At 45.8% G+C, this 576,716-nt stretch overlaps 4 protein-coding genes and 1 long non-coding RNA gene across 6 annotated transcripts; 3 read left to right on the forward strand and 2 right to left on the reverse strand.

Moving 5' to 3' along the window:
• Positions 1-17,551: 17,551 nt before the first annotated feature.
• IL17C (interleukin 17C) lies at positions 17,552-21,299 on the reverse strand. Its single transcript, XM_068259754.1, has 3 exons — positions 21,216-21,299; positions 20,039-20,364; positions 17,552-19,135 (listed from the first exon to the last, which is right to left on the reverse strand). The coding sequence occupies exons 1-3, from the start codon at positions 21,225-21,227 to the stop codon at positions 18,886-18,888; spliced, it is 588 nt and encodes a 195-aa protein (XP_068115855.1). The 5' UTR covers positions 21,228-21,299; the 3' UTR covers positions 17,552-18,885.
• A 39,013-nt stretch (positions 21,300-60,312) lies between these two features.
• ZC3H18 (zinc finger CCCH-type containing 18) lies at positions 60,313-283,850 on the reverse strand. The gene is made up of 20 exons (XM_068260368.1): positions 283,626-283,850; positions 276,875-277,814; positions 257,442-257,526; positions 224,917-225,059; positions 219,589-219,681; positions 214,602-214,750; positions 211,655-211,687; positions 202,482-202,593; positions 200,051-200,280; positions 112,223-112,474; positions 107,572-107,685; positions 106,701-106,793; positions 95,261-95,422; positions 93,445-93,564; positions 91,624-91,632; positions 88,627-88,793; positions 86,590-86,807; positions 81,877-81,973; positions 69,928-70,021; positions 60,313-61,293 (listed from the first exon to the last, which is right to left on the reverse strand). Exons 2-20 carry the CDS (start codon positions 277,799-277,801, stop codon positions 61,092-61,094), a joined length of 3,300 nt encoding a protein of 1,099 aa, XP_068116469.1. The 5' UTR covers positions 277,802-277,814; positions 283,626-283,850; the 3' UTR covers positions 60,313-61,091.
• Positions 283,750-355,150, forward strand: LOC137538287 (uncharacterized). Of its 2 annotated transcripts, none has more exons than XR_011024735.1 (4): positions 283,750-283,812; positions 288,316-288,500; positions 323,071-323,213; positions 354,880-355,150. It is a non-coding gene; the product is annotated as an uncharacterized lncRNA (long non-coding RNA). The 2 variants fall into 2 exon arrangements; XR_011024734.1 differs by having other exon boundaries at positions 283,811-283,999.
• Positions 355,151-437,159: 82,009 nt separating this feature from the next.
• LOC137539151 (thyrotropin-releasing hormone receptor-like) lies at positions 437,160-529,266 on the forward strand. Its single transcript, XM_068261649.1, has 4 exons — positions 437,160-437,411; positions 495,395-495,940; positions 497,598-498,021; positions 527,071-529,266. The coding sequence occupies exons 2-4, from the start codon at positions 495,564-495,566 to the stop codon at positions 527,473-527,475; spliced, it is 1,206 nt and encodes a 401-aa protein (XP_068117750.1). The 5' UTR covers positions 437,160-437,411; positions 495,395-495,563; the 3' UTR covers positions 527,476-529,266.
• LOC137537803 (piggyBac transposable element-derived protein 4-like) lies at positions 479,616-495,420 on the forward strand. Its single transcript, XM_068259764.1, has 3 exons — positions 479,616-481,295; positions 495,283-495,298; positions 495,395-495,420. The coding sequence occupies exons 1-3, from the start codon at positions 479,616-479,618 to the stop codon at positions 495,418-495,420; spliced, it is 1,722 nt and encodes a 573-aa protein (XP_068115865.1).
• Positions 529,267-576,716: the final 47,450 nt, after the last annotated feature.

The following is a 576,716-nucleotide window of genomic DNA, read 5'->3' on the forward strand; positions in this document are numbered from 1 at the left end:
AAAAGTGATCGAAAATGAGATCAGACCTGTTGAAAATGATGGATTTGACCCTTCATCGTGTGTACCAGGCATTATAGGTAGAGAAATCATGATAAGAGGAAGATTATGATGGTCACACTCGTTAAACATCCCCTGATATGGAAATATATGGAAAGAGAGAGTGGTGTGAACATATGAGGAGGGTAGGCCTCAAGGTCGTGCTGTAGGGCCTCATGATTTGCCATTAAACCCCCCTTCCAACCGTGGAGTAAAGTCCAGCCTTATGTTTCCCATTGCACCGAGTAAAACTAGACTTTGGTGACCCCCCCCCAGGATTTCGACCACCCTTACCAACAAAGATACAGTAGCATCGCTCTTCATGTGACCTGCCAATATGAGTCAGTGGGTCACTTTAGGAATGACACCTATAGCCATGGAGATAGGACACTGGACAAGCAATGGGTAGAGAGAGTTTCAGTTGCTGGAATGCCGAGAGGTGTGTGTGTGTGTGGGGGGGGGGGGGGGGGGGGGTCCTGACGGTTATCTGGCGCACTGAGGGACTGCACAGATTGCTTCGGTCAAAAGTCGGTCCTCTGTGGGGTCACCCCTGGATGGGGATTGAGGGAGGGTTAGTGAATGTAGGGGGGAAGATGAAGGTGGGCCTCAAGGTTTTGCTGTAGGACCTCAAGATTCGTCATAACGCTCCAGTTTGTTATGTGTAGTTGTCCTGGACGATTCATAGAAATACCTGGACTAATAACACTAACTGGGCTAATCGTCCACCTGCTGAGCCAATGGAAGCAACAAAAATGAAAGCAGTGACACAAGCATATGGGCTTATTGATCATAGCCTCATCTTTAAAGAGGAACTCCAGTGAAAATAATTTAATATAAAAAGGTGCTTAATTTTTACAATAATTATGTATACATGATTTAGTCAGAGTTTGCTCATTGTAAAATCTTTCCTCTCCCAGATTCACATTCTGACATGTATTACATGGTGACATTGTTACTGTGGGCAGATTATGTAGCTGTTCTGGCTTTAACAGACAGCTATAAACAGCCATTTCCTGTGTGTGTCATTGTTACATTGTGGCAGTTTGCCCAGAGTACCGTACGGTACCAGAGCCTCTTGTGGGAGGGGTTTCAGCACAAAATCAGTCATACAGCGCCACCTGATGGTCTGTTTGTGAAAATCATTATATTTTTCATGTAAAAGTGGGTATCAGCTACTGATTGGGATAAAGTTCAATTCTTGGTCGGAGTTTCTCTTTAAGTTATTTTAAGCATGCTTATGTGTAGATACCATACAGCAACCCGATACTCTACCCCTGAGTATCGAGAAACCATCCCGATAGGCGAGATTCCATGGCTGTCTGGAACTATAGCGCATACTGAAGAAATTTAGGTATTTTTTCAGGCTGGAGTGCGGAGGTGAAGAAAGAAAGCATAAATTATGCTAAACATGAGAAGCACCTTCAGTTTTTTTCCGATTAGCGTTTCTTAGCTCACCTTCCTGCTCTGCGTGGCGGGGAGAAGCAGATGTAGTAAGTGACACGGCAGCATGACGTGAGGAGGACCGAAACTCTTTCAAAATAGATGATAGAGGAATCATGTCACTATTCAGAAAAAGGGTGGGGCTGGGGGAATGTCTTGCTGTGTATTTACAAAAACATTCAGGGCTCCTTCACACTAAGGACATTTTTTCCATTTTTCCAAGAGCAGGCGATTTTCAAAATCGCCCTCAAAACGCTTGTGCAATGATTCCCTATGAGAGAGTTCACATCTGAGCGGTTCGCTTCCGATCCGCTCAGCAAAGCGGTGCCTGTACCATTTTTGAGGCGATTTTGCCTCAATGGAAGGTATAAGAAAAACGCATATACATTTATTCCTTTTTGGGTCAAAGAGTTCGCTTCCTGACTCGTGTCAGGGAGTTAAAAAACGCAATTGCTCTGCAAAAGCGCTTATTGAAAGCGCTTTACAAAAACCGCAGCACCCACCCGAGCATCGGGAGGAGGAAAAAAAATCGCCCACAAATCAAAAATCGCTGGCGTCAGCGATTTTGATTTTAGATGTGAACGAAGCCTCATAGCAGATTTCAGTATTAGTCCCCCCCCCCCCCCCCCGTTTGCACTGTCTTAAAAAAGTTCTGTTTAGCAGAAAAAAATGGAACGGATCTGAATGATCATAAAATCCAGGATTTTCAAGGGGGGGGATTCCTGATAGGTCTCTTTTGGCAAGCCGCACACTACCGCGCATGTGTTTGCCCACAAAATCCACATGATGCACAGCATTTCTCCACAAAATACACACAATGCGCAGTGTTTCCCTACAAAATACACATGATGCAGTAGTGTTTCGCCAAAATATATATAATATGGCAGTGATTAAGTAGCCAGATAACCCCCCTTTATTATGGATAACGAAATTACCCCACCCCTCTTTAGTATAGGTGACCAGATGACCCCCATTTATCACACAGGTAGCAGACCTGAAAATCGAAATGTGGGCAACATTCACCAGAAAATCGCAATGTGAGCAGCAGTGACCAGAAAATCGTAATGTGGGCAGCAGACACCTGAAAATCGCAATGTGGGCAGCAGTGACCAGAAAATCGTAATGTGGGCAGCAGACACCTGAAAATCGCAATGTGGGCAGCAGTCACCAGAAAATCGTAATGTGGGCAGCAGAAACAGACACCTGAAAATCGCAATGTGGGCAGCAGTCACCAGAAAATCGTAATGTGGGCAGCAGACACCTGAAAATCACAATGTGGGCAGCAGTGACCAGAAAATCCTAATGTGGGCAGCAGACACCTGAAAATCACAATGTGGGCAGCAGACACCTGAAAATCGCAATGTGGGCAGCAGACACCTGAAAATCGCAATGTGGGCAGCAGTCACCAGAAAATCGTAATGTGGGCAGCAGACACCTGAAAATCGCAATGTAGGCAGCAGTCACCAGAAAATCGTAATGTGGGCAGCAGACACCTGAAAATCACAATGTGGGCAGCAGTGACCAGAAAATCCTAATGTGGGCAGCAGACACCTGAAAATCACAATGTGGGCAGCAGACACCTGAAAATCGCAATGTGGGCAGCAGTGACCAGAAAATTGTAATGTGGGCAGCAGTGAGCAGAAAATCGTAATGTGGGCAACAGACACCTGAAAATCACAATGTGGGCAGCAGTGACCAGAAAATCGTAATGTGGGCAGCAGACACCTGAAAATCGAAATGTGGGCAACATTCACCAGAAAATCGCAATGTGGGCAGCAGTGACCAGAAAATCGTAATGTGGGCAGCAGACACCTGAAAATCGCAATGTGGGCAGCAGTGACCAGAAAATCGTAATGTGGGCAGCAGACACCTGAAAATCGCAATGTGGGCAGCAGTCACCAGAAAATCGTAATGTGGGCAGCAGTCACCAGAAAATCGTAATGTGGGCAGCAGACACCTGAAAATCACAATGTGGGCAGCAGTGACCAGAAAATCGTAATGTGGGCAGCAGACACCTGAAAATCACAATGTGGGCAGCAGTGACCAGAAAATCCTAATGTGGGCAGCAGACACCTGAAAATCACAATGTGGGCAGCAGTGACCAGAAAATCCTAATGTGGGCAGCAGACACCTGAAAATCACAATGTGGGCAGCAGACACCTGAAAATCGCAATGTGGGCAGCAGTGACCAGAAAATTGTAATGTGGGCAGCAGTGAGCAGAAAATCGTAATGTGGGCAGCAGACACCTGAAAATCACAATGTGGGCAGCAGTGACCAGAAAATCGTAATGTGGGCAGCAGACACCTGAAAATCACAATGTGGGCAGCAGTGACCAGAAAATTGTAATGTGGGCAGCAGACACCAGAAAAAAAATGCACCTGTGAAAAAAAAAACAATTCACTTACCTGACAGAAGTCTTCTCCTCTCCCAGCATCTGGCACACAGCTCCCCGAGTCCTCCTGCAGCACATCTCCCGCGCTGACAGGCAGAGTGCAGGGCTACGGCAAGATGGCTCCCGAAGCCCTGTACCGGAGACACAAATAGTCTCCAGAGCAGGGCTTCGGCAGCCATCTTGCCGTAGCCCTGCTCTGCCTCCCGGGAGAGTGCAGGCTGCGGGGAAGAAGCTCTACACCTGGCTGGGGGGTCCCGCAATTGAGAGGGCGTCAGCGCTCCCCCCCCACACACGGCTGGCGGGCCCCCCTGCGGCTGATGGGGATCCCAGCGCACACACATGAGCAGGTGGCAGCTGCACTATAACAGTGGCTGCCGCTGCTTAGATTCAGGAGGCACTTCCGGTCTAGGTGCGAGGGGGTGGTTCCAGACACCCCAACACCCCCTTCCGTGCGCCAATCCGACTGCATCAGTCCGTTAAGCAGAACGCAACTATGGCTCATGCAGGAGTTTTCCAGATTAGCTGGACAAAGCAGATGCTGATGGAATCAATACTAGCTTATGCGAATGGATGGTGTACGATCTCACTACGCTGCTCGCCGCGTACTTTTGAAAAAAATACTCACCTGCCTCTGTCCATTCGGGTTCTCCGCCACTGCTGCCACCATCCATTGGGGTCCATGCTTGGAAGAAACGCCAGTATACCGATCCCAGCTCCAGCAGAAGCATCAGGCTCCCACTGGTTTGCAACAGACCAACGGGAATACTCCCCAGGGAGGATTCTCATTGGTTCACTGATTGTTGGACCCATGAACATCCTCTCTGGAGCTCAGGGAGGATTCCTATTGGTCTTTAAAGCCAATTGTAGCTTGATGCTTCTGATGGTGCTATGGGCAGTGTGAAAAACTGATGTCAAACTTCACAAACTGATGCATTTAAATGGAAACATCCAGTACAGTGTGAAATGCCCTATTTCAACTGCAATGTTTTTCTGCTCAATTTAATTTTTGTCCTCAGATATTCTTTAAAGTACTCTGACCACCCAGCCCCCCCCCCTTATACTTTTATACTTTTAATACAGTTTTATTAGTGGTGCAGTAATATTAGTGGTAACGGTGCACCATTACCCAGACACCTCCCATACCCCCCCCCCGTGTCCCCTGCGCCGCTCAGCCGTTGATTATGGGTGGGGAGGAAGTAGCAGTTCTTCCTCCTTTCGCCGATCCACTGGCCGATTTAGTTCCCGCACCAATTGGAGCCACGCTGTAGATGTTTCTATCTAGTACCGACCTCAATCTGTGGTGATTGAGGTCGGTACTAGATAGAAACATCTGATCAGCATATGCTTGTTCAGGTCTATGGCTAAAAGCATTAGAGACAGAGGATCGTCAGGACAGCCAGCCAATCTGCATTGTTTAAAAGGAAATAAATATGGCAGCCTCTATATACCTCTCCAGTGGCGTAGCTAAGGAGCTGTGGGCCCCGATGCAAGTTTTACAATGGGGCCCCCCAAGCACTCTATACGTAACAATTGATACGGCGCACCAAAACCTGCCAATGGCAACTACAGTGTCAGAGGTGCAAGAAGGGGATGGGGAACAGTTTGTTAATGATTACCACTATTCAAAGTATCTATAGAAGTGATAATTATGAGCACAGGACCCCTCTGGCCCAAGGGCCCCAATGCGGTTGCAACCTCTGCAACCCCTATTGCTACGCCCCTGTCCCTCTCACTTCAGGTGTATTTTAATGTAGGACCACAGACATACAATTTCGAAGTCATTATATCATTATCCAGCCTGCCTTTCAGGTAATGCCATCTGTATAAAAATCGAAATACCTTCCTCTGGTCACAAGCAGCTATAGTAGGCCCCAAGCACTGTATTAATATGAAACCCATAAACCTACCAAGGACAGCTGCAGCATCAGAGAGGTGTAATCAGAGTAAGGAAACAGTTTGTTAACTACTCTACGACCGCTCCACGCCAATGGACGTGGCCACGGCGGCAGCCCCAGGACCGCCTAACGCCAATTGACATCAGGTCCTGGAGCCGGCTAATGAAGGAGATCGCGCGCAGGCTGCGCGCGCATCTCCTTCTCGGGGGCGTAATCACCGCCTATTTACATGTACAGAGCTGCGATCGGCGCTTCATAGGTTAGGCAGTGATCGGCTGTCATAGACTGAAGCCTATGACAGCTGATCACCCTGATTGGCTGGCGGGGGAGGGATGGAGGGAGCAGGGGGAAAAAAATGAAATAAATTTCATTTTTAATTCAAAAATTCATGAAATAAATATTTATATAAAAAAAAAAAAATCAGAGAGCTCTGTTGGTGGGGGGAAAAGGGGGGGGGAGGGGGGAATCACTCGTGTGCTGTGTTGTGCAGCCCTGCAGCTTGGCCTTTTAGGGAAAAAATAGCCTGGTCTTTAGGGGGGTTTAACACTGCGGTCCTCAAGTGGTTAAGGACCACTGTCGCAAAAATCTTAAAATTTAAAATACATGTAATCACATACACATAAAAAGCATGTTTCCTCCAGAGTAAAATGAGCCATACATTACTTTTCTCCTATGTTGCTGTCACTTACAGTAAGTAGTAGAAATCTGACATTACCGACAGGTTTTGGGCTAGTCCCTCTCTCCATAGGGGATTCTCAGCATGGCCTTTATTCTTTATAAAGACACTCCCTGAAAAATATTTATACAAAGATGCTGGACAGCCTCCCTGCTTGCTGCACACTTTTGTGGCAGTTGGGCAGAGCAGCTGCCTTTCACTAAGTGCTTTAGAAAATAAACAAAACCCTGAGAATCCCCCATGAGGAGATAGGCTAGTCCAAAACCTGTCGGTTCTGTCAGATTTCTACTACTAACTACAAGTGACAGCAATTTATGGCTCATTTTACTCTGGAAGAAACATACTTCTTATTTGTATATGTTTACATATATTTTAAATTTTAAGATTTTCGCAACAGTGGTCCTTTAAGGATTACTACTATCAATGCACACATAAAGGTGATCATTACCAGCATAGCACCAATTGAAAAGCTAAAAAGCTGGGTGAAGCAGAGCCCCTAGTGGGCCCCTCTGGACCCAGGGGCCCAGGTGTGGTCTCAACCTCTGCATCCCCTATTACTACACCACTGGACACATGCCAATCTAAATGTGCCCCTATTGTCATATGAACGCTGCATCTACCCCCTAAATGCGGCGTCATTCTTTATCATCGATACATATTGTTTTCTATTTATTTTATTTTCCTACTTGCTCCACACACTGAACTGTACCACAACTAGAGACTTAATACAGGACACTAAAGGGGAGAAGAATTTTTTCCTGCAATTAGCCTTCCTATGGCTGTTGCAGTGTTCAGTCCTAGAGCTCAACCGTTGTTCTGTTTTGCACCTACAGTATTACTATTTTTAATCATATGCGCAAGATTTCCCACCATTTATATCTTCAGCCCTGCCAATACAGGATTCTTGCCTGTTTCACATACCCTTGGTTCCTTCATTATGGATAGAATCCACCAGAGGGCGCTAAGTGACTGCGATGTGTATTTTCATGGGATGCAATAAGTGACTGCGATGTGTATTTTCATGGGATGCAATAACTCCCTGAAGTTTCTTAGGAAATTGCGGCTCCCTAACTATTAATCGGGAACTTTAACGGAGAACATCTCTGGGTGGTTGGAAAACATATTGAAACCTCTGGTCAGTAAAAGGCAAGCGTGAATTAAGGGCGCCTGGAAATTTGGGCGCGTAGTTAGGGTCAGTAGTAAAATATTGGTATTTAATACCAATATTTTACTACTAAAACGTAAATATCAATATTAAATATCGATATTTTACTATGGACAGTTCCAGTTATCTACAGAGCCAAGAAAGAAAGGACTCCGCTATGTGTTGTCTCAGTGGAGGTTGAGAAGGTATTCAACAGGGTACATTGGCAATTTCTGGAGGCCTCTCTGACTCAGATTGGTCTGTGTCCCAAATTTATTGCAAGGAGTTTTGAATCAGGATGATACCATTTAATGGCTAACTTAGAGATGGATAAACAGTGAGCTTTTGGGTTATAAAAAGCCTTCGTCGGACTGGTTCCTGACAAACACTGAAAAACACAGCTTACATACACTGACATATAGAGGAGAAACATTCTTTAGCAAACATAAATGTAATTAGATGCCTCAACTGTTACTGAGGAGGCTTTCCCAGGCATCCTGGCTAAATTAATAAGATCAACAGTTCCCTCAACATAACATAAAGTAGACTCCGAGTTCAAATTGTTACTGGGCTGGTTACATGCACCATTAACATACCTCCCAATTTTTTGAGATGAGAAAAAGGGACACTTAAGCCACGCCCCTGCCACACCCCTGGTCATGCCCCCACCACGCCCCTAGTCACGCATACCATAAAGATTTCATAAGAAAATATGTTGTTTTATAATTCAAAACACATTGGTCCTTTCTATCCTGGTTAATTTTCCTCCATAGTAACATTTTAAAAATAGTAATATATCAATTTAAAGGATTGGAATAAAGTTTAGAGTCAATCAAACACATTTTTAGTATAGAAATATATATATTTATATAGAAAGAGGGACAAAGTTCTGAAAGAGAGACAAAGTTCTGAAAGAGGGACAAATGAGGGGGAAAGAGGGACAGGGCTCGCAAAAAAGGGACTGTCCCTCCGAAAGAGGGACAGTTGGGAGCTATGCATTAATTTTAAGCTTAAGAGAATTGTGGCATTTAAAACCAGCACATGAAAGCAAATACAATGAATAGTGACAGTACACACCATCTTACACAGCATATGTGTAACGATTGGTGTCAGCACACAGAGAGAATCTGATTGTTGATGATCTGCAGAATCATCAACAATACAGATGTATACTTGATTATAGGTGATCTGCAGAATCACCTATAATACAAGCAGGGTCGGACTGGGACACTAAGGGCCCACCAAGGAAGTTTCAGCCTGGCCCCCCCCCCCCCCCCCGATCCCCTCCTCCTCGCCACCCCCCCCCCCCCCCCCCCCCATTTTGGGCTCACATACACATGTACTCTAGAAATTTTGCATGAGTTTATGGTAGGGAAAAGATTGTGAGCACTTCTGAGGACAGTCTCCAATAGGGATATGTCCACATGCGGCGCGCGCAGCGCGCCGCAGCGAAAGTAAATGGGTGTCACCACGCACTGGAACATCGGCGTGGTCACGATGAGTCATGGGCAGACTTAAAAAAAAAAAAAAACACAACATAAGTAGCGGTGTTATTCACAGAGATTAGGTCCGACCAGATACATTTTAGATAAAATATTCAAGTAGTTACATGCCTCATGATAATTCATCAAGTAGTCAAATCGCAGCAGATTTTCCGACAAAATGCAATCAGGTTGGCGGCTGATACCCCCACAAAATGCAATCAGATTGGCGGCAGATACCCCCCAAAATGCAATCAGGTTGGTGCCAGATACCCCCCCCAAAAGTGGGCAGCAGTGACCAGAAAATCGTAATGTGGGCAGCAGACACCTGAAAATCGCAATGTGGGCAGCAGTGACCAGAAAATCGTACTGTGGGCAGCAGACACCAGAAAATCGTAATGTGGGCAGCAGACACCTGAAAATCGCAATGTGGGCAGCAGTCACCAGAAAAGCGTAATGTGGGCAGCAGACACCTGAAAATCGTAATGTGGGCAGCAGACACCAGAAAATCGTAATGTGAGCAGCAGACACCAGAAAATCGTAATGTGGGCAGCAGACACCTGAAAATCGTAATGTGGGCAGCAGACACCAGAAAATCGCAATGTGGGCAGCAGTGACCAGAAAATCGCAATGTGGGCAGCAGTGACCAGAAAATCGCAATGTGGGCAGCAGACACCTGAAAATCGTAATGTGGGCAGCAGACACCAGAAAATCGTAATGTGGGCAGCAGACACCAGAAAATCGTAATGTGGGCAGCAGACACCTGAAAATCGCAATGTGGGCAGCAGACACCTGAAAATCGTAATGTGGGCAGCAGACACCTGAAAATCGCAATGTGGGCAGCAGACACCTGAAAATCGTAATGTGGGCAGCAGACACCTGAAAATCGTAATGTGGGCAGCAGACACCAGAAAATCGTAATGTGGGCAGCAGACACCTGAAAATCGTAATGTGGGCAGCAGTGACCAGAAAATCGTAATGTGGGCAGCAGTGACCAGAAACCCCCCTCCCTCACCTAGGGGCCCCCCCTCCAGAATTGCAGCCAGCGGCAAATAATCACTTACCAGCATGACGGAGATGAGATCCGTAGCTCTGCGTGCCGCTGGCTGGTCTGCTCTCTGCTTCCTGAACTGACTGTCCAATCACGCTCTCGCAGTACTTCCTGCGAGAGCGTGATTGGACAGTCAGTTCAGGAACCAGAGCAGACCAGCCAGCGGCACGCAGAGCTACGGATCTCATCTCCGTAACTCATGCCGTTAAGTGATTCTTCCCCGCTGGCTGCAATTCTGGAGAGGGGGGGGGGGGGGAGCGCGGAAGGGGGGCCCCTAGGTGAGGGAGGGGGGGGGAGGCTTCCGCCCCTCCCCGCCGATCTGTGCACAATGTCCCCCCTTCCTGCGCTTAGCCCCCCTCCTTTTTAGCACTGGGGCCCCCAGGAGGCGGGACGGCCGGGGCCCACCGATGGGACCATCGGTGGTTCGGTGGGCCTGTCCGAGGCTGAATACAAGTATGACTAACCTCTGGACACCTAATGAGTAAAGTGCTAGATGAACTGAAGGCTATCTCCCGAGGTGCGGGAGATGTAAACGGCTCGGCCAAGAGCCACCGGAGGGGCAGGTGGCCCTGGGCAGTGCAGAAACTATCTCCTTGATAGTGAGGACCTGGTAACCAGGGATAATGATATCAGATGGTAAACTGTACTGCAGCCAGGGTAAGAGACCACTGGCTGCTAACAGGCCGGACTCTCTGAGGAGCGGGAGTCCTGGTTGCAGCTGACACCTGGTGGAATGGTGTTACTGCTAGTACAGTTAGACCAGGGGTCTCAAACTCGCGGCCCGCGGGCCATTTGCGGCCCTCGATACAATATTTTGTGGCGCTCGCCGGCAAAAGCTTACTTATAGTTCGCTTCAGTGCTCCCAAGTAATCCGCCGCATCCCCGCTGCTAAACGGGGGCTGCAGAGCCCTCAAATCGCCCGGGGGGTAATACGCCGGCATTTCCTGGAAGGGGCAGAACTTTCAGCTTCAGCTCTGCCCCTCCTGACGTCAATCGCGGCACATCGCCGCCTCTGCCCGCCCCTCTCTGTGAAGGAAGAGTGAGAGGGGTGGGCAGAGGCGGCGATGCGCCGCGATTGACGTCAGGAGGGGCAGAGCTGAAGCTCAGGAAGCTCAAAGCTCTGCCCCTTCCAGGAAATGCCGGCGGATTTCCCCCCGGGCGATTTGGGGGCTCTGCAGCCCTCGTTTTGCGGCGGGGATGCGGCGGATTACTTGTAATTGGAGCACTGAAGCGAACTATAAGGTAAAATAGGCAAATAGTTCGCTTCAGTGTGAGTTTGATTTTGAAATAAAAATCAATGCAAGGGATGGGGGGGGGGCGGGAGCTGCTGATTGATTGATTCCCTTATGCGGCCCAGCCTCATCCTGACTTTGCCTCCTGCGGCCCCCAGGTAAATTGAGTTTGAGACCCCTGAGTTAGACTGAGCACTCAGGGAGAGTGACAGCTTGAGTGGTCGGGCAGGCCAGGTCGGCAACACACGAGCAGATCAGGTACAGAGAGAGAGAGACTGATTTGGTAACCGGGTACAGGCAGGGTCTGGCAACAGGTAGACAGATATGCAGAGGTACCGAATCAGAAAGCAAGAGAAAGGTCGACAGAGCAAATGGTCATAACATATAAGTAACACAAAGTCCTAGACTGGGGTGTGAGTTCCTTGATCTCGACACCCTGGAACTAGTCTAGAGTATAACACAGTAATAGCACAGTGTTCCTAAGCTTGAGTGTGTGGTCCTTGGTCACAACACCCTGGAACTGGTCTAAAGTATAACACAGCAATGACACAGTATCCCTAAGCTTGAGTGTGTGGTCCTTGGTCACAACATCCTGGAACTGGTCTAAAGTATAACACATCAATGACACAGTATCCCTAAGCTTGGGTGTGGGGTCCTTGGTCACAACACCCTGGAACTGGTCTAACATATAACACAAACGTAATCTGGCTAAGTGTGAATTCCCAGGTCCTCCTGGTTCTAACACACTGTGAGATCTGACTGGTCTGAGTGCTCACACGTTAGTATTCGCAACGGCAGACAACCAGCAACTGACAAGCAAGATCTATATATACTTGCAGTGCTGTGCAGCTCCGCTCGAGACACTCAGCCAATCCAGAGTCCAGCTGGGATCAGCTGATCGGCCTGATCAGCTGATTCCCCTTCTGCTGGTATAAATGTCCTGTCGCCTGGTACGCGCAGCTCTCTGTAGCAGCATAGAGGGCTGCTATAGCAGCATAGAGGGAGCTATTGTGGGGGGGCTTAAGGATCGCTTTAAAGATAACGGGACCCTGTCTGATCCCTTCCCCGTCTGTAACAGGATAAGGCAGGGGTGTCTCCTAACCCCCCTCCTATATGTCATATGCATCTGACATTGCGTAACAATCCATCTATCCAAGGCATTCAGGCAGGCGACTCTCATGTTAAGGTAACACTTAAAGGTACACTATGGCGAACAATTTTAAAATTTAAAATATGTACAAACATAGTCAAAAAAGAAGTACGTTTTCTCCAGAGTAAAATGAGCCATAAATTACTTTTCTCCTATGTTGCTGTCACTTACAGTAGGTAGTAGAAATCTGACAGATTCATAGGGGATTCTCAGCAAGGCTTTTATTCTTTATAAAGATATTCCCTAAAACGGATTTAAACAATGATACTGTCCAGCTTCCCTGCTCACTACACAGCTTTTTGGCAGGTGGACAGAGCAACTGCCATTCACTATGAGCTTTTAAAAATAAATAAATCCCACACAATCCCTTCATGAAGAGATGAACTAGTCCAAAACCTGTCGGTTCTGTCAGATTTCTACTACCTACAGTGACAGCAACATCGGAGAAACGTAATTTATGGCACATTTTACTCTGGAAAAAACGTACTTCTTTTTTGTTTATGTTTGAACATATTTTAAATTTTAAAATTTTTCACCATAGTGCCCCTTTAAGTCATCCCAAAAAAATTAGTTTTACTCACCTGGGGCTTCTACCAGCCCCCTGCAGCCATCCTGTGCCCTCGTAGTCTCGATCAAATGCTCCTGTCCCCCGCCGGCAGCCACTTCCGTTTTCGGCGTCAGGCCCGACAGGCCTGGGAAGGCAAGTGATTCTTCGCGTTCCTGGCCACAATAGCAGTATAGAGGCCACAGATGAGTACAACTCATTTTTTTTGGATGACTTAAAGGAGTTATCAGGCAATTCTAATGAAAATAAGTGCTACTTACCCGGGGCTTCGTCCAGCCCCAAGCTCCCGGTCCCCGGCGATGACGTCAGGCCGACCTGGAGGTACTGCGCCTGTGCGAGCGGCACTTTCAATTACCGCCACGTGGTTCGGAGCGTACTGCGCAGGCAACCAAGGAATTAACTTCATCCCAGTCAGTAGCTGATTTCCCTTGAGAAATCTTTACCTTTTCTCAAATAGATCATCACGAGGCTCTGTGTGGCTAATATTGTTGTGCAACCCCTCCCACAGTGCAATGTCATGTCATGACCATGGTCCTCACAGTTTCCTGTCGGTGAATCTAGTTGCATTATGGGAAATAACATTTTTTCCAAATACCAAACAAGCAGTACCTCCCTCTGTGCATAGAACGCTCAGTATCCAACATTCTGTACAGATCACGTGGCAGAACTACAGATGTTGCCACTAGAGATGGCCCGAACTATTCGCCGGGTGAATACTTCACGGCGAACAACGCGTGTTCATGTTTGCGTCTGTTCGCGAACATATGGTATGTTCGACACGCCCCCTATACATTATAATTGAGCCAAATATTGACCTCTACACCAGAAGTAAGGTGAAAATTAGAAAAAGTCTTTATTCTTGATCCAACATCAGTATAAAAAAGCTCACGCGTATCGGAGCATGGAATGGCTCCTTAACCTCCTTGCCGGTCTAAAAAATCCGGCAAGGAGGCAGCGCCGCACATTTTTTTAATTTTTTTTTTTTAAATCATGTAGCGAGCCAAGGGCTCGCTACATGATAGCCGCTAAGCAGCGGCATCCCCCCACCCACTCCGATCGCCTTCGGCGATCAGAGTATGCAGGGAATCCCGTTGAGAACGGGATTTCCTGCAGGGCTTCCCCGGTCGCCATGGCGACGGGGCGGGATGACGTCACCGACGTCATGGACGTCGGGACGTCATAGGGAATCCCGATCCGCCCCTCAACGCTGCCTGGCACTGATTGGCCAGGCAGCGCAGGGCTCTGGGGCGGGGGGGAGCGACTCGGCGCGGCGGATTGCGGCGGATCGACGGCGAGCGGCGGCGATCGAAAGTTACAAGCAGCTAGCAAAGTGCTAGCTGCTTGTAACAAAAAAAAAATTATGCAAATCGGCCCAGCGGGGCCTGAGATATCCTCCTGCGCAGGTTACCCCGAGCTGAGCTCGGGATAACCGGCAAGGAGGTTAATCATAGCTTGCAGAAACATGTGTTACACAGATTAAATAGTGTAAGGCCACTCCCAGAGGGGGTGTACACATTGGCCTTAAAGTTGTGTACATGGTATTTAAAAATGGTATAGACCATTAGCGATACAAATACATTACTACAACACATGGACTAGCATCTTGATTCCCATGCTCCCAGTTAAGTATACACGTGTGTGCAGCAGTCTTTTCTCCTTTCTTCAAATATTGACCTCTCACCCCAGAGTCAGCAGACACATGGTAGCCAATCAGCTATCCCTCCAACCTGGACCACCCCCCACCTATCAGAAAGCAAGCACAGCAGCCATTTTACACTCTGACTGTGTGCTGTGTGAAGCAGTTTAGAGAGAGAGCTGTGCCATAGATAGGGAAAGAGTTAGTTAGGCCTGTGTTCTGTGTCCCCAGTGAAGTTTCTTGCTGCTACAGTATCAATTCACCATCTACATAAGCCCCAGAGCCCTTCTAAAGGCTGTGTTTTGATCTTGTATCTTGTATTGCCGTTCATTGTGTCCACACAGTGCACTTTAGCTGTTGCAGACAGGTGCAGACAGTGCTTAGTGCTACAGTAGTTCACACTTCTAAGGTGCTGCTACTGATCCCAGACAATAGACATCACTATCTTTAGAGGAGCCTGGCTCCCACTTCCTTTGCAGGAACTTTTGTACAGCAGCAGACAGATCTTTGCCTCCGAGCAAACATAGCCTTGATAAAGGGGTCCTATGTGGTGGCTGGATGGTGTAATGGTTAACGGCTCTGCCTCTGACATGGGAGACCAGGGTTCGAATCTCGGCTCTGCCTGTTCAGTAAGCCAGCACCTATTCAGTAGGAGACCTTTGGCAAGTCTCCCTAACACTGCTACTGCCTATAGAGCGCGCCCTAGTGGCTGCTGCTCTGGCGCTTTGAGTCCGCCAGGAGAAAAGCGCGATATAAATGTTATTTGTCTTGTCTTGGCTATGTGTCTCTGAAACATTGGCCATATCTTTTACATGGAACCAATAAAGATTACCTTTGGATGTGCCAGCTCTTTTCCTTGTTGAATGCTGTGCAGAGGGCGTCATCCCTCTTTTCAGCTGTTGCACTCCCCTTAGATCCTTTAGTGCAGGGATGTCAAACCGGTCCTACGAGGGCCGAGGTCCTCACACATTTTTTACACAGCTCAAATTAATTGATGGGTCTGAATCAGGAGAGGTGTGGTCCATCAGGTAGAACACATTACTCTCTTTCTCAGTCCATCCTAAACACTGGCATGGATCTTGCCCTCCAGGCCTGGAGTTCGACACCTGTGCTTTAGTGCGAGACAATACTACCAATGTGGTTTATTAGAGAGACAGGACACGGGCGACCCAGATTATAAACCCTAAATCAACTGGTTCCTATGGCAGCAGATTCGGAGATTGTACATGTCCTTGACCCCTCGGTCGCATGTACATAGGAATCTCACATCATTTGAATCTTTGTGATTACTGTCAGTGTTCACGGACTACAGGATCTCAGTTCTGTATCCTGAGTTAATATGTTTGCTACAAGTGAGATGCTGGTTTTGGATATGAACTTCAAGGGGAACAGTTGGAAAAAATATTTACCTTAAACCACAAGTCCACTATATCAGCTTCCTTTCATATAATATCATGGTGAGGTGGTATAGGTGTCCTACTTGGACTGCTAAATGTAAACCAGGGGAAACTGATACATGCTGGAGATGTCAGTTGCATGTAGGTTCATATTTCAACATTTGGTGGCAATGCCTGAACATACAACCTTTCTGGAGAGCGATCTTCGATCTCAATGAATCCCTGTATTCAGAAAAACTCCCTTTCAAACCTGAAACCACATTGCTATACTTACTCCAAGGGAAAGTTTCCCAGGCCAAAAAATCCCTCACAGGTTATTTCATGATAATTGCTAAATTGTTTAAAGCACACAATTGGAAGAGCCCATCTATCACTACTATAATGCCCTCTATGTAATCACTTACATATATGTATAGAACACTTTTATGACCTATAACAGTAAGCCAGAGGCCAGAGCCACCAGGACTGCCAGGCACATGAACTCTTTTTTTTCCTCGGCTGCCAGCCTCTTGAACTCCCTACACATATTCCCTACCCCACTTTAAGCCAAGTTTCTGAGCTGTTCTTTTTCTCAGACAAGCGGATAACCTGCCCACAAGAGTTAAACCAATTGGTCCTCCTGTGTCGCAGTTTTTTTTAAATACTTGACCTGTATAGTTATTTTTTCATCTACCTATCTTGTACTTGAGCTATGTTCTGTGCCAAACTCAATTCTGGGCATGACTAAGTCATGATTGGCGAAATAAAGTATTCTGTATTTATTTACAGAGATGGATTAAGGTAAGATGGGGCCATAGACAAGCAACAACTTTGGGGCCACCCTTAATGGCCACCTGACTTTTTGGGTAAGATTTGTTGGGGGCTTGCATAAACTGGGCCCCTAGACTCTCTCCAGGCCTGAGTCACCTGCCTAAGTTGTCTTGTGAATCATCCGGCTCTGTTTATATATATTATTTGAAAACCACAAGTTAAAACAAAACATATATTAATGTTAAAATTAGTTTATTAATATTTTTGGTATACATAAACTATAAAAAAACAATTGTAGCCTATTTACAACATCCATTATCACCAACGACATGAAATAATAGCCTGCCACAGGGGCGTACTTGATGTGTACACAAAATAAGTGAAATATTTGATAAGAATTCTTAATAGTCTCACTTTTTCCTCTAAACTGAAGGTTATGTACAGCACAACAATATGCAAAGTCATCAAAAATAACACAAAATATTAAATAAATATTAGAAACCATATTATACCAATCATTACATTCATTACATTTAAATACTTAAATATTAAATAAATATTTATTTAAAAAAAAGCTGTACGTCTATAGAAATTCATATGCACATATGGATCCTATGAAAATAAGTATATATGTATATATATGTATATATGTATATATATATATATATATATATATATATATATATATATATATATAACTGCACATACATAAACATAGTAGAAAAAGATTTTGATTTTAAATATTTACAAAGAATAAATATTATTATACGTACAGTGCTATATTATAGCACTCAAGGCTATTCACCTTGTGTTTGAAATTAGGTTATTGCGCATTGTGACAGTTGAATTTGACATGTTACAGTGTCAGAAGGTTGCAGTAAGGGAGGATTGCAGTAATGGTAGGGCTATTGTTTCCTAACAGCTATGTTAATGCAAGGCATTATGGGTAAACTACACTTGAGCAAGCCTCTAAGATTCCTCTTTGGCCTGTCCAAAGTTCTTATCATCAGCTGGACTTCTGCAAACCTCAGAGAGTTAGATAGATCTGTTTGAGGTTCTTAAGGTGTACTTGGCCTGCAAACGGTCCTAAGAATCAGCTAGGCAAATGCAAAGTTCGTAAGGTCACCTCAAGAAAGGTTATAAGGATAAGCCTTGCCAATACAAGGTTGGTATAGTAAGCTGTGGCTATTCAAACTTTTAGCGCCACCTTGACTAGCTTGCTTCTAAGGATAAGCTTGGTCTAAGCAGGGTTCCAAAGGGTGAGCTAAACTAATGCAAAGTTCTTATAGTCAGCTTGATGTATGCAGGGTTGAAAAAGGTTCACCTGGTGGTGAGTCCAAGATCTGTATGGCGATCTGGGTCTTTGCCAAGTTAGCCTAAGGGTTAGCTTGACTTGGGCAACTTATAAGTGCAGGCTTGAACTGCCACATCTCTCTACATATCACGTTTTACACCATAAAACCAAGGCAATGCTTAAACCCAAAAAATACAACCTTAATGTACCTAAAATGCTCAATCAAAAATGATGGATTAAATAAGTATCTCCATCCTTCTCAATCCCTCAAAGGTCTGCAGATAGATGTTCCACATGCAAACCATCTTCCCAAAGCTGCCAGCAAAACATGTATCATATAGCTTGTCTAATCTGTGCACTGTTGGTGCCTTAAGTGAGACCAATGAAGCTACATTTTAGGTATTTTCTTATAAGGTAAAATATAGAGGAATAAGAACCGCAGCCAGGTTTTTATTGTCCATTAAGACCCCATTGTTGAGAGTTTGTCATACTTCCTGTTGAATTTGTGGGACAGGAAGTGGCAAACATTCTCCAGTAGAGATACAAAGGGTACTAAAAACCTGACAGAGGTACTCACTCTATTACAATACATCTAAAAGTTAAGAAGATAAAGTTTTGACCGGAGATCCACTTTTAAGACAAATGATAAAGTGTTTTAAAACAAACAAACTTTGTGTGACACGGTCACAACAAGGGGTCTGATAAAATAATATTAAAGAAAAGCTCCATAGGAGACAAACAGTCTTTAAACTGTGCGGTATGTGGCACAGGTGCATGCTACTGGGACACTCAGGTACTCCAAGCTGAATGCGTACTTCTTTTCTTGGATGTGTTTGTGTGGACATTCTTTCTTACGTAGAACTAGCATGGTCTGATTGACCTGTACGGAGTTTAAGGAGGCACTTTCCCGACCAAGCTTAGGATGAATGCAATGATCGCACAGGCATTCGGCAAAGGCAAGCCTCTGAGGATATCGGTTCTCATCAACGTCAATCCTGTAGGGATAGAGAACAGAACATCAGAAAAGCTGCAGTGAAGCAAGAATTTTAATACTCTCACATTAGTTAACCATGGTGTTGACTGGTAGAGACCTACAATATTACATCACCACCTAAGTTGATGGAGGCTACTCTGTGCTGTTGTCAACTCAATGGAAAAAAATCACAAAGTGAAAGCTCAGGTCCAAAAAAGTTAGTTTTGGGTAGTGTGGAAAGACAGTGGAGTCTTGGCTTTCTGTCTGTGTTCCTATTAGTCTGAGTTCCACTCAATCATGGCTTTTATATGAACCTTGGTGGTCCGAGGGACAGGGTAAGAGTCTTAGCAAATAGCAATAGAGATATTAAATCTCATAGAGAAAATTTTGCAGCAGGAGAATTAATGGAGAATGCAGTGATCAATTTGATTAGATGACCGGCTTGTAAGCCTGTTATTAGTTGGTTACAATCATGTGATTGAGTCTCATTTCTTATTCCTGTGTAGGCTAAACAGAGCTAAGCAATCAGGGAAATACAAATCGATCACCTGTTCAAACAGATCAGGGCCTTTATTTAATTAACTTTTTAGAGTATTCTTCTAGGAGATACCGTAATTTTTCAACTTCTCTTTATAATAACTTTTCAGCCCTCTGCAATTGAAAAAGTATCAACAAGTAGTTGAAAAAGTTCTGACAAAATTATTCTGAGTATTTTCCATCATATCCTGAAACTGCCCCACATGAGGACACTGGCAGTAAAAAAGAAAAAAAAGTCCCTAACAGTTCTAATCCCTTATCCAAATGTAAATGTCCCATGTAATTGTCTTCTAGGAGTACCCCCGACCCCACCACCACCACCTTTCCCAAACCAAAGAGTAATAGATTTCTTAGCTGATAAGATAAAATGCCTGGAGAATAGACCTACCTGTAGGACCAAGGTGAAATGGATCGCAGATTGACATCTGAATTACGTGACAGCTCTGAGAATTCTGGGCATTTCTTACTGGGGTTTCTCTTGTGCCTCCTCATTCTTCTCTCAGCGTCATCCACAATGGGGACCAACTTCACGGGGTTGTACTTATCCCAGTGCATCTTGCGACCAATGTATTGCTGCACTAAAAATTCAGGATTGCTCTCAAGGTCCTTATCGCTGAAGCAGTGCACATGATGATCGTGATGATGGATTTTGTCGATATGAGGTTTCAAGGGATTTCTTGAGCTGACTGAGACCGCCAACAAGAGCAAAACCCACTGAAAGATTAAAAAAAAATAAGGTGGATGTTAGCTTTCAATGGCCTGGTTTTGTAGACTTTAACTCATAATTACTACGTATCTTCCAATGGAGTCTACTTAAAACAATAATAAAGCCTGAACTTAATAATAATGTTAAGTGTAAAAAAATAAATGAGGCTTGATAAATGTATCCAACATTCTTTTAATTGATGCACTTCCATTTAGGCCAATATTTTACAGGGTCATTCAAAGTTTACTATGTAACATCAAAGACCTGGCTAGACTATTTCAAGGTGCATGACCATCTTGAAACCCTATTGAAAAAAAAAAAACAACAACAAAAAAAACTGAATCTTATACTTCAGCCGCTGGCAACTAGCCCACTGAGTTAATAAAAACTCATAAAACTACAGTCTACTTTCTAAAGCCATCCACCGAGACAAAACATTAAAAGGAAACTGGATAAATAAAATGGACAATGTAACATTCTTTATTTTTTTTCATTCAGATTTTTTTTTTAATTGGATTCTAATGCATCCATTGCATTTCACCTAATCTGTATAATTAATTATGAATGTTTTTCTCCACCAAAATCACAAGCAATTTGCTAAAATAGTTTAAGGTGCAGTACCTACTCCAGACATTAGATGATACTGTGTAAAAAATCACAAAGTCTTTTTGGATCAGCATTTCATGATTTTCTTTAACTAAGGCTCTAACATTAAAAACTAGCAGCTCATAAAGTCACCTACAGATATAGAAGAATTACTTTTCATGGACTAATACTAATAATAATTAATAATAATAATACAATATCAAATTATGAAGGAAGGCAAAACCAAACATTTTCCAGTAACACTGTGTCTTACCATTGTATGCATGGCTTGAAGTTGTATTTGGTCCCTTCTTTGGAATGGGAATTGAAAGTATTTCTTGTTATAATCCCAGAAAGGTTTTGACCAGTTGAGTTTATCATTTTGTACTCAGAGAGCTTCATTATATACTCCAGGCACCTGCACACAGTTCCCTCCCATGGAAACTCCAGCACAACCTGCATTTTGTTACGTAGAGGGAAGTAGTTTTTTACAATCCGGCCACTTCCTTGTGTGCAGGTAATTCATTCATGAATCTTTATTTCTCAAATGTTGCCTGCAGGGTGCACTCTTCTCCACGCCGTCTTCTCACCTGTCTCGTGTACAACCTGCAGAATTTCTCCTGTTCCGCGCTGTGAATTTCCAGACACGAGATCTTCACTGCTATTATAAAGGTAATCTTATCAGTGGCCGGCTAGGAAATGAAAATTCTCAGACAGGATGTTCCGGGGCTGGGAAGGGTGCAGAGAAGCATTGCTAAACTAAAGCTGCGTACACAAATGCGATAACCGTTGTCTGAAATGCCCGATAACGACCATTTCATCCGACAATCGTTATGTGTGTACAGCGACCTCCGATCGATATTGCTCAGGCATCATTAATGATCCATCCTGTTGGATTTTTAATGACCCTGATGCCTGAGCCTGACCGCTTGCAATGCTTTTTTACAAGCCGCACCGTCCGATTGAAACCACTCCGACATCCGCCCATCGGCATCCCTCTGCCCCCCTCGATAATACACATCGCTAGCCTCAAGGCTAAGGATGTGTCTGTACTGCATTGTTCCACGAATTGTCGTTTCTCGATCCCCGATGGGGAACAATTCATGTATGTGCTTAGCTTTAGATATAAGCAAAGAAGCAAAGGCTAGCCGACCTTCATGCCCCTTGACCAATCACTGACCAATTTTACCACCTCCATTTAGTAAGAGGGTCAGTAGTTTTTGAATACTATGATGAGATTGTGTAGGTAAACCCTTACACTACATGGATGTGGTAAAATTGGTCAGTGTTTGGCCAATTATAATTGTAAGTGTGTACTTAGGATGCATACACACATTCAATTTTGATTGGCCATTTTTACCACTTTCATGCTATATGAGGGCCAACAGATTCTAAATTCAATGAACAGATTGTGTAGGAATATCCTCAGAATTGGATGTGTGTACACAAATCAGGCAGGGTTCCTACTCGAGTACTTTGCATGTGTTTTCCCGCAGTGCAAATATTTGCATAAGAATGGATGGCTAATGTAAATAACTGAGCTCATTCACATCTACTGCAATTTGTTTGCATACAACATTTTCTCTGCACCATGCATGTTACCTCTGCTTATAACATTAGCTCCTGTGGAAAAACATTTTTCCCTGCATAGAAACAGGCAAGGTGCAGGAATAGGTGCGCGCAGGGGCGTTTCTAGGATCCTAAGAGATCCGGGGCACTGTAGCCAGAAAATGGGTGTGGCCATGCACCAAAATGTGGGTGTGGTCATGGGTGGAGCCAAATTTACATGAACTTAACAGCATTCCAAGTAGGCCTGCCTAGCAAAATGTTGGATGAAGCCCCCTCTCCATTAATACACCCCCCCCCCCCTAAAATGTAGCATATCACATAAGTACGGTGGCGTAGTGGTTAGCTCTCTCGCCTTGCAGCGCTGGGTCCCTAGTTTGAGTCCCGGCCAGGGTGCTATCTGCAAAGAGTTTGTATGTTCTCTCCGTGTCTGCGTGGGTTTCCTCCGGGCACTCCGGTTTCCTCCCACATTCCAAAAACATACGGATAAGTTAATTGGCTCCCACTAAAATTGGCCCTAGACTACAGTACTTACATTACATAATATAGATATATGGCAATGGTAGGGATTAGATTGTGACCTCCTTTGAGGGACAGTTAGTGGCAAGACAATATATATATACACTGTACAGCGCTATGTAATATGTCGGCGCTATATAAATACTAAATAATAATAATAATAATAATAATAATAATAATAAGTAGGCAGTTTCATTTAAAAATAACTGGCTTCTGTGTTGGCTAGTCTGGCTTTCTGCTGGGTGGGCTGGCCTGCTGCCAGGTTATCTGGCTGTCCGCCCATAGCATTCCCTGATCTTCTAGTGAACTCCCTCCCATGCTCCCACAGGCCTCCCATTGAGGCACCAAAACTCCCAGCATGCCCCCATAGAAGAACCACAGCTCCCTGCATGCCTCCATAAAGGCATCACAGTACCCTGCATGGTACCACAGCACCCAGTATGCCTACATAGAGGCACTACAACACCCAGCATAGCCAAGATTGATGCACCACAGCTCTCAGCATGCCCACCATTGAGGCACCACAGCTGACTAGATCAGGGGCATGTGTCACTGATCTTTGGGGCTAGCAATGCCTCTGGGTGCGCGTTTTCTGCATATACAAGTGTGAACCGCCCCTTAGCAGGAAGATGGTTCTTATGTGTGAACTGAATCTAGGAATGGCCCACACAGGAAATGAAATGAGGCCCTTATTCAATTCACTCTTTCTCCTGAGTTGTCCCCTAGGTGATATTTTCACATCTTGTCAATAAGACGGATCAGTGAATAATGGCGCACAGAGCCTATGCATAAAAATGGCACCGCATTAAAAAGATACGCTTATTGCTATTTAGTACTGCATAATAATGGCGCACAGGGAAAAAAAGAAGAAAAATGGCACGCAGTAACGTTATTTATTAGTAGCGCCGTTCATATGCCAAACAGCAGACGTTATTGCGCACAGTAACGTTATTTATCAATAGCGCCCTACATAAGCCAAACTGCAGATGTTATTTAACTGCAAAACAGTGAACGGATTTAATGTAAAATCCAAAAACGCCTCCAGTGTGAACGAGCCCATACAATTTTTGGCATGATTCACCAAGCTTTTTCACCTGTATTCGCCTTATCTATGTTACCTTTTTAAGCTGTCAAAAGCGATAATATAATATAATTAAGGTAAGAAAAGTAATATTGAAAATAAATGAATCAGTAACAACTTACTTTGAGTGATTATTTTGCTTGTAAATGTGCTGGGAGGTCATTTGTATTATTTAGGTGATAAATAAGTCATGTATGAGAAGTTTTGTGAATAGAGCCCAGTCGGGCTTTTTATACACATTTCCATGGTCCTTGTTATTACAGCGGATGTATTGTCTGATAGGTAACCATTCTGCATGGATTTCACAGTTTTCTGATCGATTTCCGTTCACTTCTATGGAAATCGATCAGAAAACAATTGGAAAATTGATCGAAATTCAGATCAGACATGTTGGAAATAATCAATTTGGCAGGTAAATCTGCAATAAAATTGTATAGTGTGTACCTAGCATTAGGCTACCCATATATTACGTCGATTGCCCGTCGATATACAGCAGATTCGATCACCGTGATCAAATCTACTGTGAAATCGATAACGAAAATGTTGACAATAGATCGATTTTCATCCAAAATCAACCGATTCAGTCGATCTGTCCCAGTGTAAAATCTTGCTCGATCGCGGGAGGGTCAGGAGCGTGTCGTTAGCGGTGATCGATTTGACAATGACCGACACAGCATAGCGGCAGCAATACATTACCTGTCCGCCGGCCCGATTCTTTGGGCCGTACAGACACTTTCTCCGGCTGGCCTGTCTCCTCATTACTTCCTGTCTCCTCCTGTGACAAGCCGAAGTTCAAACAGTAGAGCGCCCTCTACAGTTTGTACTTCCGCTTGTCACAGGATGGGACAGGAAGTGAAGGGGAGACAGGCCACCTGGAGAAAGTGTCAGCACAGACCAGGGATTCGTGCCGGCAGACAGGTGATGTATTGCTGCATGCCGGGAGAGCACACAAGGGGCGACGAGCAGGCTGAAATCGATTCAAAATCTGTGTGCAGTGTTTGGCAGCCAATAGATCCCTCTGTGATCAGATTCGATCAGAGAGGGATCTATCTGTTGGTCATTCTGGTGGCAATCGACCAGTGTATGGTTGCCTTTACAGTTCCATGACCTTTTGGTCATAGTGTCCTTATCTTATCTGAAACAGGAAGCTTCCTTTTTATTGCATACTGAAATAAGTTTGTCACTGTAGCACAAAACAAACTTCCCACAAGTTAGGCAAAGGCAACAAGACTGGGCAAAAATAACAAAAATGGGGGACATATAGGGACCTATTTTAGGAAGGGGGGATTACCTATATATCTTGGGGCACTAATTATTTTTTTAATTATTTTTTTTTTATTTTTGGATGTCACAACCCCCTTTAAACACAACTGAGATTCCCATTGCGCCTCAATAATAAATTGGTTGGAAGGGATTTTGTTTGTACATTCCGGAGGGTAATCATGTTGTGTCACTGGCTGTGGAAAAATTGACTGATCATGAATTACCCAGCTTGTGACAGAATGGTGAGGCATTTCCAGGCTGCAGCAGAAAGTCATCCTATAGACATGGCTATACTATGTGATGATGCTGCTGCCATTTTATTGTCCTATTTATAGATGCCAGGCAACTTTCCAGGACATTTCACAAGGGAAAACTGCCTATAGGAACTCGCGAGCCGGTATCAGGGAGGAGGAAGACAGGAAGAAGCACACTGTGTGTAAAAGTACAGAACAGGAACACATTACCTCGCTAATGAAGGGGACCTGTCCATGACATATCTGTGAGAGAAACTTCAGGATGAAGCTGACTTCTGAGCATCATGCTGTTTATTGGCTTGAAAGAAACACTTGTATGATCTTATGCTTATGAGATTTTTTGGGGGCAGATTTACTGCCAGATTATTTGCAACATTTCCGATCTGAATTCCGATCGATTTTCCATAGGTGTTAATGGAATATCGATTGGAAAATCGATTGGTATTAAGATCAGACGTGTTGGAAATAATCTATCTGGCAGTAAATCTGCCAAAACATCTCGTGTGTACCAGGCATTAATTCTCAACAGACTTAAAGAGACACTAAAGCGAGAATAAATCTCGCTTCAGTGCTCATATTCAGCAGGGGCATGTGTGCCCCTGCAAAAACGCCGCTATCCTGCAGATAAACGGGGGTCCCTTACCCCCCAAACCCCCCCCCCCTGCAAAATCTATGACCAACTTGGTTGTAGATTTTGCTGCTGTTGAGGCAGGGCTAATGGCTGCAGCCCTGCCTCTCAGCGCCGTCTATCAGCGGCGCATCGCCGCCTCTCCCCCGCCCCTCTCAGCGAAGGAAGACTGAGAGGGGCGGGGGAGAGGCGGAGATACGCGCTGACAGACGCGTGTGAGGCAGGGCTGCGGCGGTTAGCCCTACCTCTATGCGGAAGAGATCCCCGGCGAGGACAGAGGGGATTTAGGGGGGTAAGGGACCCCCGTTGTGCGGCGGGATAACGGCGGTTTAGCAGGGGCACACATGCCCCTGCTGAATATGAGCTCTGAAGCGAGATTTATTCTCGCTTCAGACTCTCTTTAATGGACAGTCATCTGCAGATTAGATCCAGATGCTTCTGAAAAGTTGAGAGATAAATATTTTTCCTCTGGATCTTTTGTGAACTTTTTTTTACAAAGATTATCTGCAGATTTGATCTTTGATCTTTCACTCTTCAAACATTTATCCCATGTGTGTCACCAGCCTAATGCTGGGCATACATGGGTCGATCCGGCGGCCAATTAGCCACCGGATCGACCCCCGCCGCGTCCCCCGTGGGCGCTCCTAATCAGCCGCTCGATTCCCCACTATTGTCCGCCGGCGGGGATCGAGCGGAGAATCTATCCGGCAGGTCATCGGACCTGTCGGATATTATCAATCAAGCCATCAGGCCCGATTGATAAGCCTGCACAGTGAGCCATGTATGCCCAGCATTAGGCCTCTTTCACAGTGGGACTTTGCGTTTGATGCGACGTTAAAGTCGCACAACGTGCCCCTAATGCAACGCCTGTAGGTTATAAAATTGGACGTTATTTTGCACTGCGTTATGTGTCTCTTGGTGCGTCGTTTTAGTCGCATACTGATGGAACGAAAACGGCGCATGCGTTACATTTAAAAAAAAACAAAAAACATTACTAAGCATGTGCAACACACATAACGCAGCAAATGTATCGCTAAACACACAGCATGCAGCTCTTTCTAAATATTGCTGCACGTTACACACAACGCAACGTGTGCACTGTGAATGTCGCACAGACTTTGTATTGCTGTGCGTTAGTCTGCGACTGCGTTACTTTAATGTCCCACTGTGATAGAGGCCTAAAAGTATTCAAAATCTATTGGCCCTCATACTACATGGAAGGTGGTAAAATTGGTATTTGAGCTTTCATTTCCCAGACATTTATCTCATGTGTGTACTTAGCTTTTACCAGAACTCAAGCCTAGTGCACACTTTCGATTTTTTGATTGGCCAATCCCAATTTTACCACCACCATGTAGTATGTGAGTTTTCCTCTTCAAAATGTGTCCTTCAGATTGCTGTATGGAAGCCCAGTCTCCCCTGCCTGACCCTGTTCCTGTTTGTATAGCCTCTGAAGATAACAGATAATAGGGCAGCAGCTCAGGGGTGATCCTTCATGCAGCTCATCAGGTGTTTAGGTTTGCCACCATCCGCTGCTACTGAGCCCCACAAGGGGAGCGAATCTCAGCAATGGCCAAAGCAGAGGATCCCTGCACATTACTGTGACCCCAAATACCTGATGAGCTGCATGAAGGATCACCCCTGAGCTGCTGCCCTATTACCTGTTATCTTCAGAGGCTATATAAACAAGAAAAGAAAATAGCCTGGTCACTAGTGGGGTTGTGAGTCTACAATCCTCTCAAGTGGTTAAAGTGTGCAATCAGTGTGTGAGAGATGGAGGGGCGCACTTTGGTGTCTCAGCCTTGGGTGCTGGAGGACCTTGTCCCGCCTCTATTCCAGGGAGTGCTTTTGTAAAGAATAGATAAAATGATAAAAATTATGCTGTCTGATCTGGTTTAGTCCAGGTGCTTAAAAAATAGCAACAAGGGCTCCTACCCTGTGCAGCTAATTACTCCAGTGGGAAAGTGGGAGTATCTTGACAGATGGAACTCCAAACAGGGTACTGTTACCTACATTGCAAAGCAGAGCAATTTGACCTTAATCTCAGTTTTGGTTATCCCTAACTGGCTATGTATTAAAATGGAGAGATCATTAAATTGCACATGGACTTGTTTACCAACTATGTATACAGTAATTGTTGCCTTTTGTGTCCTGTTTGCCTCGGATCCTCCTCCTCTCGCTCCTTCGCCGCGCTGGTCGCTGGGCTTTATTGCCATATTGGGGAATGGACAGAATGATTCACATCTAGTGGCAGATGTCACTGTCTCTCCAGGTGTGTGAAAGGTTCAGGCCGCCATGCAGGGTCTGATCTCACTGGATAAACAGGCCTGACATTATTACATCACACGCAGCACTGTGATATTTTATTACACCACGTCTCAGGTGTAACATACACATACTGTATTTACTCAAGCTGTGCGATCACGACTCTGCCACCCAAAATGGTATGTGGAGAAATCATGTCAGGGAGGCAGAATTGCAAGGATCATTGTACGGACATGCTGCATGGATACTGGCAGAGCAGCACGTTCTGCTTTATGTAGAGGGGAAGAGAGGACATGAGAGTGACGTCAAACTACAGGAACTTGCATTGAAGTTCCTACAGGGAACAATACCCATGGGATGGGGAGGAGGGGGGGGGGGGGAGCATTGATGTGAGTGGAAAGATCCAACAATGGAGTCCAGTGGTGGCTGTTCACAGTAATTGTGAAGCATACTTGTCATTGACTGTCAAAGCTTTACATTTTTTCCTTAACACATTTGTGGCAACAAAACAGTGAGCACCAGGAGTATATAAGAGGGGGGGGGGGGGGGGGAGGGGGGCAGATGCATGCAAGGCAGGCGATATAGTCGGTGGATGTGAGAACATCTCTCATCTTGCATTCCTAGACTACATCTCCCGGCATGCATTGCGGCACTGCTGGAAAGCTGAACATTCAGCAGCTGCGGTGTCTCTCCCTATGGAGAGGGAAGGCTCTGGATCATAGATCCTTCCCAGTCCTCTGTGTCCTCATTCCCCACTGCCCAGAGTTCCAATTTGCTGCCTTTGGGAGTCCTTGGAAGATTCCAGAAGCACTCGTGTCTGTGACAGGCGGCTCCGTACTGTGCATGTGTGCCAAGTGCACTCTCCTGCATACGTGGTATGGAGCCGCCCGTCTTCAGAAGCACTTGGGGATGTTTCCTAAGCCTCCCAAATATCCCCAAACACATATCAACCACTTGGTCAAATAGCTTCAGCGAGGGACAGCGGTGGACCAAAGACATAGAGAGAATGACCGAGAGACCCCATGCACCGCATCGCACCGTCAAAAACGTACTATTGCACTGTGTTCCCTCTCTGGCCATGCACGCTTGTTATCATTTCCTGCTTTGGGTATGTGGAAGTGCATTGTTAAAATACGCTTCCGCGCATGCATGCCACAATGTCACGTCGGTAACTGTTTGAAAATCCACGCGTCACCATAGAATAACATGACTTCTGGGACGACGCAGATTGCCACAAGTTGATGCATCACCGCAGCGTTAAGGTAGTTTTGGACCTGCATCAGGGATTCAGCGAAAACGTCACTTCAGTAGCACCGTAGAGCAGAAGTATAAAAGTCTCCATAGACTTTCATTGCCCAGCAATGGGGTGCGGCAAAGCCCCAGTGTGAAAGGGCCCTGTGTAAAAACATTTATTTTCACAGCAGAGAGCAGGACATACTTGCATATCTCTGGCTAATCAGCAAATGTAATCATTGCTGGCTGAAGCTCTCTGCATGTGTCTTCACTCTGCCCCTTTTCTGCGCATGTGCAAGACGGTTTTCTGGAGGCCACATTGCTGGAATGAGCGGTGGAGGAAGATGGGGAAAACCTCTGGATTATTCAGAGTATTCCCTCTATTAGGCTTTGTTCACATCTAAAATCGAAATAGCCGGCGCCAGCGGTTTTCGATTTCGATTTTTTGCGCAATTATTTTTAGCGCCTCCTAGAGCTTACTTGCACATTGTGATTTTGTGTAAAGTGCTTTTCAAATCGTTTTGCGATTTCCTATACCTTCCATTGAGGCTCAAAAATGGTACAGGAAGCGCTTTGCTGAGCAGATCGGAATGGAACCGCTCAGATGTGAACGCTCTCATAGGGAATCATAGCACAAGTGCTTTTAGGGTGATTTTCAAAATCGATGACGCTTAAAAAAATGCGAAAACGCCCTAGGTGTGAACGAGCCCTTAGGGCTCAGCCACAATACTTTTCTGAGCGTTTGTAATTGATAAGCGGTTTCTGAGGGCTTTTTAAAAATCGCTCCTATTCACTTTCATTAAAATCGCATAAAAATCTACGCACACGCGTATGCATAAAATCGCTGTGATTTTAACGCGATTTTTTATGAAAGGGAACGATTTTTAAAAAGTGCTCAGAAAGCGCTAATCAATCACAAAGTGCTCAGAAAAGAGCTTATAGTGTGTGGTTGAGCCCTAAAAGTGTACCTGAGATGGGGCAGGAAGAAAAAATTATACATACCTGGGCCTTCCTTTAGGCTGATCGCTCCATCACTGTCCTCTGTCGCCTCCTGGATCTTCCGCAATCGGCCCCAGAAGGTCGTCCGGTTGTGGCCAGTCGGCGCAGGCTGCCTGCGCGCACTTCCCTACAAGTTCACTTTAAACCATATCTTCTGAAAACTTGTGCACAAGTTTATGGCTTGATAATGGGCGAAGAGCCCAAAACAGCGGATGTCTGTCGCCGTTGTCTTGAAGTGGTGCCACGCGGGACTTTGCTATGCTGAATTTCATGGACTCCCTGTGGCTGCTGAGGATTGGAATGCTTATCAATCCATGATCACAGACTGCTCTAAGGCTACTTACACACTAAGATGTTGCGTAAGGTGCTACGTCAAGGTTGCATAACGTGCACCTAACGCAACGCATAGTGTGGTTGTAGCTGGACGTTACATTGAGCCACGTTGAGCGGCTCTTCACACGTCCTGTGATGCCGTGATGTGTCCTCTTGGACCCATGCGGCATCATGTGATCCAGCCGGCCAATCACCGCACAGAGCGGCGCTACAGGAAGTAAACACTGCACGTCACACCGTGCAGTGAATATTAATTAGTCATGTGCCTGGCCGAGGAGGAGGAGGGAAGACCTCCTCCAACACTACTAAGGCATGTGCGCACAGTCTAACGCGGCTCAGCTGCGCATAACGCACAGCATGCAGCACTCTCAACGGACGTGCTGCGTTACAATGTAACGCAACGTGGGCACTGTGAACAGCCCATTGAATTTTCATTACTGTGCGGTGGGCTGCGTTACAGGCTGCACTAACGTGCGTCTGTAACGTCTTAATGTGAAAGCAGCCTAAAAGAAGCTGAATGGTACCGCTCGGTACTGCGTGCCACGTTTGACATGCGGTGGTGTTACCTGGACCTGGTTGCGCCTGTGCACGGTAACTGCCTGCGCTGAGAACTAACAAGCGAACGCACTAGGCAAAAATGCTAACGTTTTTGCTGCTAATGAAAGCCCATGGGCCGCATGCAAAAATGCATATACAGTATGTGCATTTTACATTATGCATTTTTGCTGCATAGCGCAAATGCACAAAAATGCATTGCTTTTGCACAGGGCTGTGGAGTCGAAGTAGAGGAGTTGGAACAATTTTGGGTACCTGGAGTCGGAGTCAGCAGTTTCAATAAACTGAGAGGTCAGATTTAAATAATTTTTGAACCAAATCCATAGCCTTTGTGAAAATTATACTAAGGAGTTGGAACAATTTTGGGTACCTGGAGTCGGAGTCCGTGGTTTCATAAACTGAGGAGTTGGATGATTTTTGTACCGACTAAACAGCCCTGCTTTTGCAGGCCCTCCCAATAAAAAAGGGTAACGCAACGCAGGTTTACTTTGCAAGTGTAAAAGGGGCCTGAAAGTGTGCCGATCTTTTTGTAAACTTATAGTGCCAATCTTTTTGTAAACTTTTAGTGGCTAATGTATTAGAGCACAGAGGAAGTTCGGAGTTTACATCCACTATGGTAAGCTTGTAGCTATCAGGCTAGGCTCACAGATGAGGAAAGAGGCACCACATGTTGTGTTGGGTACAGTGAAGCATGCAAGCAATGAAAAGCATGCTTCACTGTATTGCTAACGCAGGCGTTATGCAGTAAACGCACTGCAGGCAGTGCTTTGTGATACCGCACTCCGAGCGCACCGCAATGGCCGCACTTTGAACATGGCTTTGGTTTTGTATTGCTATGTTCTGTATTACAATGTGGCCGTTATCATGTACTGCAATCAATATCCCACTGTCAACCTAGCCTAATGAGCTGGAGAATAGCAGAGGCCATGGAGGATCATAATGTCATGTGAAGGACACACACTATATGGAAATGGTTGTGTACAAACAATTCCCAATGAATGAGGAACGTATAATCATGGGTAACAATACTGCACGTATTGCAACAGCACAGCCGGTTACCACTCTGTAGACTGCACTGCTGCAAACTGTTCATTCAGGCAGGCTCCACACATATCCTAATTCATTTCCAAATTGTAGTCCTGATTGCTTTGCATCTAATGCCTGATACACATGATGAGATTTTCTGGCAGATTTGCTGCTAAATTGATTATTTCCAACATGTCTGAACTGATTTCTGATAGATTTTCCATAAACGGAAAATCTTTTGGAAAACCAATCGGAAATTAGATTGGACATGTTGGAGATAATCGATGTGGCAGTAAATCTGCCAGAAAATCTCATCGTGTGTACCAGGTATAAGGCCCAGTTCACACTGGCTCTACAAAAACAGTCCGTTTGTGGATCGTAACGGAACGGATTGTAAAGAATGCGAACAGTTCCAATTTTAACCTATGGATCCGTTCGCATTGGGCCGTTCAAACGGATCCGTTCCGCATGCACTGCTGAAGGAACCGCAAGTTTGGTGCTGCAGCAATCTTTCTGGACCCAGCGGAAGCACTGCATTGGGGACAATAAGAAAACAGATCCTTAGGTTTCTTTTCCACAAACTGTTGATAGGCCATGAAATGCCTCTCAAACTCTCACAACTGCTCACTGCTGCCTAGTAACTGCTTGTTGCTGCCTGGTAACTGCTCACTGCTGCCTGGTAGCTGCTTGCCAAACACACAGCTCAACAGTTCGTGGAAAAGAGGCCTTAATTCCATGGACAGCTGATCAGCAGGGAAATGCCTCTCACAATTGCTTGCTGCTGCTTGGTAACTGCTCACTGCTGCCTGGCAACTGCTTGCTGCTGCCTGGCAACTGCTTGCTGCTGCTTGGTAAATGCTCACTGTAGCCTGGCAACTGCTTGCTGCTGCTTGGTAAATGCTCACTGCTGCCTGGTAACTGCTTGCTGCTGTTTGGTAAATGCTTACTGCTGCCTGGTAACTGCTTGCTACCTGCTCACTGCTGCCTGGTAACTGCTTGCTACCTGCTCACTGCTGCCTGGTAACTGCTTGCTGCCTGCTCACTGCTGCCTGGTAACTGCTTGCTGCCTGCTGCCTGGTAACTGCTTGCTGCCTGGTAACTGCTTGCTACCTGCTCACTGCTGCCTGGTAACTGCTCACTGCTGCCTGGTAACTGCTTGCTACCTGCTCACTGCTGCCTGGTAACTGCTTGCTACCTGCTCACTGCTGCCTGGTAACTGCTTGCTACCTGCTCACTGTTGCCTGGTAACTGCTTGCTACCTGCTCACTGTTGCCTGGATAACTGCTTGCTACCTGCTCACTGCTGCCTGGTAACTGCTTGCTGCCTGCTCACTTCTGCCTGGTAACTGCTTGCTGAGCACACTGTTAAACTGCCAGTGGAATAGAGGCCTAAATCACACTGGCTAGAAAACACTGTTCTGGCCAGCAAAATCTACTTCGGTGATGGAGGTCTGGGGAAACGGAGCTGAACCAACGGACCGGAAACAGATCCGTTTAAAGGGAAGGTTCAGGCACAGGCAAAAAAAAATAAAAATCCAAATCCACTTACCTGGGGCTTCCTCCAGCCCGTGGCAGGCAGGAGGTGCCCTCGGCGCCGCTCCGCAGGCTCCCGGTGGCGCGCCCGACCTGGCCAGGCTGGCTGCCAGGTCGGGTTTCTTCTGCACTCCAATCTGCGTCTCACTGGTGTGCGCTGACGCCATCGGACGTCCTCTGGGCTGTACTGCGCAGGCTCAGAACTACTGAGTCTGCGCAGTACAGCCTGGAGGACATCCGATGACGTCATCACGCCTGCGTGAAAAGCAGATTGGAGCGCAGAAGAAGCCCGACCTGGCAGCCAGCCTGGCCAGGTCGGGCGCGCCACCGGGAGCCTGCGGAGCGGCGCCGAGGGCACTTCCTGCCTGCCACGGGCTGGAGGAAGCCCCAGGTAAGTGGATTTGGATTTTTATTTTTTTATGCCTGTGCCTGAACCTTCCCTTTAAGCAGAAATCGATTTCCCTGAAAATGCCAGTGTGAACCTCACTAATATATTTCAATGGCGTAGCATTTTCTGTTTTATTTGTTATATTTCTGACTTTTAAATTTGGTCTGCTTTTTTGACGTCTGCGATTGGTGTTCCTATGCAAGTCAAAGGGAATACGGAAAACGCAGAAAAGGATGCTGAAAAAACAGGTTTTGCATGAAAACTCGCACAGGATTTTGAAACATCATTTATGTTCACAGAAAAAAACTGGAAAATGAAAAACTGCACAAAAACTGCAAGAACAGAGATGGGCAATGGGATGCTAATTGTGCAGATGGATGCACTCTCTAGGCATCCTGGAAACAGACAGCAGGATGTTACCTAAACAACAATGTAACAATTCTGCACTCTGCAGGGAGGGGGAGGGGGTGTTTTGCACTTGATATTGGCAGAAATGGCTCATTCTCCCATCAGAAAAAGAGCTAAAGACCTCACTATGGCCCTAAGGCCTCTTTTCCAGGGACAGTTGAACTGTGTGCTCAGCAAGCAGTTACCAGGCAGCAGTGAGCAGCTATCAGGCAGCAGCAAGTAGTTGAGAGAGTTTGAGAGGCATTTCACTGCCTGTTAACTGTCCATGGAAAAGAGGCCTTACTCAATTCATGTTTTCTCCTGGTTTATATTTTTACCCCCTATCAATAAAAAACCTTTTAAGAAACCAACAAGCAAGAAAATGCTCAGAATAATTAACCTTTTTCAGACTATTTTCTGGTTTGCTACTTTTAGAAAAGTGTGCGAGAGTGTGTATGAGTGTGTGAGAGTGTGTGTAGAGTGTGAGCGTAGTGTGTGTGTGTGTGTGAGAGTGTGTGTATGTGCATGAGTGTGTGTGCGTATGTGTGTGAGAGTGTGTGTAGTGTGTGAGTGCAGTGTGTGTGTGAGTGTGTAGAGTGTGAACGTAGTGTGCGTGTGTGAGAGTGTGTGTATGTGTAGTGTGTGTGTGTGTAGTGTGTGTGTGTGAGTGTAGTGTGTGTGTGTAGAGTGTGAGCGTAGTATGTGTGTGAGAGTGTGTGTGAGTGTAGTGTGTGTGTACAGTGTGAGCGTAGTGTGTGTGTGTGTAGTGTGTGTGAGTGTAGTGTGTGTGTAGAGTGTGAGCGTAGTGTGTGTGTGTGTGTATATGTGAGTGTAGTGTGTGTGTGTGTAGAGTGTGTGTGTGAGAGTGTGTGTAGTGTGTGTGTGTGTACAGTGTGAGCGTAGTATGTGTGTGTATGTGTGTAAGAGTGTGTGTAGTGTGTGTGTGTAAGTGTAGTGTGTGTGTATAGTGTAAGTGTAGTGTGTGTGTGAGAGTGTGTGTGTGTATGTGAGTGTAGTGTGTGTGTAGAGTGTGTGTGTGAGAGTGTGTGTGTGAGAGTGTGTGTAGGAGTTAACTTACCGCAAGAGGAGGAAGTCTCTGGATACTAAAGAGGTTTCCCGTCCTCTGCCACCAGCGTGGTCCACACCACCGAACCATCTCCGTCTCTACTAGGAATAGACACAGACGGCTTGCGCCTACGCATTACAGCGGTCCGAGGCTCGTCTATTTCCCGTGAGCGATAATCTGCAAGCACGCCTGCACGAGGTGCGTCACAGCATTGTTTTGGTTAGAGATGGTTTGGTGGTCTCTGCATTGGACCGTGCTGGTGGCGGAGGACGGGGGAAACCTCTTTAGGCCAGGGTCACACTTAGCAGAATTGCATGAGTTGTCCCCATAGAACATATTGGAAAACTCATGCAATTCTGTTAAGTGTGACCCTGGCCTTAGGATCCTGAGGCTTCGCACACCAACAGTACATATTTTGCAGGAAACCACACACAATCATAGGTGGGGTAATTAGTGTCTCAGCAGAGCTGATTAACTACCTCTGTGGATTTCTGCAAAACATGCACCGTTGTTGGGCCCTGAGGACAGGGTTGGGGATCTCTGCCCCAGAGGCACTTAGTATGAAAAAGTAGGTTAAAAAGTGCTGCTGGAATTATTCAGAGAATTTTCTTGCTTGCTTGTGGCTTGTTTTGCTGTGGAGATGATGACTAGTGCGCCTGAGCAAGACGCTGACAAGCCCTTGTCCGCGTACTTTTGTGGGTCTCGATGCTGGAACGGGTAGATGGGGGGACGAGGAAGCCTGTTTGCCAGGCAGCAGTGAGTAGTTGTGAGAGAGGCATTTCACTGCCCATCAACTGCCCCTGGAAAAGAGGCCTTAGAATCCAGAGCAGGGGTGCCCAATAGGTCGATCGCGATCTACCGGTAGATCGCGACCGCCTGATCGGTAGATCGCGGCCTCTTGGTCGCGTCCCATTGAATTTAGCAGCCAGCAGCTGTAGAACGCAGTTTCTGCTGCTGGCCGTTGATCGCGAAGGAGGAGAGAGCCTGGCCAATCAAGGGAGGAGAGGCGCGCAGCCAATCAGGGGAGCAGAGGCACGCAGCCAATCAGGGGAGCAGAGGCACGCAGCCAATCAGGAGAGCAGAGGCGCGCAGCCAATCAGGGGAGCAGAGGCGCGCAGCCAATCAGGGGAGGAGAGGCGCGCAGCCATTCAGGGGAGCAGAGCAACTCCATTCACGCTGCCCACCGGAGCCTCGGCTGAGGGAGTGAATACCTGGACGCCGCCGCAGGAAGAAACCGGCCTTATACCCAGGTAACCTATACTGAAGGGACCTATACCTGGCTAACCTATACTGAAGGGACCTATACCCAGCTAACCTATACTGAAGGGACCTATACAGGGCTAACCTATACTGAAGGGACCTATACCCGGCTAACCTATACTGAAGGGACCTATACCCAGCTAACCTATACTGAAGGGACCTATACCCAGCTAACCTATACCGAAGGGACCTATACCCAGCTAACCTATACTGAAGGGACCTATACCCAGCTAACCTATACTGAAGGGACCTATACCCAGCTAACCTATACTGAAGGGACCTATACCCAGCTAACCTATACTGAAGGGACCTATACCCGGCTAACCTATACTGAAGGGACCTATGCCTAACTACATTTCCGAGGGGGGGGGGGGATGGGTGCATTTGAAACATCGGTAGATCTCCTGGCCTCGGCGAATTTTAAAGTAGCTCGCGAGGGCTAAAAGTGTGGGCACCCCTGATCCAGAGGCTTTTCCCTCCTGAGGTAAGTACACCCAGGGTCACCTTTTTTCTTTCAGGTTTACCTAGGAGATAATGTGAATAGTATATGGGCTGCATAACGCCTGCCATACAGCACGGGCATAACATAAATCACCCTCTGCGCACAAAAAAAAGTGCATTATTTCATGGCATGGTCAATTGCTATAACATGATCCATTGGCAAGCAGATATGCAACTATTATGCCCATGCATGATTTATACAGTATAATGGACAGCACAATGGCCTGGTTCACACTGGCACGGTTCAGTTTTTAAAGACATCAGTTTTCCATTTCCAACGCTCCGTTCGCATGGTCAATGCGCCGCGTCTTTTGACCCAGAAAAATTACTGCAGATTCAAACTTGCGGTCCGTCCAGCTAAGCGTGCGGAACAGATCTGTTCAAACGGGCCAATGTGAACAGAATACCGTAGGTTAACAGTGGATCCGTTAGCTCTCGTTCCGTTAATGGTTCATTTTTTAGTGCCAGTGTGGCCCAAGCATTACAAGTCGGTAGAAGGTTTAGACATCAGGGCCCATATGCAATTATCTTTGTTTTTGCATGCTGGTTCCAGGTGTCACCCCCTTCCTAGGTGCATGCTGGTTCCAGGTGTGACCCGCCCCCATCTGCATGCTGGTTCCAGGTGTGTGACTCAGACACAGCTGAAGACTAGGCATCAGCACGATAACTTATCAAGACAAACAAGAAAATTAGGTACTGTAAATCAAAAACTGAATCCAACACGATATACAGAATAACAACAATGGAGTTTATTAGTGTAAGTTGAAGCGCTGCAATCTATATGTGGCATCTGTACAGCACCTCGGTCACATAAACATTTCCATCAGTATCAAACTGGCATATTTACAGGCACTTTACTCTGGAGAGTCAGCTGATCCTGCAGATAATAAATGTCTTATAGCCATCCTCACCTCCTGCACAACTGCAATTTCCAAGTAACTGTATACATACAAAATGCTGAAATTCTAGCCAGCAACGTATGTAGTGAGACTGGAGGCCAGCGGAGGCTCGAAGAGGCCGGGAGGCCTGGCTGCGATGATAGATTCCAAGATCATTCCAGAATGCATTCTAACTTATGCAAAACGTACCTACCCTCACTAAACCCCGCCCACAACATCAGTTCACCATGCATTCTAACTTATGCAAAACTTACCTACCCTCACTAAACCCCGCCCACAACATCAGTCCACCATGCATTCTAACGTACACAAAACTTACCTACCCTAACTAAACCCCGCTCACAACATCAGTCCACCATGCATTCTAACTTATGCAAAACGCACCTACCCTCACTAAACCCCGCGCACATCAGTCCACCATGCATTCTAACTTATGCAAAACGTACCTACCCTCACTAAACCCCGCCCACAACATCAGTTCACCATGCATTCTAACTTATGCAAAACTTACCTACCCTCACTAAACCCCGCCCACAACATCAGTCCACCATGCATTCTAACGTACACAAAACTTACCTACCCTAACTAAACCCCGCTCACAACATCAGTCCACCATGCATTCTAACTTATGCAAAACGCACCTACCCTCACTAAACCCCGCGCACATCAGTCCAGCATGCATTCTAAGGTACACAAAACTTACCTACCCTTTACTAAACCCCGCCCACAACATCAGTCCACCATGCATTCTAACTTACGCAAAACTTACCTACCCTCACTAAACCCCGCCCACAACATCAGTCCAGCATGCATTCTAACTTACGCAAAACGTACCTTTCCTCACAAAACCCCGCCCACAACATCAGTCCAGCATGCATTCTAACTTACGCAAAACTTACCTACCCTCACTAAACCCCGCTCACAACATCAGTCCACCATGCATTCTAACATACACAAAACTTACCTACCCTCACTAAACCTCAACCACAACATCACACAGTACTTTAAAGAGGAACTGCAGTCAAAATATATACTTATTTTAGGTTTAAATAAAATGGGGAAGGCTTAGATCTTCTGTTGGGTATTTACTGTTGTTGACAATAGAGGCTACACCATAAGAAGTTAGGGAACTCTGTCAAAAAGGGATACAGACAGCAATAAGAACCTATCCTTGTCAAAAATAAACCAAACTGAAAAAAAGCTTAGGCTACATTTTTACTTTAAGTGCAATAATTCCAAGGCTGGAATCGCCTTCCTCGTTGCACTCGCCGATACCAAACCCCACGTGACTCCTTTCCTGTGTATTATAGGCTTACACCTAGTACGCTATATTTAAATGTACTTAAAACGAGGCTCCAATCAGTGAGGTAACTGCATGGCTTAATTTAGCCCCACTTTAAAGAGTACCACCAGTATAAATGACAGAGCCCGTGGTGTAAGGCTGTCTGAATGTTGCAGGATCGAGGGGATCTTAGGGTTAATACCTGACAAGAATGCGGCAGCCATTTTTTCAAAGCCTTTCGAAACTCTGTGCCCCCCCCCCACCTGTGTTGCTGTGGCCCGCCCCCCAACTCGTCAGCCATGGCCTAATTGGTGGCTTGGCAACGCATGTGATGGTGGCCACTCCCACATGCATTGCCTAGCCACCAATTAGGCCACGGCTGACGAGCTGGGGGCGGCTGTGGCAACACAGGTGGGGTGGCCAAATCTTTTGCAGACTGTTGAAAAAAAGAGCCAGGACAACTTTTCCAGGTGGGGAAAGGGGCAGCATTAAGATGGAGCCTTACATGACTTGCTCTGTCTTTTACACTGGAGAGATTCTTTAAAATACAAACCTGGCCAGAGCAGCCAATCAGCTTTCAGCTGTTGAATGAAAGGAGGATTCTGACTGGCTGCTCCATTTTACTGCAGATTTACTAGATCAATCAGTCCCCCCATAAGTTATGAGCATCCTCTGGGCACTGTAGGTATGGCAGAGGATGCTGGCAAATGGTACCAGGCTGAGAGTTGGTTTGGAAACCACACGGGTAGATCCTTCCACATCTCGCATCACCCCAATGGGTGCACACTATGAGATTTTCTGACAGCTTTACTGTCAGATCGATTATTTCCAACATGTCCAATCTGAATTCCAATTGATTTCCGACCGCTTTCCTTTCACTGCAATAGGAAATCGATCGGAAAATTGTCAGAGATCAGATATTTTGGAAATAATCGATCTGACAGTAAATTTGTCAGAAAATCTCATAGTGTGTACCTAGCATGAGACACTGGTACTCATCCAATTCACTTTCTTTCCCAAAGCTTTATCCTAGGAGATCATTTTCATTTTCTATTTAGATTTAAACTTTGTAGCACTCAGCAATTGAAAAAGTACCAAAAAGCACGTGCAAAGTACTGTCAAAATTATTCGGAGTATTTTCCTGCTTGCTGGTGGATTAAAGGCATTTTATTAACAAGATGTGGAAATATCACGTAGGGGGGAAACTTAGGAGGAAATAGAATTAGGAACAACGGGGCCTGATGCACGATCGCAGCAATATTACCCCTACTACTAACAGTAACGCTGGTTAGTTACCATAGCAAAGGTGGCATTGCCGAGTACCGCTGGTCGTGGTAATAGTGTAATAGCGGTAATATTGTCTATGCACAGCAATATTACTGCACTTTCATGCATCAACTCCACTGTCTTCTATCACCAGACTTGGCAATTTCCAAAGGTAACACATTGCACAATACAGAAATCAGCGCATAGCCCTTGGGCTCCATATTCTCCTGCTAGTGCAGAACAAGGTGACTGGAACTTCCTTTACCTCTGCTATTATTAGCATTACTATTTCTATCTCCTAATCTCCAGTGCGGGGGCGGGGAGGGACATCTGTGACGTAGTCTGTTACACAAACTGCAGGCCTCTTCCTCACTCTTAGCAGGTATGTCGAAAAACAGGTATCTGGATCCATAACAGCTACACAGAATTTAAGAGAGAATAGAAAGTCGATTCAACCGGACACCGTGTTTGTCCCAGAAGATATTGTGTTGCTCTCATGAGCCAATGTCAATTGTAATAAATTGAAGAAAATATCCAGGCACTTTTGTACAGGTCAGTTATGCAGCCCAACTGAAGGCTGGTGCCCACCAACAGCGCCTTTCAAAACGCTAGCGCTTTGAAAAGCGCTTGGCTAATGTATTTGAATGGAATGGATGACACAAGAGCGATCTGATTTTTTTTCCCAAACACAAACGTGGGTCCTGCAGCATTTCTGAGGCGATTCAGCCTTAATGTAGGAAAGTGGAAAATTGCTCTAAAAAGCTTAGAATTATTTGACCATCCATAGTGGCCAGGTATGTAGGATGACCGATTGTCTCCGAACTTCTCAATCGTGATGAGCTAGTGGGATCTTCTGCTGAATCAGAAGAAGAGTTCCCATCAGGCTATGGTATAACAGCATGCTGGGAGTTATAGTTCTAATGTTTGGCTTTTCTATAGGCCCACCATGGCGGCCTGCAAGGAATACTTATGAGTCCCGTGCATTTTATAGGCATTTAATAGAACATGTTCAATAAATGAATGATGAGGTTTTTGTAGGACCCCTGTAGCACATCCTGAGAGAAATTAGCGAAATTAGCGGCAGTTTGGGTAACTAAATGTTTCTAAATGGAAATATTAGACCTTTGTTACCCGAAATGATCACTACACAAATGTGCTGGTTGGCTCTTGGCTGTACAGTATGTTCTTCCTTACAAAGAACTCCTACATGAGCATGGACATTCTCTGCCATTAGCTCTGGGTAGAAATGCCTATGGCAGTCCACGTGCCTGATACACATGATGCAACTTCCTGTCAGATCGACAGATCAAATCCATCATATCCAACATCTCCGATCTGTTCCCGATTTATATATTTCCAGATCATCAATCGATCCAGTTATCTATTGGGAGCAGGTCAGACGCACCAGAAATGATCGATTTGAACCATCGATCTGCCTGAAAGTTGCATCATGTGTATCAGGCATTGCCTTAAACCTGTGAGATGCATATCTGCTCTGCATGTTTATACATTTTTTTGCTTTAAGCATAAAAAAATTACAAACATTGATTTATTTTTTAAAGGACACTTGTACAATGGAGGCTGCCATATTTGCCTGGCAGCCCTGCTGATCTCTTTGGCTGCAGTAGTGTCTATATCACATACCTGGAACAAGCATGCAGATAATCCAGTCACACTTTAGTCAAAGCACCTGAGCTGCATGCTTGTTCTGGGGCTATGGCAAAACATATTAGAGGCAGAGGATCAGCAGGACAGCCAAGTAATGTGCATTATTTAAAAGGAAATGAATATGTCAGCCTCCATATCCCTGTCACTTCAGGTTACTTTCAAGTGTACCTGAGAAGAATGAATGTACAACATTTATACTTACCTGGGGCATCTCTCTGAGCCGCGCTGGTTGTCCGCTAGTCCTCCCAGTACTTCTGTCAAGTCGCGCTCCATCGCAAGCCCATGGCCAGAAGCGTACTGTGCATGCGCAGAACGATCCGTGCTACAGGACCACGATGGACGTGTGACCAGGCCACGTATGCGCCATGTAGAGCGACTGACAGAGGTACCGGGACGGCAGGAGGAAGCCCCAGGTAAGTATTAATGCTTTACATACATACGTCTCAGGTTTCCTTTACAGTAAAAAGAAAGATCTCCCATGCCCCCATTCACAGATCCCCAGAGATCTCCAGCTGCTAGATCATCCCCAGTTAGGGTCTAGTTCACACCAAAAATCACAAAGCATAATCACAAGCGCTTTTTGTAGCGATTTGCAGTAGCCATTCCCAGAATGTGCCCAGCGATTGTCTATTTATGCCTAGAGATTATGGAGCATTTACATTTAGCCAATTTGTAGTTCATGTGGTACTTCCTGTACACTTTGACCTGGAAGTGAACAGCTTTTAGCAAAAAAACGCTTTGAAAATTGCTCTGTTCAGTGATTCTTAAGTTTTCCTTTACTTTACTATGAGGTGTAATCGCCTCCAAAATGCTGCCGGACCAGCGTTTGCGTTTTCAGAAGAAAAAAAATCACATCACTCTGGTGTAACCTAGGAAATAGAAAGACGTTAGCCAATCACTTTACAAAATGTTATCGCTTTCAAAAGCGCTCCTGGTGTGAACCAGAGCTCAGTCTGAAATCCTCCCCCTTTAGTCACATGGACTGAGGCTCTGTAAGGAGAAGCCACACCTTCCTGTTGACCAATAGCTTATCATGGCTGTCCGTCTCTAGTAGGAAAGTGAGCAGGCAGTAGAGGTTGCCGAGTATGATGTATGTTACGTTTTTTTTTTTTTTTTCTGCAAAAACGGCAACCTTCTAATGCACAATTATTTTAAATAAATGTTCTATTACATGTATATAAAACAATTGTACCTAAACTGAGGCTGTGTCATTTATCACATGACATCTCGGTCATAATTGCAGCTAATGTTATTGAATGGAGCTTTATGTTACACATACCAACTAATCACAGCGCAGGATATCATACAAGTCTACCAAGCCTCAGGCTGCTGCAAGCGTCACACAAGTAATGGTGCATATACACACACACAATTTTGACTGGTCAATCATTGGTTAATTTTGCCACCTACATGTGGTATGAGACTTCATCTGCACAATCTGCTCATAGTATACAAAATCTGCTGACCCTCTTACTACACGGAGGTGGTAAAATTGGCCGATGAAAATTGGACGTGTGGGTGCACCCTTAGCAGCAACAACACTAGAGAACTTTAGCAGCAACTGCTGTAGGTATTTACCAGAGATGTGTCGCCCCTCTATATATATTGCCCTTACCCCATATTAGCTGTCGGGTTGATATGAATGGTGGTGCGAGACAAGTAAAAAGCACTAATTCCAAGCAGGACCTTGGTGTGTATACAGAAGGCGACCTCATGTACATACTGGGGGGGTGACATGCTCCAATACTGCTAGCATATCGTACCATTATTAAACAGAGCCTCATTTTCAGACATTTTAACAACAGTTAAGCATCTGTAAACGTACAAAGGCAGAATTCTGAGGTGAATTAGTCCTTTTGAAGTCCATACCAAAGCAGAACTGCAGTGTTCTCCCCAGAATTTTTTTCCAGCCGGGTGGCATGGAATAGTAGCCGGGTGGGTCGAGATGAAAATGCAGGGCAACTCTGCTTATAGCATAGGAGGAGGTGAGAAGGTGAGCTGATGACAGCCGGGTGGTCACCAAATCTAGCCTGGGGAGAACACTGAGAAGGGTAACAGGAACTTAACATAACTCCATATAAACATCTTGTAACGTCTTCATGAAAAAATCTTCATAGATTTCGCAAACTTCAATGAACAAAAACAAAGTCAACTTACTGAAAAAAATGTAAAAAAAATTACCAAAGTGCAAAAATGAACAAAACAAAGTCAACTTTATGACAAAAGTGCAAAAGAGGGAACATGTAAACTGTTTCATCACTAAATCTGCCCATTGAGTCTCCTTTTGGTTTAAATTCACAGAATCCCACCTGCCAATATAAACAAGAGCAAGCTGGAACTTTTAGTTCAAAGTTAAGGCACTTCTTTCCAGCTCCATGTATTATCTGTAGATCCAATGAAAAGTTCTTGGCAAGCCTGGAGGACTCATCACAGATGCAGCAGGCCCTGTGGTGTCCTACATGCAGTGTCTGGACTTCTTGGGAACTCTGGTTGGCTTTTGCTTGGATGGTCAACCTGTTGGCATGGAGGGTACAGTGGCTTTATAAGGTAGTGCAAGGGACAAATTGGAAACTGCTTGGGGGTTCCAGTAAATCCACCCAGAAATGTGCAACATGAAGGTCTTCTTCTGGCCTTGACAAACATTGTAACACAGTCAGTGAAACGTTCAGTTCACATGCAAGCATTAATCTGTCCATGAAATGGACCAATGGCCTCAGAAACCAAAAGAGGGTCTGGGAAAAACGTGCACAGTGTCCTCCTCCGTGCTGCTACCCACTAGGGCGTTATCTCCCGAGTGGGTTGGTGGTAAGGGGTTCCAGACGCTGCTGTAAGGTAAGGGTAGACGCAGGTGGCTAGGCAATGGAGGGAAGGTCAGGCTGGGGTAATATTGGCGAGGTGGAGGGTGGAAGTAGTAAGGAGGAGATTCTATTATGCCATTGCTCGGGGCAGCAGTGGGGATGGATTGCCACACCGGGACTAGTGAGGCATCACCAGGGGACGGTGGTGAAGCATGTTGCTGAAACTGCGGCAGGCTGGGACAGATAAGGGGACCGCGAACCTGGATGGGACCTCCAGCCATGGCTAGGCGTTGTCCTTCATACAGCTCTCGAAGCTGTTGTCTTCTCATGCTGACCTGAGCGGCCACCACCCGCTGCCTCTCGGCCACCAAGGCGCACCCATAGCACTGGCATTGCCGCCAGGCACAGCTGTCCTTGTGTCCTTTCACCGGAGAGGCGTAGCCGTGGTTCCTGCATCGGGCGCACAATGGAGCTCTCCGACTACGCGGAGTCGGCTCTCCGCAGCGCTCGCTGCCCCAGCGCGGCTTAGGCGGTTCCTCGTCCCTGTCCATGTTCCGCAGGTAACTGTGCACGGTGCGCGGCTGTGTCGGAGTATTCATCAGCTCACAATGGCTGCAGGCAAAGGAGAGTGGCAGGGCGCCGCCTACTGGCAGAGAAGGCTTCTGGTGAATGCTATTGGTGCATATATTTCCGCGATATCCGTCTTTCAAAATATTTATAGAATCTACATCCTGATATTATAGACTTTGCTAGTGTGCAACGGAAGCTAGTAACAGTTTGTTGCATGTCTTTCCCGCCAGATCCCTTATAACATGCCTATTATTACATTATTATTATTATTATTTATTAGTTTATGTGTCGCACACGTAATGACTTTTCTCCATGTACACTTGCAGATTGCAGCCTTGTTTCCTGCTGGATCCATACTCTGCTTTTTGTAGGTAGTTATGTACATTAATGAAAATATTTATTCCTTATTTATAAATTATTATATATCAGTTATTTATCGGGACATCTCTTAATAAAAACTGTCATGTATGCAGACGTGCTAATGGCTGGCAGCGTCTTTTTCATGCCAATATTAATATTATGCTGTCTCCATTGTGACACGTGGCTGTGTGTATATACATGTGCTACCAGTTCCCATATCCTCTCCCTGCCTCTGCTCACTAATAATGCCTGTCTCTGTCTGCCTGTCTAATGGCTATATACCTGTCTGTCTGTCTAATGCCTATATACCTGTCTGTCTGTCTAATGACTATAAATATATACCTGTCTGTCTGTGGCTATACATTATGCCTGGTACACACTGCAATTTCCCAACAGATAGGCAGGTCGCATCAATTATTTCCAACAGGCCTGATCTTATTTCCAATCATTTTTGTACTACAGAAAAAGCTATCAGAAAAACGAAAATCCGATTGAGGCCAGAAACCCACTAGGAGTGATTTCTAATCGCTAGTGATTTGGAAAAGCTCTTGCTAATGCAATGCTATGGGGGATTTTTATAAAATTACATCGCTCTAGTAGGATCACACCCATAGCATTACATTAGCAAGAGCTTTCAAATTGCAAAGCGCTCAGAAAATCGCTCCTAGTGGGTTTTGTTGGAAATAATCGTTTTGACCATTTCCCTCCCTGCCCACACACTGCACACCGATTTCCAATAGAAATCGTCTTAGTGTCACTGCCTGCTGGGCCGCCCCCTAAGTGTATGTCTGTACCCTCTCTCCTCGGGCCTGTGATCGGCGTGGCAGGCTTATCCGTCACGCCAACCTGCCTCTTTCTGTGCCGGCGTCTTTTTGAATCGTCACCACAAGCGCCTGCACAACATGACGGCTTGGTTAAGGACTCAGCCTCTGACACAGGAGACCTGAGTTCTAAATCTTGGCTCTGCCTGCCCAGTAAGCTGCACCTATTCAATAAGGAGACCTTGGGCTAGACTTCCTAACACTGCTACTGCCTACTGAGCGCCCCCTCGTGGCCTCAGCTCTGGCACTTTGAGTCTGGCAGGAGAAAATCGTGATATAAATGTTCTGTGTCTGTGACGTCACTTCATGTGGGGATGTTGAGGATTTCAGGCACTTGCGATGGCAAATCAAAAAGACGCTGAAGGATGCCAGAAATTCGCACTGGTGGGACAAGTGAGGCTGCCATCTTCACCACAGGCCCAGGGGGGCACACATACACTTGGGGTGAGTCTGGCTGGGGGGGGGGGGGTCATGGGGAAATCAAATGCCGTTCCACTGGCGCACCCAATCAAGCCCTTTTGACAGATCTTGTGACCGATTTAGGATGCAAATTGATCAAAACTATCGATCTGCTAGTTGGGCATGTTGTGGCATCGATATCTACCAGATTTGATCATTATGATCGACCAGATAGCAATACCAAAAACCTAGTAATGTATGGGCACCCTATATCCATCCAGTTTATCTATTTCAGCTTTGCAGTTGGGCAGTAAGTGTTATTGTTAAAGGGGAACTGAAGTGAGAGTGATATGGTGGATGCTATATCATATCCTTTTAAACAATAACAGTTGCCCTGCTGATCTATTTGGCTACAATAGTGTCTGAATCACACCAGAAACAAGCATGCAGGAATTTTTTTTTGTTGGTTGTGATAGATAGGAAACAAAGATTGGTTCGTTGGTGGTGTAGTGAACGAGTTTTCTTCTGATCAGAATTATCTGCTTCTTTGAACGTTTTTTCACTAGAAATTGGACCGTTAGTGGCCACTTTAATACTGATTCTAGATGTCTGGTGTGTGTGTGCGACTATAAACATTTATTGAGTTCAGCAGAAAATCAAGTTATCATCTTACTCGACAAATCAGCAGTCAGATGCAGATACTATGGAAATACTTGGCATCCACCGCACTCAAGATGGATGGGTGCCCATGTATCTGCAATAGACTTTGAGGATTTACAGGACACCTGAAGGGAGAGGGCTGTTGAGGCTGCCAGATTTATTTCCTTTTAGGCTACATTTCCACTTGTGCGGTGTGAATCGCCGCGGTAAAAATTCGCATGCGGGTGCGAAATTCGCATGAATGACGATGTATGCTAATTTAACCATGGCAGTGCTGGTGTGCTTTTCCATTGTTTCTATGCGAATTCGCATGAAAATTCGCATGGAAATTCGCATACCCAAACCTCATGCGAATTTCCTATTAAATGCATTGTATGCGATTCGCATAGCGGTATGCGGTATGCGAATTCTGATGGCTCTGCCATGCGAATTTTTTCTGCACAGAAAAACGCAAAGGAATCCTGACAAGTGGAAACAGTCCCATTCACTTGCATTGCTATGCGAATTTGCATGCGAAAAACGCATGCGAATTCGTGATAGTGGAAATGAGCCCTTAAACAACGCAGATTGCCTGGCCGCCCTGCTGATCTTCTGCCTCTAATACTTTTAGCCATACACCCTGAACAAGCATGCAGATCAGATGCTCTAACTGAAGTTTGAGGGCTGGTTAACACATGGAATGATTGGGATAAGAAATTTCACGATTTTAACATGATTTGCAATTCCCATTCAAGAGAACGAGAATCACATTGCGATCACCGGAAAAATGCTGCCTGCACCACGTTTGCAATTTATGCAAATGCTGCAGTGAGAATGATCCCATAGGGATACATTGGAGACAACGCATTGCTGATCACTGGCTATCAGCAAAGCGCTGAAAGGCTCCCCAAAATAACCCCGGTGTGAACCAGACCGTTAGGCCTTTTTTCCACGAGCAGTTGCCAAGGCAGCAGTGAGCAGTTACCAGGCAGCAGTAAGCAGTTACCAGGCAGCAGTAAGCAGTTACCAGGCAGCAGTAAGCAGTTACCAGGCAGCAGTAAGCAGTTACCAGGCAGCAGTAAGCAGTTACCAGGCAGCAGTAAGCAGTTACCAGGCAGCAGTAAGCAGTTACCAGGCAGCAGTAAGCAGTTACCAGGCAGCAGTAAGCAGTTACCAGGCAGCAGCAAGTAGTTTTGAGAGTTTGAGAAGCATTTCACTGCCTATCAACTGCACGTTGAAAAGAGGCCTGACTGGACTAGCCACATGCTTGTTTCAGGTGTGTGATTCAGACATAACTGCAGCCAAAGAGATCAGCAGGACAGCCAGGCAACTGATACTGTTTAGGCCTCTTTTCTACAGGCAGTTGAACTGTGTGCTCAGCAAGCAGTGGTGAGAGTTTGAGAGGCTTTTCACTGCTTATCAACAGTCTGTGGAAACGAGGCCTAAGGGCCCTTTCACACGAGCAGTTGCTAAGTGTTCAACAGGCTTTTCACTGCCTATCAACTGCTTGCTGCTGCCTGGTAACAGCTTGCTGAGCACACAGTTCAACTGGCCGTGTGAAAAGGCCCTTAGTAGGGATGATCAATGAGACACTAGTAATACAGGACTATGCTAATATTAAATGCAAATGTATGCAGCTTGAAAATGGACCGAGGTGGAAGTGGATTAGTAAATTTTCATTCTCAAATTGCATACATTTTACAATCTCCATGTAGTAGGAGGGTCAACAGATTTTGGATACTCTGTACAGACTGTGTAGGTAAGCTCCTTAAAAGGTGCCTTGTGTACATAATAATGCTTGTCTGCATTATTATGTACCCCATGTTCGTTTCTTACTTACAGCACCACACAATATGTTGGCACTTTATAAGGGCTGGTTCAGACGGACGCTTGCGGAGCGTTTACCGCAAGCGTTCGGAACGTCGCGGTAAACGCTCCTATTCAAGCGCTTTTACCCAAACACGGCGTTCGCGTCCCGATTTTCGTTAGCATTCAAGCTGCCCCTGGAAGCGACATGTTGCTTCCAGGGAGCGGCCAACCGCGACGGCTAATGTTCCCCTAGGGGAAAAAAAAACGCGACCGCATCGGAACGTGACCGAAGGCTACTGAAAGCCTGAACGTGCAGCCGCCGCAACGCCCCCAGACGCGACGCCACGCAGACGTCCGTCTGAACCAGCCCTTAATCAATCATAATAATGTAGTAAATATAGGATGACAAGAGCTCCATTGCAACTGATGGGAGTCCACCTGGTAACAGTTTACAGGCAGGAATGCAGGGCTGTGGAGTTAGAGCAATTTTGGGTACCTAGAGTTGGAGATTTCATAAACTAAGGAGTTGGATGATTTTTGTACCGAATCCACAACTCTGGTAAGTAGTAAGGTGGCCACACACGATACAATAAAATGCAATTCGATAAAAACGATCAGATCTCCCCCAAAAAATCAAAAGCCATTTTTTCATTCGACTGAAAAATCAGATTGGATTTTCCACTTTCTTCAATTTTTATCAATCCGGAATGCCAGATATTTTTCTTCATTCTTTCTAAAGATTGTATGGTGTGTGTTAGATTGTCAATTTATTAATATACACACCCTAGCAATTTTGTCAGTTTCCAATCATTTTTATCATAATTGGGGAAAAATTGAACATAGGTGTGTGGCACATTGTTCAGATATTGAAATGTTACAATCAGTCTTGCAATTCTTAAATCGAACAGATATTTAAAAAATTGTATGGTGTGTGGCCACCTTTAGACTAAGGAGTCGCAGTCAGAGCCATAACTAGGCGAATTCGCATAGAAAAAAATGCTTGCTGATTCACATGCATATGCAAATTCACTGGCTTTTTTTTCATGCAAAGTCGCATGGGTAGGCGATTTTTTTCCGTCATCCATCAAGATTGACCAACACATGCGAACGCATACGTATGTGAACACACGTAAACCACAGGGAAAATTGTTACAGAGGCGGACTGTTTTTTTTCCGCCTACGGGGGGAGGAATTGAATTTCGTCTGTAATGGAAACAGGCCCAATGAAATACATTGCATATGCAAATTCACAAGTGGCTAATGCATGCAAATTTGCCATAGTGGAAACGGGTCCTCAAATGTGTCTGTTATGTAAAGGATAAACTTACAATTTTTTGTGAGCTTTTAAAATGCAAACATATAAAACTTTACATTTCTACTAGATTAAAATGCACTATAAATGACTTTTTTTTTCTATGTCACTATCACATACAGTATGTAGTGGTAATCTGACTAGTCCATCTCCTCATGAGGAATTCTCCGTTATTTTTTTACAAAAGCACTTGCTGAACTGCAGTTGCTCAGTCCAGCTGCCAAAATGGTTTTCAATAAGTAGGAAAGTTGGCTGACATCTTTCTACAGATGCTTTCGGGAAGGTGCACACTAGGCAGAATCACACAAGTTTTTCCCATAGCACATAGTGGAAAACGCATATGCGATTCTGCCTAGTGTGTTCCTACCCTTCCAGGGAGTGCTTTTGTAAAGAATAAAACTAAAAGATCCACATGAGGAGGTGGACTAGTCCAAAAATCCGTCAGCTTTTTACTACCTACTGTAAGTGATAACAACATAGGTAAACAAAAAAAAATATATAGTGTGTTTTACTCCATGTACATTTTATATGTATATATTTTAAATTCTACCTTTTTTTTTGCAATAGTGGTCATTTAAGTGGTTAGGACTGGCTTTTCTCATCTGGGGCATATATACTGTACATTCATAGTCAGGAATGCTGAGAGATTCACAGATTAGAGTTGGAGTGACTGCAGCTGTATAGCAGCATCCACAACAGGAGTTTTTTTTCATGGATTTTTGTAGTGGCTGGAGGCCAGGCTTTGAATCCTGGCTAGGGGTCAGTAGCTATTCAGTCCTTGGGTAAGACTTCCTAATGCTAGGAATACATGGTACGTTTTTGTACCGTGTAATCGAGCAGCTGATGGCTCGATTGATAAAATCCAACATGTCCGATGTCCCGCCGGATCGATTCCACGCTCGATACCACGGGCAGGACAATGGAAGAAACCGAGAAGATAAGAAGCGCCCACCGGGACGAGCGGGAATCAATCCAGGCGCCCTCAGGGACGCTCCGGAATCGATCCAGCAGCTCGATTACACGGTACAAAACGTACCGTGTATTCCTAGCATAACACTGCAGGGTGGTCCCTTGAATACGCACTTAGTGGCTGCAGCTCTTGAGCACTTTGAGTCAAACAAGACAAAATCGCCATACAAATGTTCAGATTATTATTATTTTATAATACGTCTAAATCCCAGAGCCTTCTTAGTCCTCTCTCCATGCCCTCGTTACCCTCCACTGTCCCCCCGGTGAATTTTTCGACCATATGTTTTCAGCCCTCCTCAGGCCTGGAACCCACTACAAAGCGCTATCGCTAATCAGAATCACTAGCGGTTTTAATGAGCAGTTTCTGGTGAATTTGGGAGAGATTTTAAAAAGTGTCAGCTTTTTGCCAGCGATTGTGATAGCGATTTGCGATTTTAATGCTTATTGGTCTTTTCAATTAATGTTCATTTTTTACAGTGTGCAGTAATTTAAAAACATTAGCAAATCGCTCTATAGGTTTTAACGAGCGATTACGCCAGCGTTTATATCGGGTAGGGAACCAGATGTGGCTCTTTCGATGGCTGCATCTAGCTCCCAAACAAATCAGTAGGGGTTGATTCACTGAGCCTCACTGCTCAAGCAGCACAAGGAAAATTTTCAAAGTAGGCACGCTACTGCTGTAGCATACACGACTTACTTGTGCTCCCCCCAAAATGAGCAGTTGCTCCAAATGTCTCACACTGGACCCTGTCAGGTCCAGTGACTTTGTAGGACGACATCCCCGCACTTTCATTGGCTCAATAGGCTGGCTGTCACTTGTCCTACAAAGTGAATCAACCCCCAACTCAGCTAGATAAAGCAGGCCATACACTGGCTCGATTCACGGCCGTTTCGACAGCAGATCCGATCCTGGGATCGGATCTGCTGCCAATCGCTTGCGCTAAACGCACCCGCCGATCCGATTCCCTCCCGAAATCGGATCGGTCCGTCGATCGCGCCGTGCGGGAAATTACCCTCGATCGCCCGCCGGTAGGAGCGCGTCGCTTGCGGCGTACGATTCGGGCCCGATCCGAGCATGTATACATTACCTGAAGCTGGCTCCGGGGTCCTCTTCTCCTCGCTGCACCGCATTTCCGCATGTCCCAGTGTACGCTTATACTTCCTGTGTCACTCCGGTGACCAGGAAGTTGAAATAGAGGGCGCTCTATTTGAACTTCCTGGTAACGGAGTAACACAGGAAGCGCCGGGATGGAGCAAGAACAGCGGTGCGGTGCAGTGCAGAGAAGACGCCCGGGAGCCAGCCTCAGGTAATGTATACGGGGGGGGGGGACAGGCGGCAGGAGCAGCTGAACAGATTGTGATCGGTTTCAGGCTGAAATCGATTCACAATCTGTTTGCAGTAAAGGCAGCCATACGATCCCTATCTGATCAGATTCGATCAGATAGGGATCTGTCAGCTGGTCGATCTAATGGCACATCGACCAGTGTATGGCCATAATTGTACAAGCTGTCAGTCGGTATTTCTCCTGTCTGGCTCTTGGGAAAATTGCTGATGTTGCTGAAACCCCAGAGAAGCTGAAGACGTGTCTGACACTCCCGCTGCCTGGTGGATCAACTGTATACACATCACCATGGCAACTGGGACGTGAGCCCTCTGCTGCACAGGTGCACTGTCCCAGTTTGAAACATATTGTATGGCTCTCAGGAAAATACATATTTAAATATGTGGCATTTATGGCTCTGAGCCAAAAAGGTTCCTGACCCCTGCTTTATATACTTTACATTGCAGAAACGCTAACGCTCAAAAATGTTGCATGTCGTGTGTTTGCGATTCTTAGTAATCGCAATCGCTCCAGTGGAATTTGGCCCATCCTTTAACATTAGCTTAGAGTTTAGGGAAATCGCTAGAGTTTTGTAAACCTCCCTAAACGCAAAAAAAAAAAAAAAAAAAATGGCTGTAGTGGGTTCCAGCCCTCCTCAGGGAGGCTTTGACAGTACTCTCATCCCTAAATACTTCTGAAGATTAGCAGATCTGTGTTCAAAAGCACCCGGGAAGCAAGTGCTTCCAAAACCTGAGGAATCTTCATGGCGCTAATTTTGAATGTGGGCCAACGGAGTACCAGGAAGGCTCTGACTTAAAGGTCACTTCAGATTTCACAGCTACCCTGCACACATAGTAATATACAGGTATACACATGTATATCCATTTGTAACGAATAGCAAAAGTGTTACTAACAAGTTTGCCATTTGATTCCAGCCAATCCCATGTGAAAGTCTGAAGCCAGCGGCTCAATGCTTGGAGCTCACAGTTCCCATCATAAGAGATAATCAGTGAAATGCCAGTCATTTTGTGTTGATGCAAAGTATGTTAATTTTATGCAACTTGTAATTGAATCACACTTATCAGCTATTACTTTTAATTGGTCCAATTCAAAGTTGCACAGTTTTGCAAAAAATTAAAATGTACACCAACTCAAAAGTATGACCTTCTCTAAATATAAATGTGCCTTCATTTCTCGGCTTTATGTGACCAAGACGGAACTCCCCATGATGCGTCATTTCCAGTCAGCCAGTGAATATGCTCAAATTCAATCTCAGCACTCAAGAGGCTTCTGGTTACCAGATCAAAAGATGAGATTTTTGAGCACTTGTTGATTTGGATGGCATGTTTTCATCTCTTCTAGAGATGTACCTAACCTCCTGAACTTTACGCCGCTCAGGTTTTGCCAGTTTGCGCCCGCCAGTCCCCCCATAGATCTCATGCCTCATAACCCTCTAGCTAGCACTAGGCTAGCTAGTACAAATGCCCGGCACCCTCTGATCGCAGCCGCTCCCCATTAATACACATTACCCAGCCTGGATCCAGCGATCGGCGCAGCCTCACCGCACAGCTCCGGTCTTCACTGTGGGGAGGATTGCACATGACATCATGACGTCGCCGACGTCATGTGCAAATCCGATCCTCCCCATAGAGAGACCAAAGCTGTGTAGGGAGGCTGCGCGATCGCTGGGGATCGGCGCTGATCCAGGGGTGCCGGACACTCTTACTAGCTAGCCTAGTGCTAGCTAGAGGGTTTTCAACCATTGGATCAATTTTTTCTGCATGGGGGATTCCTGGGGCCACAGAGCGGTATGCCCGACACAGTGTGTGGCATACCGTGTCAGGCATACTGCTAAGGAGGTTAAAGAGACACTAAAGCGGAAAAAAAAGAGGATGATATAATGGTTTGTATGTGTAGTACAGCTAAGAAATAAAACATTAGGAGCAGAGACAAGTCTAATATTGTTTCCAGTACAAGAAGAGTTAAACTATAGTTATCTATGCACAAGAGCCATTGAGCTCCACGACTTTCAAAGTTGCAGAGAGCTCTGTTTCCTGAAGCTTATCTCAAGTGTCGTATTTTCTTTTTCTCTGCAGAGGACAGTTCAACAGTTCACTTGCATGCTCTGTAAAATCATTTAGAATGCTGAGTAGTGTGTTAACTGCAAATATTAAAGAGGAACTGTAACAACAAAACGTCCCCTAGGGGGTACTCACCTCGGGTGGGGGAAGCCTCCGGATCCTAATGAGGCTTCCCACGCCGTCCTCCATCCCTCAGGGGTCTCGCTGCAGCCCTCCGTGCAGCGGTGACGTCAATATTTACCTTCCCAGCTCCTGCGCAGGGGCTCTGACGGCTGTCGGCTCCGAAGTAGGCGGAAATACCCGATCGCCGTCGGGTCTGCTCTACTGCGCAGGCGCAAGTTTCCGGCGCCTGCGCAGTAGAGCGGACCCGACGGAGATCGGGTATTTCCGTCTATTTCCGTGCCAAAAGCAGCCACAGCGCCCCCGCTGGAGCCAGCAAAGGTAAATATTGAATCTACAGTAGGGTCTGTCGCCGGCTGTTCGGAGGGCTGCAGCGAGACCCCCATGGGACAGAGGAGGGCGTGGGAAGCCTCATTAGGATCCGGAGGCTTCCCCCACCCGAGGTGAGTACCCTCCAGGGGAGGTTTTTGATGTTACAGAGTCTCTTTAAAGAATGATGCAATGTTATGAAAAACCACTAAATAATGGAAAATCAAAATAGAATATTTTCTTTGCTACTAATGTTCTAGTAATTATCCGGTACTATACAACCACTTCATTAAATCAGAATTTTTTTTTACTTCAGTAAAATGGGACTTGTACCATCTAAAAATAAAATATTGCAAAAAAAAAGTGCCCCCAAAATATATGTAACCCCCCATTTTTTTTTCTAAAATAGGGCCTTACGTCCCTATTTTTTTTTATCTGGTCTTGGTGCCTGTGGCTCTGTTCTCACTTGTCCCGGTCCATGTGTGGCCAGCGGGAGCCGACAGTGTAATGACCACTCAGATGGTCTGCTGTGGTCTGGCTGGAGCCCGGGGCAGATACATGATTACCAGGCTACATGGGGAACGCATCTGCTCTTTCAGGATTATCACTGACTGCACAGAAGTGCGGTCCACTTATTGCAATGGACCCCACAGATCCGTTGCAGAGTAACAAGTGTGAACCGGCTCCTATTTATAAAATAGGAGCCGTTCACTGTCTGTCTAGTAAAGAGCGGAGAACGAACAAAATTGTCCGTTCTCCGTTCAATTGAGAACAGAGCCTTAGGAACTGTGTAGGGCCAGCAGGATTGTGAGAAATTTTTATTTTTTGCTACAGTAACAAGCGTATCTAAGCATGCAAATAGCAGAAAGCTTCCCATTCTGGATGAGATAAGGACACTATGACTAGAAGGTAATTGCAATCCTTCCCCTTAAAGAGTTTACACAGTGATGCAAGCCTGCTGTCTAGGTGATGTTTGCTGTAAGGAGCTGTGGCAGCAGGAGGGAAAATTAACACTGAGGTGGGGAAGGTGGGGGTGCACTTTTGTCATCACAGAAAAACAGTAAAGATAGAAACCTGCAGAAAGATTTTTTTAAATATATATCATATTTCTCCTACATCAGGCAGTGAATATTAAAAGCAACAAGGTAGGTGAGCTAAGAAAGTGGTTTCTTATTGGATGATTTTATTTTACATTTAATAATGAGATTCATGCCACTTTATCTTTTACACCAAGATCAAGACCAGTACAGATTAGCCTCATTACTAGCTGCATTAAACATGTACAAAATTTGCAGGCATACCAGAATGATCTCATTGGTCAGCAATAAAGTCTTGTGTGGTTCTCTTATAGGACTTAAACTCCTTGCCACTCCCACCTGCTCTGCAAGTTTCATTCACTGTCTACTCTGCCGATAAGACAGACAGAAAACACCACCAATAAGAGCTTACAAAATTAGACACTTACCTAAAGAGGGGGAAGTCTTAGGATCCTATTGAGACTTCCCTCTGTATTCTAATATCCCCCGTCATTGAGCACGGTCCCCCCTGAATATTAGCGTCAGTGCTTTGTCTCTAACCTAACCGGGACCACACAGTTCTTCCTCAAATGTGGCCGTGCAATAGCCGACTGGGACCGCCTGCGCAGTAATCTAAAGCCGCAGGCTCCGTGGTACTGCGCATGCGTGGGTGGGGTTGTGCTCAACAATGGGGGGCTTTAGATCAGCGAGGGAAGCCTCAATAGGATCCTGAGGCTTCCCTCTCAAGGTAAGTATCTGATTTTGATCCCAAGCTTCGGCTCAGGTACACTTTAAACCTGAAAAGAATCATCACTGCAAGAGCCTACAACAGTATGTAATGTTTTCCACCAACGATGCCTCTTTAAAAGGAACCTGAAGTGAGAGGTCTATGGAGGTTGCCATAGTTAATTCCAGTTAAACAATACCAGTTTCCTGGCTGTCCTGCTGATCTATCTGGCTGCAGTAATGTCTGAATTACACACCCGTAATAAGCATGCAGTTAATATTGTTACACTTCAATTAGAGCATCTGATCTGCATGCTTGTTCAGGGTCCATGGCTGAAAGTATTAGAGGGAGAGGATCAGCAGGACAGCCAGGCAATGTGAACTGTTTAAAGGACAACTGTAGCGAGAGGTATATGAAGGCAGCCAAATATATTTCCTATTAAGCAAATCTATGCCCTGTCAGTTAAACACCAAAATAGGGCATAGATTTCAATCACCTTGGTCCTAAAGTAGTTAATAGTAGATAAAAGAATATTCTTTCATCAGCTGTTCTGCTGATCCTCTGCCTCTAATACTTTTACCCATACCCCTGAACAAGCATGCAGCAGATCAGGCGTTTTTTACCAATGTCAGATCTGACGAGATTAGCTGCATGCTTGTTTCTGGCGCTGCAGCCAAATATATCAGGACTGCCAGGCAACTGGTAGTGTTTAACAGGAAATAAATATTGCAGCCTCCATAGCCCTCTCACTTCAGGTTCTCTTTAAAGTGTACCTGTAAAGGAAAAAAAGTGCCCGAGATGGGAAATCAGTTGAATAGAGGGGTAATCCAGAGGCTGCCCCGTCCTCCTCCAGTGCGGCCCCCCTAAAGACCGTCCACGAGCCCCTGATGGCTTGCGCATGCGCAGTAGCATGGATCCGATCAGGTTCGGCTTTCTCCGCAGAACGGGTCCATGCTAGAGTGGAGGCCGGCCGCGAGCTTCGGGGGTCTTGGCGCTGGAACGGCGAGGAGGATGGGGGAGCTTCCGGATGATACTAAGTCTTCCCTCTCCAGCTTAGACGGTGAGGTGGAGGAGGACGGGGAAGCTTCCGGAGGGTCCAGAGACTTCCCTCTTCAGCTGAAACGGCAGGGTGGAGGAGGACGAGGGAAGCTTCCGGATGATGCAGAGACTTCCCTCTCCAGCTTAGACGGCGAGGTGGAGGAGGACGGGGGAAGCTTCCGGAGGGTCCAGAGACTTCCCTCTTCAGCTGAAACGGCAGGGTGGAGGAGGATGAGGGAAGCTTCCGGATGATGCAGAGACTTCCCTCTCCAGCTTAGACGGTGAGGTGGAGGAGGACGAGGGAAGCTTCCGGAGAGTACAGAGACTTCCGTCTCCAGCTGAAACGGCAGGGTGGATGAGGACGAGGGAAGCTTCCGGAGGGTCCAGAGACTTCCCTCTCCAGCTGAGACGGCAGGGTAGAGGATAAGGGAAGCTTCTTGAGGGTCCAGAGACTTCCCTCTCCAGCTGAGACGGCAGGGTGGAGGAGGACGAGGGAAGCTTCCGGAGGGTCCAGAGACTCCCCTCTCCAGCTTAGACGGTGAGGTGGAGGAGGACGGGGGAAGCTTCCGGAGAGGGTCCAGAGACTTCCCTCTCCAGCTTAGACGGTGAGGTAGAGGAGGACGGGGGAAGCTTCCGGAGAGGGTCCAGAGACTTCCCTCTCCAGCTGAGACGGCGAGGTGGAGGAGGACGGGGGAAGCTTCCGGAGGGTCCAGAGACTTCCCTCTCCAGCTGAGATGGCAAGATGGAGGAGGACGGGGGAAGCTTCCGGAGGGTCCAGAGACTTCCCTCTCCAGCTGAGATGGCAAGATGGAGGACGACGGGGGAAGCTTCCGGAGAGGGTCCAGAGACTTCCCTCTCCAGCTGAGACGGCGAGGTGGAGGAGGACGGGGGAAGCTTCCGGAGGGTCCAGAGACTTCCCTCTCCAGCTGAGACGGCAGGGTGGAGGAGTACGGGGGAAGCTTCCGGAGGGTCCAGAGACTTCCCTCTCCAGAGGTGAGGCTCCAATTCTTCCCCACGCCAAATCTCACAGGTTTACTGTAATCCTCTGCCTAAAATAAAAGGAGTGATTTTGGGGAAGATATCCTTTATTTATTTAGACAAAAGAAAATGTTTTATCAAAATACTTTATTTCCAGGATAAATTCCCCTCCTCAGACAGGTCAGCAACTTGACAGGCCGCCCCCGCTGGCTTCTTAAAATGTCACTTGCTCTGCATCCCCTTGTCCAATCTTCACCGGCTAAAATGGCCCATCTCAAATAAAAACATCTAAGCTCTCGGCCAAGACAAAAGTGGACACAAAGGAGGAAAACGAGAACAGAAAAAAAATACAAATAAAAAGTACGTTCACTTTTTTTTCCCCTTCTCATAGGAGGGTGAGAGAGTGAGCCTGAGGTCAGGGGTCATGAGCCTGAGATCAGGGGTGGTCTGTAGCACTCTGAACTTGTCCTGCTTGCTTGCAAAAGCAGTTCTGCTGAATGGAGATGAAGAAAATTGTAACAAAAACATAACACAGAGAGGGGGCAATTGATGAGACGCCTTGGATCGCAGGAAGCAGCGGATGTTCCGCAAGAACCTCTTCGCTTGACGTCTCCGAAGTGTACGAAGGATGTACGGGGATTTCATTTACTGCCAGGCTTTTTCATCGATTCATTTTAAGACAAATTAACAGCCCAAAAACAAACGAAAAAGGGCAAATCCAAAATCCGCTGAACACCACAGTCACGCTCGTATCACACAAGTAAAATGGTCGTTTTTTCAACATGGCAGCCAGAAGGCCTCTGACCCTGAGGCAAATGCTGACCCACGATAAATGGTGGCCACGCTGGGACTTGTAGGTCTCCAGTACTTTCAGGGCCAGGGGCCTCCCACGCTGAGATGCAGGGGTCTCGCTATACTTTGCTGGGGATTTTGGCCCGCTTGCGGGCGATGGCGTCCTCCACAGCCTTGAGCTGTTTGAGAAGTTCCTCCCTGCGGGATAGCGTGCTGGGTTTACCGGCCTTCGCGCTGGCAGCTGCGGCAGCTTCCGGTGTTTTCCCTGGGATGCTGGTGACTTTGCTGGAACTCTTCGAAGGCGGCGAGGAAGGGCGTTTTCTAAAGGAGAAAAAATAATAGGAGTGTCAGCACGGAGTCTCTAAAGCTGGCCATGCATTCATTCATCCATTTCTGTAACGGTTCACAACCTTTAAAGCGGGATTGTCAGCAAAACAATTAAATTGCATTAACTCACTGCTTTGTGTTTATTATGCAGCCTGCAACCTTACCCTGCATTGCAAGCATTCTAATATACTGTACATACTCGAGTATAAGTCTAGAAATTTAGGTCTGATTCACTTCATAAAAGTATAGGGGTCGACTTATACACAAGTCACGGGCAACACTGAGCACACTGAGTAATGTGTGTACTAATAGTGACATTCCCATTTGCAGCAATTTACCCAGTGGTAAGCGACACTTTGAGGAAAGGAAATGGCAGTAAAACACAGGTCTGAAAGTCCTGGCCACAACAATTAAAGGGGAACTGAAGAGAGAGGTATATGGAGGCTGCCATGTTTATTTCCTTTTAAGCAATACCAGTTGCTGGCAGCTCTGCTGATCCTCTGCCTCTAATACTATTAGCCATAGCCCCTGAACAAGCATGCAGCAGATCAGGTGTTTCAGACTTTAAAGTCAGATCTTACAAGACTAGCTGCATGCTCGTTTCTGGTGTTATTCAGATACTACTGCAGAGGAATAGACCGGCAGCAGGGCTGCCAGGCAACTGGTATTGATTAAAAGGAAATAAATTTGGCAGCCTCCGTATACCTCTTACTTCAGTTCCCCTTTAACAAGGAAAGGGGCAGGGGGGAAATACTGGGCTGCAGGAAGAGAAGCGAATAATTGCAGCACCTGGGGGCCTGGAAGAGGTTTTGGCTGCACTTAAGGGACAGGAGGGTTAATGGCTGCAATACTGTATGCTGTGCAGTCATCAATCCCTCCTGGTCCTCAAGTGCTGCCATTAACATTGCTGGGTAGACTTAAGGTGGAATTTTTTATTGACTCAAGTATAAGAGGGTTGCATATTGGAATCGACTCATACGCGAGGTTGACTTATATTCGAGTATATACGGTAATCGTAAAGGTTTCTGTTATAATGAATTTCATCTCAGTCAGCCTGGCTCTGGTACACTCTGGTACATTGCCAAGAAGAAGCAAGCTTGTTATCTACACTCCCACATTCCTGCTAATCACTGATTGTCTGAGGGCAGCTCAGTGTGACAGGAGGCTGAGAAGGGAAATACACCTCAACCCTGTGCAGAAGCTGCTGAAATACCATCTATACTGTGCTCACATGTGTTTACACAGCAAGCTAGATATGACAGTGCAGTACAGAGCTCAGTGGGAAGGGCGGCTGGCAATGCATATACCATTTGAGGCAGGAGCAAGGGAGGAAATTACATCAAGATTGGCTTCAGTCAGAAAACCATGGACAGTACAATTACAATACATCTGTTAATTAGAACAAGTATTTGTCTACTTATATATGTGTTTTTTCTCTGGAATAGTATTGTCAGGAACCGGCCCGCGGCACGCCTGCGTATACGGTTCCCGACTGCGGGTTTGACCAGATTAAGCGGGGAACAGCCTTATTTAAGCTACAAACAAGGCTGGAACCCCTCAAAACACCTCTTACTGCCACCACTAGCGTTGCTAGACACTTCCACTCTGCTGTCGAGTCCTCAGCGCGCACTCCGCGTTTTTCGTATTTGGGTCAGCTTTGCGCTTAGGCCAAATACGGGAACGCCACGCACCCACACACACACACAGTTGCAATCTTACACTGTCGTGAAGCAAAGACCCACTAACAGTCGTTCCGAACGATACTGTTAGCTACTCGCACTGGCGTTGTTCGTACGTTGGGTCAGCTGCGCGCTTAGGCCAACGTATGACAAACGCCCCCACACACAATGCAATTACAATTTCCTACGGTAGTGTTGCTCAAGCGTACAATTAGGCATGAACTTATACACGGTTACACTTCAGTCTCTTCTAGGCTATGAGTGTTAGTTTAGTACGGCAGAAGTCAAACTTATTAAATAATAATTTAATATTCCAGAAAAAACATAGAACAGTGCAGAACTGAATATATACAAAAAGATTACAAAAAAACAAAGTAAAAATAGTTACAAGATAAAATGTACAAAGATAACACACAAAGCGATTTTGCTTACCAAAATAAACGGGAAATAAACGTACCAGCGTATCGATCTGGTGTTGTTGCGGGCGGTACGCACTTCTGGTCAGGAACCAGGTTAGTTCTAGCTGTGTGAGCTACCTCCAAGAACTACAAGTTGTGGCTATCCTAGCTGCGGTTTTATACTATGAAATACGCCTGGAGGCTGTAAGCCTGTGTGGACGGGGGGAAGCTAGATTTAATAACATCCTCAGACATAATTTGATTTCCCAGAGATCTGACATCCACATGTGAACAGTGTCCTATACAACAAAAGACTTTGTTAACCTCCCATCTCCCCAGGTTACAGGTGACAATTGATTAAGGCTTTCAAATTGCAGCAGGATGTCCTGTGTGATCTGCTTCAAAGCAACTGTCTGATTAAGTGTTTCCTAATTACCTGTTTTCTGGCTGTCCAGAGGAACTGTATGCTAATGTCCCAGCCCCCTGCTTCCAGAGATATTCAATTTCCACAGGTAAAAAATGGTATCAAAAGGACTTCACCCATTTCTAATAGCCTGTCATGTACATTTCAGAGGTTCCTGTGTTAGTCTCCAGACACTGGTCCTCTGGCTTAGTGTATTGAGACAATGGGCCATCTCCTGAGTTCAAACAGCCAGGCAGATAATCCCATTAGCACTCTCAGAGGAACTGCATACAGACTCAAAGCACCTCATGGTCAAGACAATCACCCATTTCCTGGCCCCAAGCAACTCAAGGTAACAGCTTCCTTCTGGCAGACTTACACGGAACACAGGCAGAAAAATGAAAGAATATATTCCTTTATTCCTAACATCATCAGCACCCCAATATCTCTCCACACCTCCGCCGTTAACTTGGTGCAAGGCAGACGATCTTCCCAGATCATCCTGCCAGCACCTACACTGTTGGTTCTGCTTGACGGGACAGCCCGTCCGCATTCCCATGATTGCTCCCCTTCCAGATGGCGCTGGCAGGTGAATCTAACGCATCATCCTGCCAAAGCCTACATTGACGGCCTGGCCGGGTGGGGAAACCCTTTAGCATCCTCAGGAGGGTTCCCCACCTGTCAGTTAGCTCCAAGCTACACGACTGGAAAGCTAGGTCAGGTTGCTGCAATGTGTCGTTGCCCTTGGCAACCTGACGTAACCAACCAGGGAAATGTGGGTCAGTGGCGACCGTGAATTCGCAACCATAGAGACTGTGCTGCAACTGGGGAAGGGTTCCAACCGTCGCTACACGCACTCTCTCTATAGTGGCAGGAGCTATCTCTCGGTCCCTTTGGGGAACGAGTATCTGCCGGTCTGCCTCCTCCACTTCGGACAGCTCCGAGGGAATAACTTCCCAGAACCCTCTCAACCTGCCCCTCCCAGCTGGTGACCTGCTGGCTAGCCCCCTGAGCTCTTCCAGGCTGCTGTCAAATCGAACAGCCCCAGAGAGCTCAGTGCTGCCTGTCACACATTCTAGGAAGGCTGCAGACGGAGAGGCTCCTGGGCCATCCGGGCCAGGTTCCGAATTGGATGTGGCTGACCCAGCAACATTTGCCACTTCGGTGGACAGTCCCTCTGCTGTAGACCCGCTAGCACTGCGGGTTACCACTGCAGCTGAGGGAGTGCCCACCTTACACACATCATAAATCACGTCACATTTTGTCTTAAAACCATCTGAAGGGGAAAGATCTGGCCTGGTGCCGTCTGCCCCTTCAGTGGACAGTCCATCTGCTGCAGCCCAGCGAGCGCCGCTGGTTACTCCGGCAGCTGACGGAGTGTCCACATGACACACAGCATTATGTAGCACAACACATATGCCATCAGCATTATCATCCCTACATATATTGTCATTTGGGACATCACATAAAACCTCCACATTATCTGTATCATTACACACATTGCTACTCAGCACTTCACAATTATCATCAACAGTTCCTGCATCGATCGCCTCGATAGTCCGTGCGTCATAAATGACATCATCAGTTTCTGCATTCTCTGTGTCAACAGGTCCCACTCCAGGCCTAGGCACTGGAGACTCACTAGGGCTGGCTCCTAGTACACAGTCCATAGCCCCTGGGGCCTCTCCAGCACTCCCCACTTGCACAGCATTATCAAACAGTACCTTGCAAGAGTCCAGAACTTCTGCTGGGGATGCAGGCTCCACCGGGTTTGGAGTAGGCTCATACCGGGCCACTAACCGTCCCAGGTCAGTACCCAGCAAAACGTTGGTGGGGATTTTGTCAGTTACCCCAACTTCTTTCAGTCCGCTGCCGGCCCCCCAATTCAGGTGGACCAAGGCGGTGGGTATGGCTGGGGTGACACCCCCAATTCCTCTGACAGCAATCATTTTCCCAGGTATGTACTGCTCCGGGTTCACAAGCTGGGGATGTATGAGAGTCACTTCTGCTCCAGTGTCTCTCAGCCCAGTGGCAACTGTACCCCCAACCGTGACAAGCTGCAGATTCTCTGCATAGCCAGTAGCATTCCTGGTAGCACACAAAGCCGTTGGGACTTCACTGGGGTTTGAGGCCTCACTGGATTTTGGGGCCTCCCTCTTCCTCTCTGGGCAAGTCGTGCGGATATGACCCACCCTGTCACATACAAAGCATTTCCGAGTGTCAGGTTGCTTGAATCCAGGAGACAGCGGTGCTTGCCTCCTCTGGGTGCTGGGTGAAACCGGTTTAGCCATCTGTTCTCCTCTCCAGCTGGGTGTAGTAGTCCTCCGGGACTCAGGTGCTCTATGGGCGGTGTAGGCATCGGCCATTTCCGCAGCCTCATCCACTGTCTTTGGTTCTCGATCCAGCACAAACAGCCGGACCTCAACAGGACAGGTGTGTAGGAACTGGTCTTTTATCATCAGCTCCTTCAGGGCATCCAAGGTTTCAACTGACAGTCCTTTTAGCCACTGCTGGAAGGCAGTGCGCAGGTTGCACGCGTGATCCAGGTAACTGTCATTAGGACCTCGCTGCACTGTCCTGAAACGTTTTCGATACACCTCTGGCGTGAGGTGGTATCGTGCAATGATGGCTTTCTTAATTGCCTCAAAGTCTGTTTCTTCCTCCTGGGGGAGACTCACAAACGCCTCCAGGGCCTTGCCTCTCAGCCCTGGGGTGAGGTATCTTGCCCACTGCTCACGGGGCACCCCATACTGCCGACAAGTCCTTTCAAACCCCTGTAGGAAAGTGTCTATGTCAGAGTCCTTGTCCATAGCGGGGAACTTATCCAGGGGGATTCTGTGGACTCGCTCACCTTCGCGTTCTGCGGGTCCAGCAGACCGGTTCTGCTGCTGAAGTTTAGCCAGCTCCAGCTGGTGTTGCCGTTCAGCTCTTCCCTCCTCTGCCCGGAGTCTGTCCCTCTCGGCCTGGAGTCGCTGGGCGGCTTGTTCCCTCTCTGCTTGCCGATGTTCCAGAATCAGCTTTAGGCGCAGTTCGGGCTCAGCCGAACCTAGTAGCTGTAGGTCGGCTTCCAGAGATGTCATCTCCGTGTTAGGTGGATCATCCAGGACATCGTCTCCACTCGCATCCTGTGGCGGGAGCGATTCCTCCTCTGGCGTGTCGTGAGCTGCATCTGCTGACGTTGAAGCACAGGCTCGCTCTGCCTCATCATGCTCCTCGAGCGCACGAACTAACTGCTCCTTAGTCTGGCCGCTCACCGTCTCGATGCCTTTGTGCTCACACAGGTTGAGTAGTATCTCTTTGTTTTGCCTTGCATAGCTGGATGCTTTCTGAGCCATCGTGTTGCACAAAATAAAAAGAAAAAAAAAAGGGGGGGAGGGAAAGCAAACACCAAGTGTGTATCTTTGAACAAAAAAAAAAACGTATATAGATTCTGCACTGAGTAGACTTCTGTAGGCTAGTTGCTTCTAGCAAGCTTCCAGCCTTTAGTACTCAGAATAGCGAGCTAAACTGCGTACTAATGTACTAAACGATGCCACCACTGCCAGCCAATTATGTCAAGAACCGGCCCGCGGCACGCCTGCGTATACGGTTCCCGACTGCGGGTTTGACCAGATTAAGCGGGGAACAGCCTTATTTAAGCTACAAACAAGGCTGGAACCCCTCAAAACACCTCTTACTGCCACCACTAGCGTTGCTAGACACTTCCACTCTGCTGTCGAGTCCTCAGCGCGCACTCCGCGTTTTTCGTATTTGGGTCAGCTTTGCGCTTAGGCCAAATACGGGAACGCCACGCACCCACACACACACACAGTTGCAATCTTACACTGTCGTGAAGCAAAGACCCACTAACAGTCGTTCCGAACGATACTGTTAGCTACTCGCACTGGCGTTGTTCGTACGTTGGGTCAGCTGCGCGCTTAGGCCAACGTATGACAAACGCCCCCACACACAATGCAATTACAATTTCCTACGGTAGTGTTGCTCAAGCGTACAATTAGGCATGAACTTATACACGGTTACACTTCAGTCTTTTCTAGGCTATGAGTGTTAGTTTAGTACGGCAGAAGTCAAACTTATTAAATAATAATTTAATATTCCAGAAAAAACATAGAACAGTGCAGAACTGAATATATACAAAAAGATTACAAAAAAACAAAGTAAAAATAGTTACAAGATAAAATGTACAAAGATAACACACAAAGCGATTTTGCTTACCAAAATAAACGGGAAATAAACGTACCAGCGTATCGATCTGGTGTTGTTGCGGGCGGTACGCACTTCTGGTCAGGAACCAGGTTAGTTCTAGCTGTGTGAGCTACCTCCAAGAACTACAAGTTGTGGCTATCCTAGCTGCGGTTTTATACTATGAAATACGCCTGGAGGCTGTAAGCCTGTGTGGACGGGGGGAAGCTAGATTTAATAACATCCTCAGACATAATTTGATTTCCCAGAGATCTGACATCCACATGTGAACAGTGTCCTATACAACAAAAGACTTTGTTAACCTCCCATCTCCCCAGGTTACAGGTGACAATTGATTAAGGCTTTCACATTGCAGCAGGATGTCCTGTGTGATCTGCTTCAAAGCAACTGTCTGATTAAGTGTTTCCTAATTACCTGTTTTCTGGCTGTCCAGAGGAACTGTATGCTAATGTCCCAGCCCCCTGCTTCCAGAGATATTCAATTTCCACAGGTAAAAAATGGTATCAAAAGGACTTCACCCATTTCTAATAGCCTGTCATGTACATTTCAGAGGTTCCTGTGTTAGTCTCCAGACACTGGTCCTCTGGCTTAGTGTATTGAGACAATGGGCCATCTCCTGAGTTCAAACAGCCAGGCAGATAATCCCATTAGCACTCTCAGAGGAACTGCATACAGACTCAAAGCACCTCATGGTCAAGACAATCACCCATTTCCTGGCCCCAAGCAACTCAAGGTAACAGCTCCCTTCTGGCAGACTTACACGGAACACAGGCAGAAAAATGAAAGAATATATTCCTTTATTCCTAACATCATCAGCACCCCAATATCTCTCCACAAGTATGGCTGTCCCTACTGCTTTAAAGGGAACCTAAATGGAGAGGGATATGGATGTTTTCTTTTAAACAGTACCAGTTGCCTGGCAGTCCTGCTGATCTCTGACTGCAGTAGCGGCTGAATTACAGACCTGAAACAAGCATGCAGCTAATCCAGTCTGACTTGAGTCAGAGCACCTGATCTGCATGCTTGTTGCAGGGCTGTGGCTAAAAGTATTAGAGACACAGGATCAGCAGGAGACTGGTATTTTAAAAGGAAAAATCCATATCCTCAGTTTAGGTTCCCGTTAAAGTGTACCAGAGATGAAAGAGGAAAGGATTTATACTTACCTGCGGCTCCCTCCAGCCCCCCTTGTAGTCCGTGCGCTTCCTCTGTGTCCTACCTTTCCCCTCCGCTATGCCACCGACTGTCCTGTAAGATCCATTACTCGGCTGAACCGTATGTGCGGTCCTGGCCAGGCGCACCACCTGATAACACTCACTGAGCTTGTGCAGAACGCTCCCAGCCATGGAAACGCGATCAGGTGGTGAACACAGCCGGTACCACGCATGGGCAGTGGTCTGCAACCCAACTGGATCACGGACTTCACAGGAGCACAACTGAAGGGACCAGGAGGACAGAGAGGCAACACCCAGAATACATGTCTGGAGAAAGCCTCAAGTAGAAAAACCTTTCCTCCCTGTCGTCTCAGAAGATAGGATTATGCTGAAAGCACCTCCAGTGAAGAGAGAGACAGTCACATAAGGCTGCCCTAATGCAGCCAGGATCAGTGGGCGGGTAGGGTTACCCGCTTTCCCGCAATCCCAGACTGATAGATAAGGAAATGCACTGTCTGGGAGCTTGGCAGTCCAGGCCACACCCCTGCCTATAGGTACTCTGTAGTCGGACCAGAAAAAGCATCCCGCCTCCAGGAGGGGAAGCAAAAAGATCACACAGCAATTTTTATGGCTTTATCAAATATATTCTTTCCACTGCACACCTGATCAAAAAATACAAACGTGCAAATAGACGGATAAGTGTATTAGCAGCACTGCAGGCGGGTTAATCCAACCGTCCACAATGGTTTAGATATTTCACTGCAAAGAAGTGACTGCGCCTTGAAATGGCTCACCTGTCTGGCTGCGTGGGGGATGGCTTGGCGTTTGAGACCCGCTGGCGCTCTGGCTTTGGCGAGGGAGGCTTGCCGAGTTGCTTACGCTCTTGTGCTGCAGAAATGGGATAAAAACACAAAGCATTGTAAGTGATAGTCTTTCTTAGTGGCACAGCAAACACACCGTGGTATCTTCCACCAATACCCAAAGAAACAAAAAAATAGGGCAAGGACAGAAATAGAATGAAGGAGAGGAGGCAGCGAACGTGAGCTATACTGCTAGCCACAGTCCCTCCTCTTTCTCTGCCTCATTGTTGCCCTGTCCTGTAATAGCTAGTGGCACACTGCAGGTAGGCCTGAGACACACAGAAGATCGCTTTGAAGACCGTCAGCACTGTGTCTGTGTTTATTCAAAAACGCCCTAACTTGCATTAAAATAACTGTAAAATGTTTGTAAAAAAATCACAGAAATTTTGCTGCAATGTTTATGCAAGTCAATGGAAACTTGCCAAGAAACCACTTTTTTCTACCTAGAGCATACATGTCACACTCTGGTCTGTGGGCCAAATTTGGCCTACAGAGCCATCAAATTTGGCCCGCAAGTGGTTTCCCCACTTTGCATTAAGTTTGGCCCACTCCAGACTACCAGGGAAACTATACTGGAGGTGAAGCCCTAGATCACCAGGAAATCCATATGGTGGTGGTGGGGGGTCACTAGACACCAGGGAACTGTTTAGGTGCGGTAGGGGGCCACTAGACACCAGGGGACTTTATCACTGAGGGAGGTGGCCACTAGACATTGACTTTGCCCTAGTGTTTAATTTCAGCTCACTTTGTAGTTGAGTTTTACACCCCTGCCCTAGAATCACAAATCACCACAAGCCATGTCAGAGACACGCCCCCATGACGTTGCCACAGATAACCCCTCCCCTTGGCTGGAAGGCTCTTTATGAAGATGTGCAGTTTCATCGGACGCTCTCTTTTCAACAGTTTAAGTTCTTAAAATGAAAACTATAGGCAGTATCTGAGGGAACAGGCACCAGTTAACAGGCACTGGATTTTATTTAGTGGAATGTGTTTAATGCTGTAATGTCCTTGGTACAATGTTGTGGTGGGTAATATGTTAGTGCTTTATAGATGAAGTTTAATAGCATATATATATATATATATATATATATATATATATATATATATATATATATATATATATATATATATATATATATATATATATAAATATATATATATTTTATATGTATATGTTTGCTCTATCTGATCTTTTTCTCAATGGGAAATAGGATCTGAAATTAGAAAGTGAATGGCGTGTGACCAGTAATAGGGCTGGGTCACATGAGCTTCTGCGGGACGGGCTTGTGGCGTCTTGTTTGGCCAACGCATCGGTTACCAGCGTTTCATCACCGTGTGTCGTTTTGAGCCCCATAGGGCGACACAGAACCAGTGAACATAGCGGATTCTGGACTCAGTAACAGTCATTTTTAAAAAGCGCTTCCATTCACCTGAACAGGCAGTGCCTGATTACTTTTGAATGACAAAACGCCACATTTAGATTCCCGCGGGAAGCCGTCCTAACGCTTTCTCTGACAAATGCCTGAAGTGGTTTGGCAGGACTCTTCCCAGCTAAACTCGGCAACAAAACATCAGGTTTACTTCCCCGATTCTAATATTAGCCTGTTGATGAAACAACCACACGTGCATTTGCTAAAATAGGATGGCATGGTCTAGTTTCTGTTAAAAATATCCCTTTTTCTAAAGATACAAGCAGTGGAAAAGATATTACCTTTTGGCATGTGAGTTTATTCAAAGATCTAACTTTAGACAATGGAAAGCCGTTTGGAAAGTGAAATAAGCAATGAGTAACTAAAAATATATCTGATGAGTGGAATAAGTGCTGAGGAAGAAGCTGCCAGGAGATAAGGCTGATAAGGCGGCAGCCTGAAGAATGCGACAGTTGCCTCAGGGCAGTCTAGACTATCAGGATCAGAACATGCAGCAGGAATTACTTCAATGTTCACACATACGCTTAAAGAGGCCCTGTATACAGTAGAATGCAATATATTATTCAGGATACTAACTGTTATGCTAATTATCCTGTTTTCAGCATCAGAAACACTTCCTATATCTATATATTGCTGCACATTCTATGTAACCCCGCCCTCCCAGTGATGTCACAGTCTAGGCTGTTTACCTATGCAAAATACTTTCTGGGAGACCTTTCACTGGCTTCAGAATTCTCAGTAAACAAACATTCCGCAGAGCTGCACCTGGCAGATGATGTCGCCACCAGTGATAGATTTCAGAATGTAAATCAGGGATAGGAAATATTTACAATGGGCAAAAACTGACAAAATGTATAAATTAATATTGTAAAAAAAAACGAAAAAGAAAACAAAGGGTCATTATTCATTATGTAATTTTCACTACAGTTCCCCTTTAATAAATATTTTCCCCTTCACATCATAGTGGAGTGGTAGCTGGATTCTGTAGTGCCCGGCAGCAGCCTGCTCTGGGGAGAGAGTGTCCAACTAAACAACAGTCCGTATGATAAATGTCGACTTACAACCAATACTGAGAAAATTCATGCAGATACAACTGAGAGATCGATTCTAACGATTACTGGGCAGATGTAGTGTAGCCTGACGGTGTGTTCAATGTTGTTCAAAGTACATGACACCGTTCTAGCTCCACAGCATGTCGTGTGAAATGTCGCTTCTACCTGTGCGTGCAGAATATGAACCACATAATCGGAGTGTGTACGTTGTCATTTAAAGAGAACCAGAGATGAACGTTTTACACAAAATAAACATATCAGTCGATAGCTTGTAAAGTATAAATGCTCTACCTGATAATTTCGCTGCTCTGGTGTGCCTTTTTTAGTGGTTTTTATCCATTATTGCTCCAGGAAAAATTAAGTATGGCTGCCGGCTCATATCCCTTCTGCCTCCGGGTTATGAGTTGTTCTGGATGTGCTGTCTAGGCTATATGAGACTAGGCTGCTGTCTAGGCTATATGAGACTAGGCTGCTATTTAGGCTATATGAGAAAGGCTGCTGCAGCCTTTCATCTGTGTGCTTTCATTTTAGTATGATGTGCAGCTGCCTGTAGGAAGTGTCTCTCATAGGAATGAAACTGCAGTCATCAGTATCTATGCAGACAGAGTGCGCACAGAGCACACAGATCATATTGCAGCCACACTTGTCTGTTTCAGAGATTCTCTCTCAGCAGCAGCAGCCTGTCCCATGTCATCACAGCTCTCAGTATGCAAAGCAGGAAATCTGAGCCAGGAGGTGGCAGGCTTGGGCTTGAAAAGACTCCACAGAAGAGTGACTCAGCTATAATGATTCCAGGTCAAACCTAGACTGAGCCAGTCAGGGATTCTTATCACAGCTGATAACTGACTAATTAAGCAGATAAGAATGAAACTAAAAGCAGGGTAGGTGTTTACTGTCATGTTCCCACTGATAAATGTAATAAAATACATGAGGATGCTTCGTCTCTGGTTCTCTTTAAACATCATATTTTTTTTGCCAGGGTAATGACATTTGACTGATGTCACTTCTTTTGCGTGTGCTGATTTAAATCTGGCGTGTGTACAGACCCTGGTCCTTATTCAATTCACTTTTCCTTCCCAGTTTTTTTCTTAGTTCACATGTTCACAACTTATCAATAAAACACCTTGAAAGCCACCAGCAAGCAAGAAAATACTACCAAAAAATTGTTAAGTACTTTTTATTTTTTAATTTAATTTTTGGTACTTTCAGGTCGCATTCACAGTGGGGAGTTATTGTCCTGAGTTATAAAGTCATTGTAACACATCTTAATTTTAAGCCTATGCGACATTCACGTTAACGTCACGTTGTAAATGTTGCGTTATGGTAACTCACTGCTGCAGTGCGTTACCTCTAAACGCAGACGTTAACAGATACAGAGAGGCATACTTTTCATTGCCTGTATGCTTCACTGTATCTACTGAATCGTTCATGACGTCACGCACATGCGTAGAAAGTGCCCGGCAACAGGAGCGCGATCTAGGACGCGCTCCGCCGGGCAGCGCAGGTGTACTACGCTGGGTCAGAGCGACCCGGAAGTAGTAAACCCCCCAGGGATTCAGAGATGTTAGCCGGCGAACGGTTCGGGAACCGTTCGCCACATCTCTATTGGTAACATGAGGCTGAGTTGTTACATTCCTGGTCTCTGTGCAGAGACAGCCGTTACCCTAAAAGAGGCAGCCCCAACTTCCCTTTAGATGGGAATTTTTTTTACTGCCTCTGACAGCCCTGAATCTTCTCTGAATCTGTCTATTAGTCTTTCTAAACAATCTATGTAATTGCCACAACTTAGAAAAACTTCACGAAACTTTACTAATGCTGGCTTTCTGATGTGAAATCTATCTGAAACCAGGTACCCAAGGGGTTAAAAACACAGCCTGGGGTATTCTGGAGAGCCTTGTTTGTTCTGCTAGCACTGCTGCTGCCTGGGGGAGATCTGTCCCCATTAACTGTTCTTATCCGCTGGCTTATCGCCTCTCCAAAGCAGACGGTATTTCTCCATGTCAATACCGCCTGCTCTAATCTTTATGAATGGACATTTAATTACATTTTACGACATGTGCAAGAAAATACTCAAAATAATTTTGATAGTACTTGGTACTTTTTTTGTTGAAAAGTGCTAAAAAGTTGTTTTAAATAGAAGTTGAAAAATGATTTCAAGGAAAAAAACTCAGGAGAAAAGGTGAATTGCATACGGCCCCAGCATCTCCTGAGTTTTCTCCTGGGTGATATTTACACAAATTGTCATTAAATGCACTGAAAGCCACCAGCAAGCAAGAAAATATTTCAAACAAATTTAATGGTACTTTATCACAAACTTTTGGGTACTTTTTCAAGTAAAATGCTGAAAAGTTTGTTTAACGAGAAGATGAAATTTATCTCCTAGGAGAAAACTCGGGTGAAAAAGTTAATTGCATATGCAGCCAGTGGAGTCACAGCCCTGTAACAAGCATGCAGCCAGTGGAGTCACAGCCCTGTAACAAGCATGCAGCCAGTGTAGTCACAGCCCTGTAACAAGCATGCAGCCAGTGTAGTCACAGCCCTGTAACAAGCATGCAGCCAGTGTAGTCACAGCCCTGTAACAAGCATGCAGCCAGTGTAGTCACAGCCCTGTAACAAGCATGCAGCCAGTGTAGTCACAGCCCTGTAACAAGCATGCAGCCAGTGGAGTCATAGAGCCCTGTAGCAAGCATGCAGCTAGTGTAGTCACAGCCCCGCAACAAGAATGCAGCCAGTGTAGTCACAGCCCTGCAACAAGCATGCAGCCAGTGGAGTCATAGAGCCCTGTAACAAGCATGCAGCTAGTGTAGTCACAGCCCTGCAACAAGGATGCAGCCAGTGGTGTCATAGAGCCCTGTAACAAGCATGCAGCTAGTGTAGTCACAGCCCCGCAACAAGGATGCAGCCAGTGTAGTCACAGCCCTGCAACAAGCATGCAGCCAGTGGAGTCATAGAGCCCTGTAACAAGCATGCAGCTAGTGTAGTCACAGCCCTGCAACAAGGATGCAGCCAGTGTAGTCACAGCCCTGCAACAAGCATGCAGCCAGTGGAGTCAGAGCCCTGTAACAAGCATGCAGCTAGTGTAGTCACAGCCCTGTAACAAGCATGCAGCCAGTGTAGTTACAGCCCTGCAACTTTAAGCAGAGCTGGCATTGTTTATTAGAGAATGAAGATGGCACCGTCCGTATCCCTCCCACTTCAAGTTCTCCGACCTGCATGCTGATGATGATTTTGCTGCACTTGTATTTGAATCACACACCTGAAACAACCGTGCTCATCACAATCCACGTGTGACTCAGAGGTCTGACACAACAGAAAGGCAAATTGTATGTTGTAGTAAACGGTGCCAGCCGTACAGTGAGATCAGGTTCCAGCAGTCACACCTCGCGTTTACTAGAAACCATGCAAAGCACTCGCCGCCCCACGCAGAGATCTGAAAAGCATTCATCGATGGCTTGCGGTATCACTTCAGAGGAAAAGAGAACTAAGCGCGGTATCGCGTGCGAGCTGCGGCCGATACTGAGCCAAGCCCCGGGGAAATCTCACAACAGGTGATTGGCTCGCTGCCTGTTCCTGTTGGTGGGTTATTAAACTATGAACACTTGTAACCAATGGTGCTAATCCCCATTGTGCTGCTTAAAGCATATGGACAGCATCCAAAATGATTTGCACAGCAACCAGAGGGCAAGCGGCGAATCATCCATCTCAGTATCAGCCAAATAAAAGCACAGGTTGTGTCAATTAGCAGCGGGTGTACCAATCAGCTACAGGCTAAGTAATTAGCAGATTGTAATCACGGGCTGACACACTGAGGGAGGGATCACACTTGTGTCCATGGAGAACGACCGGGGAATAAGCAGGTAATGGAAGCATGGCTGTGTAGCTCTGACGCCACCCAGAAAGTCCTCCAAAAGACACAGAACTATTCTGAACTGTGCGGGCTTGAGTTTTGAGCTACACCTGCGCTGTGAAAGAAAACGCTCAAGAATGAGCTATTGCTTTCTTCTGTGCTTGTGCCATTTGGAACATGCGCTGCGGAGTTTCCGAGTCGCGCACTGCTACTGGGGGGGGGGGGGGGGGGTAATCTCCCCCACCATGTCTTTTTTTTCTCCCTAGTTCAGGGGTACTTTAAAGCAATACTGAAAAAAAAAGAGAATTAGATACTCACAAATGGAGAGGCTGAGGGTCTTCTCTCCATTCCCTGGTGAAATTCTGGGCCTTCGTAACTTCTTGGAAAGCTTCGGAAAGCACTTGTGTCCCCCAGGTGATTCTGAAGATCAATACAGACCCCGCTCGTCTTTAGAAGTACTTGAGGACGGGACTACTTCCGAAGCCTTCATGAGGACTCCCGAAGGCGTATTTGACCAGTTGGTTGATGAACAGGGGGCAGCGGTGGGCCGAATACACAGAGAAAAGACTGGGAAGGCTCTATACGCCGAGTTCCCCAACCCTGCCCTAGACCCAACAGTACATGTTTTGCAGGAAACCACACACAATCACAGGGGGAGTAATAATTGTTGCAGCAAAGCTGATTAACTACCTCTGTGGATTTCTATAAAACATGCAGTGTTGGTGGGCCTTGAGGGACAGGGTTGGGGGAACACTGCGGATCCAGAGCCTTCCCTCTACATAGTAGAGAATCTGGTACTTATCCGTTAGCCGGGCGCATCCGGCAGGTGGCGCTGTTGTTGCTAACGCTGTTGTTGCTAATTTCATTCATACTTACTTCACGTAGTAGTGTGTGAATGGAATCGCCACAGGTGGCGCTAATTACATTTCTACGGAACGTAACAATACAGTGTTAATGTCCACTAATAGATTGTGTTTGAAGTGGCCGGAAAACTGTCACTTAATGGAATTAAAATTTAGACGGCGGCAATGTAACAGATGAAGCCGCCGCCTTCGTCTGTTGTTCTTCTCCCCCTTTGCCCTCTCGCTTCTATACAATGCTGGCAGCCTGCGGGGACATGGGTGTCCCCCCAGAGTCGTTCGTCGCGGCAGGGAATCCTGCTTGTTTGCTTGCGATGAACGACTGTGGGGGGACCCTAGCTGGCAGTGTTCTATAGTTTAAAGAGGGCAAAGGGGGAGAAGAACAACAGACGAAGGCGGCGGCTTTTTCTGTTATATTGCCGCCGCCTTCATTTTAATTCCATGAAGTGACAGTTCCGGCCACTTCAAACACAATCTATTAGTTGACATGAACACTGTATTGTTACGTTTCGTAGAAATGTAATTAGCGCCACCTGCGGTGGTTCCATTCACACAGTACTATGTGAAATAAGTATGAATGAAATTAGCCACAGCAGCGCCACCTGCCGGATGCGCCCGGCTAACGGATAAGTACCGAGAATATAACTTTTTATTTTTACAGCTCGCTTCAGTATTGCTTTATAAAAAAGGTACCTACGCTTAAAGGGGAACTTCAGCCTAAACAAAAATACTGTCATTAAGTTACATTAGCTATATTAATTAAAATAGATAGGTAATATAATCTCTTACCAACCCGGTTTTAAAAGAACAGGCAAATGTTTGTGATTTCATGATGGCAGCCATCTTGTTCATGGGGCCAGCCATCTTTTTGGTTGAAAGGAGGTGACAGGGAGCATGAGACAGTTCCAACTGTCCTGTGTCCTGATCACACCTCCCAGCTGCACATGCTAGGCTTCAAATGTCAAATAAAAAAAATAAAAAAATTGCACCAAAACAGCAGAACGAGAACAATATCAGCAATCCCATCATGCTTTGCACAGCATCAGGGGAAACATGCCTGGGCAGTTTTCTTCTGTGCAGCTAAAAATGAGTTTTGGATAAGAAAAACAAAGTTCTGATGTTGTGAAACTGTTAAAGAAACACCAAGCCTTTTCAGTGCTGCTGAGTAGATTTTTAGTCTGGAGGTTCACTTTAATAACATTTCAATATTGGCCTCAATTCTCACTAAGCATTAGCGCATTCAGTAATTCAGAAAACAGCTGATTTTACTGATCACCTGGCCAAATGCCAAGTACCCCAAGAAATTGCAATTCACAAAGATTAAAGCATTTGGTAAATCATGAAAAAGTTTTTAGTATTTATCTCCAGCTCTGACCAGATGGTAACTCACACTCTCCATGCGATAACATTGACAGATGTAGCAGGCAGCCAATAGGGAAAGCCACACAGCTCTGCTTCTCACCCCATTTGCTCCGATACTCTGGAGGGTGGTACTTCAAAAAGGCAGAGCAGGAGAAAGTAACATTTAACTCCCTCTAGTGGCTGCAGCACATCTAAAGAGATGCACTGGCCAGATAAACCGCCGACTCACGCACACCACTTGTGGGAAGACTAACAGCTACCTGCCCGACACTCCACAGCTGGTGAGACTTAAGGTGCACGCACTACGGCCGCCAACGACGGGTCCGTCGGACCCTCCCGCTGGGCGGATTTTCAGGCGACAGTAGCGTGTGTACGCGCTGTTGGCGGACTGATAAGGCTGTTTCTGAACGATACGCTGAGCGGATCGCTCAGAAACTGCCTTATCAGTCCGCCGGCAGTGCGTACACATGCGCTACTGTCGCCTGAAAGTCCGCCCAGCGGAAGGGTCTGACAAACCCGTCGTTGGCGGCCGTAGTGCGTGTTTACGCACCTTTACTGAGCAGGGCTTAGTGAATTGAAGTTTGCTTTTTTTGGTATATTACCAAACTTCTGCCAAATGCGGGAAATCTTTGTGAATTTGGTTAGAAAAAAAAAATGTAAAAAGTATTTTACCAAACTGATCTTGTAAATAGAGGCCAATGTGTCCAAATGTTTTTTGCCAAGGGACCAGATCCGGTAGCAATCTAAAGCCTTGTACACACTATCAATTATAACTGGCCAATGATTGGCCAATTTTACCACCTCCATGTAGTATGGGAGCTTACCTGCACAATCTGCTCATAGTATTCCAAATATTTTGGCCCTCCTACTACATGGAGATGGTAAAATTGGGCAATCATTGGCCAAATATAATTGATAGTGTGTACAAGGCTTCACTGTATGGCCACTTGAACTGTCTTTCTATCAGTTCACTTATCGGTAAATTGCTGAGGTAGCCGGCAGGCCTGGTTCAGCTCACCGTACAGTGATAAGTGAAAGATTAACTGGATAGTAAAAGCGGCTGCACTTTGCCTTACAAAATCCACGTATATAGGACTTTATTGAATCATTCGTTAATGTCTTTTCCAGCATCTCATGTGGAATGGAAGGGGGCATGGAACGGCTTATGTAAGCGGATGGCATACTGCGTCTTATGACTTATCTCATGTCCACCTGCGGACCATAAAAATTAAATCCTAATCTTTATTGCTACTTGTAAAAAACACTGTTATACGCAGGTCTATAGGTAAAATATCAGGCCAAGGTTTAAAGCAGACCTATACTAAGATTATGACGGTTATCTACATCCCATCGGTTGCCTCTCACACCTCCTCTCTCTCTAGTAATGTCACATCCCTGGAATAAGCATGCAGCAAGCTGAGAGAGTGCAGTCACAACATCGGGTCTGGACTCAAGTTGCATAGGTGTAGCAAATTTATCAGGTTAGGACTGGCTGGTCACAGTCAATCTGCTGTGCAAATTATTATACAATTGATAATGTGATTTACTATGGATTCACATGAACGGAAATGCCTCAAGGTAGCCATACATCTAGCAATCTTGCAGCCGGGTCGACCACCTGATTCGACAATTTTATCAAATCAGATGAAAATCGGTGCGTAACATGTCCGTCCGATTGATGATGGCAAAATTGGTATACGGCATCGATCGAGCATGCTGGAAAATCTCAGTCAAAAGTGCGCAAATGGGTGTGCCGTGGTAACTGTGTTCCATATATGCGATGAACTCCCGCCTACTATCCCCCCGCCCATGTGTAAAATGCCCCCCATGCGGTGTTACGTCTCACAAGTCCTGCTGGCATGGCTCCCAGTCTGCTCCGCTGACACCTCCGTTACAGAGTACCTGTACCATGCGCACCAGGCATGCGTGACATCACATATGCGCCATGTGTTACAGCACTTGTAACGGAGGTGACTGTGGAGGAGGCCGGAAGTCGTCCCAGCAGGAAAGTTAAGACTTTTCACAGCACAGGCACCGGGGGCCGACATTTTACACTTGGGGGCAGCAGGGCAGGCAGCGTTGCTAGGCCGATTTCTGATTTTTTTTTTTGCTGAAATTATTGGGAATCGGCTTGCGGTGTATGGACAGCCAACAGATCTCTCTTTGACCAGATTCCATCAGAGAGAGATCTGTCCTATGGTTGATCTGTCCATACATCACCTGATATATGGGCACCTTAAAGGACCACTGTCACAGAAATCTTAAAATGAAAAATATATGTAAACATATACAGATAAGTATGTTTCTTCCAGAGTTAAATGAGCCATAAATTACTTTCCTCCTATGCTGCTGTCACTTACAGTAGGTAGTAGAAATCGGAACCGACAGGTTTTGGACAAGCCCATCTCTTCATGGGGGTTCTCAGGGCTGTCTTTATTTTCAAAAGCACTTAGTGAATGGCAGTTGCTCCGTCCAACTGCCCAAAAAAATTATGGTGAGCAGGCCCGGATTAACATCACTGGAGCCTATAGGCACAGATGACCTGGCACCCTAGACTCCGCCCCCATTACCCTACAAACATCCTCCAAACCACACCACAAGTGTGCTGGCTGGCCCAGCTGTCACTTCTCCTACTTCACTTAAGTAGCTAGAGGTGTATTAGGTAGCTAGAGGTGCCCTGACTGAAAAGGAGATCTGGTCAGTGAAATGCTGAGACCCGGATGAGTAACCTCTCATTTACACTCCACTTGGGACTCTGCATAGATAAGGCAGGTGGGAGGCGCTTGAGGAGCAGAGTGAGCCACCTTTCTATCATCAGGCGCCTGTAGGCACGTGCCTACAGTACTTTATGGTAAATCCGGCCCTGATGGTGAGCAGGGAGTTTTTTCAGTAATTGTCTTTATAAAGAAAAAAGGCCATGCTAAGAATCCCCTATGGAGAAATGGACTAGCCCAAAACCTATCAGAAATGTCAGATTTCTACTACTTACTGTAAGTGATAGCAACATAGGAGAAATGTCATTTATGACTCATTTTACTCTGAAAGAAATGTAATTCTTATGTATATGTGTTTACATATACTTTAAATGTTTAGATTTTTGTGACAGTGGTCCTTTAAGTCCTCATACCGACAATTTAGAATCTTCGGCTGTGGTCCTTCTAGACAACGAAACGGCAGGTGCTGCCTGTCCAATTAATGGTGCAGTTTGGTTTAGAAATCACTGGCAGACATTTGCACACACACCACGTGTACCTTGAAATGTGTTGACAGATTGCGTTCAGGGTTGAGTTGATAGGTATTCCCCATCCAAGCACCTGCCAGGTTACACTCACCTCGATCTGGGGACAGGTTTGACTTTTTCGTAGGTGGAGAACTCGGCCTGTCCTTATCTGATGGCTCATAGCGTTTCCTACTTCCTTTATCTGCGCCCTGTAGGAAAAAATATTATATATAAAATATCCATATATATTACACTCAAATATCCTATCAGCCAATTAGATTCAGAGCTGAGAGGCACTAACACTGTAGTAGGGAGAATCTTATCAGTGCTTAAGCAACAACAGATTATAATAGGGAGGCTTAAAGGGGAACTCTGAGCATAATGTACAAATAAGAGAAAAAAAAAAGCAGCAGACATGTCATACCCATCTATGTATAAAGCTGAAAGGAATGTATTGTTATACCTTTATTTGTCTCCCATTTATCTACAGACATTGCAGCACAAAACCAATATGGTTGTGTGCAGAAAAGAGACTTTTGCTAGCAGAAATGATTGTTGTGCGTTTCAACTGACAAATGTGCAGAGCCAGATATTCATTAGACTTACAAGGCTATTGCTTGGTGCCTGGAAGGTGTCTTGGGGCCCCCAGTCACTGCTAGCGAAGCAGGAATAGGCCATCACTGTGACTTAACACTAGAGACCAAGCACTAGGAGTATGTACCTTATGAGACCACTAGAGGCCTCTAGTGTTAGTCATGTGACACACAGCACCCCAGGAGTAAAGAGACAGGGAGAAGGCCCGGGGGTGGAGCAATGACACCAAGAGGAAGCACCAATAAACAAGTGGGAGGAGCTCCGCTGCTGCTTCGGATCAGCCCGAAATCAAACACCAGTAAGGGCACACTCCTGGCACCAATCAAACAAAATCTTCCATTTGGTGTGATCAGCCGAATTGATCAATAAGGAATTGCTCGCATTATCAATTTCTAACAGAATTGCTCAAATAACCCAATTGGACAGATATCATTACAAATATTCACTGCTGTATTGCCATCTTAAGGCAGCGACCTTGCTAGTCCTTTCACTGCCCTGATGAAGGGGCCCTGGTGACTCGAAACATTGGCTTTTTACAGTACTGAGGATTAAACCCTAGCTTCTCAACTACAGGCAGTCCCCTACTTACAAACAACTTTAGTTGCTATGTTTCATACATACAAACAAAATTGTCTCCATGTACAGAACTGTCTTTTTATTGTATAAAACTGATGAAGTTAATGTGTACCAGAGGCAAATTTGGGGGTGGAGGGGGGCATATGGGACACAGAGGCATGTTCCCTGCGCTATGCCATGCCTTTGTATCCTCTCCACACCACTCCCAGCCCACCTGGTCTGTGCTACGCCCCCCCCCCCGAAGTTGCCAACACGCAGTTTATTGGCAATCTATGAGAAAAGGGGATGTTTCTTGCAGGAGAGGCACTCTGAGCGTCTCCTCTCACTGGCCCTTCACCGCCCATCTTCCACCTTCCTGAGCTTCTCTGATGAGAGAGAATTTTTTTTATATCACAAACTTACGCTGGTTCAGGTTCTCTTTAAAAGCAATTGAAAGCACGTTGAAAACAACAAAAAAACTGTTTATATTATATGTCCAAATAAATCATGTATCCTCGTTTCCCTATGTGTAACATAGGACTCAACTTCATGTCAAACAACTTCAACTTACAAACTCCCGCAATGTACCCTGTACGTAGGTAGGGGGTGTCTGTATCCCCGGATTATCAGACATTACTACACTATTCTGGGAGCGATTGATCCTCCTCCCGCAATGTACCCCGTATGTAGGTAGGGGGTGCCTGTATCCCCTGGATTATCAGACATTTATACGCTATTCTGGGAGCGATGGATCCTCCTCACGTTCCTGATCTGTGTGTGGCAAGCTTGATTGTTTTTCCAGGTTTGTCATCGTGTTTATCTCCAGGTTTGCGAGCTGTCATTTTCCTTACTGCAAACTTTCCAGTATTTAGCAGTACCGGCACTCAGGGAACTGTGTGGCCGGCTGCATACCAGACACCGCGGGGTTTCCAGAGCGGCCCTGTGGTTCCCTGTGTTATTCTGCTTGGACAGCAGCCAGAGCTCACTAATCCTGTCCCTCCGCCCACCTTGGTTAATTGTAAATGAGTGATGTCACTTAGATGGGGAGCCTGGGAACTGTGCGGCAGTGAAGGAATTGCAGGAATGCGCTCTAGAGTGCAGCCTTCAAACATTAACGCACTGCTGACAAGTTCCACCAGCACCCCAAACAAAGGAAGCTGTAGGGAGACCATGATGAGCTGTATGCTAGCTTAGAACAATATCATCTGTAACTGTCTCCAACACTTGATCCAGATGATTATTCAGTGTGTGCATGGCGCTTCAGGGACTATTTCCACTGGATGCCGTGTCAGTTTCCGAATCGGACGCAGCACTTGTACTAAAGCCGCAGCAGACTGGGATGTGTGGTATGGAAAACTTAAGCATGTGGTCCAGAATTTCACTGGCATGCTATTAATGGAATAGGCAGCATTTCCCCATGTGATTTGGATGCAGGGAAATGGTGGAAAGCAAACAAGATAAACATATTTGACTGATCCTTAACCACCCTGGCGTTCTGATTAAATCGCCAGGGTGGCTGCGGGAGGGTTTTTTTTAAATAAAAAAAAAACTATTTCATGCAGCCAACTGAAAGTTGGCTGCATGAAAGCCCACTAGAGGGCGCTCCGGAGGCGATCTTCCGATCGCCTCCGGCGGCAAGAAATAACACGGAAGGCCGCAATGAGCGGCCCCCCGTGTTTCGCTTCCCTCGTCGCCATGGCGACGAGCGGAGTGACATCATGGACGTCAGCCGACATCCTGACGTCAGCCGCCTCCGATCCAGCCCTTAGCGCTGGCCGGAACTGTTTGTTCCGGCTACGCTGGGCTCGGGCGGCTGGGGGGACCCTCTTTCGCCGCTGCACGCGGCGGATCGCCGCGCTGCAGCGGCGATCAGGCAGCACACGCGGCTGGCAAAGTGCCGGCTGCGTGTGCTGCTTTTTATTTGGTGGAAATCGGCCCAGCAGGGCCTGAGCGGCAGCCTCTGGCGGTGTTGGACGAGCTGAGCTCGTCCAGACCGCTCAGCAGGTTAAAGGACACCTGAAGTGAGAGGTATCGAGGCGCCATATTTATTTCCTCTTAAACAATACCAGTTACCTGGCAGCTGTGCTGATCTTTTAGGCATCAGTAGATGGCTGACTTGGCTTGAGAGTACATCTCTCATTTGTTGTTTTCCTTATCTATGTGTTTGTAACTGGCTATATGATTCTTCTATAATGCACTTTGCACCCTAGCACTTTATTTATTCATGCCCTGACGACGGCTCTAGTTTTATGAGCCGAAACATGTTGGTTTAGGTGGAGGGTTTCTTTATTTATGTAGAATCTTATCAGCATTTTTTATCTGGTAAGGGGCAGAAACCCCAGGTGACCTAGCTGTATATAGGGTCTCCATGGGGGGGGGATACGCAATTTTTGCTGCCCAACCAGGTACTTGTAAACTAAATAAAGGGGAAAATAAACAAAAAGTTATATACTCAAAGATCATTTTATACTATTGTGAATTAAAAGTTATTTTTTAATATTGTCTCAAAACAGGGTCATAATTGTGTTGATAGTAAAAATCAGACGTGTGTAGTGAGGCATCAGTAGTGTCTGAATAAATTGCCCGGAGCAAGCATGAGGAAAATCTAGTCAAACATCTGACCTGCATGCTTGTTCAGGGTCTATGGCTAAAAGTATTCGAAGCAGAGGATCAGCAGGAGAGCCAGGCAATGTGCATTATTTAAAAGGAAATATGGCAGCCTCCATATCCCTCACCCACGTCAGGTGACCTTTGACTGCAATGCTGTAAAGCAGTCAGCCAACACCAGTTATTCATCTGGTGGCATAATTGTATTATGTATGCTCTTAATTCAAATGATGACATCTAGGATTAAATAATTAAGAACTATATATGCCTCCCCCCCCCCCCCCCCCCACCAAAAAAATAAAATAAAAAAAAATCACTTGATGTCGGGCCACGCTCTCTACCTCTTTGCATGCAGAGTAAGCCCTAGGAGCAGTATTTAGCTCCCTGCTCCAGCGCTGCTCTGGGAGTCTTCCTCCTCTGGGTAGCCACTCGCTCTATGCTGCATATATGACTCTCAATCACAGGACATGCATCCAGAGCTGGCAGTCTGCAAGCATAGAGCTCACGGATTTTGGAAAGAAGAGGAGATCTAACACAGCGCTGGAGCAAGCAAACATAGGACTTGATTCACAAAGCGGTGCTAACTGTTAGCAAGCCTGTGAAAACCCCCTTAGCACGTGTAAACGAGCTTTTCGCGTGCAAAACTTTACGTGCGCACTGCACAGAGCGCTCCGCACGAAGTGCCCATTAAGCCTATGGGACTTAGCGCGCGCATAGGACTTTGTGCTCGTAAAACTTTGCGCGAAGTACTTAGCGCGATGTGATTGAGAAAACCGGTGCTAACCTATTTAGCACCCTGGTTAGCGCGCCTAAAGACTTTAGACGTGCTAAGTAGGTTAGCACCGCATAGTAAATCAAGCCCCTACTCTGCACGTATTCCGTATAGGTGGGAGGAGTGGGCCCTCATAGCCCCCGGGACTAATGTTACACCACTGTTCTACTTTGAATCATTACAGGTCCTCTTCTAGCATTGTCCAACTTCAGTAAGCAAACCTCAGAGTCTGGAGCCGAGCCCGAACCACCATAATTATAACCGTAAGAACAAAAACAAACAATTAGCGCACGTCACCTTGCTCAGCAGAGTCAGCTTAATTTCCTTGTGAGCGCTGAAGCCAGTCTGAGGCGGCAGCACAGGAGGGGGCGGCTGAGAGATGGTTTTGGTACCACTGCTGACAGGTTTGGGGGGCTTCACTGTGGCTTGTTTGGCTGTCTGTGGGGCGGGAGGCTCCCTTGCTCGTTTTTCCTCCTTGGGACGCTGGGTTTCCTTTTTGGTTTTCTCAGAAGGACCTAAAGTGGACAAATAAAATACAGATGATGCAGTTGTATTAATATTGTCTGTTTGCAACTGTAACCCACAAAACAACAAAAAACAAAAAAAAACAAAACACAAAAACAGGTTCCCGCAGACCTGCTAAAGGGGCAGTCACATCAACACCAAATTTTAGCAGTTAACAATTTTCTTCCTGCCACAGGTGCTCTCCCCAGGCTCTTTTAGCCGGGTGCTCCACCTGGCTAATTTTGGTAAGCACCCGGCTGTCATCAACTCGCCTCCTCATCCTATATTGTAAGCAGAGACGTGCAGGCCCTTCATCCCCCATGCCAATAGGCAGCTAAAATCGGGCAGTGGCATGACCATCCTCCAGAGCCCACAGCCAGGCCTCCCTCACAAGTCAATGGTGTGAAGAGGACGATAAGGGTGCAATACAGTGGTCGATTTTTTATCGATATCCAGCCGATTTGATTGAATCTGCTAGAAAGCTATGACCAATCGATTTTCAGCCGTTTCCTGTGTCTTCCCTCAACCACTGGGGATTCTCCCGGCCTCTTCTTTTCCGGGGAGCTAAAGGACTTGGCACAAATGCTAGAGGCCAAATACTAGAGTTCTCTAGTGGTCACATAAGATATGCCTCATGGTGCTCCTAGCATTTGACCTTTAGTGTTTAGCCTCGGTACACACAGCTCTCCAGGAGAGAAGACGGGGAAGCCTGGCGATGACAAGAAGACGTGCTGGTGGATAGGTGAGAGTATTTGCTGCTCCTACACTCTGCATGGCCCGAGAGGCCCTGTGTACAGTGTGTGGAAGATTTGATCAGACAGATCCCTCTCTGATCAGATCATGATCAGTAGTGGCTCTCTGCTTAGGCTCTGGCGGAAATGGCCAAGCCCGATTGTGTCTGCTCTACTGCGTAGGCATATAGGGCTCGCGTCTGAAAGGAGGGCCACTACCGCGCATGTGTGCATCGTGACAAAGAGATCCTCGGGGGGTCCCAGCGCTGGATCCCCCTACTGAGGAGGAAGCGGGACGGCTCTTTAGGATCCAGCGGCTTCCCCCTACCGAGGCAAGAACCCTCCCCCAGGTGCTTTTTTTGTTTCTTTAAACAAAGAAGGATGCAGGGGGAACTTTAGCAGGAAAAATCATTGAAAGATCTGTACATAAACGGTCCATTGAGCGAGCTGATGCTTTTTGATCAGTCATGACCATCTTTCTAAATGCACGAGCATTGTCATACATTGGCCATCCATACCCATTGTTTGTAGCTTCTCTTTAACAGATAGTTACACAATGTTGGTTGGAATGATCGTTCATCAGTTATTTTGACAGATGAAATCCTGCTATGGTTATAGACCTTAAAGGAAAACTAAGATGTCAACATAAAAAGATTTGATACTTACCCGGGGCTTCCTCCAGCCCCATGAGCACCGATGCGCCCCTCACCGTCCTCCCGAGTGCTTCCGTTCTCCTTGTATCGGTCCCGATAATATGACTCAGTCATGCCAGTCAGCTCTTCGGTGCCTGGACAAAAGAGCGGACTGGCACGACTGAGCTAGATTAGCGGGAGATATTGCAGCTGAACGGCGAGGGACGCATTGCTGCGCATGGGTATGGAGGAAGCCCCGGGTAAGTATCAAATCTTTTTATGACGACATCTCAGGCACACTTTAACTGTTGGCTACATCAACCATTTATGGCCAGCTTAAAAGTGACTACTAGCAGGCCTAGCCCCTCAACCTCTGTTGCCTCCTACACTAAAAAAAACAAAAACAAAAAAACGCCTACAGATTTTAGCTTCAGAATAGAAAACTGATATTTGTATCATGAAGTTACCTTTTTCCTTTTCCTTCTTTGGCTGGACAGGCTTTGGCGAGTGGGAGCTGGCAGAGGAGATGGGGCTGGCGAGGTCGGCGTACATGTCTTCGGAATCTGCGCTGCGCACAGAGCTGCTGCTGGACGACACACTGGAGACAGAAGATACGCTGCTTACACTGAGTGACCTGGGGGAAACATGATCACGGTATGACAACTGGGCAGTAACCGTAACACACTTGCTGCTGAATGATCTATGGTAAAACTGAAGCATCCTGGGAAGAGAAAAAAAAAGGTTACTTATCTATGTAGAGGGAAGGCTCTGGTCCCCATAGAGCCTTCTCGGTCCTCTCTCCACCCCCTTCTTCCACCGCTGGCTCCCCTACTGAAACTATTTGGCCAACTGGTTCAATATGCCTCCGGAAAACCCTAGAAAGCTTCAGAAGCACTCGTGACCCCAAGCGCTTTCGAAACCTTCCCAGGACTCCTAGAGGTGGACAGCGTTGGACCGAAAGCATGGAGAGAGGACCGGGGAAGGCTCTATGGGACCCACAGCATTCTCTCTACATAGATGAGTATCTATTTTTTTTTCAGGCCACTTCCTGAAAATTAAAATTTTAACTAGTACAATGGTTTACAACAGGTGAATTACAGGATGTCATGCCAAGCTGGTGGTGAACACTGGGCAACATAGAAGGCTGAACATTTGCCTGCGCTTGTTGCCGCTTCCTCCGAGGCCAAGCAATAGAAGTGCTATGATGAAGCCACTTGATTGCCTTGCGCTCGCTGCCAGTGTGGCATGCGACCGCGCTGTTCATCTACCGATGTAAACAAGAGCTGGATTCCCATGTGCCTTTTGTTTTCTCCAGATTCCATACGATGGTATGATCTTGTCTATGGTCTATGAAGTTACGTATTCCAGAAAACGGATTCTCTTTCTCCTAAGGAGAAAGCTTTAGGCGTCATCAGCCTCCCCCTTCAGCTATTGGATGAGCTAGTTAAAAGTTGGCCAATGGCTGGTGTAGGTCCTGATGTGGGACACCTCCCGTTTGTCCTCCTCTAGACAATTTCAATAGAAGTCAGTGATTGCTCCTCAGGTGATTAAAGAGGAGCATAGCAATATTTGAAGGGGCATTAAGGCGAACCTAAACTTAAAAAAATGACTTCTACTAACACCCCCCCCCCCCATGAAAATCTCATACTGTGCATGTGCAGGACCCTGCTGGAGTTGGGAGCATGATAGAGGATGTGTGCAGCCAGAGTGGTGGAGGCGCAGTGGCCGTCAGCTGGCCCAGACGCCAGAAACAACACTGAGATGCTGCGGGGGACCGGAAAGAAGACCAGGAAGGTTCTATTGGAGATCCAGACCCTTAGCTCTGCATAGGTGAGTATCTAACTTTTTTTTTTTTAGGTTGCTTTAAGTATATTCTTATCTGACACCCATTGCTGTAAGTTTACACTTGTGATGACGCCTACCAGAGATTAAATTTGAGCTTCATACCACTTTTAAGTGACCAGTTTTCTGCTTTCCTGTCTGTGTGAGCCACAAGAAGTCATGTTTCTTGTGCAAATAATAAGCGACACAATAGGCACAAAATAGGAGAGGGAATAGGACCCCTACAGCTGTATGCTGAAGCCAGATCACAGTCACCCAAAATAATTGTTTTTGGATGACAGCATAGGAATGATGGCTGTACAGAGACAATGCTTGGCTATCTGTACTGCAGCTTGTTCTTTTCTACTACAGTAGTAGGGCATGCGAGATCCAATGTGGTGGACTGCTGAAGGGGAGATGAGCAATGCTGGGGAATTCCTGTGCTTAGGCTAGATTTTCACCAGAAGTGATCATGAACAATCCTCTCGTTCCCTGAAAATCTAGCATACGCATGTAGCGTAAGGTGATCAAGGCTTATCCACAAATATACTGAAAATTCAAAGGCCAATCAGTTCCCTCCATGAACCAGCAGGCTGAAACATGTATTTCCTTTTAAACAATGCACATTGCCTGGCTGTCCTGTCGATCCTCCTCCAACCATAGCCCCTGAACAAGCATGAAGGTGAGACGATTCTGACATAAATCTTACAAGATTAGCCCCATACTAATGCAGATCAGGAGCTCTGACTGAAGTGTGACTGGATTAGCTGTATGCTTGTTCAGGTGTGTGATTCAGACACTACAGTAGCCAAACGGATCAGCAGGACAGCCAGGCAACCATTATTGTTAAAGTCAAACAGAAATGGAAGCCTCCATGTCCCTCTCACTTCAAGTTTACCTCAAGTTTTATGACCACCTAAAGTGTACAGACATTTTCCCACATGTGCAGATATTTGAAATAAAGTTTGTAGTTTGGTAGGCCAAAATCATATTTGCATGGCGTCTGCAGAGCTCATACCCTCCCCCCCCACGCCTTCTTCTGGTGTATGTAAGCTCATAAGCTCAAAGGACCTTAGCATATATGCTGTATGGAGAGGAGGGGGGGGGGGGGGTAGGGAATGTAAGCTGCAAGTGCTTGCAGTGGGATCTAACAGCTAGACATAGTTTTCATTCAAGCTGGTTAGCTAATGAGCAGTTCAAGTTGTGATGTACAGTATATACTGTCTGTCCTTGTCGTGTTTTGTTTGTGCCTATTAAGCAACTGTCAAGTCAAATTCCAGTAAATGCAAACTTATTTGGCCAAATAAATGGATTGTGATCACGGACGACCATTTAAGAATATCAAAGTTGCTCTAGAGGGGGGCCCCCCTGTATCAGATTGAAGATAAGCACCTGATTGCTCCCGGAACTATCTAAAATTGGGCTAGGTATCCCTCAAAGCCCTGCCACTTGCAGAATAAATATGAGATAAGACTTCCTATATAAACTTTCACAGCTACGTGTTGACATTCTAAGACAGAGGCACCTAAATATAGAAAGACTTCTGCTGACATTTAGGAGAGGATGTTTTTGAAATGCGTGCAAAGTTCACAGAAGTTCAGAAGACATTAACAACATTCATGGGAGGACCATATTGAGCGTACCTGGACTTCCTGTTGCATTTCCCCATTGTTCCAGGAACCGACGGAAACAGAAGGAAGATATGTTAGTGCAGTAAACATGAATGGCAGGCATAGCGTATTCTATGAGCACATGCTGTATTACAGTAACACAGAACAGACTGGCAGCTTGCCATTCCACCTGTGACTACACCAGGAACTACTACTGGCATGCCTGTCTCTAAAGGTGCCCCATCAATAATAATCAGTGTTCTCCCCAGGCTCAGCCGGGTGCTCCATCTGGCTGGCTTTTGTGAGCACCCGGCTGTCATCGGCTCACCTCCTCCTACGTTGTAAGCAGAGTTGTGTAGAGAAGCACCGGCCCTGCATTCTCTCATTTTGCCCCACCCGGCTACTTTTTCATGCCACCCATGTTCTGTGGGGAGAACACAGAACACTGATAATAATAATAATCCTAACATTTGTATGAAGCTTTTCTCCTGTCGGACTCAAAGTGCTCAAGAGCTGAAGCCACTAAGGGTGCATTCAAGGGGCCACCTTGCATTGTTAGGGAGTCTTGCCTTGAACTCCTTACTGAATAAGTACTGACCCAGCCCTTAACCAGTACACTATTCAGCAACTATAGCACAATTCTTAGTGATTGATCGTACCATTCAGAGGAAAAGAAAAGATTGTACAATATATCATGGAAGCAAGTACACCTCTTACATTTTTGTAAATATTTCATTTTAAGCGAAAGCGCAAGGTCTCTAACGTCCACCAGCTTCATCGTGGAAGAGGATTCCAGTGGCAGCCTGTGACGCTCTAGTGACCTCCATGCCCAAGAGTGATGGAGAATAATGGTGGCACACACAAAAAAAAAATGATACTTTGGGCAGAATATTGACATTCCTCACTTAGGAATGTGCCGAATTTAATCGCATTTAAGCAGACCCACGTATAACCCTTGGTACCCACTTTTCCTTCAGAAACCAGGAAAAAAAAGTAATTGACTTGTGTATAAGCCCCTTCCCCAGTATAGCTCCCTCCACAGTAGCCAGATGTGCCCCCAGTACAAGTCATTGCTTCTCATATCCAGCTGTGCCACAAAGATGATACAGCTATGTCACTAGATGGCGTCATAGATGTGAGACAGTGATTGCCACACAGGAAGAACACTCCATCATTGTACCGCTGGCTGACACGTTGCTGGCACGCGCCGCTCCACAAGCCAGGGGACACAGGTAGTCTTGAGAAACACACACTCTGCACACCATGTTGTAGGGGAAAAATGAGGCTTATACGCGAGTATATACAGTACTCACTTTTGTTGGCAGCAGTTTAGACACTAATCACTGTGTGTCGCGGTATTTTGCATAGCAGTGTAAATTTGTGGTCATATCAATCTTTACACTGACTACCATACATTGCTTCCAATTGTCATATATTCAGTATTGTATTTGCTCCCATACAGTAAACAGGCATAACCATTTAAGTGCTCCCTGGAAGGTGAAGCAAAGTAAAAACTTCAGTTTTGTTTTTTGTCCTTTTTAGAATTTCCATAAATTGTATTTTTTTCCATAAAGGTTATCATGCTGTGGCTAATCTTTGAGAGCTGAGAGGAAACTGAGTTTAGTTCCACTTTAATCGCATCTACCCCTGACTTCAACATGATACTTTCTCTATACAAGCATTATGTGGTTATATGAACCCCTATGTTCAAACATGTCAACATCACCGTGTCTTTCATTCAAATACAGATAACCAGCTATTAGAGCAAGCTGTAAATGCCTTAATATTACATTTCTGATGTTTAGAACTCACTTGAAAAACAACTTTCCATAAAATATTGAAGTAAATTCCTACCTGGCTTTCCTGTTTGCAGATGGAGAGCGAGAAGCGGAGGAAGACCCAGAGGAAAGCGATCCGGACCTAGAGCTGGAGCCGCTGTAGCTGCTGCCGCTGACACTGCCACTCACGGTCCTCCTGAATCAAAATCAGAAGAGTTATAAACACCAGTCAGATTATCTGAATCAAAGGCTTAAGTCATGTACAAATGCCAGATGGCTTGAGGATGCCTCTGCCGTGAATCTGACGTGTGTATGGCAGCCCTGATGCGATACCGAGAGATCGCCTGACTGTCTTGGCTGAGCCCAGGCAGAACCCGTTGTCCTCATCCTTACCTCTCCCATTCCTTGCTGCTCCATTGTGCACCAGCCCATCATTCCTCCCTCTCTCTCTCCATAGATGCAGACCGCGTTGCTAGCCTCTAGGCTACGTGCTCAGTCCCGAACTGTTGCCCAATGGATCATGTCTCAACCCCTAGGGGCAACAGTAGCTGAACTTAAATTTGGACAAAAAGTTACTTACCTCAGTAGAGGGAACCCCCCCTCCACCAAGCTTGCCATTCCAGTGCTGGGCCTTTATGAACCTATTTGACAAGGGCTTGTCCAATAGGTTTGAGTAGCCATGCTGCAAGATGGCCTGCGGCTGCGCAGTAGCATAAAACCTCTCGTACGCGGGCGGCTACTTCTTCCGTTCAGGAGCGGCTCCGTGCTACTGCGGTCTATGGCTAAAAGCATTAGAAGCAGAGGATCAGCAGGACAGCTGATAAAAGAAGATTCTTTTATCTACTTTTAACTACTTTAGGACCAAGGTGATTGAAATCTACGCCCTGTTTTGGTGGTTATTTGGCTGGCAGGGCGTAGATTTCAATCACCGCCGCAGCGCGGATCCGCCATTTTCGTCGCTCCCGCCGATCAACGCTGAATCCCCGCCGTTTCCCATCGCAGCTCACTCGCTCTGCCTGTCTCTATGACGGCAGAGCCATGTGAGGCGGTCAGGAGCAGATTTTATTGGCTCCTGGCCCTGTCTTTCAATGTAAGCAACTCCCATAGGCTTACATTGATAGACACTGGCAGGAGCCAAAGAAAGCGGCTCCTGACCGGCTCACGACTGCCTTCATAGAGACGGTGGAGTGGATGTCCTGAGGATACCGGAGTGCGGGCGGTTGCGCCGTATATGCGGTGATTCGTCAGCATTCCGTTGTTATTGTACCCTCCGTCTCTGGTCCTTAAGGGGGCAGACACCGCTGGTACTTAAGTGGTTAAACAATATGCATTGTTTAAAAGGAAAAAAATATGGCAGCCTCCATATCACTCTCACCTCAGATTTCCTCGGACAACCAATCTATGGATTGTTGCTAGCAACACTGTACAATGCGCGCACACTTTTGTAACTACTGAACTAAATGGAAAGCGTTCTCAACAAAAACAGAATTGAACTGCAGACAAAGTTATGTTTTTATTCTAAATCAAGTGTGGGATTTAAAACGAAAAGTGGTTCAGTAAAGTGGATCAGTTGTATCGGCTGTCTTGGTTCTCCAGCTGGGGAGAGCTTCTCTTGCTTCCAGTCTGACAGGCAGTATATGAAGGGAAAGGTTGACTCTCTGAAAAGTCAGAAATAAGATTGCTGCTCCCCCCCCCCCCCCCCTCCATTCCATTTTCAGTGACATCTAAAAATCTCAAATCAAGCTCAGAAACAAGAGAAAGAGTGATGTAATCTCCCCACCAAGTACACAGAAACTTTACAGGATTTTATCATTCAAGTGTCCAAAATGAATGGCAGGTGCCAGGCTAGAAACAGTGTTGGATATTACCCAGGCTAGGTTTGTCAAACTTACCTCCTGGGCGGAGCTTTCCTCTTTGTTTCCTTAGCTCTTCCAATCCTATTTTCCCCAGGTTTGGGAGGTTCCGGCAGGACTTTTGGAGGTTTCGGAGGGGCGGCTGTGGCAGCGGCTGGAGGAGGTGGAAGAGGAGGAGCTTTCTTCACAATTGGTTTGTCTCTGGAAAAAAAAATAAAAAACATTATGGGGTGGGCTTCAAGGGGTGACAGAATGATTTCAGGTGTGTTTAGTGTACAGCCTTATGACAGTACCAGAGCTTGCACGGAGGTGGAACTGCAAATCTGTGTGAAAGCTGTGCATGATAGCTTAAAAGCTTGTATATGTCAAAAATGAAAATTAGGGAGTTGAACGTTTTCTTTTTGTGACCTGTAGGTTCTCAATCCAATTTACATTTTAAATCTGTGATGGACACAGGAAGTCTTGTCCTCTGCATTGATTTTCCTCAGTGTACGCAACAATGACTGTTGGTTCCCAGAAATATTTTTTTTTCTATTTTTTTACACCGACGTCACTTGACTAGAGGTGGTGAAAAAACAGCGGCTACAAATAGCCACTGCAGGAAAAAAAGAGAGAAACAAATAGAAAAATAGTGGCTACAAATACACACTACAGCAGGGGGGGGGGGGGGGGGGGGGGGGGGGGTCCAGAAATCTTTTTGGCTGAGAGAGCCATAAACATCACATATTTTAACCACTTCGCCTCCCTGGGGTTTTCCCCCTAAAAAAAACAGAACAATTATCTGCATTTCACACTCCTCCCATTCATTTGCCAATATCTTTATCACTACTTATCATACATAAATGATCTATACCTTGTTTTTTTCCGCCACCAATTAGGCTTTCTTTGGGTGGTACTTTTTGCTAAGAATTATATTTTCTATGCATTTTAAAGGGAACAAGGGTAAAAAAAAATGAAAACAAGTCATTATTTCCCAGTTTTCAGCCATTATAGTTTGAAAATAAATGTTGCTGCTGTAAGTTAAACCCACACATTTTATTTTTCCATTCGATCTGGTTATTTCACCATTTAAAATTCAATCCTAGTACAATGTATGATGACAATAAATTATTTGGAAATAAAATGCATTTTTTCATTTTGTGTCCGATTTTTATTTAGTTATTTTTTTCCTCCTTTATAATTCGATCCTCCCCCCAGTTAGCCAGATGTGCACCTACATATTCCTCCCTCCCCCATAGTTGGTCATATGTGCCTCTGGATCCCCCCCCCCAGGCCTTAGTACCCCTCTCCCCCAGATAGCCAGATAGTGTGGTATATTTATCTATTCCCCCCCCCAAGCTGTCTGGATGTGTCTATTCCCCCCCCACCCTCCATAGCCAGGTGTGTGTGCGCCCCTTTACCCCCCCCTTGTGGATCCTGTGTGTGTTGCTCCACAACCCCCCCCCCCCCACACACACACACACAGAGCAGCGGTGTTTCTTTAATGATCCACATCCATCCCCCCCTTGCAGAGATCGGCGGCGCAGGGAAGCTATGAAAACTCTCACCTAATCTTGTTCCTGCGGCGGCGATCGGCTCCCCTCCATTCAGTAACCGCTGACAGCCCTCTATGTGCAGAATGGATCGGGTCCCGGCTTGATGACGTCATTAAGCGGGGACCCGATCCATTCTGCACATAGAGGCTGTCAGCGGTACTGAATGGAGGGGAGCCGATCGCCACCGCAGGAACAAGATTAGGTGAGAAATCTTCTTTGTAATTCCCCATGCTGCCCGATCGCAGCATGGAGGAGGGGGGTTGTAATTACAGGGGATTGGGCTTGGGTGGGGAGATCGGACACCTGGGATGGGATCCCTCATTAGTGTAGTTAGAGGGAGGGGGGTTGATGAGCCCAGGTGCGTGCTATTTAAAGGGGACAACTTATAATCACGTCATGTGGCTTTCACAAGCCACTTGCAATGACGTGATTATATTGTAGTTGGGACATGAACTGGTTAAAATGTATTTCCGTGAGAGCCATACAGTATGCTTTAAACTGGGACAGTGCGCATGCGCAGCAGAGGGCTCACGTCCCTGTTGCCATGGTAATGTGTATGCAGTTGATGCGTCAGACACGTCTTCAGCTTCCCTTGGGCTTCAGCAACATCAGCAATATTCGTGAGAGCCAGACAGGAGAAATACCAACTAACAGCTTGCACAATTAGCTGACTTGGGGGTTGATTCCCTTTGTAGGACGAGATCCCCACACTTTGGCTTAATAGGCTGCCTGTCAAGTGAGCTTATTGAACCAATGTGCAGGGATCTCGTCCTACAAGGTAACGGGACCTGACAGGGTCAAGAGTGGGACAATTGGAGCAGCTGTTAGTTTTGGGGTAGCGTGAGTAAGTTAGCAGTGCAGGCTACAGCAGTAGCGCGACTACTTTGAAAATGTTACTTGCGCTGTCACACTAAGCAGTGTAGCTTAGTGAATCAACCCCCACTGATTTGTCTGTGAGCCAGATGTAGCCATCAAAAGAGTCACATCTGGCTCCCGAGCCATAGGTTCCCTGCACTACTGTATAAAAGGAATTCCATGTTCAAACAGAGCTGTGGAGTCGCTACGAGTTGCAGCAGGAGCAATTTCGGGTACCTGGAGTCAGTCGGGAAAAAATGCACCGATGCCTAAAAAATTTAATTTGAGATAATAATAGTCATCATAAATGATATATACTGTATACAGTCATAGCTGTGCTTAGTCCACAAAAAATGAAACAAAAAACAAGTTAGGGGCGGTTCACACTCAGCGCTTGGAGCGGGCACAATCTCGCGATTCGCGCTTGTGATTCCGCTGTGTATTATCCACTTGAAGTAATCTGTAGTCAATGAATCGTATTTTTAAAGTCAGATAAACATATTAGATTGTGACTGTATATCTGATGTATACACAGGAATGTTTTAAATATAATAAATAACATCTCTGCTGTAAGAATAAAGCCTGATTTGTAGTTGTATCACTAGTCGAGATGGTCAACAATATGCAAATAATTATACGTTGATGTAGGTTTATGCACATTTTGTATGCAAATGTATGCACTTCCTTTGCTTATGAAATCATTTTATTTGATATGCTGTTAAATTTGGGGTTGGGAACTGCAAATTAAAATACACAGTAGTACTATACTCTACATACAGTGGAGGAAATCATTATTTGACCCCTCACTGATTTTGTAAGTTTGTCCAATGACAAAGAAATGAAGTCTCAGAACAGTATCATTTCAATGGTAGGTTTATTTTAACAGTGGCAGATAGCACATCAAAAGGAAAATCGAAAAAATAACCTTAAATAAAAGATAGCAACTGATTTGCATTTCATTGAGTGAAATACGTTTTTGAACCCCTACCAACCATTAAGAGTTCTGGCTCCCACAGAGTGGTTAGACACTTCTCAATTAGTCACCCTCATTAAGGACACCTGTCTTAAAGAGACTCTGTAACGACAAAAAGATCCCTTGGGGGGTACTCACCTCGGGTGGGGGAAGCCTCAGGATCCTAATGAGGCTTCCCACGCCGTCCTCTGTCCCACGGAGGTCTCGCTGCAGCCCTCCGAACAGCCGGCGACTGTGCCGACTGTTCAATTCAATATTTACCTTTGCAGGCTCCAGCGGGGGCGCTGTGGCTGCTTTCGCTCCGAAGGAGGCGGAAATACCCGATCTCAGTCGGGTCCGCTCTACTGCGCAGGCGCCGGAGACTTGCGCCTGCGCAGTAGAGCGGACCCGACTGAGATCGGGTATTTTCGCCTCCTTCGGAGCGAAAGCAGCCAGAGCGCCTGCGCAGGAGCCTGCAAAGGTAAATATTACGTCACCGCTGTACGGAGGGCTACAGCGAGACCCCCGAGGGACGGCAGACGGCGTGGGAAGCCTCATTAGGATCCTGAGGCTTCCCCCATCCGAGGTGAGTACCCCCCAGGGGACGTTTTAACGTTACAGATTCTCTTTAACTAGTCACCTGTATAAAAGACACCTGTCCACAGAATCAATCAATCAAGCAGACTCCAAACTCTCCAACATGGGAAAGACCAAAGAGCTGTCCAAGGATGTCAGAGACAAAATTGTAGACCTGCACAAGGCTGGAATGGGCTACAAAACCAGCTGGGAGAGAAGGTGACAACTGTTGGTGCGATTGTTCGAAAATGGAAGGAGCACAAAATGACCATCAATCGACCTCGCTCTGGGGCTCCACGCAAGATATCACCTCGTGGGGTGTCAATGGTTCTGAGAAAGGTGAAAAAGCATCCCTGAACTACACGGGAGACGTTAGTGAATGACCTCAAATTAGCAGGGACCACAGTCACCAAGAAAACCATTGGAAACACATTACACCGCAATGGATTAAAATCCTGCAGGGCTCGCAAGGTCCCCCTGCTCAAGAAGGCACATGTGCAGGCCCGTCTGAAGTTTGCCAATGAACACCTGAATGATTCTGTGAGTGACTGGGAGAAGGTGCTGTGGTCTGATGAGACTAAATAGAGCTCTTTGGCATTAACTCAACTCGCTGTGTTTGGAGGAAGAAAAATGCTGCCTATGACCCCCAAAACACCGTCCCCACCGTCAAGCATGGGGGTGGAAACATTTTGCTTTGGGGGTGTTTTTCTGCTAAGGGCACAGGACAACTTAATCGCATTAACGGGAAAATGGACGGAGCCATGTATCGTGAAATCCTGAACGACAACCTCCTTCCCTCTGCCAGGAAACTGAAAATGGGTCGTGGATGGGTGTTCCAGCACGACAATGACCCAAAACATACAGCAAAGGCAACAAAGGAGTGGCTCAAGAAGAAGCACATTAAGGTCATGGAGTGGCCTAGTCAGTCTCCGGACCTTAATCCAATAGAAAACCTATGGAGGGAGCTCAAGCTCAGAGTTGCACAGAGACAGCCTCGAAACCTTAGGGATTTAGAGATGATCTGCAAAGAGGAGTGGACCAACATTCCTCCTAAAATGTGTGCAAACTTAGTCATCAATTACAAGAAACGTTTGACCTCTGTGCTTGCAAACAAGGGTTTTTCCACTAAGTATTAAGTCTTTTATTGTTAGAGGGTTCAAAAACTTATTTCACTGAATGAAATGCAAATCAGTTGCTATCTTTTATTTAAGGTTATTTTTTCGATTTTCCTTTTGATGTGCTATCTGCCACTGTTAAAATAAACCTACCATTGAAATGATACTGTTCTGAGACTTTTCATTTCTTTGTCATTGGACAAGCTTACAAAATCAGTGAGGGGTCAAATAATTATTTCCTCCACTGTATGCACTCCCTGCAGAGCTGTAGTGAATCCACTGAGAATGTTGTGTTTGTTGTGTTTGCAGAGATGTTGTCTATCACCCGTAAACCTGGTTCAGATCATGCCTGAAGAATAAGTAATAGAGGAAGAATCCCCCCCCCCCCATTCTTCTGCAGAGTACCTGCACATCACTCATACACTCTTACTTGGTCCTAAGTGAGAGGAGACAATACCGCAGAGGAGGGGGTGTAGCAATTTGTGATAAAACAAACCTGCAGCTCAGAGCCCTGAATGTTGGCCCAACAAAGTCCTTTGAATGTATAGGCGCCCAGATCCCAGCTGGTAAAGGCATACAAATTTGAGTGGTTAACCCCCCCCCCCCCCCCCTCCCCCAGAAATGCTGACCTATTCCTACAGGAATTCTCAGAACTGCTAGCCACATTGACACTGTCTTAGAGTGAACCAGAGACGAAGCACCCTCATGTATTTTACCATATATATATCAGTGGGAACACTAGAGAAAACACCTACCCTGTTCAGTTTCATTCTTCACTGCTCAGTCTGCTTGTTATCAGCCCTGATAAAACCCCCCACTGAGCATTCAGGCTGGCTTTGCTCAGGAATCATAGCTGAGTCATTATAGCAGAGCCAGAAAAGGCAGGCTTGGGCTTAAAAAGACATCCGAGAAGACAGACTCAGCTATGATTCCTGAGCAAAGCCAGACTGAATGCTAAGTCAGGGATTTTATCAGGGCTGGTAAGAAGCAGGCTGAGCAGTGAAGAATGAAACAGAGCAGGATAGGCGTTTTCTCCAACATTCCCACTGATATATATTGTAAAATACATTAGGGGGCTTCGTCCAACTGTTGAACAATAGCAAACAAATTTTTTGGGTTGTTTCAACAACAAAAGTTACTTGATAATTGTGCATTTAAAGAGACTCTAGAGCGAGAATAAATCTCGCTTCAGAGCTCATAGTTAGCAGGGGCATGTGTTCCAGTGCTAAACCGCCGCTATCGCACGGCTAAACGGGGGTCCCTTACCGCACAAATCCCCTCCGTGCAGCCGGGGATCTCTTCCTGGTTGAGGCAGGGCTAACCGCCGCAGTCCTGCCCCACGCGCGTCTGTCAGCGCGTATCTCCGCCTCTCCCCCGCCCCTCTCAGTCTTCCTTCACTGAGAAGGGCGGGGGAAAGGCGGCGATGCGCCGCTGATAGACGCGACTAGAGGCAGGGCTGCAGCCGTTAGCCCTGCCTCTAGGAGCAGCAAAATCTACGACCAATTGGGTCGTTGATTTTGCTGGGGGGGGCTGGGGTTTGGGGGTGAAGGGACCCCCGTTTAGCCACGGGACAGCGGCGTTTTAGCAGGGGCACGTGAGCTCTGAAGCGAGAATTATTCTCGCTTCATTGTCTCTCTAAAAGACTTTTGTTGAGCATGTGTATGAGGCTTTATCCGAGATGGATTATCCTTGGTGACTTCAACGTCTGGGCTGATGATAATCACAAGATGCAATTGAACTAATAAATCTCATGGGTGGAATAGGCTTCACACAAGTTCTAAAACCTTCTACCTACAGAGGAGGACATACCCTAGACTTACTGTTCCACCTAGGGACGGACATTAGCAACATAACGGAACCCCAGTGGTATGGTCAGACCATCACATAATACAGTTTACTAATGATCATCATCCTATCAAGCAGCACCCTTATGAAACAATCAGGTTGAATGTTAGTGTTAGGAGTAGGTGGTGGGTGATTAGGGTTAGGCATGGGGGAGGGGGGGGGGAAGTTTGGTGTGAGAATTGGAATAGGTTAGTAGAATTTCAGTAAAATTACGACATTCTACTATCAATTCTACCAGCGCGGATCAGCCCGTTTTAGCGCGGCGCATCTCTGATTATTTGGAAGCCACCATAGACTGTAATGAGAATTACAGCTAAAGTAGTGATCGGTGACTTAGTTGGGTGCTGGAGCTCATTTGGCCGACACCAATACCCGGAACCCAAATTACGCCCCCCCCCCTCCTTGTAGAAACGCAGTGGGTTTAAGCAGAAGCAAGGTGAGCAGTCTTCAGCTGCAACCTGTGCCCAAATTTGGCTGTGGCCATTTTACATGTACCAGTGCCCATTTTCCTTGTGCCTTTTCTTTTCTTTTGTATTCTGGCTTACTACATCTGGAAGTCATAGTTCACCTCCGTCCCTGTTCACTACACATTGATCATACAGTCTAATGGATTTGATCCTGTTATTGTGTTTGGACTTGTAGCACCTGTTCTTCCACAAAGATAAAGGAGAAGTGTGTGTGTGTGTGTGTGTGTGTGTGTGTGTGTGTGTGTGTGTGTGTGTGTGTGTGTGTGTGTGTGTGTGTGTGTGTGTGTGTGTGTGTGTGTGTGTGTGTGTGTGTGTGTGTGTGTGTGTGTGTGTGTGTGTGTGTGTGTGTGTGTGTGTGTGTGTGTGTGTGTGCATGTGTGCGTGCGTGTATCACACACACATTTTTCGTTACATAGCTTCCATATTCCCACCCAGAGCGCCTCCATTTTTAGAAAGTGTACGGAGTAAGGCTCTGTAGTGCAGCTTCCTGGAGAGAGTTCGGTGAGGTCACCAAACTATGCAGCAGACTTCAGAACTGACAGGGAGTCTATGGAACAAGAGGTGTAGCCTAAGTCGGGAAACGTGCTGTGCTACTGGAAAACTCAAATCTGTGCAGACAGATAGGAGATCCTCTCAACAACAACAGAACCTCCTTTCTGCAGGTATGTTACGAGGAAGACTGCGAGCTATGCGTGGAAAATGTCTGTTATCTAAATTCTTGTGAAAATAGGCTACCTGCGTTGAACACAAACCTGTATAAACATGTGTACAGGTGCCACAGAATGATCCTCTGGTCCCCCGCAGCGACTAAGTTTTCATTTTGGCGACAGAGCCAGTCGCCGGCCACTGCACTTGCGCTGAGAAAATCTGGTACTGTGAATGCACCGGACGCTGCTGGCGGCAGGAGCGTGATCAAGGATGCGTGTGGCCAAAGCCGCGCAGTGGCTGGCGACTGGCTCTGTTGCCGAAATCAAAACTTAGTTACTGCGGGGACCAGAGGATCGTTCCGTGGCACAGGGCGGCTGCAGGGGGCATGGGGCTGCCGCTGTCACTTACAGCGGGTTGTAAAAGTCTGAAGGTTTTGGATTAGTCCATCTCTTTAAAGAAGAACTCCAGTGAACATTGTACTGTTGACAGCTGCCAAAAACCATGCAGCAGCTACATCATGTAGCTGCTGCATGGTTTTTGGCAGCTGTAAACAGCTATTTCCCACAATGCAACAGAGTTCACAGACAGGAAATTGCCAAAAGTTCTAACTTTTCTTGTGGGAGGGGTTTCTTGTGGGAGAGGTTTCACCACAATATCAGTCATACAGCGCCCCCTGATGGTCTGTTTGTGAAAAGGAATACATTTCTCATGTAAAAGGGGGTATCAGCTACTGATTAAAGAGACACTGAAGCGAAAAAAATATATATGATATAATGAATTGGTTGTGTACTATAAATAATTACTAGAAGATTAGCAGCAAAGAAAATATTCTCATATTTTTATTTTCAGGTATATAGTGTGTTTTCTAACATTGCATCATTCTCTAATATGTGCAGATTACACAACACTCTGCATTCAAAATGATTCTTTCAGAGCAGTCTGTGAACTAATGACCTCTCCTCTGGCAGATAAAAAGAAAACTGTTCACTTAAAGTTGAGATAATAAAAGTCAGAAGACAGCCCTCTCCACGACTTTGAAAGTCGTAGAGATTAATGGCTTTTTTGCATAGAGATAACTGGAGTTTCTTAACTCTTCCTGTACTGGAAACAATTACACTGATGTATCTGATCTTAATGTTTTATTTCTTAGCTGTGCTACACATACAATTCATAATATCATATAATTTTTTTCGCTTCAGTGTCTCTTTAAGATAAAGTTCAATTTTTGGTCGGAGTTTCTCTTTAAGGAGGATTCTCAGTATCACCTTTAGTCTTTACACAAAGCACTTCATGGAAAAGATTAATACAAAGATGTCGGCTAGCCTCTACTCACTTGCACACTGTTACTGTTTGGCAGTTGGACTGTGCCATTACCAATCAATAAGTTTTGAAAATAAAACTCCCCATTTAAAGATGGATTAGTCCAAAACAGGTCAGATTTGTACTGCCTTCTGTAAGTGACAGGAACATAGGCGAAAAGTAATTAATAGTGCACTTTAATCTGGGAAAAATGTACTTCTGATATAAAAGACATTGAGACACGTTTCTTGCAAAAGGTATTGGTGTATTAAAACAATACTATAACCTGCTATATAAACGTACCCCATATATTGCACACACCCATATACAATGGACAGGCCCTACTATTGCTGCCAGCCTATTCTAGACTTGCTGTGCTGCATTAAAGTCCTTGCTAACTGCTGCTCAACTGAAAAGTCCAGCCATATTCATTAGGACTATAACAAGCAGAACTATGCAATCTTCGCTGGCCAGCAGTTAGCAAGGACTGTTATGCAGCACAGCAAGTCTAGAATAGGCTGGCAGCAATAGTAGGGCCTGTCCATTGTATATGGGTGTGTGCAATATATGGGCAACGTTTATATAGCAGGTTATAGTATTGTTTTAATACGCCAATACCTTTTGCAAAAAACGTGTCTCAATGTCTTTTATATCATATGTTTATTGTATTTTTAATTTTACAGTTTTATTTACTTAGAGGCTTGGTAGTGATCCAGGCCAATTTTTTTTTAGCACTTTTTTTTTAAAATATCTTATTTGTTGCATTTCCTGTGTTTCTAATTAGTACTGCTGTAATGTGTATGTATGGCCACTTGTCACTAGGGGCAGTGTGAGACAACAACAGAGGACTTCTGCTTTCAGTTTCTATACTTTCTGCTAGGAGAGAGAGATCAAAGCATTCCAAGAATTTACATCACTACGAGTTCTGCTGTTCAAAAGCAGTGCACTTATCTCAAACGAGAAAGCTCTATTGTAGCTGCTAACGGGTTAACAACCTCCTGGGTGGTATGCCTTACACGTAAAAGAAAAAAGCTGAAAGCGGTACGCCCAAGACAGTGTCGGGCATGCTGCTCAGGAAGTTTTCTAGAGCACTCCGTGCTCCCAGACTATGTTAGTTAGCTAGAAGTGACCCAGTGACGGCTAGCTGACTATAAGAAGCCCAGTATAGAAGCCCCCCTCACTGATCCCCCCTCCATCTCTCTCATATATAGCCATCCCTCCCTTCAGTGACAGCAGGTGGCCAACATCCACCCGATCCATCCCTCCCTCTCCCGCTCTCCAGTAACAGCAGGTGTCCATCGCGTTTACGCACCGTGCCTCTCGCCTGCGTTGGTGATCACCTGCGAGAGGCACGGTGAGTAAAAGTGCTGGCCATCCCCTCCCACTGGAGAGAGAGAGGAACTGAGGGAGGGATCTGGGCCACCCACGGTCACTGGGGAGGGATGGATGGATTTGGGAAGGGGGGCAGAGATGGATGCGAGGAGAGAGAGAGATGGAAGTGGGGGGGCCTGCTACCCACTATCACTGCAGAGGGAGGGAGGATGGTGGGAAGAGAAGGGGGGGGGGAAGAATCTGTGAGGAGTGCACTTCTACTGGGCCTCTTATATGCACTTATACTGGGCCCCTTGCAGCAGGTCAGGAACTACCGCGCATGCACAACTAGTTCTGGATCAAAGGTCATGACGAATATTAGTCAAAGCCTGAAAACAGTAAGCATAGCAGTGGAAGGGTACAGCCTGAGAAAGGACGACATTATTAACACACACGGGTACTATTATTTATTGGATTTATATAGCAGCAACACATTACTCATTGATGTACAATAAATAAGGATCAGATAATGATAATAGGGGGTGACTGCATTTCACTACGGATGGTCAATGAAATGCAAATAAATTGAGTTTATGCAGGAATATGCAAATTTTATATGCAAATTCATGCAGCTTGAAAATGGATCATCAAACTTTACCTCCGCAGGATTTGATAGGCTCATTTTCAAGTTGCATATATTTGTGTAATGCTGCATCAACTCAAAATCATTTGCATCTCATTGACCCCTATATTTCACGTTTCTGTTTTTAGTCTCTGTACCAGGTGCCCCAATGTAAGGCCTATCACAAGAGTGAGTGGAGCAGGTAACAGTGGTCCCTTGCAGGTTTAGGGATGTAATGAATGGCAGGAACTCACCCTTTAGGCGCAGGAGCAGGCTCCCCCTTGGCTTTTGCGGCAGCCTTGTGTGGGGAGGGGGTTGGAGATGGAGAGGTGGAGAATGACCGGGACCTGAAAATAGAGAAAGGCAGCTCTCAGTACTGTCCACACAAATAACTAATAACACGGCTGCCGATACCCCCAAGCAACCATGGCTGAGCACGGCATGGGCAGACAATGCAACTTCAAAATAGGCGACTGTGTACAAGTGTTTCCAGGACACACTTAAAAACACCTAGACATGAAAGGACTATGCCAATTGCTAGTGTCTTCAATAGCCTAAAGCTGTCCATACATCACTCAATTTTGCGGGCCAATAGAATTATCAAATCGGCAGAAAATCGCAGCCGCAACCTAGCTGACCGATCGATATGGAGTCAACATCGGTAAAAGATTTATTGGGGATGCAGGTAAATTCTTGGTTACAAGGCAGTGACGCCGTTCCATAATGCCACAAACACAACGGACCCCCCCCCAGCTAACAGAATATTGCCATTGCATGGATATCGTATATCATCAAATTCATGCCAAAATATTATTGGTGAGGATAATCCTGTCTGCTGTGCTTAGAGAGACCGTGAATACGGCAGAAAAAAAAAGCTGCTTGTGTGTGCTTAGTTTATCTACTGCAATTGGTGTTCAAAGAACTGTACATATTTTGGTAGCTGTTACAGATGACGGTGAGGAAAGCTTTGAGTGTTTCAACATTTAGCGTGTCAGCTTCCCGTAGGTGGAAGAACCGGTCCGTCCGGCAATATTTCCACTTTCACGAAGACATGTTTGCAACTGCCAGAGGTAGAGGCCTGAATAATCATTATGGTGAAGCCAATTATAGATGTGCCAAACCCACCTGGATCGGCTCCCAGAGAAGGAACTGTGTCGGGAAGAGCGGCTGGAGTAAGAGCTGTATGAAGACGACCTAGAAGATCCAGAACCGGAGTAGGAGGATGACCGCGATGAAGACCTGGAATGAAATAATAAACAATGGATTTTCCATAAAGCTGTCATATCATGAGGAAGTTCCCACAGCACATCTAGATTGGTCCCCGCAGCCTTTGTTAAACCGCAGTCCCCAAATAACATGATATACGGAGACCTATTCAATGTTATGTCAATGTGTGCCATTTATTTATTGTTTATGTTTATACAGTGCTGCCATATTACACTGCGCTTTACAGAGTACTCTGATCAATCTGAGGCACTCCAAAGAAAATCTAATAAATTATTCAAAGTATCAGGGAGAAGAAAAAAAAAAAAAAAAGTTGGAGTGGATGGAAACGCAAAACCAAACACAAGGAAACTGGTTTATTTTATATACAATTCTAAGTAATAATAATACTTATAAGTTATGGTTAGTCTTAAAGGGACACTTAAGTCAAAAAAAAAATGAGTTTTACTCACCTGGGGCTTCCAATAGCCCCCTGCAGCTGTCCAGTGCCCTCGCCGTCTCCCTCCGATCCTCCTGGCCCCGCCGGCAGCCACTTCCTGTTTTGGTGACAGGAGCCGACAGGCTGAGGACGCGAGTGATTCTTCGCGTTCCTGGCCACAATAGTGCCATCTATGCTGCTATAGCATACATCATATACCATATAGCAGCATAGAGGGTGCTAATGTGTCTGGGAACGCGAATAATCACTCGCGTCCCCAGCCTGTCAGCTCCTGTCACCGAAACAGGAAGTGGCTGCCGGCGGGGCCAGGAGGATCGGAGGGAGACGGCGAGGGCACCGGACAGCTGCAGGGGGCTATTGGAAGCCCTAGGTGAGTAAAACTCTTTTTTTTGTTTGACTTAAGTGTCCCTTTAAGGTGGCCACACACCATACAATTTTTTAAATATCTGTTCAATTTCAGAATTGCAATAAATTTTTCTGACTGATTGTAACATTTCAAAAATATGACCAATGTACCACACACCTATATTCAATTTTTCCCCAATTATGATAAAAATGATTGGAAACTCTGAAAAAATTGCTAGAGTGTGTATATTAATAAATTGACAATCTAACACACCATACAATCTTTAGAGAAATTGAAGAAAAATATCTAGCATTCCGGATAGATAAGCTTTTCGATTTTTTCGGGAGATCCGATCGTTTTTATCGAATTGCTGTAAAATCGGATCATTTTATTGTATCGTGTGTGGCCACCTTTAAAAAGATTAGGAAGGACTTCTTCCTGTGTCCCTGTGTGTAAAGTTACAGACACTCCCCCCCCCCCCTCCTCGCACACATAGGGGGTACAGCTTGTGACACTGAGCTCTCATCCCTGCTACACACAGCATCTGTTCTACATAGTGTCACCTCTAGCTCAGTCCCGATGGGCGACACTAATATTGCATGTGAGTTTACCTTTATATTAACTACTATCTGGTCGCCCGGCATTGCTCGGGTATGTATTTGGCTAGTGTTGGCTCTGCCCGCTTTTTCTAATCCTAACACAATTACTCAATGACCTAGTTTGTGAGCTTTGTGGTCTTTGCCATCAATGATTTGCATTGAAATTAAATAAATCTAATTGGCCGTGGCTCCACCCCCTTTTCTGAATTTGAACCCCAGTCACCCAGTGACTATCTGTACCAGTTTTGAGGCTTGTGCCATTAACAGTGCAAGAATGGCAGCAATGAAATATTTCCCCTTGAAAATCAATAGGTGCATTTTGATTGGCTTTTGTAGGCTCCACCCACTTCTCTGAATATTAATACCAGTCACCCAGTGACCAACTGTGCAAAGATTGAGAACTCTAGCATTAATAGCAAGAATGGCTGCAGTTTAATTTCCCCAGTGAAATTTGTATTTGTCTCCACCCACTTTTGGTTATGGGAATAAAAAGTATCGTATATGTTATTCCAGGTAATGTACTATGTATGTGCAAAATTTCATTCAAATCCGTACAGCCATTTTTGGGTGATCGTGTAACAAACATCCGAACATCTGAACTGTCCCATTTATAATATTAGCAGGATGATGAACTGAATAAAGCAGAATGCTCACGAAGTGATTGAATAAACCATCAATTTCTCCTAGTAGTGTAATAATACCTAGCTAACAGTATTTTACCAATCAGTCATCACTAATTTAGCTTATCTCACTGACTAATGTACTGTTTTGTATATAGAGTTATGTCTCGACAGTTTAATAGGCCGTTTGTTCAACCTTCGACTCTGCCCTGTTCTAGTTACATTTGAACTAGGACTGTAATACACGCAGTGTTCTCCCTAGGCTCTTTTAGCTGGGTGCACCACCCGGCTAGTTTTAGTGAGCAGTCGGCTGTTATCTCACCCCCTCCTATGCTCTAAGCAGAGTTGTACACAGAAGTACCAGCCCTGTATTCTCTCATCTCGCCCCACCCGGCTACTTTTTCATGCCATCCGGCTGGAAACCATTTCTGAGGAGAACACTGAACACGTTTCATAGTATTTTCTTACCATAATAAACAGGACAAAAGTACTGCAGAAAGATCCGCCATCCTCGACGTTCACATTATCGCAGGTTTTACGCTCTTGCTGTTTAGTTGCATCAGCACACCCAGCCTGCCACCTCACTTCATTTCATCACATCTCTCATATAAACCTGTCCAGTCTCAATATTTACTACATTAACTGTCCATCCATCTCCCTCTAGTCATGCAAGTGTCATGTAAAGGGAACCTGAAGTGAAGCAAAAGAGGAATACGGAGGCTGCCATTCTTCTTTTTACTATTCTCCTATAAATAATGCCAGTTGCCTGGCCAAGCGTTTGGGCTTTAGTGGAGTTAGCACCAGTTTCCACTACGTACAATCCCCATATCTGAACCAGATGGGGAAATGCTGCCAATACCGTACAAGAGCAAGCAGGTCCGACTCTGGACGGCATGCAGCCATTTTTCACAGCAAACACTCAAATCCCTATAGCCATGCATGGCACAGCTACAGGAATTCAGATGCATAATCGCAAGTGTTGGCGTGCATCTCATTTCCCGTCCCCAAAAGTATCAATTCTATCCTTCAATCTAATACTTGTTTGGAAGCTCCCCCAGATGGCACCGCACGACTCAGAACTGCGCAGGTGTAAGTTCCAGACCATGCATGCACAGCAAAGGTAAGCGCTTCTCCATGAGTCCGCTCTTTCACTATGGAAGTGCAGTTCTAAATTTGCGCCTCTGCTGTTCAGAATGGCTCTGTGCTGCTTGAAGGAACTTTCGAGAGGCAAGGCGAATAGAAGGGACCACCGAGGACAACACTCAGGCAGCACACTCAGGAGGAGGTCATCTAGCTCACCATGGGCTTTCAGGGGTACTTTAAGTATTCGAGGCAGAGCATTAGCGCATAAGTCAGGCAGCAGGCATTTCATTTTGTTTATTACAAAATGAAGATGGCAGCTTCCGGATTTCTCTCCCACCGTTATTGTGAAGAACACAGAGCTGATCACATTTTATATTATTTAGTATTTATATAGTGCCGACATCTTCCGCAGCGCTTTATGGAGTCTTGTCACTAACTGTCCCTCAGAGGGGCTCACAATCTAATATCTATCATAGTCAGTCTATTGTCCTACCATATTATTGTTATGTATTTAAATAGCACTGACATCTTCTGCAGTACTTTACAGAGTACATAGTCCTGTCACTGACTGTCCTCAGAGGAGCTCACAATTTAACCCTACCATAGTCTAATGTCCATCATAGTCTAGGGCCAATTTTAGAGGGAAGCCAATTAACTTATCAGTATGTTTTTGGGATGTAGGAGGAAACAGAGTGCCAGGAGGAAACCCACGCAGACACAGGGAGACCATACAAATTTTGTGCAGATAGTGCCCTGGCTGGGAATTGAACCATGGACCCAGCGCTGCAAGGTGAGAGTGCTAACCACTACACCACCATGCTGTCCACATGACCGGCAGTGCTATATGTGCTTTCCAAGCATTCCCGAGCCAGGCTGCTACTCCCCTCCCAATCAGTGCTGATGGCTTTAGAGACAATATGCCTGTTCACATATTGTGACTATGAACAAAGCGGTGTTTACATGTGGATGATAGATGGGGAAATAGGAGGAGCCTAAGCAACTGGACTCCCAGCTTCACCTCAGCAGGCCTACAGGGATGCTTCTAGCCCCGCTGTGAAAGTGGTAGGCTAATGAAAAGCAATAGGGGTAATTCTACAGGAGCGACTCAGATTATCCCAAGTCACAATCAACAATCAAAAGTTCGGCAGCAATTTAATGATTTTCATCCTTTCGTGGCAATTATGGGCAAATTGTGATAGCAATAGGAAATGGCACTGAAAATTGGGATTGGATTCTGGAATTTGCTGTGATTTACAGGATTGGCAAATGTGGCTCCTGGGGTTACCGGGCCTAACAGGTTTTCTGAGATCTTGAAATGGTGATTTTTGATATACCTGATTTACTACTTGTAAAGGTAAGGAGGTAGAAAGCAATGGCCCGATACAACCTTGCTCTTTACAGAATGAGCCCCAAGAAGCACTGAGACAGATCAGCGATGGACTCGTAACAAATACTTCACACTTACCGGGATGAATTGGAACCAGAGTCGGAGGATGCGGATGTGTGACGCCGCCTCCGGCCTCGGCTTGGCGAGTTGGATGCCCCAAGCTTCTTTTTGGGCGACTTTGATCGCCGCCATGGATCCTTCCACTCGTCCGCCCGCTTAGCGCGTGTGGTCCCAGGTGCCGAAGGGGTGGTGGGGGCAGCAATGGGAGTGGCGTTAGCACCAGTCACAGGACCAGCTGGGGATTCTTTCTTCGGGGCATCATTCGTGCGACTGAAAAAGAAAAATCGAAATATAAAGTGAAAATGTGAAAGGATGAGAAACCACAGCAGTGCAAGAACACATTTGTGACATTGCTGAACTACATATCATCAACACTATCCACAGCTCTACTCAAAGCGGCCAGAAACAAAAATAAAAATACACTGTCTGTCCCCGGTGAGTTGGAAACCCTCAGACAACCAGTTCACGCCAATCGGCGTTAGCTGGTCGTCAAGAGGTAAAAAACCAAATTCTTGGTAAATAGAGGAGGTAGTGGTGGACTTACCTCCTCCAAGTAGACATACAACGACTGTAGTAAAGACAGTCAATATATTTTATTTATGAACTCCAAATATGCAACACGTTTCGCAGGTTTGATCCCGCTTCATCAGGCAATAACAACGGAGCAATAGCATATGTGGTCAGTAGAAGAGCCAGGCACCTCCTGCGAAACGCGTTGCATATTTGGAGTTCATAAATAAAATATATTGACTGTCTTTACTACAGTTGTTGTGTGTCTACTTGGAGGAGGTAAGTCCACCACTACCTCCTCCATTTACCAAGAATTTGGTTTTTAAGCTCAGCTTCCTTTTATCCTTTTGGCGCCTCTGTTCTCCTGCATAATACTTTCAGATATTGTACCTGCCACCCTAAAGGTAGCCATACACTGGTCGATTTGCCATTAGATCGACCAGCTGACAGATCCCTATCTGATCGAATCTGATCAGAGAGGGATCGTATGGCTGCCTTTACTGCAAACAGATTGTGAATCGATTTCAGCCTGAAACCGATCACAATCAGTGGAGCCGCCGCTGCCGCCTGTCCCCCCCCCCCCCCCCGCGCATACATTACCTGACGCTGGCTCCCGGGCGTTTTCTCCGCATCTTCTCCACGCTGCACCCGCTCCATCCCGGCGCTTCCTGTGTCACTCCGTGACCAGGAAGTTCAAATAGAGTGCCCTCTATTTGAACTTCCTGGTCACTGCAGTGACAGGAAGCGCCGGGATGGAGCGGGTGCAGTGCGGAGAAGATGCGGAGAAGACGCCCGGGAGCCAGCGTCAGGTAATGAATACCTGATCGGATCGGCCGCCGCTAGCGACGCGCTCCCTACCCGCGGGCGATCGAGGGTAATTTCCCGCACGGTGCGATCGACGGACCGATCCGATTTCGGGAGGAAATCAGATCGGCGGGTGCGTTTAGCGGGAACGATTGGCAGCAGATTTGATCCCAGGATCGAATCTGCTGTCGAAACGGCCGCGAATCGGGCCAGTGTATGGCCACCTTTAGGGGAAGTCATCCTGAGAGAGGCAGGCCACGGCACTGCCCGCTACTCTCGTGGCGAAAGAGATGTATAAATATGCAGCACCGCTCCGCCTGGCACCGACAAAAAGGCAGAGGCTTGCGCTGCAGCAGCCACAGAACAACAATACATGTACAGAAGGAGATGCTGCTTGCTGGCAGTTGGTAACAGCAATTATCTCTCACAATGTAACGAAGTTCAGACAAGAAACGGTTATGGCCATGTCAATGACATCACACTGTGGGAGGAGTATCACCTCAATATTAGCCACACAGACCTCCCTGACTGACTAGTGGGCCTAGGACCCACTAGAGCAGGGGTCCCGGGGACCACTTTCTGACCAAATTTTTCTCCGGGGATTTTGGAGGATTGGAGTGCGCGACCTAGTGGACAGTGTCATGCGCAGTAGGTTATGGGGGGAGGGGGGGGGGTTGGGGTGTGGCGGCATAGCTAGCATAGTTGCCCCAGTATAGCTAGTAAAGTGCCCAGTATAGCTAGTACAGTGCCCAGTATAGCTAGTTCAGTGCCCAGTATAGCTAGTACAGTGCCCAGTATAGCTAGTACAGTGCCCAGTATAGCTAGTAAAGTGCCCAGTATAGCTGGTATAGTGCCCAGTATAGCTAGTATAGTGCCCCAAAATGGCTAGTATAGTGCCCCAGAATGGCTAGTATAGTGCCCAGTATAGCGCCCTAGTAGGGATGGGTAGGTAGGTAAGTAGTGCTGCCACCGCCCCCTCCCCCCCCCCCCTGTTACCTTATGAGCGGGCGGCAGCTTCCTTTCTTATAGTTCCCCAGGCACCGCTCTCCTCTTATCAGCATCTCCTATTACAGCAGCGCATCTTGCGGCTGCTGTAAGGAAGGACAGCGGTTCCCATGGTAACTGCTGCCCTGCTTCCTTCCCTCCTTACAGCAGCCGCAAGACGCGCTGCTGTAATAGGAGATGCTGATAAGAGGAGAGCGGCGCCTGGGGGACTATAAGAAAGGAAGTGGCCGACCGCTCATAAGGTAACAGGAGCGGCGGCCGCAGTTTGGGGGGGGGGGGGGGGGGATAGGGGGGATGGGGTTGGTTGCGGTGCGAAAGGACAGACCTGCCGCGGCCCGGTGGAAAACTGCCAACGGATTGGCAGTGGGCCGCGGCCCGGTGGTTGGGGACCTGTGCACTAGAGTACTTTATGCTTTCCAGGAATCGCCAGTGATTCAAAAGCTGCTTCGCTGCTGAAAGTAAATGGCCATAATCCCAGAAGCGACTGTGATTTGCTGAAATCATAATCGCTCTGCTTGCAGCATTTTCTTAAAGAACCGGTGTCACAATTTTTTTTTTTTTTTCAAACAGATACCTTTAGTGCTGTGTAATGTGAGTAGTGGTTACCAGTTTATTTATTTATTTTTTTTTTTTTTGGAGTAGTAAGAAAAATAAAAACTCACTATTTATTCAGTCCCCCTCTATTGGCGACATGGGATAGACTAACAGTATTGGGGTGCACAAGCAGCAGTTGGAACATAGGCATAACGCTCTCTCCCCTGCCTCCATCGGCAGCTCCAAACGAGCGCTGAAATAGCTGCTCGCAGACACAGCGTGGAGCGTCTGTCATACTGACAGGTGACCTCACCGCTGTCCACATAGGAAGCCTGCGGAGAGGACCTTCAGAGTCCCATCTGAGCAGGCACTGCTGGGGGCACCTATTGAGGCTTAAGAGTGGCATAGACTGTGCATGCGTGCGAATCTCTAAAGCCTCAGAAGGTGACCCCAGCAGTGCCTGCGCAGTAGAGTATTTGCAAATGTCAATCAGTGTCTATCTCCGCCTCCATTACATGCTGCTCCCCCTGCCTCTGCTAACTTCCTCCAATCAGGAGCTAAGCTGCGACCCAGGAGTACATTTGTAGGTTAACAGAAGGCAGATTGTCGCTAGCCTTGTGCTATTTATCGGGGGGAAGGGGGGGGGTGGGGGACAGCAGAACCCGGGGAAGCAGGGGTACTGGCGGCAGGACACAGAGGCACGTGCACAGAACAGGCCTCTGTGTCCTATTATGATTTAAAAAACTAGGCCTGGGGTTCTCTTTAATCATCAATAGGATCATGGATTATTTTTCACAGTAAGATGAACAATTTCCCTTGAACACATTTTTGTTCCATTACATGAGGCAGGCTGCAGTATGTAACAATTCCTCTTACAAAGCCTACTTCCTCAGCAATCCTCTCCAGTGTTTGATCAAAGAGGAGATTATGAGAGGAAACCCTGACAACAGGAGTGCCTGTGTCACCAGAGAGGAAGTGGAATTCCAGGTAGCTGGTGATGCAAAGGTTTCCCATTGTTGTGGGCTGCCCACTGGAAGGTGTGGAAGGATCATGTTGTGTGTGTGGGTGACAATAGAAATGTCCAAACACCTGAGAGGAAACCAAGAAGAGCAGCATCTTCCATGCAATACTCGTTTCCATTACTGGTGTAACAACAGGATGTGACATCACAGCAATGGAACAGGAAAGGACACAAACACATGCTAAGCAAGCTGGAGATACTACAGCAGAACGCAAAGCACAGCGTTACTCAACCGGCCAGGTTACAAGAGGAATGTCGTCACTCCTGTCCAATGTATTGTTATCTGGAGAGCAGGGTTCCCTTACTCCGTAATGCATGTGGAAACCAGTGATGCAAGAAGGGCAGACTTGCAAGAATGTGAATCATCTGCTCTCCTGAATCTACAGGTGAAACTTGACAAAGTAGAATATTATTCAAAAGTTCATTTATTTCAGTAATTCAACGTAACCACTTTTTCCACTGCTACATTATATCTACGTCATCTGTGGCACCCTCCAGCTGCAATACTAATTGGTGAAAGGGACCCCCCCCCCCCGCGGATGAACAAACAGTTGTAGCAAACAGCGATGATCCTTCATCTCTCCCCTCGGTGCACAGATCAGCAGCAAGCAGACTCTCCCGCCTTACCTGGTTCCAGCGATGAGCCCGCAGCCCGCGCCTCCGATCCCCTCTCTGAACTCAGCCGCGTAATGCCGAATATCTGGGTCCCGGCCTGATGACGTCCAAGTCGGGACCCGGGTACATAGAAATACGGGGGGGGGGGGGGGGGGGGAGCCCATCTGATTATAATGGGGGACCATTTTATCCTGGGGACACATCTGACTAATGAGGGGTGCCAATCCTGGGGGTGCTACTGTATCTATACTGGGGGTGGCACATACAAGGGGCAAATTTGACTATACTGTGGGACTGATATTGGGGATACATCATCTGGCTATACTTGGGGGGGGGGTTGCTGCTACTTGGGACACATCTGACTATACTAAGGGGACATAAAACTGGCGGCATGTTTTTTTTTGTTTTTTTTTATCACAGTGGCGCTTTATTTTTAAACTGGAATTGGTAAAGATTGAGAAAATGCATTTTTTTTAAATTCTTTTCCTTTTTCCCTCCCATAAAAATGCCTAGAAAACAACATTTCTTTGGACTAAATACCCCCTCTGTTGAAAGCCTAGTTTGTCTTGAAAAAAATGATATATAGACCATTTAGGTGTAGTGAGTAGGGATAACGTTATTGCTGAATAAACAGGGACATAAAGCGTCAAAAGCGCTCTGGTCCATAAGGGGGAAAACAAGGTCTGGATGCGAAGTGGTTAAAAGGTAAAACGAATATATAAAAAATGGACTCATTACATGCAAAGCTAGACACTAGGCCTTTATTTGTTATAGTTTTGATGGTTATGGCTTACAGCTTATGAGAGCCCCAAAATCAAAATCTCAGATCATAAAGATGGCCGCTAATGGTCCAATTTCTAGCAAAAAAAAACGTTTGAGCGATCAGAAATTCTGATCGGATTGGTTGTAAATAATCTGTGTTGATGTGCATGAACGATTATAAAACTAATAGCGCCTCTGACTGAATTCATGACCTTGAGACTATACTGTGTACTCCTATCTGTTTATTGCCTGAGGAAGCGGGAACATACCCGTGAAACGCATTGCACTGTTTGTTTTGGAGTATATTAATAAACCTGTTGTCATAAAACTGACGGTATCTTGTCTGCTTCGGGAAGGTGAGTCCACCACCACCTCCTGAGGGATTTTAAGCCTTTTAGTACCTTTTATCCTGCTGGCGCCTCTGTTCACTCTTACATTATCAATATCCACCTCTGGTGGAGGGGTGTTGCCCCTCATTTCCTTATCTACAGAGAGCGACTTTTAATCCTGAGTGAGGACAGGTCTAATCTCCTCACCTGCCTGTACAGTAGTTACCTAGGAGGCAACCCACGTTTGTGAGTATATACATTATATACTTTTCATTTCCAACCCTTTGTTTTGCATACTACACTATATTGGGCTCTCGGTATTTCTTTTGTCTTTATGATTATAAAACTAGTCGTGCGATTGGATTTTAGTCAAACCAAAATTTGGATTTTTTTGTTGGTTGTGATAGATAGGAAGCTAAGATTAGTTCGTTGATGGTGTAGTAAACTATTTTTCTTCCAATTGGTATGATCGCTTGAACGATTTTTTGCTAGAAATTGTATTTAGTGGCCCGCTTTAGAATACTGTGAAAAGGTTCAATATTCTAGGCTCAAAGTGTCAGACCAACCAGCTAACTAAACCTAAACACCTTCATACATTAGTTTAATCTGAAGTTGAAATACTGAAATAAATGGACTTTTGCGCGATATTCAATTTTTTTTTAGTTTCACCTATAGATCAACTATTCTACGGCAATGAAATGAATTGTATGGTCCTCAAAGTTTCCGGTTTTAAGTATCCCTTAATGGAAGGGAATATGGTGGCTGAGATATTTATCTCCTTTTTAAACCATACCAGTTGCCTGGCTGTCCTGTTGATCTTCTGGCTGCAGTAGTGTCGGAATCGCACACCTGAAACAAGCATGCAGCTAATCCATTCACACTTCAGTAAGAGCTCCTGATGTGCATGCTTGTTTAGGGGCTATGGCTAAAAGTATTATAGGCAGAGGAAAAGCAGGACAGCCAGGCAATCCGCACTGTTTAAAGCCAATGGGTACCACATTAAAAATAAAAAAGTCAGATACTCACCTAAGGAGAGGGAAGGCTCGGTCCTAATGAGCCTTCCCTCTCCTCTCCCGGTGCCCTCGGTGCTGCGCTGGCTCCCCCGTTTGCGTCCGCCGCCGCAGGGACTTCGGAGGTCTTCAGGAGCACTTGGGCTTCCGAAGACGGGCCGCTCCATACGACGCACACGCGAGTGCGTCATAGAGGGCGCTCGCGCATGCGTAGTATGGAGCGGCCCGTCTTCGGGAGCCCGAGCGCTCCCGAAGGCTTACGAAAGCTCCCTTCGGCATGCGGAAGTGGCAGTATTTGACCGAACTGGTCGAATACTGCCACGGGGGATCCTGCGCGGGACCGGGCACCGGGAGAGGAGAGGGAAGGCTCATTAGAACCGAGCCTTCCCTCTCCTTAGGTGAGTATCCGACGTTTTTTTTTTTAATGGTAAACACTCACTTTAAAAGGAAATAAATATGTCAGCCTCCATATCCTCAGTACAGGTGTGCATTAACCTCCCTAGCGGTGTTGACGGTTATGCAGGTCAATACAAAACAAGTTGTGAACAGTATTGACATGCATACACGTCACTAGTCTCCTGCACTGTATACTAGACCCTTGCTTGCTGCATTTTGGCAAGTTACAGGAAAAAAGGTCATGAAAATTAATTGGATCTCTTTTTGCACAAAAATCCTCAGGAGAGGGAAATGAAGGCTGCCATTTTTTCCTTTTAATATCAGTTGCTTGCAGGGCTCTGGAGTTGGAGCAATTTTGGGTACCTGGAGTCGAAGCAATTTTGGGTACCCGGAGTCAGAGATTTCATAATCTGAGGAGTCGGATGATTTTTGCACAAAATCCACAGCCCTGGTAAGTATTAGACTAAGGAGTCTGAGTCGAGGAGTCTGAGCCATTTTTGGCACCTGGAGTCGGAGATTTCAAAAACTTAAGAGTCGGAGTCTGAAGATTTTTGTACCGACTCCACAGCTCTGATTGCTTGGCAGTCCTGCTGATCTCTTTGGCTGCAGTAGTGTCTGAAACATACACCTGACACAAGCATGCAGCTAATCTGATCGGATCAGAAACATCCGTTATACTGCATGCTTCCCCTATAGTATTAATATAAACACTGCTACTGTACATAAAACCCACACATTTTATCTGCCTATTTGTCCTGGTTATCACAAGATCTTCATTATGTCCCTAGTACAAAGTATGGTGACAATATAGTATTATGAAATAAAGGTATTTTTTTCTACAGTGGGTTTTTTCTTTCACTATTTTCCCGTGCACGTGCACAGGAATGCACGCGCACAACAGCACTGTCTGACTTATAAAAACGACCTGGAGGCATTAAGAGGCTCTAGCAGGACGTTTTTATAAGTCAGCTGGTCATTAAGTGGTTAATGTATGTAGGGGTCTTTTTACTTTCTGGCCACTAGATATCCCCCACTTTATTTCTGTGTACTGTGTTATGTGTACGTTTTTACTTCCACTTTGTCAATGACCACCGACACCTCACTGATGCCGGTGATCATTGATGACAGGCGATTTGATTGGTTGAATCAGTGTACTAATGGACATCTACGGGAGCGCGCGCGGTAAAGATTATGACAAGGTATGTACATCTTTGCCCCTGGAGCTAACATTGAGTCTCAAGGGGCGTAGACCTGCACTACATAGTTTCATAACTGGTTAGAGCAGTGTTTCTCAACTTTTTCGGCCCAAGTACCCCCTACCGCAATTCAGTTCCAGCCAAGTACCCCCCCCCCCCACGTGTATATATATATATATATATATATATATATATATATATATATATATATATATATATATATATATATATATATATATATATATATATATATATATATACATACATACATACACACACACATACATATACATACACATACATGCGCGCGCACACACACGCACACTTATACCGCATATATACCGCACCGCAGGTATAGGTGCCCCCAGTATAGATAGATAGCCAGGTATAGGTGCCCGCACCCAGTATAGGTGCCCTCAGTTTAGCTAGGTATAGGTGCCCCCAGTATAGCCAGGCATGGGTTGGTGCCCACAGTATATATAGGTATAGGTGTCCTCATAGCTAGGCATGGGTGCCCCTAGTATAGCCAGGCATGGGTGCCCCAAGTACAGCCAGGATTGGGTGTCGTCCAGTATAGCCAGGCATGGGTGCCCCACAGTATAGCAAGGCATGGGTGCCTCCCAGTATAGCCAAGCATGGGTGCCCTTAGTACAGCCTGGCATGGATGCCCCCAGTATAGCCAGGTATAGGTGCCCCCAGTATAGTTAGGTATAAGTACCCCCAGTATAGCCAGTCATGGGTGCCCTTAGTACAGCCTGGCATGGATGCCCCCAGGATAGCTAGGCATGGGTGCCTACAGTTTAGTTAGGCATGTGTGCCCAAAGTATAGCCAGGAGGGGATGCAGCGCAAAACGGGGGAGCATGCCCACACATAGCGGCGGGGAGGGGGGTCCACTCCCCCCCTCCCTCACCTTGGACTCCCCCGTCAGTGCTTCCCCCTCCGACACGCATTAATAGCAGACAGTGGTGGCGGCATGGTAAAAGGAACGCACACTTACTTCTGCGTTCCATGCCGGAGGTCCGATCTTCTCTGAGCCTGACACTACTTCCTGATAAACAGGAAGTAGCGTCATCGCTGAGAGAGAAGGACCTCTGGCGTGGAACGCGGAAGTAAGTCCGCGTTCCTTTTACCATGCCGCCACTGCTATTAATGCGTGTCGGAGGGGGAAGCGCTGACGGGGGAGTCCAAGGTGAGGGTGGGGGGGAGTGGACCCACCTCCCCGCCGCTATGTGTGGGCATGCTCCCCCGTTTTGCGCTGCATCCCCTCCTGGCTGCGTACCCCCAGCTATGGTCTCGCGTACCCCCTGGGGTACGCGAACCGCGTGTTGAGAAACACTGGGTTAGAGCAAGCACGAAAACAGAATACTCATGTGGATTAATTTTAAAGAGTACCTCCAGCAAAAATGACAGATGGTCATTCCAGGCTCTCTTCCTGGTGCAGGATTGAGGGGGTCTCAAGGTTAATCAATTACCTGATTGGCTGTAATTCATTCAGGCCCACCCTGAACTCTGCATCCACCAATAAGGCCACATCTGCAGAGCTGAGGGTGGGCTGCAGCAACGCAGATGGGGATGACTAGGACCTTGGCAGAAATTTGAAAAAAAAAAAGTCCTCAAACAAGGGATCCAGCTCGCTCACCTCTATACATTAAAGGAGTACTGTAAGCTGGAAAAAAAAATGACAGACAGGCGCTGAACTTTGCACCAGACCTGTATGAGTACATGCTCCATTTTTTTATTGCCTCATGAAGCAGGAGAAACCTGCAAAACGTGTTGCACTGGAACTTTTTGGAGTATACAAATAAATCCTAGTTTTGAAAATATACAGCAGTCTCTTTGTGTGTCTGCTTGGAGGAGGCAAGTCCACCTCTGCTTCCTCATTTTAACGTTTTAAGTCCATTTTATTTTGATGCCTCTCTCTGCATATACACACTGGAAAAAAATGAGTTCAGCGTTGCTGGGGCTTCTACCGGCTCCCCACAGACGCCCTGTGCCCGCACCAGGACAAAACGATCCTCGTTGATGAGGACGCCGCCGGGAGCATACTGCGCAGGAAGCTCCTGCTAAACGTCAGCGAGGGCCAGTTTTTTGCCACATTAACCCTCTGGGCGATACAATTACATTGCCCAGGAGGGGGCGCAGCACTTTTGAAAAAAAAAATGCTCCATTTTTTATTGCCTGATGAAGCAGGAGAAACCTGCGAAACGTGTTGCACTGGCACTTTTTGGAGTATACAAATAAATCCTAGTTTTGAAAATATAAAGCAGTCTCTTTGTGTGTCTGCTTGGAGGAGGTAAGTCCACCTCTGCTTCCTCATTTTAACGTTTTTAGTAAATTTTATTTTGATGCCTCCCAGCATATACACACTGGGAAAAAAATGAGTTCAGCTTTGCTGGGGCTTCTACCCCCCCCCCAGACGCCCTGTGCCAGCACCGGGACAAACCGATCCTCCAGCCCGGCTTGATGAGGACGTCGCCGGGAGCATACTGCGCAGGAAGCTCCTGCTAAAACGTCAGCGAGGACCAGTTTCTTGCCACATTAAAGTTGTGAAAACCAGAAGCAAGCCGTGGTGGTGACCGGAGGATCGTTCTGTCCTGGTGCGGGCACATCTGCAGGGGGCCGGTAGAAGCCTCAGGTAGGTTGAACTCTTTTTCAGCTTACAGTACTCCTTCAATTCAGGTAAGTTATTACCCCCCCCCCCCCCATCCTGCAGCATTAAAAAGTGGCCACAACGCATACAATTTTATAAATTTCTTTCCAACCCAATATTTACAATACATTTATCTGAGTGATTGTAATATTTGACAAAATCTAACCAATGTACCACGTGTTCAATTTTTTCCTAGTAATGAAAAATTATGAAAAAAAAAAAAAAAAAAATTGATCGTCAATTTATCACACACACCTTACAATCTTGCAAAAAAATTGATCAGAAATTTCCGCCACTCCTGATCGAGAAAAATTGAAAACAAAAACACAAAAGGAAATCCGATTGGAATTTTCACTTTAAAAACTAAATAAAAAAACAGCTTTCGATTTTTCTATAGAAACTATTGTTTTTATCGAGTTGCTTTAAAATCGGATAATTTTATTGTACTGTGTGTATCCACCTTAAGACAGAGCCTGACCTGACATTTTTTCTTTTTAGTTTCCTTGGTCTGAAAGGGACATCAGGAGGAAATAATGAGCAAAAAAGTGTTGCGTAAAGTTTTGTGGCATAAGGGGCCCCTGCTTGTCTCTGCGCAGACATGTACATCATATTGTGACACTAGTGAACAGGGGACCTGGGCTGGATGTCACTGTAGATCAGTGGGATGACGTGTCAAAGAATATTTCTGCGTCACTCATCAGTGTGAGATCAGTTCATGATCCCAGTCTTAGCGGTTATGACTGAAGCTGCATTTCTGTGCAGAACAGCAGGGTCACCTGGGAAATATAAACTGACAGATAAGCAACGCAGAAACACACAACCTTCCCGGTCATTACACACGCCATGATGGGACTGCGAGGTAATCATTCACGGCATACCAAGCTTGTGCTAAAAAAATATAAAAAAAAAAAAAAGTTTACATCGTCATCTTGAAGAAAGAACACAAAACACAAAAGCTGAAAGTGCAAATTCTTCAACAATATCCTGTTTAAATTCATCAGTCCACGGCACGGCGAGATAACGTGCCTGTCAGGACGACACGTACGTCACTTCATACATGAAGAAAAACACTTGTGAGTTTCCGTTATCAACAGACCTCAGATATCTAAGTGTACTTTTATGACTTGATAAGAGCTGCTTCATAACGTAACCTAAGAATAATAGAGCCGTGCTGATGTCATAAAGCCAAGAATGACCATTCCAGCACAATTCGCTATTCTGCCAGGAAAAACCCTCAGTGCACAATTATCAAGACAGGTGAGGAAAAACACTGCAGGAAAAATGGAACAGTTGCCCAGGGTAGTCAATCATGCATTAGCTGGTAATGTAAGAAGAAGTTGTAAAGTTACAGTAGGTACTAGGTATAGGAAGCCTGGAATAGTTGCCCACAGTATAGGTAGCCTGGAATAGTTGCCCGCAGTACAGGTAGCCTGGAATAGTTGCCCACAGTATAGGAAGCCTGGAATAGTTGCCCGCAGTACAGGTAGCCTGGAACAGTTGCCCGCAGTACAGGTAGCCTGGAATAGTTGCCCACAGTATAGGAAGCCTGGAATAGTTGGCCGCAGTACAGGTAGCCTGGAACAGTTGCCCGCAGTACAGGTAGCCTGGAATAGTTGCCCACAGTATAGGAAGCCTGGAATAGTTGCCCGCAGTACAGGTAGCCTGGAATAGTTGCCCGCAGTACAGGTAGCCTGGAGTAGTTGCCCGCAGTATAGGTAGCCTGGAATAGTTGCCCGCAGTATAGGTAGCCTGGAATAGTTGCCCGCAGTACAGGTAGCCTGGAATAGTTGCCCGCAGTACAGGTAGCCTGGAATAGTTGCCCACAGTATAGGTAGCCTGGAATAGTTGCCCGCAGTACAGGTAGCCTGGAATAGTTGCCCGCAGTACAGGTAGCCTGGAATAGTTGCCAGCAGTATAGGTAGCCTGGAATAGTTGCCCACAGTACAGGTAGCCTGGAATAGTTGCCTGCAGTATAGGAAGCCTGGAATAGTTGCCCGCAGTATAGGAAGCCGGGAATAGTTGCCCACAGTACAGGTAGCCTGGAATAGTTGCCAGCAGTATAGGTAGCCTGGAATAGTTGCCCGCAGTACAGGTAGCCTGGAATAGTTGCCCGCAGTATATAGGAAGCCTGGAATAGTTGCCCACAGTACAGGTAGCCTGGAATAGTTGCCCGCAATACAGGTAGCCTGGAATAGTTGCCAGCAGTATAGGAAGCCTGGAATAGTTGCCCGCAGTACAGGTAGCCTGGAGTAGTTGCCCGCAGTATAGGTAGCCTGGAATAGTTGCCCGCAGTATAGGTAGCCTGGAATAGTTGCCCGCAGTATAGGTAGCCTGGAATAGTTGCCCGCAGTACAGGTAGCCTGGAGTAGTTGCCCGCAGTATAGGTAGCCTGGAATAGTTGCCCGCAGTACAGGTAGCCTGGAATAGTTGCCCACAGTATAGGTAGCCTGGAATAGTTGCCCGCAGTACAGGTAGCCTGGAATAGTTGCCCGCAGTACAGGTAGCCTGGAATAGTTGCCAGCAGTATAGGTAGCCTGGAATAGTTGCCCACAGTACAGGTAGCCTGGAATAGTTGCCTGCAGTATAGGAAGCCTGGAATAGTTGCCCGCAGTATAGGAAGCCTGGAATAGTTGCCCACAGTACAGGTAGCCTGGAATAGTTGCCAGCAGTATAGGTAGCCTGGAATAGTTGCCCGCAGTACAGGTAGCCTGGAATAGTTGCCCGCAGTATATAGGAAGCCTGGAATAGTTGCCCACAGTACAGGTAGCCTGGAATAGTTGCCCGCAATACAGGTAGCCTGGAATAGTTGCCAGCAGTATAGGAAGCCTGGAATAGTTGCCTGCAGTATAGGTAGCCTGGAATAGTTGCCCACAGTATAGGTAGCCTGGAATAGTTGCCCGCAGTACAGGTAGCCTGGAACAGTTGCCCGCAGTACAGGTAGCCTGCCTAGAATAGTTGCCCGCAGTACAGGTAGCCTGCCTAGAATAGTTGCCCGCAGTACAGGTAGCCTGCCTAGAATAGTTGCCCGCAGTACAGGTAGCCTGGAATAGTTGCCCACAGTACAGGTAGCCTGGAATAGTTGCCCGCAGTACAGGTAGCCTGGAATAGTTGCCCGCAGTATATAGGAAGCCTGGAATAGTTGCCCACAGTACAGGTAGCCTGGAATAGTTGCCCACAGTACAGGTAGCCTGGAATAGTTGCCCGCAGTACAGGTAGCCTGGAATAGTTGCCCGCAGTATAGGAAGCCTGGAATAGTTGCCCGCAGTATATAGGAAGCCTGGAATAGTTGCCCGCAGTACAGGTAGCCTGGAATAGTTGCCCGCAGTATAGGAAGCCTGGAATAGTTGCCCGCAGTATATAGGAAGCCTGGAATAGTTGCCCGCAGTACAGGTAGCCTGGAATAGTTGCCCGCAGTACAGGTAACCTGGAATAGTTGCCCGCAGTACAGGTAGCCTGGAATAGTTGCCCGCAGTATAGGAAGCCTGGAATAGTTGCCCGCAGTATATAGGAAGCCTGGAATAGTTGCACGCAGTACAGGTAGCCTGGAATAGTTGCCCGCAGTACAGGTAGCCTGGAATAGTTGCCCGCAGTACAGGTAGCCTGGAATAGTTGCCCGCAGTACAGGTAGCCTGGAATAGTTGCCCGCAGTATAGGAAGCCTGGAATAGTTGCCAGCAGTATAGGAAGCCTGGAATAGTTGCCCGCAGTACAGGTAGCCTGGAATAGTTGCCCACAGTATAGGAAGCCTGGAATAGTTGCCCGCAGTATAGGAAGCCTGGAATAGTTGCCCGCAGTACAGGTAGCCTGGAATAGTTGCCAGCAGTATAGGTAGCCTGGAATAGTTGCCCACAGTACAGGTAGCCTGGAATAGTTGCCCGCAGTATAGGAAGCCTGGAATAGTTGCCCACAGTACAGGTAGCCTGGAATAGTTGCCAGCAGTATAGGTAGCCTGGAATAGTTGCCCGCAGTACAGGTAGCCTGGAATAGTTGCCCGCAGTATATAGGAAGCCTGGAATAGTTGCCCACAGTACAGGTAGCCTGGAACAGTTGCCCGCAATACAGGTAGCCTGGAATAGTTGCCAGCAGTATAGGAAGCCTGGAATAGTTGCCTGCAGTATAGGTAGCCTGGAATAGTTGCCCACAGTATAGGTAGCCTGGAATAGTTGCCCGCAGTACAGGTAGCCTGGAACAGCTGCCCGCAGTACAGGTAGCCTGCCTAGAATAGTTGCCCGCAGTACAGGTAGCCTGCCTAGAATAGTTGCCCGCAGTACAGGTAGCCTGGAATAGTTGCCCACAGTACAGGTAGCCTGGAATAGTTGCCCGCAGTACAGGTAGCCTGGAATAGTTGCCCGCAGTATATAGGAAGCCTGGAATAGTTGCCCACAGTACAGGTAGCCTGGAATAGTTGCCCACAGTACAGGTAGCCTGGAATAGTTGCCCGCAGTATATAGGAAGCCTGGAATAGTTGCCCACAGTACAGGTAGCCTGGAATAGTTGCCCGCAGTACAGGTAGCCTGGAATAGTTGCCCGCAGTATAGGAAGCCTGGAATAGTTGCCCGCAGTATATAGGAAGCCTGGAATAGTTGCCCGCAGTACAGGTAGCCTGGAATAGTTGCCCGCAGTACAGGTAACCTGGAATAGTTGCCCGCAGTACAGGTAGCCTGGAATAGTTGCCCGCAGTATAGGAAGCCTGGAATAGTTGCCCGCAGTATATAGGAAGCCTGGAATAGTTGCACGCAGTACAGGTAGCCTGGAATAGTTGCCCGCAGTACAGGTAGCCTGGAATAGTTGCCCGCAGTATAGGAAGCCTGGAATAGTTGCCCGCAGTACAGGTAGCCTGGAATAGTTGCCTGCAGTATAGGTAGCCTGGAATAGTTGCCCACAGTACAGGTAGCCTGGAATAGTTGCCAGCAGTATAGGAAGCCTGGAATAGTTGCACGCAGTACAGGTAGCCTGGAATAGTTGCCAGCAGTATAGGAAGCCTGGAATAGTTGCCTGCAGTATAGGTAGCCTAGAATAGTTGCCCACAGTATAGGTAGCCTGGAATAGTTGCCTGCAGTACAGGTAGCCTGGAATAGTTGCCCGCAGTACAGGTAGCCTGGAATAGTTGCCCGCAGTATATAGGAAGCCTGGAATAGTTTCCCGCAGTACAGGTAGCCTGGAATAGTTGCCCGCAGTACAGGTAGCCTGGAATAGTTGACAGCAGTATAGGTAGCCTGGAATAGTTGCCCGCAGTACAGGTAGCCTGGAATAGTTGCCTGCAGTATATAGGAAGCCTGGCATAGTTGCCCACAGTACAGGTAGCCTGGAATAGTTGCCCGCAGTACAGGTAGCCTGGAATAGTTGCCCGCAGTATAGGAAGCCTGGAATAGTTGCCCGCAGTATATAGGAAGCCTGGAATAGTTGCCCGCAGTACAGGTAGCCTGGAATAGTTGCCCGCAGTACAGGTAGCCTGGAATAGTTGCCCGCAGTACAGGTAGCCTGGAATAGTTGCCCGCAGTATATAGGAAGCCTGGAATAGTTGCCCGCAGTACAGGTAGCCTGGAATAGTTGCCCGCAGTATAGGAAGCCTGGAATAGTTGCCAGCAGTATAGGAAGCCTGGAATAGTTGCCCGCAGTATAGGAAGCCTGGAATAGTTGCCAGCAGTATAGGAAGCCTGGAATAGTTGCCCACAGTATAGGTAGCCTGGAATAGTTGCCCACAGTATAGGTAGCCTGGAAAAGTTTCCTGCAGTATAGGTAGCCTGGAATAGTTGCCCACAGTACAGGTAGCCTGGAATAGTTGCCCGCAGTACAGGTAGCCTGGAATAGTTGCCCGCAGTACAGGTAGCCTGGAATAGTTGCCCGCAGTATAGGAAGCCTGGAATAGTTGCCCGCAGTATAGGAAGCCTGGAATAGTTGCCCACAGTACAGGTAGCCTGGAATAGTTGCCCGCAGTACAGGTAGCCTGGAATAGTTGCCCGCAGTACAGGAAGCCTGGAATAGTTGCCCGCAGTATAGGTAGCCTGGAATAGTTGCCCACAGTACAGGTAGCCTGGAATAGTTGCCCGCAGTATAGGAAGCCTGGAATAGTTGCCCACAGTACAGGTAGCCTGAAATAGTTGCCAGCAGTATAGGAAGCCTGGAATAGTTGCCCACAGTATAGGAAGCCTGGAATAGTTGCACGCAGTACAGGTAGCCTGGAATAGTTGCCAGCAGTATAGGAAGCCTGGAATAGTTGCCTGCAGTATAGGTAGCCTAGAATAGTTGCCCACAGTATAGGTAGCCTGGAATAGTTGCCTGCAGTATAGGTAGCCTGGAATAGTTGCCTGCAGTATAGGTAGCCTGGAATAGTTGCCCACAGTATAGGTAGCCTGGAATAGTTGCCCACAGTATAGGAAGCCTGGAATAGTTGCCTGCAGTATAGGTAGCCTAGAATAGTTGCCCACAGTATAGGTAGCCTGGAATAGTTGCCTGCAGTATAGGTAGCCTGGAATAGTTGCCTGCAGTATAGGTAGCCTGGAATAGTTGCCAGCAGTATAGGTAGCCTGGAATAGTTGCCCGCAGTACAGGTAGCCTGGAATAGTTGCCCGCAGTATATAGTAAGCCTGGAATAGTTGCCCACAGTACAGGTAGCCTGGAATAGTTGCCCGCAGTACAGGTAGCCTGGAATAGTTGCCCGCAGTATAGGAAGCCTGGAATAGTTGCCCGCAGTATATAGGAAGCCTGGAATAGTTGCCCGCAGTACAGGTAGCCTGGAATAGTTGCCCGCAGTACAGGTAACCTGGAATAGTTGCCCGCAGTACAGGTAGCCTGGAATAGTTGCCCGCAGTATAGGAAGCCTGGAATAGTTGCCCGCAGTATATAGGAAGCCTGGAATAGTTGCCCGCAGTACAGGTAGCCTGGAATAGTTGCCCGCAGTATAGGAAGCCTGGAATAGTTGCCAGCAGTATAGGAAGCCTGGAATAGTTGCCCACAGTATAGGTAGCCTGGAATAGTTGCCCACAGTATAGGTAGCCTGGAATAGTTTCCTGCAGTTTAGGTAGCCTGGAATAGTTGCCTGCAGTACAGGTAGCCTGGAATAGTTGCCCGCAGTATAGGAAGCCTGGAATAGTTGCCTGCAGTATAGGTAGCCTGGAATAGTTGCCCACAGTACAGGTAGCCTGGAATAGTTGCCCGCAGTATAGGAAGCCTGGAATAGTTGCCCACAGTACAGGTAGCCTGGAATAGTTGCCCGCAGTATAGGAAGCCTGGAATAGTTGCCTGCAGTATAGGTAGCCTGGAATAGTTGCCCGCAGTACAGGTAGCCTGGAATAGTTGCCAGCAGTATAGGAAGCCTGGAATAGTTGCCCACAGTATAGGAAGCCTGGAATAGTTGCCCACAGTATAGGTAGCCTGGAATAGTTGCCTGCAGTACAGGTAGCCTGGAATAGTTGCCCGCAGTACAGGTAGCCTGGAATAGTTGCCCGCAGTATATAGGAAGCCTGGAATAGTTGCCCACAGTACAGGTAGCCTGGAAAAGTTGCCCGCAGTACAGGTAGCCTAGAATAGTTGCCCGCAGTATAGGAAGCCTGGAATAGTTGCCTGCAGTATAGGTAGCCTGGAATAGTTGCCCACAGTACAGGTAGCCTGGAATAGTTGCCCGCAGTATAGGAAGCCTGGAATAGTTGCCCACAGTACAGGTAGCCTGGAATAGTTGCCCGCAGTATAGGAAGCCTGGAATAGTTGCCTGCAGTATAGGTAGCCTGGAATAGTTGCCCGCAGTACAGGTAGCCTGGAATAGTTGCCAGCAGTATAGGAAGCCTGGAATAGTTGCCTGCAGTATAGGTAGCCTAGAATAGTTGCCCACAGTATAGGTAGCCTGGAATAGTTGCCTGCAGTACAGGTAGCCTGGAATAGTTGCCCGCAGTACAGGTAGCCTGGAATAGTTGCCCGCAGTATATAGGAAGCCTGGAATAGTTGCCCGCAGTACAGGTAGCCTGGAATAGTTGCCCGCAGTACAGGTAGCCTGGAATAGTTGCCAGCAGTATAGGTAGCCTGGAATAGTTGCCCGCAGTACAGGTAGCCTGGAATAGTTGCCCGCAGTATATAGGAAGCCTGGAATAGTTGCCCACAGTACAGGTAGCCTGGAATAGTTGCCCGCAGTACAGGTAGCCTGGAATAGTTGCCCGCAGTATAGGAAGCCTGGAATAGTTGCCCGCAGTATATAGGAAGCCTGGAATAGTTGCCCGCAGTACAGGTAGCCTGGAATAGTTGCCCGCAGTACAGGTAGCCTGGAATAGTTGCCCACAGTATAGGAAGCCTGGAATAGTTGCACGCAGTACAGGTAGCCTGGAATAGTTGCCAGCAGTATAGGAAGCCTGGAATAGTTGCCCACAGTACAGGTAGCCTGGAATAGTTGCCCGCAGTACAGGTAGCCTGGAATAGTTGCCCGCAGTATAGGAAGCCTGGAATAGTTGCCCGCAGTATATAGGAAGCCTGGAATAGTTGCCCGCAGTACAGGTAGCCTGGAATAGTTGCCCGCAGTACAGGTAACCTGGAATAGTTGCCCGCAGTACAGGTAGCCTGGAATAGTTGCCCGCAGTATAGGAAGCCTGGAATAGTTGCCCGCAGTATATAGGAAGCCTGGAATAGTTGCACGCAGTACAGGTAGCCTGGAATAGTTGCCCGCAGTACAGGTAGCCTGGAATAGTTGCCCGCAGTATAGGAAGCCTGGAATAGTTGCACGCAGTATAGGAAGCCTGGAATAGTTGCCCACAGTACAGGTAGCCTGGAATAGTTGCCCGCAGTACAGGTAGCCTGGAATAGTTGCCCGCAGTATAGGAAGCCTGGAATAGTTGCCCGCAGTATAGGAAGCCTGGAATAGTTGCCTGCAGTATAGGTAGCCTGGAATAGTTGCCCACAGTACAGGTAGCCTGGAATAGTTGCCCGCAGTATAGGAAGCCTGGAATAGTTGCCCACAGTACAGGTAGCCTGGAATAGTTGCCCGCAGTACAGGTAGCCTGGAATAGTTGCCAGCAGTATAGGTAGCCTGGAATAGTTGCCTGCAGTACAGGTAGCCTGGAATAGTTGCCCGCAGTACAGGTAGCCTGGAATAGTTGCCCGCAGTATATAGGAAGCCTGGAATAGTTGCCCGCAGTACAGGTAGCCTGGAATAGTTGCCCGCAGTACAGGTAGCCTGGAATAGTTGCCAGCAGTATAGGTAGCCTGGAATAGTTGCCCGCAGTACAGGTAGCCTGGAATAGTTGCCCGCAGTATATAGGAAGCCTGGAATAGTTGCCCACAGTACAGGTAGCCTGGAATAGTTGCCCGCAGTACAGGTAGCCTGGAATAGTTGCCCGCAGTATAGGAAGCCTGGAATAGTTGCCCGCAGTATATAGGAAGCCTGGAATAGTTGCCCGCAGTACAGGTAGCCTGGAATAGTTGCCCGCAGTACAGGTAGCCTGGAATAGTTGCCCGCAGTACAGGTAGCCTGGAATAGTTGCCCGCAGTATATAGGAAGCCTGGAATAGTTGCCCGCAGTACAGGTAGCCTGGAATAGTTGCCCGCAGTACAGGTAGCCTGGAATAGTTGACCGCAGTATAGGAAGCCTGGAATAGTTGCCCACAGTATAGGTAGCCTGGAATAGTTGCCCGCAGTACAGGTAGCCTGGAATAGTTGCCCGCAGTATAGGAAGCCTGGAATAGTTGCCCGCAGTATAGGAAGCCTGGAATAGTTGCCCACAGTACAGGTAGCCTGGAATAGTTGCCCGCAGTACAGGTAGCCTGGAATAGTTGCCCGCAGTACAGGAAGCCTGGAATAGTTGCCCGCAGTACAGGAAGCCTGGAATAGTTGCCCACAGTACAGGTAGCCTGGAATAGTTGCCCGCAGTATAGGAAGCCTGGAATAGTTGCCCACAGTACAGGTAGCCTGAAATAGTTGCCAGCAGTATAGGAAGCCTGGAATAGTTGCCCACAGTATAGGAAGCCTGGAATAGTTGCACGCAGTACAGGTAGCCTGGAATAGTTGCCAGCAGTATAGGAAGCCTGGAATAGTTGCCTGCAGTATAGGTAGCCTAGAATAGTTGCCCACAATATAGGTAGCCTGGAATAGTTGCCTGCAGTATAGGTAGCCTGGAATAGTTGCCTGCAGTATAGGTAGCCTGGAATAGTTGCCCACAGTATAGGTAGCCTGGAATAGTTGCCAGCAGTATAGGTAGCCTGGAATAGTTGCCCACAGTATAGGTAGCCTGGAATAGTTGCCAGCAGTATAGGTAGCCTGGAATAGTTGCCCACATTATAGGTAGCCTGGAATAGTTGCCAGCAGTATAGGTAGCCTGGAATAGTTGCCCGCAGTACAGGTAGCCTGGAACAGTTGCCCGCAGTACAGGTAGCCTGGAACAGTTGCCCGCAGTACAGGTAGCCTGGAACAGTTGCCCGCAGTATAGGAAGCCTGGAATAGTTGCCAGCAGTATAGGAAGCCTGGAATAGTTGCCTGCAGTACAGGTAGCCTGGAATAGTTGCCAGCAGTATAGGAAGCCTGGAATAGTTGCCTGCAGTATAGGTAGCCTGGAATAGTTGCCCGCAGTACAGGTAGCCTAGAATAGTTGCCCACAGTATAGGAAGCCTGGAATAGTTGCCCGCAGTATAGGTAGCCTGGAATAGTTGCCCGCAGTACAGGTAGCCTGGAATAGTTGCCAGCAGTATAGGAAGCCTGGAATAGTTGCCCACAGTATAGGAAGCCTGGAATAGTTGCACGCAGTACAGGTAGCCTGGAATAGTTGCACGCAGTATAGGAAGCCTGGAATAGTTGCCTGCAGTATAGGTAGCCTGGAATAGTTGCCCACAGTATAGGTAGCCTGGAATAGTTGCCCACAGTATAGGTAGCCTGGAATAGTTGCCCGCAGTACAGGTAGCCTGGAATAGTTGCCCGCAGTACAGGTAGCCTGGAATAGTTGCCAGCAGTATAGGAAGCCTGGAATAGTTGCCCACAGTATAGGAAGCCTGGAATAGTTGCCCGCAGTATAGGAAGCCTGGAATAGTTGCCTGCAGTATAGGTAGCCTGGAATAGTTGCCCACAGTACAGGTAGCCTGGAATAGTTGCCCGCAGTATAGGAAGCCTGGAATAGTTGCCCACAGTACAGGTAGCCTGGAATAGTTGCCCGCAGTATAGGAAGCCTGAAATAGTTGCCTGCAGTATAGGTAGCCTGGAATAGTTGCCCGCAGTACAGGTAGCCTGGAATAGTTGCCAGCAGTATAGGAAGCCTGGAATAGTTGCCCACAGTATAGGAAGCCTGGAATAGTTGCACGCAGTACAGGTAGCCTGGAATAGTTGCCAGCAGTATAGGAAGCCTGGAATAGTTGCCTGCAGTATAGGTAGCCTAGAATAGTTGCCCACAGTATAGGTAGCCTGGAATAGTTGCCTGCAGTACAGGTAGCCTGGAATAGTTGCCCGCAGTACAGGTAGCCTGGAATAGTTGCCCGCAGTATATAGGAAGCCTGGAATAGTTGCCCGCAGTACAGGTAGCCTGGAATAGTTGCCAGCAGTATAGGTAGCCTGGAATAGTTGCCCGCAGTACAGGTAGCCTGGAATAGTTGCCCGCAGTATATAGGAAGCCTGGAATAGTTGCCCACAGTACAGGTAGCCTGGAATAGTTGCCCGCAGTACAGGTAGCCTGGAATAGTTGCCCGCAGTATAGGAAGCCTGGAATAGTTGCCCGCAGTATATAGGAAGCCTGGAATAGTTGCCCGCAGTACAGGTAGCCTGGAATAGTTGCCCGCAGTACAGGTAGCCTGGAATAGTTGCCCGCAGTACAGGTAGCCTGGAATAGTTGCCCGCAGTATATAGGAAGCCTGGAATAGTTGCCCGCAGTACAGGTAGCCTGGAATAGTTGCCCGCAGTACAGGTAGCCTGGAATAGTTGACCGCAGTATAGGAAGCCTGGAATAGTTGCCCACAGTATAGGTAGCCTGGAATAGTTGCCCGCAGTACAGGTAGCCTGGAATAGTTGCCCGCAGTATAGGAAGCCTGGAATAGTTGCCCGCAGTATAGGAAGCCTGGAATAGTTGCCCACAGTACAGGTAGCCTGGAATAGTTGCCCGCAGTACAGGTAGCCTGGAATAGTTGCCCGCAGTACAGGAAGCCTGGAATAGTTGCCCGCAGTACAGGAAGCCTGGAATAGTTGCCCACAGTACAGGTAGCCTGGAATAGTTGCCCGCAGTATAGGAAGCCTGGAATAGTTGCCCACAGTACAGGTAGCCTGAAATAGTTGCCAGCAGTATAGGAAGCCTGGAATAGTTGCCCACAGTATAGGAAGCCTGGAATAGTTGCACGCAGTACAGGTAGCCTGGAATAGTTGCCAGCAGTATAGGAAGCCTGGAATAGTTGCCCGCAGTATAGGTAGCCTAGAATAGTTGCCCACAGTATAGGTAGCCTGGAATAGTTGCCTGCAGTATAGGTAGCCTGGAATAGTTGCCTGCAGTATAGGTAGCCTGGAATAGTTGCCCACAGTATAGGTAGCCTGGAATAGTTGCCAGCAGTATAGGTAGCCTGGAATAGTTGCCCACAGTATAGGTAGCCTGGAATAGTTGCCAGCAGTATAGGTAGCCTGGAATAGTTGCCCACATTATAGGTAGCCTGGAATAGTTGCCAGCAGTATAGGTAGCCTGGAATAGTTGCCCGCAGTACAGGTAGCCTGGAACAGTTGCCCGCAGTACAGGTAGCCTGGAACAGTTGCCCGCAGTACAGGTAGCCTGGAACAGTTGCCCGCAGTATAGGAAGCCTGGAATAGTTGCCAGCAGTATAGGAAGCCTGGAATAGTTGCCTGCAGTACAGGTAGCCTGGAATAGTTGCCAGCAGTATAGGAAGCCTGGAATAGTTGCCTGCAGTATAGGTAGCCTGGAATAGTTGCCCGCAGTACAGGTAGCCTAGAATAGTTGCCCACAGTATAGGAAGCCTGGAATAGTTGCCCGCAGTATAGGTAGCCTGGAATAGTTGCCCGCAGTACAGGTAGCCTGGAATAGTTGCCAGCAGTATAGGAAGCCTGGAATAGTTGCCCACAGTATAGGAAGCCTGGAATAGTTGCACGCAGTACAGGTAGCCTGGAATAGTTGCCAGCAGTATAGGAAGCCTGGAATAGTTGCCTGCAGTATAGGTAGCCTGGAATAGTTGCCCACAGTATAGGTAGCCTGGAATAGTTGCCCACAGTATAGGTAGCCTGGAATAGTTGCCCGCAGTACAGGTAGCCTGGAATAGTTGCCCGCAGTACAGGTAGCCTGGAATAGTTGCCAGCAGTATAGGAAGCCTGGAATAGTTGCCCACAGTATAGGAAGCCTGGAATAGTTGCCCGCAGTATAGGAAGCCTGGAATAGTTGCCCACAGTACAGGTAGCCTGGAATAGTTGCCCGCAGTATAGGAAGCCTGAAATAGTTGCCTGCAGTATAGGTAGCCTGGAATAGTTGCCCGCAGTACAGGTAGCCTGGAATAGTTGCCAGCAGTATAGGAAGCCTGGAATAGTTGCCCACAGTATAGGAAGCCTGGAATAGTTGCACGCAGTACAGGTAGCCTGGAATAGTTGCCAGCAGTATAGGAAGCCTGGAATAGTTGCCCACAGTATAGGTAGCCTGGAATAGTTGCCCACAGTATAGGTAGCCTGGAATAGTTGCCCGCAGTACAGGTAGCCTGGAATAGTTGCCCGCAGTACAGGTAGCCTGGAATAGTTGCCTGCAGTATAGGTAGCCTGGAATAGTTGCCCACAGTACAGGTAGCCTGGAATAGTTGCCCGCAGTATAGGAAGCCTGGAATAGTTGCCCACAGTACAGGTAGCCTGGAATAGTTGCCCGCAGTATAGGAAGCCTGAAATAGTTGCCTGCAGTATAGGTAGCCTGGAATAGTTGCCCGCAGTACAGGTAGCCTGGAATAGTTGCCAGCAGTATAGGAAGCCTGGAATAGTTGCCCACAGTATAGGAAGCCTGGAATAGTTGCACGCAGTACAGGTAGCCTGGAATAGTTGCCAGCAGTATAGGAAGCCTGGAATAGTTGCCTGCAGTATAGGTAGCCTAGAATAGTTGCCCACAGTATAGGTAGCCTGGAATAGTTGCCTGCAGTACAGGTAGCCTGGAATAGTTGCCCGCAGTACAGGTAGCCTGGAATAGTTGCCCGCAGTATATAGGAAGCCTGGAATAGTTGCCCGCAGTACAGGTAGCCTGGAATAGTTGCCCGCAGTACAGGTAGCCTGGAATAGTTGCCAGCAGTATAGGTAGCCTGGAATAGTTGCCCGCAGTACAGGTAGCCTGGAATAGTTGCCCGCAGTATATAGGAAGCCTGGAATAGTTGCCCACAGTACAGGTAGCCTGGAATAGTTGCCCGCAGTACAGGTAGCCTGGAATAGTTGCCCGCAGTATAGGAAGCCTGGAATAGTTGCCCGCAGTATATAGGAAGCCTGGAATAGTTGCCCGCAGTACAGGTAGCCTGGAATAGTTGCCCGCAGTACAGGTAGCCTGGAATAGTTGCCCGCAGTACAGGTAGCCTGGAATAGTTGCCCGCAGTATATAGGAAGCCTGGAATAGTTGCCCGCAGTACAGGTAGCCTGGAATAGTTGCCCGCAGTACAGGTAGCCTGGAATAGTTGACCGCAGTATAGGAAGCCTGGAATAGTTGCCCACAGTATAGGTAGCCTGGAATAGTTGCCCGCAGTACAGGTAGCCTGGAATAGTTGCCCGCAGTATAGGAAGCCTGGAATAGTTGCCCGCAGTATAGGAAGCCTGGAATAGTTGCCCACAGTACAGGTAGCCTGGAATAGTTGCCCGCAGTACAGGTAGCCTGGAATAGTTGCCCGCAGTACAGGAAGCCTGGAATAGTTGCCCGCAGTACAGGAAGCCTGGAATAGTTGCCCACAGTACAGGTAGCCTGGAATAGTTGCCCGCAGTATAGGAAGCCTGGAATAGTTGCCCACAGTACAGGTAGCCTGAAATAGTTGCCAGCAGTATAGGAAGCCTGGAATAGTTGCCCACAGTATAGGAAGCCTGGAATAGTTGCACGCAGTACAGGTAGCCTGGAATAGTTGCCAGCAGTATAGGAAGCCTGGAATAGTTGCCTGCAGTATAGGTAGCCTAGAATAGTTGCCCACAGTATAGGTAGCCTGGAATAGTTGCCTGCAGTATAGGTAGCCTGGAATAGTTGCCTGCAGTATAGGTAGCCTGGAATAGTTGCCAGCAGTATAGGTAGCCTGGAATAGTTGCCAGCAGTATAGGTAGCCTGGAATAGTTGCCCACAGTATAGGTAGCCTGGAATAGTTGCCAGCAGTATAGGTAGCCTGGAATAGTTGCCCACATTATAGGTAGCCTGGAATAGTTGCCAGCAGTATAGGTAGCCTGGAATAGTTGCCCGCAGTACAGGTAGCCTGGAACAGTTGCCCGCAGTACAGGTAGCCTGGAACAGTTGCCCGCAGTACAGGTAGCCTGGAACAGTTGCCCGCAGTATAGGAAGCCTGGAATAGTTGCCAGCAGTATAGGAAGCCTGGAATAGTTGCCTGCAGTACAGGTAGCCTGGAATAGTTGCCAGCAGTATAGGAAGCCTGGAATAGTTGCCTGCAGTATAGGTAGCCTGGAATAGTTGCCCGCAGTACAGGTAGCCTAGAATAGTTGCCCACAGTATAGGAAGCCTGGAATAGTTGCCCGCAGTATAGGTAGCCTGGAATAGTTGCCCGCAGTACAGGTAGCCTGGAATAGTTGCCAGCAGTATAGGAAGCCTGGAATAGTTGCCCACAGTATAGGAAGCCTGGAATAGTTGCACGCAGTACAGGTAGCCTGGAATAGTTGCCAGCAGTATAGGAAGCCTGGAATAGTTGCCTGCAGTATAGGTAGCCTGGAATAGTTGCCCACAGTATAGGTAGCCTGGAATAGTTGCCCACAGTATAGGTAGCCTGGAATAGTTGCCCGCAGTACAGGTAGCCTGGAATAGTTGCCCGCAGTACAGGTAGCCTGGAATAGTTGCCAGCAGTATAGGAAGCCTGGAATAGTTGCCCACAGTATAGGAAGCCTGGAATAGTTGCACGCAGTACAGGTAGCCTGGAATAGTTGCCAGCAGTATAGGAAGCCTGGAATAGTTGCCTGCAGTATAGGTAGCCTGGAATAGTTGCCCACAGTATAGGTAGCCTGGAATAGTTGCCCACAGTATAGGTAGCCTGGAATAGTTGCCTGCAGTATAGGTAGCCTGGAATAGTTGCCTGCAGTATAAGTAGCCTGGAATAGTTGCCCACAGTATAGGTAGCCTGGAATAGTTGCCAGCAGTATAGGTAGCCTGGAATAGTTGCCCACAGTATAGGTAGCCTGGAATAGTTGCCAGCAGTATAGGTAGCCTGGAATAGTTGCCCACAGTATAGGTAGCCTGGAATAGTTGCCAGCAGTATAGGTAGCCTGGAATAGTTCCCCGCAGTACAGGTAGCCTGGAACAGTTGACCGCAGTACAGGTAGCCTGGAATAGTTGCCCGCAGTACAGGTATCCTGGAACAGTTGCCCGCAGTATAGGAAGCGTGGAATAGTTGCCTGCAGTACAGGAAGCCTGGAATAGTTGCCAGCAGTATAGGAAGCCTGGAATAGTTGCCTGCAGTATAGGTAGCCTGGAATAGTTGCCCGCAGTACAGGTAGCCTGCCTAGAATAGTTGCCCACAGTATAGGAAGCCTGGAATAGTTGCCCGCAGTACAGGTAGCCTGGAATAGTTGACTGCAGTACAGGTAGCCTGGAATAGTTGCCCGCAGTACAGGTAGCCTGGAATAGTTGCCCGCAGTATAGGAAGCCTGGAATAGTTGCCCGCAGTATAGGAAGCCTGGAATAGTTGCCCGCAGTACAGATAGCCTGGAATAGTTGCCCGCAGTATAGGAAGCCTGGAATAGTTGCCCGCAGTATAGGAAGCCTGGAATAGTTGCCCGCAGTACAGATAGCCTGGAATAGTTGCCCGCAGTATAGGAAGCCTGGAATAGTTGCCCACAGTATAGGTAGACTGGAATAGTTGCCAGCAGTATTGGAAACCTGGAATATTTGCCCACAGTATAGGAAGCCTGGAATAGTTGTCCCCAGTATGTAGAGTACAGCGTGCAGCGGAAGACTCTGTTCTTACCTGCTTCTTGGAGTCCACCTTCAGACTTCCTGCAATCACTTAGCTCTCCCCTACTGCCTGGCACCACTTCCTGCATAATGTGATTAAATGCATGCAGGAAGTGCTGCCAGCACTAGGGGGAGATCTTAGTGATGACAGGAAGTCTGACATCGTTGGACTCCAGGAAGCAATCTGCAAGGGGGTAACACGGGGTACACTGTGGCTTCCAGCCGGGACACTGAGGCTGCGGGGATGGTTGTCACCACCCCTGCATGCTAAGAGCCAGGGCGGGCCTCTCTCTGCATATGCCTCTTCGGACACCACTGGTCTATTGTCCTACCATATTATTATTATGTATTTATATAGCACTGACATATTCTGCAGCACCTTACTGAGTACATAGTCATGTCATTGACTGTCCTCACAGGAGCTCACAATCTAATCCCGACCACAGTCATAGTGTAATATCCCACAATGTTATCATTACGTATTTATATAGCACTAACATCTCATGCAGTGCGTTACAGTGTACATAGTCATGTCACTGTCGGGACAGGTACGTACTTAGGCCTCTTGCACACTACATGCGATTCCGATTTTATCTGATTCGATTTTGGATTCAGATTAAAAAATGTACTGCATGCTGCAAAGATTTTTAATCGGAATCCAAAATCAGACGTATTAAAAAAAAAAAAAAAAAAAAAAGTCAACCTCACAGTCGACCCCCTTCCCCCTTCTAAACCATTATCATTCGGAGCTTGTCAGCACAGGCTCAGTCGGTTTTAACCTTAGGTACTCACTAAACGTGTCTGCGAAGTCTATGGTGCTGGCCTGGCAGATTGCTCAAGACCAGCCTTATCAGCTAAACGACGGACTGTACACACGCCCAATTTGACGTCCGGACGACTGAACGACGGGACGTCCAAACGACCTGTCGTTTAAAACAATCCGACGTGTGTATGGGCCTTTAAGAGTGGTAGTCTTTAAGGGGTTGAATAATTGTGTCAATGAAGAAATCACAAAAAAAACATTTAATACTGTATTACAAAAACAAATGACGTCATTTTAGTTGTATTTGGTTCTTTAAAAAGTCCTTGTACGATTTCATTCTGAACACAATTACAAATGTACACTAAATTCCCTAAAACCCTTTACAGCATTGGGGGTTGAATAATTTTGAACACAACTGTATAGGGACTGCAAAAAAGTTATAAGGAAAAATGCATTTGGCTGTAAAAATCATGCAGTCACCATGTGTATCCGAACGCCAAGAGCTCTGGATAAAGAAGGCCAACCAAGTCTAAAGCCCCATCTACACCATACAATTTTTGTCTGTTTCAGACATGTCCGATCGAGATTCGATTCAATTTGCCATTGCAAAACGATGGCAAATTGAATCGAATCCCGATCGGACATGTCGGATTGAATCGAATCGGACAAAAAGTTGTATGGTGTAGATGGGGCTTAAAGAGACACTGAAGCGAAAAAAAAAAAAATGATATAGTGAATTGGTTGTGTACTATGAATAATTACTAGAAGATTAGCAGCAAAGAAAATATTCTCATACTTTTATTTTCAGGTATATAGTGTTTTTTCTAACATTGCATCATTCTATAATATGTGCAGATTACACAACACTCAGCATTCAAAATGAGTCTTTCAGAGCAGTCTGTGAAGTAATGACCTCTCCTCTAGCAGAGGAAAAGTAAATAGTCCAGGAACAGTTGAGATAATAAAAGTCAGATAACAGCCCTCTCCAAGACTAAAGGTAGCCATACACTGGTCGATGTGCCATTAGATCGACCAGCTGACAGATCCCTATCTGATCGAATCTGATCAGAGAGGGATCGTATGGCTGCCTTTACTGCAAACAGATTGTGAATCGATTTCAGCCTGAAACCGATTCACCATCTGCTGAGCTGCTCCTGCCGCCTGTCCCCCCCCCCCCCGTATACATTACCTGACGCTGGCTCCCGGGCATCTTCTCCGCATTGCACGGCTCTGTTCCGGATCCATCCCGGCGCTTCCTGTGTTACTCCGTGACCAGGAAGTTCAAATAGAGCGCCCTCTATTAGAACTTCCTGGTCACTGCAGTGACACAGGAAGCGCTGGGATGGATGGAGCCGGAACAGAGCCGTGAAGCACGGAGAAGACGCCCGGGAGCCAGCCTCAGGTAATGTATACCTGATCGGATCGGCCGCCGCTAGCGACGCGCACTTTACCCGCGGGCGATCGAGGGTAATTTCCCGCACGGCGCGATCGACGGACCGATCCGATTCCGGTAGGGAATCGGATCGGCGGCTGCGTTTACCGCGAACGATTGGCAGCAGATTCGATCCCAGGATCGAATCTGCTGTCGAAACGGCCGGGAATCGAGCCAGTGTATGGCTACCTTAACTTAGTCGGAGAGCTTAATGGCTTGTTTGCATAGAGATAACAACTGGAGTTTCTCAACTCTTCCTGTACTGGAAACAATTACACTGATGTATCTGATCTTAATGTTTTATTGCATAAGGCCCATACACACGTCGGATTTTAGCGAACGACCCGTCGTTTGAACGTTCCGTCGTTCGGACGTTTTCGCGTCAAATCCGACGTGTGTACAGACTATCGTTCGGGTGATAAGACTGGTTACCAGCGATCCGCCCGGCGGATCGTTGGTAACCAGTCTTATCACCCGAACGATAGTCTGTACACACGTCGGATTTGACGCGAAAACGTCCGAACGACGGAACGTTCAAACGACGGTTCGTTCGCTAAAATCCGACGTGTGTATGGGCCTTTAGCTGTGCTACACATACAAATCATAATATCATCATTTTTTTTCTCGCTTCAGTGTCTCTTTAAGGATAAAAGCCCAGAAGGCTGACATAACATATCCACAGCCAAGCATGAAGTATGCATTTTTTTTTAACTTTCAGTACGTGCCTGAAAAGCAAGGTCTTAAAGTAGACTTGCACTCTTGCACAGGACAGAAGGAAAACCGAGAAATGCACCCTGTATGTATTTAGAGCGTATAACTTGTTTAATTTCCCCTCAATTGTGTCTAATCATCAGTTGTAATTTGACCTTTCCCTTGTGTCACATGACTGCCACAGCAGATAAGCCCATTTGAAAGCACAGGCTGTTAATGTCTGCTTCCATAAATCAGGAAGTAGAAACTGTGCAGACTTATTTTAGGATTTGTATCAGCTGTAACAAAAATGTTTTTTCTTTAAAGGTTTTTATGCTGTTTATCTTTTAGAGCAGAGAGTAGGTCTGAGTTCAGGTCCGCTTTAAAGGAGACCTGAACTGAGAGGGATATGAAGGCTGACATTTATTTCCTGTTAAACAATACTAGTTGCCTGGCAGTCCTGCTGGTCTCTTGGCTGCAGTAGTGCCTGAATCGCACCTGAAATAAGCATGGAACTAATCTTGTCCAACTTCGGTCAAAGCAACTGATCTGATGCATGCTTGTTCAGGGGCTATGGCTTAAAATATTAAGGCCCATAGACACGCATGACTAAGGCGGCTGATAACGATGGCCTCAGCCGATAGTCAGGCTGCGTGCACATAGGCCTCGGAAGAAGCTAGGCTCACACCATGCAAAATGGTTGTGAAGCCGTGCTGCCTCCTGCACCCCAGCATACCACATAAGATGTATTTATTTTGAGTATTTATATAGTGCCAGCATATTACGCAGCGCTGTACAGAGTATATTGTCTTGTCACTAACTGTCCCTTAAAGGGGCTCACAATCTATTCCCTACCATAGGCATATGTCCATATATGTATAGTGTAGCGTATATATTGTATATATTGTAGTCTAGGGACAAATTAGGGGAAGCCAATTAACATATCTGTATGTTTTGTGGGATGTGGGAGGAAACCAGAGTGGCTGGAGGAAACCCACAGAGACACCGGGAGAACATACAAACTCCTTGCAGGCGATGACCTGGCTGAATATGGAACCGTGGACCCAGCGCTGCAATGCGAGAGCGCTAACCACTACGCCACTGTGCTGCCCTAAGATAAGTATCTAAAGATTGTCTGAATAAGGATGGTTACATGCACTGGATTTGCACTTTATATTGCTCGTATGCTATGCTGGGATTACAAGTTACGTTTTTTGCGGAGAATCGTTTCGATAGATGCCTTCGATGATAAAATTCCGACATGTCCGATTCTCCGCTCGATTTGTCATAGAAGTGAATGGAAAAAAGATAAGAAAAACGAGTGGAAGAAAAGAGAATCGAGCAGAGAATGGAATGGCTAATAGATCGTGCGGAGAATTGAACGCAAAAAACGTAACGTATTCCCAGCATACGTTGCTTATTAAATCTATTGTGCCAGACTGTTTCAAACCTTGCATTTTTTTTTTTATAGCATTCCTCCATAGCAAGTTATAATAAAGAGAAAACCATTACTTAAAGTTTAAAGAGGCCCTGTAGTGACATAGATTGTAGTAAATTATTCAGGATACTCACTTTTATGGTAATTTCCCTGGATTCAGCATCAGAAATACTTCCTTTATCTATATATGGCTGAATATTGGACTGCCCTCCCAACCTAGGCTGATTTGACATCTAGAATTCTCCTCCGAGAGCATTCTGGGAGACCAAGTATTACTTGTATTGGCTCCGGAGCTATCAGTAAACGAACATTCCGCAGAAATCACCTGACAGGGCTAAAGATGTTGTCACCCGTAATAAATTTCAGAATGTAAATCAGGGAGAGGAAAGATCTGACAATGGACAAACACTCACTAAATTCATATGAATATTGTTGAAAGAAAATATTTTATTTATTACATTATTTTCCCCACAGTTCCTCTTTAATTACTAGAAGTGATATAATTAGGGGATAGTTTTATAACTTTGCATTGTGTGACATAAGCATGTCAGCCTCCGTATTCCTCTCTGTAATCTGAATGGGTAGCTGTGATCATTGCCCAACAAGAGGAAACACTGGAAACAAGGCTGGGAGGGTATTTTTGCAGATGGAAATGCAGGGATTTTACCCAAGGAAACACTGCGCAGAGTGGAAGGACGCCTGCACAAATCATGGAAAAGGCTGTGACATCACAGGCACATGACCTGGAATTAGGAAGCTGCTGTGGCACCAGGAAGTAGAATGGACTAGAGTTCATAGCACTCCATCTGGCTGGCCTGGCTGTGATTGCGTCAGGCCAGAGCTCTGTGACTGCAGCTCGTTTCAGCCAGTGATCATCCTAGTGAATTCTCAGTAACTGGCAGCCTGTCTGCGGAGCTTGCACTCCACCCACATTCCATCACGTAGCTCTGTCTGCCAGCCGCTGATCTAATAACCATCACCACAATGAGGGTGATTGACAAGGTGTCAAGGACAGAAGTAAAAAAAAAAAAAAAGTGAAGATGGGTCGATAATTTCCGACAGATTCGATTGGATTTCTGACAGAAATTCAGCTGAGCTCCCCCCCCCCCCCCCATCTCTTCCTTCCCCTTGCATAGCTACAATACACACCATTAGCCTGGTGACGAGTCTGTACCGCCAGAGGGGTCAAGTCCCGATTCCTCCCAGACAACAGTCCTCGGGTGTACAAGGTTTAATAGTGGACCAATAAGTGCTCTTATTTCTGAGCTCTTGTAGGTTCATAACAATCTGAAACAAATAATTGTTTAATGGAGCTCAGAGTGCTCGGCTAGTGAATATCGATTGGCTGTGTACATACGCTGTGTGTATGGGTGAATGAAAAATTAGATAGCTGTGACGGGAACAAAAGATCAGGCTGAAGAACCAAAAAACACGTGTGTACTTGGTGCTCCGTGCCAGATCAATGATGCATTAGGCAATTGATTGGAGCAGTCGATTTCCCATAAGATTGGTCTCCAGGCTTTAAAGCGCACCCAAGGCAGAGCAAGTGGGACACATAGGCATGACAGATTGTTATTTACACACCTCTGTGTCATTCCCGCTCTGCACTCCTCTAACCCCCCCCCCTCCCCCCAGCCAATTGCAGACATGGAGCTGGTCAGCCAAAAGAAGGGGTGATCTTTGTAGGGGAGAGACACCCTCTCTAGCACCAACACCACTGCTTCTGCCCTGCCCATTGACAGCCTCTCCTCCGCCCCTTGCTCTCCTCTCTGTGCTTTGCAATAACAGCCCAGAGTGGAACTGCAGCATTGTGACCCCGGGGTTACAGACTTTTTTTAATGAAAACAAAAGTGAAGAATTGCATGGCTCTGGAGCGGCGGTAAGCGGCACTTGTCCCCCAAGGTAGTCCCCCCCCCCCCACACCTTTGTACCAGCAGTCTTGCACAGGACAGAAGGGAAACTGAGAAATGCACCCTTTATGTATTTAGAGAGCTTAGCCCAGTTGAGCCTCAGCAGAGCAGCTAATTTGCAAACACAGGACGTTAACCCTATGTCTGCTTCCATGAAAGCAGTAAATAGATACACTGCAAATTTATTGTAGGATTTTTATCAGCTGTAAAGGTAGCCATACACTGGTCGATTTGCCATTAGATCGACCAGCTGACAGATCCCTATCTGATCGAATCTGAGCAGAGAGGGATCGTATGGCTGCCTTTACTGCAAACAGATTGTGAATCGATTTCAGCCTGAAACCGATCACAATCTGTGGAGCCGCCGCTGCCGTCGGCGGGTGCGTTTAGTGCGAACGATTGGCAGCAGATTCGATCCCAGGATCGAATCTGCTGTCGAAACGGCCGCGAATCGGGCCAGTGTATGGCCACCTTAACTTTTTTTTTTTAAAGTTTATTATGCTTTTCGAGCAGAGAGGAGGTTCTGAGTTTAGGTCCACTTTAAAGGCACAATTCCTTCTCAAGAATGTAACTGTTTCCTTGTGCTTGTACAGGTTTCCTCCAGGCAACACAGTATCTTCCCACAACCCAAGGAAACATTGTTGGGGTACCCGTCTCCAAAACTTTGTTGTGGAATACATAATGCATTCTAAGAACGTTTTAGGGACAGCTACCCAAATAGTATTAAGGAGGCCCTGTAGTGACATAGTAGACTGAAGTAAATTATGCAGGCTCTCCACTTTTATTGTAAACGCCCTGTATCTATATATTGCTGTATGTTGGTATGAAGCCACACCCTCTCAGTGATGCTTAACCTAGGCGGGTTGGCTTTGCGGAGTTCTCCTCCCAGAGCATTCTGGGAGACCAGGCATTATTTTCACTGGCTCTGTAATTCCCAGTAAACAAATATTCCTCAGAGATCACCTGCCAGGACTAAGAATGTAAATCAGGGAGAGGAAAGATTTTAAAATGGGAAAACACTGACTAAATAAGTTATAAAGGAATATTGTAGTTTAAAAAAAAAAAAAAAAAAGCAATTTTATTGATTACGTTATTTCCACTGCAGTTCCTTTTTAAGACATTAGGCCCATATTACATTCTATTTTTGTCCTAAAGGCTATTAAACACCATGCAATTTTCCCATCAGATCAATCGATAATTACCAGCGCGCCGGATCTGCTTCCAATTGAGAAACAGATCTATTATGAGATAAGTGGTACACAAAATCGACCTCTCGATCAGGAGCAGATCAGAGATTCTGGAAACTACCAATCGATCAGTCAGGAAAATTGCATGGTGTGTATAAGGCATAAGTTTTCTCCAAGGAGATAATTTATCATCATCCGCTTAAAATAAGGTTTCAGCTAGAGCTGCACGGTTTTGCGGTTTTAAACCGAAACCGCGATTCACGTGCAGCCGATTTCAGGATCGTCAGTAGCTTCGGTTTTGGGAGCCACTGATTGGCAGAAGCTGCGACTAGCAGTGAATATTTATGATTGTTAATGAGCCGGGCAGCAGGGGGAGGGCGAGTCCAGTCCAGAGCAGCACACAGCGCCACCAATAGCTAGATAGAGTTGGTTTGACGGAGGCAGTAGGCGGAGCTGTACAGAGGATGGTACAGAGTGATTGGTGGTGCTGTGTGCTGCTCTGGACTGAACTCGCCCCTCGCTGCCCGGCTCATTAACACTCATAAATATTCACTGCTAGTCCTAGCTTCTGCCACGCCTCCCCCTTCCAACAACATGGGGGGGCGCAGTGATGCATGATTATATTTTCATCAGCTGGCCCCAGGAACTGCCGGGAGGGAAAGCATTATAGAGGGCGCTATTGCGGCTGGGAACGCGGCTAATCGGCCGCGTTCCCAGCCGGCCAAACCGGAAGTGGCCGCCGGCGAGTCCAGGCGCATCGGAGGGACACGGCGAGGGCACCGTTCAGCTGCAGGGGGCTGAGGGGAGCCCCGGGTGAGTAAAAGTCATTTTTTTAGCAGACTTAAGTATTCCTTTAACAACAGCTGCTGAAAGTGACAAGAGCTAGCCAGGAGGAAAGGCAGCGCTGTAAGGTGAGACTATTAGAAGGAGGTGCTCCGAACTCTTTCCTGTCCTGGCACCCCTGAGCCCCACTTCTGTGCTCCGTACACAGATGTCTCCCTCTCTGCACACTTGCTTATAGAAGCAGTGATGGTTTTCTGTCCCTCTCTCTACACTTCCTTAAAGGGGAACTTCAGCCTAAACAAACATACTGTCATTAAGTTACATTAGTTATGTTAATTAGAATAGATAGGTAATATAATCTCTTACTCACCCTGTTTTAAAAGAACAGGAAAATGTTTGTGATTCATGGGGGCTGCCATCTTTGTCATGGGGGCAGCCATCTTTTTGGTTAAAAGGAGGTGACAAGGAGCAGGAGACACAGTTCCAACTGTCCTTTGTCCTGATAACCCCTCCCACCTGCATGCGCTGGGCTTCAAATGTCAAATTGTTTTTGCACCAAAAAAACAGAACAAGAACAACATCATCAGAAGTCCCATCATGCTTTGCACAGCATAAGGGGAAAACTGCCCGGGCAGTTTTCTTCTGTGCAGCTAAAAATGAGTCTTGTTTAAGAGAAACAAAGTTCTGATGCTGTGAAACTGTTAAAGAAACACAAAGCCTTTTCAGTGCTGCTGAGTTGATTTTTAGTCTGGATGTTCACTTTAATGCCGCAGTGCTGGTGTTATGTCTCGATGCTGCGGGTGACGGGTCTGAAGGTAATAGATCACACACTCCTACCCCTCATTGCCCTTCTCACATTCCTCAGCCTTCTCTCACTGTTATTTATGATACTCTGCACTTTAACTATTACCCTGCTGGAAGCTCTGTGGCCAGAGTAACAAGTTCTATCGTACACAGTCTGCCTCAATTGTCATCAAAATGCTCTTTATTTATAGCAGGATCTTATACTGGGGCAACTATACTGGAGATGCTTACCTGGCTAAACTATACTGGGGGCATTGTGAATTTAGTGCTAAAGCTCGATTTTAAGAAAATCGTGAAAAAAATTGAAATCGCAATTTGAGGAAAAAAAAATAAATAAAAAATAAATAAATCGCTATTTAAATTTTTTCCTAAAATCGTGCAGCCCTAGTTTCAGCACTATGCAATTGAAAAAGTACCAAAAGCCGGGGGAACAAGTCCTTTCAAGAGTGTATTATGGTTTTTCTTGCTTGCTGTTGGCTTAAAATCAATTGTATTTACTGTATAATGATGGGAATACACAATGAGATTTTTCAGAAGATTTACTGTCCAATCGATTTTCCAATTGTTTTTCATTCACTTCTATGAGAAATCGATCAGGAAACCGATCGAAAATCAGATCGGACCTGTCGGAAATTATCTATCGAACCATCTATCTGCCAAAAAAATCTCATGGTGTATTCCCAGCATAAGGTGTGAAAGTGTCACTAAGAAGAAAACACGGCAGAAAAAAGTAAACTGAACAAGAGCCTAGATCTCCCCCCTTTTCATAAAGGGCCTAAATTTGAAGCTTTCCCTGAGGGAACGTTACCCCTCGTATGTTACCCGCTGAGATAGAGACTCTATCCCTAGGGAGACAGTTTGGGGCTGAGTGTAGTACGGATGCATCGTTGGCTGCAGGCTAGCAACGTGTTCTGTTGCTATGGAGGGGGTTAGAGCAGAGTTCCCCAACCCTGTCCTCAAGGCCCACCAACAGTGCATGTTTTGCAGAAAACCACGAACATGCACAGGTGAGGTCATTAGTGTCTCAGCAGAGCTGGTTAACTACCTCTTTATCCAGTTCGGCCTTTCTGGATGAGCTTTCTCGTCCAGAAAGGCACTGCTGCTTTCCCTGCGTGGTGCGCGATCGGGCGCGCGCCCGCGTGCGCACCCGCCGCCCACCGATCAGTGAATGGGAATAGAATTCCCATTCACCGATCTAACTTCCCCGCAGAAATACCGACGCTTTCTCTCCAGAGAGCGCGGTATTTCTGCCCCAGGAAACATCTCCCCTGCATTTAAGTTCCTGGATGCGAGATCGTTCGCATCCAGGACTTTTTTCACTGTGGCCAAATAGTAAACTGCACCAACATACATTTTAAAATAAACAATTATACTATTTTACATTTAAAATAGGCAGTTTCCCTCCCACACCAAAAATTACCCACATACATTTTTTATTAAAAAAAAAAAAAAAAAATACAATAAAAAAAAAAACAACAACATAAATAGTTACCCAAGGGTCTAAACTTTTTAAATATGCATGTCAAGAGAGTATGTTATTATATTATTTAAAATTATAAGCTTATAAATAGTGATGGACGCAAATTGAAAAAATGCACCTTTATTTCTAAATGAAATATCGGCACCATAAATTGTGATAGGGACATCGTTTAAACGGTGTAATAACCGGGACAGATGGGCAAATAAAATACATGGGTTTTAATTACGGTAGCGTATATTAATTTCAAACTATAATGGCCAAAAACTGAGAAATAATGAATTTTTTTTCATTTCTTTCTTAATCTTCCTGTTAAAATGCTTTTTGGAAAACAATTATTCTTAGCAAAATGTACTACCCAAAGAAAGCCTAATTAGTGGCGGAAAAAACAAGATATAGATCAATTCATTGTGATAAGTAGCAATAAAGTTATAGGCGAATGAATGGGAGGTGAACGTTGCTCGGATGCATGAGATTTTCGGCACTGCGGTGCTGAACCGGATATACTGGATTTCCACAAAGTATGTACTGTTCGTGGGCCTTGAGGACAGAGTTGGGGAACACTGGGTTAGAGGGATGACTGTGCAGCACAAAACAGAGCTGTAAGGTTCATAAGGATAACTATGGCTGAGGCCTGAGCTTACATGAGATACGCCAGTCTGGATCTCTCACTGACACATTGGGGCCACTGTACATACACTAGATTTTTGACAAAACGTGGCTCCTTCAGCCAAGAAGCATCTAATGTGTTTTTGAAGCCATATGTGAATTATTGGTGTCTCTTTAAACCACTAGGGAAATTGTACATGTGAAATCGTAACCTGTCCCATGTGAATAGCCTGAAGTTTGTGACTGGCTCCACTGTAGCTTTGTCTGCCTTGTCAGTGCCGTGTTTGTTGACAGAACTACAGATTAGATAATTAAAACCCACGAGCGTCACAGCAGAGATATAAACTGGACCCGTGGCCTGTACAAAGCCACCGGTATCTAAATTAGGCGTGATTTCTGATAGGGTGGCTTTACCCTGGCCAAACACAACTCTGGGCTTAAGGTGGCCATACACTGATAGATTTGCAGCAGATTCGACCATCAGATAGATTTCTGTCAGGTCGAATCTGACAGGAATTTATCTGATGAGTGCCACACAGTAGGAATCAAATTTCAATCGATTTCAGAATGAAATCGATTGAAATTCGAGTGAAATGCAGCGTTGCACCATTCGAACCAATGCAACCCTATGGGCCATCACATTTTCCGTCCGGCTGGAAATCAATCGATTGATCATGCTTTCTGCTGCATCGAATTCTAGCCGATTCGATCAAAACGGTCAAATTGGCCGTCGATGGCTAAAATCGACCAGTGTATGGCCTGCTTAATTCATTTCGAAACAGCAGACTGATACACGGGAGGGGGGGGGGGGGGAAATGAGAGTTAAGGTGGCCATACATCAGGCGAACTGGCGGCCGATCGACGGGCAAAGGCAGACATTGATCATTAGAGGGGACAGTATAGAGGCAGCAGATGCAGCCGGCTCCAGATCGATTACAGCAGTGGTCCTCAAACTGAGGCCCGCGGGCCAGATGTGGCCCCGAGGCTTTTTTACCGCCCCGCCCCCCCCACACACACACACAAAATGTATTACTTATAGATGTGGTAAGCTACATCTTTAAATATTGGTGGTCTGCATATAGAATAGCAGTGCTGGCGCCACCCATCCACACGGAAGCCAGAAAGCAGTAATTTTGCTGGTTTCCAATCAAATTCTACATCAGGTGACACTGCTGTCCAATTGGACTGCAGGTTGTCACCTGGATATGCCTCACTGTCTGGCCCTCAAAGACTTCTACATCATTTTATGTATACTACGGCTATGTTTGGGGACCCCTGGATTACAGCGTGACATTGATTGGGAATCAGCCTGCAGTGTATGGGCAGCTGGCAGATCTCCATCTCTGATCAGATAGGGATATCTCTTGGCCGATCTTGCCCATACATCATCTGTAGTGAGGAGAGAAGTTAGAAGGTACTGAGCAAAAATTGGGGGAGGCAGAAGGAGCAAGCAAAAGAGTAAGGGAGAGGTTGGAGGAGAGAAAGATTTTCCTTTTTTTTTGGGGGGGGGGAGGGGGGGGCAAGATTCCTCATCTAGACACAATGCACTTTCTATTGCAGAGCTGGGTGGGAGTGTCTGAAGACTGGAAGAAGGGCAGGCAATGCATGCACAGTCAGGCAGAGAAAAGGAAGAAGTTACATCAGGATTAGCTTCAAGATAGACAGTTAAAATGGAGAATCAAAAAATGAAAAAAAAAATTGGTGGGGTATAAGTGGAAAGAATTGGAGATGACTAAGGTGTGTGGCATAGTAGAAGTCAGTAAAGTATTCATGATACTTTTACCATACCTTTCCCGTTTTCAGCATCAAAAAACTCTTCCTATATCTATATATTGCTGTATATTGTATGTATATATATTGCTGTATATTGTATGTAACCCCACCCTCCTAGTGATGTCACAGCATAAGCTGTTTAGATATGCAGAATTCTCCCTCAGTGCATTCTGGGAGACCAGGAATTGTTTTCACTGGCTTCGGAACTATCGGTAAACAAACATTCCAAGAGCTGCACCTGGCAGAACTAACTATGTCGCCACCTGTGAAATTTCAGAATGTAAATCAAGGTGAGAAAATATTTTACAATGGGCAAACAATTTATAAATTAATAGTTTAAAAGAAAAAAATAAGCAATTTTATTAATCATGTTATTTTCACTACAGATTATGTATATATATGGAGGAAAACTAGACTTAACCAGGATTTCCTACAGTACAAGACTAGCCTGCTGCAGTTCCACACTGCCCTTGCTCATGCGAAGCAGGAATACTTTACCAAGCTCATCGGAGCACAAGCTTCCAACCCCCGGCGTCTTTTTGCCACTTTCAACTCCCTGCTTAAACCCACCCCCCACCCTCCGTTTCCTCCCTCTCTGCCACAGATTTAGCCACCCACTTCACCAACAAAATTGTCTCCATCCATCAGGAAATATTGAATCTTCAATCTTCACCTCCCACCCCCTCCCAACCAACTCCTCCTCCACCCTATCCTCCCCTCACCTCCTTCACTCCTACTACCACCGAGGAAGTCAACCACCTACTGCAGACTTCCCATACCACTACTTCCCCCCCCCCCCTGACCCCATCCCTTCTGATTTACTCCAGCCTCACTTCACGGAATTGGCCCCAGTCCTCACTACCCTGTTTAACCTCACCCTATCCACAGGCACCTTCCCCTCAGGCCACTGTACTACCCCTGCTCAAGAAACCCTCCCTCGACCCCTCGCTACCCTCCAACTACCGTCCTATCTCCCTCCTCCCCTTTGTGAACCAGACGCTCAAGAAGTTTTGAGGCAAACGCCTGACCCAGTACCTCAATGCCAACTCACTGCTAGACCCACTGCAATCTGGATTTCGGCCTGCCCACTCAACCGAAACTGCTCTCACCAAAGTGGTCAAAGACCTTGCCTTAGCTAAAGCTGAAGGTAAATACTCCATTCTCCTCCTCCTTGACCTTACAGCAGCCTCATTCATCCCCTACTCCTCCAGTCCATGGGCATTCACAATCTCGCCCTGACCTGGCTTTCATCCTACCTCTCCAACCGCTCCTTCACAACCTCCTTCAATGAGTCCTCATCCACCCCCAACCACCCCTCTGTGGGAGTCCCCCAAGGCTCGGTCCTTGGCCCCCGACTGTTCACCCTATACACATCCTCCATTGGCAAGGTTATCTCGTCCATGGGTTTTAACTATTATCTGTATGCAGATGACACCCAGATTGACCTCCACACCCGACATATCCACCACTACCATGGACAAGGTCTCCTCCTGCCTGTCAGACATCTCCTCCTGGATGTCCGCTAGGTTCCTGAAACTAATTCTAGACCAAACAGAATTTATGATCTTTCCATCCCGGCTATCCATGAACCTCCCAGATGTGCATGTCACTTAACCACACTACCATTCACCCTACCTCTCAAGCCCGCTGTCTGGGTGTCACCCTGGACTCCGCACTCTCCTTCACTCCCCACATCCAAAACCTCACAAAGTCCTGCACCTTCATAACATCTGTAAGATTCGCCCTTTCCTGACCTCTGCTACCACCAAACTCCTCATCCATCCCCTCATAATTTCCCGCCTTGACTACTGCAATGTCGTCCTGTCTGGTCTCCCTATGACCCGAATAGCCCCACTGCAGTCCATCATGAATGCAGCAGCCAGAATTATCCACTGCTCCCATCGCTCCACCACGGCGGATCCCCTCCTTGAATCCCTCTGCTGGCTTCCTATCCAGTCCAGAATCAGATTCAAGATACTGTGTCTGACCTAAAAATCTGTCCACAAAACCTGTCCAACCTACATTTCCAATCTTACTCAGAGGTACACACCTAGCCACTCACTCTGCTCTTCCAATGAACTTCGCCTGACCGCCCCCCACATCACCCAGTCCCATGCACGCCTTCAGGACTTCTCAAGTGCTGCTCCAACACTATGGAACGCCCTACCTCCACCCATTAGGGCAGCCCCATCCGACATCTTCAAGAAGGCCCCCAAAACTCACCTTTTCACTCTGGCCTACTACCCCTCACAAGTGCTATAAACCCACAGCTGAACTCAGGTCCCCTACCTTTTGTGTCCTTACCTCTCCCTCTAGATGATAAGCCTTTGGGCAGGGTCCTCCTTTTGTGTCCTACCTGATCATGCACCTCCATTACTGTAAACCCATGCTATGCATCTGAGTGAACCTAACTTGCCTAATCTCCATGCTCCCCTCCAGTGACTAAGCATTACCTTGTACTCATACTATGCTGTGTGATCTGGTTTTCTTGTATTCCTGTATTGTAATATTGCTGTATGTCACCCCTAAATATTGTCTGTAACCTAAACTAATGTCCAGCGCTGCGTAATATGTTGGCGCTTTATAAATACAATAAATAAATATTTAAAGAGGAACTATAATCTAAATAATGATTTATTATTACAGTATTCATTTATAAATTATTTAGTGCTTGCCCAGGCTGTGACCTCACTGGGTGAGCGGATATACATACCAATATAGAGCAATATATAGCTATAGGAAATGTTTCTGTTGTGGAACCCAGGAAAAAATTACCATAAAACTGAGTATCCAGAATAGGTTACAGCATTCTTCTATAGGTTGTTACGGTTCCTCTTTAAAGATCTTTGAAGGTGGAAAAATCCAATGGTTTGCCCAGAAGGATGACGACCTACACTGGTACAGAAAAACATTACATACCATGGAAAGGCCTCTGATGGCCTCATACTCCCAAAGATAACATTCCTTCACGTTCAAAGACAGTAAACACAGAATAAATGTTAGCTGCTTAGCAGCCGCTGTCTACACTCCAGCGCACGGTTACTAACTTTAAGCATTAACTCACCGGCATATAGATTGCTCTGCCCTATTCACCTACACCTCAGCACCCTGACTCTCCAGGCTATTTTTACTTTGGATATTTATAGAACTGCAGTATGTTGCTTAGTGGGAATTTCTCACTATCTCCCACTAACATTAATATTTAATTGGGGATTTTTACATGTTAACCAGCAGCAGTGGTCATTTGGGTCCATCCATGTTGCAAACCAGCCACTGCGGTAGCATAAAACCAGGAGATCTTAAAGGGGTTCATCCACCTACACCCTATTTTTCAGTTCGAGGTGGAATTTATCTGGACGACAACCACAACTTCAACGATCTATGGATGTCCACCACTCATCACTTGCAAGGCTCCAGGACTTCTCACGAGCAGCCCTTAGTCTATGGACACCCCCTTTTTCACCATCAGGCTCACCCTCACTTTTAACTCATTCAAGCAGGCCTCACAGAAAGCAAGAGGTATATGGAGGCTGCCATATGTATTTCCTTTTAAGCAATACCAGTTGCCTGGCTAGGCTGCTGATCCTCTGCCTCTAATACTTTTAGCCCTACACCCTGAACAAGCATGCAGCAGATCAGGTATTTCTGACATTATTGTCAGATCTGACAAGAGTAGCTGCATGCTGGTTTCTCGTGTGATTCACACTACTGCAGGCAAATAGCTCAGCAGGATAGCCAGGCAACTTGTATTGCTTAAAGGATACCTGAACTGACATGTGACATGATGAGATAGACATGTGTATGTATAGTGCCTAGCACACAAAAAACTATGCTGTGCTCCTTTTTTTTCTTTCTCTGCCTGAAAGAGTTAAATATCAGATATGTATGTGGCTGACTCAGTCCTGACTCAGACAGGAAGTGACTACAGTTTGACCTTCACTGATAAGAAATTCCAACTATAAAACACTTTCCTAGCAGAAAATGGCTTCTGAGAGCAAGAAAGAGGTACAAAAATGGGAATATCTCATCAGTGAGGGTCACACTGTAGTCACTTCCTGTCTGAGTCAGGACTGAGTCAACCACTTACATACCTGATATTTAACTCTTTCAGGCAGAGAAAGAAAAAAAAGAAACAGCATAGTTATTTGTGTGCCAGGCACTGTACATACCCATGACTATCTCATCTAGTCACTTCGGGTATCCTTTAAAGAGAACCTGTAAAAAAAAAAAAAAAAAACGAGTTCCCCTGGGGGGTACTCACCCCGGAGGGGGAAGCCTCAGGGTCCCAATGAGGCTTCCCCCTCCCCTGTAGCTGCAGTCAGTCCAGCGCTGGCTCCCCCGAAGTGTCCCGGAATCCTCCCTCAACAAGGCTGACAAGCGCAGATTTATTTACCATTCCTGGCTCCACCGGGGGCGTTCACCTATCTCCGCATGGAGATGGGTGAAAATAGCTGATCTCTGTCGGGTCCGCTCTACTGCGCAGACACAGGAGACTTGCTCCTCCGCAGTAGAGTGGCCCAACAGCGATCGGCTATTTCCGCCTATCTCCGAGTCGGGAAGGTAAATATTTACATCCCCGCTGTTCGGGGAGCTTTATCGCCGCCGTGGGGCCGAGGAGGACGGGGGAAGCCTCGATAGGATCCGGAGGCTTCCCCCACCCGAGGTAAGTACCCCCCAGGGGAGGTCTTTTTGTTACAGGTTTTCTTTAAAAGGAAATCAATATGGCAGCCTCCATAGAACTCTTACTACAGTTCTCCTTTAAAGAAAATCTGTAATGAAAAAAACTCCCCTGGGGAGTATTCATCTCGGGTGGGGGAAGCCTCCGGATCCTATTGAGGCTTCCCCCACCCTCCTCGGTCCCACGGCGGCGGAGAAAATCCTACCGGAGCGGCGGCGATGTAAATATTTACCTTTTGGCTCCAGCGCAGGCACAGTATCCGCTCTTCCCACGGAGATAGGCGAAAATAGCTGATCTCCGTCGGGCCGCTCTACTGCGCAGGCGCAAGTCTCCTGCGCAGTAGAGCGGACCCGACGGAGATTGGCTATTTTTGCCTATCTCCGTCAAAAGAGCCGCAACAGCGCCCCCGCTGGAGCCCGAAAAGGTAAATATTGCACAGGCTGTTTTGTCGCCTGTGCGTTCCGGGGGCTGCAGCGAGACCGCCGTGGGACACAGGAGGACGGAGGAAGCTTCGATAGGATTCAGAGGCTTCCCCCTACTGAGGTGAGTACCCCGCCAGGGGAACTTTTCAGTACAGGTTTTCTTTAAGCAATACCAGTTGCCTGGAAGTTCTGCTGATCCTTTGCCTGTAATATTTTTAGCCATAGACCCTGAACAAACATGCAGCAGATCAAGTGTTTCTGACGTTATTGTCAGATCTGACAAGATTAGCCGCATCCCTGTTTCTGGTGCGATTTAGACACCATACTACAGCCAAAAAGATCTGCCAGGCAACTGGTATTGTTTAAAGTGTAACGGTCGGGCATAAAATCAATTATTTTTATCTGGTAAACAAGTAATAAGGATGATAGCCAGGCAATCCAAAAGTTAAAAATCACTGTTACTTTTCTTGCTGATAAATGATCATTCCCCAGTTTACCTGACTCATATTTGGTACATTGCCGCACAAAGGAAGTTGTAGGGAATGCTGGGTTGTCTTTTTTTGCCTTTTTACTTTCCCCTCAGACTTGACTAATGCAGCCTGATTGACTGAAGCCTCTTTCCCTCCTGTTTTCCCCTCCCACACCTCTGTTCCTCTCTGATTGGCCAATGTTTCTCATTTAGAGACGATTTACTTTCTATTGCAGAGCTGGGTGGGAGTGCCTGAAGACTCTGCATACAGTCAGGCAGAGAAGAGAAAGGGAGGAAATTACATCAGGATTAGCTTCAAGATGGACAGTGTTAAAATGGAGAATCCGAAGGACTTTTTCTTTATTTTTACTATAGAAAAATCACTAAACCCAAACGTGGACAGTGCAATATACATGCTATGTAAATAGAGCAAGTATTTATCTACATAGGTGTTTTTTTTTTCTTCTGAGATAGAATGGCTGACAGCTCCCCTTTAAAAGGAAATAAATATGGCAACCTACATCACACGCTCACCTCGGGTTCAGAAAACCTTTGTATGGCACTACTTGGTACACATCTAGCGTGTGCAGCTGCTGCATTGATTTTCAATCCTATCTGATCAATTCTGATGGAATTCAAGTAGCACAAAGTAAAAACCAAAAAAAAAAATTAAAAAAATTCAATCAGGAGGTGATCATTTGTCTAACTGGGGTTCTATCATCACTCTGCATAGTAACGCTAAGGTGGCCATAAACTCGTTAGATTAGCAGCAGATAGATCATCAGATAGATTTCTGATCTATCTGATGTGTTTAGGAACATTTTCTACTAGGAACAAATTTCCAATAGATTTCAGTATGAAATCTATTGAAAATCGATCTGATGGCTTTTTTTTTGCCATCAGATTTCCATTAGGTCCAATGCAAAATGATAAGCCATCTCAACAGATCGACCTAGATTTTCCAGCATGTCAAATCGATTGAAATCGGCCGCAGATCGATCAATCGATTTGCGATCGATCGGCTGCTAATCGGCTCAGTGTATGGGCACCTGTAAGTGGGTTCACTCTGTAGAGGGCAGGCTGCTGTTTGCACCTACCGCCGCTGAGTGTAAACAGTAAACCTGGCGACAGCAGCACGATGGGGGCGTGCGTGCAGCCGGGCCACGCGTGTGCAGTAACACCCAACTGAAGGAAGAGACCGGGGCAGCCAGTGGATGATTGGAGTGGCCCAGGAGGGCGGCGAGGGAGCCCACAGGGGACTGGAGGAAGCTCCAGGTACACTAACAAAATGATGCATTGTGGGCGATATCTCCCTCTGTGCATAGAACGCTCCATAAACAAACATTCTACAGAGCTGCACCTGACAGGACTAAAGAGGTCACCACCAGTGAGAAGTTTCAGAATGTAAATCAGGGAGAGGAAAGCTTTTACGACAGGCAAAACACTGACTAAATTATTTATAAAGTCGCATAATAGTGTATAAAGTGAGAGGAACGGGAATGCTCTAGCGTCCGTCCCCAACCCAGTCCTCAAGGCCCACCAACACTGCATGTTTTGTAGAAATCCAGAGGTAGTTCATCAGCTCTGCTGCAACACTAACTCCTGCCAAACGTGCACTGTTGGGTCTTAAAGGACAACTGAGGTATATGGAGGCTGACCAATTTATTTCCTTTCAAGCAATACCAGTTGGCTGGCAGCCCTGCTAATCCTCTAATACTTTTAGCCATAGACCCTGAACAAGCATATGCAGATCAGGTGTTTCTGACATTATTGTCAGATCTGATAAGATTAGCTGCATTCTTTTTTTCTGGTGTTATTCAGACACTACTGCAGCCAAATAGAACAGCAGGGATGCCAGGCAAGTAGTATTGCTTAAAAAGGAAGAAACATGGCAGCCTCCATATCCCTCCCACTTCAGTTGTCCTTTAAGGACAGGGCTGGGGAACTCTGCTCTATAGGATCCGGAGCCTTCCTTCTGGATAGGCAAGTTTTTTTGTTTTTTTTTAATTTCACTATAGCTTTAATATAAAGCAGCTCTGATGCAGGCTTGGGTACGGCTTAATTTCCCCTCGCTGAGTTTGGGTGACCACCCACAGTATCCACCTGACTCTTCATGCACCACAATTTATGACCTGCCAGGCAGGATTGTTCCTGAACAGCAAAAAATACTCGCTGCCAGCCTACTACCATACTGCAGATAGGATATGAAGACTTCCTCAGGTGCTTTTTTCCAGCAACTTTTGTATAAACACACACCTAACTGATGTCACTTGGCACAAAACCAGCACAGATTCTGGATGGCCCAGCAGCACACCAGACGTCAAACCTCTGCGTTACCTCATCCTCCACTGCTAATAATACTCTGACCAGGAAACTGACCTCACGGCTAAACATTTCATTCCAACATCCTTGTAAACAAGAGGCCTGATATGATGTCATATTGAGCCAGGAATCTACCACTGTGGGGCACAGATCAGCGTGGCTAAGGCACAAGTAATTAGTTCCAACTTCTGTGTTATTCTAAAGCCTACATGTCAAACTCTGGCCTGTGGACTAAATCTAGCCTGCAAAGCCATTACATTTGGCCCCCAAGTAGTTTCCCAACTTTGCATTATGTTTGGCCCACACTAAACAATTTAGTTTAAACTCTTAACCCTATCATACAAAGCTCTAGACAAGCTATCCCCTCCATACATTCCCTTATTAACATACCACCCCACCTGCAACCTTCGCTCCTCCCAGGAGACACTCTTGTCTAGCCTGGTCACCTCCTCTCACTCTCGCATCTCAGACTTTTCATAAGCATCACCTCTTCCTTGGAACACTCTCCCACAGCCTGTCCGTCATGCTCCAAGCCTGGAAACCTTCATACATACTCTGATAATACACCTGTTTAGACAAGCCTACAATTTGCTATAGGTAGGACTGGAGGTTCACCTTCTCATCCGCTAACCCCTGTGTCTCCTTCCCTAATGTCTCCAACCCACTACCCTCTAGACTCTATATGAGGATGAGTATATATATATATATATATATATATATATATATATATATATATATATATATATGTTATAATCATCCTTATCTTGAAATTTGATGCCTTAGAAAACTCCTCTAGAATTCGACAGACTATTAATGGATGTCCGGGGATTACACAAGGTTAATAAAAAATCATCGGCATAAGCTAATATTTTATTTTCATAATAAATAACTCCAAGTCAGTTTTGCTAAATCTTGGCTGTGATTTGGATGTACTGGATGAAATTAGGGCAGAGTCTCATTTTAATTATACCAATACCAAAATTAAATACCTCGGGATTATTTGCTCAGATTTTAATGATTTATTTAGAGAAAATTATACAATAATTCAAAGGCAGTGCATAGAGCTGATGAAAGTTATGGAAAATTCGCCCCTAAATGTTATAGGATAAATAAAATTATATTAAAATGAAAACCCTTCCAAAGATTAATTTCATTATGCAAAACCTCCCTATTGCAATCCCCCAATCTTGGTTTTCAAACTGGCAAAAGTTATTTCAAAAGTTTATTTGGGGAAAAAATTAAACATAGGATAGCTTGGAAGACAACTAGTCGCTCTAAAAATATGGGTGGGATGGGAGTACCGAATATTCGGTATTACTATAGGAGTATTCAGCTAGACAGACTATTAGACATAAGAATGATGTTACCTAATAAGTTTTGATGCTTTGGATTTCTTTATGGTAGAATTCTGGCATCCAGTTACAGTCAAGAAGTTATTAGCAAAAGTTTCCCATCCTCTTTTGGCTCCAACCCTTCAGTCTTTTAAGGAATTATTGGGATCAATGAAAAAAAAAATAATATTTTGTTATTAACAATAGGAAATAACCCAGATTTTGTACCCAGATTGGAAAAAAATTGGTATAAGGATAGCAATCTTACTCCAACTGCACCTCTTTTGGAACTTGTAAGTCAGGATAATTCCAGAATGAACTTTGAAGGTGAGAAAAGCTTATTGTACTGTCAATTAAAGAGTTGTCTCTCGAGGTAAAAGGGGAAAATTAGAAAACAATTAAATCCTTTCGAAAAGTGTTTTTACTTAGTGATTAAGGAGAAGTCCATCTCCTATTTACCGTATAGAAGTTTCTTGGTGAGCTTTTTGATTCTACTCTCCCCCCCCCCCCCAACCCCCCCAATTGTAAAATATGGGAAAATGAGTTTGATCTTTGGGGAAGGGTGAACAGCTTGGAGGGAGTAGATGATAGCTTGACAATACCTGCAGCTACAGTGGCTAAAAGATGGATTGCCCAAAACTGGAAAAATGTAAATCCACTAAACCTAAGTAAGGGCCCTTTTCCACCAGCGCGTGCTGGCTGAATCGCAAAGTCGTAAACCGCTAGCAATTTTACAATCGCTACGGTTTGCTTTTTAACATAGTAATCGCGGTAGGTCATTTCCACTACCGCGATTCGTTTTTTACCCGAACGCGAGGCGGAGCGATATTTGCCGCGATTTTGCTATGCAGTGCATAGCATAGCAAAATCGCGGCCGCAAAACATCGGGGAATCGCCGGTTTTGCGATTCAGCAATCGCTAGTGTTCAGCGTGAACGCTAGCGACTGCAGGTGGAAAAGGGCCCTAAGTGGCTACAAGAATTGGGACATTTTTTGGAAATGGAAGAGTGGGAGTCAGATGAGCTATCCCCTTGTAAATTACTAGATAAATGGCACCAAAAATGAGCCGAGATTATGAATCATTAAGAGAAAGGTAGGAAGAAGATTAGTTATGGTTGTAAGATCAGAGATCCAGGGCAGATTGAAACTTGAGTGTTAGTTGGTGGTGTGGATGTTTCATTTGGAAGTTTGTGTGAAGATTGGTCATGTATGCAAGAATAAAATTATTTGTTATTTTCCCCAGATGTGGTGTATAGAAAGAAATATATACCGTATATTCCGGCGTATAAGACTACTGGGCATATAAGACGACCCCCCAACTTTTAGAGTTAAAATATAGAGTTTGGGATATACTTGCCATATAAGACTACCCCTCTTCCAACATACACCAAATAAAATTTTTAAAAAGTCATATACTGGTGCTATGTATGAACAGATACTGTTGTTGTACAGTCTGTGGTACCCAGTATATAGCAGTATATAGTCAATTGACTGGTTCGATTGGTCAACTCTCCCTCTCCATAAGTGGATTGGTAAGCTCTCTTTGTCTACCTGTTTATCAGAGCGGTATGCAAGAATAGATTGCGCTGTGTCCATAAAACACGCCTCTTTCACCTGTCTGGCCCACCCTCGTATCCCATTTATCTCCTTTTTTGCCTCTCAGATCTCACACATGTGCGCCTGCGCCGCTTCACTACAGTCCTCAGCAGCAAGATCTGAGAGGCGATAACAGGATAGGACGTATCGCCCGGCATCAATGACCCCCGGCGTATAAGACGACCCCCAACCTTTCAGAAGATTTTCAAGGGTTAAAAAGTAGTCTTATACGCAGGAATATACAGTACATAAAAGTTGTGTATAAACAATGATAATAGTACAGCTCAATGCAGGAGCACGGCAATGAAGCCATGTTTTCTTTTCGTTGAGCAGGTTACTAATCTGAGGGGGGGGGGGAAAAAAATCATCCTTATCAAGTGATAAGTAGGGTGTTGAAAAAAACAATTTTATAAAATATGGTAGGTTATCCATTCTTCGGGTCAAGATCATGGTGTCTCTACGTAAACAACCAAGGATTGCCTGTGCTTTTACTTTATGCATACTTGGGGGACGGGAGGGGGACGGAGGGGGCTGTTAGTATTGGTGGAGGTGCCTTTTACCCTTCATTTCACAATGTTTGCCGGGATACGTAAACGTAGCTTTCATAAATTTGCTCATGAGACATACTTTTACGATCAACCCATAGATGGACTGAACAAAGGGCCTGATGCCCAAATCATGTTTACTCCAACCTGCTCTGACATAAGAGTAAACAGGTTCTATTTTTACAATCCGCAAATAATGATTTCACTCCTAAACCAGGAAATACAGAGGAAGTCTCCTATCCGGAGCCTGGTGTGACGTCAGGAGAGCAGCCTGGTGACACGATCAGGGCACTCCATCAAGTCGTGACATCCCAGCTTGGCCAACAATAAAAGACTAAGCTGCTGGCAATTAGTGACACACCCCCTTCCTGCCAGGCTGTCACCCGTCTGTGGCCCAGGGAATCACTAAGCATGCCAGTCATATAATAGGAGTTGTGCCAGCAGCTTATACCTGGCAATTATCCCAGCTGTCTTGACATTAGCCACTTACTGGTCACACCTGTGTGCTTCACTGCAGGCTCGCACAATGATAAAGCCAAGTAAACCATATTTTCTAGTTATAGAAATGTGACAGCTTTCAATAAAGCCAGGATGAAACCCAACAGACTATTACTACATGTAACGGTTTTAATTGGATGCCGCAATCGTTGTCTGCAACAACTCCTCTGGTATGTGAAACTAAGGTTTGTGTAGCTGCTGTACTTTAAGTACCCCTAAATCGGTTTTAAAAATAAAAATGGAATACTCACATCAGAAGAGATGATCCAGAGGCTTCTTATAACTTCTTATACCCCAGTGTTCTAGCAAAGGGTTCTTCTGAACTCATTCCACTTGTGCCAGTCGAACACGTTTTTTTCCCCTTAACCCTCCATGTAAATGCCCGACTGTAATCCTCCACATCAACATCCAGCCCTAACCCTCCATAATAACGTCCAACGAGGGATGATCAATGAGATGCAAATACTTCCGAAATTATGCAAATTGTTATGCAAATATATGCAATTGACCTGGGTTTCAATTGATCGGTCCAATTTCAAACGGCATACAATTTGCATCAACTTGGAATAATTTGCATCTCATTGATCATTACATCCAACCCTAACCTTCTATATCAATGTCCATCCCTAACCCTCCTTATAGAGGCCCAACCCTAACCCTCCTTATAGAGGCCCAACCCTAACCCTCCTTATAGAGGCCCAACCCTAACCCTCCTTATAGAGGCCCAACCCTAACCCTCCATATAGAGGCCCAACCCTAACCCTCCATATAGAGGCCCAACCCTAACCCTCCATATAGAGGCCCAACCCTAACCCTCCATATAGAGGCCCAACCCTAACCCTCCATATAGAGGCCCAACCCTAACCCTCCATATAGAGGCCCAACCCTAACCCTCCATATAGAGGCCCAACCCTAACCCTCCATATAGAGGCCCAACCGTAACCCTCCATATAGAGGCCCAACCGTAACCCTCCATATAGAGGCCCAACCGTAACCCTCCATATAGAGGCCCAACCGTAACCCTCCATATAGAGGCCCAACCGTAACCCTCCATATAGAGGCCCAACCGTAACCCTCCATATAGAGGCCCAACCGTAACCCTCCATATAGAGGCCCAACCGTAACCCTCCATATAGAGGCCCAACCGTAACCCTCCATATAGAGGGCCCAACCGTAACCCTCCATATAGAGGCCCAACCGTAACCCTCCATATAGAGGCCCAACCGTAACCCTCCATATAGAGGCCCAACCGTAACCCTCCATACAGAGGCCCAACCGTAACCCTCCATACAGAGGCCCAACCGTAACCCTCCATACAGAGGCCCAACCGTAACCCTCCATATAGAGGCCCAACCGTAACCCTCCATATAGAGGCCCAACCGTAACCCTCCATATAGAGGCCCAACCGTAACCCTCCATATAGAGGGCCCAACCGTAACCCTCCATATAGAGGGCCCAACCGTAACCCTCCATATAGAGGCCCAACCGTAACCCTCCATATAGAGGCCCAACCGTAACCCTCCATATAGAGGCCCAACCGTAACCCTCCATACAGAGGCCCAACCGTAACCCTCCATACAGAGGCCCAACCGTAACCCTCCATACAGAGGCCCAACCGTAACCCTCCATACAGAGGCCCAACCTTAACCCTCCATACAGAGGCCCAACCTTAACCCTCCATACAGAGGCCCAACCTTAACCCCCCATACAGAGGCCCAACCTTAACCCTCCATACAGAGGCCCAACCTTAACCCTCCATACAGAGGCCCAACCTTAACCCTCCATATAGAGGCCCAACCTTAACCCTCCATATAGAGGCCCAACCTTAACCCTCCATATAGAGGCCCAACCTTAACCCTCCATATAGAGGCCCAACCTTAACCCTCCATATAGAGGCCCAACCTTAACCCTCCATATAGAGGCCCAACCTTAACCCTCCATATAGAGGCCCAACCTTAACCCTCCATATAGAGGCCCAACCTTAACCCTCCATATAGAGGCCCAACCTTAACCCTCCATATCAACACAAAACAGTAACCTTCCATAAAGATGCCCAAACTCAACCCTCCATATAGCCAACCTAAACCCTTCATATAAATGTATATAACCCATTATCCCTTGGTGCCCAACCTTAATCCTCGTATTGGCACATAACTAACCTTACCATACTTACTAAAAAGACTATAGACAACTTAGACACCTTAAAGCGGATCCGAGATGAAAAACTAACTATAACAAGTAACTTGTCTATATATGTTCCCTAAAGTTTAGATAGTTTACATATCAAATATAGCTGCAAACAGCTTTAACAGAATATGATTGATTATTCCTGTGATACAATGACAGCAGCCATGTTTGTAAACATTACACAGAGGCAAGCTTATCTGCATCTTAACCCATTCAGGTTCCGTCGTTTTCACGTTAGAAATGTTCACCTCCCATTCATTAGCCTATAACTTTATCACTACTTATCACAATGCACTGATCTATATCTTGTTTTTTCCGCCACCAATTTTAATTCTTTGGGGGGTACATTTTGCTAAGAGCCACTTTACTGTAAATGCATTTAAACAGGAAGAATAAGAAAAAAATGGAAAAATTCATTATTTCTCAGTTTTCAGCCATTATAGTTTTAAAATAATATTGTATTTGCCCATATGTCCCGGTTATTACACCGTTAAAATTATGTCCCTATCACAATGTATGGCGACAATATTTTATTTGGAAATAAAGGTGCATTTTTTCCATTTTGCATCTATCAATATTTACAAGTTTAAAATAAAAAAAAAATATAGAAATATTTCATCTTTACATTGATATTTAAAAAGTTTAGACCCTTAGGTAAATATTTACATGTTTTTTTTTTATTGTAATGGATTTTTTTTTTTTATAGTAAACATTTTATTTGGGTACTTTTGGGCGGGTGGGAGGTAAACAATAGATTTATAATGTAAATGTGTGTTCATTCTCTTTTTTTTTTTTCAGGTGTAGTATTACTTTTTGGCCACATGATGGCGGCCATGAGTTTGTTTACATGACGTCACTCTAAGCGTAGCACGCGCTTAGAGTGACACATCGGGAAGGGAACGGCCAGAAAAGGCGCAGCTTCCGAGAGAAGCTGTCGCTTTTTCAGCGGGGGGAGAGGAATCAGTGATCGGGCTCCATAGCCTGATACATTGATTCCTTGGCTACCGAATCCGCGGCCGGGAGTGCGCGTGCACGATCGGGCTCGGGAGCGCGCGGTAGCGCGCATGGTTCCGGGACGTAGAAACTACGTCCAGGAACCAAAATAGGTTAAGCAAAAAAACCTAATCCCCCCTCCTCCTCCCCTCTGCCTCTGAAATCTCTGGCTAGTAATACCTCCCGCTCCTCCTGCCCAGACTGAGCTCCCATGAGCCCTTGCTACTGCCTTGGCTCTCTAAAACCTGTGGGCGTGGCTTGTGTTGTTTATAGGGAATTAGAGTATTAAAACAAAAACAAAAAAGTATTTGGCTTGAGGAATGCCCTATAAACAATAGGAAAGGAACACAATTATGCAATGAGTAAAAGTTCATCTCGGATCCACTTTAACCACCCTGGCGTTCTATTAAGATCGCCAGGGCAGCTGCATGAGGGTTTTTTTTAAATAAAAAAAAAACTATTTCATGCAGCCAACTGTAAGTTGGCTGCATGAAAGCCCACTAGATGGCGCTCCGGAGGCGTTCTTCTGATCGCCTCCGGCGCCCAGAATAAACAAGGAAGGCCGCAATGAGCGGCCTTCCTTGTTTTGCTTAGATCGTCGCCATAGCGACGAGCGGAGTGACGTCATGTACGTCAGCCGACGTCCTGACGTCTGCCGCCTCCGATCCAGCCCTTAGCGCTGGCCGGAACTATTTGTTCCGGCTGCGCAGGGCTCAGGCGGCTGGGGGGACCCTCTTTCGCCGCTGCTCGCGGCGGATCGCCGCAGAGCGGCGGCGATCGGGCAGCACACGCAGCTGGCAAAGTGCCGGCTGCGTGTGCTGCTCTTTATTTGATCAAAATCGGCCCAGCAGGGCCTGAGCGGCACCCTCTGGCGGTAATGGACGAGCTGAGCTCGTCCATACCGCTAAGGTGGTTAATGATGCGTGGGCTGAAATGATCTTTACAGATTGCTATACTAACATGCTGTTTGGCTCCCGGCTGAGCAGTGTGCTCTGCTGTATGAAGAGGGGAACACCAGTGATCATCGTACTGCATAACTTCCTTTAAGTTCCCACAGTGGACAATAGGCATTGGAGGACAGTAGCCTGGCTGGATTAGTCAATCACTCTTAGAAAGTTTAGCAGCGTTAGGGACATCTGCATAAACTTCAGAATGTAGAAGTAAAAAAACACCATCTCACAGTGAACAAGCGCCAAAGGTGCGAAACTGTCTTCTGCAGAGATCTCCAGACCTAGCACCTACTTAGCCGCTCCTAGCACCGCCACACTTGCATGGCTAAGTGACTTTACCTTCTATATGCTAATAAAGTCTCCAAATTGCAGTGCCAGCCCTCCTCTCTCTCTCTCCTTCCACAAATAAAACTAAAAAGTGTATGTAGTATAGCCTTTCCCCTACCCCATCTCTTTTTACTGATGCCTAACCCTAATCTTCCAATAATGTCAAGAACACTTACATTGAGGCCTTTGCCATAAGCGGAATGCACTCCACACAACACACGTTTCACAGCAGATTGTGCAAAAAAACAGCTACTGAAAGTAATTTTAAAGGCTCAGTTTACCCTGGAGCCATGTCAAAATGGCCCATTCAGTATCTGCTCCAATTGATTTTCTTGTTTGGTTCATGTTTCTATGAGAAATGCATCCACTATCCAGCAACGCGTTGAAGGTCGGGACTTTGCATTCTGTTCTCATTCTGATTGACAGTGTGAAGGATCCGTTCACCGTCCGATTAAATGTTCTGCTGGCAGTTTTTCCTGTCAGTGTGAATGAGCTTAAGGCCCCGTTCACACCTGAGCGTTTTGCCGGCGATCCTGCCGGCAAAATGCTCAAGCGCTAGCACTTTTGAAAGCGCAAGTACAATAGAAACCTATGGGCCCATCCTCACTTGGGCGATTTGCGTTAATCGCCTGCGATTAATGCAAATCGGTCCCAAAAAATTTGTATCCGGCACCATTTCCAGGCGATTTTCTGGCGATTACGTTTAGTGTTACATAAACGCTAATCGCGAGAAAATCGCCCCAAGTGAGGATGGCGATTTTTGGCATTAATCTGCAAAAATTGCCAGAGCAAAACGCTAGCAAAATCGCTAGCGTTTTGCAAGTGTGAATGGGCCCTAACTCTGTTACATACAAGGTTTTCAAAAGCAAGAATGAAGTTTTCAATCATATAAGCAAAGGAAACAACATTCAAAGATTCATTTTTGCAGCTAATATCACAAGGGGTATACTTCTGTGACTTTTCCTTTAAATGTTGCATTTCTTTGGCAGTGCCTACGTGCTCCGCTCGGGGTGGGAGCCTGCGGCAGCATGCGTCTTATCGCCTTCCTGCCTGTTTGCTTTTTTTTTTCAAATCCATGAGGGCCCATGCCAAACAGGTCACTGGCAATGACCTAAACTGACAAGATAAACATGCCAAGTCCTGCGAAGCGCGCACACAGCGTGGGGCTATATTTAGCTGCGTTCCATTTTTAGCTCATGCTTTAAATAGACTGCTGGCTCAAATTACAGCAAGACATTATTTTCAGCAAGAATGTCAGGAGTGTGGCGATTTCATCAGAGGAAGTGCCAGATGAAAAAAATTAGCACAGAAAAAAACTGCCAGTGAAGTACAAAAAATGATCATTTACAAAAGTATTGCTAATTATTATTATTTCTATGTGGACAACAGGCAAGTCCAAAGAACTATATAGCTGCAATATAAACTAGATGTGACAGCCTGATGCACTCAGAAGTGGTATACTTAAAGAGACCTGTGCAGCATTTTTTCCTGTTAAAAAAACCAAACCTCCCCAAGAGGGAGACTCCTAATGGTGTGTGCCGCTGGGGAGGCAGGGGCTGGGGGGAGCACCATTACTTACCTATGGAGTGCCGCTAGTTTGGCCCTGGACCGTTCGGGATGCTTTATTTTCTAATGCTGACCACAGCTTCTGCCAGCTTTCGCAATTTCCGTCAGGGGTCACACCTGCACGCAACGATGTAGGCCAGGAGATGCGAGTACAGCACTGTTCATCTAGTTTAATTTGGGCTGTACTCCCCTCTTCCGGCATGCATCATGGCTGCTGCCAGCAAATACAAATTTTAATATTAAATACTTAACGCAGGAAGGAATAAAGGCAAGACTATAAAAAAAATCAAAAACCGAATAAGGCACCTGGACTGGATCATGTGCCCTCGAAGTCACTCCCGGATCCTCTGGTCCCCTGTCATCAGCTAGTTTCGTTCACGCGTATCATTGCACGCTTTCCCGAAAGTACAGGATGCTATTGCGGTAGTAGCAAGTAACAATAAGGATAAAGGAGATAAACCACAGACATTATAAAGTCCTATACAATAATCGGTAATCCTTTTAATTATGATCTTGCGTAAGGTACATTACATCTATCATAATACAAAATGGACCTTGTGCCCAGTCGCTAAGTCTTCTTCCGCAAAACATTCCGTGGTTATCGATGACACAAGAAGTAGCTACTCCCATCAGTTCCCAGTGACCAGAGTATGCAGAAAGTACAGGACCTGCTCTACTTCTCTTTGGCACAAGACAAAGGTGCCCATACATCAGGCAATGAATGGGCAGATCGGCCATGAGACATCTCTCTGTGAACAGAGAAGGATCTGTTGCCTGTCCATAAACCGCAGACCAATTTCTGACAGATTTGTGCATGAAGTCGACCTATCGCCGCAGTCTCCTCCACCTGCCTGGCTCTCTACTTGTTTGCACAACCCTCTGTAGTGCACAGAAGATGAGAAGAGGGGACACCAAGAGCCCAATATAGTGTAGTATGTACTGGAAATGTGTAGGTGAAGGTGTAAGTACAAATTTATACTCACAAGTTTAGGTTACTGTCCAGGTAACCACTGTATAGGCAGGTATTAGACCTGTCCCCACTCAGGATTAAGAAGTCACTCTCTGTAGTTCAGAAGAAAGGGGCCAAATCCCCTCCACCAGGGGTGGACACAGTAGTGATACAGATGTACAGAGGCGCCAGAAGTATAAAATTCATAAAACTTTTAAAAACATGGGGGTTTAGTAGGTGGACTTACCTCACCAAAGGTAGACACAAGATGCTGTGTTATTTCAATAAACAATTTATTTACATACTCTAGGTAAGTGCAACGTGTTTCATGGGCATATCCCACTTCATCAGACAATCAATAAAAAAGGAGTAAAAAAAACAGCTGTAGGACAGAGGAGAAGAACGGCTAAGAATTGTGCATGATATGTTCACAAATTTACAATGGAGCAGATTTGTTCCATTAGAATGGTTTTGTTAAGTGTTTTTGGATGCAGAGTTTAGGTTTAGTGGGATGATAGTTTAATGGTGATTGTGAGGCTGTAGGTGCAACAGACGGGGGAGGGTAGGGGTTTCTCGTATCCAGGGTTTGAGGTGGAAACTCTCAAAATGTATGTAGTTATTAGCGTCCACTGGTGTGAAGAATGTTTTTGTTTTAACTAGATTGTTGTCTATGTGTAGGGTGAGGTCTAAATAGTCTATGGTGATGGGATGGTGGTGAATGTAAGGCCTGCCGGGTTGGAGTTAAGGAATTCGATGAATGGAGGAATGAGTTCTTGTTTGCCTTGCCAAATGAAGATCAGATCATCTGTGTAGCGTTTGTAAAATATAATGTTTTTGGTGGAGGGATTATTGTGATTAATTTTTAGATACTCTAGGACAGACCCCCCCCCCCCCCCCCCCAATCCCCTAAACTCTGCTTCCAATAACACTTAACAAAACCATTCTAATGGAACAAATCTGCTCCATCTTAAATTTGTGAACATATCATGCACAATACTTAAAGAAAATCTGTACTTTTACAGCAAAAAGCATACCATTCTATTCATTATCTTCTCCTGGGCCCCTCTGTGCTGTTTCTGCCATTCTCTGCTGCAATTCTGGCTTGTAATTAACAGTTTTAGGCAGTGTTTAAAAACAAACTAACCAGCTTCTGATAGGCTCACATAAGCAGAGTGTGTGAGTCATACAGAGCCTGCAGGGGGCCTGGAGGGGGTGTGTATAGCTTCTACCAATCACAAGCAGCCCTGCACATTCCACACATTCCAGCTTTAGCCCGACTGTGCCGACAGAAGGAAACAGATTAGATCATATAACAGAGATAACACAGCCACTGTGCAATTAGGAAAAGCTGCAGTAAGCCAGAGCACATTAGGACAGGCAAAGGAATTATAGCATAGAAGAACTAAGGCTGAAAAGTTTGTTACAGAGTCTCTTAAACCATTCTTCTCCTCTGTCCTACAGCTGTTTTTTACTCCTTTTTTTTATTGCCTGATGAAATGGGATATGCCCGTGAAACGTGTTGCACTTACCTGGAGTATGTAAATAAATTGTTTATTGAAATAACAGCATCTTGTGTCTACCTTTGGGGAGGCAAGTCCACCTACTAACCCCCCATTTTTTAAAAGTTTTATGAATTTTATACTTCAGGCGCCTCTGTACATCTGTATCACTACTGTAGTGCACAGGGTTCTACTTTAAGGTGCCCATGCACCTGTTGATCAATCGAAAATACCGATTGGATGGAAAACCAAGTTCATCAGAGATGGAGCAGGAGTGGCTGTAGATCGATCATCCATTGCGTTCTGTATTGAACATTGCATTGCTGCGTTTTGATCGACCTTTAAGATTTCCTGCTGGAATCTTTTGAAAATGAATGTGTTGTGTTTGGTAGAAATCAATTACTCTATGAATTAATTCTGGTCAGAGGAATCAATTAATTTGCCACATCGGTTTGGACAGTTTTAACAGACCACTATCGTGAAAATTGTAAATTTTAAAATACATGTAAACACATCCAGATAAGACGTACACTTCTTCCAATGTAAAATGAGCCATAAATTACTTTTCCTCCATGTTGCTATCACTTTCAGTAGGTAGTAGAAATCTGACAGAACCAACAGGTTTTGACTAGCCCATCTCCTCATGGGGGATTTTTAGGGTTTTCTTTATTTTCAAAAGCACTTAGTGAATGGCAGCTGCTCCGTCCAACTGCTAAAAAATGTGTGCAGCGAGCAGGGAGGCTGTCCAGAATCTTTATAGAAACACTTTTCAAGGGGTGTCTTTATAAAGAATAAAGGCCATGCTGAGAATGCCCCGTGAGGAGATGGACTAGACCAAAACCTGTCGGTTGTCAGATTTCTACTACCTACTGTAAGAGACTAAAGATGGAGAGAGAAGTAATTTATGGCTCATTTTACTCTGGAAGAAACGTACTGTATATCAGGGCTGTGGAGTCGGTACAAAAATCTTCAGACTCCAACGTTTATGAAACCACGACTCAGACTCCAACTCGACTCAGACTCCTTAGTCTAATACTTCACAGTGCTGTGGATTGTGTACAAAAATCATCCGACTCAGACTCCTCAGTTTATGAAATCAACGACTCCAACTCCGACTCCGGGTGTCCAAAATTGCCCCGACTCCACAGTCCTGCTGTATATACTTGTGTATAAGCCTAATTTTTCAGCACAAAAAATGTGCTGAAAAGTTACCCCCTCAGCTTATAAGCGAGTCAGTGGAGCAGAACAGATGGTGGAGCAAGTTTTGTTACTGGCTCTCTGCTGCGTTTGTGCCCTTCATCCCCTGCAACATGGGGTGCAGAGTGCGCTGCTCAAGACTACCCGTGTCCTCTGGCTTGTGAAGCAGAGCGTGCAAGCAATGTGTTAGCGGTGCAATGATCGGGGATTCTTCATGTGTGGCAATCACTGTCTCATATCTACAGCGCCATCTAGTGGGGCCTTGAGACACAGCTGTATTATCCTTGGGGCACATCTGGCTATGGGGAGGGAGGCTGACTTGTACTGGGGGCACATCTGGCTACTGTGGAGGGGGCTTACACACGAGTAAATCCCTATTTCCTGGTTTCTGAGGGAAAAGTGGGTACCTCAGCTTATATGCGAGTATATACCAGGGCTGTGGAGGTGGTACAAAAATCTTCCGACTCCTTAGTTTATGAAACCACGACTCCGACTCCAGGTACCCAAAATGGCCCCGACTCAGACTCCTTACTCTAAGGGCCCGTTCACACTTAGAACCGCAGAAGGCCGGCGAATACCGCCGGCGTTTTGCGGGAGTGATTTTCCCGCGATTAACGCGGAAAAATCACTGGACACTGCAGCGGTTTTGGAGCGATCGCGATTAGCGTGCTTTGCACGCTAATCACGATGGCAAATCGCAGAACGCTCGTCGCCGGCAAACCGCTGCATGCAGCGCGGTTGCGGTTATCGCTAACCGCAACCGCAGCAGTGAGAACACTGCCACTCGCTACATTGTGTAGCAGTTTTTGCTAAACCGCTAGCGGTTTGCCGTGAGCGGGAATCAAGCGATTCCCGCTCAGGTGAGAACGGGACATAATACTTAACAGGGTTGTGGATTTTGTACAAAAATCATCCGACTCCAGACTCCTCAGTTTATGAAATAAACGACTCCGACTCCAACTCAGAGTGCCCAAAATTGCCCCGACTCCGACTCCAGAGCCCTGGTATATACGGTTCTTATTTGTACGTGTTTACATGCATTTTAAATGTCACAATTTTTTGTGATGGCAGTCCTTTAAGCTTGGTACACAATTTCAACTAGGATTGTACCATCACTAACCATTTCATAACCTCCATGTATTATGAGGGTTTACCTACATAATCTGCTCATAGCATTCAATATTTGTTCATCTTCATATTACACAGAGGTTTTACATTTGGCCAGTGAATGGACAATCGTAACTGAAAGTGTGTACCAGGCATCCAATTTTGATTGGCTAATTTTATCACCTCCATGTGGTATTAGATGATTAATGATTGGCTAATCAACATTGGATGCACCTTAAAGGTGCTCATTAACAATCTAATTTCCTTAAAGGATACCCGAACTGAAATGTGACATAATGAGATAGACATGTGTATGTACAGTGCCTAGCACACAAAAAACTATGCTGTGTTCCTTTTTTTCTTTCTCTGTCTGAAAGAGTAAAAATATCAGGTATGTAAGTGGCTGACTCAGTCCTGACTCAGACAGGAAGTGACTACAGTGTGACTGTCACTGATAAGAAACTCCCCTTTTTTACCTCTTTCTTGCTCTCAGAAGCCATTTTCTGCTAGGAAAGTGTTTTATAGTTGGAATTTCTTATCAGTGAGGGTCACACTGTAGTCACTTCCTGTCTGAGTCAGGACTGAGTCAGCCACTTGCATACCTTATATTTAACTCTTTCAGGCAGAGAGAAAAAAAGGAACACAGCATAGTTATTTGTGTGCTAGGCACTGTACATACACATGTCTATCTCATTATGTCACATTTCAGTTTGGGTATCCTTTAACAATTGACCTGACGGATCATTGCAATAGATCAGATACTGCTGAAAGAATCATTCCAAAATTAGTTGATAGAACTATCATTTGTTGTTGATCCGCACCTCAATCGTACAATCGATTACTGTGAAGATTGTACAATTAATGGGCACTTCAAGTCTGAACTGACATCAGGATTTAATAAGAGATTCTATTTAGAAGACCGCTATGGAGGGTGACTATTCTGAATATCTTCCCACAACCAGCTACTCAATTTTTTTTTTTTAATAAATAAGAACTAGTTAACTAGCCAGCATGTTCTTCAGAATATGGGGGCACTCAGCAGCAACTCATGCAAACACACAGACTCCATGCAGACAGAGTCCTGGATAAGACTGATCCTGGGATACAACGCTGCAGGTCAAGAATGCTATCAACTATGCCCCCAACTGCACCACCATGCCCCAATACATGGGCACGGCTTCAGCTAGAATAATACTGGGAACACACCATGAGATTTTTATGGCAGATAGATGGTTCGATAGATCATTTCCGACATCTCAGATCTGATTTTCGAAAACGAATGGACAGTAAATCTGCTGAAAAATCTCATTGTGTATTTCCAGCATTAAGAAAAAAGAAAAGTATGGGGAGCATCTTTTTTCTGACATTTTCATATTCATGGGTGAGACGAGCCTATTAGGGTTGATATCCCGTACCCTTATTTTTTCCATATTTCCAGCATTAAGCCTGATACACACATCCAATTTTGATTGACCAATGATTGGGCAATTTCACCACTTCCATGACGTATACAAAGTCTATTGACCCTCATACTACACAGAGTTGGTAAAATTGGTAATGGATTGGTCAATAAAAATTTGATGCCTCAATGCACCTCTAAGTGCACCTAAACTGAGAGGGATATGGATGCTTTCTTTTAAATAATACCAGTTGCCTGGCAGTCCTGCTGATCTCTTTGACTGCAGTAATGGCTGAATCACACACCTGAAACAAGCATATGGCTAGTCCAGTGTGACTTCAGTCAGAGCACCTGATCTGCATGCTTGTTCAGGGCTGTGGCTAAAAGTATTAAGAGACAGTATCAGCAGCAGTCAGGCAACTAGTATTATTTTATAAGGAAAAATCCCTATCCTTCTCAGTTTAGGTTCCCTTTAAGTGCCATATCCAGAAATTGGTGTCGTATTGGGATTAAAATGTTTTATTAATATTTTTGCACTAAATACTGTTTGGGCAGTGCTGTTCAGCTAGAAACTCACACTCAAACCACCAGGGGGAGTATGTACAGAATATGTAAAAAACACAACACAAAAGGAAAAATACACAAACCTGAAGACTGGTACAGCAAGTGTGTTTAGTGAAAGCTGCATAATGTGGCCTGAACACTGCAGTGGTGAAATCACACAGCATTGTCCTTTCACCAGCAATTTGGGGAATTTGGGAGGGGAGTGGCCTCGCATAGGGGGCGGGGCCAACCCTTGTTAAAATTTCCCCAGTAAACTTCTTGAAGCACCAAATACTTTCTAGGTACATAGAAGCATTTTTAGCAAAGCTTATTAGTGGGGGAAGTACACAGAAATAGAGCACAGAGGTAAGTGTGCCCTGGGGGCTGGTATTTCAGGACTGTTTAATAATAGACTATACAATAGTGGAATTCCACAGTCTCATACACAAGTCAGTCAACATGACTCCACTGCTGGGTGTCATTGTGCCATAGGTAGAAGGTTCCGTTTATTTTCCTATACTTATTACTGGAAATACAAACTGCAGAAAGATCTGTTCCATTTCTAGCCCTTTGTCCCTTCCTGTCCCCTTTTATTTACCCCAACCCCTTTCTGTACCACCCTCTTTTCTCTACTCTTCTTTTCAATGGCTCAAAGTGAGATACATATAGAGGCTTTCATTTTTATTTCCTGTTACACAATACCAGTTACCTGGCAGTCCCGCAGATCCTCTGCCTCTAATACTTTTAGCTATAGTCCCTGAACAAGCATGTACATCCGATGCTCTGATTGAAGTGTGACTAAATTAGCTGTATGCTTGTTTCAGGTGTGTGATTCAGACACTAATGCAGCCAAAGAGATCAGCCGCACAGCCAGGCAACTGGTATATTTGAAAGGATATACATAAAGCTGCCTCCATTTACCACTCACCCGCCCCAATATTTAAATTCACTATCCTTTTCTTTATAACCTTATCACTTTTTCCGTCACCTTTTGGCAACTTTAAATTGATACACTTCCGTCTTCCAAGCTCTGCTTATGCATATCAGCATGCACACAACACATTTTGATTGGCCGATCACTGACCAATTCCCACCTCCTAGTAGTATGAGGGCCAACAGATGTTGAATACTATAAACAGAGTGTAGAGGTAAGCTCTTATACCACACGGAAGTGGTAAAATTGGCCAGTTGTTAATCAAAATTGGATGCATGCACCAGACTGAAGTCCTCTGATGAAGGCGGTTGCTCTCCACGAAACACATCAGGACAAGAAATTTGTTAGGCCTTGTTCACATCATACACGCTTCCGTGCGCATTTAGAAGTGCATATGATTTGGTGAAATGCAAGAACGGCAGAAGGGCATAGTCAGCCCTTCTGCCATTCACATCCACTGCGCTGCACAGCAGTACGACGCGCTTGCGTACTGCTGCCTGCATTTTGCCCACAAGCGCAGAGCTGATCCCATCACTGTCAATGGATGGGATCAGCAGCGCAGCAGGTAGCGGCGCAAATATCGTGTGATCGTACGCGTTGTGTTCCGATCGCTCAGCCATCTGCCTTGAGATGTGAACGAGGCCTTAGCGTTCTGTGCTGAGGGCTGAGAACATCTTTCAGCGACAAGTGAAATGTGAAATTGCACTAAACTGCTATATCTTATTAGTGCTACATAATTAAACATGCCAGATAATACTATTAAAAGTCATTCTGCCATTTGAATTTACAGACAGCTATAAAGTTGTGTCCAACATAGCAATGTGTACAGAAGTCTGCTATGACTTTTCAATGACTTCCTGCATAAAAGACCGCTGTTGAGCGTGCGTATGGGGCTTAACTAACTAGAATATATTAGTCGTTAACCAGTTGAGTAATTATATGTAAATTTGTAGTTGTTCGCCAAATTGTCCGTCAAGTTGTATTGTGTGTAGAATAGTTGTTTGCATGCCAAGATGTATCTTTCCAACTTTTTTAATTGTAGTGGTTTGTAAAGTTGTTTATAGTAACAGACTTTTGTTGAGTATGTGAATGTGGCTTAACACATACATTTAAAGGAAAAGCAGCACTGCAGGGCTAAAATATTTAAAGAGAACCTCCCCACGAGGAAGATTTGTAAATAGTGTGGGCCGCTGGGAGGCGAGAGACATTATAGTTCTGTGGTGGCAGCGTCGGGTGTTCCGAGTCATCACAATGCATGCCAGGAGATGTAGTCTTTCAATGTGAGTACATCTTCAGGGCATGCCCCCGGGGGGCACTTCAAACTGGAGCACGTGCGGGTCTGGCTGGAGAAGATGGCGGAGCCCCACCAATGGAGGTTAGTTTTGTTTTTTAAATCAATGCCCAGAACTCAAGGTGAGGGGGGATATGGAGGCTTCCATTCTTATTTTTTTTTTAAACAATGTCAATTGCCCGGCTGTAATGGCTGCAGTGGTGTCAGAGGCCAATTTTATACCAGAGGAAAGCATTGCGGTGCGACGCACCCATCGCAACCCCGAAAACCAGATTCATATGCACCTATGGCAAAGTGCGCTGACAGGGCCATATGCATAGCTGCGATCCCCGCACACCCTTCGCCCCCTCACGTCCATGACATACTCCCAGCTGGACAGGAAGTAAGTCACTGGGATTCCAGGCACCCCCGTCGTATTTGCATCATGTGTGCCGCACCGCCGCCAAATTTAATTTTTGCATTACCCATTGACTTCCATTCATTCTGCTGCGGAAGTCGCATGGAGACGCACTGTTGACTTTGTGTCAGCTCGGGAACTTCCCGCTTAACGCGGTTAGAGTACTGGGCCCCATACACTGTTTGCTGTTGCGTTACCCAGCATGCAGAAAGGATAACACATCGCAAAGAAGGTGGCCAAGTGTAAAAGGTGCCTGAATCACACACCTGAAACAAGCATGTGGCTAATCCAGTCACACTTCAGTCAGAGCACCTAAACTGCATGCTTGTTCAGGGTCTATGGCTAAATGCATAAGAGGCAGAGGATCAGCAGGACAGCCAGGCAACTGGAAGGAAATAAATATGGCAGCCTCCATATTCCTCACACCTCAAGTTCCCTTTAAAGTGTAACGGTCGGGCATAAAATCAATTATTTATTTGTATCGGGTAAACAAGTAATAAGGAAGCTAACCAGGCCATCCAAAACTTAATATCACTATTACTTTTTTTGTTGATAAGAGTCAGGTAAACTGAATGATTTATTTGGTACACAAAAAAGAAGTTGCAGGGTATGCTGGGTTGTCTTCTTTTGCTTCTCTACTTCCCCTCAGACTTAACAAATGCAGCCTGATTGGCTGAACCCTCTTTCCCACCCACAACTCTGTTCCAATCTGATCGGCCAATATTTCTTGTGCTGAGACAATGCACTTTCTATAGTGAAAGGCGGCCAAATCAGGCAGAGGAAAGTAAGGAAGGAAATTACATCAGGATTGGCTTCAAAATAGCCACAGCTAAATGGGAAATGCTAAGAAGGATTTTCTCTTACTGTAGAAAAATCACTAAAATCAAAACGTGGACAGTGCAATACATATGTAAGTAGAGCAAGTATTTATCTACTTATGTGTTTTTTTTATGAGATAGTATAGCTGACAGCTCCTCTTAGGTACTCCTCCACTACAAACCACAAATCACAAACAACAAAATCAGAGTACCCAGGCAGCTCAGGATGACCCAAAACCATAAGGAAAGTAAAGGGGACTAAAAGACCGAAAAGCCCTCCTACTATAAAAAGCAATGCTTGGTGTGATTTGCCTCCTTAAAACAGAAGGTATTTGCGATAATTCAGCTTTAGGTGAACATCTGTGTTAACCCTCAATGCACTGATACTGGATATGGTCCAAGTCCTATTCTATAGAGCCATATCAATTCAGCAGGGCACAGAGGAGGACGACCCAACAGCCCGAAACAGGCCGTCTGCATGTGGGGTTGATGTTGCTTTGTAAAATATAAAGCTACAAGGAGGTAGAAAAGTAAGTTCGGGCACCAGAGGAGTTGTAAAAGTTTCTAATGTATTTCATCCCCATAATATGCAGATACAAACAGATAAACAAAGGCCTGACAGCCGTTTCGCAAGCAGCTGAGAAAGGGTCTCCGAGGAAGAAATTGGCTGCTTGCGAAACAGCTGTCAGGCCTTTGTTTATCTGTTTGTATCTGCATATTATTATATGCTGCATGCTTGTTCAGGATCTATGGCTTAGGCCGTGCGTTCGGAACAACGCGTACGGTCGCACGCAATCTGCGTTTGTATGCGTTGCGTGGCTGATCCCATTCACTTGTAGAGAATGGGTCAGCGTGCGGTTTGCTAAAAAAACAAGGTGTGCAGCATGAGTTCGCTGACTGCACTGGTCCGCAATGCATGTAATGTGAACATCAGACAGTGCAGTCTATGCACTTCTGATGTTCGTGCGTGTCTGCCTCCCGCATGCGTTGCCGAAATACGGACAGCAACGTGTTGCAATGTGAACGAGGCCTAAAAGTATTACTTCGGATGAAAAAAATTGGTGGAAGCTTTTGCAACTGATCTGGTGCCCGGACTTCCTTTTCTACCTCCTTGTAGGATTACCTGTTCTCCCGGAGGCACAGTGAGAGTTTCCCACCAACAACCCCACAGAGGCTGCCGGCAGCATCTAGTGCCGATCATCCACTCCTTCACTTTGAAAGTAAAATTTTATTTGCATATTAAAGTTCATTTGCATATTCAGCAGTGTGCATTGTGGGTTACCACAGATGTTCACTTAAAGCTGAATTATCGCAAATACCTTCTGTTTTATGAAGGCAGATCACACTAAACAAAAAGCGCATACTTTTTTTTCCCCTGCGAGTTTGATACGCAAATTTTGCAGAAGTCCCATTCAGCCAAACTGAATTATGAGATTTTCAGGCAGATTTCCTGCCATATCGATTATATTAAACATGTCTGATATGATTTCGATCTATTTTCCGTAGGAGTGAATGGAAAATCGATCGAAATCAGGTTGGACAAGTTGAATATAATCAATCTGGCAGGAAATCTGATTGAAAATCTCATCGTGTGTACTAGGCATTGGACAAAAGTGCATCTGTGCAAAAAAAAAAAAAAGTTGCATGCAGTGTGTTTGCGATTATGCAAGATTTACAAGCAGGAACAGAGCAATGTGACCTATAGCATTTGAAAGTGTATCCTTACAGCCAGAAAAGCGCAATCTTTTCAGAAATAAGATCAGAGCATATCCAGCGGATATTTTTTGCATGTTTTTCCACAAGTTTCACAATCAGGTTTCCAGAGAATGCAAAAAAATTTTGCATACACATGCGGATTTCAATGCAAAACCCGCATGCGAAAAAACGGAACCCTGCCTTAGAACTGCTGGAGCCTGAAACGTCCATACTGTCCTCTATATTTGCTTGGATGCCCCTGAATAGTCAATAGTTTTCAGCTTTTTTTCCGCTGCAGGCATCCGACTCGTCCATACAAGTTTCAGCTATTTTTCCCTGGACGAGCCCGACTCGTATAAACCAGTTTCAGCCATTTTTCCCTGGATGCACCTCACTCGTATAAACAGTTTTCAGTGATATTTCCCTGGGCACGCCTGACTCATCCGGTTTTTAGCCATTTTTCCTAGGATGCGTCTGACTCGTCCATACAGTTTTCAGTGATTTGTACCTGGACAAGCCTGACTCATCCATACGGTTTTCAGTGATTTTTACCTGGACAAGCCTGACTCATCCATACGGTTTTCAGTGATTTTTACCTGGACAAGCCTGACTCATCCATACGGTTTTCAGTGATTTTTACCTGGACAAGCCTGACTCATCCATACGGTTTTCAGTGATTTTTACCTGGACAAGCCTGACTCATCCATACGGTTTTCAGTGATTTTTACCTGGACAAGCCTGACTCATCCATACGGTTTTCAGTGATTTTTACCTGGACACACCTGACTCATCCATACGGTTTTCAGCCATTTTCCCCTAGCCTCCAAGGCTAGCAGTGCTCTGCTGCTATAAGGAAGGGGAAAGATGATGGAGTGACGCACGCATCACCCGGGGTGCTCGGCAAAATTGATCTGCCAGGTAAATCGCTGGCTGAGGAAGGGGGTCGAGGGTTGCTGGACACACGCTTGATTCTCGGCATAGGCGGACGTTTTTGGCAGAGTTTCATCTAGTGTGTGTACGTAGCTTAAAGAGAAACTCCAACCTAGAATTGAACTTTATCCCAATCAGTAGCTGATACCCCCTTTTACATGAGAAATATAATGATTTTCACAAACAGACCATCAGGGGGCGCTGTATGACTGATTTTGTGCTGAAACCCCTCCCACAAGAAGCTCTGAGTACCACGGTACTCTGGGCAAACTGCCACAATGTAACAATGTTCACAGACAGGAAATAGCTGTTTACAGCTGTCTCTAACAGCCAAAACAGCTAGGAGCAGCTACATAACCTGCCCACAGTAAAAATGTCACCATGTAATAAATGTCAGAATGTGAATCTGGGAGAGGAAAGATTTTACAATGAGCAAACACTGACTAAATCATTTATCCATAATTATGGTAAAAAATGAAGCACTTTTTTACTACATTATTTTCACTGGAGTTCCTCTTTAACATGCATGATGTCGTGCCCAATCCTGTTCAATGGCTGCATCTCTCTCTGCAAATAAAATCAACGCAAGGTTTCTAAAATAATCTTTTAAAACATACTTAGATTATTTAGATCTGAACTAAAGGGACTTAAGTATGACTAAGACAGTGTTCACAATTATTGCGGAAAAATGAGGTTTTTTACATTAAAATTTTGCGGTCGTATGCAAATTTTTGCATATTTTTATTCAAAATGGCTAATAAAAAGGTCAATGGAAATGTGCATGCGGTGTGCTTATTTTTGCTGCAAGAAGTACCCCCCCCCCCCCCCTTTCCCACCGATGGGAAAACGCAAATGTATGCTGTAAGAAGTGCAATTATCTATTGACTTTCATTAGACATGGCGGACACGTTTCCCACATTCACAAAACGCATGCATATTTTGTGAAAACAGCTTAAAGCGGAATATAACCCTGCATTTCAACTTTGCTCTAAAACATTATTTACAGTATATTATATGCAACCAGCATTTTTTTTTTTTACTAGACCAGCATTGGAAGGGTTACACAGGGCTTTAAAGTTCCTGGAGATTTCTGCAGGCGCATCCGAAGCTGAAATAGATACATTTATGTAAACAAAATGTATCTAAGTGTTGAATGTGACTCATCTCTCTCACTGAGAAGGAGCTTGGAGGACAGCCAAAGAGTGTGTAACATTTATCAATAGATACATTCAACTAAATAGAATGCATCTATCTGAACTTCTGCATATCTCTCCACGGAACTTTAAACCTCTGTGTTTAACCCTTCCAATGCTGGTCTAGTAAAAAAAAAATGCTTTTTGCATATAATATGCTGTAAATAATATTTTAGAGCAAAGTTGAAATGCAGGGTTATATTCCGCTTTAAGGGGAACCTTAACAGAGGGATATGGAGGTTTCCTTTTAAACAATACCAGTTGCTTGTCAGTCCTGCTGATCTCTTTGGCTGCAGTGATGGCTGAATCACACACCTGAAACAAGCATGCAGCTAATCCAGTCTGACTTCAGTCAGAGCACCTTATCTGTATGCTTGTTCAGGGGCTGTGGCTAAAAGTATTAGAGACACAGGATCAGCAGAAGAGTCAGGCAACTGGTATTATTTTAAAAAGAAAAATCCACATCCTTCTCAGTTGTTTCCTTTAAGGCCAGAGTCGTACTAGCGCTAAACGCTGCCAGTTTCCCCAGCGCCATAGGAACCTCATTGAAAATACAGACACAAAAATGCATTTGTACTCAACATAACGATGCTGTATTTAGCGTCTTTCAGTGTCTTTGGCAAAAGTGGGCATTGCACTAACACTGAGGAGTGAGAATAAATGCAAAGCAAGATCACATGGCTCGTCCTAACAAGCCGGCATTACGTAACACAAGGAAAAGTCACAGGAGGGAAGGCAAAGCAGCGGACACTCGTGCTGCAGGGAAAGGCACAGCCGGTCACGCTGGTCAGGAGGTAATCCGCTGGAAAGTACAGCTCCGTCCAGCAGCATGAAGCTCAGAGGGAAAGTTTCCTGCTAGCAACTTTTACCCACTTATTAAAGCACAGCGTACTTCCAGGAGGGGGAAAGTGAAAGCACACGAGCAGGCTGACTGCAGAGCATTGTGCTGACACCACCCGGCTGAGCGCACCAATCACAGGAGGGTAAGACACAGAATGCTCACATGTGCAATGAGTGATTCATTACATGGAGACACAACACAACAAACTGGCCCAACACTGGAGAGAGAGAGAAGAAAGGATTATGGAAGACTTTAAATGTGACCCCTTTTATGCAGAACACGATTTTTCTGCATTCCCAGTGACTTCCCAGCAATGAAATAGCACATCACTTATGAAACAAAATGCAGACAGTAAACGGCAAACCACATGTGAACACACAACAAATGTGAGGTCACTAATACACTAGATGAGCATCACTATTTCAGGGGGAAAAAAAAACCAAAACCGATTTCGATGTGTACCTTAAAGTACAACTGAAGCAAGAAGAATATGGAGGCTGCCATATTTCCTTCTAAATAATACTAGTTGCCCGGCAGCCCAGCTGATCTATTTGGCTTCAGTAGTGTCTGAATCACACCAGAACCAAGCATGCAGCTAATCTTCTCAGATGTAACAATGTCAGAAACACCTGATCTGCTGCATGCTTGTTCAGGGTCTATGGTTAAAAGTATTAGAGGCAGAGGATCAGCAGGACGGTCAGGCAACTGGTTTTATTTAAAAGGAAATAAATATGGCAGCCTCCATATCCCTCTCGCTTCAGTTGCCCTTTAAGCATTATACACATAGCCAGTTTTGATTGACCGATGATTGGTTAATTTTACCACCTCCCTTTAGTATCTGGGTGTTGCTCCTCATACAACAGAGGCAGTAAAATTGCCACTAGATACAAATCATTGTTACTTTTTATGTGCTATAGGAGTGACATCACTGCCATCCAGATACACCTTATATGGTACAGGAGCCATCAGGAGTGACATCACTGTCCTTATATTACACCAGATATGCAGTCACCCCTGTGAAATAAAACTTCCAGCTGTAATGCCTAGTACACACAAAGTCATTTCCTGCCAGATCGACCAGTGAAATCGGTAATCTCCGACATTTCCGATTTGCTCCCAATCGAGATGGATTTTTAGATCATTACTGCACAAAATTGATCCAAAACTTAATTGGAAGCAGATTGGACACGTCAGAAATGATAAATTCAAACATTCAACATGATGTGAAATAGGCCTGAACGAATTTAGGAAAAAATTGAATTGAGCGATTTCGGTCCGAAATCGAAATTTTGATGCGGTTCACAATTTCCTTCAAATCAAGCCTATTTGGCCCCCCTCTGAGCCTCCCTGTCTCTCTGTGTGCCCCCCTTTGTCTGTGTCCCCTCCGTGTGCCCCCTTTGTGTCTTTGTGCCCCCTTTGTCTGTATCCCCCCCTTTGTCTGTATCCCCCCTTTGTCTCTCTCTCTCTCTGTCCCCTCTGTGTCTGTGTGCCCCTTTGTCTCTCTCTGTGTGCCCCCTTTGTGTCCCCTTTGTCTGTACCCCCCCCCCCCCTTTGTCTCTCTCTGTCCCCACTGTGTGCCCCTTTGTCTCTCTCTCTGTCCCCACTGTGTGCCCCTTTGTCTCTCTCTCTCTCTCTCTGTCTCCTTTGTCTCTCTCTCTCTCTGTCCCCTTTGTGTCCCCTTTGTCTGTGTCTCCTTTGTTTCTCTCTCTGTCCCCTTTGTGTGCGTCCCCTCTGTATCTTTGTGCTACCTTTGTTTCTCTCTGTGCCCCCTCCATCTCTCTCTCTCTCTGTGGCCTCCTTTGGGCCTCTCTCTTGCTCCCTTAAGTGTTACTCTTTCTGCCTGCTCTGTCTCTCTGTGCCCGCTCTGTCCCCCAAGCTGTAGCAGTGCTGGACATACCTTCCAGCACCATTCCGGCGATGCAGTCTATCCACGTCTCCTCCTGCAGGCTCTATTGCACAGCAAACTTCCTGTATGACATGTGACATACAGGAACCAGGAAGTATGCCATGCACAATAGCAGACAGACGGCGAGAGAGGACAGACAGCCCTGGACTTGTGCGGAAGGTATGTACAACACTGCAGATGCTGCGTGTTGGGCCGGGGGGGGGGGGGGGGGTGATCTTGGTGATAGTGATTTCGGTTTAAATTCGTTTATTGTTCAATATTGTTATTGGGTACTGAGTGGCGATAGCCAATTCTCTAAAATAAAACATCAATGGGAAGAAGGGTAATGTCACTCCTACAACAACCGGACAACCCACTGAACAACACAAACAGTTTTATAAACTTTAAAGTGATGCAGAGACAAAGCACCTTCATGTATTTTACCATATAGATCAGTGGGAACACTAGAGAAAACGCGTACTCTGCTCTGTTTCATTCGTCACTGCTCATCCTGCTTCTTACCAGCCCTGATAAAATCCCCAACTGAGCATGGAGTCTGGCTTTGCTCAGGAATCATTATAGCAGAGTCTGTCTTCTCTGTCTTTTCAAGCCCAAGTCTGCCCCCTTCTGGCTCTGCTTTAATGACTCAGCTATAAGGATTCCTGAGCAAAGCCAGACTGAATGCTCAGTGGGAGATTTTATCAGGGCTGATAAGCAGGCTGAGCAGTGAATAAATGAAACAGAGAGCAGGATACGTTTTCTCTAATGTTCCCACTGATATAAAATGGTAAAATACATGAGGGTGCTTCGTCTCTGGTTCACTTTAACCAGTTTCTACATCAATAAAAACCGGGTCAGCTACAAGGGAGAGGTCAGGGATAAAACAAAAACAGGACACTGGAATGTGAGGACAGCGTATGCAGATTTATAAATCTCTAGGAGATTGTAATATAACTGCTGATATTCCACAACAACAAATATTGTAACATCATTAAGCTTTAGCTATATATTAAAAATCTAGCAGTAAAAAGACAACACACAAAAACACAGACAAAACCAAATAGGCATCCATAACCCAGATACTGAAGTACATCATGGGAGTAGGAATTATACCAGCAGTAGTACACATACCGTACATACCCTATAGCACAACCTTTTCACATTAGTGAATGGACAACTTGATGCCAGGGCTGTGGAGTCGGTATGGAAATCATCTGACTCCTCAGTTTATAAAACCACCCACTCCTGGTACCAAAAATTGCTCCTACTCCTTGACTCCAAACTCCACATCCCTGCTTGACGCCATCATACACTAGGAGATGAGGTAAATCATCTCTATCTGCCCAATATCAATCATTTATTACCACCTTGTACTGATTACTATTAGGGTACTTTATCTTTGGTAAGGGCTCGGCTGCACTATACAGTCCTGGCCAAATACTGGTTTTCACAAAGTTTGCTGCATCTGTGTTTTTAGATATTTTTGTTTAAAGCTCGGCTACGTTACGGTTTTTGGCACGAATATTTGGGCTGATGAAGTGAGTTGAGCTCACAAAGCGTGTCGCTAGTATTGCCTAATAAAAACTGTGTTTTCTCTACCACTTTTTGTCATCTGTGAGGTAGCCTACCTCTTCATTTACCCTTTTAGTCGACTTAAAGAGAACCCGAGGTGGCTTGGAATCCTATTAAGCACACAGAGGCTGGGTCTACATATAATGCCCAGTCTCTGTTGCTATACTGTTTTCCCCCAGGCCCCCCCCTGCGCTCTGCTGTCCCCCATAAATCACACAGCCGTGATAGTTTGCTGTTTACATCTGCACTGTCACTCTCGCTGCTCCCCCGCCTCCTCTATGTCGCCACTCCCTGCCTGCGTCCCTTCCCTCCCCGCTGATTGGAGGGAATGGACGCAGGCAGGGATCGGCGATCTAGAGGAGGTGGGGGGAGCGGCGCTGAATGGCAGTGCAGATGTAAATAGCCTGCTAGCGATGTCGCTTGCACGGCGTTTGATTTATGAGGGACAGCAGAGCACGGGGGGGCCTGAGGGGAAACAGTATAGCAACAGAGGCTGGGCATTATATGCAGACCCAGCCTCTGTGTGCTAATAGGATTCTTACAAGCCACTTCGGGTTCTCTTTAAAGAACTGTAGTGAAAATAAATAGAATTGATTATGGTTTACAATATTCATTTATAGTTTATTTAGTCAGTGTTTGCCCATTGTAAAATCTTTCCTCCCCCTAATGTACATTCTGAAATTTTTTCACTGGTGGTGACATCTTTAGTTCTGCCAGGTGATCTGTGCGGAATATTCGTTACTGAAAGTTCTATGCACAGAGGGAGATGCCGCTTGCTTGGCAGTTAGAAACAGATGGTAAGACTGTTTTTCCCACAATGCAACTAGGTTCACAAACAGCAAACTGTCGGGACCATGGTCATGACATCACACTGTGGAAGGGAGTTCACCGCAATATCAGCCATACAGACCCCCCCCCTCTATTGGAGAAAAGGTAAAGATTTCTTGTGGGAAATGGGATATTAGCTATTGTTTGGGATGAAGTTCAATCCTTGGTTAAAGTTCCTATTTTAGTTTATCTCGTGGGAGCCTCTTCTCCCCAGCTATATCATTTTCATGCCAAAGAAGGACTTTGCAATTCATCTGCTCACTCTTCATAACATTCTGCAGAATATGCAAATTGCCATCATAAAAACTAATGACATCACGGCTCACCACATACAAACCAGAACTGATATAAATGACATCACTGCGCTCCACAGATTAGCCATAATTTAGCACTATGACATCATTTCTCTACAGATTTGTAATGTTACAAGTGTGAGATCACTACTCTGCTGGCACAAGTCATAATTAACTGCTCTCTATATAGAAGTCGTATCGTACAAACGCATCATCACCACTCTCCAGATCTAAATTATATTTTACAGGTGTGACATCACCACGCTCCAAATATTTCACACACTACAAGAGTCACTTAACTGCAGTCCAAACAGTTCTACAAATGTGACATCACCATGCTCCAAACATAAATATAGGGTCTGTTCCCACAAATCTGCAGCGTTTCCCCGCAGGCCAGAGGGGCGGGAAACACTGCCCATCCTTTCAATGGCTTTGATGTCCAGATGGCACTGCTGTGCAAATCTGGGCGGCAAGCTGCAGCTTTCTGCAGCCGCAGTGGAATCCCTATAGCCATGCATGGCACAGCTTACCGATTTGGGTGACAGCACTCTTCAGTGTTTTATGGAAGTGACTACACTGATTTCCAAATACAAGTTCCATTGGATAGAAGTGACATCCCTGCTCTACAGATTTACATTAACATATTGTCCCCGATATAGTTGGTATGTTCAGTGGCATGGCAATAAAAAGAGAAGGTAACGCTCTTCAAATCATTTAAAAGGAAGCTTACGTGACAAAGACCTATGTATGTACAGTGCCAAGCACACACCTAACTATGCTGTGATGGTTTTGTTCTTTCTCTGACTGGAAGAGTTCATATTTAGCTATGCAACTGACAGTTCTTTTCCAGTCAGACTATAGCTTCCCTCACTGATAAGGAATTAAAGCCATAAAATACTTTCCTGGCAGAGAACTGGGCTTCTGAGAGTAGTGGATAGATAAAAAGGTCAATAGTTCATATATTTTAGCTCTCTGAGACACAAGACAGACTTTCATTCAGCTGAGCCAAAACAAATCACTTTAAAGTGACACTGAAGCAAAAAAAAAAAAACAAAACAAAAAAAAAACGTACAATATAATGAATTGTATATGTAGTACGAATAATTCATAGAACATTAGTAGCAAAGAAAAGTCTCACATTTTTAATTTTCAGTTACACAGCTTTTTTCAATAACATTTCATCAGTCTCTGATAGTTGCAGTTTACACACTACACTCTGCATTTTAAAGTGAATGGGAATCTATATGTAAGAAAAATAAGCTAGATCCTGACCTAAGGAGAGCGAAGGCTCTGGGTCCAATAGAACCTTCCCAGTCCCCGTTCCTGCGCTGGCTCCCTGGTAGGAGTATTCAACCAATTTGGTCAAATACTGCTCTCTCCACCGCCGAAGGGAGGCTTCGGAAGACAAACTGCTCCATATGCGCACTCACGCGTGTGCAGTATTCAGCCACCTGTCTCCGGGAGGACTCTGCTCCTAAAAACTGCCAAAGTCACCCACGGCGGGGGATTCAAACTGAGGAGCTGCAACTAGGATACGAGAGGGAAGGCTCTATAGGACCCAGAGAGCCTTCCCTCAAGTATCTGGTTCATTTATTTTTTAATATACAATTCCCAATGACTTTAACCACTTTACCTCCCTTGCTACGCTTATCTACTCCCCACAAAACTTTACTTGAATCTCAGGGGAGTAGATAGGCGTACTTGTGGTAAACAGTGTGCTGTATGCCCAATAAGCTATCTGATTATGTATATAGGGTATCATTTTAACCGTGACAAGTGAGAGAATAGATTTTGTGGTGTTTGACAACTGAGGGATAAGTCATGTGATTTTTTTTACCGGAAAACTGAATGAAAAGCAATAAAACTGTTATTTTCATGTACTCTATACCCCTAAATAAATACTAGTAAAAAAAAAACAAAAGTGACAGCTTTGAAAAGAGAATACATAGTTACCCTAGGGACTTAGCTTTTAAAATATGTATGCCATGAGAGTGTATTACTGTTAATCATGAAGATAAGGGCTTTTTAATTACTGATAGAGTACAATGAGAAAACAAAAAACACAAACCAGAAACTAATATATTTTCGCCATACATTGTACTAGGAACATTATTTAAATGTTGAGATAACCAGGACAAATTAGCAAATACAATGTGTGGGTTTTACCTATGGTAACATTGTTTATTTGAAAACTATAGTGCATGGAAATGGAGAAATAGTGTATTTTTTCTTTTTTTTTCTAATTTTTCCCTTTAAAATGCAAAGATAATAGCATAATTACTAAAAGCAAATATCACCCTCACAAAGCATAATTTGTGGCAAAAAAAACAAGATATAGATCATTTACATCTGATGAGTAGCAATAAAGTTATTGGTGAATGAATGGGAGGAGCGCTGAAATGTGAAAATTGCTCTGGATTTTAAGCAAAAAACCCTGTGGAGCTGAAGTGGTTAAACTATAAAACAGAGCAGAACGAATTACCTTTTGAACTTTCCTGCAGGCAAAACCTTAAAAGTGTACCAGAGACGCAAGTAAACAAAAAAAAATAAAAAATAAAAACAAGTTTTATACATACCTGAGGCTTCCTCCAGCCCAATGCCCACAGATCACTCCCACACCACCGTCCTCAGTCTTCTCCAGCTGCAGTACCGTGTCCTGTAAGTTCTGTCAGTCGCGGCCAGACTGCGCAAGAAAAGAGCGCCCTCTACATATCTCTGCGGTGGCCGTGGGAGCGATTCTCGGGCATGGGGCTGGAGTAAGCCCCAGGTATGTATAAAACTTTTTTTTACGTCTCTGGTTTCCTTTAAGCAAATGAGAAAAACGTGACAGGTTGAGATAAATGCTTCAGAAAACAGCACTGTAGCTGACCAAGCTTGGTCGGAGAGCTCAGAGAAGCTCTTTTGCATAGATAGCTTACGTTTCTTAACTCTTCCTGTACTGGAAACAATGAGACTCATATGTGGTACTAATGTTCTATTACTTAGCTGGACTACACATACAAGTCATACAAGTTTATTTTCACTTCACATTCCCTTTAAAAGCATAACAAAACTGTTGGATATCTAAAAGTCATTTTTTAGAATTGGAGGCTAGATACCATTGTTCATCTCATCAGTTTGCATTTGAAAACAATCTAAATAAACATATAAACCAAATCAGTATTCCTTCCTGCACCCCACCACTGTTTTTTCTTGTTTTATTTCATTTGATAATCTGCCCTGTGGGCACTTTCAGAGCATTGTAGTGTGCCCACACTTCTGGCACATTCACCAAGAGCTGTGCATGAGAGGACATCAGTTGTGCGCATGCCCAGAATCTCCTCTCGCGCACTACAAAGTAACAATGTGCTTGTGCACTGTTCGGGCTGTGAAAGGAAGTGCTCTATTTCAGTGCGTCCCAGCTCGCTCTCTGAGCCGGTGTTGTGTCTGATTACGCTGCCTGTTAATTTGCGCTGCCCCGCATCTGCATGCGCAGTAGGAGACTGTGCGGCCACAGTTCCTATTTAATTTTGCTGCTGGTGGTAAAATACTAAATATCTCTGCTTACTCACATCGTACACTCCCTAAATTTTCAGGGTAGGGAGAGGATCCCCCAAACTACCTCTATGCCAAATTGCAGCCCCCGAGCCCCACTGGTTCCCGAGATAGTTTTCTGTAATCTATATCCTGAACCAGCAGAGCTTGGGGGCTGTAATTTGGTATAAAGGTTGTTCGGGGGATCCTCTCCTTACCCTGAAAATTTGAGGAGAGTATGATGATTGGAAGCAGAGATATTTATTATTTTACCATCAGCAGCATAATTAACTTAACACTGAGCACTACTCAGTGTGGAAGGGAGCTTCCGGGCAGCACAATCAGACATTACACTGGGATGAGTCAGCCATACACAGGAGGGTGCACGAAGGGGACGGCCTTGTGGAAATAAAAAGAGGGCGGAGATGGGCAGCATCAGGGCAGGTCTCAGCCTCTTCCTGTCTCCATTTTCGAATTTACAAGGACCGGTGCATGATGAAACTGACCCAGCAGACAGATAGGTCAGCCTTCAAGAGACACACTAACGTGGCCAACAAATTATCTTAAAAGTGGTTACTGGTAGCCTTTAAAGCTGACCTGAACTCAAATTCTCTGCTCTAAAAAGAAACAGCATAATAACCTTTAGAAAAACATATCTGTTACAGCTGATACAAATTCTGCAATAAATTTGCAGTGTGTCTACTTCCTGCGTTCATGGAAGCAGACATAGGGTTAACAGCCTGCGTTTACAAATTAGCTGCTCTGTCAAGGCACAGGAGATTCCTGAGCCGACAGCTGATAGATCAAATTACAGTTGTGATTAGTCACATGAGGGCGTTTTTGACAGGCTAAACTCTCTGAATACAGACGGTGCATTTCTCTTCTGTCCTATAGAAGAGTTCAGGTAGTGTTAGGAGTCAGAATTGGATCTACTGGATGATTAGCAGCCAGTGGGATGACTGGCACAGAGGGGCGACAGAGGAGCAGGGAAAGGGGGGATTGTTTTACCATTTTTAAAAAAGTCCAATTCCGAATTAAAACATTTTTACGCGATTTGGAAATCACATTTTTATCTACATTTTACCATCTCAACTGTTTTGCAAATCAGGAGTAATCGGAGTCCTTGCCATCAGCAGAATTGATGGGGAAATGCAAATTCAGTAAAAATATTTCAGCAAGGAATGTCCCAAAGATATTAAACGACAATCAGTCCATAAATCAAGCAGTGCAGCTTCTGGCAATGACGTCAATTGAATAAAAGACTGACGTCATTTCCCTGCAGGCACCTGTCATTATCTAAACAGCTGACAATATGCAGGCACATGTGCACAAAAGGATGCGGGTCTGATGCACAGAGGAAGCCTGGAAGCATTGCCTTCTGCAATCACCTCGTCTGATGGCACTGTGACATCATCAGCCTGCACCACTCACACATCAAAGTGTAACTTCCCTGTGAAACAACATCTACAAAAACCTGTAACGTTTGATACCAGCATATGGGTATGCTTCACTGATGTGCCTGAGTGAAACATAATTGCAAATGCGAGAGATCCACCTGCAAAACGAGGTGGTTTTAATCCGGTGAGCCTCTCCATTTTTGGGTGGTGGAGTCACGAGTGAAAGCACTGAGTGTTCACAACTGCACGGGTATTTTGAATTGAAAAAAAGGGTTTACAATATTACGCGATGTGCAGTCTGTTTCTCTGATTATAGATCGAGGCTTTGGAATGAGAGCGCAGTGGAATTTTGCTGCTTGAATCTACAAAAACCTGTTCTGACCTACAAAGTGCTCACTCAGCAAGGCTGAATCCATGAAATAGCATCTGACCACAGCATAGAAGAAATCGCTGCTTGTTTGTGAAACATTTGTGTACTAAGTGTGCTTAACGTCTCTTTAAATAAGGCTCTAATCAAGCATGCAATACACTTGCATTAAAAGACACCTGAAATGTGGAGGCTGACATTTATTACCAATGCCAGTTGCCTGGTAGTCCTGCTGATCTTTCACATGCCGGCAGTGTCTGAATCACACGCCTGAACAAGCTTGCAGCAAATCCAAACAACTGAACTGCATGCTTGTTCAGGGTCTACGTCAGGGGTCTCAAACTCAATTTACCTGGGGGCCGCAGGAGGAAAAGTCATGATGAGGCTGGGCCGCATAAGGAATTTCACAATCGCGGCGCATTGCCGCCTCTGCCCGCCCCTCTCACTCTTCCTTCACAGAGAGGGCCGGCGAGAGGCGGCGATTCGTGCGGCGATTGACGTCAGGAGGGGCAGAGCTGAAGCTGAAAGCTCTGTGCCTTCCAGGAAATGCCGGCGGATTGCCCCCCGGGCGATTTCGGGGCTCTGCAGCCCTCGTTTAGTGGCGGGGATGCGGCGGATTACTTGGGAGCACTGAAGCGAACTATAAGGAAGCTTTTGCCGGCGAGGGCCACAAAATATTGTATCGTGGGCCGCAAATGGCCCGCGAGTTTGAGACCCCTGGTCTACGCCCAAATGTATTGGAAGCAGAGGATTGGCAGGACAGCCAGGCAATCTGCATTGTTTACAATTAAATATGGCGGCCTCCATATCGCTCTCACGTAAAAAAAACCCAAAATTATGATACTTGAAAAGGGATGCATGGGGATTCACCAGAGACTTCCTAGATCCTCCTCCGGACCACCACCGCAGCTTCTCAGTTCCCTCTGGAAGTTTGCAGCCACGCTCTTCTTTCTGCACGATCATCGCGTCACTCACATAGGCGCAGCACAGCCCACCACACTTGTGCAGGCGCAGCACGCTCCCCCCACACACCTGTGCCGGCGCAGCACGGCCCCCCCACACCTGTGCAGGCGCAGCACGCCCCCCCCCCCCCACACCTGTGCAGGCGCAGCACGCCCCCCACACCTGTGATTCTTTTCATTACTTTGCACAATATCTGCACTGGTCACTTTAGTGAGTTTATGATCATATGTTCATATTTCATGATTATTCATTTTTTTTTGATGTATGTGTTTTTTGCATGGACTACTGTTTTTTTTCTGTATATGTATAGATGCACTTTTGGGGGGCAGAGCAAGATTGTGATTCCCCGATATACTATTTATTGCCACTCATTTGACCAAAATATTTAATATGCAGAGGCATATTCAACAAATCTCCCAGTGAGCTGTTTATCTGCAGCTCACTGGGGGATTTTAATTGTATTGTTTTTAATTGTATTTAATGGATACGTCCCCTAATCAATAGTTGAAATTTTTGGATACTTAGAAGATGGATTGTGATTTTTAATAATATAGTGACTAATGGTGTGTACACACTTGAAAGCTTAATGAAACATATAAGACCAATTTTACCCCCTTCCATGTAGTACGAGTGCATACTCTACACAGTCTATTCTAAGGAGCGGTACTCCCCATCAGATAAAATCTTTGTAAGGCGAAGTGCACAGATGCTGTACACATGCAAAAGATCAGTATCTGCAAAAGATCTGTTCCTGCAAAATGCATCCATAGTCTATGATATCTGCAGATCCTCATACACACCTTGTTTAACAGACATTTATCTGCAGATCAGATCCACCAGGATGGATCTTCAGATCTGCAGATGATTGTCAGATATGCAGACGAATGTCTGTGAAACAAGGTGTGCATGAGGATCTGCAGATATCATAGACTATGAATGCATTTTGCAGGAATGGATCTTTTGCAGATAATGATCTTTTGAATGTGTCCAGCATCTTGCAAAGATTTTATCTGATGGGGAGTGCAGCTCTATAGAATAGACTGTGTAGAGTATGGCTCTCATACTACACTGAGGGGGGTAAAGTTGGTCTAAGATTTTTCATTAATCTTTCATGTGTGTACACACCATTACTCATCTACCCAACTGGGTCATTACACTGAATTAACCCTATCTGGGCTTCTTTAAATAGGTATAGCTCATTGAAAAACTGTCCCCTTGCCAGCGAGAAAGCCCTCCCACATTACTGTATCAGTATGTCATGGACAGGTTGTTTGAACGCTTGTTAGTACATCTGTGCAGTGATGCATTTCCGAGTGATAAATCTCTACAGGAAGCAGCGTGTCTGGTGTAGAACACACCTCCGAAATGTGCAACTTCCTGTCCACCAGCGACAGTCCCCAACACAAAGTGCATGCTGGGTCAATCACAGATGCTATGCACTCCGATGAGGCAGCCTGCAATTGGGCTAATCACATTCACTTCCTCCTGAAATGGATTAGCCCAGTCCTAGGTTGCAAGCCAGAAACTGTTGCATAGTCATTGACCATCCCTGAGGGCCCTTTTCCACCAGCGCTGGCTGAATCGCAAAACCGCAAACCGCTAGCGATTTTACAATCGCTACGGTTTGCTTTTTAACATAGGAATCGCGGTAGGTCATTTCCATTACCGAGATTCGCTTTTGTCGGGAACGCGTACGTGCGACGGAGCGATAATTGCCGCGATTTTGCTATGCAGTGCATAGCATAGCAAAATCGCGGCCGCAAACGTCGGGGGAATCGCCGGTTTTGCGATTCAGCAATCGCTAGCGTTCAGCGTGAACGCTAGCGATTGCAGGTGAAAAAGGGCCCTAATGGAAAGTATCATGCATAAATCAAGGCCCCATTTTAAGAACCTGAAAAGTACACAATGCTTCAGAGGAAAAAAAAAAGTTTTTGAATAAAATGCAAACAATGCACAGAAAAGCAGATTGGCATTTGTCAATGGCCTGCAAGGATGTAAATATGCAATTAGGGTTTATAGCGAACCTCTGAGGCTATGAAAATGAATGAAAAACTCAAGGACTGGATGGACAACAAAGAAGTGATAAGCAGCTGCCTATCTCAAGGCTCATATACACACGTCCAACATAATGCACAGCCAAAGGCACAACATAACCAACCAGCACAAGTACATAAGCACACGCCAACCAGCTCAGCAAAATACTGCGTGCGCAAGCGAAAAGACTAACTGCAAAACATGTCCACATTCAAAAACAAAAAACTTGTTCAAACAACTAGAACACACATGGCAAATATGCAAAATAGTTGTGCAGGTTGACCCACTGGATGGATCGGGCAAACCACCTGTTAATAGGGATGATCAATGATATGATTGGTCTGTTTTCAAACTGCATATATTTGCATAAAAATTTGCACAAACTCTGAAGTATCTGCATCTCTGATCATCTCTACCTGTTACCAGTTGGTGGTCTTGTGGTTTGCCAGCTGTACACACGCCCAACTTATCTTCCACCAGACCAAGTTTGGAAGATTGTTTGGAGGTGTGTACAAGCCTGTCAGAAGACATGATGAGGTAGTTGCTCTGTGCACAGTGCCGACATCACCAGCAAGATGGCCGCTTCCATGCAAACAACAAAACAGTAAAAATCTGCTATAGGAAAGAATAACCAGAGGTAAAAGCCTGTGCAAAGCATGTCTGTTACTTCAAGATGTAGTAAAGATTGACTTTAAACACACTTTAAAAGACCTGAAGTGAGAAAATTGAGGGAGTAATCTCACACCTGATCTGCATACGTGTTTTGGGTCAGTTCTGGTTTCAGTAGCTTCTCTGAGCCACATCTGGAACAAGCATGCAGCCAGCAGAGTCTGTTGTGAGTCAGAACACCTGATCTGCATACTTCTGGGTCAATACTGGTTTCAGTAACTTCTTGGAACAAGCATGCAGCCAGCAGTCTCTTTTGAGCCAGAACATCTGATCTGCACACTTCTGCTGAGTCAGTTGTGGATTCAGCAGTTTCTGAGTCACATGCCTGGAACAGTATGCAGTCAGCAGGGTCTGCTGCGGGTCAGAACACCTGATCTGCATGCTTCTTCTGAGTCAGTCCTGGTTTCTGTAGTTTCTCCGAGTCACGCATCTGGAACAAGATTACAGCCAGGCAAAGCAGTATTTCTAAGAGAGCTGGTCAAGAACACTTAAAGGGAACACGAGGTGAGGGGGATATGGAGGCGGACATGTTTATTTCCTTTTAAGCCATGCACTTTTCCCGGCTGTCCTGCTGATCCTCTGCTTCTAATACATTTAGCCGGAGACCTTGAACAAGCATATGCTGATAAGAGGTCTATGACAAATCTGACAAGATTAGCTGCATGCTTGTTTCAGGTGTGTGATATATAGACCCTACTGACCAGAAAGCTCAGCAGGACTGCCAGGCAACTGGTATTGTGTAAAAGGAAATAAATATGGCAGCTTTCATAGGTCTCACACCTCCGGTTCCTTTTAATAACCTGATGAGCAAAAAAAACCACAACCATGATTTGCTGTGGTGAAAGCAGTCATGTGGCCTAAGGATGGACACGACACACGGAAGGAGACTGACCTCGGTAGCAGAGGAGAGCGCACTTTCTTCTCTTTTTCTTTCTCCTTTTCTTTCTCTCTCTGGCGCTCCTTCTCATCCCTCTTGTTCCGGTCTCTCTCCCACTCATCCTTCCTCTTCTGGCGTTCTTTCTCGCGCTCCCGTTCACGCTCTCTCTCTCGCTGGCGACGCTCTCTGTCTCTGTCGCGGTCTCTGTCCCTCTGTCTGTCTCTGTCCCGGTCACGCTCTCTGTCCTGCTGGAAGAAAGAGAGACCATAGGAGAGCCGGTCCTTCCATGCCTTCACGTAACATGAGATAAACGTGTGTATAGAGTCCCACCCCTAATTAGAACTAAGCGCTATTCCTCTATTTTCAATATACTTAAGTACTTCCCAGGCTGATTGGAAGAGCGCAAAATAAGTATTTCATCACCACCAAAGTTTAGCAATTTCAACCTTTTCCACTCCTATGTTCCTTCATAGGTGCAATGTCGGAAATAGTAAAACTAGCTGCCACTAGATGGCGCTGCATCCTTTTCAGATCTAAGCCTCAGACTAAATCTGATCGCCACCGGCTCCACCCTACCCCACTGCACCGCGTAATATGAAACTCACACTGGGGCCCACTGCTTCTTATCTACGCTACTAGTTACAGGTCTACTTTAAAACATGCTGGTGTGTAACATTACCATTGTAAAATACAATAAATTGTTTTAACTAGAGAGAGGAATAACCAGGGGCGTTGCTAGGATCCTCAGAGATCCGGAGCACTTTTGGGCACTCCAGCCAGACAATGGGTGCCGCGATACACCAGAATGTGGTTGTGGCCATGGGTGGAGCCAAATTAACATGACCTTAGCAGTCTAAGTAGGCCTGCCCAGAAAAAGGTTGGATAAAGCCCTCTCCATTAACCTCCTTGCCGGTTATCCCGAGCTCAGCTCAGGGTAACCTGCGCAGGAGGATTTCTCAGGCCCCGCTGGACCGACTTTCAAAATTTTTTATTGCACGCAGCTAGCACTTTGCTAGCTGCGTGCATATCCCGATCGCCGCAGATTCGCCGCTACCTGCAGCGCCGCGCCCCCCCCCCCCCCCCCCCCCCCCCAGCGCATGGATGTCCCGACGTCCATGACGTCATCCCTCCCCGTCGCCATGGAGACGGGGGAAGCCAAGCAGGAAATCCCGTTCTGAACAGAATTTCCTGCTTGCAAAGATCGCCGGCGGCGATCGAAGTAGCAAGGAGGATGCCGCTTGTCAGCGGCTATCATGTGCACTAGGCTAGCTACATTATAAAAAAAAAAAAAAAAAAAAAAAAAAAAGTGCTGCGCCGCCCCCTTCCCGACAGAATTGGAACGGCAAGGGGGTTAATGCAAATAAAAACAAAACAAAAATGCAGCATATCACATAAATAGGCAGTGTCACTTAAAGAGAACCAGAGCTAACCTAAAGAAAATATTCTATACATACCTGGGGCTTCCTCCCGCCCCATACGCACGGAACGCTCCCACGCCGCCATCCACCGCTGTCCGCAACTACGAGAACCGGCTCCCCGCTCTGCCGTCAATCGGAGCCAGTCTAGCGTAGCAGAGGTGCGCTCTTTGTGTATCTCTGCAGCAGTGTATGGAGAGATACGTAGAGGGCGCACTTCTCCAGCGTAGCCCGGCTCCGATGATGTCACTGACGGGAGCCGGTTCTCGTAGATGAAGGCAGCAGTGGACGGCGGCATGGGAGCGATCCGTGCGTATGGGGCTGGAGGAAGCCCCAGGTATGTATAGAATCTTTTCTTTAGGTTAGCTCTGGTTCCCTTTAAACATAACTAGACAGTTACCTGGCTTCTGTGCTGCTAGTCTGGCTTTTTGCTGGGCGGGCTGGTAGTTCCCTCATAGCATTCCCTGACCTTCTAGTGGACCCCTCCCCATGGGCCTCCCATTGAGGAACCACAACTCCCAGCATAACCCCATAAAGGCATCACAGCGCCCAGCATGGCACCACAGCACCTATTATGCCCACATAGATGCACCACAACACCCAGCATACCCCCGATTGATGCACCATAGCTCCTAGCATGCCTGTCATTGAGTATTCACAGCTGCCTCTGCCTGGGGGATAACTGGAACACCCCAGAATAGATCTGGTGCATGTGCCACTGATATTTCGGGCTAGAAACGCCCCTGGGAATAACAAATCTGCTAAATTTCCTGACTACCTGTCATGGGGAGAATTTCAACTGACTCCTATGGATGTCAAATCAATTGTTGGCACCACCAAAAAAACCTTCAGCAGGAGTGTTTGCAAAGCCAGCCGGCACAAGATGGAGGCCACATTTCCCAAAACTGTAACGCATCACTAAATACCAGAGATGTCTCGCAGTGTGAACTGGCGTTCAGAGACACAGCATAGCACCATTCATCACAGAAGCCATTCTAGCTGAATACTGGACATACCGCCCATTCACTTACTCGGTAGCGATACGGCTCCGCCTCCGTGTATTGGACGCGGAAATTCTCGTACTGACCGCCTCGCCAGTACCTCTCCATCTCTATGTCATAGTATGGATCTGCATACGGGTCCCTGCAAGGAAGGAATGCAGGCATTACAAACACAAAGAAAATCTTTTTTTTCACTTGTGAGAAATACGAGGAAGATGCAATGTTATCATAAGCCATCATTTATCATACATAAAAGTGTTTGACGAAGACAATTTGAATGCCTTTCCATGATCTCCTGAGAGTGCGAGTCCCCAGGACCTTGCTTGTAAATACTGACAAATCTGGAACACTTACTTGACCCGGGAATACCATTGTAGTGCACTTCTACTTAAAGGACACCTGGAGTGAGTGGAGGCTGCAACATTTCCTTCTAAACCATACCAGTTGCCTGGCTGTCCTGCTGATACTCTGCCTGCAATACTTTTGGCCATACACCCTGAACAAGCCTGCAGATCAGGAGCTCTGACTGAAGTGTGACTGGATTTGATGCATGCATGTCTCAGGTGTGCGATTCAACCACTCCTGCACCCAGGAAGATCAGCAGGACTGCCAGGCAACTGGTATTGTTCAAAAGGAAAAAATATGGCTGCCTCCATGCTCCTCTCCGTTCAGGTGTGCTTTGAAAGTGTTTCTGTGTGATCTGAGGCCTTTGCAGCTAAAATTCACATCATATATTTGATCACATGACCCACAGCAATTGTGTCAAGGCAGCCAGTGGGTGGGGCCACTGCTGCTCCCAATATTGCAGGATTTCCTTGTCCAAGCTGCAAAGAGGGTAGGGCAAAGACCATCTCTCTGATAATAGTGCAGCCTATAGCCATACCAGTCGGTTGCTGGGGAAGTGGCCAGAATCTGGGCCTTACACCGGTTATATTAAAAAGGGATTTATTGCACAGGTAAAAACAAGCCCTTGATCTAAGAAAAACAACTGACTGGAGAGAAGATTTCAGAACAAAAAATATATATGTTTTAGTTTAGCAGTTGTAGGCGGTGGACAACAAAAAATCAGCAATCAATGGAAAGATACTATAGTGTACATAAAAATTAACAACATGCTCATCATACTGACAAAAATGTCCCAGTTTACACAACCCGCATCCAAAATGCTATCAATGGCTACTATGGGCTGATCACATGACACACTGACACGGCTTTACAGCCTCAATACCAATCTGGACTTCACACTGTTCCAGAGTATAAAAGTCCCAGACAAGTGCAAAAAATGCAGGTGATTAAAGCATAAAAAAGAGGGTGTGGCAGGCAGAGCACGTGGGGCCGTGTATTGTGTTAGTGGAAGATTACACTAGCTTTTACACCACGTGCATCGTGTGAATGGAAGATTACACTAATCGTGTAAATGGAAGATTACACTGGCTTTTATACAACCACATGACAGTAGTAAACACACAAATGAAAATACATGTCAAACGAGTGTATTTTCCACAGTAAAAATATAGACAAGGAGACATAACTGGTTTGTACTTTTAACCTAATTGCTTTACAACTCCATACACCTGTTATCAGAGGATGCTACCTTGACGATGTACTTGTTTATGCGTTCTTTCGACACGTACAGGTTGGACTCATTCATTCTGATGCAAGGAGCTGTCTGCGCCAGGTAGTGCAGAACCAGCCCCAGTCATTCACCCTAGGCCGGGGTCACACTGGGGTTTGGCGTAAGCGGTGCGTCCCGGGGGCTGTACCAGCAACTGCAAAGTGCAATTGTACGCGGTAATTCCTGCCCGGCAGCCGACCGAGCAAGAAGTGACTTACTTCCTGTGGCCAACTCGATCATGTGTGCGGAAGCGTACTGCTAAAAATACGCTTCCGTGCATGCGCTACGCATAAAATTTGCAGTGGGTTTTCACACACGCTCGTCGCTATACACTTACATGACTTCCAGTCCGCTGCACATTGCCGCAGAACCGTACTGTAACCCAGATGTCTGCAAAAACGTCACTTCTGTCACATCGCGCTGTACCGCGTCGGTATGAAAGTCCCCATAGACTTTCGTTGCCTTGGCCCAGTATGAAACAACTCTGAAGCCTGACCTCACGCAACACTTCCTCTGCATAAATATGCAGCCTTATTGCTTCTGTAGCATGCTCCCTACATGTTGTGCAGCATTGCCACCTCATGCACCAGCCCCACATGATGTACAGTACTCCATCCGTACACTATACAGCCTTACCAACTTGGGCAGCACTTCCTCTGCATACTGTGCAGTCTTACCGCTTCTGCAGCACACAACCCACACTGTGTACAGGCTTACCTCCTCTGCAGCATTTCCCTCATACTATACAACCTGAAAGAGGACCTCCATACAGAAAATAAAAATCTGTCAGTGCTGCTGTAATGAAAAGTTAGGTAAGGCTGCATAGTTAGTATGAGGGAAAATGCTGCAGACGTGGTAAGGCTGCATAGTATGTGGGGAAAATGCTGCGGAGGCAGTAAGGCTGAAGCATCTATGGATGTACGCTGCCCATCATTTTGTCGTAGGGGCAGCCACACAATTTCCGGGCAGCATTAATTGCTATCTCTCCTCTGAGTTCGAGTCAGGTCTGGCGAGCCCCTAATCACGCACGCACGCACGCACACACGCACACACACACACACACACACGCACGCACGCACGCACGCACACACACACACACACACACACACACACACACACACAGCGGCGCGCCAGACAGGCAAAGCGGGGGTTAAAACCTGAAATGACCTACTTCGAAGGCTACATAGTATGAGGAACAATGCTGCGGAGGTGGTAAGGTTGCATAGTATAAGGGGAAATGCTACAGAAGTGATAAGGCTTCTCTCCTCTGAGAAAAACTGCCAAGCTATTTACTGCAGTAAATAGCTTGGTATTTTTTCTTGAATGAGAGAGGGGAGGCGGGGCCAAGCGGTGGTCTAGTGATGCAGGGTCTTTGGGGCGGCTTCGTGGGACGAGACTCCGGAGGTAAATATAAAACTCACTACAGCAGCGCCGATTTTTATTTTCTGCATGGAGTCTCTCTAACACCTCTGCAGCATTTTCCCCACGTACTACTTCGCCTTATCACCTCTGCAACATATCCCTCATACTATGCAATCTTAACACTAGTGGTGAGCTCACGAGTCATTACGAGTAGTTAGCTACTCGAATTTGTGATTCTAATGAGGCGTAATTGCTGTAGGTGTGTGGCTGGGAGAGAGGGGGTTAATTACCCAGCTGCGTGCTGCTTCTATGCGTATCACACAGCCTCGCACACGTCCAAAAGGACACGTTCTATGACTCAGTACCGCGCACTTCTTTGGCCGGAAGAAGGAAGTGTGCGGTACTGAGTCGTGGAACGCGTCCCATTGGATGCGTGCAAGGCTGTGTGATACACCCTCTCTCCCAGCCGCACACCTGGAACAATTACGCCTCATTAGAATCATGAATTTTAATAGCTAGCTACTCGTAATGACTCGTGAGCTCATCCCTGCTTACCACTTCTGCACAATTTTCCCTCATACTATGCAGCCTTACCACCTCTGCAGCATTTTCCCCTCATACTACACAGCCTTACCACCTCTACAGCATTTTCCCCTCATACTATTCAGCCTTACCACCTCTGCAGCATTTCCCCCACATACTACGCAGCAATACCACCTGTGCATCATTTTCCCTGATACTATGCAGCCTTACCACCTCTGCAGCATTTTCTCCTCATACTATGCAGCCTTACCACCTCTGCAGCATTTTCTCCTCATACTATGCAGCCTTACCACCTCTGCAAGTTTTCCTCATACTATGCAGCCTTGCCACCTCTGCAGCCTTTTCCCTCATACTATGCAGCCTTACCACCTCTGCAACTTTTCCCCCACATACTACGCAACCTTAACACCTCTGCAGCATTTTCCCCCATACTATGCAGCCTTACTACTTCTGCAGCATTTATTATTTTTAGTATTTATATAGCGCATTTACCTCATACTATGCAGCCTTACCAGCATTTTCCCTCATCCCGCGGCAGAACGATGCCTCTATACCCCCGAAATCCCGGGGGGGGGGGGGGGGTTGTTAAATCAGGGAGCGCTTCTGGAAAGAGGCAGAGCATAGCGCTGTAGCTCTGCCTCTACTGTAGTCAATCTCTGCTGATCCGCACAGAGATTGACTTCAGTAAAGGCAGAGCTACAGCACTAAGCTCTGCCTCCCCAGGCAGCAAAATCCATGGCTTTGAAAGTCATGGATTTTTGCCCCAGGATTTGGGGGGTATAGAGGCACCGTTCTGTCGCGGGACTGCGGCGTTTCAGGACTGCCGATATTGCTGAACATAAGTAGAAGGTAAATAAGTATTTTATTAGGTTTCAGAGTCTCTTTAACCCCTCTGCAGCATTTTCCCTCATACTATGCAGCCTTACCACTTCTGCAGCATTTTCCCTTCATATAATGCAGCCTTACCACCTCTGCAGCATTTTCCCTTCATATAATGCAGCCTTACCACCTCTGCAGCATTTTCCCTCATACTATGCAGCCTTACCATCTCTGCAGCATTTTCCCTCATACTATGCAGCCTTACCATCTCTGCAGCATTTTCCCTCATACTACGCAGCCTTACCATCTCTGCAGCATTTTCCCCTCATACTATGCAGCCTTACCACCTCTGCAGCATTTTCCCCTCATACTAAGCATCCTTACTGCCTCTGCAGCATTTTCCCTCATACTATGCAGCCTTACCATCTCTGCAGCATTTTCCCTCATACTACGCAGCATTACCACTTCTGCAGCATTTTACCTCATACTATGCAGCCTTATGGCCAAAACCATAGCGTCTGATCGACGGGCTCCAGAGCTCCCCAACATGGTTCCCTTTTCAGAATCCCAGGTCCTAGCTCACATCTCTACCTCCCACCTTAGCCCATTCCCACAGCCTGCTATTTATGTACACAGACAGACATATAGTCTGTATATATATATATATATATATATATATATATATATATATATATATATATATATATATATATATATATATATATATATATATATATATATATATATATATATATATATATATATATATATATATATATGTCATATACACTCTGGTAAAGATTTGTGTTTCTGCTCCCCAGCTCACAGCTCTTCAATCAGAACCCTCAGCTCTTCTGTGAGGTCAGTATGGCTTCCCTTCTGCTCAGCATCACATCACAATCGCAGGAAGTATTTAAAGGAAAAAAAAGAGCCATGGGCGCTTTCAGAGAAGCTATGCGTGGAAAACAACATTGCTGAAAGTTACAACAATGAGCAAAGGACACCCAGAAAGCAGAAACAGCAGCTGGCAAATCACAACAAATCATGTGACAGCTGTACTTACTTACCAGTGCTGGCTAACAGCTCTGATTTGCTAGCTTTTGCTTCCTGCTTGAAAATAGTATACCTGGCTCTGCTCACCTGCAATTCTTACTAAGCTATTATAGCACAGGCGTAATGTTAATAATAAGACACCACAAACCAAGAAGGGAAAATCTAGCTGTCAAAAAGGGTCCTAGGCCCCTCTTGAATAGAAGCCATGTCCCATTTGTGTTATTGCTCCTGAGCTAAAAGGGAAACCCAACACAATTACATAAGAAGAAATAACGGGAATAAGAGGACAACAGTGATTCCATCTTATTCTCCTAATGTTACACTGCAGTCTAGCTAGTGGCTGGAGGACTGCCATAGCCAACCAATGAAAGGAGGTTCAAAGAATACTTGACACCAAAGGCAAAGCTACTTAAAAAGGTGCGAGCTGGAAGATTAAAAAAAATAAAATTTACTTACTTGGGGCTTCCTCCAAACCCTGGCAGCCTATGTGTCCCTCACTACAGTTCTGCTGCCAGCCGGTGACCCGGGGCCCTCCTCCATTGCAGTTGCCAACCTCGACAGGTCTGCATCGTCTTTGTCTGCCGGTCGTGATCGCGTCCACCTGATCTGGAGTGTTCTGCGCAGACGCAGTACTTCTGCGCCTGTACAAAACACTCCAAGCCATGTGAGCGTGTTCGCGCACTCAGGAGATGCTGACCTGGCGAGGTAGGCATCTGCAATGGAGGGGACCCAGGACCCCCGGCTGGAGCTGTAGCGAGGGACACAGGCTGCCAGGGGCTGGAGAAAGCCCGAGGTAAGTAGATTTTTTTTTCAGCTTGCACTTTCCCTTTAAAAGGAACATGGAGTGAATGGCATATGAAGGCTGGCATATTTATTTCTTTTTAAGCAATATCAGTTGCCTGGCAGCCCTGCTGATCTTTCATGCATCAGTAGTGTGTAAATCACACATCTGAAACAAGCATGCAGTCAATCTTGTCAGAAATATCTGATCTGCATGCTTGTTCAGGGGCTATAGAGGGAGAGGATCAGCAGGCAAGCCAGGAATGTGCATGGTTTAAAAATTAATATATAGGTTAGCCTTCATATCTTATTCACTTCAGGTTCCCTTTAAGGTAAGCACAGAGGTACGTTCATGCTGGGTCCACATACCGCCATGTGTTTTCCGTTCCTCTCCATTACTGCCGATTCCCATAATCACTGAAAATATGACTTTAAAGAGAACCAGAGACGAAGTACCCTCATGTATTTTATTACATTTATCAGTGGGAACATGACAGTAAACACCTATCATGCTTTTAGTTTTACTCTTCTCAGTCTAATCTATCTGTTATCAACTGTGATAAGAATCCACCGACTGATTCAGTCGAGGTTTGACCTGGAATCATTATAGCTGAGTCACTCTTCTGTAGAGTCTTTTCAAGCCCAAGCCTGCCCCCTCCTAGCTCAGATTTCCTACTCAGAGCTGTTGACATGGGAGGGGCTGCTGCTGCCGAGAAAGAAGCTCTGAAACAGACAGTGTATCTGTGTGCAGTGTGCAGCCAGTCATTATCTACTGTATGCAGTTTCATTTCTATGAGAGACACTTCCTATAGGCAGCCACACAGCATACCAGAATAATCAAGTTGAAAGCAGACAGATGAAAGGCTGCAGCAGCCCTGCTTGTCTATAGTCTCATATAGCCTAGACAGCACATGCAGAACAACTCATACCCCGGAAGCAGAAGGGATATGAGCCGGCGGCCATATTGGATATTTTCTGGAGCAATAATGGATAAAAAACACTCAAAAAGGCACACCAGAGTGGCGAAATTATCAGGTAGCGCATTTATTCTTTACAAGCTATCAACTGATATGTTTATTTTGTGTGAATAGTTCATCTCTGGTTCCCTTTAAATTTAAGTCAAATTTCCAGACAGGAAGAGGCAGGCTTGCCATGATGTTTACTCCCATCACCCCATTCCCGCCTCTTAAGGATGAAATGTAACCAAGGATTAAACTTCATCCCAATCAGTAGCCAATACCCCTATTCCCATGAGAAATCTTTACCTTTTATTGAATAGATCATCAGGGAGGGTCTGTGTGGCTGATATTGTGGTGAAACCCCTCCCACGGTGTGATGTCAGGACCTTGGGCCTGTCTGTGAGCCTTGTTGCATTGTGGGAAATAACAGCTGTATCCAACTGCCAAGCAATCAGTATCTCCCTCTGTATGTATGTATGTATGTATGTATGTATATCTATATAAAACACAACCTTTTAGCCTATCACATTGTTAGGGGGTGTGGCTACACATGGCAGTTGGTGCTGTCTGCCAGTATTAAAGATAATTACATTTAAGCCCCATTTACACTTAATCAGTTTCTCTCAGTGATAACTGAAAGGATTTTAAAAGTAATGCCCATGTTTCCCAATGGCTCAGTTCACACTATACGCGTTTTAACTGGAAGATTTTTCACAATGCCCTGCTATGGAGAAGAAAAAAAAAAAAAAAAAACATGTACCAACTGATTAAAGAGAACCAGAGACGAAATATGTATTAGATTTTATACATACCTGGGGCTTCCTCCAACCCCATAAGCTCCGATCGCTCCCACACCGCCGTCCTCTGCTGCCTGCAGCTACGAGAACCGGGTCCCCGCACTGTCGTCACTCAGAGCCAGTGTAGCGTAGGAGAAGTGCGCTGTTTGGGTATCTCTCCAGTAGCCACTGGAGAGATATGTAAAGGGCGCACTTCTCCTGCGTAGGCTGGCTCCGATGAAGTCAGTGAGGGACCCGGTTCTCGTACCTGCGGGCAGCAGAGGACGGCGGCGTGGGAGCGATCGGAGTATAAAATCTTTTACATATTTCATCTCTGGTTCCCTTTAAGTGTAAATGGGGCCTTAGGCTAATTGTGGATCGAACAACATGAACAAATTACATGGCGAACAGCAATCATTTCTAGATTTCTCTTCTACTGTTTAATTTCTCACTTTGCAATGTATTTATTTTTTCCCCTTTTCACTAAAGTTCCTCTTTAAAGGATACCACAACTGACATGTGGCATAATGAGATAGACATGGGTATGTACAGTGCCTAGCACACAAATAACTATGCTGTGTTCCTTTTTTTCTTTCTCTGCCTGAAAGAGGTAAATATCAGGTATGTAAGTGGCTGACTCAGTCCTGACTCTCAGTCCTGAAATTCCAACTATAAAACACTTTCCTAGAAGAAAATGGCTTCTCAGAGCAAGAAAGAGATAAAAAAGGGGTAAATTCTTATCAGTGAGGGTCACACTGTAGTCACTTCCTGTCTGAGTCAGGACTGAGTCAGCCACTTACATACCTGGTATTTACCTCTTTCAGGCAGAGAAAGAAAAAAAAGGAACACAGCATAGTTATTTGTGTGCTAGGCACTGTACATACCCATGTCTATCTCATTATGCCACATGTCAGTTGTGGTATCCTTTAAGGGAGTAAATGGGGCCAAGAAGAGGAGGAAATTGGAGTGTGATAGGAGGGAACATAGCAGCAAGTCCGCCACTTCCTTTTTGAATTTAGCCAAAAATCGTATTTTTCAGTGATTACGGGGACCAGTGGGAATGAGGAGAGGAACGGATAATGCACAGGCATGTGGATCCGGCATGAACATACTTCTGTGTATAGCTTGTGCAGCTTTGCCTCAGGTCAGATTGTGCTTTAAGGGAGAACAAGAATACATCAATAGGCACTACAACATGTTGAAATTGTGTAACAGATTAACATGGGGTAATGCCTCTCTCTAATCTGCCCAGAGTTCCTCTGTAAAGAGCACTTTGAACATGCAGCAATCACCTACCCATGAGTGATTGATTCCCTGAACTCCACTTCCCTGAAAAAAGAACAAAAAAAAGAGAAGTATGTAAAAGGGAAGCTGAAGCACATTTTCCGTGATTTATTTTAATATTTGCCTGAATATATTTTCTTCAAGTTTCACAATTTACAGACTTGTGCGTCCATGTCTTAAGGCAAACCCAAGGCGAACCTAATGGAAACAAAAAAATTATACTTACCTAAGTAGGGAGGATCCTCCAGAGGCTTCCTGTGTCCTCCTCCAGACCTCTGGCGCTGCCTTTACCCTCTTAGTTCCCCACTAAGTATGGGCGTGACCGTGCTGCTTCTGCATGGGCGTGACCGTGCTGCTTCTGCATGGGCGTGACCGTGCTGCTTCTGCATGGGCGTGACCGTGCTGCTTCTGCATGGGCGTGACCGTGCTGCTTCTGCATGGGCGTGACCGTGCTGCTTCTGCATGGGCGTGACCGTGCTGCTTCTGCATGGGCGTGACCGTGCTGCTTCTGCATGGGCGTGGCCCTGCCTGCACAGTAGCACGAAGCTGCCTGTGGAAGAATGGCTCCAGCTTACTATTCAGTCACGGCCATACTCTTGCAGTACAGCCACCCATACATAGCAGGAAGCGCAGCCACAATAACATATCTGACAAGCTCTTGTTGGATATGTTCCAGGGGTCCCTGAACGGCAATGGTGGTCTCCAGGAGGACATGGAAGCATCTGCAGGATCCAGAGGCTTCCCTCTTCATAGGTAAGAATCTCACTTTTTGCATTAGGTTTGCATTGGGTACGCTACACTTCATCTGTGGAGTTCTAAACTCCCTCTAGTGTCTGTGTCTCGGGTACTGCAGTTAGGGAGACAGGTTAAATATATATGAAGTAAAAACACATGCGGTCTTACACTCACATCTGCAGCATTTAATTATATATTTATTATTTTTCAGTGAGGCTCCAGCAGACCTCTGGCACCTGGGAATCAAGACAAGAACTCCCTTTCTCCTTCATGATACCATACTAGGGATTAACAATGAGATGCAAATTATTCCGAGCAGTTGCAGGATGATACAAATTTAATAAGCAAATGTAAGCAACTTGAAAATGGACCAATCGGATCGGGCCAAGGCGGAGTATGAATGGTCCATGTTCAAGTTGCATAAATTTGCATAACCCTGCATCAACTCACAATTATTTACATTTGATTGACCATCCCTAGACCATACAGCCATGCTCTAAGCTAATAATATCATGGTCACGTGAGGTGGGCGGCTTTTGTGTCCAGCAGATATGCTGATCTGTTGGCGACCTGGAGGCCATTTTGTTATACCCATGACAAGGTTATTTTCAAGATACCTCCAGGCGCAGATCAAATATAAAAACACCAACAGCTTTCAAGACGTTTAAGTGCAGCTTCTGTAGCTAATAGCCTTGATATAAAAAAAAAAATCTGATCACATGACCTGAAGTACCTAAGTTTAGAGACTTTGTAGCAGGTTCTTATGGGCGGGGCTGTTCTGCTGTTCCTGCATTGTATTGAATAATCCTTCTGTTCAGGCTGCAAGAGGGCAGGGCCCAGACTGATCTCTATGAGGGGGCTGCAGCCTAAAGCAAAGAAAGTCAGTGATCTAGGAAGTGACCAGTGCATGTGGTCCTAACCACTTCCTGAACAGCAGACTTTGCAGAAGTGCTTCGATTAACTGATGTGAAAAGTGACCTGAAAAGTACCTCGCTGGGAGCACTTTTACCAGTTCAGCTAACCAGCTAATGAAGGTGTTTTTATAAAGACTAAGCTTGTGATAATTAAGTGTATCCTCAGAGGCTACCTACACTGAAAACAATCATAAAAATTACTACACCCAGGAGAATAATGTTCAAATTAGTGTGGTTGCTAATTGTGTCAGAGGAATTACGCCAATGTCAAGAGGAAGTTCTTCCACTTTGATCTTTCAAGCCATCCTACTGTTCCTTTGTGAGGGATGGTTTCAATTACCAATAGGAAAGCTGAGCTCAGTTCCACTTTGTTTACCCCCTGAACTGGGGGGGGAGGGGGGGGGGGGGGGGGTTGGGTGCGGCGGTGATGCCCATGGTGGGTTAGATTACCTTTTCATAAGGGTCTTGGAAAGCTTTTTGCTATTAATTACTTTCCTCCTATGTTAATGTTACTTATGGTAGGTTGTAGAAATCTGACAGAACTGACAGGTTTTGGACTAGTCCATCTCCTTATGGGGGATTCTCAGGGTTTTCTTTATCTTTCTTTATTTTCAAAAGCACTTCGTGAGCAGCAGTTGCTTATTCTCCCAGAATAATGTGCAAACTGGTAGGGGGGACCTGCATCTTTGTATAGATCCTTTTCCAGGGAGTGCTTTTGCAAAGAATAAAATTAAATACTGAGAATCCTCCATGAAGAGATGAACCAGTCCACCACCTCAGTTCCATCAGATATCTACTAGCTACTGTAAGTGACAACACCATAGTAGAAAAAGTAATTTATAGCTCATTTTACTCTGGAAGAAACATGCTTCTTATTTGGGGGTGTTTACAAGTAACTTAAATTCTACAATTTGTCCCGATTGTGGTACTTTATAAGGTAATGTAGTCCCCCATGGGTTCAGTTAGCTGATTTTACACCGGTTCAGAGTTACTTTAAATTCATGTGCTCAGATCTCTTATACTGCTGAACGTTCAGCTATTTAGTCTACACTGTAGATATCCTGTGATTGTATATATTGAGTGTATGCTGTATTCCTATTACCAGGGTTTACTTGCTTTAGGTTGCAGAGTCAGTGGATATACATTATGTAACATACTGTATACATAAATGTAACAAACTTTTTTATATATAAATGGAGATACCCCATATAAAACGGCAGTTAGCTTATCGCCACAAGTTAGCTTTGAAAATAGAAAAAAAGTGAGGTTTATAACCGGGTCTCTTTTTAAAATTTTTCATTTAATCGTACCCGGTTTCTCGAACTTCTCTAGTAATACGATAATTCCAGTAGTCATTTTCTTTATCAAATTCTCGCTCATCTTCACCGATGGTGACAGTCAGGCGTTTCTCCTCAAAGTCCGGCTCCTGCTCCTTGCGCATCGTGGCTTTTTTCAGCACCTGAGGATGACAAGCAACAAGTATAGTTCACAAGGTAGAGGCTCCAATTTTTCAAACCCGCACCCAACCCGACTTCAGGTGAATTTGATACCCGCACCCAACCCGCTGATCCGCTTTTTCCCATTTTCTTCTAACGTGCACATTTAAAGAAGCATTGGGGAGCTGTAAAGTAAATAAAACCTTTTTTTATACCCAAACCAAAGCCAAACAAGTACTCTAAAGATTTATTTTTTTTTACTCTTATTCAAATCAATAAAAACTGAGAAGTAACAGACCTGCTTAAACAACAAATAGAGCAAAGCACCCACATTTCTGTCCCTGTATGCTGTAGGCTGCTCCCCATCTACACTACATCTAGTGGAAGTTTCCTGCCCCCCTGGCCACAGCAATGCACGCTGGGAGACGTACTAATGTAATTACAGGAGATGTAGGCACATAAATGTGCTACATCTCCTGGCATGCATTGTGGTGGCCAGGGTGACACTTCCACCGCTGCAGCTATGAGTTGCAAGGCATAGACACTGTGTCCAGGCTCATGTAAATAATTCTCAGATTTAAAGGTGTATATTCACACAAAGAAAAAACAAATTGCTCCAAATTTCAATAATCACACCTCCCAGGTGCTAGCACTGGTAAAAAACATATCAAAACAAAATGGACCCCAAACCAGTATAGCTGCACTCAAAAAGAGAATTTTTATTGCACTCATAAGCTACAAATTATGATTAAATAGAGCAAAAAACAAAACAATTAAGGGTAAAATGCCATGTGCCTTAAATGAAGCAATAAAGAAACACCATACATCAGTCACACTTGCCCCATGTTGGGGGCAAGTGTGACTGATGTATGGTGTTTCTTTATTGCTTCATTTAAGGCACACAAGCAACCCCCAGCTTCCCAGGAAGCTGGGTCACATGTGCTACCCAATTAGAAAGGCCAATAAGTCTGTCGCAGCCCAACCTTGTACGGTCAAGTCAATGGGCGGCAGACATCTCCTTCTAGGCCTGAACGATTTTAGGAAAATATTGAATTGCACGATTTGTCAGAAATTGCGATTTCGACTCGATTCAAGCTTTTCTTCAAAATCAAGCTTTAGCATGTGCCTCATCCAGACTTCCTCTGTGCAAAGGAGGCGGGCAGAGCTGAGATAAATCCTAAGCCCAAACTCAAATAGACAGGGGGCCAAAATTAAAAAATTAGACCAAGACGAGGGGGTGGGGAGTTATCATGATCTGTCCCTTGATTCTCCATGCGGCACGTATTACTATGCAAAGGGGGGGGGGGGGGGGGGGATTAAGAATCAAGTCACAGTGGTGGTGGGGACAGTTAATGTTAGGCATGGGATAGGTAGCATAAAGGTAAGCTGGGGGGGTTGCACTGATACACATGCACACACTTAATTCTCCATCTCCCACTCAGCGCTTACTGATACAAACTTCTCCATCTTGCAGCACTCACTGATACACATATACACACACACACACACACACACACACACACACACACACACAGATGATAGTACACACTAATATGCACACAAACACACTTCTCCAGCACTCACTGATACACAGACAGTCACACACTTCAGTCTTGCTTACACAATCTCCCCACGCTGTGCAGATCCACATGCTCTCTTCTCCTGTACTTCGGCAATGACAACTTCTGGAAGGGGGAGGAGGGAGGGAATTCCTTCTCTGCTCCCTGCTTGCATGGGAACTGCCTGAATAAGGGGGAAGGAAAAGTCAGACCAGACATGAGCTAAATAGCCGTCTCGCCCGGTGGTCTGCAGAGCTGCCGATTAAACAATCAGCGGAGGAAATTAGTGTTTGCCGCGTCAGCGAGAGCCTGAGCCTGCCGCTGGGCTGATGGCGTAGGAGGAAGAGAAGGAGGGGGACAGAAGGAAAGATAAGCTGCCGCGGGGAGTCAGTGAGAGCCGCTGCTATTTTACACAGAGCTGCGCACAGCGGGAGGGCGCAGGTCCGGCAGAATATCGTAAAAAAATCGACACTGTGGCGGTTGCGGAATCGTCATTTCCGTGATCGCGATTTCGATATTAAAACGATAAATCGTTCAGGCCTATCTCCTTCCACTTTAATCTTACAGTAACTCCTAACACCCGCCAGCCTATCTAAAACCAAATCCTCTGCCCCTTAGAAACTGCGTATTACTTACTGACCTCCCTAACCACTAAGTCTGAGGCACACTTACAGTACGCGGTATTGTCAGAATATGAATGCATATTAAAAAAAAAATCATATTACCCCTGTTAACATGCTTCACTGCTCAATTAAGTTTTCCTGTTAATATGGTTCACTTGTTTTCATGTACCTATGTTCGACAAATTATTTGCATTGATTGTACAAGTTCAATATATGACCTTGTTCTTTTTCTTACTGAAAATTCAAAAATAAAATAATGTTAACTTTGTGAGAAAAGCGATGCCCTGCCCAGGATTAGTATAGTGTTTGCAATGAAGTGTTTACATGCATAGAGAAAGGCATTTCACTGAACGCACTCTGATGAGCGTCACCATTTACACAACACACACTGCTAGGATCTTCCCCGCATTTACTTCCACAAACATATCCGCCTAATGAGGTTCTTTCCAGCCGGCAAGAACTGATTGCTATTCCCAGAAGTGGTGAGCAGCGAATTCTCCCAGCATGTAAATTCTTAAAGGGATCCGTCAGGTAACAGGGATATGGTGGCTACCATATTTATTTCCTTCCTTCCTACAGCTGACTATTCTAGCATCAGTAGTGTCTGAATCAGACACCTGAAACAAGCATGCAGCTAATCCAGTCACACTTCAGTCAGAGCACCTGATCTGCATGCTTGTTCGGGGTCTATGGCTTAAAGTATTAGAGGCATGAGGATCAGCAGGAGAGCCAGGCAACTGGTATTGTTTAAGGAAATATATATGTCATCTTCCATATCCCTCTCACTCCAGCTCCTTTAAGAGCTGGTCACCAATTTCTACTTCCTGGATCAGGGAGAACTACCTGTCAAGAGAATATTCTAATCAATACTAATCACTAGATATTAAACACTAGCACAGGTAGAAGCAGAGGACCTTTCTGGAATAGGCTGGCTCAGTGGCAAAGGTAGAAGCAGAGGACCTCTCTGTGATGGGCTGGCTCAGTGGCACAGATAGAAGCAGAGGACCTCTCTGTGATAAGGCTGGCTCAGTGGCACAGATGGAAGCAGAGTACCTCTCTCCGATAGGCTGGCTCAGTGGCACAGGTAGAAGCAGAGTACCTCTCTGTGATAGGCTGACTCAGTGGCCCAGGTAGAAGCAGAGTACCTCCCTGTGATAGGCTGGCTCAGTGGCACAGATGGAAGCAGAGTACCTCCCTGTGATAGGCTGGCTCAGTGGCACAGATGGAAGCAGAGTACCTCCCTGTGATAGGCTGGCTCAGTGGCACAGATGGAAGCTGAGGGAGCTTCCCCCAACCACAAATAACACAATCTTCTTTGCAAGGGAAGGGGGAGCAGCCAACAAACAAAACCTGGATTTTATGGCACACGTGGTCAGTTTTTAGACATTTTTTCCTGCTGACCTGTTAAAAACCTCTGCTGCCTGTGCTGATAGCGTTGAATTTATTTTTAAGAGGTACGCTTTAATAACTTTGGGCTATCACTTAAAGGGAACCTTAACCACCCTGGCGTTCTGATTAAATCGCCAGGGTGGCTGCGGGAGGGTTTTTTTTAAATAAAAAAAAAACTATTTCATGCAGCCAACTGAAAGTTGGCTGCATGAAAGCCCACTAGAGGGCGCTCCGGAGGCGATCTTCCGATCGCCTCCGGCGCCCAGAATAAACAAGGAAGGCCGCAATGAGCGGCCTTCCTTGTTTTGCTTATATCGTCGCCATAGCGACGAGCGGAGTGACGTCATCGACGTCAGCCGACGTCAGCCGCCTCCGATCCAGCCCTTAGCGCTGGCCGGAACTTTTTGTTCCGGCTACGCTGGGCTCAGGCGGCTGGGGGGACCCTCTTTCGCCGCTGCTCGCGGCGAATCGCCGCAGAGCGGCGGCGATCAGGCAGCACACGCGGCTGGCAAAGTGCCGGCTGCGTGTGCTGCTTTTTATTTCATTAAAATCGGCCCAGCAGGGCCTGAGCGGCAGCCGCTGGCGGTGTTGGACGAGCTGAGCTCGTCCAGACCGCTCAGCTGGTTAACTGAACGGGGGGTAAAGAGTTTCACTTACCTGGGGCTATTACCAGCCCCCTGCAGCAGTCCTGTGCCCTCGGCGCCGCTCTGGAATCCTCTGGTCCCCCTCTGTCACTTAGTTTTGTTTTTGACGACTCACCAGTCGCCGGCCGCCATGCGTATTATTGGACGCATTCACCAATGCAATTAGCGCTATTGTGGACCGCAATGCATACAAAAATACGCGTTGCCGCATTCCGCACGCGTAGATATGCGGCAACGCGTATTTTTGTACGCGTTGCGGTCCGCAATAGCGCTAATTGCATTGGTGAATGCATCCAATAATACGCATGGCGGCCAGCGACTGGTGAGTCGTCAAAAACAAAACTAAGTGACAGAGGGGGACCAGAGGATTCCAGAGCGGCGCCGAGGGCACAGGACTGCTGCAGGGGGCTGGTAATAGCCCCAGGTAAGTGAAACTCTTTACCCCCCCGTTCAGTTAAGGTTCCCTTTAAGCATTGACTCCTCTTTAGGGAACGGGGGTGAGGATCTGAAAGGGACACTAACTGATGCCTGCCTACAAAGCAGCAAAAGGCCATACATACAAATAAATAAATAAATAAATAAAAATTCCTAAATGATTCCAGCTCCCCATTTTACTCCAACCAGAATGGCCGCAGGGACACCGTACCTCCTTGGCGTGTCGGAGCCCTCTTTCCCACGCACTCTCTGTTGGCGGGTCCGGAGCTGGGGGAGGAATAAACTCTTCAGTGGCAGGAGCCCCCTACAAAGAAGAAAAACATTTTATCGTTCCTTTATTATACAACTGAGAGCATTAAACAATATTACATAGCTAACAACACAAAATCAATTGCAGGAGTGGAGAGAAAAACATCTGGCACTGCTGACTAGATTTATTTAATTATTGCAAATTTTCTTCTGTTTTAAGAAGGCAAATTACACCAAACATTGCTTTTTAGTAGGAGGGCTTTTCAGTCTCTTTTATCCCCCTATAGATTCCTAGTGGTTTGAGTCACCCCGAGCTGCTTGGTTACTCTGTTATACTGGTCCAAAGCCCTATCCCATACAGCCATCCCTACCATGTACTGATGAGGGCCAAAAGCCTGAAACAGACTGTCTACATGTGGGGTTGGTGTGGCTGTGTAATATTTAAAGCTATAGGCTTGCTATACACCAGCAGTGCGAAAAGGGATAATTTGCATATTCAGTAGTGGTGCATTGTGGGTAACCACAAATGTTCACTTATAGCTGAATTATTGCAAATTTCCTTCAGTTTCAGGAAGGCAAATTTCACCAAGCATTTCTTTAATTAGTGGCACTAAAAAGTGACATGTGGCAGGGAACAATATTAAAGTACGATATCACAAGCTTTGTCCTACCGTACCATAGTATGGGAGGGTGGTACAGTGGGTGCTGGGCACTGAACACGGGCCTGACTGCCGTTTCATATGTTATGTGCTTCTTCTGAGTCCAGTCCATGGTGGATTAGCTTTGGAAGAAGCATACAACATGTGAAACAGCCGTCAGGCCCACATTCAGTGCCCAGCACCCACTGTACCACCCTCCCCTTCTATGGTACGGTAGGACAAAGCTTGTAATGTCGAAGTTTGTAGATATTGTTTCCTGCCACATATCACTTTTAAGTGTCACAAATTAAAGAAATGCTTGGTGAAATTTGCCTTCTTATAGCTGAATTATAGCAAATTTCCTTCTGCTTTAAGTGAACATTTGTGGTTACCAACAATGCACCACTACTACTATATGCAAATTATCCCTTTTCGCCCAAAGAGGAACTGTAGTTTTTCTTTACAATGAACAGACACTGACTAAATCTATAAATGAAAATTGTTAAAGTCTTTCCTCCCCCTGAATTACATTCTGGAATTTTTCACAGGCTGCAACATATTTAGTCCTATCAGGTGCAGCTCTGTGTAATGTTTGTTTACTGAGATTTCTGAAGCCAGAGAAAATAATGCCTAGTGTCCCAGAATGATAGTTTCTGGAAAGTGTCTGCAACACCTCAACCAATAAACTGTGTGTGCTAGGTCTCAAAACAAGAGCAATGATATGGTAGAGGAAGAAAGCCCTTAAAAAATAGCACCTCCCACAGCAAAATTTGAAAAAGTATAACAAAAATCTTTATTCAACATTAGGTATAATAATAATAATCACAATACTGATGATTCAATAAAGAATAAAACCATTTAAAAAACAAGCAAATATTCCAACATGATCCCTGCTGCATATGAAACCATCACTCTAAATGCAATATATTGTATAATGACACAATGCTGCCGTCAGATATAAAACCCCACAGTAGGCTCAATATTGAGCCCAACAGGGTGAGAACCCCGGTTCAGTATACAACCTAGTGTGATGCAAGACCAACAAACAACACCTGGGCAATGAAACCTAAAAAATAAATACATGAATAAATATCACATATATAAAATTATAAAATAAAGTGCACAATTGCTATCCAGATATACAGTATTAATAGTGATAAGATGCCTAGTAGAAAAGTGAGGCAAAAGGAGCAGCCCATAGGAAAAAGAGCATAAAGTGGAGTAGTGCAAAAAATGTTTGTTTACTAAGATTTCTGAAGCCAGTGAAAATAATGCCTAGTGTCCTAGAATGCCCAGAATGCTCTGGGAATGGAATTCTACAAAGCTAAACCCCCTAGGCTGCGCATCACTGGGAAGGCGGGGCTACATACCAATATACAGCAATCTATAGATGTAGGAAGCGTTTGAGGCTGAAATCAGGATAATTACTGTTTTTGTTTTTATAAATATTCATTGTATTTATTTTTAACTAAACCCTTTTTTTTTTTTTTTAATTAATTTTCTAACCCTCCCTCCAGCCTATGACAGCGGATCGCTTCTGTGTTTGCAGAGGGGACAGCCATGTCACACTGCTGTCCCCAGCACAGAGCTGACTTAGATCGCAGTGCTGTACAGTGTTATTAGATGGTGGTTTCACCGTCTAACAGTCTCCTAGTTGCGATCGTCGCTGGAAGACTGATGGTGGAGCGGAGGTCAGTCATTCAAGCAGAGATGCGAGCGCATCGGCGCGTGCGATCTCCTGTAAAACCCCGCCCCAAGGATTTCACGCCAATTGGCGTGGAATAGTCCTGGGGTTGGCGCCACGTTTACACCAATCGGCGTGGAGCGGTCGGCAAGGGGTTAAGCACACTTAAGGCCAATACCCAACACTGGTCCGAAATTGGTTGTGGCGGACAATAATGACCACCATGGCAGAGAAACGGGCAGTCGGACCAGGGTGGGTGCTGCGGCATAATGACAATCGCTAAAGCCCTGTCATGTCGCATTTTTACCTATCACCAGATTGCACTGTTCTTGCCACTCTCCCAACCACCAGAAGTCGATTAGTCACACGTGCTCGTTGTCCCTCCACATAGCAACATACGTGTCGTCAGGCAGAGCCTGATGACACATGTACAGTGTCATCGCTGCTCTGTTGCCGGGCAGACAGAGCTAGACCATATATCTTCTCATGGGTATGTAGCTGAACATATAAATGCACTAGCACATTAAAGGCTTACGGTTACATTGTAGTAAAAGAGAAACTGTCACAAAAATAGTAAAATTTAAAAAACATACAAATAAGAAGTACGATTCTTCCTGAGTAAAATAAACCATAAATTACTTCTCTCCTATGTTGCTGGCATTTACAGCAAGTAGCAGAAATCTGACATTACCGACAGGTTTTAGGCTAGTCCATGTCTCCACGAGGGATTCTCAGCATGGCCTTTATTCTTTATAAAGACACTCCCTGAAAAAGATTTATAAAAAGATGCCTGCCAGCCTCCCTGCATACTTCTTTAGTAGTTGGACGGAGCAACTGCCATTCACTAAATGCATTTTGAAAATAAATTCCTGTGAAACCCCCCATGAGGAGATGGGCTAGTCCAAAACCTGTCGGTAATGTCAGATTTCCTACTGTAAGTGACAGAAACATAGGAGAAAAGTAATTTATGGCTAATTTTACTCTGAGAGAAACGTACTTCTTAATTGTATAGGTCTACATATATTTTTAATTTTAATTTTTCCGTGACAGAGGTCCTTTAAAGGTTAGTTTCAGGGGCTATGCACACTTGTGATTATGATTTCCCACGTGCAAAAAACTTTTACCATCTTTCAGGTATTTGATGTTTCGTGTGCAGCTTTGTGATCTTTGTTTGCATTCATATGCGAATTTCAGCTTGTGACTTTTCACTGACTATCAATTAAGTTAATTAACAAGAAAGTATCCAATTACCGTATTTTTCAGACCAGAAGACGCTCCGGACCATAAGACACACCTAGGTTTAGAGGACAAAAACCAGGGAAAAAAAAATATACTAACCCTGGTGCATCCATGGTGCAGGGGCATCTTGTGGATCTTCTCCCCTTAATCCTCCCCCCAATTGTTTCCCTCTTGAGTCCTTCTTTGACCATCCTGTGTCGTCCTCTCTCCATTTGTCCTCCTCTGTCTCCTCTGTTCCCATGTCTTTTCTGTTCCCTTGTATCTCTCTTGTCCCCCGGTGTTCTCCTTCCCCCCTCCCCATCTTTGATGTCCCCGGTGTCCTCCTTTTCTCTCCTGTGTCTCTGATGTCACCCCCCCCCATCTTCCCTGGTGTCATCCCCTTCCCCCATGTCCCCTGGTGTACTCCCCCCCCCCCCCCCCCCCATCTCTGATGTCCCCTGGCGTCCTTTTCCTTCTCCCCATCTCTGACATGCTCCTGTGTTCTGCTGCTTTCCCCCTTCCCCTTGTCTCTGATGTCCCCTGGTGTCCACTTTTCCCCCAGTGGCTCTGATATCCCTCTTTCCCTTCTCCCTTGTGTCTCTGACGTGCCCCATGTCATCCTGTCCCCATCTCTGATGTCCCGGTGTCCAACTTTCCTCCCTTCCCCATGTCTCTGATGCCCCCCTTTCCCTTCTCCCCCATGTCTCTGATGTGCCTGTCATCCTTGACCCCCTCCGCCCTCTGATGTCCTGGTTTCCTTCTTTCCTCCCTCCCCCATGTCTCTGATGTCCTGCTTATCCCGCTCCCATCTCTGATGTGCCCCCCCCTGTGGCTTAATTTGCTTCCTCTGTCCCCCTTAAGGTGATATCGTTACCATCAGCAAGAACGGTGTGGAAGATCCTCAGTGCGGACGAGCAGGGATTCGGTCCTCGTTCATTCATGGTTCCAGCTGCAAAGTACTTCCTTCAGGTTGAAGGCGCCATGCGCCCAATAAGGAGAGGCGCTGCACGGACAACATCCAATCACTGCTGCCGCTGTTCTAACAGGACGTGATGGTTCCGCGGGCGGGACAAGGCTCGGTCATTGAGCCAATCGAGTGCAGTGATTGGCTCAATGACAGAGCCTTGTCCCGCCCGCAGGACCATCGCGTCCTGTTTGGCCTGTTTGCGCCTCTCCTGATTGGCCGCATGGCTTCTGCAACCTGAAGGCGCACTTTGAAGCTGGAGCTGCGAATGAAGGAGGACCGAATTCCTGCTCGTCCGCACTCAACATTGATCACGCTGATGGTAATTATTTCACTTGCAGGGGGACAGAGGCAGCACATTAAGCCACAGGGGGCACCGATACACGGGGTGGGGGAGGACATCTGGAAACACGGGACATCAGAGATGGGGAGGGAGCTGAGGATGACAAAGGCACATTAGAGCCCCTGGGGTTGCAAAGGAGGACACCGGGACATCGGAAACAGTTGGAGGGGGGGAAAGGAGACAAAGGGGCACATCAGAGACAAAAGACGGCAGCCTCCACAGGACACCTTCGGACTATAAGACGCACTGACTTTTCACACACGCATTTGAGGGAGAAAAAGTGCGTCTTATAGTCCGAAAAATACGGTAACTTAAAAAAATAGTGCATGATTGTTCGTGCAAAATGTGGTTTTTCTGCATTAAATTGAAACCGGAATCTCACACAGAAATAAGCAAACCTCAATAATTGACACCTAATACAGGAAGGCCACGCTGTAACTTACCCAGGGGTTGGGAGGCAGCGGCGTTACTCCAGTCGGGGTACCATTAGCAGCAAACGGGTCCGGTTTAGAGATGAGTGAATAATTTCCTTTATCATTCATACCGGGATGTATAAACCGACAGCTCATTCCCCAAGTGCAATTACCTGCAAAACACACATGGATTATGTAGATTGCACAATAAAAAAAAAAAAAAAAACACCTATACATAACTGATTGCCCCCTAAAAAACAAAAAAAGAAAAAAATACCAATAGCAAAATATCTGCAAATGTTAAAGCGGACCCAAACCAAACTTTTTTTAATTAAAAATATTTAGTTGCACCACTCTGACACAAGCAAAGATACATAAACACTCCTTCAAGCCTATGATCATTTCAGTGCATGCTTTTCACCCTTCTCTTTTCATAGCTAGGGTTATACTGGGGGCAGCCATTAGCAATTCCTCCATTGCCAGACACCATCTACTCCACCAGTTTGCCGGAAAAATCCCGGCAATTTGAAAGGAAGGGAGGGGTTTCTCCAATAAATGTAAAATATTTTATATTTGTCATCATGCAGCTGAAAAAAAGGCTTCCATTTATTATTATAATTTAGAAAATAGATTTTATTTCTGAAATCTTATATTTTTAATTTGGGTCCACTTTAAGGTGCCCATTAACGGTACCATTTTTTCACTAAATGTGGTCTTCAGATGAGATTTGAATAATTGAAACTAATCTGAAGGTAATTATCGATTGTTCACATTTACTGAACAATTCTTTCTTCAAATTCGATCATAAAATCCAACTTTCGGATCCATTTTATCCTATTAAGCGATCGAGCAAAGAATCATTTTTCGATTGCCTTCATAAAAACTGCAAATTTTCTATACAATTTAATCATTCAAATCGCATCAAAAGATTGCATTTGGTGAAAAACATTGTACCATTAATGGGCACCTTTACAGATATTTTACGGACATTAAACGTAACCCTACTCTCACATGAGCCCTTCCTCTACCGATCTCTAACCTTAACCAATCCCGCACCCATTTATTTATTTTATTTATAAAGCGCCGACATATTACGCATCGCTGTACATTAGTTAAGGCTACAGCCAATATTTAGGAGTGACATACAGCAATAAGACAATACAGGAATACATGCAAACCAGATCATGCAGCACAGTAGAAGTACAAGGTAATGCTTAGCCAGTCACTCGATGACAGCATAGAGAATATGCAAGTCTAGTTACTCAAGAGTTCACTCAGACCCATAGGATGGGTGTACGGTAATGGAGGGGCGTGAACAGGTAGGAGACATAAGGAGGAAGACCCTGCCCGAAGGCTAACAATCTAGAGGGAGAGGTAGGGAAACAAACGTTAAGGGACCAGAGTTCAGCAAGGTGGCAATACATCTAGCGATTTTGGCAGCCGATCGACCAACAGTTCTCTCTGTGATCGAATCTGACTGGAGAGAGAGGTTTGCTGCCCATACATTGCAGCCAGATTCAAAATCAATACAGCACAAAATCTTGCTGGATTTGTCACCCTAATGCCTTCAGCTACATGACGTCTGCTAAATATCTGCCATGTCGAATCATTTGCGATCCCAGACTTCCGAGCACCGGACGACTGCATTGTTGTCCTCACTCCCCCTTCCGCACGAATCCACTCCATCATACGCCGATCTATACATTCGCCTCCCGCATAGCAACAGGCTTGTCGCCAGAAGGCTGATGACATGTCTGTACAGCGTCGGCTCTCTGTGCCCTGCTGTGCGACAGTGTTCCCCCTTGTGTATGGAGCTTAAAATCTGTTGAAGGGTTAACCCTTTCACCACCAAGGACTTTTGTCTGTTTTTACTGCATTAATAAAATAGTTTTGCACATCCACCATATCTGCGTTGAACGGAATTTTCTCTGGAATATAGTAAACAATTATATAACTGCACCTGAACACACAATATTCTTCAAAATCCACCCTTTTTTATACACCCGACATGCTACTGCACAGACGTGTGGTGTCAGGATCCTCTGCAGCTGACAGCACTGGAATAGAAATGGAGGGATGTAGGAGGACGTGGGAAACCTCATTAGGATCCAAAAGCATTCCTCTGAAGGGCATTCAGTGGCTCTTTTTTTTCTTACAGATCCTCTTTAAGGTGCCCATACATCACTTGATTTTCCAGGATGAACAACCTTCAGATTCTATCATTTTATCACATCTGAGGAGAATCTGTGCCACAACATGGCTACCTGATCAATCCCTCCTTCGATTTCAGGTTGAAATCATTACAAATAATAGATCGGGGAATTCTAGCAAAGTTTTGGCTGCAAGGGCTCGCTCGGGTGTGTGGTGGTATTGGCGTGCGATATCACTATAACCGGCAGACCCCCAGCTGGTGTCCCCCCCTAAGTGTATACCATTTATACTCGCCTATAAGCCGGCTCGTGTACAAGCCGAGGTACCCACTTTTCCCTTAAGAAACCAGGAAAAAGTGATTGACTCGTGTATAAGCCTTCTCCCCAGTAGCCATATGTGCTCCCAGTACAAGTCAGCACCCCTCCCCATAGCCAGATGTGAGTTGTGTCTCAAGATGCTACTAGATGTGGTCATAGACAGCGAATGCCACACAGGAAAAATCCCTGGTCATTGCACTGCTGACACGTTGCTTGCACCAAAATCCAGGGGACACAGGTAGTCCTGAGCAGCACACTCTGCACACCATTTTGCAGGGGATGGGGGCATGTACACAGCAAGGAGCCAGCTGGCAAGAGCAGGATCACTAGTGTACGATCCTTACACTCCGCTACCAAAACCTGCTCCACCATCCATTCTGCTCAACTGACTCGCATATAAAGCTGAGGGGGTAATTTTTCAGCTGAAAAATTAGGCATATACGCGCGTATATACAGTAAGTGTCCCTATGCCTGTGTGCACTTAATGGTAGATCAGATTCAAGAAGGATGTATCTAATGGTCCACCTGGCCATACATCTTTACGGTGGTCTCCGCCTTTAATCCCAAACTGGACCCTTTGGAGCCTAAAGTGGCTCCCTGGAAGAGTGGGCTTGTGAGGGAGAGGGGAGCAGAAAGTGTGAGTAAAGACCTCTGAGCATAGGAATTAATGGGGACACCTGGCACACAGGGCCAAAAGTACTTCCAGGGCAATGGCAATGTAAAAAAGGGAGAGGGGGTGGGGCGCTGAAACAAGGACATGTGCTGCTATCTATAAATTTTCACCCCCTCCCAATGGCCCAGTGTCCAATTCTGCAGGTGAATATGCATTGTAAACAAGCACATTCAGTACATCACAGGTCTGTGCACAGAGCAGCACCCATCAGGAATAGCAGCAATGACACAACCTGGAGTTTTCTGCCTTTGTTGTTATTTGTCTTGTCTGTTGCTCACGTAGCCTGAGTGCAAGAAAAATTTCCACCCCTGAACCGCGATGGTCACAAGGTCAGCAATGGCATGCCTGCCAAATAACAGCACTGTGCATTTGGGGAAAACCAGACTTCAGCAATGAAGCAGCACGCCCAGTGATGACTGCACTACACTGGATGCGATGAAAGGAAGTGACAAACAATAAAATCTCAGCTCACAAAGGAAGAAAAGAAAAATACATCGCCTGGAAGGACTCTACAGAAGAATTTTCATTACTGGGCGTGGCCAGCACAGAGTGACATCACCTGCACAACTGTCATCTATTAAAGAGGACCTGTCACTAACGCCACAGCTCACATGAATCAACACAGAACATACTGTATCAGCATTACCTACATCATATTTTATTGTTAGGAATAAAATAAATAAAATCACAGTATTGCACTGACTCCAGATAGATTCTCTCTTAAAAACGTTTTCTTAGTCTTCCGCAATTTCCAGTAACATCTAATCTAAGAATAAAACATACACCCCTAAAACTCTATGCTTGCCTAGAGCAGGTGCTCAAACATGGGGGGGGGGGGGGGGGGGGGGCACACGAACAGACCCTCTCAGGAACTTCCATGAGGCAAGAATGGAAGGGAAGTGTAAAGCAGGCAGATTGCCCCTTTCCAAACCACTTCCATAGAACGGAGGCGCCACACTATAAAATGTCTAATATATAAAAGGAGTCTCATTTCCTACAAGAACTGCCGGAGCAATGGTATTTCGTGGACAAGAGCTCTTTATCAAGATCAGTGTGACTTTATTTTTGGGAAGGATTCTTATGAAGGGTTGGCATGGATAGGATGCATTATAAATGTTTGACATTGCTTCAGTTTCTCTTCACACAGATCTGAACTCAGAACTTCTTTTCTGCTCTAAAATATACACAACAGCATAATAACTTTAAAAATAAAGCTGGTGCAAATCCTAAAATCTGCACTGTTTCTACTTCCTGATTCATGGAAGCAGACATATTGTTAACAGCCTGTGCTTTCAAATGAGCTTATCTGCACTCTCTGCCGTGGCAGGCATGTGATCAAATTATAAATTTGTGATTAAACACAAATGAGGGGGAATTAAACAGGCTAAACTCTCTAAATACATACAGGGTGCATTTCTCTAGGTTTCAGTGATTTGGAGTCAAAACAATATTTGGGTACCTAAAGGGCTTGTAATAATAAAAAGGTACAATTTTTTTTTTTTTAAATACACCTTTATTTCCAAATATACTGTCGCCACGTATTGTACTAGGGACATAAATTTATCGTAATAAACTGGACAGATGAGCAAATAAAAGGTGTGTGTTTTATTTACAGTAGCATTGTAAAACTATAGGGGATGGATTATGCAAAGTGACATCCATATATAATTTTGGTATTCATTTTTTATTTGAGCTGTAATTTGTTTAAACAAGTGCATTTGAGTGTTAGCTTAGCACATGTTACTATTGTCAGCTCCTGCATCAACTGTACAGGATTTTCAAACTCCCTTTGCTTGCGCAATCAATCTGATTTTTTTTTTTAAATTTGGGGTTTGTGACTAGCGCAATATTAACCCTACGGCAATGATTTCACTGTCGTGATTGGTGCCGAACATTCAGCATTCAGCATTTTGCTACCATTGTGGAGAGATCGCGATACAGTGCTTACAGCGCTGATCGTGATCACTCAATGAAAGCAAATTTGTACAATGATAATCGTGGTAAAATCACCCACGCTAGTGTTTTGCTTCTTCCAGTGTTAATGGGCCCAGAAGGTTATTTAATCCAGCGTCTAATAGATTTATAGGACGTAAATCTGCTTGCACTCTGTTCTATATCTTCAGTTGCCTCCAGTGTATAATCTTGATTGTTACCCCTTCCAAAATATGGTGATCTCGATATGCTGACTGGACAGGTTGGAAAATACTTGATGAGGCGCGAGCGACAGTTACTAAGGAACAAATGAAAGTACGTAATCACATTATTACATCTTTAGGACAAAATGCAAATGACCCGCCTCAGGTATGAGACACGAGCGACTCCCCTCCCCATCGCACACGGAGATTTCACCTTCTGCTGAACTCTGATGCAACATCGGACTGTTGCGGCTCAAAAATAGCTTCACAAACGCAGCGGCAATTTTTAATGAAATAAACAAGGCCTAATGTACACAATAGAGGAAAGTATGAATCATATGCAAGGCAGATACACAATCAACTGTCAAGGATGCTACAGGAAATGATGTCATGACTCAGGTATGCACACACCGCTTTGATGTAACCTCGCCACTAACCAGTATCAAGTACATATCCTGCAATGTATAGGCAATGTAATCATATTCTCCATATAATAAGAGGAAGGAAGACAGATTGCAAAACGCATGGGAAATTCACACGTTCTGTTTGTCAATCTATATATAGTTACAGAAAAGGGTCAGCTTTGTATAAATACATAATAATAATATTGAAGTGCAAAGCTACTTATGTGTGCTCAACATAACATGAAATGAGATGAAGAATGCAGAGCAATTGTATTGCCGATTTTGGTTTTTCTTTTAAACCTGCGTACACACTATATAAAGAGGCCCTGTAGTGACATATAGTAGAATACAGTAAATTATTCAGAATACCCAGTTTTACAGTAATGATCCTGGTTTCAGCATCAGAAACATTTCCTAAACCTATATATTGGTATGTAGCCCCGCCCTCCCAGTGATGCTTATCCTTGGCTGTTTAGGTATGCGGAATTACCATCCCAGTGCACTCTGGGAGACCTGGTATATTTTGTACTGGCTTGGGAATTCTCAGGAAAAAAAAACATTCCGCAGAGTTCACCTGACAGGACTAAAGATGTCACCACCTGTGATAAATTTAGAAATGTAAATCAGAGAGGGGAGAGATTTTACAATGGGCAAACACTGGCTAGTGATCTATAAATTAATATATTTTAAAATACATGTAGATTGTATTCATTACATTATTTTCACTACAGTTCCCCTAAGCTTGTCCTGCACTGGCAGACTGTCACCTGACGTGCCAAAAGATAGATCCCTCACCGATGGACAAAATGGCTAGAGGTGCCCCTGTCAGCATGAGGAATGTACCGTGCTGGAAATTCCCCCTCCCCTTATTTCTGCATGGTACAGTCCTCTATTGCACTGTCCACAAGGGGTATAGTACTCTGGCAACATCTGTGATTTATTAGATGCCACTATCTGCATGCTCCATTCCAGCATCTGCTTACTGCCCTACTGAAGAAATCAGTCAGAGGAATGCAGCCAATTATTACTGTTTCTGCATGCAGGGACGCTTGGTCCATCAGGCTGAAAAAGGCGGCCGCCTGGGGCACTGGGTGGAGGGGGCGGGTGGACTATGCCCTCGCCAAATTGTGGGACCTTCCCCCCAGGTGGTGATAGGGATATGCTGAGAATGACCCCTATCTTTGCATGGTGCAGTCCTCAACTGCACCACCCACAGGGGGTATAGTGCTCTGGCACATGTGCGACTTTCACACAAGTTATGAAAAGATGAAAGAAAGTTCTTGTATAGGCGAGATTTAGAATCCTAGTTGTGTTTGATAGTTGTCCTTTAAAGACTATTCACTAGCCCAGCGGTTCCCAACGCATGTGCCGCGACGCATTCGTGTGTCACGGCAGCCGGTAATATGTGTCGCCGCAGTTTCTGTGTCCCCGCTCTGGCTCCTATTTAGCCTCTCAACTGCTGCTGTAACTTCTCCTCTGCATTCTGTCCCTCTTCTCTCCTCTGCCCCTTGCGATTGGCTGCACGCTAGTTCTCAGGCACTCTCTCAGCTGCTCACTCGGGTTCCCTTACATCCCAGGCGTGACGTCACTCCCAGGATGCAGCGTGCAGCTGTCAGTGCAGGAAGATGGCAGAGGGCGGAGTGGTGGATCTGGAAGCTCAGAGAGCAGAAGTGTCAGCGCTGCTGAAGACCCCGCTGTGGAGAGGGGACACTTGGTGAGTGGACTGCGGCTAGGAAGGGAGCAGGACGGGCGATGGGGTTCAGTCAGATGGGAGGCTGCATGGTGTCGCTTACGGGCTCAGGAAGGTGGCTGACACCGGGAAACATCTGTATCATGGCCGGTAGCGTTTAGCCGGGCATCGGAGTGACCTGCTCATTGCCACGCATGGTCACCCAGCCTATGTGTGTGGCCGGGGAGAGGCCGTGTCATTGGGGTCAGGCACAGCTGTCTCCGTGCGGGCCTGCAACATGGAGAGCTGTCACCCCTGCTGGCACCTGTCACCGGTGCTTCTGCTCATGCAGATCATTTCCAGGCATCCCCTGCACTCAGCTCCTTAGCCTGCTGTCCCTTCACTGTGTGCTGCAGCTCCTGGGGACAGCAGTGCAATACACTCACTAGTTTGGCCATATCTTTTGAGTAAGCTATAAAATAGAATTCCTTATAGTACGTTATGTACATTTTATAAGGGTGTCCAGCTCAAGCCCTTTTATGGACACTGTAGAAATCCCTGGGGTATGATGTTGCTAATTCCCCTTGGGGAAAGTTATCCATTGCTTCCTGTACCCTGTGGTGTTCAGCAGTAGTAGATGACACTGATTAGCAGCTGCAACTTTGCCTGCAGCAGTGGCAGCCACTTATTAGCAGCAGAGGCGGGACAAGGTCCTCCAGCACCCAAGGCTGAGACACCAAAGTGCGCCCCTCCATCCCTCCAACCCCAGCTGTCACACACTGATTGCTATTAGACTAAGAAGGCCACAGGGTCCACAACCTCCCCAACACCTTAATATCTAGTTATATGGCTTGCAGTCACTGCCATGTATCCCCTTTTCTTATTTCTTTCTGCTTCATACACAATTAGGAATGACAGCTGAATGAATTGTGCGCCCCTTCCTACACTGCGCCCTGAGGCTGGAGCCTCTCCAGCCTATGCCTCGGCCCGGCCCTGATTAGTTGCCAGCAATAGCGTGTCACGGAGATGTGAACGTTTGGCGTGGTGTGTCACGGCTTGAAAAAGGTTGGGAACCACTGCACTAGTCAATTGAAGTCAGATCTGGCAAGCCATTTTTTTTTTTATTTTTTTTAAGACAGGCTTCAATTCACAAAGCATTATGGTATTCCATAGAGCAGAAACCAGCTAATTTTACTGAACAGCTTCTAAAATGTCATTTCACTAAAGCTGTTACCACATGGAAAACTGAAATACTGACTAGTAAAGGAGATGCCTCCATAAATGTGAATCCACAGAGATTATCACATGTGGCAACACAAGTGAGAAGTCCGGCGTCTCCAGCCTGGAGCTGTCAGTAAATGAATTCACAGAGATCACATGCGGTAACACAAGTGAGATGTTTGGTGTCTCCAGCCTGGAGCGGTCAGTAAATGTGAATTCACAGAGATTATCACATGCGGTAACACAAGTGAGATGTTCGGTGTCTCCAGCCTGGAGCTATCAGTAAATGTGAATTCACAGAGATTATCACATGCGGTAACACAAGTGAGATGTTCGGTGTCTCCAGCCTGGAGCTATCAGTAAATGTGAATTCACAGAGATTATCACATGCGGTAACACAAGTGAGAAGTTCGGTGTCTCCAGCCTGGAGCTATCAGTAAATGTGAATTCACAGAGATTATCACATGCGGTAACACAAGTGAGATGTTCGGTGTCTCCAGCCTGGAGCTGTCGGTAACAATCAGCCATTGAGATGGTTATAGAAGGGAGGAAACAGAGTAGAGAAAAGGGGAAAATTACACTATTCAGGAAAATAAAGTTCATACATATTTCCCTAATTTCACAATATTATTAGGTAATAATTAAACATGGTTAATAAGATGCATTTGGATTTGAGCTGATACAAATTGTATGTTATTTTCATGCTGGACTTGCCCTTTACTGGTCAGTATAATAAGCAATGCTGTCTGTATCTTTCATCCATTCTCCCTGCGCTGCAATAATCCAGCAAATACCGAATGAATTACAGCATGAGGGAAAATTATTAGTGAATTATGCAGTTTTATCAGTAAAATTAATAAGGCTCCCTGCACACTGCAAATCAGTTTTGCGATTGCAGTTTTTCCCTGAATACATTCAACAGAAAAACAGAGGAAAAAACGCAGCATGCAGTAACGATTAAAAATCGGAATCGGATGTAAAAAAACAATTAAAAAAATCGGAATTGCATGCAGTGTGCAGGGAGCCTAACTGTGTGTAAAAATCTTAATTCGGTGAAAAAAAGTCAAATACACTGAATGCAGAATTTTACCGACCCTTTATTTTTTATCAAACAAGTCTTTGTGAATTGAAGCCATTGTGCATTGCTAATGAATGCTAATCTGAGAGCATATATGAACTAGTTCTTTAATGGAATTAAGCAATATGTTCAGAGTAAACATATGCAGCTATCCATACTTCACCATCCAAAATCATCCTGTGGAATGTTTAACTGCAAGAGCCATTAGGTTAAACACATGCTAAAAATAGCAACGCAACATAAAACCTTACAATGAACCTTGCACTGAATGCATCCCATAAATACGTTACAAAGAGCTCCTAAAATGATGTTGTACAGAAAGTAATGCTTATTGAATACAGAAGGGGGAGCTATATTTGGTTTATAAAAAATTAGCAAAACTGGAAATAGGAGAGTTAAATTGCACTTCCTCCCCCTAGCCCTGCCACCTCCCCATTCTGGTCCTTGCACTGCCCCCCTGCATGCATGCTTGGGACTGCCAGGCTGGACACTTCCATCTTGATCTGTGCCTCGAATGAAAAGGGTAGATTTATGGACACATAGGGCAACATGAAAACCAACTGATTAAATGCTATTCCAAACTGCATTCGATTCACATCAAAATGTCTCCCTGTTCTGCTATGTTAAATATTCCCTGGTGACCTTGCCAAGAAAGAGGGAGGTAAGCGCTACCCCACCACCTCTATCCCCACCCAGCCAGACACAGATCCCTGCCTCTGGGAGAATTCTGCATAGTTAAACAGCCTAGGCTAAGCATTACTGGGAGGGTGGGGCTACATACTAATATACAGCAATACATAGATATAGGAAGGGTTTCTGATGCTGAAACCAGGATAATTACTGTAAGGCCTTGTACACATCTAAAATCGCAATCGCTGACGCCAGCATTTTGCGATTTTGCGAGCGTTTCCTAGCTCGCGTGTTAGTTTTTTTTTTTTTTTTTACAACGCTTTTCTAAGCGCTTTTGCAGAGCGAATCGAATGTTCACTTCCTGATGCAAGTCAGGAAGTGAACTCTTTGACCTGGAAAATAATAAATACAATGTATTTATTCTTAAAAGTGCTGGAGAAATCGCTATATAAAGCACTTTTTGAAGCATTTTGCGATTTCCCTATACCTTCCATTGAGGCCAATCACCCCAAAAATGGTACAGGCAGCACTTTGGTGAGCGGATCGTAACCGAACCACTCATATGTGAACACTCTCATAGGGAATCATTGCAAATGCGCTTTTAGGGCGATTTAGAAAATCGCTGGCGCTTAAAAAAAGCCAAAACGCCCTTAGTGTGAACAAGCCCTAATAGTGGGTATCTGGAATAATTTACTGCATTTTACTATATGTTACTTTAGAGCCCCTTTCAGAGCACACTATCCATGCATAAAACAGGAAGATGCTGGCTCCTACATTACTGCCAACAAAAAAAAAAAATTTAAATTAATGAAGCATTGATTGATTAAAATGTACATTCATCCTATCAGAAGTCCCCATACATGCAGACACAGCAACATCAATACACAATCGGTGACTTGTGTTTGATATGCAAACAGCTTGGGAGTTCACCAAATACTTGGAACTTGTGCTGTCACTGCGGTTTTTCCCCAGTTGCTGTGAAACAAGGTGCTTGGTTCAGGAATCTGGCGGCACTTGCGGCACTAGACAGCATTCATTCTTAAAAGCTGTACCTTTTCTTTATTTTAAGTGTATTTGGAGTTACAGAAATAGGACAGTGCTTCTTACTAGGTGGCCTGACTGAAATAATAGTTTATTATTATTATGAGAAATTGGTTTCAAAATAAAGCATGCTGATGTAAAATGATTGTGCGAGTGTCCTGCCTCCAGTCTGGGCTAAATTATGTCTCCTGCAGCCTAAAGAGGAACTGTAACCAAGGACTAAACTTCATCCCAGTCAGTAGCTGCTACCTCCTTTTCCAAGAGAAATATTCACCTTTTACCTAATAGATCAGGGATGTCTGTGTGGCTGGTATTGTGGTAAAAACTTCCCACGGTATGAGGTCATGACCATGGCCCTGACAGTTTCCTGTCTGTGAACCTTGTTGCATTGTGGGAAATAGCTGCTTCTGACTACCAAGCAACCAGTATCTCCCTCTGTGCATATGTATACCTATAAAAAAATCAAACAACCTTTTAGCCTATCGCAATGTTAGTTGGGATGGTTATAGATAATGGCAGTTGGTGCTGTCTAGTTTTTTTTTCTTGTCTGCCAGTAGTAAAGATGATGACATGCAGGCTAATTATGGATCAAACAATATGAACAAATTACATGGCGAATAATTTCTTGAGCTTTCTTCTATTTTTTTTTAATTTCTCACTTTGCACTGTATTCATTTATTTTTTTCCTCTTTTTGCTAAAGTTCCTCTCATCCCTAATGCCTGGTACACACCATGCAATTGCAATTTACCATCAGACCAGCAAGCTGAAATCGATAACTTCTGTCATGTCCAATTTTCTACCGAACGAGAGCATGATTGATTTTGTGCAGTAATGATCTGAAAATCGTTCCCGTTGTCAATTGGGTGCAGATTGGACATGATGGAAATTATCAATGCAACACTTAGATCTGATATGAAATTGCATGGTGTGTACCAGCCATAAGAGTTGCATCCTGTCTTAAAGAGGCTCTGTAACAAAAATTGCATCCTGTTTTTTTATCATCCTACAAGTTCAAAAAGCTATTCTAATGTGTTCTGGCTTACTGCAGCACTTTATACTATCACTGTCTCTGTAATAAATCAATGTATCTTTCCCCTGTCAGACTTGTCGGCCTGTGTCTGGAAGGCTGCCAAGTTCTACAGTGTTGTGGTTCTGCTATGAACTCCCCCTTCCAGGTCCCTCTCTGCACACTGCCTGTGTGTTATTTAGGATTAGAGCAGCTTCTCTCTTCTCTCATCTTTTACAAGCTGGATGAATCGTCCTCTGAGCTGGCTGGGCTTTCACATACTGAAGAATTACAGACAAGGGCAAAGCAGTTTGCAGGAAGAAACGAGCAGTCTGAAACTTCAGTGCATGAGAACAGGGGGAAAGAAACACACAAATGATCTCTTGAGATTCAAAAGGAATGCTGTATACAGCCTGCTTGTGTATGGATGTATTTTCTATGTGTGGACATACTGTACATCAACCTACTTCCTGTTTTGGTGGCCATTTTCTTTGTTTATAAACAAACTTTTTAAAACTGTTTTTAACCACTTTTAATGCGGCGAGGAGCGGCGAAATTGTGTCAGAGGGTAATAGGAGATGTACCCTAACGCACTGGTATGTTTACTTTTGTGCGATTTTAACAATACAGATTCTCTTTAAAGAAAAACTAAAGTGAGAGGAATACAAAGGCTGCCATCCCCATCCCCTTATAAACAACGCCAGTTGCCTAGCTGTCATGCTGAGCTTTTGGCTTTAGTTTAAAGAGAAACTCTAACCAAGAATTGAACTTTATCCCAATCAGTAGCTGATACCCCCTTTTACATGAGAAATCAATTCCTTTTCACAAACAGACCATCAGGGAGCGCTGTATGACAGTTTCTTGTGGGACGGGTCTCACCACAATATCAAAGGACCGTGGTACTCCTGGCCAGGGATGCTCAAATCCGAATTCGGGTGAAACTAAATCTAAATCATTTATACATAATTATTGTAAAAATTAAGCTTTTTTTTATTACATTATTTTCACTGGAGTTCCTCTTTAAGTCTCACCTGTAACAAGCTTGCAGCCAGTGGAGTTAGCCCATAGTCACAGCATCTGCTCTGCTGCTCGTTCTGGGCCAGTAACAGCATAGAAGTCAGGCAACTGGCATGGTTCATTAACCACTTCACCTCCAAGGGTTTTCCCCCTTAATATGCAGAGGGTGCAGCTATGTCTTTAAGAGGCTCTGTACACCTGTTGCTGGAAAGTTATTCAGATGCAGCCTGGTTTTGGATGTGCTGCCATCTCCCCCTATTGTGTACACAATGTAAGTCTAACATTAAACTTCTCCATTAAAGAGAACCCGAGGCGGGAGTCTCACAACGAAATCCCCATACAAAGGCTGGGTCTGCCTATAGAGCCCAGCCTCTGTTGCTATTTAGATCGCCCCTAAATCCCCCCTGCGCTCAGGGAGACCCCATAAATCACAGACGCGCTGCACAGGCTGTGTTTATCTTTGTAACGTCAGTCTCCGCCCTCCCCCGCCTCCTGCAGAGCTCCGGTCCCCGCCCACGTTCCCTCCCTCCAATCAGCGGGGAGGGAAGGGACGCGGGCGGGGACAAGAGTGATGCAGGAGGCAGGGGAGAGCGGAGACTGATGTTACAAAGGAAAACACAGCCCGCTCTGACAAGCTGCGTGTCAGCAGCGCGGCTGTTATTTATGGGGGGATTGCAGAGCGCAGGGGGGGGGGGCTTAGGGGCAATCTAAAGAGCAACAGAGGCTGGGCTCCATAGACAGACCCAGCCTCTGTATGGAGATTTTATTCTCAGAACCCCGCCTTGGGTTCTCTTTAAGAGAAAAAAAAAAAAAAAGAACTGGTTAGTTGCTCAGTAGTCCAACCTCCACTTTTCTGATGAGATCAAAATTTTGCATCTCATTTGGAAACCAAAGACCCACCGTCTGGAAGAATGTAGAGGCACAAAATCCAAGACGCGTAAAGTCCAGTGTGAAGTTTCCACAGTCTGTGTTGATTTAGGGAGCCATATCATCTGCTGGTGTTGGTCGACCGAGGTTCATTAAAGTGTATCAGAGTTTAAAATAAGAAAAATTCACACATACCTGGGGCTTCCTCCAGCTCCCTGCGACCTATTCAGTTCCTTGGCGCCATTCTCTACCTCCTGGATCTTCCATAAGAGCTCCTGATATCGTCGGCCAATCAGGGCCCGTTGCAGTGTTCTCCCCAGAAATTTTTTACAGCCGGGTGGCATGAAAATGTAGCTAGGTGGGATGTGACGAGGGAATGCAGGGCCAGTGCAACTCTGCTTAGAGCATAGGAAGAAGATGAGGAGGTGAGCCAATGACAGCCCGGTGCTTACCAAAATTAGCCAGGTGGAGCGCCCAGCTAAAAGAGCCTGGGGAGAACACTGGCCAGTTGGCACATGCGCACTGCAGCTACACGTGCTCCCCAGTCTCACTCCCGTGCCAAGGAGAGTTCTGTGCCTGCACAGTAGTACTGCACAGGTGCAGAAAGCTCCTGTCGAAGGGAGCACAGTGGGGCAGGGGCGCGCTCAACCGGGAGCCCTTACGGAAGATAAAGAAGGTGGAAAATGGCGCCGAAGGAGCAATCGAGTCAAAGGGGGTTGGAGGAAGCACCAGGTATTTATGATTTTTTTTATCTTTTCATCTCAGGTTCCCTTTAAGTCCAGAGTCAACACAGCCATCTACCAGGAGATTTAAGAGCACTTCATGCTTCCTTCCACAGACGAGCTTTATGGAGATGCAGACTTCATTTTCCAGCAGACCTTGGCCCATGCCCACACTGCCAAAAGTACCAAAACCTGGTTCAATGACTATGTAATTACTGCACTTGACTGGCCAGCAAACTCCGCTGCCATGAAGCGCACAGAGAATCTATGGGGTATTGCCAAAAAAAAGATAAGAGACAGGAGTCCGAACAGTTCAGAAGAGCTGAAGGCCGCTATTGAAGTATCCTCTTCTTCCATAATACCTCAGCAGTGCCACAGGCTGATAGCACACATGCCGCAATGATGCAAAAGGGGCCCAAACCAAGAACTGAGTACATATGCTCACAAATCTTGCTTTATTGATTTCATGTAAGGCTTGAAATACAGTCAGATCCATAAATATTGGGACATCAACACAATTTTAACATTTTTTGGATCTCTGCACAACCACAATAGATTTGAAATGCAACCAACACAATGGGCAGGATTCACAAAGCTGTTTTACCTGTTTTCACCTCATCTATGTTACTCTCAAAAGAGCAAAAATATAATTAAGCTAATAAAAGTGATATTGAAATGAAGTTCATATGGAACAACTTACTTAGAATGATTATTTTTGCTTGAAAATGTGCCGAAAGGTTATTTTTATCAAATAGGTGAAAATAAGTCATTTACTGTATGAGAAGTTTTGTGAATAGAGCCCTATGTGCTTTAACTGCCAGCTTTAATTTGAGGGTATTTAAATTGAAATCAGGTAAGTGGTGTAGGAATTACAACAGTGTGCATATGTGCCTCCAACTTATTAAAGAGTAACTGTCAGGCTGCAAAAGCTAATTTAAACCTCTATTCTCCTGTGTTAAACAGTTTAGAAGGAAGCCAAAAAGGCAATACTGAAGTTAAAAATCTCTCTTACTTTGATGTTTGCTGGACAGCAAGGCTCTGTATTCCAAAGCTCCTAAGGAGGCCGGCAGGATAACAGATACTGCAAAGCATTCTGGGGCTGCTTCTTCTCCCCAGTGCACTCCCTTAGTCCTCCCCTTCATTTCCCTATGCTGCCCTAAGGCTGCTTTCACAGTGGGAAGTTACAGGCTCATGTTACAGCAGCTTGTAACAGCAGCCTAACTCACAGCACATGTTCCCTTATGGCCCATACTCACGGGCTACAATTGTCGCCGCAACACGCGGCGCGCGCGTTGCGGCGACAGGTTGCCCGTGAGTATGCGCCGCACGGGCGCGCACCCTGAACTGTCGCCCGTCGCTGATGTCGCCAGGCGATTGGCGCGGTCAATCGCCTGGCGACAGTCGCCACCGCTTATCCGCCGCAACTGTCGCTAGTCCGCGTGAGTACGCGGACTAGTGACAGCAACCTCCATTGAGGTATACGGAGCTTCCGGCGGGGGGAGGAGGAACCTCGGCGACAGCTTCCGTCGCGCCGCTGGTCCCTCTTCCGCGTGTGTACGCGGAGGGACCTGGCGAGGAGCTGTCGCCGGCCTGTCGCCCACACGCTCACGTGTGCTGGCGACAGGCCACTTTTGCAGCCCGTGAGTACGGGCCATGAGAGTATACTGCGTGAGTCCGCTATTGTTCCTAGCCACATGGCTAATTAATATTCACTGCACAGTAGTGTTGTCCGGATCATGAACCATTAGGATCTTTGATTCTGATCTTTTTTTGTGAGTCAAATCATCAGGAAGCAAGGAAAGGGAGGATATCACATAACAATTGGCTTCATACAAGACAGACAAACATGGAACAAGCCACGAGCTGTCAGGAGCATCATTCTCTGCAAATACTATATAAAACTTCTGTGAAATCCAAACGTAGACAGTGAAATGCATATGTAATGTAAGTACAGCCAATATTTAGCTACTGATATATGTGTTTTTTTTTCTCTGAGACCCTATACCTAACAGCTCCTCTTCAAGGGAGCAAAAGTAATGGGACAACAACTGTCTTCTCAGCTGTTCCATGACCAGATGTGTGTTATTCCCTCATTATCACAATTACAATGAGTAGATAAAAGCTCCAGAGTTCATTTCAAGTGTGCAATTTATATTTGTAATCTGTTGCTGTCAACTCTCAAGTTGAGATCCAAACAGTGGTCATTATTAGTGAAGCAAGCCATCATTAGGCTGAAAAAAAACAAAAACAAACCCATAAGAGAGATATCAAAAACATTAGGAGTGGCCAAAACTGTTTGGAACATCCTTAAAAAGAAGAAACGCACCTATGAGCTCAGCAACACCAAAAGACCCGGGAGACCACTGGAAAAAAAAAAAAAAAAAAAACTGTGGTGGATGACCGAATTCTTTCCCTGGTGAAGAAAACGCCCTTTATAACAGTTGGCCAGATCAAGTGTCAAAGTGTGTGTCAAAGTCAACAACCAAAAGAAGACTTCAACAGAGTGAACAACAGAGGGTTCACCACAAGATATAAACCACAGGTGAGCCTCAAAAACAGGAAGGCCAGATTACAGTTTGGCAAACCGCATTTAAAAAAGCCTTCACAGTTCTGGAACAACATCCTATGGACAGATGAGATCAAGATCAACTTGTACCAGAGTGATGGGAAACGAAGAGTATGGAGAAGGAAAAGAACTGCTCATGCTCCTAAGCATACCACCTCATCAGTGAAGCATGTTGGTGGTAGTGTTATAGCATGGGCATCCATGGCTGCCAATGGAACTAGCTCTCTTGTATTTATTGATGATGAGACCAGGGGCATTGCTAGCCCCAAAGATCAGTGGCATGTGCCCCTGATCTATTCTGGGGTGCCCCAAATGTCCCCCAGGCAGAGTAGAGGCACCATAGCATGGCATCACAGATACCAGCATGCTCCACAGCATGACACTACACGGCACCCAGTGTGCCCTATACCCCCCATTGCTGTATGCTGTGGTGCTATGGTGTCATGTGAGTGCTATGGTGCCTCTATGTGGGCATATTGGGTGCTGTGATGCCTTAAGGTGTAACTGTCAGGCAAAAAAAAAAAAAAACGATTATTTTTATCTGGTAAACAATACAGGTGCTAATCAGGCAATCCAAAAGTTAAAATCTCCATTACTTTTCTGGTTTATAAATTATCATTTCTCAGTTTACCCGACTCTTATTTGGTATGTTGCCACACAAAGGATGCTGGGTTGTCTTTTTTTGCTTCTTTATTTCCCCTCAGACTTAACTAATGTACAGAAGCAAAAAAGGACAACCCAGCATGCCCTGCAACTTCCTTTGTGCAGCAACGTACCAAATAAGAGTCAGGTAAACTGGGGAATGATCATTTATAAACAAGAAGAGAGTCAGGCCCAGTGCACACCGAGCGGATTTGGATGCGATCCGCCGGCTGCATCCGCCTGTAAATCCGCTTGGCTATTGTATTTCAATGGGCTAGTGCACACCGGCGGTTTGAGGTTTGTAGCAAACCGCAAACGTGCCTCCTGCTGCACGTTTGCGGTTTGTTAAAAACCTCAAACCGCCGGTGTGCACTAGCCCATTGAAATACAATAGCCAAGCGGATTTACAGGCGGATGCGGCCGGCGGATCGCATCCAAATCCGCTCGGTATGCACTGGGCCAAATCTTTGCAATCCGCACCAAAAACTGCTAGCGTTTTGTGGATCTGCTAGCGGTTTTGGTGTGCACTGGGCCTAATAGAGATTTTAACTTTTGGGTTGCCCGATTAGCATCCTCATTACTTGTTTACCAGATAAAAATAAAGAATTGATTTTTGATTTTATGCCCAACAGTTGCACTTTAATGACAGCATACAGGGAGCTGTGGCTCTTCTATGGGGGCATGCTGGGAGTTGTGATGCCTCAATGGGAGGTCCGTGGGAGCATGGGAAGGGGGGGGGGTCTACTAGAAGATCAGGGAATGCTGTGGGGGGACTGGCAGCACACCAGCTCGCCCAGCAGAAAACTAAACCATCATCCAACATTCGTACACAGACCACTGTAAATAAGTTAAGTTCATGTAAACTTGACTCCACCCATATTCAGGTGCATGGCAACACCCATTTTTGTGCTAGAGTGCCTAAAAGTGCCCCGGATCTCTTAGGATCCTAGCAACGCCCCTGGATGAGACTACTGGCAAAAGCAGCAGGATGAAATGAGCAGTTTTTCAGGCAATATTATCTGCTCATATTCAGCCAAATCCTTCAGAACTCATGGACGTAGCTTCACAGTGCAGATGGACAATGTCCCAAAGCAAAGCACACTGCAAAAGCTACCAAAGAGTTTTTGAAGGGAAAGAAGTGGAATGTTATGCAATGGCCAAGTCAATCACCTGACTGGAATTCGATTGAGCATGCATTTCACTTGCTGAAGACAAAACTGAAGGGAAAATGCCCCAAGATCAAGCATAAACTGAAGACAAAGTGGATGGGGTGTGTGAGCACCCTGGAGCAAAAGATACAAGAGAGAAAATGGGAGCCCAATGGTGCAGTATGTCAAATTAAGCAAAAGGTCTACTCACAAAAGGTGGGTTGCTAGGGGCAACCGCCCACTGGCAGCAGGTGGAGACAATGAACCCGACTCCACTCGGGCTGGTCCGTCAGGACCTCGGCTGGTTGCTCTCCTTGGGGAAGGGGGGGGGGGGGGGGAGAAAGCACTAGGCTCGTGTAAAAACACTGACTAATGCATCTACTCCTTCAACGGGGGACGTTGAGGGGTAGATTTAGCACATATAGGGGATAAAGAGGCACCCTGGTTGTATAAAATATGTTAAAAACTACTAAAAAAGGAAAAAGTGAGGTGGCTTACCTCAGAGACAAAATTCTTAGACAAAGAATTTTTAATAAAACACAGGCCTGTGCTTTATTAAAAATTCTTTGTCTAAGAATTTTGTCTGAGGTAAGCCACCTCACTTTTTCCTTTTTTAGTAGTTTTTAACGTATTTTATACAACCAGGGCGCCTCTTTATCCCCTACAGGAACTGAAGACAGTTGCAGTAGAGGCCTGGCAGAGCATCACCAGGTATGAAACCCAATGGGCTCAATTCTGGTAGCGTTTAGTAAATAATTACCTCATGGAATTGGGTTTACCTCATGAGGGAAATCAACTTTTGAATTCTGGTAGTTTAAGTAAAGTTTTACCTCATGTAATTTCATGAGGTAATTCATGTGGTAATTTTCTACTATAAAATGTGTGGTATTTAGTAGCGAAATACCTCACACTTGAATTCTGAAGTGAAATAAGGGGCGTGTTTGCATGTCTTTTACCTCACATAATTCGACCTACCTCTACCACGTGATAAATGCAGTGCTGTGACAGAATTGTGATATCTGTCACATAACATGGAGCTTTTTCAGCTTGTTTTTTGTTCCAACCCCCCCCCCCCCCTCCCGACCCCCAGCCTCTAAAAGTGCTCCGACCTACCACCCCCCACGACCCCCATCCTCTAAAACAGTGCTGTCCAGCTTTTGCGGGCACGGAGGGCTGACCTCGGACCACATGGTGGAGGGCCGGCCGCCCCCCCCCCCCCCCAAAAAAAAAAAATTGCAGCCGTTTCACCACAAAATGCAATTAGAGTGATCGCAGATTCTCAAAAAAAAATGCTATCAGATTGGCAGCAGATATCCCCACAAATACAATCTTATTGCAGCAGATTTCCCCACAAATGCCACGAGATTGGCAGCAATCAATATTGTAGAATGTATATCCCATATGGAAACAAAATGTCTAGGAATAAAAAAAGGCCTCTATGGATGAATAGAAAGGTTAGGGATAAAATGAAGAGGAAAAGGAATGCCTATAAGGTCCTAAAACAGGAGGGGACCGAGGCTGCACTAAGCAATTATAAGGAGTGCAATAAAAATTGTAAAAAAGAAATTAGGCTGGCAAAGATCGAAGCTGAAAATCAAATCGCTAGGGATATCAAATCTAACCCAAAAAAGTTTTACAAGTACATCAACTCTAAAAAAAGAAAGGTTGACTGTATAGGACTCCTAAAGGATGAGGGTGGGAACTCAATGGTGGATGACCAAGGTAAGGCAGAGTTATTAAATGCTTTCTTTGCTTCTGTCTTCACAAAGGAAACAGCATTGTTGCAAATTACAGAGGCAGAAGAGTCTCAATCTTCTAACTGTAATATTAAATACTTAACGCAGGAAGAAGTAAAGGCAAGACTAAATAAATTAAAAATAGACAAGGCACCTGGCCCGGATGGCATGCATCCTCGGGTCCTAAGGGAATTAAGTTCAGTTATAGCGAAGCCCCTTTATCTTATCTTTTGTGACTCTCTTGCAACTGGCAGAGTCCCAGTGGATTGGCGTACAGCCTACGTTTTCCCATTATTTAAGAAGGGCAAAAAATCTGATCCAGGAAATTATAGACCTGTAAGCTTAACATCAGTTGTATGCAAACTATTTGAGGGGTTACTAAGAGATACTATACATGACTTCATAGTAGAAAATAATCTTATTTCTCAGCATCAACATGGGTTTACTAAAGACAGGTCCTGTTTGACTAACATGCTCAGCTTTTATTAGAGTTGGGCGAACTGTTAGTTGAACTGCAGCCGAACTGTTCGGCTGCCCAACCTGTCATGTCGCTGTGGCTCTTACTACTTCCGGGTCGCAATGACCCGGAGTAGTATGTCTGCGCTGGCCCAGCGGAGCGCGTCCTAGATCGCGCTCCCGTTGCTGGGCACTCTCTGCGCATGTGTGTGACGTCACTCATGACGTCACACACATGCGCAGAGAGTGCCCGGCAACGGGAGCGCGATCTAGGACGCGCTCCGCCGGGCCAGCGCAGACGTACTACTCCGGGTCATTGCGACCCGGACGTAGTAAGAGCCACAGCGACATGACAGGTTGGGCAGCCGAACAGTTCGGCTGCAGTTCAACTAACAGTTCGCCCAACTCTAGCTTTTATGAGGTAGTGAATGCTAATATGGATATTGGGAATGCTGTAGATGTGATATACTTGGACTTTGCAAAGGCCTTTGACACTGTTCCCCACAGAAGTCTGGTGCAAAAGTTGAGGATGCAAGGACTGGGGAAGAGTTTGTGTGCATGGATAGGGAACTGGCTAATGGACAGAAAACAAAGAGTTGTGGTCAATGGATCGTACTCAAAATGGGAGACTGTTAGCAGTGGGGTCCCAAAGGGGTATGTACTGGGTCCAGTGCTCTTCAATTTATTTATTAATGACCTAGTAGATGCAGTAGTGAGCAATGTTGCTATTTTTGCAGATGATACAAAATTGTGCAGAATCATCAACTCTCAGGAAGATAGTGTCATATTGCAACAGGATCTGGATAGGATGGCTATATGGGCACATACATGGCAGATGAAGTTCAATGTTGACAAATGTAAAGGCATGCATTTTGGTCGTACCAATGGTCTAGCACCATACAAAATAAATGGGATACAGTTGGGGACATCAAACTTGGAGAAGGACTTAGGAGTACTCATCGACAACAAGTTAAATAATCGTACTCAATGCCAAGCCGCTGCAGCTAAAGCGAACAAAATTTTGGGATGCATTAAAAAGGGAAATAAAAACTCGAGATGCTAGCATAATATTGCCCCTGTTTAACTCTCTAGTAAGGCCACATATTGAATATGGAATTCAGTTCTGGGCACCACATTACAAAAAAGATATTGCAGTTTTAGAGCAGGTGCAGAGACGAGCTACAAAATTGATACGTGGGATGGAAGGTCTCGCTTACCAAGAAAGGTTAGATAAACTGGGTTTATTTATTTAGTCTAGAGAAAAGACGCCTTAGAGGGGATCTAATTAACATGTATAAATACATCAGAGGGCAATATAATAGCTTGGTGGATGAGCTTTTTGTCCCTAGGCCTTCTCAAAGGACTAGAGGACATGATCTGCGCATGGAGGAAAAACGTTTCAGCCATTTATTTAGAAAAGGGTTCTTTACAGTAAGAGTGATTAAGATGTGGAATGCATTGCCACAGGAAGTCGTTATGGCAAACTCTATACCTGCATTTAAAGGGGGCTTAGATGCTTTCCTTGCGTTGAAAGACATCCATGGCTACAATTACTAGGTTATGCCTAATGATGTTGATCCAGGGATTAGATCTGATTGCCATCTGGAGTCAGGAAGGAATTTTTCCCTTTTGGGGCTAATTGGACCATGCCTTGTGGGTTTTTTTTCGCCTTCCTCTGGATCAACAGGGGTATGTGGGGGACGGCTGGAGTTGTACTTTGTACTGGTTGAACTCGATGGACGTATGTCTTTTTTCAACCAAAATAACTATGCAACTATGTAACTAAGATATCCCCACAAATACGAGATTGGCAGATTTCCCCACATATGCAACGAGATTGGCAGCAGATATCCCCACAAATACGAGATTGGGAACAGATTTCCCCACAAATGCTATGAGATTGGCCGCAGATTTCCCCACATATGCAACGAGATTGGCAGCAGATATCCCCACAAATACGAGATTGGAAGCAGATTTCCCCACAAATGCGATGAGATTGGCCGCAGATTTCCCCACAAATGCGATGAGATTGGCCGCAGATTTCCCCACAAATGCGATGAGATTGGCCGCAGATTTCCCCACAAATGCGATGAGATTGGCCGCAGATTTCCCTACAAATGCAGCCCCCTAAGTTAGTGGGGGACCCAGAGCTGAGGAGGGGGGCACAGCGCAGGAAGGGGGGAAATTGTGCACAGAGCAGCGGGGAGGTGGGGGGAGGGGAGGCTCACCTAGGGGCCCCCCTCCCTCACCTAGGGGCCCCCCTTCCGCGCTCCCACCTCCCTCCAAAAGTGCAGCCAGCCAGCGGCAGCAGCGAGAAATCACTTACCGGCAATGATCAGAGCAATAGCGCTGTGTGCCGCTGGGCTGGTCTCCGTCTCCTCCACTGACCTATCACGTTCTCGCAGTACTTCCTTCGAGAGCGTGATAGGTCAGTGGAGGAGACGGAGACCAGCCCAGCGGCACGCAGCGCTATTGCTCTGATCATTGCCGGTAAGTGATTTCTCGCTGCTGCCGCTGGCTGCACTTTTTGGAGGGAGGGGGGGGAAACGTGGAAGGGGGGGGGGGAGCCTTCCCCCCTCCCCGCTGCTCTGTGCACAATTTCCCACCCTTCCTGCGCTGTGCCCCCCTCCTCAGCTCTAAGAACCCTCAGGAGGCAGGCTGGCCGGGGCTTCCAGCAGTCAGGAAAATACCTCACTGTTTTCCCCCTGCATGTCGCTAATTTAGCGACCATAAGCAGCAGGTGGGAAAATGTACCAGAATTAGGCAAAGCAAAAAAAAATAAAATAATGTGTGAGGTATTTTCCCGACTGCTGATTACTTTGCCTCGCACAGCTACCAGAATTGAGCCCAATGTCTGGTGATGTCTATGCGTTCCAGACTTCAGGCTGTAAATGACTGCAAAAGATTTGCAACCAAGTATTAAAAAGTGAAAGTTTGATTTATGATTATTATTCTGTCCCATTACTTTTGCTCCCTTAACAAGCGGGAGGCACATATCCTAATACCATTCCCCTGATTTGGATGTAAATACCCTCAAATTAAAGCTGACAGTCTGCAATTAAAACACATAGGCCTCGATTCATAAAGCATTACCACATACAGTAATGCAGAAAGCAGCTGTCTTTACCGAGCACTTAGGAAAATGTCAATTCATTAAGTCTGTTACCGCATGAACAGCTGAAATTACCAAGCAGTGAGAAATGACCGACGGTTTGACGATGTGGTTAATACCTCAACACGTCAGTAAATATCAATTTATAAAGACATGCGTGTTAAGGTCCAGAAATATTACCAGCACCTCTGGTGTGGTGTAAACAGTGCAGATACTGTAGGGAGCAAGCAGTGACTCACAGAAGCAGAGAGAGCTATGACTGACAGGAGCAGAGTCAATAAAAACAGCCCTTGTCTCCTGCAACTCCCGCTGATCGGATTTTGACATGTTGCGAAGGCTTCTCAGGTGGAACAAGCTTTTCTACTCCCCAGGCAGTGAGCAGAGAGAACAGAACAAAAGGGTTTTTCCCTGGAGCCCTTTGGCCATTTAACCCCTTAGGTTCCTGTTTCAAGATGCAGAGGAGCTGGTGGGGAAATAACCTAAGCATGGCATGTGTAATGTCTCCTGGAAGTTCTTCTAAGCTGTGGCAATTAAATAAAATGTTAAGACTAATAGATAGATTCAGAACGAGCCGAGGCAGTATAACAAACATGTACATTCTAAGGGATGTGGAGATGCCTCTTACTATTGTAATGAGCCAGTAGAATTTGCATACCGCTATGCGATACGCATACAATGTATTTAATAGGAAATTTGCATGCGGTTTTGGTATGCAAATTTTCATGCAAATTCGCATACAATTTCGCATAGAAACAATGGAAAAGCACACAGGCACTGCCATGGTTAAATTCGCCTACATAGTCATCCATGCAAAATCGTATGCGAATTTGCATGAAAATGTGCATACAACCGCATGCAAAATTCGCATCCGCATACAATTTTTTTCCCCGCGGCGATTCCCACCGCACAACGGGCCCTTATGAATCTAGGCCATTGTGTTGGTTTCATTTCAAATACATTGTGGTTGTGTATAGAACAAAAATGTTAGAATTGTGTCGATGTCCCATTATTTATGGACCAGACTATCTCATTTTGCATGTAACGAGTCTCTTACAAATGATCAGCTTCACCTTTTAAGCTAAACTACTGAAATGAATGGACTTCTGCACAATATTCTATTTTGTTTCACCTGTAATGTGTAGCCTCCTTTAGGCATAATTACTGGTAATGTGATTTATTAATAGTCACTCTAAAAGTGTATCCCCAGTTATACCAGTTACAACAATGTTACTAAATTTATCTGCGTACAAATGCCTTGCAGGATTGATGAAAATAACCTACTGCCTCCCGAGGCATTCTTTTGCGTTTAAAAATAACAACTCTGTCCTTAGGGCTGCAATGCAGATAATTGTTTGCTCTTATTTCGCAATCATCATCAAAACAAAAACAGTTTGGTAGGTGGAAACAGTTTACAAAAAAAACCTCTGCAGCGAATGTCTTTACTAGAAAAAAATTACAGTCTAACCTTGGATTGCAAGTAACTTTGCAAGACAAGCAAAAAATGTTTATGAAATATTACATACATGTGTTGCACCATCACAACTGAGTCGAGGGTCTCCTCCATTTGTCGCTGCAGGATTGTAATAGTACTTGCCCTTAATATACTCGAGTATAAGATGACTCAAGTATAAGCCAACCCCGCCAAACTTTCCCCTAAAACCTAGAAAAAAAAAACTGGACTGGCATGAGTATAAGCCAAGGGTAGGAAATGCAGCAGGGTGGGGGTGAGTGTCGCTAGTCAAAATAAATCCCAATAAAATTACACTACTTGAGACATTTGTGACTTGGTATATGATATTCTAATATAGAATGATGAACATGTGCATACCTTTTTAGGTTCCTGTATATAATGCATGGGCTGGTATATTTACCATATTGGGGTATAAGTGGCTGTGCTACTGCGGCCAATGTGAGAAAGAGTCTAGCAGCTCAGGCTCCTCTCCTTTCCCTCCTCGATGGCTCTGGCTCCTCCCGCTGCCCCCTCCTAACCTCTGGCAGCTGGTCCAGTATTCCTACCCACCCTCTATCTCCCCACACACTTGGAGGACCAGGCAGTGGGAACGCTGCAGACACAGACGCACGTGTCCAATGCACCGGTCCTCATTAGGATCCAGAGGCTTACCCTCCTGAGGCAAGTATCCCCCCCGGGGTGGGGGGGTGTTACAGGTTCTCTTTAATGTAGGGGTTAACCAAGTTACTAATTTTACTAAAATTATTCTTCATCTTTCAAATTTAAAGGTTTCCTGTGTCTAGTTTTGTACTGTAATTTATTTTGTAAGTAAGTGTGCTTATTCTTGATTTAATACACTGTAAATTCATATGAACTTTTAATTTCTTCCACTTAAAGGCGCCACAGCACCTCTATTGAGCGCGATTACCGGCTGTAGGAACAGAGCAGATAAATAGAGATGAATGAGCTGGTGAAGAAACATTGTATATATACTTTTCCAGTGGGTGTAACTGCCAAGCTGTCTTGCTAGCCGGCTTAACCCTTTCCACCCGTATGTCCCGCACAGCGGGACATCACTAATTTCCCTTTGCACTCGTATGACAAATATAGGGGCGGTTTGCAGGCACATCTTGTCCCCCAACGCCCTCTCTCCCCTAGTGTACCCCGGCATGTAAACTACATGCCCAAACAGGAAGTACCCCCCCCCTGGCTGAAACTGGAAGTGCGCGATCAGCGGTACCAGGAAGTAACAGATGCATTGCAGATTCCCTGCAGAATCCTTTTTGCAGATACCTTGCAAAGATGCAGAGAGGAGCAATGGCATCCTATGCATTGGACGCGTCTAAATGGTAGCCAGCATTTAATTGCTCTAATTCCCAATTGAAATACCAAAGATTGCGCAGTGTGCATTGACATGAAGACACCAGGTGGCAGGCGTAAAACCACATATTAGTGCGAAACTTGCTCACCCAAGCCAGAATTACGGCAAGGAAATTGCTTTAAAGCAGGGGTCTCAAACTTGCGGCCTGTGGGCCATTTGCGGCCCTCGATACAATATTTTGTGGCCCTCACAGGCAAAAGCTTCCTTATAGTTTGCTTCAGTGCTCCCAAGCTCCGCCACATCCCCGCGCTAAACGAGGGCTGCAGAGCCCCCAAATTGCCCGGGGGGGGGGGGGGCAATCCGCCGGCATTTCCTGGAAGGGGCAGAGCTTTCAGCTTCCGCTCTGCCCCTCCTGACGTCAATCACCGCCTCTCCCCGCCCCTCTCTGTGAAGAAAGAGTGAGAGGGGCGGGCAGAGGCGGCGATGCGCCACGATTGTGAAATTCCTTATGTGGCCCAGCCTCATCCTGACTTTGCCTCCTGCGGCCCCCCAGGTAAATTGAGTTTGAGACCCCTGCTTTAAAGGGACTCCGAGCAGTGCAGAAACTATGGAAAGATGCATATCATTTTAAAGCTCTCTTTCCTATGATGTATAAACCGCCGCCCTACACCTTTTAGTTTTCGCTATTTTTGCGATTGAAATTGCAGCGGCCGCGATTTCAATCGCGAAAACAGAGAAAACTAAAAGGCGTAGGGCGAAGATTTAGGTGTCGCCAGTAAGAGGAGAAATAGAGCTTTAAAATGATATCCATCTTTCTATAGTTACTTGTATTACACAGGACGACACTTTCCCCAGTGTCAGCAGCTCCATTCAGCAGAATGGAGCTGCTGACTTTGAGAAAAAGTCGCCCTGTGTAATACAATAGAACTATGGAAAGATGGATATCATTTTAAAGCTGTCTTTCTCCTCTTTCTGGCGACACCTAAATAGTCGCCCTACGCCTTTTAGTTTTCTCGATTTTCGCGATTAAAATCGCGGCCGCTGCTATTTCAATCGCGAAAATAGCGAAAACTAAAAGGCGTAGGGCGGCGGTTTATATATCATTGGAAAGAGGAGAAAGAGAGCTTTAAAATGATGTGCATCTTTCCATAGTTTCTGCACTGCTCGGAGTCCCTTTAAAGTTTACCATACCTTGGCCATGGGATCTCTAAAAATTATACTGGGGGACTCTCGGCTGCAAACCTTCCTCAGCGGCGTAATGCTCAGGTTAAAATAAGACATCCCATGTCATGTTACACTGGAAGAGAGAGTAAAGGTGCCCCATACACTCGTCAGATTGGCAGCAGATAAGAAATGCATCTGATGATCTATCTGATGCGTTTTTAGAACATTTTTACCAGGATAGAATTCCAATAAATTTCAGTTTGAAATCTATTGAAATTCGATCTGATGGCATTTTTTTGCCATCAGATTTCCATTAAGGTCAATGCAAACTGATAAGCAATCTCATCAGATCGACCTAAATTTTCCATCCTGCCAGTTCGATGGAAATCCATCGAAATCGATCGAAATCGGCCATCGATCGGTCGATTGGCCAACCGATTTGCAAACGATCAATCGATCGATCGATCGGGATCGATCGGTCGGCCAGAAAATCGGCTGAGTGTATGGGCCCCTTAAGAGGGGAGAGAGTGCATTTCTGTTATAAAAAAAAAAAAAAAAAAAAAAAAAACTCAGAGCAGAAACTACTGCTTTTAGGAAAAGGCTCAATACATATGTACCGATGACAAAAGGATAAGCACACGATGCCGCTAGTACCGTCCAGCTGCTGCTTGCTATCATGTGGGTGGTATCCTCCCCCCCCCCCCCCCCCCCAGGGCCAGAGCGGCATGTAGTGCAGAGGCCTCTGTGCCCTCCCCACCCCGCCAAACTGTACCTATATTAAAGCAAGCTGAACTGTGCTGCCTCACCAGCATATACAGAGTGGATCATTGGATCATAAATATATCAACTAACCTCTGGACACCTGAGAGGTGTGAGTGTTTTGGTGCAACAGTAATACTTTGAGGAACACACCCGTAAGATGGGTGCTAGGTAGTAACAGATACTGCTATGGAACAGATTCCTTCTACAGGCCTGCAGCTCCCCAAGGGGAGAAGCAAGGCTGAGAGAGAGAAGGACAGAAGGTGAGTGACACCAATGGTGAAATGTCACTGACAGGTCTGTGAACTATCTCCAGACAGGGAAGATAGTTCTCGAGGTCGGACAGGCCAGGTCGGCAACAGACAGACAGAAAGGTACAGAGACAGGAGGCAGATGCGGATTCCAGAGACTAGCCGAGTTCAGCAACAGAGTATCAGAATGACAAAGGTACACAATCAGAGATCAGAAGAATTGTCAGGAAAGCAGAAGGTCATAACAAATAATCAACAATGCCTAGACTTGAGTGAGCTCCAAGATTCTCACACTCCAGGAACTAGACTAGATAATACAAATATACAGATGGTACAGAATTCTTAGACTAAGGTGTGAGATCCCTGGCCATCAACACCTTTGGAAACTGGTCTAATAACACAGATACAGACAGGTCTGAGTGCTACCACGTAGTGATCATAATGGCAGACAACCAGCAAATGCCCAGCCACCAATATATATAGTTCAGCACTCTCCAGCGCCTCCCCCAAGTGCTGGACCAATGGAAACCGTCTCTGGCGTCAGCTGACCAGCCTGGTCAGCTGATCCCCCACTGACTGGTACAAAGCTCTTCCTCTCCACGCGCGTCCACCTAAACCTATGTGGACTACAGCTCCCAGCCACACCAGAACCCTGCTGCGAAATGCCTGTTGTGCTGCACGCGGAATCCGCCGCCATGCGGTTCCTCCGCGTTCAGGCAAACACAAAGACGTGTGAGCACAGCTCTGAGGAGGCACAGTTCAGCTTGCTCCAAGGGAGCGGCAAGGCATTCAGACCACACTGAATATCTGCATGCAAAAGCTGCATATGGCGATGGGGATAGACAGCAGTCATCACTCAGCGTCGCTGTGCCTATGTCCTGGTGTGGGGCACTCAGAGGGGGCTACAATTTGGTAGTGACTCGCGTATAAGCCAAGATCTCCATTTCTGGGCAACCTACTACACTTGTAGTGTACTCTTGCAGCAACACAGGAGCCCATACACTTATCAATTTTCTCATTCAATTCCTTGCAGATTTGACTCATCTGCTGTGAATAGAGTCCCCAAAATGTCTGATTTTTTAATCCATGTTGATAAAAAAAATGGATCAAAAATATCGACTGGACAGGATGGCAAATTTAAAACAATTAAGGGCGGGAAAGACCATTGGCATATCGACTACCTATAGCTTTGCATGGAACAGTGCAACTCTGGAAATCATGTGAGGTTGATATGACTGTGTAAAATGTAAAGCTATAGGCTTGCTAGACACCAGCGGTTCTGGATGCTAGCCTGGCTTTCAGGGGCATAAAGAGATAATTTGCATACTCAGTAGCGATGCATTGTGGGTAACCAGATGTTTACTTAAAGCTGAATTATTATAAATACCTTTTGTTTTAAGAAGGCAAACCAACCTCAGCATTGTTTAGTAGGGAAGGGGGGAGGGGGTTGGTCTCTTTTAGTCCCCTATACTCCCTTGTGGTTTTGGGTCACCAAAGCTGCTTGGTTACTGTGGGGGAGATTTATCAACGCATTACCAACAGTTTTTTCTTCTTAATCTGTTCTAACCAGCAGGAAGAACAGTTCTGCATGATAATAAGAACCTTCTTAAATCCTAGGTAATAGCAGCAGTTTAGCATGAATTTCTAGAGCTGCACTACAGTTAAAGAGACACTGAAGCGAAAAAAAATGATATAATGAATTGGTTGTGTACTATGAATAATTACTAGAAGATTAGCAGCAAAGAAAATATTCTCATATTTTTATTTTCAGGTAGTGTTTTTTCTAACATTGCATCATTCTATAATATGTGCAGATTACACAACACTCAGCATTCAAAATGAGTCTTTCAGAGCAGTCTGTGAAGTAATGAACTCTCCTCTGCCAGAGGAAAAGTAAACAGTTCAATTACAGTTGAGATAATAAAAGTCAGATAACAGCCCTCTCCACGACTTAAGGTCCGTACACACGCCGGACTTTAGGCAACGACGGGTCCGTCGTTGCCTCCCGCTGGGTGGGCGTGCCAGCGACAGTCCGGCGTGTGTACGCTCTGTCGTCAGACTGATACGGCTGTTTCTGAGCGATCCGCCGTTAGTCGGAGAGCTTAATAGCTTTTTTTGCATATAGATAACAACTGGAGGTTCTCAACTCTTCCTGTACTGGAAACAATTAGACTGGTGTATCTGATCTTAATGTTTTTTTTTCTTAGCTGTGCTACACATACAAATCATATCATTTTTTTTTCGCTTCAGTGTCTCTTTAAAGAGTTAAAATACTATTGACCTTTTTCTAGCTCTCAACTGGCCTCAGAAGTTGGATTGTCAGCGAGGTTTACTATATTCCCCACAAGGTACAGACAAGACAGAAGCCGTCACTTGCATGCCTAAAATTCAACTCTTTCGGGTTGCAAAATAAAAAAAAAATATAAATAGCCTGGAAATGAATGTTTTGCATGGTAAACACACGTTTACCTCATGTCACCTTACCTGACCTGGCCGTGCGCGTACTTGATCACACTCCCATCACCATACCGCGCACATGCAGGACAGCGACGGGAGTGTGATTGAGGATGCGTGCAGCCAAGGCCTTGCAGGAGCAGTAGCCCGCCGACTGCCCAGTCGCCGGAAATGAAACAGCCTCACTGCAGGGGACTGAAGGATCAGTTTGTCCTGGCGTGGGCACAGGGCATCTGCAAAAGGCCGGTAGATGCCCCAGGTAAGTTAAACAACAGTTAAGCTTCCTTTTAAGAGATTAGGCCAAATGACCAAATTATGGAAATTATGTGTTACTGGAATGGATCATTTACATTATCATCAGATTTGTGCGCAAAACCTGAACTGGCAGCTCCATACAGTTCCACGCTGCCCGATCATTACTTGTGTGCTGCTGATCATCACTAAGAGTTTTCAGCATGCCAGTGCTAGTATTTGGTCCTGATTGTTACGAACTTGATATCAAGCAAAGCAACAGGTTTCAGACGAACGACAATAACAGCCAGCCCCGAGGAAGCGGCGTTTTACCTTTCATGAAGAATCGGCAAGTCATGCGGGGGCGGGTCTTCCTGTCATTGGGGTCCTTCACCTCTCCTTCTTCTAAATCATCGTCCTGGGGTCAGAAAACATGGTCATTAACACATTTTACACAATTCCTAAAGGGCTACAAGGTCACTTAAAGGACAACAGATGTGAGCAGGATATGAAGGCTGCCAAGTTTATTTCCTTTTAAACAATGCAGATTGCATTGGCTATCCTGCTTGTAATACTTTTAGACCCTGAACAAGCATGCGGCAGATCAGATGCATGAAAGATCAGCAGGGCTGCCAGGCATTTGGTTTGGTTTCAAAGAAAATAAATATGGCAGCCTCCATCCATATTCTTCTTACTTTAGTAATTCAAATTTTCCCTAATATTAAAAAAAAAAAAAAAAGCAAACCAGCAAATACAACCCTCACCAGATGAGCTGTATATATTCCAACTATCTGGAGACATACTTGAGCTGACTTATTTCCGGAGCCATGCACAGGAACACCAGCCAGGCCGGACATGATAAATGGGAGGGATTAGAGTATGCAGACAAATCGTTCTTTCCCACTGATGTATCCCTGCCAACCCTCACAGATGTGCACTTCCCTCCCATGGGTCATAGCAGTAAGCCAACGCACACTGGCGGTTATGCTTTCTAATACATGAAGACTTAAAGAGACTCTGTAACAAAAAAAAAAAAAAAAAAAGAAAGGTCCCATGGGGGGGGGGGGGGGGGGTACTCCCATCGGTAGGGGGAAGCCTCAGGGTCCCAATGAGGCTTCCCTCTTCCCGTAGCTGCAGGCAATCCAGCGCTGGCTCCCTCGAAGCATCCTGCAATCTGGGCTCAACAAGCCCTACATGGCTAATATATTCACCTTCCATGGCTCCAGCTGATGCGGCTCTCAGCACGGAGATAGGCGGAAATAGCCAATCTCTGTCGGGTCCGCTCTACTACGCAGGCGACTTGCGCCTGCGCAGTGGAGCAGCCTGACAGCGATTGGCTATTTTCGCCTATCTCCGAATGGAGAGCAGATACTGCGCCTGCGCTGGAGCCAAGAGTTAATATTTACATCCCCACCGTTCCGGGAGCTTTTTCGCCACTGTCGTGAGACACCGGAGGACAGGGGAAGCCTCGATAGGATCCGGAGGCTTCCCCCACCCGAGGTGAATATCCCCCAGGTAGCTTTTCTTCATTATAGGTTTTCTTTAATGGTACAGAACTAACAAATGTCCCATCTTATCAACCATCATTTCTAACACAGGTTCACATTAAAGAGGACCAGAACTGTTGCTCAGCACACAAAATCTGTACCCTCCCTGGTGGTAAGGACAAGGCTGACTCCTTTATAAAAAAAAAACAATAATACTTGCTACAAACGGTATGGAGGAGACAGCCTCTTGTATCCATTCCCCATGCTGAAAACTGGCTTGGAATGAGTTATAATGGTGAATGTGCAAAAAGAGATTATCAAGCGCTTCGCACAGGTGCAATAAATCGAGCTGCCAGAGGTTAATCTTAATCCAAAGTGGAACTGCATCAACTGTATGTGTAGACCTCAGCGCTGTTTTATCACCCCAGATGACGGCATAGAGCTGAAACCTGGTAGGGAAGGAGAGACGGGCTAACTCTGAACAGGTTATCTAAGGAATAAGGTGCACTTAGAATTCTATTCAGTGCAAAAACCTTATGAGCGTTTTCTATGCAAGTGGGTCCAGTGTGCATGGGCCCACAATTTAAGTTGTTGTTTTTATTAATACAATCGTGTGAATAAAATCTTAACCTCCTGTGATCAAAATCCTACTGAGCCTGGCATATTGCTTTGTCCCTTGGTGGTGGACACTGTATCTTTGTTGAGCACTGGGTGTCTATAGGCTTCAGGAGAAGGATTGGGGTAATAAAACAGCGCTGAGGTCTACACATACAAATGGTGAATGTGCACCACCTGCTGGCATTTCTGCGTATTACAGCAAAGAAAATTCAAGTTCTGTTAGATTCTATACAAACACCAGTATTGAATCTAATATACTGTACAGAGAATGACACTTATTGCCACATTGGTCTTACTTAGCCACGAGGGACGATAACGACCGGCATGGCTGAGAATTGGGCAGCAGACCAGAGTGTGTACAGTGGCCCAACGACGATTGCTAAAGATTTAGCATGTCAGACCTTCGGCGGTGCCTAAGAATCACACAACGGCATTGTTCTTGGCACCTCCCCACCCGCTGGAAGCTGCTCCATAGGATGCGCTTGCTGTGTCCGTAACCCCCCCCCCCCCCCCCCCCCTCTTGGGCATAGCAACAGATGCGTTGTCAACCAAAGGCGACAGTGCACTAACAACACTGTACAGATATGTCACCAGCCTTTGCACGGGACGTGTCTTTTGCTATGATTTGGGTAACTAAGAAAAGATGAGCGCGCGTAACAGAACAGCTTCTGGTGGTGGGAGCAGCGAGAACAATGCTACTGTGGTGTGCTCGGGCATCATGCATCAAGTCCAACATGCTGGTTCTTCATGCAATCGTTGTGCAGCCGATGTAGACACGCTGGTCTGAGCATAACGTCCTCCCCCGCCATGGCAGCCGTTCTGGTCTGCAACAGACCAGCGCCTGTATGGACCTTTAGGAATGTCTGCACCTCCTGCCCAGTGTCTCGTCCAAATGCTTTTCTGCAAGTGTGCAGCAAAGCATTTGTCGACTTTCAGGGGCTATTCCCAGCGATAGTCATTTTTCATCCCACAGGGGAACATAGGAAAGCGGTGCTAATGGACCCTGTACCAACCAGACCCTGCTGCTTCCAGACAGAGAAACAAATTGTGATCAAAATACTGCATTTGCATCAACGGCAGTAAATGATGTGCAAGTATGCGTGTGAACTGGCCCTTAGTTGTAACACACAAGAGAGAGGTTTTAGGTAAACACTGGACAGTATTTATATCTGCATCTGTAGATTTATTTCTTCATCCATATTTGCGGAGCATTTTTCTTATTTGTGATTAATACGTTTATTTTAGCAATTTTAATTTTTTTGACACGATTTTGTATTTAAAACTTATACTAAAAATTGATACCAGACCCTTGCTTGACGGATTTTAATAAGTGGCAGGCAAAAATGTCATGAAAATTAATTGAACCACTTTTTGCACAGAAATCCTGCAGAAATTGAACGCAGTCATCCTGTCCCACAGCGCTCCTCAACGATCCTCCGTTCTCCGCTGCCACCTAGCTAAATACATAAGGCAGCCTCCATATGCCTCTCACTTCAGTTGTCCTATAAAAAAAAAAAAAAAACCACCACCTACTTACCTGGGGCTTCCTCCAACCTCCTTGAGGCCACTCGGTCCCTTGTAATCTCCCTGGGCCACTTCTATCCAGTACTCTTGCGGAAGTGCGCTATACCATGCATGCTCGGCCTGACTACATGCGCAGCCTTGTCACGCTTCCGTGGCCAGGAGCGTCCTTAGTAGTTACAGCGCATGCGGAGATCACTCCCGGCCACGAGAACGCAACAAAGGCGCACAGGCAGCCGGGCATGTGCAATGAAGCGCGAATCCGTGACACTACTGGCCCGTCCTGCGGGGGATAGGAGCAGCCCGGAGAGACGGTAAGAGACCGAGCGGCCTCAAGGGGGTTGGAGAAAGCCCCAGGTAAGTAGAAAACCTGAGATGTGTTTCATGTCAGATACACTTCCACCCTTTCAGTGCTCTCAGGGAAGAGATACCAAGTTAAATCAAGGTTATTTAGGATTTCCATAAATTGTAATTAAGATCTTCCCCCCCAAGCTGTGGTTAATCTTTGAGGGCAGAGCGGAAGTTCTGAGTTTAGATCCACTTTAAATGGATCCTCTAGTGAGAGGGACATATAGGCTGACTTTTTTTTGGAAGTAATTGTATTTATTAATGTAGTATTTATACAGCACAGACATCTACTGGCAGTGCTTAAAGCGGACCCAAACCAAACATTTTTTTAATTCAAAATATTTAGTTGCACCAGTCTGACACATACAAATATAAATAAACACTCCTTCAAGCCTATGAGCATTTCAGTGCATGCTTTTCACCCTTCTCTTTTTATATCTAGGGTTATACTGGGGGCAGCCATTAGTAATTCCTCCTTTGCTGGACACCATCTACTCCACCAGTTTGCCGGATTATTTCCCGGCAATATGAAAGGAAGGGGAGGGGTTTCTCCAATAAATGTAAAATATTTTATATTTGTCATCATGCAGCTGAAAAAAGGCTGCTATTTATTATTATAATTTAGAAAATAGATTTAATTTCTGAAATCTTGTATTTTTAATTTGGGTCCACTTTAACAGTTAACAGTTTAGGGGAAGCCAATTAACTTAGCTAAGCTTTTAAGGTGCCCATACATTTGATCTTCCAGCCAGTGATTAAGCGATTCACTTTATTGGGTGGATCAACAGTGTGGTTGATTTAAAAAAAAAAAAAAAAAAAACACACCAACTAGTGGCCTACACACTGTAGGCGAGATCCTGGTGACTCCCCTTCACTAATCAACCCACTTTATGGTAATATTACTGGCTTCAGCATCAGAAATACTTCCTATATCCAATATTGCTGTATACTCATCTAAGGGATTATTAGGAACACCTGTTCAATTTCTCATTAATGCAGTTATCAACCAATCACATGGTAGTTACTTCAATGCATTTAGGGGTGTTTTCCTGGTCAAGACAATCTCCTGAACTCCAAACTGAATGTCAAAATGGGAAAGAAAGGCGATTTAAGCAATTTTGAGCGTGGCGTGGTTGTTGGTGCCAGATGGGCCGGTCTGAGTATTTCACAATCGGCTCAGTTACTGGGATTTTCACGCACAACCATTTCTAGGTTTTACAAAGAATGGTGTGAAAAGGGAAAAAACATCCAGTATGCGGCAGTACTATAGGCGAAAATGCCTTGTTGATGCTAGAGGTCAGGAGAATAGCCAACTGATTCAAGCTGATAGAAGAGCAACATTGACTGAAATAACCACTCGTTACAACCGAGGTATGCAGTAAAGCATTTGTGAAGCCACAACACACACAACCTTGAGGCGGATGGGCTATAACAGCAGAAGACCCCACCGGGTACCACTCATCTCCACTACAAATAGGAAAAAGGCTACAATTTGCACGAGCTCACCAAAATTGGACAGTTGAAGACTGGAAAAATGTTGCCTGGTCTGAGGAGTCTCGATAGTCAGAATATGACGTAAACATCATGCCTTGTTACCACTGTGCAGGCTGGTGGTGGTAGTGTAATGGTGTGGGGGATGTTTTCTTGGCACACTTTAGGTCCCTTAGTGCCAATTGGGCATCCTGTAAATGCCATGGGCTACCTGAGCATTGTTTCTGCTTGGAAGAACAAAGAGAAATCGAGAGCCCAATATGGTGTAATATCGTTAAGTTGGTTGTGGTTTAAAGCAAAATATTTAGATATACTCACAAACACGGGTTACCCATAGACAACCACTTCAAGTGCAGGTTGGGAGTATTAGAACCTGACTCCACTCAGGTTTTTAAGATGTCGCTCTCTGTAGATAGGAAACAGGGTAGCACCCCTCTACCGAGGGTGGAATCAAGATTTCAGCAAGGTTTGGTGTACAGAGGCGCCAGAGTAGAATAAAAATGTTTAAAAAACGTCTAAAAGAGGGGGATGTTCAGGTGGACTTACCTCCCTCAAAAATATAAAACTCAATTGAGTCACAATATATCAATACAAAATTTTTATTTTATTTAACTCCACTTAGTGGAGTGAAATAAAATTTTTGTATTGATATATTGTGACTCAATTGAGTTTTATATTTTTGAGGGAGGTAAGTCCACCTGAACATCCCCCTCTTTTAGACGTTTTTTAAACATTTTTATTCTACTCTGGCGCCTCTGTACACCAAGCCTTGCTGAGCATTGTTTCTGACCATGTCCATCCCTTCTTGACCACCATGTACCTAACCTCTGATGGCTACTTCCAGCAGGATAATGCACCATGTCACAAAGCTCGAATAATTTCAAATTGGTTTCTTGAACATGACAATGAGATCACTGTACTAAAATGCCCCCCCCACAGTCCCCACAGTCACCAGATCTCAGCCCAATAGAGCATCTTTGGGATGTGATGGAACGGGAGCTTCCTGCCCTGGATGTGCATCCCACAAATCTCTATCAACTGCATGATACTATCCTATGAATATGGGCCAACATTTCTAAAGAATGCTTTCAGCACCTTGTTGAATCAATGCCACATAGAATTAAGGCAGTTCTGAAGGTGAAAGGGGGTCAAACACTGTATTAGTATGGTGTTCCTAATAATCCTTTAGGTGAGTGTAGTCCCTGCTCTCCCACTAAGGCCAAGCCCAGGCTATTTCACTATCTGGAATTCTCCTTCCAAAGCATTCTAGGAGATCAGGTATATTTTCTACTGGCTTCAGAACGCTCAGTAACCAAACAACCCACAGAGCTGCACAAACTTGTAGTAAATATGTGGCCACATGTGATACATTTCAGAATGTTAATCAGGGAGAGGAAAGGTTTTACAGTGGGCAAACACTAACTGATTTAATAAAGTAATATTGAAAAAAAAAAAGCTATTTTATTACATTATTTTAACTGCAGTTCCTCTTAAGCAGGAAATAAACCGTTGCACTCTCCCTCCTCCTACATTACATACACTGCACACTGTAATCCCAATGTCACTGACAGGGAGAGGACAGCTCCAAACAATGGAATAGGGGTCGAGTGGCAGAACCAATAAGCACAGCAGCTGTGTGCTGCCGCATCAGGAAACAGCCCATCACCTTGAAACGGCCTGCATTACGCATTTTCTTTAAAGCGGCACAAATACAATAAAAAAAAATCAAAAAAATCAAAAACCCTCACCTTCCTGGGGCTTCTGCCAGCCCCCTGCAGCCTCCCTGTGCCCGCACTGAGACATACCGATCCTCCGGTGCCCCGCAGCGGCTCCATTTCTTGACCGCCGACTTACAAGTCGACGGCCGCTGCGTTTGTGCAGCCCTGGCCACATACGTCCTCATACGCCATCTGCATCCTACGAGAGAACCTTGTACTGCGCCTGAATGAGGACGTGTGTGGGCAGGGCCGCACAGGCGTAGTGGATGGCGACTTGCGGTCAAGAGACGAGGACACTGCGGGGGGCCGAAGAAACATTCAGAGATGGCACAGGGAGGCGGCAGAGGGCTGGCAGAAGCCCCAGGTAAGTGAAAGTCTTTTTTATAATCATATTTCCTACTTTAATACAGCAGCATGGAAATGCTGGCACTATAAAAAAAAAAAAAAAAAAAAAAAAAAAAAAAAATCGCTGTTAAGTAGCTTTCAATATTTTAATTTGTAAAAAATACAATTTAAGAAAAAAATTTCATTTAAAATCTAAAAAAAAAATAAATAGAAAATGTATCTTCTATAACTAAAAGCATAAATTAATAAATTGTTTAAAAAAAAAAAAAAAAAAAAAAGCATAAATTAAATGTGAATGGGCTATAGCAATGATCAGAGGTGAGCTACAGGTGTCAGAGACTGTTTTCAGTATGTTACTTAAGTAGCAATACTGACCCCCAGTGGTAACACCTGAAACATCTCCTGCAGACATGGTATGCAAGCACCTTGGGTGACATCTAGTGGCATTTAACTATAACGTTCACCATCCATCAGGGCTGGTTTACACTGTCAGCGACAGTGCTCAGTTTACAGATCGCAGCGATCAGCAAAGCGCTACAACAGTGTCACCCAATAAGGGGTGGTCTCACTTTCAGCTTTTCAATTTTGATAAATTTGAAAACTATCATTTTTTGTAGCTTTTTCCTGAGGAAATGTGCAAACCTGCACATTACTAAAAAAAAAAAAAAAAAAAAAAAAAAATTTAAAAAAATCACTATGCGAATTGCTATTTGAAGTGTGAACTAGGCCTTACTTTCCTTTAGTAAAAATCACAACTTAATTTGTATCGTCATTAATAATCTTTAAATACAAAAGAACTCGGACACGGCACATGAATTCTTCAAGTTTTTCAACTATTTAATTGAATAACTACACCTGCTAGTGGAAATTAAAGAGACCCTGTAATGAATAAAAGTTTTTCTGGGGGGGGTACTCACCTTGGGAGGGGGAAGCCTCTGGAACCCATCGAGGCTTCCCCTGTTGTCCTCCTCCGTCCCACGGCGGTCTCGGTGGAGCCCACTGAATGCACAGCTGACAATTTGTCAGGCTGTGCAATACTTATCTTTCCCTGTTCCAGCGGAGGTGCTGTTGCGGCTCTCCGCTCGGAAATAACCGATCTCAGTCGGGTCCGCTCTACTACACAGGTGACTTGCGCCCGCGCAGTACAGCGGACCTGACTACGATCGGCTATTTCCTCCTATTTCGGAGCCAAGAGCCGCTACTGTGCTGCAACCGGGAAGGTAAATATTTACATGCTCACTGTTCGGAGGGGCAGCGAAAGACGACCGTGGGACACAGGAGGACGGGGAAGCCCCATTAGGATCCAGAGGCTTCCCCCTCCCAAGGAGAGTACCTCCCAGGGGAATTTTTTATAGTTACAGATCCTCTTAGAAGTACCCAGGTAAACGTAGGTGTCCTAACTCTGGCCCTTTAACATGCATAGTGCAGACATGCAAACATTCATTGCATCAAACCTATCAAGGGATTAGGAGCACACATCCTGACGTCCCCTCCTACGACAGATAGCACATCATACCAATTGCACAAGAGAGCTAATGTAATGCATCCACGCGCACCATGCACATACACCAGCATAAGCTGTGTGCATGCTGACAAAAAACACAAACGGGAAGGAGGGAGTGCACTGAATTAACCGCTATGACGTTCTGGACGAGCTAGACTCGTCCAGAGATGCCGGAGGTCACTGCTCAGGCCCCGCTGGGCCGATTTGAATAATTTTTTTTTTAACACGCAGCAAGCACTTTGCTTGCTGCGTGTTGTACCTGATCCCCGCCACGATACAGAACCTGCCCCCTCAGAACCCCATGCGCTGCCTGGCCAATCAGTGCCAGGCAGCGCTGAGGGGTGGATCGGGACTCCCTGTGACGTGATGACGTCACAACGTTTGTCGCCATAGCGATGGGGGAAGCCCTCCAGGAAATCCCGTTCAGAACGGGATTTCCGGACGGGTCTTTGCGCCTGCGGTGATCAGAGGGCAGGGAGGGACGCCGCAGGGAGGGGGAATCATGTAGCTAGCGCTAGGCTAGCTACATGTTAAATTAAAAAAATGTGCAAAACCGTTCCCGCGGCCGCAGGAATCAGAGCGCCAGGCAGGTTAAAACCCTGGCCACAGGGGGTCAGTAACAAGAAAAAAAAATAAAAAACACATATGTCCAGGCACATCACCTCTGATGCGCTATCTGTCCCAGGAGAGGACGTCAGGATGTGTGCTCCTAATCCCTAAATAGGTTTGATGCAATGAATGTTTGCATGTCTGCACTTACAGGGCCAGAGTTCGGACACCTACATTTACCTGAGTACTTCTGCGCAGTGTAGGTGACTATGCAAAAGATTGCATTCTTCTGTGAACTAAGACCCCGGCTTTTGGCTTGGCTGTAGGGATAAAAGTGGTGCCTGGATGAGTGAATCTGTGAATGCATTTGTTTGAACATTTGCATGCGAGTGTGCGAAGGGTAAGGCCCCATTCACACTTGAGCGGAAATCGCGAGATTCCCGCTCAGCGCAAAATTCTTTAAAAACCACTAGCCCATGTAAGCCTATGGCAGTGTTCTCACTGCCGCGTTTGCGGTTAGCGTTCACCGCAAACACGTAACATGCAGCGTTTGGCCAGCGATTCACAATTAGCATGCATAGCACAGCTAATCACGATCGCTCCCAAACCGCTGCAGTGTCCAGTGATTTTTACGTGTTAATCGCCAGCCTTACGCGGTTTTAGGTGTGAATGGGGCCTTATTTGATTTTTGCTATGGTACAGGACAGGCACATTCCAAACTAATAAGTAGAGAGACATAATATCAGAGGTGCGTCATAAAAGATAGATTGAAGATAGTTTAATATTCGAAAGTCCTAATACCTGGGGCAATTAAATTAATCAGCAAGTCAAGATGGCTGGGGACGCCCATTTTTAATTAACTACGTCTAACAGACCTGATAAGCAAATATCAGTATGGGTAAATGTTCCAAACTACGTAAATTCCCACCAATAAATTAAATAAACAATATGTACATAAAAATCATGCATTCATTGAATGTTAGGTATTCAAAATAAGATAAGATTATGACATAGAAATGTCAGCCAATCAGGACCAGAGATTAAAGGGAAACTAAAGTCACCTGTACAAAAAAAAAAAAAAAAAGAGGTTTCACCTACCCGGGGCTTCTACCAGCCCCCTGCAGCTGTTCTGTGCTCGCCGGTCTTCAATGATCCTCCGCTCCCCCACCGCCAGCTAGTTTTATTTCCATCGACTCGGAGTTGGCGGGCCACTGTACCTGCGCAGCCCTGGCAATGCGTATCCTTGCTTGCTTTGCTGTCCGCAACAGCGTCCTGTGCAGGGTTTTTTTTTGTTTGTTTTTTTTTAGTTTTTTTTTTTTTACAGGTGACTTAAGTATCCCTTTAAAGTGTATCCGAGATAAACTTTTACTCATTGCATGATGCATAATTGTGCACCTTATAGTTTATAGGGCATTCCTCAAGCCAAATACTTTTTTTTTTTTTTTTTTTTAACTGTTTTAATACCCTAATTCCCTCTAAACTAAACAAGCCTTATAAGCTTGTCTGAAAAGGTGTGTTTTAAGAGAGAGTTTAATGAGAGTTTGAAGCAAAAAAAAAAAACAAAACAATTTACTGGCCATTTATCTTCAGCAATAAGATCACAGCTGAAACGCTGCATTCGCACAGCAGAAGAATGTCTTTATACTCCCCAAATCCCCGGGGCAAAATTTGGGGATCCTGGTAGAGGCAGAGTTCTCCGCCTCTCCCCGCCCCTCTCAGTCTTCTTTCCCTGAGATGGGAGAGGCGGAGATTGAAGCGAGCAGAGGCAAAGCTACAGCATAAAGCTCTGCCTCCCCCGGGCTGCAAAATCCACGACCTGGAAAGTCGTGGAATTGTGCTCCGGGGTTTACGGGGTATAAAGACATTGTTCTGCCGCGGGAATGCAGCGTTTCAGCTATGATCTTACTGCTGAAGATAAATGGACAATAAAAAGATTTTTTTATAGCTTCAGACTCTGAAATTAATTGTGGTCAAGTACAGAGGGAAAAAAACAAAATTAGAAAAGTTGTCTATGTCCTGGAATGAACTGTATAGATCTAGGAAGAAGTGTTTGATGCTGAAACCAAGAAAATTACCAAGTCGGTACCCTGAAAATTTTACTACATTCTATTATGGAGAGCTGTGGAGTCAGAGAAATTTGAGATACCTGGAGTCAGAGATTTCATAAAATTAAGTGTCAGAGTCGGATGATTTTTGTACCAACTCCACAGCGCTGAGACTAAGGAGTCTGAGTCAAAGCAAATTTGGGTTCCTGGAATTGATGGTTTCATAAACTGAGGAGCTGGGTGGTTTTTGTACCAACGCCACAGCCCTGCTATTATAGGTCACTACAGCGCCTCTATATAAAACTACATTTGTTTAGAAAATAAAAAGCAATCCGCTTTAGACTATGGGCTTATTTACTAAATTCAAGACATTGACTCTGACTCCACAAAAAGGACTGTGCGAATACAAAAAAAAAAAGAAAAAAAAAGTGCCCAATGGATATGGCCATTGTAATGCTAATAGTTACAAAGTTAATTTCGGATTTGATGACAATTTGATGCAAACTGTATTCAGCTTGGAATAGGCTCAAATACAGGAGCAGAGGACTGACTGGTCCAGTACCAAGCTGCACAAATTCATTTAAAACATATTCGCACGGCTTGAAACTATCAATGTCTCACTGACTCCCTCTAGTGCCCATACATGAATTTGGAATCGCTACATACACTGTCAGTTCAGCAGTTATCGAATGGGGTAGAGCGGGACGGTAGATTCATTCTCAACCTGAATCCACTTGAGAGTCGGAACAGTGTTCCATTAGTGTCTCCGTCTGTGCCACCTCTACCTACACTATGTCCCTCTGTGCCACTTCTGACCCCCTGTGGCTCCAATACCCCCCTCTGCCCTTCTGTGCCTCCAGTGCCCACCTCTGTGCCACTTCTGTCCTCCTGTGGCTCAAATATTCCATTCTCCAATCCCGTGCCTCCAGTGCCCCCTCTGTGCCACTTCTGTCCTCCTATGCTTCAACGGATTAGCGGGCTGTTCATTTCAGTGTGTCAGGTGTTTTGTAAGTTGGGTACTGAAAATAGTGTGTTTTGATCTTTCTTGCCTTCCCCTTAACAATGAACGTGTATCTGCACCTCTTCCCCTTGAGCCAAAATACTTTAAGGGAATTTTTTTTTAAATATATAAAAAAGACACCCAAGTAGACTAGATAGAGAGGCTTTCTGAACCTCAACCCCACCACTGCTACCTCTTCTTCTGGCTGCACTCATGTCTGCCCAAGTGTTCTTTCTACCCATCTTGTGTGACTATGGTCCGCACATGCCCAGTAGAATGAACCAGACTTGTGCACGGAGGAAAAAGCCTTACCTGAACTGCTTTTTTCTACTGGGCAAGTGTGGACCGTACCTATGCATGCCAAGCACGAAGGTGGTCAAACTTGGGCAGAAGCATGGTCACAAGAGCATATCTGACAAGCTTGTTAAAGGGATCCAAGCAGCTTTCTTTTATCTTCAGTTTGTCCCGGTTTCTAATAGCTGCCATTTTCCCTCCCCTTCCCTCTGCCCTTATTTATCCAGGGGAAGGTGTGAACATAATCAAGTGGGACTCTCTAACTTTTTGAAGTACAGTGTCCTACAACCCCCACTCTGATGAAAGCTTTTGTTTGCTCATTGCTACTGCTAATTAGAACAATCCTAATCTGCCTGTTCTTCCTGTGAACAGCAGGTCTCAGAAGTAGAGCAATAAAAGCCTCTAACATTTAAATGTAAAAAGAAGAGGTAACATTTTTAGTAAAAGGCCACATTGCTAATATGCACTTTTAATGTGCTTTTTGAGATGCCAAGGAGGCTAAAAATGGTGCTTACTTCCCTTTAAAGTGAAGCAGAGATGAAGCACCCCCATGTATTTTACCATATATATCAGTGGGAACATTAGAGAAAACACCTACCCTGCTCTCTGTTTAATCCTTCATTACTCAGTCTGCTTGTTATCAGCCCTGATAAAATCCTCGACTGAGCATTCAGGCTGGGTTTGCTCAGGAATCATAGCTGAGTGTCTTCTCTGATGTCTTTTCAAGCCCAAGCCTGCCCCCTTCTGGCTCCGCTTTCCTGTTTCCTGTATATTCACAGCATCAGAGAGCTGTGATGAGATGGGAGTGTCTGCTAATGTAAGGGTATATTGAAAAACTTTTTTTTTTAATCTATATTTGTCATAAGAGGTTTTCAGAAATGGTGATTTTGTACACAGTCCACTAAAAAGGTTTTCTGATGAACTGTGTTTTGCATGGAGTTTTAGTAAAAACACACACAAAAAAAAAAAAAACAGCACACCAGAGCGGCGAAAATACCGGGTATAGTATTTATTTTGTAAAATCTATCGGGGTATATGTTTATTTCGTGCCAAAGCGTTCATCTCTGGTTTCCTTTAAAGAAAACCTGTAATGAGAAAAACCTCCCCTGGGCGGTACTCACCTGGGGTGTGGGAATCCTATTGAGGCTTCCCTGTCCTCCTCGGTCCCATGGCAGCGGCCCTAAAGCTCCCTGAACAGCGGGGATGTAAATATTTACCTTCCCGGCTCCAGCCCAGACGCAGTATCGGCTCTTCGCGGCGGAAATAGCTGATCGCTGTCAGGCCGCTCCACTGCGCAGGCGCAAGTTTCCTGCACTTGCGCAGTAGGAGCGGACCCGACAGAGGTCGGCTATTTTCGCCTATCTCTATGCGGATGGCCGCAACAGCGCCCCCGCTGGAGCCAGGAAAGGCAAATAAATCAGTACTCATCAGGCTTGTCGAGGGAGGATTCCTGGACACCTCGGGGGAGCCAGCGCTGGATTGCCTGCAGCTGTAGGGGAGAAGGAAGCCTCATTGGGACCCTAAGGCTTCCCCCTCCCAAGGTGAGTAACCCCCCCCCCCCCCCAGGGAAACTTTTTTTTGTTACAGGTTCTCTTTAAGCGTGTTAATAAGACTACCTAACACTGCTACTACCTACTGAGCGCATCCTGGTTGCTGCAGCTCTGGCGCTTTGAGTCAGTCAGGAGTAGAGCACAGTATAGGTGTTCTGTGTCTTATCTAGTAAACTTTTACCACATGCACAATGACAATATAATAGTGAGTATACCTAGCCCCCTCCTTGTAACATTGTAATCTCTCCCTGCCTCGTCATCCTTATGCCTAGGCAATCTTGTGCCATAAAAACCGAGTGATTGGCAGCCAAACAAACGCAGATCCAAAAAACCCTGTACACTTAAGTACAGTATGCCAAGAAGAAAAGGATGTGCACAGCCAGGATCCATAACATATAAGAGCTCCTTTAAGATAAGGAATCAGACCATTCCATTAGGGTAGCCGAGGTGAGAGTAACAGAGGGTGGATGCGGAGGACAAGGGGCTGGTCACAAGGGCCGTTTCGCGTGCACGAGGAGGACAGGTGCAGGACGGGGTAGACGGGGGCTATTTAAGCCACCCACATATTGCCCCTCCTCTGCTGGCATAAGAACTTTTGAAAGAACCTCTGAATCGAGAACAACCTATTGCATAAAAGCCAACGGAGGACTAGATTACCTTTCCCGGATTCTGTTGATGCTACTCGTTGTCCCTCCAGTGCCCCTCCCCCCCCCCCCCCCTTGTTGCTCTGCTGCCTCCAGGAAGGTGCGAGTTCCAAACGTTTTCTGTGCACTGAAAGTAAAGTGCTCATGGAGGAACGTTTGCTGTGCATGCAGGGTTCAGCTCCTGCTCAGTTTTTAATCTCACGGCATCGCTAGGGGGAACTGGAGGACCCCTTGAATATTTACAAAGGAGGCCGGGAGGGGCCCCAAGGAAACGAGCAGCGGCAGCACTCATAGAAGGGCAATCTAGCCCATTATGGGCTTCATTCATTTTTATTTGAACTGAAATTTAAAAGCACATAAAGAGTAAATATTTATAAGTGCATAAAACTATCTACCTTAGTTACTACACAAAATCATTAGTTTACCCCTTTCATATCTCTAGCCTGGCGTCAGCGGCGGAATGTACCAATACTGCTGCAGGGGAGCACCAGCAGCTTGCCAGCAAGCGTCTCTTTGTACATCTCCCCCCCTGTAGAGCTCAGTGACGGTGTGCTCAGGGACACTGCAGGAGACCAGTCACAGTGAAAGCTAGTGGCCACTCATGTCTATGCTGTAGGATCCTTGTGTCCAGTCCCTGCAGGCAGTAGTAAGTACAGCTGCCTAATCACTGAAGCTACAGGGAATGAATAGGAGCAGCCATAAGCTGCAGTGAAGTCACCCTTCAGTGCAACAGGAGCTCCGGCAGAGTTCCCAAGCGCACCTTCAAATGATCTAGGGGCTGAACACTGTAGCCAAGCACAAGAGAAAGGCCTCAATTCACTAAGCTTATCTCCTGTCTTTAATAATGTTTCTAGAGTGATCACCATGGTGATGAGGCATGTAGTATTCAGGAAACATTTTACACTTTAGGCAAACCTTAAGTTAACTCTTCTGTCTTGAAGTTAACTCTTCAATCCTTAAAATAACTCCAGAGTCAAAGACAGGCAGTTTATTAACTGCGTGTGAAAATAACTACAGAGGAGGTAACTTAAAGAGAATCTGTACTCTGAAATTCTTACAATAAAAAGCATACCATTCTATTCATTATGTGCTCCTGGTCCCCTCTGTGCTGTTTCTGCCATTCTCTGCTGCAAACCTGGCTTGTAATTGCCAGTTTTAGGCAGTGTTTACAAACAAACTAACCAGCTTCTAATAGGCTCAGCTAAGCAGAGTGTGTTAGTCACACAGAGCCTGCAGGGGGTGTGTACAGCTTCTAGCTAATCACAAGCAGCCCTGCACATTCCAGTCTGACTGCCTCAGCCTGACTGTGCCGACTATAGAGAGAAGATTAGATCATATAACAGAGATAACACAGCTACTGTGCAATTAGGAAAAGCTGCAGTAAGCCAGACCACATTAGAAAAGGCATAGGAACTTATAGCATAGAAGAAATAAAGATAAACAATTTGTTACAGAGTCTCTTTAAGGAATGAAGAGATAAGATAACTCTCACTGTGTGGGGGTACATTTTCTCTTGCCTTATCTCTAGCATGAGCTTAGTGAATTGAGGCCCATGTGTTTACATAAAAGAATCTTTATTGAAAAACCTGCTAATTAACCACTATTAAAGGAGCACTATCGCAAAAATCATAAAATTTAAAAAACGCATCCAAACACATTCAAATAAGTACATTTCTTCCAGACTAAAATGAACCAAAAAACACTTTGCTCCTATGTTGCAGTCACTTACAAATACTATCTACATATAGTAGACATCTGACAATAACGACAGGTTTTGGAGTAGCCCATCTCCTCATGGGGGATTTTCAGGGGTTTATTTTCAAAAGCACTTTTGTGTTCTCCCCAGGGTGTTTTAGCCGAGTACTCCACCCAGCTAGTTTTGGTGAGCACCCGGCTGTAATCAGCTCACCTCCTCCTATGCTGTAAGCAGAGTTTCGCACGGAAACACCGGTCCTGCCTTCTCTAATCTCACCTGGCTACATTTTCAAGCCACCGGGCTGGAAAAAATTTCTGGGGAGAATACTGCACTTAGCAAATGGCAGTTGCTCTGTTCAACTGCCTAAAAATTGTAAAGTGAGCAGGGAGGCTGGCTAGCATCTTTATATACCATATACAGTATACTCACATATAAGCCGACGAGCGTATAAGCCGAGGCAGCCACTTTTCCCTCATATGCGAGTCAATCACTCTTTCCTGGTTTCTAAGCCCCCTCCCCAGTAGCCAGATGTGCCCCCAGTACAAGTCAGCACCCCTCCCCATAGCTGGATGTGCCACAAGGATGATAGTGGTGTCTCAAGACGCCACTAGATGGGGTCCTCGATATGAGACCGCAAATTCCACACAGGAAGAATCCCTGATCATTGCACAGCTGACACACTGCCTGCACACTCCGCTCCACAAGCCAGGGAACACAGGTAGTCTTGAGCAGCGCATACTGCACACCACGTTGCACTGGATTGGGGGGGGGGGGGGGGGCAAGGACACAGCAAGCAGCCAGCTGTCAAGAGCAGAATTACTAGTGCACAATCCTTATGCTCCTCTGCTAGTAACAAAGCCTGCTCCACCATTCATTCTGCTTAACTGATTTGCATACAAGCTGAGGTATACCTTTTCAGCACATTTTGTGTGTTGAAAAATTAGGCTTATATGTCAGTATATACACTATCCTTTTCACATATTCTTTAGAAAGAATAAAGGCCATGCTGAGAATCCCCCATGAAGAGATTGACTAGCCCAAAACCTGTGTCAGGTCTGTCGTACTACTACCTACTGTAAGCGGCAGCAACATAGGAGAAAAGGAATTTATGTCTCATTTTATTCTGGAAGAAATGTACTTGTTGGTTATTACATGTATTTTAAATTTTACATTTATCCGTAATAGTAGTGTTTTAAAGTCAATTTAAAAACAAGTTATGGCCACCAGATCCAAAACATTTCTACTGTGTGTACAGCTCTGAATGTCATGTGCAAAATATACCGATATGCAAATTGCTAAACAGTAATCAAGAGCTGAGCAAAAATGCAAATGCAATGCATCTCTAGTGTGTGTACAGCTCTGGAGTTCTCATTTGCAAACTTTTAGTCCAGAGGGGGTATGGTCACCTCAAAAATGTATCAAATGTGAAGCTAACGAAGGGCTGATCTAGAGAGCAACTACCCTACAGCAGCATTAGTATATTCCATCACCGACACCAGGCTAGAGGTACAGAAGATTATGTAGTCATCAGTGAGATTTAAAATAATAACTAAATAGAAAAGTGATTTAAAGAGTACCTCCAGTGTAAAAGAAAGTCTGTCATGTAAAGGTCCCGCCTTAATGCTGCAGGATTACACAGGTGAAGTGCTGGCCCCTTCAATGACAGCCACGGCCATTTTTCCGAAGTCTCCAGAAGTTCTGTGGCCACCCCCATCTGCGTTGCCGTGGCTCGCCCCCAGCATGGCAGCCACCAATTAGGCCACGGCAACCCAGGTGGTGGTGGCCAGAGCGGCAGCAGACTTTTGAAAAAGGAAACACCACAGTGGCTTTTCTGAGGAGGCGGGAGTGTCACCTGTCTAACGATTTACATAGTAGCAGACGATGTTATTAACCCCGAGAACCCCCCAATCATGGGAGCATTAAGACTAAACCTAACATGACAAGCTCTGTCTTTTACACTGGAAGTAATCGTAAATGCACAGCAGAGCGAACAATAAATATCAGAGTTGGCTTTACTTGGGACTCCTTCTTGCTTTATCCCCAGTGTTCCTGCTCAGTCCTACTTGTGCGCTCTCCTCCACAGCTGTGCTGGACCATTGACTGACAGGGCCCTGCGCATACGCAGTTACAAATCTATCCGAGCCATTCATGCTCACAACACTCAGCTGATGTGCACAGCGGATCAGGAGCGCAATCACAGAGGGGGCACAGAGAAGACATTATCAGAAACACTGCCCCAGAATGAGTATGCCAGGAGATCAGACTATGTGAGGATCTGCTGACTGGATACTTGTTCTGTGTGTGACTCTGATACTGCTGAAGCCACTGGGAAACTGACATTTCTGAAAGGTTTCCTCTCATCACAGTAGAAAAGATCACCACCAGCTTATTCAGCCCAAACTAGTGATACTGAGGTTGGCTGAGTAAGGCTGGGTTCCCACTACATTGGATGCACAACAGTGAGTTCACTGTATATTCTGAACAGATACTCTCTGCCCTGAAGACATGTTCCCACTACTCACCGGTGTGTGTCCATTCCGCTAGCACCACTGCCGTACGGGTCCTAAACAGCTGCTGCCGTGTTGCTCAGCTCCAATGCAGCGGACACTCGGTCGGTATATAGAGCGGAGTCCCGGCAGAAGCAGTCTCTCATTGGATTGCAAGTAGAATCCTGCCTAACAGGGAGAATTCCCATTGGTCCACCACTCCGTTGCTAAGCAGGATACTTAATTTTTTTTTTCAATCCTATGGGAGCTCTATGCGTCTGCCAGGACTCTGATCCATATAGCAGCCAAATGTCCCCTCTTCAGTCAAATCGTGCGAGAGCAGCAGTGGAGGACTCTAGATGACCGAGACACAGTAGATAGGAGAGTACCCCTTTGGGGAACTTTTTTCTTACAGGTACACTTTAAAACAGTATAAGCATACAAGTAATAATATTTAATTGAAAACTCACATCAATCTCCCCTTCATCGATCTCTCCATCGTCATCTTCTTTCTTCTTCTCCTTTGGAGACTCTCTGTCTTTCTGGTCATCAGTGGAGGATTTGGCCTGCACAGGCGACTCATCCTTGTCTTTCTCATCTTCTTCCTCCCCTCCGAGTTTGTCAGATTCGTCCTCTTGGTTGGGAACTGCTGGTTCTTCTGGGACCTCCTCATCATAATCCAATTCATGTTCATCCAGTTCCCGCAAGACAGATGAGGCCTCATCCCTCAAGTCATTGCTTGCCTCGCTGCGTTCACGGACAGCAGGAGGTCGTTCGTTGCAAGAGCCAGGGGATTTCACCTCACTCAGGAGTTCCTCATCATCTAAAATAGGAGATCTCATAGGACTTCTATTCGGTTCCTCTAGATTAACAGGGGAGTCTGGATTATCTTTTTCTATATCTAATACATTCTTGTCCTTTGAGGAAGAGTCCACATCTTCGAATAGAGGTTCCATTACCTCTTTATCTTCCAAGTCGACTTTTGGGGAAGGTCTATCCCATGGCATAGGGGAGCTGGGTTCAGGCGTGACTCGGTCTTCTGGGGAGTCTTTATCAAAAATATCACTGTACATGGGCTTGGGAGAAGCATTATCCCACGGCATGGGGGACGCAGGGTCTGAGGAAGCTCTGTCATAAGGAGACGATTTACTGTCTAGCACATCACTAAAGAGGTCTTTGGGGGAAGGGTTATCCCATGGCATGGGGGACATAGGCTCTGGGAAGACCCTGTCATCAGGTGAAGACTTACTGTCAATCACATCACTAACATTCTCATCCCCTCTATCCACATCATGGTCAGAAGTGATGTCTTTGTCGTCATCTTCATCATCAGTCAGGTCTGGTAAAACTTCCTCAGGAGAAAGCGGATCTCTTTCCGGACTTTCTGCTGTAGCCATGAGCTAAACGTACCTGTAAACGTGATGCACAATCAGTAAAAGGCAACGTGAAACTTTTTTCTAGTCTAGTGAGACTTATGAATATATTCATGCACCAAAATTGGTGGCTCAATCCAGCGATGAGCCACACAGCGCAGTAGCACGGGCCGTATCAGCCATGGCTTTTTCCGCCAGAGCCCATGCGGGTCTGTACTTGCGCGTATGCACGAACTGTTGACCAGGGATGAGCTTCGAATTGATTTTGAATAGCTATCTGTTTGAAATCACGTAAGCCTCATTCCCACTCGCGTGTCCGCCCGCTTTTTTATTTTAGAGTCTTTTTTCCCCTCTCCCGGCGCTTGGGTGGGCGATGTGGTTTTGTTAAAAGCGCTTTTCCCGAGCGGTTTTGTAATTCACTCCCTGACGCAAGTCAGGAAGTGAACTCTGAACCGGAAAATAATAAATACCAGGGCTCTGTAGTTTATGAAACCACCGACTCCAACTCCAGGTAACCAAAATTGCCCCGACTCCGACTCCACAGCCCTGATAAATACAACAAATGTATTCTTAAAAAACCGCAAACGCAATTGCTGCACAAAGTGATTTGGTCTACACCTTCCATCGAGGCGGAATTGCCTCAAAAATGGTCCCTGCAGCGCTTTGCTGAGCGGATCTGAAAAAAAATGCTCAGATGTGAACTCTCTCATAGGGAATCATTGCACAAGCGCTTTCAGGGCGATTTTGAAAATCACCAGCGCTTAAAAAAAAAAAAAAAAAATCTCAAAGCTTTAATGCGCTTCAAATGCATCCCACGTCACCGGAAGAAGGAAACGTGGCAGTGAAGTGAACGCGACTTGTAACGCAACATGGAACGCAATTGAAGCGCATTAAAGCGGATGGCAGCATGGGTAAGTTAACATGCCCTCACCCGAGTCATTTCAAGTAGATAGCTACTCAAAATCAATTCGAAGCTCATCTCTGCTGTTGACAAGTCATTTTTCAGGGGTCCCAGTGCCGATACAGTCTGGTGGGAGGAGGAAGGGGGAAACCTCTCCTTGATCCAAAAGCCTCCCCCTCCTAAGGGCATTTTTTCCCTACAGGTATACTTTAAAGCAAACCTGTGAGGTTTGCAACCGAGCATTTTTAATAGTTATCTCAGGAGAGTGAAGCCTCTGGGTCTGCCTCTGCCAAGGTATTCCAGCGCTAAGACCTCCAAAGATAGTGGGCATGCAGCCACAGTGCACCTATACAGCGCCACAGACCTGCTTGGGCTCTGCTTTTTCCACCGAAGCCTGAGTGGGTGCTGGTACTGCGCATGTGCGAGCCAATCGACAAGACCCGAGGTGAGTAACCATTTGAAGCATTCTTCCCTACAGGTACCCTTTAAAAAGGACAACTGAAGTAAGAGTTATATGGAGGCTACCATATTTCTTTGCTTTTAAGCAGGGCTGTGGAGTTGGAGTCTGAGTCGTCGGGTCAATTTTGGGCACCCGGAGTCGGAGTAGTTGATTTCATAAACTGAGGAGTCGGAGTCGGCTGATTTTAGTACAAAATCCAGATCCCTGTTAAGTATTAGACTTAGGGTGCATACACACATCAGACTATAGTCTTTGAAACTGAAAGATCACAGACCAATCTTACCACCTTTCATGTAGTATGAGAGCCATACTCTACACAGTCTTTTCTATAGAGCTGAACTCCATATCAGAAAAAAATCTTTGCAAGATGCTGCACACACAGATGCTGTACAGACACAAAAGATCAGTCTCTGCAAAAGATCTGTTCCTGCCAAAAATCCATTCCTGCAAATTGCAATGATAGTCTATGAGATCTGCAGATCATCATACACACATGATTTAACTGACATTCATCCGCAGATCTGAAAATCCATCCTGGTGGATCTGATCTGCAGATGAATGTCAGTTAAATCATGTGTGTACGATGATCTGCAGATCTCAGACTATCATTGCAATTTGCAGGAATTAATTTTTGGTAGGAACAGATCTTTTGCAGATACTGATCTTTTGTGTCTGTACAGCATCTGTGTGTGCAGCATCTTGCAAAGATTTTTTTCTGATGTGGAGTTCAGCTCTATAGAAAAGACTGTGTAGAGTATGGCTCTCATACTACATAAAGGGTGGTAAGATTGGTCTGTGATCTTTCAGTTTCCAAAGACTATAGTCTGATGTGTGTATGCACCTTAAGGAGTCGGAGTCGTGATTTCATAAACAGAGGAGTCGGAGTTGGAGTCAGAAGATTTTTGTACCGACTCCACAGCCCTGCTTTTAAGTAATACCAGTTGCCTGGCAGCCCTGCTGATCTATTTGGCTGCAGTAGTGTCTGAATAACACCAGAAACAAGCATGTGGCTAATCTTGTCAGATGTGACAATGTCAGAAACACCTGATCTGCTGCATGCTTGTTCAGGGGCTGTGGCTAAAAGTATTAGAGGCAGAGGCTCAGCAGGACAGCCAGCCAACTGGTATTGCTTAAAAGTAAATAAATATAGCAGCCTTCATCTACCTCTCACTTCAGGTGTCCTTTAACTACTTTCCGACCGCTCCACGCCAATTTACGTGAACGTGGCGGCTGCCCCAGGACCACCCCATGCAAATACAGCTGGTATATGACTTATCCTGCTGCTGCACAAGTCCCGGTGGCGTTAATTACTATTCCCCCGCCAGGTCCACGTGGATAGTGGGGAATGATGTAATTTGGCTTCCAGCTATTGTTGGCGGCCGAATTACAGTGTTTTAAAAGTAACTTCAGCTCCGTCTTCTGACTGCGCTGAAGTTACTCACTGTGCGCCGCTATAGCCGTAATTTCTATTACGGTCTATGGTGGCGCCGGCTGCGCCCAAATCTCCTGCACTGGATCCCTAGTGGTCGACCTGAGTATGATACGGCCACACCTTCCACTCTGACAGCATCTCACTGATCTGTCTAGTTCCGGTACCACTGATTCCTACTGAAGTCCTTAGTCCTATACTATTTGAACCAGCAGGGTGCACAACTGAGGTGAGAGGGATACGGGGGATCACATATTTATTTCCTACTAAACAATGCAAATGACCTGACTGTCCTGCTGATCCCTTGCTTCTAAAGGTCCGTACACACGCCGGACTACAGGCAACGACAGGTCTTTCGTCACCTCCCGCCGGGCAGGTTTTCAGCAGACAGTCCGGCGTGTGTACAGTCTGTCGGCAGACTGATACGGCTGTTTCTGTTTCTGAGCCGTATCAGTCTGCAGACAGACTGTACACACGCCGGACTGTCGCTGGAACGCCTACCCAGCGGGAGGTGACGACGGACCCGTCGTTGCCTGCAGTCCGGCGTGTGTACCTTTAGGAGTAAAGTTTGTTAATGTGTGGTTTGAATGAGAGACTGGAGTGCAGTATTACACCTTGGCTGCGAGCCTGAGGGACAGGCGTTACTGAAGTGCCATCAACAGAAATAGTGATGTCAGGCAGGGGCAATGAATTGTGAGGTGGGAGGATTACCATCTCAGACTCGTCCACAAGTAAATTTTAGTAAACGGGAGGACATGGAGGAGATGGCATTGTGACAGTCAGGGACACAAGCTTTTAGAGTATCCAAGTCAGAAGCTGAAAGGTAGATTTGGGTATCCTCAGCGTATAGGTGATACTGGAAGCCAAAGGAACTGATGAGCTAACCAAGATCATAAGTGTAGATAGAGAAAAGGAGAGATCAAAGGACTGAGCCTTGGGGAACTCCCAACAGTGTGGGGTCATGGAGAGAAAGTGTTGCCAGAGTGAGCGACTCTGAAGGTACTATCTGTGAGATAAAAGGAAAGCCAACAGAGAGCAAGACCTTGAATGCCCAGCTACTAGTCCACTGCGTCAAAAGCAGAAGAAATATCTAGGAGGATGAGAATACAGTAGAGGCCTTTAGATTTAGCAGCTGCCAGGTCGTTTGTTACTTTAAATAGGGCAGTTTTGGTTGAGTGGCTGGGGCGGAATCCAGATTGGAGGTCATCAAAAAGAGAATTAGCACAGAGGTAACGAAGTCAGTATAGACATGGTCCTCAAGTAGTTTAGAAAACGATGGGGAGGACAGAGATAGGCGGTAATTGGGCAAGGAAGAGGGGTCAAAAGAAGGTTTTATGAGTATAGACATTGAGAGATATTGTGGTTGTGGATGGAAAGATGCCTTTGGTGAGAGAAAGGTTGAAGCGGGAGGTTAAGGCAGGTGGTAGTAGAGGATAGGCGAGTAATGGGGTGAGAAGGAATGGGGTCAAGTAGTGGGAGGAGATTTAAAGAGACTCTGTAACAATTTTTTCAGCCTTAGTTCTTCTATCCTATGAGTTCCTATGCCTGTTCTAATGTGCTGGGGCTTACTGCAGCTCTTCCTAATTACACTGTCTCTGTAATAAATCAATGTATCTTTCCTCTGTCCTGTTTGTCGGGCTAAAGCTTGATTGTGTGGAATGTGCAGGGCTGCTTGTGATTGGTAGAAGCGATACACACCCTCTGCAGGCCCCCTGCATACTCACACACTATGCTTAGCTGAGCCTATTAGAAGCTGGTTAGTTTGTTTGTAAACATTGCCTAAAACTGTTAATTACAAGCCAGGATTGCAGCAGAGAGTGGCAGAAACAGCACAGAGGGGCACAGGAGAAAATAAGGAATAGAATGGTATGCTTTTTAGTGTAAGAATATTAGAGTACAGATTCTCTTTAAAGATGAGAGTGAGTTTAGATAGTGGCGAGAAGAGGGTTAGGGAGGATATGAGGTTTGGGGTTTGTATGGAGAGAGGAGGCTGCTGGGTGAAACCTTTCCTGATGTTGATTTTTTCGCTAAAGGTGACTATATACCCTCCCACGGAGGGGTGGACCCTCAGCTTGGGATCTCCAACATGGTAATCCCAACTTCTTCTCACTAGGCAAACTGAAAGTCAATCCATTGCGACTTGTCTTTCCTACACCCTCTATAGCGACAGATGTGCTGCTAGGTGCCTGTACAGCACTCAACCTGAACTGTCGCCTGTGGGATTGGGTCCCGATCCCATGAATGACAGCCACTGCAAGTGTGCATGAAGCTTTACATATCTGATGGCACTATATAAATCAATTGGACAACTTTTTATATTCTAACTCTATGTTCACTTGGATAGTGGACATTGCACACCAGGACCCAGGCTGCTAACTCAGGTTGCAAGGTTAGTACTGCTAAATTGGCATTATGGGGTTAATTTATAGCATGTATGACTTTGCACATGCTCATTAGCATTTGTATGCTATTTTAATGGTTATGCTAAAATGTTGGTACAACTGCAGCCGTATGTGTCTGAACCTGCCCAAAAGCCCAACGGAGAGGTTTATTCGGCTCAAGGCAAGAACATTTGGCTATTAGGAAGAAAAGAAGAAATCTTAATCTGCCTATGATGACATTGGCTGCTATCTCCAGAAGAACTACTCATCGTTCTGATATGTAGTTCCATCACAGGTGAGCTCTGACCATCATACGTGTCTGAGGGTTCATGAGGAGAATCAGTCAGCCCTGCAGTCAGGAATCAGCCATACCCAGGGCTGAATGAGGAGAAAGCCTGGCAGTGTGTGAGATCTGCTGCTCCCTTCACAGGTTCGGCCCCAGCAGCCCCCTCCCCGAGGCATGCAGTGTCATGTGGGGTCGGATGGAGCCCCTAGGAGGAGAGGCAGGAGCTCTTCATGTGGGGTAGATGGAGACCTCCTGAGAGGAGAGTCAGGAGCTCCGCAAAGCAGTGCGGCTTGTACAGAATCAGTGGGAGTTAGCTGAGGGGAGGAGAGGCAGGGGGACATTATGTGGGGTAGATGGGATGTGGGACGGATGGAGTCTCCCTGGGAGTTACCTGAGGGTAGGAGAAGGAAGCGGGATCCTCTCTCACACCACCGGGACAGCGATTCACCGGATCCCGCTGCTGCTAGCGCGGCCTCCGCACACGTCATCAACCTGCGACGACACCTTAGCCCAGCCCATCACTGTCTGCTGCGCCGCACACACCAAGCCCCGCCTCTTCCGAGCGTCATAGAGTTTTAGTGGGTTCCGCCCCAATTTCTCGCTGCCTATCTGACTATCAATGTACCCTGTTCCTGTTCCGTCCGTGGAAGTCGGACACGACGTATAGGAAGCGGTGACAGGCGTGGGGCCTGTTCTGTCCGTCGTGTTTCGTTATCAGTCATGCCCCGCCCACCTCTCGTGTAGCGACCGACCAATCGGCTCTAGGTGCTGGCCACACGCTCGTTACTTACGCTGTCCGGAGTCAGCCGAATGGATGAAGCTGATACAGCTTCAGATCCGAGATGAACGTTTACTCATTGCATAATTGTGTTCCTTTCGTATCATTTATGAGGCATTCCTCAAGCCAAATACTTTTTTGTTTTAATACTCTATTTCCCTATAAACTAAACAAGCTTCGCCCACAGCTTTTCAGAGTGCCTTGGCATTTTCAGACAGTAGCAAGGGCTCATGGGAGCTCAGTCTGTTCAGGATGAGGGGGAGGTATTACTAGCCAGAGATGGAGGAGGAGGGGGATTAGGTTTTTTTTTTCACAGGGTGAGTGCTGAAGATGCAGATAAGCTTACCTATGTGCAATGTTTACAAACAACATGGCTGCTGTCATTGTATGACAGGAATAAATAATCATATTCTATTGAGCCTGTTTGCAGCTAGATTTGCTGTGTAAACTTTAGATAAGATATATAGACAAGTTACTTGTTATAGTTAGTTTTTCATCTCGGATCCGCTTTAAGAGGGGGCATGGCTAAAGTGTTAGCTGCTTACAGCCCTCTGATCACTCTGCAGGGTGTGGCCTCCCCATACTGAATCCAGCTCCCCAACCTCCCATAGTGTGGCAGGTCTTCCCCCTGTACATGAGCACATTTATTAAAGTGTTCTCTGTTGGGAAAAAAGTGCCCCCTTTAGATACTAAACTAACCTCAGTAGAGATAATCTAGAGGCTTCCTGTCCCCCTTGCTTCCTCATATCCATCACTGGGACTTCTCCAGCCTAGCCGTCAAGGGTTTTGTCAAGTGATGCTTAGACTTGCTCATCCAAGTAGCTAGGAGTGCGTAGCTACTCGAAATCGAAATGTAAATTACACATCTATGACCACGGGAGACGGGGGGTTAACTTACCCATGCAGCAGTCTGATGCGATGCACTCCATTCGGGTTATGTCACGTTCCAAGTCACTCTATTTCGCTCCCACGCATCCTTTTCTGGGTTGAAGGAGAAAGAGTGAGATGCGAATTGAGTGCATTGCATCAGACGGCCGCATAGGTTAACCCCCCCCCCCCCTCCTCCCGTGATCACAGCTGTTTCAATTCCGAGTAGCTACCTACTCGTAGCTACTTGGAATAGCAAACCCGTGTCCATGAGTGGCACACGGGCAGACTTGGGACAGCAGGGGGCGGGTAGCTGGGAGTGTGGCTGTGCACCAATGTGTTGGGGAGCGTGCCTGTGCTGGCGCGCATCAGGGAGCGTGGCCGTGCCTACGCATGGGGGTTGCGGCATGGGTAAGGTAGGAGGAGGGGGGTAGCGTCCGAGCCCTAGCACCCATTTTTAAACGGGCGGGCTTATTTCTAGTATGCAGGTAAAGAAGGGCTTGCCCCATAGAAAATAGCACCACTCATTGGTATGGTCAAAGATATAGTGATAATTTAACTAGTACAGGACCGCCTCACGCCAATTGGTGTGAGTGCGGCGGCGGCCCCTGGACCGCCAATCAACGTGCAGTCCTGGGGTTGTGTTTTGCAGGAGATCACGCAGCGATGCACGTGCAGCTCCGTTTGAATGACGGAGGTCTCCCAGCGGCGATCACTGCTAGGAGACTGTTAAATGGCAAAACCACCGTCTATCTACTCTGTACAGCGTTGCAATCTACGGCAGCACTGTACTGGGGACAGCCATGTGACACGGCTGTCCCCCTGGGTGGCAGGGAAGCGATCCGCTGTCATAGGCTGAAGCTTATGACAGCCGATCTCACTGATTGGCTGGCGGGGAGGGAGGGCTGGGGGAAAACAACAATATCCATTAATAAAAAACACAAATATTTACAAAAGAATAAACAAACATCCTGGAGCGATCATAGCCCACCAACAGAAAGCTCTGTTGGTGTGCAGAAAAGGGGGGGAGGGGAGGTGCTACAGCGAGGCCTTTAAGCTGCAGTAAGCCCATGGTCCTTAAGTGGGTTAATATGAAAATTGAAACATACTAAAATGTCCATAAAAGGCTGACACATCTGTCACCAAATAAATTAATAACATAATCATCATAATATAGTAATACAATTGACCAAATGGCTGGCTATCAGAAATAATTGTGCTGTGGAGGGTTCAGTATTGAACCCCCACACTGGTGAACCTGGTTCAGGATAATAATGCATACAATGGGCTCTATTCTCAATGAGTTACTGCATGAGTTAAATTAGGTAGTGATAAACACCGACCAAAATATCTCCATTTTGAAATTCACAAAAAAATGTTTCTCCCTAAATTACCTCATGCGGTAAAAGTGTGGTAATTACCTCAAAATGTATCTCCAATTTGAGATTCTCAATTGAAAAGTTGGTGTTAATTAAGGACTTTTTTTATCACCTACAAATGGTAGGTGATAATTATCACTTCTCCGCTTTTGGCCTTCAGGATGGAGCCTTTTGAGCTTTGTTTCCTCGAGTTTGTCAATTGTACATAGAAAGCAGACATAGGGTTAACATTCTGTGTTTACACATTAGTTGCTCTGCTGAGGCAGCCAGCTGGCACAGCTGAGAGCTCAAATTACAGTTGTGATTATTCACAGATGAGGGGGAATTAGACAGGCTAAATTATATACATACATTTATATATGTTTTCATTCTGTCCTGCGCAAGAGTTGAGCTCCCACCTTAAATGTGACTGGCTTTCCTGGGTCGTCTCTGTGTAATGGGTGGCAAGCATATGGGCTGCCCTACAGTGGTCAAAAAAGCTTTATTTCCGTACATATTACTGACAGTTTTATCACCTGTTTTACTGCACTTTTATCAAACATTTATCACACTTGGTAAATTTTTAGTGAATACTCACTATTTTTTAGTGAATTATCACTGGAGGTAATTTTTCACCCAAAAAGGAGTTACCGCACATGGTTTTGTGAATAGAGCCCATTGTGTAATAGTGAATCCAAGTACAGTAAAGTGTAAGTGCTATTATCAAAATCACAGAATACAAAAACTGCATACAAATCTATGTTAGGCTCGGATTTACCAAACAGGAGCCTATAGGCACAGATGTCCTGGCACCGTAGATTTCATCTTTCGTGAACCTACAAACCCCCGCCGAACTGCACTGCAAGTGTGCTGGCCGTCCCAGCCATCACTTCTCCCTTACTTCCCTTGCCTGTCATTGGTGGCATAGGTGCCCCTTAGTACCATATGAGGTAGCTAGAAGTACTGTCAATATTTAGTAGCTAGAGGTGCCCCCAAGTATTAGGTGGCTAGAAGAACTCAGAATTAAGGGTCTGTTTCCACTACACGCAGATTGGATGCAGAAAAACTGACTCCAATGAATGCCTATAGGCCTGTTTCCACTAAACACAATTTTTCTGATGCAGATTTTCCCATAAGCATTCATTGGAGTCAGTTTTTCTGCATCCAATCTGCGTGTAGTGGAAACAGGTCCTAAGTAGCTAGAGGTGCCTCTGAAGGGATTTCTCACAGCCCCACTAGTTCCATGGCGATTATACCGCTTTTTCAAGGAAGTGCTACAGCGCAGGCGCAAGGCATCCTGCAGAGTGCAGCTGCGCTTGTCCACGGACACATAGGGTATCATTCATAAAGCATTTCCGCATGCGGAAATGCTTAACACCGGTGACTTTCCCGACCACTCAGCATAAGCCCCATTCATAAAGGCTCTTTCCGCATGAAAAAGTGACAGAGCGATACATTTCCGCCTTGTGCGGAGTTTTTCTAGATTAATCTAGAAAAAGTAACAAACACATCAATTCATAAAGATTAGAGCAAGCGGTATCCGGAAGGAAAATACCGCTTGCTCGACAGTAGCGATAGGCGGGCGGAATGCATATAAATGAATGGGAGGGACCTCCCAAGCAGCATCAGACAGAGCAGCGCAGGGAGGGAATCGGGCAGCTTTTAAGTTTCCGCATGCCTACCGCCAGCTTCCTCCAGAAAACCTCCGCACTTCTTCCGCAACAGGCAGACTTCTTTATGAATGGCCACAAAGAAGTCTTAATTACCGGTTGCGGAGAAGAACGGTGTTTTCCCGCACTACCGACAGCCTGTTTATGAATGATACCCATACACTTTGTACAATTCCATTCCTGTCAGGTAAAACTGATGGAAACAGGACTGGAATGGAGGTGTACATCTTTGTGGGAACCCAGCTCAATACTAATACATAATAAACTTGTACGGTAAAGACAGGATTCTGTCGCCATTTACTAGTGTTTTACTAAGTGCCAGTTCACATGGGCTTCTTGCAGCTTGTCGGCCAAATGCTTTTCTGCAAGCGTGCATTTGACAGCCTATGGCTTTTTTCAACCCCGCAGGGGACCACGGAGACATGACAGTAAGGAACACTGAAAGCAGCATGTTGCTTCCAAGGTTGGCTGAAACAACAGGAAAAATCGGGATTGGAATGCGGCATTCCTTCAAATGGTGGTATTCCTGGGCGCACAAATGAACGCTTGGCTATAGCACGTCCCAGCTTCCTAGTGCCACCCACCCATGCAAGGTATGCCATTGGTTGTCTAGTGTTTCTCCCTCTAGTTTGACTCAGCTACTCAATGGCCTTGATTCATAAAAGGCTGTGCGATAAAAAATTCAGGTTGTTAAAATCCCCCTTTTGGTATTTTAGACTTTTGTGTGCTAATTCATAAAGATTTTCAGAGGTGTATTTAAATTTCGGTAAATTACTGAAGACAATTGAGCGGTAACAGCAGAAATGTAGAGCTGTCTGTCTTTTGTTACATGCAGTGAGGCATTATAGTAAGAGGCATCCCAATATCCCTTTACAATGCACATTTGTTATACTGCCTCTGCTTGCTCTGAATCTCTGTCCATCAGTCTTTCTTAAAGGAGAACTGTAGTGAGAGGTATATGGAGGCTGCCATGTCTATTTCCATTTAAAGAGAATCTGTATTGTTAAAATCGCACAAAAGTAAACATACCAGTGCGTAAGGGGACATCTACTATTACCCTCTGTCACAATTTTGCCGTTCCCGCCGTATTAAAAGTGGTTAAAAACAGTTTTAAAAAGTTTGTTTATAAACAACAAGACACATAAGAACCTACAGGCCCCCCCCCCGGACGCCCGATAGTGTCCGGTAATAATAGCCCCCTAGAAAGGATATCGAAATATGTGGATTTGAAGTTAAAAGACATGGTGAAAAATTTGCCCTCATTTGTCATGGACACCAGGGATGTGCTGGCGGGCATCGAGGGGGTGCACGTAGAGGAAGATTGGCTACTCGTTGGATTGGATGTGGAGTCACTTTTCACATCCATCCCGAACGATAAAGGCCTGGAAGCTTTAGAACACTTTCTGGGCATCCACTACTTTGGGTTGGATGGACAGAGTGAGTTCATCCTGGACCTCATGAAAATTATCCTCTTGAACAATTATTTTGAATTCAATGGAAGTATTTTCAGACAGAAGAGAGGCGTAACGATGGGGGCCGCGTGCTCCCCGGCCTACGCGTGCCTCCACTTGGGTTTCTGGGAGCAGGAGGTAGTGGGGTCCGTTTGTGGATTTGGGGAGCACGTGGCCCTCTGGATTCGATATGTGGATGACATTTTTGTTTTATGGAAGGGTACAGAGGCTGAGTTGAAGTCCTTTGTCCAGAATTTGAATGTAAACGACAGGAATATTTTTTTGACTTTTTCCTATAGCCTGCATGAAATATCTTTTTTGGATTTACAGATAAGGAAATCGGGCACTTCCCTTGTGACTAATACCTATCGAAAGGAGACAGCTGGAAATACCCTCTTGTCGGCGCGTAGTTCACACTTGCCTGCACAGAAGTGGGCTGTTCCCACTGGTCAATTTTTGCGCCTGCGCCGCAACTGCACAGACTTGAATGTGTTTAAAAAGGAAGCAGGTCAATTGATGACTAGGCTACGGACAAGGGGGTATCCAACTAAAATTATCCACTCTGCGTATCATAGAGCACTCTCTAGGGAAAGGAGGACTCTCCTGGGGCCAAGGTTTGGTTCCCTGGGTTTAGCACCTGTGCCACCCGAAGGTAATACTAGCCCTGGAATTTCAAGAATTATATTGACTTATGGGGCCCACTATGGTGAGATAAAACAGATTCTAAATAGACATTGGCACCTTTTAGGGAGGGACCCAATTGTGGCTAAAATTGTGGGAGAGTACCCTCATATAGCTGCTAGACGCAGCGCCAATCTGAATGATCTATTGGTGAGTAGTGAATTCGGCTGGGACAGGTGCAAAAGAAAGCCCCCTAGATTAAAAGGCATGTTTAGATGTGCTGGGTGTGATATCTGTAGATATGTGAACAAGGATAATAGGTTCTACAATTTTGACCGATCTCAGATGTTCTATGTGAATGACAGAATTGATTGTAACACAGAAAGGATTGTTTATCAGATGCGCTGCCCATGTGATAAAATCTACATTGGGAAAACATATAGGGCTTTGAATGCCCGTATAAAAGAGCATATAGCAAATATACGAAATCCCAATGTGGATAGGAAAAAGCTGAATCCTATGGTGATGCACTACAAGTCACAGCATGATTCCAACCCGAATGGTTTGCAAGTTATGGGCATTTATAGATTGAACATTAGCCCAAGAAGAGGAGATTTTGATACTGAATTGAGGAAAAAGGAATCTGAGTTTATTTATAAATGTGGAAGTTTAATGCCTTTTGGTTTAAACAAGGACCTAAATATGAAAGTCTTTCTGTAATGGAAAGAACACTGCCCGCTTATGCATCTCCCGACTCTGGACTGTGTTCATAAGGCTGCATATGCACGCAGCGACAGACTGTTCTTTTAAATATTGAATGAATTCCCTGTATGGGTATAAAAAGGAGCGCCCTTTAAGACGTAGCACGTCTGAAGAAATCCTAAGTGGATGAAACGCGTCACGTGATACGTGACGTCCGCTGCTTGGTAGGCGTGGTACTGCGCCCCTGTGCCTCCGCAACCTTCCTCCTGGCTTCTGATGATCACCATCAACAGCCGGAGAAACGATAATCAATGCCCACCACCTCTTGGCTCACGGATGGAGGAACTCCCACGCCACACCAGGTTGTCTGAGTAGTGAGGAAACGAGTGGTGAGCCCCAGTCCGTCTTGGAGGGTGTACGTGAGTGACCAAATCTGGCAAAAGTAGAGTACAGATTACGGAGCAGCCGGTCGAGGTTTGACATGCAAATTGCTATGTGTCAGTAATGGTTGTGTAAAAGTTTAGAGGCGTGCACAGCTGCACACGGGGGCCAGTACTGAAGATCACACGGAGCCTATCCTTGTATTGGATGTCATGTTGTTTTGATCAAGTTGGGCCCGAAGATAATGTGCATGCATGTTCAAAAAATCCTAGACATATAGGAAGTGCACTCCTATTTAGGGACACATGCTTACAACAAGTCTGTTTGATCATTTTTGTTTTTAAGGGGGGGTTTTTAGGTCTGTTTGTGTCTTTTTGCAACTCAAAGTGTTTCAATAAATAAGTTTATATTAGCTCTGTGCTCCCTTTAATGGTTGGTTCTGCTATGAGATATGTATTAGGTGAGACGAGCGCTATATATTTATCTATAGCTTCTGGTTGATATCCTGTGCAATTGCAGCGTTTCTTTTTGAATTAATAACAGTCGATATCCCGGTATTTTCAATTATTGTTGTATATTTGTGAAAGCAGTTGCAATGGCATATGTTCCTGTATTTAATATAGACCAGGAGATGAGTGATGCATTTGATGGAGTAGAGGAGGAAATTGCGGGGGAAGATAAATTATTGCTTGTGCGTTTGTTTAGACAACACCAACGAACTGCTATGAAAGTAGTTAGGAAACGTCTGGAAATTATGAGCATGGAAAGGTACATTGATAAACAGATAATACCGAGAGGAATCAGGGAGAGGGTTATCCCAGCCGAGCATCTTCAAACCCTCCGCATGCTGCCAGACTGGGAATCTGAATGTAAAGCCCATGGCCTAAGGATAATGATGATTTTTGTCAAAGAGGAAAAAATACAGATTAAGGATATTGAAAAAGAATTAGAGATAAGTGTTCTAAAACTAAATGAATACAAATCCAAGGAATGCTTTAGTGAACTCAATGATAAACTGAAGCGGGAGGTGGAGAAAGAACAGGAAAAAATTAGATTGGCAAAGGATAAGAAATTTATGAGGGATGTGGAAGATTATAAAAGAGGGGATATATTTAATCTTGGGGGCCGAAAATATGGCAGCAGGCGTGGTGCAGGAAGAAGGGTTGGCTGGGGTAGCAACTCTGAAGAGTCGGGTGCCGAGTCCTCGGGGGGGGGGGAAGGGAACCCCAAAAAGCAAGGAATTCTCAAAAAGAATAGGAATAGGAGGAGAAAGGGAAATAGAAGGAGAAATAATGAAAGATCAGATGAGAATAATGATTTTTTAGACGAAGAAGAAGAAGATGTAAACGAGGAAGGAGGCATGGGTATGTCAACGAGAGCGAACGATCGATCGGGGAGGTAGAACAGGGGGATTGTCACGATACCTTGGATGTGATCAATTTAACGGATGAGGTGTTTTCGGAGGTCCAGTTGAGGCTCTTGAGGTGTGGATTAAGCTTTTGCCCTAGGAATGTTGGGAATGAGTTTGAAACATACAAAGATGTACAACTTTTTTTGAGACGTGTACTTTTGCGGCGTATGTACTCCCCTGAGGCCCGCGGTGCATCCGTGGTGTCCATGACCCCCCAACCCCCTATTGATGTCGATGATTTTGATTTGGAACAATTATTTGGCGAGGTGGATGATGACCCCGCCAGGACATTTTCTAAATTCACCAAGCTGCGTCCCAAGTCCTCCTATATGCCTCCCCTAAGCACCAATAGACATATGTCTATGTTTATGGACCTGGTGGTGGAGGATTTGAAAAGTATTGAGTGGAGAAAAAAAGGGAGAGATAATCTATCTAAAGAGGAAAGAGAAGCCTTGGTAGAATTGCAAAATAACTCCAATATAATAATTAAAAAGAGTGACAAGGGGGGGAACGTAGTTATAATGACAAGGGAAAACTATGAGAAGGAGGTAAAAAGATTGTTAGGAGACGTACTTACCTATGAACGAGTAAGGATTAATCCTTTCAGGGAGTTGGTGGATAAGATCAACCTAAAACTTCAGTGGGGCTTCTTAGAGGGAGTAATTTCAGAGAATGAGCTTAAATATATGACAGTTAATGAATACACAACCCCCACTTTCTATGTTCTCCCCAAGACACATAAGAACCTACAGGCCCCCCCCGGACGCCCGATAGTGTCCGGTAATAATAGCCCCCTAGAAAGGATATCGAAATATGTGGATTTGAAGTTAAAAGACATGGTGAAAAATTTGCCCTCATTTGTCATGGACACCAGGGATGTGCTGGCGGGCATCGAGGGGGTGCACGTAGAGGAAGATTGGCTACTCGTTGGATTGGATGTGGAGTCACTTTTCACATCCATCCCGAACGATAAAGGCCTGGAAGCTTTAGAACACTTTCTGGGCATCCACTACTTTGGGTTGGATGGACAGAGTGAGTTCATCCTGGACCTCATGAAAATTATCCTCTTGAACAATTATTTTGAATTCAATGGAAGTATTTTCAGACAGAAGAGAGGCGTAACGATGGGGGCCGCGTGCTCCCCGGCCTACGCGTGCCTCCACTTGGGTTTCTGGGAGCAGGAGGTAGTGGGGTCCATTTGTGGATTTGGGGAGCACGTGGCCCTCTGGATTCGATATGTGGATGACATTTTTGTTTTATGGAAGGGTACAGAGGCTGAGTTGAAGTCCTTTGTCCAGAATTTGAATGTAAACGACAGGAATATTTTTTTGACTTTTTCCTATAGCCTGCATGAAATATCTTTTTTGGATTTACAGATAAGGAAATCGGGCACTTCCCTTGTGACTAATACCTATCGAAAGGAGACAGCTGGAAATACCCTCTTGTCGGCGCGTAGTTCACACTTGCCTGCACAGAAGTGGGCTGTTCCCACTGGTCAATTTTTGCGCCTGCGCCGCAACTGCACAGACTTGAATGTGTTTAAAAAGGAAGCAGGTCAATTGATGACTAGGCTACGGACAAGGGGGTATCCAACTAAAATTATCCACTCTGCGTATCATAGAGCACTCTCTAGGGAAAGGAGGACTCTCCTGGGGCCAAGGTTTGGTTCCCTGGGTTTAGCACCTGTGCCACCCGAAGGTAATACTAGCCCTGGAATTTCAAGAATTATATTGACTTATGGGGCCCACTATGGTGAGATAAAACAGATTCTAAATAGACATTGGCACCTTTTAGGGAGGGACCCAATTGTGGCTAAAATTGTGGGAGAGTACCCTCATATAGCTGCTAGACGCAGCGCCAATCTGAATGATCTATTGGTGAGTAGTGAATTCGGCTGGGACAGGTGCAAAAGAAAGCCCCCTAGATTAAAAGGCATGTTTAGATGTGCTGGGTGTGATATCTGTAGATATGTGAACAAGGATAATAGGTTCTACAATTTTGACCGATCTCAGATGTTCTATGTGAATGACAGAATTGATTGTAACACAGAAAGGATTGTTTATCAGATGCGCTGCCCATGTGATAAAATCTACATTGGGAAAACATATAGGGCTTTGAATGCCCGTATAAAAGAGCATATAGCAAATATACGAAATCCCAATGTGGATAGGAAAAAGCTGAATCCTATGGTGATGCACTACAAGTCACAGCATGATTCCAACCCGAATGGTTTGCAAGTTATGGGCATTTATAGATTGAACATTAGCCCAAGAAGAGGAGATTTTGATACTGAATTGAGGAAAAAGGAATCTGAGTTTATTTATAAATGTGGAAGTTTAATGCCTTTTGGTTTAAACAAGGACCTAAATATGAAAGTCTTTCTGTAATGGAAAGAACACTGCCCGCTTATGCATCTCCCGACTCTGGACTGTGTTCATAAGGCTGCATATGCACGCAGCGACAGACTGTTCTTTTAAATATTGAATGAATTCCCTGTATGGGTATAAAAAGGAGCGCCCTTTAAGACGTAGCACGTCTGAAGAAATCCTAAGTGGATGAAACGCGTCACGTGATACGTGACGTCCGCTGCTTGGTAGGCGTGGTACTGCGCCCCTGTGCCTCCGCAACCTTCCTCCTGGCGTCTGATGATCACCATCAACAGCCGGAGAAACGATAATCAATGCCCACCACCTCTTGGCTCACGGATGGAGGAACTCCCACGCCACACCAGGTTGTCTGAGTAGTGAGGAAACGAGTGGTGAGCCCCAGTCCGTCTTGGAGGGTGTACGTGAGTGACCAAATCTGGCAAAAGTAGAGTACAGATTACGGAGCAGCCGGTCGAGGTTTGACATGCAAATTGCTATGTGTCAGTAATGGTTGTGTAAAAGTTTAGAGGCGTGCACAGCTGCACACGGGGGCCAGTACTGAAGATCACACGGAGCCTATCCTTGTATTGGATGTCATGTTGTTTTGATCAAGTTGGGCCCGAAGATAATGTGCATGCATGTTCAAAAAATCCTAGACATATAGGAAGTGCACTCCTATTTAGGGACACATGCTTACAACAAGTCCGTTTGATCATTTTTGTTTTTAAGGGGGGGTTTTTAGGTCTGTTTGTCTGTGTCTTTTTGCAACTCAAAGTGTTTCAATAAATAAGTTTATATTAGCTCTGTGCTCCCTTTAATGGTTGGTTCTGCTATGAGATATGTATTAGGTGAGACGAGCGCTATATATTTATCTATAGCTTCTGGTTGATATCCTGTGCAATTGCAGCGTTTCTTTTTAGTTTTAAAAAGTTTGTTTATAAACAAACAAAATGGCCACCAAAACAGGAAGTAGGTTGATGTACAGTATGTCCACACATAGAAAATACATTCATACACAAGCAGGCTGTATACACCCTTCCTTTTGAATCTCAAGAGATCATTGTGTGTTTCTTTCCCCCTGCAGTTCTCATGCACTGAAGTTTCAGGCTGCTCGTTTTTCTCCTGCAAACAGCTTTGCCCTTGTCTGTAATTCTTCAGTATGTGAAAGCCCAGCCAGCTCAGAGGACGATTTATCCAGCTTGTAAAAGATAAGCTGCCCTAATCTAAATAACACACAGGCAGTGTGCATAGAGGGGCCTAGAAGGGGGAGTTCATAGCAGAACCACAACACTGAAGAACTTGGCAGCCTTCCAGACACAGGCCGACAAGTCTGACAGGGGAAAGATACATTGATTTATTACAGAGACTGTGATAGTAGAACGTGCTGCAGTAAGCCAGAACACATTAGAATAGCTTTTGGAACTTGTAGGATGATAAAAAACAGGATGCAATTTTTGTTACGGAGTCTCTTTAAGCAATAGCAGTTACCTGGCTGTCCTGCTGATCCTCTAACACTTTCAGCCATAGACCCTGAAGAAGCATGCAGCAGATCAGGTGTTTCTGACAATTTTGACAGAGCTGACAAGTTTAGCTGCATGCTTGTTTCTGGTGTGATTCAGACACTTCTTCAGCCAAATAAATCAGCAAGGCTGCCAGGCAACTGGTATTGCTTAACAGGAAATAAAAACGGAAGCCTCCATATACCTCTTACTACAGTTCTCCTTTAACATTTTATTTAATTGCCACAGCTTAGATGAACTCCAAGAGACTTTACATATGTCATACTTAAAGAATACCACAGCCCACAGGCTGTGGTAAAATAAAGGCTGCTAAAGGACATACCGCTTCCCTCGCTCCCTGCCGTCGGCCCCCGCTCGGTTCCCACAGCTGCCGGTACCGGCCGACTATCCTGACCCGGACATACTGCGCTGCCCATACGCAGTATGTCCTATAATCTTCCCTTCTGCAGTCGTAACATGACGGCAGAGGAACGGGGAGTAATTTGGGATGGACGGGGAAGCGGGCACTATCAATAACAAAGTGCCCGCTTCGCCCGTCCATCCCAACTTACTCCCCCTCCGCTCTCTCTCCAAATCGCCGCTCCCAGCGCAACTCCAGCTAGCATGTCACGCTAGCTTTATTAGTGGAGCGCACACGCTGGGAAGGGAGGAGGCGGGGGAGTGTCTGTTCTTCTGCTGTCATGTTACGACTGCAGAAGGGAAGATTATAGGACATACTGCGCATGGGCAGCGCAGTATGTCTGGGTCAGGAGAGTAGGCCGGTACCAGCAGCTGTGGGAACGGAGCGGCGGCCGACGGCAGAGAGCGAAGGAAGCGGTGAGTGTGTCCTTTTTTCTCCCTATGCATAGCAGCCTTTATTTTACCACAGCCTGGGGGTTGATTTTAGCCACTAGTTGGTCTGCATATTCAAACATGAACTGAATGGGTTACACTGCTGAAGGGTTTCTGGGGAAATCTGGTTTGTTCAGATTCTGTGCTGGCTGTCTGAGGCTAGAAAAGTTTTGTTCCGCCAAGAAGTCTGGGGGTCCTATAAAAATCCAATCAGGAGACAGGGGCTGTTTCTATTGGCTCCCTGCTCCCTTTAGTCAGCAGCAGCTGTCTCTGCTTCTGCTTGTGTAAGTCAAGCTTCCCTCCACAGATTCAGGGCTGGTGCACACCAGAGCGGTTCTGAAGCGTTTTTTAAAACGCTTGCAGGGGGAAAACCGCTTGGTTAATGAAAGTGAATGGGATGGTGCACATCAGAGCGTTCATTTTTTTCCACAAACGCAAACTCGGGGGCTGCAGCATTTTTGAGATTTCTGAGGCGTTTCTGCCTCAATGTTAAAGTATAGGAAAGTGGAAAACAGCTCTGAAAAACACTAGATCAGAGCTGTTTTCCAGGCGTTTTTGTTACAGAAACTGTTCAGTAACAGCTGTACTGTAACAATATTTGTAATCTGCTACACAAAAACGCTCCAAAAACCACTAGGCATGTTTAGAAAACATGCCAAGAATCGCTCTGAAATCTGCTTCAAAAACCTCGTTTTGCAGCTTTTTGCAGATCTGCTAGAGGTTTTCGGTGTGCACTGGGCCTCACAGAGACTTTCTATTGTTAAGACCACACCAGAGGTGCCCGTAATTATCGTGGGTATTTACCGCTTGTTGTAGGCTTTATGAATTGACATTTGTTGACATGTGTTGAGGTAATTACCACACAAGTCGGTAATTTACCTCACTTCTCGGTAATTTCAGTTTTTCACGTGGTAACAGCCTTTATGAATTGACACTTTCCTAAGTGCTAGGTAAAGTCTGCTGTTTTCTGCATTGCCAAATGCGGTAATGCGTTATGAATCGAGGCTAATGCCTCCTATAGTGTATCCCATCCTCCTAGTGTCCTCATATTGTGGCCCAGTTTTCTAATGATCAGTTTTTCTAGGCCTTCCATTGGCCTCTCAAGCTACCCATACATGCATTGATTTTCCCAGCAGATTTGATCACTTTGATCTAATTTGCAGGGAATCGATTGCACCAAAATCACTGATCGGTCAATTCTGGCCTAAAATTCATTGGAATTATCCACTGATTAAAAAAATGGCAACAAAATTGTTAGAATCTCATGTTGGTATGAATAGCTTCATAGTGTGAGACTCTAGCTTTTTAGACACTAGCTGGTGGCCCGGCGTTGCCCGGGTATGTATTTGGCCGGTGTTGGCTCCTCCCACTTTTCCTAACCCTAACACACAATTACTTAATGACCAAGTTTGTGAGGTTTGCTGTCTTTGGCATCAATAATTTGCATTGAAATAAAATAATCTAATTGGCTGTTTGTGACTCCACCCCTTTTCTGAATTTGAACCCCAATCACCCAATAGCCAACTGTGCCAGGTACAGGTGATTAGTAGTGCAAGAGGCTTGTGCCATTAACAGTTCAAGAATGGCAGCAATGTAAATATTCCTCTTTAAAATCAATAGGTGAATTTTGATTGGCTTTCATAGGCTCCACCCACTTTTCTGAATATTAATCCCAGTCACCAAGCGACTAACTGTGCAAAGTTTGAGAACTCTACCATTAACAGTGTAAGAATTGCTGCAGTTTACATTTTCCCAGTGAAATTTGTATTTGTCTCCACCCACTTTTTGGTTATAGGAATAAAAAGTATCCTATATGTTATTCCAGGTAATGTACTATGTATGTGCAAAATTTCATTCAAATCCGTTCAGCCATTTTTGCGTGATCGAGTAACAAACATCCGAACTTTCCCATTGATAATATTAGTAGGATAATACCTGATGAACTGTTCCAGACCCACGATAATAAGGTGCCAATAAAAACCTTATTAATAATATACTACTGATTCAAATCCATTTGTGAGGTCAAATATTATTACCACTTCTATTCTAATTACCTCTACTATTAATTAGTAGTATTAGGGCTCAGACATACTATGGGCCCATTCTCACTTGGGTGATTAGCAGGTGGTTCCCGCTAATCACCGTAGCGCTAGCGCTTTTTAAAGTGCTAGTGCAATACAAACTTAATGGCAGTGATCTCACTGCCGCGATTGCTGCTGATCGCGAACGATTAGCGGCAATTGCAAAATGTGTTTCTTGTACCATCGCTTGTAAATCGCAAGAATGTACAGTGATTTTACCGTGTTCATTAAGGTAAAATCACCTGCGCAAAACGTTTTGTGATTGCTAGTGTGAATGGCCCCTTATAGCGGTTTTCTGAGCGCTTTTTGGCCCTCAGAGCTTTCTGCAAACTTTTTTAAAAATGCTCCCATTGACTTACATTAAGGCCTCTTTCCCACCAAGACGTTGCATTTTAGGAGACGTTATAGGTCGCATAACGTGCCCCTAACGCAACACCTGGTGGTGCTGGAGGAGGACGCCTGAGTGAGCCGCGTTATGCAGCTCTTTGTGCGCACTGCGCAGTATAGACTGCGGAGACCACGTGATCTTTCCGATCACGTGGTCTCCGTGGCACTGATTGGCTGGCGGGACCACGTATTGCGGAGTGTTGCACTCCGCATCACGTTGTCGTGCCAGCCAATCAGCGGCCGCTCCAGGAAGACAACACTGCAAGTGCAGTGAATATTAAGTAGCCATGTGGCTGGCTACATTAGCGGACTCTCCCCGCCTCCTCTCCGGCAGCAAAACATAAAAAAGGCCAATACTGAGCATGTGCACAAAGTCTAACATAACGTACAGCATGCTGCACTTTCCAATAACGTGCAGCGTTACAATGTAACGCAACGTGCGCACTGTGAACAGCCCATTGATTTTTCATTGCTGTGCGTTACCCTGCGTTTCAGGATGCTCTAACGTGGGACTTTAACGTCTCACTGTGAAAGCAGCCTAAAATCACGATCACGGTAAAATCGGGTAATTTTAGCACAATCATGATTTTAATGTAAGTCAATGGGATCGTTTTTTTTAAAAGTTCTCAGAAAGCTCGCAGGGTCAAAAAGCGCTCAGAAAATCACATATAGTGTGTCTGAGCCCTTACCTTTTTTAACATTAATTATTTATTGGCTGTATTATTAAAGTTTACACACCTGTAGTAATGGACTGTGATGGAGAGCCTGGAGAGTCACTTCGGGGGCAGAGGCTGATGTAAAGGATTCGGTGCTCTCTGTACAGCAGTGAGGGAGGTGGTACTGCTATATGTATAACTGTGTCTGTGGTAGGGATATTCAGTGTGAGCTCCTCTGGGGAAGTATAAAGCACGTGGATAAGAGTTCCCTGTACAGCATGTTGGGATATGTCTGATTTGTATAAACATTTGATAATAGTAGCACATGGCCCTTAGGGACATTAGAGTGTAGGCTCCTCTGGGGAGATGGTGCTGCATTTAGCTATGCCGAGTGTAGCCCCAGACTTGATGACTTGCATACAGGAAGAGGTGGGTGCGCAGCTTCCATGCTTGCCTGGGATGTAGACATTTCCTGAGGCTGGAAGTAAACACATTCTTCCCTAATGACACACTGTAATGATGACCCCAGGTTCTTTATATTCCCTGGAGTCATTAACACTTTCATCTGCCAATTATTCAGCCCCCAAGGGGTTAACCCCACCAGCACCTGAGCCTTGTGTCTAGATGAACAATAAGTATGCCAAACCTTTTTATAGCAATACAAAGAAAAGATTACAGAGAACCCGAGGTGAGAGGGACATGGAGGCTGCCATATTTATTTCCTTGTAAACAATGCCAGTTGCATGGCAGCCCCATTGATCTTCTGGCATAAGTAGTATCTAGATTCTATAATATACATGCAAACTGCGCCTGCCTTAATGAATCTTTATCGTTGAGTGTTCGCTACCACAAGTCCATAGAGATAATGTTGAAAAAAGTTGTGACAGCGCTCCTCTTCTTGTTATCTACACATCTGAAATAAACAAGCTCCACATAGTGCATTACCAATAGTACAAATTGAATACATGCACATCCACCCAGTGAAAAATAGTGATTTGTGTTCCACTCCACATGACATCCAAATCCACTCCCTCCAGTACAGGCGCTCACCGGATAGATGCCACCTCGAACTCCAGGTGGGTCTAGCGCTTTGCCACACGGCAACAAACTTCACAGCTCCAATGCTTTCAACTTGTATAAAATTTCCAGTTTAATCCACAAAGAACATGTAAAAACAAATGAATGGCACATAGCATAATACTGTTTGCACATGAATTCCCTGGCCTGCGCACTCCAGTACACTCACTTGAACAACAAAGGTTTATGCGCACATCGGGCTTCTCAGCCCAGCAATATCGCTCTCTCACCGCGGTGTCGGCGTCACGTACTCCTGCTGTACCAGCGCTCGATCTCCGTGCACACGTCCCGCTATTCTGTGACGTCAGACGCACCTGGCTCCGCCCTACGCGTTTGTCCAATATGACTCATCAGCCCCTGATGAGTCCTATTGGACAAACGTGTAGGGCGGAGCCAGGTGCGTCTGACGTCACAGAATAGCGGGACGTGTGCACGGAGATCGAGCGCTGGTACAGCAGGAGTACGTGACGCCGACACCGCGGTGAGAGAGCGATATTGCTGGGCTGAGAAGCCCGATGTGCGCATAAACCTTTGTTGTTCAAGTGAGTGTACTGGAGTGCGCAGGCCAGGGAATTCATGTGCAAACAGTATTATGCTATGTGCCATTCATTTGTTTTTACATGTTCTTTGTGGATTAAACTGTAAATTTTATACAAGTTGAAAGCATTGGAGCTGTGAAGTTTGTTGCCGTGTGGCAAAGCGCTAGACCCACCTGGAGTTTGAGGTGGCATCTATCCGGTGAGCGCCTGTACTGGAGGGAGTGGATTTGGATGTCATGTGGAGTGGAACACAAATCACTATTTTTCACTGGGTGGATGTGCATGTATTCAATTTGTACTATTGGTAATGCACTATGTGGAGCTTGTTTATTTCAGATGTGTAGATAACAAGAAGAGGAGCGCTGTCACAACTTTTTTCAACAGTATCTAAATTCTACGTCTTAATTAGTGCTACTGTAGGTTTTAGGATGTAGAATCTACGTCCTGCATTAAAATCCGCTGCGCATGCACGTGTGTGCTCCTGCTCATGCACGTGCACAGTCCTGTGAATGATTGTTGCTAGCTAATAGCAACAATCATTCAAGAAAGTTAGTAAAAAAAAAAAAAAAGTTGTAAAAGTAACAAAATTTAAAGTGAGATGGTCCCAATAAGATAAAAAGTTTTTTTTTTTTTATCCCTAGTAAGTTTTTAACCCCAGCCTAGCCTATTATTCCATTGGTAACCCCTGCAATACCTATACCTGTTTATAAACTTTTAATGAGTGCCACCAGTAGCGATTGGAAGCGATTGCTAGAGTGAAAGTTTGGGGCCCCAATGCTCTACAGATGTATTGTGTTGCCATTGCGTAGCGATGTATCTGTACAGCACTATGGCCCCCACATCTGATCACCACAACTGTGCAGGCTGGGGATAACGGGTCGCCACATTGGCCAATATATCATTCACTTTTATCCTGAGTTAGAGGTGATATTTTTACAACTTGTCATGAAGTGCCCTTTAAGCCACCAGCAAGCAAGAAAATGCTCAGAATAAATTTGATAGTACATTTTCATCAACTTTTGGATACTTTTTCAATTGTAAAATGCTAAAAATTTAGTTTACAGAGACTGAAAATTATCTCCTTGGAGATAACTCAGGTGAAAAAACGAATTGCATATGGGCCCTGGTCAGCTAGAAATAAAATATAGCATAAGATGTATCATTTTAATCGGGAAGGGCCAATTCATTCATTTTTATGTGTTTTATAACTGTGGATTGTGTCATGTGAAAAATAGGAAGGGTGAAAAATGAAGATATGGGTATTTTCTGCATTTAATCCTAATTTTTCCCCAACAAAATTACTATAAAATAAAATAGTTTTGGGAGAAAAATATTACTCAAAGAAAGCCTAGATTGTACTGAAAAAAACAACAAGATATATATCACTAAGATGGCATAAGTAATTAATAAGTTACTGGTGTATCAAAATGACATACTGTAGTTAAAGTGTAAAAAATGTCAGAGACGATTTAACTCCTTCACAATAGGCGTCGAGAAGGTGGCAGCCCTAGGACCGCCTAACGCTGAAAGACGACAAGTCCTGGGGCGGGGTTTTGCAGGGGATCCCCGCTTGAATGACGGAGCTCCACTCTGTCATCAGTCTACCAGCGGCGATCGCCGCTAGCATACTGTTAGACGACGAAACCGCTGTCTATTTCCATTGTACAGTGCTGCGATCTACAGCAGCGCTGTACTGGGGACGGCCGTGACACTCGGCTGTCCCCTGGAGAGGCTCAGAGAGCGATCGGTTCTCACAGACCGATGCCTATGAGAGGGGGGGGGGGGATGAATTTGTGTGCTCGGTTGTGTGGCTCTGCAGCAAGCCATTAAAGCTGCAGAGCACTTATTTGTAAAAAAATAACCTGGTCACCAGGGGGGGGGGGGGGGGGGTAAGTCTGTGGTCCTTAAGTGGTTAAAATAATAGATTTATACATACCTGGGGCTTCCTCCAGCCCCATGCGCATGGATAGCTCCCACGAAGCCCTCTCTATCGCCAGTACCGGGTCTCGTAGCTTCGGCCAGACGTGGCCAGTTTTCCGTATGCGCAGTGACTCCCTCTGTCTCTCAAGCACCTGCCTTGCGCATGCACCTGCAAAGTACAGAGGGAGCGCACTGCACTTGCGTCGACTGGCCCTGACTGGCCAAAGTGACGGGACACGGTACCAATGATAGAGACGGCTGAGGACGGCGGCGTGGGAGCGATTCATGCAGATGGGGCTGGAGGAAGCCCCACGTATGTATAAATCTATCATTGCAATAGTAGACCTAAGCCCGTTTAAAAACGGGCTCTAGGTCTGTCTCTCACCGCCACCACCGCCGCATGTCAGTGTCCACCCGCCCGGCTAACTGGCCCCGTCCTCCTGTCCCAACAGCTGTTCGTGCTGCAAACATGCGCAGTAGCAAAAAGCACGGACCCAAGGACACAGGGACAGGTAGGTTTTATTAGGTAGGATTCGTCTCTGAGTCTCTTTAAGGGGTAAAAACCGTTGAACGCGAACCAGTTAAAAGGAAATAAATATGGCAGACTCCATATTCCTCTCACTTCAGGTTCCCTTTGAATGCACATGCTTATTAATATACATTTAAATTATGTTTATTTAGTATGTGTATACTTAATTAGTGTGCTGTTCTCTTCCAGAAAAAGTTTTGTGGCTGTACTTTTTTATCAATGAGACTTGTGAAGACAAAAAGGTAGATCGAGAGCCCATAATAGTGCAGTATGTTTGTACAAATGAGATAGTTAGAGTAAATCACAAGAAAGGTACTCACAAAGGTGGGCTACCACAAAGGCAACCACTGTATCAGCAGGTGGGAACTGGGGAAACAAACTCGTCCCCACTCGGGTAAAAGTCCAGTAGACTGGACTAGATCAATACGCAGAAATAACTTAACAGAGGTCCCAGTATAGAGTAAAATATTAAAAACGATTTAAAAATCGTTTTTACACTATTTTGGCACCTCTATGATACAGCTCAGTCTATTGTCTAGTCCACCCCTGGTGGAGGGGTTTTGCCCCATCTTTCCGATCTACTTCTTAACCTGAGTGGGGTCAGGTCTAATCTCCCCACCTGCCAATACAGTGGTTGCCTTTGCGGTAACCCTGGTTTGTGAGTATTCATTCCCATTGCTTTATTTTATCTGCCTGCCTTTGGTATCTCGACTTACTACACTATTGGGCTCTCGGAGTCCTCTTTTGTTTTGTTTAAAAAGGGAGGGGTGGTGGTGGACTTACCTCTCCAAAAGACAGAACAGTCAGTTAATCTGCAAAATTCACTTTATTTGTGACTCCAACAGTTGCAACACATTTTGCAGGTCAGAGCCTGCTTCCTCAGGCTATAGCAGAAGCACTGCAGTTCAGCCAAAGAACATTTAAGCACCTTCGTCACACTAAGGTGCCCAGTTTATCTTACCTGCGGTTTATTTCAGCCCCCTGTAGTTATCCTGGTCCCTCGCCGGGGGTAGTGGAAAAAGCTCCAGGTAAAGAAAGTTAAAGAGGAGCTGTAGTGAAAATGCCATGATTAAAATTACTTACATTTTACAATATTCATTTACAGATTATTTAGTGTTTGCCCATTGTAAAATCTCTCCTCTCCCTGCTTTACATTCTGAAATTCCTCACTGGTGGTGACCTCTTTAGTTCTGCCAGGTGATCTGTACAGCATGTTTGTTTACTGAGAGTTCTATGCGCAGAGAGAGATATTGCTTGCTTGGCAGTTGGAAAAAGCTGTTCTTTTTCACAATGCAACGAGGACAGCAAAGTATCAGGACCATGGTCATGACATCACACTGTGGGAGGTATTTCACCACAATATCAGCCATACAGACCTCCCTGATGATCTATTCATGAAAAGGTAAAGGTTTCTCGTGGGAAAGGGGGTATCAGCTACTGATTGGGAAGAAGTTCAATCCTGGGTTACAGTTCCTCTTGAAACTGGGCACGTTAGTGTCACTTCAGGTTTCCTTTAAAGAGACTCCGTAACAAAAATTGCATCCTGTTTTTTATCATCCGACAAGTTCCAAAAGCTATTCTAATGTGTTCTGGCTTACTGCAGCACTTTCTACTATCACCATCTCTGTAATAAATCAACTTATCTCTCTCTTGTCAGACTTGTCAGCCTGTGTCTGGAAGGCTGCCAAGTTCTTCAGTGTTGTGGTTCTGTGATGCATCTCCCCCCTCCAGGCCCCTCTCTGCATACTGCTGTGTCTTATTTAGATTAGTACAGCTTCTCTCTGCTCTATTATCTTTTACAAGCTGGATAAATCCTCCTCTGAGCTGGCTGGGCTTTCACATACTGAGGAATTACATACAGGCAGAGCTGTCTGCACTCTGCAGGAAGAAACAGCCTGACACTTCAGTGGAAGATAGCTGCAGGGGGAAAGAAACACACAAATGATCTCTTGAGATTCAAAAGGAAGGGTGTATACAGCCTGCTTGTGTATGGATGTATTTTCTATGTGTGGACATACTGTACATCAACCTACTTCCTGTTTTGGTGGCCATTTTGTTTGTTTATAAACAAACTTTTTAAAACTGTTTTTAACCACTTTTAATGCGGCGAGGAGCGGCGAAATTGTGACAGAGAGTAATAGGAGATGTCCCCTAACGCACTGGTATGTTTACTTTTGTTCGTTTTTAATAATACAGATTCTCTTTAAAGCGTACTTGAATCAATTTTTAATCACAGAATAAAAAAAAACGTACTTCGGTAGTAGTATGTTCCAGAGGCTTCCCAGGTCCTCTTCGAGCTCTTTGTTCCAGCGCTGGGTCCATGGGCGTAACAATCACCCCTGCAACCTCTGCCATCGCAGGGGGGCCCAGAGGCTTTTGGGGGCCCCTCCACCTCCCTCTCTTCAACCGCAAGTGCAGCCAATTCGCAAAGAAACCTCCCAATTCTCTCACAAAAACTGTGTGCAGGAGCATGAGTAATTTTTTCCTGCTTCCAGAGGCTGCTTCACAGCAGACCACTCTCTGCTGCCATTCTCCGGCTCCAAATCCTGTGGGGTTCGGGGACAAAGGTGGCCCCATGCTATCATTTTTGCAGGGGGGCCCGATTAGGTCTAGTTACAGCCCTGGCTGGGTCCCTCTGGACATATTCAGTAAGAGCTTGTTGAATATGCTCTTGTAGCCGCACTCACATGTGCGAGCAGCTTCGTTCTACTGGGCATGTATAGACCATACATGGTGCGGATGGGCTCATACAGGGACAGGTGCTCGGCCACAAAGAAAAACAAAACATCACATAAGCATTAAACAGCGGACCGGAAGTGGAACAAATAAGGTACAAATGGAATGGATGCAAACGGATCCAATGTTAAAGGAGTCATCAGGGGAGAAATAGTAAAATAAGTGGTACTTACCGGGGGCTTCCTCCAGCTCCAAGCTCCCAGGACGTCCCTCGCCGCAGCTCTGCCCGCAGCCGTTCGCCGCAGGTTCGTCCCCGGCGATGACGTCAGAGCGACCTCCAAGTCGCTCTGTACTGCGCCTGCGCAAGCGGCGCTGTCAATCACCGCCACGTGGGCCTGCGCAGTCCGCTCCGGCTCACGTGGCGGTGATTGACAGTGCCGCTCGTGCAGGCGCAGTACAGAGTGATCTAGAGGTCGCTCTGACGTCATCGCCGGGGACCGGGACGAACCTGCGGCGAACGGCGGAACTGTTCACATCCATCCGCTCAACCGGATCCATTTTGGATGGAACACGACTGCTGTAGCACCAATTTTTCCGGAGCACTGAGCCCAGCGGGTTGTAAACGGAATCTAAAGCCATGCATTGGGGGTAATAGGAGAACGGAACATTTCTTCACACTAGTGAAGAAACAGACCGTTCTAGGGCCAAAAGCCACTGGGGGTGGAGGTCTGGGGACGCTCCACTGGGGGTGGGGGGATGTGGGGACACTCCACTGAGGGTGGGGCTCTGGGGGGATGTGGTGGCGCTCCACTTTGGGTGGGGGTCTGGGGGGAGGTGGGGACTGGGGACGCTAGACTTCTGGGCGGGTGGGGGAGGGAGTGAGAGAGGGAGGGTTTCTTATTTAGGCTTCCATCTCTTCCCCTTCACGTCACGTCATATGATTACCACGCTTCCTGGTTGTCACGTGACGCAAGGGGAAGAAATGGAAGCCTTGGTAAGAAACATTTGAAATATCCAGAGGTTTCCCACTACTTAGGAAAGTATAAAAATCTTACCCAGACATCACCACAATTTTGGTCACAGGTTTGGTTTAAATCCTCCTCCTCTGAGTAAACACAGCTCCTTCTTGCCCTATGCAACCCCCATCCTGTCCAAAAACTGCTTCTGCCTCCAGGCTACCATTCCCACCACAGAGAATTACAGGAGAAAACAGTGGCGTAGCTAAGGAGCTATGGGCTCTGGTGCGAGTTTTCCATGAGCCCCCCCCCCCCCCCCAATCACTCTATACATAAAAATTGATACAACGCACCAAAACATGCCAAGGACAACCACAGTGTCAGAGGTCTTACACAAGCGGGGGCAGTCTATGAGGTTTCCTGTTGGGTCCCCTATGTCTTACACAAGCAGGGAGCGGTCTATGAGGTTTCCAGTTGGGTCCCCTACGTCTTACACAAGCGGGGGGGGTTCTATGATTTTTCCCGTTGGGTCCCCTATGTCTTACACAAGCGGGGGGCGGTCTATGAGGTTTCCCGTTGGGTACCCTATGTCTAGCATAAGCAGGGAGCGGTGTAGGAAGTTTCCCATTGGGTCCCCTCTACCTTACACAAGCGGGAAGTGGTCTATGAGGTTTCCTGTTGAGTTACCTATGTCTTACAAAAGTAGAGAGCAATCTATGAGGTTTCCTGCTGGGTCCCCTATGTCTTGCACAAGCAGGGAGCGGTCTATGAGGTTTCCCATTGGGCCCCCTATGTCTTACACAAGCAGGGAGCAGTCTGTGAGCTTTCCCGTTGGGTCCCCTATGTTTAACACAAGCGGGAGCGGTCTGAGGTTTCCTGCTGGGTCCCCTATGTCTCACACAAGCAGGGAGCGATTTGTGAGGTTCCCCTTTTGCTCCCCTATGTCTTACACAAGCAGGGAGTGGTTTATGAGGTTTCTTGTTGGGTCCCCTATGTCGTACTCAAGCAGGGGGCGGTCTATGAGGTTTCCCATCGGGTCCCCTATGTCTTACACAAGCGGGGAGACGTCTATGAGGTTTCCCGTTGGGTCCCCTATGCCTTACACAAGCAGGGAGTAGTCTATGAGGTTTCCCGTTATACCCCCTTTGTCTTACACAATCGGGGGGCAGTCTATGAGGTTTCCCGTTGGGTCACCTATGTCTTACACAAGCAGGGAGCGATCTTTGAGGTTTCCCATTGGATCCCCTATGTCTTACACAAGCGGGGGGCGTTCCATGAGGTTTCCCATTGGGTCCCCTATGTTTAACACAAGCGAGGGCAGTCTATGAGGTTTCCCCCTTGGTCCCCTATGTCTTACACAAGCGGGGAGCGGTCTTTAATGTTTCCCGTTGGGTCCCGTATATTTTACAAAAGCAGGCAGCGGTTTGTGAGGTTTCCCATTGGGTCCCCTATGTCTTACACAAGTGGGGAGCGGTCTATGAGGTTTCGCGTTGGGTCCCCTATATTGTACAAAAGCATGCAGTGGTCTTTGAGGTTTCTCGTTCGGTCCCCTATTTCTTACACAAGCAAAGAGTGGTTTAAGAGGTTTCCTGTTGGGTCCCCTATGTCTTACAAAAGCAGGGAGTGGTCTATGAGGTTTCCCATTGGGTCCCCTATGTCTTACACAAGCAGGGAGCGGTCTATGAGTTTTCCCGTTGAGTCCCCTATATTGTACAAAAGCATGCAGTGGTCTTTGAGGTTTCCCGTTCGGTCCCCTATGTCTTACACAAGTGGGGAGCAGTCTATGAAGCTACCCGTTGGGTCCCCTATGTCTTATACAAGCCGGGAGCAGTCTATGAGGTTTCCCATTGGGTCCCCTATGTCTTACACAAGCAGGGAGTAGTCTATGAGGTATTCCGTTGGGTCTCCTATGTCTGACACAAGCGGGGGGCAGTTTATGAGGTTTCTCATTGAGTCTCCTATGTCTTACACAAGCAGGAAGCAGTCTATTATGTCTCCCGTTTGGTCCCCTATATCTTACACAAGCAGGGAGCAGTCTATGAGGTTTCTTGTTGGGTCCCCTATGTCTTACAAAAGCAGGGAGCAGTCTATGAGGTTTCCCGTTGGGTCACCTATGTCTTACACTTGCAGGGAGCGATCTATGAGGTTTCCTGCTGGGTCACCTATGTCTTACACAAGTGGGGGGCGTTCTATGAGGTTTCCCTTTGGATCCCCTATGTCTTACACAAACAGGGAGCAGTCTATGAAGTTTCCCGTTGGGTCCCCTATGTATTATACAAGCCGGGAGCAGTCTATGAGGTTTCCCATTGGGTTCCTTTGTCTTACACAAGCAGGAAGCGATTTGTGAGGTTCCCCTTTGGGTCCCCTATGCCTTACACAAGCAGGCAGCGGTCTATGAGGTTTCCCATTGAGTCCCCTATGTCTTACACAAGCAGGGAGCAGTCTATGAGGTTTCCCGTTTGGTCCCCTATATCTTACACAAACAGGGAGCAGTCTATGAGGTTTCTCGTTGGGTCCCCTATTTCTTACAAAAGCAGGGACCAGTCTATGAGGTTTCCCGTTGGGTCACCTATGTCTTACACTTGCAGGGAGCGATCTATGAGGTTTCCTACTGGGTCACCTATGTCTTACACAAGTGGGGGGGGGGGGGTGGTCTATGAGGTTTCCCTCTGGGTTCCCTATGTCTTACACAAGCGGGGGGCGATCTATGAGGTTTCCCATTGGGTCCCCTATATCTAACACAAGCGGGGGCAGTTTTTGAGGTTTCCCGTTGGGTCCCCTATGTCTTACACAAGCAGAGAGTGGTCTATGAGGTTTCCCATTGGGTCCCCATGTCTTACACAAGCGGGCAGCGGTCTATGAGGTTTCCCGTTGGGTGCCCTATATCGTACAAAAGCAGGCAGTGGTGTTTGAGGTTTCTCGTTGAGTCCCCCATGTCTTACACAAACAGGGAGCAGTCTATGAGGTTTCCCGTTGGGTCCCCTATATCGTACAAAAGCAGGCAGCGGTCTATGAGGTTTCCCGTTGGGTCCCCTATGTCTTACACAAACAGGGAGCAGTCTATGAGGTTTCCTGTTGGGTCCCCTATGTCTTACACAAGCAAGGAGCGGTCTATGAGGTTTCCCGTTGGGTCTCCTATGTCTTATACAAGCAAGGAGTGATCTATGAGGTTTCCCATTGGGTCCCCTATGTTTAGCACAAGCGGGGGGCAGTCTATGAGGTTTCCCCCTTGATCCTCTATGTCTTACACAAGCGGGGAGCGGTCTATGAGGTTTCACGTTGGGTCCTCTATGTCTTTCACAAGCCGGGAGTGGTCTATGAGGTTTCCCGTTGGGTCCCCTATGTCTTACATAAGCAGGGAGTAGTCTATGATGTTTCCCGTTGGGTCACCTATATCTTACAAAAACGAACAGCGGTCTGTGAGGTTTCCCGTTGGGTCCCCTATGTCTTACACAAGTGGGGAGCGGTGTATGAGGTTTCACGTTGGGTCTTCTATGTCGTACACAAGCAGGGTGCGGTCTATGAGGTTTCCCATTAGGCCCCCTATGTCTTGCTCAAGCAGGGAGCGGTCTATGAGGTTTTCCATTATGGCCCCCTTTGTCTTGCACAAGCAGGGAGCAGTCTATGAGGTTTCCCGTTGGGTCCCCTATGTCTTACAAAAGCAGGGAGTGGTCTATGAGGTTTCCTGTTGGGTCCCCTATGTCTTACACAAGCAGGGAGCGGTCTATGAGGTTTCCTGTTGGGTCACCTATGTCTTACACAAGCGGGGATCGGTCTATGATGTTTCCCGTTGGGTCCCCTATGTCTTACAAAAGCAGACAGCAGTCTGTGAGGTTTCCCGTTGGGTCCCCTATGTCTTACACAAGCAGGGAGTGGTCTATGAGGTTTCCAGTTAGATTCCCTCTATCAGTCTACCTCCACATTTTTATATTGTCTTGCAAAAAGAAAACTTTTTCATTGTGATTTGAAATGCACAATTTTTATAATCCCATTTATGTAGCATGTGGTTATTAAAGATGCTTAACTAAGGCTCGAAGAACAGAAAACTATTTTTGGGGGAGTTGTGTGTACCTATCCCATGACTCCTTTCTCACAAAGACATCCTTTGTTCTCAAGATGGTGGCTTTTTAAACACGTGTAGGTGGGAGTTGCACTTCAAAGTGGGAGTGCAACGTGAAATCTATTAATGAAAGAAAAATATTATGAGGCTGAGGCCTTAAATAATAATTATGGTTTATTTTAATCTGCAAGAGGCGCTTCCAGTGGAGCACCTAAGTGGCGTGATTATAGAGGATGAGGAGCGGCGCATGTGGAACATGCGGCAATGAGGCCCTCCCCGGTAGCCTGCATCTGCTGAAGAGCCCTCTGGCAATCCCATTAATGGCTTTTTTTGTGATGTAAATTTTCTTTTCTTCTCATATTTGCGTCGGCTCTTTTCTCCTCTGCGCAGCGGCAGCACTCAGCAGCTCGGGGAGAAGGTAGAAAAAACTTTATTATTTTTCTTTAAACTCACAAGTGGCACTTACTGCCCAGTGGGCTGTTCATGTACCCTTCCCTCACGGGCTATTAATTCCCCTCCATTGTGCAGCACAAGTTCCCAGACGGTAATGTGTTCGTTGGGTAGAATGGAAGGCGGACGTTGTAGTCTGTATTCAGAGGGCAGTAATGGGGCTGTTTAACGGGACTTGGACTCGAAAGCAGCATGGGAAAAACTAGAATAATATCTCTGTTTCTGCACCTGAGTCCTTGGGATGCGTTTCATTTATAGTTTTCCTGAGAGAGAATTCACAGATTTACCACATTGAATAGGAATATCTGTGAAAACATTGGACATCTTGGGGAAATACATTTGTGAAGATATTCTTTTTTGTAGCCACAGCCAGGGACATAATATTAGTAGGGGCGGGGTCGGGGGTAGGGCTAATAGAGCTAATGGGTCGGGCTAATAGAGATGGCCCGCACGGTTCCCGGCAAACTTCCGTGGTTCACGATCTCTGAGAACCGCAAACTTTTCCCCTCTACATCACAGTCAGCAGGCACATTGTAGCCAATCAGGCTACACTCCCTCCTGGAGCCACTCCCCCCTTATAAAAGGCAGGCATCGTCAGGCTTTGGACTCACTCGTGTGTCTGCATTAATTAGAGAAGGGAAAGCTGCTGCAGACTCTCATAGGGAAAGCTTAGTTAGGCTCTTGAAGGCTTCTTAGCTTGCTCCTTGCTGATTCTTATTGCTAAAAAAGCACCCCTCAACAGCTAAACTAAAAAATAGTTCTTGTGATCTATTTTGTGTGTGTGTGTGTGTGTCCCACAGACAATTGTGTTGCATGGACAGCCTTGGTAATTCCAACTGTGTGTACCACACTGCCAGGCCCAGCACATTCAGTGACAACCTGTGTGTGTGACAGGTGCACATTGTAATACCCATCAATGCATATAATTACCTACCTGTTCACTGTGCACCCACCTACCTACGTGAGCTGAGCGCACGCAGTGTCATTGTGCCTGTCTGGTACCTGTCTGTGTGTGACAGGTGCACATTGTAATACCCATCACTGCATATACCTACCTGTTGTTCACTTCAGTCAGTGCACCCACTTACCTACAAGAGCGCACGCAGTGTCACTGTGCCTGTCTGTGTGTGACGGGTGCACATTGTAATACCCATCACTGCATATACCTACCTGTTGTGTTCAGTGCACCCACCTACCTACGTGAGTGCACGCAGTGTGATATACCACTCCGTGCATACCTGTTAACTGCACCTGTGTGACTGCACATTGTATTAGTCAAGTCAGTGCATACCTTTCACTTCATCCCCCCCAATATGGACAAAACAAAAGGCAGAGGCAGGCCACCTGGCAGGTCTGTTCGAGGTCACGCTATCATGATTTTGTGTGGCCCTTGACCAAAGTAAAGTGTTCAGAAGAAGGCAGGTGCCATCAACCCCCAATATTGTCAGGACGTAGTTGACTATTTAACACAGAACACCTCATCTTTTTCAGCTTCTGCACGAAAGCGTGACATATCTTCCTCCTCCTGCTCTGATTCTGGCACCCCACTTAACACTCAGTCGGCCGCCACCACCAAAATGCCATCACCCCAGGGTTCAGTGGTGTGGAAATTTTTGTGTGTCTGCCTCAGATGAGAGCAATGCCATCTGTACTCTCTGCCACTGAAAATTGAGCCGTGGAAAGACCAAGACCCGCGTAAGGACAACTACCTTACGTAGGCACATGATTACAAAGCACAAACTGCAATGGGATTACCACCTGAGGAAAAGCAGCACACAAAAGCAAAGCCACACACCGCAGTGGAAGATACCAGGCCGCAATTTTTTCTCAAAAATGGTGATACCTAAACTGTACCCGTGATGTTGAAAGGCAAGTGGTGACATCTCTGGCACACAGCAATTGGTCAAGGGTCCAGCTGACCACGGATGCCTGGCCTGCCCGAAGACTAAGTCAGTCCCCACACACAGCATCTCTGCCTGCACACCGTGTGACTGCATGCCCCAAGACTAAGTCAGTCCCCACACAGCATCTATGCAAGCAGGCCGGTTGACTGCCTTCTCCACCACCACCAACAGGGTCCATGACGCCAGGTGAATTCCTGAATTTTTAAGGCCGCTGCTAGCAGCGGCCGCTATACTGATTTTTCTGGTGCGTGTTCATGCCTGCCTAATTTTTCTGGCTGCACTGCAGCTGCAACAACAAAACAAAAGGCATGTACATGTGCCAATTCCCCTTCGTTATCATTACCTTGCCATGGTGAAGGGGCTTGGGGGGGGGGGGGGGCACACCCAAGATAATAAGGTTGTTGCTTCTTTGTGGACAGACCAAATTCGATCAGCTGGACAGTCACTGTTGTTCTATCATTGAGCTACCCCAGCCCGGCGACCATATGGGCTTGAAAACCGCCATGGCCTGCACTCTCGCCATGGTGCGCACCAGTCCAGCACGGCCGTCCAGGGCCGGATTTAGGCCAAGGCCACCTAGGCCATGGCCTAGGGCACCACAGGAGGAAGGGCACCAAAGCAGCAGGCTAAACTGGAGCAGCATTTAACGAGCGCCTGACCTCTGTGGCTGCTGCGGTGTGAAGGCGAGCTGGCTACCTATACTGAAAGGGAAGGGAGGATTAAGGTAGTCATCTGGCTACCTATACTGGAGGTAAAGGGGGGAGGAGTCATCTGGCTACGTATACTAGAGGGAAGGGGGGAGGGGTCATATGGCTACCTATACTGGAGGGAAAGGGGGGAGGAGTCCTCTGGCTACCTATACTAGAGGGAAGGGGGAGAGGTCATCTCGCTGCCTATACTGAAGGGGGGGTGCGGTTGGTGACAGTGGCCTAGGGCGGTAAAGAGTACAAATCCGGCCCTGCGGCCATCACTACGCAAACAGCTGTTTGCGGTGCGTTACACAGTGAGTTTGGTGTGTCAGTTGTAAGCAGTACTCTAATTCCACTCCCTGATTGATGTATACACATACAAGATGTTTTAAAGCACTTTAGGCCTGCAATTTAGCATTCAATGTGATTTCTGCCCTTAAAACGCTGCTTTGCGTCCAATCCAGATTTTTCTCCGGGACTTTTGGCATCTATCGCACCCCGCCACGCCCCCCTCCAGGTGTTAGACCCCTTGAAACATCTTTTCCATCACTTTTGTGGTCAGCATAAATGTTTCTAGTTTTCAAAGTTCGCCTCCCCATTGAAGTCTATTGCGGTTCGCGAAAGTTCGCACAAACCGAACTTTCGCGGAACTTTGCGAACCGAAAATCGGAGGTTCGGGCCATCTCTAGTGGCTAAGGGGGTGCGGATGCAGACCACGGCAGTGGAGGTGTCATACATTACCTGCCAGCAGAGTGAGTGTCACGTCCTCCTCACTCCTCTCTTCAGCCCCGCCAAACAGTGTAACTCCTCGTGGCATCTGATACACGTCACATGCAGGGCTGTTGCTAGGCTAAATTCCTCCCAGGGCAAGGGTGCTGAAATTGCACCTACCCCCCCCCCCCCCCCCCCCCCAGCGGGCTTTAAAATGTTTTTTAGGATGCAATATTTAACCCCCAGTATAGGTGACCCGCTATAGGTGCCCCAATATTGGTTTGCCAGCCATAGGTGCCCCCAGTATAGGTTAGCCAGCCATAGGTGCCCCCAGCATAGGTTAGCCAGCCACAGCTGCCCCAGAATAGGTTAGCCAGCTAAAGGTGCCCCCAGTATAGGTTAGCCAGCCATAGGTGCCCCCAGCATAGGTTAGCCAGCCACAGCTGCCCCAGAATAGGTTAGCCAGCTAAAGGTGCCCCCAGTATAGGTTAGCCAGCCATAGGTGCCCCCAGTGTAGGTTAGCCAGCAATAGGTGCCCCCAGTATAGGTTAGCCAGCCATAGGTGCCCCCAGTATAGGTTAGCCAGCCATAGGTGCCCCCATCATAGGTTAGCCAGCCATAGCTGCCCCCAGCATAGGTTAGCCAGCTATAGGTGTGCCCCCAGTATAGGTTAGCCAGCTATAGGTGTGCCCCCAGTATAGGTTAGCCAGCTATAGGTGCCCCCATCATAGGTTAGCCAGCCATAGCTGCCCCCAGCATAGGTTAGCCAGCTATAGGTGTGCCCCCAGTATAGGTTAGCCAGCTATAGGTGTGCCCCCAGTATAGGTTAGCCAGCTATAGGTGCCCCCAGTATAGGTTAGCCAGCCATAGGTGCCCCCAGTGTAGGTTAACCAGCAATAGGTGCCCCCAGTATAGGTTAGCCACTCAGCCATAGTTGCCCCCAGTATAGGTTAGCCAGCCATAGGTGCCCCCAGTGTAGGTTAACCAGCAATAGGTGCCCCCATAGGTTAGCCAGTCAGCTATAGGTGCCCCCAGTATAGGTTAGCCAGCCAGCCATATTTGCCCCAGTGTAGGTTTGCCAACCAGCCATAGGTGCCCCCAGTATAGGTTTGTCAGCTAGCCATAGGTGTCCCTAGTATAGGTTAGCCAGCCATAAGTACCCCCAGTATAGATTAGCAAGCCAGCCAGCCATAGGTGCCCTCAGTATAGCCAGCCAGCCATAAGTGTCCCCAGTATAGGGGTCAGCCAGCCATAGGTGCCCCCAGTATAGGGTTAGCCAGCCGCGAGGAGAGGGACCCAACTCCTCCCTCCCACTCCTCAGGTCCCCCTCTGTGCTCCCCCCTCCATTGAATAGATCTTCTGCAGTGGCAGTGTGTAAGAAATAACTCACCTTCCGGGCTCCAGGCGATGTCCACGTGCCGCCAGGCTGCTCTCTTTGTATACATCGCTGCTCAAAGAAGGCAGTAGGAAGTAGCAGTTACACTACTTCCTACTTTTCGGACTTTTGAACTTTCTGGTCCTCATCAGTACATGGCATGAATTGATATGGCTCTATAAGATAGGGGCTTGGACCAGCAGCTCTAAGTAATACCTATATAGCTCATGGTGACCCAGAACCACTAAGAAAATATATAGGGTTAAAAAAGACCAAAAAGCTTTCAGAAGCATAAAGAGATGATTTGCATATTTAGGAGTGATGCATCATGGGAAACCACAGTTGCTCACTTAAAGCTAAATTATTGCAAATACCTTCTGTTTTAAGAAGGCATAATCACATTTAGCATTGCTTTTTAATTGAGGGCTTTTTTAAATCTCTTTTAGCCCCTTATACCTTTCTGGTGGTTCTGGCTCACCCTGATCTGTCTGGGTATTACTTAGCATACACAAAAGTGGCTGAAAGTTGTCACAGTTGCGGGAGGCGTAATAAATGTAGCATGCAGTATCGTAGAAGCAATAAACAATGAAAGACGTGCAAATGCAAATAAACGCCTCTGCCAAAAGATCCATTCGCATATCTGTCGTGTTTGGAAGCATGAGACTACCTGGTTTAGATACCTGAAAATGTCACCAGACACAAACACATAATGAATGCATGCAAACATTGCACACACTTGTCCAGGAATGTTTTTTAAACACAAGTAAATGAGGCCTTATAAACAGCTGTATAAAACTAAGAACAGAACTGAAAAAGCAAAGGATCAGGTCGTATTGAATTACCTTAAAGTGTATCTGAGGCGACATGTGACATGATGAGATAAACGTGTATGTACAGTCAGGACTGAACTTTGCATAAGGCACTTTAGGCACATGCCCACAGGCGCCTGGTGATGGAAAAGTTTGTTTTTAGGCTTGGAAGTGACAGATTCTGTTTTGTCGGTACCTTGTTGGGAATAAGGTAAACATCAGTGATAAGCTTATTATAGCCATAAAAGTTTTCCTGGCAGAATTCAACTTCTGAGAGCAGTGGGAGATAAAATACCTGAACTATTGACCTTTTTCTTACTCTGGGACACTTATTAGGCTGGCACTGAGCAGAAGCAACAAAATATTCAATCTGCTTTGTAGTCAAAAAGAGTAAAACAGCCATCCTTTTCTGGGTGCTTGATGTGGTGACCAGGCAACGTCACCTTAGTAATGTGGCACATTGCCTTGAGAAAGGGGAACCCGGTGTGGCCCCCGAAACAATTGTCGAATTGACTATGTGGATTTATGCACAATAAAATGTGCGTTGCATTATGAATGGAGACTGGTGTGCTGATGTACTCTGCAATCTGCTTTGTAAATATTTAAATATAAAATAAAACCCTGGGAAACCCCTGGAAAGTTAGATTCTCTTTTTTTTTTTTTTTTTTTTTGTCACAGTAATCCTTTAATTACTCCTCTGAGTCAATGCACAGAACCAATGCTTTCTCTCGGCTTTCAGGTGGAAAGTGCAAATTGATAAACTACCACTAGAGGGCAGACAAACCTAGCAGCTGCTTGTGCGACATAAAAAACCTTTGCATTTCAATGTCTGACTTGTTCATTTGATGAGGTACCAAGCTGATATGCAGTAGCTTTTAGCAGCCAGATTTTCACTGGTATAAAGGGAACTTCAAGCGAGAGAGAGAAGGAGACTGCCATATTTATTTCCTTTTAAACAATACCAGTTGCCTGGCAGTACTGCTCATCTTTCTATAGTGTCTGAATCACACGCCTGAAAAAAGCATGCAGCTAATCCAGTCAAGCTTGAGTCAAACACCTGCTCTGCATGCTTGTTCAGGATTTATGGCTAGAAGTATTAAAAGCAGAGGATCAGCAGGACAGTCAGGCAATGTGTAACCTGTAAAAGGAAATGAATATGGCAGCCTTCATGTCCATAGCACTTCAGGTGTCCTTTAACCGCTTACAGATGGCGGTGATTGAAATCTACTCCCTGTTTGGAGGCTGTAATTCCTGCCAGGGCATAGATTTCACCTCACCCGCGCATTGACGTCGCTCTTGTCTCTCCTGCCGACCTCGTTGCTTTCTCCCCACCGCAGCTCACTCTCCCTGCTGTCGGTATGACAGCAGAGCTCTGTGGGCCGGTCTGGAGCTGATTTCATTGGCTACTGACCCTGTCATCAATGTAAGCCAATTCCATTGGCGAACATTGATCACACGGTCAGGAGCCAACTAAATCGGCTCCTGACCGCCTCACAGAGCTCTGCTGTCATAGAGATGGCAGAGTAGGTGGGTTGAGGTAGCGGGTGTGCGGCATGGTCGGCGGTAGGGGCAATTCAGTGCGGCAATTCGTTGGAAGTAGACGGTTTTTGGTGTCAGCAGTCTCTAGTCCTTAACCTGCTGGGCGTTTCAATTCCTGCGGCCGCATGGCTGCGGGAGGGTCTTTTCTGCCCGATTTTTTTTTTCTATCATGTAGCTAGCCTAGCGCTAGCTACATGATTCTCCCCTTCCTCCTCTCTCCCACCCTTCTGATCGCCGCCGGCGATCACGCCCATAAGGAAATCCCGTTCTGAACAGGATTTCCTTTAGGGCTTTCCCGGTCGCCATGGCGACGAACGGAGTGACATCATCGATGTCGTGACGTCACTGGGACTCCCGATCCACCCCAAAGCGTAGCCTGGCGGCGATTGGCCAGGCAGTGCACGGGGTCTGCGGGGGGGCCCTCTTTCGCGGCGGCTAGCAGCGGCAAGCGGGGCAAACACGCAGCTAGCACTTTGTGTTTGAAAAAAAAAATTATCAAAATCGGCCCAGCGGGGCCTGAGCGGTGCCCTCTAGCGTCTCTGGATGAGCACAGCTCGTCCAGAGACGCTAGGGAGGTTAAGGAGGCAGAGACCGCTAGTACTGAAAAGAGGATCTGTAGTGAAAATAAAATAATAAAATTACTTATTTTTTATAATATTCATTTATAAATTATTTAGTCAGTGTTTGCCCATTGTAAAATCTTTCCTCTCCCTGATTTACATTCTGAAATTTATCTCTAGTGGTGACATCTTTAGTTCTGCCAGGAGATCTGTACAAAATATTCGTTACTGAGCGTTCTATGCACAGAGGGAGATATTGCTTGCTTGGCAGTTGGAAAAATCTGTTATTTCTCACAATGCAACAAGGTTCACAGACCGCAAACTGTAATGGCCATGACATCACATTGTGGGAGTGGTTTCACCACAATATCAGCTATACAGACCCCACCTGATAATCTGTTCAGGAAAAGGTAAAGATTCCTCTTGGGAAAGGGGGTATCGGTTACTGATTTGAATGAAGTTCAATCCTTGGTTAAAGTTCTGTTTTAAAGAGACTCTGTATTTAATAAAAAAAAAATGCCCCTGGGGGGTATTCACCTCGGTAGGGAGAAGCCTCTGGATCCTATTGAGGCTTCCCCCGTCCTCCATCCGACGGTGGTCTCTCTCTGCCCCTCAGAAGGAACAACCGGCAATTTGTCAGGCTGTTCAATATTTACCTTCTCTGGCTCCAGCGGGTGGCGCTGTTACGGCTCTCTGCTCGGAAATAGACGGAAATAGCAGATCTCAGTTGGGTCCGCTTTACTGTGCAGGCGGAGGAGGCTTGCGCCTGCGCAGTAGAGCGGACACGACTGGGATCGGCTATTTCTGCCTATTTCGGAGCTGAGATCCACTACTGCTCCTGCACTGGAGCCAGGAAGGCAAATATTTACATCCCAGCCGTTCGGGGAGCTGTATCGCCGCTGCCGTGGGACAGATGAGGACTCGATAGGATAGGATCCAGAGGCTTCCCCTTCCCTAAAAAAATGAAGAGTTTCACTTACCTGGGGCTTCTGCCAGCCCCTTGCAGCTGTCCTGTCCCACGATGGTCCTCAACGATCCTCCGTTTCCCCGGCGCCAGCTACTTTCACTTTCGTCGATGGGCCACTGCGCCTGCACAGCTCTGGCCACGCATGGCTTTGCTCGCGTTCCTGTACATAATGGCATCATGTGCAGGCGCATGATGTTATTGCGGATGGTAATGCGAACAAGGATATGCGTGGCAGGGCTGCGCAGGCGCAGTGCACATTGACTTAAAAGTCGACCGAAACTATCTGGCGGCAGGAGAACGGAAAACGTCAAGGAGCGGCGTGGACAGGATGGCTGCATTGGGCTGGCAGAAGCCCCCGGTAACTGAAAATCTTTGTTTTTTTTTTATTTTCAGTTCCACTTTAAGTGAGTTGGTTTTTTAGTCGATTGGCGCGTGTGTACGTACTTGTCAGGTAAATAACTTGTTGTGTGGTTGGTCATGTTGTGCGGTTGGTTGTGCATTAAGTTGGACGTGTGTATGAGCCTTTAGGTAAGAATCAATCAGGAGAGAGAAGTTTGTAAATATAAGAGATGGTAAACTCCTCAGCTCTTTTCTACACAATGTAATACTGTATATGTCATAAGAAGTAAGGAAGTTGGTAAATCTAGCTGGCAGCTGTAGGGGTGAGGGCAGTCGGCATGTAGACAAGCATAAGGCAGGGTTTACCTGTCTGGTATCCCTAAGGCCCCCCTGACGTCAAGTCCAGCATTAGAGAATTAGATGATGTTGTTTAGTAAGCAGATTATGCAGTAAGTGATTGAGGTTCAATCTGCTGCATCGCTTCCTCCATGCATCTTCATATAGCAACATGTTCGTGTTGGGAAACCCAATCTGCTTCATCCTTCTATTACACTCCAGTCCCTCCTATTCCTTTACTTCAGCCTAGACGTCTCTGCCCTCCTATTATTACATCGTCTGACTACCCATACGGTGGGCCAAACTAATACTGTGGGCCCCTCTGGCTACCTGTAGCAAGGAGGTTATTTATTATCGGAGGCCCCTCTGACTGTCCATACTGGGGAGCTATCTAATACTGGGGGTAGCTTTTGGCTGCCTTAAAGGGATACTGTAGGGGGGTCGGGGGAAAATGAGCTGAACTTACCCGGGGCTTCTAATGGTCCCCCGCAGACATCCTGTGTTGGCGCAGCCACTCACCGATGCTCCGGCCCCGCCTCCAGTTCACTTCTGGAATATCTGACATTAAAGTCAGAAAACCACTGCGACTGCACGCCCGTGTTGTCGCTCCCGCTGATGTCACCAGGAGTGTACTGCGCAGACACAGACCATACTGGGCCTGCGCTGTGCGCTCTTGATGACATCAGTGGGATCAAGGACACGGCAACGCAGGCGAAGTGGTTTTCTGACTTTAAAGTCTGAAATTCCAGAAGTGAACCGGAGGCGGGGCCGGAGCATCGGTGAGTGGCTGCGCCAACACAGGATGTCTGCGGGGGACCGTTAGAAGCCCTGGGTAAGTTCAACTCATTTTCCCCTAACCCCCCTACAGTATCCCTTTAAGTGGAGAGCACTTATGGCTACTTAAAACTGGGAGTACTTGTGGCTTCCAATACTGGGAGGTTGCTTAATTCTGGGAGGAACCTCTGGCTACCTAAAACTGTGTGTGTGTGTGTGTGTGTGTGTGTGTGTGTGTGTGTGTGTGTGTGCGTGCGTGCGTGCGTGCGTGCGTGCGTAAGGGCGCCTTATCATTTTTGTGGGGGCCCAACTAAACTCTTTGCTATTGGGCCCCATGTTTGGGTTCCCCCAGAGTGCTCTGGGGAGGAGGTGGGAGTTCTGTGTAGCTAATCATCCTAGGCTTAACATCACTGGGAGGGTGGAGTTACATACCAATATACAGCAATATGTAAATATACAAAGTATTTCTGATGCTGAAGCCAGGAAAATTACCATAAAAGTGGATACCCTGAATAATTTACTGCATTCTACTATTTGTCACTGCAGGGCCTTTTTAATGTTCATTGGTGCCGGTGGCAATGGAGACAATGGAATAATATTAATGGAATGGAACTTATATGGAATTGCACACACTCCAGAACAACCAGAGATGTAAAACGATGATGGGGTCCAAAGAATCCAATTCCAAAGTAAATGTGTCTTTTTTGTTAATTAATTAATTAATTAATTAATTAATGTTTACATAAGATAAATGTATTTTCTTGTTAGATAAAATATTCAGCCAAGTGGGACAGATTCACTGGGTTAACGGCAGATTGTTTTCAAAATCCTCTCATTTTTATCTGAGACGTTTTCTGACCACGTTACCCCAAAGTTTTCACAAAGCATCCGCCGCTCTTGCCGAGTCAAAACCGCTTCATAAAAGCTTCTCTGCCATCGCCGTCACCCGAACGCCACAAATGCCACAAAATACAAACCTGAAAAATGGATTTTGCTTCTTTTGACAATAACAGAAAAGTTTCTTTCTGAGCATTTAGGCTGCTAGTCAAATTTATGTGGGAAAAGTATTGACAGCGCTAAATAGAGCTCAGCATGTTTCTGAGACACAATATGTAATTAAAGAGTAGCGTGCTCCTGTTTACATCAAAACATTGTTCTAGGCTTGCAATAATTGGGTGACAAGAGACGGGAGGTGAGTCTGAAATATTTCACTTTTAGGAAAGTGTACCAAAAACGTCAGACTGAAAAAAGGTATTTTTAACTCATGTTTTTAATGGTATTTGTCACAGGAGGCATGTGTGTGTAATTGGAGTATGAGGGGTGTGTTACTAAAGGCATGGTGGGTGTGTCTGACTGTAGGCACGGAGGGAGGGAGTGTATGACTGGAGGCACGAAGGGTGTCTCTGACTAGAGGCATGGTGGGTCTGTCTGACTGGAGGCATGGTGGGCTGTGATTGAAGACATGGTGGGTGTGTCTGACTGAAGGCATGGTGGGTGTGTCTGACTGTAGGCACGGAGGGAGTGTATGATTGGAGGCACGGAGGGTGTCTCTGACTAGAGGCATGGTGGGTGTGTCTGACTGGAGGCATGGTGGGCTGTGACTGAAGACATGGTGGGTGTGTCTGACTGGAGGCATGGTGGGCTGTGACTGAAGGCATGGTGGGTGTGTCTGGTGGGTGTGTCTGACTGTAGGCACGGAGGATGTGTATGACTCTAGGCATGGAGGGTGTCCCTGACTAGAGGCATGGTGGGTGTGTCTGACTGGAGCCTGCACATAAATCAATCTAAAATCTTCATGGAGCAACAAACTGCACTATTCACTAATATATATATGTATAATATATATATATATATATATATATATATATATATATATATATCGGGGTCAAACCCGGGATTGTCAAGGGGGTGATTCCTGAAAGGTCTCCCTCGGTCCTGCACAATACAGTATAATAATATGGTAGGACATTATTCTGGGTACACATAATGCAATTTACCATCCGACTGACAGGATCTGACAATTATTTCCGACATGTCCGATCTGCTCCCAATCGACAATGGGATCGATCAGGAGCAGTTTGGATACAGATAATAATGAAGACAGCCGACATTGCTAATGAAAGGGAAAGTGAAGCATTCACACAGCATGGCACAGGGCTGTGCTCATACCTGACTCTGCTCTGTTAGTTTCCCAGAGCTGTTCCATGTTCTGTACACACGCTGCTGCTCCATCCAGGGTTGCCACCTCATCCCTTTAAAGGGATACTTAAAGTGGACCCAAACTAAAAATACAAGATTTCAGAAATAAAATCTATTTTCTAAATTATAATAATAAATAGCAGCCTTTTTTCAGCTGTATGATGACAAATATAAAATATTTTACATTTATTGGAGAAACTCCTCCCTTTCTTTCATATTGCCGGCAAAAAAAACGGCAAACTGGTGGAGTAGATGGTGTCCAGCAAAGGAGGAATTGCTAATGGCTGCCACCTGTATAACCCTAGTTATGCAAAGAGGAGGCTGAAAAGCATGCACTGAAATGCTCATAGGCCTGAAGGAGTGTTTATTTATATTTGTATGTGTCAGAGTTGTGCAACTAAATATTTTGAATTAAAAAAATGTTTGGTTTGGGTCCGCTTTAAGTAAAAAAAAAAAAAAGATTTTTACTCACCTGGGGCATCCCTCAGCCCCCTGAAGCTGTATGGTGCCCTCGCAGCCTCGCTCCGATCCTCCTGTCCCCGCCGGCGGCTACTTCCGGGGTCGGCGACAGCCGCCGACAGGCTGGGAACGCGAGTGATTCTCCGCGTTCCCAGCCGTTATATCACCCTCTATGCTGCTATAGCGTATAACGCATGTTATAAGCTATAGCTGCATAGAGGGTGATATAGCGGCCGGGAACGCGGAGAATCACTCGTGTTCCCAGCCTGTCGGCGGCTGTCGCCGAACCCGGAAGTAGCCGCCAGCGGGGACAGGAGGATCGGAGCGAGGCTGCGAGGGCACCATACAGCTTCAGGGGGCTGAGGGATGCCCCAGGTGAGTAAAAATCAATTAATTTTTTTTACTTAAGTATCCCTTTAACCACTTGAGGACTGCAGGGCTAAACAACCCCCCCCCCCCCCCCCCCCCTAGTGACCAGGCCATTTTTAGTAAAATTGACCACTGCAGCTTTAAAGAGACTCCGTAACAAAAATTGCATCCTGTTTTTTATCATCCTACAAGTTCAAAAAGCTATTCAAATGTGTTCTGGCTTACTGCAGCACTTTATACTATCACTGTCTCTGTAATAAATCAACTTATCTCTCTCTTGTCAGACTTGTCAGTCTGTGTCTGGAAGGCTGCCAAGTTCTTCACACTGTGGTTCTGCTATGAACTCCCCCCTCCAGGCCCCTCTCTGCACACTGCCTGTGTGTTATTTAGGATTAGAGCAGCTTCTCTCTTCTCTCTTATCTTTTACAAGCTGGATAAATTGTTCTCTGAGCTGGCTGGGCTTTCACATACTGAAGAATTACAGACAAGGGCAAAGCTGTTTGCAGGAAGAAACAAGCAGTCTGAAACTTCAGTGCATGAGAACAGGGGGAAAGAAACACACAAATGATCTCTTGAGATTCAAAAGGAAGGCTGTATACAGCCTGCTTGTGTATGGATGTATTTTCTATGTGTGGACATACTGTACATCAACCTACTTCCTGTTTTGGTGGCCATTTTGTTTGTTTATAAACAAACTTTTTAAAACTGTTTTTAACCACTTTTAATGTGGCGAGGAGCGGCGAAATTGTGTCAGAGGGTAATAGGAGATGTCCCCTAACGCACTGGTATGTTTACTTTTGTGCGATTTTAACAATACAGATTCTCTTTAAGGCTAAGCTGCAGGGCCGCACAACACAGCACACAAGTGATCCCCCCCCCCCTTTTCTCCCCACCAACAGAGCTCTCTGTTGGTGGGGTCTGATCGCTCCCCCCATGTTTATTTTTTTTTTAAATAAATATTATTGTCAGTGATTTTTTTTTTTAAAGTGTTTCTTTAAATATGTCCCCTCCCTCCCTCCCTCCCTCCCTCCCCACAGCCAGCCAATTACGGTGATCGGCTGTCATAGGCTTCTGCCTATGAGAGCCGATCGCTCTCTTGTCCCCCAGGGGGACAGCTGTGTCACACGGCTGACGGCTGTCCCCAGTGGCGCAGCGCTGCACAGTGTAAATAGACAACAATCACGCCGTCTAACAGTCTCCTGAGCGAGCAGCGTGCGCGCGATCTCATGCAAATTACAGCCCCAGGACTTTACGCCAATCGGCGTTAGGCGGTGTGGTTAAACTGCATCTAACTGGCCACAGGGCATGTATAATTCATATGCGCTGGTAATTAACCTTCTGCCGCCCGCATCACGCCAATGGGCGTGGCCGGGGCGACGCCCATTGGCGTGATGCGGGCGGCAGAAGGTTAATTACCAGCGCATATGAATTATACATGCCCTGTGGCCAGTTAGATGCAGTTTAACCACATTCGGACCGACGTAGTTTGAATCTACATCCAGCAGGTGGTGCTGCCGCACTGACTAGACATAGATTCAATGTCTGAAAAATCGAAGTGTCCTGCCGCGATTGTGTGCACCCCAGAGGGGAGATTAAGCTGTCATATGACAGCTGACATCTCCCCTCGGTGATTAGAAGCCATCGCGTATGGCTTCTGATCACATGATCACTATGATCGCTGGCGCATCATAGTGATCATTAGTAAGAGCTGCGGCGGTAGGGGGGAAAAAAGAGGATTCACTCACCTTCCTGCCGTTCCCCCTGCGATCGGTGCTCCCCTCCGCTCTGGCCGGCATCCCCGCTTGCTCTGACATAAGTGCCGGGTCCCGCCTTGATGACGTCATCAAGCCGCGACCCGGAACTTAACGTCAGTACGGCCGCAGCGGAGGTGTCCACAGCGGCTCATCGCTTGAGCCTGGGAGGTGAGTAAAGGCTGCTGGCTAAAGGGGGCACATCTGGCTACAGGAGGGACACACAGCCCAGCAAGCCCCAGCAGGGATCCGGTTGCCTGACTCCCCCAAATGTGCCCCCCCTGTAAAATACTTAAGGGGGGTTAGGCAGCCGGCCCGAAAAGGGGGGGGGGCGGGGGCGATGCGCGTCCTAGTGGACAGTGTCATGCGCAGCGGGTTACGGAGGGGGGGGGGAAGGGGGGCTGGGGTTGCCCCAGTATAGGGAGTTTAGTTGCCCCAGTATGGCTAGTATAGTTACCCCAGTATAGCTAGTATAGTGCCCCAGTATAGCTAGTATAGTGCCCCAGTATGGCTGGTATAGTGCCCAGTATGGCTAGTATAGTGCCCAGTATGGCTAGTATAGTGCCCAGTATGGCTAGTATAGTGCCCAGTATAGCTAGTATAGTGCCCAGTATATCTAGTATAGTGCCCAGTATAGCTAGTATAGTGCCCAGTATAGCTAGTATAGTGCCCAGTATAGCTAGTATAGTTCCCCAGTATGGCTGGTATAGTGCCCAGTATGGCTAGTATAGTGCCCAGTATAGCTAGTATAGTGCCCAGTATAGCTAGTATAGTGCCCAGTATGGGTAGGTAGTAGCCCAGTATAGCTAGTATAGTGCCCAGTATAGCTAGTATAGTGCCCAGTATAGCTAGTATAGACTGTAACGATCGGTGTAACACAGAGAGGATCTGATTATCGGTGATCTGCAGTATCACAGAGAATGCAGATATATACCCGATTATTGATGATCTGCAGTATCACCGATAATCAGATATATCTCTAACCTCTGGACACCTGAGTAATATGAGTGTTTGGTGCAACAGTAATACTTTGAGGAGAGCACCCGTATAGAGGGTGCAAGGCAGTAAAGATACTGCCCAAAGAACAGGCTCCTTCCAAAAGCCTGGGGCTCCCCACGGGGAGGAGTCAGGCTGAGAATGGGAAGGACCAGAGTGTGAGTGACACCAATTGTGGAGTGTCACTGACAGATCTGTGAACTATCTCTAAACAGAGGAGATAGTTCTCGAGGTCGGACAAGCCAGGTCGGCAACAGACAGACAGATTAGGTACAGAGGAAGGAGACAGACTCGGAATCCTAAGGCAAGCAAGGTTTGGCAACGGAGTATCAGATATAGCGAAGTACCAAATCAGAGATCAGAAGAGAGGTCAGGAAAGCAGAAGGTCATAACAAATAATCAACAATGTCTAGTCTATAGGTGTGAGCTCCTTGATCATCAACACCCTGGAACTAGTCTGAAGTATAACAGGATGGTAAAGCTAATTCCTAGTCTTGGGTGTGAGCTCCGTAGTCATCAACACCCTGGAACTGGTCTGAATAATAACACAGATAATACACAGTATTCCTAGTCTTGGGTGTGAGCTCCGTAGTCATCAACACCCTGGAACTAGTCTAGAGAATAACACAGATTCTGACAAACAGGTCTGAGTGCTACCACGTAGTGATCGCAACGGCAGACAACCAGAGAATGAACAGCACCCAGTATATATAGCAAGGCGCTCTCCAGCGCCTCCCCTAAGTGCTGGACCAATGGGAAGTGGTGGAATTGTCAGCTGACCGACTTGGTCAGCTGACTCCCTTCTGGCTGTCATAAAAGCTCTGCCTCTCAGCGCACGTGCGCGTCCTTCTGAACCTGTGTGGACTATCAGTCCCAGCCACACCAGACGTGTTGCAAAGCACTCGTCGCGCTGGACGCGGAATCCGCCGCACCGCTATCAAGGCATGCGGCGGTTTCTCCGCGTTCGGTCATACTACTGGATGTAGGCCTACGCATGCATACCGCCGCGTAGGACGCGGATTCAGCCGCCTTGTTCTGAGTACACGTGGCGGCTTTTCCACGTTTTCTCACATAGACCCAGTATAGCTAGTATAGTGCACAGTATAGCTAGTATAGTCCCAGTATAGCTAGTATAGTGCCCCAGTATAGCTAGTATAGTGCCCAGTATAGCTAGTATAGTCCCAGTATGGGTAGGTAGTGCCCCAGTATAGCTAGTATAGTGCCCAGTATAGCTAGTATAGTGCCCAGTATAGCTAGTATAGCCCCAGTATAGCTAGTATAGTGCCCCAGTATGGCTAGTATAGTGCCCAGTATGGCTAGTATAGTGCCCAGTATAGCTAGTACAGCCGCAGTATAGCTAGTATAGTGCCCAGTATAGCTAGTATAGTCCCCCAGTATAGCTAGTATAGTGCCCAGTATAGCACCCAGTATTGCTAGTATAGTGCCCAGTATAGCTAGTATAGTGCCCAGTATAGCTAGTATAGTGATCAGTATGGCTAGTAATGCCCCAGTATAGCTAGTATAGTGCCCAGTATAGCGCCCTAGTATGGGTGAGTGAGTGGGTGGGTAGGTAGTGCCCCTCCCCCCCGCGGCCGCAGCTCCTATTACCTTATGAGCGGGTGGCCGCTTCCTTCCTTATATTCCCCCAGGCACCGCTCTCCTATTATTAGCATCCGGTATTACAGCATCGGGGTGGAGGGCGAGAGGCCAGACACGCCGCGGCCTGGTAGAAAACTGACAACGGACCGGCAGTGGGCCGCGGCCCGGAGGTTGGGGACCCCTGAGCTACAGGATACCTGCAGATATTCTGGTGTCTCAAATTGTGCCTGTCCCCAGAAACTGCCCCAGCTCTGGTCTGGAGGGGGATTCTGGACAGCTGTAATCCCCCCTACGACCGGTGAGTAGTTCCTGCTGCTCCGGGCAAGGAGGAGGTGCTATTTAACGCTGGTTCAAGAAACTGGCAAGCACATGTATCTGGCAATCCCCACCTGTACTGCATCCCTGAGTAATTCCAAGAATGAATGTATCGCTACTGCGCATGTGCAAGTCATAATATATACAGTATATATATGTATATATATATATGTATATATTATGACTTGCACATGCACAGTAGCGATACGTTCATTCTCTGAATTACTCAGGGATGCAGTACAGGTGGGGATTGCCAGATACATGTGCTTGCCAGTTGCTTGAATCAGCGTTAAATAGCACCTCCTCCTTGCGCGGAGCAGCAGGAACTAAACAAACAAACAACAAACAAACCCAGAACATTTATATCGCGCTTTTCTCCTGGCAGGCTCAAAGCGCCAGAGCAGCAGCCACTAGGATGCGCTCTTTAGGCAGTAGCAGTGTTAGGGAGTCTTGCCCAAGGTCTCTTACTGAATAGGTGCTGGCTTACTGAACAGGCAGAGCCAAGATTCGAACCCGGGTCTCCTGTGTCAGAGGCCCTTAACCATTACACTATCCAGCCACTACTCACCTGTCATCCAGGCGCTGTCTTCTGCACATGCTGCAGCTCCCAGCGGCTTTCCAGCATCCTCGGTGTATGGCTTCCGGCATGTCACCTGACCCATACTTGGTCATATGACATGCCAGGAGCTATGCATGGACACCGGAAAGTTTCTGGGAGCGGCAGGATGTGCAGAAGACTGCCTCTGGACGACCGGTGAGTAGTTCCTGCTCACAAGCTCAGCCCCATTATCCCCCTCACTTCAGGGCTACATGTAAAGGATGTATAGTCAGAACAGTGTTACATCATTCTCAATCTCAACCACTCAGCTAACCCAAACTATTAATGAGCAGGAAGTGTAAAGCAGTAGCTACTGACAGCATTTGATATAAGGTTACAGAACCTGTTTCCTGTTTACACACACAATTCCCTTGTTGTCAGTTCATCGATCTCGAAAACAATGTTTGTTCTGGGCCCCTGTCATTCTCATCATGGCCATAATGCAGAGAAATTCAATGCTTATTTTAGGCATTTACCATAGCATTGATTTGTTTTCGGACGTTTGTGGGCGCCATTGTCCAATAAGCAATTCTACAGTCAGATTCGGAACGTAAAAAATGACTGTATAAATAGTGTTTGCACAAATGCCGGATGCATTGCGCACGTTCTGACTCACCAATAGATGATTTTTCAATGGATGTTCTTGAACTCTCATATTAAGGAGTTTGACATCATTCCAGCACACAAGATAAAACACTTCCTTTCAAATAAAATGTCAGCAGCGCTTCCTGCTGGCATTTCCTCCACCAGACAGGCAATCACCTTTATGGAGTGCAACGCACCTACTACAAGTGCTACGATCACAGTAGCTTGCAAGCCTTTGGGGCATTACATAGGCTCCCCTCGCCTCCTGTGATACTCCCCTTGCACGCAATGTAGATGAATCACTTCCCAGGCACTTATCACATACGAAGCTCCAGTCACTATGACTTGTCCAAGTTACCTCAAAAAGTGAAGCAAAGGCCTCTCATTGCGCAGATATAGTTAAAATTCTTAAAACTTTATTAAAATTACACTCACGTGCTTGCAACTGTTATGGGCTTTTGGAATTTTACAGCGGGTTCCACCCCGCGCGGCCTCCCGGGCTTGCCACCGCGTGATCTCTCCCGTTCTGCAGCTTATTCGGCGACCTGCTCATCCACGTGGGCTTCTCCTTCCGTGCCGCCGTTCCTGACGCTGTCTCGGCTAAACTCCTCCCTACTAGTTTCGTCATACCCTATTTCTCAGGGGATGGAGTTTGCCGATTCAGCGTGCTATTTGTGTGCCAGACTCCTCCCCCCTAGGACTACCATTCACTCGCCGCACCTGTCTTCACCCTATGCGCCGCCATGTTGCAAACCAAGGGATGTGCCATGGGGGCGGGTTTTACCCCGACACCGGCTAACCTGTTTATGTCATGGTGGGAGGAGGGAATCACACAAGAATATGAAGGGGTGGGGTTTAAAAACTGGTCACGATATATAGACGACCTGTTCCTGTTATGGGAAGGAGGTCAGGAAGCATTTGAGGATTTCTTTAAGATCCTTAATAATAACACATGGAATATATAATTGAACATGGAGAGTAATAAGAATTACATTAATTTATTGGATCTAAGAATAGAGAAAATGGGCAGTAAGCTCATCACAAAAAGTTATTTTAAAGAAACAGATCGGAACTGTTATATACCGGTTACTAGCCAACACCATCCAAATTGGATTAAAGGGGTCCCTAAAGGTCAGATGGTAAGGATGAGGAGAAATTGCACCAACTTACAGGACTATGTGGAGCAATCACAAACACGGATTGGTAGATTTGAGGAGAAGGGGTATCATGAGGAGGATTTGAATAGGACCATGATTCAAGTCGGCAGGGTGGAAAGAGGTAAGTATCTTCAGGATCATATCGGTGGAGAGAACCCGGATGGCCCAAAGAAAATGCCATTTATCACTTGATACAACTATCAAAGAAAGGAGTTAGAAAAAGCCTTTGAAAAAAATTGTGGAATATTGATGGAGGATAGAACATTAGCACGGATATTACCTGAAAAAACAAGTTTTATCTATAGGAGGGCCCCTAATTTGAAAAACATTATGGTACCATCCTGTATCAACCCTCCGGAGAAAAATAGCAACCCTTTTTGGCAGAAACCTGGCTTCCACCCATGCAGAGGATGCTTTCCATGCAGGGAGGCCAATGCCAGTAAGACTGACCAAATTGTATCCAACCACAATGGACAGAGGTTTAAGATAAAACAGTGTATCACATGCCACACGACGGGGGTGGTTTACCTCCGGTGGTGTCCGTGTGGCACACAATATATCGGACGGACCAAAAGGAAGTTGCATGATAGAATGCATGAACACATTAACAATATAAAGAATGGCGTGAGGGGGCATAGTGTATCAGAACACTTTAGGAGAAACCACGCCAGCGATCCCCTCATGCTAATTTTTTGTGCAATAGAAAAAAAAACTGTTCCATGGAGGGGAGGTAATAAATTGAGAATTTTATCCAGAAAAGAAACGGAGTGAATATACAGTATAAGATGGAAACCTTATCACCAAGAGGAATAAACATTGAGGTGGATATTAACTGCTTCATTGAAAATGGGTGAATAATTGTATGTATAACGGAACTTGACAGTGAATTCGGAGTAGGTGGAATGTTATGATGCCATAGGAAATATGTGTGTGAACCAAGCCTATGAGTAGTACAGGAGCACGGGGCATAGTAGTTCACCTTTTGGGTCCCCCCCCCCCCCCCCCCCGTGAGTTTTATGCTCAGGTTCATACCTGTTATGGTAGGCGGGATATGGGTTTTTTGCCCTTTAAGGATCTATTTTTGGGGGATCTTGCCACAAGCCCCTGCACATGAAACAGGCTGGGCGAGCACTATTTAAGGTATTGGCCCTCTTGCTGTTGTTGTTTTTTGTTCTGGCTTTGTCTGTATTCCCTATATTTTAGGAGTTTTATTGTCCATAACACTAATATAGCATGAAATGTAGTGTAAACCAGGCTCATGTTATATATGGGATGCTCCAACGGTATATTTAAAGTGGGCTCCCCTGGAAATAGCACAAATTCCATTAGGCAATTATGGTTGGTGAAGGGGGAATTTTGGGGTAGGGCGCCCTCTAAGAAATATATGTGGGATCTTACGAAATGCACCTGCATATAAAATGGACCTGGCGAATAGTCCCAAATGTTATGTAGTCTATATTACCACATATTGTGGCTTATATGTATTAAGGTTGTTGAATAGTGTAGTGACATTGCGCATTTTATAAGTTTTATTGATTTGAAAATTTTATAATTATGTAAACTATCACGCAGACTCGCGGGCTCCAACATGGCGGCACATAGGGTGAAAACAGGTGCGGTAAGTAAATGGTAGTCCTAGGGGGGAGGAGCCTGGCACACAAATAGCATGCTGAATCAGCAAACTCCATCCCCTGAATGAGTCATAGGGTATGACGACACTAGTAGGGAGGAGTTTAGCCGAGACAGCGTGAGGAACGGCGGCACGGAAGGAGAAGCCCACGTGGATGTGCGGGTCGGTGAATAAGCTGCAGAACGGGAGAGATCACGTGGTGGCAAGCCCGGGAGGCCGCGCAGGGTGGAACCCGCTGCAAAATTCTAAAAGCCCATAACAGCTGCAACCACGTGAGTGTAATTTTAAAAAAAGTTTTAAGAATTTTAACTATATCTGCGCAATGAGAGGCCTTTGCTTCACTTTTTGAGGTAACTTGGACAAGTCATAGTGACTGGAGCTTCGTATGTGATAAGTGCCTGGGAAGTGATTCATCTACATTGCGTGCAAGGGGAGTATCACAGGAGGCGAGGGGAGCCTATGTAATGCCCCAGAGGCTTGCAAGCTACTGTGATCGTAGCACTTGTAGTAGGTGAGTCACACTCCATAAGGGTGATTGCCTGTCTGGTGGAGGATTATTTATGAGGAAGCGCTGCTGACATTTTATTTGAACGTTATCTGGAAGTTACTCAATTCTTAACAGAAGCGCATGCCTGGAGAACTTTTGCACTAAGGTGCTATATTGCCCTTGGTCAGAGGACTACTATAGGAACTCTGCATATAGAGGGAGATTTAAGTTGGTTATTACATATTGTAATGGTGTGTGTGTGTGTGTGTGTGTGTGTGTGTGTGTGTGTGTGTGTGTGTGTGTGTGTGTGTGTGTGTGTGTGTGTGTGTGTGTGTGTGTGTGTGTGTGTGTGTGTGTGTGTGTGTGTGTGTGTGTGTGTGTGTGTGTGTGTGTGTGTGTGTGTGTGTGTGTGTGTGTGTGTGTGTGTGTGTGTGTGTGTGTGTGTGTGTGTGTGTGTGTGTGTGTGTGTGTGTGTGTGTGTGTGTGTGTGTGTGTGTGTGTGAGTGTGTGTGTGTGTGTGTGTGTGTGTGCTTATAGCATCTAGTGGAAGATATTGCACTGTATATATACATATACTATTACCGATAGATTGCGAGGACTGGTAAAGTCTTAGTAGAATTTTGCTGTAAGCCCTGTATTACATTACTATTAAAACACCTCCTTTATCTGCCATTTCCGTGAGCTGCCGCATCCAGCGAAATACACAACATAATCATTCTTGAATCTCCATAGGACTGTATTCCTTTACGAAAGAGACTGCGGTCATCAAACGTGGCGACCTGATGTGGTCATCGAACATGGCGGTTTGATGATTTGGTCATTAAACGTGGCAGCCTGATGATGTGGTCATTAACCACTTAATGACATGCTGACTTATAAAAACGTCCTGCTAGGGCCTCTTAATGGCAGTGCTGCTGCCACTATGTGGGTGCACGTGCGCGCTCTCGCACGTGCAGGTGAAAATAGTGGGGAAAAAAAACCACCAAAGAAAAAATACACCTTTATTTCCAAATGATATATTGTCACCATACTTTGTACTAGGAACATAATTAAAATCTTGTGATAACCATGGCAAATAGGCAGATAAAATGTGTGGGTTTTATGTACAGTAGCAGTGTTTATATTAAAACCATAGGGGATGAAATTGGAGAAAAAGTGAATTTTTTCATTTTTTCCTTCTATTTCCATTTAAAATGCATAGAAAATAAAGTAATTACTGAAAACAAATCTCAACCCCGAAAAGAAACAAGATATAGATCATTTCATTGTGATTAGTAGTGATTAAGCTATTGGCAAATGAAAGGGATGAGCACTGAAAGGTGAAAATCACTCTTGTTCGTTAGGGTAAAATCCGCCTTGGGGTGAAGTGGTTAAACGTGGCAGCCTGATGATGTGGTCATTTAACGTGGCAGCCTGATAATGTGGTCATCGAATGTGGCGACCTAATGATATGGTCATTAAACGTGGCAGCCTGATGATGTGTCATTGAACGTGGCAGCCTGATGATGTGGTCATTGAACGTGGCAGCCTGATGATGTAGTCATTGAACATGGCAACCTGATGATGTGGTCATTGAACGTGGCAACCTGAAGATGTGGTCATGGAACGTGGCGGCCTGACCCATAGGGGTTCGCTAACACATACAACTTAATTTGGAAATGAGTATTGGAAGCTTGAACAAAAAATCCTGAAAAAGGGAAATAACGTAATGAATAAAAAAAATTTTTTTAAATATTAATTTATAAATTATTTAGTCAGTGACCGTGTTTGCTTATTGTAAAATTTTTCCTCTCCCTGATTTACATTCTGAAATTTATCACAGCTGGCGACATCTTTAGAGCAGTTCAGTGAAATGTTTGTTTCTGAGAATACCGAAGCTAGTAAAAACAATGCCTGGGAGCATAGCTTAACAGCCTAGGCTAATCATCACTGGGAGGGCGGGGCTACATACCAGTATACAGCAATATATAGATATAGGAAGTGTTCCAGATGCTGAAACTTAGGGAACTACCATAAAAGTGGGTACCCTGAATGATTTACTGCACTCTACCGTGTTTCCTTAAAAATAAGACAGGGTCTTATATAAAATTTTTACTCCTAAACAAGCCTAAGGGCTTATTTTCAGGAGATGTTTTATTTTTCCATGAAAAATCTACCAGGACCAAAAAGCCCTCTCACTAAAATGCTATGCACAACAGAAGTCAGTACAGAAGGTATTTGGGATTATTTAGGTTTGAGTGAGCATATGATGTCTCCCACAATGCATCACCACATAATATGCAAACCATGGGCTTCATTCACAAAATGGTGCTAACTGTTAGCACAGCTGTTAGCACAGGGTTTTGTGCGTTTTAGCGTGAAAAAACGATTGTTGTGTGCATTCACGTTTGCGTGAATGCGACCGTTAACACGCGAAAAATTCTCATTATTGCGCAAACGCAAAGTTTTTACGCGTGAAAACCATTATCACGCGAACTTTCACGCGAAGCACTTTTCGTAGCATGCTAACAGTTAGCACCGTTTTGTGTATCAAGTCCCATCTCTTTGTTGTACCTGATAGTTAAACACACCTCCAGAATCGTTGGAATGTAATGAATCAATAACACAATATTTTAAAAATGATGATTGCTGCGATGCTACAATAAATACTACTGAGCTATAATACATCGTGTGGTACAGGTCCTTTGAAGATATTGGACTATTGTGACCCCTAGGTACTGGAGTATGGACCTCGGCACACCAAACTTTTTACTATTTGGTGGGTGCTCGTGGAGTCTTGTTTTCACAATATTTTAAATGTGTAGGGTCTTTATCATGTTTGTCAGCAAAGTGCTTGGATACTGAGCGTCCCCCAAAACCTTTCCCTATCAGGTAAACGTGCTCACCTAACCTTTCTTTGAAGGCCCTAGTGGTCCTACCCACATATTTCAGGCCACAAGGGCACTCCAAAAGGTACACAGCAAAAAAACTGTCACCGGTAAAGACATGTTTATTCGGGTAGGGAGGATCTGTGGTGTTATTCCCTGAGAAAGTGGAGGGTTTTTTTGGGCACAAATCTACATGCCGTACACCATTTACATTTCACTCATGTATAGAAACCCTTAATGGGTAATATCTGAATAGGAGTGGTCCCAGGAGAGTCAATATGGCTAGCAACCAACCAATCACGCAGATTAGGTGCTTTCCTGAACACAACTTCAGGATTGTCCTCAAGCACTGGACCAATCACTGGATCACCCTACAGGAGGTGCCAATGTCTGCGTAGGACCTTCTTTATGTCCCTGTGTTGAACATTATATTGGGTAAAAAATTTAATAGCATTCTTATCATGATTACTAATTTTTGGTCTCCCATTAGTGAGTTTATTCTCCTCTCCGATCTGATCCCTAGTAGATTTGAGTTCAATTGGATCATACCCCTTCGCTGTAAATTTAGAGATAAGGAGATCACTTTGACTTTGAGTAACATAGTCACCAGGTAATGTACAGTTCCTATGTACCAGTGTAAACTGACTTCTGGGTACACTCTTTAGCCAAGGTAAATAATGACAGCTAGTGGTAAGAACAAAACTGTTACGATCCATTTCTTTGAAGTGGGTCACAGTATCAGCTGTGGAAATCGTTCCCTATTAATAAAACACTCCTCCCAAATGGCTAAATACAGATTAGCTAGGCTGGGAGCAAATAGCCCCCATAGCCACATCCACCCTTTGAAGGTAGAAAAGGCCATCAAACCAAAAATAATTATGACTCATTCCAAATTGTAGACAGTCCACTATAAAAGAAATTTGAGCAGCATTAAAAGAATTACATCTATTTAGGTGTGTTTGAACTGCATCAATACTAGCCTTCTTGTCACAAGTCTGAACGGAGAAACAGGGTTTGACCACAGTTTGCAGTATACAGACACTGGAACCAGGGAATAAGGTGCAAAAATAATGATTCATTGCAAATGCAATAATGCAAGCATACATACAAGCGAAATGCAAATATCATACAAGCATATGCACAGCACACAATATATATAAATAACCCGGGAAGCAGTGACAAATATATATAACACCTGACTATCTAACTAAGTGCACAATAATATATACAGGAAATATATACACAATCGCAGTACCAAAGGGATCAAGCACCTCCAAACTATCCGCCCACCCACCTGGTCGATGGCAGCGAAACCTACGCAAGCTCAACCCTAGCGTCCTTGCTGACCTTCTCCATGCCCTCTCCTTTACTCTCCCCACCCTAACCTGTCCTAATCTTGCTGCAGCTCAGTATCGCCAAACTCTCTCATCAGCCCTAAAGAAAGCTGCTCCACCAATATTTCGCCGCAACCGACCCCAGTCCTCACTACCCTGTTCAACCTCTCCCTATCCACAGGCACCTTCCCCTCAGACTTCAAGCAGGCCACTGTACTACCTTTGCTTAAGAAACCTTCCCTCGACCCCTCGCTACCCTCCAAGTAGCGTCCTATCTCCCTCCTCCCCTTTGCCTCAAAACTCCTTGAGCGTCTGGTTCACAAACGCCTGACCCAGTTCCTCAAGGCCAACTCACTGCTAGACCCGCTGCAATCTGGATTTCGGCCTGCCCACTCAACCGAAACTGCTCTCACCAAAGTGGTCAATGACCTTGCCTTAGCTAAAGCTGAAGGTAAATACTACATTCTCCTCCTCCTTGACCTTTCAGCAGCGTTTGACACAGTAGATCATCCCCTACTCCTCCAGACCCTCCAGTCCATGGGCATTTACGATCTTGCCCTGTCCTGGCTTTCATCCTACCTCTCCAACCGCTCCTTCACGACCGCCTCGTCCACCCCCAACCACCTCTCGGTGGGAGTCCCCCAAGCAGGGCCGGGCCGAGGCATAGGCTGGAGAGGCTCCAGCCTCAGGGTGCAGTGTAGGAGGGGGCGCAGAATTCATTCAGCTGTCATTCCTAATTGTGTTTGAAGCAGAAAGAAATAAAAGGGGATACATGGCAGTGACTGCAAGCCATATAACTAGATATTAAGGTGTTGGGGAGGTTGTGGGCCCTGTGGCACCTCTTAGTCTAATAGCAATCCATGTGTGATGGCTGGGGTGGCAGGGATGGAGGGGCGCACTTTGGTGTCTCAGCCTTGGGTGCTGGAGGACCTTGTCCCGGCTCTACCCCCAAGGTTCAGTCCTTGGCCCCCTACTGTCCACCCTATACACATCCTCCATTGGCAAGGTTATCTCCTCCATGGGTTTTACTATCATCTGTATGCAGATGACACCCAGATCTACCTCCACACCTCTGACATATCCACCACTACCATGGTCAAGGTCACCTCCTGTCTATCAGCCATCTCCTCCTGGATGTCCGCTAGGTTCCTGAAATTAAACCTAGACAAAACGGAATTTATGATCTTCCCACCCCGGACATCCATAAACCTCCCAGATGTGCATGTCACTGTTAACCACACTACCATTCACCCTACCTCTCAAGCCCGCTGTCTGGGTGTCACCCTGGACTCCGCACTCTCCTTCACTCCCCACATCCAAAACCTCACAAAGTCCTGCAACTTCCACCTTCATAACATCTGTAAGATTCGCCCTTTCCTGACCTCTGCCACCACCAAACTCCTCATCCATACCCTCATAATTTCCCGCCTTGACTACTGCAATGCCCTGCTGTCTGGTCTCCCTATGACCCGAACAGCCCCACTGCAGTCCATCATGAATGCGGCAGCCAGAATTATCCACTGCTCCCATTGCTCCAGCATGGCAGATCCCCTCCTTGAATCCCTCCACTGGCTTCCTATCCAGTCCAGAATCAGATTCAAGATACTGTGTCTGGCCTACAAATCTGTCCACAAAACCTGTCCAACCTACATTTCCGATATTACTCAGAGGTACACACCTAGCCGCTCACTCTACTCTTCCAATGAACTTCGCCTAACCGCCCCCCCGCATCACCCAGTTTCATGCACGCTTTCAGGATTTCTCAAGAGCTGCATAGACACTATGGAACTCCCTACCTCCACCCATTAGGGCAGCAACCTCCTTCAACATCTTCAAGAAAGCCCTCAACACTCACCTTTTCACTCTGGCCTACTACCCCTCACAAGTGCTCTAAACCCACAGCTGAACTCTGGTCCCCTACCTTCCGTGTCCTTACCTCTCCCTCTAGATTGTAAGCCTTTGGGCAGAGTCCTCCTCCTTTTGTGTCCTACCTGATCATGCACCTCCATTACTGAGAACCCATGCTATGCATCTGAGTGAACCTAACTTGCCTAATCTCCATGCTCCCCTCCAATGACTAAGGTCCCCCCGAAATATCATAAACGTTATATAGCCATATATGAGCAAAAAATATATAAATCGAGCCTGAGACCAAAGTATCAATTGAAACAATCTTTTATTCATAGCCAGCTCAAAACTTAATAAAAACAATTAAAAACATGCCGCCAATCAGGGTCAAGGCCCCTAAATAATATTAATCACAAACAGAGTCACATGTCAAGATATTAAATAATTTGGCTGCCTACCCGGGGAGTCATGTGGTACAAATATATAGCGATGCCTCAATCGTAAAAAACAAAATAATTAATCATCATCTAGAGACAATCGCCCCACATATAACCCCAGGGAAGAAACCTCCAACACTAGTGAAAAATATCATGTACATAAAAAATCTCCATCAATTCTGTCGCTATAATAAAGTGCTGTCGCTATATGATTATCACCATTCTGTGCTAATATTGCCCTCAACAATAAAAATATACAAAAAAAAGGAGACAAAACATTCAAAAATTCATAACATCAATAAGGTCCTGTAGACCCTTGTGATAGAAATATCGTGCAAAAAGCAATGAGGTAGATGATTGAATAGAAGGTGCATTAGTGTAAAGGTAGATAGCAAGGGAAGGCAAATAGATAAGATGGCGACAAAAACGCCAATGAGGATGAAAAAGTGATCTAGGTGGCGGCAAAATAGGAGGAGAAAGACATGAAGACTCACCACATAATGGAAGTATAAAGACCCCGACTGGCTGCAACAGCGCTGCCCGCGCTGTCCCACTAGTTCCGCCGAAGCTGCCAAGGGACGACTTACTAGGGAGCTGGCGCAGTTTAAATATCCCTCTCTACACCCCTACACACCCAGACGCGGCCGCGTCATTGGCTCAACCCCACGTGCCGTCAGATGACGTCAGCACGTACGGCCGGCCATGCGTCAAATGGAACGCATAGACGGTGACTGATACGCATGAGAATCTGCATGCAGGCAACTATGACGTATAAATATCCGCATTATCGCCATCTAGTGGGCAAATCCCAGAATACATAGAAAATCAAACAAGGATTAGATATAACAGATAAAGTCAGTATTCAGCCGCCATCTAGTGGAAGGAGAGGGAAACAGCAAGTGCAGATAAAATTGAATAAAGAGACCTCAAAAGAGCCAATCATCCCAGGCCCACACAGATCATCAGAGCACATCAATTACAATAACAACACTATCATTTATAATTATTCCAATATACAATTCTTAATCTAAAGTCATAATAATAATATACAGTTTGGAGCAGTTTTAAACAGGAAGATCTCTACATATAGAGGACCCAAAGGGTATATCTCAACATATTCATGAAAAATACACAATGTTTCAAATCCAAGCGCATGAATCATATTCACCCCAAAGGGGCCCAGCTTCTCTATCCCAATTCCAGAGCATAAGTCCAAGTCATCCTGAATCAGAAAAACAAAAACAACATATGTATGTGTAAATACACATCCATTTCAACAAACAAAGGGGGGATATATAAAAATTCTCCCCATTTATTTCCTTATTATCCAAAGAAGACAACTCCATCAAACTTATAAAGGAGTAGAGGCAAGACCAGTCCCCCTACCTAGGACTGTGGACAAAGCTACGGCCTTCATCTACTCACAAAATGTTGGCCAAAGGACAGATCTAAAAAAGCCCTTATATACAAAGATGTAACAAAAAACCACCCACACGTGTGAACACACAACACAGAATAGTCCGACCTCCTCACCTTAAGGTCATAGAAACATGTTAAAAAACAACAAATAGGACAAGGCCACGTCAGATTTCTAGATAGGAACACCCAAACAAAGGTGAATTACTATGCATGCACCTATTTGATTATTGTGGTAAGTAACAACCCAAGTTGAAGTCCTCATTGAGGCCATTGGGAACCCGCGTACCCAGTTTGTGTATCCAGCGTAGCTCCCATTGTAACAACCTGGTGATGTAATTTCCACCTCTGATACTTAGTTGTAACCTCTGAAGTCCATAGACCCTCCAATTATCTATTTTGCTCAATGGACAGATCAGAGAGTGTGCTGCTATAGTTGTTAGGGCTTTGTTGTCTTGGTAGTCTCTATATGCCAGTTTTAGATTCGAGCGATGCTTTTGGACTCTAAACTTAAGAGGATTTTTCGTCTGCCCAACGTATCTTTTAGAGCATCCGCATTCAAGAAGATAGATTACCCATGGTGTCTGGCAATTAATAAAGTCATAAAGAGCAATTCGAGAATTATCTGTGTAGTTAACAATGTTCTTCGTAGACGGCATCAATGAGCAAATCGAACAGTTCCCACAGGGATAGCTACCTTTAATACTCAGAGATCTTTGCGGATGGGAATAATGACTATGACAAAGCTTATCTTTTAAAGTAGGCGCCCTCTTGGCCGTTATTGATGGTTTTACCGTGATAAATTTCTTTAGTATTGGATCACTCTGTAGGATCCTCCAATGGTTTTTGAGCACTCCATAGATCTGATTCCAACCATCATTATATGTCGCAATCAGTCTCACTACATTGTCCCCTTTTGTGCGATTTCCTCCCGTCCGCAACAATCGCTCTCTAGGGGTAAACCTGGCTCTTCGCCATGCTTTTCTTATACATTTATTAGGATAGCCCCTGTTTCTAAATCTTTCTGCTAATTTTTCTGCTTCCTGTTCAAACTCCTCATTGGTGGTACAGTTACGCCTAACTCTCAAGAATTGCCCAGTTGGTATTCCTCGTTTTGTCGCCATAGTATGGAAGGAAGAATAATGCAGGAGGCTGTTGACTGCTGTGGCCTTCCGAAATTGAGTAGTGTTTAGCTGTCCCTCGGACCCCTTGAAAATTTTAATGTCCAAAAAGGAGACTTCATTCTGAGAAAAATCAAAAGTGAGAAAAATGTTGAGGTCATTATCATTCAAAGCTACCATGAACTCTCGTAGCAAATCATGGTAGCTTTGAATGATAATGACCTCAACATTTTTCTCACTTTTGATTTTTCTCAGAATGAAGTCTCCTTTTTGGACATTAAAATTTTCAAGGGGTCCGAGGGACAGCTAAACACTACTCTATTTCGGAAGGCCACAGCAGTCAACAGCCTCCTGCATTATTCTTCCTTCCATACTATGGCGACAAAACGAGGAATACCAACTGGGCAATTCTTGAGAGTTAGGCGTAACTGTACCACCAATGAGGAGTTTGAACAGGAAGCAGAAAAATTTGCAGAAAGATTTAGAAACAGGGGCTATCCTAATAAATGTATAAGAAAAGCATGGCGAAGAGCCAGGTTTACCCCTAGAGAGCGATTGTTGCGGACGGGAGGAAATCGCACAAAAGGGGACAATGTAGTGAGACTGATTGCGACATATAATGATGGTTGGAATCAGATCTATGGAGTGCTCAAAAACCATTGGAGGATCCTACAGAGTGATCCAATACTAAAGAAATTTATCACGGTAAAACCATCAATAACGGCCAAGAGGGCGCCTACTTTAAAAGATAAGCTTTGTCATAGTCATTATTCCTATCCGCAAAGATCTCTGAGTATTAAAGGTAGCTATCCCTGTGGGAACTGTTCGATTTGCTCATTGATGCCGTCTACGAAGAACATTGTCAACTACACAGATAATTCTCGAATTGCTCTTTATGACTTTATTAATTGCCAGACACCATGGGTAATCTATCTTCTTGAATGCGGATGCTCTAAAAGATACGTTGGGCAGACGAAAAATCCTCTTAAGTTTAGAGTCCAAAAGCATCGCTCGAATCTAAAACTGGCATATAGAGACTACCAAGACAACAAAGCCCTAACAACTATAGCAGCACACTCTCTGATCTGTCCATTGAGCAAAATAGATAATTGGAGGGTCTATGGACTTCAGAGGTTACAACTAAGTATCAGAGGTGGAAATTACATCACCAGGTTGTTACAATGGGAGCTACGCTGGATACACAAACTGGGTACGCGGGTTCCCAATGGCCTCAATGAGGACTTCAACTTGGGTTGTTACTTACCACAATAATCAAATAGGTGCATGCATAGTAATTCACCTTTGTTTGGGTGTTCCTATCTAGAAATCTGACGTGGCCTTGTCCTATTTGTTGTTTTTTAACATGTTTCTATGACCTTAAGGTGAGGAGGTCGGACTATTCTGTGTTGTGTGTTCACACGTGTGGGTGGTTTTTTGTTACATCTTTGTATATAAGGGCTTTTTTAGATCTGTCCTTTGGCCAACATTTTGTGAGTAGATGAAGGCCGTAGCTTTGTCCACAGTCCTAGGTAGGGGGACTGGTCTTGCCTCTACTCCTTTATAAGTTTGATGGAGTTGTCTTCTTTGGATAATAAGGAAATAAATGGGGAGAATTTTTATATATCCCCCCTTTGTTTGTTGAAATGGATGTGTATTTACACATACATATGTTGTTTTTGTTTTTCTGATTCAGGATGACTTGGACTTATGCTCTGGAATTGGGATAGAGAAGCTGGGCCCCTTTGGGGTGAATATGATTCATGCGCTTGGATTTGAAACATTGTGTATTTTTCATGAATATGTTGAGATATACCCTTTGGGTCCTCTATATGTAGAGATCTTCCTGTTTAAAACTGCTCCAAACTGTATATTATTATTATGACTTTAGATTAAGAATTGTATATTGGAATAATTATAAATGATAGTGTTGTTATTGTAATTGATGTGCTCTGATGATCTGTGTGGGCCTGGGATGATTGGCTCTTTTGAGGTCTCTTTATTCAATTTTATCTGCACTTGCTGTTTCCCTCTCCTTCCACTAGATGGCGGCTGAATACTGACTTTATCTGTTATATCTAATCCTTGTTTGATTTTCTATGTATTCTGGGATTTGCCCACTAGATGGCGATAATGCGGATATTTATATGTCATAGTTGCCTGCATGCAGATTCTCATGCGTATCAGTCACCGTCTATGCGTTCCATTTGACGCATGGCCGGCCGTACGTGCTGACGTCATCTGACGGCACGTGGGGTTGAGCCAATGACGCGGCCGCGTCTGGGTGTGTAGGGGTGTAGAGAGGGATATTTAAACTGCGCCAGCTCCCTAGTAAGTCGTCCCTTGGCAGCTTCGGCGGAACTAGTGGGACAGCGCGGGCAGCGCTGTTGCAGCCAGTCGGGGTCTTTATACTTCCATTATGTGGTGAGTCTTCATGTCTTTCTCCTCCTATTTTGCCGCCACCTAGATCACTTTTTCATCCTCATTGGCGTTTTTGTCGCCATCTTATCTATTTGCCTTCCCTTGCTATCTACCTTTACACTAATGCACCTTCTATTCAATCATCTACCTCATTGCTTTTTGCACGATATTTCTATCACAAGGGTCTACAGGACCTTATTGATGTTATGAATTTTTGAATGTTTTGTCTCCTTTTTTTTGTATATTTTTATTGTTGAGGGCAATATTAGCACAGAATGGTGATAATCATATAGCGACAGCACTTTATTATAGCGACAGAATTGATGGAGATTTTTTATGTACATGATATTTTTCACTAGTGTTGGAGGTTGCTTCCCTGGGGTTATATGTGGGGCGATTGTCTCTAGATGATGATTAATTATTTTGTTTTTTACGATTGAGGCATCGCTATATATTTGTACCACATGACTCCCCGGGTAGGCAGCCAAATTATTTAATATCTTGACATGTGACTCTGTTTGTGATTAATATTATTTAGGGGCCTTGACCCTGATTGGCGGCATGTTTTTAATTGTTTTTATTAAGTTTTGAGCTGGCTATGAATAAAAGATTGTTTCAATTGATACTTTGGTCTCAGGCTCGATTTATATATTTTTTGCTCATATATGGCTATATAACGTTTATGATATTTGAGGGGGACCTTTTTTCCCTTTTTTTTGTTTGTCAATTAGTAGTTTGGAGGTCGAGGACCTCTTTCCCCCTGCATTTAATGAATCCTATTTAGGTAATTAGGGTAATTATTGTTGCCTGAACATGTTTGCTCGATTTTGATGTTAACAACCCCTCCAATGACTAAGCATTATCTTGTACTCATACTGTGCTGCAGGATCTGGTCTTTCTTGTATTCAGGTATTGTCATTTTGCTGTATGTCACCCCTAAATATTGTATGTATCCCTATGTATTGTCCAGCACTGCGTAATATGTTGGCGCTTTATAAATACAATAAATATCAGAGTCAAACAGGAGAGCAAGGTCAGTACCAGGTAATCAGATAAGTACAGTACCAGGGATAAAGCAAAATGCAAGGTCTCAGGCAGAAATAACCGGGTTCAGCAACAGGAAGACATAAACAGATATCATGGCAAGGATCAGGAACCAGGATGTCCAGAAACTCCGACCTAGGAGCTCAAAGTTCTGGCAATTAGCAGGGGGGAAGAGGCAGTCCGTAAATAGCCCATGTGATAGCAAACACAGGATGCAGCTGGTGGTGAAAGTTACATTACCATTAACAGGCCCCCTGCTGGTGGATGGTGGAGTTTCAGGACAAGGCAAAGTCCTCAGAGCCATCTGCTGGTGGAATAAAAGAAGTCCATGACAGTCCTGCTCCATGTTGCCACCAGCAGGCAGAAAGCGGCAATACAAGGTTCCTGACAGTTCTGCTCAATCACAGTATACAGGGAAGATATGTCAGCCGCCATCATAACCCATTCACCATTCGAAGTAAGGGACCCCAAGATCTCCAAGAGGTGACCGGAATCTTTTAAATATGAGGGCTTATATTTTAAGCATCCTCCGAAAAAGCATGCTAGGGCTTTGTAATGCCTGGCAGATCTGTTTTCTTTCAGCCACTATACCCCAATCTAGCGCCGTAGCTCTGAGCCCGGCCTACGGTCTTCACCTATAAACAAGCCCCCGCTTGAACATGGCACTGAATATGTCTCCTGACTTCGGTTGCCCCCAGGTTTTAACGTTCAAGGTATAGCAGCTGAGGCAGGGAAAACCAGAGTACCACCGGAGCAAGCAAGACTATACAACTGGGTGACATTAGGTAATGGAGCGGAATGCTCTTGTGGAGGAGATCACACCAGGTGCAATGAACAAGGGAGTAAGATTGCTCAGAGCGACCAAAGCTCTGAGCTTCCGGTAACCAGCACAATGAACAAGACTCAATGGTTGCTCAGTGTGACCGCAGCACTGAGCATCTGATGTCCACCATACTGAACAACAAGGACAGACAACAGACAGACAGACGGAATGTTTGCCAATCTAATCGCTGCCCCAGCTATAGCAAACATCCGCACGGACAAGTAGTAGCGTAACTAATAGACACCGCAGCCTATAGTTACGTCCACAGGAACAGGACAAGCAAGAATCCTACCAGTCACCAACGTGGTGAAGGCAGTCTCCAGGCTATCAGGATGGGAAAGACTTCACTGTATCCTGCGGGTGCAGTGAACGTCCAAGCAGGCAAAGCAAGGTAATGCAATACAATATTTAAACTTCACACAAGGAACCGAGCAATCAACTAAGGCAAAGCTGAACGCTATGATGGTCAAGGTGTGGGAAGAGGAGCAGGCTTTTCTATGGACACCAGCAAATGAGAGCAGACATGCAAATTCCCACACAGCTGAATGGTAATCACGCAATCCTGTGTTAGACTGATTAAAGGCTGCAAGCTGACTGTGAATGGAAAGGACTCTCATTACAAATGCATACCAAATTATGCAACAACATTCATGTAAGAAATCCATAGCTGTCTGGCTGCAGATCAACTGCAGCAAGCCATAGGTGGATTCATGATAACATCCTGAGCTGCTCTGAATTGCAGAGTGATTGCAGATGGCAATGAGACTTATTGCGAATGCAATCAAAACTAAGCAACCAAATGCAAGCAGAGAAATCAAAACTGCTCGGTTGCAGCTCCACTGCAACCAACAGGACATGCTACAGGAGGGATCCTTATAGGCTTATTATAACCTTTGTATTGAAGACAGATCCTTCTGTCATGCTGCCCCTACACTTTGGAACTCCTTGCCACACCCAATCAGGATATCTCCATCCCTGGAATCTTATGTGCAAACTGAATAGCCAGCTGTTTAGTCTGGTATATCTGGCATTTATGAACACCTATTTCCTCTGTAACATAGTCCTCCGTGCAGCATGTATTGAAATCTATGTGCTTTGAGTCCTATGGGAGAAAAGTGCTTTACAAATGATATTGTGTTAATGTTATTGTGTATTGTATTGAATTGTATTTTTGTAGTAGGTCTTACTTTTAGGGGGAAGCAGATGTCACTACAGTGCCTCTTGAACAAGCTGTGATTTATATAAAAGAAAAAATTACGTTAAATCTCTTATCTGCCTCTGTAGTTTGTCGTATGAGAAATGGAAAAGACAAATAATGTGACATTCAAAATCAGTTCATTAACTTCAGATTCATTTTCTCACAGCCAGCTCTCATTCCCCTTATTACACACTGACATTTACAAGTTAGGTGACATATTAAGAAGGATAAAGATTATCCAGAGCAATTCCTTATATGCTCTTTAGTGTTTTTACAGTTTCTTTTTCATGTATTGTGTTCTGTGGTGAAAAGAAACATTTTTTTTCTATATTTATTTTTTCTTATTCAGTAAATAACTAATACAAAGAGTTTGTCATACTGTCTGCAGGTGGTAAATTGAACTCAAAATGTTACACTCAGATTGTGCTATAATTTTCAAATCTTCCGCCCACTACTGGCATGAAGTAGCAGACAGATGGGCAGGATGTTGGTGGAGCGAGATCAGCAGGTGGCCGAGTCTAGACTTTCCACCACCTGAAGCGGACAGTATTCCCCCTCCCCCCCCCCCCAGCAAGATGTGCAGCCAGTATCGGTTTCCTCCTGATCCTCCTCCCCTCCTTTATGTGATTCCGATTTTCCCTGGATGCTGTCAAAACAAAAAAAGCAACATGCAGTTCCAATTAAAAATCGGAATCTGATGTAACATCCCATCAAAATCTCAAATTGGAATCGCATGTAATGTGCAAGAGGCCTAAGAAGTGCAGCCACTGTGACAGAGTCACCATTTGCTAGAAAGTAAGCGCTCAAAGGCTTCATTCACCCTGGAGTGTTTTACTAGCGATTTCAGCCTGTCTGTAAATCACCAGCGCTTGATACAGCTCTATAGCAATGCAAATGGGATGATTTTGACATCTGGGAGATTGCAATATAAATGAGAGACATACAAGTATATGACCATACCCCCCAACCGTCCCGTTTTCGTCGGGATTCTCCCGATTTGGGGGGGCCCTCCCGCTATCCCGGGCCCCCCCTCTTGAATCCCGACGGCTGGCAGAGAATAGAGGCGGAAAAACTGATCGAGGCTCCAGGGATGCGGGAGCCCGGCTTCAATACTTCCTCCCTCCCTCCCTCTCTGAATGCCCCCTAATGTATGTCCGTGTGCCCCCCTCTCCTCCCCTCCCTATAGGCAGAGTGAGCGCAGCGGAGCGGGCAGTCGGGTCCTCTTACTGATGCACGCATACTGTCTCTGGTATTGGACCTCCATGTGCTTCCTGTTTACTATGACGTCACAGGAAGCACATGGAAGTCCGATGCCAGAGACAGTATGCGTGCATCAGCGGTAAGAGGACCCGACTGCCCGCTCCGCTGCGCTCACTCTGCCTATAGGGAGGGGAGGAGAGGGGGCACACGGACATACATTTGGGGGCATTCACAGAGGGAGGGAGGGAGGAAGTATTGAAGCCGGGCTCCCGCATCCCTCATTACCGCGGCTGGAGCCTCGATCAGTTTTTCCGCCTCCATTCTCTGCACAGGCGCCCCCCCCCCCACCTAAAAGTGGCACCCTCCTCCCCACCCACGGTGACGGGCATTCTCCCCCCCTCCACTGACAACCCCCCTAATTAATGTTAATCACATAAGGGGACACTGGGGGCACATTAGGAGGGAGGGAGGGAGAAGCTTAATATCGTCCATGCGGCATCCATGCCGCATACGCATCCCCGGGCTGGTGCCTCGATCGGGTTTTCTTTCCCCCCCCCTCGGCCACCCTCACCACCCTCCTCCCACTGGCACCCTCCCTTTCGGGAGTAATTAATTAAAATTTTTTAATAAAAAATAAATTAAAAAAAATAAAATAAATTAGTGGGCGTGACTAGGGGTTGGGGGCGTGGCCAGGGGTGTGGCCTAAGTGTCCCGCTTTCGACACTTAAAATGTTGGGAGGTATGTATGACATCTACTTTTGAATCCACGGGATACCAGCCAACAGTGTATTTGTGCCTGTAAGCTGAGAATACGCTACTTCTGAAGAAGTGAATTATACAACAGTCTTATTCATGAAACACGTTGAGACATTAAGTATATCTCGGCCATTGTATATCTATTGCTGTCTGAGTGCATACAGACACTCTGATCCCAGTGTGACCCCACTTTAGTTTATATAGTGGGGGTCACTACTTGGGAGTGAATTCCGTTCAAAAGTCCCCCATACAGGGGAGCAATCAAAAAATTGTATGAGGAATTATTATTATTGTATGTAACACTGATTACTGTGAAGGCTATATCAGCTTGTGTCTGTTCTAGCTATATGCACAGTTTCTTAAAGGGGAACTGAAGAGAGAGGTATATGGAGGCTGTCATGTTTATTTCCTTTTACTCAATACCAGTTGCCTGGCAGCCATGCTGGTCTATTTCTCTGCAGTAGTATCTGATTAAAACCAGAAACAAGCATGCAGCTAGTCTTGTCAGATCAGACTTATAAGTCTGAACCACTGAAACACCTGGTCTGCTGCATGCTTGTTCAGGGGCTATGGCTAATAGTATTAGAGGCAAAGGATCAGCAGGGCTGCCAGGCAACTGGTATTGTCTAAAAGGAAATAAACATGACAGCCTCCATATACCTCTCTCTTCAGTTCCCCTTTAAATATGTTTTATGTGTTTATAATAAAATATTTCTTAATTATTAGATGAGCTGACTCGAAACTTGTTTCTATATCTCTGAATACATTAAGAGGCTGGTTGTCCCCAAAAGCCCTATTTGCTCATATCAAGATTAGCATCTAATGAGGGCTAAAAGGGACATACCCAGGGTCGGGCCGAGGCATAGGCTGGAGAGGCTCCAGCCTCAGGGCGCAGTGTAGGAGGGGGCACACAATTCATTCAGCTGTCATTCCTAATTGTGTTTGAAGCAGAAAGAAATAAGAAAAGGAGATACATGGAAGTGACTACAAGCCAGATAACTAGAGATTAAGGTGTTGGGGGCCCTGGGGTGCCTCTTAGTTTAAGAGAAATCAGTGTGTGATGGCTGGGGTGGAGGGATGGAGGGGCGCACTTTGGAGTCTCAGCCTTGGGTGCTGGAGGACCTTGTCCCGGCTCTGGCATACCTACAGTATATGTAACTTCATTGGATAATATTATTCACCAGGATCTATTGGTCAATTTTACTTAGGGGATTTGAATCCGTACATTTAAAAGGTGGACAAGCAGCAGGTTTTTTTGTGGGCTGCAGAGGAAAGTAGTGAGACACAGCAAAGAGAAAAAAGAGAGCGAGACAGAAGACAAGCAGTATGACTCTAGAGTACTTTTAGATATTAAATTCCTTAGTACTAAACCAAGCCATCTCCCCTTTTCATCATCAGCAGGAAATGACATCTGCACAGATAAAAGAAGTGTTTCATGGGAAAAAGTATGATGCATTGTAGATAAAAGCTTCAGCAAATCTCTCTGCATTGTGAACACACCTGTGTTTTACAATTGATTCTGAAGCGATCCTATACTTATTATGGAATTGCTAATCAATCTGAATAGCTCCAAAAATGCTGCATGGATTGCATCTGTAATTTTCAGAAATTGCAAATCACTACGGTGTGAACAATGCCATTGGTTTTAATTGCCATAATGTGTTTTCAAGCGTTAGCGATTTGCAGACAAGCTGAAATTGCTAGAAAAACGCCCCTGTGTGAATGAGATCAAAGACTTTCCCAGAGTGCTATGTGTTAAGAAGAGTTTCCCTTTAAAGGGGAACTGAAGAGAGAGGTATATGGAGGCTGCCATGTTTATTTCCTTTTAAGCAATACGTTGCCTGGCAGCCCTGCTGATCCTCTGCCTCTAATACTATTAGCCAGAGCCCCTGAACAAGCATGCAGCAGATCAGGTGTTTCAGACTTTAAAGTCAGATCTGACAAGACTAGCTGCATGCTTGTTTCTGGTGTTATTCAGATACTACTGCAGAGAAAAAGACCAGCAGGGCTGCCAGGCAACTGGTATTGATTAAAAGGAAATAAATATGGCTGCCTACGTATACCTCTTACTTCAGTTCCCCTTTAAAGGGACTCTTACTGAAGAGGGAAGCCTCTGGGTCCTATAAAGCCTTCCCATTCCTCTTACAGTCCCCTCGTTCCACCGCTGGCTCCCCCCATTAGCAGTCTATGACCGATGGGTTGGAGACTGCACTGCGGGAGACTTTGGAAGTCTTCAGGAGCCTGAGTGTTCCTGAAGATGGGCCTCTCTGTACTGCTCATGCGTGAGCTTGCTATCTTGTGCACTAGCGCCTGCGCAGTACAGAGCCACCCGTCTTTGGGAGCACTCAGGCTCTTGAAGAATTCCGAAGCTTCCCACAGTCGGAGATTTGAACAGAGCAGCCTGCAGTAGAACGAGGGCACCAGTAGAAGAACATGAAGGCTCTATAGGACTCAGAGCCTTCCCTCTCCTTGGGTAGGTATCTGTTTTTTTTGTTTTTTTCCCTAACAAAATCGCTCCAGACTCACTTTAAAGGGGAACTGAAGAGAGAGGTATACAGAGGCTGTCATGTTTATTTCCTTTTAAGCAATACCAGTTGCCTGGCAGCCCTGCTGATCCTCTGCCTCTAATACTATTAGCCATAGCCCCTGAACAAGCATGCAGCAGATCAGGTGGTTCAGACTTATAAGTCTGATCTGACGAGATTAGCTGCATGCTTGTTTCTGGTTTTAATCAGATACTACTGCAGAGAAATAGACCAGCAGGGCTGCCAGGCAACTGGTATTGATTAAAAGGAAATAAACATGACAGCCTCCATATACCTCTCTCTTCAGTTCCCCTTTAAGGGAGTTTCCAGATTTCATCCTTTTTAATGCTCTGCCAGGCCTTTTCTGCTGCAGCTTTCAGTTGCTGTTTTTGTGGGCCTTTTTGTCTGAAGTTTAGTCTTCAACAAGTGAAATGCATGCTCAATTGGGTTAAGATCAGGTGACTGACTAGGTCATTCAAGATTTTTCCACTTTGCTTTAATAATCTCCTGGGTTGCTTTGGGTGTATATTTTGGGTCATTGTCCATCTGTATCATGAAAGGCCTTCTAATCAGGTTGTCTGCATTTAGCTAGATTTAAGAAGACAGTATGTCTCTGAACACCTCAGAATTAATTTGGCTGCTTCTGTCCTGTGTCACATCATCAATAAACACTAGGGTCCCAGTGCCACTGGCAGCCATGCATGCCCGATCCATCACACTACCTCCATCGGGTTTTACAGTTGATGGGGTATGCTTTGGATAATGAGCACCTTCTCCATACACCTACTTGCCATTATTCTGGTAGAGGTTGATTTTGGTTTCATCTGTCCAAATAATGTTTTTCCAGAACTGTGCAAGTCCAGTCTAGTCTTTCTATATTACTACAGAATATTAAGGCTTATGAGTGGCTTGCACCTTGCAGTGCACCCTCTGTATTTACTTTTATGCAATCTTCTCTTTATAGTAGACTTTGATATCCATACGTCTAGCCCCTGGAGAGTGTTATTCACTTTGTTTGGCTGTTGTGAAGGGGTTTCTCTTCACCATGGAAATTATTCTGCTAACATCCACCACTGTTGTTTCCGTGGACGTCCAAGATCATTTTGCGTTGCTTAGTTCACCAGCGCTTGCTTTCTTTCTTAAGATGTACCAAACTGTAGATTTTGCCACTCATAATATTGTAGCAATTTCTATGTTTTGTTTTGTTTTTTCTGTTTTCTCAGGTTAAGGATGGCATCTTTCGCCTGCATGGAGAGCTCTTTTGACCGCATATTGTCTGGCACCACGCTTCAAATCAACTCCAGACCTTTTATCTGCTTAATTGATAATGACATAACAATGGACTTGCCCGCATCTGCCCATAAAATAGCTGTTGAGTTAATTGTCCAATTACTTTTGAGCCCCTGAAATGAAGGGATTGTGTTAAAAAATGCTTTTGTTGTCTCACATTTTTTTTCAATTGTTTTGTTTGTTCACCCCACTGAATTAAAACTGAAAGCCAGAACTTCAACTGCATCCGAGTTGTTTCATTTAATATTCATTGTGGTAATGTACAGAACCAAAATTAGAAAAAAAAAGTTGTCTCTGTCCAAATATTTATGGAGCTAACTGTCAATGTTCTGTGTCTAGTCTCTCGGGACAACATTGTATGCCCCCCCCCACCTCCCTTAGGGCCTGAGCCCACTGACGCAGTTGTGTCCGCCTTTCAGCTATACATCAATGTTACAGATGCTCAGAAGCGGACACAACTGTGTCAGTGGGCTCAGGCCCTTAGTAAGAAGTAGAGACAGAAAAGACCATGGTAAGCATCTACTAGCAAATATCACAAATGTTTATTGAATCAAATTGCAGTCAAGCCTTAGTAAGAAGTGCCTGTCTTTTTCTCTCCCCCCATTTCAATAGCAGAGCTTGCAGTGGAGCTGTAGTACCTTGTCCAGCTTCGTCTCCTCTCTTTGTGACATCAGGGGCCTAAGGAGAGGTGTTAGCCTTCCTGTTTTGATGCTAAAATAAAGTTCATTATTTTAACCTTCTACTGCTCCTTGGCTGAGTTACAGATTCACAGCTGTTGTTTTACAGAGAGGTGTTGTTGCTTCATAGGCTGCAGTGAAGGTAGAGGAGGAGGCCCAGTGCTGGACTAGGTATATGTGTTTTGCTGTGCTCTCTGCTATTCATTGTTACCTGTGCCACACCCTAGATTTTGCTGCTTTAAAGTACAGTACTAAATACCATGTCCATGTCCAGGCTGCCCATGGCTGGGTGCCAGCTGCCAGCCATGACCATTAGCTCACGTCCAGCTTGGCCCTAGCTGGGCTGCTTTGGGAGTCGAACCCACAACCTCATGCTTGGTAGGCAGAAGGGGTACCCCTGCACAAGGGAGGGAGCATTCAGAAGGCTGAGGAGGCATTTTGGAGAAGAAGAAAAGATACCACATAAAGTTTTGATTCTAGCTTTGGGATCTTCTGATTATTTTTTCAAGGTAATGGTGGTGAACTCACTAGATATAGAGGCTGTCAAGTGTGTCCCTTCACATCACCGCATGTGTTCAATCAAACAGCAAGAGAACTGTGTGTATAAATATATACTATAAATTCAGGTGCCACAAACAGATAAAGCGTCACACACACAAAAACACATAAAAAAGGAGACCTTGTAATAGATTTAATCAATGTTTGGAATACATAAATTGTCCAGTATAAATTTTCAGTTCACTATAATTAAAAGGATGCACTTTATTGAAGAAACTCATTGGCAAAACAAACAATTAAACCTGCAGGTAGTACAGATTGGCACTGTAAATATGGACTGGTTATCACACATCTATCTTACTTCTGTACAGAGCCTCACACAAAAGAAACACACACTTCCTGTTATAACATGGAGAGGGGGTTAATAATAAAGGAAGGTTTGTTTGGAATGTGAAATCTACCCCACCTGTGTGTTCAGAATGTAAAAAATAACAGAATACTAGGATGTATTAGTACATGAGGCACTGTAGTCAGGGCCGGTTCTAGACTTTTTGCAGCCTGAGGTAAACTTGTGAGGTATCCCCCCCTCGATTTGGAATGATTATACAGCACCCCAAAATGTTCACCCTCAGTATAGGTGTATAGGTAGCCAGTATAGGTAGCTAGTATAGTTGTCCCAGTATAGGTAGCATAGTTGCACCAATACAGGTAGCTAGTATAGTTGTCCCCAGTATAGGTTAGCCAGCATAGGTAGCTAGTATAGTTGCCCCCAGTATCGGTAGCATAGTGGCCCCAGTATAGGTAGCTAGTATTGTGGCCCCTAGTAAAGGTAGTATAGTTTCCCCCAGTATAGGTAGCTAGTGTAGTTGCCCCCAGTATAGGTAGTATAGTTACCCCACTATAAGTAGGTAGCTCTTATAGTTCCCCCAGTATCAGTAAATAGTTAGCTAGTATAGTTACCCCCAGTATAGGTAGTATAGTTGCCCCCAGTATAGATAGTATAGTTGCTCCAGTATAGGTAGTATAGTTGCTCCAGTATAGTTGCTCCAGTATAAGTAGGTAGCTAGTATAGTCCCCCCAGTATAGGTAGTATAGTTGCCCCAGTATAGGTAGATAGCATAGTTGACCCCAGTATAGATAGTATAGTTGCCCCAGTATAGGTAGGTAGCATAATTGCCCCAGTATAGGTAGTATAGTAGCCCCAGTATAGGTAGCTAGTATAGTTATAGAGGTGAAAGGTGAGTAACACGTATAGTCTGCAACAACTTGTTAAATTGCAGCTGAATTCAATGCAGGTGCATCACAAAGCATATCCCAACACACAGCAAGGCGGACTTTGCAAAGGATGGACTTTAGCAGCAGGAGACCATCAAGAGTGCCTTTGGTATCACAGAAAAATAGGAAAAGTTGTGTGTTGTGGGCCCAGGAAAGACAACACTGCACCTTGCCACTGGGCTCGATTGGTCTCAAATTGGTTTGAGGAACATCAGAGTTTAACCTGCTTCCATGGCCAGCTCAGTCCCCTGACCTCAATCCTATTGAGCATTTGTTGGGCAAAGTCAAAAGATCACTTCAAAGCTTGGAAACACCACCATCCAATCCGACCCAATTTAGAGCTGTCATTATGTCAGCATGGGCCAACATTCCTCAGCAACGGTATCAGCATCTTGTTGAGTCCATGCCAAGAATATTGGCTGTGATCAGAGGTAAAGGTGAACCAACTTGTTATTAGAGGGTGTCTCTATTTATTTGACCACTCCATGTATATTACTGTATATTGGTATGTAAGCTGTCTAGCTATGCAAAATTCTCCTCATTCTGGGAGATTAGGTATTATTTAAGCTGCCTTTGGAATAAACAAACATTCCGCAGAGATCACCTGACAGGGCAGAAGGTGTTGCCACCTGTGATAAATTTCAGAATGTAAATCGGTGAGGAAATGTTTTGCAATGGGCAAACACTGACTAAATAAATATTGTAAGAAATAAGCAATGTTAAGCATTATGTTATTTTTATGTTATTTTTATCACAGTTCCTCTTTAGGGCCCTTTTCCATTGTCATAGTGATGCGAAAAGCGGCTACCTCGCCGCATTGCATCACTTCTACTGCCGTTCACGTCACTTCCGCCTCGGGAGTTGTGGGTATGTACTGTATTTGGATGGTGTTGTCTCTGCCCACTTTTTCTAACCCTAACACACAATTACTCAATGACATAGTTTGTGAGCTTTTTTGCTGTTTTTGGCATCAATAATTAGCATTGAAATGAAACAAATCTGATTGGCTGTACCAGGTTTGAGGCTTGTGCAATTAACATTGCAAGAATGGCAGCAATTAAATATTCCCCTTGAAATAATAGGTGAATTTTGATTGGCTTTTGTAGGCTCCACCCACTTTTCTGAATATTAATCCCAGTCACCCAGTGACCAACTGTGCAAAGTTTGAGAACCCTACCATAAACAGTGTAAGAATGGCTGCAGTTTACATTTTCCCAGTGAAATTTGTATTTGTCTCCACCCACTGATGACCCAGCGTTGCCCGGGTATGTATTTGGCTGCGCCCACCAGCGTTGCCCGGGTATGTATTTGGCTGCGCCCACTTTTCTAATCCTAACACACAATTACTCAGTGACCAAGTTTGTGACCTTTGCATCAATAATTTGCATTGAAATTAAACAAATCTGATTGGCTGTTTGTAGCTCCACCCCCTTTTCTGAATTTGACCCCAGTCATCCAATGACCACCTGTACCAAGTTTGAGGCTTGTGCCATTAACAGTGCAAGAATGTCAGCAATTAAATATTTCCCTTGAAAATCAATAGGTGAATGTTGATTGGCTTTTGTAGGCGCCACTCACTTTTCTGAATATTAATTCCAGTCACGCAGTGACCAACTGTGCAAAGTTTGAGAACCCTGTCATTAACAGTGTAAGAATGGCTGCAGTTACATTTTCCCAGTGAAATTTGTATTCGTCTCTGCGGTTATGGTGGTAAAAGTATGCTATATGCTATTCCAATTTCATTCAAATCCGTTCAGCCATTGTTGCGTGATTGAGTAACAAACATCCAAACTTTTGCATTTATAATATTAGTGATATATACAATGTATATATATATACAGTGTATATATATATATATATATATATATATATATATATATATATACAGTGGTGTGAAAAACTATTTGCCCCCTGCTTGATTTCTTATTCTTTTGCATGTTTGTCACACTTAAATGTTTCTGCTCATCAAAAACCGTTAACTATTAGTCAAAGATAACATAATTGAACACAAAATGCAGTTTTAACCACTTCACCACTGAGGGGTTTTACCCCCTGACCACCAGAGCAATTTTCACCTTTCAGCGCTCCTTCCATTCATTCGTCTATAACTTTATCATTACTTATCGCAATGAAATGAACTATGTCTTGTTTTTTCCGCCACCAATTAGGCTTTCTTTAGGTGGGACATTATGCCAAGAATTATTTTTTTCTAAATGTGTTTTAATGGGAAAATAGGAAAAATGTGGGGAAAAAAAAAATTATTTTTCAGTTTTCGGCCATTATAGTTTTTAAATAATGCATGCTACTGTAATTAAAACCCATGAAATTTATGTGCCCTTTTGTCCCGGTTATAAAACCGTTTAAATTATGTCCCTATCACAATGTTTGGCGCCAATATTTCATTTGGAAATAAAGGTGCATTTTTTTCAGTTTTGCGTCCATCCCTAATTACAAGCCCATAGTTTATAAAGTAACAGTGTTATACACTCTTGACTTAAATATTTAAAAAGTTCAGTCCCTAAGGTAACTAATTATGTATTTTTTTTAATTGTAAATTTTTGAATTTTTTTTTAATTACAAAAAAAAAAAAAATGGGGAGTGTGGGAGGTAATGAGTTAATTTTTTGTGTAAAAGTCATTTATTTGTATGTGAAAAATGTGTAGGGTGTAGTTTACTATTTGGCCACAAGATGGCCACAGTAACTTTTTGCTTTATTGCGACCTCCAAGCCTCCTTCCGGAAGCTTGGAGGAAGAATAAGGAGGCTGGACACGTGAGTTTCTTCTCACAATGATCGCGCTGCCCATAGGAGAGCAGCGGGTCATTGTGGGGCTTAGATCAACGAACGGGAATGGATTTTCCCGTTCATTGATCTCCGGGCGAGCGGGCGGCGGCGGTTTTACTAGCGGCGGGCGGCGTGTTTACGAGCGGGAGCGCGGACAGCGTCGGGAACGCGGAAAGTACGTGTTTCTCCGTCCCTGGTTTTTAAAGGATGGAAAAAGGGGCGGAGAAATACGTACGCGCGGGGGTAAAGTGGTTAAATGATGGTTTTTATTATTCAGTGAGAAAAAAAAACTCCAAATCTACATGGCCCTGTGTGAAAAAGTGATTGCCCACCTTGTTAAAAAAATAACTTAACTGTGGTTTATCACACCTGAGTTCAATTTTTGTAGTCACCCCCAGGCCTGATTACTGCCACACCTGTTTCAATCAAGAAATCACTTAAATAGGAGCTATCTCAGACAGAGAAGTAGACCAAAAGCACCTCAAAAGCTAGACATCATGCCAAGATCCAAAGAAATTCAGGAACAAATGAGAACAAAGTACTGTAATTGAGATCTATCAGTCTGGTACAGGTTATAAAGCCATTTCTAAAGCTTTGGGACTCCAGCGAACCACAATGAGAGCCATTATCCACAAATGGCAAAAACATGGAACAGTGATGAACCTTCCCAGGAGTGGCCGACCGACCAAAATTACCCCAAGAGCGCAGAGAAAACTCATTCAAGAGGCCAGAAAAGACCCCAGGACAACATCTAAAGAACTGAAGGCCTCACTTGCCTCAATTAAGGTCATTGTTCATGACTCCACCATAAGAAAGAGACTGGGCAAAAACGGTCTGCATGGCAGATATCCAAGGCGCAAACCACTTTTAAGCAAAAAGAACATTAAGGCTTGTCTCAATTTTGCTAAAAAAACATCTTAATGATTGGCAAGACTTTTGGGAAAATACCTTGTGGACCGAGGAGACAAAAGTTGAACTTTTTGGAAGGTGCATGTCCCGTTACATCTGGCGTAGAAGTAACACAGCATTTCAGCAAAAGAACATCATACCAACAGTAAAATGTGGTGGTAGTGTGATGGTCTGGGGTTGTTTTGCTGCTTCAGGACCTGGAAGGCTTGCTGTGATAGATGGAACCATGAATTCTACTGTCTACCAAAAAATCCTGAAGGAGAATGTCCAGCCATCTGTTTGTCAACTCAAGCTGAAGCGATCTTGGGTGCTGCAGCAGGACAATGACCCAAAACACACCAGCAAATCCACCTCTGAATTGCTGAAGAAAAACAAAATGAAGACTTTGGAGTGGCCTAGTCAAAGTCCTGACCTAAATCCTATTGAGATGTTGTGGCATGACCTTAAAAAGGCGGTTCATGCTAGAAAACCCTCAAATAAAGCTGAATTACAACAATTCTGCAAAGATGAGTGGGCCAAAATTCCTCCAGAGCGCTGTAAAAGACTCGTTGCAAGTTATCGCAAACGCTTGATTGCAGTTATTGCTGCTAAGGGTGGCCCAACCAGTTATTATGTTCAGGGGGCAATTTCTTTTTCACACAGGGCCATGTAGGTTTTGAGTTATTTTTCTCACTAAATAATAAAAACCATCATTTAAAACTGCATTTTGTGTTCAATTATGTTATCTTTGACTAACAGTTAGCGGTTTTTGATGAGCAGAAACATTTAAGTGTGACAAACATGCAAAAGAATAAGAAATCAGGAAGGGGGCAAATAGTTTTTCACACCACTGTATATATTCGTTAAATATATCATATAGGAGACACACTCTGACATTTGGGAAGTGAAATGAAGTTTATTGGATTTACAGAAAGTGTGCAATAATTGTTTAAACAAAATAAGGCTCAATATTAAGTCCTCCTTTTGCAGAAATTACAGCCTCTAAACGCTTCCTGTAGGTTCCAATGATAGTCTGGATTCTGGTTGAAGGTATTTTGGACCATTCCTCTTTACAAAACATCTCTAGTTCATTCAGGTTTGATGGCTTCCGAGCATAGACAGCCCTCTTTAACTCACACCACAGATTTTCAATTATATTCAGGTCTGGGACTGAGATGGCCATTCCAGAACGTTGTACTTGTTCCTCTGCACAAATGCCTTAGTGGATTTTGAGCAGTATTTAGGGTCGTTGTCTTGTTAAAAGATCCAGCCCCGATGCAGCTTCAGCTTTGTCACTGATTCTTGGACATTGGTCTCCAGAATCTGCTGATACTGAGTGGAATCTATGCATCCCTAAACTTTGACAAGATTCCCAGTTCCTGCTCTGGCACCACAGCCCCACAGCACGATGGAACCACCACTATATTTTACTGTAGGTAGCAGGTGTTTTTTTTTTTTGCAATGCTGTGTTGTTTTTTCTCCATGCATAACATCCCTTGTTATGCCCAAATAACCCAATTTTAGTTTTATCAGTCCACAGCACCTTATTCCAAAATGAAGCAGGCTTGTCCAAATGTGCTTTAGCGTACCTCAAGCGGCTCTGTTTGTTCTGTGGGCGGAGAAAAGGCTTCGTCTGCATCACTGTTGCATACAGCATCTCCTTGAGTAAAGTGCGCTGAATGGTTGAACGATGCACAGTGACTCCATCTACAGCAAGATGATTTTGTAGGTCTTTGGTGCTGGTCTGTGGGTCTACTCTGACTGTTCTCACCATTCGTCGCTTCTGTTTATCCAAGTTTTTTTTTGGTCTGCCACTTCGAGCCTTAACTTGAACTGAGCCTGTGGTCTTCCATTTCCTCAATATGTTACTAACTGTGGAAACAGACAGCTGAAATCTCTGAGACAGCTTTCTGTACCCTTCCCCTAAACCATGATGGTGAACAATCTTTGTCAGATCATTTGAGAGTTGTTTTTAGACCCCTATGTTGCTACACTTCAGAGAAAATTAAAAGAGAAGCGAAACTTACAATTGACCCCCTTATATACTCTTTCTCATAATTGGATTCACCTGTGTATGTAGGTCAGGGGTCACTGAGCTTACCAAGCCAATTTGAGTTCCAATAATCAGTTCTAAAGGTTTTGGAATCAATAAAATGACAACAATGCCCAAATGTATGCACCTGCTTAATTTTATTTAAACAATTATTGCACATAATATATATATACATATTGCATCTGTAAATCCAATAAACTTCATTTTACTTCTTAAATATCACTGTGTGTGTCTCCGATATGATATATTTAACTGACATTTTTTATCGTAACAACCAACGATTTATACATGAAAATCATGACAATTAGCATGGCTGCCCAAACTTTCTCATCCCCCTGTATATATAATATGTATTTTATCTACTGAAAAATGTGTTTAATTGACTCTAAAGTTTATTCCCATCCTCTAAAGTGATATTTTTCATATTTTCAAATCTTAAGCTAAAGGTAAATGAGCCAGGATAGTAAGGACCAGCGTGATTTCAAATATAAAAACATATTTTTATTTTAAAATCTTTATGGTATGCATGACTAAGGGTGTGCCAGGGACTTGATTAGAGGTGTGGCAGGGGCGTGGTTTAAGTGTCCCTCTTTCTGATCTCAAAAAGTTGGGAGGTACGGGGCAGTGAGCTGACATGCAAAATTATTCTGCAACACAACTGATGCACTGTGAACTATCCCTAATAGACTTTAAGGGCCGGTTCACACTTGTTTTAAAAACGTATCCGTGGTTCCGTTTTGGGGCCCAGATCAAAATACCGGAGCCACGAATAACAATGTTAAAAATAGCGTCCGTCTTCCCCCTGTTCAAAAATGGATCCGGGGGATCCGTGCTGAAAAACTGAACGCAGGGTCAGGGTTTGCAGGGTTTTCATGGACCCTGATCGCTCCCAGATACACAGAGGGGTAGTGAAGGGCAATGCAAAAATGGATCTCCCTCTGCACAGGCTATTCTTGCACATAGAAATGAAGGGAGATTGCATTGCTTACTGCCTTCTCCTACCCTTCACGTCACCCCAATAGGAGTTCCCCCAGTAGCTTGAGAGGGTAGCAGCCAGGACTGGGGGGTAGCGGGCACAGAGGTGGGGAGGAAGGGTCCCCCCTCCCTCAGTAGGGTCCCTGCTCCCCCTCCAGCTATGTGCGGAAAAAGTAAAGAGCGAGCGAGAGGGGAAGTAATTACCTTTCTTCCTCTGCTCGCCCACTAGAGGGCAACATTTGGAGGAAGTCACTGCGAGCAGAGGAAGAAAGGTAATTACTTACTTCCCCTCTCGCTCGCTCTTTACCTTTGCTACACACAGCTGGAGGGGGAGTGGGGACGAGGGACTGAGGTGTGCCTGCTACACCCATTCTGGCTGCTACCCCCTCAGGCATCCGGTTTTTGTTTTGTGGAAAAAAACGCAAAGAGTTTGGAATTGTATGCTGCAAAAGGGCAGCACTGATCCATTTGTGTTTCGGCTTCTGAAAACAGGAGCGGCGCCCGGACTGCATTCTGCAACCAGGTCTAGTGTGGACCGACCCTAAGATTTATGGTTGTGTTATTTATTAGGCCGACACATATTGGGTTGGCTCAGACAACTGTATGCTGCTTTACTAAAAAGCTCTGCTTCTCTCTGTTCCGTCTTTGTTCCTTCCTTCCTCATCAAGGATTTAACCAGCTTAAGCAATATAAAACTGTCCAATATAAATTCCCTTGTCAGTATAAATAAAACAGCACACTTTATTGAAATGAGTCATGTGCAATGCATACCAATAAAATGCAGATATTGCGTGGTTTGGCAATCATGATGACACGGACGTGTCTGGCCTGTGCACAGAGCAAACATACACTATAGTACACACAATCCCTGCTCTCGCATGCAGGGAGACACAATAATGTCATCATGCTCCTGGCATGTTCTCAATATATATATATATATATATATATATATATATATATATTATGCTACACGGACCGCATAGGGGAACACTGTGTCCTGTGTCCCCCTAAATCTGGGATGTCAAACCGGTCCTTCGAGGGCCGAGGTCCTCACACATTTTTGGCACAGCTCAAATTAATTGTTGGGTCTGAATCAGGAAAGGTGTGGTCCATCAAGCAGAACACATTTCTCCATTTCTCAGTTCACCCTAAACACTGGCATGGATCTGGCCCTTCAGGCCTGGAGTTTGACACCTGTGCCCTAAATGGTCAGTGAAATGATTGGCTGATCCTGTGTCCCCCTACATTGTCAGTGTAATGATTGGCTGTTCCTGTTTCCACCTACATGGTCAGTGTAAGGACTGGCTGTTCCTGTGTCCCCCTGTGTGATCAGTGTAATGTGACATTGTCTCTCACTGCATATAACTATATGTACTTTATATATATATGTTCCTTCCTTGTAAAGCTCTGTACACAGGTAGACTGCCAAAAACACATTATTGTCTAGGTAATAAGTAATAGTTTTCAATCAAATGTGTGATTTTTTTTTATCTTATTTTACTTGCTAGAGAATTTATATTGGGCATTTTTTAATAATCATCCTCAAGTTGTTAAAATCCTTTACAAGGTTCCTTTCCTTTTTATTTTTTTTTTTGTTTTGTCTGTCTCTTTTTAAGACCCCATACACACGGCTGACTTAAAGCGGAATGAAACTCAGCATTTCCTCTTTGCTCTAAAAAAATATTTACAGCATATTATATACAACCAGTATTTTTTTTTCTAGAACAGCATTCAAAGGGTTACACACAGGGCTTGAAAGTTCAGTGCAGAGAAATCTGGACGCATCTGAAGTGGAGATAATGTTATCTTGTGTTTACTTAATTGTATCAAGTGAGGAATGTGACACATTCTCTGACTGTGGATAAGCTGCTGGACACAGACAGACACTCAAAGCATTTCTGCCTTCAATACATAATGAATAAAACCAGTTATGAATAAAATGCAAAGTCAGTTCTCAAAGCAAAAACTGTATTTTTGGGAACTTGTAATTTCCAAATGAATAATAATACTTATGCACAAATGCAAAAATATGATAACCGTATGGCATATAAAAAGTAGGAAAACATGTTTTTATTGAATATTATGTCAGGGTTTTATACCGCCTCAGCCGATAATCAAGCGTGTCTACGACAGATGACCACCCCAGCCCGTGACCGATCTGACGGGTGGATCTACTCACCCTCAGCAACGCTAATCCCTGATGATCCCATTGTTTCTGCTGATCCTCCACCCCCCACGTGACCTATGGCTGCTCGTTGTCCCACCCTCTCCACGCATAGCAACATATAACTGCACAGCTGACACGCGTGTGTGTGCACCCCGGGCCAGCGTGTTGCCCAAGGAGATCAGATGCTGATCCCCGACAGGGGACATACATCAAAGGGACTCCAGGATTTATTCAGTGTATTTCTGCACTGTATTCTCCTGTTACTTGATCAGTGTACATTTCACCACTTCTCTTTAGTGCAATGGGAGATCCTGGGACCCCAAATAGAATCTACAAGAGGAGAAGAATGGAGAACTTCAGAAAATGACAATGGCCTCAATTCACTAAGATCATGCTGGAGATAATAAGGCAAGAGATAACTTACCCACACAGTGAGAGAGTTATTTTATCTCTTCATTCCTTAAGTTACCTCTTCTGTAGTTAATTTACCTCCTCTGTAGTTAATTTACCAGGAGAGGTAACTTAAGGAATGAAGAGGTAAGATAACTCTCTCACGTGTGGAGGTAAGTTTTCTCTTGCCTTATTATCTCTAGCATGATCTTAGTGAATTGAGGCCATTGAACTCTACTGGTGAAACCCTGCAGGAGAGCAAGATGAGGTGATAGGAAAGAGAGAAACCGCTAATAATTCTGCCTGCATGTATGTTTGATGCAGATTACATGATGCTTGGAATTGAGCCAAAAACATCTTAATTCCAAAGCTGAATAAAATATGCATTACATTTGCAACTCACTGAACATCTCTATTCTCTACTGTTAAGTGGTCTGAAACTCAGCATTGCTTCTTTACTCTAAAAGAATATTTACAGCATAAAATCTACTACTGCAAAAAAAATGTACTAGAATAGCATTCAAACAGTTAAACACAGCACCTTGTCTTGTAGTGGAAAGCCCCTTCAGCTAATGATCCGCATCCGAAGAGGAGATAACATTATTTTTTGTTTGCATTCCTCAGATGTTACATTCTTAGCTGAGCTGAAAAGGAGCTCTCTCTGCTTCTAGCATGCACACATTTCAGCAGAGCTCACAAGAAGATTTTAAAGTGAACCCGCGGTGAGATGGATTTGGAGGCAGCCATATTTATTTCCTTTTAAACAATACCAGGTGCCTGGCAGCCCTTCTGATCCTGAGTCTCAAATACATTTAGCCTTGGACCCTGAACAAGCATGCAGCAGATCAGGTTCTCTGTCTCAAGTTTTGCTGGATTAACCATATGCTTGTTCCAGGATTTTGAATTAGACACTACTTATGACAGAAGATCAACAGGGCAGGCAGGCAACTAGCATTGTTTACAAGGATATAAATATGGCAGCCTCCATATTCCTCTCACCTCGGGTTCTTTTTAATATATGATAAAAAGCAGCTATGAATAAAATGCAATGGCAGCTTTCAGAGCAGATAAACTACTTTGGGAGCTTGTAATTTGTAGACAGACAATATTACTGATGCACAAAAGCAAATATGATAACTGTATGGGTAATAAAATGTAGGAAAACATATTTTTGTTGAATGTTATGTCAGAGTTTTATTCCACTTTAAGTGATTAATAGTAGATGTGGCCAATGAGATGCTAATTCCGTTAAAAAAATCGAGAATTTCAACAATTTATTAAGACATTTAGGCTAGGTTCACAGTGGTCAGTTGCATAACGCATGTGTTATAATGTGTTATAATAAGTGTGAACTGCAATGGAGACAGGACATAGACTTTAATGCAAAGCCTGCATGCAGCAAGTTAGAACAATGCAATCCGTACAACGCTTTACTGTGAACAGACCCGTAGAATTGTATGTGCAGTGAGTTGACATGCAGAATTAACCTGCAACACTGCTGTTCACTGTGAACTGAGCCTTATGCTACGTACACACATGCGACAACGATTGTTCGTTAAGAACGACGAACGAACTTTTAATTGATGCAAGAACGACCTAAGTAAAGTTAGTTTTAAAATGTGTGTAACGATCTGATCGTTAGAACGAACGTTACATCACAGAAAGCAACTATTGCGCCTGCGCATAAAAATGAGAAGTTCCATGGAGAAATAGTGAAATGCGCATGTCAAGCCTAGTACGAACGATCGTTTCCAACGATGTACTACTTTTGCAAACGATCGTCGTTGGTTAAAATCCGCCGAGACAGAACTTTCTTTTGTAGCGATTTGGCTCGTCCGTCGTTTGCCTTAATAGTCGGTGGTTCGTTTTTTGTAACGATCGTCGTTGGTAAAGATCGGGGAACGATCGTTACAAACGACTATAGTCGCATGTGTGTACGCACCTCAAGGCCACATACACACATCAGACCATAGTCTTTGGAAAATGAAAGATCACAGACCAATTTTACCCCCTTCCATGTAGTATGAGAGCCATACTCTACACAGTCTATTCTATGGAGCTGCACTCCCCATCAGATAATAATCTTTGCAAGATGCTGCACACAAAGATGCCCGTACACACTCCAAAGATCATTATCTGCAAAAGATCTGTTCCTGCAAAAGATCCGTTCCTGCAAAATGCATTCATAGTCTATGAGATCTGCAGATCATCATACACACCTTGTTTAACGGACAATCATCTGCAGATCAGATCCACCAGGATGGATCTTTGGAAGTGCAGATGATTGTCTGATCTGCAGATGAATGTCAGTTAAACAAGGTGTGTATGATGATCTGCAGGTCTCATAGACTATGAATGCAATTTGCAGGAACAGATCTTTGGCAGAAACAGATCTTTTGCAGATCCTGATCTTTTGTGTCTGTACAGCATCTGTGTGTGCAGCATCTTGCAAAGATTTTTACCTGATGGGCAGTTCAGCTCCATAGAAAAGACTGTGAAGGTATGGCTCTTATACTACATGAAGGGTGGTAAGATTGGTCTGTGATCTTTCATTTTCCAAAGACTATAATCTGATGTGTGTATGAGCCTTAAGGCTCTCTTGTAAAGATAGTCAGGATTGGCTGATGGTGAAACTAAAATGTTTATGTTGGAAAAGTATTTTCTCATCATACTCATTCAGTGAGTGGATCTGATTATGTAGAGGATTAAAGGACCAATACAGCAAAAAAAGGAAGTACTTAAAATCTGACAGAACTGACAGGTTTTGGACTAGTCCATCTCCTCATGGGAGATTCTCAGGGTTTTCTTTTTTTTCAAAAGCATTTCCTGTACAGCGGTCTAAGTCTAACTGCCAAAATAGTGTCAACTGCCATTCAAGAAATGCTTTTAAAAACAAAGAAAACCCAGAGAATCCCCCATGAGGAGATGGACTAGTCCAAAACCTGTCCTGTCAGATTTTAACTGCTTACTTTTTTTTTTACTATAGTGGTCCTTGAAGTCAGAGATGCCAAACCTGCAACTGAAATTTGAAACTGGTAAAATGCCTGTCCAACCCTCTCATTTGTAAAGACAAATAAAAAGCATTTTATTAAATATAACTGAATGCATAAAATGGCAATATCACGTTACAAATGATTTAGTCAGTGTTTGTCCATTGTAAAATCTTTCCTCGCCAAAATTTACATGATTAAATTTATCACAGACGACATCTTTACTATTCACAGGTGCATCTCTGCAGAATGTTTATTGTGAAGTGAACAGGACAACACTTGGTCTCCCAGAGTGCTCTGGGGCAGAAAGCTGTGTGACATCATAGCCTAGGCTAAGCATTACTGGGTGGGCGAGGCTACATACCAATATACAGCAATATATAGATATAGGAAGTGTTTCTGATGCTAAAAACCAGGATAACGTAACGTAAAAATGCATATTGTGGAGAATATATCATAATTAGCAAAGTACAAAGCTTTGTACATTGCACATAAACCATTTTTGTATTATTATTTTTATTACGTACCTGGTTGGGTTTGCAAAGGTGACTTGCAAGCTTGGGTAGATGGAATAGCATTCTGTGAGCTGCTCAGACTACTCTCACATTCAATCATCGCCCACAGGAGGCAATTAGGGTGGAGGTGGAAGGTGGCATTAGCAAGCCCCTGGCTGGGCAAACTGTGCAGCCCGGACCGCATACTGCAGCCCACGGGCCCCATTCCTCCTCCCTCCCTGCAGAGTCGCAAGTGGAAGGAAACCAAGGGTTAACACTCACCTACTTGCCGCTTCCTGCGTCGGGTCTCCATGGCCACAGGGCATGTGTCACGTGATGTGCCAGCGTGTAATACCAAAGGAGCTTGGTGGAGTCAGGTGATGCTCTGTGCAGAGGAGGAAAACGTCCACTCTGCTGGCAGCTCTATATGCGCAGATCTCTGGGTCACGTGACGGTCTTTTTTTAAAGGGCATTTGTCTGGAATAAGGTATCAAAAGTCCATTATTTACCCTTACTAACAAAGAAAAATCCAGCAGAGAGAATTTGGGCTTTAATCCTTAAAGAGGAACTGTAGTTAAAATAATGTAATTAATACAATTTCTTAGTATTGTTACAATATTCATTTATACATTATTTAGTCAGTGTTTGTCGATTGTAAAATCTTTCTTCACCCTGATTTAAATTCTGAAATTTAGCCCAGGTTGCAACGTCTTTAGTCCTGGCAGGTGCAGCTCTGCAGAATGTTTGTTGACTGAGAGTTCCTAAGCCAGTACAAAATATACGTAATCTCCCAGTATGCTGTGATGGGAGAATACCGCATAGCTAATCAGCCTAGGCTTTGACATCACTGGGAGGGCGGGGCTACCTACCAATATACAGCAATAGTTATAGGAAGTGTTTCTGATGCTGAAACTAGGGATGGTCGGAAATGTCGATTTCCGATTCCGCAGAAGTTCTGATTTCCGCCAATGCCTATTACCGATTTCACGGATTTCCGATCGTTTTCTGATTTGTGATTTCGGATTTCCAAGTAGTGTTTTGTTTGTTATTTTTTGCATTCTCTGATTGGCCAAATACTTCCAAGTTGTTTCTGCATTCTCTGATTGATCCAATGATTTAGGCTGGTTTCACAGTAAGACGTTACAGGCGCACGTTACAGCAGCCAGTAACGCAGCCCACCTCACTGCAATGAAAAATCAATGTGCTGTTCACAGTGCCCACGTTGGGTTACATTGTAACGCTACATGTTGAATGAAAGTGCAGCATGCTGTGCGTTATACTGGGCTTTAGCTGCGTTAGACTGCTTGCACATGCTCAGTGACTAGCCACATGGCTAATTAATATTCACTGCACTGTGGTGACATAACCTGGACTCCTAATGTTGTCCGGATCATGAATGAATCGTTCATTTGATCTGGATCTTTTTTGTGAGTCGAATCATCCGGGTCATCACAATGAACGATTTGGTTCACAGTGGATGTCTGTCTGGAAGAAACAGGAACATACAGAATGTACAGTGCAGGGAAAGTCCTGTCCTGCTAGTCATTTCACCCCCAGTCTGCTTTCCTAGTAAAATTATTCAAATGATTCGGTTCAAAGATCCGGATCTTTTCAATGATCCGATTCAAATCATCCGAATCCTTGGAAAGATCCGGACTTCCCATCACTATCCTGGAGAGGCTGTTCTATCAGTATAGATAGAACGAAAACAGCGCACCAAGAGCTGCATAACGCGGCTCAATCTGACGTCCAACTTCAACACCACCATGCGTTGCGTTAGGGGCACGTTATGCGACCTTAACGTCCCCTAAAACGCAACGTCCAAGTGTGAATGAGGCCTAAGAGTTCTGTGATCGGGCTAAAATTACCAAATTGCAGTAATGTAGTATTTCAGCAGAAATCCGATTTCCGAGTTCCGATCGGAAATTTGGAAGTTTCAATTCCGCAAAATCCAAATGAGCATCCCTAGCTGAAACAAGGAAACGTTCCATAAAAAGTGGGTATCCTGAATAATTTACTGCATTTTACTATATGTCACATATGTCACTACAGATAGCAGACCTGGAGGTCAATATCCCAGAGTCATTAGGATAGTGTCTAATTCACTTGCTAAAGTTAGAATTCAAGAGATAAGATTACAATTTTCACAGCGACTGTATCTAGATAGTAAATCTGACCAGAAAGAAGCTGACCCCAATAAACATAAAAATCATTTCTTGACCCTTAATGTGATTAAAGAGAACCAGAGATGAAGCACCCTCATGTATTTTACCTTATAAATCAGTGGGAACATGACAGTAAACACCTAATCTGCTCTTTGTTACATTGTTCTCTGTTTAATTTGCCTGTTATCACCTCTAAGATAAGAATCCCGACTAAGCAGTCGGCTGGCTTTGCTACAGAAAGATTATAGCTTAGACTGTGTTCTTTTGTGTCTTTTCAAGTCCAAGCCTGCCCCCTGCTGGCTTTGCTCAGAAATCATTATAGCTGAGTCATTATAGCAAAGCCAGACTCAATGCACAGTCCGGGATTCTTATCTCAGCTAGATAACAGACACTTTTAGCAGTGAGGATGAAACAGAGGGCAGGGTAGGTGTTTTCTCTAATGTTCCCACTGATTTCTATGGTAAAATACATGAGGGTGCTTCGTCTCTGGTTCACTTTAACAAAGAGATTGCTTAGATTATTAGACAAAATTGGAATATTATTATATTATGTATATCCAATGATTAAGGAATTTGAAAGAACCATGAATGTGCTACAAACATATTTCATCATTCAGAGACAGATTAATAAAGGGAGGACGTCAGTACAACTAATAGAAATTGATAAATGACACATCTTACTGTAGTTTAAAAGGTTCTATCCCTGTAATAACATAATCAGATGTGATGATGCTCCAGAGATGAACGTTTCATGGAACCTAAAAGATTAAAACTCAGGCAGAGCAGCAAAGAGCACGTTGTAAAATTTACCAACATTCATGAAAATATGAGATACTTACCAGCCTGGGTTGCCCAGGCAACCATCGTACTTCACAGGTGAGGATTATGACCCCATCTTCATTTAGATAAACAGGTCTCTCCGAGATGATGTGGTCACATTCTAAAAGAGAAGAATTGAGGCAGGGACAAGGCTATACTTTTTGTCCCCCTAGGCCAAGTATGTTGTGGCTCCCCTTTCTTGTGCCGCAGAGCCCCTCCCCCATTTCATTGCAGCCCCCTCTTTTATGAACAGCTCTCTTGGGCATCAGTTTCCCTTTTGCATGTGTTGCTCCCAATTTTTCAGCTCCTCTTTCATATGTAGTAACCCCTCTTTCATTTTCAGGTGCCCTCTAGGGCTGCAACCGCCCTTGGCCTTGGCCTTTGTGGCCTTTCCAGGAATCCGGCACTGCGCAGGGACACACTTGTCTTTCAGTTTTTTGCACGCTTTTTTCTGCGTACGTTTTCTGCACAGCAAGGGCTTGATTCACTATACTGTGATTGCAGTTATCGCGCTATAGTGAATCAAGCCCCAAGTGTATTTGCAGGAGAACGCAGGTGTTTTTTCACTGCAGCTAATGTAATTGATACAGAAAACTGACAAAATGTGCAGAATCCTGATGCAGAATGTCAGTTTTTTTTCTGTGTGCGAAAACCACATTAAGTGTGAACTAGCCCATTAATTAACATGAGTTCTCAGTTTTTCTGTGCAGAAAACGCTTACGAAAATAGTCAAGTGTGTTCCCTGCCTGAAAGAATATAAAATATCTACCTCCCCACAGATGCGTATAACTGAAGCTAACGTTTTTCACCCATAGCCCCTGAACAAGCATGCAGATCAGATGTTTCTGACATTATTGTCAGATCTGATAAGATTAGCTGCATGCTTGTTTCTGGTGTTACTCAGACACTACTGCAGCCAAATAAATCAGCAGGGCTGCCAGGAAACTGGTATTGTTTAAAAGGAAATACATATGGCTGCCTCCATATTCTTTTTACTTCAGTTGTCCTTGAAGAAGAGCACTAGGTATATAGGAATCTCACTAATATTATGAATGCGAAAGTTTGGATGTTTGTCAGCTACTCAATCACGCAACAATGGCTGAACGGAATTGAATGAAATTTGGCACACACATAGTACATTACCTGGAATAAAGTATAGGATACTTTTTATCCCCATAACCAAAAAGTGGGCGGAGACAAATACGAATTTCACTGGGAAATGTAAACTGCAGCCATTCTTACACTGTTTGTGGTAGGGTCAGGGGAGGACTGGGACCTTTTGGCCTGGGGGGACAACACAAACTAGAGGCCCGTTTCACGGCATCCCCAGCCCAAAGCCATATCTTTCTTGTGTGCAAATCTTCAAATTGTGATGACTAACAGCCCCAGACACACACACACACACACACACACACAATGTACCTGATGCCTAACCCCATTTCTCCGCACAATTTACCTGTCTGTGTCTGATGCCTAACCTTAAAGGAGTTATCAGGCTTTTTTTTTTTTTATGAAAATAAGTGCTACTTACCCAGGGCTCGTCCAGCCCCAAGCTCCCAGCATGTCCCTTGCCGCAGCTCTGCAGTCAGCTGTTCGCTGCCGCTGCCTTCCAGCCCCCGGCGATGACATCAGGCCGACTGCGCCTGTGCATCGCCGGGGACTGGGAGGCAGCGGCAGCGAATGGCTGACTGCAGAGCTGCAGCGAGGGACATGCTGGGAGCGTGGGGCTGGAGGAAGCCCGGGTAAGTAGCACTTATTTCATTAAAAATGCCTGATAACTCCTTTAAACAACACACACACACACACACACACACACCTACCTGGTGATGCCTAACCCCACTCCTGCCCACCCACCATACAAACTACTTGTCTGACACCTCTCCCCCTCCAACTACCTGTTTGACAGTGCCTAACTGCCTGCCTCCCCCCTCCCCTGCCGCCAATCACACCACAGGAAGAAAAACGTTCCCCCTCAGGCCAGGGTCAGAATGGGGATGATTATCACACAAAAAAAACCTCAGAGGGCACTGGCCTGGGCAGAGAATTGAATTTGACAGCAGTAACAGGCAGGCAGCAAAGTGTGTGTAAGTCAGTGACAAGAAGGGAGAAGAAGTACAGAAACAAAATTTATAAAAACCACCTTCTCCTCTGGCAACCTGGACCCGACCTCCTCTATCCTCCTGTCTCCTCAGTCCTACACCTTCTCCTCCTCCACAGCAGCAAGCAGCTATAGGTGGCATCTCCGACTCCCAGCCCCCAGAGTGTCCGACTCCTCCAGCCTGGACAGCCAGCCAGCCACTCGTAGCCGCAGCTCCATGCCCCCAGCCCCCCAGCACAGAAAGCTGAAGAGTGAGACAGCTCACTCCGACAACACCGCAGGCACAGCAGCACAGGGGAGGACTGTGTCCGACTCCTCCAGCCAGCCACTCGTAGCCGCAGCTCCAGGCCCCCAGCACAGAAAGCTAAAGAGTGAGACAGCTCACTCTGATGACACCGCAGGCACAGCAGCACGTTGCGGGCGGCAATGGCTCCAGGTTGGGGGCGGAGTCAAGCAGGGTCAACCCACCGGGCCGGAGAGGACCTAAGCTATTTGTGTCCTTGTGCCGCTCACATTCACCGCAGGCGCGGCCACGCACAAGGGCACACCATGGCCGGCAGTCTCAGCCCCTTCTCTGATTGGATATTTCAACTTGCCGGGAAATATCGCGCGAGGTTGCGATCCCCACTGCGAACCTGTCACCTGTGGTATGTGTGCGGCCGCTGCGTACAGCAGCGGCAGGCCCTAATTACTTAAGATTCGGGCAGCCCGGGGGGCAATTGCCCCCCGTCCCCCTGGGCCAGTCCTCCCCTGGGTAGGGTTCTCAAACTTTGCACAGTTGGTCACTGGATGACTTGGATTTATATTCAGAAAGGTGGGTGGAGCCTACAAAAAACAATCAAAAATCACCTATTGATTTTCAAGGGGAATATTTAATTGCTGACATTCTTGCACTGTTAATGGCACAAGCCTCAAACCTGGTACAGTTGGTTATTGGGTGACTGGGGTTCAAATTTGGAAAAGGGGGTGGAGCCACAAACAGCCAATCAGATTTGTTACATTTCAGTGCAAATTATTGATGCCAAAGACCGCAAAGCTCACAAACTTGGTCATTGAGTAATTGAGTGTTAGGTTAGAGAAAGTGGGTGGAGCTAACACCAGATAAATACATACTCGGGCAACGCTGGGCCATCAGCTAGTGTATAATAATTTAAAAAACACCTAAGGCAGATTGTAACCTAAAAAACAGATACTTACGTAGGAAGAGGGGGATTCTGAAGCTTCCCGTGTCCTCCTCTAGACCACTGCCGCAGTGTGGAACCCTTACATAGTTACATAGTTACATAGTTATTTTGGTTGAAAAAAGACATACGTCCATCGAGTTCAACCAGTATAAAGTACAACACCAGCCTGCTCCCTCACATATCCCTGTTGATCCAGAGGAAGGCGAAAAAACCCTTACAAGGCATGGTCCAATTAGCCCCTAAAGGGAAAAATTCCTTCCCGACTCCAGATGGCAATCAGATACCTAGTACTACCTAGTAATTGTAGCCATGGATGTCTTTCAACGCAAGGAAAGCATCTAAGCCCCCTTTAAATGCAGGTATAGAGTTTGCCATAACGACTTCCTGTGGCAATGCATTCCACATCTTAATCACTCTTACTGTAAAGAACCCTTTCCTAAATAAATGGTTAAAACGTTTTGAAGTTCACTTCCGTGCTCCCCATTGTGACTACATCCACATCTGGATGGAGTACGCCCTCGTGGATGAGCTGTTCCGGCTCACTGTGCAGCCATTATAACATATCCAATGTGCTCCTGTTGAATATGTCCCGGGGATCTGCACTGGCCAACGATAGGGGGCGAGAAGAATAGGGGAATTCTCTGAATGACCTTTTTAGGTCACAGTCTGTCTCTAGTACATTTTAAACCCATTGAAAAGGGAAGGTGATATGTGTTGGCATACCTCCCAAATAATGTCACTAATGTCAGAAATACAAGTATTGACAAACTCATGGACAAAGCGTTTTGGGGATGTTACCCACTTCTTCAGGGCATAAAAGTGACTGGATGATTTTGGTAATGGCATGAGCAATTCTTCTTCTTTCCAGTTGTTTCCATGGTGTGGTCATGACTGTGGTGGGGGGAGGGGTCGTGCCCAGGGATGCGATATGGGGGATGCAATGCAGGATATTCTGGGATGTGGTGTGAGAAGTTCCAAGAGGGCATGGTTCCAGCCTGCCATTTGGCCCCAGTGGTGCTTTGCTGTGGACAGAAGTATAGCTAAAGGGATGGGGTAGCCTGGACGTGAGGCTGTTTTGGGATAGAGCAATGTTGTCTGCTTGAAGTGTGTGTGTGTGGTGAAGAAGGGGGGGGGGGGGGGTCAAGCATTAAGACCTCCCTTCCCATAAGTACCCAGTGATTTGGCGGGGTGATGACCACACCTATTTGACATGGTAGGCTTAGAAAAAAATATCCTGGATTTGGTTTCTAAAGTTACATACACACTTCCGATTATTGTTGCCCATCGGGGATCAGGAAACAATCCCTTGGGAAAGACTGGGGACCGATGCTGTACAGCAGGGCCGTGCCGAGGGTCTATAAGGGCCTTAGCTCACTGATGCAGTTGTATACGCTTCTGTTTGCTTTTCATCATATGTTACATTGATGTGTAACTGAAAACACACACACAGTTGCGTCAGTGGGCTCAGCCCCCCCCCTCCCCCAAAATTCACAGTAGTACCTACAAGTGGTGGCCTGCAGTAACGTGACCTTCACCCTCTCCTCCCCCAAACCCCCACCCCAGTCCCCTTCCGCTTTTCCATTTGTCCCAAATCATCCCCCTGAGCCTCTTCGCTTGACACATACATTCAGTCTCAGAATCACAGGCTGCATTCAATAGTGTGTAATCAGTCGGATCTGTCACCAGTGGCCACACGGTCCCCCCTTCTCATTCCTGGCTAGGGGGTATTGGTTGTCATGTGGGTGCTGAAGGCAGATGTTGGGTGCCATGTGGGTTCTGGCTATGGGTGGGTATCGAGTGTTTTGCAGGTGTTGTTTGCAGGTACTTAGTGCTATATGAGATCTGGGTGGTGCATGTACTGGAAGTTTTGTGGGTGCTGGGTGTAGGTACTGGATGTGACAAGGGTGAAAATGCTTGGTGTACTGGTGTTAATCATTAAGAAACAGCTTTCCATACCCTTCTTAAACCTCTGACACTGTAGTTGCCATTGGCAGGCTTTGGTGCGCCGTATCAATTGTTATGTATAGAGTACTTGGGGGCCCCAATGTAAAACTTGCTTCGGGGCCCACAGCTCCTTTGCTACGCCACTGCCTATACCTGGCTGACCCCCTGGAGGCAACTATGCCTGGCTACCTATACAGGGGGCACCTATATCTCTCTACCTACCTACACTGAGGTTGTTTTTGTTTTGGTCACACTGCAGCTATAATGTGCAAATTGTTGGGTGCTGTTCGTTCGTTCCAAATCGGAGAGGGGGGGGGGGGGGGGGGCACATCCAGAGCATTCTGGGAGACCAGGCGCTGTTTCTGCTCTCTTTCTGTAGTGATGCACCTGCCAGCAATAAAGATGTCTCCATTGTAATAATTTCAGGATGTAAATCAGAGTGAGGCAAGATTCCGCAATAAGCAAACATTTAGTAAATAATTTCTATATGAATATTTTAAACTAAAAGCAATTTTAATCATTAAGTTGCATTCAGTAAAGTTCCTTGGTTTTCCTGAGCCTCCGTGTATCTAAGCTGCAGTCTTCTGCCGGAAAGTCATTATGAAGTACAGAGAGGACCCAGGATAGACATTTCTCATCATCTTTCATCCCTTTGTTGACCAGCTGCACTTAGAGTTTTCTCACATTATTGTGCTGTCATCCACGCTGATGATCTCTCCGCAACACCTAATAATCAGCCGCTATACATCTGTCATCGTGGCTGGCGGATACCGCCGGGCACCTGTCACCAAAGGTCAATGGCTTCTTATTCGGGAAAACACCAGGACACGGCGACAGTGCAAATTACTCTTCTGCTTTTAGATCCTGCATTGAGAAGCTGTCAGTCTTCAAGCATCTAATAGAATCTGTCTTGAAAACAAACAATGTATCATTTAAGTTGAGCTATACCAGTGTTATACAAGGATTGTTTTTTTTTAAGTTTGAAACCAGACTGAGAAGAAAATATTTGCACCCGTTTTAGGTTTTTACACCTGAACTGAAACTAAAATGATGAGATTAAAGGACAACTGTAGTGAGAGGTATGTGGAGGCTGCCATATTTATTATTTCCTTTTAAGCAATACCACTTTCCTGGCTGTCCTACTGATCCTCTGCCTTTTAATACTTTTAGCCCCCCTGAACAAGCATGTGGCAGATCAGGTGTTTCTGACATTAATGTCAGATCTGATAAGATTAGCTGCATGCTTGTTTCTGGTGTTATTCAGACACTGCTGCAGCCCACTAGATCAGCAGGGCGGCCAGGCAACTTGTATTGTTTAAGGGCTCTATCACAGTGCGACGTTAAGGTTGCACGTTATAAAAAGTAATAACGCAGACTGACGCACAGCAACACAAAGTATGTGCGACATTCACAGTGCTCACGTTGTGTTGTGTGTAACGTGTAGCAATATTTACAGTGCTGCATGCTGAGCGTTCTCTGCGTTATTAGCTACGTAGGACTGTTTGCACATGCTCAGTAATGTTTTTGATTTTTTTTTAAAATGTGAGGCATGCGCCGTTTTCATTCCATCAGTATGCAACGAAAACGGCGCAGCGCGGGACACATAACGCAGGGCAATTTAACGTCACACTTCAAAAGTGACACGCGTTGCATTAGGGGCACGTTGTGCGACCAGAACGTCGCATCAAACGCAACGTCCTAGTGTGGAAGAGCCCTAAAAGTAAATAAATATGGCCGCCAGCATATCCTTCTCACTACAGTTGTCCTTTAACAGACAGTTTTACTCCTATTGTCTTATTTTGTGTTTAAAATGTAAACAGTAAGTTAATTGTTTTATTGTCTGAGCTGAATGGCAATTTATTTATCCCCTGCATCCAGAAGTGTTCCCTATTATACAAGAGTTTTATGGCTTGTAATTAGTTATCAGTGATAGGTATGCTACCGTTTGAATACTTGAATTCTTAACCAGGGGCATAACTAGAAATCACTGGGCCCCCCTGCGAATATTTGGATGGGCCCCCCCACCCCCCCCATAGGTGCCAAATAATCGTAATGGGGCAGCGTTTCACTGTAAATTAATTGTAAAGTGGGCAGCATTTTACCAGACAATCGTAATGTGGGCCAGAAAATCGTAATGTGGGTAGAGTTCACCAGAAAATCGTAATGTGGGCCTTTAGAAAATCGTAATGTGGGCAGAGTTCACCAGAAAATCGTAATGTGGGCACCAGTCACCAGAAAATCGTAATGTGGGCAGAGTTCACCAGAAAATCGTAATGTGGGCACCAGTCACCAGAAAATCGTAACGTGAGCAGCAGTCACCAGAAAATTGTAACGTGGACAGCATTCACCAGACAATCGTAATGTGGGCAGCGTTCACCAGAATATCGTAATGTGGGACAGAAAATCGTAATGTGGGCAGAGTTCACCAGAAAATCGTAATGTGGGCAGCGTTTACCAGAAAATTGTAACATGGACAGCATTCACCAGACAATCGTAACGTGGGCAGTGTTCACCAGAAAATCGTAATGTGGGCCAGAAAATCGTAATGTGGGCAGCGTTCACCAGAAAATCGTAACGTGGACAGCATTCATCAGACAATCGTAACGTGGGCAGTGTTCACCAGAAAATCGTAATGTGGGCCAGAAAATCGTAATGTGGGCAGCAGTCACCAGAAAATCGCCATGTGGGCAGCAGTCACCAGAAAATCGCAATGTGGGCAGCAGTCACCAGAAAATCACCATGTGGGCAGCAGTCACCAGAAAATCGCAATGTGGGCATCAGTCACCAGAAAATCCTAATGTGGGCAGCAGTCACCAGAAAATCCTAATGTGGGCAGCAGTCACCAGAAAATCCTAATGTGGGCAGCAGTCAGTCACCAGAATATCATAATGTGGGCAGCACACACCAGAAAATCCTAATGTGGGCAGCAGTCACCAGAAAATCGCAATGTGGGCAGCAGTCACCAGAAAATCGCAATGTGGGCAGCAGTCACCAGAAAATCCTAATGTGGGCAGCAGACACCAGAAAATCGCAATGTGGGCAGCAGACACCTGAAAATCGCAATGTGGGCAGCAGACACCTGAAAATAGTAATGTGGGCAGCAGTGACCAGAAAATCGCAATGTGGGCAGCAGTGACCAGAAAATCGTAATGTGGGCAGCAGACACCTGAAAATCGTAATGTGGGCAGCAGTGACCAGAAAATCGTAATGTGGGCAGCAGTCACCTGAAAATCGTAATGTGGGCAGCAGTCACCTGAAAATCCTAATGTGGGCAGTAGTCACCTGAAAATCCTAATGTGGGCAGCAGTCACCAGAAAATCGCAATGTGGGCAGCAGACACCAGAAAATCGTAATGTGGGCAGCAGACACCTGAAAATCCTAATGTGGGCAGCAGTGACCAGAAAATCGTAATGTGGGCAGCAGTCACCTGAAAATCGTAATGTGGGCAGCAGTGACCAGAAAATTGTAATGTGGGCAGCAGACACCTGAAAATCACAATGTAGGCAGCAAACACTAGAAAAAAAATGCACCTGTGAAAAAAAAAAAAAATTCACTTACCTGACAGAAGTCTTCTCCTCTCCCGGCATCTGGCTCGCAGCTCCCCGAGTCCTCCTGCAGCACATCTCCCGCGCTGACAGACAGAGTGCAGGGCTACGGCAAGATGGCTGCCGAAGCCCTGTACTAGAGACACAAATAGTCTCCAGAGCAGGGCTTCTTCGGCGGCCATCTTGCCGTAGCCCTGCTCTGCCTGCCGGAGACTATGCAGGCTACTGGAGCAGGGCTGCAGTGCGGGGAATGAACTGGCGTAGCGGCCAGTTAAGCACCTTGCTGGGGGGTCCAGAGCAGCACTCCCCCCACGCACAGTGAGCGGGCCCCAGAGCAGCCCCGGGCCCCCCTGCGGGTGAGGGGGTCGCATCCCCGGTAGGTACGCCGGTGTTCTTAACCCTTACAGCAAGAAGACAGGAAAACAGCCTAGTTCTAAGCAGGACTGGAATTGTACATAAACACAATCATCTCATCAGGTCATATGTTGGAACAGAGGAAAAGGAGGCACCCATGTATTAAATAATTAAAAATGGTTTAAAGAGGTTTTAAAAGTATTGGCTTCACCTCAATAATATAGGCAACCGGTGTGAGCAAAAAGCAATTTCTTGAGAGAACGCATTTCGCGAGAGTAAATCTTGCTTCATTAGGTCAATAAAGCAATATCATCAAAAATGGGCACCCATAGCCTCTTAATAATTTGGATAGTGCCATAGACCTTAATGTTAATTGTGGCTATAGCGGTGCCCAGTGGATAATTTCATGATGAGACGATGTGATAGCGGAAGCATCAGAAATAGCAGAAATTCAGATGTAATCGATCTGAATAAAAAGATTAATTGAATGATAGACAAATTGATTGTAGTCGAGTAGCACCATCAACACTATTTGATTGGAAGATTGGTCGGCCACTAAATTCTATCATTAATAAGCACCGTTAGGTTGTGAGAAACCAAGGTCTGCCATCTCCTATATTTAATGCCACGGTTTTGTCCTTGGATCTATTCATTCCATATGATTTTACATTGGGTAAATCATTCCCAAGACAAATGTAATATAAGGCCTGGTGCACACCAAAAACCGCTAGCAGATCCGCAAAATGCTAGCAGATTTGGAAACGCTTTTTGTTATTTTTCTGTAGCGTTTCACCTAGCATTTTGCGGTTTTGGGAAGCGTTTTTGGTGTAGTAGAATTCATATATTGTTACAGTAAAGCAGTTACTGAACAGCTTCTGTAACAAAAACGCCTGCAAATCCGCTCCGAACTGCCGTTTTTCAGAGCGGTTTGCGTTTTTCCTATACTTTACATTGGAGGCAGAAACTCCTCCGCAATTCAAAATCTGCAGCAGCCCAGGAGTATGCGTTTCTGCAAAACGCCTCCCGCTCTGGTGTGCACCAGCCCATTGAAATACATTACCCAAGCGTATCCGCAGCCGCAAGCGGATTGCAAAACGCAGCCGAACCGCTCTGGTGTGCACTAGAGATGGGAAGTTCGGATCTTTTCAATGATCCGGATGATTCGAATCGGATCATTGAAAAGATCCGGATCTTTGATCCGAATCTCGGATCATTTTACTACCGAAGCATTCGGGGTGAGATGACTAGCAGGACAGGTCTTTCCCTGCTGTGGACAGGAGAAGAGGAGGGGGGGTGGACACACAGAGAAGGGGAGAAGATGGACAGAGGGCAGGGAGTGGACAGAGAAGGGAGGAGGGACGAGCAGAGAGCAGACATGTTTGCTTGCACACAATACCCACATGCTGCAATCATATGGTTTACATGTATTTCACCTATATGCTCATCTGTGTACCTTGAATGCAAACGTCGCACAGTGAAAGAAAGCATTCCCCAAAGCATTCCCAGAGCGAGTGCAGGAGGATCATATTGCACAGCAATCACAGTGCCTGCAAAGTTACTGAGCTGTGCTGAGCTGAGCCAAAAGCTTCCAATGTGTTCACTGTGCACAACTACGAACAGACAGCCTGTAATGAGCAGCACGTTATAGCCAGTATGTGTGCTTTACACATATCTGGCAGTGGCACCCATGTCCCCTCTCTCTCATCTACCTGTCCCTGCAAGGCTGGCTCCCCTGAGTCCCCTCCAACAGAGCGATCCATCTCTGCTCTGCTTCCAGGACCCCGCTGCACGCTGAAAGGGGGCGTGTCGCTCCTGGCCCCGCCCCTTTTGCGATCCGAATCACTCATTTTGATGATTCAGATGATTCGACTCACAAAATAGATTCGCATCAAAGATCCGAATCGTTCATGATCCGGACAACACTAGTGTGCACTAGGCCTAACACATGAAAGGGCTCACAGCTCCTGCAGGCAGCACAGAGCTAATTTTTTTCCTTTGCTTTTTCTGTGGTTTACCTTTGGCTCCTTTGCAAGGAAAGTCCTGCAGTATCTTACTTCTGCTGGCTCCGATCGACTTCCTTCAATCTTTAAGCCCTCTGTTTTGCCACCCCTCAACTGCTAATGTGTGAAATTTCCATTCATACTAATGTGCTACTAGTATACATGAGAATAGCTGAAGACTGCAAGCATTTATCGGTAGGGTGATTTCAGGCCTGGGTGGATGTGCGACTGAATAATGGAGTTTACTGTAGAGAAGTTCTGAATGGCCAAGCAAGAGGTTTTTTTTTTCTTTTTTTACATTTCTACGTAATGCCAATTAAACATGTTCAAACTAATTACGCAAATACCATATACACATATTAAGGAGCCGCTGTAGTGGCAGTAAATTATTCAGTAACATGTCCTGTATCTATATATTGCTGTATATTGGTATGTAAGCCCACCCTCCCAGAGATGCTTAGCCTAGGCTGTTAAAACGTGCAGAATTCTTGCCTCCGTGCATTCTGGAAGGGGGGGGGAGGGGTCAAGTATATTTTTTGCTAGCTTTAGAACTCTCAGTAACCAAATATTCCGCAGAATTACACCTGACAGCAGCAAAGATGTCACAACCTCTGATAGGTTTCAGAATGTAAATTTGGGAGAGGAAATATTTTACAATGGGCAGATGCTGACTAAATAATTTATAAACGGATTTTGTAAAAATGTAAGTAATTTTATAATAATCATTTTTTCACTACAGGTCCATCTTAAAGCAAACCTGTGACTGAGGCTGGGTGCACACTCAGCAGTGCGGGAAACATTGCGTTTTCGTTAGGGTTGCCAGGTCGGCTTATGGAGAAAACCGGACAGGGGGTGGAGTTAGGGGCGGAGTCAGAAGCGCACTTTTATGTAGAGTAGGGCTAAGCAATGGGCTTTTTAAAAAATGTTTTTTACAGTATTTATATCGCACTGACATCTTCTGCAGCACATTACAGAGTACATAGCCATGTCACTAAAGGTGCGTACACACATGCGACTATAGTCGTTTGTAACGATCGTTCCCCGATCTTTACCAACGACGATCGTTACAAAAAACGAACCACCGACTATTAAGGCAAACGACGAACGAGCCAAATCGCTACAAAAGAAAGTTCTGTCTCGGCGGATTTTAACCAACGACGATCGTTTGCAAAAGTAGTACATCGTTGGAAACGATCGTTCGTACTAGGCTTGACATGCGCATTTCACTATTTCTTCGTGAAACTTCTCTTTTTTATGCGCAGGCGCAATAGTTGCTTTTTGTGATGTAACGTTCGTTCTAACGATCAGATCGTTACACACCTTTTAAAACTAACTTTAGTTAGGTCGTTCTTTCATCAATTAAAAGTTCGTTCGTCGTTCTTAACGAACGATCGTTGTCGCATGTGTGTACGTAGCATTACTGTCCTCACCAGTACATGCACATAAGAGACCACTTTTCACCAGTAAATGCACATAATAAGAGACCGCTTTTCACCAGTAAATGCACAAGCATTACACGTAGCAACGTCGGGAAGCGCGGGCTCGGGGGCGGTACTTAAGCTGGCGTAACTTACGCCGCGTAAGCTGGCTGGCTGTGCCTTTGACTGACAGCCAGGCAGCGAATCAGCGGTCGCGCAGCGCTGGCGGACGGGTGGCGGGCCTGTTACCCAAAACGGGCTACACTGACTTCATAATCAAACTGTATTTCAATTGCTGTAATCGTGTTGAGAGACAGCAGTAACATAAGGTTTGACAAGCATGATGTGTGACAGCGTGCTGCTTCTATACAACACCCCCCGAGCTTTGTGTCCCCATCTCTCACTATCTTCCTACCTGGGTTAGTGCTGGCCCCTGTAGCAGATCCGAAGTTGAACGCCATACTGCTGGTGACGAGTCCTGCACAGTTTTGCCGAATTACAAACTGCAGGAAAACCCCGCTCCCACCATCAGGAGACAGCCTCACTACAGACACTGCGCATGCGCACACAAGTTAGCGCGGCATGTCGTACATCACCATGTCGCAACTTCGGAGCCGTACAGGCCGCCATGTTGGAGGCGGATCTCAGTATTGTGATGTGATGACAAACAGGGGCGGTGCCATATCCACAGTAGTGCTTCCCGAATCCCTATTGCTATTCGGGCAGAATGATCTCTGTGACTCCGAAACGGCTGATGAACGGATGTTTTGGAGTTACTGGCGGCAAGTGGCAAAAGGCATAAAACCGGACATCTTAATTGTCCGGTTTAACATGCCTTTTTGGACAGGACACAGCGGCCAAAAACCGGACTGTCCGGTCTAAAACCGGACACCTGGCAACCCTAGTTTTCGTGCATGTGCGTTTGTATTGTGTCTTCCATGCGTTTTCTATGCGTTTGCATTTTTGTTCCTGCACATGCTTTTTTTGCGTTTTGCGTGCGTTTTAATGCGTTTGCGGATCGCATATACAAATTGGAATGAATTATTCCATGTTGTTACGGATTTCCAGAAAAAGAGTTCTCACTAAGGGCTTGTCCACACTAAGCGTGTTTTCAGCCCTTTTTCAAGCGCAGACGATTTTCAAAATCGGCCACAAAATGCTTGTGCAATGAATCTCTATGAGAAGGTTCATATCAGCGCGTTTCGTTCGCTTTGCGCTACGCAAAGCGGTGCCTGTACCATTTTTGGGCCGATTTTGCTCTAATGGAAGGTATAGGAAGAGCGCTAAATGCTAACAAAATCGCTTTATGCTGTGTTTGCGTTTTTAAGAATAAATACATTGCATTTATTATTTTCCGGGTCAGTCAGGAAGTGAAAAAACGGAATCGCTCTGCAAAAGCTCTTTGCACAAAATCGTAGCGCGCAGTGGAGTGCCGGGAGGGGGGAAAATGCGCAAATAATCCAAAATCGCTGTCAGCGATTTTTGTTTTTAGATGTGAACAGAGCCTAAGGATGCCTGCATGTGAGTACAGCCCCCTTGACCATTTCTGTTCTCCAGCTTTGGAGTATCTTGGTAAACCAGAATCAGGCCTGGTGCACACCAGAGGAGTTTTTCTGAGCGTTTTGAGTTTTTAAACCTGCTGCTAATGTTATCCTATGTGTCTGTGCACACTGGAGCAATGAGGTTTTGTAAAAAAAACCCATAGCATTACATTGGGAAGAGCTTTTAGAGGTTTCAAAAGCTCTTCCCAAAGTAATGCTATGGGTTTTTTTACAAAACCTCATTGCTCCAGTGTGCACAGACACATAGGATAACATTAGCAGCAGGTTTAAAAACTCAAAACGCTCAGAAAAACTCCTCTGGTGTGCACCAGGCCTCAATGTGTGACCAACGTCAGCATCAGCTTTAAGGCCCAGTGCACACCGAGCGGTTTTTGGAGCGATCCGCCGGCCGCATCCGCCTATAAAAACGCTTGTCTAATGTATTGCAATGGGATGGTGCACACCGGCGGTTTGCGGTTTTTGCCAAGCCGCAAACGCGCCTCCTGCTGCGCGTTTGCGGATTTCGGAAGCGTTTCGTCCTCAATGTAAAGTATAGGAAAAACGCAAACAGCTCTGAAAAATGCTAGATCAGAGCGGTTTGCCAGGCATTTTTGTTACAGTAGCTGTTCAGTAACAGCTTTTACTGTAACAATATGTGTAATCTGCTACACAAAAACGCACCCAAAACCGCTAGGTATGTTTAGAAAACCTCTCTAAACATACCTAGAATCGCTCTGAAATCAGCTCCCAAAACCGCTAGCGTATTGCGGATCTGCTAGCGGTTTTGGTGTGCACTGGGCCTTAGTAAACTTTATCTCATGGAAAACTTTATTCACTCTTCTGTTATGCTAATTTAGGCCCAGTGCACACCAAAACCGCTAGCAGATCCGCAATACGCTAGCGGTTTTGGGAGCTGATTTCAGAGCGATCCTAGGTATGTTTAGAGATGTTTTCTAAACATACCTAGCGGTTTTGGGTGCGTTTTTGTGTAGCAGATTACACATATTGTTACAGTAAAAGCTGTTACTGAACAGCTTCTGTAACAAAAATGCCCGGCAAACCGCTCTGAAGTAGCGTTTTTCAGAGCGGTTTGCGTTTTTCCTATACTTTACATTGAGGACGAAACGCTTCCGAAAACCGCAAACGCGCAGCAGGAAGCGCGTTTGCGGCTTGGCAAAAACCTCAAACCGCCGGTGTGCACCATCCCATTGCAATAGCCAAGCGTTTTTCCAGGCGGATGCGGCCGGCGGATCGCTCCAAAAACCGCTCGGTGTGCACTAGGCCTTATGCTATAGCAATATACTCGAGAGTTGCTGCATTTGAATCTGAGTACTTTACTGAGATACTAGAGTAAACAAAAACAGTGGACTGAACTGCATGAAGGGAATGTCTTCTGGATGTTCTTCTGAATATTTACGTCCATCATATCTAAGGCCTCTTTTCCACGGACAGCTGAACTGTGTGCTCAGCAAGCAGTTACCAGGCAGCAGTGAGCAGTTACCAGGCAGCATTGAGCAGTTACCAGGCAGTAGTGAGAGTTTGAGAGGCATTTCACTGCCTACCAACTGTCTGTGGAAAAGAGGCGTAAGGGGGCCTGATGTTGCCAGGCAGCACCACTTTAGTACTAAGTTGCTGCAGTTTTACCCTTCTCTCTGGTCAGTGGAAATCTCCTGTTCTTTGCTCACACAAGCTGATCCCAGAGGTTATGTGAGTCATTTCAGAGTAATGGATGCAGGTTTCCTCAGACCTTTGATATCTGTGATTCCCCACAGGTTTTTGATGTAGTAGAATAGCACTGGCTTCAGATGGTTGTAGAGTAGTTTTAGGCACTCTGCCCTTGTCAGTGACCCAGACTCTTAATGTATGCCCAGACGGGGAAGGCATTGACGTACACAGGTCTCTGGAGATGTAGATATTTGTGCCTTCCAGCTTTGAAGGTGCTAAATATGATTGATTAAAAAAACCGCAAATGCAGGAAAAACGCATAAAAATGTACATCATAAGGGTAAACGCAGGGAAAACACCCATTGCAGAAAACTGATGGTTTTCTGCATAGACAAGAGCCAAGCCTAACGCTTGGTTCACACATAAATCTATACATTTCCGGTCCAGTCCATTCCGGTCAGTTTTGCATCAGTTTTTCCTGACAGGATTGGAACAGTACACCTTTCATGCGTGAACACACCCATAGAAAACTGTGTACTAACAGGAAAGGACTGGTTTATGTGTGAACCAAGCCAAAGAAAAAAAGACTTATAAAAAACTAAAGCCAACTGTCAAAAACTGATCGGACATGATTAAACACCTTTTATGTGTGAACCCAGCCTAATTGGCAACATTTTTATATATAAACATTTTTCTTAACATGCACAGTTGCCCTGAGCTCATCAGACTTTGCTGGGTGAAATGCAACCGCCAATAATCAGTTGCAGCATTCACCAGTGCCTAAAGAGGAACTAGAGGCTGGTTTCCCACTACAAATTGGAGTTAGTGTTGCGGTGCGGGAAACCCGTGTTTAAAGAGAACCCGAGGTGGATCTCCGGGGGGGCAGATTGGACACAGAGGCATGGTCTCTGCCTAATGACATGGCTCTGTGTCCCCCAACCACCGCTCTGCCCCCCCACTGCAACACTATACCCCCCTTCCCGTTCTAATGGGGTTTCCTGAGCTGCCATTGGGCAGCTCTCTCCCCTGGTCGCGCCTCCTGGTGCTCCCCCGCCTCCCTGCAAGTGAAAAATGGGCCGTTGCGGCCCACAGGAGTGGCGGAGAGCAGCGTTTTTTGCAGCTACCTTATCCGCTCAGCCCTGCGGATCAGGTAACCTACTTTTTTTATTTTTTCAGCCCTCCTCTTCTTTAAAGAAACTTGCTTCGCCATAGACCAACATGACTTCCGGGCCGACACAGATCACCGCAGGTCCCCGCAGTAACGTAGGTATGCGCCAACGTTAAATCGGGCACTTCCGGTGCAGCGTACCACAACGTGGGAAGTATGAACTTCCCCAAAGACTTGCACTAGGCTGCGGTAGCAGTGCGGTAATTCGCCACACTGCACTGCCACAATGTGAAAGGGCCCTTATTGTAGGATGGAACTTTACCCCAGTCAGTAGCTGATACCACCTTTCTCACAAGAAATCTTTACCTTTTCTCCAATAGAGCATCAGGGATATCTCTATGGCTGATATTGTGGTGGAACCCCTCCCACAATGTGATGTCAGGGAACCTTGTAGCATTGTGGGAAATAATGACTGTTGCCAACTGCTAAGCAAGCAGTATCACCCTGTGTGCATATATATCCTTTAGCATATCACATGATTAATGGATGTGTTTATAGATAAGGGCAAATGGTGATGTCAGGGTTTTTTGTCTACTAGCAGTAAAAATGATGACCTGCAGGCTCACTGTGGAGCAAACAACATGAACGTATTACATGTTGAATATCAATCATTCCTTGATCTGTCTTTTATTTGTTAACGTCTCACTTTGCAATGTATTCATTTATTTTTTCCCCCAACTAATATCTTTTGTACAGTGCCTCTTAAAAAGCGGAATATAACCCTGCATTTCAACTTTGCTCTAAAACATTATTTACAGCATATTATATGCAACCAGCATTTTTTTTTTTTACTAGACCAGCATTGGAAGGGTTAAACACAGAGGTTTAAAGTTCCGTGGAGAGATAAGCAGAAGTTCAGATAGATACATTTTAACTAAATAGAATGTAACAAGTTATAAATGTTACACACTCTTTGGCTGTCCTCCAACTCCTTCTCAGTCAGAGAGATGAGTCACATTCAACACTTAGATACATTTATGTAAACAAAATGTATCTATGTCAGCTTCGGATGCCTCTGCAGAAATCTCCAGGAACTGTGTGTAACCCTTCCAATGCTGGTCTAGTAAAAAAAAAATGCTGGTTGCATATAATATACTGTAAATAATGTTTTAGAGCAAAGTTGAAAGGGTTATATTCCGCTTTAAAGCATGCAGTAAACGTATGTTATTTATATCGCTTTGCGTTTGGCTCCTTCTCAGGCTGATGGGAGGAGCCGCGCCCATTTAATATTACATTAACCAGTTTGTGAACCTTTGTGCCAGAAATTGTGGCTGCCCTGAGCTTAGTGCATCTTTTATTAATAGGGTACATTTCCTACGGCAAATTCTGAGGGTTTAAGTGAAGAGCGTGTGAGTTATATTTAGACACCTAACACTGCGACTTCACAGAACTGGAAGATATCAGCTCACCTGACGGTGGCAGAGAAACAATAGCATCTTCTGACACAGCCTGGATTAAAGGGGCCCTGTAGTGACATACAGTAGAATATAGTCAGTTTTTCAGGATACCCACTTTTATGGTAATTTTCCTGGTTTCAGCATCAGAAACACTTCCCATAGCTACAGCATTTATGGCTATAGACTGAATGTAGCCCCACCCTCACAGCTATGCTTAGCCTAGGCCGTTTAGCTATTTGGAATTAACCTCCCAGAGCATTCTGGGAGACCAGGTGACAGGCGTTATCTGTACTTGCTTCAGAGCTGTCAGTAACCAAACATTCCACAGAACTGCACCTTACAGGTCTAAAGATGTCACCACCTGTGATAAATGTCAGAATGTAAATCAGGGAGAGGAAAGATTTTACAATGGGCAAACTCTGACTATATCATTTATAAATTAATATGTAATAAAAAAAAGCAATTTTATTCATTACTAGTAAAAAGGCCCGCCCATTAAAAAACGGTCACTAGGTCACAGCCGCTACCCCCCGCAAGGCGCGCACATACGCGTCCCGCTTGCTCGTTCCCCACCACTGTCTGAAGTATATGCACACAGGGAGCTGCTATTTCCCACAATGCAATGAGAACCTCTGAACCACACACAGCAAACTGTCAGATCCGGCCCTGTGTCCTAACTGCCCTGGCTGCGCACATGCTCAGTACAAAAAAGCCAGGGACACACAACCATTCAGTTGAGGATGCAGTGACACTTGCATTTTATTGTATAGGATGTTATTTTCACTGCACTTCCTCTTGAAAGAGAAACTCCGACCAAGAATTTAACTTTATCCCAATCAGTAGCTGATACCCCCTTTTACATGAGAAATCTATTCCTTTTCACAAACAGACCATCAGGGGGCGCTGTATGACATGATATTCTGAGGACCGTGGTACTCTTGGAAGTTTCCTGTCTGTGAACCTTATTGCATTGTGAGAAATAGCTGTTTGCAGCTGTTTCCAACTGCCAAAAAAGCATGCAGCAGCTACATCACATGCCAACAGTGAAAATGTCACCATGTAATAAATGTCAGAATGTAAATGAGGGATTTAAAAGATTTTACAATGGGCAAACACTGACTAAATCATTTATACAAAATTATTGTAAAAATGAAGCACTTTTTTTTTATTACATTATCTTCACTGGAGTTCCTATTTAAGGTAACTGTCTGTTGAGATGGAATGAGGACACTGCATGGGGATTTCATATTTCAGTGACAGAGTTAAAGAATAACTCCAACCTCTTATAAAATCTCTCAGATACATTCCTGATCCACCTCTGATTAGTTCTGGAGCTTGGTCTGAAAGGAACCAGAAACAAAGAACACAGGACACACCGGACAGCCTCTAAATCTTGCATGAGTTACAGTATATCAGTGCAACATAAAAAGTACTACACACAAGGGGCTTGATTCACAAAGCGGTGCAAACTGTTTAGCAGGGGTGTGCTAAACAGTTAGCACGTGAAGTGGCGTTCACGGACTTTAAACGCGCGTGAAAGCTTGGTACAAACACTCCCATTCACTTGAATGGGAGCGTTTAACGCCAAGCCCCGAACGCTGGCAGTAAACGCTCTGCAAGCGTCTGTCTGAACCAGCCCTTACAGTGTCAGTTCTTGTTTTTACAGGGAACACAATGCAGCTCCCACTGTGAACGGGCCTTCAAAGGAACCTGAAGTGAGAGGGATATGGAGGCTGCCATATTTGTTTCCTTTTACACAATGCCAGTTGCCTGGCAGCCCTGCTGTTTCTCTGCCTCTAATACATTTAGCCATAGACCCTGAACAAGCATGTAGATCAGGAGCTCTGAGTGAAGTGTGACTGGATTAGCTGCATGCTTGTTTCAGGTGTGTGATTTAGACACTATTGCAGCCAAATAAATCCACAAGACAGCCAGGCAACTGGTATTGTTTACAAAATAAAGATGGAGGGCGCTTATAGAGGTCGTGCCCCAATGTTTTTCACCCGCTGCTAACCACTGAGTCTGGGTTCCCACTACCCCAAATAATGGAGAAAAAAATATATATAAGAAAAGAGGTTGCGGTGGGGATATTCAGTATGTCACAATAAAAAGAGCTGTAATTGCAGATGATGCATCAAAAAAGTCCTTGGACAGGAACCCAAAGGTGCAAGTAGGTATTTATCACAGCTCTAGTGAGCATACATACAATAGAGCCACTAGTAGCCACAATTGTCTCCATTATACCAGCATGCATACAATGAGCATGTGTACAATTAGCATGTGTACAATAGAGCCACTAGTAGCTACAGTTGTCTCAATTAGACCAGCAGTTGGTTATACAAAAATCCAATTCCACATTAATAATTGAAGAGTTACTCCAAACGTGTCACAATATGCAAGTTTTTAATTATAAACATCAAATGTCCAGGAACAGTCAAATTTCAGTACCTCTCTAGAACTTCATTTGCAGAAATTACATCCTCTAAACCCTTCTTGTAGGTTCCAATGAGTCTGGATTCTGGTTGAAGGTATTTTTGACCATTCCTCTTTACAAAACATCTCTAGTTCATTCAGGTTTGATGGCTTCCGAGCATGGACAGCTCTCTTTAACTCACACCACAGATTTTCAATTATATTCAGGTCTGGGACTGAGATGGCCATTCCAGAACATTGTACTTGTTCCTCTGCATGAATGCCTTAGTGGATGCCTTAGTGGATTTTGAGCAGTGTTTAGAGTCTTGTTGAAACATCCAGTCCTGGTGCAGCTTCAGCTTTGTCACTGATTCCTGGACATTGGTCTCCAGAATCTGCTGTTACTGAGTGGAATCCCTAATTTTGACAAGATAATCCCAGTCCCTGCACTGGCCACACAGCCCCACAGCATGATGGAACCACCACCATATTGTATTGTAGGTAGCAGGTGTTTTTCTTGGAATGCTGTGTTATTTTTCCTCCCTGCATAATGCCACTTGTTATGCCCAAATAACTCATTTTTTGTTTTATCAGTCCACAGCACCTTATTCCAAAATGAAGCTGGCTTGTCCAAATGTGCTTTAGCATACCTCAAGTGGCTCTGTTTGTGCTGTGGGCGGAGAAAAGGCTTCCTCTGCATCACTCTCGCATGCAGCATCTCCTTGTGTAAAGTGCGCCGAATGGTTGAACGATGCACAGTGACTCCATCTGCAGCAAGATGATGTTGTAGGTCTTTGGTACTGGTCTGTGGGTTGACTCTGACTGTTCTCATCATTCGTCGCTTCTGTTTATCCGAGATTTTTCTTTGTCTGCCACTTCGAGCCTTAACTTGAACTGAGCCTGTGGTCTTCCATTTCCTCAAAATGTGGAAACAGACAGCTGAAATCTCTGTGACAGCTTTCTGTATCCTTCCCCTAAACCATGATGGTTAACAATCTTTGTCTTCAGGTCATTTGAGAGTTGTTTTGAGACCCCTTATGTTGCTACTCTTCAGAGAAAATTAAAAGTGGAGGGAAACTTACAACTTACCCCTTTAAATACTCTTTCTCATAATTGGATTCACCTGTGTATCACCTGTGTATTCACCTGGTCAGGGGTCACTGAGCTTACCAAGCCAATTTGAGTTCCAATAATTAGTTCAAATGGTTTTGGAATCAAAAAGGTAACAACAGTGTCAAAATGTCTACACCTGCCTAATTTTATTTAAACAACTATTGCACGCTTTCTGTAAATACAATAAACTTAATTTCACTTCTCAACTATCATTGTGTCTCCTATATGATATGTTCAAATGACATTTTTGATCGTAACAACCATCGATTTATACAGGAAAATGATCATGACAATTAACAAGGTTGCCCAAACTTTCGAACTCCACTGTATATATATATATATATATATATAGAGAGAGAGAGAGAGAGAGAGAGGCGACCCTTGGGCATCAGGGTCATATCAGCTTTTAGCACACTCCTATCTCCATTGGAGTGCTTGGTCTAACACTGTGTGAATGCCATGGCAGAGATGGCATATGAGCTCATTTGAAAGCACAGGATGTTCGCAATGTAGCCATTTGGTTATAATACAATACAATACAGTAACATTTCTATAGCGCTTTTCTCCCATAGGACTCAAAGCGCTTAGGCTCTCTCAGATTCAGAAATTGGTTGTAGGATGAAGTATTCACACAACAAAAGTTATATTTCTGCAAATGCCAAATTGAACAGGTGGGTTTTCAGTCTGGATTTAAACACGTCCAACTGCTTCAGAGCTGAGTGCTTCTGCCTTACTGTTACCGATTTTTGCCTGGATTTTGAGTACTCTCCGCCTGCCGTCTGCACTGACCTCTGCATGGATTTTGACTACTCTCTACCTGCCGCCTACACTGACCTCTGCCTGGATTTTGACTACTCTCTACCTGCCGCCTACACCGACTTCTGCATGGATTGTGACTGCTCTCTGCCTGGCGCCTGCACCGACTACTGCCTGGATTTTGACTACTCTCTGCCTGCCGCCTGCACCAACGTCTGCCTGGATTTTGACTACTCTCTGCCTGCCGCCTGCACCTACCTCTTCCTGGATTTTGACTACTCTCTGCCTGCCGCCGGCACCTACCTCTTCCTGGATTTTGACTACTCTCTGCCTGCCGCCTGCACCTACCTCTTCCTGGATTTTGACTACTCTTTGCCTGCCTTATTTGTACTGTTTCACAATTTTTTAAGTTTATTCATAAATTTAATTATTTCAACAATTTTGTGTTCCAGTGCTTTATTTATATGCAGAATGTCTATCAGGCTTTTATTCTGATATACTTTGGTGAGTTATGACCAGTGGCGGTGCCAGGGGGGTGCTTTGGGGTGCTGTTGAAGCACCCCTAAAATTCTCCAAGCACCCATAAAGCACCCCTCAGCGTGAAGTGACTTTCGGCGTCTAATAGATGCCGTTTCAGTCCACTGGCAGCAGTAGCCCGCAGCTCCGGCAGCGGCAGGGCAGGGCTATGGTAAAATGGCGTCCGAAGCCCTGCTCTGGAGACTTGAGTCTGCAGTGCAGGGCTTCGGGCTCCATTTTTCTGTAGCCCTGCTCTCAGCGCGGTCAGGTCTGCCACACGATTGAAGTTTTTTCTGGTCGGGTCTGCCACATAATTGAATTGTTTTCTGGTCAGGTCTGCCACATGATTGAACGTGTTTTTTGGTCAAATCTGCCGACATGATTGAACATATTTTCTGGGCAAATCTGCTCACGTTACGTGTATTTTCTTGAGAAAACCTGCACAATTACAGTGGCTTGCAAAAGTATTTGGCCCCCTTAAAGTTTTCCACATTTTGTCATATTACTGCCACAAACATGAATCAATTTTATTGGAATTCCACGTGAAAGACCAATACAAAGTGGTGTACACGTGAGAAGTGGAACGAAAATCATACATGATTCCAAAATTTTTTACATATAAATAACTGCAAAGTGGGATGTGCATAATTATTCAGCCCCCTTTGGTCTGAGTGTAGTCAGTTGCCCATAGACATTGCCTGATGAGTGCTAATGACTAAATAGAGTGCACCTGTGTGTAATTTAATGTCAGTACAAATACAGCTGCTCGGCCTCAGAGGTTGTCTAAGAGAATATTGGGAGCAACAACACCATGAAGTCCAAAGAACACACCAGACAGGTCAGAAATAAAGTTATTGAGACATTTAAAGCAAGCTTAGGCTACAAAAAGATTTCCAAAGCCTTGAACATCCCACGGAGCACTGTTCAAGCGATCATTCAGAAATGGAAGGAGTATGGCACAACTGTAAACCTACCAAGACAAAGCCGTCCACCTAAACTCACAGGCCGAACAAGGATAGCGCTGATCAGAAATGCAGTCAAGAGGCCCATGGTGACTCTGGACGAGCTGCAGAGATCTACAGCTCAGGTGGGGGAATCTGTCCATAGGACATCTATTAGTCATGCACTGCACAAAGTTGGCCTTTATGGCAAGAGTGGCAAGAAGAAAGCCATTGTTAATAGAAAAGCATAAGAAGTCCCGTTTGCAGTTTGCCAGAAGCCATGTGGGGGACACAGCAAACATGTGGAAGAAGGTGCTCTGGTCAAATGAGACCAAAATGGAACTTTTTGGCCAAAATGCAAAACGCTATGTGTGGCGGAAAGCTAACACTGCACATCACTCAGAATGCACCATCTCCACTGTCAAATATGCTCTGGGGGTGCTTCTCTTCAGCAGGGACAGGGAAGCTGGTCAGAGTTGATGGGAAGATGGATGGAGCCAAATACAGGGCAATCTTGGAAGAAAACCTCTTGGAGTCTGCAAAAGACTTGAGACGGGGGCGGAGGTTCACCTTCCAGCAGGACAATGACCCTAAACATAATGCCAGGGCAACGATGGAATGGTTTAAAACAAAACATCCATGTGTTAGAATGGCCCAGTCAAAGTCCAGATCTAAATCCAATCGAGAATCTGTGGCAAGATCTGAAAACTGCTGTTCACAAACTCTGTCCATCTAATCTGACTGAGCTGGAGCTCTTTTGCAAAGAAGAATGGGCAAGGATTTCAGTCTCTAGATGTGCAAAGCTGGTAGAAAACATACCCTAAAAGACTGGCAGCTGTAATTGCAGTAAAAGGTGGTTCTACAAAGTGTTGACTGTGGGGGCTGAATAATTACGCACACCCCACTTTGTAAAAAATGTTTGGAATAATGTATGATTTTCGTTCCACTTCTCACATGTACACCACTTTGTATTGGTCTTTCACATGGAATTATATTAAAATTGATTCATGTTTGTGGCAGTAATGTGACAATTGCAAAACGTGGAAAATTTCAAGGGGGCCGAATACTTTTGCAAGCCACTGTATGTGAATTTTCTGGAGAAAGGTTCACCAAAACTTGGCCCACTGTCTTTGGGTTGCACTTTTAAAGGGAACCCGAGGTGAGAATAATATTGAGGCTGCTATATTTATCTCCTTTTAAGCAATACCAGTTGCCTGGCTGCCATGCTGGTCCTCTGCCTCTAATTCTTTCAACCATAGACCATGAACAAGCATGCAGCAGGTCAGGGGTTTCTGACAATATTGTCAGAACTGACAAGATTAGCTGCATGCTTGTTTCTGGTGTAATTCAGTTCACTACTGCAGCCAAATAGATCAGCAGGGCTGCCAGGCAACTAGTATTGTTTAAAAGGAAATAAATATGGCAGCCTCCATATCACTCTCACCTCGGGTTCACTTTAAATTACAGTTAGCTCCGCCCTCATCCGGTCATGGCCATGCCCATTTTTTTGCCACGGCGCGCTGCAGGTTATAGCCATGCCCATTTTTGGGGTCATCAGCTACCCCAGAAGTTGGTCCAGCACCTGCATAGCATCCCCCTCCAAAATAAAATCCTGGAGTCGCCACTGGTTATGACTTAAGAATTGGAGGCCTAAACTTCTTGAAAAAATTGTCCCGCTTTTGACTCATAATTCCAGACAGAAATGCACTGCCAGGGAAGTTAAGGTGTTCATTTAATAGTAAAATATTTTCCTCAGGTGCAGTAATCCAAACAGATTTTTATGACCGAATTGCTCAAAAATCTGCACAGCATGTGAGAAAATCGGCATGAAATTATTTTATGGTCGATTGGAATGCAGAATTACTTTGATCAGGAGTTTGTATTCTGTGATTGTATCTGAGGAGAGAAAGTACCCTACTTGATGCATTTAACCTGCTGAGCGGTCTGGACGAGCTCAGCTCGTCCAACACCGCCAGAGGCTGCCGCTCAGGCCCTGCTGGGCCGATTTTCGTCAAATAAAGTGCAGCACACGCAGCCGGCACTTTGCCAGCCGCGTGTGCTGCCTGATCGCCGCCGCGAGCAGCGGCGAAAGAGGGTCCCCCCAGCCGCCTGAGCCCAGCGTAGCCGGAACAAAAAGTTCCGGCCAGCGCTAAGGGCTGGATCGGAGGCGGCTGACGTCAGGACGTCGGCTGACGTCGATGACGTCACTCCGCTCGTCGCTATGGCGACGATGTAAGCAAAACAAGGAAGGCCGCTCATTGCTTTCAGTTGGCTGCATGAAATAGTTTTTTTTTTATTTAAAAAAAACCCTCCCGCAGCCACCCTGGCGATTTAATCAGAACGCCAGGGTGGTTAAGGGAACAATCGATAATTACCTTCTGATTACTTATGATATGATCCCGCAAATCTGATTGAATTTTTGCATCTGAGGAAAATATTGTACCAATAATTGACACCTTTAGAGGGAGATGATCAACAATATTGCCATTAAATAAGGAAGGTAGTGCCTCTGTTATTTTGCTTGTTCACAGGCAAATCCTATATAATAAAACCCCTGTGTCCATACCTTTTTGCTATTGCGCATTTATGGCATGTGGTGGGAGCTTGGACAGTACGGGAGGACAGGGGCAGGGGCAGGCATGTGGGCCTGTATGCGTTGCGGGCGTGTGGGCGGGTGCATAAGCCTTGCGGCCGTGTGCGCACATGCATGTTGACTGTGCGGACATTGCTGTGGTGACACCCACGACGATGTGGCGGGGTGGGGGTGGGGTGAGGGACTAGGTGGCTGAGCCTAGCGCCCATTTTTAAATGGGCGGGCCTAATTATAGTAGTGAATAATGTGACAACTGAGTAGTAATTGTTTATTTTGCTATCCCGTGCTTCAAAAATGTTAATGAACCAATGAACCACTTTTTCTTCTAAATGGCTACTGCGCATACGTATGACACTCCTGGCTGCGGAGCGCGATCAGGGGGCACGCGTCTCGCTATTCTAAACCAAAACAGAAAAATGATGTTGCAGTTCTGCTGTAAATGTTTAATTTTAAGCATTGTACTCTGGGGTATATTAAGCCGATGAATAGACTAGATGCTCACATGATTTTACTTGTCTGCAGAAACTCGTTTAATTAATGGTTATTTGTACACAAGGCTCAGTTTTTGCTTACTGTGAATAGCGGTTTCTCTCCAGCCATATTCGATGACTCAGGGTCTTCTCTGAACCTGGATAACTAGATAATTATGTAATATTGATCAAAACAGCTTAAACTGAATTTGTAGAAGCAAAAAAAATCAATGAGATGAGTTGATTTTTGTATGTGCCCTCATCCATCATGGATAACAAGGATACTTTATCTCCGCAGCGTCTTCCTTTGCCACTGGTGAAGCAATCCCAGGGGTCATGGCCTTGTGACCACCACGCAGCAAAGTAGACCATCGCCAACTAGGAAAAAAACAACAATAACAATAATATCTTTATAGTGCTTTTCTCCCTGGGGACTCAAAGCGCTGTGACCCTGCATTATGCAGTCTCAAAGGCTCGGGAAAAGAGGTGAGTTTTTAGCCTTTTTTTAAAGCTGTCCAGAGAAGGAGCCTCTCATACTGATTGTGGAAGAGAGTTCCATAGAGTAGGGGCTGCGTAGGAAAAGGCCCGAGCACCAAATGTTAAGTGTATCCTGGGAATAACCAGCTTCATCTTGTTGACAGAGCATATATCCAGACACATCGCCTCTAGTTAGGACATTAAATAAGTTATTAAGGAAAAGGAGGTGCTGAAAATGGGTGGGGCCAGAAAATTAGCAAAAATCAAGTAACCCTTTGCACACTCGCATGCAAATGTTCAAACAAATGCATTCACAGATTCACTCATCCAGGCACCACTGTTATCCCTACAGCTAAGTTAAAATCCGGGGTCTTAGTTCACAGAAGAACGCATTCTTTTGCATCACCCACTAGGAGTGCTTGTCTATCATTTTAATGAAAATTGCAATTGTAAAAAATAAATAAAAATCAACCAGAAACTTACCTACTGAGAAGGAAGTGTGCTGTCTCTGTTTCATTGCCATCTGGCACTTCAGTAATTCAGAAAATTAGCTTGCCTACGGAGCTGACTGATTTCTTTATATATACACAGTATATATATATATATATATATATATATATATATATATATATATATATATATAGGGAGTTAAATATATCATATAGGAGGCACACACAGTGATATTTGAGAAGTGCAATGAAGTTTTTTGGATTTACAGAAAGTGTGCAATAATTGTTTAAACAAAATTAGGCAGGTGCATAAATTTGGGTACCACAAAAATAAATGAAATCAATATTTAGTAGATCCTCCTTTTGCAGAAATTACAGCCTCTAAACGCTTCCTGTAGGCTCCAATGAGAGTCTGGATTCTGGTTGAAGGTATTTTGGACCATTCCTCTTTACAAAACATCTTTAGTTCATTCAGGTTTGATGGCTTCCGAGCATGGACAGCTCTCTTTAACTCACACCACATATTTTCAATTATATTCAGGTCTGGGGACTGAGATGGCCATTCCAGAACGTTGTACTTGTTCCTCTGCATGAATGCCTTAGTGGGCAGTGTTTACGGTTGTTGCCTTGTTGAAACATCCAGCCCTGGCGCAGCTTCAGCTTTGTAACTGATTCCTGGACATTGGTCTTCAGAAAGAATCTGCTGATACTAAGTGGAATCTATGCGTCCTTCAACTTTGACAAGATTCCCAGTCCCTGCACTGTCCACACAGCCCCACAGCATGATGGAACCACCACCATATTTTACTGTTAGAGTGGGGCCGAACCTCCAATTTTCGGTTCGCGAACCGGGTTCGCGAACTTCCGCGGAAGGTTCGGTTCGCGGAAAAGTTCGCGAACCGCAATAGACTTCAATGGGGATGTGAACTTTGAAAAAAAAAATTATGCTGTCCACAAAAGTGATGGAAAATATGTTTCAAGGGGTCTAACACCTGGACCCCCAGGTGGAGGAGTGGGATACATGCCAAAAGTCCCCGGGAAAAATCTGGATTTGACGCAAAGCAGCGTTTTAAGGGCAGAAATCACATTGAATGCTAAATGACAGGCCTAAAGTGCTTTAAAAAATCTTGCATGTGTATACATCAATCAGGTAGTGTAATTAAGGTACTGCTTCACACTGACACACCAAACTCACCGTGTAACGCACCACAAACAGCTGTTTGTGTAGTGACGGCCGTGCTGGACTGGTGCGCACCATGGCGAGAGTGCAGTGGCGGGTTCACTGAACAGGAATACAGTGGCGGGTTCACTGAACAGAACAGGTATGCAGTGGCGGGTTCACTGAACAGTACAGGTACGCAGTGGCAGGTTCACTGAACAGGTATGCAGTGGTGGGTTCACTGAACAGAACAGGTATACAGTGGCAGGTTCACTGAACAGAACAGGTATGCAGTGGCGGGTTCACTGAACAGAACAGGTATGCAGTGGTGGGTTCACAGAACAGGTATGCAGTGGCAGGTTCACTGAACAGAACAGGTATACAGTGGCGGGTTCACTGAACACAACAGGTATGCAGTGGTGGGTTAACTGAACAGGTATACAGTGGCGGGTTCACTGAACAGAACAGGTATGCAGTGGCGGGTTCACTGAACAGAACAGGTATACAGTGGCGGGTTCACAGAACAGGTATGCAGTGGCAGGTTCACTGAACAGGTATGCAGTGGCGGGTTTACTGAACAGGTATGCAGTGGTGGGTTCACAGTACAGGTATGCAGTGGTGGGTTCACAGTACAGGTATGCAGTGGTGGGTTCACAGAACAGGTATGCAGTGGCAGGTTCACTAAACAGGTATGCAGTGGTGGGTTCACTGAACAGGTATGCAGTGGTGGGTTCACTGAACAGGTATGCAGTGGTGGGTTCACAGAACAGGTATGCAGTGGCAGGTTCACTGAACAGGTATGCAGTGGTGGGTTCACAGTACAGGTATGCAGTGGTGGGTTCACAGAACAGGTATGCAGTGGCAGGTTCACTGAACAGGTATGCAGTGGCGGGTTCACTGAACAGGTATGCAGTGGTGGGTTCACAGTACAGGTATGCAGTGGTGGGTTCACAGTACAGGTATGCAGTGGTGGGTTCACAGAACAGGTATGCAGTGGCAGGTTCACTAAACAGGTATGCAGTGGTGGGTTCACTGAACAGGTATGCAGTGGTGGGTTCACAGTACAGGTATGCAGTGGTGGGTTCACAGAACAGGTATGCAGTGGCAGGTTCACTGAACAGGTATGCAGTGGTGGGTTCACAGTACAGGTATGCAGTGGTGGGTTCACAGAACAGATATGCAGTGGCAGGTTCACTGAACAGGTATGCAGGTATCCAGTGGGCTCACTGAACAGAACAGGTATGGTGGGCTCACTGAACAGAACAGGTATGCAGCCAGGAACAAGCTAAGCCTAACTAATCTTTCCCTATGAGAGACAGTCTGCAGCAGCTCGCCCTACTCTCACTAACGCAGGCACACGAGTGAGCGTAACTGCCGCCGCTGCCTGCCTTTTATTAGGGGGGGAGTGGCTCCAGGGGCTAGTGTAGCCTAATTGGCTACACTGGGCCGGCTGACTGTGATGTAGAGGGTCAAAGTTGACCCTCATGGTGCATTATGGGGCGAACCGAACTTCCGCAAAAGTTCGCCTGCGGGACGCGGACGCGAACCACTGAAGTTCGCATGGAACCGTTCGCAGGCGAACCGTTCGGCCCAACTCTATTTACTGTAGGTAGCAGGTGTTTTTCTTGGAATGCTGTGTTCTTTTTCATCCATGCATAACACCCCTTGTTATGACCAAATAACTCATCAGTCTACATCACCTTATTCCAAAATGAAGCTGGGTTGTCCAAATGTGCTTTAGCATACCTCAAGCGGCTCTGTTTGTGCTGTGGGCTTCCTCTGCATCACTCTCGTACACAGCTTCTCCTTGTGTAAAGTGCGCCGAATGGTTGAACGATGCACAGTGACTCCATCTGCAGCAAGATGAGGTTGTAGGTCTTTGGTGCTGGTCTGTGGGTTGACACTGACTGTTCTCACCATTCCTCACTTCTGTCTATCCGAGATTTTTCTTAGTCTGCCACTTCAAGCCATAACTTGAACTGAGCCTGTGATCTTCCATTTCCTCAATATGTTCCTAACTGTGGAAACAGACAGCTGAAATCTCTGAGACAGCTTTCTGTATCCTTCCCCTAAACCATAATGGTGAACAACCTTAGTCTTCAGGTCACTTGAGAGTTGTTTTGAGACCCCCATGTTGCTAGTCTTCAGAGAAAATTAAAAGAGGAGGTAAACTTACAATTGACCCCCTTAAATACTCTTTCTCATAATTGGACTCACCTGTGTATGTAGGTCAGGGGTCACTGAGCTTACCACCTGGCCAATTTAAGTTCCAATAATTAGTTCTAAAGGTTTTGGAATTAATAAAATGACAATGATTAATAAAAGTGCCCAAATGTATGTACCTGCCTAATTTTATTTAAACAATTATTGCGCACTTTCTGTAAATCCAATAAACTTCATTTCACTTCTCAAATCTCACTGTGTGTGTCCCCTATATGATATATTTAACTGACATTTTTTATTGTAACAACCAATGATTTATACAGGAAAATCATGACAATTAACAAGGTTGCCCAAATTTTCGCATCCCACAGTGACTCCACTGTGGGATATATATATATATATATATATATATATATATATATATATATATATATATATATATATATATATATATATACTTTTTTTGCATTTTCAATAGCATTTGTTACATTTGCAGTAAATAATGACACATCTCAGAACATTGAAATTCAAGTGGCGGGAAACCATGTACAGAATGAAGGACAAGCACAATGGAGTCACACTAGACTAAACAAGATGGTAATGACACAACAATCACTGTATCTGTTCACACAAAAAGGAAAGCCCACTTAAAGGGAAGGTTCAGGGCCTCTTCTGCGTTCCATTGTGCGTTCCACGCCGGCGCGCTGACGTCATCGGACATCCTCCGGGCTGTACTGTGCAGGCTCAGAACTACTGCCTGGCCAGGTCGAGTCGGCCACCGGAGACCACCGGGAGCCTGCAGAGCGGCGCCGAGGGCACCTCCTGCCTGCCACGGGCTGGAGGAAGCCCCAGGTAAGTGGATTTTGATTTTTTTTTTTTATTGTCCCTGAACCTTCCCTTTAAGGGTTCTTGAGCTTTCAGGTAGCCATTTGTAACATCATTCTGGTTTCCCATGCAACTGTCAGATCCACCTGTAAATATTCATCCAATTTTAAATTATAAACCCCACACATTATAATTAAATTATAAACCCTCTGGTGAGAGAATTAGTCAATCAGAATAGTAATAGTCAATTAGAATATCTTACACATATGGAATGGTTGAAATGAGTGGTACCTGAAAGGTAAAATAGGTGGTTATCTGGGGGTATAGTACTAAAGATCTAAGACTGAGGGAGGAGAATGTATACAGGAAAAGAGGGGGTTTTCCTGTATACATTCTCCTCCCTCAGTCTTAGATCTTTAGTACTGTACCCCTAGATAACCACCTATTTTACCTTTCAGGTACCACTTATTTCAACCATTCCATATGTGTAAGATATTCTAATTGACTATTACTATTCTGATTGACTAATTCTCTCACCAGAGGGATGGCTGGCGGTGCATTGTCCAAGCCATTGTTTTAATATCGCTTTTTGGGCTTCTAATGGCACCAAATGTTCAAACTTCGTCAAATTAGGTACATTATCTCCTTCTAAATGTTGGACTATGGAACAAATAATAAGGCCTGGAACCCACTACAAATCGCAAATCCCTAGTGCAATCGCTAGTGTCTTTAATTAGCATTTTGTAAGCAATTTCATGAGTGTTTCCTGGCACTTTTGGGAGCAATTTTAAAAAGATGTAAGCTTTTTGCAAGCGATTGTGTAGTGATTTGCAATTATCAATTTTAATTCTGATTGGTCCTTTCAATATCATAATTTTATTTGCAGTTAGATTTAGTTTATAATTTGCAATGTAGTAACGGTGGTATGTGTAGCGGTTTATGAGCGATTTGTAAGCGATTTAATACTTTACATTGAAGCGCAAACGCTCCCAAAATGCTGCATGTCCTGCGATTGCAAATTTGCTAATCATAATCGCTACTATGGAATTTGTTACATTTATTTACATTGGCAGAGCGTTTAGGGAAAGTGGTATCGATTTAAAGCGCTCAATAAATGCTCAAAAAATCGCTCTGGTGGGTTCCAGCCCTCAAGTGGATTTTTTGTTCTAGAATTGTGCTGAATCGTATTTATAAATTTGACTAAGTAATTCCAAGTCTGGATGCAGGGACATACCCAAAGCATATAATTAAAGTCCGGGAATATATCAGAACACTAAGGGCAACCAGAGAGGACTTGCTTATACGGACCCTTAATAAGAGCTGACATTTCTAACTTACATCTGGAACTTGCTGCAGACACTAAAGCCTCATATACATTGAACTTGGTCAAGATTGCTATTTAAATGTGGCCTGGCAGCCCTGCTGGTCTATTTGGCTGCAGTAGTGTCTGAATCACACCTGAAACAAGCCTGCAGCTAATCTTGTCAGATCTGACAAGAAAGTCAGAAACACCTGAGCTGCTGCATGTTTGTTCAGGGTCTATGGTTAAAAGTATTAGAGACAGAAAATCAGCAGGATAGCCAGGCAACTAGTATTGCTTATAAGGAAAGAAATATGGCAGCCTCCATATACCAACCACAAAATAACATCAACTTTCTGTTCTGTTCTTGACCTACAAATTGGTGCACAGGACCTGCCTGACCTGTATGTCTGGTTTTATCCACAGGCACACACTGGCCCGCCCCCTCCGATCCTCCAATGACCTGCGCCTGTTTGCTCCGTGCATATCTCACTCCCATGCATGGTTGCAGGACTTCACTAGGGCTGCCACACTCTCTGGAACTCGCACCTACAGTGTCTCCACTCCCCCTAGTGTTTGCAGCTTGATTGTGCACCTTCACTGTTGGGCACACCTCTCACGGGTTAAACGGATTTGAACTATTTTTACCAAAGACATTTAACCCCGCCACATGATACTGTTTATTTTTTCTTGATCAGTGGCGTATCTGGGTAATATAGAGCCTATGGCAAACACTTCCCCTCTAAAAACAGCATCCTTTCTCATGTACATGGGTTATGGTTGCCTGTGGTTTTTGGCTCGGAATATTGCTGAAGTTACATTTTTGGAAATATCTCTTCTTATTCCCTCTCTGTCCTCTTTTCTAACACTAAGCCAAGTGCGCCCGACATACATAAATTAAGTAGCCATGTTCCCCAATTAGCAGAATTGTTAGGGCGGGCATGGCAATGCAGCACAAGAGCAGGCATGGCGCCCATGGCGCTGTGGTGCCCACGGCACAAGCCATGCCTACACCCATCTAGATACGCCTCTGTTCTAGATTTAAGGTCCGTGTATGTTAACCTAATTTATCTATTGTGCAGCTGTGCGTAATATGTTGGCGCTTTATAAATACAATAAATAATATTGGTAATAATAGCTCTCTTCTTTGACCCTTGAAAGCATTGCTGGTTTAATCACAATTACATAATAATTCCACAGCTTCAGAGGATGCTGACACATGAGTTTGCAGCATTTAAGAGCAAACACTCCCCTCTCACTGACAGCTGACAGCCATGGAAGGCAACAATCCAAGTGACTCTGTGAAGTATAGGGAGAGGTTCAGAGGAGGTGTTGGGTAAGGACAACAGTAATAACAGCTGTGTCAGTCTAATGCAGTTCATATAAAAATGATTTTAAAAGTATGGGGTTTTTTTGTAGATAAAGTGGAGATGTACTAGTGACAGTCTTCATTTTTGTATCACAGGTTTCTTTCATTTTTGACCTACCTTCTGTTTCAGCCTATAGAGGACATCCTGAAAACAGAAATGATGACATATTTTATTCACCTTCTGTCACACCGAACACATAGTTGAGAGATGCCTTGGCAACATGTCCTGAGTGCAGCCCATGGGGGCGCTCCATTGTGTAAAAGGCCGACCGTTCAAACCAGTTCAAAAGATACAGGTCATTAAAAGAAAATAAGCTGCGTTTTTGTGCGGTGTGGCTTGCGTCCCTATTCAGATAAATAAAGTCAGCACTACATTACTTAGCGTAACATGCCTGCCAACATGTTGCCATGCAACACAACACAACACAATACATGATGCAGAGTGTGACTAAAGCGTTTGAGGCAACAAGGTGAACCCAAAATGCATGAGAAACGCTCAAACAAAACATTTGGAAATGGCAGAAAAAATACCACTCCATCTATAATTTACATTTAAAACAAATGGCTTAAAGGAGACCTATGACAAAGAATGGAACTTTTGCACATATAATTTGAGGCAGCTGGTCTAATTTTGTCAACCGCCCCATAAACTGAGGGGAGTCCGTGAAGATGTGGTCCGTTTTAAAGTAACCCTGTAACTAAAAAAAAGCAAACGTTAGACACTTCAGGATCCTACCAAGGCTTCCCACATCCTATACCAGTTCACCAATCCAGCACTGGGACCAATTGGAAGTTCCAAGACGCATAACACCTGTGCAGTAGCATGGAGCCCACCTAAGGCTAGGTGGAAAAAGATGAACCCAATTGGCTCTGTGTTGCTGCACAGGAGTGAGGCATCTTGTGCAGTGTGGTCATGCTCATTCATGGATAAGAGTTCAGCCAAGTGCACAAGGGCTCGTTGAAGAGGTCCCAGGGGTTCCAGCGATGGATTGGTGGAGGTGAAGAAGACAGGGGAAGCCTCTACTGAGGTAAGTACCAGTTTTGGACACTTTTTTTCCCTTTAGGTTCACGTTAAGCACAAGTGTGCAAAAACCTGTTAGAGGTTTCATTCACTTCTTTCCCATCCAATCAAGTGCACTGCCCAGATCTGCTCCAGACTCCTTGCAGCCATTTCATTCTTCAAAGACCCGCCGATGTGCTCTAATGAAGCCATCTGATCAAAGCAGCAGGTGTAGCTGTATTCAGGAACTGAAATTCTGATCTCACTCTGCTAGCATATCCTGCATTGAGGAGCCACTGTTCATCTGAACGTTTACGGAAAGTTAAAAAAAGTCAAGTACACCTAAGGTTTTATGATATTTAATTTTGAAGTATTCTGGTGTCTTCTTTAGGACCTCCACCTTAGTCCAGAGGCTGCCCATGTCCTCCTCAACCCTCTGAACTTATTCCACTAGAGTTTGTCACATATGTTCTCATGGCTCCCTCCAGTGTGTACAAGCAATTAAGGTTTCTCGTAATGAGCAAACTACAATTATGTTTAATTACGCGTAAGTTTCTGCAATTTCAAATAGCGGAATTACGTATGTGTGCACAGCTTTCACCTATGGTTGACAAACGTAATTACACATTAAATTACGAAATTACGCGTAAGCTGAAACGTAGTTGTATGTGGACGGTTATGTCGGTATGCATAAAATGTCCGCATTCATTAACTGTTTCTATGCTTACAGTCCCTGGATAATTGTACGCGTACAGCAAATTGTTAAGTGAATTCACAGTATACATGTGAACTATGTGTAACAGCCGTAATTACGCATAGCAGTAGATTATACGTGTAAATTTGTAAGCGTAATTTACAAACTTCGCATTACAATTACAATTCTTAAGTACGAATTACGATGCGTTTGGGCATTTTGGCGTAGTTTCTGCTCACCTCTGCAAGCAATGCCCTACAGTATGCAGGGGTGTTTCTAGCCACTTTGTCACTCCAGGCAAGAACCCCCCCCCCCACACACACACAGCCAACCCTTATTCCACCCCCACCCCCGTGCCCCCCACCACAAGCACACACACATGAAAACACATAAAAAAAGGGCCCTAGCAACTCTGCTCACAGTGCCCAGCACAGCTTGCTCAATGCCCACCTACACCTAGTGACAGTCTGTCCAACTCACAACTAGAGATGGCCCGAACCGTTCGCCGGGCGAATCTCTCTGGGCCCTGTACAACTTCCGGGTCACTATGACCTGGAGTAGTACACCTGCGTGGCCCGGCGGTGCGCATCCTAGTATCACGTTCCTGTTGCCGTGACGTCACGCACATGCGCAGAAAGTGCCCGGCAACAGGAGCGCGATACTAGGACGTGCGCCGCTGGGCCATGCAGGCGTAGGTCATAGCACCCGGAAGTAGTACAGGGCCCAGATGTTCACCAGCATCTCTGCTCACAACCCCCCCCCCCCCCCCCCCGGAAATCTCAGGGCCAGCCAGGGGAGAGGGGGGCATATAATATTAAGAGGGGGCACGCCACTCACTATGAGGGTCTGTCTCCCCTCTGCAGACTGTGTGGGCACACTCTGTGCAGCATGTATGTCTCCCTCCCTCTGAGACTGCCCAAACCCACACGCAGCAGCAGCAGCAGGCATGATGCTATATGCCTAATGCCTATATTATTTAATCCATGATCCCAGAGAGGAGCCACTGCCTGTAAAGCGATATATGGGCGAGCGTGGGGGGGGGGGGGGGGGATGGTAATCAGGGCCAGCCAGGGGGGCATATAAAAAAATGATCAAGAAGAGCTGCGAGCAGCAGAGGCAGAGGGCACTCACTGTGAGCAGGTGTCGCCTCTGCATTTGTGTAGGCAAGCCAGCCGCCCTGGTGCGTCACTTCTACCACGTGTGACAGGCGGGGGCGGAGTTAGGGGCGGCGCCGGTGTGTGTAAATAAATCAGCGTGCGGCGATCGCACCCTCAGCAGTGCCAGTCAGCACAGAGAAGGAGAGGGGGCGGGGAGAGGGGGCGGACCAGTAGGCGGCAGCACGCACTGCACATATAAACTAACGTGCGTGCTGCTCGGAGGCTCTGAACGGAGAAGAGGAAGGGGGCGGACCAGTAGGCGGCACCGGGCACAGGCTGAGCTGCCTGTCACAGCCGGCGCCGACCTGGCTGGCTGAAAAAAAAAATGAATAAATAAACACACGCACAGAGGAGTGCCCACTGCCACCAACTGCGCCATAGGCAAAAATTTATAGTTGCCTAATGACACAGACGCCCCTGACAGTATGGTCCCGCCTGTGTAGTAAGCTGACCCCGCCTCATGCTACTGTGCATGCACAACGCAGTACGGCCAGGCATGTGCAAGAAGGGGAGTGAAGCCGCAAAACTAAAAGAAGGTCCCGTTCTTATATGAGAAGCTTTGACTTTATGCACCGGCATGGCTATACTCCTACATGGAGCGAGCCACATGAGCCTATCCAACAAACTCTTGTTGGATATGTTCCGGGGGTCCACATGCAGCAATGGGGGCCATGAGGATTCAGAAGCTTTCCTCTGATAAGGTAAGTATCTCTTTTTTTTTCTTTTTTTATACCTTGAGTACACTTAGAAATACACTTTAACCCAATGGCAGCTTCAAATGAGACACATCGTTTGAAGCTACTTGTGCAGTGTAAACCTCTGACCGGATGCCTAGTGCAACCAACCAAGTGCATAGGAGTAAGAAGCTATATTTACATTCGCCGGGTGGCTTCTTCTCTTCCTCCATCGGCAGCTCTGAACTCTCATCAGGTCTTCTGGGTCCCGATCACATGATCATGATATGACATGTATAAGGGCGTGGCCAGAGCCACTTTAAAAAAGATTGCCTGGGCCAAATGCGAGGCGAGGCAGAGTGATAACCTGCTTGGAAGGGTGACACCAGAACAGGGCGGTGTTTAAAGTGAACCTTAACTGATTATAAATGGAAGAGTTACACTTACCTGGGGCTTCAACCTGCCCTCCGCAGTAGTCCTGTGCCTGCGGCGCGCCGAACTGATCCTCTGTTCCCCCGCCGCAGCTTAGTTTAGTTTCGGCCGACTGTGCCTGCATGGCCATAGCCACACGCATCCTCGTACGCATTCACATCCGCGAATGCGTCCTGAGCAGTCGCAGAAAGAGATCTGTTACTGTGCCTGCCCAGGACACGTTCACCAATGTGCAGGGTCAACGTGACTGCATTGGAGACTGCGCATGGCTAGAGCTGCACAGGCACAGTGGACCGCTATCGGCCAAAACTAATCTAAGCTGCGGTGGGGGAACAGAGAATCTGTTCAGCACGCCACAGGCACAGGACAGCTATGGAGGGAGGAGGCGGGTGCTGGTCAAAGCCCCAAGTAAGTTAAGTTATGGTTTCAGTTAAGGTTCACTTTAACCATAACACACACCTCCCCCCTTCCCCCAAATCCACCATCATTCAGACAGCCTGGCATGCTATATTGACCTTAGGTACCCTTTAAGTTAGCAGTGGCTGAAAAAGTTAGATGGCTGACTTAGGAGTACAAAGAAACTTTTTATGAATTGAAATGTATATGCTAATTACACTAATGCACTCATTTATATGCATAATTAGATGGTAAATTAACGCAAAATTTTGCTTAACTGTAAAATTCCTTTTTCAGATTTGGAGCTAAAGCAAAGGCAGCAAAATCTTTAAAATATGAGTTAAAGTAACACCAGGGGAATCTGCTGAATCAGCCCCAGAATCGCACAATCTCCACCAGCCAGGCAGGGAATTACAGCGAAACTCCATCTTCCAGACACAATTTATATATCAGCATTCCAATTATATAATCTACTACTACTAAAAACTATTTTTCCATTTCATATTACAGCCCACTATGACTTTCTGAAACTGTGTAAGGGCTGGAACTCACTAGACCGATTTTCTTGAGCCTTTAGGGAGCCATTCAAAACGCTAGCGATTACCCTAAACGCTCAGCTAATGTTAATGGATGGGCCAAATTCCACTGGAGTGATTGTGATTAGCAAAATCACTATCTGTCACGGTCAGTTACCTGTCCAGGCGAGGCGGCTGGCACGCACGGATGTCGGCAGGCGTCCGGGGGCATCTCGGCCGGTCTCCATAATCGGCGGCCTGGCGTGGTGCGCTCATGCGCGTCGCGTCGGGCGGCGCAGGCAATGGCGCCGGAAGGCGTTGTTGTGAGTGCCGCGTGCACACGCGCGCGCGTGAGGGGCGTCTGTTTGTACATGTTGCTCTGACGTGGGCGTTGCGTGGCGCCGTGCGCCTCTGCGCACGCGCGTCGTACGTTACGCTGGGCACGCCCAAATGGCCTATTTAAGCCTGGAGAGCACCACACTCTGGTTGCTGTAGTATTGCAGCAAGTTCTGTGAGTGTGTGTGTTCCCGTGTGCTGACTAAGCTCTGCCCTGATCTGATGTTACTGAACCTGGCTCGTCTGACTACCCGCTCTGTTGCCGACCTTTGCCAAGTACGACTACCCTCTCTGTTGCCGACCACTGCCTGTCTGATTACCCGCTCTGTTGCCAACCTCTGCCAAGTACGACTACCCTCTCTGCTGCCGACCACCGCCTGTTTGAGTATCCGCTTTGCTGCCAGACCTGTGCCCGTTCCTGGATCTGCTTTAGTCCTCAAGTCTACCTGGTGTTTGAGTCATTGCAGTACCAGACTCAACCTGTGGGAGCGCTACAGTGACTTCCTGCAAGCGCTCCTGCCCCGTGCCAACTGGAGATTCCTGTTTCCACTCCAGGGTTTCCCGTTGGTAAGTTGCAAGAGCTGCTACCTCCAGCACATCGGTCTCCAACCCTCAAGGTACCTTACAAAATACTACAGCCAAATGGAGACCGCTGAGGTAGCGAATGTTCTGAGCACTCTTTGCACCCAAATGGCTACTTTAACTGATGCTTTCAAAGAACTACAGGCTGGACATGTTCGACTAGAAGGACGTATCAACACACTTGCTAACAGTGATGGTTCAGCTGCAGTCACCCCCAGCCATTCTGCTCCTGTGGCCTCAGAGCCAGTTCCGCCTACTCCAGCTTCAGTTCCAGTTTTGCCACCAGCTCCTGAACCCCGAGTACCACTGCCTGATCGATTTTCTGGTGACCGCACTAAATTCCGTGCCTTTCGGAACTCCTGTCAACTTTACTTTGCTCTGCAACCAAGGACCTTCGCCAATGAAGAAACTAAGGTGATATTTATTATATCATTACTTCAAGGGGAACCTCAATCATGGGCTCATCATTTGATGGAGCAAAAACATCAGACTCTTGCCTCTGTACAGTCACTCTTTGAAGCTATGGCAATATTATATGACGATCCGCAACGTATTGCTACTGCTGAGTCTTCCTTACAAAATTTACGTCAAGGACGCAGACCGGTGGAGGAGTACACCTCGGAGTTTAGAAGGTGGGCCGCGGACACGGATTGGAACGAGTCTGCCTTAAAGTTCCAATACCGTATGGGGTTGTCAGACCAACTCAAGGATGAGTTGGCAAGAATAGGAGTTCCTGATACTCTGGAGGAATTGGTCAAGACGGCTATCCAGCTGGATCGCCGCTTTCGAGAACGTCTTCTGGAAAGGAAAAACACCGCCCGGCCACTATGGTTTCCATCTTCTGTAACTCCGGCTCCTGCAACAGCATCAGCTTCTGATCAGCCTGAACCGATGCAATTAGGTCTTATCCGCCCATCTTTATCTGCTGAAGAGAGAATGAGACGCCGTCAATGCCACTTATGCCTGTATTGTGGAACTTCTGGTCACTTCCTTAGAGCTTGCCCTGTCCGACCTTCCGGTAAGGAAATTTCCATCAGAGCTTCTCCAACCCAGCCTACGGTAGCTTTTACTAATCTTTTGTCTATACCTGTTTCTTTCCAGCTCCCAGGAAGAATCCTTAATGCACACGCCATCATAGATTCCGGAGCCTGCAGTTGCTTTTTGGACATTACATATGCTACTACTCACCAATTTCCGACACAACCTCGCAAGGAGCCATTGTTTATCCATCTTGCTGATGGTTCCGGCATAAGCTCAGGTCCTGTTACAGTTGAATCCTTACCCATCCTTACCAGCATTAACCAGGATCATCAGGAGCTTTTAAAGTTTGACCTAGTATCCTCCCCAGTATACCCTGTTATCCTAGGACTACCTTGGCTTCAGGTACATAATCCCATCATCAATTGGTCATCTGGTTCTGTGTCATTTGAGTCCAGTTATTGCAGACAATGTCATGCACCTGCTCCAACAGGATCATTATTATGCACCTCCTCATTGCAAGAAGTCATCCCAGTCCACTATCATAAGTATCTCGATGTTTTCGATAAAAAGGGGGCTGATCAGCTACCCCCACATCGTCCTTACGACTGTCCAATTGACCTACATCCTGGAGCACCAATTCCTTTTGGTCGCATGTTTCCCCTTTCTGATCCTGAACAAGAAACCTTAAAACAATATATAGAAGAAAATCTCAAAAAAGGATTCATACAACCATCCACTTCCCCGGCGGGTGCGGGGATTTTCTTTGTAGAAAAGAAGGACAAGACTCTTCGTCCATGCATCGATTATCGTGAATTAAACAAGATCACAATCAAGAATCGATACCCGTTACCTTTGGTCCCTGAGCTGTTTCAAAAATTAAGAGAAGCCAAAATCTTTACCAAATTAGATCTTAGAGGTGCATACAATTTAATAAGAATAAGGGCTGGGGACGAATGGAAGACAGCCTTCAGGTCTAGATTTGGTCACTTCGAATATCGGGTCATGCCGTTTGGGCTATGTAATGCCCCAGCTACCTTCCAACACTTCATTAACGATGTTCTTAAGGACTTCTTGGATCATTTCATTATCGTCTACTTGGATGACATCCTTGTATTCTCGCCTTCAGTGGAGATTCATCGCTCTCAAGTAGGTCAAGTTCTGTCTCGGCTTAGGTTGCATAAACTTTATGTAAAGGCAGAAAAATGCGAGTTTGAAAAAGAATCAATTCAGTTCTTGGGTCTTATCATCTCTGCAGAAGGATTTACCATGGATCCACAAAAGATTCAGGCAATCATTGATTGGCCAAAGTATATACAAAGGTAACTCGCACACCAGGCAAAAAGTAAATGCAAAAAAGTCTGTATTTCAAAATGTCAATAAATAGAAATAGCGACAATACAAGTGGCAAACAATGGCCTGCTTAGCAGACATCACAGTGTGGTGAACATAATACAGATCACACCAATGGAGTCAAGTTAGAATACATACAGAAGCATACAGAAGCATGAACCTAAACATAAATCATAGTAATGAGCTGTACAGATTATATCAAGCAAAATGCACAAAGTCATAACCCCATGGTGTAAAAAGTATACCCTGACAGCGCGCTGTTTCGTAACCTTCGTCAGAGAGTATACACAATAGGCTGCTGCTGGCTGCTGTATCAGCCAGCAGCAGCCTATTGTGTATACTCTCTGACGAAGGTTACGAAACAGCGCGCTGTCAGGGTATACTTTTTACACCATGGGGTTATGACTTTGTGCATTTTGCTTGATATAATCTGTACAGCTCATTACTATGATTTATGTTTAGGTTCATGCTTCTGTATGCTTCTGTATGTATTCTAACTTGACTCCATTGGTGTGATCTGTATTATGTTCACCACACTGTGATGTCTGCTAAGCAGGCCATTGTTTGCCACTTGTATTGTCGCTATTTCTATTTATTGACATTTTGAAATACAGACTTTTTTGCATTTACTTTTTGCCTGGTGTGCGAGTTACCTTTGTATATACTTTGGCATTTAGGGCCACTTTGTGCCCGTTTTACAGACTCAGCACCCATAGCATTCTACTTTAGTTTCTATGATTAATAGGGTGTGCAGACCTTTTTTGTAAATATTGAATCATTGATTGGCCACCTCCTACGAACAAGAAGTCAGTTCAACGGTTTATCGGTTTTGCAAATTTTTACCGCAGGTTCATCAAACATTTTTCAGCAATAATCTTACCTATCACTCAACTTACTCGTCAGCAAGAACGATTTGTCTGGAGTACTGAAGCGCAAGCCTCTTTTGAAAGACTCAAGGAATTGTTTACAACTGCTCCCATTCTTAGACACCCTGACCCTGCCTTGCCTTATTTATTGGAAGTGGATGCATCTGAAATGGCGGTGGGAGCAGTTCTATCTCAGAGACAAGGGGTGAAATTCCTGCTACATCCAGTGGCATATTTCTCTAGGAAACTGACTCCTGCTGAGAGGAATTATGATGTCGGGGATAGAGAATTGTTGGCAATTAAGAACGCTTTAGAGGAATGGAGGTACTTACTGGAAGGTGCAAGTCACCCTATTTTGATCTACACGGATCATCAAAATCTTGAGTATTTAAAGACTGCTAAGAGACTGAACCCCAGACAAGCAAGATGGGCACTTTTTTTTTTCTAGGTTCTCTTTCCACATAACATATCGACCTGGGTCAAAGAACATCAAACCAGATGCCTTATCTCGGATGTTTCCGGAGGAGGAAGTGTCACCAGTTTGTCCAGATACAATTCTGTCAAGTCATAATTTCCTGATTCTACAACCTGATCTGGTCAAGCAAATTCAGCAGAGTAAATTATACAGATGAGTCATTTCTAATGTTCAAGGATGGTCTATGGTATCATGAAGATAAAATCTTTATTCCTCAAGATCTTCGCACATCAGTGTTAAAACTGTGTCATGACCATCGACTGGCAGGTCATTTTGGGGTATCCTTTTGGTGGCCTAATCTAAGGAAGGATTGTAAAGAGTACGTGAGAACCTGTAGAACCTGTTGTTGTGCCAAAGGATCTAGATTGAAGCCATGGGGACTCTTAGATCCTCTACCAGTGCCTCCAAGACCCTGGTATTCAATTGCCATGGATTTTATTGTGGAATTGCCTGTTTCGGAAGGATTTAACACCATTTTTGTGGTAATAGACCGATTGTCTAAGATGGCGCACTTCATACCCATGCATAATACGCCGTCTGCACAAACAACAGCTACTATCTTTATCAGAGAAATTGTTCGGCTGCATGGTGTCCCAGGAGATATAGTCTCTGACAGAGGGACTCAGTTTACTTCCCGGTTTTGGAGAGCATTATGCAAATTACTGGATATACAATTACATTTTTCATCGGCCTACCACCCTCAGTCAAATGGACAAACGGAACGAACAAATCAGACTTTAGAACAGTACCTCAGGTGTTTTTTGACTACTACACAGGATAATTGGCTTCATCTGTTACCTTTGGCTGAATTTGCTTACAATAATTCCTGTCATTCAGCTATTCAACAATCCCCGTTTTTTTTGCAAATTACGGGTTTCATCCCACCTTCCTGCCTAATCTAATTCCAGAAGCATCTGTACCAGCTGCAGGGGAGCTAGTCCACTTCCTCTCTGACAATAACAAGCTTCTTCAGGACAACATGGCTAAAGCACAAGAGGCGTTTAAGAGAAATGCTGATGTCCATAGAAGAGGTGAGCTGGAATTAACAGTGGGAGATACTGTGTTTTTATCTACTGCACATCTGAAATTGCCAGGTCCCTCACGCAAACTGTGACCTAAGTATATCGGTCCCTTCCCTGTAAAAAAGAAGATTGGTCAAGTGGCTTATGAGCTTACACTTCCCAAGACTCTCAAGATCCACCCAGTTTTCCATGTGTCTCTTCTTAAACCAGCAGTTGCAGATGTTTTTCCAGATCGCAATGTGGGCCCTCCAGCACCTATTGAAATTGATGGAGAAGAGGAATTTGAGGTGGAGGCTTTTCTGGACTCTAGGAGAAGAGGTAGAAAAATCCAGTATCTGGTCAAATGGGAAGGCTATGGTCCGGAAGAGAGCTCTTGGGAGCCAGCTGTTAATATTCATGCTAATCGCCTAGTTAAGGAGTTTCATCGGAAATACCCTCATAAACCTGTATCAGAGGGCATCCGGAGGCTGCTTTTAAGGAGGGGGCATTGTCACGGTCAGTTACCTGTCCAGGCGAGGCGGCTGGCACGCACGGATGTCGGCAGGCGTCCGGGGGCATCTCGGCCGGTCTCCATAATCGGCGGCCTGGCGTGGTGCGCTCATGCGCGTCGCGTCGGGCGGCGCAGGCAATGGCGCCGGAAGGCGTTGTTGTGAGTGCCGCGTGCACGCGCACGTGAAGGGCGTCTGTTTGTACATGTTGCTCTGACGTGGGCGTTGCGTGGCGCCGTGCGCCTCTGCGCACGCACGCGCGCCGTACGTTACGCTGGGCACGCCCAAACGGCCTATTTAAGCCTGGAGAGCACCACACTCTGGTTGCTGTAGTATTGCAGCAAGTTCTGTGAGTGTGTGTGTTCCCGTGTGCTGACTAAGCTCTGCCCTGATCTGATGTTACTGAACCTGGCTCGTCTGACTACCCGCTCTGTTGCCGACCTTTGCCAAGTACGACTACCCTCTCTGTTGCCGACCACTGCCTGTCTGATTACCCGCTCTGTTGCCGACCTCTGCCAAGTACGACTACCCTCTCTGCTGCCGACCACCGCCTGTTTGAGTATCCGCTTTGCTGGCAGACCTGTGCCCGTTCCTGGATCTGCTTCAGTCCTCAAGTCTACCTGGTGTTTGAGTCATTGCAGTACCGGACTCAACCTGTGGGAGCGCTACAGTGACTTCCTGCAAGCGCTCCTGCCCCGTGCCAACTGGAGATTCCTGTTTCCACTCCAGGGTTTCCCGTTGGTAAGTTGCAAGAGCTGCTACCTCCAGCACATCGGTCTCCAACCCTCAAGGTACCTTACACTATCGCAGGACATGCAGCATTTTGGTGGCATTAGTGTTTGTGTTTCTGCAATGTAAAGTACATAAATGCTGGCGTAATCGCTCATGAATCGCTACACGTAGCAATTTAAGTGCAATTTTAAATTAATGCAAACTGTAAATAAAGTTATGATACATTGAAAGGAACAATCAGAATTAAAATCGCTAATTGCAAATCGCTACACAATCGCTGGCAAAAAGCTTCCACTTTTTAAAATCGCTATCAAAATTGCAAGAAAACGCTCATTAAAAATGCTAGCGATTGTGATAGTGATTTGCAATTTATAATGGGTTCCAGGCTCTTCAGTGCCAGATAGGAAGCTGTATGGTCTCTGTGGGGTACAGCCAACCCAGAACCCACCCTTCTTACTGCAGATGTCATTAGCTGCACAGGGGAGGAGCTTGTTACTCATTTTCCACAACTGTGCTAAACCATTGACTGACAGCCACCATGGACACTGCCATATCACAATGTCTGTTAGGGACACTGTGGCATAATGAGATTTGCTATTATTTCCTGTAATCTTTAGAGCTCAGTGAAGCAATTATTCGTGATTGTCTCATATGAAAATATGTGCTGCCCCCCTGAAATCGCCCCAGGTCCCCCTGAGTTTTGCCCCTCACCCCCTAGGTCTACCTTCACCTCAATTTTTGTCCCCTTCAAAGTTTTCAGCAGTGTAGTGTCTCACCGGTTCAGGCCAGCGCACCCTTCCATGGGCCAATGGTTCAGCCCAGAGAGGTGAGTTGATACTCTACCGAAAACTATGTGGGGGGCACTAGGAACCACAATAAAGTTGAGGGGAGACCGGAGGGGGTGGGGCAGCAGCTGGTTCAGGGGCCCAGGGGGGTGTTATTTGTCAAAAATGTAAATCTCCTAATGCCACTTACTGGGTGGGGGGAGGGGGTTGTCTGGGGGCCCCAGATTAATTTTGTCCAGGGGCCACAATGCACCTAGAACCGTCCCTGTAGTTTCCAGCAGAGAGTGCAATGATTGTATCTATAATTGCAGAGTTTCTGAATTGGGTAGGGGAGGCAGAACTTATGACAAGATGTATATAATGGCATGTTAGTGTACATGGCTCTTTATCTATGGCAGCTTTATTTATTAATATACTTTATCCAGGCCCGGATTTACATCACAGGAGCCTATAGGCACAAATGCACTGACACCCTAAACTTTGCCCTCCATGAAACCTCAGCCAAACTGCACTGAAAGTGTGCTGGCTGGCCAAGCTTTCACCTAACCCCTACTTCCCCTGCCTGGCGTAGGTAGCCACAGATGCCCTTTAGTATTTAGGTAGCTAGAGTTGCCCCCAGCTGAAGGGAGATCTTGTCAGTGGAATAGAAAGAGCTAGGTGAGTAACCTGTCATTTATGCTCTGCTTGGGACTCTGTATAGGAAAGGAGGAAGGGAGGCACTTGGGGATGGGAGTGGACAGCCTTTCCATCATCAGGTGCCTGTAGGCATGTGCCTACAGTGCCTTTTGGGAAATTTGGCCCTGACTGGTTCACGCGATTGCATCAAATTCCAACTCCAAAATGTTACTTTTTGCATTGAAGGATTTTGTAGCTCAAAATCCTACCTAACCACGGTCAGGTGACCTGAAGCAGTCCAGGTGAAGCAGCTAAAAGCAAGCTGAGTGGGCTGAACTGCTGCTGCGTCTTGGTTCAGCATCCTCCTGCTGTTCAGACTGCAAGTGGGCAGGGCACAAACCTAAAGGGTACCTGGATGGTCCTGAGGCTTCTCTGATCTCCCTACGTTCCTCCTGTACTCTGCCGGGACCCTTTACTATCGATATTTTGTATTATTATTTAAGTATTTATATAGTGGCAGCATCCTCCACGTTAAACCATTTTCTTCATGCAGGAAGGTACAAACCTACTGGCACCTGTGAGATGCGGCTGCACTCATACACAGGGAAGCACAGCCATGAAGATGAAGAGGGTACCGGCTGGCAGCAGAGGGGTGGCAGAGGATCGGAGAAGCAGTTGAAGCATCCAGAGGCTTCCCTCTCTGACATTAGTATGTAACTTTTTCTGTTGTGTTACAGGTTTACTGTAAAGGGATGTTTAAAGTTTAAAGTGTACTTACTCCCACATGTAATGCAGTGCAGGGTGGCCTCATTTCCCATCTAAGCCTGTGGCAATGCACTGATGGAAGTCTGGCTTGTGATGTCATCCATTGCTCTCCATGGGACATGTCACAAGCAGTGCTGCCATCCGTACATTGCCATAGGCAGGAGCTTAGATGGAAGAGGCCATTGCGGCTGGGAGGGGGGAGCAGGCAGTTTGGCAGTCAAACGCAGGGGCTGACATATTATTATTAGTATTTATATAGCGCCGACATCTTCCGCAGCGATGTACAGAGTATATTGTCTTGTCACTTATCTGTCCCTCAGAGGAGCTCACAATCTAATCCCTACCATAGTCATATGTCTATGTATGTATCATAGTCTAGGGCAGGCATGGGCAAACGTGGACCTCCAGCTGTTAAGGAACTACAATTCCCACAATGCATTGCAGGAGTCTTACAGCCACAGTCATGACTCGTAAAGGCAAATGCATTGTGGGACTTGTAGTTCCTCAACAGCTGGAGGGCCAAGTTTGCCCATGCCTGGTCTAGGGCCAATTTAGGGGGAAGCCAATTAACTTATGTGTATGTCTTTGGAGTGTGGGAGGAAAATTGAGTGCCTGGAGGAAACCAGACACAGGGAGAACATACAAACTCCATGCAGATAGTGCCTTGGCTGGGATTCAAACCCGGGGACCCAGCACTGCTAGAACTAATCACTATGCCACCGTGCTCACATTAAGTTCCCTAGGTCTAGTACAAACATGCTAATCGTCACTTTATTATTATTTATTTCATTTATAAAGCACCAACATAATATGCAGTGCTGGATCCCTGTCACCCCTATGTACAGACTTCTATACATAGGGGTGACAGTGGATGGATTTGCAGGCCAAAGTCAGGATGTTGAAGCTGATTCTGATCAATGGTCAGATCAAATAATCTGGCTGGATGTGGTGGTAAACCGGTCGTTCTGGCCCCTTTACGGACCAGAGCCTTTTTTTCATTTTGCAGTCCGCGATCACTGTGATTGGCTCGCAGTGATCACTTGGTAAGGAGCCAATGAAACTGGCTACTTACCCATAGGAAGAAACTGTCACATGACATTCAAGTCTGTGGCCGCCACAATGGATGTCTGTGGATGATCGGCTAGGGACTGCTGCATTATGGATAGAGAGCCAAAAATGGGGCATAGATTATCTCTACCGCAGTCCCGAGCCAGTTAGTCAGTTGTAACCATGGTTCTTTTGAATGTGTCACAATCAACTGATGCAAGAGGACAACCACAGGAATTTACTCAAGAGCAGAAGCGTTAAACAAGCCATTCAGGCATCGACTTTCCCCAGGGGCATTTATTGTATTACACATGTCAGATTAATCACAATTTTGATTTTCTGCAAAAATCTATTGAAGTTACCATACCGGGTGGAACATTTTGATTGAATGAAGCTGGGGAGTGGTGGTAAATGGATGGCCCATAGTACTGCACTATATCAAACGGTGCACCACTGCAGTCCAAAAGATTTTCAATAAATGTCATGATGAAACCTACTGAAAATTTGTGTGCATGGTATAGGGTGATTCCCACACCTTTTGGATCAGAGAGGGATCGATTGGTTTGCCACATGGGTTGGCAATCTATGCAATATGGCCACAATTATTGTACTTGTCTATTATACAGTGGCTTGCAAAAGTATTCGTCCCCCTTGCAGTTTTCCACATTTTGTCACATTACTGCCACAAACCTGAATCAATTTTATTGGAATTCCACGTGAAAGACCAATACAAAGTGGGGAACACGTGAGAAGTGGAATAAAAATCATACATGATTCCAAACATTTTTTACAAATCAGAGGCGTAGCTAGGGTTTTCAGCGCCCGGGGACAAAGACTATTAATGCGCCCCCCAAAGTCAAGGTTGCGCGCTGCGCCAAAAAGGGGCGTGGTCACATAATAAATGTGGGCGTGGTTATGGGTGGAGCCAAATGTATGTGGAGGTTAGCAGGCTCACGCTCACCCACCCTCCCTCAGTATGTACCTTCCAGCATGTTGCAAGACAAATTCAGCAATCATGAGCCCCCCCCCCCCCCCATCAAGACAAATTCAGCAATCATGAGGCCCCCAACATAACCAACTCAGCAATCATGAGGCCCCCAACAAGACAAATTCAGCAATCATGAGGCCCCCAACAAGACAAATTCAGCGATCTTGAGGCCCCCAACAAATCATGAGGCCCCCAACAAGACAAATTCAGTAACCATGAGGCCCCCAACAAGACAAATTCAGCAGTCCAAAAAAATTCAGTAACCATGAGGCCCCCAACAAGACAAATTCAGTAACCATGAGGCCCCCAACAAGACAAATTCAGCAGTCATGAGTCACATAAATAGACAGCATTTCACATAAATAGGTAGAATGCCCCCTTAATATGGTAGACACCTCTCACCTGGCAGATGTTCTCCAAAATACACTCAATCTAACGTGGTTCCCCAAAAATAGGTAGCCCCAGGTCTATAGTTGTCCCCAGAATAGGTGGCCAGCAGTATAGATGTCCCCAGAATAGGTGGCCAGCGGTATAGATGTCCCCAGAACAGGTAGCCAGGGGTAGAGATGTCCACAGAACAGGTAGCCAGGGGTATATGTGCCCAGTATATGTAGGCAGGGGTATGTGTGCCCAGTATATGTAGCCAGAGGTATATGTGCCCAGTATATGTAGCCAGGGGTATATATGCCCAGTATATGTAGCCAGGAGAATAATATGTGCCCAGTATATATAGTCAGGCGTATATGTGCCCAGTATATGTAGCCAGGGGTATATATGCCCAGTATATGTAGCCAGGAGTATATATGCCCAGTATATGTAGCCAGGGGTATATATGCCCAGAATATGTAGCCAGGGGTATATATGCCCAGTATATGTAGTCAGGGGGTATATATGCCCAGTATATGTAGGCAGGGGTATATATGCCCAGTATATGTAGGCAGGGGTATATATGCCCAGTATATGTAGGCAGGGGTATATGTAGTCAGGGGGTATATATGCCCAGTATATGTAGTCAGGGGTATATATGCCCAGTATATGTAGGCAGGGGTATATATGCCCAGTATATGTAGCCAGGGGTATATATGCCCAGTTTATGTAGCCAGGGGGTATATATGCCCAGTCCATGTAGCCAGGGGGTATATATGCCCAGTATATGTAGCCAGGGGTATATATGCCCAGTATATGTAGCCAGGGGTATATATGCCCAGTATATGTAGCCAGGGGTATATGTGCCCAGAGTAGGTAGCCAGGTGTCCCCCTTCATGGCTCCCCAGCAGGAGGGGAGCAGCGCAGAGAAGAGGGAGAGCTGCTCTCCCTCCCTCGCTGTCCCCTCCATTAATGTCTGGGTGCTGGCAGCGGCGGGCGGAACTTACCTCTGTCTCGTCGCAGCACAGATGGATCTGCCGCTACTCTGGACTAGTCCAGACCAGAGCAGCGGCTGCGGGACCCGAACTTCCGGCCGGCGCTGGAGCGAGACAGAGGTAAGTCCCGCCCGCTGCGCCAGACACCCGGACAATAACGGAGGGGACAGCGAGGGAGGGAGAGCCCTAAGGTGAGAGAAGGGGGGGGGAGATGGCCGCATAGCTCTCCCTCTTCTCTTCTCTGCGCTGCTCCCCTCCGCAGAGAAAAACAAACCAAAAAAAAAAAAATCAGCTCAGCTGGGCGCCCTTAGGGACCCGGCGCCCGGGGGCACTTGACCTACCCCGACCCCCCCTAGCTCCGCGCCTGTTACAAATCAATAACTGCAAAGTGGGGTGTGCGTAATTATTCAGCCCCCTTTGGTCTGAGTGCAGTCAGTTGCCCATGGACATTGCCTGATGATTGCAAATGGCTAAATAGAGTGCACCTGTGTGTAATCTGTCAGTACAAATACAGCTGCTCTGTGAGGGCCTCAGAGGTTGTCTAAGAGAATATTGGGAGCAGCAACACCATGAAGTCCAAAGAACACACCAGACAGGTCAGGGATAAAGTTATTGAGAAATTTAAAGCAGGCTTAGGCTACAAAAAGATTTCCAAAGCCTTGAACATCCCACGGAGCTCTGTTCAAGCGATCATTCAGAAATGGAAGGAGTATGGCACAATTGTAAACCTACCAAGACAAGGCTGTCCACCTAAACTCACAGGACGAACAAGGAGAGCGCTGATCAGAAATGCAGTCAAGAGGCCCATGGTGACTCGGTACGAGCTGCAGAGATATACAGCTCAAGTGGGGGAATCTGTCCATAGGACAACTATTAGTTGTGCACTGCACAAAGTTGGCCTTTATGGAAGAGTGGAAAGAAGAAAGCCACTGTTAACAGAAAAGCATAAGAAGTCCCGTTTGCAGTTTGCCACAAGCCATGTGGGGGACACAGCAACCATGTGGAAGAAGGTGTTCTGGTCAGATGAGACCAAAATGGAACTTTTTGGCCAAAATGCAAAACGCTATGTGTGGCGGAAAACTAACACTGCACATCACTCTGAACACACCATCCCCACCGTCAAATATGGTGGTGGCAGCATCATGCTCTGGGGGTGCTTCTCTTCAGCAGGGACAGGGAAGCTGGTCAGAGTTGATGGGAAGATGGATGGAGCCAAATACAGGGCAATCTTGGAAGAAAACCTCTTGGAGTCTGCAAAAGACTTGAGACTGGGACGGAGGTTCACCTTCCAGCAGGACAACAACCCTAAACATAAAGCCAGGGCAACAATGGAATGGTTTAAAACAAAACATATCCATGTGTTAGAATGGCCCAGTCAAAGTCCAGATCTAAATCCAATCGAGAATCGGTGGCAAGATCTGAAAACTGCTGTTCACAAACGCTGTCTGTGTATTTTAGGATAGGCAAAACAGGCCCGTTTCCCAGGCAACCGCTGCCCAAAACATGGATGAGTGGGTTGCTGCAGATGGAAAAAGGAGGTGGCAAATGGGAAGCAACACATGAAGGAGAAGCTGCTGTACATGCATGTTAAATATGGAAGAGAGGGGATTCTGTACATGGATATCAAACATGGAAGAGAGCTGCAAACACAAGTGGTGATTGCCAAGGCCGGATTTAGGCCAAGGCTACATAGGCCATGGCCTAGGGCCCCACAGGAGCATGGACACCAAAGCAGCAAGCTAAATGGGTGCAGCATTTGCAAGTTTGCAAATGCTGCAATGCAGGGAGATCAACCTCCCTGCTGCCAGCCACCTGTGCAGTGGCCATCTTGCTCTCTGAGCATGTTGGCGCTGTGGTAGGCGACTGCGGACTTGGGCAGCATTGGAGACGGAGGGGAAGAGGAAGCTTCTGCACTGGAGACGAACAGAGAAGTGAGTGGCACTGATAGCTGCAGCGGTGTGGAGGTGAGCTGTACTGAAAGAGGGGGAATGGGAAAGGGAGGGATTAAGGGAGTCATCAGGCTACCTATACGAGAGGGAACATCTCGCTAGCTATACAGAAGGGGGGCGGCTGGTGACATTGGCCTTGGGCGGTAAAGAGTACAAATCCAGCCCTGGCGATTGCTGCATATGGAGAGTGGGGCAGCACCTAGAGAGGAAGGCATACAAAAGTTGGCCTGGGCAGGAAAATGCAAGGGATGTGGAGGCTGCCATATTTATTTCCTTTTAAACAATGCAGATTGCCTGGCTGCCCTGCTGATCCTCTGTCTCTAATATCCAACCATGAATAAGTATGCCGATCAGGTGCTCTGACTGACATCTAACTGGATTAGCCTGCATGTTTGTTTCAGGTGTGTGGTGCAGACACTGATGCATGAAAGATCAGCAGGACTGCCAGGCAACTGGCATTGTTTAAGCAGGACATCATTATGGCAGCCTCCATCCATGTTTCTCTCACTTCAGGTTCCCGTTAACCTTTTGAACAGACTGTGGTTTGCATCTCTGGGTGTCTCTGCTAAAGAAAGGCTGCCGAAGAGACACAATTAAAAAAGTTCTGCCACACAGGACTGGAGCAGAGGAATGATAACATTTCTAAAGCATTTAGAAAAAAAGAAATACTCCCAGAAATGGCTTTGGTTCATCTTATATTCTGCAAATGGTAATTGTAATAGTGCATAGCAGAGCTCATTAAATTTTCTGCAGTTTTGTTCCCATTCTACGAAATGGAAACAAAGTGTCACCAAAATCAGCAGTGACAGTATGTTAATGACCGCAAAGACAGGCTCACCATTCAATGAATGACATTAATAATCAGCGTTATGAATACATTATGCAGCTTGGCTCTGGCGCCCTCTTGTGCTGGAAACCTAGAGCTGTTTCTTCCTCCAGGGGTGAAAAATCAGTCAATGGGGAGAGCAGTGTGGACTGACATCTGAAGTGAGAGCGGTATGGTGACTGACATATTTATTTCCTTTTAAACAATGCACATTGCCTGGCTGTCCTGCTGATCCTTTGCCTCTATTACTTTTAGCCACAGACCCTGAACACGCATGCAGCTCTGATGTTTGACTTGAGTGAATCTAAAGCAAGCATTTCAAGGAGAGGAGAGGACAAGGCTGGCACTGGGATTCAGGATGACCATTTCACGCCGCTGTTGCTTGTTCATGGCAAAGTATGTCCATTCTTCACATTGCAGTGAACAAGCGCCAGTGGAGGTGCCTAGACCTGGCGCCCACTTAGCCGCTATTTGCATCGCCTGAACTCTCTGACTGTAAGTGCTTCATTTTTATATGCCAATAAACTCCTGAATCACAGTGCCAGCCTTGTCCTCTCCTTTCCTTGAAATGCCTTCCTAATAGCATCCTTACTTTCAGGATTCTAATATAAGCCTGTCTAGCCCCCTGCCTTAGTGATTCTTGAGCTTTACCTCTACATTTTGCAGAAAGCTGTTTTACATTTTGCAGAAAGCTGTTTTACAGCTTAAAGTGGGCCTAAACTCTTGCACAGGACAAAAGGAAAACAGAAAATGCACCCTGTATGTATTTAGAGAGTTTAGCCAGTTTAATTCCCCCTCATTTGTGCCTAATCACAAGTTGTAATTTGATCTTTCCCCGTGTCACATGACTGCCACAGCAGATAAGCCCATTGGAAAGCATGGTATGTTAACAATATGTCTGCTTCCATGAATCAGGAAGTAGAAACAGTGCAGATTTTTTTTAGGATTTGTATCGGCTGTAACAAAGAAATGTTTTTGTTTAAAGCTTATTATGCTGTTTCATATCTTTTAGAGCATAGAGGACGTTCTGAGTTCGGGTCCGTTTTAAAAGGCAGAATGTGGATTCTAAACTGCAACTCTGACAATCTGATGCAATTTTATAAACAAAGCTATAAAACTCAAAATAAAAATATGAGATTTGTTTTAAGTTTGACTGGATTTGTTGCATGCTAGCATACTTCAGACACTACTGATGCATGAAAGATCAGCAGAACAGCCAGGCAACTGGTATTGTTTAAAAACAAATACATATGGCAGCCTCCACATCCCTCCTACTTCAGTTGTCCTATAAAGTGGCCCTGGAGACATACAGTAGAATGCAGCAGATTATTCAGGATACGCACTGTTATGCTAATTATCCTGGTTTCAGCATCAGAAAAACTTTCTATATATTACTGTATATTGGTATGTAACTCTGCCCTTTCAGTGAGGTTACAGTCTAGGCTGTTGAGCTACACAGAAATATCCTACCATGGCATTCTGAAAGACCAGGTATTTTTCTACTGACTTTGGAGCACTTAGTACACAAACATTCTCCAGTGATGCACCTGACAGCACTAAAGATGTCGCCAGCTGTGATAAATGTCGGAATGTAAATCAGGGAGAGGAAAGATTTTCCAATGGCCAAACACCGACTAAATCATTTATAAATGAATGAAAAAGAAGCAATGTTATTCATTAAATTAGAACCGTAATTATTAATGTAAAATGTATAAAAAAAGGTGGCCATATAGGGATGTTTATAGAACTCTGCATTCTGTAGAAAACAGATCTAGGCCCTGCAGAAGACCTGATGCTTATACAGTGAAGCTGATAATACACCATCATGGTGAAACGCCTAATTACCATACACGCTCCATGAAGGAAGTACCGATGTAGGGCTCAGGCGATACTTGAACTCACTCTCTATAATAATAATTTCATAGCCATCTGGTGTGCGTCTGTATGTCCTGTAGTCCTGCACATGCCCCCTCCAGCCCCACCAGGCTGTTATTGGCCATGCTGCCAATCAGAAGGCACATGTGTGCATCACAGATGGCATACACATGATGGGATGGTGTGCATGTGCTGTGGGATGGCGCATGTGACGTCTAGAGAGATAGCGCATGCACTCCTTTGGCAAGTCTCCCTTACACTGCTACTGCCAATAGAGCGCGCCCTAGTGGCTGCTGCTCTGCTCTGGCGCTTTGAGTCCGCAAGGAGAAAAGCGCAATATAAATGTTATTTGTCTTGTCTTGTCTTGTCTGTCCCATGCAGAAATGCTATATGAACCTGAATAAATATTTTTTTAGTTAAACAAAAGCATAAAAGGATGTTGGGAAACATTTTTATACAACTGTTCCCCTAACATCTATGTACGTGTCAAAGTGTTCTGAAAACAATGTCAACTAGAGGACACTTGGTGACTACTTTAGGAATGGGAACAGGTTGTGATAACATTGGGAAACACAGCTGGGGCCATATGCGATTAACCTTTTCTCCTTGGTTTTCTAATAGGTGATATTTTCAAATGTTTCAATAAAATGCTTTTTAAACTACCAGCAAGCATGAAAATACTCAAAGTACTTTTTCACCTGCTTTTTGGTATTTTTTTTAGTTGCAAAGTGCTGAACGGGTATTTTAAATAGAAGATGAAAAAATATCTCCTAGGAGAAAAAGTGAATTGCATATGGGCCCTGGTGTTTACAGTATATAAAGCAGTCAGTACAATGGCTTATACTTATAAAAGGCTTCAGTACATTTATTTCACCAGCATAGCTGCAGGAGAGCATATACTGTATATACTTATAAGGGGCTTTTCAGCACCATGGCTAGCGACCTGCAAGAGACCATTATAAAAGAAGCTTCAGGACACTTCAGCACCATGGCTAGCGACCTGCAAGAGACCATTATAAAAGTAGCTTCAGGACATTTCAGCACCATGGCTAGCGACCTGCAAGAGACCATTATAAAAGTAGCTTCAGGACGTTTCAGCACCATGGCTAGCAACCTGCAAGAGACCATTATAAAAGAAGCTTCAGGACACTTCAGCACCATGGCTAGCGACCTGCAAAAGACCATTATAAATGAAGCTTCAGGACATTTCAGCACCATGGCTAGCAACCTGCAAGAGACCATTATAAAAGAAGATGAAAAAATAGAAGATGAAAAAATATCTCCTAGGAGAAAAAGTGAATTGCATATGGGCCCTGGTGTTTACAGTATATAAAGCAGTCAGTACAATGGCTTATACTTATAAAAGGCTTCAGTACATTTATTTCACCAGCATAGCTGCAGGAGAGCATATACTGTATATACTTATAAGGGGCTTTTCAGCACCATGGCTAGCGACCCGCAAGAGACCATTATAAAAGTAGCTTCAGGACATTTCAGCACCATGGCTAGCGACCTGCAAGAGACCATTATAAAAGTAGCTTCAGGACTCTTCAGCACCATGGCTAGCGACCTGCAAAAGACCATTATAAAAGAAGCTTCAGGACATTTCAGCACCATGGCTAACAACCTGCAAGAGACCATTATAAAAGTAGCTTCAGGACATTTCAGCACCATGGCTAGCAACCCGCAAGAGACCATTATAAAAGTAGCTTCAGGACACTTCAGCACCATGGCTAGCGACCCGCAAGAGACCATTATAAAGGTAGCTTCAGGACATTTCAGCACCATGGCTAGCGACCTGCAAGAGACCATTATAAAAGAAGCTTCAGGACATTTCAGCACCATGGCTAACAACCTGCAAGAGACCATTATAAAAGTAGCTTCAGGACATTTCAGCACCATGGCTAGCAACCCGCAAGAGACCATTATAAAAGTAGCTTCAGGACACTTCAGCACCATGGCTAGCGACCCGCAAGAGACCATTATAAAGGTAGCTTCAGGACATTTCAGCACCATGGCTAGCGACCTGCAAGAGACCATTATAAAAGTAGCTTCAGGACACTTCAGCACCATGGCTAGCGACCTGCAAAAGACCATTATAAAAGTAGCTTCAGGACATTTCAGCACCATGGCTAGCAACCTGCAAGAGACCATTATAAAAGTAGCTTCAGGACATTTCAGCACCATGGCTAGCGACCTGCAAGAGACCATTATAAAAGTAGCTTCAGGACACTTCAGCACCATGGCTAGCGACCTGCAAAAGACCATTATAAAAGAAGCTTCAGGACATTTCAGCACCATGGCTAGCAACCTGCAAGAGACCATTATAAAAGAAGCTTCAGAACATTTCAGCACCATGGCTAACAACCTGCAAGAGACCATTATAAAAGTAGCTTCAGGACATTTCAGCACCATGGCTAGCAACCTGCAAGAGACCATTATAAAAGTAGCTTCAGGACATTTCAGCACCATGGCTAGCGACCTGCAAGAGACCATTATAAAAGTAGCTTCAGGACACTTCAGCACCATGGCTAGCGACCTGCAAAAGACCATTATAAAAGAAGCTTCAGGACACTTCAGCACCATGGCTAGCGACCTGCAAGAGACCATTATAAAAGTAGCTTCAGGACACTTCAGCACCATGGCTAGCGACCTGCAAGAGACCATTATAAAAGTAGCTTCAGGACACTTCAGCACCATGGCTAGCGACCTGCAAGAGACCATTATAAAAGTAGCTTCAGGACACTTCAGCACCATGGCTAGCGACCTGCAAAAGACCATTATAAAAGAAGCTTCAGGACATTTCAGCACCATGGCTAGCAACCTGCAAGAGACCATTATAAAAGAAGCTTCAGGACACTTCAGCACCATGGCTAGCGACCCGCAAGAGACCATTATAAAAGTAGCTTCAGGACATTTCAGCACCATGGCTAGCGACCCGCAAGAGACCATTATAAAAGTAGCTTCAGGACATTTCAGCACCATGGCTAGCAACCTGCAAGAGACCATTATAAAAGTAGCTTCAGGACACTTCAGCACCATGGCTAGCGACCTGCAAAAGACCATTATAAAAGAAGCTTCAGGACATTTCAGCACCATGGCTAGCAACCTGCAAGAGACCATTATAAAAGAAGCTTCAGAACATTTCAGCACCATGGCTAACAACCTGCAAAAGACCATTATAAAAGAAGCTTCAGGACATTTCAGCACCATGGCTAGCAACCTGCAAAAGACCATTATAAAAGAAGCTTCAGAACATTTCAGCACCATGGCTAGCAACCTGCAAGAGACCATTATAAAAGAAGCTTCAGGACATTTCAGCACCATGGCTAGCAACCTGCAAGAGACCATTATAAAAGTAGCTTCAGGACACTTCAGCACCATGGCTAGCGACCTGCAAAAGACCATTATAAAAGAAGCTTCAGGACATTTCAGCACCATGGCTAGCAACCTGCAAGAGACCATTATAAAAGAAGCTTCAGGACACTTCAGCACCATGGCTAGCGACCCGCAAGAGACCATTATAAAAGTAGCTTCAGGACATTTCAGCACCATGGCTAGCGACCCGCAAGAGACCATTATAAAAGTAGCTTCAGGACATTTCAGCACCATGGCTAGCAACCTGCAAGAGACCATTATAAAAGAAGCTTCAGGACACTTCAGCACCATGGCTAGCGACCTGCAAAAGACCATTATAAAAGAAGCTTCAGGACATTTCAGCACCATGGCTAGCAACCTGCAAGAGACCATTATAAAAGAAGCTTCAGAACATTTCAGCACCATGGCTAACAACCTGCAAAAGACCATTATAAAAGAAGCTTCAGGACATTTCAGCACCATGGCTAGCAACCTGCAAAAGACCATTATAAAAGAAGCTTCAGAACATTTCAGCACCATGGCTAACAACCTGCAAGAGACCATTATAAAAGTAGCTTCAGGACACTTCAGCACCATGGCTAGCGACCCGCAAGAGACCATTATAAAAGTAGCTTCAGGACATTTCAGCACCATGGCTAGCAACCTGCAAGAGACCATTATAAAAGTAGCTTCAGGACACTTCAGCACCATGGCTAGCGACCCGCAAGAGACCATTATAGAAGTAGCTTCAGGACATTTCAGCACCATGGCTAGCGACCTGCAAGAGACCATTATAAAAGTAGCTTCAGGACACTTCAGCACCATGGCTAGCAACCTGCAAGAGACCATTATAAAAGAAGCTTCAGGACATTTCAGCACCATGGCTAGCAACCTGCAAGAGACCATTATAAAAGTAGCTTCAGGACACTTCAGCACCATGGCTAGCGACCCGCAAGAGACCATTATAAAAGTAGCTTCAGGACATTTCAGCACCATGGCTAGCAACCTGCAAGAGACCATTATAAAAGTAGCTTCAGGACACTTCAGCACCATGGCTAGCGACCCGCAAGAGACCATTATAAAAGTAGCTTCAGGACACTTCAGCACCATGGCTAGCAACCTGCAAGAGACCATTATAAAAGAAGCTTCAGGACATTTCAGCACCATGGCTAGCAACCTGCAAGAGACCATTATAAAAGTAGCTTCAGGACACTTCAGCACCATGGCTAGCGACCCGCAAGAGACCATTATAAAAGTAGCTTCAGGACATTTCAGCACCATGGCTAGCGACCTGCAAGAGACCATTATAAAAGTAGCTTCAAGAGACACTGAAGCGAAAAAAAAAATGATGATATTATGATTTGTATGTGTAGTACAGCTAAGAAATAAAACATTAAGATCAGATACATCAGTCTAAGTGTTTCCAGTACAGGAAGAGTTAAGAAACTCCAGTTGTTATCTCTATACAAACAAGCCATTAACTCTCCGACTAAGTTTAGTCGTGGAGAGGGCTGTTATCTGACTTTTATTATCTCAACTGTTTTCTTTTCCTCTGCTAGAGGAGAGGTCATTAGTGCACAGACTGCTCTGAAAGACTCATTTTGAATGCTGAATGTTGTGTAATCTGCACATATTATAGCATGATGCAATGTTAGAAAAAACACCATTGCTGGCTCTACAGCCCCCAGCACAGATCAAACACCAGGCAGAGCGACCAGATCGCCCCCCTTTTTCCCACTAGGGGGATGATGTGCTGGGGGGGGTCTGATCGCTCCTGCCTGCGTGTGGCTGGCGGGGGGGGGGGCACCTCAAAGCCCCCTCCACCGCAGGATTCCCCCTCTCCCTCTCCTCCCTCCCTTCCCCAGAGATCGGAGGCTGCACAGGAACGGATCTGTCCTGTGCAGCCTTTAACAGGCTCCTGCCTGTCATGTGACAGCGATCCCCGGCCGCTGATTGGCCGGGGATCGCAGATCTGGTACAACGCTGCTACTGTTAGCAGCGCTGTACAAATGTAAACAAAGCAGATTATTTCCGCTTGTGTTTACATTTAGCCTGCGAGCCGCGATCGGCGACCGGAAGGCTATTCACGGAGCCCCCCGCCGTGAATTGACAGGAAGCAGCCGCTCGCACGAGCGGCTGTTTCCTGATTAATCAGCCGGCGACGCACATCTGCGTCGCTGGTCCTGCAGCTGCCACTTTGCCGACGCGCGTTATGAGTGCGCGGTCGACTAGTGGTTAAAGAGGCTTCAGGACATTTCAGCACCATGGCTAGCGACCTGCAAGAGACCATTATAAGGCAAGAAGCCCACTAGGAGCGATTTATAATCGCTAGTGATTTGAAAAAGCTCTTCCTTATGCAATGCTATGGGGGAATTTTATAAAATCACATCGCTAAAGTGGGATCACACCCATAGCATTGCATTAGCAAGAGTTTTCAAATCACAAAACACTTAGAAAATCACTCCTAGTGGGTTTCTAGCCTAAAAGTGGTTTCAGGACATTTCAGCACCATTGCTGGCGACTTGCAGGAGACTATATATATTGCCCAGCGCTGCCATATACTGTACTTATAAAGGGCTTCAGGACATTTCAGCACCATGGCTAGCGACTTGTGGGAGACCATACCTAACTTATGAAGGGCTTCAGGATATTTCAGCACCATGGCTAGCTACTCGTGGGAGACCATACCTAATAAAGGGCTTCAGGATATTTCAGCACCATGGTCAGCGACAGCCGGGAGACCATACCTAACGTATAAAGGTCTTCGGGACATTTCAGCACCATGGCTACCACCTGCCGGTAGCCAGATGCTCTCACAGGCTCGGAAACCATTCATCGACAGCACTGCTAATAACCTGCTTCATACCAGCACCAGGACTAGCGACTTGCCACATTTACAGTACTGACTAAATAATCATACGATCAAGAAGACCCTCCAGCACCGTGGTCAGGGACTTGAAGAAGACAACAAGTGTTGCAGGTTGAGGAGACCTTTGAATACCATGCGCTGCGTTCCAGCGGATGCAAATACAGGTCTGACTCATGAAGACCCTTCAGCAACTTGTGTAGCAGACCCGAGGAGGATCAAATGTATAGAAAGGTCAAGGAGACTCTTTAGCACCCTATTTGGAGACTGGAGGAGCAGAAGCTTATATGGGTCAGGAAGAAGCAGTTCAACATCACCCTCCCCCCTATACCCCCCATTCCCCCCATTCGGCAGGTACCGGGTCTAGCGATGTAGACCAGATATGTATGCAGGAGAAGAAGGTACCATGGCTAGTGACCTACATATCGCCAAATGTTCCAACAGGTCAAAAAGGTAGTTCAGAACCCATAGGGCTTTTTATATTGGTAGTTTGAAGACACACATTCCTGCAGAGGATTTTAATGTCCAGAAATGTACTGTACAGATTTCAATGAGAATCCATGTGTCACACAGCTGCTGCAGAACCTCTTGAGGGAGCTTTCTCTTTCATTGCTTCTCTGAAAAGGCAGCTGGCTGAAGATTTCTAAGGACAAGTCCACTTTTTAGTTACAATCAAGGATGTTAATGAGTGATGCTGCAGCGCTAATCTATATGATGTGTGATTTATAATTAGGCGATTGACCCAGCGCAGCTTCGTGTCAGATAGTGTGCCCTCCCCTGGCGCTAATGTGCCTGAGCCCTACTGGCAGTCTCTGCTGGAGACCCCCTCCCTCAGAGGAGGGCAGCTCTGAGCACTCATAGGTCGCAGTGACAGACAGGACATCCCTTTGTAAGTGACAGCATAAAGCTATAGCGTAATTCAGCAACTTGTAGACGCTTTATGGGCGGCAATGCATTTCACAGCAGAGACTCTCATGGCTCTCAGCATAAAACCCCATTTACAACTGATACATAGTTGCGAGATGCTGCAGATGCTCTTGCTGGAGTGGACAATCACCCTGTTGCTGCAGATATATGCATGCTTGTAGAGCTCACTGGCATCTGTGCTGCTGGTGACCCTGGAACTGGGCACACATAGGGGCCGGCTCTGCGCTCTCATAGGCTGGAGGGGGAGTGAGGACCCCCCTTTATAACTGACAGCAGAGAAGCATTAGCTAGTAGAGGACAGAGAGCAGGGGGACCAGTGACAGCCACACAGCATCTGATCCCAGCATATCCCCATCACCTCCATTCATCCACAGGTGAGTCTCATTTATATGAATACATCCCAGCCAGCTCCAGCAACTATACTGTGCTTTGCAATAATTCTTGTAGCTATGCAAGAACTTGGCATAAATGACTGACAATAACACTGTGATACTTGTGTTAAAATGACTCTGTGTTGCAAAGTCACATCTTAGACAGAGAACTCACTTTGTCTAAATGAGTCCGGTCACTTTACTGAGCCACAGAGGTCACTAGACGCAAGGAATTGCGATGTGCTGGATAGCTGTGTCCGGTCCCATCCATCAGGTATTCCACATCCCACCTGTGCAGTCCCAACAGCCCTAGGTGGCAGCTGGCAGAATAAAATGCTCTTATATACTGATTACACTAAATTGACTCTTATTATGCCACCCCAATTATAATACACATATATTATATATTGATTGTACTAAATTGACTTTTATCCTGCCCCCCCCCCCTCCCCCTTAGATTATAATGCACTTATATACTGAGTGCACTAAATGGACTTTTATTAAGATATCCGCCCCCTCCCCAGATTATAATGCACTTATACTCTGCTTGCACTAAATTGACTTTTATTTTTTCCATCCCCCTTAGATTATAATGCAATAATGCAGTTATGTACTGATCGCACTAAAATGACTTTCATTTTGCATCCCCCCATCCGTGCCTCCCTTAGCCCCTTAGATTATAATGCACTTATATACTGTTTGACTGTTATTCTGTCCTTCCCCTTAGATTATAATGCTGGGTTAGGAAGCTCCGCTTCTCTTTCTGTGTCCATAGTTTGCAGGGGTGTCCTTCGCACCTCATGTTTGTCGTACTCCGCTGTGTATGTGGGCGCTTCATAAATAATAAATAATTACAAAAACGCACTTTTCATGCACACTTCAGTGTTGTGTCATGCCCAATAGGATATGAGCGTGTGTTTGGAAAGTAAATGTATGCACATTGTGTCTAAGTAATTCAAGTCCTATTTTTTTTAGTGCAAAAAATAATGATGCCTTGGGAGGGAGGGAAATACTTGGCCAATAATCACTATCTGGAGGCATGAGATCTCTCTAAGTGCTCAGCATTGAGGGAGATCTTTGTATTCTAGTGGTAGTTATTTCTTCTCTTGCAAACACGTCGTATAGACTGCATATGCCTGACTGCACGGCGCGATGGCTTGCCTGCCAGTGGAAATACTTTGGACCTTGCTATTATTTTTGCCATTAATTCATCTTCTGAGTGGAAAAAGCAGCAATTTGTTTTCAGCTCTGACTGTGACAAAAAAAAAAGAAAAAAGAAACGCTGTAGTTTTGGGAACACGATGTGCTTGTATCGCAAGACAGGATTCTCTCCCTATCCCTCTCATTCAGTCTTATTGTTGCAGGGTTTAGGCTAACAAAAGATGTATAGGATGATCAAACGTGATTCATCTTTGTCCATTATGAGGCTGATGTCTCCTGCAGAGACTCAATGCCAGTCTGCTGCTCCGAAAGCTGCCATCAGCAATGCTTTGCTGGGTGAGGATGTTGTTCCTTGAGGCTTGTGTATTTTTCATCATCATGTCATATTCATCAGATATGAAGGCTGTCATATTGCCCTTTAAACAACACCAGTTGCCTGGCTCTCCTGCTGATCCTCTGCCTCTAATACTTTCAGCCATAAACCCTGAACAAGCATGCAGCAGATCAGGTTTTTCTGACATTGTCAGATCTGACAAGATTAGCTGCATGCTCGTTTCAGGTGTGTGATTCAGATACGACTGCAGCCAAAGAGATTAGCACAGCAGGATGGACAGTCAACTGGTATTGTGTTAAAGGAAATAAATATGGCAGCTTCCATGTCACTCTCATGTCAGGTGTACTGTAAGCAGCATCCAGCTCAGTAATAAATGTTGTCCACCTTAATTGTGCCAAATTCAGCTTTATAGAAAAATGGGGAACAACAGGTAACTTTCCTGCAGATCTTGAGCACTGAGAAGTTATGGTTCTATTTCTTTCTTTCTTTGTCATCAATGAAATACTCAGCCCTGCACAGCTGCATACAGACATCAGATCATCATCACCAAATCTGACTGTTCACAATTCAATTGGTCACCATTCTGATCCCTAGATGGGCTTCCCCCCACCAAGTGTACGTGGGTAAAGCCTGGTACACACCTCCAATTTTGATTGGCCAATCACTGGCCAATTTTACCACCTCCAGGAAGTATGGGGGCCGACACATAAATACTATGAACAGATTGCGTAGGTAAGCTCTCATACTACATGTAGGAGGTAACATTGTCAAATCATTGGCCATTCAAAATTGGATTTGTGTACCAGACTTGTTATTCAGTCACTATTATCTCGATACCCGCTGACTCTAACAATCAGAAATATGGACATTAGGCACACACTGCCATAAAGTCCTTTGTCCAAACGTCTTGGTGGACAGTGTTTGTTTTGGGCACCTAATAACTGAAGTTACTGATTCACAGAATGATGCTGGGGGGGGGGGGGGGGGGGGGAGTCTGCAGCATAGTCTCAATTGTTTAATAAGATTTAACATTTATTTAACAAGTCTCAAATGAAGTGTCTTAACTATGGTGACAGTGTAGGGGGGTGAAGGGCCTGATCCCTGCTCCTTCCCCTTTTGAAGAGTAGCACAGTGGAGCAATTTAATATTAACCTGCTCCAGTGCTGTGTTGGATCTTCTTTAATCTTACTGACAGACACACACTCTGTGCTCTACTAGGGCTGGTTCTAGACTTTTTGGTTGTGAGGATTTCATACCCCCCCCCCCCACACACACACACACACACACCTGATTTGGAATGATTGCTCAGCACGCGACAATTTACCCCTCTGCTTCATTTAATGTTCTCACATGACATGCTGCAGGTCAACACAATAGTACACTGGCTGGCTGAGAATCTGTGACAAGCAAACTGCTCACCCTCAGCCACTCCATTCCTCCTTAGTCAGGACAGCAGTACCACCTCCTCTCTTATGCTGTGCAAGTCAAATGAGACACTGCTGCTCTCCTGCCTTCCCCCTCCTCACTCACTGTCCTACTCCTTACACAGCACAACAAGCTGCTTTTCTCCAATGATGACCTCTTCACCTTACTCTCTATCCTCTCGCTTCTCCTCCTACTCTGACGGCATGCTGTTAGTGTAAACACAGTACAAACATGCTGCTCCTGTAATCTCTGCACCTGATGCAAATGTTTCACCTTGCTTCATTGGAGAAAACTAGCCTGTTATGTGGAGAGAAGGTGGCGGGGGAAAGGTGAGTAAGTTTGTGTGTTTTACCTGCCACATGAGGAAATTTGAATCTAAAGAGGGGGGTCACATGGGTTTTGCTGCACCCAGGCTTAAACTGACAACATTTCAACCAGAAACACTGTCATCCTCTGGACAGGAAGGCAGTGTGCTGTCATTCTGTTACTGCTTACAATTTTTCACATTTGAAGCTCTCGGGGGCCACATAAAATGGCAAGTGGGGGCACATTTGGCTCACGGGCCTTGTGTTTTTTCACCTGTGTGTTGGGGGTATGGTAGATGGAGGTTTGTTTTAGACATTAGAGTTTAAAGGTTAAAGTTTGGTGTTAGAAGAAGCAGTTATCAATATGCTAGGGGTTAGTAGAAATTTAACATACCATAGTGATGTATGTGCTTGCCACTGTACATATAGATGTCTATCTCATCATGTCACATGTCACCTAAAGTTCCATTTAAAGAGGAAATTGTGTCTAGGCAATGGGATAAGATTCATGTTGGGGGGGGGGGGGGGGCACTAAGGATAGCAATCAATAAGGGGTTAATGTTATGGGGAGGTCAGGGCTAGAGTTGTTGCGAACCTCCGATTTTGGTTTGCGAACCTCGAACTCGAACAAGCGAAAAAAGTTTGCGAACATGCGAACTTTCGAACCGCCATAGACTTCAATGGGCAGGCAAACCTTCAAAATTACAAACATTAATTGTGGCCACTAAAGTGATGGTAAAGATGTTTCAAGGAGTCTAACACCTGGTCCCGGGGGGAAATCCGGATTTTACGCACAGCAGGGTTTAAGGGCAGAAATCACATTTTATTGCTAAATTGGAGGCCTAAAGTGCTTTAAAACATCTTGCATGTGTATACATCAATCAGGTAGTGTAATTAGAGTACTGCTTCACACTGACAGACTAAACTCACTGTGTAACATATCGCAAACTGCTGTTTGTGTAGTGCCTGCTGTGCTGGACTGGTGCGCACCATGGCCAGAGTGCAGGGGTTTTCAAGCCCATATGGTCAGGCTGAGGTAGCTGAATGACAGAACAACATTGACTGAGTGTCCAGCTGATCGTATTTGGTCTGTCCACAATGAAGCAACAACCCTATTATCTATCTTCTTGGGTCAGGTGTGCCCCCCAACCCGAACACATTCATTTAGCCGTCGGACGGTCATTGCTTCATTGTGTTATGCAAGCCCCTTCACCGCGGCAAAATAACGATCACGAAGGGGAATTGACGCATGTACATGCCTTTTGTTTTGTTGTTGCAGCCGAACTGCAGCCAGAAAAAATAGGCAGGCATGTACACGCTTAAAAATTCATGAATCCACCTGGAGTCATGGACCCTGTTTGTGGTGGCGGAGAAGGCAGTCACATGGTGTGCAGGCAGAGGTGCTGTGTGTGGGGACTGACTTAGTCTTTTTTCCCATTCTTCGGGCGGGCAGTAGCCCTCCGGGATCCATGCCTCATTCATTTTGATAAAGGTGAGGTACTGAACACTTTTGTGACTTAAGCGACTTCTCTTCTCACTGACAATGCCTCCAGCTGCGCTGAAGGTCCTTTCTGACAGGACGCATGAGGCAGGGCAAGACAGAAGTTGGATGGCAAATTGTGACAGCTCTGGCCACAGGTCAAGCCTGCATACCCAGTAGTCCAGGGGTTCATCGCTGCTCAGAGTGTCTATATCCGCACTTAAGGCCAGGTAGTCGGCTACCTGCCTGTCAAGGCGTTGGTGGAGGGTGGATCCGGAATGGCTAAGGTGAGGCGTTGGACTAAAGAATGTCCACATGTCCGACATCAGCATGAGGTGCAGGTGCAGTGAAAAGGTTGCAGTGACTGCTGGTACAACAATGTGCCGTTACACAGGTGCAGTGAACAGGTTGCAGCGACTGCTGGTACAACAATGTGCGGTTACACAGGTGCAGTGAACAGGTTGCAGTGACTGCTGGCACAACAATTTGTGGTTACACAGGTGCAGTGAAAAGGTGACTGCTGGTACAACAATGTGTGGTTACACAGGTGTAGTGAACAGGTTGCAGTGATTGCTGGTACAACAATGTGCGGTTACATAGGTGCAGTGAACAGGTTGTAGTGAATGCTGGTACAACAATGTGTGGTTACACAGGTGCAGTGAAAAAGTTGCAGTGACTGCTGGTATATAATACAATGTGCGGTCAGTCACAGGTGCAGTTACAGGTATGCACGGACTGGTATTACACAATACAATGTGCAGCTGTCACACACACAGGTGCAGTGAACAGTTATGCAGTGACTGGTATTATATAACACTGTGTGCTGCCACGCAGGTGCAGTGAACATGAACAGGTATGCATGGTCATACTGGTATTACAAATGTGCAGCTGTCACACACAGGTGCAGTGAACAGTTATGCATTGACTGGTATTCTATAACACTGCGTGCTGCCACGCAGGTGCAGTGAACATGAACAGGTATGCACGGTCGGACTGGTATTACAAATGTGCAGCTGTCACACACAGGTGCAGTGAACAGTTATGCAGTGACTGGTATTATATAACACTGCGTGCTGTCACGCAGGTGCACTGAACATGAACAAGTATGCACGGTCGGACTGGTATTATAAATGTGCAGCTGACACACACAGGTGCAGTGAAAAGATAGGAATTGAATGTGCTGGGCGTTGCACAGTATAGCAATTAGCAAGGGCCAGCTGCGACACACAGGGCTGTATAATGCAGTGTCAGTGACACACACACACACACACACACACACACACACACACACACACACACACACACACACACACACACACACACACACACACACACATATCTTCACAAGAACATTAGCTCTGAAAAGAGCCCTTTTTGTGGTGCTTTTCAACAACAGATACTGTATCAGCTAGGGGCAAGCTACAAGAGCCTAACTAAGCTTTCCCTATCTCTGCAGCAGGTTCCTCTCCCTTCTCTCACTACTGCAGCAACACCGAGTGAGAGAATGGCCGACGCAGCTGCCTTATATAGGGGGGGGGGGGGGGGCTCCAAGAGGGAGTGCAGCCTGATTGGCTGTCATGTGTCTGCTGACTGTGATGTAGAGGGTCAAAGTTTAGCCCAATGATGTAGTATAGGGGCGCTTCGAACTCGCCATAAAGTTCACGTTTCGACACAAATGCGAACCACCGATGTTTGCGTGAATAAGATCACGGCCAAACAGTTCGGGACAACTCTAGTCAGGGCAGGGGTTAAGCCTAGTACACACTAGCAATTTTGATTGGCCAATCATTGGTCAATTTTACCACCTCCATGTAGTATGACCATTTACCTATATAATCTGCATAGAATTGAAAATCTGTTTGGCCCTCATACTACATGGAGGTGGTAAAATTGACCAATCATTGGCCAATCAAAATTGCTAGTGTGTACTAGCCTTTAGGTGTGAGAAATGGGAATTAATTAGGGGAACTAGTAAGGGGGTTAGGTGATCAATGGGGGTCATGGGCTAAAGCACCACTGGTGAAAGTCGCAAACCTGCAACAATATCGCATTGCAATAAGATTATTATTTAGTATTTATATAGCGCTGACATCTTCCACAGCGATGTACAGAGTATATTGTCTTGTCACTTAGCTGTCCCTCACAATCTAATCCAATTCTAATAATGGTATTATATTGTAAAAGTATTGTATCAATAATAACGTCAACACTACTACTTTTAACCATCCCGTTCCATAATAACAATGAGCAAGCACACTTGGCTTAGCCAGGCATACATGTTTATACATCACATTTCAGCAGGGCATGGCTGCAGAGCCCGAGGAGCAGCTGATTGATGACTATCTATTCTAGGCTTATACTGCTGCTGTACTTACACATAAGCTGCTTAAAATGTCATAAATAGAATCTTGACCAGTAATTCGATAAACGTACTATATTTTCTTTACCCTTTTTGTAAGATATACAGTAGGCATCTCAGTAGTCAGTTCTCACTACTATAGTTGCAAATTAATTTCCTACACTCATTATCATCCCTCTACTGAAGTGCTGATGACATCTCAGTATGGGAGGTGACAAGTAGCGCCATCTGCTGCCACTGTAGCCACGCTACCTCGGCAAGTGTTTTGCTTTATAATTGGAGCAGGTACAGGTTATGAACCACTGGGAAAGATAATCTTGCAGTTCACAGTAATTGGTCACTGGTGAGTTTTTATATCAGAAGCCGGCTGTGCCTCATGCTTGATCAGTTTGTCTTGTTTGTGCTGTGATTCTTCTCTTATACTAAAGCTCTGCACAGATCTTACGGCTTACAGAAAATCCTGGATTTAGCCTGCCTGGGGAATAAACAGTCACTTAGGTTATTCTTTTCCTGCTGATCTGAAATGTTTTACTGAAGACATTGGTCATTGGTCCTCACTCCCCTCCCCACTCTGCTGAGAACAGTTTGCCCTTCATTCTGTAACACTGGACAAATCTAAACCGAAAATTAAAAGTCAAAATATACATACGCATGTCATACTTACCTCCTGTGTAGTCTACTCATCAATCTCTTTCTCCTCTCCTGCGTCCCATTTGTCCACTGTGATTAATTGAAACGCAAAAGACCAGCACCATCTGTATTTATATGCTCTTTATTCCAATAAAGTCATCTACAGCCATTTAATGTGATGTTTCGGAGGGTCACTCCTTTCCCAAGCTAGGCATACAGAAAAAAGCATTCACCATGCTTCATACAGCTTGTATACTGACATAATAGACAGCTGGCCAATCCTGGCTGAGAAACCTACCAACCAATCGCTACAGTCCGTATATCACCGGACCTGATGGGGAACTGTGCTGCCTGTTGTCTATTGGTTGCCACTACCTGAAAATTCCACCCTCTCCTACGTACAACTGGGTGGGAGCAGTTAAGGCAGCCAGATGTTCCAACTCATGCGCAACAGTGCCACCATTCGCACCGCCGTCTACAAGACGGACTTGATGGGAGACTACAGCGTTATGTAGTAGGAGGAGCCTGCCTGAAGTGCTGACAGGCTGACTGAGGCACATCGATCCAAGAGAGAGCAAGGTTGTGCTCCACTACACCTTGCATTGTGATTAATGGAATGCTCCGTCCTCCATTTTGAAAATGTCCAATACCCCATAATATCTTCCTAGTCAGCAAACAGTTAAACTGTAATATCGCCCACTTGAGCCATAGGGAAACATAGACATTACCTTGCACATCAGTTGTCCTTTCAGTTATAACTGACAGCAACTGATACATATTTACAGCAACTGATATATTTCAGTTCTGACAAAATCTTGTCAGCACTGGAAGGAATCATTGTTAAAAGAAAATGGTGGGCTTCTGAGAGGAACTGACAGTGAGGTAAGTATGTAGTATTAATTAGCAGGTACATCATGTGTTTATTTTAAATAATTTTACTCAGTTCAGGTTCACTTTAACCTCTTAACTGCCACTTTTTTTTAATGTGCCTGTGGTGCTACTTATTTATTTGCCTCCCTCAACCTAAAGCAGAGTGATGCAGGGGAAAGCCTGATATTTACATGATACAGTTGCAGCCCCGGCTCTCCTCTTCCACCACTGAGAGGTGCTGTAGCGCTGACATCGGGTCCCGATCACATCGCCTCTATGCTAGTGGAGGGAGCTCACTCCTATTCAATGGCTTGTCATGTATTAACCACTTCAGTCTATCTGGACAACTACAGTGGTCCAGATAGACACTGCTAAAGTCTATCTGGACATGTATAAGCGTACAGTGTTATAGCGGCGTGTCCCCGTGCATGTCTGCGCCACCGCCGCTCTGACCTGGTGGCGGCATTTCCGAAGCAACGATTGGGGAAGGGAACCAATGGTTCTTCGAACCAATCACATTGCCTGGAGTGAATGAACATTCATAAATACATAGCGAAAGTAAAGTAAAAAAATAAATAAATAATTTAAACACTTCCTAGTAAACCAGGGCAGTGTTTCAAGTTACACACCACACATTTTTAATTTAAATAATCCCTTCCAAAGCCCCCCCAGCTCTTGTAAATATGTATATCATGTGGGTGTATAACTGTTATTTAGAGTGGACTCAAATAAAAAATACAAGATTTCAGAAATAAAATCTATTTTCTAAATTATAATAATAAATAGCAGCCTTTTTTCAGCTGCATGATGACAAATATAAAATATTTTACATTTCTTGGAGGAACCCCTCCCTTCTTTTCATATTGCCGGGACAGAATCTGGCAAACTGGTGGAGTAGATGGTGTCCAGCAAAGGAGGAATTGCTAATGGCTGCCACCTGTATAACCCTAGTTATGAAAAGAGAAGGGTGAAAAGCATGTACTGAAATGCTCATAGGCTTGAAGGAGTATTTATTTATCTTTGTATGTGTCAGTGGTGCAACAAAATATTTTGAATTAAAAAAAAATGTTTGGTTTGGGTCTGCTTTAAGAACATAAGGGCTTGCAATTGACCATACACAAAAAAAAAATAAAAAAAAATAAATCTTGAACCTTGTCCCAGAACTTTGTAAGGGCTGCATGTTGAAGAGGGGTAGGCACATGGTGGAGGATGCTGATGGTGGAAGAGGAGGTCTGCTGCAAAGCAGCTATGATTAAGGACCACTTGGGTCTATACCATGTCGGCCATAGTTTGACCGCTCATACCATTTTTTATGTTTTTTGGATGCGTCTGACAATAAAGAATTCTCTGCATTTTGACACGAGTGCGGATCTTTCACCTACTGGGTTTGGATTGGTACACCGGCAATCTTGCACTTTCTAATAATAATCATTACATTTGTATAGCACTTTTCTCCTGTTGGACTCAAAGCGCTCAAGAGCTGCAGCCACTAAGGGCGCGCTCAAGGGGCGCCTTGAAGCACAGACTGTACAGGCAGTGGCTTGGAGCGCCATTCAGTGGGAGGGCACTGTTGTGACCAGCCCAACATGAAAATCAGATGATCAAGCAGCATCACCAGTGTATGCATTGGCAGTGCATATCTCTCCGCAACTTCCTACTCTTGATGTGGTGCCCCTCCCCTGGCTTTCCCGGCTGCACGGTGGAATTTCAGTGTATCTCTACAAACAGCTTGTAGCCTGCACAGCTCGTCTCACATGGTCAGCAGTGAGTTTAGCAGCAGGATGAGGAGATAGATCTGGTAGAGCTCCTCTGGGACACTTGCAGGGAGAGGTGGTAGGACTGCACAGTGCTTCTTCTGCAGTTTATAGAAGCAGAGCAGAGCGAAGCACTGTATAATCATGGGGCAATTTAGATAAGCTTGAATATCACTGACTTCCTGCTCTCTTATCTTTTTTTCTTCAAGTTTGCCTCTTGTCCCGACCCCACTCCGCCCCCACTTATCTACTCTCTGCCCCACACGCATGATTTCATTGGCTTCTTACCAGCATATTCCTCCCAAACGGGACAGAGGAAGCCTGCAATCCTGGTGAGATCTTCCTGCTGTTAATGTACGGTACCCATACATTTAGTGATGTATGGGCAGATTCGTAGAAAGGGACAAATCTCTGTCAGAGATCTGTCAGCTGCCTATACAGCATATGCCGACTCCCAACCAATTTCATGCTGAAATTGATCCGGAATCGGCCTTGTGCGCCGCATCCGGCACCTCGCCGCCCCAATGCTGTGCCCCCCCTGATGTAAATGTCCCCCCGATGCCCTATACAGGCCCGGATTTACCTCAGAGGAGCCTATAGGCACAGATGTCCTAGCACCTCAGACTTCACCCTCCAAGAACCTACAAACACCTGCTGAACCGCACCACAAGTGTGCTGGCTGACCAAGCTGTCACTTCTCCCTTTCTTCCCTTGCTCATCAAAGGTAGCCAAAGATGCCCCTTGGTATTGGGTAGTCAGAAGTACCCTCAATTTTACGTATCTAGAGGCGCCCCTAAGTATTAGGTAGCTGGAGGAACCTCAGTATTAAGTAGCTAGAGGTGCCCCTGACTGAAAGGTGATCTCATCAGTGGAATGCTGAGAGCAGGGTTAGTGACCTCTCATTTACACTCTGCTCCAGACACTGCATAGGGAAGGAGGGAGGGAGGCACTCAGGGAGGGGAGTGAGCCACCTTTCTAACATCAGGCGCCTGTAGGCATGTGCCTACAGTGCCTTACTGTAGATCCGGCCCTGGCCCCGTGTAAAGTATACATTACCTGTCCATGGCCTCCACTTGTCCCCGTCTGCCTCCGGAATATCTCCTCTGCATACATGCACGCCCAACGTGGTTTCCTAGTAAGGGCGTGCGTGTGTGATGTGACCGTTACTCTCCCCACATGCTTTCTGTGACTGTTTTATGCCTCTACCTCTTACTCCCCCCTCCTTCCTATGCCCCTCCACCCTAATGTCCTACCATATTATTATTATTATGTATTTCTGCAGCACTTTACAGATGCCCAGCCAAGGGGTGGCGGCCGCCGCCGTTACCACCGTCCATGACTGACCATCCACAATTGTTTTTATTTACTTGCGCCGCCACCTCGTGCTGTTGAGTACCTGAGCCTCCACCACCATCTCTATACACGCCCTCTCTCTCCCAATGCCAATATAAGCAGTCAACACTGCTTTTCTCCACTCCTATGCTCTAAGGCCGCCCTTTCTGCATAGCAGCAGCCACATGGGTACAAGATTTTCTTGCCTGGAGTGATAAAAAGGCTAGAAATGCCCCTGGGGGCCACCCTGCAGTGTTGCGAAGTCTTACCCAAGGACTTCTTACTGAATAGGTACTGACCTTAGCCATATACTACGGGGGGCGGGGCGGGAGCTGTTCACATATTGTGTTTTGGTTTGATATTTCACATTTTATTACATTCACTCTACATTTATGTCTTTCTTTTCTTTCATTGTAAAAGTAACTGTATGTTAACGGGCAAAAAAGGATTAACCACTTGCCGACCAGGGGAATTTTCACTGATCGATGCTGCGTGGGCTCTACAGCCCGCAGCACCGATCAGGAGTGCAGCAGGGCGATCAGACTACCCCCCTTTTTTTCCCCACTAGGGGGATGTCCTGCTGGGGGGGTCTGATCGCCGCCGGCCATTAGTGGGTAGCGGGGGGGGGGGGCTCCTCAAAGCCCCCCTCCGCAGCGTTTTGTGCGCTCCCTCCCTCCCTCCCCTTACCTCCCTCTCCCTTCCTGGGTTGCATCCGTCCTGCGCATTGTGGGATAGGCTTCAGCCTTACGGCGCTGCTGCGCAGCAGCGCCGTATCATGTAAACAGCGGGGATTTCTTCCCCGCCTGTTTACATTTTGCCGGCGAGCCGCTATCGGCGGCTCTCCGGCTGTTCACGGAGACACCCTCCGTGAACTGACATGGAACGGCCGTTTCCATGGTAACCCGCAGACGACCAGTTTACGCCAATCGGCGTTAGCTGGTCGTCAAGAGGTTAAAGGATAACTGAAGAGAGAGGCATATGGAGGCTGCCATGTTTATTTCTTTTTAAGCAATACCAGTTTCCTGGCAGCCCTGCTGACCCTCTGCCTCTAATACTTTCAGCCATAGACCCTGAACAAGCATGCAGCAGATCAGATGTTTCTGGCATAATTGTCAGATCTGACGAGATTAGCTGTATGCTTGTTTCTGGTGTTATTCAGACACTTCTACACACCAGCAGGGCTGCCAGGCAACTGGTATTGTTTAAAAGGAAATAAACATGGCAGACTCCATAGTCTACTCACTTCAGTTGCCCTTTAAGGTGAAATGGGGCTCTAAGCAAAATAGTAGTTTTTGCCAACCGCTGATGGTCACCTGAATTTTATAGTAAGGTTTGGTCAGGGCTAGCAGTATCCGCCAGGCCCCTACACTCTCTCCAATCCCTAGGCAACTGCCTAGGTTTGCCTTGTGGACAACGATCCAGCTCTGCTAATGGGCTGCACGTGATGAGGTAGCAGAATTCCAGATGATTGAATTACCCTGTGAATGTAGTTACCCTGGTCTTGGCCCCATATTCCACATAGGCTAAACCTATGCTTCTCTTTCTCTAGACATTCACCTCCGTTTCTTCCTCTGTGTAATTATATAATTACCTGCTGCTGCTCAGAGCTGGTGTGGCTAATGTCATTATGCTCAAACACATGGCTTTAGGTAAGACATAAGAGTTAAGTGTCTGGTTCAGGAAATGTTTTGTAAGGGAATTAAAAGAAAATCTGTTAAAGTGATGCTGAAATGAAAAAAAAAAAGTCTTAGATAATTAACTCTGTGTAGAACAAATCGCAAATAAAACATTCGCAACATAGAAATGAGTCTTGTGGTTTTATTTTTAGTTTAATGGCTTAATTTAAGATTGCATCAAACTCTTACGCTTTGTTCACATTATAAATCGCCAGCGCTATCGCAAGCATTGAGCAATTTATTAAGTGATTTTGAAAGCGTTTTTCTAAGATTTTTGCTTAAGAAAAGCGCTTTTCTAAGCGTTTTTGTGTAGCGTTTTTTTTTTCACTTCCTTGCATCAGACCCAGGAAATGAACACTCTGCCCCGGAAATGAATAAATAAAATGTATTCATTCATTAAATGCGCTCGAGAAATCGCCTTTCAAAGCGCTTTTTCAAGCGCTTAGCGATTTCCCTATATTTTCTATTGAATCACAAATGCTCAGGAAATGGGGCAGGATAGAAAGTTCATCTCACATCAGAGCCGCCCTTTAGGGGTGTCAAGTGGGGCAATCGCCTCAGGCCCCCGCGCCTGAAGAGGCCCCGCACACTCTGCAGCGGTGGGTAGAGCAGGCGAAGTAGTTAAAAACTCACGTTTCTTCCTCCGATGCTCACAGCTTCATTCTCATTCCTGTGTCTGGCATCTGTGTATTGGTAACAGCGCCCCCTGTGGTGACATGCGGTCACATCATCCCAGGGGGCGCTGTTACCAATACACAGATGCCAGGACAGGAAAGAGATGGAAGCTGTGAGCATCGAGGAAGAAACGTGAGTTTTTAACAACTATGCCCGCTCTTCCCACCACTGCAGCCACCTTCCCATCTAACATGTACTGCAGGCACCTATCTAATCTATACTGCAGGCACCTATCTAATCTATACTGCATTTATGTCATCCCGCTTCCTTAAACTCAATATGAGCAAAACGGAGATTGTGATATTTCCACCTTCGCTCTCTGTTCCACCTCCCATTGTCACAATCAATGTAGAGAACACCCCAATAGCATCAACCCCCAAAGCTCGTTGCCTAGGGGTAACTCTGAGCTCTCCTTTAAACCACATATTAACACTTTAACTACCTCCTGCTACTTCCATCTCAAAAACATCTCCAGAATCCGTCCCTTCCTTTCACAAGAAGCAACTAAAATGCTTGTGCATGCCCTAATCATCTCCCGTCTTGACTACTGCAACACCCTACTCTGTGGTCTACCAAAAAGCAGACTGGCACCCCTCCAATCCCTACTAAACTCTGCGGCCCGTCTCATCCACCTCTCTTCTAGATCCTCTGAGGCAGCCCCTCTCTGCCAATCCCTCCATTGGTTACCAGTTGCCCAAAGGATCCAGTTTAAACTTCTCACACTTGCATACAAAGCTCTACACAAGCTGTCGCCTCCATACATTTCCTCTTTAATCTCCAGATACCTCCCCGCTCGGGCCCTCCGTTCCTCACAGGAGACCCTTTTGTCCTCCAGCCTAGTCACCTCCTCTCACTCTCGCATCCAAGACTTCTCACGGGTGGTCCCTCTCCTTTGGAACTCTCTCCCTCAGCCGGTTCGTCATGCCACGAGTCTGGAAACCTTCAAACGTACTCTGAAAACACACCTGTTCAGACAAGCCTATAATTTGCTATAGGCAGCACTGAAGGCACACTGGCTCACCCACTAATCCTGGTGTTTCCTTCCCCTTTGTTTCCTCCCCACTACCCTCTAGATTGTAAGCTCGCAAGGGCAGGGACCTCCTCCTAGTGTTTCTCATACTGCTGTAATTTTAACATATGTATATGTACCAACTACATATCAACTATGTATGTATCTGTATTTATTCTATTCAATGTCATGACTGTACAGTGTCTTGTATTTCTTATGTATATTTGTTCCCCATTATTTGTTTGTACTATGTACAGCGCTACGGAAGATGTTGGCGCTATATAAATAAAAAATAATAATAATAATAATAATACTGCGGGGCACCTACCTATCTAATCTATACTGTGGGGCACCTACCTAATCTATACTGCAGGCACCTATCTAATCTATACTGCGGGGCACCTACCTCTCTAATCTATACTGCAGGCACCTATCTAATCTATACTGCAGGCACCTATCTAATCTGTACTGTGGGGCACCTACCTATCTAATCTATACTGCAGGCACCTATCTAATCTATAGTGCGGGGCACCTACCTATCTAATCTATACTGCAGGCACCTATCTAATCTATACTGCGGGGCACCTACCTATCTAATCTATACTGTGGAGCACCTACCTATCTAATCTATACTGCAGGCACCTATCTAATCTATACTGCGGGGCACCTACCTATCTAATCTATACTGCAGGCACCTATCTAATCTATACTGTGGAGCACCTACCTATCTAACCTATACTGGGGGCACCTATCTAATCTATACTGCGGAGCACCTACCTATCTAATCAATACTGCAGTGCACCTATGTGTGTGTGTGTGTGTGTGTGTGTGTGTGTGTCCACAGCATATGTCTCTAGGCCCCGCATATGACACTTGCCCCAGACCCTGCATACTCTAAGGCCACCTCTGGCTCACATAACCTAACATTACACAAGCTCTTTTAAGACGATTTTTAAACAAGAGTAAAAAATCTTTAGTTGCTGCAATGCAATAAAGCTCTTAGCATTCAATCCAGTTTTCTAAAAGGTATATAGAAGTTAAAACAGCTGATTTTTAAAAATCACCTAAAAAAAAAACCAAACAAACAAAAAAACGACATCACCCCTAATGTGAACAAGCCCTTAGGCCTAGTGCACACCGAGCGGTTTTGGTTGCGTTTTTAGAACCGCTTGCGGATGTGGAAACCAGTGGCGGACACAGGCAGCAGTGGGCCCCTGTGCAAAATATCAATTGTGGGCCCCCCTGACCTGCGGCGCGCGAAGCGCGCCGCGCCCAAAAATGGGTGCAGCTATAACCTGCGGCGCAAAAAATGGGCGTGGATAGAACCTGCGGCGCGTAGCGCCGCGGCAAAAAATGGGCGTGGCAATGACCGGATAAGGGCGGAGCTAACTGTAATTTAAAGTGATCCCGGGGTGAGAGTGATATGGAGGCTGCCATATTTATTTCCTTTTAAACAATACTAGTTGCCTGGCGGCCCTGCTGATCTATTTGGCTGCAGTAATAAACTGAATTACACCAGCAACAAGCATGCAGCTTAATCTTCTCAGTTCTGACAATATTGTCAGAAACCCCTGACCTGCTGCATGCTTGTTCAGGGTCTATGGTTGAAAGAATAAGAGGCAGAGGACCAGAACGGCAACCAGGCAACTGGTATTGCTTAAAAGGAGAGAAATATGGCAGCCTCAATATTATTCTCACCTCAGGTTCCCTTGAAAAGTGCAACGCAAAGACAGTGGGCCCAAGTTTTGGTGACCCTTTCCCCAGAAAATTCACATAATTGTGCAGGTTTTCTCAAGAAAATACACATAATGTGAGCAGATTTGCCCAGAAAATACATTCAATCATGTCGGCAGATTTGCCCAGAAAATACGTGCAATGATGTCGGCAGATATGCCCAGAAAATACGTGCAATGATGTCGGCAGATATGCCCAGAAAATACGTGCAATGATGTCGGCAGATATGCCCAGAAAATACGTGCAATCATGTCGGCAGATATGCCCAGAAAATACGTGCAATCATGTCGGCAGATATGCCCAGAAAATACGTGCAATCATGTCGGCAGATATGCCCAGAAAATACGTGCAATCATGTCGGCAGATATGCCCAGAAAATACGTGCAATGATGTCGGCAGATATGCCCAGAAAATACGTGCAATCATGTCGGCAGATATGCCCAGAAAATACGTGCAATCATGTCGGCAGATATGCCCAGAAAATACCTGCAATCATGTCGGCAGATATGCCCAGAAAATACCTGCAATCATGTCGGCAGATATGCCCAGAAAATACCTGCAATCATGTCGGCAGATATGCCCAGAAAATACCTGCAATCATGTCGGCAGATATGCCCAGAAAATACGTGCAATCATGTCGGCAGATTTGCCCAGAAAACACATGCAATCATGTAGCAAATTTGCCCAGAACATACATGCAATCATGTGGCAGACCTGCCCAGAACATACACGCAATCATGTGGCAGACCTGCCCAGAACATACACGCAATCATGTGGCAGACCTGCCCAGAACATACACCTGCTAAAATAAATAATAAAAAAAAAACATTTACTCACCTGCAGCAGCAGACCTCCTGTCCCAGCCTCCATCCGGCGCGCAGCTCCCATGGGTGGTTGGGTGGATAGGTAGCCTGGTGGGTAGGTAGGCAGCCGGGTGGGTAGGTAGGTAGCCCTTAGCCGGGTGGGTAAGTAGCCTGGTGGGTGGCTGGGTAGCCGGGTGGGTAGCCTGGTGGGTGGCTGGGTAGGCGGGTGGGTAGGTAGCCTGGTGGGTGGGTAGGTGGGTGGTTAGGTAGCTGGGTGGGTGGGTAGGTAGCCTGGTGGGTTGGTAGGTAGCCGGGTGGGTAGGTAGGTAGGTAGGTAGCCTGGTGGGTAGGTAGGTAGCCGGGTGGGTGTGTAGGTAGCCGGGTGGGTGGTTAGGTAGCCGGGTGGGTAGGTAGCCGGGTGGGTGGGTAGGTAGCCGGGTGGGTAGGTAGGTATCCGGGTGGGTAGGTAGCCGGGTGGGTGGGTAGGTAGCCGGGTGGGTAGGTAGCCAGGTAGATAGCCGGCAGGATGGTTAGGTAGCCGGGTGGGTAGGTAGCCAGGTAGATAGCCGGCAGGGTGGTTAGGTAGCCGGGTGGGTAGCTAGGTAGCCGGGTGGGTAGGTAGCCGGGTGGGTAGGTAGCCAGGTAGATAGCCAGCAGGGTGGTTAGGTAGCCGGGTGGGTAGGTAGCCGGGTGGGTGGGTAGGTAGCCGGGTGGGTAGGTAGGTATCCGGGTGGGTAGGTAGCCGGGTGGGTGGGTAGGTAGCCGGGTGGGTGGGTAGGTAGCCGGGTGGGTGGGTAGGTAGCCAGCAGGGTGGGTAGGTAGCCGGGTGGGTAGGTAGCCAGGTAGATAGCCGGCAGGGTGGTTAGGTAGCTGGGTGGGTAGCTAGGTAGCCGGGTGGGTAGGTAGCCAGGTAGATAGCCGGCAGGGTGGTTAGGTAGCCGGGTGGGTAGCTAGGTAGCCGGGTGGGTAGGTAGCCGGCAGGGTGGTTAGGTAGCCGGGTGGGTAGCTAGGTAGCCGGGTGGGTAGGTAGCCAGGTAGATAGCCGGCAGGGTGGTTAGGTAGCCGGGTGGGTAGCTAGGTAGCCGGGTGGGTAGGTAGCCAGGTAGATAGCCGGCAGGGTGGTCAGGTAGCCGGGTGGGTAGCTAGGTAGCCGGGTGGGTAGGTAGCCAGGTAGGTAGCCGGCAGGGTGGTTAGGTAGCCGGGTGGGTAGCTAGGTAGCCGGGTGGGTAGGTAGCCGGGTGGGTAGGTAGCCAGGTAGATAGCCGGCAGGGTGGTTAGGTAGCCGGGTGGGTAGGTAGCCAGGTAGATAGCCGGCAGGGTGGTTAGGTAGCCGGGTGGGTAGCTAGGTAGCCGGGTGGGTGGGTAGGTAGCCTGGTTAGGTAGCCGGGTAGGTAGCCGGGTGGATGGTTAGGTAGCGGGGTAGGTAGCCGGGTGGGTGGGTAAGGTAGCCGGGTGGGTAGCTATCCGGGTGGGGGGCCCGACTCCTATCCTCCCTCACTCACCTCGGGGCCCCCCTCCCGGTATGCGCTGCAGCCGGCGGGAGAGCAGAAAATACAGGAAGTCTCCGGCCGGGGCTGCAGCAGACGCTAGAGGCAGCTGCTGCTTAGTTTCCGATATGTCTCCAAAGTTGGAGACCAAGCGGCAGCTGCCGCCCCGGCCGGAGACTTCTTGTATTTTCCGCTCTCCCGCCGCATGAGGGGGGGGGGGGGGGCGAGGTGAGGGGGGAGGACAGGAGTTGGGCCCCCCAGGTTAAAAAATAAATAAATAAAAAAAATAAAAAATAAAAAAAAAAAAACCTGCAATACTTAATGGGCCCCTGAAGCAGCAGAACTTCAGGGGCCCTCGTGCGGCGGCACGGCCTGCACGGCCGTATGTCCGCCACTGGTGGAAACGCTTGGGTAATGTATTTCAATGGGCTGGTGCACACCAGAGCGGTAGGCGTTTTGCAGAAACGCATACTCCCGGGCTGCTGCATTTTTTGGATTGTGGAGGCGTTTCTGCCTCCAATGTTAAATATAGGAAAAACGCAAAATGCTTGATAAAACGCCAGATCAGAGCGGTTTTCCAGGCGTTTTTGTTACAGTAGCTGTTCAGTAACAGCTTTACTGTAACAATATCTGTTATCTGCTACACTAAAAAAAAGCTACACAAAACCGCAAAACGCTAGCAAAACGCTTCATAATAATAAGAAAAAAATGCTTCAAAAACCGCTAGCGTTTTGCGGATCTGCTAGCGGTTTTTGGTGTGCACTAGGCCTGACTGTTGCTGTTTAGAATCCACACTCTGCCTTCTTAAAGGAAAACTATCGCTGAAAATTATAACATTTTAAATACTTATGTACGTGTAGTATATTTGTCCCAGAGTAAAATACACCATACATTACCTTTCTCCCTTGTTCTTGTCGCTTACAGTAGGCAGTAGAAATCTGACAGCTTGCAGACTAGAATAAACAAATACTATACCCTATTAGAAAAGTATTAAAACTTAACTTTTATTCCATTAGCATAAAAAAGGGTTCAAGAATTGCTGACCATATTTTTAATGTGAATAAATGGACTGGAGGTAGAGTCAAAGGTCAAAGGACCATCCTCCTAGTTCACAATAGGTATTTACTAAAACCCCTACACCAAACTCAACATGTTTCATTTCCTCAATTGGAAACTTCGTCAGGAGAAGTAAGTGCCCTAGTGATAGAGTAACAAAGTGCTCAACATAATAAATACACAATAGGAATCACATAGTAAATGGTTAGCAAAGAACAGAGTACGGCCACACCAGCAGCCTGCTAGGCAATGAGTGTCCAAACACTCCTTTTATACTGTTATCCAGCCCTCATGGGATGCTGGGTAGGGTGGGATCAATAGTGACCCTCCCCCAAGTATCAAGATCAAATCCCATTGGGCCCTGCCACTGCCCATTATGTCAATGGACCAATAGCGAAGAAGGGCTATACTTTGCCATGTATCTGCAAAGACTATCGCCCTGTCGCCGAGACCACTTAAAAATACATAGCTCGGGTACCTCATAAAGTCAATAGTCACCTCCTAAAAGTCGCACTGTCTCTGCTGTATATAAAGCAGAAAAAACCTTGCCTCCGTATTTTCCCTGATCTGATTGGCGGATGGACGGCTATGGGGGGCGGGGGTAGGCGCCGTGTAAACGGATTGATGGATGGGTCAATGGGCCAATAGAAACCCTTGCCACACCTCCACCCAGATGCGCCCTGTCATTCGGCAAGCCGTAAAAGGAATACATTAGATGACGTATACGCGCATGGACTCAGCACGACCAAGTGCGTGATTGCCATGGTAACGTGTACGCTCTCCGTGCAGTGCAGTGAATACATTAAGCAGCAGTATGCCATTGGCCAGCGCGCTATTGCATCACAGTTGCCTCGGAGACGGCCTATTGCCAGATGTAAACAGATCTATACGACCTCGTACCTATATCAATATAAGCATCACTATGCGCATTTTAAATCGCATCCGCATAACAGCTACCACCCTATTCAGAGGGAGAAAGGGGAAAAAAATATATATACAAGAGACAGAATTGACGTAAAACATATCCGGTCACAAAAAGAGGCCACTATTAAAACCGCACATTGGTGCAATTGAGGTAAATAAATTCATACATAGGAGAACCGATAAATCTATACCTATCCTGAAGTCACAATCATCCAATACAGACAAAATGGCTGGATAAGGGACAAAAGATACATTATACAGCATTAGGGAAGGAACGAAAAGATCCATGTAGTATAAACAAGGAGGTGCAAGATAACCATAGTTATATAAAGGGGGCAAAAGTAAAGCCCTCATTTAGACCAAAGGGGTTTAGAGTCCCAAGTCTATATATCCATTTTGCCTCCTGTTGTCTTAATTTTTGATCAAGGTTCCCCCCTCTGGGGCCCATTCTCCACTTCTGTATCACCCAGAAGCGGAGGCATGTTGGATCACTTTTATGTTTATCTTGCCAGTGTCTTGAAACTGATGTATTGCGTCTATGGGAGATGTCTCCTAGATGTTCCAAGATTCTTTCTTTTACCGGCCTTGTAGTTTCACCGATATATAAAAGTAAACAGGGGCACTGTAAAGCATAGATAACACCTTCTGTATTGCAATTAAAAAATTCCAGTAGATCAAAATTCCTACCATCCTTTGGGGCTTTGAAGTTATTACATTTCAGTACATTGGTACATGCCTTGCATCTCCCACATTTATGCATACCCCGTAAAGGGCCACCAAGCCATGTCTTTTTAGTTTTGCCAATGTGATCACTTTTGACTGGTAGGAAGGAATGTGTTAAACTATCCCCCAGGTTCCTCCCCCTCCTATATGTTCCTATATGTTATCAATGGTGAAGATGGTGATGGAGAAGTTCTCCTAATCACAACCTCAGTAAGGGTGAACAACTGGCTCTGAATGGGTTGATGACGAATGAGGAACTGGTCATCAAAAAATCAGATAAAGGTGGAAATGTTGTTTTAATGTCACGGGAGTTATACATCACAATGTGCCAAAAGATTTTAGCAGATGAAAAACAGTATAGGAAGTTAGATGGTAACCCTACAGCAACCTTCTATAAAGAACTGGAAGGTTTGCTAAAGGCTGCTAAAAGTAGAAATATCCTGGATGATCAAGATTACGGCTGTATATTAACAAAGTCCCCCACTGTCGCCACTTTCTACGCACTCCCCAAGGTACACAAAAGTCTCCATACACCACCAGGACGCTCCATTGTTTCAGGGAATAACTGCCTTACCGAACAGATCAGCAGATATGTAGACTCCTTTTTAAGACCCTTCGTGGAAAGTCTTCCATCTTACCTGAGAGATACGATGGATCTCCTTAATAAAATAAATGATATATATGTTGGTGAGAACACTCTATTAGCTAGCCTTGATGTGGAGTCACTATATAATAATATTGACCACAGCTTAGGTCTTAATGCAACCAATTTCTTTCTTAGATCAAGGAGTATCCATTTTAAAGAACATTCCTCTCTCATCCTGGAACTATTAGAGTTCATATTGACTCATAATTACTTTCTTTTTCAGAACAGGTTTTACCTACAAAAGAGGGGTTGTGCTATGGGGACGGCGTGTGCCCCCTCTTATGCCAACCTCTTTTTGGGTTGGTGGGAGGATCAGGTTGTCTTTGGAGAGGATCTGGCAGTGTACACCTCACATATCCTTTTCTGGGGCCGTTTCATAGATGATATCTTCATCCTATGGGACGGCCCTAGAACCCTTTTTGTGGACTTTGTCGAACGGCTCAATACCAACAATATTGGGATGTTTTTCACACATGAGATACATACAGATGTGATAAATTTTCTGGACGTTCAAATCTCCAAAAATCAAAATGGGGGGCTTGACACTAAGATTTACCGTAAACCTACGGCTACCAATTCATTACTAGCATGGAATAGCTTCCATCCAGAACCCCTTAAGAGGGGTATCCCTAAAGGACAGTTCCTGCGGGCTCGTAGGAACTGTACCAGGCCAGCTGATTTTGGAGAGGAATGTAGGATTTTGGAGAAACGGTTCCAAAATCGGGGTTACCCTAAGGAGGTGATCACTTGTGCGTATGAGAGAGCTCAATCAACTGATAGAAAGGATCTCCTGATCCCCAAAAGTAAAGAAAATAAAGGAGAGGGTTCTAAAGCAAGATTGATAAGTACGTTTACCAATCAATCAAATAATGTGAAAAGAATTCTGGGAAGACACTGGTCGATCCTGAAATTGGACCCTCAACTGAAAGAATACCTCCCACGTTCACCATTGATAACATATAGGAGGGGGAGGAACCTGGGGGATAGTTTAACACATTCCTTCCTACCAGTCAAAAGTGATCACATTGGCACAACTAAAAAGACATGGCTTGGTGGCCCTTTACGGGGTATGCATAAATGTGGGAGATGCAAGGCATGTACCAATGTACTGAAATGTAATAACTTCAAAGCCCCAAAGGATGGTAGGAATTTTGATCTACTGGAATTTTTTAATTGCAATACAGAAGGTGTTATCTATGCTTTACAGTGCCCCTGTTTACTTTTATATATCGGTGAAACTACAAGGCCGGTAAAAGAAAGAATCTTGGAACATCTAGGAGACATCTCCCATAGACGCAATACATCAGTTTCAAGACACTGGCAAGATAAACATAAAAGTGATCCAACATGCCTCCGCTTCTGGGTGATACAGAAGTGGAGAATGGGCCCCAGAGGGGGGAACCTTGATCAAAAATTAAGACAACAGGAGGCAAAATGGATATATAGACTTGGGACTCTAAACCCCTTTGGTCTAAATGAGGGCTTTACTTTTGCCCCCTTTATATAACTATGGTTATCTTGCACCTCCTTGTTTATACTACATGGATCTTTTCGTTCCTTCCCTAATGCTGTATAATGTATCTTTTGTCCCTTATCCAGCCATTTTGTCTGTATTGGATGATTGTGACTTCAGGATAGGTATAGATTTATCGGTTCTCCTATGTATGAATTTATTTACCTCAATTGCACCAATGTGCGGTTTTAATAGTGGCCTCTTTTTGTGACCGGATATGTTTTACGTCAATTCTGTCTCTTGTATATATATTTTTTTCCCCTTTCTCCCTCTGAATAGGGTGGTAGCTGTTATGCGGATGCGATTTAAAATGCGCATAGTGATGCTTATATTGATATAGGTACGAGGTCGTATAGATCTGTTTACATCTGGCAATAGGCCGTCTCCGAGGCAACTGTGATGCAATAGCGCGCTGGCCAATGGCATACTGCTGCTTAATTTATTCACTGCACTGCACGGAGAGCGTACACGTTACCATGGCAATCACGCACTTGGTCATGCTGAGTCCATGCGCGTATACGTCATCTAATGTATTCCTTTTACGGCTTGCCGAATGACAGGGCGCATCTGGGTGGAGGTGTGGCAAGGGTCTCTATTGGCCCATTGACCCATCCATCAATCCGTTTACACGGCGCCTACCCCCGCCCCCCATAGCCGTCCATCCGCCAATCAGATCAGGGAAAATACGGAGGCAAGGTTTTTTCTGCTTTATATACAGCAGAGACAGTGCGACTTTTAGGAGGTGACTATTGACTTTATGAGGTACCCGAGCTATGTATTTTTAAGTGGTCTCGGCGACAGGGCGATAGTCTTTGCAGATACATGGCAAAGTATAGCCCTTCTTCGCTATTGGTCCATTGACATAATGGGCAGTGACAGGGCCCAATGGGATTTGATCTTGATACTTGGGGGAGGGTCACTATTGATCCCACCCTACCCAGCATCCCATGAGGGCTGGATAACAGTATAAAAGGAGTGTTTGGACACTCATTGCCTAGCAGGCTGCTGGTGTGGCCGTAAGACAAATACCTACTACACACTAGGTCCTGGGTTCAAATCCCAGCTATGGTATATAAGCATGCTTTTCAAAAAGTACAAATCCTTAATCATGCTACTTTTTCTATCGAATTGATCATAATGGAAGTATGGTTTATGCTACCGGCAGCTTTAGCATGCAGTGTGGGTCATGGTCTAGAGGGTAAGACAGATACCTACTACACACTAGGTTCTGGGTTCAAATCCCAGCTATGGTATATAAATAAGCATGCTTTTCAAAAAGTACAAATCCTTAATCATGCTACTTTTTCTATCGAATTGATCATAATGGAAGTATGGTTCATGCTACCGGCAGCTTTAGCATGCAGTGTGGGTCATGGTCTAGAGGGTAAGACAGATACCTACTACACACTAGGTTCTGGGTTCAAATCCCAGCTATGGTATATAAATAAGCATGCTTTTCAAAAAGTACAAATCCTTAATCATGCTACTTTTTCTATCGAATTGATCATAATGGAAGTATGGTTCATGCTACCGGCAGCTTTAGCATGCAGTGTGGGTCATGGTCTAGAGGGTAAGACACATACCTACTACACACTAGGTTCTGGGTTCAAATCCCAGCTATGGTATATAAATAAGCATGCTTTTCAAAAAGTACAAATCCTTAATCATGCTACTTTTTCTATCGAATTGATCATAATGGAAGTATGGTTCATGCTACCGGCAGCTTTAGCATGCAGTGTGGGTCATGGTCTAGAGGGTAAGACAGATACCTACTACACACTAGGTTCTGGGTTCAAATCCCAGCTATGGTATATAAATAAGCATGCTTTTCAAAAAGTACAAATCCTTAATCATGCTACTTTTTCTATCGAATTGATCATAATGGAAGTATGGTTCATGCTACCGGCAGCTTTAGCATGCAGTGTGGGTCATGGTCTAGAGGGTAAGACAGATACCTACTACACACTAGGTTCTGGGTTCAAATCCCAGCTATGGTATATAAATAAGCATGCTTTTCAAAAAGTACAAATCCTTAATCATGCTACTTTTTCTATCGAATTGATCATAATGGAAGTATGGTTCATGCTACCGGCAGCTTTAGCATGCAGTGTGGGTCATGGTCTAGAGGGTAAGACAGATACCTACTACACACTAGGTTCTGGGTTCAAATCCCAGCTATGGTATATAAATAAGCATGCTTTTCAAAAAGTACAAATCCTTAATCATGCTACTTTTTCTATCGAATTGATCATAATGGAAGTATGGTTCATGCTACCGGCAGCTTTAGCATGCAGTGTGGGTCATGGTCTAGAGGGTAAGACACATACCTACTACACACTAGGTTCTGGGTTCAAATCCCAGCTATGGTATATAAGCTGTTTTGAAAATCTGCAATTCCCTACTGAGAGAGAGAGAGAGAGAGAGAGAGAGAGAGAGAGAGAGAGAGAGAGAGAGAGAGAGAGAGAGAGATTTAATTCTGGCCGGAATCACGGAATTTATAATTCCGCGGAATTTTCCGAGCATCCCTACCCCACACCAGCCGTCACACACTGATTGCTATTAGACTAAGAGGCGCCACAGGGCCCACAACCTCCCCAACACCTTAATCTCTAGTTATCTGGCTTGCAGTCACTGCCCTGTATCTCCTTTTCTTATTTCTCTCTGCTTCAAACACAATAGTGGAATGATAGCTGAGTGAGTTGTGCGCCCCCTCCTACACTGCACCCCGAGGCTGGAGCCTCTCTTGCCTCTGCCTCGACCCGGCCCTGCTTACCGGGGCCAATTGGGGAAGATCCAGGAGGCTGCGGAGGATGGCGAGGGAGAGATCTGCCTGGAGGAGGCTGGGGGAAGCCCCAGGTATATATAGTTTTTTCCTCATGCCTCATCTTACACTTTAAGCTAAAAGAGTGAAGTAATAACTCTTTGAACTTTTCTGCAGCAAAAACCTCATTAGTAGCCTTATTTCCCTTTTTTTCTCAGCTGTTGTAGCTTTTATATACCTTTCGGGAAACTGGATTGAATGCGAAGAGCTTTATTGCATTGCTAAAGATCTTTAACTCTTGTACTGAAAAACAGAAAGTGACTTCAGGCAATTTCTTACTATGGCTAATATAACATGTATGCTGGTTTAATTAGCTAGTTTTTGTACATATGCAATACAATTCTAATAGTATTTTTTGGCAGCCCTGTGCTCCCTTATTGTGTTGGGATAACCAGCTTAGTAATTTGTGAGATGAGACTGGCAAGGATATACAGTATAGAGGTTGATATCCCATTTTTGCTGTGTGGTGTTGGAAAGTTAATATTATCAGTATTTATGTTTATCTCATCATGCCACACGTCACTTACATACGGTAGTTCTCACCCACACTTTCACTGTCTAACAATAATTGTATGAGTATGAAGGAGAGATGAAAGTCGGCACTTCTATTCTGCCTCCGTAGAAGTGCACATTGCGCAAAACGGCTGTCAGGCTTTTAATGACCAGCACCCACTGCAACTCTATCTTTCTCCTCAAACTTGTATGTCTGAATATGACTTCTGACACATTTTGCATTTTGATGCACAGTGTATGTGCAAGCATGGAATAAAGCAGCTAGTATCAGTGCCGACTTTCATCTCTCCTTCATACTTTCTAAATTGCGTACACAGAGCACGCTGGAATGTGTTGCTGATGTACCAGGTGGATGTGCACCGTGCATCGCTGCTGCAGTGCCACCCCCCCCCCCCAACAATAGTTGACCTCAATTAATTATCTGGATGACCCTCTCAAAGGAGTTATCAGGCAAACTAGCCCAAATGGACTTTACTCACCTGGGGCTTTCTCCAGCCCCATGCAGCCAACTGTCCCACACCGACCGCTCCCCGCCGATGTCCCGTTCTCACCACTTGTTATTCAGGCCGCGCAGTTCGCGGTGGCACACGTGGCTGTGATTGATGAATCACGTGGCTGTGATTGATGAATCGGCCTGAATAACGAGTATATAGAAATTTTACTTTATTTGAAAAATGTCAGCACAGAAAGTTAAAGAAATAATTTTTTTGACAAAATTCATGTCTTTTTTGATGAATATAATACGAAACTAAAAATCACAGCAGCAATCAAATAGCACCAAAAGAAAGCTGTATTAGTGACAAGAAAAGGAGGTAAAATTCATTTAGATAGTAGGTTGTATGACCGAGGAATAAACCGTTAAAGCTGCAGTGGTCTAAATGGAAAAAAAGTGTTTGGTCCTTAAAGGGACACTTAAGTCAAACAAAAAAAATGAGTTTTACTCACCTAGGGCTTCCAATAGCCCCCTGCAGCTGTCCGGTGCCCTCGCTGTCTCCCTCCGATCCTCCTGGCCCCGCCAGCAGCCACTTCCTGTTTCGGTGACAGGAGCTGACAGGCTGGGGACGCGAGTAATTCTTCGCATTTCCAGACACATTAGCACCCTCTATGCTGCTATATGGTATATGATATATGCTATAGCAGCATAGATGCCGCTATTGTGGCCAGGAACGCGAAGAATCACTCGCGTCCCCAGCCTGTCAGCTCCTGTCACCGAAACAGGAAGTGGCTGCCGGCGGGGCCAGGAGGATCGGAGGGAGATGGCGAGGGCACCGGAGAGCTGCAGTGGGCTATTGGAAGCCCTAGGTGAGTAAAACTCATTTTTTTTGTTTGACTTAAGTGTCCCTTTAAGGAGTTTTAAGGCTGCAGTCCTTAAAGGGGAACTTCAGCCTAAACAAACATACTGTCATCAAGTTACATTAGTTATGTCAATTAGAATAGATAGGTAATATAATCTCTTACCCACCCTGTTTTAAAAGAACAGGCAAATGTTTGTGATTCATGGGGGCTGCCATCTTTGTCATGGGGGCAGCCATCTTTTTGGTTGAAAGGAGGTGACGAGGAGCAGGAGACACAGGTCCAACTGTCCTGTGTCCTGATTACCCCTCCCAGCTGCACACACTAGGCTTCAAATGTCAAATTCAAAATGTCAAAAAAAAAAATTGCACCAAAACAGCAGAACGAGAACAACAAAATCAGAAATCCCATCATGCTTTGCACAGCATCAGGGGAAAAAAGCCCGGGCAGTTTTCTTCTGTGCAGCTAAAAATGAGGCTTGTATAAGAGAAACAAAGTTCTGATGCTGTGAAACTGTTAAAGAAACACAAACCCTTTTCAGTGCTGCTGAGTCGATTTTTAGTCCGGAGGTTCACTTTAAGTGGTTAAGGTAGCGCTTGGGGCAAGGTGGAGGTCAGTCTCCGGGGTACTGACACTGTTCAATTGTCTTTCTGAACTACCTCCAAGAGGGACATAGACAATATGGTGGTAGCAGACAGGAAAGAAGGAGATGACAGAGAGAGTAGGGACAAACATGATTAGAAAGGATTAAGATGGATTGGGGGCCAAGGCAAGGTACTAGACTTTGCTTCCCTCTTTAGTGTTTTTGGTAAGTTGGGGTGGGAGAGAGTCAGAGAAGTTGGCAGCTTAGCCCCTTGATGCCCACTAGGCCCCAGGCAGTTGCCTCTGTTGCCTTGTGTATGATGAAAAAGAGTATGTTGGGGGGAGAGGGAAAGAGAAGAATGGAGGACATGTAGAGACCTAAAAGACCAGGGCACTCCGAACATTTAAATAGCAATCCTAACACTGATTCTGATCAGAGCTCCTGTGTAATTATCAGATGCTGTCTGGCTGGAACTGAGGAAAGGCCGGTGCCATGACCTGACACAGCAGAGAGCATCAGAGCATCTCTGTGCTTAAAAAAAAACTAGATAAATAAAATTCTCTGCGCTTCTGAGAGAGAAGGGAAAATCTAAATATCTGTAATTAACCAGCCAAGAGTGCTGACATTTCCCAGCATATCAGTAGTCGTGGCAATTTGGACTGTCAGAATCCCCCAGGGATGAAAGCAGATGAGCCCACTCTGATCCCTTTAACCACTCAGCAGGTTTTAATTAACTTGTAGCGCGTCGAAGCAAAATATGTGCGCTGCCTTTGCAGGATTTCTCTTCAAGGCTGTCACCCTCATTCTGGCTCCGCTGCCACCTAGAAAATCACTGACTTATAACCAAAAACCCATTTTTAAAGCTTTCATTAGAATGGAAAAAGCTTAGAACCACTGGCAGCTTGTTATTGCTATTCGTGCCTCTGTTGAGAAAGCAGGTATGGGAACAGAAGCCAGGGGAAATAATAGAATGTATTTAAAGTCAGGATGGTAAAATTAGGCATATGTTTATTTGAATTCAAAACACAAGAAAAGCAAATGCTCAACTCATTCCCAGCCAGCAAGCTGCTATTTTATATGGTCCACAGACTGCCTGTCAGCCAATCAAGTGTAAATTGTATACACCTGTGTCTACAGTACCAAATCTAGCAGGAGTTACATATGACTTGTACACACTGGTGCGATGCGTTTTTAAAAAAACGCAAACGCAGTGCCTGCTACGCTTTTTTAAGCGCAGCGCATGAAAAACGCATTAAAAACGCATGCGCTTGCGTTTTTGCCTGCGTTTTTCAGAAGTCAGTATCCCAGAAGACTCTGCAATCTCCTGATTCCTGTTGAAATGTAAACTAGAAAAAAAACAAAGGATTCTTTAGCCAATCAGCAATTACAAGAAAAACGCAAACGCACAAAAAACGCAGGCAAAAGCGCATGCGTTTTTAAAACTACAGGCACTTTAAAAACGCATGCGCTTGCGTTTTTGCCTGCGTTTTTCAGTGTGTACAGGCCCTTTAGGGTCAGCAAAAAACAATACAAAAACGAAAACAGGTGAGAGGGTTCGGTGGGACATAATCGCAGACTGTGTGACCAGCACATGCAGGTATGCCTCTCAATGCCCTGACCCTAAACACTAACCTGCATCTGCATACTGGTTACTGTTTTGGGAGTTATATCTGAATTAGAAGAGGATTAGGTAAGGGGTGGGGGTTGTTAGGTTTGGAGTAGAAATAGTAGGGGGGGGGAATAGAGTTGAGCACTGGGGGGATTTATGTTTTCTTTCGAGAGATGAAAGCAGCTATTCTTGTGTGTCTTTCCTGAGCATTCAGCTGCAGCTAGTCTGATAGCTCTGCACTGTAAATACACACCTGCCAGCGGGGATACAGCCTCTTAGGCCTAATGGACTCGACGCCTAAACTGCTGCTTCACAATAGGGGGTCTGAGGAGGCTCTATTACTATCATTATTTTGTGCTTGTAGAGAAAACCGGCCTCCACTCAGGTATTGTAGTCTTCTGGTCGCACCCCAATCTGTTTGGGGCTAGTGATGGTGAATAGTGGGGGATATATAAAACTTGGATCTACAGGAGGTGCCAAATGAGCATATAATATAATGAGAGTTAAGTATTACACTTACTTACAAACATGATCTAACTCAATTATGATTGATTCGAAAATCTTATTGGCATTTGGCACAATACAACTTGTTTCGTGGGTGTGGCCCACTTCATCAGGTATTGTGCTGATTTGGCTGCACTCTCACACTAGTATGTCAAGCAGGTAATTCGGGTGCGCGGCTCAGCAAGCACCTAATTGATGCCAATGCCAAGTGTCAGTTATTGGATGCACAGGTAGTGAGTTTGGTGCCCGATGTGGAACTAGTAGCCGATCGGCTATATAAGTAGCCAATAGGATACTATATAGTTTTGTAGTAGAGTAGCCGATCGGCTAAAAATAGCGGACACCACAGGGAGAGGCTAAGTTTAGGCATTGGAAGGGGGGATTAGTTGTAGGCATTAGGTGGGGGGGTTATTTTAGCAGAAACTCCTGTGCTCCCAACTCATACAGTGAGATTGTTGGATTGATGTCTTATCAGTTTTGTGAACAATAGCAAGCAACTTTTTTTTGGGTTGTTTCATATCAACAGTTGTTTGATAATTGTGCTGCATAAAAGACCGCTGTTGAGCGTGTGTATGGGGCTTAACCACTTGCCGACCGCACGCTTATACCGTGCGTCGGCAAAGTGGCAGCTGCAGGACCAGCTGCAGGCTGATTAATCAGGAAGCAGCCGCTCGCGCGAGCGGCTGCTTCCTGTCAATTCACGGCGGGGGGCTCCGTGAATAGCCTGCGGGCCGCCGATGGCGGCTCGCAGGCTAAATGTAAACACAAGCGGAAATAATCCGCTTTGTTTACATTGTACGGCGCTGCTGCGCAGCAGCGCCGTAAGGCAGATCGGCGATCCCCGGCCAATCAGTGGCCGGGGATCGCCGCCATGTGACAGGGGACGTCCTGTCACTGGCTGCACAGGACGGATAGCGTCCTGTGCAGCCCCGATCCCCAGAGGAGACAGATAGAGGGAGGGGGAGAATGTCGCCGCGGAGGGGGGCTTTGAGGTGCCCCCCCCCGCAACATGCCTGCAGGCAGGAGCGATCAGACCCTCCCTGCACATCATCCCCATAGGGGGGAAAAAAGGGGGGCGATCTGATCGCTCTGCGTGCCCGCTGATCTGTGCTGGGGGCTGCAGAGCCCACCCAGCACAGATCCCAACAAACAGCGCTGGTCCTTAAGGGGGGGTAAAGGGTGGGTCCTCAAGTGGTTAAAGAGACACTGAAGCGGAAAAAAAAATTATATAATGAATTGGTTGTGTACTATGAATAATTACTAGAAGTTTAGCAGCAAAGAAAATATTCTCATGTTTTTATTTTCAGGTATATGGTGTTTTTTCTAACATTGCATCATTCTATAATATGTGCAGATTACACAACACTCAGCATTCAAAATGATTCTTTCAGAGCAGTCTGTGAACTAATGAACTCTCCTCTGGTAGAGGAAAAGTAAATAGTTGAATAACACTTGAGATAATAAAAGTCAGATAACAGCCCTCTCCACAACTTTGAAAGTGGCAGAGCTTAATTGCTTTTTGGCATAGAGATAACAACTGGAGTTTCTTAACTCTTCCTGTACTGGAAACAATTAGACTGATGTATCTGATCCTAATGTTTTATTTATTAGGTGTACTACACATACAAATCATAATATCATATTTTTTTTTTGCTTCAGTGTCTCTTTAAGCCTCAGTGAGAGGAAGTGTCTCTGATGCTGAGACCAGGATAGTTCACGTAAAAGTGGGTATCCTGAATCATTTACTGCATTCTACTATATGTCACTACAGGGCCTCTTTATGTACAGGTATGTGTCCAGGGCCGCCTGTCAGGTCTGCGGCATTCCATTTAACTGTTAATGAAACAAGACTGTAGTATGGGGAGTTTGAGGCTGTCCTTGGCTACATGATAAATCAATATACGCCATGTTATAGAAAAGACCATTGAGTGCTCACCAGAGAGCTGCCCTGTCCCTCCACAGCTGTGTAATGACAATATTGCATTCAGTGTAACAAGATGTCAGAAGGATGTTTGTGTGTTAGAGACAGTGGCAGCACTGCCTGTTTATTGCAGTCACGCATACAATAGGGGCTTTCAAGCCTTTGAGCCTTGATCAGAACATCCGGTGACGGCACCCCTCTCCTCTCTCGCTGTTTTCTGCCTTCTAAGAGCTCAGTTCAGGGTCGTTGCTTCTGGTGAATAGAGACGAACTCTCAAAATTGTCAGAACTCCTTTTACATTGAAAAATTTGCTTTTCATTTTGTTCATATGTTGTGAAGATGAATGGTTTCGCAACATTGAAATACACAGTATCTCACAACAGTGAGTACACCTCTCCCATTATAGTAAATATTTTATCATTTCTTTTCATGGTACAGCACTGGAGATGTGACACTGTGATACAATGTAAAGTAGTCAGTGTTCACAGGGACGGATTTGTACTTTTTACCGCCCAAGGCCACTATCCCCAGCCACCCCTTGATGAACAGAAAACCCCCTACCACAAACACTCATACCTCCCAACTTTTTGAGATGAGAAAGAGGGACACTTAAGCCATGCCCCTGTCACACCCCTGATCATGCCCCGTCACACCCCTAGTCATGCAAACCATGAAGATTTCATAAGAAAAAAATGTTTTATAATTCAAACCACACTGGTTCTTTCTATTCTGGTTCATTTTCCTTCATATTAACATTTTAAAATTAGTAATATATAAATTTAAAGGATGGGAATACAGTTTAGAGTCAATCAAACACATTTTTTAGTAAAGAAATATATATATATATATACATAGAAAGAGGGGCAAAGTCCTGAAAGAGGGACAAATGAGGAAGAAAGAGGGACAGAGGGACAGGGCTCCCAAAGAGGGACAGTCTCTCCAAATGAGGGACAGTTGGGAGCTATGCACACTTTTATTGATTCCAGTAATCAATGTATTTAAAGATGCTTATTAACCTTCCGATTGATTCTATTGGACAGTGTTGATGGTGCCAATCGACTACAAGCGACCAATTTGACAATCGTTTTACCAGTCTGTTTTGTGGATCAGTTACATCTGAAATGATCGCAATGGTTATAATTTTTATTCCATTTATGGGCCAAATTGATGCTTTCTTCTGATTGGTTGGAGCTAGGGGGAGGGTGGAGTTAAAGGGCGACCGACGGTGATGATGAGTGACAGCTCAGGTCACAGACAATAAGGTGCTCACATTTGCTGCCCCTTCATCCCCTGAGTTCCAGACGCTTTCCCGACTACCGCAGTTCACATGTTTGGCAGCTTGACTGCATGAGTGTGCCAGCCCACAGCCAGCCCCTTGCTCCCTGGTGCCCTAGGCCATGGCCTTTGTGGCCTTACCTGAAATCCGAGCTTCCTGGATAAATAACCAGACTTGTGACGTCATTGACGCCACAAGCCCAGTTATTTATCCAGGAAGCCTGCAAATGCACGCCAAGCCTCCGTGGAAGCGCATTATAGTGTGAAACGGTCGTCAGGCAGCTGTACCCTGCACCCACCACCCACTGAACTGCGCACCTGGACCGGTATGTGCACCAGTTTTATATCTTGCTGCACGTGTTAGTATCTGGAATGCTGCTGATTGCACCTTGAGAATGAAATAAACCATTTATGCATGCAGTGCCGAGAAAACTTTCCTTTTCTTCAAAGAAGAAATATTTAGCTTAGGTTTGATTAACGCAAGACAGCTAGCTACATGTGTTCCATGGCAACAATAAAGGTGGTAAGTAGAAATTGTCAGTGCGACATCAGCACATCCGCCTTGCATGCAGGTTGCAGTGTTCTCCCCAGAATTCTTTTCCAGCTGGGTGGCATGAAAAAGTAGCCGAGTGGCTGGGTGGGACGAGATGACAGAATGCAGGGCCGGCACTTCTCTGCTTACAGCAGAGGAGGAGGTGAGCCGATGACAACCAGGTGCTCTCCAAAACTAGCCGAGTGGAGCTCCCGACTAAAAGAGCCTGGGGAGAACACTGGGTTGTTTTGGAATTGAGCCAATCAAATGTACTTCCTGTCAGTTTGATTGGCCTAAAACTACATACAGCTGGATAAAAGTGGCAAACATGTGCAAAAATGTTTACATTTCATCAACCATCTGTAATGGTGCCGGATATTAGTGGAACATGAAAAGGGATTTTGCCCTGTCCATTGACTTAAGTGCAAACATCAATATTTTCTCAAAACCTTGGCCCTGATTCATTAAATGGGACCTGAACTCTGAACTTCCTCTCTGCTCTAAAAGATAAGCAACAGCATAGTAACCTTTAAAGAAAAACATTTCTTTGTTACAGCTTACAGAACTCCTGCAACAAATCTGCAGTGTGTCTACTTCCTGCTTTCATGGAAGCAGACAAAGGGCTAACATCCTGGGCCATACACAATTTACTTTTTCTTATGAGTTTTCTCCTAGGTGATATTTTTAAACTTGACAATAACATGACGTTCAAACATCAACATGCAAAAAATTTCTCAAAATAATTTTGATAGTACTTTTTCACTAGCGTTTTGGTACATTGCAAAGTGCTGAGAAGTTATTCTAAACTGAGGATGAACAATTATCTCCTAGGAGAACACTCAGGAGAAAAGGTTAATTGCAAATGGCAATTGTGTTTACAAATTAGCTGTGTCTTCCGAGATTGCCAAATATCCGAGTTGACACAGCTCAGAGCTCAAATTACACTTGTGATTACTTGAAGATAATAAGACAGGCTCTTCTCTCTAAAAACACACAGGATGCATTTCTCTCTGTTTTCCTTGTGGCCTATGCAAGAGTTCAGGTCCACTTTAAGCTTTACTCTTGAGTTTTCCAGGAAAAAATGTTTTAGTTTTTTCCTCTTTTTTTTTTATGCCTTCTGGATAATCTTTTAGCCTTTAGCAAGCAATAACCGACTCAAAATAAGTTGTTTTAAATGTACTTTTAGTAAGTTAAAGATGCACTATAATGGCATGAAGCAGAATGTAGTAAATGATTTAGAAGACCCACTTTTACATTCATTTTCCTGGTCTCAGCATCCGAAACACTTCCTATAGCTATATATAAATGGGTAAGTATTGGTATGTTAATCTGCGCTCCCAGTGATGTTTAGGCTAGTCTGTTTAGCAATGCGGAATTCTCCTCCCAGAGTATTCTGGGAGACCAGGCATTATTTTAACTGGCTTCAGGATTCTCAGAAACAAACATTCCACAGAGATGCACCTACCAGCAGTAAAGATGTTGCCACCTGGGATACATTTAACTAGATATGGACAGCAGTGATTGAGATCTACGCCCTGTATTGGTGGGCTCCTGGCTGGCAGGGCATAGATTTCAATCACTGTCCGCAGCGCGCATCCGCCGTCTCCGCCGCTACCCGCCGATCGCGCCGCTCAAACCCGACGATTCTCGCCGCATCTCACAGGCTCTGCCTGTCTCTATGACGGCAGAGTCATGTGCAGGGCCGGGCCGAGGCATAGGCTGGAGAGGCTCCAGCCTCGGGGCGCAGTGTAGGAGGGGGCGCACAATTCATTCAGCTGTCATTCCTAATTGTGTTTGAAGCAGAAAGAAATAAGAAAAGGGGATACATGGCAGCGACTGCAAGCCAGATAACTAGATAATAAGGTGTTGGGGAGGTTGTGGGCCCTGTGGCGCCTCTTAGTCTAATAGCAATCAGTGTTTGATGGCTCGGGTGGCAGGGATGGAGGGGCGCACTTTGGTGTCTCAGCCTTGGGTGCTGGAGGACCTTGTCCCGCCTCTGGTCATGTGAGCCGGTCAGGAGCCGATTTCATTGGCTCCTGGCCCTGTCTTTCAATGTAAGCTGCTCCCATTGGCTTACATTGAAAAACAGGGCCAGGAGCCAATGAAATCGTCTCCTGACCGGCTCACATGACTCTGCCGTCATAGAGATGGCAGAGTCTATGCCCTGGGGGTCTCGGCGAGTGGCGAGTGGCGATGATGGCGGTTGCGGCGGGTATGTGCAGCGATTCGTTGGTATTCCGTCGGGATTGGACCAGCGGTCTCTGGTCTTTAAGTGCCCAGAGACCGCTGGTCCTTAAATGGTTAAGCATGTAAAACAGGGTGCGGAAAGATTTTACCAAGGGAAAACATTGATTAACCACTTAAGGACCAGGGTATTTTCTTCTGATCGGTGCTGCGTGGACTCTCCAGCCCGCAGCACAGATCAGGAAATAGCCAGGGCGATCAGACTTCCCCCCTTTTTTCCCCACTAGGGGGATGTCCTGCTGGGGGGGTCTGATCACCGCCGGCTACCCGCACTTTCCGGGGGGGCTCTTCAAAGCCCCCCTCCAGGGCGCTTTCCGCCCTCCCCGGCTTTCCCTCCCTCTCCCTTACCCTGTGAGTGGCGCAGGACGGAGTTCCGTTCTGCGCCGGATAGGACAGGCTTCTGCCTATCAGATGCCGGTGATCCCCGGCCAATCAGAGGCCGGGGATCGCCGATCTACGTCACGGCGCTGCTGCGCAGCAGCGCCGTGTGATGTAAACAGCGGGGATTTCTTCCCCGGATGTTTACATTATGCGTGCGAGCCGCGATCGGCAGCTCGCACACTGTTCACGGAGACAGTCTCCGTGAACTGGCATGGAAAGGCCGCTCGATCGAGCGGCCGTTTCCATGCTATACCACTAACGACCCGCCAACGCCTATCGGCGTTAGGCGGTCGTTAAGTGGTTAAATAATTTCTTGTTAAAACATTGGAATTTCCTTAATTAAGCTATATTCAATGTAGTTCCTATTGTTCTTATGTATTTTTTTATACTTGCTAAGTTGTGATAATAATTTTATAGCTAAGATAACATTCCCTGATGGTAAACTTGGGGGGGGGGGGGGGAGTTTGGGGATGAATGAAACAGAACTCTGGTTTGAAACAAAATTTGGGGATTTTGCCCGAATCTGCTTCCTGGTAACTGGGACTTTTTTGAAATATCCTCTGTCTCTGTCGAACGCTTTCATTCCAGCGCAGGAGACTTGGGCACAGCAGTGAGTAACTTCAGCGCCGCCAGAAGACGGAGCTAAAGTTACTTATAAAACACTATAATTCGGCCTCCAGCAGAACGGAAGCCGAATTATTTCATTCCCCACTATCCATGGCTGCCCGGAGGGGGAATAGTAATTAATACGGCCGGGACTTGTGCAGCAGCAGGATCAGCCATATACCGGCTGAATCCTGCGCCCAAGTCCGGCAATACCGGCACCGAATACTTTTGTACGCGTCTCTGTTGGGAAGTGCTTCAGTTCTGTCACTGGGCTGGTTCTCTGTCTTCAGTTATCTGCTGTGCAGAAATGGCAGAAATGCCCTTTTGGTGCCCAGAGGATCTGGCAGAGCATTGAAATGCATGACTGGCTGGATCTTCTGCAGGGAAAACTGAGATGACAGTGCCAGAAGTCCTTGCATAGCAAATATTGTGACAAAGTCTTTAGATCTTTAGAGCTGTGGGTCATCTTGGCACAGCTTCTTACAACACAGAGTCAGGCTCAGCAGCTTACCCATCGTCATGCCAGATAATAGCTGGTAATTGTTTAGGAAAGATCACTTAAAGAGGAACTCCTGTGAAAATAATGTAATAAAAAAGTGTTTCATTTTTACAATAATTATGTATAAATGATTTAGTCAGTGTTTGCCCATTGTAAAATCTTTCCTCTTCCTGATTTATATTCTGACATTTATTACATGGTGACATTTTTACTGCTGGCAAGTGATGTAGCTGCTGCTTGCTGTTTTGACAGTTGGAAACAGCTGTAAACAGCTATTTCCCACAATGCAACAGGGTTCACAGACAGGAAACTGCCAAGAGTACGTACTCAGGATTTCTTTGTGGGAGGGGTTTCACCACAATATCAGCCATATAGCGCCCCCTGATGGTCTGTTTGTGAAAAGGAATAGATATCTCATGTAAAAGGGGGTATCAGCTACTGATTGGGATAAAGTTCAATTCTTGGTCAGAGTTTCTCTTTAAGGTTGGTTTGACACCTGGCCAGTGTTTTTGCAGAGTGATGCTCCGCCCTCCATCTCACCGCAACACACAAAATGTCATTCATCTGACCCTGCAGCGGAGTGTGCCAGGCCGCCCTTCGACGCTTAACGTACTCCCAGCTGGACAGGAAGTATGTTCATATTCCTGTTGTTCTGAGCATGCACGCCGCACTCTCACCAACATATTTACAATTTTTGTGTTGCCTATTGTCTTTCAATGGGCAACACAGTCCGACGGTAACACCCTGTTGACTTTGTGGCGGCACGGCAGCCAATCAGGCACTTCCGGCACAACGCGATATGGTAAGTGCGCTAGACCCTATTGACTTGCATTGCTGTTGCATTACACTGCAGTAAAACAGAGTAACACGACACATACTTGCAATGCAAGTGTAAAAGGGGCCTAAAGGATATCCGAGGTGATAGGTACAAAAATATGTATGCCTACCTAATGCCTAAAACTAATCCCCCACTTGCACAAACTACCTATGTAATCCCTAAAACTGACCTCCCACCCACACAAACTACCTAGCTAACGCTGCAAACACCTAGCACCCCCCTCCCCCTAGCAGCCGTGGTGCAGTGTGATGAATGCACCGCACAAAAAAAAGTTTAATAAAACCCATAAAATATCAGGTGCCGCAGAGTAGCAGCATTTTGGCGCCCGTGATGTCCGCTATATAATGGGCGCTATATCAGGGCCCAAATTTCCACTCTAGAGAAACACAGGCCGCTATTTTGTATTGGCGCCTATGGCGTCACCCATTTAGTCCACTTTCTGCATGCGCCCTTTTTTCCTGCCCCGCTGGAAGAATACCCAGGTAAGTAAAGCTTTATTTATATGTACCTATCACCTCAAATATCCTTTAAGCCTGGTGCACACCTTCATTTTGATTGGCCAATCACTGACCAATTTTACCACGGCCATGTAGTATGAAAGTTACTTACACAATTTGTGCATAGTATTCCTTTACAATCTGTTTATAGTATATTGATCTTCATACTACATGGTAAAATTGGCCAATCAAAAGGTGTGTATCAGGCTTTGGTCAGCTGATATTAGCGGTAGGTAGGGCTATTGTGAAAATAGATTTTTAGCATTGGTACTGAGTTAAGCCTGGTACACACCTTCAATTATGATTGGGCATTTTTTTTCCAAAGCCATGTAATATGAGGTTCAGCAGATTTTAAATACTATGAACAGATTGTGTAGGTAGGTTCTCATACTATACAGAGGTAATGAAATTGGTTCGTGATCAAAATTGAAGGCGTGTACCAGGCTTAAGACAGGTGATTAAACACCTGCATTGAAAATGGTAACAATCTACAGATGAATTGTTAAAAAAAATAAAAAATCAAGTTTTAAGTTTACCAAGCAGTCTCTTATTGTCTCTTGTGGTATATTGTGAATTATTTTTATTAGTTTACTTTTTTGGGGTATGATGAGCATTGTCACACGCCTGAAAACATGATGTGTTTATATCTGGTTAGCCTGTGTTTCTATGGAATGGGAGTTGTCACAGGGGCTGTGGGCCCTGGAAGGCATCCATCCCATTTTCCATTGTCAGAATTGGAGGGAAGAGACACGCAGTCATAAAACAATTATTGCAGGCCGCCTGAACATGAAATGGGAACAGCTCAGGAGAACAGCCAAACCTGCTTTACAGTTTTAGTAAAAGCTGATAAGCCCTGCTCCCGCTATGTAATCCTGTATTGAATTCTTACCCACCGCTGTGTCACAAAACCGTGCCAAGCCGCTAACGAAGAGCAATGATCTCATGAGAAGCTGATAAACAGACGTCCTGGTATGGGTGGGCTGCGGGGACTTCCGCGGCGATGATCAGAACATAGATAAATGTTTGTGAGGAGTTTTATTTTGCAGAAGTGATGGAGAGCACAGACTGCAAGCGCAGAGAAAATCTTCACTGAGTACTAACTATATTAACCAGTTCGTGTCCCACATACAGTATAATCACGTCGCTGGCATATGCCTGTGAAAGCCAGACGACGTGATTATGAGACTGCCGGCTGTCAGGGCTTCCCGGGCGCGCGCACGTGCGCGTGCACGAGCCGGCGTTACCCGCTGATAGAGTATGGATTGGAGTATAGGAACAAACGTTCCTTTAACCAATCCAAATGTCCTATATATGAATGATCACCGCTGCACCTCGCAGCTGTGATCATTCATTAAAAATGTAAACAATAGATGTTTTTTTGCGTGCTGTGCACGATCGCGCGCGTGCACGTGCGCGATCACGCGGATTTCGCTTGTAGGAATGATTGGTATGTAGGAATATACATTCCTACAACCAATCAATATAGTTAATAAAAGTTAATATATGATAGATCACTGCTTCATTCATTGAAGCTATGATCTATCAATAAAGCCTGATCCTAGCACGCCCCCTAGTGTCTCTTTTTGCCCAGTGATTGGTGAGTGGGAAAGTGTTCCCATAAGCCAATCAAAATGCTTGAAATTGTGAATGATGGCTGCTATGACCAATAGCAGCTATCATTCTTAAAATCTTAATAAAATGTTTACAAACATTTATTTACAGTAGCTCTGTCACCTCAGAAACCTGTCATTCTGTCTCTGAGGGGATTCTGATGTGACAGGAGCTGCTGATCTGCTGATCGTGAGCTTAGTGTTTTTTGATTAAAATTATATAGTATTATACCCCATACCTAGGCCATTAACCCTGTATCTCCCATACCCTGCCAGCTTATCCCTAAGCTAAGCCCTTCTACCCACTTCCCACCTTTTTAAAACTTTTCTGGGGTTTACTTCAGTTTAACGTGTGTGTATGTATATATATATATATATATATATCTATATAAATAGATATATATAGGTTATACGTATATATTTTGCCCTACCTACCTATACCTAAAAAAACCCTACCTTTTTAAAAACTTTTCTGGGGTTTACTTTACGTTTCTGGGGTATAGATTGCCCTACCTACCTACCTACCTATCTAAAAACACCAACAAACAAAAAAACCTACCTACCTTTCCCAAACCCGAAACTAAAATGACCAAACGGTTTTACTCGGCAGAAGAGGCATGCGCCTTCCTGCAAAACAGCAGCACAAGTGGGGAGGAATCTGAGGGCGCTGAGTGGCTACCAATAGATGACTCAGAGTCGATTTCCGATAGCGACTCTATATCTGAGTCCGAAAGGCGACCAGCGCAGAAAGTCCGCAGAAGGGTGCAGTCTAAGGCCATCAGCGAGAGTGATTCGGGTGAAGAAGGGCCATCAGGTGTCAGAGAAGGGAGAGCAGTGGACACTGTTGCAGCAACCAGCCATAGCAGTCAGGGCGGTCAAAGTGCCGCCAGGCCACGGCAGAATAGAAGGCGAAAGGTACCTCGGAGAGACACTCAGGTACCACCTGAAATGTGTGATCTTGTATGGTCTACTCCAAATATGGAAGAACCCAATATCCCCCCTTTTACCGCAAGCAGCGGATTATTAGTTGAGACCGCAAATATGGCACCTCTTGATTTTTTTCAGTTGCTGATTACTGACCAGTTCCTGGAATATATCGTTGAGCAGACTAACATCTATGCTCAACAATTTTTGGCTGATCATCCTTCCTCTCATTACAAATCAAAATGGAAGCCCACATCCATCACTGAGCTTAAAGCTTTCCTTGGCCTGACTTTCAACATGGGCATTACATGGAAACCACAAGTCCAAATGTATTGGTCCAAAAAACCAATACATTGGATGGCTATTTACCGGGCAACAATGACCAGGGGCCGTTATCAAATGCTCATGCGATTTCTGCATTTTAACAATAATGATAACGATCTCCCCTCTGATGACCCAGACCGTGACCGCTTATTTAAAATAAGGCCTCTTCTCAATCACCTCAACAAAAAGTTTTGTGAGGTATACAAGCCTGAGCAAAACATTTCAGTGGATGAGTCCCTGGTTCCCTTCCATGGCAGGTTAGCCATTAAACAGTACATCCCCAGCAAACGTGCCAGGTATGGGGTTAAGCTATATAAGGTTTGCGAGAGCAGGACTGGATATACATATGCTTTTAATGTATATGAAGGGAAAGACAGTCTGCTTGAGCCCGCTGGATGCCCATCATACTTGGGTACCACCGGAAAAATTGTTGTGGACCTGCTTAATCCACTTCTGCACAAAGGGTACCACTTGTACGTAGATAATTTCTACACAAGTGTACCGCTTTTTAAATTCCTGTATGCATCTGAAACTCCAGCATGTGGTACTGTGAGGCCGAACAGGAAAGCAATGCCTCAGCAGGTCCTACACAAAAAATTGCAAAAGGGAGAGTCCTTCAGCCTCCGAAGTAATGAACTCTTGGCACTAAAATACAGGGACAAGAGGGACGTACTCATGTTGTCCACAATTCACACGGAGGCTACAGTGACAACGGTATCTCAGGGAGAAACGCAACAAAAGCCAGTAGCCATTGCAGAGTACAGCAAGTACATGGGGGGTGTCGACCTCTCTGATCAGGTACTTGCACCATATGCAGTCCACCGAAAAACCAAGGCGTGGTACAAAAAAGTCGGAATTCATCTCCTGCAGATGACATTGTACAATGCTTTTGTCATCTACAAAGAATCGGGCAATGCGGACACATACATCAAGTTCCAGGAGGATGTGGTTTCAGCACTGATTGGTGAACCTGCTAATACTGCGCACCCCACAGACTCTCTGGATTGTGAAGATGTGGTAAGACTTCGCGATAGGCATTTCCCTGTGTCACTCCCCTCTAATCCATTAAAAAAATATCCTCAAAAAAGATGTAAAGTGTGTACCAAACACCACATCAGAAGGGACTCCAGATACCACTGCCCTAAGTGCCCATCAAAACCAGGCCTCTGTGTTAACGGCTGTTTTGAAGTGTACCACACAGTTCAAAATTATTAGCGATTCATCTTTTTCAAACTGTGTTCACTATATACATTTTGTCATCTGGTTTCCGACCCCTGGATTGGCTGACGACCATTCTCCGATTTATGACCCCTGGATTGGCTGACGACCCTTCTCCGGTTTCTGACCCTTGGATTGGCTGACGATCATTCTCTGGTTTCTGACCCCTGGATTGGCTGACGACCATTCTCCGATTTATGACCCCTGGATTGGCTGATAACCATTCTCCGGTTTTTGACCCTTGGATTGGCTGACGATCATTCTCTGGTTTCTGACCCCTGGATTGGCTGACGACCATTCTCCGGTTTCTGACCCTTGGATTGGCTGACTATTATTCTCTAGTTTCTGACCCATGGATTGGCTGATGACCATTCTCTGGTTTTTGACCCCGGCTTGGCTGACTACCCTTCTCCAGCTTCTAACTCCTGGATTGGCTCAATTCATCCCTCCTATCTAATGCTGCCTCATAGATCTCCAGTGGTGAGTTATAATTTATTTGTCATTTGGGAATCATATATTTATGCTGTACATTACATAACCTTGCTGTACATTACAAGCCATTGCACACCTTGAGTGTAATGGTGTACTATGCACCCACAAAGCTAAAGGGGTACCAATTTAATCTTGAAAAGCAAGATAGAATTTGACGTAAATAATATTTATAATATACGTATGTATTTGACATGTATTAGGGCTAAGGCCTATGTCACCTGACTTTATTTTCATGACAAAAGTGTAAAAAAAACTGTAAAAAACAGCATTTTCAAAGTTATGTTCAAATTTCATGAAAACCGCATCAGTCCGACTGTTACAAAATGGCAATATCTGAGTAGACCTGAATCTCTAGTTTTCAGAATGGTGACATTTGTGACATATATTGAATGTTCTGATGCTCCAGGGGCTTTGATAAGAAAGAATGACAATGTTAAATCTGGTGAAAAAAATGGCCTTGAAAAAGTCATTGGTGCTACTCGTGGTTAAGAGGCTGCTGTAAGCCCAAATAGCTACCTGATTATGTATATGGGGTATCATTTTAACTATGACATGCAAGATAATACAATTTGAGGTATATTAGGGCTAAGGCCTATGTCACCTGACTTTATTTTCGTTGCAAAGTGAAAAAAACTGTAAAAAAACAGCATTTTCAATGTTACGTTCAAATTTCATGAAAAATGCATAAGTGCGACTGTTACAAAATGGCAATATTTGAGTAGACCTGGGTCTCTAGTTTTCAGAATGGTGACATTTGTGACGTGTATTGAATGTCCTGATGCTGTAGGGGCTTTGATAAGAAAGAATGACAATGTTACATCTGGTGAAAAAAATGGCCTTGAAAAAGTCATTGGTGCTACTCGTGGTGAAGAGGCTGCTGTGAGCCAAAATAGCTACCTGATTATGTATATGGGGTATCATTTTAACCATGACATGCAAAAGAATACAATTTGAGGTATATTAGGGCTAAGGCCTATGTCACCTGACTTTATTTTCGTTGCAAAGTGAAAAAAACTGTAAAAAAACAGCATTTTCAATGTTACGTTCAAATTTCATGAAAAATGCATAAGTGCGACTGTTACAAAATGGCAATATTTGAGTAGACCTGGGTCTCTAGTTTTCAGAATGGTGACATTTGTGACGTGTATTGAATGTCCTGATGCTGTAGGGGCTTTGATAAGAAAGAACGACAATGTTACATCTGGTGAAAAAAATGGCCTTGAAAAAGTCATTGGTGCTACTCGTGGTGAAGAGGCTGCTGTGAGCCAAAATAGCTACCTGATTATGTATATGGGGTATCATTTTAACCGTGACAAGCAAGAGAATACAATTTGATGTATATTAGGGCTAAGGACTATGTCAACTGATTTTTTTTTCATGACAAACTGAATCAAAAGCAATACAATTATTATTTTTATATACGCTGTGCCAAAGTAAAACATTTGTAAAAAGAAAGAAAAGTAACAGAATTGAAAAGAGAATACATACATTGTTACCTTAGGGACTTAGCTTTTTAAATATGTACACCATGAGGGCGTGTTACTGTTATATAATACAAATACTGGCTTTTAATTACTGATAAACTACAATGAGAAAAGCAAAAGCAAAAAATGGAAAAAATACACCTTCATTTCCAAATAAAATATTGTCGCCATACATTGTACTAGGAACATAATTTAAATGTTGTAATAACCAGGACACAAGGTCAAATAAAATGTGAGGGTTTAATCTTTAGCAACACTTTTTATTTTCAAACTATAATGGCTGCAAACTAAGGAAAAATTACTTTTTACATTTTTTTCACCATATTTCCATTATAATGCATAGATAAATAAAATAGTTCTTAGCAAAAAGTACCACCCAAAGAAAGCCTAATTGGTGGCGAAAAAAACAAGGTATAGATCATTTATTTGTGATAAGTACTGCTAAAGTTATTGGCTAATGAATAGGAGACCTGTGAAATGTAGAAAATTGCTTGGGTTTTTTAGGGGGAAAACCCCAGGGACGCGAACTGGTTAAAGCAGGCCATACACTGGCTCGATTCACGGTCGTTTCGACAGCAGATCCGATCCTGGGATCGAATCTGCTGCCAATCGCTTGCGCTAAACGCACCCGCCGATCCGATTCCCTCCCGAAATCGGATCGGTCCGTCGATCGCGCCGTGCGGGAAATTACCCTCGATCGCCCGGCGGTAAGGCAGCCATACGATCCCTATCTGATCAGATTCGATCAGATAGGGATCTGTCAGCTGGTCGATCTAATGGCACATCGACCAGTGTATGGCCACCTTTACATGCTATACTGGGGGCACCTATGCTACACTGGGGGCACCTATGCTACACTGGGGGCACCTATGCTACACTGGGGGCACCTATGCTACACTGGGGCCACTATGCTACACTGGGGCCACTATGCTACACTAAACTATACTGGGGCCACTATGCTATACTGGGGCAACTATACTAGCTATACTGGGGCAGTGGCGGTGCCAGGGGGGTGGTTTGGGTGCTGAAGCACCCCCAGCGTGAACTGCTATTCGGCGTCTAATAGACGCTGTGTCAGTTCACTGACAGCAGCAGCCCGCAGCTCCAACAGCGGCAGAGCAGGGCTACAGTAAAATGGCGTCCGAAGCCCTGCTCTGGAGACGGAGTCTGCAATGCAGGGCTTCGAGCGCCATTTTCCCGTAGCCCTGCTCTCAGCGCGGGAGTTTCAGTTGCTGGCTGGCTGCAGAGGATCGTGAGAGCTGCGCGCCGGACGGAGGCCGGGACAGGAGGTCTGCTGCTGCTTCAGGTGAGTAAACTTTTATTTAATTTATATTAGCAGGTGTATCGACTGTTCTGGCCAGGTCTGCTACATGATTGAAGTGTTTTCTGGCCAGGTTGGCCACATGATTGCATATATTTTCTGGGCAAATCTGCCAACATGATTGCATGTATTTTCTGGGCAAATCTGCCGACATGATTGCATGTATTTTCTGGGCAAATCTGCCGACATGATTGCATGTATTTTCTGGGCAAATCTGCCGACATGATTGCATGTATTTTCTGGGCAAATCTGCCGACATGATTGCATGTATTTTCTGGGCAAATCTGCCGACATGATTGCATGTATTTTCAGGGCAAATCTGCCGACATGATTGCATGTATTTTCTGGGCAAATCTGCCGACATGATTGCATGTATTTTCTGGGCAAATCTGCCGACATGATTGCATGTATTTTCTGGGCAAATCTGCCGACATGATGGAACGTGTTTTTTGGGCAAATCTGCCGACATGATTGAACGTGTTTTTTGGGCAAATCTGCCGACATGATTGAACGTGTTTTTTGGGCAAATCTGCCGACATGATTGAACGTGTTTTTTGGGCAAATCTGCCGACATGATTGAACTATTTTCTGGTCAAATCTGTTCACATTACGTGTATTTTCTTGAGAAAACCTGAACAATTATGTGAATTTTCTGGGGAAAGGCCCACTGTCTTTGTGTTGCACTTTTAAGGGGAACCCGAGGTGAGAATAATATTGGGCTGCAATATTTATCTCCTTTTAAGCAATACCAGCTGCCTGGCTGCTGTGCTGGTCCTCTGCATCTAATTCTTTCAACCATAGACCCTGAATAAGCATGCAGCAGGTCAGGGGTTTCTGACAATATTGTCAGAACTGACAAGATTAGCTGCATGGCTTGTTTCTGGTGTAATTCAGTTCACTACTGCAGCCAAATAGATCAGCAGGGCTGCCTATTGTTTAAAAGGAAATGAATATGGCAGCCTCCATATCACTCTTATCCCGGGTTCACTTTAAATTAGTTAGCTCTGCCCTCATCCGGTCATGGCCACGCCCATTTTTCGCCGCGGCGCGCAATGCGCGCCGCATGTTATAGCCGCACCCATTTTTTGTTAGCTATACTGGTGCCACTATACTATACTAAGGACAACTTTAGGGGGGGGAGCGAGCCTACACCTGGCATTACCCGCCGTGTCACGTTTAGCATGCCACATTTGCTGTTTTTTGGTTTTTTTATGGGGGGGGGGGGGGGGGTGTCTTTTTAATACCCAGCACCGGGTGTCAAATGCCCTAGGTACGCCACTGGTGTGTTTACCAAGTCTAACACGCTGTCTCATATCGGTTAGGAAATCGGTTATCCATTTGCAGATGGATTCAGGTATGTGTAGCTGGGAGAGCTTGCTGTGTAGCAGAGATGGCATTATGGTATTAAATGCAGAGCTGTAATCTATAAATAAAATCCTGGTGTAGGTTCCTGGGATGTCTAGATGCTGTAGTACATAATGCATACACATGTTCACGGCATCATCTGCGGATCTATTAGGCCTGTAGGCAAATTGCAGAGAGTCCAGCAGGGGATCTGTGATAGATTTCAGGTAATCCATTAACAGTTTTTCGAATGCTTTCATGACCAATGATGTCAGGGCAACAGGCCTGTAATCATTTAAACATGTAGGTTTTGAATTTTTTGGGATTGGTACAATAGTTGACCTTTTAAAACAGTCCGGAACAATTGAGAGTTCGAGAGATGCTTTGAATATGTCTGTGAATACAGGCGCTAATTGATCGGCACAGAGTTTCAGGCATTTCGCAGAGATAGAGTCTGGCCCCATTGCTTTCCTAGTGTTTTGTCTTTTGAAGAGTCTGCTTACATCTGATTGGCATATTGTTAGAGCATGCGCATCTGGGGACAGGTCAATAGATTGTGTCTGGCCTCCTGTGTTGTGTAGTTGCTGAGGCACCGCAGGGGGTGGAGACGTTGGCTGGCAGGAAGAGTGTTCAGTTTGCCTGCTGCAGAGATGGAAATTATGCAAATTGACTTGGTGTGTTTGGCTTTTGTTGCTAGTGTCAAACCTGCAATAAAATTTATTCAGTTCATTTGCAAGCTGCAGATTATGTAGTGAGGGCGGAGATTTCTTCCTGTAGCTGGTAATTTCATGCAGAGATTTCCATATTGTGAATGAGTCGGCGTTTGAACATTGTTTCTCAAGTTTTTTAGAATAATCTTTTTTTGCGTCAGTAATGGCTCTCTGCAGTTTGTATTTCGCAGCTTTGTAGAGGACTTTATCGCCTGTACGATATGCCCTTTCTTTATCGAGGCGCAGCTTCCTAAGATGTGATGTAAACCAGGGTTTATCGTTATTGTACATGGTGCACTTTTTTGTGGGGATGCAGGACTCTTCACAAAAGGTAATATATGATGTCACAGCGTCAGTGTATTCATTTAAGTCACTGGTGGATTCTTTAAATATATTCCAGTTTGTTAAATCAAAGCAGCTCTGTAGTTTTTCTACAGCTTCACTCGTCCATTTCTTAACTGTGGTCACTACAGGTTTGGCAGTTTTTAGCCTTTGTATGTATGTTGGGATAAGCTGTACAACAGCATGATCAGAGTTCCCTAAAGCTGCCCTGCTGACAGAGTGATACGAGTCCTTAGTCGTAGTGTAACAGTGATCAAGTGTCTTACCTTCTCTAGTTGCGCTTGTGACGTGTTGCCTGTATTTGGGGAGTTCTTTGGAAAGATTAGCACTGTTGAAATCCCCAAGTATGATAAAAAAAGAATCTGGGTACTTCCTTTCCACCTCGGTGATTTGATCTGCGAGATCTTGGAGCGCAGGCTGCATACATGTTTGTGGAGGGATGTACACAGCAACTAAAATAAATGAAGAAAACTCTTGGGGTGAGTAGTAGGGTCTACAGTTTATGAATAGAGTTTCCAGCCCAGCCGAGCATGTCCTCTTAATAACTGTAACATCCGTGCACCACCTATCATTAATATAGAAACAGAGTCCTCCACCTTTGGTTTTGCCAGAAATAAGTGGATCCCGGTCAGATCTGTGAAGTGTAAATCCCTTAATCTGCAGAGCGTTGTCTGGAATAAGCTCAGATAGCCAAGTCTCTGTGAAGCAAAGGGCAGCAGAGAGATGAAAGTCCTTCTTTGTTCTGATCAGTAGATGGCAGCCTCCATATCCTTCTCACCTCAGATTCCCGTTTCTGATTGTGCCAAACCCATAAACAGTGGCGGCTCCAGCTTCAGATTTTTGGGGGGGCTCAAAGGGGGCATGAGGGCTGGCAGGCCGGGCTTGGGGGGGGGGGAGGGCGAAAATTTGGGCGTGGTCATGATGTCATGTGGGCGGGGCTAACTTTAATGTAGTTGTACCAGCTAACGTAGTTACATGAAAAAAAAAATTAAGTAAACGCACATAATGACAGGTAGCCTTTCACCAGTAAATGCACATAAGAATCAGCTTTTCAGCAGTTAATGCACGTAATGACAGACTGCGTTTCTGCAGTAAATGCACATAAAGGGACAGCTTTTCACCAGTTAATGCACGTAATGACAGACTGCGTTTCCGCAGTAAATGCACATAAGAGCCTGCTTTTCACCAGTTAATGCACGTAATGACAGACAGTTTCCCCATTAAATGCACATAAGAGCCTGCTTTTCACCAGTTAATGCATGTAATGACAGACAGTTTCCCCATTAAATGCACATAAGAGCCTGCTTTTCACCAGTTAATGCATGTAATGACAGACAGTTTCCCCATTAAATGCACATAAGAGCCTGCTTTTCACCAGTTAATGCATGAAATGACAGACAGTTTCCCCATTAAATGCACATAAGAGACAGCTTTTCACCAGTTAATTCACATAATGACAGACTGCGTTTCCGCAGTAAATGCACATAAGGGACAACTTTTCACCAGTTAATTCACATAATGACAGACTGCGTTTCCGCAGTAAATGCACATAAGGGACAACTTTTCACCAGTTCATGCACATAATGACAGACAGCATTTCCCCAGTAAATGCACATAAGAGACAACTTTTCACCAGTAAATGCGCATAATGACAGACAGACAGTGTCCCCAGCATAGGTAGCCAGGTGTATAGATGTCCCCAGTATATGTAGCCAGGCATATAGCTGTCCCCAGTATATGTAGTCAGGCTGTTGGTGGTGGGCTAGGGGCCCCAGGGCACCTCAAGCCTGACTGGTGGTGGGCTGGAGGCCTCATGCCTGCGTGGCTGGTGGGCTGGGGTCCCAGGGAAGCTCAGGCCTGGCTAGTGGTGGTGGGCTGGGGGCCCCAGGGCAGCTCAGGCCTGGCTGGTGGTGGTGGGCTGGGGGCCCCAGGGCAGCTCAGGCCTGGCTGGTGGTGGTGGGCTGGAGGCCCGAGGGCAGCTCAGTGGGTAGGAGGAAGGTGCCAGTGGGTGGGGAGGAGGGTACCTGTGGGTGGAAAGGAGGGTGCCACTGGGTGGGGAGGAGGGTGCCAGTGGGCAGGAGGAGGGTGTCAGTGGGTAGGAGGAGGGTGCCAGTGGGTGGGGAGGAGGGTACCTGTGGGTGGAAAGGAGGGTGACACTGGGTGGGGGAGAAAGGTGCCAGTGGGTAGGAGGATAGTCTCAGTGAGTAGGAGGAGGGTGCCAGTGGGTGGGGAAGAGGGTGCCAGTGGGTAGGGGGGTCGTCAGTGGAGGGGGGAGAATGCCCGTGGGTGGGGAGGAAGGTGCCCCTGTGTGTGAGGAGATTGCCCTGGGGAGAGAAGACAGGAAGAAAATGATCGAGGCGCCAGCCGCGCTAATAAGGGATGCGGGAGCCTGCTTTATTCCTCCCTCCCTTCCTCTGAATGCCCCCACCTGCTGTGAATGTCCCCTCCGTAGGCAGTGTGTGCGGAGCAGAGCGGAGCAGTAGGTCCTCTTACCGCAATCCATGCTCACCGGCAACTAGTCTCCTGCTTCCTGTGATGTCATGGTAAACAGGAAGCAAGAGACTAGTTGCCGGTGAGCATGGATTGTGGTGAGAGGACCTACCGCTCCGCTCTGCTCCGCACACACTGCCTACAGTCATTCACAGCAGGTGGGGGCGCATTCATAGGAAGGGAGGAGGGAGGGAGGAATAAAGCAGGCTCCCGCATCCCTTATTAGCGCGGCTGGCGCCTCGATCATTTTTTGTCATCTGACAGCCAGCAGGCCAGCCCCTCTCCAATCCTCCTTCTCTTCTGAAAATACGCAAGTACAGACTTGCGGTGGCCACGGCCAGCGGGGGGGCTTTAAGAGGGGCTAACAAGTTGCCAGCTGGGGCTGAAGCCTGGGCAAGCCCCAGTGTAGCGCCGCCACTGCCCATAAAGTGTGCATCTAGCTCAGGCCTGATTGACAGGAAGGCATTTTATAAAGTGATTTGATGAAAAAGTAAACTCTCATCATGTTGAAAGTTAATAAGTCCTCCAGTTCAGTACTGTAAAGGTTTGTCAGTAGGCCACAATACAAAGTTTTAATAGATTAGAAAATTGAATCTAATGAAAACTTTGAAAACTAGGGATAGGGAGTGTACAACTGATATTACAGTGGTTATGTGGATGCAGGCAGGTGCAGGGGGCAATGTTAGTATTGAATAGAAACTACTGACAACAGTCAGATCAATATTCCATCATATGTCTGCTCTGCAGACATCTGATATGATACTGAGTGGGGGGTGGCAGTACCCTGGTAAATGTTTAAATTCATATAGATTTTTGTTGTGATAAAAGGCTCATCTGGTGGGATTAACAAGAGATTGTACACCTCTGCTAATTGTACATCAAGGAACCCTATAGCCAGTGGTGAAGCAAGAGAAGAGAGGATGCAGAGGTTGTGTTTGCACTGGACCCCTGGAATAGAGGGGCCCACTAGGGATCTTCCTTCAGACTTTTTACTGGTACTCTGCTGGTAATGATCCCCCCCGATTATACCTCTATCCTCTCCCCTGCTTATACGCCTTTTACACTGCAGCTGCCCCTCCCCTGCTTACACCACTCTGACACTGCAGCTATCCCCTTCCCTGCTTTCACCTCTCTGACACTGCAGCTGCCCCCTTCCCTACTTACACCTCTCTGACACTGCAGCTATCCCCTCCCTCTGCTCACACCTCTATGACACTACAGCTGTCCTCTCCCCTTTTACACTGCAGCTGTCCCCTTCCCTGCTTACACCTCTCTGACACTGCAGCTATCCCCTACCTCTGCTCACACCTCTATGACACTACAGCTGTCCCCTCCCTCTGCTCACACCTCTATGACACTACAGCTGTCCTCTCCCCTTTTACACTGCAGCTGTCCCCTCACCCCGGTTACACCTCTCTGACACTGCAGCTATCCCCTCCCTCTGCTCACACCTCTATGACACTACAGCTGTCCTCTCCCCTTTTACACTGCAGCTGTCCCCTCATCCTGCTTACACCTCTTTGACACTGCAGCTGTACCATTCCCTGCTTACACACCTCTGACGCTGCAGCTGTCCCCTCACCCTGCTTACACCTCTCTGACACTGCAGCTGTACCCTTCCCTGCTTACACCTCTCTAACACTGCAGCTGTCCCCTCACCCTGCTTACACCTCTCTGACACTGCAGCTGTCCCCTCACCCTGCTTACACCTCTCTGACATTGCAGCTGTCCCCTTCCCTGCTTACACCTCTCTGACACTGCAGCTGTCCTCAGCAGGTTTTGGTGTTCCATATCATGCAGTTATATAGGCTTCAATTCACTAAGACACATGTGTTTTCAATGCTGGGACCACAACCCGCGAGCTACACCCTAAAGGGGAGCAGGAACAGAGCAGACAGCCCCCCAGCAAATATCCGTAGGCTTTTGATGCAAGTCATGTGACATTGTGACATCAGGAGCCTATGGAGAGACACCGCCACTCAGATGGACCAGGCAGTTGTGTTTCATTGCTGCCGCTCTGCATATACTCAGATAGGGAGGGCTAAACAACACAAATCTGGCTGCTTCTCTTACTAAGGAATGGGGGGGGGGGGGGGGGAACTGGCCAAACTTCTTATCTAATGGGGGAGGAAGGTGGGCAGTGGCACTTAGGCGAGCATCCAACGGCTAAATGTTTAGAACTGGCCCTGCGCAGCATATGTCTGTGTATAGTGTCTATTGCTGGCTGACTTGAAAAACACAAAGGAACAGTCGAGAGCCCGAGATGACTCGATATTATACATTGGAGGAGTAACGGTAATACTTTTTATATGAAGTTTCCTGACTACTAGTCAACTAGTAACTGATTAGTTATTGAACAGAGGCACCAGAGTAGCGTAAAACACGTTAAAAACAATAAAAAGTGGGAGGTAGTGTTAGACTTACCTCCCCAAATAGACTCCAACAGTCAATAACAAGTTGGAAAATTCTTTAATCGAACACTTCAGAAATGCAAAGTCTTTCATGGCCATGAACCCCTTTCATCATCGATCAATAGTAGTAACTGTCAGCAAATCTCAACCAGCAAAAAAAGATTGAGGCGCTTTTGCTGGCTGAGATTTGCCGACAGTTACTCCTATTGATTGCCTGATGAAGCAGTTGGTTAACGCGTTGCATTTTTGGAGTGTTTGATTAAAGAATTTTCCAACTTGTTATCGACTGTTTGAATCTATTTGGGGAGGTAGTTCCACCACTTGCTCCCACTTTAACCTTCTGGTGACCAGCTGCCTAACCCCCCTTAAGGAACAGGCCATTTTACATGCGGGGAGGGGGGGGGGGGTGCCAGTCAGCCAGATCCCCAGTATAGTTAGCTAGGCATGGTGTCCCCAGTGTAGCCAGGTGTACCCCGTATTGCCAGAAGCTTTTACTCAACTCCCAGGCTCCAGCGATGAGTAGCTCTAGCCCCCTCCGCTCTGGCCGGCATCCCCGCTTGTACTGCCTCTAAGTTCCGGCCAGAGTGGAGGGGAGCGACAATCGCCGGGGGAATGTCAGGAAGGTGAGTCCTCGTCCTCTTCTTCCCCTCAGACCACCGCTGCCAATAGTGATCACTACGATCGGCCAGCGATCGTAGTGATTACATGATCAGAAGCCAATCGCGATGCCTGCCGATCACTGAGGGGAGATGTCAGCTGTCATATGACAACTTAATCTTTCCTCCCTCTCGGGTGCACACGATCGTGTCGGGAGCTGAAATGGCAGGTGGAGTAAATCCTATGCCGCATCAGAGTTAGGCAGCCACAAGTGCGGCTTAGGATTTACTACACGCTGTCCCCACAAGGTTAAATTGGTATTTTACTCTAGTGCCTTTGTTCGATAACTAATCAGTTACTGGTTGACTAGTCAGGAAACTTCATATAAAAAGTATTACCGTTACTCCTCCAATTTACGTCAACCAAATGAAAATAGAAAACTGAAATATCAAGTTAGCACCTCTTTAATCAAGGCTCGCCATGAATCATACAATAACTAATGTATAGATATATATGTAATTTGTGGCTGTACATGAGATGCCTGCCATTTCCACAGCTCTGTGTGGGTGTTTAGATGGAAAATAACTGTATAATCCAACTTTAGCCTAAAGCAAAGGCTTCTGGAGAAACATTTCATTAGGAAACGGGGTGGCTAGTGTAAGAATAAATGTCAGACTAATAGAATCACAGTCAGCCAGCTCATGATAGCCTCTCATGCAGCACTGCGGCATTGCACTTCTTTTACATGTGATCAGGATGTATAGTTGTCGAGTATAATGCCTTATATGGCTGTTTTCTAGGCATAGGCAACCTGGGCAGTTGTCTAAAGCACCGCCTGCTGGAGGAGATCCACAGACGCCAAACCAAGTGTGCTTGGAATTATAATATAGAGCTGCTGATTGCATGAGGGATATTTCATCGAATGGAAACTGTATTTACCCAGTGGATGGAGGGGGGGGGTTATTTGTGCAGGCCCCGGAAATTATCCTCTCCAAGCATGGGATTGCAGCAATTATTGTGTTCAGTATTCAACAATTGCAATTTATATCCGGATAGGTGATGAGGTATCGTAAGAGACTTACTTGAGACAAAGCTAGCATAAGAATTTATATGTATCTGGAGCTTCCTCCAGCCCCCTGTAGTCTGTGTGCTTTCTTTGTGTCTTCCCATCCTCTCCACTGTGCCGCTGTTAGCCTCAGTAAAGTCCCCTATTGAGCCAGTCAGGGACTCCTGCGCATGTGCAGTACTGGCCATGTGCATCCCCCGTTGCTGTGAGTTCTGCTCATGCGCGTGTTTGTCAAGACCAGGCACGGAATAACAATTGGGGGTCATACGGCCGGGACCACACATGCACATTTGCACAGTGGCTCGCAACCCAGCTACATCATGGACTCCACAGCAGCGCAACAAAGGGGCTAAAACCCACTAGAGCTCATTGTCTAAGGTTGACAAATGCTGGAGACCAGAGGTGTTGCTAGAATCTGAGACAGTCCAGTTGTCCCCAATCCCCTCCTTTCATAAGGCAGCCAGCCCACATTACAGCCATGCATACTTCTCCCATTCCCCTCTTTTCGCATGAAGTGTCAGGCAGAACCCAGAGACAGACAACAAGTGACAGTGCTACTGCCCAGGGAGGTACCTGACCCATGGTCCTGCACCTCTCCCCTATACTAGTGCAGATTTTCCTTCTTCTTCCTTACCCGCATGGTGCATGCTGCCCGTTCAAGAGGTTTGTTCCAATCTGATGATGTGGTTGCTCAGCACTATGTGGAAAAGTAAGAAGATGGACGCTCCTGTATCAATACAGCTGAGCAAGGCAGGGAACCCGGGATCAGGTACATCCACCTCCAGCCAGCTGCACACTGTTGTTTGCTGCCTGTCTCTGGTATCTGCCTAATACTTAGAAAGGAGAAGGAGGCAGACAATTGGGGGAGGGGGGGCCACAGTGGCAGAGGTTTGGGGCACTAGCCCTAAATCTTTTGGTCTAATGACGCCACTGCTGGAGACCTTAATCAGGTAACACTTCTCTGCTTTTTGATGGCAAAAGTCTAAAGGACACAAGATTTCTTAATCGGTAATTTGCTTGTGGTGGTCTAAGTGACTGGAGGTGTAGGGGATTATGGCTGGAAATGTGGTGGAGGTGGAGGCATGGCTGCAGGTGAAGAGGTGTTGTGACTGGAGTTGTGATTAGACATGGCTGGAGGTATTACTGAGAGGGCATGATTAGAAATGTGATAGGGGCATGACTGGAAGTATGGTGGGGAATAATTGCAGGTATGACTGAGATGGCTTGACTGGAGGTGTGGTGGAGTGGTTGACTGAAGGTAAGGCTAGAGGAGAGGCGGTGGTGTGACTGGTTGTGTTGGGGTATAACTGTAGAGATGGTGAGGACAAAACTGGAGTTTTGAAGGTTGAGCCTTTTAGGGTGTGTAGAAACATGACTTCTGGTGTGGTGGGGCTATGACTGGAGTTGTGTTGAAGTGCAAGTGTTGGTGTGACAACGGTTCATCTTTTTGACCACCTCTCCCCTCCTGATCCTAGAAAAACAGCGAGTATGTATATTGTAAATTTCTTATGTCTGGTTCTCCTTGATAGTTGTACTTGAGGTGCAGTAAGAATCTTCCCTGATAATAGCTTGGAAAAGTCCCAAAGTCAAGACTGGCATATATTTAATTTGTCAAGTAACACTTACATTTCTTCTTTTCAGATGTTGACCTGAACAGTGAAAACTAGAGAAGACACCTGGTCCTCATGACTTCAGAAATTTGTCTGCTCTCCAGTCACCATGGAACATACTATTCCTTGTTTCGAATGGCCTGACACAGAGTCTCCAGTATAGCTGACACCTCGGGTGGGATCATCCATTTCTTTCTACAATGGAGAACGGCAGTAAGATCGACAGCCCAACCAACATTTCTTTGGCCAACAATGATGTTGTGTTTAGTATGATCGAGTACAAAGCCATATCCGTGTTCCTAGTTCTTCTAACTTGCGGTGTTGGCATTATAGGCAACATTATGGTGGTCCTGGTGGTGCTCACCACTCGAGATATGAGAACACCAACCAACTGCTACCTGGTCAGCTTGGCCATAGCGGATTTAATGGTCTTGGTGGCAGCTGGCTTACCCAATGTTACGGATAGTCTGGCTGGGACATGGATCTATGGCAATGCTGGCTGTCTTGGCATAACATACTTTCAGTATCTGGGAATTAATGCTTCCTCCTGCTCAATCACGGCTTTTACAGTTGAGAGGTAGGTGGTCTGACAGTCCAACCAAGGGTCAAAAGGGGTCAATGTACTATATTATGCTATTATTAGTTACAGACAGCATCTCTCACCGTGGGCTACCTGCTGATTCCATATACCTGATGGAAACTTTGATGGTGATCATTAGTGTAGCAATAGTGGTTGCAGAGGTTGCAACCTCACAGTCACAGGGGCCCTTGGACCTTGAAGTCTCTTAAATCTTTTGTGTTACCCATTTGACCTTAAAGGACATCCGAGGTGAGATAAACAATAGTATCTATCCTCCTTTTCCTAAAAATTACTTTTTTTAAGCTATCCCTCAGTTTTATTTTATATTTAAATCTAGTTTTTACGTTTTTACTGTTTCATTGTCTCAGCCCAATGACACCTTCATTGAAGTATGCTAGAGCTTTAAATCTATGAACTATTGACCTTTTTATCTTTTTCCTGCTCACAGAAGCCATTTCCTGACAGTAAAATGTTTTATGGCTGTAATTACTTATCAGTGAGGGTTATACTATAGTCTGACCCAGTCTGACCCAGACAGAAACTGTCACTTGCATACCTGATTTTTAACTTTTTCAGGCATAGAAAGAAAAAAAGGAACACAGCATAGTCATCTGTGTGATAGGCACTGTACATACCCATGTCTATCTCATTATGTCACATGTCAAGCTGAGCATTCCTTATATACCGTAAGCAACTTTGCGTTGTTAACCTCCTTGGCGGTAACCCAGTGTGTGACACGGGGTAAGCCGCCGGAGGGTGCCGCTCAGGCCCTGCTGGGCCGATTTACATAATTTTTTTTTTGCTGGACGCAGCTAGCACTTTGCTAGCTGCGCCAGCACCCCGATCGCCGCCGCCGTGCGCCCGATTGCCGCTATCCGGTGCGGCGCGCGGCCCCCCCCCCCAGACCCCTGCGCTGCCTGGCCAATCAGTGCCAGGCAGCGCCAAGGGGTGGATCGGGTCTCCCAATGACGTCCCGACGTCGCTGACGTCGGTGACGTCATCGGGGGAAGCCCTCCAGGAAATCCCGTTCTTTGAACGGGATTTCCTGATCGCCTATCGCCGGAGGCGATCGGCGGGGCTGGGGGGATGCCGCTGAGCAGCGGCTATCATGTAGCGAGCCCTGGGCTCGCTACATGATTTAAAAAAAAAAAAAAAAAAAACTGCTGCGCTGCCCCCTGGCGGTATTTTTCATACCGCCAAGGGGGTTAAGTCACTCTACATCACTGTTGGACTGGTTTACTATCAAATAAGGGGTGTTTCTAATGTCTTTGCCACTAAGTGTTTTTTTTTTTTTTTTTTTTAATCTAACACCTGCAGAATGTCATTACGCCCAAAATCTTGGCCCCTTCCCCCTTTGGAAAATCCTCAGCAGAGTGCTATTGTCTGTTGTAGTACTAGGAGTTTGCCTCCTACTTTTTTTTACCTTTCCTCTGCATAGAATACAATGTGTTGTTCAGTAGGAAGCTGTCAGCACAACACTGTTTACAACACTTAATATGTTTAATTAATGTAAAAGAATATTTCATTTGATACATATTAAAAAACTGTCCCTAAATCTGGTAGCATAGCTTGTAAGTGGAATCGCTGTTACAGGAAGGATCCCTTTCTATTGCAGAGGATGAAAATCAGGTGACAGGTTTCTTCTCCCTTGCAGGTACATCGCCATCTGCCACCCAATGAAAGCCCAGACAGTGTGCACCGTGTCTCGTGCCAAGCGCATCATCGCCGTTGTCTGGGTCTTCACGTGTATTTACTGCATGATGTGGTTCTTCCTCGTGGACATTCAAGTGAACAAGGCGCAGCAGGTGGAGTGCGGCTACAAGGTCTCCCGCAACCTCTACCTGCCCATCTATTTGACTGACTTTGCTGTATTCTACGTCATCCCGCTGTTCGTGGCCACCATCTTGTATGGGCTGATCGGACGGATCTTGTTCCTCAGTCCCATCCCCAGCCACTCTGAGAGCACCACTGAGAGATGGAGGGAGAAAAGCACCAAAGAGAAAAACGGCACAGATGCCGATGGCAACAAGAACAACAGCCGGGGCAGACCCAAAGGGGCCTTGTCGTCAAGGAAACAGGTACAGCCACTGCTACACACCTCTCGCATTACAGAGCTCCATTAAATGCAGATACCCAGGTACAGCGCTAAATCTGCTAGAATAACAAACAGAGGCCACCTAATGCAGGCCACACATGCTGAATGGGCAAATCTTTATTATATCTGTTGAATGTATGAACATTGCAGGGGGGTTACTTGAGCAAATAGGCAATGAACCTTCACTGTGTTGAACATCCAATCAAGTGCTGCAAAAAATAGGGTGTTTTACTAAAGCAACCTAAAAAAAAGGAATTAGATACTCACCTATGTGGTGGAAAGCCTTTGGATCCCATAATGCAAGGCTTCCCAACCCTGTCCTCAAGTACCACCAACAGTGCACGTTTTGCAGAAAACCACCAAAATTCGCAGGTGAAGTGATTTGTGTCTCAGCAGAGCTGATTAGCTACCTCTGTGGATTTCCACAAAACATGCACTGTTGGTGGGCTTTAAGGACAGGGTTGGGAAGCCTTGCCATAGAGCCTTCCCAGACCTCTCTCTGTGTCCACTTCTCCTGCTAAGCCCTGGTGAATCTCTTCAACCAGCTTGGCTGAATACGTCTTTAGACCTCCTCAGGCAGCCTTTGAAAGAAATCCTATCCCTGAGTACTTCGGAAGATGAGCAGATGCGCTCTGCACACGCATGAGTCCCAGCTTGCGCCTGTGCAGTATGGCTGTGCCCATCTTCAGAAGCACTCAGGGACGCAAGTGCATTAAAAGCCTTCTGAGGACTCCTGGAGGTGCCAAGTTTGAACAGCAGGGGAACAAGGACACAGAGAGAGGACTGGGAAGGCTCTATGGGATGCAAAGCCGTACCTCACCATAGGTGAGTCTCTAACTCATTTTTTAGGTCGCCTTGGTAATTCCTTAAAGTTATCACAATGGAATCTATTGCAAATCAATAGGCTGTGTGTGGTAGGAATCAATTCCTTTCTGAATCGATTCCGAACAGATACAAATCGATCATTTTGCCACAGCGAGTGGCAATCTATACTTGTATGGCCAGCTTTAGTGTCTACAACTCTAAATTTGAAGAGCTAGGTCTCAAGCCTGAATCCTGACCAGGCTTATGTGTAGCATTGTATGTTCTCTCATATGTGCAGGAGCTTCCTCTGGATACTCCGATATCCCTCATGTTGGCCCTAGAGGGATGTTCAACTCCAGTCCTCAAGGGCCAAGGTCCACACACCTGTGGCCCAGCTCAAACTAATTAATGGGACAGAATCAGGAAAGGTGTGGTTCATCAAGTACAATACATTTCTCCATTTCTCTCTCCTAAACACTGGCATGTATGTGGCCCTCAAGGAACTGGAGTTTGACACCTGTGCCTTAGGCCAGAGCTAGATGGTTCTTGGCTGACTGGCTGAGCATCTTGCTTGTGTACAGCAGACCCTGGCCCTGATCCCTACCACCCACCCTCCTGTACGTCAGCAAGATATCCGGACTGGCAACCGTCTCCACCGAATGCAGGTTGTCCCTATTGTTCTGCTCCTCACCCCACCCACTCCTTGCTTTTCTGTCTCTGTACACAAGTTTGCCCAGAACAACCTGTGGATACAGTCCTGATCTCAGCCAGTGACAGTAATTGGGTGAAGGAACACACAGTGATGCTCATCCAGATTCCAGATACCCGAACTATCCAGATATCTGAACTTTTTTTCTGGTATCCGAACTCGGATACGGATTCCAGATACCTGGATAAATCTGGAAAGCAATATCCGAGCTAACTCAGATACCTATTAGGTATCCGGAAATCAGTCCAGATACCTAGTTCGGGTACCCGGATCCGGATAGCATAACCATGAAGATGATGTCCATGACGTCATTGAGCCAATTAGAGGGCTCCCAGCCGAAGCCCTAGCAACCAATCACAGAGGGGAACCCTGGCCAGCCCCTCCAGTATATAAGGCGGGCGCCATGATGAGAATCTCGTCCTTGCTTTTGACTGCTCACTGAGAGACATCTCCAGTGCTGTTGGCTAAGCAAATGCTGTATTACTGAGTTAATGTAACGGTTGGGTGTAGCAAGTCAGATGTCTGATTATATGGTGAACTGCAGAATCACCAACAATGCAGACTCTATACCTGATTATGTGGTGATCTGCAGAATCACCAACAATACTGGTATAGCTGAAAGGATGCTATGTGTGTAGTGCTTGGTGCAACCGTAACTTATTAGTTTGCAAGACCTTACCAGAGGAGCTGGTAAGGTACTATAATACACAGACTGTAACCTAGTAGTTTGGCGAGACCTCACCAGAGGGGCTGGTGTACTATCAGTACACAGAGTGTATAACAGAGAACTTGCCCCAGCAAGATGGAAATACTGATATTAAAGAGACAGGATCTCCCGAGGAGCGGGAGATTCAGACAGTACCGCAGCCTAGTGGTCACCTGAGGAGCTGGTGATACAAACTATAAAGACAAGAGCAAACCTTCCCAGAGGAGCTGGAGAAGGTCCTATCAGGTGACTTGAATAGATTTGGCTGGACCTTCCCAGAGGAGCTGGGAAGGTACTATCAGTCACCAGGCTACCCACGACCAGCTGGTGGGTATTGAACACCTCACCAGTGGTTTAGGACCCACTAGTGAGTAGAGTGGTCAGACAGGCAAGGTTCGGCAACAGAGAGGTAAGTATCGGTACACAGTGGCGTATCTAGGCAAGACAGCGCCCATGACAAATACTAAAATTGCGCCCCCCAGGCCCCCCCCCACCACACACACACACACACACACATTCCTACAATCAACAGCATCCTGTCTAACCTTTTTGGACAAGGTAACTCCTTCATGCACTCAGAACACACACACACACTCAATTAATATCATTATTATATAAAAGAAATAAATGAGGTTATCCTTTTGATCCACTGCCTCTAATACTTTAAGACAGGGAACATACTTGACTGTTTTCATACGCGTTTTCTGCACAGAAAAACTGAAAACTCATGTTAATCAAGGGCTAGTTCACACTTAATGTGTTTTTCTTGCACAGAAAAAAAGCCAACATTCTGCATGATAATTGTGCTCATTTTGTCAGTTTTCTGTATCAATTACATTAGCTGTTGTGAAAAAAGCACACGTTTTTCTGCATAGAAACACACTTGGTGTGCAGAAAATGTGCGCAGAAAAAGCAGGGTTGAAAACTGAAAAACAAGTGTGATCCCCGCCATAGACCCTGAACAAGCATGCAGATCAAATGTCTATGACCCATCTGAAAAGATTAGCTGCATGCATGTTTCAGGTGTGTGATTTAGACCCTAGCAGTAGGAGAACAGAGGCGCCAGCAGGATAAAAGTGGATAAAAACTTTAAAATTTGCTGGGAGGAAGTGGTGGACTTACCTCCATAAAGCAGACACGAAAGACTGTCTGAATAGTAGTCACATTTATTAATTAGTACCCCAAAACAGTGCAACGCGTTTCGCAGGCCCAGCCCGCTTCATCAGGCAATAAAAATGGGGACAAGACAGAATTTCAGCAATAGCAGGTGAGGCGCTACACCTGCTGTTGCTGAAATTCTGTCTTGTCCCAGACACGACAGTCTTTCGTGTCTGCTTTATGGAGGTAAGTCCACCACTTCCTCCCAGCAAATTTTAAAGTTTTTATCCACTTTTATCCTGCTGGCGCCTCTGTTCTCCTACTGCTATACCGTGTCCACCCCTGGTGGAGGGGTGATCTACCCCCTTTCGCATCTACAGAGAGCGACTTCTTATCCCTGAGTGAGGACAGGTCTAATCTCCTCACCTGCCTATACAGTGGTTGCCTGTGTGGTAACCCATGTTTGTGAGTATAATTTTCTCACGATAACCTTTACTTCATTTATGCTTAACATACTACACTATATTGGGCTCTCGGTTTCTCTACACTTGATTTAGACCCTAGTGACCAGAAGGATCAGCAGGATTTCCATGCAACTGTATTGCTTAAAAGGAAATACATTTGGCAGCCACCACTCTCATATTAATGAAAGCAATGACACATTTACAGTGATGGTTATAACATAATAAAAGCCCGACAACCTATTAAATATCAGTAGATAGGTACTGAGCTAGAAATATAATGCATTTTAACAACTGAGGTATACTGTACGAGAGAGGTTGTTAAATCTGGCCACAGAGATGCCAGCAGCGTAATGGTTAAAGTGCAGATAGTGTCATAAATAAAAGTAAGTAAACAGCACACTGAGATAAGGCTGAGGAATGTGTGAATGACAGAGCTGAATGGATGTGAGATCTTGTAACCTCCAGACCAGGAGCTTCTGCTGCTATCTCCGGGGACTAGACATGATCTCTATTAGGGAGTGAGGGAAAACTTCGGAGCTCACCTCTCAATAGCTTGTAATGTAGATATATGACAAAGGCTAAGAAGGGCAGGCTGCTGGATGATTGTTATTCCCTTAGACTCAGGAATGTTGTCAGCAGCTCTGCGCCCCCCCCCCCCGATGATTGAAGAGGGAGGTCGCCTGGGGCACGTGTCATGTCTGCATCCCTCCAGATACGCCTCTGTCGGCAGGAGAATGATCGGTAATCAGGCAGGGGTTCAGCAACAGAGAGGTAAGTATCGGTACTGAATCGTGAGGTAGAGGCAGAGGTTCAGCAACTTTAAGGCAGAAACACAGAAGTACAGAATCAGAAAGCGAGATCAGAGTCAGAGTTTAGCCAAGAGTCATACACAGGAAATCAGTACAATATAAACAATATCCTAGTCTAGGTGTGAAGTCCTTGGTTTCAACACCTGGGATCTAGTCTAAGGTCTGAGCGCTAACACACGAGGCATTCACGACAGCAGACAGCGCCAGACTGAAGCCCAGAGACTTAATGTAACGATAGGTGTCAGCAACCAGAGAGAGAATCCGATTCTTGGCGATCTGCAGTATCCCCAAGAATACAGATATACCTGATTATTGGGGATCTGCAGAATCGCCAATAATCAAATATGTCCAACCTCTAGACACCTGAGTGTGTAAGTGTTTTGGTGCAACAGTAACCTTTGGACCACCGGGGTAGCAGGTGGTCCAATAAGTAGAGAAGACTCTACTGCAGTCAAGGACACCTGGAGAGGGAGTCCCTGACTGATAAGGAGCAGTGTCACCTCTGAAGAGCAGGGGACCCCTGCGGAAAGGCTGGACCCCCTGCGGAGGGTGACAGCCAGAAGGTCAGACAGGCCGGGTCGGCAACAGAGTGTCAGATATGCAAAGTACCAAATCAGAGATCAGAAGAATAGTCAGGAAAGCTACAGGTCATAACAGATATCAGAACAAGGCCTAGTCTGAGGTGTGAGGTCCGTGATCTCAACACCCTGGAACTATGCTAGAGAATAACACAGATGGTATTCAGTATTCCTAGTCTGGGGTGTGAGGGCCTTGATCTCAACACCCTGGAACTATGCTAGAGAATAACACAGATGATATACAGTATTCCTAGTCTGGGGTGTGAGGGCCGTGATCTCAACACCCTGGAACTATGCTAGAGAATAACACAGATGATATACAGTATTCCTAGTCTGGGGTGTGAAGGCCATGATCTCAACACCCTGGAACTATGCTAGAGAATAACACAGATGATATACAGTATTCCTAGTCTGCGGTTTGAGGGCCGTGATCTCAACATCCTGGAACTATGCTAGAGAATAACACAGATGATATACAGTAACTGGCTAAGTGTGGATTCCCAGGTCCTCCTGGTTCCACCACACTGGAAGATCTGACTAAGGTCTGAGTGCTAACACATAAGCATTCGCAACGCCAGACAACCAGCAACTGAACAGCAAGAGATATATATAGTAAAGCACCCCACAGCGCCGCCCAGCTCCCATCAACCAATCAATAGCTGAGCAGGAATCAGCTGACCGTCCCGATCAGCTAATCTTCCTCCTATTGGTATAAAGAGCCTGTCTAGCGGCGCGCGCGCATAGCTCTCCACCTGTGTGCACTACTAGGTCCAGCTAACCCAGACGCATGTTGTTGCGGGGAACCCGCCGCACTGGACTCGGAATCCGCCGCTTTGCCGTCAGAACATGTGGCGGCCCCCACGCCACTCTGCCCATGGGCACCACCAGCTCCAGACAAACCAGACGCCTGCTGACGTGGACAAACCGCCGCATCAGACGCGGAATCAGCCGCTTTGCTGCCAGAACATGCGGCAGCTTTTCCGCTGTTTATCACACTTAAGAAGCAGAGGAGACCTCACTGGCATGCCTCCCTGTGCACAGCCAATCCTGGGCACCGTGAGTCTCCTCTGTGATCAGCTGACCAGCAGGTCAGCTGACAGGCTTCCTCCCAGCATAAAGGTCCCGTCTGTGCGCGCGCCCGCGTGAGACGGCGACCTCCTGACACAAACGTTCCTTCCTCGGTGTCCTAGACGCCGGGAGGACGGGTGGCGGCGTGGAGGCAGCTGCGGCGGCGCTGTTTGCCGCAGCTGCCCCATTCGTGACAGTACCCCCCCCCCCCCTCTAGGCGTGGACCCCGAACACGCACCACCCGGCCTATCTGGATGTGACCTATGAAACTCCTCCCTGAGTTCCTCCGCGTGCATGCGAGAGAGTGGTACCCAAGATCTCTCCTCTGGACCATACCCTCGCCAGTGGACCAGATACTGCAAAGAGTTACGCACTTGCCGGGAATCCAAGATCTTTTCTATCTCGTATTCGGGCTCTCCACTAACCACCACAGGGAGGGGGGGGGGGGAGTGGAATCCACATACACGGCAGGTTTCAAAAGTGACACGTGAAATGTCCTACCACCCCTGAAACTGGGTGGAAGCGACACTATGTAGGTAACATTATTCACTTTCTTAGAAACAGGATAGGGCCCTATAAATTTGGGACCCAATTTCACAGAGGGCTGCCTTAAGGACAGGTGCCGAGTGGAAATCCACACCAAATCTCCCGGTGCAAATTTCCATTCCACGGAACGTCTTTTGTCAGCTTGCCTTTTCTGGACCGAAAAAGCCTTTCTTAAATTTCCCTTCACCTTTTTCCAGATGTTTCTCATGGTCTCTGACCAGTGTTCCAGAGCTGGAAATGGTGACGTCACCACTGGCAGTGGTGAAAATTTAGGTGATCTCCCCGTAACAATCTGGAACGGAGACAATCCTGATGATGCAGACCTCAAGTTATTGTGGGCAAACTCGGCGTAGGGTAAAAACTTAACCCAATCGGTCTGGGTCTCAGCCACGTAACACCTGAGGAACTGCTCAAGGGCTTGATTTACCCTCTGACCGTTGGTCTGTGGTTGGTAGCCGGAGGAAGATGACAACTTCATCCCTATTTGATGACAGAAGGCTTTTCAGAAGAGAGAAGTGGACTGGACTCCCCTATCTGACACCACATCCTGGGGAATCCCATGCAGTCTGAAGATGTGGAGTACGAACAGCTCTGCCAATTCCTGTGCAGAGGGGAGTCCGTTCAAGGGAATGAAATGTGCCATCTTACTAAACCTGTCGACCACCACCCATATGACCATTTTACCCTCAGAGAGAGGCAGTTCGCCCACGAAATCCATGGACACATGGGTCCAAGGTTCCTCGGGCACTGGAAGAGCCTGTAAGGTGCCTGCAGGAGCTCACCTAGAAGTCTTGCTCCTGGCACAAACGGTGCAGCTTCCCACAAACTCTTTACATTCAGAACTGATTGAGGGCCACCACATACTCTGAGTTAGTAATTCCTGGGTACGAGCCACCCCAGGGTGACCAGCATTTTTATGGGCATGAAATGTCTGCAAGACCTTGAATCTTAACTGGAGGGGGACGAAAATAACCCCCTCTGGTTTGCCTTCAGGGATTTCCTGTTTAAAAGGGGCCAACTCTGAAGCCCAATCCAACTTAACCTCTTCCCCGGAGGGCTCCAAATCCTGCTCAATGGTTTCCACCACTTGTGCTTCAGTAACTGCGAGGGGAACCTGCTCTAGACAGTGGACATGGCAGTAAGGTGACCAGCTTATTAACTGTCTGGTACTCCAATCAATGTCCGGGGAGTGCTTCTTTAACCACGGCATCCCCAGGATGACCGTGGATGTGGACATCTCTAACACCAAAAACTGCATTTGTTCCCTGTGCAAGGCCCTAATCTGGCATGACAATACAGGAGTCTGAGTGATGGTGAGTGGCAGTAGAGAATCGTCCACAGCTGTAATCTTAATCTGTTCTCCCACAGGAATCAAAGGAAACCCAAATTGGTCAGCGAATTTTCTAGACATGACATTTACAGTGGACCCGGAATCTATAAAAGGCTGGGTAGTGTGAACCTGGCCCTCCCAGGTGATAGTACATGGAAGCAGCACACGTTTATTATTTAGAGGTAAATCTGGATCGCCTAGGGTAGTACCTCCAGCTACTCCTAGGCGATAGAGTTTTCCACCTTCTTAGGACAAGCAGAAACCATATGCCCTTTATCGGTGCAATACAAACATAGTTTCTCTGCACGCCTTCTGTTTTTCTCCACTTCTGAGAGCTTGGCCTGTCCAATTTGCATTGGCTCGTCAGCGGGTTAAGAGGAAGGCGTAGGATCTGAGAAAGTACAAGAAGAAAAGCTTCTTGAAGGCTTAGCCCGATTTTGCTTTTGATAGCGAACTCGCCTATCAATCTTGATGGCCAAAGATATGGCCTCATCCAAAGTCTTGGGTTCTGGATGACCCAACATGAGATCAGACACGGCGTCAGACAATCCTGATAAAAAACAGTCTAAGAGTGCGTACTGCCCCCTGGCTGACACTGCCCATCTCCTGAACTCAGCAGCATAAACCTCAACTGGACTGTGTCCCTGCCTGAGGGTCTTTAACTTCCTTTCAGAAGTTACTGCTAAATCAGGATCGTCGTAAATTACGGCCATGGCCTTAAAGAATTTCTCCACTGAGGTCAAGGCCTCATGCCCCGTAGGGAGACTATACGCCCAGGACTGGGAATCTCCAGACAATAAAGTCTTAATGAAAGTGACCCTCTGACCTTCTGTACCTGAAGAAACGGGTCGCAACTCAAAATATGATAAGCATCTATGCTTAAAATTACAAAAATCTGAGCGATGCCCCGAGAATTTTTCAGGTGGGGGCACCCTCGGCTCGATCACAGAAGGGGGTGACACTCGTGCATTAGGGTCTAGTAAGCGGTTAACTGAGTCAGTCAGTTGCTCAATCTGAGTCTGTTGTGCGTTAACCGTTTTAATGAGTTCATTAACCGTGGTGGTTAACACATTGACCCGGTGGCAGAGTGCCTCCATATTTTACTGGTCTGTTGTTCTGTAACGGTTGGGTGTAGCAACTCAGATGCCTGATTATATGGTGAAGTCCAGAATCACCAACAATGCAGACTCTATACCTGATTATGTGGTGATCTGCAGAATCACCAACAATACTGGTATAGCTGAAAGGATGCTATGTGTGTAGTGCTTGGTGCAACCGTAACTTATTAGTGTGCAAGACCTAACCAGAGGGGCTGGTAAGGTACTATAATACACAGACTGTAAACTAGTAGTTTGGCGAGACCTCACCAGAGGGGCTGGTGAGGTACTATCAGTACACAGAGTGTATAACAGAGAACTTGCCCCAGCAAGCTGGAGAGACTGATATTAAAGAGACAGGATCTCCCGAGGAGCGGGAGATTCAGACAGTACCGCAGCCTAGTGGTCACCTGAGGAGCTGGTGATACAAACTATAAAGACAAGAGCAAACCTTCCCAGAGGAGCTGGAGAAGGTTCTATCAGGTGACTTGAATAGATTTGGCTGAACCTTCCCAGAGGAGCTGGGAAGGTACTATCAGTCATCATGCTACCCCCGACCAGCGAAGCTGGTGGGTATTGAGCACCTCACCAGTGGTTTAGGACCCACTAGTGAGTAGAGTGGTCAGACAGGCAAGGTTCGGCAACAGAGAGGTAAGTATCGGTACAAAATCGTGAGGCAGGAGAGTAATCGGTAATCAGGCAGGGGTTCAGCAACAGAGAGGTAAATATCGGTACAGAATCGTGAGGCAGTAGAAGAGTCGGTAATCAGGCAGAGGTTCAGCAACTTTAAGGCAGAAAGGCAGAAGTACAGAATCAGAAAGCGTTATCAGAGTCAGAGTTTAGCCAAGAGTCATACACAGGAAATCAGTACAATATAAACAATATCCTAGTCTAGGTGTGAAGTCCTTGGTTTCAACACCTGGGATCTAGCCTAAGGTCTGAGCGCTAACAAACGAGGCATTCACGACAGCAGACAGCGCCAGATTGAAGCCCGGAGGCTTAAGAAGCAGAGGAGACCTCACTGGCACGCCCCCCTGCGCATAGCCAATCCTGGGCACCATGAGTCTCCTCTGCGGTCAGCTGACAGGCTTCCTCCCAGCATAAAGGTCTCGTCTGTGGGCGCCCGCGCGAGAGGGCGACCTCCTGACACAAACGTTCTGTCCTCGGCGTTCTAGACGCCGAGAGGACGGGTGGCGGCGCCGTGGAGGCAGCTGCGGCTACGCTGTTCGCCGCAGCTGCCCCATTCGTGACAGTTAAACCTAGCGTTTTGCTCCTAAACACCTGTACTACACCAGTATTTTATTGATTTTTAGTTAGCTAGCTTGTATTTTGATTTTAGTCAGTATGACGGTCAGACTCAGTGCTGCAGCTGCTAGGCTAGGTTAGGGCCTGCTGTGTGCACAGGCTAGGCCTGCTGCCAGCCTTACAGTATAGCTTGTAGGTTATTAGGGATTAGATTACTGTACTACTACTAGTCTTATATTGTGTGTAGTTAGTTGTTAGAGAGAGTACTACTACTGTGTTAGCTTCATTTACTACAGTTAGTTACTGCAGTGCTGCTGTTATAGTCAGAGTCAGTCAGTGTGTGACAGATAGACAGTTAGTGTGTGCTCCTGTCACTCCGTCAGTTGAAGTTCTACTAGTACTACTACAACTAGTCTACTACTACCAGTTATATATAGTTAATTTGTATTGAGTTAGCTTACTTTAATTGCAGTGCTGTTACAGTGTGACAGATAGATAGACAGACAGTTAGTGTGTCAGTGTGTGCTACTCTGCTGTCACTCCATTAGTTGAAGTTCTACTACTGCTACTATTATCTACTACTAGTACTACTGATTTGAATAAAGTACAAGTACCCCACTTCATTTGGACACATATAAAGTTGTACTATGTCTGCTGGCGCTGGCAGCCGGGGGAGGGGCAGCATGAAAAGCAAGGGCAAGAGGAGAGGGAGCAGCATTGCTGCTATCGTTGGCAGTTCTGCCGCATCAGTGTTCATTCTGCCGCTAGCCACTGGCCGTGGACGCACTGGGCGCCAAGCTTTCAGGGGTAGTCACATTGCAGAGGTGCAGCAGCGTGTAGCGGCCATTTTCCTGCAGGGTCGTCGGCGCACATTGGAGGAGAAAGACGCTGAGCCTGTGATGGAGCTAATGGTGGATGAGCAGGCCACCACCAGCTCTAAAACAGAGATCTCTACCCACCACACAGAACAAATCATCTGCTGCCAGTCTGCCACTGTCACCAGCTATTACGCCACAATAGCTGTATTTTGTTGAAAAAAAACTGTTTAATTTTTTTGAGTTGTCTGGGCAGAAAACTGTGATGTTCCAGTTGCGCATTGGACACAATGTGGGCTGCGCGGCCACTGTCTGGAACCTCCTGATGTTAATTTACAGCCATTTCGGTTTGAATCCAGATATCTGGATTTATCCAGATTTTTTACTATCTGGATCTGGAACAGCTCAGATATCCAAAAGAGGTATCCGAGCACCACTAGGAACACATCTTAATGGCAATCTGAAGTGAAAATAAACTTGTGATATAATGATTTGTATGTGTAGTACAGCTAAGAAATAGAACATTAGTAGCACAGATAACTTCCTCTGCTGGATCCACCTCTTGTGTGCCCCTGTGTTCCCCTTATACCTTTAGTGTCCCCCTCTGTACACGTGTCCTCCTCTATACCCTGTCCTCTTGTGTCTCGTTTCTTCCACTGTCTCTATGTCCTTCTGGTGTCCCCCGTGCCCTATGATGTCCCCCTGCATCCTCCTCTTACCCCCAGCTCCATGCCGCACTGTTCCCGTGTCCTCCGATATCCCTCTTCATCCTCTTCTTCCCCCCAGCACCATGATGCTGTGTCCCTGAGCTTCAGCCTATGGGTAAGAAGTAAGGCAACTTGTGTTTCTGGGCTCCAGTAATGCTCTAGAATTCTCTGGGAAGAGAATTCTGCATAGCTAAACAGCCTATGTTCTGACATCACAGGAAGGGCAGGGCTAAATACCAATATACAGCAATATATAGTTCTAGGAAGAGTGTCTGATGCTGAAACCAGGAAAATTACCATAAAAGTAGGTATCCTGAATAATATACTGCATTCTACTATATGTCACTACAGGCCCTCTTTAACAATTTTAGCTGAATGGACATGACTGTCACGTCCATTCGGCTGCTGCTGCACGCTCCCATGCCGCCCCCCGTTAGCCTGGAGATCAATTAATGGGAACATAGTTACCATTCATTGATCTAAGCCCCCGGCAGAAAGACCGACGGCTTCTTTGAGAAGCCGCAATCTTTCTGAACAAAAAAAAAAAAGTTTCCCGTCCTCCCTATACTTCCTGAAAGCAAGAGCATTCGCTTCCAGGACTAAAAAAACAAAATTGACTGTGGCCATCTTCTGGCCAAATACTAAGGGCCCGTTTCCACTATCGCGGTTTCCGCCGCGATTCCGCAGAGTTTCCCCGCACATGAATCGCACGGGGAAACTCTGCCATAGGGGATAGCGGCGCCGCAGCCGAATTGCTTGCGGGAGCGATTCGGTCGGAACCCCCCGCAGAATTCGCGGCGGAGGCTGCGAATCCCATAGCCGTGCATGGCACGGCTGATGGGATACACCTGCGATCCCACCCACCCGCTCAGTGCCGGCACTAGTGGAAACGAGCCCTAAAACTACATCCACATACATTTTTTTTTTATTAAATTAACACATTATTACATTTAAAATTAACTGTTTACCTCCCACACCAAAAATTACCCAAATAAAATTTTTAATGAAAAAAAAATTACAAAATGGAAATGGTTTAAGTTAGGGTCATTTAACTATTACAATGTTAGTGACAGCAGATTGTAAGCTCGTTTGAGGGACAGTTAGTGGCATGAAATATTTTGTGAACTCTGTAAAGCACCGTGGGCAATGTCTTGGCCATATAAGTGCGTAATAATAATGTACACAAGTTGATTTAAAACAAAAAAATCAAATTTGAGAATCAATATACTTTTCAGAAACAGTTTGAATATATAAAAATAGAACTTCATACATTCTTCCTCTTTTCTCTTAATAATTGCTGTGTTTTTTTTAAGCAAATACTATTCATTTATTCCGCGGTCTTTTGCATCGACATCTCCAATATGCCCCTTCCAGTCTTCCATTCACCAGTTGGTGTTATTAGCTTGTCACGTAGGGCTGCATTTCCATATCGCTCAGAAAGCAAGGCTTCCTTACAAAGAATATTTATTTGAAATGAATTCTCTAAATTATCCTTCTTTTCTTTGTCTTATTTTTGTGCCGTGATGAATACTTTTCAAGCGAATGGATTAGATTGATGGCCTTTATAGATTAAAATTTCCATTTGTATAAGGGCATCACAGCCCACTCGGAATGATATACCCATCAGAAAGGGATTCGGCTGAGGGGGTTTGAATATGGAAAAGGCCTAATAGATCAGGTATTCTTTCCATTTTGCTGTTGTCGATGTTTTTTTTTCGTTTTGTTATTTTGGATTCAAGCTTGTATTTTAATTTGCTAAAAGAATTTATTCCCGGTACGACTGCCATTCATACGGACAATGACTGGTTGGTGAATAGAATCCTTCATAATTTAAAGTGATTGAATGTGTTGTCCCAAGTGCAGTTCTTGATGACATTTAGATGAGGACTTTGAAGGGACACTAAAATATACAAAGCATATGATAAACAAAACGTCTTTGCTAAGCTCAGAAAGGGAACACAATGAAATGGAGCAGCTGCTAATTGTAGTGCTGAGGAATCGCTTCACTACATAGTTATTTGGGTTGAAAAAAGACATGCGTGACTACGCCCATCGAGTTCAACTGGAGGTAAGAATACTACTCATGTAGTTTAGTCTCTCCAATGTGCAACCTAAGGAGTCACTATCTCCACTCAGGTCATATGAAGAGGTTAGAGCATGGTCACATGGGGAGGATGGAGCATGGTCACATGGGTGGTTGGAGCATGGTCACATGGGGAGGCTGCAGAATGGACACATCGGGGGCTGGAGCATGGTCACATGGGGAGGATGGAGCATGGTCACATGGGGGGCTGGAGCATGGTCACATGGGGGGCTGGAGCATGGTCACATGGGGGGCTGGAGCACGGTCACATGGGGGGCTGGAGCACGGTCACATGGGGGGCTGGAGCATGGTCACATGGGAAGGATAGAGCATGGTCACATGGGGGGCTGGAGCATGGTCACATGGGTGGCTGGAGCATGGTCACATGGGTGGCTGGAGCATGGTCACATGGGTGGCTGGAGCATGGTCACACGGGTAGCTGGAGCATGGTCACATGAAGAGATTGGAGCATGGTCACATGGGGGGCTGGAGCATGGTCACATGGGGGGCTGGAGCACGGTCACATGGGGGGCTGGAGCACGGTCACATGGGAAGGATAGAGCATGGTCACATGGGTGGCTGGAGCATGGTCACACGGGTGACTGGAGCATGGTCACATGAAGAGATTGGAGCATGGTCACATGGGGGGCTGGAGCATGGTCACATGGGGGGCTGGAGCATGGTCACATGGGGGGCTGGAGCATGGTCACATGGGGGGCTGGAGCATGGTCACATGAAGAGATTGGAGCATGGTCACATGGGGGGCTGGAGCATGGTCACATGGGGGGCTGAAGCATGGTCACATGGGAAGGATAGAGCATGGTCACATGGGGGGCTGGAGCATGGTCACATGGGTGGCTGGAGCATGGTCACATGAAGAGATTGGAGCATGGTCACATGGGTGGCTGGAGCATGGTCATATGGGTGGCTGGAGCAGGGTCATATGGGTGGCTAGAGCATGGTCACATGGGGGGCTGTAGCATGGTCACATGGAACAGCTAGAGCATGGTTACGTGAAACAGCTAGAGCATGGTCACATAAAGAGATTGGAGCATGGTCACATGGGGGGCTGGAGCATGGTCACATGGGGGGCTGGAGCATGGTCACATGGGAAGGATAAAGCATGGTCACATGGGTGGCTAGAGCTTGGTCACATGGAACAGCTGAAGCATGGTAACATTGGGGGCTGGAGCATGGTCACTTGAAGAGGTTGGAGCATGGTCACATGGAGAGGCTGGAGCATGGTCACATGGGTGGCTAGAGCATGGTCATATGGAGGAATTGGATTGGAGCATGGTCACATGGACAAGTTGGAGCATGGACACATGGGAAGTATGGAACATGGTCACATGGGAAGTATGGAGCATGGTCACATGGGAAGGATGGAGCATGGTCACATGGGAAGGATGGAACATGGTCACATGGGAAGGATGGAACATGGTCACATGGGAAGGATGGAACATGGTCACATGGAGGAATTGGAGCATGGTCACATGGAGGAATTGGAGCATGGTCACATGGAGGAATTGGAGCATGGTCACATGGAGGAATTGGAGCATGGACACATGGACAAGTTGGAGCATGACCATAAAGAAGGGTGCCGAGCAGTCTCAATGGCTGGATTGTTACTTGAGAACTGCTTACTAGGCAGTCTTACACATATTAGTTTTAACTTCTCTTCTTGTTCACTTTAACCACTTCCCTACCACGCTATTTTGTGCTGATCGGTGCTGCGTGGGCTCTCCAGCCCGCAGCACCGATCAGCTAGCAGCCAGGCCGATCAGACTTCCCCCCTTTTTTCCCCACTAGGGGGATGTCCTGCTGGGGGGGTCTGATCGCCGCCGGCTGCTTGCGCTTGCGGGGGGGGCTCTTCAAAGCCCCCCTCCGCAGCGCTTCCTGGCCTCCTTCCCTCCCTCTCCCTCCCCCTGTGAGCGGCGCAGGACGGATTTCCGTCCTGCGCCTGATGGGATAGGCTTTAGCCTATCAGATGCCGGTGATCCCCGGCCAATCAGAGGCCGGGGATCACCGATCTCCTCTACGGCGCTGCTGCGCAGCAGCGCCGTATACATGTAAACACCGGGGAAGGTCTTCCCCGTGTGTTTACATTTACCCTGCGAGCCGCCGATCGGCTCGCAGGGTGTTCACGGAGACACCCTCCGGGAACTGACATGGAACGTATGAGCGGCCGTTTCCATGGAATACACTTCAGGATTCAGGGGCGTGTATATACGCTCCGAGAATCCGGAAGTGGTTAAGCAGCCCTGACTTCTTTCCATGCCTCGCTACATATACGCTGGATTCTGGCAGTCTGACGTTCCACTCACTGGCTCAGTGACACCTACAGGCTAGAAGTAGCATTTGCATAACGATTTGCGTCTTGCAATCAAGGCTGTATGAACTATAATTAAATGTCAAAGTCCAATTATAGTTACGGTTATACAACATATAATTCATCTGTAATTATCCTCTGGCTTCAAGTTTGATTCCCATTATCAAACCGATGATTTAATTACTATATTAAGCCTGGATCTGGCATGTTGTGTCAATGGCTGATGGACAAAGCATCATGGGAAATCTAAATCAGCATTTTAAAGAAAGCTGTAACTTAAGAATATCCAAGAAACCATTGCTGACATCTTTTTTTTTTTAACATAATGCCACCTGCTTGGCTGCTGATTGATCTTATCCTCTGACTCTTGAAATACTTCCTAGTTTCCCGACCTTCAACAAGGATGCAAATCAAGTGTTGTGACTCCACTTGCTGTATGCTTAATTATTTCAGGTGTATGACTCTGACACTACCAAGGACAAAAGGTCAACTGACAGTCAGGGCCCGTTTCCACCTGCACGGTTTCCGCGCCGAATCCGCAGAGTTTCCCCTCAGGCAAATCGCGCAGGTAAACGCTGCCATAGGGAGTAATAGTGCCGCCGGCCGAATCACTTGCGCTAGCGATGCGGCCGGCTTTTCCATCCGAAGTTGTGCGGGAGGCTGCGAATCCCATAATCATGCATGGCACGGCTGATGGATTTCGTCTACGTAGCCGCAGACCCAGAAGTGCCGCCGCGCGTCTCGCAGACACGTGCGGCACAAGTGGAAACGGGCCCTAAGGTAACTGGGATTTTTTAAAAGGGAAAAAACATGGTAGTTTTCATATTGCTTTCGGTTTAGGTGTCCGGTATCCACTAAAGTTCAACTTTCTAAAGTTTTTAATTTAGACAGCACAATGAGTACTAAAAAGTCCAGACTAAAGTCTGGTACACATTTTCAATTATGATTGACCAACCACTGACCAATTTTACTTACCACCTCCATATAGAATTAGGGTTTATCTACTCAATCTCCTAAGTATTCAACATCTGTTGACCCTCATGCTACATAGAGGTGGTACATTGGTCTGCAGTTGGTCAATCATGATTGAAAGTGTGTACCAGGCTTAAAGCCTGGAACACACTTTCAATTGTGATTGGCCAATGATTGGCCAATTTTACCACTTCCATGTACTATGAGGGACAATATATTTTGAATACTATGAACAGATTGTGTAGGTAAGGCCTGGTACATACTTTCAATAATGATTGGCCAACCACTGACCAATTTTACCATTTCCATGTAGTAGGAGGGTCCCCTACACAATCTGCTCATAGTATTCAATATCTGTTGACCATCATACTATAGGAAAGTGGTAAAATTGGTCAGTGATTGGCCAATCATAATTGAAAGTGTGTACCAGGCTTAAAGCTAAGTATACAATTGAGATAAAAGTCTTTTGGAAAACGAAAGACCACAGACCAATTGTACCCCCTTCCATGTAGTATCAGAGCCATACCTCCACAATCTATTCTATTAAAGGGGATCCGAGATGAAAACATAACTATAGCAAGAAACTTGTCTGTATATCTTACCTAAAGTTTAGATGGTTTACACAGTAAATCCAGCTGCAAACAGCTTCAACAGTATATGATCATTTCTTCATGTGATACAATGAGTGCGGCCATGTTTTTGCTTCTCATCATCACACACACACACAAATCTGCTCTGTATCTCCACCCCTCAGCCTGTGAACTCCACTCCCCTCTCCAACCCCTTGCATCTGAAATCAGTATATACAGTATAGTATAATTGGCCCCAGTCAGTATAGCGAGTATAGTTACCCCTTAGTATGGATAGTATAGTCGGTCCTAGTCAGTATAGCAAGTGTAGTTGCCCCCCAGTATAGATAGTATAGGTGGCCCCAGTCAGTATAGCGAGTATAGTTGCCCCCCAGTATAGATAATATAGGTGGCCCCAGTCAGTATAGCGAGTATAGTTACCCCTTAGTATGGATAGTATAGTCGGTCCTAGTCAGTATAGCTAGTGTAGTTGCCCCCCAGTATAGATAGTATAGGTGGCCCCAGTCAGTATAGCGAGTATAGTTGCCCCCCAGTATAGATAGTATAGGTGGCCCCAGTCAGTATAGCAAGTATAGTTACCCCTTAGTATGGATAGTATAGTCGGTCCTAGTCAGTATAGCTAGTGTAGTTGCCCCCCAGTTTAGATAGTATAGGTGGCCCCAGTCAGTATAGCGAGTATAGTTACTCCTTACTATGGATAGTATAGTCGGTCCTAGTCAGTATAGCTAGTGTAGTTGCCCCCCAGTATAGATAGTATAGGTGGCCCCAGTCAGTATAGCTAGTGTAGTTGCCCCCCAGTATAGATAGTATAGGTGGCCCCAGTCAGTATAGCGAGTATAGTTGCCCCTTAGTATAGATAGTATAGTCGGTCCTAGTCAAAATAGCTAGTGTAGTTGCCCCCCAATATAGATATTATAGGTGGCCCCAGTCAGTATAGCGAGTATAGTTTGCCCCATTATAGTTTCCCCAGTCTGTATAGCTAGTATAGTTGCCCCGGAGGGAGACACCCTACAAATCCAAATGCAAAATACTAAAGGTAGTATGGTGTCTCCCCCCCCACCCCGGGGGGCCCACCGATCGTCCTACCTTCGGCGCCCGTTTCCCCTGTAAACTGTCTCCCTCCACTACTCAGACCACATGTTATAGCAACCCGCTGCACCGCTATGACAAGACAGCGGGTCGCCTATCAGCGTGCGTACAGGAAGATGCCTGTATGTGCGCTGATAGGCGACCCGCTGTCCTGTCATAGCGGCGCAGCAAGCCGTTCTGACATGTAGTCTGAGTAGCGGAGGGAGAGGGAGACAGTTACAGGGGAAGCGGCCGTCCACCTAGATGCCAGTGTGTGCTGCCCATGGCCCCCTCCTCGCACAGCAGCTTCCTGTCTCTGCTCCAGCCCCACTGTGCGCCTCCACCAATCAGCGCACAGTGGGGCAGGCAAATGATGATGAGACGTTCCTCCTCGCCAGGCTCAGCTCCCATGATTAATTGCAGCATGGGACTGAACGCCGAGGTGTTGGAGGAGTTGGGGGCAGGGCTCCTGTAGTTTTATTAGTTAACTAGTAAAAAAGGCCCGCCCATTAAAAAATGGGCGCTAGGCTACGGGCGCTCCCCCTAGCAACGCGAGCACAGATGGTGCATGTTTTGCAGGCAACCTCACCCATGCACAGGTGGGGTAATTAGTGTTTCAGTTACAAGCAATCCACCTAGCTGAAACACTAATTACCCCACCTGTGCTTGGGTGAGCAAAACATGCACCATTGGGGGACTCACAAGGACAGGTTTGAGAAACACTGAATTTAGCAAATCATAGCATTACATAGGTCGATTTCTTTATTACATCATACAAAAACAATTTACTGTGCTCTTTATCTTCCTGTGGATTTCATAAGTCCTCTGAGTTGGCTTACCTAATTAGCGTGTGAATAAAGACCAGGATTAATGGGAGTGGGAGGTGGGGGGAAGTGGATCCAGGAGTATTGGAGAGGACTCAGCAAATGTCCTGGCAGAAGGGCTGTGAGCTGTGCTGAAGTTACATAATGGGGATTTTTAGGCATAAAAACAGTATTTTTTAAAATCATTCAATTATTTTATACAGGAGAGAATGAAAACAGATTTTTTTTTTTTTTAAAACCTGGCAAACCATCTATACAGCATAATATAGAAGAAAGTGGATTGTTGCTTTAAGTTGACCAGCCCATTATCTATAGGTGTAAAAAAATTTTCCATCGTTGGATATATAATCAAAAGCCGAATCCCTGATCAGACGCTGACAGGCTTCCAGCGAGCGAGCAGAATTGTATTACCAATTACTGCTCTCCCCGACTGCCATTGTTTATTAGTTGATGCGCCGCGAACGGGCGCGCTTTCAAGTGTCGAGGAAGTGCAGTATGATGGCCCTCCTGCCGCGAGATTACACTGCTTCGCTCTTTAATGTCTCCGCTCTTATGAATAACATTACTGAACAGTGCGGTGGAGGGAGATGAAATACATCTTTATTCACTGGGAGGCCAGAAGAAGAAAAGGCAAATGTGATCGGATCGTGTTGTGTGCGAATTGATGGGCGAGCTGTCAAAGCCCTTCATCTCATCGCCTCTTATTGTCTTTATTAAGTGTGGCCTTACCTGCACACAACGGAGAGGCAATTAAACAAGTCTACTAAGCACTTCAAACATGAAAACGGGGCTGATAACGTCACTACACTCTGTATTCAAGCAAACTAAAAGGAAAAAAAACAACCTTCCTGTGTGCGTATTTATGGGCGAGCTGTCAAAGCCCTTCATCTCATCGTCTCTTATTGTCTTTATTAAGCGTGGCCATCCCTGAGCGCAACAAAGAGGCAATTAAAGAAGTCTACTAAGCACTTCAAACACAAAAACAGGGGGACAATAACGTCACAACACTGCTTTCAAACAAAGTAAATGGAAATAACCTTCCTGTGAAAAGCAAGGGGATGCAGTCCAGCCATGCTGTGCATCACAGATAGTACAAAAAATTAATGTGGATAATGTTTTTTTTTTGTGTAAAGCTGACACCAGACTCTACTGTGAAGGAAACTTGCTGGCTGCTGCGGGACAGTCACATGACTATCTGAACAGCCACTAGACACATTGAGGGTCGGGATTAAAGGGAAATTGTACATCAGAAAGTGGAGGCTGATTTAATAGTCATTTTAAGGAATGAAATGACAAACAAGATACACATCTATATATGTCTAGAACCTGGATGCTAATAGTAAAATAAGAGCATATTGACAGTATTTCTTGTATTTATATGTAGCAAGCAAGCAAAGACTTTAGTTTATTTTGGTGAAGGAAGTGGCAGGAGTAATTTGCCAGTGAACAGCTTCACTGCAGTAAATGTACAGCAATATAGTTCCTGTGGTGTAAATATAAGTTACTGGATGCTAGTGAATATGGTAAGTTGCCCAGTCTTTGGTCATTTCCACTTGGGCTTGCCAAAAACTTATCAGTGACGCTCTCCTGAGTTCAGTAATAGATACTAGTTGTGTAATGCCTACATGTTGTTGGATTCACCATTAGTCTACCCTGCAGGCCATCATCTTTACTGCTGGAAGACATGAAAAAAAAGCGAACAGCACAAACTGCTTCTTAGGGATAGGGGATTAAATCTTTTTCAGGCCAAAATCGGTTGAAAGCGTTGAGCGGACATGCTGGAAAAATGTTAGTCGAAAGGGAGGCCCGGCACTTGGGGGACTAATTTGCTTGTTGGGGGAGTGGGCCCTTTGCCCTGGATCCCATTGGAGCTTGAACCAATCCTGACAGCAGTAGTCAGAGGAACATAGCTAGCAGGGAAACCTTACATAGAAGACAAATGCTGGGATGGAAATAAATCAGAGGAACTCCTAACGTGTCCCCTGAGTCAGCTGAGAAGTCAGAATTTAAAGGTGATCGGAATGTCCCTTTAAGCCCATCTTGGAGGTTTATGTCTCTCTCTGCAGCCTGGAGAAGTTGTATAATGAGCGGCGTAGAGCGGCTGTGTCCGCTCAGCATCTGTCAGTTGTTCTTGCGAGTTGGGTAAATGGATTTGGGACAGAGCTGCCACAGGCTTGCTGTTTGTTCAATAATTCGGGATTATATTTAAGTTGTGTGATGGGGAGGGGAATGGGTGAAGGAGGTCCTCCGATCATACTAAGGAGATAACAACTGACATATACAAAAAGAAGTCCCTCTTACAGACTGTCTCTAGATAGTAAACTCATTAAAGAGAACCTGTAATAAAGAAAAGTCGTTAGACGAAACACGTAGGGCGTGGCTACAGCGGACAGGAAGTGTGGCAGTGCATGGAGGAGACGTCCTCGGATTTTACTGATATGCTTGATATTTCTTAATGCTTGTGAGTAGCGCTACCATTGTTACCATTATTGCTTTGAATTAAAGGTTTTATACTATAGAAGCTTCATTTAGTTGCAGTGGTTGTCTTTGATTACTGTGGAGGGATTGAGTAACACCGACAGAGGAGTTGCTGGGCCATATAAGGGACCGTGCATACAAGCGCTTGCAGGGCCGGTTTAAGCAACAATGGGGCCCCAGGGCAAAATAAACCTGCCCCCCCCCCCCCCCAACAGATACCCGGAGCAAAAATTGGCATTAAGGGACCTTTTTTGCAGCTGGTATAGTCAGGGTTTGAATCCCCAATCGGTCGGAGCTCCACATTCTGGCCACCCCAGCCTGCATGGGGGACAAGGGGTTAAAAAGTTTCAGGAGGGGGGACCCCACATAATTAAAAAAAAATAATTCCCACACTCTAAACATGGCCAAAGCGCTGCGGCTGCGTATGGAGCCCCTGGAAACCCCGTCAGGAAATTTATTGCTCTTTATTTTGATACATGTAAAATTACACTACCGTTAGGTATTAAAAGTGACATTTACCGCATTTAAAAGTATACTTTTTTACTTCGAAACTTTAAAATCGATTTTCTCAAAAACTATAAGGTCTTTTTTAAAAATTGTTTTTTTCCTCTTATTCCCAATGATCTCCTTAACATATCCTGCAAATTTAGGGTTTCTAGAATTTAAGGTGGATTTGCTATTAACCATTAAAGTCGGCTGGTTTTTAAATGTGTATTTTTTTTCCTTTGAAACTTTAAAATCGATTTTCTCAAAAACTATAAGGTCGATTTGAATTTTTTTCCCTCTTGTAGCCACTGGGGGCCCCTACAAGCTCTGGGGCCCTGGGGCAGCTGCCTCCTTTGCCTCTATGGTAGCGCTGGCCCTGAGCGCTTGATGCTGTCTGTGATTGGGGCAGCTAAAATTTAAGGTGAGCACGGTCCCTGATGGTGTTGGGGGCACAGTGTGTAAAGGTGGTCCCCAATAACAGAGCACGGTGGTTATTCATGGCAAGCGGTATCCCTTCATATGTGTAACCTTAAAGCAGCCTATGCAATGATTTTTACTCTTTCTTTTTAATGGGATGGTGTATATGAGAGGAGCACTAGAAAATATAAGGAAGTGGAAAGCCTATTTGGTTTGGAATCTCATGCTGTGTGAGCTGTCTGTGGGGTCTAGGCAGCCATAACCAGAGGTGAGAGCGGTCCCTAGAGGTGGTGGAGCACGAGAAGGTGGTGATACCATAAAGGATCCTGCACGGGCTATAGTGGGTGGAAGTGTTTTCCCCTAGCCTGACAGCCTATGCGATGAACAGTCTATTTGTTTTTTTCTGAGGTGCATTTTATGCGAAGACTGAAGTGGATTCAACCTGCAGTTTGTGCGTTTGGGGACTTCTGTCATTAGTGGACTGTGCGGCAGCGCAAGGGTTTTTTTGAACTTATTGTATAAATTGTATGTTGGCCTCTGGATCCTAATGAGGCTTCCCCCGTCCTCCTGTGCAGCACCGATCCAGCACTGGCTCCCCTCGATCAGCAGCAGATAAGCAGTAGAACGGACCCAATCAGGCTCAGCTATTTCCGCCACCGCCGGAGCCTGAGGTGGAAGGTGGTGCTGCGCTGGATTCCAAAGGTAAATATCGCCGTATACTGCAGGCACTACTGCAGAGCAGCGGATTTTAAGGGAATGCCAGTGATAGATTGGGGCTACACAGGAGGACAGGGGAAACCTCATTAGGATCCAGATGCTTCCCCCTCCTGAGGTAAGTACCCCATTGGGGCACTTTTTTCCCTTACAGATTTAAGGCCCCTTGCACACTTGCAGACTTTATCGCACCATGGTACACTTCCCCGCCGCACCATGGTACACTTCCCCGCCGCAAGGGTCATGCAAGTCCATGGAGAATTGCACACTTCACGCAATGCGATACATGAAGTCTGCAATTGACACAATGCTGACGCAAAGTCTGCTGTGCGTTACCGCATGATCCATGCCTACTGCACAAATTATGCAGTAATGCATGCCAATGGCAAATGCAGTAAGTGTGCACAATGAGTTGCGTGGCCCGATGGGAATCCCAGTGATGCACTTCCTTCCAGCAGGGAGTACGTCACTAGTCACATATGGGGGGGGGGACGACTATATATATGACCCTGTTGCCGCACCATGGCGCAAGAACATATGCAGGCTGGTTTATGCGCATCACACCGTTAATCTTAGGTGTACAACTGGCCTAATTGATCTCATACAAAGCTTGCAGCATGTGTCAAAGAGCATTGTCTACTCACACACCACCCAGCACCCATGGATCTAGGTTCGTTCACCACGCTTCATTATATAAAAGTTCTTAAAGGGTAACTTCAGTCTAAACATACTGTCATTAAGTTACATTAGTTATGTTAATTAAAATAGATGGGTAATATAATCTCTTACCCACCCTGTTTTAAACCAACAGGCAAATGTTTGTGATTTCAAGGGGGCAGCCATCTTTTTCATGGGGGCAGCCATCTTTTCGGTTGAAAGGAGGTGACAGGGAGCATGAGACACAGTTCCAACTGCCCTCTGTCCTGATCACCCCTCCCAGCTGCGCGCACTAGGCTTCAAATCTCAAATTCAAAACTTAAGAAAACAAATTTGCGCCAAAACAGCAGAAGTCCCATCATGCTTTGCACAGCATCAGGGGAAAAATGCCCGGGCAGTTTTCTTCTGTGCAGCTAAAAATGAGGCTTGGGTAAGAAAAAAAAAATAGTTCTGATGCTGTGCAATTGTTAAAGAAACACCAAGCCTTTCCAGTGCTGCTGAGTAGATTTTTAGTCTGGAGGTTCACTTTAATTCATTGCGTTTGTAGGGACGTTGGAAGCAGATAAATCTTGTTCTATGGAATTGGTTCCCTTGACTTGCAGACCCGGCCAGTGATTCTCTTGGTCAGGAGCAACTCACACAATGCTAAGTTCCATGCTGGCTTCAGGACCAGGAAGTCCAAACAGTGATCATTGTCACTTGTGGTTTATGCAATAGATCCTGCACGTTTCAAGAGGTGTACACCTCTCTATGTCACTATTGATGAAGAGAGGCGTATAGCACTTGTCCTCCCTACTGCATAGTAACAGATTCTTCGCTAGCCCAAACACTGTACAGTATTCTTTAATAGATTAGATGTTACCTTTGATTTAAAAAATGAATTTAATAAAAATCTATAAAAAGAAAGACCCTCTCAACCATCTGAGTCTTTCAACCAAGAAGAGTCAGATAATGAAAGCAGAATTCCATGTTTTTATGGATTTTTCGATAGCCACATCTCCTGTAAAATTAATTTAAAAAGCCCACTTAGCTCTTCCATCTGATATGTGTTGAGGTTTTTATCTTCTCCAATAAGAGCCACTATATGAGACTCAATGGCATTAAATGACACGGTTTCAGCATTTGATGTGAGTGTGCAGCAGTGAGATCTCTCTGAACCATTCTTCTCAGCTAAATGAAGGTTTAATGCTCTCCAGTCTATGGGAGGGAACAGAGGTATTCCGCTGAGCTTGCAGCAAGTTGGCGCTCCACATAAAAGACAAAGGCGTGGAAACGTGTGCAGAGGACATCAAAGAGAAGAACTTGCTGTTAGGCACAGGGAACCCAGAGACTATGAATGATTCTGAATTGATTGCATACCGTACAATTAATACATACAATTCCTTCCTGGACATACAGCACAGTGTGTCTTAGCTTGGTTTTAAAATCCAGGTACCAGCTCTGTGATTCCAGTATATATAGGGGCAAACCCAGGATTTTCAAGGGGGGGGGAATTCCTGAAAGTCTCCCTCAGCCACGCACAATACAGTATAATAATATGGTAGGACATCATGCTGGGTACACACAATGCAATTTCCCGTTTGACTGACAGGATCCGACGATTATTTCCTAAATGTCCAATCTGCTCCCGATCGACAATGGAATCAATCAGGAGCAGTTTGGATACAGATAATAATGAGGACAGCCGACATTGCTAATGAAGAGGAAAGTGAAGCATTCACAAAGCAGGGCACAGGGCTGTGCTTATACCTGATTGTTAAGTTCCCCAGAGATGCTCCATGCTCTGTACACACACTGCTGCTGTTCCATCCAAAGTCAACTGTAGCAGGGAAAGAAATGGGGCAGTGCTGTGAGCTGCAGATTGCCGGCAGATATTCTGGTGTCTCAACTTGTGCTGTCCCCAGACACCAGCCCTGGTCTGGGGGGGAGGGGGATTCTGGGCAGCTGTAATCCCCCCCTGCGTTTGCCTATGAAATGATACCTCATGCACACACAAGCGCACACAATCACGTGTTTGTGAAATAACAAAGGTGCTGGCTAGCATAGACGGAACAAAAAAAAATGCTGTAGGCTATGTCAATTGCCGTCTTAAAAGGGTTGTCATACTATTGCTTAAAATAACTCAGTGATCCTGAAGTGAGAGTGATATGGAGGCTGCCATATCCGGTTAAACAATACCAGTTGCCTGGCTGCCCTGCTGATCTTTTTGGCTGAAGTAGTGTCTAAATCACCCACCTGAAACAAGCTTGAGGCTAATCCAGTCACACTTCAGACCAGTGGCGTAGCTAAGGAGCTGTGGGCCCTGATGCAAGTTTTACATTGGGGCCCCCAAGCACTCTATACATAAAAATTGATATGGTGCACCAAAACCTGCCAATGGCAGCTACAGTGTCAGAGGTGCAAGAAGGGGATGGGGAACAGTTTAATGATTACTACTATTCATAGCATCTATAGAAGTGATTATTATGAGCACAGGACCAATAGAGAGCTCAAACTGTAGTTGAGGAAGGGCCCCAATGCGGTTGCAACCTCTGCACCCCCTATTGCTACGCCCCTGCTTCAGACTTTTCTGGATTATCCAGAGGCTACTGAGGTAAGTATCTTTTTTTTTAATTTAGTTTGTCTTCAGGTTACCTTTTAATCTCAACAAAACGTTCTCAACAAGAAGTTCAGGTCATGTGATCTGGCAGCAACCCTATTTCTCATGCAGTGATTGGCGGGGGGATTGCACTATCAAAATGACCTGAGCATCTTCTCTAGACGTGTAAAGACACAAGCGAGAATTTGCACAGCTTAAGAGTGGGCGGGCACAGACTGTGCTGTCCTGGCTAGCGAATCTCAGAGCAAAGCACAGTCTCAGCAAAAAGGAAGTGCAGGTCTTCGTAGCTGTGTTCAAAGTAAGATCTTAATAGTTAGAAAAGCACAGGACTGACCAGTGTTCATATTAAATTCATAGAGGTCCACAGAAAAAAGTAGGCAGTTAAAATCTGACAGAACAGACAGGTTTTGGGCCAGTCCATCTCCTCATGGGGGATTCTCAGGGTTTTCCTTGTTTTCAACAGCTTTTCTTAAACAGCAGTTTCAAAGTCTAACTGACAAAATAGTGTGCAAGTGAGTAGAGAGGCTGGCTGGCATCTTACTATTTTGGCAGTTACACTGCTGTTCAGGAAATGCTGGTGAAAACTAAGAAAACCCTGAGAATCTCCCATAAGGATATGGACTGACCCAAAACCTGTCAGTTCTGTCAGATTTTAACTGCCTACTTTTTCTGGTCCTTTAAGTAAAATCTTCCTAATATGAGTAGAGAAAACTGGAGGAAATATAGTTCTCTACACACTATCCAAAATTATATTTTACTATGACCAGGAATCAGCATCTTTGTATAACTTAACCACTTAAGCCCAACTGGACGAGATTTCTCGTCCAGTTGGGCTGCGCGCACTCCCGCGGGTCGCGCGCGCTCCCGCGGGCCCCCCCGTGCGCGCCCCCGCTGCTGGCCGCTAGCCCACCGATCAGTGAAAGGGATTATAAATCCCTTTCGCTGATCGGACCCCCCCGGAGAAAAGCCGACAGCGTCTCTTCAGACGCTGCGGCTTTTCTGAGCTCTGGGCTCCTTTCTTCTGCCTGGGAGCGAGATCGATCGCTCCCAGGACTTTTTGATTCTGGCCATCTTGTGGCCAAATAGCAAATTACACCCAAAAAAAAAACAGTTTTAAAAATAAACATATAAATATATTAAAAAAAAAAACCTGTTTACCTCCCACACCAAAAAATACCCACATACAAGTTTAAATTTAAAAAAAAAAAAAAATTACAATAATAAAAAAAAAACAAAAAACATAAATAGTTACCTAAGGGTCTGAACTTTTTAAATATGCATGTCAAAGGAGTATATCAATATTATTTAATAAATTATGGGCTTCTAAACAGTGATGGACGCAAAACGGAAAAAATGCACCTTTATTTCCAAATAAAATATTGTCGCCATACAGTGTGATAGGGATATAATTTTAATGGTGAAATACCCGGGGCATATGGGCAAATACAATACATGAGTTTTAATTATGGAGGCATGTATTATTTTAAAACTATAATGGCTGAAAACTGAGAAATAATGAATTTTTTCCATTTTTTTCTTATTCTTCCTGTTAAAATGCATTTACAGTAAAGTGGCTCTTAGCAAAATGTACCACCCACAGAAAGCCTAATTGGTGGCGGAAAAAACAAGATATAGATCAATTAATTGTGATGAGTAGTGATAAAGTTATTGGCAAATGAATGGGGGGTGAAAGTTGCTCGGATGTAAAAAAATTTCAACCCTTCGGGCTTAAGTGGTTAAAAATGTAGTTCTTTTAAAGTATAGAATATCTAATTCACATCATAGCAAAAATAACTTTCCCTTACCTCTGATTGGCCCATTTTGTTTCCTGTTTTACAGGTCACCAAGATGTTGGCTGTGGTTGTTGTCCTCTTTGCCCTCCTTTGGATGCCTTATCGGACGTTGGTTTTGGTCAACTCGTTCATGGAAAACCCTTACCTTGATCCTTGGTTCATTCTGTTCTGTCGAGTGTGTGTCTACGCCAACAGTGCCATCAACCCCGTCATATACAACCTCATGTCGCAGAAGTTTCGTGCAGCCTTCAAGAGGCTTTGCAAGTGTGGCCAGGTGGACACACAGAGGAGGAGCATGTACATGACCACCACCAGCTACAGCATGGTGAGGGACAATGCCAACACCAGAGTAGAGAAGAAGGAAAAGCCACCGCCCGACAACCCAACTGTGGTGCCAAAGCAAACTGAAAAAGTCGGGATAGAGGGGGAACTGTACTATAGTGTGGTGTAAGTCATCTGGTACCCTAGTCTAGTTATCTAAAAGAGGTGCAGATATTCACGGATCTATCATTACATTCCTAATGGCATGAAAACAAAGCAGCATATGCCCAGGACCCAAGCCAGGATCCTGCAGCTTTGCCAAGACACATAAACCCAGGGGAATCTTGGCAACATGTATAATCCTACGATGGATAACAGATTATCTGGATGGCTTGGTAACTTTATCCAGGAGTTAGATGCTAGAATCACACAAACAAAAACAATGTAGCTGGCCTTCTGTTCTCTTACTCTCGCGGATAACATGCTTGTACCTGCCTGCTTCCAAATTTCTCTTATTCTCCTTAAATGAGCCTGCGTCATATATTTATAGTGTAATTGTATGAGTTTTGATCAATAAGGCAATAAACTAGCATTAAGGCCCATACACACGTCGGATTGCTTAAGACCAGTTTTATCACCTGAACGACGGACTGTACACACGCCCGATTTGATGTCCGGACGACTGAACGAATTTTAAAAAAATCCGACGTGTGTATGGGCCTTTAGGGCTAAAGGACAACCGAGTTGACATGTGACATGATGAGATAGACATGTGTAGGTACAGTGCCAAGCACACAAATGACTATGCTGCGCTCCTTTTATTTCTTTCTCTGCCTGAAAAACTTAAACATCAGGTATGCAAGTGACAGTTTCTGTCTGAGTCGGGACTGGGTTGGACTATAGCATAACCCTCACTGATAAGGCATTACAACCATGAAACACAATCCTGGCAGAAAATGGCTTCTGAGAGCAGGAATGAGATAAAAAAAGAGTCAACAGTTCTCAATAGTTCATAGATTTGAGCTCTAGCATACTTCAATGAAGGGGTTATTGAGCAGATACAATGAAACAATAAAAACTTAAAAACTAGATTGAAATATAAAATAACACCGTGGGATATCTAAAAAAAAGGCATTTTTAGGAGAAGGAGGATAGATACAATTGTTCATATCATCAGTTTATTTTCACCTCGGATGTCCTTTAAAATATTGGTATGTCAACTGAAAGAATTCAGATTAGGAGATGACTCAGCACTAGTCTCCTGATGTAGCGTGAAAGGGAAGGCCAGCGACATTGGAGGACACCCAACATGATTTAGAATGGGGTATCAGCTACTGATTGGGATGAAGTTTCCACCTTTGGTTACAGTTCCTCTTTAAGCATTAGTTAAGTTTAGGAAATATATGACTCCGGTGTACCTTAAATTAACCCAGACGTGAATCTTGGGCAATATTCGGTAAATGGAGCAGCGATTAGAAGCAGGCCCCCTCACCCACTTGGGTGCTCCATAAAATTGAACATTTTGCATCCCCTCCTCTTTCCCTGGGGTCAGGTACTGGAATACTAAATGTACCCCTCTGATGACTGCTCTGATCACATGGTATCTACAGACAAAAGCTACATGTCTACATTTTCAGCATTTCCAGAGTTGGAAGCTGGGTCGCAACTATGATGTTCTGGGCCCTCCAGCAAAGATCTCCCAGCCGCATCACCCCCTCCTTACAAGTCACAGTATATAAGGGCCCTTCAGTCCGAGCTAGAGCAGGAATAAAGGGTGCATGCAGCAAGTGGACTAAATGGGTGCCACCATAGGCTCCAATACAATATAGCAGTCATTGGGTGCCAGAGCAGAAATTTGGGTGCCCGTTATATTGCGGAGCTAATACTGCGTTATGCTATATATTGGGTCATCCCGGGCACCCAAATGGCGATATTCTGCCGTGCATATTTCACCTTTTTTTAACTTTTTTAACACCACGGCTGCTGGGGGGAGTGGGGAGGGGTTGCAGTGTTAGCTAGGTAGTGTGTGCGGTGGGAGGGGTTAGTTTTAGGGATAAGGTAGGTAGTTTGTGCGGGTGGGGAGTTATAGGAACTAGGTAGGTAGTTTGTGCGGGTGAGGGGTTAGCTTTAGGCAGTGGGGGCAGTTAGGGTTAGGCGGCGGGGGGGAGGGTTCTGTGTGAGAGTAGGGTTAGGTTTGGCCATAGTAAAATATCGCTATTTCATATTGATATATTACGTTTTTTTAGTAACATATCAGTATTTAATAACGATATTTTATTAACAACGTTACTGTGCGCCCTTATTTCGGTGAGCCTTTATTTTATGTCCCACCTCCACCCCTTTCGACCTTCGATTAGGTAGAGCGGCAAAACTAAGGGGGCCCACTCTTGTGAGCAAATACAGTGTTAAATGCAGAGCAGTGGCAACGGAGCATTATACATTACCTGTTTCCAACGTCAGGACAGACAGGTCCTCCTCACTCCTCTTCAGTGTAGCCTCATGTCTGGCAGCCAAACACCATGCGGGTTATGATGCCTGGAGCTGTAAGTAAAAATTAGCCAAGCTCCTAAGTATTTCTGTTCTATATGAGGTTGTCTATCACAATTAAGGAACAATAAAAGTGAAAAGGGAGGGATTTCCTCTTGACACTGAGGAGACTTCCTCCTCACACTGCAATAGCAACAGTTTTTAAACAAAAAGTGAAAAAAAATAAATTTAAAACATTTTTACATGTAGCTTTCCATGTAGGTAAATGCTGATTATGTAGATTATCATTATATGCTCAGTATACAGTTATATTGTCCAAGTTATATTGTAATGTTCAGGGTGACATTACAGTGACTATAAGCCCCAAATCCCTAGGGCCCAGCAGCCAATACTTCTAAATATTAGCATCCAGATTCACAGCACTTCCATTTATTACATTGGAATACAACATTAGTTTGCAACTGGTTTCTGGAACAGAGCCTGAGCCGGGACAAGCCGATCCTCCAGGCCCCCGCAGTGAGGCAGTTTCGCTTCGGCGGGCCACTGCGCCTGCGCAGCCCTGGCCGCGTCCATCCTTGCTCAAGCCACCGTCCTGTGCTTGTGCAGTATGAGACCAACAGACAACCAAAACGTATTTTAATTATTCGTCGATTGGAAAGAATATTAGTGTGCAAAAACTTACATAGATAGATGTGGTTAGATTGGGATAGAGGTTTTACGGTCAGATTGTATAGTGTGTACCTGGCTAGCATAAGGTGACCTGGAGGGTAAAGGGAACAAGAAATGGTAACACAAAGAGCTCAAGGGGAAAAGAAAAGATCTGTCATTATAATGTTTTATGAGAAGGGGATACATGCAATGTTTATTTTAGACTGAATTGTCTCTTTAAAGAGTACCTGTGCCTATTGAGCTATTCCTTATGATGCTGAAAAGTTAGCTGTTTGGGGTCAGTAGTACTGCTGCTCAGTACATTGTTGTCATTTTGAGACCCTCACTGTAGCTGCAGTGCTAATCACAAATAGTTAATCTCTCAGCAGAGGGAGGGGGTGGGAGAGGTGATGTGTGTTAGCAGGGAAAGACTGACTGCTGATCCCTCCCAGTTCCTTTCTGACTACTTCCTGGGAGAGTGATTTTGGGATAACAGGGACATGTGCCTGCAGCCTTCTCCAGAGTCAAACAGGTCTGTCATCCCAACAGGAAAGTAAGCTACAGGACCCAATAAGCCAGGGTTTTGTTTTTTAAATGTAGACACAAAATGTACACAAATCATTGTGCCTTGCTAAATAATACAAATGTACTCTCATTTACAGAAAAAGGTTCAACTAGGGCTTTAAAGAGAATAAGAAGTTAAAATTAAAACAGATACTTAGCTAAGGAGAGGAAAGGCTCTGGGTCCTATAATACCCTATAATGGGTCCCCTCAGTCCACCACAGTCTTCTCAGTTTAAATCCTCCCTGGAGACTTTGCCAGTCTTCAGTAGCACTCAGGCTTCTGAAGGTGTGCGGCTCTGTACTTCGCATGTGCAGGTGGAGCCTGTAGGGGAACGAGGGGACTATAGGAGGAATGGGAAGGCTCTATAGGACCCAGAACCTTCCATATCCTTGGGAAACTTTTTTTTTATTTACGTATGCTTCAGATTCCCTTCAAAGTAAGCCTGTAACTTTGTTTTTTATTTTATTTTAAAAGTAGTTATATACTTATGCCAGTAGGGGGAAGGCTCCAGAGGTTTCCCCTGATCCTCCGCCACCAGGTAGGACCCTCTTTATCTCCTCAGACATGCTCCCCTCGCTGGCAATGGGTTTGCTCCTGCACAATCGTATGGAGCCGCTCGTACACAGAGAAGAAAGCCATGCATGATTGGCTCCGTGCTACTGCACAGGGGGTACTTTGCGCCTGTGCAGTGTGGCCATGCCCGTATAAGGAGAGGAGCGCAGCCACACGCAATCTTCCACAGTAATGTCAAAGATTGTTAGACTCCCAGCAAAGTACAGGAGTGGTATAGGGAGACCATGGAAGCCTCTGGACCATCCAGTGGCTTTTCCAGAAAGCCTGGAAAGGAAACCTGTAGTAGAGTATGGATGCTTTCATCTTTATTCCTTTTTGAAAACTACTCTACAGACTTGGAATAAATAATGGTGACTTAGGCATGTTAGAAGTGTTGGCTCTTTTCTGCTTTGCACTTGGTCTTTTTGATAAATTAAGGCAGGAGGAGTGGCACAGAGGAGATAGCAGCCAGGCCCCTGGACACCCATTAGGCCCTAGACACCTGCCTAGGTTGCCCAGTGGAAGATCTGGCTGTGCTTTCCTAGTGGTCACAGAAATCTGTTGGCTTCAGTAGTGTCTGAGTGACACACCCTGTACAACCACGCAGCCTGTGGAGTCAAACTGGAGTCTGAAAACCAAATCTAATGTTGGGATAGGGCCTCTGAAAGGGTACAAGACAGAGGATCAGTATGACAGCCTCCATATCACTCACAACGTGTACCTCAAATATTCTATCCCTATAGTAGTTAGCAGACCTGTGTCATGTGACCTTGATTAGAACATAAATTTAGAAGCCTCCATCAAAGCCAAAATTGACAGGTGGACAAAAATAGTTACTTTTGTTATTTTTTTGTGATACATTGTTGCAGCTCTCTGCAAACTCGATAGCCCTAAGTGCTGCAGATATATTTAGATGTTGTTTTTTTCAGACATGACACAGTAGTGAGAATAATTATTCTTCTTCCCTAAAGCACCTTATGATGAGCAGCTTTTTGAAATGCTAGGAATAATCTTTTTTTTAAAAACGTTCTTTGTTGTTGCCCCTCTGAAACTGGCTCAGTGTGAAAAAAAGGACATTACCAGTATAGTTCACATTCAGGCCGCTCAGTTATGTAGCACAAGTGAAGTTTATAAACAGGGGTTGATCTACCATGAAGCCACCTGAATCACATGATTCAGGTGACAAAATCTAGGGGGCGACATTTGGACAAACAGTTTGGGCCACTGATGCATGCCTCCTCTCTGCTCTCCCACCCACCTTCCTGGCACACACACTACGCTCCTCATTACTCCATCCCTGAATACCCGTCCTCATTCTACCGGTGCCTCCTGCCACGACCAATCATGCGGGGATGCTGGCACACGTTGCATAAATCCACAGAAAAGAAAAAGAAATGACTGGGTCTCCACCTGGATAACTGCAATTGTAGCAATTTAATAAACCTTAAATGACAAACCATTGTCACTATGGTTTATTAAATTGCTACAATTGTAGTTATACAGGTGGAGACCCAGTCATTTCTTTTTCTACTCTAAGGTCTAGTACTGGCCCTGTTAATGAAAACATCATCTGAGTTTCGGTCCCATGTTAGCTAGCGCCATGATGTTCTCCTAAATTTGATATTTAGACAGGGGCGTAGCAATAGGGGGTGCAGCGGTAGCGACTGCATCGGGGCCCTTGGGCCAGAGGGGCCCCGAAGGGCCCTCCCTCAACTACAGTATTAGCTCTCTATTGGTCCTGTGCTCATAATAATCACTTCTATATATACATTGAGTAGTGGTAAACATTAACAAGCTCTTCTCCATCCCCTTTTTGCACCTCTGACACTGTAGTTGCCATTGGCAGGTTTTTGGTGCGCCGTATCAATTGTTATGTATAGAGTGCCTGGGGGGCCCCATTGTAAAACTTGCATCGGGGCCCACAGCTCCTTAGCTACGCCACTGTATTTAGACAATGCTGTACTGATAATACTTGCCACTGACGAAAGATGGGCAACAGCCTGCAAGATCTGCTGTTTTCATTGCGAAAACAACTTTTTGATGACAAAAAAAGTTTCATGAAATATATATATAGAATTAAAAAAAAAATTCACAACAATACACTTTTTTTTGTGTGAAAATGAATGTATTCATTCCTCAAAGCATATGAGACAATTCTGATATTCTTAAAAGATAAAATGGTGAATTTTAGTGATGGTCATGTCTAGAAGTTATGGAGAAGCATGTGATTTGTTTCATCAGCTGACAGATTTGCAAAGCTCTGCTTTGCTGTGATCACTTCCTGGTTTAGCTCATGATCATGACTAGCAAATCAGAGACTTACATATCTATCACCTGACCAAACTGATCACATGTTTCTCCATGACATCTCCTAGACATGACCATCACTAATGGGCATATATGCTCATGGCAGACTGGTAGTTGCACTTGCACTGGTCACACATGTACATTCAGTTGTTAGCAGTCCCCCCTCTTGAGATATGGGCCATGTGGTCAAACACAGGGCTGGTTGTAGTTACGATATAGCCCCTGGGCAAAATTAATCCCCTGACAGACCTGGATTCCCTCCACTCCCCCCTAAAGCAGCATTTGGGGCCCCTTTGTTGCTGCCAAATTTCCTTACCATCCACCAGAGCCCCCAAGGTGGCTGCCACACCCCTCCCCTGGTCTCCCCTCAACTTTATTGTGGTCCCAGGGGGCCCCTAAAATGTTTTTGGTATTGTATCAACTCACCTCTTCCAGCTATCACGCTCCTCCATTAGCCGGTGGCTCCGTGCATTCCCATATTCAACCTCGTAGGGGCACTTCCTCCATGACCCGATGTATGTCAATATGCAATATACCACCGGGTCACTGAGAAGAGGCGGCCAGCGTGGAGGAAGACAGGAACTCATGAAGCCACGGACCAATAGAATAGCGCACCTATTGGGACATGTGAGTTGTTAGTATTGCCGAAAACTTTCCTGAAGCCTCAGGGACCACAATAAAATTGGGGGAAGATCTGGGGGGAAACTCGGGACAAATGCTCAGCTTGCCCCTATGGTAGTGCAGATCCTGTTGTTCATACATGTTTGTGTATCTGAGGATTTCTGAAACATCACAGTGAGGACAGCATGAAACAACGTAGTAAAATGTCTGTGTGACCTGAGTATACACAAATAACGCAGACCATATGCACGAGTAACCCTGCTATGCAGTTAGAATTACTGTATATGAGTGGGATATGTTTTTCTGATAGTTCCTAATAAACTAAAGTGCTCCAGGGTTAGAGAATACAAGAGCACATAAGTGTGATCTCTTCTTTGTGTTTGGTAGGGATGAAACAAAAAAAAACACCTAAAGTTGAGGACCCCGTGGGTGGGTTTGAGGAGAACCCTTCTTTGTGTTAGGTATGAAGAAGGTGAGAGGAGGGAGCTATAACGTGGGTTAATTTAACCCCTGAAGTGTAGGACCTCTTGCTGATAATACTGAGAGAGGTGGCAGGCAATTTTGTCTTAGGTAAAGCCTGAGGTAAAACCCTAAAGTTGAGGAACCCACTGGGTGTGTTTGGGAGGAGAAAAGCCCTTGTGTTAGGCGGAGAAGGAAGGAGGCAGCTACAAAGTGGGGTCATGTGAAACTCGAAGTAGAAGACTTCCTGTAGCTGAATTTGAAAAGTAAACTTGCCTCTTTTTGGCTTCAATTCACTAAGCAGAGGCGGCCTTTGGGGTTGTCAAGTGGGGCTATCCCCAGGTCCTGCGCCTGAAAAGGCCCCGTGCCGCGCCAGTCGCTCACGGGCTTTTGCCCTGAGCGTATCTGGCACGTGGTTCTTCCTGTATCCTGATTCCCTGGTGGGCTCTACCTTCACGGCACTCAGCCCTGACGGCACACATTCTTCATTTGTGCACCGTGCATGGAGCGCTCTGCGCATGACGTCACGATAGACATCATGTGCATGCACAGAGCACTCCAAGCAGCGTGCACACGATGAAGGACGTGCGCTGCGTGGTCTGCCCGGCATGTCATGCATGATTTGAACTATGTGTAGACCATATTAAAGTGAATTGAAGTAAAAAACAAACAAACAAGTTTCACTTACATGGGGCTTCTACCAGCCCCCTGCAGTCACCTTGTGCCCGCGGCGCCATTGAGTGATCCTCTAGTCCCCCTGCAGTGCCCCTCTTTTATTTAAATGTGTCCCCAGTCCGCGCGCCTCCTGATCGTTTATGGCCTACACTTATGGCTCTAGGCCTCGTATATGACACTCGCCCCAGGCCACGCACCCTAAGGCCGCCTCTGCACTAAGCATCACCAGTAAAGCAGAAAACAGATTTTACCAAACATTTTGTGAAATGTCAATTGCAAATGCTGTTACCGCATAGAAAGCTGAAATTACAGACTAGTGAGGTAAATTACCGACTTGTGCGGTACATACCTCAGTAAATGTCGATTTCAAAACCATATCCGTGGCTCTTTTTTTTGCCCTGGACAAAAATGGGTCTGTTTTTAGAAAAACGTATCCGTTTAAAACGCATTCCAATCTGCAACCTGACAAGTGTGGACCGACCCTAAAACAAGTGAAATGTTCGGTGTCTCCAGCCTGGAGCTGTCAGTAAATGTGAATTCACAGAGATTATCACATGCGGTAACACAAGTGAGATGTTTGGTGTCTCCAGCCTGGAGCTGTCAGTAAATGTGAATTCACAGAGATTATCACATGCGGTAACACAAGTGAGATGTTTGGTGTCTCCAGCCTGGAGCTGTCAGTAAATGTGAATTCACAGAGATTATCGCATGCAGTAACACAAGTGAGATGTTCGGTGTCTCCAGCCTGGAGCTGTCAGTAAATGTGAATTCACAGAGATTATCACATGCGGTAACACAAGTGAGATGTTTGGTGTCTCCAGCCTGGAGCTGTCAGTAAATGTGAATTCACAGAGATTATCGCATGCAGTAACACAAGTGAGATGTTCGGTGTCTCCAGCCTGGAGCTGTCAGTAAATGTGAATTCACAGAGATTATCACATGCGGTAACACAAGTGAGATGTTTGGTGTCTCCAGCCTGGAGCTGTCAGTAAATGTGAATTCACAGAGATTATCGCATGCAGTTACACAAGTGAGATGTTCGGTGTCTCCAGCCTGGAGCTGTCAGTAAATGTGAATTCACAGATATTATCACATGCAGTAACACAAGTGAGATGTTCGGTGTCCCCAGCCTGGAGCTGTCAGTACATGTGAATTCACAGAGATTATCGCATGCAGTAACACAAGTGAGATGTTTGGTGTCTCCAGCCTGGAGCTGTCGGTAACAATCAGCCATTCGGAAGGTTATAGAAGGGAGGAAGCAGAGCAGAGAAAAGGGGAATTTCACAATATTATTAGGAAGTGATTACAAATCATATGTAATAATTCCCGTGTCTCTGCGTCCCTTCCCTGTGTCCGTGCATTTGCGTTACTGCGCATGTGCTGCACGGACAGCCGTTGGGACAGTCACAGGAGCAGGATTGGCCAGGGGGCCGGGCGGGCGTGTGCGCGCTGACATGTGGCAGTGGTGACAGACCTAGAGCCTGTTTCTAAACTGGCTTAAGTCAACTAGTGGTTAATAAGATACGGATGGTTTTGAGCTGGTACAAATTTTATGTAAATTTTATGCACCTTGGACTTGCTCTTTACTTGTCAGTATTATAATAAAAATGTTGTTATCTGTATCACATCTTTCATCCTTTTTCCCTGCAGTGAAATAATACAGAATAAAATACTGCAGAAGGTACAAATCTTAGCAAATCGCCATGCAGTTTTTCGGTAAATTACTGTTCTTTCCCGTAAACAGAAAAATATTAGTGCATTTGGGAAAAAAGTCTAAAACACTGAGACCCATATGCAATTAACTTTTTCTCCTGAGTTATCTCCTAGGTGGGAGATAATTTTCACCTTCTCTTATAAATAACTTTTCAGCTCTCTGCAATTGAAAAAATACACAAAAGTTGGTGAAAAGGTACTGACACTGACAAAAATAATTCTGAGTATTTATTCTGAGTACCTGTTTGCTGGTGGTTTAAAATGCATTTTATGACAAGGTGTGAAAATGTCACCTAGGAGAAAACTCAGGAGAAAACTACGGATATAATTTTAACGTTGCAATAACCGGGACAAATGGCCAAATAAAATGTGTGGATTTTAATTACGGTAGAATGTATTATTTTAAAACTATAATGGCTGAAAACTAAAAAATAATGATTTTTTCCATTTTTATCTTATTATTCCCATTATAATGCATTTAGAATAAAGTAATTCTTAGCAGGATGTACCACCCAAAGAAAGCCTAATTGGCGGTGGAAAAAACAAGGTATAGATCATTTCTTTGTGATAAGTAGTGATAAAGTTATTCGGGAATGGAAGGGAGGAGCGCTGAAATGTGAAAATTCCTCTTTTCCATAAGGTGAAAAACACCCACGGCTGACATGGTTAATACAGATATTTTACCATAGCCCTTACTACGCGCCCAAATTTCCAGGCGCCCTTAATAAATGTATGCTGCCCAGATAAATCTGCTCTGGTGAGGATTCCTGATCTCCTGCCTGTTTACACCCACAGATGCTATGCCTAAGAGTACAATATTGTCATTATTTCATATTCAACCCCCCCCAATAAAACATTTAAAAAATCCCAAAACTTTAGGGCAGTGAGAGGTTACACTGAACTCAAAGCCTCAAAACTGTCAAGGAAAATGTACTGTATATGCTGTATAATATATGTGTAATGTATGAAATCGATACCTATATCAAATTTATGCCCCAAAAGAAGAGTGGATGAATTGTCTCCCATGTGATGTTATTCAGCAGTGATGTGGCTGCATGTGACGGTATACAGTGATAATGGCTGGCAGGCTGATGAGGGTCTGCATAGTTTCAGGTCCTCTGACACTACATCCGGATAATCCAATGCAGGGCTGGGCAAACTACAGGCCGCGGCCGCATCCGGCCCATTGGTGTTTTGAATCCAGCCTGCCACCAATAGAGGGACCGATTCCTCACCTCCCTCCCACCCTCCCTGTGAAGTTGCGTGCGTAATAATAAGTTTTAGGCCTTGTTCACATTATGAATTGCCCTGTGCTATCAAAAGCGCTGATCAATTTATTACGATATTTTTAATCGCTTTTCCCTGCGGTTTCTATGCACTTTTGCAGAGGGATATTTTTTTTTTCACTTCCTGGCGTCAGTCAGGATGTGAACTCTTTCAAACGGAAATGAATAAATACAATGTATTTATTCATGAAAGCGCTGGGAAAATCAGTATACAAATCACTTTTCAAGCGCTTTGCGATTTCCCTATACCTTCCATTTTAGGCAAATCGCCCAGAAAATGGTACAGGCAGCGCTTTGGGGAGCGGATCAGAATCCAACCACTCAGATGTGAACACGCTCATAGGGAATCATTGCACAAACGCTTTTAGGCTCCTTGCGCATTGCATGCGATTCCGATTTTTAATCGTTTTTTACATCCGATTCCGACTTTTAATCATTACTGCATGCTGCATTTTTGATTTCGTTTTTCTGTTGATTGCATTCAGGGAAAATCGGAATTGCAAATCGGAAACGGAATTGAAATCGCACAACTGATTTGCAGTGTGCAAAGAGCCTTAGGGGGATTTCTGAAATCGCCAGCGCTTAAAAGAAACCCTGAAAGTGCTCTAGGTGTGAACAAGCCCTAACTCACCCAATTACACTTTCCAGAGCCGATCACCATGGCCACAGCGGCGTCATGTGACCCACCATCAGTACATGCCAGTGTGTCACATGACATTGCTGTGGCCACGGAGATTGCTGCTTAAAAATACGATCATTAAACACAATCACAACTCTGCAGGGAGGGAGGAGAGGAGTTGCCCGCTGCAGAGAACAATTGCCCATCCATGATCTTATCGCATCACAATGCAATATATTCCAATGGCACTTAAGGTGGCCACACACCACACAGCCACACACCATAAAATGTTTTCTATTTCTTTTCAATTCAAGAATTACAATCAGTTTTTCAAATTGATTATAACATTTCAAAAATCTGATCAATGTACCACACAAACGTTTAATTTTTCTCCAATTATGAAAAAAAAATCAAACTTCTGACACTTTCTTTATGTATAGAGATAAGGAATTGTTTGCAATCTACCCTTCACCATTTCATTTAAAAAAAGAATTGAATAGAAAAATCCACCACTCTCCATCTTCTCTTATCGGAACAAAACAAAACAGAGAATTCTATCGGATGTTTCGAACAAATAACAAAAAAGTTTTTTTTCTGTACAGCTGATCATTTTTATCGAATTGGTAAAAAATTGGATCATTTCATTATATTGTGTGTGGTCACCTTAAGGCCTCTTGCACACTGCAAGCGATTCCGATTCAGATTCCGCTTTTTAATCGGTTTTTACATCCGATTCCGATTTGCAGTTTGCTCCCTGCACACTGCAAATCGAAATCTAAATCGGATGTAAAAACTGATTAAAAAGCGGAATCGGAATCGGAAATGCATGCAGTGTGCAAGAGGCCTAACACTTATGGCACTTGTGATAGCATTGCGACGAATTCCATTGGAACAACGTGCAGCATGGTGTGCGCTATTGGACAATGCCTGCGCTGAAGGCTGGTGTGCGCTATTGGACAATGCCTGCGCTGAAGGCTGGTGTGCGCTATTGGACAATGCCTGCGCTGAAGGCTGGTGTGCGCTATTGGACAATGCCTGCGCTGAAGGCTGGTGTGCACTATTGGACAATGCCTACGCTGAAGGCTGGTGTGCGCTATTGGACAATGCCTGCGCTGAAGGCTGGTGTGCGCTATTGGACAATGCCTGCACTGAAGGCTGGTGTGCGCTATCGGACAATGCCTGCGCTGAAGGCTGGTGTGCCCTATTGGACAATGCCTGCGCTGAAGGCTGGTGTGCGCTATTGGACAATGCCTGCGCTGAAGGCTGGTGTGCCCTATTGGACAATGCCTGCGCTGAAGGCTGGTGTGCGCTATTGGACAATGCCTGCGCTGAAGGCTGGTGTGCGCTATTGGACAATGCCTGCGCTAAAGGCTGGTGTGCGCTATTGGACAATGCCTGCGCTGAAGGCTGGTGTGCGCTATTGGACAATGCCTGCGCTGAAGGCTGGTGTGCGCTATTGGACAATGCCTGCGCTGAAGGCTGGTGTGCGCTATTGGACAATGCCTGCGCTGAAGGCTGGTGTGCGCTATTGGACAATGCCTGCGCTGAAGGCTGGTGTACGCTATTGGACAATGCCTGCGCTGAAGGCTGGTGTGCGCTATTGGACAATGCCTGCACTGAAGGCTGGTGTGCGCTGTTGGACAATGCCTGCGCTGAAGGCTGGTGTGCGCTATTGGACAATGCCTGCGCTGAAGGCTGGTGTGCGCTATTGGACAATGCCTGCGCTGAAGGCTGGTGTACGCTATTGGACAATGCCTGCGCTGAAGGCTGGTGTGCGCTATTGGACAATGCCTGCGCTGAAGGCTGGTGTGCGCTATTGGACAATGCCTGCGCTGAAGGCTGGTGTGCGCTGTTGGACAATGCCTGCGCTGAAGGCTGGTGTGCGCTATTGGACAATGCCTGCGCTGAAGGCTGGTGTGCGCTATTGGACAATGCCTGCGCTGAAGGCTGGTGTGCGCTATTGGACAATGCCTGCACTGAAGGCTGGTGTGCCCTATTGGACAATGCCTGCGCTGAAGGCTGGTGTGCGCTATTGGACAATGCCTGCGCTGAAGGCTGGTGTGCGCTATTGGACAATGCCTGCGCTGAAGGCTGGTGTGCGCTATTGGACAATGCCTGCGCTGAAGGCTGGTGTGCGCTATTGGACAATGCCTGCGCTGAAGGCTGGTGTGCGCTATTGGACAATGCCTGCGCTGAAGGCTGGTGTGCCCTATTGGACAATGCCTGCGCTGAAGGCTGCAGTGTAAGCATACATCTGTGGACTGTATGCTCCCTGTCGCATCACACGTTACCAATGGGATTTTTCATCGCAGTTGCATTACAAACATGTTTCAGGATGCGCAATGCAATGTGTATAGTGTGAAAGCACCCTTATACTTGGCTGCTAGATCTCTTGTCAGCACTGGATGCTCTGTTCAGTTTAATTGAGAGATAAAGACAGCGGCAAGAAAACAGACCCGACCAAAGGGGCTTGTTCTTATGCTTTTATCTTTCTGGCTGGTATATTTAAAGGATACCCGAGGTGAGAGGAGTATGGAGGCGCCATATTTATTTCCTTGTAAACAATGCCAGTTGCAGCCCTGTTAATCTTCTGGCGTAAGTAGTGTTTGAGTCCAAACCCTGGAACAAGAATATGGCTAATCCACTAAAACCTGAGTCAGCTGGGTCAGAGTACCTGGTCTGCTGCATGCTTGTTCAGGGGCTATGGCTAAATGTATTAGAGTCACAGGATCAGAAGGACTGCCAGGCAACTGGTATTGTTTAACAGGAAATACAGGAAATATGGCAGCCTCCATGTCCCTCTCACCTTGGGTTCCATTTAAAGGAAACCTGAGGTGAAAATAAACTGATGAGGTATACAATTGTATTTATCCTCCGTCTCCTAAAAATTACTTTTAGAATCCAACTTTTAACCACTTCAGCCCACAGTGTCATTTCACCTTATGCATCTGAGCAACTTTCACCTCCTATTCATTCGCTAATAACTTTATCACTACTTATCACAATTAATTGATCTATATCTTGTTTTTTCCACCACTAATTAGGCTTTCTTTGGGTGGTACATTTTGCTAAGAATTATTTTTTTCTAAATCCATTTTTACATCAAGATTAAGAAAGAAATTGAAAAAATGCATTATTTCTCAGATTTTGGCCATTATATTTTGAAATAAATATAGGCTTCCATAATTAAAACTCATGTATTTTATTTGCCCATTTGTCCCGGTTATTACATTGTTTAAATTATGTCCCTATCATAATTTATGGCGCCGATATTTTATTTAGAAATAAAGGTGCATTTTTTTCAATTTGCATCCATCACTATTTACAAGCTTATAATTTTAAAAAAATATAATAATATACTCTCTTGACATGCATATTTAAAAAGTTCAGACCCTTAGGTAACTATTTATGTTAATTTTTGGTGTGGGAGGTAAAAAGATAATTTTAAATGTAATATAATGTAATTATTTAATACAAAAATGTATGTGGTTGTAGTTTACTATTTGGCCACAAGATGGCCACAGTCAAAAAGTCCTGGAAACGAACAATCTCGCTTTCAGGAACAAGAAAGTGGATGGGAAACTTTTTTTTTTGCAGAAAGACCGCGGCCTCTGATAAGAGACCGTTGTTTTTTCTGCGGGGAACTTAGATCGATGAATGTGAAGTATATTCCCATTCATTGATCGGGGGGGGCTAACGGCAGGCGGCGGGACACGCGCGCCTCAGGCAGCAGGAGCAGCACAGTCTATCTGGACAGATATATCCGTCCAGATAGACTTAAGTGGTTAAACAATGCCAGTTGTCTGGCAGTCCCTCTGATCATTCTGGCACCAGAAGTGTGTGAATCACACACCTGAAATAAGAGTAAGAAGAATCTAACCTGCATGCTTATTCAGGGTCTGTTGCTAAATGAATTAGAGGCAGTGGATCAGCAGGACAATGTGTATTGTTTAAAATTAAATAAATACGTCAGCCTCCGTATCTCTCTCACTTCAAGTTCCCTTTGAACAGTGAAACACTGTCTGCTGTGGGCAGTTTACTTTGCACCAGTCTGGATATCCTTGCCCTGGTCAGAGGTCCAGGACAGGCATGCTTCTAAACACCTTTATGGACAATATCGGCACAACAATGCCATTTCATGGACTGAGACATTCATTGCTATGACTGTGACATTGCTTTAGTTGTGCTACGATGGTGAAAAGTCTCCGACTGAAATGACGCACATGGGCGCTGTGCTGAAAACACACAGAGCGGGTTTCTTGTTGTGAGATCCATATTGCTGTATATAGAAACCAGCCAAACATTCATTTCCCTTGGGGATATGTACGGATACGTTTTTCACACCATTCGGCTTGGGAGACAAAATCGCTGCTTTATTGGCTGTGATTTGTTGTGCGGAACCAAGGGGTAAAAACGCTGGAACGCGACATGTACATCGCACCATCTGTGAGTGCTGGCTTGTATATAGGCAGAATATATATTTATTTATATTTTTTATGTAATATGAAGTCTTGTGGCTAAATCAGTTATATGAAAATAAAGTGTTTTTAAAATAAAGAGTCCTCTACTGTAAATATATATATATGTTGAAATGAAATAAAATCACAATGATAAGTGTGTTTGGATTTATTATCATTATTATTGGGAATGTATCCATGGTATACGGTGTATTACTATTATTAAATACTGTTGTCATGATATCAGGGCCGTTTTTAGAAATAGACAAACTAGGCACATGATGGAATCAAGCAAATCTGCATTTTAGTTAGACACCAATAACCTGTAATTGAAAATATTGTATGCTTGTCAGATGCTGGCACTGGTAAGAGGATACAGGCACATGCGGGGAGGGGGGGGGGGAGGGGGGAAGGGGGGGATGCTCTGGGTGCCCAAGCACCCCCCCCCCCCTCTTTTAAAATACCCATTAAAAGGTCCCTTTGGCTGTGAAAAATTAGACCTGACCTAGCCATGATAAGCTCCGCCCACTGCATGTGGGAAGCCCTGCCTACCATCCGTGGGAAGCTCCTCCTCATCTGGGACACTTTGGAGTAAAGAGGCCCATGGTGACTCTGGATGAGCTACAGCTCAGGTGAGGGGAATCTGTCCATAGGACAACTATTAGTCGTGCACTGCACAAAGTTAGCCTTTATAGCCTTTATGGAAGAGTGGTCAGAAGAAGGCCATTGTTAACAGCATAAAAAGTCCCATTTGCAGTTTGCCACAAGCCATTTGGGGGACGCAGCAAACGTGGAAGAAGGTGCTCTGGTCAGATGAGACCAAAATGGAACTTTTTGGTCAAAATGCAAAACGCTATGTGTGGCGGAAAACTAACGCTGAAAACGGCGGATGTGTGCAGCGGCGGCTAATTGAAATCTACGCCCTGCCAGCCAGGAGCCCACCAAAACAGGGCGTAGATTTCAATTAGCTTGGCCTGAAAATAATTAAGCAAAAAAATATGTCTTTGTTACAGCTGATACAAGTCTAAAAATAAATCTGCATTGTTTCTACTTCCTGATTCATGGAAGCAGACATATTGTTAACCTCCTGTGCGTTCAAAAAAGCTTATCTGCGACTGCTATGGCAGTCAGGTGCAATTAGAAACAAATGAGGGGGAATTAAACAGGCTAAACTAATATATATATATATATATATATATATATATATATATATATATACACATGGTACAGGGTGCGTTTCTCTATGTTGTTCTTCTGACCTGTGCAAGAGTTCAGGTCCACATTTTTTTAATACATTTATTTTTTGTGTTTTCCTAGGATGCGGAGGGCTTTCCTTAGGCTGCCTGCACTCAGACGGCAGCCGCTTTTTTGGGAAGGCGGGGGGAGAGGGGAATGCACGCTGCACGCACACACCCGCAGGTCCAAGAAGGGGCAAGGGCAAACCCAGGATTTTCAAGTGGGGGATTCCTGAAAGGTCTCCCTCAGCTGCGCACAATACAGAATAATAATATGGTAGGACATCATGCTGGGTACACACAATGCAATGTCCCATCTGACTGACAGGATCTGATGATTATTTCCTAAATGTCTGATCTGCTCCCAATCGACAATGGGAACGATCAGGAGCAGTTTGGATACAGATAATAATGAGGACAGCCGACATTGGCAATGAAGGGGAAAGAGAAGCATTCACCCAGCAGGGCACAGGGCTGTGCTTATACCTGACTCTGTTAAGTTTCCCAGAGCTGTTCCATGCTCTGTACACTTTCTGCTGCTATATCCGAAGTCAGCTATAGCAGGGAAAGAAAGGGGGCAGTGATCTGAGCTGCAGGATATTCTGGTGTCTCAACTTGTGCCTACCCCCAGACACTGCACCGACCTTGGTCGGAGGGGGGATTCTGGGCAGCTGTAATCCCCCCCCCCTGAGTTTGCCAATGAAGGGGGCACAGTCAGTATCTTGGTCGGTCTCCACTCAGGCATTCGGCGAGTCACGCTGAAAACATCTGTGCAGCTGCTGCTATGGAGAGGGGCGGGCCAGGCGATAAGGAGGAGGTGGAGTGGGTGGAAGTCAGTGACAGGAAATGCAGTGAAGAACACTGCTTTCCATGTCTATTGGTTGGGCGGTGGAGGGGGTGCGGGCGTAGAGGCGGTGGCACGTGGTGTAAACAAACCACGATCGCTATGATAGGACAGAAGAGGCAGCACAGCTGATTGTAATAGCAGTGGTCAGCTGCAGTCTCCCCCCGCGGCAGCGCTCCCCCCTTTCATGCCGCTCCAAGCCGCTGCTTGTACCGCCAGGCGGTTAAGGCGCCCCTGGTTGCCCCCTGCATAGGTTAGATAGGTAGGTGCTCCCAGTATAGGTTAGTTAGGTAGGTGCCTCCAATATAGGTAGCCAGTATAGTTGCCACCAGTATAGGCTAGCTAGGTAGGTAGGTGCCCCCAATATAGGTTAGATAAGTAGGTGCCCCCAGTATAGGTTAGGTAGGTGCCCCCAGTATAGATTAGATAGGTAGCTGCCTCCCAGTATAGGTTAGATTGGTAGCTGCCCCCCAGTATATAGGTAGGTGCTCCCAGTATAGGTTAGATAGGTAGCTGCCCCCAGTATAGGTTCGATTGGTAGCTGCCCCCCAGTATAGGTTAGATAGGTAGGTGCCCCCAGTATAGGTTAGATTAAGTAGGTGCCCCCAGTATAGGTTAGATTAGGTAGGTGCCCCCCAGTATAGGTTAGATTAGGTAGGTGCCCCCCAGTATAGGTTAGATTAGGTAGGTGCCCCCAGTATAGGTTAGATAGGTAGCTACCCCCAGTATAGGTTAGATTAGGTAGTAATGTGAAGCCCTTGCAGATCGGAGACCTGCGTGGTGAATGGAGGTAATTATAGCTGCCGCCGCTGACCCTTAGATAGATGCAGGAGGGGAGCGCAGAGGGGAGAGCCCGAGGTGAGGGAAACTGTCCCCCCTCCCCGCTGATGTGCAAAGCTCTCCCCTCATGCTGCGACCCCTTCTGCCACCCTAAAACGGCCACGAGCGGGCCGGGGCAGGGGCTGCTTCCTCTATTGTTACGCCAGTGGCAGGCAGGTAAGTTGCTGTCTGTATACAGTGCTTACCTGCGCTCGCTCTGCAGTCAGACTCGGAGGGGGGAGCACGGAGGGCGGCTCGCGGAGAGGAAGGGAGGGAGAGGTCGGGCTGCCCTCCCTGTGGCTGACTCCCCCCTCCATTACAGCGCCTCCACTCCTTCAGCGCTCAGGGTGGCAGCACGGCCCTAGAAATGGGCCTGAGCTGCAGCATGTCATGTGAGAACATTAAATTAAGCAGAGTGAATTGTCGGGTGCTGTGTGATCATTCCAAATAATGGGGCACATTCTTACATGTTTGCCTCAGGCAGCAAAAGTCTAGAACCTGCCCTGGCAGAGCACCTAGGAAGCAGCTACACAGCACAATATCACGATACAGCCTACACTGCCCCTGTATCCGCAGCAGCACCTCACCCTACACTATAGAAAGACATAAAATGGCAAGATCGTGCCTTTTATGGGGAGGAGTGGCCCGGGCGGTGATCCGGTCAGGTTGGCTGTCCTGTACCACCTGATTTCCAGGACACTGATCACGAGCAGTACCCTAAGCGCTTTCAGCTGTCTGTTGGAGTGGGCAGCAAGAGGGCAGGGTGAGAAGAAGTAGGCAGTGGCGTAGCTAAGGAGCTGTGAGCCCTGATGCAAGTTTTACAATGGGGCCGCATTATACATAACAATTGATACGGTGCACCAAAGCCTGCCAATGGCAACTACAGTGTCAGAGGTGCAAGAAGGGGATAGGGAACAGCTTGTTAATGATTACCACTATTCAAAGTATCGATAGAAGTGATTATTATGAGCATAGGACCAATAGAGAGCTAATACTGTAGTTGAGGGAGGGCCCTTCGGGGCCCCTCTGGCCCAAGGGCCCTGATGCGGTCGCTCCCTCTGCACCCCCTATTGCTACGCCCCTGGCAGTCGGCATTGCCTTCATGATTGGTGCAAATTTTGGTCTATCTACTGTATGTATGGTGCTGACAAATATGTGCAATGAGGAATAATTATCTTGTTTGAGGTAACCTGGATGTTACATCCAATAAGGTGGAGAGAAGTGATATAAGTGCTGTCTGTTGGTCTGGGCAGCTATTCGGCCAGGTGAGCAATGCATGCTATCGTGGTGATGGAACACGGTGGATGCTGGTGATCCCTCAATTTATACACAGGTGCTTGTCCCACTAGGTGGAATCCCCAAAATCGATGCTGAAAACAGATCGTACTAGAGGCGTAACTAGAGGGCAGCAGGCCCTGCAAGCTCAGGGGGGCCCAGAGCTGTGGGGGGTCCCAGCTGCTAACCTTCCATTCCTCCATTACAGGGGACTATACTTCAGATGTTTTTGTGGCTACACATGTTATGTGTGTAAAGATCACGATGGCCACCCTTGTTTTCCAACCCTTGTGAGATGGGACCCCAGGCCACGAAGGGCACCAAGGGGAGGCAAGGGAAGGGGTGGGAACATTGGGGGCCCCATCTAGGTTTTGCTGGGGGTCCCATGAATTGTAGTTACACTCCTGAACCGCACTCTGTATTGTCATTTGCTCTCTTACATGTGATGTTCCAGGGCGGAGTCACGAGGATAAGAGGACACATTGATACTCAAAGACTATTTATTACGGATCAGTGAATAATGGCGCACAGCGCCTATGCATAAAAATGGTGCCGCATTAAAAAGATACGCTTATCGATATTTATCGTTAGTACTGCATAATAATGGCGTACAGGGAAAAAAAGAAGAGAAAAAACGTCACACAGTAACGTTATTTATCAATAGCGCCGTTCATATGCCAAACAGCAGACGTTATTGCACACAGTAATGTTATTTTATCAATAGCTCCCTACATAAGCCAAACTGCAGATATTATTTAACTGCAAAACGGTGAATGGATTTAATGTAACACTGTCAAGGTTAGGGTTAGGCACCACCAGTGGAGATTTAGGGTTAGGTACCACCAAGGGGGTCTTAGGGTTAAGCACCACCAGGGGAGATTTAGGGTTAGGCACTCCCAGGGAGGTCTTCGGGTTAGGCACCACAGGGGGGTCTTAGGGTTAGGCACCACCAGGGGGTCTTAGGGTTAGGCACCACCATGGTGGTGGTTAGGGTTAGGCACCACCAGGGGGTTGGTTAGGGTTAGGCACCACCAGGGGGGTTGGTTAGGGTTAGGCACCACCAGGGGGGTCTTAGGGTTAGGCACCACCAGAGAGGTCTTAGGGTTAGGCACCACCAGGGGGGTGGTTAGGGTTAGGCACCACCAGGGGGGTGGTTAGGGGTTAGGGATAGGTACAGAGAGGATTCTGTGAGAGAGTAGGGTTAGGTATACCTTTTATATTACCGCTTTTTACAACGATAAATAACGATACAATGTTAACGCTAATTTTCAATAAAATAAACAGAGCTAAATAACGATAAGGCTTTAACGTTAAATAGCGATAAGCGACAAAGGAATTAGCGGCAACACCATGCGGCATTATTCGCAGGCACCATTTTCAGATGGATCCATTTATTAACTTTTTGTGGAAGCTCACAGTTTTGCACAAGTATTAATGATCCTCATAGATGATGATTCTCCTCTTCTTGACTGTGGGATAATGAAAAGATGTGTAGCCCTCTAAAAGAGGGTCACATATTGTGTTAATGTATTTCTGTGTGCGAAGTGAACTTAGCATCTAAAGTCTCATCTACACGCGTAGATGAGGCGGCGATGTGGCTTATCAATCGAGCCGCTGATGCGGCTCGATTGATAAAATCCGACAGGTCGGATTTTGCTACCGCCGATTCCCTGCTCGTTCCCCGCGAGGGGACAATGGCAGGGAATCGAGCGGAAGATAAGCGGCGCCAGCGGGGACGAGCGGGGAATAGAATCCGGCGCACGTGAGGCAAGCGGGGACGCGGCGGGTACGCACGGGGGTGCGGAAGAGGCGATCCAGCGGCTAATCGAGCCGCCGGATCGGAGCCTCATCTACGCATGTAGATGAGGCTTAAGGCTAACATTCGCCTTAGAAATTAGCATGGTGGAATTAAAAAGGCGCATGGAGAGAGAAGCTTAAGTTTCTAAATGGTCACATAGGGCTTGATTCACAAAGCGGTGCTAACTGTTTAGCACGGGTGTGCTAAACAGTTAGCACATGAAGTGCCGTTCGCTGACTTTTGCGCGCGCAAAAGTCCTCGAACGGCACTTCACGTGCTAACTGTTTAGCACACCCGTGCTAAACAGTTAGCACCACTTTGTGAATCAAGCCCATAGACTGGTTGCTAGAGCGACTGTATATACAAAGCAGTGGAATCTTCTGGAAGCCCCGCGTGGCCGGTCAGAGAGTACAGCGCAGGCGCGGAGGGGCAGAGCGCGCGGGACCTAGCTAGAGGGAACTGGTTTTATCCAGTTTTCCCTCAGCGAGCCAAGTCAGTCAGGAGAGCGCTCTGAGAGAGGCAGGAGGCGGCGGTGAGCTGGAGAGGAGGCTGGCGGACACGGCGCAGCATTAGGATCTGTGAAGTGCGGTGACGTCACACGGCTCACATGAGCTGAAGAACTGCACGAGAGTGCAGTTACAAGGTGGAGGATCCCATTTCTAACGTCTCAAGGGGGAAATATAATGCCACCCCAAACAGCTGATTTAGCTGCCTCCTACAGCATAATGGTATTGTCTAAATCGGCGTCAGTAAATGTTTCTTCTGACGTGGCTCCCTTGCTTCAAATTGGTAATGCCAGTGTACTAATTACATTTGCTCAGCCACTAAACGTGTTTAAAGTATTACTCCACTTGTACATAACTTATATGTAATGAAGTAAAAAGGACTATTTTCGCAATATTGCCCCTTTAAGCTCCCTTCAGAGCTGACACAGCTAAATGTTCGCAGTAATCCTGATGTAAGGACATTGTTCCTGTCAAGCTGCTTTTAAGTCAAGAGTTCATTTGTTCTTCAGTTGATGTGTTCTGCAGTATTACTAAAGGCCTGATATGAGAAGTGAACCAAAGTGTGATTTATGTGTTGCCTAGTGCACGGCCTGAAAGAGAGAAAGATACTAAAAGCCGTGGAGATAAAGAGAACTTGTCAGTGAGAGATAACTGAGTCTGTTAACCTGTCAGCATTAAAGAAAAGAGGTGAAGGAGGAGTTTTACTGTATCTTGTGTTACTAAAGTGAACTACAGTAAAGAGTGGAGTGACATCTGACAGAGATAAAGCGTCAACCAGGTTGGATTTACAGGTTTTGCAGCCTAACAAAATTGGAGCTTATTCAGCCTAGAGTTCAAGTTGCATAGAAAAGGAGTTATATTGTAGGAGGGTGAAATTGATGGTATAGCTGAGTGCATTGGTCACTTTTGTGCTTTGTTTTATATATTTTTGTTTCTCTAACCCTTTTTGATTATTTGATTTATTCTTTATTTTGTTTATTATTTTGGGAGGCCCTATCCAAACAGTTGGTGCTCAAGAGTATCGTGAGTTGAGATACAGTTCAAAGAGTACGAGTCTAAGAGATCTTCTGAGTAAAGTGAACATTCTTTTGGGTGCCATATTGCCAACCAACAAACAGTGGAAACTGCTCAGTACCATATTGAAAAGAGTCACGAGTTCCTCAAGGTTTTGCTGAGCAATATAGCTTGGACTTGGTTGCAAAGGGACTGAATTGCTCAGTAGACCTGTCCCTGCCCAAGTCCCTATACCCTAACCTCAGTAATGGTACTGTGATTTAAAGGTGCTGTATTGTAAAGTGGTTGATGATTGTATAAGAAGTCCTCTTGTAGCTCAACTTTCATTTAAAAATTATTGTGTAACTTAACCTTTTAATTCCGCAGCTTTTACCGGTACACCGGCTGTGAAGAGGAGAAGATTGTATTATCTTGACCTATGATGTGTAAGGGAAGTGTATTATCTTGTTTAAGTGTTACTCGTTGAGTGAAGTTACAGGTGACCACTGTTAGGTCACGAATAAATCTTTGATAATCGCATCTGAGTCAGTGTCTGGTGGATTCCACTCAGTTGGGGCCGAGTGCTAACGAATAAATCGGGTTACAGATGTATATAAAGTGAGCCACTCAGCATTGGCGTAGCAATCACCCCTGCAACCCCGGCCATCGCAGGGGGCTCAGAGGCTTTGGGGGGCCCTCCCCCGCCCCAACTGCAAGTGCAGCCAATTAGCAAAGAAAATAGCAATTCACTCACGAAAACCGTGTGCAGGAACATGTGTAATTGTTTCCTGCTTCCAGAGGCTGCTTCACAGCAGACCACTCTCTGCTGCCATTCGCCGGCTCCCGATCTGTGGGGTTCAGGGACAAAGGGGGGCCCCATGCTATATTTTTTGCAGGGAGGTCCTATTAAGGTCCTATTAAGTCTCGTTATGCCCCTGCCTATCAGAAAGAGCTAAAGGTGTGTACACACATCCAATTTTGATTGTCCAATCCCTCCTCTGCTGCATGCTTGTTCAGGGTCTATGGCTAAAAGTATTAGAGGCAGAGGATCAGCAGGATAGCCAGGCAACTGATATTGCTTAAAAGGAAATAAACATGGCAACTTCCACATGCCTCCCACTACAGTTGACCTTTAGGCTACTTTCACACCAAGACGTTGCGTTTTAGGGGACGTTATAGTTGCATAACGTGCCCCTAATGCAGCGTATGGTGGTGTTGAAGTTGGACGTCAGATTGAGCTGCGTTATGCAGCTCTCAAAGCAGCCGCTCCAGGTTAGTGATAGGAAGTCCGGATCTTAAGGATTCGGATAATTTGAATCGGATCATTGAACAGATCCGGATCTTTGAACTGAATCATTTTACTAGGGAAGCAGACTGGGTGAAATGATTAGCAGGACAGGACTTTCCCTGCACTGTACATTCTGTATGTTCCTGTTTCTTCCAGACAGACATCCGCTGTGAACCGAAGCTTTCATTGTGATGATCCGGATGATTCGACTCACAAAAAAGATCCGGATCAAATGAACGATTCGTTCATGATCCGGACAACACTACAGTCCTACCAGGAGTCTCTGCAGTGCAGTGAATATTAATTAGCCATGTGGCTGGCTGAGGAGGAGGGGAGACCTCCTCCTCCAGCATTACTGAGCATGTGCAAGCAGTCTAACGCTTCTTATCCCAGTATAACTTACAGCATGCAGCACTTTGTTTAAACGTGCTGCGTTACTATGTAACACAACATGGGCACTGTGAACAGCACAATTGATTTTACAGTGCTGTGAGTTAGGCTGCGTTACTGGCTGCTGTAACGTGGGACTTTAACGTCCCACTGTGAAACCAGCCTTAAAGGACTTCTGTCATGAAAATCTTAAAATTTAAAATATATGTAAACATATACAAATAAGAAGTACGTTTCTTCCAGAGTAAAATGAGCCATAAATTACTTTTCTCCTATGTTGCTGTCACTAACAATATGTAGTAGAAGTGTGTGTGTCTGTGTGTGTGTGTCTGTGTGTGTTGGACTGCCAAAAAGGTGTATGGTGAGCAGGGAGGCTGGCCAGCATCTTTATATACTGTAAATCCTTTTCTGCTAGTGTCTTTATAAAGAATAAAGGCCATGCTTAGAATCCCCTGTGGAGAGATGGACTAACCCAAAATCTGACAGATTTTTACTACTTATGGCCCGTTTCTACTAGTGCAGCGCCGGCTGCGAGACACACGGCGGCACTTCCTGGTCTGCGGGAACGCTGACAAATCCCATAAGCCGTGCCGTGCACGGCTATGGGAATTCCCACTCCTGCACGGAAACTGACGGCAATGTCGGCCGAATCGCTGAGGTAAGCCATTGTGTCCTATGGCAGAGTTTCCCCGCGCGATCTGCCTGCGGGGAAACTGTGTGGATTCGGCCCGGTTTCTGCGCTTGTGGAAACTGGCCCTTACTGTAAGTGATGGAAACATAGGAGAAGAGTAATTTATGGCTCATTTTACTCTGGAAGAAACGTACTTCTTATTTGTATGTGTTTACATTTATTTAAAATTTTAAGATTTTTGCGACAGAGGTCCTTTAAGTCCTATTCTGCAGGAAGTGGCTGGTACATGAGTCCTGAGGAGACATCAGCCAATAGGAGCCTCTAGGAGTATATAGACACGCTAGTAGCCGCTCTGTTTAAGCTTTAAAGGGAAAATAAAAATTGGCATAGTTAATTGAATGTAATTCAAACACACAACATGAAAGAGCAGGCGGTGCCTGGGCAGAATAAAAGAGACTTGTGTTTATTCATTAAGTATTCCAGCACATTTCAATAAAGCAGTGCATTAAATTCAGGCTTATCGCGTGGAATTTTCTGCACGCTCTTCATTAATGTGCTTAATCGCATTAGGCGCACAAGGAGGCAGATCAGCCGTGTGAGGCGGGGAGAGAGAGACAGAACGCTGTGATGTACTAAATAAAGAGCAGATAGGAGCTACTAATACACTGAGACTGATACACCAAACACAATCATATTTAGTGTGGAGATAATGCAATGCACAGGCAGGCTAAAGGTGAACTCCACTCAGAAGAGGGAGCCCAGCCTTCATTGGCAATGAAAGGGGAGGGGAGGGGGAGTTTGTCCCTACCTACCCCTTATGCTGTGAGTTATCTGGTGGTCTGGCAGTAGAATCCCCCTGCTGTTTGTTGTGTGTGACGGCTATTCACAACTCCCCCCATACATGGGAGTGTATACATTATCTCACAGATGTGAGGACGCCTCTCCCCTTTTTACAAAATATTTTATTACAGGCAGTCCCCGGTTAACGAACCAGATAGGGACTGTAGGTTCGTTCTTAACCTGAATCCGTTTTTAAGTCGGGACACTGTGCTATCTCTGCCCCCTTATGCGACGCTAGTGATGCCGCCGGGAGGAACATTGAGGGGTGAGAGGACGCCGCTGATTGGCCCGGAGCCACCCTGGAAGCAGGTGAGACTTGTTGCACCTTCCGCTGCGCATACTCTGCATTAGGAAAGTTGGTACAAGAGGTAGTCTCCGGGCTGCGTGATGTCATTGCGGCAGGTCGGCGGGCGTTCGTATCGGCGGGTCATTTGTAAGTCGGGCGTTCGTAACCCGGGGACTACCTGTACATCTTTTCATGGGACAGCACTGAAGATGTGACACTGTGATGCAATGTAAAGCAGTCAGTGTGCAGCTTGTATAAAATTAAATTTGCAGTTCCATCAAAATAACGCAACACACAGCCACTACTGTCTAAACCGCTGGCCACAAAAGTGAGTGCACCCCTGAAGTGAGGAATGTCAGAATTCTGTTGTGTGAATATTTTGTGTGCCCATCATTATTTCCCAGCACTGTCTTATCTCTCTTGGGCATGGAGGTCACTAGAGCGTCACAGGCTGCCACTGGAATCCTCTTCCACTCCTCCATGATGAAGCTGGTGGATGTTACTCCTCCACCTTCCATTTGAGGATTACACAGACGCTCAATAGGGTTTAGGTTAGGAGATGTGCTTGTCCAGTTCAGTGTTAGAGATTTAACAACAGTATTACCTTAAACTGCAGTATAGCAAAACAACCTCAAGATGTCACTGTGTGTAAAATATGATGATCTTTATGTGATTGTTATTTCCTATATATGTTCCTCTCTATTCTAAGTAAGCTGCATTTCCTGATGGTGGTGTATGATTATATTATTTTTTCTCCTCAGTAAAGAGTTCTAACTTGTTATACTGGGTACCTATCTTCATGTGCAGACCTCTCTTCTCCACCATCCAGCTTCTTCACCCTTGCTATCTTTAGCAAGGCAGTGGTCATCTTGGATGTGTTTGTCATATTGGAATATTGACCTGCAGCCCAGTTTCTGAAGGGAAGGGATCAGCTCTGCTTCAGTATGTCACAGTACATGTTGGCATTCATAGTTCCCTCAATGAACTGTAGCTCCCCAGTGCCAGCATCACTTATGCAGCCCCCAAACCATGACACTCCACTCACCATGCCTGACTGTAGGCAAGACCCGCTCATCTTTGTACTCCTCACCTGGTTGCTGCCACACATGCTTGACACCATCTGAACCAAATACGTTTATTTTGGTCTCATCAGACCACAGGTGGTTCCAGTAATCCCATGTCCTTACTAGTCTGCTTGTCTTTAGCAAACTGTATGCAGATTTTTCTTGTTCGTCATCTTTAGAAGAGGCTTCCCTCTGGGAGGACAGCCATGCGGACCAGTGTGATGTAGTGTGCAGCGTATGGTCTGAGCACTGAAAGGCTGACCCCCCACCTCGTCCCCCTCTGCAGCAATGCTGCCAGTACTCAAAGGTCTATTTGCAAAAGACAACCTCTGGATATTACACTGAGCACATGCTCTCAACCCACTTGTTCAACCATGGCGAGGCCTGTTCTGAGTGGAACCTGTCCTGTTAAACTGCTGTATGGTGTTAGCCACTGTACTGCAGCTCGGTTTCAGGGTGTTGGCAATCTTCTTATAGCCTAGAGCATACTTATGAAGAGCAACGATTCTTGTGCACTTGCTTTTGTGAGATACTGTCTAGACTATTATAATTAAGATTTGGCATACCCTCTCTTACTTGCCCAATGATGGTCCTGCACTTTGGCTCCCGATACACTCTCTACAAGTCACCTTTGTGCTCTATAGAAGGCTGGTTTATAGGCCAGTTGCAGTACCACCCCTACTCCCTGCAGTACATCAGAGGAGCTGCTACATACAGTACCAGATTTGTACTTTTTGCCCAAGGCCACTATCACCAGCGCTCCCTAGCCGACAGCAGCCTCTCGCCACAGACACTTTTACTGGTCCCACAAATCAATGTATTTAAGACTTTGGTTGTGTTTTCTTTAAATTACGTAGCACACTCAATATACGTCCTTGTCTCTCTCCTCTCCTCATTTGCTGCAGCTCCAAGCCACTGGTCAGTCTCTCACCAGATGGTGGGCACAGTTTTTATTCTTCATCAGAGATGTCACTCTCCGCACCTACACCCTGGATTTTCTCTGACCCTTCTGTCAGCCTCAGCAGTGCTGAGTCCCATATGACGGGAGGCAAACAACCTTTACTGCCCTTCCACAGCTCTGATAGGTTTGAACTGGGTGGAGAGCAGAGTCAGACTCAGAGGGCTGGGCAGTGACGTTGACTGCTCAGGTCATAGACTGTAAGCTGCCCCCGATGGTTGCCCCTTCATCTTAGACCTGGCCATCTGTAGCCACACGCTCCAATCACGTGCAAACTCTGTGGAGGAAGCAGGGTGGCCACACACCAGGTCTGGAATAGTGTTTGCAGCAGAGTGCAGAGACACTGTGGTCAGGCGCTTGCCGCTGTGGTCCACATATTTGGCAATTTAACTACCTGAGTGTACCAGCCTGCTTCCCGCCCCTTGCTTCCTGGTGCCCTAGACCATGGCCTTGAAAGAAATCTGACCATGGCTGCATGAGGAAAGAGGAAAGTCAATCAGCCACCCTAGCCTCCGATGGGGAACAGGGGGAGGTGGCATGAGCAGCAGTTATAACCCTCCACCTCTGAGTCAATAGCAGTGGGAGATAGGATGAGCCACATGTGAATTACAGGCATCCTTTGCAGCGTCCTTAATTGTACCCTACAGAGAATTTCATCTTTTCTCAGTAAGATACTTTCATGCGATGCTATTAGTATAAAAGCTTATGATGCCCACCTGCCTCATTCTGTACCCAGCCTATTACAGCAGCAGAAGTGAAGGCTTCTGCAGGCAAGAGCTGAACAGTCAGTACTTTTGTATATAATAATGAAGCAAGCATACAAACTACATAACCTCTTTATTTCCAGAATTTCATTTCCTTACAGCAAATGGAAAAGAATTTATATTGCATTCCGTTAATGTTGTTCTCTTCGGAGTTTGCAAGCAGCGCCTTGGTCATTAGAGTAGCCGATGACTCATCTGTAAGGTTGAAGGGAGAAGAAGAGCTGTGAGCCAAACACAGAGGGGATCGCAACAAGGAGCAGCTGGAAGTTTCCAGTCCCCACCACTAAAAGCGATGGCCCAGAGCTTTAACATTTGTATTGCATTCCATCCAGACAGTTTCTAGGCTAAATAGCTCCCAGGCTGAGGGCGTCAAATAGGTAGGCAGATGTAGCCCCCCAGATGTGCCCTCAAGTACAGATAGCCCCTTAAAGAGAACCTGTACTGAGTAAAATTATTTAAAATAAACACACGAGGTAACTTCAAATGAACATTATATAATTACTTTGCCATCAGTTCCTCTCAGAAGCTCACCATTTTCCTTTTACATTGATCCCTTCCAGTTCTGACAACATTTTGTCAGAACTGAAACTTATCAGTTGCTGTCAGTTATATATCAGTTGCTGTCAGTTACAGCTGAGAGGAGAACTGATGTGTCCATGTTTCCCTATGGCTCAAGTGGGCGTTATTACAGTTTAACTGTGTGCTGACCAGGAAGCTGTTATGGGGTATTGGCCATTTTCAAAATGGAGGATGGAGAATTCCATTGATCACAGTGGACAAACAGGACACTGGAGAGGAGAAAGAGATTGATGAGTAGACTATGCATCAGGTAAGTATGACTTGTGTATGGTTATTATGACTTTTAATTTTCAGTACAGGTTTTCTTTAAGCATTTTATCTCCATTGGAAAGCTTCCTTCAAGTATATTAGAGGGGACCAGAACTTTTGTGGTCCTGATATAAGCTCCAGATTATTCATCCTTCCTTCTGATCCAGAATCCTCTCCATCTCTTCCCCCAGCAACAACCGTGTGCCCCTCACCCCAGTACAGAATAGTGCAACCCCGAGGCAATTATAATATCTGCCCAGACATCATGTCTGTTCCTTTTCCTTGCAGTCACCTCCATTCTGGTTTCCTTGCTTGTCACGTGACATGGCAAGCTGGAAGACTCAGAAGGATAGAGGTGAGTGTCCACACTAGTGATAGGCGGGGCGGGGGGTGGCCACACCTGTTATAGGGGGTGGCCACACTTGTTATTGGGAGATGGTGGTAACACTTATTATGGGGTGATATGGAAGCTGGACTTCTGACACTGGTATAGTCACCATGGGAAAATGATGATTTCACTGATGTGCCCCATGATTTGCTGTTACAACCCTCCATACAGGTTATGGGTGGCCTGTACAGAGAAGAGTTGGGGAGGGTGGTCAATCCTTAAATTGTACCAGCGGGAAATTATATTAAAAGATTTATATATGTATACCTGGGGCTTCCTCCATCCCCATCCATCCCAGTCTTCTCCATCTTCTGTATCGGGTCCTGTAACTTCAGCCATTCGAAGCCACTCCAGCGCAGGTGCAGTACTATTCTCCGCCGGAGAGTGTCGGAGAGAGTGCACTTCTCTTGTGCAGACTGGCCATGGCTGGCCGAAGTTACGGGACCCAGTACAGAAGAGGGAGAAGACTGACGAGGCGGCATGGAAGTGATCCGTGCGGAGGGGGCTGGAGGAAGACCCAGGTATATATAAATCTTTTAACCATTTCACCTCGAAGGGTTTTTAAAAATAATGAAAATGTATTTCATTTTTCTATGGGAAGGTGTATAATAGGGTATTTGGATGTGGTTTTACTTTTTGGCCACAAGATGGAGATACAGAGTTAATGTGTTCTAAAAATAGAAACAGAACCAAGTGTTTGGATTTGTTTATATTTGTGTAAATACAGGGACCTAGATACCCGTGCTGGGGGAGGTGAAAAGGTATTTCTCTCTGGTTTTCTTTTAAGTGAACCACAGATGGTCCACTGGCGCTTATTTATACTTACCCGGGGCTTCCTCCAAACCCATGAGCAGCATTGAGTCCCTTGCCGTCTTCCTTGGCCCCTCAATTAAGCTGCTATGTCTCCCAGTAATGGCCCACTACTCAGTGAACCTATGGGCATCCTCCCTGGGGACGGACGATTCCCATTGGTCTATTGCAAACCATTGGGAGTCTGAGATGCTCCTGCTGGGAAGCTGGTGAGTATCTTGTGAAAAGTATGTAATGAGCAGCCTAGGCTAACACTGAGTCCGTCGACCTCCATTGCCATTTGGTACATCCGGCCTATCTTCAGAAATCATGTACCGCATTCAGCACGTCGGAATGGAACAAATGGATGTGATGCGAATTGATCTCATTGCTTTGCATAGAATCCATTTGCATCCATTTGGATCCGTTTTGTTCCGTGCCCAACCTCATCAAGAGAAAGAGCTGAAGTCGGGTTCTGGTCATGAGGAACCTGGCCACTACTGGTGCTGCTGCAACTAGCTTCAAGTCCCTCAGACTGGGTAGAGGGTTCCTGATCTAAATAATTGACAACTCTCTTCGCCTGCTGCTTTGGCAAAATTTTCCTGCGTGCGAACACAGGGAAGACATCTCTGACCGGGGAAGGGGGGGGGACGGGACGCTTCCTGCTGCTTGCTTGGCCCACGTCTTCAACCTTGTAGTGCAGAAATTGTTACGCACTTTTGATGGATTGAAGGGCGCTGTGGCCTCAGCACAAAAGGTGTCAGCCCACATCTGTCGCTCCGCAACCGCCACCGCGGCCTTGAAACTGCTGCAACGCAGCCATAGCCTGCAGCAGCACAGGCTTATTTCCGATTGTCCAATGCGGTGGAACTTCACCCTCCACATGCTGGAGAGGTTGTGGGAGCAGCGAATGGTTGTCAGGCTATACCTGTCTCAGACATCTTCCTCCAGAACAGGGCCACTGGACTACATTACTGGGGACCAGTGGCAACGGATTGGACAGGTGTGCAAAGTGTTGGAGCCGTTTGAGCAGGCAACAAAAGTGGTCAGTGAGGAGCACTGCAGCATATCAGAAGTGCTCCCTCTTGCCTTCATTCTGGACAAGGCTCTTGACAAACTGCTCGAACAGGGGGGAGAAAGCCCTACTGAACAGTGGTCAGTCAAGTGGGGGAGTGAGTGAGCATGCTCAAGTCCTGGATGAGGAGGCAGAGCTTGTGGAAGCGGAAGAGCCCATTGTCCGGGAGTGGGAAGAAGATTCTGATGTGGAGCTGGAACATGACGACAGTTCTGACAGCCAGGAAGAGGTGATTAATGGCAGACATCTCTTCCCTATGGCTGCGCATATGCTCCAGTGCCTCTGTAAGGACCCTTGGATTAAAACTCTAAAATCAAGGCTCGACATGTGGGTGGCCACCATCTTAGATCCCCGGTGCAAGGGGAAAATGCGGCAGTTCATACCCCCCACAAGCAGACGCCAGAATGAGCCAGATCCCGGGATGCCCTTCTTCGTTGGATAGAAGATGCGTTTCCTGCACCTGTATCCTGGGTAGTGTTGGGCGAACATCTAGATGTTCGGGTTCGGGCCGAACAGGCCGAACATGGCCGCGATGTTCGGGTGTTCGACCCGAACTCCGAACATAATGGAAGTCAATGGGGACCCGAACTTTTGTGCTTTGTAAAGCCTCCTTATATGCTACATACCCCAAATTTACAGGGTATGTGCACCTTGGGAGTGGGTACAAGAGGAAAAAAAAATTTAGCAAAAAGAGCTTATAGTTTTTGAGAAAATCGATTTTAAAGTTTCAAAGGGAAAACTGTCTTTTAAATGCGGGAAATGTCTGTTTTCTTTGCACAGGTAACATGCTTTTTGTCGGCATGCAGTCATAAATGTAATACATATAAGAGGTTCCAGGAAAAGGGACCGGTAATGCTAACCCAGCAGCAGCACACGTGATGGAACAGGAGGAGGGTGGCGCAGGAGGAGAAGGCCACGCTTTGAGACACAACAACCCAGGCCTTGCATGAGGACAAGAAGCGTGCGGATAGCATGCTTTGTACCACCATGCAGTCATAAATGTAATAAAGATAAGTGGTTCAATAAACAGGGACCACGCGGCAACGCTAACCCAGCAGCAGCACACGTGATGGAACAGGAGGAGGCGCAGGAGGAGAAGGCCACGCTTTGTGAGACACAACAACCCAGGCCTTGCATGAGGACAAAAAGCGTGCGGATAGCATGCTTTGTACCGCCATGTAGTCATAAATGTAATAAAGATAAGAGGTTCAATAAACAGGGACCACGCGGCAACGCTAACCCAGCAGCAGCAGCAGCAGCAGCACACGTGATGGAACAGGAGGAGGCGCAGGAGGAGAAGGCCACGCTTTGTGAGACACAACAACCCAGGCCTTGCATGAGGACAAAAAGCGTGCGGATAGCATGCTTTGTACCGCCATGTAGTCATAAATGTAATAAAGATAAGAGGTTCAATAAACAGGGACCACGCGGCAACGGTAACCCAGCAGCAGCAGCAGCACACGTGATGGAACAGGAGGAGGCGCAGGAGGAGAAGGCCACGCTTTGTGAGACACAACAACCCAGGCCTTGCATGAGGACAAAAAGCGTGCGGATATAGCAGCAATGCTTTTTGCCGCCATGCAGTCATAAATGTAATACAGATGAGAGGTTCAATAAACAGGGACCGGAAACGCTAAACCATCCCAGATGTTCATCGGTCATGTTACTTGGTTGGGGTCCAGGAGTGTTGCGTAGTCGTTTCCAATCCAGGATTGATTCATTTTAATTTGAGTCAGACGGTCTGCATTTTCTGTGGAGAGGCGGATACGCCGATCTGTGATGATGCCTCCGGCAGCACTGAAACAGCGTTCCGACATAACGCTGGCTGCCGGGCAAGCCAGCACCTCTATTGCGTACATTGCCAGTTCGTGCCAGGTGTCTAGCTTCATGCCCGGTTTCAGGTCCAGCGGTGCCAGCCACAAATCCGTCTGTTCCTTTATTCCCCTCCAAATTTCCTCCCCTGTGTGCTGCTTATCCCCAAGGCAGATCAGCTTCAGCAACGCTTGCTGACGCATGCCAACAGCTGTGCTGCACTGCTTCCACGATCCTACTGCTGCTGGTGCTGGGTTAGCATTTCCGGATGAGGTACAGCTTTGAGATGCGTTGGAGGAGAAGGAGTCAGAGAGGTAGGTGCTGCTGTTGTTATCCAGCTGTTTGCGGCGTGGGCAACACCCGCGCCGTAGCAGGTGAGGAATCGCTGCCAGGCTCCACAAGGTTCACCCAGTGCGCGGTAAGGGAGATGTATCGACCCTGGCCGAACGCACTCGTCCAGGTGTCAGTGGTGAGGTGAACCTTGCAGGCAACGGCATTCTTCAAGCTTCGGGTTATTTAGCTGACCACGTGCTCATGCAACTCAGGCACTGCAGAGCGCGCAAAGTGGTAGCGGCTGGGAACCACGTAACGTGGGATGGCCACTGACATCATGCCCTTGAAGCTGTTTGTCTCCACCACTCGATATGGCAGCATTTCGCAGGCCAGAAGCTTGGCTATGCTGGCTGGCTGTTACTGCCACGGCCCGGGGGTCATTTGCTGGCAATTTCCTCTTGTGCTCAAACATCTCAGAAACAGACAACTCAACCGTAGCGCTGCACACCGAAGGGCTGTTGGTTGTTGTGTTTGATGAACACTGGGAGACCTCAAGAGCACTAGTCCGGAAAGTGACAGTGTCAGCATCGTCTGATGTTTGTGAATGTTGTGAACCACGCAATGGCTGGGCTACTGCTGCTGCTGAGGCGGGTCTGGTGGTGAGTCTGGTGAACCCAAGGGAGGCAGTGTTGCTGGTGGTACCCTGTCCTGCCGCGTTTGCCCACAGAGTGGGATGTTTGGATAGAATGTGGCGGCTCATGCTGGTGGTGGAGAGGTTGTTAATACTTTTCCCCCTGCTCAGGCGGGTCTTGCACACCTTGCAAATCGCCATGGTAACATCCTCAGTGCAGTCTTCAAAGAAAGCCCAGACTTTAACTGGCTGAGGACTCGGACCTCGTGCGTGATGTGCTGGTGCTGCTTAACCCACTGCTGGACGCTTGAGAGGTCATCCAAGTAATTATCTGGTCCTGTTCTTTTGGATCTGTGAGGGTTGTTGTCCTGGACAACATGGGCAGTATTGAGTGGGTTTTCTTGGGTGCTCCCCTGTGGCCTGTACGTGAACCGTCAGGGGAAACACCTCTTCCCTTGCCCCTCCCTCTTTCACCGGATTTCTTCCTCATTTCACTTATCCTTAAAGTACACGCTGACTGGCAGCAGTACAGTGGCAGTACAGAAATGCTATACAGTGGTGGGTGAGCGGTGTACCACTATTGTCAGCAGTGACACAGAGCACAATGCTATACAGTGGCGGGTGAGCGGTGTACTACTGTTCCCAGCAGACACAGAGTGGAAGTAAACACAATGCTATATAGTGTGGCTGAGCCGTGTACACAGAGTGGCATTAAACACAATGCTATATAGTCTGCTATATAGTCACCCCGAACAGGGTGATGTTCTGCAGAACCCGAACAGTGGCAAACACTGTTCGCCCAACACTACTGGGAGGGAACGCAGATTTTAGTACCTAAACACACGATACAACATGTTTTCCGGGGTCGGACTCTGAGGCACATACAGATGGTCCCGATCATCATCCTCATCATACAACTCTTCTCCTGAGTCTGACCCACCCACCACCTCTGCCACCCCAACATCCCCAGACACAGACCCCTCATCGTCCTCAACATTAACTTGGGATGCTGGCCTGAGCCAGACCTCCTCCTCCACATCAGGCCCCATCATCTCCTCAATGGCAGCCCTCATTAATCGCTCTGGCGACGGACTGATGGACACAACGTTCTCCTCCGGGGAGGGCTGCTGCTGACCACTGGCTGCTGGGGTGGATGTTATAGCTTGCGTGGGGCGTTGGCTGTTGCTGTTGTTGGGAGTGCTGCTCACAGCGGAGGTCTCTGGGGAACTCATGTTGAGCTCATATAGTGGTTGACGGTGAGTGGAGTATTACTGATCCCAGCAATATACACACTGACTGGCAGAGTACGCAATGCTATATAGTGTGGCTGAGCGGTGTACACAGAGTGGCAGTAAACACAATGCTATATAGTCTGGCTGAGCGAGCGGTGTACTACTGTTCCCAGCAGAATCAGAGTGGCAGTAAACAATGGTATATAGTCTGGCTGAGCGGTGTACATAGAGTGTCAGTAAACAATGGTATATAGTCTGGCTGAGCGAGCGGTGTACTACTGTTCCCAGCAGAATCAGAGTGGCAGTAAACAATGGTATATAGTCTGGCTGAGCGGTGTACACAGAGTGTCAGTAAACAATGGTATATAGTGTGGCTGAGTGGTGTACACAGAGTGTCAGTAAACAATGGTATATAGTCTGGCTGAGCGGTGTACACAGAGTGGCAGTAAACACAATGCTATATACTCTGGCTGAGCGAGCGGTGTACTACTGTTCCCAGCAGACACAGAACAGTAAACAGAATGCTATATAGTGTGGCTGAGCGAGCGGTGTACCACTATTCCCAGCAGACACAGAACAGTGAACAGAATGCTATATAGTGTGGCTGAGCGAGCGGTGTACCACTATTCCCAGCAGACACAGAACAGTAAACAGAATGCTATATAGTGTGGCTGAGCGAGCGGTGTACCACTATTCCAAGCAGACACAGAACAGTGAACAGAATGCTATATAGTGTGGCTGAGCGAGCGGTGTACCACTATTCCCAGCAGACACAGAGTGGCAGTAAACAGAATGCTATATAGTGTGGCTGAGCGAGGTACACAGAGTGGCAGTAAACAGAATGCTATATAGTGTGGCTGAGCGAGCGGTGTACCACTATTCCCAGCAGACACAGAACAGTGAACAGAATGCTATATAGTGTGGCTGAGCGAGCGGTGTACCACTATTCCCAGCAGACACAGAACAGTGAACAGAATGCTATATAGTGTGGATGAGCGAGCGGTGTACCACTATTCCCAGCAGACACAGAACAGTAAACAGAATGCTATATAGTGTGGCTGAGCGAGCGGTGTACCACTATTCCCAGCAGACACAGAACAGTGAACAGAATGCTATATAGTGTGGCTGAGCGAGCGGTGTACCACTATTCCCAGCAGACACAGAACAGTGAACAGAATGCTATATAGTGTGGCTGAGCGAGCGGTGTACTACTGTTCCCAGCAGACACAGAACAGTACACAGAATGCTATATAGTGTGGCTGAACGAGCGGTGTACTACTGTTCCCAGCAGACACAGAACAGTACACAGAATGCTATATAGTGTGGCTGAACGAGCGGTGTACCACTATTCCAAGCAGACACAGAACAGTGAACAGAATGCTATATAGTGTGGCTGAGCGAGCGGTGTACCACTATTCCCAGCAGACACAGAGTGGCAGTAAACAGAATGCTATATAGTGTGGCTGAGCGAGGTACACAGAGTGGCAGTAAACAGAATGCTATATAGTGTGGCTGTGCAAGCGGTGTACTACTATTCCCAGCAGACACAGAGTGGCAGTAAACAGAATGCTATATAGTGTGGCTGAGCGAGGTACACAGAGTGGCAGTAAACAGAATGCTGAGCGAGCGGTGTACTACTATTCCCAGCAGCGACACACAATGACTGGGGGGGACCCTGGCTAGCGTGGCTGGAGCGCGAACTACCCTGCCTGCCTACCCAAAGCTAAACCCACAGACAAATGGCGGAGATATGACGTGGTTCGGGTATTTATTTACCCGAACCACGTGACAGTTCGGCCAATCAGAGCGCGTTCGGGTCCGAACCACGTGACCCGTTCGGCCAATCACAGCGCTAGCCGAACGTTCGGGGAACGTTCGGCCATGCGCTCTTAGTTCGGCCATATGGCCGAACGGTTTGGCCGAGCACCGTCAGGTGTTCGGCCGAACTCGAACATCACCCGAACAGGGTGATGTTCTGCAGAACCCGAACAGTGGCGAACACTGTTCGCCCAACACTAATCCTGGGCCCAAGCTACCAAGCCTCATCATACTCAGCAAAGGTCTGGTGGTCCCACTCCCAGCAGCAGCACCAATAGCCAATCTGTGAACCTGCTGAGTATGTTGAGGGAATTTTATCAGCCAATGCAAGATACTCCTTCTAGCAGCAGCACCACCAGCGGACAAAGTGGTCACCGCCAGCGGCTGGCCCGTATGGTGAATGATTACTTGGGGTCGGCCAGTGCTCCAGACAATACGGAGAGTAATGATGACCCCATGGACTATTGGACAAAACAACTGGATACCTGGCGGCTGGCCTGAACTCACTCAGTATGCACTGGAGGTTCTAGCATGCCCCGCTGCCAGTGCTCTTTCTGAGCGAGTATTTAGTGCTGCAGGTGGGGTGGTCACCGACCAACGGACCCTTCTGTCCACAGACAATGTGGACATACTAACGTTCATAAAAATGAACGAGTCATGGATCAGTGATAATTACAAGGCCCCTCTCACTGATTCATGATGATGATTAGACTAAATTACAATGTGCTGTTTTTCAAGCCTCAAAGGCTCTCCCTCTCAAATTCTGCTGCCTATCACTACCATCGCATATTTTTGCATGTTAAGATCCCAAAAATTCTGTTTTTGCAGCAATCCGACGTAATATCACTAACCCTATGCTTTTGACCAACGACTACTGCTGCTTTAAAAACAAAAAATGATTATGACTGCCGTGGAACCACCTCTAGGTCCCATGGCCTACGACAATTCCTGCTGCTCCAAACAAAAATTGTGATGACTGCCGTGGAACCATCTCTAGGTCCCATTGCCTACGACAACTCCTGCTGCTCCAAACAAAAATTGTGATGACCGCCGTGGAACCACCTCTAGGTCCCATGGCCTACGACAATTCCTGCTGCTCCAAAAAAAAAAAATAACCGGTGGAACAGCCAGTAGGTCCCATGGCCTACGACGTTTCAAAAACAAGGTTTCAAATGAGATTACTGAAATTGTACTGCCGGAACGCGGAATTCCGCCGGCATGCAACAGTTACGGAATTTTGTTTTGACGGAATTCCGAATTTGTGGTAATTTTAGGCTAATCACAAGACTCAGTAGTATCCAAGTCTTGTGATTGGTCTAAAATTACAGCAGAAATCTGATTTTCACAGGAACAATTCTGCATTCTCTAATTGGTACAATTCTTGGTAGTGCTGTGATTGGGCCAAAATTACCAAAGTCCGCTGAGTCTGAATGGGCATCCCTAGTTTCTAGCACTGCAACCCACGTTGGTGAATATTGAACCCACTTGCTTAACCTGGTGCTATAAAGAACTACAATATACAGGGCTCCAAGGGGCCCTGTGTCTTTTTTGTCTCTTCTGGAAGGTTCTTCATCCATCTAAAAATGGCGCAGGGAGAAAAATGGCGCACCGTTCTGCTGATAAATGTATCAAAAACGCTATTTACCGTTTAATGTAAATACATTTATTGCAGAACGGTGCGCCATAAAAAAATGCACGGGTGCTAGTACAGGCAGCGGGGGTTGGGGGGAGAGAGGCAGCGGGACACTGGAGAGAATAGGCATAGGGGGAGGATGTGTGTAATATAGAAAAGAGAGAAATCGAGAGCCCAATATGGTGTAGTATGTCAAAGATACGAAGGGAAATGAATAAGTGAGATGGTTATACTCACAAACATGGGTTACCGCTCAGGCAACCACTGTATAGGCAGGTGAGGAGATTAGACCTGTCCTCACTCAGGATTAAGAAGTTGCTCTCTGTAGATCAGAAAAAATGGGGTAGAATCACCCCTCCACCTGGGGTGGACTCAAGTATACTGGTAGGTGATCAGAGGCGCCAGCAGAATAAAATTGATATAAAATTGTTCAAAATTGCCGAGAGGGAAAGTGGTGGACTTCCCCTCAATAATAAGACACCAAGGTCTGTCATCAAATCAAACGAATACATTTATTCAATAGTACCCCAAAATCTGCAACGCGTTTCGTGGGAACAGACCCACAGCTTCAGGCAATAAAACGGGGACAACAAACACAGCAATCAATGTGCAGTGAATTTAGCACCTCTGTGTAATATGCATACATTACCTTGTCCCGGCTGGAGATCGCTCCTTCCCTCCGCTCCTTCACTTCCTAGTCTGTTTGCTGTAGTCCTGCAGCCAGCCAATCATGCGGGGACTGAAACCACATGGTGATTGGCTGGCTCCAGGACTACAGCAAACTAACGGAAGAAGTGAAGGAGCAGCGTAAAGGAGCGATCGGAGGCCCAGGACAAGGTAATGGCCTCAATTCACTAAGATCATGCTGGAGATAATAAGGCAAGAGAAAACTTACCTCCACACAGTAAGAGAGTTATCTTATCTCTTCATTCCTTACGTTACCTCTTCTGTAGTTAAATTTACCTCCTCTGTAGTTAATTTACCTCCTCTGTAGTTAAGTTACCTCCTCTGTAGTTATTTTCACACGCAGTTAATGAACAGCCTGTCTTTAACTCTGGAGTTATTTTAAGGATTAAAGGAGTTAACTTAAAGACAGAAGAGTTAACCTTAGGTTTGCCTGAGGTAAAATGTTTCCTGAATACTACATGCCTTATCACCATAGTAACAACTCTAGAAGAGTTATTAAAGACAGGAGATAACCTTAGTGAATTGAGGCCAAAGTCTGCATATTGGACATATCCTCCACCGATGCCTATTTCCTCCAGTGTCCGCTGCCTCTCTCCAACGCCCCCCGCGCCCCCCCCCCCCCCCCCTCTCCTGACCCCCTCTGCATATTCTTAAGATTTATAACGCTATTTAGCGTTAGAAGTGTGAGGCACACTGCCTGCACCATTTTTTAACACTTATAACACTAAATAGCGCTATATAATGTAAGTCTATGCGGCGCCATTATCATTCCCCTGGCGCTGTGCACCATTATTACCTGTCACGCTTCGGACACCTCATATCAGGGGCGTAACTACAAATCATGGGGCCCTCCAGCAAAACTTTGAAGGGGTCCCTTTATGTCCACAAACCTTTATTTGCCTCTTCTTGGTGACCCTCACAGCCTGGGGTTTATCTTACAAGGCTAATAACACAAGTGTGGTCATCAGGATCTTCACATCCATAACATGTGTAGCCACAAAAAAACACCTGATCTGGAGTATCAGAGAAAGGGAAGGTTAGTAGTTGCCCCCCCCCCCCCTCACACCCACCTCTGCCCCCCCCCCCCTCCCTCAGTCACAGTGGCTACTCCCCACCTAGTTACATCCATGCCCCAGATCCTATATGCCATCTGGAAAGCCTGTTATTTTCACTTTGACCAGACTAATAGACTTGAATCGGGTTACTTAGAGCAAATGCAAACAGTTCTCATAATGGACACAGAAACATCAGCTTCTTGGATATTATTCCCAAATAAAAACCATTACCAGATAACAATGAGACCTGAACCTTTTATTCCAGTTTATGAATTATTTCTTATAGTTCTTCTATTGGCTCCATGGAAAGGAGTAGTCACAGGAGAATAACCGTGCTAAGCAGTTATGGCTGCCAAGTCTGTATTCTTTCCCATAATCCCCAGGAGGATAAAGCTAGTGATCCATCATGGCTGCTAGATTTGAATTCTCTTACATAATCTGTTGTTGGCAAACAGCGTTGTGTACTGAAGGGACTATCCTACAGGAGGATAAAGCTACTGAACCATCATGGCTGTCAACTCTGTATTCTTTCCTATAATCCCCACTTACTGGAAACAGAGCTGTGTAGTGGGGGGACTATCGTGTAAGAAGATAAAGCTACTGAACCATTATGGCTGCCAATTCTGTATCCTTTCCCATAATCCCCACTTATTGGAAACAGAGTTGTGTAGTAAGGTGACTATCCTGCAAGAGGATGAAACCACTGAACCATCATGGCTGTTAGATAGGCATTCTCTGACTCCATTCCCACTTATTGAAAACAGAGTTGTGTAGTTAGGGAACTATCCTGCAACAGGATAACGCTACTGAACCATCAAGGCCAACCAATTCTGTATTCTTTCCCATAATCCAAGTTGTTGCAAAAAGAGTTGTGTAGTGAGGGGACTACCCTGCAGTAGGATAAAGCTACTGAACTGTCATGGCTGACAACTCTGTATTCTTTACCATGATGCCCACTTTTTGGAAACAGAGTTGTGTAGTAAGGGGTCTATCATGTAGGTCACATGTGTCGAACTCCAGGCCTGGAGGGCCAGATCCATGCCAGGTAGTGTTCTACCTGATGGACCACACCTTTCCTGATTCAGACCCAGCAATTCTTTTGAGCTGTGTCAAAAATGTGTGAGGATATCGGCCCTCGTAGGAGGGGTTTGACATACCTGATGTAGGTGGATAAAGCTACTGAACCATCATGTCTGTCAATTATTCATCCTTTCCCATAATACTCAGTTGTTGAATGTAGTGCTGTATAGCAATGGGACTATCCTGCAGGACGATTAGGCTACCAATTCTCTATTCTTTCCAATAGTCCCCACTTACTGGAAACAGAGCTGAATGCCATCATTCATGGCATGGAAGCCTCATTCACAGAGCAATAGGGGGTTAGAAGTTTGGCATAATTTTTGCTGGGTTGCTAATGCATAGTTGGAGAACACCTGGCACCCCTCAGATGTGGAAGTGGGTTGGAGTTACAGAGTAACTTAAAGGAGTAACTGTCGGGCATAAAATCAATTCTTTATTTTTATCTAGAAAACAAGTAATACAAATGCTAACTAGGAAATCCAAAATTGAAAAATCACTCTTATTTTTCTTCTCCATAAAGCATCATTCCCCAGTTTCCCTGGCTCTTATTTGGTACATCTGCTGAACAAAGGAAGTTGCAGGGCATGTTGTTTTTTTTTTTCTTCTTTACTTCCTCTCAGACTTAACTAATGCAGCCTGATTGGCTGAAGCCACTTTCCCTCCTGTCCTCCCCTACCATACCTCTGTTCCTCTCTGATTGGCCAATATTTCTCAATGCACTTTCTACTGCAGAGCTGGGTGGGAGTGTCTGAAGTAGTGGTGCTCAGCAGAGCTCGAATATTCGAGTAGCTCGAATATTCGAGCTCTTTTTCAGCTATTCGAGCTCGGTATTCGAGCTCCGAATAGCTGGAGCTATTCGAATGGGCTATCCGAGTACACTCGAATAGCCCATTCACTATTCGAGCTATTCGAGCAACCCGGCGCTATTCGAGCTCGGTACCGAGCTCGAATAGCGTCATAGCCCAGATTGATGTCCTTAGAGCCAATCAGAGGGCTCCCAGGCCCTCTGACGGCAGCCAATCACAGAGGGGGACCCTGGCCAGCCCCTACCCTATAAATAGCGGCCGCCATGTTACGTTTCTCCGTGCTTGCCTGAGACTTGTACAGAGAGAGAGTTGCTCCTTTGTGCTTTGGCTTAGCAAGAGCTCTATTGTGGTCATTTACCTAGCGTTTTTGCTCACATACACCTCCTATACACACCTATATTGTTGTTAGTTAGTTAGACATTGTATTTTAGTTAGTAGCTTGTGTGTTACATTAGAGACAGGCAGCTGCTGCAAGCTTACAGGTTTAGGCCTCAGGGGGGCCTTGCCTCTGTGGGCAGCTGTCCTCTGTTTATTTCTCTCATCTATACCAGTATTTCTGCTGTCCTTTACTAATAGTATTGTAGTTATACTGTACTAGGAGTAGGACACTCACTGACTGTCACTGTTTATAGGCTACTAGCTAGCTCCTGCGTGTGTGCACTCACTCACTGTCTGTGTGTACACACACTCTATTTCCTTCTGATTACTGATAGATTATTGTTAGTTGTACTTACTTACTACTTACTCTTACTGTACCCGTAGGGACACTCACTGTCACTGTTCATATAGGCTACTAGCTCCTGCGTGTGCGCACTGCACTCACTGTCTGAGTGTACACACACAACACACACTCTATTTCCTTCTGATCGCTGATTGATTATCGTAATTAGTTAGTTCTACTTACTGTTACAACTTACTCTTACTGTACTAGGAGTCTAGGACACTCAGTCACTGTCCATAGGCTACTAGCTCCTGCGTGCGTGCACTCACTGTCTGAGTGTACACACACAACACACACTCTATTTCCTTCTGATCGCTGATTGATTATCGTAATTAGTTAGTTCTACTTACTTACTGTTACTACTTACTCTTACTGTACTAGGAGTCTAGGACACTCAGTCACTGTGTTCATAGGCTACTAGCTCCTGCGTGCGTGCACTCACTGTCTGAGTGTACACACACAACACACACTCTATTTCCTTCTGATCGCTGATTGATTATTGTAATTAGTTAGTTCTACTTACTGTTACTAATTACTCTTGCTGTACTAGGAGTCTAGGACACTCAGTCACTGTTCATAGGCTACTAGCTCCTGCGTGCGTGCACTCACTGTCTGAGTGTACACACACAACACACACTCTATTTCCTTCTGATCGCTGATTGATTATCGTAATTAGTTAGTTGTACTTACTGTTACTACTTACTCTTACTGTACTAGGAGTCTAGGACACTCAGTCACTGTCCATAGGCTACTAGCTCCTGCGTGCGTGCACTCACTGTCTGAGTGTACACACACCACCCACACTCTATTTCCTTCTGATCGCTGATTGATTATTGTAATTAGTTAGTTCTACTTACTGTTACTACTTACTCTTACTGTACTAGGAGTCTAGGACACTCAGTCACTGTGTTCATAGGCTACTAGCTCCTGCGTGCGTGCACTCACTGTCTGAGTGTACACACACTAAATTTACTTGTGATTACTACTGATTATTGTAACTGCTAGTTGTACTTCCTGACTGTTACTACTTACCTACTGTAGTAGGGGACACTCACTCAGTCACCTCACCAACCAACCCACTCCATTAAAGTACCCCACTTTTCACCCGCCCTTTTAAAAAACTTTTGTCTATACGCCCAAAACATTGAAGATGTCTGGAAGTGGCAGCCAGCGCGGTTTGGGCAAGGGCAAGGGCAGCAAGGGAATCAGGAGGAGAGGGAGCAGCATTGTGGCAAGCCGCGGCCGCGGGCGCGCCACCATGCACAGTTCCGCAGCAGCAGCGTCAGTGGCTAACATTCCTCCCATAGCCACTGGCCGTGGACGCCTTGGGCGCCGCCCAGCAGGAGCATCTGCAACTCACGCTGCAGAGACACAGCAGCAGCAGCGTGTAGCACCTGCTCCCATTTTCCTCCAGCCGGGTCGGAAACGTCCCATTGAGGAAAAGGATGCAGACACTGTGGTGCAACTCATGACGGAGGATGAGCAGCCCGCCATCAGCTCTGCATCCGAGGCCTCCACCCTCACCACCACCACCACCACCCCTGTTCGCAGCAGCCGCCCAGCAGGGCCTGGGGAGGAGGCCAGTTCACCGTCAGTTGGCGACCTGTCATTCAGCAGTCTTTTGACCCCAGGCATCATGAGTCAATTGTCTGCTGTTGTTGGCGATTTTGAGGAGGAGATGCTGATGGGCACTTTGGGGGATGAGGGATTGGACAGCAAGACTGTGGCGACAGTCAAGCAGCCCATCCATGAATCAGGAGAGGAGTTTGGGGGGTCCTCATCCCAGCAGGACATGTTTCAGGAGGGGGAGGATGATGATGACCCGGTGACAGACAGAGACTGGGTGCCACCACCTCCAGGGGATGTCGTCCTCAGCAGCTCTGAGGAGGAGGAGGAGGATGCTCTTGTGGGCCTTGCAAGGAGGCGCATCATTGCAAGCATTGGCAGCAGCAGTAGGCAGGTCCCACAGCCTGCTGGTGTCTCAGGCTCAGCAGCAGCAGCAGCAGCATCTGCCAGTACCACCACCAGCCGCACCCAAGCCCCCCCCCCCCAACCACCACAGGGAGACAGGCAGCAGCGCTTCCATGCCGTAGGGGGATGTTTAAGTCACCAATCTGGCGATATTTCACCATGCCCACTGTGTACAGCAAGTACGCCACTTGCAACCACTGTCAGCGGAAGTTGAGCAGAGGTGCAGACCCCTTAAAGTTCTGCACCAGCTCGCTCATCAACCACCTTGCGGCTAAACATTTCCACCAGCATGAGGAGTTCCAGAGGCTGAAGGCATCTGGTGCTGGCAGTGGCACCACACCCATCACTGCACAGCCTTCAGCAGCAGCAGCAGCAACAGCAGCCACCCGCCCTCCTGCTCCTCCAGCAGCACCAGCAGGAGTGCGGAAACGCACTGCTCCTCCCCCCTCTGCAACTCCTGCCGCCGACACTGAGGCCTGTTCTGGCAGCCAGTCCTCAGTGGCCTCCTCTGCTGTGTCTGCTGATTCCCGTGTCAGCAAAAGGCCACGCCAGAGCCTTTTGAGCGAGTCCTTCCAGGGGGTGGTTAGGGCTCTGCCTCCCAGCAGCCGTCGCGTGCGGCAGCTGAACGGCTTGCTGGCACGGGCCATGTGCTCCCAACTCCTGCCGTACACGCTCGTGCAGGAGGGGAGCGACATTCGTGCGCTGCTTGCTTGCGCAGCCCCAGACTGGCAGCTCCCCAGCAGACACTTCTTTGCCCGCAAGGCCATTCCTGCACTGCACCGCTTTGTGATGGCCAATGTGGAGCGAGGGCTGGAGCACGCGGTTGGTGAAAGGGTCCACGTCACCATGGACTCCTGGAGCAGCCGCTTCGGGACAGGCCGCTACCTGTCCTTCACTGTCCACTGGGTCAGCTTGGTGGAAGGGGGTGAGGATGGGAGAGCAGCAGCGGGCACAGCAGCAGCAGCAACACAGTGGGTGGTGCCACCCCGCAGGGTCAGGGGAACTGCAGCAGGTTCCTCCGATCCTCTGCCATCCTCCGGCACACCTGGCCAAACCCCCCGCCTCAGCAGCAGCGTGAAGGCCCGCCACTGCCAAGCGCTGCTGCACTTGGTCAGCCTTGGGAAGACCAAGCTGACGGCAACCCATGTGTTGGCCAAACTCCAGGAGCAGGAGAGGATTTGGCTGACCCCCAGAGGCCTCAGAGTCGGAGAGGTGGTGGCCGACAATGGGGCCAATCTGGTTGCCGCAATAGACAGGGGAAACCTGACCCACATCCCCTGTCTTGCCCACGTGCTGAACCTGGTGGTGCAGAAGTTCCTGCGCACCTACCAGGGGATGGGCGAACTGCTGGAAATGGCAAGGAATGTTGTGCGTCACTTCCGGCGCTCGGCTGCAGCCTGTGCGAGCCTGGAAGACGTGCAAAAGGAGCTGGATCTGCCACGCCATCGGCTGATCCTTGACGTTCCGACTCGCTGGAACTCCACCCTGGCGATGTTGGAGCGTCTAGTTGAACAGAAGCGCGCTGTCAAACAGTACCTTGCCCTGGCCACTGTTTCCGCCGCTCAGAGAAGGGACAAGACCAGCAACATCCCGTCCATCGTCCCCGATGATGACTGGAGGCACATGCAGCAGGTGTGCTTTGTGCTGGCTCCCTTTCTGCAGGCCACAAACATGGTGAGCAGGGACCATGCTATGGTCTGCGAGTGGGTGCCCCTGGTTTCTCTGCTGAACAGGGCCCTCGATGCTTTGCTGGAACAGGGAGCGGCAGCCTTGGACCAGCAGGAGCGGCAACCAGCTGCGCAGTCCACCTCTGAGGGGGAGGAGGAGGAGGACTTGGTGGAGGTCCCTGACCTGGCTGCTGATGAGGGGGATCAGCACAGCGCAGCTGAGTTGGTGCGGGGGTGGAGAGAGGATGAGGCGGCAGAGGAGGAGGATGAGGACAGCACTGACGTCGATGTGCCAGCAGACGTGGCCCGCCTCTTCCCAATGGCAGCGCACATGCTGACGTGCCTGCGCAGGGACCCCAGGGTGATCCAGATGAAGCAGAGGGAGGACATCTGGATCAGCATGATGTTGGACCCACGCCTCAAGGGGAAGTTGAGCCAGTTCCTGCCGCCTGCAGGAGGAGACCCAGCGCAACAAATAAGGAGCTTGCAGCAGGCCCTTGTTGAGCGCTTGGAGGAAGCCTTCCCCCAGCCTTCCACCCCCACTGTCCAGCAGCCAGCACAGAGGCAGCAGCAGGTGCCTGCATCCAGCAGCAGCAAGCGCCCCACAGACCTGCTGTCTCTCAGCCACGAGCTCTACAGGACTGTAGAGGCTCCGGCAGCAGTGACTAGAGAGGAGATGCATGCAGCAGCATCCTCCTCCGGTCACAGCCAGCGCCTGACCCGCATGGTGGCTGACTACATGGGGTCGTACAGCGGGCTTGACAGCGATGCCCCTGTTGATCCCATGGAGTATTGGGTCAAGCGCATGGAGATCTGGAGCGAGCTGGCGCAGTACGCCCTGGAAGTGCTGTCCTGCCCCCCTTCCAGCGTGCTGTCCGAGCGCTG

The sequence above is a fragment of the Hyperolius riggenbachi genome, chromosome 11 (assembly GCF_040937935.1).
Source record: "Hyperolius riggenbachi isolate aHypRig1 chromosome 11, aHypRig1.pri, whole genome shotgun sequence".
In the NCBI taxonomy this organism is placed as follows: Eukaryota; Metazoa; Chordata; class Amphibia; order Anura; family Hyperoliidae; genus Hyperolius; species Hyperolius riggenbachi.

Bases quoted from the DNA above. Each gene is read 5' to 3' on its own strand.
- LOC137537803 (XM_068259764.1), top strand. From the start codon at position 479,616: ATGACCAAACGGTTTTACTCGGCAGAAGAGGCATGCGCCTTCCTGCAA.
- IL17C (XM_068259754.1), bottom strand. The intron at 19,136-20,038 runs GTAGGTCTATTC...CTATCCCTACAG, and splicing joins ATTTCACCTTGGTCCTACAG to GATTGACGTTGATGAGAACC.
- LOC137539151 (XM_068261649.1), top strand. From the start codon at position 495,564: ATGGAGAACGGCAGTAAGATCGACAGCCCAACCAACATTTCTTTGGCC. The intron at 495,941-497,597 runs GTAGGTGGTCTG...TCTCCCTTGCAG, and splicing joins ACGGCTTTTACAGTTGAGAG to GTACATCGCCATCTGCCACC. The intron at 498,022-527,070 runs GTACAGCCACTG...CCTGTTTTACAG, and splicing joins CCTTGTCGTCAAGGAAACAG to GTCACCAAGATGTTGGCTGT.
- ZC3H18 (XM_068260368.1), bottom strand. From the start codon at position 277,801: ATGGCTACAGCAGAAAGTCCGGAAAGAGATCCGCTTTCTCCTGAGGAA. The intron at 93,565-95,260 runs GTAAGTTTGACA...ATTTTGATTCAG, and splicing joins AGGAAAGCTCCGCCCAGGAG to GAGGACCGTGAGTGGCAGTG. The intron at 61,294-69,927 runs GTGAGCCATTTC...TTTCTCCTTTAG, and splicing joins TCCCCCACGCAGCCAGACAG to AAAACGCCCTTCCTCGCCGC.